This window comes from Copadichromis virginalis, linkage group LG5, assembly GCF_057382275.1.
Source record: "Copadichromis virginalis isolate Kocher_CV1m ecotype Utaka linkage group LG5, C_Virginalis_male_GT1.1, whole genome shotgun sequence".
Lineage (NCBI taxonomy): Eukaryota > Metazoa > Chordata > Actinopteri > Cichliformes > Cichlidae > Copadichromis > Copadichromis virginalis.
The window spans coordinates 24080954-24494226 of NC_140622.1; the positions used below are offsets into that span (position 1 = coordinate 24080954).

General features: G+C 39.7%; 12 protein-coding genes and 1 long non-coding RNA gene across 20 annotated transcripts; 7 read left to right on the forward strand and 6 right to left on the reverse strand.

The window, feature by feature from the left end:
* The first annotated feature begins 15900 nt into the window (after nt 1-15900).
* LOC146709773 (uncharacterized) lies at nt 15901-18623 on the forward strand. Its single transcript, XM_085457956.1, has 4 exons — nt 15901-16450; nt 16537-16654; nt 16786-16925; nt 18489-18623. The coding sequence occupies exons 1-4, from the start codon at nt 16349-16351 to the stop codon at nt 18621-18623; spliced, it is 495 nt and encodes a 164-aa protein (XP_085314082.1). The 5' UTR covers nt 15901-16348.
* A 15915-nt stretch (nt 18624-34538) lies between these two features.
* Nucleotides 34539-50277, forward strand: slc6a1b (solute carrier family 6 member 1b). The gene is made up of 15 exons (XM_085456897.1): nt 34539-34991; nt 36231-36675; nt 36959-37090; nt 37247-37347; nt 37778-37887; nt 38300-38432; nt 39209-39343; nt 39976-40079; nt 40641-40765; nt 41404-41516; nt 41746-41877; nt 43802-43904; nt 44095-44195; nt 44566-44733; nt 47664-50277. Exons 2-15 carry the CDS (start codon nt 36429-36431, stop codon nt 47775-47777), a joined length of 1818 nt encoding a protein of 605 aa, XP_085313023.1. The 5' UTR covers nt 34539-34991; nt 36231-36428; the 3' UTR covers nt 47778-50277.
* A 13367-nt stretch (nt 50278-63644) lies between these two features.
* On the reverse strand, nt 63645-92932 carry LOC146709775 (uncharacterized). Its single transcript, XM_085456899.1, has 5 exons — nt 92850-92932; nt 91427-91579; nt 86175-86278; nt 71017-71176; nt 63645-64568 (listed from the first exon to the last, which is right to left on the reverse strand). Exons 2-5 carry the CDS (start codon nt 91481-91483, stop codon nt 64524-64526), a joined length of 366 nt encoding a protein of 121 aa, XP_085313025.1. The 5' UTR covers nt 91484-91579; nt 92850-92932; the 3' UTR covers nt 63645-64523.
* A 27494-nt stretch (nt 92933-120426) lies between these two features.
* On the forward strand, nt 120427-122284 carry hrh1 (histamine receptor H1). Its single transcript, XM_085457957.1, has one exon. The coding sequence runs from the start codon at nt 120647-120649 to the stop codon at nt 122282-122284; it is 1638 nt and encodes a 545-aa protein (XP_085314083.1). The 5' UTR covers nt 120427-120646.
* Nucleotides 122285-126743: 4459 nt separating this feature from the next.
* Nucleotides 126744-185335, forward strand: atg7 (ATG7 autophagy related 7 homolog (S. cerevisiae)). The gene is made up of 19 exons (XM_085456900.1): nt 126744-127158; nt 129498-129699; nt 130090-130144; nt 130726-130843; nt 131004-131081; nt 131212-131328; nt 131623-131769; nt 132147-132235; nt 135591-135718; nt 136465-136555; nt 136731-136875; nt 138403-138561; nt 141548-141742; nt 143122-143367; nt 144840-144955; nt 150802-150877; nt 154258-154338; nt 158895-159017; nt 184256-185335. Exons 2-19 carry the CDS (start codon nt 129528-129530, stop codon nt 184286-184288), a joined length of 2169 nt encoding a protein of 722 aa, XP_085313026.1. The 5' UTR covers nt 126744-127158; nt 129498-129527; the 3' UTR covers nt 184289-185335.
* A 144-nt stretch (nt 185336-185479) lies between these two features.
* Nucleotides 185480-226460, reverse strand: vgll4b (vestigial-like family member 4b). 2 transcript variants are annotated; one of them, XM_085456902.1, is made up of 6 exons: nt 226272-226460; nt 223488-223561; nt 200988-201201; nt 191513-191774; nt 191021-191138; nt 185480-190542 (listed from the first exon to the last, which is right to left on the reverse strand). In XM_085456902.1, the coding sequence occupies exons 2-6, from the start codon at nt 223549-223551 to the stop codon at nt 190286-190288; spliced, it is 915 nt and encodes a 304-aa protein (XP_085313028.1). In that variant the 5' UTR covers nt 223552-223561; nt 226272-226460; the 3' UTR covers nt 185480-190285. The 2 variants fall into 2 exon arrangements, with proteins under 2 accessions (XP_085313028.1, XP_085313027.1); XM_085456901.1 differs by lacking the exons at nt 223488-223561; nt 226272-226460 and adding an exon at nt 207765-208243.
* A 2393-nt stretch (nt 226461-228853) lies between these two features.
* On the reverse strand, nt 228854-234508 carry tamm41 (TAM41 mitochondrial translocator assembly and maintenance homolog). 2 transcript variants are annotated; one of them, XM_085456904.1, is made up of 8 exons: nt 234032-234503; nt 233296-233478; nt 232884-232976; nt 232548-232698; nt 231921-232066; nt 230391-230556; nt 230175-230237; nt 228854-229902 (listed from the first exon to the last, which is right to left on the reverse strand). In XM_085456904.1, the coding sequence occupies exons 1-8, from the start codon at nt 234167-234169 to the stop codon at nt 229811-229813; spliced, it is 1032 nt and encodes a 343-aa protein (XP_085313030.1). In that variant the 5' UTR covers nt 234170-234503; the 3' UTR covers nt 228854-229810. The 2 variants fall into 2 exon arrangements, with proteins under 2 accessions (XP_085313030.1, XP_085313031.1); XM_085456905.1 differs by lacking the exon at nt 230175-230237 and having other exon boundaries at nt 229857-230122; nt 234032-234508.
* Nucleotides 234509-246568: 12060 nt separating this feature from the next.
* On the forward strand, nt 246569-345685 carry syn2b (synapsin IIb). Its single transcript, XM_085456906.1, has 13 exons — nt 246569-247561; nt 314246-314303; nt 315718-315809; nt 320723-320879; nt 321110-321199; nt 333815-333877; nt 335059-335201; nt 335580-335654; nt 336384-336486; nt 338425-338601; nt 339665-339731; nt 342801-343632; nt 343755-345685. The coding sequence occupies exons 1-13, from the start codon at nt 247134-247136 to the stop codon at nt 343906-343908; spliced, it is 2439 nt and encodes an 812-aa protein (XP_085313032.1). The 5' UTR covers nt 246569-247133; the 3' UTR covers nt 343909-345685.
* On the reverse strand, nt 251465-253244 carry LOC146709781 (uncharacterized). Its single transcript, XM_085458056.1, has 3 exons — nt 253080-253244; nt 252653-252935; nt 251465-252525 (listed from the first exon to the last, which is right to left on the reverse strand). The coding sequence occupies exons 1-3, from the start codon at nt 253169-253171 to the stop codon at nt 252004-252006; spliced, it is 897 nt and encodes a 298-aa protein (XP_085314182.1). The 5' UTR covers nt 253172-253244; the 3' UTR covers nt 251465-252003.
* On the reverse strand, nt 275326-278213 carry LOC146709782 (uncharacterized). The gene has a single exon (XM_085457912.1). It carries the CDS (start codon nt 278211-278213, stop codon nt 277518-277520), a length of 696 nt encoding a protein of 231 aa, XP_085314038.1. The 3' UTR covers nt 275326-277517.
* Nucleotides 293371-294557, forward strand: LOC146709783 (uncharacterized). The gene is made up of 2 exons (XR_014920486.1): nt 293371-294047; nt 294128-294557. It is a non-coding gene; the product is annotated as an uncharacterized LOC146709783 (long non-coding RNA).
* LOC146709784 (metalloproteinase inhibitor 4-like) lies at nt 321869-333496 on the reverse strand. Its single transcript, XM_085456907.1, has 5 exons — nt 332689-333496; nt 325549-325646; nt 324836-324950; nt 324324-324448; nt 321869-323979 (listed from the first exon to the last, which is right to left on the reverse strand). The coding sequence occupies exons 1-5, from the start codon at nt 332825-332827 to the stop codon at nt 323782-323784; spliced, it is 675 nt and encodes a 224-aa protein (XP_085313033.1). The 5' UTR covers nt 332828-333496; the 3' UTR covers nt 321869-323781.
* A 4889-nt stretch (nt 345686-350574) lies between the features above and the next one.
* On the forward strand, nt 350575-393345 carry pparg (peroxisome proliferator-activated receptor gamma). Of its 6 annotated transcripts, none has more exons than XM_085456910.1 (9): nt 350575-350832; nt 372721-373017; nt 373298-373464; nt 376287-376425; nt 383291-383490; nt 386463-386589; nt 387261-387454; nt 387722-387965; nt 390486-393345. In XM_085456910.1, the coding sequence occupies exons 2-9, from the start codon at nt 372726-372728 to the stop codon at nt 390731-390733; spliced, it is 1611 nt and encodes a 536-aa protein (XP_085313036.1). In that variant the 5' UTR covers nt 350575-350832; nt 372721-372725; the 3' UTR covers nt 390734-393345. The 6 variants fall into 6 exon arrangements, with proteins under 6 accessions (XP_085313036.1, XP_085313038.1, XP_085313039.1 ...); XM_085456912.1 differs by having other exon boundaries at nt 372724-373017; XM_085456913.1 differs by having other exon boundaries at nt 350575-350681.
* Nucleotides 393346-413273: the final 19928 nt, after the last annotated feature.

The window sequence follows — 413273 nt, forward strand, 5'->3', positions numbered from 1 at the left end:
GATATAATGTTAATGCAGTGAATATATACTCATAAACATAAATATATGTATACATTTGTATAAATATAATAATAGTGTGGTGGACAGTGGGCGCAGTGTTAGAACCGGTGTCTGGCAATCGCTTGTTTTTGAGGGTACTGTAACGTCGGGTTGCGTTTAGTGGTTGAGAGGAGGCGGCAAAACACCTAGCAGGGTAGCCAAAAGAATACACACTCACGCTGGCGTTGGGGATTCCACAGTGTGTTCTTTAATATACCTTCTCTTCATCAACCATATAAGCCCGGTTGAACGGCTGCAGCTTAACAAACATAGCGCACAGTGTTCGTACAACCCATAACGTTGCAAACAAAGGTGTCTGGAGAGGTAAAACATAAAATCCGTCCCTCCTCATGTACTAGCGTGCAAGCACATGTCCACACCATCACAGAGAGAGAGAGCAGAGAGACCAGTGGCACACACTGATGACACCATCAACCCTCGACTTGGGTGTCTTAAAGGGACACCACACCATAGTGGCTGTTACAGTACTCATGCAAAACTATGTGTTTTATTTATCTGTCACATGCTATAACTTTGAAAGTTTACTCAATGTGGTTGAATTCGTTTTTTATTGTGTATGCATGTCATTTGTTTGTGGTGTGGAAAGACTGGCTAAGAGATGCGCATGGAGGAGGTTGGCTAGCTGATTCAGCATGATTAGCACCCTTGGAAGCAGAAAGAGGTTGGTTAATGATTGCAAACGATTGTTTATGTATTTAAGACACAGAAAGGTTGTTGTTAATTCATTTTATTAAATGCTGTAACATAAATAGTTTAAAAACTATTGATTTATGTCAATATCACTATTTGGGTTAATCAAAATAATTTTCTATAGTAAAATGCGAACATTTCTGCACTTTCTACTTGAATGTTTAATGGTATTTGTTTGTGCATCTTTATAGTTTTCACGGTGCCATATTGTCGGTGGTTTAAAGAGGAGAGAATAAAGTTGCATCAGTCGAAGCTCTCTGCGTCACGAGTGGTAATTCCAAGTGGGCAGCTACAGTGAAAACTCCTTGACTGCAAGAGACCTGCCATCCCTGCAGAGATCCTGACACCATTTCATCAGAGATCCAGCTACCAACCTGTTACCAGCCAGCTGATTCCACTCGCAAGGTTAGAAAGAACAGCATACTGAAGCTCAAGACTCCAGATACTAAAAGAGACATTGACTACCAAGAAGAAACACGGGACTGCTTACACACATGCACAAGCTTAATGCATAACTAGAAACTCTTTAAATAATGTTACGAGGCCAAATTAATTCATGGACTGCCAACACATAATATTCCTGAATCTGGTTAATGTTTCTTGGTGAGCGAAATGTGTTTTTTGTGGAATAATAATTCACAGGATGTCTGTTTATGAAAAGGTTTAAAAGGTGAAGCTCATTAGCTAATTTATGAACATTTGTTGTTGCTGTCTTACACTAAACATACCTTTGAATGTCCATAATCAGTAAATGTTTGACACAGCGTTACTCTGTGGTAAAGATTAACTACAGCTTTAAAGTATAGTCAAGCAGTAAGGCAATCAAAGCTACAATCGACTTAAGGCAGCTACAGAAACAAAATGTCACTACCGGAAGAGCAAACAGACAACCCCACAAACGCACCATGTGAATCCAGCTCATCAGAAGAAGAAACAGACAACCCTATAAACGCACCATGCAAATCTAGCTCACGTGAGAGAAAATTAACAGAGAAAGGCCTAGAGATGCAAAAGCACGATATCAGAAAGCGTGAAAAATCATTCAACAAGACTTATAACTCTTGGAAGCTCGTAGCAAGGGAAACTAGAACAAAACTAAAATCCCTCTGCTCAGCAGAAGACCTCAATAAACTGCAGCAAAACATTGAAGCAAAGCACGACGCTGTAAGTTCACAGTATGAACCTATCCTGCGTAACAGTAACACCACACCTGACATTGTCAACAAAATGGACGCCTGTGTTACGCTAACAAAGGAGGTATGTAACCTCATAAGTGACCGTCTAAAGACTGTTCATGAGGAATATAATAACCATCTTGAGAAAGAAAGAGTAAGAGAAGTGTTAAGCAAGAACGAATATAGGTCTGTTTTTGGCGACAGCATAACGGAAACTGCAAGCTCTATAGAGTTGTCAGAGCAATTGAGCCGTCACTCTGGCTCATCCTGTACCCGCAACAGTAGAGTAGATGCAGAAGCAGAGCTTGCTGCCAAGCTGGAGCAATCAAAGGCTATGGAAGAAATTCAAGCACAGCAAGCACATCTTCACAAGTTAGAAAGTGAATGGAAACTCAAAGAGGCAAAAATGTTGTCAGAAATTAAACTAAAAGAGGTGGAAATGCAACAACAGTTGGAACAAGAAAGAGCAAAACTACAGCAGTTACAAGCAGACAAAGAAGTTGCTATAGCAATAGCTCGCGTGAAGGCGTACAACAGCCTTGAAGGGTTTGAGAACCACAACGGGGAAATTGATAGTAAAATTAGCTCTGCTTGCTACAGAAGGCAAATTGAACCTCAGCTGAATCCAAATGCCGCATCATTCCAACCCCACCAAGCAATTCCAGAAATGACAACGACCCAGGAGTCTGTCAGCTTAGCACAAGCAATCGCTAGCTCATTAAGTATGAATCGCTTGCCAGTTCCTGAGCCTGCCACATTCAGTGGGGACCCTTTGCAGTTCACCGATTGGAAAATGTCATTCATTAATCTGATTGACCGAAAACCCCTTCCAGCAAGCGAGAAGATGTTTTATCTGAAAAATTATCTCGCAGGAGAAGCACGCAAAGCGGTAGAAGGTTTCTTTTACCAAGATTCAGAAAATGCATACAAGGGAGCATGGAAGGTCTTAGAGGACAGATATGGGAACCCATTCATTATACAGAAAGCATTTCGTGATAAACTCATGAGATGGCCGAAAATCAGTGCAAATGACCCACTAGCGCTACGAGAGTTTGCTGATTTCCTCAAAGGATGCTCTGAAGCAATCCCACACGTCAAAGGACTAGCTATCCTAAACGATTGTGAAGAAAATCACAAATTGCTCAAAAAACTGCCAGAATGGATCGTGCGCAAGTGGAGTCGAATTGTTGTAGATGAACTTGACGAATGTGGCACCTATCCAAATCTTGCATGCTTCACAGACTTCCTGAGTAGAGAAGCACGGATAGCTTGCAACCCGATAGCTTCTCCACTGTTGATGAATTTCAAACCTGTAGATGATCGAATCCCAAAGAGAGCCAAAGTCTTCAACACAAACATGCAACCAAAGAGTTCCGCTCAGGAGAAACAAGACACAAACATTAGTAAACCAAAATCACCTTGTTCTGTTTGTAAAAGTGAAACTCATGGAATCTCAAAGTGTCCCATCTTTACAGCTAAGAGTGTTGAAGATAAAAGGGCATTCATCCATGAAAACCGGCTCTGCTTTGGATGTTTAAGAAAAGGTCATATCACCAAAGATTGCAAAAGGCGACACACGTGCAACATTTGTGAACGTCGTCATCCAACCTGCTTGCACGAAAACAGAAAGCGAAACCCTGCAGAAGCAGTAACAAATAGCTCCACTCCCAAGGAAGAACCTGTAAACCAGGAAAAACACAAGGTCATGTCTCATACATCAACACAACGCGTTTCGGCTACCTCAAGTATTGTCCCAGTCTTTGTGTCTTCTGTACAAGAACCACAGAGAGAAATACTCACCTATGCATTGCTAGACACACAAAGTGACTCAACATTTGTCTTGGAGGACATACTTGATAAGCTGAATGTGGATGTCCAACCAGTAAAACTGAAACTCAGTACCATGACGGCTATTGACACAGTCATCTCGAGTAAGAGTGTTCATGGTTTACAAGTTAGAGGACTCCACTCTGAGAGTTGTATCCAACTACAACAGGCTTATAGCCGCGACTTTATCCCAGTGGACAAGTCGTACATCCCAACAAAGGAAACAGCATTACTGTGGCCTCATCTCAGAAGCTTGGCGGAAAAGTTGCCGCCTCTCCAAGATTGTGATGTAGGGCTCCTGATTGGATATGACTGTCCATCTGCGCTGGCTCCTCTTGAAGTCATCATAGGTGACAAGCATGAACCCTTCGTACAAAGGTCAGAACTAGGATGGAGTATAATTGGCTCATCAAACCCCCACCTAGACAGACAAGGAAACCAAAGCTTTGTGCATCGGCTCACAGTAAAAGAGTTGCCTGTTCCATCAGCGACAGATGTTCTAAAAGCCCTGGAATCAGATTTTGCTGAGAGAACCTATGAGAACAAATATGTGTCCCAAGAAGATGTCCATTTCATACAGTTCCTCAGTAATCACATCACACAAAGGAAAGACGGACATTACGAAATGCCTCTCCCTTTCAAAGGGAACAGCCCACCCAACCTGCCAAACAACAAGAGGTTAGCCACGGTACGTCTACAGTGTCTCAAGAAAAAACTAAAGGCCAACAAACAATACTACGATCAGTACCGAACATTCATGGAAGAAACCATCAACAGGGGTGATGCAGAGCCTTCTCCAACAGCATCTCAGGGGCAGACCGAGTGGTACCTACCACATCATGGAATCTATCACCCCAGGAAGCCGGACAAACTAAGAGTTGTTTTTGATTGTTCGGCCAAATCCCATGGTGTCTCTCTGAATGATACCCTATTAACTGGACCTGATCTTATCAACCCTCTGGTTGGAGTGCTTTGCAGATTTCGGAAAGAAGCCGTGGCCGTAATCTGTGACATTGAAAGAATGTTCTATCAATTCGCTGTCACCCCTGAATCCAGAAACTATCTGAAATTCCTCTGGTGGAAAGAAGGTGATTTGGAGAAAGAACCTCAGGAGTACAGAATGGCAGTTCATCTGTTTGGAGCTGCATCATCTCCAGGATGCGCCAATTTCGGTTTAAAGCATCTTGCACGACAACATCAAACCGACTATCCTCTAGCATCAGCCTTTGTGGAGAAAAACTTCTACGTTGATGATGGATTAGCCAGCGTTTCATCAGTTGAGGAAGCCAAAGAACTGATCATTCAGTCACAAGAGTTGTGCAGAAAAGGAGGCCTGCGCCTTCACAAATTCAACTCAAATGAAGAAGCTGCTCTCTCCAACTTAGACCCTTCTGAAAGAGCAGCAACCATTGAACCTCGTGGGTTTGACCCATCCCCTTCAGAACGCGCTCTTGGCATTCAGTGGTCGATAGAGGACGACACCTTCAGTTTTAACATCAGCCTGAAAGATCAGTCTTCGACTCGCCGTGGTTGTTTGTCCGTCATTGCCTCACTCTACGATCCACTTGGATTTATCGCTCCATTCAGCCTAAGTGGAAAACTTATCCTACAAGAGCTTTGTCACAGAGGCATTGGATGGGACGACCCACTCCCAGAAGATGTGAAGCCACGGTGGGAGAAATGGATAAATGGTCTTTTCAAGTTGAAGGAGGTCTCAATTCCAAGATGTTACCACCCACACGACTTCCAAAACATTGTCAGAGTAGAGCTACACCATTTTTCGGACGCCAGCTGCTTAGGATATGGTGCATGTTCTTACCTGAGATATAAAAATGACAAAGACGAGGTTCATTGCAGCCTTGTGATGGGAAAGGCAAGGGTGGCACCCTCAAGGTCACAAGTATCCCGAGGCTTGAACTCGCAGCAGCGGTGGTTTCTGCAAAAGTAAGCGTCCTGTTAAAGGCTGAGCTTGACATGAAAATTGATGATGAGTTCTTCTGGACCGATTCCCAAGTGGTACTTGGTTACATCAACAATGACGCTCGCAGGTTCCACATATTTGTCGCAAACCGTGTTCAACTCATTAGAGACAACAGCAATCCCAATCAATGGTATTATGTGGACACCTCAGAAAACCCAGCGGATCATGCATCCAGAGGGCTTCATGTTTCAGACATCCACTCTACAAACTGGCTGCAAGGACCAAAGTTTCTCTGGGAACGTGAGTTACGTCTAACACCTAGCACTCCAGCTGAGTTACTTGTTGGTGATCCCGAAGTCAAGACAATTCAGGTGCTCGCAACTGACGTCAGTACCTTCAATGATATTCTCGATCGTCTGAATCAGTTTTCATCTTGGACAAAACTCATAAAGGTGGTTGCAAGAATCAAGAGACTGAGATCTCAACAAAAGCATACTGAACATGTGACGATCGAGGAGCGTGAGAAGGCTGCTGAAGCAGTGATAAAGATCATACAGCAGCACGCCTTCCCTCATGAAATAAAAACGTTTCAAGCCAAAGGTGACCTTCCAAACTCAAGCTCTCTCTTCAGTCTTGACCCCATCTGGTCTGATGGACTCTTGCGCGTTGGTGGGAGATTAAAGTGGTCGTCTCTTTGCCACAAAGTGAAGCATCCACTCATCGTACCAAGCAACAGTCATATAACCAAGCTCATTGTGTCCCACTACCATGCTAAGACATGCCATCAAGGTCGAAGCCAGACACAAATGGAGCTTAGAGCAAATGGATTCTGGGTCATTGGTGGGAGCAAGCTGGTGGCCAAAATGATACACACCTGTGTGCTTTGCAGGAAACTTCGACGACCTACAGAGAGCCAGCGAATGGCTGAACTCCCTAAAGAACGTCTTGAAGCCTCAGCACCCTTCACATTTAGCGGCATGGACTGCTTTGGCCCGTTCATTGTGAAGACAGCACACAAAGAACACAAAAGATATGGTCTGATTTTCACGTGTCTGTATTCAAGAGCTGTCCATATTGAGATGCTTGAAGATTTGTCAACAGACTCTTTCATCAATGCATTGAGATGCTTCATCAGTCTTAGAGGAGCTGTCCAACAATTACACTGTGACCAAGGTTCTAACTTTGTTGGTGCCAGGAACGAATTCAAGGAAGCACTTAAGCAATGCGACGCCAAGCAATTGGAGACCTTCTTATCTGAAAAACAGTGCGAATTTGTCTTCAACGCCCCTTCTGCCAGCCATGCAGGAGGTGTCTGGGAAAGGCAAATAAGAACGGTTAGGAATGTGTTGAATGCAACCTTCGCACAGTGCCCAGGTCGGCTTGATGATGCCTCCCTCAGAACGCTGCTATATGAAGCCATGGCTATTGTCAACAGTCGCCCATTATCAGTTGACGGAATCAACGATCCTCATGCACTGGAACCTTTAATGCCGAATCATCTCATCACGATGAAAACAAAGGTTGCTCTTCCACCCCCCGGAGTGTTCATGAAAGAAGATTTGTATGCTACAAAAAGATGGAGAAGAGTCCAATACCTTATTGAACAGTTCTGGGGCCGCTGGAAAAGGGAGTATCTGCTCAACATATCAACAAGGCAAAAATGGCACTTACCTCGGCGTAACCTCAAAGTCAATGATATCGTTGTTATCAAGGACGACAATCTCCCACGAAACCATTGGCAACTAGGTCGAGTTGTGGAGACCTTTCAAGACCATGATGGCTTAGTCCGTCGAGTTAAAGTGCGAGTTGGAGAGAGAAAGCCTCAAAGAAAGCAAGATGCCCCTTCTAAACCTTCAATTATTGAGAGACCAATCCAAAAACTAGTACTACTCCTTGAGAATTAAATAAAACAAAATATGTTAAGGCAATACTAGTTATGTTTATACACTACCTTAATCCATTAAGTATACTTACCTGTATAACTCTGATAGTTCAATTCAGTCATTTATTAGTATAAGAAATCCTGTACAATTCACTTGCTTTGTGAATTTGTTCGTTCATTGTATCAGGATTTGGTGGGAGTGTAAATGCCGGCAAAGCCACTTTACTTTGCACTTTTATTTTGAAGAGTACCTTAGCACTTCCTCTTTTATTGTGTCAGACTTCCTGTTCTGTTCTCGGTGAGGCGACGCAAACACGTTGCTTCAGAGTGAGTAAAAGCGTTTGTTTTTGAGGGTACTCATGCAAAACTATGTGTTTTATTTATCTGTCACATGCTATAACTTTGAAAGTTTACTCAATGTGGTTGAATTCGTTTTTTATTGTGTATGCATGTCATTTGTTTGTGGTGTGGAAAGACTGGCTAAGAGATGCGCATGGAGGAGGTTGGCTAGCTGATTCAGCATGATTAGCACCCTTGGAAACAGAAAGAGGTTGGTTAATGATTGCAAACGATTGTTTATGTATTTAAGACACAGAAAGGTTGTTGTTAATTCATTTTATTAAATGCTGTAACATAAATAGTTTAAAAACTATTGATTTATGTCAATATCACTATTTGGGTTAATCAAAATAATTTTCTATAGTAAAATGCGAACATTTCTGCACTTTCTACTTGAATGTTTAATGGTATTTGTTTGTGCATCTTTATAGTTTTCACGGTGCCATATTGTCGGTGGTTTAAAGAGGAGAGAATAAAGTTGCATCAGTCGAAGCTCTCTGCGTCACGAGTGGTAATTCCAAGTGGGCAGCTACAGTCGTAGCTTTATCGCATACGTCAATCATAAACCTTTGACGTTTGCGATGTCCAAGGTCTCTGAACCGTGGAGCACGTGCCAGCAGCAACAGTTGGCAGCCATTTCCGAGTTTACAACAAACATTCAGCACGTGACTGGTAAGTCCAACTGCGTGGCTGACTGTCTGTCCCGCGCGCTTGTTTCTCCCGTTTATGTTGGCATAGACTTTTACGCTATGGCCGCTGACCAGCGTGCTGACCTGGACGTCCTTGCCCTTCGGTCTGCGCAAACGGGCCTTGTACTGGAAGACAGACCCGTGTGGAATGGCGGGCCTAGCCTGCTTTGCTGTGTTTCCACCGGCCGTCCGCGTCCTGTAGTTCCCCTTTCATGGCGTCGTGTTTTCGACTCAGTACACTCCCTCTCTCATCCAGGCATCCGGGCCTCGGTCGAGCTGGTCAGCTCTAAGTTCGTTTGGCCAGGCCTTCGTAAATCAGTGAAAGACTGGGCAGCGGCGTGCATCCCATGCCATAGGCACACGCAGGCGCACCTCGAACCCTTCCGCGTCCCAGGGAGGCGTTTTGATCATGTGCACGTGGACCTGGTTGGTCCTCTGCCGCAGTCACAAGGTTTCACACACCTTTTGACTGTAGTGGACCGCACAACCCGCTGGCCCGAGGCAGTGCTTCTGGAGTCCACTACAGCAGAAGTGGTGGCATTTTTGTCAACGTGGGTTTCGCGTTTCGGCCCCTCGCCGAAATAAACGAGGAGTGTAAATCGAGAGCTCTCGTGTTGTCTCTGTTTACCTCCACGATAGTCCAGATTTATCATTGTCACTTTCAAATTAAACTTCATATGTTTTTTATACATATCTTTCATATGTTTACATACAAATGTTATCATTACATTTGCAGATAATACAAAGGTAAACCCCAATTTTCCACAACTTGTAATATTAGATGCATGTTTTAAAAAATATTTTAAGTCTGATATCACTATATATTAATAGTCATAAACATTACTTTTTAAAATCTCAAGAGCAACATTGGTTTTCCATAAACAGTATTCTGGTTACTGGTTCACAGCTGACATATTTTCTTTTGTAATCATGAAATTCTCCCTGTTAAAACTATTTGTTATCTTCCTTTTTTCACAGCAAATTTTTTTCTTGTTACAACTCACTGACAGAACCCTGGTCTGAACTCAAACACAACTCTGCAGTCGTTACAAAAGACAGATCCTAGCTCTAATTGCCAGGATCAATAGCTGTTTAGATGTATAAACATGGCAAATGACCTCTGATGCAAATTCCTAATATGCAACAGGTATATATCTCTTCATATATTGTCTTTGGTCAATGCTGTCCTTTCTTTCTTGATCATTTTCTTTAGATTTTAGGGTGGTTTAGCTCCTGGTAGATGGTGATGATTGCATGTTCTGTTTTAATAGACATCCTTACACAGTCATCAGTCACGGATCTGTCTTGAGACTACACTGTCTAATTGTCTCACAAGTTGACAGATTCCAGCTGTCACACTAAGAACAGTCATTTTGTACCGCAAAAAGCTGTGTGGACCACTACAATTCCCTGTCCTAAATACAAAGCAGGCAATCTGAGATATCTGTCATCACATGCATATCAGTGTAGGGCAAAAGATCATGTCTTTAGTGACAGCACAACAGGCTATATTGTTACTTTAACAGAAGGCCATTTTAGTTATTCTGTTATGTTTTATGCAAAACACATCCTTTAATATTTTAGTAGTTTAAAGTCGTCACACTGTCAAAATCTGAGCCATTTTTAAACAAAACTTTTATATTAAAATTCACACTGGTTTGGCTAGAATCACTGTTTGGTGATGCATTATAGTACTTAGTAGGGGTGCAACATCGATATTGAACCGTTCGATACAGTGCTTTCGGTTCGGTACGCATATGTATCGAACAATACAAAATTTTTAATTTATTTTATCAACTTTCCTTCTGACGATGCTGTCTGTGTTGAGCGCTCAGTGGATCTGCGCTCGACAGTGCAGCCTAGGCGGAGTAGTCGAACGCAGATTCACTGAGTGCAGGGCAAGCTAGCGAGACAGAAGTTAAGCTCTCCTTGCAACATGGCAAATTGAACCTCCCCCACCCTCATTCAGATCTGGTGTTTGGAATTATTTTGGTTTTCATGTGAAGTATGACCCTGAAGGTAAGCGCGTCATGGACTAAAGTAAAACAGTATGTTGGATGTGCCACGCAATGCTCAATTACATGGGTGGGAGCTAGTGTGTTAGCGCAGTTAGCTCGTTGACGGAGATTTTCCGTGTTGTGGCGTTAACGTCATTTCAACGAGATTAACGCTGACAGCACTAGTGGGAACACAACGAATATGACTGCACATTTAGGCCGACATCATCCTAGTGCAAAGACAAGTGGAAGCAGACAAAAACAACAAGCTACAAACTTTACCCGAGTCATTTAGACAGCCATTAGCACATGATTCTCCTTATGGGGACCTGATATGTTTAATATGCTGCTGAGAATATAGCCCAGAAGAAGCGTATAGTATAGCTTTTATTTTGGAAAGAGACATTTCTCTGTAATAAACTCTCTTTTCCAAAGATGAGTGATTCCTCAATCAGATACAGGGCTCGCAAAATCGCTAGCCCGACGTCCCGGGGCTAGCGATTTTTCCAGTCGGGCTACCAAAATCTATCTCTGCCCTGTCCGTCGGCCTATCGTAGGGAGGAAAAATATATGTCAATGCTTTTGCATTCTTTCGGAAATGTAGCTGGGTAATTATGTCACTGGCATCGGTGAGCCACTGTCAATATGTGACATATTGAAATCGCGTTTGAATTTGCGCTTGTTTTTTGCGCTTGTTTTTTGCGCTTGTTTTTTGCTTTCACTTTGCAATCGCGCGAACTGTGTATAGAGAGCGACAGCACTGATTGGTGACTGATGATAATTTGTGCACCAATTCCTCTGACATCGTCTTATCAATCGTTAGCTTACTATGCAAACATGACAAGTGAAATCTCCCGCAGCAAGCTTAAACATATGAGAGGTTGATCGCGCAGAGAATCGCTGAGCTTATGTGTGTGTGTGTGTGTGTGTGTGTGTGTGTGTGTGTGTGTGTGTGTGTGTGTGTAAAAGCAGCAGGATATATATTTTAGTTCTGCTGAGCCAAATAAGACAGGTCAGGGTGAAGAAGTGACAGCCAAAGAAAAGCTTACCACAAAACGGAAAAGTTATGACAAATCAGACTATAAGGCAAAAATAAAGTGCAGCTTTATGGTTTCATGGACAAAAGAATTTCCATGGCTGCAATATGACAAGCTAAATAACCAGGGCTGCACATAAGTGGTCTGCAGGTGCGCATTCGCTGTCAAAATAAAAAACACGCACAAGATAAGAAGTTGCAACACGTGTTTGCATACATAAGATTTTCAGGAGGAGGACAGACATTTGTTTAGAACTCTTAAAGATGTCGAAGAAGCTCCTTTAAGCAATTACTTTGGTTTTCCTCCACCTCCAAAGAAATGTCAGGAGTCCGAACCACAAAAGAAGCGCGTATTCTCGAAAAAGTAGTTGCAGGAGGTGAGCTGGCTTCAAACAAATGATGAACGCACAGAGATGTGGTGCGGAATGTGCCGTGAAAATTTAATAAATGACAAATTAAAAAGGCATGAACATCTTTTTTTGTATCGAAAAAATATCGAACCGTGACACCAAAGTATCGAACCGAACCGTGAATTTTGTGTATCGTTGCACCCCTAGTACTTAGATCCCAAAATTTCTGTATAGTCAGAATTGCTTTTTATTAACAGCGCTAGAAGTAAATGAAAGTGACTTGTGCACCACAATGTTTTGAGATCTGATGATACAGGTATCTCCAAGATACTGAGATGCTGGGGACACTCAGCCCAAATAGACCATGCTGTGCATCTCCATTGCTGAGGCAACTATAATGTTGTTTATATATATGACACAGCTGTTCACCTATCTCTGGTGCTTAAAGATATTCAGAAGCAGACTCTTTCATTTGCATCCAATGTAAGCCTATATATAGTAAAAAAATAAAAATAAAAATAAAAAAGTGGCTATAGCATTGCTATCAATAATTAAGATTTTCACTTTCAGAACAGTGTATCTTCACATTAAAAACAACAGATTGTAAACTATTAACTACTGTCTAAAATGTGTCTTGAGTTATAAAATTTTGGGGGATTAACAAATTTAAGTTTATAAAATGTTGAAACCTTTTTTTTTTTTCTTTTTTTTTTCTAAATGACATCAGAAACAGCAGTATGCGACATTACGTGATGGCAGAGCTTCAGTTCATCCTTTGTCATTTTTTTTTTTTTTTTTTAATAAATAGGACAGGGGGAATGAATGAGAGAGAGAGGGGGAGAGAAAGAAAGAAAACCAAAGGGGAGAAGAGACGGTGAGAAAGGGGGGGAAGAGAGAGAAAAAAAAAAAACTCCTGGGTCACCTGTATGGAGAAAAAAAAAAAAAAAACAAACAAACAAAAACAAACAGAGGAGACAGCAAACAACAAAGAGCAACATAATAATAGAGAAAACAAAGCACCATCACAATAAACTAGCTAGTCATAGATATCAGTATTTACTAAGTAATAAACGATATTGTGCAGCACGCAAGATAGGGGATTAACAAATTTAAGTTTATAAAATGTTGAAACCTAAAACAAGAGTTTCAATTCCTCCCTGATGTATTTCATAGGCATCGCTCTGTGTTAATTTAGTATTATTTTCCTGAGTGGGTGTCCATTATGAGGCCAATGACTGGTGGATTGGCACCAATCATCCATGTGGCAATCCATTCATTCGTTGCCATAGAAACGGCCTGGGTGAATAGGGGATAAGAGGGGGAGCATGGAGAGATTGCTGACACCTGCTCTCCTTCATTTCCTATCATTGCGTTCACATATACTGTATAATCCCTCACAAACATTTGTGTATTATATAACGACACACACTCACACACAGTCAGGAAGTATATTGAAAGCCTTATCAATAGCACTTTATACTTCAAAGCAACATGAAACAGCAGATTTTTCTCGGATTCTGCAAATCTTATTCCTATTAATTCTTTGCAGTTTATCAACCAAAAAAACCCATCTTCTCTGTGCATTGCAGAGTCATTTGTTCAGGTACGTTTTAACAAGATAAGATAAAATATCTCATCTAACGTGAGAGATAACGTGTTACAGGTAATTAATAGACTGATTGTTTTTTAGTTTTGTTTTTTGCATCTTTATACAATGTTTGTATTAACATCAAATCTACATTTCTTTAAAATATAATGAATTACATTTACCATTTATTAGAGCTAAGAACATGCACTGAATGTTATAATCCGTGCCTTTAACTTGGGTGCCTTGGTGGTTTTATCACCTCTGCTCCCTCTAATTCCATATTTCCCTTTTTGTTGTTTCTATTCTAACACAAGTTGATATCCACTATTTATTTTAAATAGAAGTTAAAACCTAAAATAATTTGGTCAAAGTTCAAGAAACATTTCTTTGGTGAATACATGATAATTAGCAGTGCACACAATTTGATTATAACCAGGTTTCTTCTGTATTGGTTATATTCATAAACGCTACTATCACTGGTGAAGGCCTTTCCAGGCTTTGCCAAACCTGCTTTAGAGACAGAATGTCACCTCTGGTGGGAAAGGAGCTTAAACTTGTGCTGGAGGTTTACATGTACTGGCTAAACATACCTTTACCCAAAACATATGCTCTGGAAAAAATTCTCCTGGAAGGTCGCTAGGCTTTTTTCTATATCTTTGGAGTTGAATGGGTTAGAAGTAGATTTGCTGACAGTATGTTAAGGGTTATTTAAAGTTAAGAAGAGAGTGGTTTTCCCATGTCTTCTGGTCAGGAAGTAACTCTGACATATGTTTCCACAAACTGTGAAACATCAGTACAAATAGCCTAACCTCCTCACAGAGCTTTCCTGGGGAACTGAAAGGGTGTGATGGGGAGGAATGACCTAATGTGATTTTTTTTTCTGGACATTTGTTCTTATTACAGTTTGTCCGTTTAAAAAAAAGCACACCATGTTTGAGCATGTTTAAGGCTGTGGGTAGATGACTGATTTTATTGATGTATCATTATATCTGTGGATAAAATATCTTGAAAAGAGGAGTAAAGAGCACTGATCATTTTGTGGTGATGTGGTGATGCATTGGGCCAACTTAGTGTATGTTGCTGACAAGCTGTGACTTGTTCACAGACGTTTGCAACATTACCTGGAGGCTGGGAGTATTTAGGTGTTGAACTGAGATTCAAGAAGTGGGTGTAATAATTTCTTTCCATTGTACTAATCATGAATGCATAACTTTGCTCTATAGAAATCTAGCATCAGTAAACTGTACAACAATACTGCAGTTTAAGCTGGACTTAATGTTAACTTGCACTTACTTCGCTCTGTTCACGTACTCCTCGGCAACCTTTGCACACCAGTAAATTGTTTTTTAAATAGTTTTTTTTTAAGAAATTCCACAACATCAAAGAACTATTTAACTTCAGCAACACATGGGGCACAAATTCTCTGTCTGATTAAAAAAAAATCTAACAAGAATTATAACATCACATGTAAATTTTAAGTTTAAAGTTTGTCATTCACTGATATTCTCTAATCTTTCTCTAATGTCCTCTTTCTTACATTTGTCTCCATCTTTGAGAGTAAAATGAGTACAAATATAATAATAATATTTCTTTGGTTTGTGTGTTTGGTCATATCTTAGGACCTGGACGTTACTGAAAGACAGCATTTGCATATAGAAGAAGTAGAAATTAGTCTTCGCTGATTGTGCCAGGACTTACTGTTAGTTATAGTGACATAGTATTCATTAAATGATTTCCTGTGCTATTACTGTAGTAGAGGTAACTGAAGAGGTAGAACTGAGAGTCAATAAGTAGAGTCGAGGAGTAGTGCAGTGCAGTCTCCTGGGACACGATCATGCTACTGTTTAGCTCCATGTCCAGCACACTGCTTGAAAAGCAATCTCATTATTCTAGACAGTAGATCTAAGCATATTCTTAGCTGGAGTAACTACGATGAAGTGAAGAACAACAGCCACACAGCTGAACCCTAAGGTAGCGATTGAGATTGTTATTTGACCAATACATGAATATATTCAGCAGGCAGCAACGTGTGCATAACATCAAAACAACAACAAAAATGTTTTAACTCAACATGACCTTAACATGCATGTAAGCCTTTTACCATGTTTAATGAAGCAAAGTCTAAGAAAACTCAGGCCTCCCTGGAGGAGTAAGTGAGTGTATGAGGTGTGTGATCGGATCATTAAATAGCCAATTATGCTGAACTAACCTCGAGCAAACATCTCAGCGGTAAACCCAATGGGCTCACGAAAGAGTAAAAAGAAGGAATTAAGAGGGTAAGTAGTAACCAGGTGTTCCTAAACAAATGCACTTGATTAACTGATCATCAGCAAGTGTGACCATCTGTGATGGCATGCCACACATGGTAAGCTCCACACCTCATCACCCGTTGATTCACTTTAGTTTAATTTACAGTCACTACTTTAAAATATTCTATTTATTGTTCAATATCGTTTCTTTATTAAATGTATTCATTTTTCCATCACACCTTCCAATGTTTATATGGCGTGTAGTGATGGGACGTTCTGTATCGAGGCTTCGGAGCGTGTGTCAAGTAATGGAGGGGGCGTTTCCGCGAAGCGCGTATCGAGGCTTGCTTCATTTATGGGAGGAGCTGAAAATGATGACGTCCGAAGCCTCGCTGCCCGGCTGTACCACGTGACTGGTTCATGAAGTGGTTCGAACTTTGCCGCGAGATATGACAGCGATATAAACCCCTCAGACTTCATTCAAAAATGTGGGTGTTTGATGGAGAGTTGCGGTTAGAGAGAGTTTGGAGACCGTTTGGAGGTTTATGAGAGTGAGGAGAGAAACTCAGGAGAGAATGGAGCCAGCTAAGAAGAGGAGGATGTCCTCCCCTGTGTGGGAACATTTTGATTTTATTCCTCCCAACAAGGTATGTAAATTTCTACAGAAGATGTATTGTCATGATACTGATGGTGCAATACAATTTATGTTGAGCTGTCTTGACTTTTGTACAAGGTGAAGTGTTTGCTATGTGCCAGGGAGCTGGGATATAACAACAACACCTCATCCATGCTTAGGCACTACAGAGCTTTGCATGAGAATAAGAGGAACACCGATTGTGGAGCAAGACCAGGTGAGCCATCAAATGCAATGATAATATAGGATGCAGTAATGTTACTAAATGATATAACAATATTATACAACTGTTATAAGTTACGTGTGTGATATTTATATTTGTGCTTTATCTTTATTGTCTTTCCTCAGGAGAACAATCTCAAATAGATGAAGACCTGGTCAGCATGGTGATTGAGGACTCCCAGCCATTTAGCATTGTGGAGGACAAAGGATTCAAAAGATTTGTTAAATCATTAAATCCCAGCTATGTTCTCTCCACTAAAAAGGACGTAAAAGCAGTGAAAATTTAGTTTTTACAGAATAAAATGTGAACAGGCAGGACTGAGGCTCAAAGCCTCAGTGTGTAGCTGTCCATACCTCAACGTTACAAAAGCACAACTACTGTCCACACCCCAACCACACCTCACCTCACAGTAAATGATCATTTCCATTTCAAGCATTTCCAAATAATCATTTCCCATACTGCCACTATAAATATACACAGTATACTGCCATCACTACAATATACATGTTTTACACACTCCTTTTGTTGTTGACATTTACAGGCTGTGTGCAAAATGCCACACTCTTCAAATTCATGCCAGCTATTATTTTTACGTCCAGTAGGTGTCCTGCTAGAGCAAATGAAGCTTCATGAAGCTTCGCGTTGGGGTGAACCAATTGGATGAAAAGCTTCAGTGCTTCATGGGGCTTCATCTGCCCATCACTAATGGCGTGCACACATATTAACCTTGCAAGGTCAAAGTTCTGTTTTATGTTATATTAATACATCTTTCTTTGTTTGAGTTACCTGGGGGTTGGTGTCTCCTCCTGTCTGGCAAAAGGTGTGGCAAAGGGCTGGGAGACCTGAAGTACTGCTGACAGCCTAATTGGATTGCACCACATGCTTCATTGCCTGGGGGGTGTTTCATGTTTGTTTAAATGTTTTGTATTAGTTGGTTATATGGCAGCCATCTTGTTTTCCCCCGTGTGTGTCATTTGGTTTAGCTAAACCAGTATTTAAGTCCCCCTGTGTGTCATTTCAGCAGGTCAGTTTACCATATGTTTGTTTGAGGTTTTGTTAATTATTATCTTGAGTTTAGTCTGTTGAGTTGACCTCTTTTATTGGTCTGCCTGTTTAAGTTTTGGCTTTGTTAAATATATTTTCATATTTTTGGGTCAATAAAACCCGTTTTTTGAATTAAAACCACCGGTGTCCTTTATGCTTTACTGCTTGGTCCCTGACACCATCTCTATAAAAGAAAACATTTGGCAGTTGATCTCTATCAGTCCGAGAAAGGCTATGAGTCATGCTTGACATACCAAAAGTAAAGAAGAGGGTGGAGGGGTGATGATTTCGATTTGTTTTGCAGCTTCTGAGATTCTGCAAGGTGTTCCGATTCTGAACGCTTTGCAGAATTCCTTATAGTTAGAGCTTGGCCAAAATTAGTGTGATCCTGATTAGTGTGATTAGAGTTTTCCTAAGCACAGCGACAAGTCTACAACAGAATGACTAAAATAAATGAATAAATAAATAAGGTGTTTTAATGTCCTGCTCAAAGTACAGACCTCAACCTGACTGAGATGCTGTGAAGAACCCCTGAGAGAGTTGTGCATAAACTAATGTCCACAAACCACAATAAACTAAAGTAACACTGTAAAGAAGTGTGCACTAAAATTTGTCCACAACAATGAGACTGAAATCATACAGAAAACACTACTTACAGGTATTTCAACTGATAACCACCTGGTGGTGAGGTGGATCAGGTGGCAAGGGAGGATGCAGACCTGGCATGGCTAAATGTACAGTGAGGGTGCACTGGAACGCCTAGCAGAACACCCATATACGGTAGAGCTTCGACAGCATCCAAAAGGAGACTGGGGATATTGAGTTTGAATGGACCATGTTCAGCACCTCCATTGCTGAAGCTGCCGCACTCAGTTGTGGCCGCAAGGTGGTTGGTATCTGTCATGGTGGTAACCCCTGAACCAGATAGTTAATACCGGAGGTGGGGGGGCTTCAGAGGCAGCTGATAGATACCGACAGAACAAAGGGAATGTGGCTCTGGCTTTCACTTGAACGGTCTCAGAATCTCGTCTCTGCTTTTTTACGGATGATGTGATGCTGTTGGCTTCAACAGGTGGTGGCATCCAGCTCACACTAGAGCGGTTTGCAGCCAAGTGTGAATCAGCACCTCCATGCTACTCAGCCCGAAAAGGGTGAAGTGATCAGTCCAGGTCAAGGATGAGTTACTGTCCCAAGTGGAGGAGTTTAAGTATTGCAAGTTATTGCTGCTAAAAGCAGTCCTGCAAGCTGTTCTATCATATGATATGTTCAATTTTTCACACTCTGCTTCTACAAAATACCTAAAGCTATTGTTATGTTCTCTTATAACTTAACTGGTAAGTAACGACGCCTTCTTTAGTCGTAGGAATATACTTTAATAACCAGTCTAAGGAAAACAAGGCGCAGGCATATCAATGCGCGCATACACCACACTTTGTGTTCTACACTCAATAACAGAAAGTAGTGCCACAAACTATAAACTGATTTTACTAAATACATAACAGTTCCTCCCATCCAACCTTGATGAACACAATAGGTACCAAACAATCAAAATATTTCAGATAATGTTGTAAACCAATAATTTAACTTGAACTGAAATATGACACCTACTCAGTGATTTACAACATGTAGGTAGGTTGTTTCCTCTTAAACATTTGAACTGCTTTCTTACAGAATTAACGTGAAACCTATAAGTTCAGTCTCTGAGGTGCTCTGCGATTTCTCTCAGGGTACCGTCTGCCTATTTGGTCAGACTCCATAGTGCTCTGTGTGGTAAGTTCAGGTGTGTGAGCATCGGTAGCTTCACGTAAATCCTGAACCTCAGGTGGTGGAGCGAGGGCAAACTCTTCTGAATCTTGGTGTGTAGATGTGCTCTCAGGTGGCTGTGGAACCATGTGGCTTTCCGCATCTACAATCTGATCAACATGTCTACGCCAGACTAAGTTGGCTCCAACATCTACAGTATATGTCAGTGGTCCGGTCCGTGACAGGATCGTGCCAGGCTGCCATTTCTGACTTGGGTCTCTGTAGTCCCTGGCGAGAACTTTTTGTCCGGCATTGAAGAATCTAGTTTTGTTTCTTGTTGCGTCCACCATGGAAGACTGTTTGTCTTGGACATTCTTGCGAATGTCTGGTTTCAGCAAATCTAGACGTGATCTCAGATTTCGTCCCATGAAGAGCATTGCAGGTGTGTGTCCAGTTGTTGCATGGGTGGCGTTCCTGTAAGCCAGTAAGAAATTGTCTATTTTCTGTTGTAGCGGCTTCCCCTCTGTGCGACTGGCTTTCATTGACCGCTTGAAGGACTGAATGAACCGTTCGGCTTGTCCATTTGTTGCAGGATGATGGGGAGCTGAAGTGATATGTCGTATGCCGTTACTCCGAAGGAAACACTGGAACTCCTCTCCAGTAAACTGACGACCATTGTCACTTACGAGCTGTTGTGGCAGACCTGTGCGTGCAAACAGTGACCGAAGGCTATTGATCGTGCTGGCAGCTGTTGCTTGCTTTACGGGGAAGATTTCTGGCCATTTTGAGTGAGCATCAACCACAACTAGGAACATTTGGTCCATAAATGGGCCAGCATAGTCTATATGGATGCGTTGCCATGGAGCGGATGGCCACTCCCACGCGTGTACAGGTGCTGTTTGAGGTTGACGCAGCGTCTGCTGACAACCAGTGCAGGATTTTGCCATGTTCTCTATTTCACAGTCAAGGCCTGGCCACCAAACATAGCTTCTAGCAAGAGATTTCATCTTAACCACACCTAAATGTCCAATGTGCAGTGAGTCCAGTACCGTTGTACGTAGTTTGGGTGGCAGGATGACACGAGTTCCCCACATAACGCATCCTTGGCAAACGGATAGTTGGTCTTTGCGGGTGGAGTACGCAGAGAACTGAGTGTCAGTGCAGGACGGCCAACCATTCACAGTAAAATCGTATACTTTGGACAAGATTGTGTCTCGGCTCGTTTCCCTTTTCACCTGAGCACTTGTGACAGGTAGGGGTTCCATTTGTGTAACGTGAAACACAGTAGCTGGATCAGTCAGTTCTTCAGTGGGTTGCATGTGTGGAAGACGTGAAAGTCCATCTGCATTTCCATGTAACTTTGTCCCTTTGAACTCAATGGTGTAGGTGTGTGCACCTAGGAACAAGGCCCATCGCTGCAAGCGTGCCGCAGCCATGGTTGGAATACCTTTCTGAGGGTTAAAGATGGACACCAGCGGTCGGTGGTCTGTGATCAGGGTGAAGTGTCGTCCATATAAATACTGATTAAACTTCTTCACGCCCCACACTAGACTGAGTGCTTCTCTGTCTATCTGCGCATAGTTGCGTTCGGCTGCATTTAGGGACCTTGAAGCAAAGGCAACTGGGCGTTCCGATCCATCAGGCATTTTGTGAGATAGCACAGCACCAATGCCATATGGTGAGGCATCACAGGCGAGGCGAAGTGGTAGATTGGAGTCAAAGTGTGTCAGAACCTCCTCTGATGTAATGAGCTGCTTAGCGCCATTAAATGCCTCTTCACAGTTTTTTGTCCATTTCCATTTGACATTTTGTTGCAGCAGAGAGTTCAGCGGGTGCAGAACTGTTGAAAGGTTTGGTAGAAACTTGTGGTAATAATTAATTAAGCCCAAGAAAGAGCGCAGCTGACTCACATTTTTAGGTTCTGGTGCCTTCAGGACTGCTTCAACTTTGTCCTTGGTTTTGTGGAGCCCATGTCTGTCGATCTTGTGTCCACAATACTCAATGGCATCCTTAAAGAACTCACATTTGTTTTTGTTTGCTCTCAGTCCATATTTTTCTAGCCTGGCCAGGACTGCTGTTAGGTTAGCCAGATGAGTCTCCTCATCAACACCAGTGACGATTATGTCATCCAGAAAACACTGTGTTCCTGGAATGTCTTGTAGGACCTGATCCATGGCACGTTGCCATACTGCTGGGGCACTGGCAATACCAAATACCAGTCTGTTGTACTGATATAGGCCTTTGTGAGTGTTTATTACCAGATATTTTCTGGATGTCTCTTCTACTTCCATCTGGAGATAAGCCTGGGCAAGGTCAATTTTTGAAAAGTGTTTGCCACCTGCTACTGCTGTGAATATGTCTTCTATCCGTGGAAGTGGGTATTGATCTATGCGGAGAACTGGGTTCACTGAAACCTTAAAATCACCACAGATCCGCACACTGTCACTTGCTTTCTTGCTTACTGATACTATTGGTGTAGCCCAATCTGACCATTCCACCTTGGTGAGTATTCCTTGCTCTTCCAAGCGTTGAAGCTCTGCTTCAACTTTAGGGCGTAGAGCATAAGGTACAGGGCGTGCCTTGTGGAATCTTGGTTTTGCATTGTCCTCTAGTATGATCTGTGCTTTAATATTTTTCAGGGTGCCGATTCCATCTTTGAACACCTGGGCATGGTTATTAAGGATCTGTTTCAGTCTTTCATCCACAGAATTTGCACTCAGGCCTCGTTCCAGTCTCATTGACTTTATTTCTTTCCAGTTGAGGCGGATGTGTTTCAACCAGTCACGCCCAAATAATGGCACACCTCCATTTTTCAGAACATAAAGTTCCAGGTTGCATTTCTTTTTCTCATATTCCACTTTCACTTTTAGTTTTCCCAGAGGAGTTATTCTTTCACCTGTGTACGTTTTCAGTTTCACCGAGGTGTGCTTCAGTTTCAGATTGGGGAATTTGCTTCTATAATCTTCATATGAAATCAGTGAGAGAGCAGACCCGGTGTCCAGTTCCATCTGTAACTCAATCCCTTGTATTTTAGGTGTGAGCCATATTGCATCGTTATCTTTCTCTTGCACTGTGTACAGTTCCAGGCATGCCAAATCCTCCTCAGAATCAGTTGGCTCTGACTCGTTTACTTCATGCAGCTTTCTGTCTCTTTTCCACATTTTGTTTTTCTTTTTATCATACTGCTTTGATTTACACATTTTCTGTATATGCCCCTTTTTGTTACATTGCAGGCATTCTTTCTCTTTAAACCAGCAATTAGCAGCGTCATGTGACTTCTTGCCGCATCTGAAGCACATCGGTAATTTGTTATTGCGCTGCGGATATATTTTGTTTACAGAACACGGCTCCGTGCCTTTTCCCTGAAGCTCTCCGGCATCTTTTGCTGCTGTCTCCATCGATATCGCTATCTCTAATGCACGGTGCAAAGTGAGGTTATCCTCTGTGAGAAGTCGTTTCTGTGTGCCTTCATTGTTCATGCCGCAGACGAAACGGTCTCTCAGCGCATCTGACAGCCCCTCCCCGAACTGACAGTGTTCCGACAGCCGCCGGAGTTCCGCGATGTACTCCGATGTGGACTCATTCTTTAGTTGATTTCGTTTATGAAATCGGAAACGTTCGGCTATAACCAGTGGCTTCGGTTGGAAATGTTTTTGGAGCACTTCTGTGATCTCCTTGAAACTTTTGTCAGCTGGTTTGATCGGTGTGATGAGGCTGCGCAACAAGTTGTATGTTTTCGCTCCCATCACACTCAGTAACACAGCAACTTTCCTCTCGTCCTCTACTTTATTAGCTCGACAATACTGTTCAACTCTCTCTACGTATGTTGTCCAATCCTCTGTGCCATTATCGAAAACGTCCATTTGTCCAACGCCTCCTGACATTTTTCGGTATTTTTATAAGCGTCCTTCACTTAAAATAATTGATGTTACTCACGTCCTCTCTTTAGCCAGGCAGGTGAGCTAGCATCCACACGGAGGGTTAGTTGTTTTTGGCCCTAACCGTTTTTCGTGTCTTTTTGGCCACTTTCACAAGGATTTCCCCCTCTCTGTCGTCCAATGCACATCGGGGATCCGTTTTAATCCTCGTCGCCAGTCTGTTATGTTCTCTTATAACTTAACTGGTAAGTAACGACGCCTTCTTTAGTCGTAGGAATATACTTTAATAACCAGTCTAAGGAAAACAAGGCGCAGGCATATCAATGCGCGCATACACCACACTTTGTGTTCTACACTCAATAACAGAAAGTAGTGCCACAAACTATAAACTGATTTTACTAAATACATAACAGCTATCATCACGTTAAATTAAATATACATGCAGTATGCACAGTAAGTGCATAAACACTATCTTCTCTGAATAATGTCTTCAAACGAAATTTTACTGTATCAAATGTTGATGTGCTTGAATGACTGTTAGGACTGTTTAAATTGTACATAATGCTACTGGTCAGACAATCATGGCAGCCTACAGCCTTTGCAAAACACTATAAAATATCTGATGGAGCAAACCAAATTTAAATTAACCCCCAAGAACCTCATCTGATGTGCCATAACAGGGATTCTATAAAACCTAATGAGGCTTTAACAGCAGCCCACAGGAGCTGGAATAGAAAAGCAGCTACAAAGTCTGGCTGTAACCTCACCCTCCAGCCTCTGTTTCAGTTTTCTCCTTCACATCAGAAATCCTGCACAGTGACTGCTAGGCTCGCTACTCTGCACAGAAAAGATTTTGCCTTCAATCCAAACATCAACTTGCTCTTTGTCCCTCACTGTATTACTCTCTGTTTCTCTGTGATGTCAGCTTTTTTGTAGCCAATCTGGATGTTTCTGGCTGCAGCCTTATACAGTATGACACTTTACGTCACAGAGCCAAGCAGCAGTTAGAAGAGCCACATCAGCCAACCTCATCAAAACCCCTTACTGCTTCAATAAACGGTTTCCTAAGCATTGTCTGTCTGCAGTTTTATTTCGAAGTAACACCTAGATCCAGGTCACGTGCTACAGCACTGAAAGTATGCACATCAATAGTTGATCCCAGTGATGTAATGACAGAGAACTAGAAAAGTATTTCTACTACATTTCAATGTGTGTGTGTGTGTGTGTGTGTGTGTGTGTGTGTGTGTGTGTGTGTGTGTGTAAAAGCCATGGCCACAGTTTTATCCCCACTTTGCATCTTTAGTGACCCTTGCATAAGACCCTTGCCCTCAGAATGGTCCAGACTGACGTGACCAATCAAGCAAACAGCCCACTCCTCTGTTACCTAGCAACACTTCAGTGCATATTTCATTTATGACAGCAAGTTTTGCATTTTAACTCTTGTATGACTTGAACTCATTTAGCCTCCATTTCTTCTCAAGTATTTTTGGCTGTTAGGCCATAAACCAATCAAATTTTTACCTCTTGGTTGACTGCTGCCATTCAGTGATTATCTCAAGCTACATGACAGTTTGTGTAATCATCGTGCATTATGTTCCCATCCAATCAAATCTGTGTATTTCACTGAATTAGTTAGTTAACCTGCACAAGACAGAAGATGACAAAGAGTGGAGGGACTACCACAAGCATTTTCTTACCATGTGTGTGCTGAGGGTTCAGGTGGCAGCAGATGCAGATTCTCTGAAAGCCATTAGGTTTACATATCAGTCCAGACTCCTTGATAATATTCTGCCTGCCTCAATTACTTTTGCAGCAACGCATAAAGCCAGTCTAGGGAACACAGCTGAAACCATCAATAAGAGTACTATTCTATTGAATGGCAGTGTAAGTTGGAATCACAAAGATGTATGCAATAGAATTTTATCTGTGAATAAGTATGTGATAGACTATAACTGGTGCTTTGCTCTTGGTGCATATTTAAAACCATCTGCATGACAGCCTGTGATTTCATTTCTTAAGCATCTCCATTACAAATACACATAATAAAAGCTAGCTGAGTTGAACATAATTGAAACTATTGACTACTGAGTCCAGCAAGCTTGTACCTCCCACAATGCACATTTCTGTTGCTTGAGTGATGTAGAACATTGCAAAATAAAAATTAGCTTTTTATTCCAGACAAAACTATCCAGAGGAGGAGGATGACAATGACAATAGTGGGCTTTACAGAAGAGAATCAATGTGAGAGTCAATGACAGTCAGGTGTGTGTAAACAGTGCCACTGGCAGTCAGACTGTGCAACACTAATAATGCCAAAATCACCTTAAAAATGTTGTGCAAAGGACCACCTCTATTAATCCCAACCCCCTAAAGCCGTTATAGGTCAGAGTTTCTATCCATACTCTTTGGAGGTGCAACACTAACAAAAAAAAACAAACAAAAAAAACCCCCACACACCTACAAATACGAGTTCTCTGAAATACAATCCAGAAAGTGGTGTGTATTTTCAAGGTGAATGTTTTTTTAATTCATATGATTTGCAAGCAGAGAGGGTTTTTTTTTATCTAATCTGTAGATCTCTGCTTTTATTAACCAAATCACAATGTATTCAAAATGTAAACTTCCTCTTTATCTTTTTTGAAAAGTACTTTATAAGTTTTGTTTATTATTATGTTATGCTGTTGTTATAAAACTGCAATGATAAAGAACCAGAAAGAAAGTGAAAATAAAGGATTGGCACAAAAGTCTATACTATGAATGACTGAATGCAACCAAAACGTATTACAGATTCGTGATCATACTGGCAGAAGGTTTTACTGATTGGAATTTTGAATTCTTGTCAGAAAGGAGAGGTTCCCCAAACCCTGCCAGTGTACCACCTTAAATCCTAATTAATAGACTCCACACAGCCATGACTGTGACACAACACAGGTTACACATATGTCATGGAGTGAGAGGATGGAGTTGATGGATTGGATCTCGGCCAAGCAGGCTATCGGGTAATGCAAGCCACAGTGAGTTAAAATGATATCTATAGAACAAAAAAGGAAAAGGTGCTTCAGTTTGCAGGCAGGAATTTACAAAGAAAGAAGAAAAAACTCAGGAACAAAGGATACTGGAAAGCAAATGAAATGACTGCCATCAAAGGGAATGGTTGGGCTATAAATATATAAGGAACTTAACAGGGAAACAACACAGGAAAAAAATAATATTAAGATAAAAGTCACAGTATATACATGCTTTTAACTTCTGGGATATTAATTTTGTCAGTTAACTAGCAAAAGGGTTTAAACGGGTACACTAGAGGGGCAACAATGAAACAACCCACAAAACAGGAAGGGTTTTAAAAGTTGACGTGAGTGGCACTTTTCTAACACATTACCCAGTCTATATCAGTTTAGACATCCAGGATGATTTTTTCCCATTGAGCTCTGATGTGTAACATTTTTGAAATAGTGTATGTACACAGACATGGAAAGTCACTAACAGGAAGTAACTGTCATTTAAAAACAAAAGAGACAAAAAACTGAGGGAGATAACAAAAGGGAAGCAGAGGTGACACAGTGAAAAGGTAAGCTGTAAAACAAATAAGAAAGAGAAACTACAAGAAAAATAAGTGTTTTTCTTCTTCTTCCTACACATATTTCACCTTCTTTTTTTAGAATTTGTGCCAGCACTCCCTCTACATGCTGCCTTCCTCCTGCGTCTTTCTCATCGTGCCTTTCCACAAGGCTCAGTTTGGATCAGTTCCCCAGTTCAATCAGACTTCAGCAATAATCTCTGCACCTGGTTTAAAATTGCAGCTAATCTTTCACTCAGAGTGTCTGTGAGGGTAATGTGAGTGTCTTTCATGGCCCTGCGTATTTTGTAACATTTGCTTTTATCCTTGTGTTATTTTGTGTCTGCTAGTCAATGGTTTCTCAGCACCTGTATGCTCTGTAGCACTGTTTGATTGCCTGAAGACTAGGCCAGGCTTAGCTTTAGTCATTTACTATTAGATGCACAAAGAAAAGGGACACAGCTATGTGTATTTTGATTGTAGTAGGAAGCTAGGTTCTTTTCATTTGTAACTTAGTAACTTTAATATTGGAGCACTGTTTGCTTTTTTGTTATTTTTATTCATTTCTTTGATTTTGCAACACAAGGCCTTTTTTTCTCTGCAGTATTGTCCCCTTTGTTAATTGTAAACTGCTCCAATGCCAGTTGCCTTTGATTCTAAAAGTCTCTGGTTCTCTAGTGGAGGAGAGGAGACATGGGTGGGGACATTGTAATCCTGGCAGAATAGTTAGGACAGAGATGTTTCATTATAGGGTAAAGTTAATCAGTCTGAACAACTTTGCATTGATTTGCAGTTACGATTCCCTCTAAAAGAAAATAAACCAAGCCAGCAAAATATTCCCAGAGCCACCAGAGTCCAACTCTGTAGGGATCCCAGGGTTTGGGATGTCACCTGTCTGCGTATTAAAGCACACGTTAACCAGAGAAGACAGAATGAATAAGAGAGCAGATATTTAATCAGTTAAATATGCAGATGTTTAATAGCACTCATTAGTATAAAGATGTGGCTCGGTACCACACAAGCAATTGAAATTGGCACTGCAACATGTTACCATCCCAGAGAATCAACCACCCACAGTCTGTCCAAAGACTGTGATTGCTGACTTTATCAGCAATCACTTGTATTTAGAATCTGTGATAATCCCTGCCCCAGTGGCTGTGTACAACTCTGAACTTTAGCTCAAGCATAGTTGCCAGGTCTGTCTCAAAATCTTTGATGGTGTTTAGATATAAATATATTAATACACTTTTTAAAAATATAGGTTTGCAGTTATCTGTCATATCATTTTAAGGCAAAGCAACAAAAAAGAAAGAAAAGAAACTTTTTGAAAGTATGTAGCAATCTACAAGTTAAAGGTGCAGTTAGTTATTTTTATTTTGAGGTTTTTTAATAGGAAAGAAAATGTGCTCATAAATATACATCCAATTAGTGTCTTAATTATGTCTTCCAATTCATTGATGCATTGTCATAAACTTAGAACGGAATCATTTTTTAAAGTGGTAAAAAATGATTGCAGTTTTTGTTAATTTAGTTTCTGTCAACCAATATCAGCAAATGCAAAAACTGTTTGTGTGCAGTTTGTCACACAGTGTGTCTGCTAGCTAGCTAAAGGTACACATGCTGTATTTCCCGGGGAAACGAGAGAACGAGTTCTAACTTCACCCCGAGACGGAGAAAAATGAGAAAGACAGGACTGGAGAGAAAGAAGTGAGGTTACATTTAAAGGTTATATCAGTGCAACAGTCAGAGTTAAGTTATGTTAGGTATAGCAGAGATGAATCTGAACTTAAGTTGATGATGCTTAGAATCACTAACTGAATTCTACCTTCATAAACTTCATGCTGTCTATTATAAAGACAGTATACATCAGGGCTGGGGGAACTCCAGGCCTCCAGGGCCAGTGTCCTGCAGGTTTAATATATCACCTGGGTCAGCACACCTGAATCAAATGATTAGTTCATTACCAGGTCTGTGGAGAACTTCAAGACATGTTGAGGAGGTAATTTAGCCATTTAAATCAGCTGTGCTCGATCAAGGACACATCTAAAACCTGCAGGACAGTGGCCTTTGAGGCCTGGAGTTCCCCAGCCCTGATATACAGTATAGTGTCAGTGTAGGGGACTGAAATTCATTAAGACAACTTATGTATAGTTAAGTTTAGTTCTGTGAATCCACAAAGAGCTGTGAACCTCAGAGCAGCATCAAACAGCTCAGCTGATCACAACCCGTACACAAAGATAATCTACTGAAGTTCACAACAGAAATTATTGTGAGTTTTCATTCTTTTGTTCAAGTTCAAGTTCAAGACTTTAACAAGTTTTGAGAATCCTCCACATGCTGAATCTAACATAAACCCCTGACTATACTTACTATCCCGTTTAGGTGTGGAGGCAAAATGTACAATGTAGGCAGCAGAAAATAGAGTTTGATAAATTTTTATATTCTCACATCCTATAAGAGTTATTCACTAATTGTTCATCTAGCAAAGTTAGCTCCACTACGATCAAAGTTTCACTGATACTGGCTAGCAGCAGCTAACAGTAACAGTAGCTAAAAGCAGCAGAAACAGAAAGTTCAGGATATCCTGAGCAAATTACCTCAGTATTGCTGCCACTGGACAAAAGTGCACCTCTCCACTGGTAGCTCTGATCTTCACTGACTCAGTGACTCCTAGCGGACTCCTTTCATAAGGTTTTACAGCCTCCTCCACAGTAAATAGATGTGGACACATACCGACAGTGGGTAGCCATTTTTCTATGATCACACTATCATCACTATGAAAGGTGGCCAGAGTTGTTTTTCTTTCCTACAGCACTATAGCTATGATTATGCACTTTAATCTTTCAATATCTAGCAGTAAGATTTTATGCACTGTAACTTTCTAATGTTTTTCTCCTTAAAGTTATCACAGTGGATCTTTTATGTTTCCTGATATTGGTCACTCCCCAGTTAGCCTCATATAACCTAGTCCATCCTTACTGATCCTCCACTGGTGGATAAATATACTGAATGACAACTGAGTGTTCTTTTCTCTTTTTTCTCTGAGTGCTGACTTTGTGAATACTGAATGTGTAATGGACAAATGCATGAGGTAAATTGTCACTCTATATGTTATCATTTAGTTTGACTAACTTACTTTATTTGGGTGACATTGCTAGTTTTCGGTAATCTTATTTTAATATATTTTGTTGCCTGTAGGGGCAGCGCTGTTTCTGTCTCTGTCATTAAATATATAACTCAAGTTAAAAGTTATTCAGGGATGCAACAGATGCATATGGTTGATATAAAATTTTCCTATTATTTTTTCCCCTCAAATATGTACCTTCATTCTTCATGACCCTTATGAAAGCCACAGACCGAAACACACGGGTAAATAATAAATCAAATCTTCCTGCCACAAGTGTTCCTTAACACCTTGGAAGTGGGTGAAGCTGTATGTTCTTTTTCCAGTATTTAACAATCTATACATATAAGATAAATATGTATACAATACATATTAAATATGGGGCATGTGGATTTCCAAATAAGGAAAATCACTAAATTTGCAAAAGCAAATAACAGAAATCATATAGATGACATCCCAGTCCTGTATGGAAATGAGAAATCAAACAGCGTGTTGGCTTTACTTGTTAAAGGTTTCCAATTTAATTCAATTTTATTTATATATATAACCTTTAAGGTGTAGGTTTGTATCTACACCTTTAAGGAGAGCATTCCCTTTCACTGGTGCTTTGCTGAGAAATCTTTCTCATGTTTGCACACAATGATACACTGTGTTTAGCGTGCCTTATTGCATCAGACATGCAACACAGATGTTTCTTTCTTAATTGACCTTTTACCTCATGCACACAGAATGACACGTTGTATATTCATCACCTGGACCTCTCTTACCTTTCTCAACATGTATCACCAGTGTTGTAATAAACCATGACACGGGTTGAAACAATTTAATGCCCCATTTACAGAAAACGCATCACTCCTCTCCATCTCCACACATCAATAGCAAAGCACCTATTTGACTGACAGTTGGACCATGAAAGGTCTGTAACAATAATCAATTTAGACCATGCTTCTATAGCCTCCTGGGTTTGAGAGATATATGTACATGTATAAAATTACCACCTATCTAGTTCAATATCATCCATCTTTCTGCCTGCAACTCAGAAGGTAGAGAAGATTGTTTGATAATAAAAAGGTGAATAGTTTGATGCAAGTCCTTGTCCTTTTGCAAAATGTTGGGCAAATCCATCTGTGTTTGACAGCTGGCAAAAGGTGCTTTAAAATTTAAAAAGGCTTAAAAAGCCTACGTGTGAATGTATGTGTGAATTTGCGTGCTCAGTTAAAGTAGAAAAGTCAATTTACCATTAGTGGAAAAATATTTAGCTTAAGTGAGAATTTTTAATCTTCACCTGTGCATTTTGGTCACCTGTGCTGTTCTTAAAGATGTTGCCTCACTGGAGCATAAATTGACTTTGCTGCAAAAAATAGGTGTGGAAAATACAAAACCTATTTTTTGCAGCAAACTCTCACATCGACTTCTATGTTACACCCTGGCGATGAGAAGAGAGAGAGAGGGAGAGAGACAGGGAGGGAAGCCAATATTTGTTTTACTTTGTCGCTGTGTTTCCACCCTCCCTTTTTGTAGAAATGCACCCTGGATTCCTTTTGTGAATCACCCAGCAACAGACACATCACTTTGTCACCATCTTTTCAGTGCAAGCGGAAACCATTGCGCCGAGGCTCTTCTGGAGAGGCCAAGCAGAATCCTACCTGACTGTCTTACCAATGAAGAGCCAAAACCCATTCTGTGGGGTTGCTGTGTGTTACACATAACTGGTCCTGACAAAAGTCCCTCCCTCTGCAGCACCCAGAAAGAGCCAAGGCTTTTTAGGATTAAGACACGTGGAAAACTGCAGTTTGCATTTGCTTTCCATAAGCTCTCGAGTGCAGAGCCAACAAACAATAGTGTTTGTTTTTTAAGTGTTAGCTTAGCGGGTATTTGAGTTCCTAAAAGCACTGAAATCTTTGGGGTGGAAAGTGCACTAACAATTAATGCAAGAAGCACAGAGTTTTTATAGACCTATTCTGCCAGTGGAAAAAAAAACATGTGGCTGTATTTACGAAGATAAAAATATGTTTAGCATAATAATATATAGATAGCATTCTTTTTACTGTATCCACTTAAGTTTGCCTAAAGATAAAGCTCTGCCATCAGGTGTGATTTAATTTTAACCACACCCGCTGTACTGTATATAAATGCTGGTAGGTTAATCCACCATTTGGAGAATTATGATGAACTCTTGACTTTTCTTCTAACACCATCATGAGGTTTATATTTAAAGTTAGGACTAAAATGTGTTGATGTGGCCTTGGTATACTTGAATAATCAGGTCAGTATTCTAATCTGTGCATTACATTACTTTATAAGTGCTACACCAACATTAATATCACTGATAACAGCCTTAAATTTTTTACCGTGTTGACATACACGAATAAATCCCTGAGCACAGTAACATTAATGCTTGCTGAAAATCAACATCTTTGCATTTAATGTCAATGAGCTGTCATTTCTGTGGCTGTACGTCTCGTATTGTTATATTAATCTGCATGTAGTCATTCCAGATTAAGAAACTTCTATTCTTCAACAAGTTAAAAAATGTATGGCTTCAGGGGCATTTTTATAACAACTATAGAGGGATGTTACTACTACGACAAGGACGCTGAGGGAAAAAGGGCTTCACCAAACCAGGCATCAAAGCATCGGAGAAGTACTGAAATTGACCCGTGGCATATTTCTACATGGCTCTGTAAATATGCCTGAATTTAAAAATGCATCTGTCATCATTATCGCAGTCATCATCTGCATCGCCATTTTGTCTGTCCCGCATGAGAGATAATCGACTGTACAGTTTCAGAGCATTGCTTTTGTCCCCAGCGTCTCAGCAGCGAAACTGACAGGAGGCCAGCTGTCTACCCGTGTGTCTGCCTGTACTCTGCTCTTTATTACCACCACCTCCTTCTGTAATTACAAGCTCCAGTGCACACAAGCGCACCATCAGGTGGGGCCAGGGCCACAAGCACGGCACCAGCAGCTCTCATCATTGTGGCATTTTGAATTCCCCCCGCGTGTAAGAGCTGTAGGCCAACAGGAGGCACATCAGAGGTGCCACAGCCTGCAGACCAATCAGCCAGCTGGGGTAAGAAATGCTACATTTTGTTTCATATCATTAGAAGGTTAGCTCACCCCTCATTGGTTCACCATCTGGGCATTCTTTCTTCCTTTCTCCCTCAGTGCTGTGGCTTCTCAGTACCGTATCAACACTGCACAGCCTTCAGCATGGCGCGCAGAGATAAAAAAGAACTGAAGATGGAGGCGAAAGATCTGGGTAGATGAACATGGAGGCAAGAGCAAATCGAGAAAAGTAGAGAAGTGTGGGAAAATAACATAAAAAGAAATTAGGCACATCGATATGACTGAAATAACAATATTAATATCAGAAAATATACACATATCATCCAGGACTTTAAGTATATTAAATTGCATATGATACCTTGTGATAATAAAGTGAAGCTGCTTTGATGTCAGAATTTACATAGAACGTCAAAATTGGGGCAACCGTGGTTCAGGGGGTTGGGAAGCTCATCTTGTAACCGGAAAGTTGCCGGTTCGATCCCCAGCTCTGTCTGTCTTGGTTGTTGTGTCCTTGGGCAAGACACTTCACCTACTGGTGATGGCCAGAGGGGCTGATGGCGCGATATGGCATCCTTGCTTCTGTCGGTCTGCCCCAGGGCAGCTGTGGCTACAACTGTAGCTTGCCTCCACCAGTGTGTGAATGAATAGTGGAAATGTTAAGTGCTTTGAGGGTCTCGAAAAGCACTATATAAATGCAATCCATTATTATTAAAATTGCACGGTAGAGTGTCACCTAGCAGTAAAGACAATGCATCAGTGTGGAAATATGCGAGGAGAAGTCATCTCAATAACAGTTTCACATCATCACAAAGGGAGGTGTAGAGTCTCTCTCTCTTTTTTAATCTGACACCAGTTTGGTTCTTACTCATTTTAACAACTCAAACTTTAACTATTAAACCATGAGCAAGTCTAATCTCCCAGTGAGAGCCGCATATTTTATCTCAATGTGGGAGTTAAACTCTGCATTAAGACTGCTCGTTTGAGATGTTCCACAAGGGTATTTCATTTTGGAAGACAGCGGGCTAAGAAGATTATAAGCACATTTTTCAATTTATCTCACACACCCTGACTCCTTTTATTGGCTGGGACCCTCTTATCATGTTTTGCCAGCAGCTAAAGCAGCCATTGGCATCTTCCACTGTATCCTCTACTTTGGAGTAGTTGCATTTGATGCAGTATTAGACTACACTTATTTTTACCCCGAGTGTGGCCTTTTTGAACATTTTGTTTCTCATAGTTGTGCATGTGCGTTATTAATGCGTTTCGGTGTTCTAAATGGCAACTTGATGAAATCAAGTTAATTCAAGGGATGACTTTGGGAAAATAGAGGATTGCATAAAAGTGTTAAGTCTGTGTTATTCATCATCTGGACCTTGAGTGAGTCACAAAGGGAGAGAGGGGGAAGGGGGAGGTGGGAGAGAGAGAGAGAGAGAAAGAGAGAGAGAAGTTGCTGATGTTTAAAAAAACGGGAGAAAAAAAGCTGCAGGAGTAACGATATAAAACCTTGAGACAAGCGGATGCTCCTCTCTCAAACCCGCTGCCATCTCAGTGGTGGAAATGTTGGAGTTGGGGAGGGTCGACTTTGAGGTGACATTGACGCTATGTAGACGAAAGTGAGGATCCTGCGCTCCATGTTACGTCCCTGCTCGCTTCAACTGAGACGGCGGCAGCTCCTTTTCTCCGTCTTCTCTCCCCTCCTCTCTTTCAGCACCACTCCTTTAAGGACAGCACCTCGCTCTCAAAGACGCATTTGCCCACTATCCTCTCCCCTTTCGGATCATATATTCGCTCGCTGTCGCCGAATGCAAAGTTTTCACCGCGGTTTGACTCAGTGCAAGTGAAAGGAAGTTACTTTTTTCCAAAATCGGGATATTCCCCCCCGGAGAAAGAATCTGCAAAGTAGCGGACTGTATTGTAAGTATTCACTTGTACGGGGTGCAATTTACATAAATTCGAGAAAAGAAATGCATTTGTTACACGCGAGGACCATCAAGGAATTTGCCGTGTGCAGATGTGCTGAATTTGCGTAAGGATATGCAGCTGCGCGTGAGGTCGACGAAGACTTTTTACTTTTTTTTTAGTTTTCTTCAGGAGCCATTAGCATCTTCTTTGATCTTTCTGTTCTACAGCCACATTTCATGTATGTGAAATTTGAATCTGTGTTTTGTAGATTGTGTAATTTAAATACGCAGAAAATGCACAAGCAGTTCTTATCGCGATGTCTCTTAGATGCAAAATGTCACATTAACTTGGAATAGAAGTGGTGTATTTTTATTAGTAGACTGAAATATGAAAAAATAACACTCTAGCTTCCATCTGTAAATGCAACCCCGGTACCCCGCTTCTCTCAATTACGCACAAGGTAATAAGGGAGCACAGAGAGCGCACTCTCTGCTCACCATTTTAACGGTCGTTTATTTTGCATTTAAAAATGCTATTTAAAATACAAACAGATGACGTAGATCTTTTACGTTTATTTACTAATTTTTTTGCATTAACTGAAATAACTATTGCAAATTAGAACTCTATTCCATGGATATTTGATGTAGATCTATATTCAAATTGCAAATTCTGGTGAGTTATTAGCCTCTCCAGGTGATTCACTATCGAGTCTGATTTCTAAATGTGTTTAATTGCTTTTCTCTTGTAAGGGAGCAGTGAGAAGTGGGCCATTGAATTTAGAGCATAATGAATCAAGGACAAGAGCAGGCTCTAAATTTCTGCTAACATGGATTCACTCCAGGCAATTAAAAGTGATTCATATTGCATGAGAAGCTTTTATTTGATCCCGTGGGATTCACAGAACACGGGACAGACTTTTTTGTCACCCCTTAAGAAATGTCACGATATATATACATGTATAAAGAGAGAGAGCTAAATAGATATAATTTAATTCAATCTGTCATTTAACAGAATTTTTTTAGGAATATTTAATTCCTCTTTAAATGTTTTTTTATTTCACCCAAGGAGTTAACATCCACAGTAATTATCGCAAAATTAATCCCTCATTATTATTAGGACATTCGTTTTAAGGCTCTATGCATATATATTTTGAATAAGTATATTTGCATTCAAAGCAACTAACAATATCTAATTTAGGAATGTCACTTTTTCTGTGAAATTTATAACTATATTATTGTTTTTGTTTTTTAGGGTCACTGGATTGTTGCTAAGGTCCTCGCCTCGCCTTTTCTCCAAATCACTCGCTGTACCCCAGTTTTCGTTTTTTTCCCCCTCTCGGCTGTTGTCTGGGAACTGGAAGTACGGGACGGATAAACTGCTGTCTATCTGGACCAGTGCTGAAACCCCCTCTTCTCCACTGGTCAGGACTGTCCGACGCACACCTCGACCATGGCTACCAACGGGACCAAAGCCTCGGACGGACACGTCTTAACGGAGACGGTGAATGACGCGCCCACCACCACGCCAAACGACAAACCCAAAACCTTGGTGGTGAAAGTGCAGAAGACGAAAAAGGAGATACCCGAAAGAGAAACGTGGGGTGGGAAATTTGACTTTCTCCTCTCTTGTGTCGGATACGCAATCGGACTCGGAAATGTCTGGAGATTTCCTTACTTATGTGGAAAAAACGGTGGAGGTAATGAGGAATTCTTGGCAATTTTCAGATATCCACACACCAGAAGGAGCGCAAAGATCTCGACATTAAAACCTGACAGTTTGCCCAGGACTTCTTTATTTATAACAGATATAAACTGCATGTCCAGTATAACCGTGCGTAATTGCGCACAGACAAATAGCTGTGACGTGATCTGGGGCGCAGAAACAAAACACCCCTAATATGTTTTATTGGATTATGTTGAAAATTATTAGCATATCCTTTGTCGTCATTTACACACCTTTACTTCTCACCTTTCATTCAGGGGCCTTCTTGATTCCCTACTTTTTGACCCTCATATTTGCTGGTATGCCTCTGTTCTTTCTGGAGACGGCTCTTGGTCAGTACACTTCTATTGGAGGTCTTGGAGTGTGGAAGCTGGCTCCAATGTTCAAAGGTAAATTATATGTAAATTATATGTATTGTTAAGACTTGAAACTAAATTTTCTAAATAACTACTTTATTTAGGCATTCTAAGTGGACTTACATGTGTTCCTCATTTTGTTTTATTCAGCACAATTTGACATCACACCTTTATTTTCCATTGTTTCAGGTGTTGGCCTGGCTGCTGCTGTTCTGTCCTTTTGGCTCAATATCTATTACATTGTTATCATTTCCTGGGCTATTTACTATTTGTACAACTCCTTCAGTGCTGTGAGTATTTGAAATTTAAAGTCCTACATTTCTTAGCAAATGTAGTAACAGGGCACTAATTCTGAACCTTTAAGGGCCGAGATTTTCCAGATATAGCCCTGTCTGTATTGTTAGTACTATTACTTTCTAACCCTTTAATCATGAGGCAGGTGCTGTTTGCCAGTATCTCTTATATAAGGCCTCACAGCCCTTAACAGAGTATGACATTTATTACTTCCTTTCCCACATAATTAGTGCCTTACACAAGGTATTGATAAATGCATTTGGCGATGAAGCATTCACTGCTCTGAGAAAACCATGAAATCTCAGTGTCCCGAATGAGTATCGTGGTCTTGGCAGCTTGACAGCTAGAGAGAATAGGCAGTGGGAGAGTGCTCCAAATAAAAGAACCTGTGTGTGTCTGTTTGTGTGCGTTTTCCTTAAATTTCAGGATTTGCCGTGGCAGACTTGTGGAAATAGCTGGAACACAGAGCGCTGCTACACCAACTACAGCATCACAGACACCTCAAACCTCACCAGTGCCGTTGTAGAGTTCTGGGAGTAAGCTGGACATTTCAGTTAATGTTATTAATAGGTTTTAACTGCACAGTAAGGTTAGAGGTTCCCTTATGTGCATGATCATTACATCATGGGTCAGAGTTAGATATGGCCATTTGCATATGATGACTCAGTGGCCATATCCGTTAATAGCAATCTACCCAGAATATCAGCAGAGGAGGAAAATCTGTGCACAAATGGATAATGGATGAGAAAAATAACGTGTGCACAGAAGCACAACTTCCTTTCGCTATCATACCTTTAAGCTTTAAGGATGAGAAAAAAGCCATCAAAAGACTCTTTGTGAATATCCAGATGCATGTAGGCACATTTGTGTATGCTTCCATGCATGCTACATATGTGACATCAAGGATGCCCTTGTGTATTGTAGTAAGACCCCTTTACTTCCCTCCAGACGAAACATGCATCAGCTGACCGATGGCCTGGAGAAGCCTGGGGAGGTCAGGATCCCACTGGCTATCACACTCGCCATAGCATGGGTCCTTGTCTATTTCTGTATCTGGAAGGGAGTCAGCTGGACTGGCAAAGTAAGTAGGAGAAGAAGGTACAGACATCAGCATAAACAATGAAAAAGCCAAATATAGAACTGGAACAACAGAACTTTAGATTATTGTTGAAATAAAGGGAGTTACTCACTTATTTTAGAAATTTTGTGTAATTTCCTGTTAGTGTGGGAAAAGAGCTTCACTGGTACACTGTCACAAAAAAGTTAAAAATCATACAAAAAGATTATACATGGACACATAGGCTATCCCTTTGGAATATCCTTTTATTATAAAGTATGTTGTGTTATATAAGTACCAACATTTTGCACAATGGCAAACAGCCCGACAGAGTTTGCATCATCTGTACACTGAGCTAAAGTATGAGATTTCTATTTGCTGTTGCTTGATCTTTATTTTGATGTCTGTTTTTTTCAGTATGGCAAAAGGAGTTTCAACAATTTCCTAACTTTCACAACAAGATCCTCTGCTGATTCATTTTTATGCAGTAGATGTTATCTTGGCTGGCATGATTAGTGTTGACTTTGACAGCACAGTCTGAAATTAGTTCAGATAAGGAGGGAAATAGTGCGCCGGGAGTGTGCTGAACCCAGTCTTTCTGGGGTCACTGTGCCTCTGGGAGATGGTTGACTAGGGCACTAAGCTGCTCTGTGTGGATGGTGCCTCAGTAACACAATAAGTTGATGAGATTAAGAACTTGTCGGTTTTCAAACTGCGCTCTTGCCTCAAATATTCTCGGGAGATCTTAAAGATGGCTTAGAGAGATTATTTTGCAGTAATCATGATTTTGTGCCCCGTAGGTGGTGTACTTCTCTGCCACGTACCCTTACTTCATGTTGTTCATCCTGTTTTGCCGTGGTGTCTCTCTGCCCGGTGCCATGGATGGAATCCTCTTCTATATCACACCAGACTTCAACAAGCTTAAGGAGTCTGAGGTGAGCTCGCTGCTCTTTCTGATCACGAATACATGTAGATATTCTGCAGCAGCAACCAAAATTAAGGTTGCTGCAGAGTATAAGATGAGCCCCAACTTGATGTGTTTTGGTTTTTGGGGTAATGTTTCAGGGTTGTTGTTTTTTTTAACATTATGTAGGTCTCTGTACCTACATGAATGGATGGGAACTAATAAGTCAACAAGATTCCAGATACATTTTCAGTGATTGCAGAGCTCTAACGTGAATGTCTGTGAATGATGTTTATAACCATGATTGTTCATTGCAAGTACCATTATTAGCACAGTTCACAAATACTTTCTTTTACAGTATTGATTATGAGATAATGTGTTTATTTCTGTAAAGACTGAGAAGCTGAGGTCAGATCACGATTCAGTGATTTGACAGTTGATCAAATAGCATCAGGCACGACAAAACAATGCTGAGGCGTTACAGTGCAGAACAAACAGTTTCCCTCTTTCTAGCATTTATGCACATGCTTTCATCAGAGAAAAGAGTCCTGATAATCAGTAAATGAATATAATCCTGGCCGGTTTTTCAAACAAAAATCTTCTTTTAGCAGCAATTTTTGCACAAGCACACTTACTTGAACCTCTTTTCTGTCTGTGTGTCAGGTGTGGCTCGACGCTGCCACTCAGATCTTCTTTTCCTACGGGCTAGGATTAGGCTCTCTGATTGCTCTCGGCAGCTATAATCCCTTCACCAACAACGTATACAGGTAGGTGAATAAAATACTGTTTCTGTTTATTTACAGCTTGAATTAAATGCCTGTTAAAAAATTACCATCTAACACCACTCACTCATATCATTTATTTATTTATTTTTTATATGGAGACCGTGCAGATGTCTCTTCCTGGGATTATTTTTGGTTTCCGTGACAGCATAGTGTCTGCAGTTTGTTCTATTTTGGGACTATTTGAGCCCCCTGTTATATCAGTTGTTTCATTATTTTGGCTCCACATAGTGTTTTAGATTCAGGTACACACATTTGGTGACTGTCAAAGGCTGTCACCTTATAAAATAAACACTGGCCATCTGCCCATTTGTCTCTCTAGTCGTAAAACTGCTAGAACTCACTGCCGTTTTATAAAATCAGGACATTATCAATGTATTCAGCTGTTGTGCCACTGCCAGATGCAAAATGGCTTTCCACCTTTCCCTTTCCACCCCACCCCCCACCACTCCACTCCCACAAGCCTCGCCACAATGTGTGACGGGTTGATAAGGAATTGATATAGGCGTGACAATGGCTGCAGCGTGCTTTGTCTCTCCCCTACAGAGATTCTGTCATTGTCTGCTGCATCAACTCCTTTACCAGTATGTTCGCCGGCTTTGTCATCTTCTCCATCGTGGGATTTATGGCCAATGTGACAAAGAGACCCATCGCTGATGTGGCAGCCTCAGGTAATTGCAATCAATGTTGAAACTCAATAGTAATAACAGACACAGGCAAAAGATAATATGACTACAAATACGGTGCAAAAAGTCAGCCATTGCAGCTGCTATAATTTTGAAGGGACAAATGATTTTTTTTACACTGTTGGTCCAGATTGCTGGGATTATTAGAAGGGAAATACTTTGCAAAAACTCTCTGTACTCTCAGTCCTTTACAAATACTCAGCTTTGACATTCAGTGTACTTTTTTCTCTCAATGACACTTCGAGATCAACTTCTTTTTTTTGTTTCTTCTTTTATCAAGTTTTACACTTTCAGTACTGTCATATGAGCCCAGTTTAAATTTATTGTTTTGACTTCTTCAGTCAAAACCAGATACTTTTAGCTGCTCCCTTATTCACAAGGAGTCACCACAGTGGGTAGCTCCCCATGTTTGATTTGGAAGATCTTTACATCTGATGCCCTGCCTGATGCGACTCATATAGAGTAATCTCCCAGGACAGGAATCAGGAGCCTATCACTTGTTAGGCAATTGTGAAAGCCATTACACTATGGAGCCACTACGTCATAGCCAAATACCACATGTTTTATTTGTGTCCCACTGTCAAATACAAATCACATTATCTCTGATATTTATCTTTTATCAGGACCTGGCTTGGCTTTTTTGGCATATCCAGAGGCTGTCACCCAGCTCCCCATTTCCCCTCTCTGGGCAGTGTTGTTTTTCTCCATGCTCTTGATGCTGGGAATTGACAGTCAGGTAAAGATATTTCAAGAAAAAATGTCTCCTTTTACCAATATGAAATGCTTTCTAAAATACTTTTCTAACCTTCAAATAAAAATGATCTAATTTTTCAGTTTGATACTGCACTAATGTGCCAAAAAACTTACCATTGCTCTTTTGCTCAGATACTAAACCTTAGCAATGTTTTTATTGTGACAGAAATGTATTGTGTAACAGTTTCAACCTGATTCTGCAATATCTCCAGTTCTGCACTGTGGAAGGCTTCATCACTGCCCTGGTTGATGAATTCCCCCATGTCCTTCGAAAGCGTAGAGAGATCTTCATTGCAGTCGTCTGCCTTATTTCTTACATCATTGGCCTGTCCAACATCACACAGGTGAATATGAATGTGCACTAACTCTGAATGTGCAGGCATGTCAAACATAAGGGTTGTGGGCCAGAATCGGTCCTACAAAGCACCCCCCATGGCCATTCATGCTGCACCACTGTAATTAAGTAACAAATTATTAAATAACAGATTTTTTTTTTTTACTACTTACCCTGGAATGTCTGTATTTTACAGTAAGTCCAAAGTAAAAAAAAACAAAACAAAAACAACAACAACAACAGGTCATTTAATAGGACATTTTCTGTGAATTTACCTTCTGTTTTATATTTACATTAACAACAACCAGACATTAACCTGATCAATGTCTGCATTTGTTGGGTTCATCTTTACACTTTGTAAAACAGTCATAGGGTCTAATTCTTGAGACTAACATGCCAAACTGATTCACAATATTTAGTATTTACTCGAGTACAAAAAGAGATCCCCCAACATCTACTAGCAAGATTCCCATGTGGTGTGATCTGGTCATTAAGGGCTCTGATTTGCATATCATATCAACATATCCTTGAGAAATGATAAAATGGCTTTAGTCTAGTACACGTTCTCTTCAATTTCTAAATATTCATTGAAACTGCTGCGCATATTCAAGGAGGAGGAACCCCAGCGCTTTGTTAATCACATCATAAGGTCACAAACAATTTATTAAAGTAACCTGACTGTCCGAGGAGGCGAATATCCCAACGTTTTCTCGACACATTCATTCTCCTTAGTGAATGAGCCTTTGTAGACAATTCATAAGCTTCTAACATGTCACCTTTACACTCGGACTGTCTACTGATTTCATTTTCGGGGCACATTTATCCTCCCCCAAAGGAAAACAGCCCTTTGTTTCTCCTGACCCCACATTCGCTGCTATTTCTGTACTCTCAGGACAGCCATACTTTGCAAATGTGATTCAAAAGCTTCAGTTGTTCCAAAATCACTAGTATATTTTATTATTTCCTCAATAATTTTAAGTCTTAGCATTTCAGTATTAGTCACAGCTCATTTATGAGTGAATGACCTCTGTGTACAAGACAAATTTTCCTGGGGCTTATGCACAGTGCGCTATTTTAATCCCATTTTAATCTACAAGAGCTGTTTTAACCCAATTATGACTGTAATTAAAATAGGTGTTTTAGTCTGTTGAAGAGAAATGTCATTGTACTTAATCATTTGTCTTTTCTACTATGCTGGATTTCAGATTTGAGTAATAAAATGACATTTGAGGGCTTAACACAGTTCTATAAACTATTGTTTACACATAAATATTTAGCTATCAAAGTTTATTTGAATATATTGGAATTCCAAACTCTGCTTCTTCAATTGACACACTCTGAGTCATTTCCCTCAGGTAACATTATGCTAAAAACACTTCAAAGATTTGCATCAAACAAATGCAAGACAAAGAAAATGATAAGCAAGAAAAAAAAAAACAACGTGTCAGTAATATGCAATAAAAGCTTCTGCATCTCTTGAGCTATGACAATTCAAGAGCCTGCGCTGTTCCTCTATTCCAGTCACATTGGATTTCCATCATGCTACATGCACAGCACGTTATTTTATGGCAGTTATCCTAATCACTGTTCCAGGCAGTATGATGTATATCAAGCTTCAAAATGTAGAAGTGGACAAACTCCAAGAAGTCCTCTTGAGCTGGTCCCTAGAATGACTTGATAGCTGCAAGGCACTAAATGCTGGCACTGTAGAAATTTGAGCCATATTGGTACTGCGTGCACTGCACAGTAGGAGAAACACAGCTTTTCACAAAGAATCCATTTAGAGTTCTGAGTTCATCAGTTGGATGTTTAACCATTTATTCTCACTCTTGATGTTACTTCACTGCACTAGTTTAATACTCTCCCGCACATGCCTGTAAGTGCTTTTTCCATTACTTCTCCTTTCTCATCATGTTCTTTGCCTCTGTTTTCAGGGTGGACTGTACGTGTTTAAACTGTTTGATTACTATTCAGCTAGTGGGATGTCCCTACTCTTCTTGGTCTTCTTCGAATGTATCTCAATCTCATGGTTCTATGGTGAGCCAAACAAAAAGGGTTTTTTTTCCTCCATCTTAGAACAGTAAGTGTTTTCTGTCTTTTAGCTGCCAATTTGGTGTCGCTACAATGCCAAGCTTTGACATCTAAGACTCAGATGGGAAACATATAAATCCACAGTGACATAATGATAAAAACAGCACTGATAATGTTTTTGGTTTTTTTGTTCCAGGTGTGAACAAATTCTATGACAACATTGAAGAAATGATTGGCTACAGACCATGTCTCTGGTGGAAGGCCTGCTGGGTTGTCTTTACTCCACTCGTTGTGGCTGTAAGTGCGGCAAGCACAAACATAACACAAAAGAAAAATAGTACTCCACTGTGGTCAGTATTTTATTTGAAGGCACTCTGTATATTGCAAATGACTTGAACCATACATTTAAGAAAAAGTGTGCCATTGTTTGATGATTGCTTCTCTCTCTGGCTGGAGTCTATTTCTTTTCACTGACACTTGATTTAATGCTTGTGTTAACTTGCATTTAAGCACCATCATCCAATAGTGTGTCCCAACCACATCTGTATAAGACAATATAGGAAATAGTACAATTTGCAAAACTCTTATCTTAGCTTAAACATTATGCAGTTTGGTAGCATATTTGTAAGCATAATTAGATCTTTTCTCTTGTTCCTCTTGCGTACAGGGAGTCTTCTTGTTTAGTGCAGTACAGATGGTTCCTCTTACTATGGGCGACTATGTGTTCCCTGCCTGGGGTCAGGGGGTCGGCTGGTGCATGGCCCTCTCCTCCATGATTCTCATCCCTGGCTACATGGGCTACATGTTCCTCACACTCAAAGGCACATACAAAGAGGTAAGACAAATATATTAATGCTTGACTTTTTTAATTGTATTTCACAAATTGTTATAATTGCCTGCTTTACACTACAAAAATTAATATCCTTTTCTTGTTAAGAAAGGAAGTGGGATGTTATTCTTTTTAAAGCTATGGTATAAATGCCAAGAGTGTACGGCTGACAAGTAGCTAAAGATAAACCAGCGTATAATGCATCACTATACCCACCTCTGAGCTTTTCACACATCTAGTAGCTTTACCCTGGACTCTGCAGCTGAATAAGCCACACTGAGTGTTTCAAGTGGATTACTTCTTATGCATGATTTTTTTGCACAAGCCAAACTGATATTAGCTCATACAGGATGTAAGGCGATCCTATATGCAGATAAAGAAAAATACAAGCCCAAAGGATTTAGTGAAAGATCCATTTACACCATGTACAGAAGTTTAGATAAATATTTAGGTCACCACAAATGCAGCCCGCTTTACCAGAATATACTAACCCATGAGCTTTATTACCTTTACTTTTTATTATTTTCATAATGGGCAGCTTTGAAAGTACTATGAAAGGATTATAATTAAGGGCCAAACAGAGAACCTGTGCAGGCACCAGCAGTCTTCTATTCTCCTTCTTCTTCTTTGTCCACTGGCAGTTCCCTGATTCTTTTTACCGAGTTTAATGGCTTTGCCACGAGTGCTCTAGGGCCACCAATGGTTCAGATTTAGCGGTATGTTTAGGCACATAACTTTTAAAAAACACAAATGAGGCAAATTAGCTACTCGTGGATTCCAAAGAATCTTAATATCACCATAACTTTGGGACATCTCATGAGTACATATTCTAGCATAAGGATGTTTATTCTCAGTGCATTCTTGTTCTCCTTTCCTAAGTCCTTGTGAATTCTGATTCTGAAATGTGATTAGGTAAAAGAGATAGGATGTACTTTTGAAACACAGCCAGCAATGCAGCAATCACATTAAATTGTCAGTATATTACGCCTCGGGAGTGAGAACGGGCTGCATCTGACCAGTAGACGGTCGTACAATAATAGTAAAAACAGAAAAACATAATCAGAGTCAACCAATAGGCACAGAGGGCTTCTATTTCAGCCTATGCTTGCTCTGTTGTCCATTCATCAGGTCTGGCTGCACAAACTAGGCTCAAGGACTCAAATGGAGTTCACACAATACAAAGCATCAGACAAGTGGGTTGATTGTCACAGAACTGCTGCTGAGTTTTCCTTATGCCCAAGAAGGTCTCCTAGTGCCTCATTTCAGTGAATAAAAGAACAAGACATTCAGACAAAATTGGCATCTGCTGGGAATTTGCATGTGTGACCATCAATATTGCTAAAAGCTATGTCAACGCCTATAAGAAGGTACAAACTTGCAGTTTCTAGTGTAAAGCTATAGAACTGATCAGTTCTATAGCTTTAGTAGTGTTTTGTTTTTGTATGATGTTGGACGAAAGAGATATAGGACATAAACAAGAATTTTTGTGTGGTGTCTCTGGAAGGCCCCAAAGCCAGGATATGTCTCCTTTTCAACCTAATTGATGCAACCACCATGAGTGATTTCATTGAAAGGTTTAAAATAAATACAGGCTACATTTTTTTCTGATGTCTACAAATATTGTCAGAGGTGATCTTCAAAACAACCCTCTCTAAAGTTATCACATGGATTTTGACTTTTCTATCCATTTGCCCCTTACGGACAATTGATATAAAAAAGGAAATCATACTGTAGCACAGCATCTCTTTCATAAATTAACATCAGTCTTGGTGTACACACTATGCACTTTTTTCTGAGTCCCTAGAAGCCATGCAAATGGTAAAAAGAGGTTTTATTTTCAATCAGTGCTAACAGATACACCTTTAACATAATCAGATCAAACTGACATTGTGACTGTACCCTGCTGAACTTCTTGGCCCCCTTGTTGCCGCTTGCAGCTATGTTTTGTAATTAATTTTGTAATTTAGAAGCCAAAAGATGCTCCACACTGAAAGGGAAAAGGATGAGCATAGCGAGTGTGACTTTGCTCCATGCATTAAAACTGTACAGCACCACTGTAATTCAATGGTTTTATAATAAGTAAAACACACTAGCATCCTGGGCAAAGTAGTAAATTGTCATGAAGCGTAGAGCGGTGATAAAAGGATTAGTGAAATAGATTTTTAATTAGTTTTGTTAAATAATTTCTGATAGCTGTGTGCTGTAACAGTGACAATGACATACAACAGCCATGAAGTCCTTGGTAAATGACGTTTATACGCAGGGCAGTGCCACGCTGCATTTTTATTGACCTGATGTTACTAATCACTGTAAGAGAATACCTTTTCTGGTATACCATTTACATTAACAACTTCTTGATTTGCAGTCATCCACAGTGAGCCGAATAAGCAGGCTTACAGATAGTCTCTTAGTCTCCTCTGACAGATATAGCTTTATAGTCACCACTGACAGAATAAATGGGCGATAATTGCAGACAGTGGAACAGAGGCTATCAGAGGCGATGTGCAGGCGTCAGATCCTGCAGTAACAGCTGATGGCTGATTGTCTAATTGTAGCAATCAGCAAGTTGATTAGTGCTCTGCACCCAGGCGAACACTTAGTTTCACAAACACTCCATAAAAATGTTGACTGCATAGCCCTGTTCTGACGCTGCATAGCTGAGAGCATTTTTTAAAGATTTAGTAAGTTTAGTAAGTTTGGCCCATGGAAGTTTGTTGGTGTCATTAGTAGGTTTCACTCTCTAAAGGTATATTAATTCATATAACTTTATCTCAGGTTGGAAAGCATCCAGTAGAAGAATGTTTACATTCAAAGCCTAAGGTCATTTATCCCTTAAGCTCACAGCTGCATAGCTCGTGTGGTTTGTTACAGCCTTTGGATTTGAACACTGACTTCTCAGCTCACGATATTAACTGTGGTACTGATCTTCTTCTCAGCGTCTGCGGATGATGATCAAGCCTTTGGTACTGGTGAAGGCTCAGGAAAATGGTCCAGACCAGCAGACAGAAAACCAGAATCAGAACCCTGCTACTGAGGAAGCCTACATCTAAAAAGGTCTGATCTCTGTCTCAACAGCCAGACTGGCACTCCACAATAGAAGAAACGTAATCAAGGTTGGGAACAACCACTAGACTTTTATGTCTGCTTTTATTCACCTACCTCCTGGGGACATGTGAAACCAACCTGATTACACAGTTATTTTTAGGGGGTTTTCTGTATGTTTATTTGTAAAATACAAAGTTATAAAACTTATGATGACAAGCAAATTATCCAGCAAAGTTATTGTGATATTATGAATTTCATTATGCAAAAAAGTTAGCCTTTTTAGAAAAGGAAATGTGACTTAGTAAAATACTGTATATTGAATATATATAATTAAAATTTGGAGGCCCATGTTGATTCAGTAGTAATGTGCTTTGAGTAATCTACTAAACTCCAACTATTGTACAAAAGGGTTTATCGGTAAAATGCATTTTGCATGTCCATGAAATAAATACATCAAAATAAATGCCGTGTAGTAGATGAAAACACAATTTGAAAGTTAGCAAAGTGGAAATGGAATATTGAGCAATTTAAGGCAAAGACAATGTGGGAACATGCAACAGGTAAGGCCAAATTTGCTTTTATTTTTAAAACAAATTTAACTAGACTATCAATCCCCTGCAAATCCTGCACTTCACCTGAAATGTTTACTACCCGTGTCTGGGGATACAACTGAAAAGCACAAGTACAGTATGGAATTTCTAAGTGTCCAATTTATTTTTGGCATGAGTGAAAACTGTGACCACAGCAAAAATAACATATATAATACATAGCAAGAGACTGTTATAATTGTTTCTTTGTTTTCTAAAGAACAATAACTTTGTATGTTGTCCAAATCTTTTTTGTAGAACAAGTTTTAGGTTATTTTCTATGTGTGTGAGTGAGAAGGACCAAATTAATGCTCTGAGACTGCTGACCCACTGAGCATTTACGGATTAAATAAAGAGTCTAATTAAAGTAATTATTCGAGAATCCCCTTTTGACTCGGTATAGAGCAGCAGGGTAGTGAAAAGAGCAGTCGCCCACAAGCACAGTTTGAATCTGTAAACTAGTACCTCTAAAAATAAAGGCGTAGCCATTACAAAACTCCTACATGTGCACTTCTTCTGGAGAGTAAACATTTGGAAAATGGTGACTTTTCTTCAACTGACACCAATTAAGTAGAAGGAAAAGTGTTACACTGAAATAAAACAATACTAATTCAGAGTTTAAACTGTGAGAGCTAATAGGCTGCAGTGTAGCGTGCGAGATGATTTCTATCATTACTACCATTATTCTGTCTGGAATCGTTTACTTGTGTATCTATTTAGTAACCCACTTCTCAGGAACAAAGGTGGAAGTGACCAAATTCTCTCAGATACTACCACGATACACTGAAACAATGAATGCTGTATTAAACGACAACAAGTGTGAAAATGGTCATTTTTTTCCCATAAATTCAACATGCTACCTGAAGCAGCAACAAAACATAAAGTCGCAAACCAGAATGAAGACTTCACACACATATATATATATATATATATCTACTTGGGTACATTCAAAAGCTGATCCAAATTCCTGCCTCTTTTCTGTGTGCCATCTGCTCTGCTAGCATATTTTCTTTCACTGTGTATAAGCTGTCATGGCCTTCACAGATGTTGGTAGAAGCCATAAGTTGTTCCTATTCTGTCTTATATTTCCAATACAAGAAATGGGCAGATAAACTTTGGCACAGACACAGAACAAAACTGGCTGAAGTACTGTTAACAGGACATAGCCAGATGCTTTATAGGCCAACACCACCGAAAACTACTCCTTTTCATAGGGTGAATAAAAACCTATTATAACATATCAAGTTGCTCGGCAATATAATAGCATATGAGTAGATCCTGACTTTGTGACAGACCGCAGATATCGCTGTATTACAAGAAGAAGGATCAAGAGAATTTGCTTCTGTGGCAGCTATGCGACAGGAATCAGGTTGAACCAGTCCCATCTTTTCTTTTATTTATGTTTTTTTTTTCAAAGATGTGTTTAAATGTGCAATGACTAAAGGGTTCCGTGAATTTTGTATAAAGTTACCATATTGCAGTTTTCTCTCTTGAATGATGTTGTAAACTGGACTGTGTAATACATGTATCTGTGAATGTCCGTACAACCTGGATTTTTTTTCCTTTCGTCTAAATGTTGAACAGAAAAAAATGATATCATTTGCTGTTTTCTGCAATAATACTGTCTCAGAAACTAAAGCACATATCTCTCAACTGTAAAAAAACAAAAAAACAAAAAACTATGAAGATAACAGCAGAATAGATTAATAATAAAGAAGATTATAATAATGATAATAACAATAATGTAATAGAAATGTCTAGTCAGAGAATATTGTTTTGTATATTTCTAGCTGTTTCATGGGCCTAATGTAAAATATTATATGTAAAAAATATAATAAATGTCTAGATGGTGTTATATGAAAAAGCATGATTGCAATATATGTTATCTGCAAAATAAATAAAGTTCTATAGATTATAATCCCTGTGTTATGTGTTCATTCCATTTAAAGGGTAGGTGAATAAAAGTCCACTCCATTTTAAATGCTTTCATTTTCTAAAATTATTTATTTATTGTGGAACTATGCAGGTGGTTAATTGTGGAACAAATTGTTTTATGAAGAACATTTTACCCTTAGAAAAAACTTATTTTCTGTTTCTATAAAGAAAGATGTTATTGCACATTACTGACCTGTTCAGTACTATGGTAGTTTTTTGCACGAGTTGGTGAATATGCAATCAGCTCTGTCACTACAAGAGATGTTTGCTGTAAACATAACTGATAGTTTCTGACAAAATGGTTCATGCCGCAGTAACATTCTTGTGACACCTGCACTGAAGGCTGGGCCAGCACAGACACTACAGCTATTTTGGCTAAAAGCCAATTCCTCCAAGCCACAATGCACAATACATTAACCTACATTCATTTCAGTCCAAATAATCATCAAATAACCAAAATATGCACATAGAGAAGGAAGCGTGGGAAGAGGACACATTGTAATTTAACGGAATTTATGACTAGGGAAGACCAATAAGATTGGAACAAAATATGTGACAAAGTGATATTTAAATAATAAATGTAACCTTCAAAAATGTGGGGGTTTTTAAAATCACATTTCCTTTTTTATTCTGAAACTGTAAAAGCGTATTGTCAAGAATTAGATGTAATGAAACAGATGTAAATGTCAGTAGTTTAGAGTCACTATTTAGCATCAAGGCTATGGACTTGTCACTCTATAAAAGAGCACACCAAGCTCAATATGGCAAAGTCTGGGAGTAGCACTTCCACAGGAAGCCAGTGTGCTTTTAACTGCTTGTCTGATAATGAGATTTAATCTCCCTTTCCAGCCAAATAATTGCAGCAAGCTCCAACACAGAAAATCCCATCATGGCCCAATTTTTGCAGCAATTGACGAAGTGAGGATAGGTAAGTAAGTAAAGCATTGTTTCAGTTTCTAGCTAAAATCCAGTTCATGTCTTGTGAAACTACACAAAATTCAAATTAAAAAAATCATTGGAGCCTGAATCTCCTTAACCAAAAAAGACATGATATGGAAGTTACTCTGTTCTGTACAGCCACTGTTTGCCCTTACAGCGGCACCATATAGTGATTGCAATAGCAGAGATTTCATGCCAGCCGTGCAGAAGAAGGCATGGGAAATCAAGACACAAGACAGAGTAGTGAGGGTACATTGGATATATAATGCAGCAAACTGTGTTTGTCATGTGAGCATGGCAGCAAATGCCATTCATCATCCTAAACTAGTCACAGGCTTTTGGTCAGCTTAAGTACATGGGATAGAATATAATGTGAATGCAGAATATGTAAAGCATTTATTGTCATTGTGTTGGTGGTGACATCATCACTTCTTGCAACATTTTTAAGTAATGTTCCTTCAGTTTGTGTTAGGCTTGCAGCCAATGCCAGATGTGAAACCATTTACAGTATATGTGCTTGCAGCTCAGCCATTTTAGCTATTTCCTTAGCTAGTATAGTGCAAACACACACCACTATTGGTGGTTAAACACTAGTCACAGTATTACTGTTTCCTTCTGAGAACCAAGTCTAACCCCGGGGTTTGGGATTTGAAAAAGCAACCCTACATATTTGTTTAATATGTGCACTGAAGAACATATCCTGGTCAAAAATGACTCCAAGGTTCCTCACAGTGTTACTGGAGGCCAAGGAAATGCCATCCAGAGTAAGAATCTGGTTAGATACCATATTTCTAAGATTTTCAGGGCCCGAGTACAATAACCTCAGTTTTATCTGAATTAAGAATCAGAAAGTTAGCGGCCATTCAGGTCTTTATGTCTTTAAGACATTCCTGCAGTTTAACTAATTGGTGTGTGTTATCTGGCTTCATGGACAGATAGAGTTGGGTATCATCGGCATTGCAGTGAACATGTATACTATGTCTTCTGATGATACAGCCTCAGGGAAGCATGTATAAAGTAAACAGAATTGGTCCTAGCACTGAACCCTGTCGAACTCCATAATTGACCTCAGTGTATGAAGAAGACTCTCCATTTACATGAACAAATTGGAGTCTATTAGATAGATATGATAGAAACCACTGCAGCACAGTACCTGTAATACCTACAGAATGTTCTAATTGCTCTAACTGGATTGTAAATACTCAGCTATTAACCTAACATGAATGTCTGCAGGAAATCTGAGCACCAACGAGCACGCAAACATCTGACAGAATCCCCACAGCCAAACCTAAAATGTTTTTGCTAACCACTGTAATAATTTGCTGCCCAACAAATACAAATATTATAAAAACTGTAACATTTTCTCTGGGCACTCCAGCTTACTCCCACTGACTGAAGAAAACTGGTGATTCTAAATTGGCTGGGATAGTTGTGGGATCCCCCCACAACCCAAATTACAAACACGGTAGAAATTGCATGGATGGTGCCTCAACATAGGAAATAGGTTTATCCATCCGGATGTCTGACCGGCCTGAATATGACAGCCAAGGCTTTTTTTCCTCCCTATCTGGAACCAATACCACCGTACTGGCGTTCCCTACCACCGTCACCAATACCACCGTACTGGCGTTCCCTACCACCGTCACCGGATCTGCGGAAGCGACGCAGGAGACGGGGTAACCGTGGAGGTCGTCTTGTGAAGCTGAAATCCTGGATTTCTCATTTTCCCCATGAGCTCCGCTGCATCCGCCGCTTTTGTCCGCAACTATTGGTGCCATTGCGTGCCTTGGATCCGGTGGACTCCTGGCTGGTTCCTGTTGTTGGGTCTTTCGAAAATGGTCCAGCAAAACTCTCTCCTCTACGGCATATGCGCTGGCGCGGAGTTGACAAGAAAAATCTTCGACCGGTGGATCTGGTTGCTAATACCTCGGAAGTTTTGGACCCAGTCCCTCTCAGGCTGGGTCTAATAAATACCAGGTCGGTGGTCAACAAGACCTTCATATTGAAGGATTTTTTTCTCTCTCGTGTTCTGGATTTACTCTTCTTGACTGAAACCTGGATTTCTCCCGGTGAGTTAAGCGCTTTCATTGAACTAGTACCCGCTGACTGTACCTTTTTTAATGTTCCGAGAGCTTCTGGTCGCGGAGGAGGGCTTGCTGTTGTTTTTAAGGCTCACTTGGACTTGAAGCAGCTTTTCCCTTCGTCTCGCTACACCAGCTTTGAACTCTGTTTATGCAAACTGGGCCACTCGCCTTCGTTGTTATGTGCGATTGTTTATCGCCCGCCGAAATATAACAAGGTGTTCTTATCAGAGTTCTCCGAGTTTCTTGCTGATTGTGCATCACGATATGACCAGATCCTCCTGCTTGGTGATTTTAATATTCACGTTTGCTGTCCGGGGAAGCCCCTGGCCAAGGACTTTCTGGACTTAGTGAACTCTTTTAATTTTGTCCAATTTGTTAGTGGTGGCACTCAAGAACGTGGTCACACACTGGACTTAGTTTTATCTCATGGTTTATCTGTTTGCAATGTACGGGTTGAAGATGCAGTATTTTCTGATCATATGCCTATCTTATTTGATATTGCTCCTTCTAACGCTTTTGCAAATCAGGCTGCACCTGCTCGATGTTATCGTGCCTTTGGCTCTGATTCTGCCGAACGGTTTTCTATACTGTTTGACAAATTTATGTCTTATGCCCCTGAGTTGCCCACTGCAGATGACCTACTTTTGTATTTTGACTTTGCTTGTAAATCTGTGCTTGATGTTGTTGCCCCTTTGAGAGTAAGAAAATGTAAATCTAAGACTAATCCTTGGTTAACAGATCATACCCGAGCTATTAGAAGACAATGTAGGAAATGTGAAAGACAGTGGAAAAAAGACAGATTGCATGTCTCCCTGGAAGCCCTAAAGATTAGTTGGAAAACTTATCAGAGGGCAGTTAAGGCCGATAAACACTCCTACTTTTCTCAACTTATTTCGGCCAACTCTCATAACCCTCGTGTTTTATACGATTAATTCTGTACTTAACTTGGAGGGTTACAACCTTTTGCCGTCCTCTGAGGCTATGTGCAATAAGTTTATCACCTTTTTTGTGGACAAGATTGCTAGCCTGAGGCCTCTGATTCCACCTATTGTTGATCCGGCCATGCATGCTCCTTGCTCAAGCTTATTCCCTGCTTTTGCACCGATTTCTCTGCGTGACTTAGAGGAGTTGGTGCTACATGCTAAGCCCTGTGGCTCCCCAAATGATGTTGTTACTCCCCGCTTTCTCCAAAAAGTATTTCCCATCCTTGGACCTTATATCCTGAAAATTATCAATACTAGTCTGTTAACCGGTCAAGTTCCTAGTGGGTTTAAACATGCAGTCATACACCCCTTACTTAAGAAACCTGGCCTTGATAGTTCTACTATGTCAAATTTTAGACCTATCTCCAAACTTCCCTTTTTAAGCAAGATCTTGGAGAGGATTGTACATACCCAACTGTTGGATTATTTGAGCGACTCGCAATTGTCTGAAATTTTCCAATCTGGTTTTAAGCCCTTTCACAGTACAGCCAACTGTGAAAGGGCTGGCCGCTTCCTCTGTGGCCCCTCTGCTTTGGGGTGTGCCCCAGGGATCTATCCTTGGGCCATTACTTTTCTCGCTGTATTTACTCCCCCTTGGTGCGATTTTTCGTAAACACGGAGTGTCATTTCATTTGTATGCCGATGACTGTCAGCTTTACTTACCTTTTAGTCATTTGGATACCTCCCCATGTCAATCACTGCTTGACTGTCTTAGCGATATTAAATTATGGATGGCAAATAATTTTTTGAATTTTAATGGTCGCAAAACGGAAGCAATTTTATATGGCCCGCATCGTTCTACTGATTCTCCAGATGTTGATTTTGGTGATTTGACCTCTCATCTGAAAAGTTCAGTCACTAATCTTGGTGTTAAACTTGATTCTGCGCTTACTTTTGAAGGTCATGTAAGTGGGGTGGTAAAATCAGCTTTTTATCACCTCAGACGCCTGTCGAAGGTTAAGCCTTTCCTTTCCAAACCCAATTTGGAAACTCTTATTCATGCTTTTATCACCTCACGTCTGGACTATTGTAATTCCCTTTTAATAGGGGTCGGGTCGGGCACCTTGTCACGCCTGCAGTTAGTGCAAAACGCGGCGGCGCGATTTTTAACCGGTAGTAGGAAATTCGATCACATCACTCCGGTTCTGGCTTCCTTGCATTGGCTTCCCATTGATTTTAGGGTTCGTTTTAAGGTCCTTTTATTGGTTTTTAAATCTTTAAATGGTCTGGCTCCTGTGTACTTATCTGACTTGCTGAAGCCACATGTTCCTCCTCGCTCGCTCCGTTCAGCTGAGCAGCTGCTGCTGTCGGTCCCTAAGTCGCGGCTGAAATGCAGAGGAGACCGTGCCTTTTCAATTGCGTCTCCGATGCTCTGGAATAACCTTCCCCTCCAAATTAGACAAGCGTTATCAGTGCAGGTCTTTAAGTCCAGATTGAAAACCTATTTTTATTCCCTGGCTTTTAACTCTGTAGGAAACTGACACCTTCTTATTTATTTTATTGTTTGTAATGATTTTATGGTATTTTTAATTTGGTTGTTGTTTTGATCTGTGTTGTTCAGCACTTTGGTCTGCCTGGTGTGTTCTTAAAGTGCTATACAAATAAACGATGATGATGATGATGATGATGTCAGCTGCTGGTGTTGGTCCACTGTGTTTTATCAAGGGCAGGGTCCATGCAGCTAGCTATCAGGAGATTTTGGAGCACTTCATGCTTCCATCTGCTGAAAAGCTTTATGGAGATGAAGATTTCATTTTTCAGCACGACCTGGCACCTGCTCACAGTGCCAAAACCACTGGTAAATGGTTTACTGAGCATGGTATTACTGTGCTCAATTGGCCTGCCAACTCTCCTGACCTGAACCCCATAGAGAATCTGTGGGATATTGTGAAGAGAAAGTTGAGAGACACAAGACCCAACACTCTGGATGAGCTCAAGGCCGCTATCGAAGCATCCTGGGCCTCCATAACACCTCAGCAGTGCCTGTCATGGTCCTGGGTCGTTGACCCAGTGTTTTGTCCCTGCCAGAGGCCTGCGCGCCTGCTGGTTCTGCCCTGTATGTGCCAGAGGCCCCTGTGCTTGCTGGTTCTGTTTTGTCCCTGCCAGAGGCCCACGCGCCTGCTGGTTCTTTCCTGTGTGTGCCAGAGGCCCCCGTGCCTGCTGGTTCTGCCCTGTGTTTGCCAGGGGCCCCGGTGCCCACTGGGGGGCCCGAGGAGCCCGTCCAGCCACCAGCTGCTCCACCACCAGCATCATCCTCCTCCTCGCCTGCCGCAGCAGCAGCTTCATCATCTTCATCCTTGCCTGCCGCAGCAGCTTCATCATCCTCATCATCGCCTGCCGCAGCAGCTTCATCATCCTCATCATCGCCTGCAGCAGCAGCTTCATCATCCTCATCATCGCATGCAGCAGCAGCTTCATCATCCTCATCATCGCCTGCAGCAGCAGCATCCACTTCGCCTGACCTGGCCTCTGCTTCAGCTTCGCCTCGCCCGGCCTCTGCATTGGCTTCAGCTTCGCCTTCACCTGGTCCAGCTTCAGCTTCAGCTACGCCGTCACCTGCGGCGCCACCACCTGCGGCCTCCACGCCGTCACCTGAGGCGCCACCGTCTCTGGCTTCCATCCCGTCGCCTGCAGCGCCATTCTTGTCTGGTCCACCCTCAGAGTCTTCATCCTCGTCTGGTCCACCCTCAGAGTCTTCATCCTCGTCTGGTCCACCCTCAGAGTCTTCATCCTTGTCTGGTCCACCCTCAAAGTCTTCATCCTCGTCTGGTCCACCCTCAGAGTCTTCATCCTCGTCTGGTCCACCCTCAGAGTCTTCATCCTCGTCTGGTCCAGCCTCGTCATCCTCGTCTGGTCCTGCCTCGGCTTCTGCCTCGCCTGGTCCGGCCTCTGCCTCGGCTTCTGCCTCGCCTGGTGCTGCGGGGGCCACGCTGCCTTCAGGTCCCCAACTGCCGCCTCAGCATCGCCGGCCACATTCTAGGCCGCTGGCTGGTCATCATCGCCTTTTGCGCGGTCGGCCTCCAGACCTGTTTCGCCCTCGTCACTGCCGTTGCCCTCTGTGGTATATTGTAATAAGCAGCAGCTATTACTACCTCCCACCAGTAGGTGGTACGGTGTTATTGTATGTGTTCTGAGCTTATGGAGTAAAAGTCCGGACCTCCACCATAGCCTCGTCTCAGTCCTCTGTGCTTGGTCTAAAGTTATTGTTGACCACAACCCACGCTACACGGGCAGTTGGAGCAACACTGCATAAAGTTACAACATGGTGTCAGAAGTCGGCAAGACCGTGTGAACAGGGACCGCGACGTGAGTAAGCTAGCCGTAGATTAGCTAACAGTAGCCATTGCTAACGGCATGGAGCAATTCAAGCCACCATCACCGCTACTGCTCACAGGCAATTTATCTGAGACCTGGCGCAGATGGGAACAAAGATTCGGACTGTATATGACTGCTACGGTTGCGTTGGAGAAGGATGAAAAGGTTAAAATAGCCATTCTTCTCCACACTATCGGCGAAGAAGCGCTTGAAGTGTACAACACGCTCACAGTGACCCCGACCGGAGACGCACTGACAATGGCGGACATTTTGAAAATGTTTAAGGAATACTGTAGTCCACGAAAGAACGTTGTTTTTGAACGCCACAAGTTCTGGTCATACCCAATGTCGGCGGATATAACAGTGGACAGATATGTCACGGAACTCCGTCAGAGAAGTAAAAGTTGTGAATTTGGGATCAATGAGGACGACATGATCAGGGATAAATTGGTGTTCAGCATAAGTGACGCAAGACTAAAAGAGAGATTGCTTCGTGACAACGACCTCACACTGCGCAAGACGATAGAAATATGCAGATCAGCAGAAGTGGCCAAGTCACAGATTCAGGCCATGCAGTCAATAACTGCAGCCCAAGACACGTCAGTGGACGCATTAAGAAAAATGCCAGGATACATTAAATCAGGACACAGTAAAAACAAACTGAGCAACGACAAACAAACAGTTTGTCACAAATGCGGCAACAAACACGCATTCCGACAGTGTCCAGCCTATGGGGCAACATGTCACAAGTGTGGGAAAAATAACCACTTCTCAAAAGTGTGCAGAGCTAGCGCAGAGAAGAGTAGACACTTCAAGAAAACAAAAACTATTAACAACATTGAAACTGATGGCGATTCACTATACATCGGCATGGTATCCAGCGACAAGCACAAGACTGGCAAATGGCATGAAAGTGTGACAATCGGAGACGTACCACTCACCTTCAAGCTAGACACAGGTGCGGACGCAAATGTGCTCCCCAGATCAGTTTATGACGAGTTACCAGATATGCCTCGGTTACAGCCCACAAAGACTGTACTCATAGCTTTTGGTGGAGCCCGCATACGTGCAGATGGTGTGGTGTCTCTTGAGTGTGAAGCACGGAAGCACAAGGCTGTGTTTGACTTTCTTGTATCAAGCCACGCAGATAAACCGATCCTAGGTGGACAAGCTTGTGAAGAGCTCCATCTGGTGCAACGAGTTGAGACCCTTGCCATGACATCCTCTGTACCGAAATCAGCTAAACCACCTTCTACCTCGGAAGATCTTGTGGAGATGTACGCTGATGTGTTCACAGGCTTAGGTGAGTTCCCTGGACTTCACCACATACATATTGACCCAAATGCAACACCTGTGATTCACGCATGCAGGAACGTGCCACTCTCCATAATGGATGCGCTGAAGAAGACGCTACAGGACTTACAAAACAGAGATGTCATAATGCCTGTCAATGAGCCTACAGATTGGGTCAACAGTCTTGTCGCCACACAGAAGAAGAACGGAACACTAAGGGTGTGCTTGGACCCTTGTGATCTGAACCAAGCAGTTAAACGCCAGCACTACTCCATTCCCACACACGAGGACGTTCGCAGCAAGCTAGCAGGAAAATCCATCTTCACCATATTGGATGAAGAAGATGGATACTGGCAGATCAAGCTGGACGAGCCGTCATCAAAGCTCTGTACCTTCAATACACCTTGGGGCCGATATCGCTTCCTCCGACTCCCATTCGGGATCAAATCAGCCAGCGAGGTCTTTCAACAAAAGAATTGTGAGACTTTCGGCAACATTCCTGGTGTATTTATCATTGCAGATGATATGATAATTGCAGCTACATCAGAGCACGAACACGATGAAATCCTGCAGAAGGTCATGGAGAAAGCAAGAGCAGCTAACGTGAAGTTTAACAAGGACAAAATTCAGTTCAAAGTTGACACAGTGAAATACATGGGCCATATCATCACAGCAGCAGGGCAGAAAGCAGATGTTTCAAAGATCAAAGCTATTGTCGACATGCCGACTCCAGAAGACAAACAAAGCCTTCAGCGTCTGCTGGGAATGACGAAGTTTTTGGCACAGTACATCCAAAATGAAGCATCGCTCACAGCACCTTTGAGACAGCTACTCAAGAAGGACACAGTGTGGCAGTGGCAGCCACATCACACAGTAGCGTTACAGACGCTCAAGTCGATGCTCACACAAGCTCCAGTGTTGAGATTTTATGACCACAAGAAACCACTAACACTGCAGGCCAATTCTTCAAAAGATGGGCTGGGCGCATGCCTATTACAAGAAGGGCAACCTGTGTGTTACGCGTCACGAGCACTCACAGACACAGAAAAAAGGTATGCACAAATAGAAAAAGAGTTGCTAGCCATTGTGTTTGCCGCTAAACGATTCCACCAGTATGTCTATGGAAGACCAGTGACAGTGCAATCTGATCATAAACCCCTGGAGGCGATAGTGCGCAAACCGCTATGCAAGGCACCAGCGAGGCTACAAGGAATGCTGCTACAACTACAGAGATATGATCTCACCGTCACGTACACCCCCGGCAAAGACATGTTCATAGCCGACGCACTCTCACGTGCCACAACTACCAGTGACGACGGAAACGTGAGTGAAAACGCAAATGATGAAAGAGTTGTGTATGCTCTGGAGGCCACAGCAGCATTGAGCGAGAAAACACTGTGTGACCTGAAAAAAGCAGTGGCAGCAGACAGCGTACTACAAGCCGTGCGCGAAAGACACTTCAACGGATGGCCGCCCAGAAGGAAGAGTTTAGACAAAACACTCCACAGCTACTGGCCTATGAGACACGATATCAGTTTCCACGATGACATTATTATGATCGGGGACAAGATCGTAATACCCCAAAGCTTCAGGCGTGTGATCCTGGAGAAGCTGCACCTTGCCCACCAAGGCGTGCAGCGCACAAAAGCCAAAGCAAGAAGAGTGCTGTACTGGCCTGGCATGTCACGCGACATAGAGACCATGCTTGAAAAGTGTGAACAATGCCAGCAAATGCAGCCAAAGAACCAGGCTGAACCGCTTATTCCACACCAGATTCCAGAGCTGCCATGGATGAAAATCGGAGCAGACATCTTCGAACTGAACGATCATCCATATCTTTTGTTAGTGGATTATTTATCGAAATATCCAGAAGTTCTTAACTTACCTGACAAAACGGCACACTCTGTGATTCAGAAGATGAAATCAGTCTTCGCAAGACACGGAATTCCCAAAGAGATAGTGAGCAATCATGTTCCATTCGCCAGCCACGAGATGAGATCGTTTGCAGCATCTTGGGAGATAAAGCTAACTTTTTCCAGTCCCGGTTTTCCTTCTTCAAATGGAATGGCGGAGCGAGCCATAAAGACTGTCAAACATGCACTTAAGAAAGCCGCACGGACTGGAACAGACCCACATCTAGTGCTGTTGTCTTTGAGGAACACTCCAGTCACAGGACTTAGTGTGTCACCTGCACAAATGTTGATGGGACGGGTTCTCCGCAGCACCCTGCCATGCACCAGTGCTGTGTTGAGGCAGTCAACCCCACAGAACATTCACGACAAAGTGCGCGGGTTGCAATCAAAGCGGAAACGCCACTATGATCAGCACGCAAGACCATTGCCTGTTCTGACCCCAGGCGAGACTGTGCACATGCAAACAAGGCGCGGTTGGGAGCCAGCTGTTGTAACTCATCGGCGAGAGGAACCACGCTCCTACACTGTGCAAACACCAGATAGTAAAGTGCTCAGGAGGAACAGGAGACATCTGAGGAAAATACACCCAAGTCTGTTCAAGGACACACCCATGGACCCAGATGAACTGTCCGTTCACACCCAAGAGCCAGTGGAGCCACCAGCAAATGACACCCCACAAAACTCTAGTCCTGCAAGTATGGACAACACACCCACATGTTACACACGCAGTGGCCGAGCAATAATACGCCCTGCCAGGTATAGAGACTAAGTGATTGGGAAACTTAAAGTCACTCTATCCTGTACCTGCATTGTTCTGTACAAGCTAGATAACTGTCTTGTTGGAAAAGAGAGAAAATATGTCATGTTTCATATGTTCATTTTGACATGTCTTATCTAATCTGTCATGTGTTCATCTGTTTCAAAACACTACACTGATGTGTATTTGCATTGCTCAAGTGACAAGCAATCTGAGGTGTGCTTTACTTAATGTCTCAAGAATATAATATTGTTAATGTTCCTACGATTTAAAAGGTGCATTTATGTTACAAAATATTGGAGTTAAGAGGTAGTATCTTTATCTCGGAAAAGAGGGATGTGGTATATTGTAATAAGCAGCAGCTATTACTACCTCCCACCAGTAGGTGGTACGGTGTTATTGTATGTGTTCTGAGCTTATGGAGTAAAAGTCCGGACCTCCACCATAGCCTCGTCTCAGTCCTCTGTGCTTGGTCTAAAGTTATTGTTGACCACAACCCACGCTACACGGGCAGTTGGAGCAACACTGCATAAAGTTACAACACCCTCCGCGTTGCCGGCCCCCAGATCTGCTCTCTCGCCGCCACTGCCTTCTGCGTGGCCGACCCCCTGAACTGTTTCACTCTGCACTCCTGGGCTGGCAACCTCTGGGCCGGCCACCAGAGCTGTGTGAGCTTTCACAATATCAGGCCCCGGGCCGGCCACCTGAACTATGTTTCGGACTCTGCTCCCCTGCATTTTGGACATTTTTGTTTGGGTTCCTGGGGGTCTCTTGTTTTGTTCTGTTCCGGACCCTGAAATAGTTGTGGATGATAAAGGATTCAGAAAGTTTATTCATGCAGGCACATATGACAGAGAATATGCATGTTCTTTTTGTTTTCATATTTTAATTTATATTTAATTGTGTTGTGGTTTGCAGTGTTTTGTGTTGTTTCACTTTAAATTTGTTTAAAAGAAAAAAGCTGAAAATTTAAATAGTTAAAAGCTGAAATGTGAATAGCTGGTTTTTGTATTATATGACTTATTTATTACGGAGCCCCGCAAGGGACATGGGAGAAAAAAAAATTAAGACGGACTTTTGCGAGATCTCGCAAAGCAAACTTGGGATCTCGCAAAACTTTTGCCAATTTCATAAAAGCTCAGAAATTGCAAGGTTTTAAGTACTCTGTTTTATTACATCACTATATTCAAGATTACAGAAAAATGAAATATATATATGCAGGTGACATTTGAAAAATTGGACATATTGAGAAGAAGAAAAAACAAGGGCTTTAGACTATAGACCCTCCTACTAGCTGTTCCTCAAAATTAGTGGGATCTTTCAACAAATAGTTAAGCAAGTAGATGATCATCAGAACATAACCTGCTCTGTAACATTAAGTTACCATCAAACCATAGGAGCGTAACCACTTTAGTAAAACTGAAAGTGCTAGGTTAACTTTCAACTTACCTCACTAAGCTTTTAATTCTGCTTATAGGCCTCAAGTCACATTTTTTAATCAGTTATGATTTTGTAAACAACAGGAAATGATGGTTATCCCACTGATGGGGGCAGTGACAGATCAGAAAATGCATCAATGCAATTTCGGTATTCTGTTGTTTATTTGGGGTGATATGTTTAATATTTTCGTCTATTAGACATAACCTGAGGTTTTAAAGGCTATCTAGTGTACACTGCCAAACATCTCCTTCCTGTATTACCCTGAACCACTGCTGAATCAGGATATTAGTGAGTCTTCTGTACACCTTAACAAACAGTGTGCTGATAGCATATCAACTCCCAGCAGAGAGGGACAGACAGACAGGCAGCAAGAGAGCAAATGCCCTTATCGCTGCCTGCCATATGATAGGATTAGCTGGAGTGTTGGTTAACAAAGCATTAATGAACAGTTTTAATTGCCTGCATGAATTCCCTGCCAAGCACCCTGAACTACACACAAACGCACACATCATACAGATAACAACACAGGGTTGTGACGTGTTTTGTCCCATCTGAAATTGTGTCCAAGTGATAGAAAATTTGCATTCATGACTCAAGTACAGTCACAGTATTACTGCTGTTGTGCCACAGAGCATGGGTTTGAAGGCATTCTTTTAATTTAACCTCCATTCACTCCTTCACGCAATGCAGACTTAATTGAAATCAATGTTGAAATCAATGTTTTTGATAAGCTCCTGGTGCCATATTACAGTCCAGCTTCTCTGCAGTCACAGGACTTCCAGCTGTCGCCTGAAACCCCTCTGATTACAGCAGGGCAGTGAACATCTTCTGTTTATGTTGCTATGACAATGCTGTTTTTTACCAACCTTTGCCATTTCATCTGCCTACTATTCTGGATATGAGGCATATAATCAGCAATGTCTGCAGTGACACATTTCTGCAATTTTATTTTTTGTATATAGTGCTGCTTTAGTGATTTTATTATATTTTATTCTTAGGTAGTATATGTATTTGGGTATCCAAATTTCCCCCTTTCCTCCTTCATCAGTAACACTGTGATAGCTGTTCCCATTAGTTAAATACCTTTCTCATTACAGACATTTTCTCATGTCAAACCGTTTAGGAGGCTCAAACATAAACATCCCAAAATGGTCAGCAGCTTCTGCACTTCACCAGTCATGCTAATAATTAACTGCTGGTCTAACTGCACAGCCCAAACAGACACAGCATGCCTCTGATACGGCACTGACAGAGGAAGGCTAAAAGTATGCCACACTGCAATCAACACAAGATTTCAGCATAATCGTGGGAGAAGAATACTGAACTTGAGGTAAATATTTCAGATTGTTGGAATACAAAATACAGTCTGGCATCATGAAATGGCTTATCAGTAGCACGATAGTTGAATTTTGCATGTTTTCTCAATTCCTTGGCAGAACGTTCTTGGTTCGAACCTGTTGGCTGGCAAGGCAGGGAAGGCCTCTTTGTTTGCATGTTCTCTTGCTTTATGGTTGCCTTTGTGAGTTCTCTCTGGGTACTCCAACTTCCTCCTACAGTCCAAAGACAGGCATGTTAAGCTGATGACTTTTAACTGGCTGAAAGTATGAATAACCAAACAATATTGTTCCAGATAGATAGCTAGAAGGACCGATCGATAATTTAGTGATCCCACAAGGGATAAGCAATGATGGAAAGAAATGGATGGATACACAGATGCATGTAGTCACTTCTGGCAGCTAACCATCAGAAATACATTTCCTATCAGTACTCACATAGTTATTTTAATAGTATTAAATGACAAAATCACAGGAAATGTCTCGAGGAAAAGTTTTGAGAAAAGATTCAGATTTGTGTTAAATTATACTCATTCACGTTCAAAAATTATGGTTTGAAGATGCACAAAGTAGATTTTCACTGAATGGAAAGGATTAAAATGAGTTCATCAGAGGGACAGCTCAGATTGAGTGATTTAGAGACCGAGTTGGAGAGGCAAGGCTTTAATGGACATGTGCAGAAGAGAGATAGTAGATATATTGAACAAAGGATGTTGGGGATGGAGCTGCCAGGCAGGAAGAAAAGAGGAAGACCACAGAGGAGGTTCATGGATGTAGTGAAGGAGTACATGCAGTGGGGTTGGTGTGACTGCAGAGAACGCTAGGGATAGAGTGAGATGGAGGCAGATGATCTACTGTGGCAACCCATAAAAGGAACACCCAAAGTTCAAAAACAATGCTTATCCATATGTATTTAATTGTGACAAGTGGGAAGTGAGAGACCAGTGTTACTATGAGCCTAACATTTTATTTGATAAGAATTCAGTACCAGCAGGTAGGGGTTTAAACAGAAGAATTTCTCTGTGTTGGAACAAAACAAGAAAAGAGATGGTGACTTTCTGCTGGCACAAACAAGTGAAGCGCCCCAGTAGAGAGTATCATTGCCTCAGCAGATCCTCAACCAGAGAACCCATCTCTTCTAGCCTCTTAGGCCTTCTGCCATGCCACATTTATCACCAAATGTACTAGCACTGATAGCTCAACACTGAAACTCAGAGGCGGCCTCCTTTCTTTGTGGCATTTTCTTTAATATAGTGGAGTAAACAAAAAGATACAAGATGAAAGAAATACATGTTCTTTATGTGAGACAGTATGACATACAGATAAATGAGTAAAGGTAAAAGGACAAGCAATTCATAATTTACATATTCTCTTATTTGAATATTCATTTTCATTCATTTTTATTGCTAAGTGATTATTCTTAAAGACATTATGTGCTAAAACCTTATGATTAGGTCTTCACTGAGTCAGAAAGCATCACCTTATTACTGAAGAGGGTTTAATTAGTGTCCCATTACCTGTCAAGAACCATTTCCTTGTCAACGCAGTGCTCTAACTGTCTCTAACTTAGACAAATTGTTAATGTGTTTGTGTCGCTCAAGGAACATCATGTGCTTGACACAGTTTTCAGACTGTTACCCATACAGCTTACATAAAAGTTCAGCTACAGTTAAGATAGCAACCTTTTAAAAAGAGGTTTAAAAAAGAGAGAAATGAAGATTTTAATAAGGCAGAAGAATGAAAAGTAAATGTTTGGAAAATGGGCACCGGATGTCACCATGGGAACAGTGTGAACCATTGTTTTTGTGAAATGTTATTGCAACACCTCAGTTTACTTTAGGAGGCACAAATGCAGGATTCTCTGTAAAAGAAAAATAATAATAATAATAATTCAAGGAATAAAAATGTTTCAAGACAATCAGTCAAAGTTTATATACAACAGCAACATCTGAACTGGTTAACAGTTCACCATGTATTCATATTTGTGGCAATAAAAAGGTGGAAGACAGTATCAGTAACAACATTAATCTAAATTAAAGTAATTTTTGGCCAGGAAAAATCCAAATTTAAGATAATTCAATTCACTTTTTTAAACAAAATTAATAACTTGTACGAATGTATGACATTCAACATTTTCATTTGAAAACCCAAATGTTAACCTCCCGATAATGTCAGATGAAAAGAAGGGACTCAGCGGAGTCACTCTTTTGGGCACCACAGATCCTCTCAATCCAACAAGACGGGCAAGACATAAGAACTGCCATTTTTGATATTTGAGCTACTTTTCTGGCATGGCTGTGTTGTACCTGTAAGTCACATTAAATGCTGAGACTATCCCAGAGTGAGTGTTTATATAACAGAAACAAAACCACCTTATTCAATGGCTTGGTCTTAAAATTTCTGAAATGTCTCTGTTATAAGGATTCTTGTTTTTCTTACCCCCTTTTTTCCTCCCTCTCCCTCACCTCACCAGACTTACCTTGTTTCCCTTTCTCACCTTTGATTGGCTTTGGAGTTTGCCCTTAATTGCGCTCACCTGTCACACATTATATAAGGACTGCACTCACTTACAGCTCACTCTTTTCACTCCCACATAGGGTGGCAGCTCAGATGAGTTTGATTTGGTCTCTTGAGTTTAAGCGTTATTCTTAAGTTAATTAGTAACTTAAAATCCAAACCTTATTTTCTTTTCAGAGTTAGCAGACCATGTGTCTTCCTTTAAGTTGAGTTACCACTGATTACAATTCAATAAACTGAGATACTGCAACAGATTGATGGCTGTTTTATTCGCATCCTGACCGGATGAGGTTTTGGTGATAACAACATCCACCTTCCTTTGAACCTCCTCATTAACATCACTATATCACAGAATAAATCCTTTTGCTGAGATGGAAATATACTATATATGATACTATCCTTCACCAAATGTCCTCAAAGCTAGTGAGTACCTAGCAAGCATGCATCTATGCAACATCCGCAGCCACTCTTCCTCGCATTCCTTAATGCTGCTTATGCAGAGAGGAAGGAATCTGATGTAATGCCTGCCTGCCCTTGGCTGTCAAGTCCACACACACACACACACACACACACACACACACACACACACACACACACACACACACACACACACACACACACACACAAAAGCATGCATACATACACAGACAAACGTTATTTACAGTATAATTACTTCCATGACAGTTCAGATGCAAGCCCATCACTGAGTATTATCAAACAACTGAGTCGTGTAACAGTCTATAATACACAGAGAAAAATCTATGACTTCTATTACTGAACCACACATGTGACCAGTGATATCACCAGTGTAATCCAGAGGAAAAACAGTGTTCATTGATCTGTTCTTTGTTTTTTTTCCCCTCTCTTAAATGAATCTATTCAAGATTCATAAAAAATCCCGAGGTCATGATAACAGTTAGCAGCTAGAATATCCCATCAAACATATTCATTATCATTCAAATGTAAGGTTACTGCGCAGAAATATACCAGAAATGACAGAAACTGTTTATTTGTTTGGCCTTTAAAGGGCCACAAATGCAAATCTGTGTAGAACACAAAATGATCACATTTAGATCACAAAGCCATCTCAAAAACCTGCTGTTCGCTCTCTTGCTCTCTCACCATAACCTGAGCCAGCCAAGCAGAACATGCACTTGTCTTGCTTCATGCATCAATTTTAACATTGCCGAGGGGCGCATTGAGAGAGATTAGATGTAATTAGGAGGATGTTTAAGAGACAGTTGCATATTAGCATGAGTTTCACGTGGTGCTGAATGCCAAGCAAGCATCTCCTGCAGACATTTTATGTTTACAGACAGATGTTCTATAAAGCCCAACTGCCCCATAAGGAAAGGAGCTCTGATTGTACTTCTCATACAGTCAGGAGAGGCAGGATAAAACTATCAAGGCATGCACATTCAACACTGGCCAATAAGAAAACACTTTTATACTCTATCCTGAGTTTTAGCAGATATATTTTGAAAGAAACATAAAGCAGTTATTGTGTGGATTATGTTCACTGTACTATCAACTTTTAAAGCTAGGGCAGGAATATATTATTGTGCCATTGGGTCATTGTACTCATTTTTATTGTATTCATTTCTCAACATTTCATTATTTCCAGAAAACCTACTTACATTTCCTTATATACACACGTAATTTTACTCATATGACTTGTTGCACAATAAATTTTTAAGCAATAAATTGGGGGGAAAAACACCACCAAGATATAGTAAATATGATGCAAATTAACTAATTTTTAATTGTTTATTTTTTTATTGTCAGAAGGTTCAATGAACAGTCCATTTTTTTTTCTTTTAAAAAAGGACTTTCCTGGCAATTATTTAATTGCCCAGGTTAACCACGTGCTCTGAGTGCAACACATAGCAAAAGAAAAACAATACTGTTCTCTAAAAATTATCATTTTGTTTGTAAAATTCACCAGAACTGCTTTTACCTTGAAATAAAATATCTTTGGCTGTACATTGCTACATTGGTGATGCATTTCTTTACACCGCTGCCTCATGAATTGTCATTAAAAAGGCTAATTTCCGAAGTAAATCAAGCATTCCTGCTTTGTTGCACCATTCAAATCTTCATCAAAACAAACAATTTTCAGTGCGTCAGTTGCCAGCTCTGATGTTTTTTTTTTTCATCTCATATGTGCATCAAGTGGTTCAGACCAAAAAGCAAACAACAACAAAAAACCCACTATTAATAAAACCATTTCTTTCCCAATCAACCAGTACAACACAATCATTCTCAAAGATATTATGATTGGAAAAATGATCATGTTCCCTCTAACATGTTAGCAAACATTGTGACCAATGGAAAAGCATCAGTTTTGTTGTTGGAGATCATTCTCTGTGTCTGAAATTAGTGAAAGATTTATTGTTTATGCAAGGCCAGTGGTGACATTTAGTTTTCTAAGAATTACTTTAAAAGTCTCACCTGAGTGAAACTCAGACTGAAACTTGAGAAGAGAGAAGAAAACAGGACTGACTCACACAGGCACACACACACACTCATACACAAAAGTAAATAGGACATGCTTCGAAGAAAAATGGCAGAGACAGATTACAGATTAAGCGTGCCACATCCAGCTCTCTAACTCCTCTTTCTGTCTCTTTTCACATGGTAAATACTTTTCTTTTCTTTGCCTGGAGAAAGTAGTGGGAAACAGTGAGTCAGACTGGAGTGCTCAGAGCTGGACTGGACTGTTAATGCTGCTCAATGAATTAAGAGTCGGTTCTGCTGGTTTACCATTTGAATGACTGGGAGGCTTGGGAAGGTGGTGAGCTCAGGACACAAAGAGATACTTCACAGCCAAAATGCAGTTGGGTTCACATCTACATGTCTAAATATTTGCTTCCAGCAACACAGCATATATTGCATAAGTAGAAAGACATTATACTGTTCAATAACACACAAAGTATTTTTGTTGTTGTTGTCCTTACATGTCTAATATCAATTTGATTGCTTGAACATCTCAATAACTTTTTTTATGTGTGAACCTTTTGGGATAAGTTTCGGTTACAAATGTTATAAATTAGCACCAATTTACCCAATTTAAAAATCACAACTTTTAACATATTGACAATTTTAAAAGCACATCAAAGGACAACCTCGAAACTGAGCGCCTATCAGAATCCAACTGAAAGTCTGGCTAGTTGAGGAGATACAACAATTTACCATGTTTTTGATAGTAACTACTAAATGGCTACTATCAAAAGCATTTTCTATTTTTCTGTTGTTCATTGTGCAAGATCATTATAGTTGTGGTTTACATAAATTGCCTGAACTACATTTGTAGTTCAAGCAAAACCATGTCGAGGATACAAGGATAAGTGCCCTGAAATCAGTCCACAAATCATTCCTGGTTATATACTGTTGTATTCTTTGTACATCCTGAAGCTGATAAGTACGGAGCCACCTTCCCATGACAACTAGTGTAATCATGACGTTTGCGATACCACTGAGGTTCTCACTTTAAACCTTCAGAGACAAGGACAGTTTCTGTGAAATGGCATTGGTTTTTTGGGGGGGGGGGTTTGCAACTATATAAGATCCAAACCCTGACACTCCTTAAAGTTGAGTTCAGCTGCTTATTTTATTAAAGGGGTCCCTGTTCTCATAACTAACATAAAATATGTGACTGCTATTTGTTCTGTGCAGTGTTTGGCTGGGGGTAAGATGGTTGTGTGATGGAATAGAGAAAGTTTTTAAGCCTGTGAGAGCTTTGTTTCCCCAAAGGGGCTTTCAAGAACCCTGACATCGGTGAGGTGAGCCCATCAAGCTAGTCCTGATTACAGCGAGAACTTCACTTTTTTTCACTTTGTTTTTACAGCACGTTACATCAGTTTCACAGATACCTATGAGGGTGCTATTTATACAGTCCAAATATCATATTATATGGCTTATTAAAATGTTTTGTCTAAATTGCCAACATGGCATGAGCAAGCTTTGTGAGTTCAGGTTCTAATAATGTTAAAGACATGCACCTCTATCATAAAAAGTCAGACTTTTTCTGTGCACTCTACCAATACCACAGTGATAGAAGCTGAAGATATGTGCACTGAAATGAGAGTCTACATGACAGCGATGCCATTTAACTTAAAACTTAAAAGTCCACTGCAGCAGCACTCACTGATAGGCAGCAACCTCCAGTCAGGTCAAGAGACAGGACTGATGCACCAAAATAAGCCAAATCCTTGGACGCTCCATAGAAATTCCATCTGCTCCCAGCATCTGTGCCAAACACCTCAAGACAACCCGAGGTGTGGAGTCCGTGCCCATATGGATGACAGCTGTTTTGGCAGCACCAGGGAAAACAACACAAGATTAGGCAGGTGGTTTTAATGGTGTGCTGTTTAAAGAATCGTTAAAAAACACAAAAACAAATCACAAAAACTGAAATTAAGCTGTTAAGGATCAGCATGACCTGAATAGCATGGAACTGTTTGCATCTGCTAATGGCCTAATTAATCACATAGGCCACTGCATGTGTCACATAGTAGAACAACAAATTCTTTTCATTTCCACTTCGCACAAAATTCGCCCCACCCCCACACCCCACTCCCACCGACCTCACTTCCTTTTCCATAGCAGGAATATCTCCAGGCAGTCTTGCAAGACAATGACACACAATTACCCAGAGCAAAAAAGCACTGTGGCACTGACAAATGTAGTTTTTACTGTGCAGGCAACACTATGTTCTCACATCAGCACTAACTACCTCCTATTTATCTCAGCCAAGGAAAGAGAGGGGAAAAAAAGTGAAGGGAAAAGGGAGGCAGGGAAAGAGAAAGTCAGAGTGATCGAGACAGACAGAAAGAGGAGGAACTAAGCCGTGGGCTACGAGACACAGCGAGACGTTCCATGACAACCGAGCAGAAGGATTCAGAAACATTTCCTATTAGAAACGTCACATGCCAAATAAGCAATTGCTCAGCAAGAAGGTGCAGCTGCATAATGACCTATGGCTTATTTCTCATGCAGACATGAGTGACACTGGCTATTTTGTACAGCTCTATTGAATTGAAACTGATGTAATTCAGAAACACTGAAAGGCATTTTTATAGTTAGACCCTTCAGTTAAAACTGAAAAGTGTCACTACACCAAATTTTTTAGCCTATGGGCATTAAATCTTCTCTTTCTGTAATTCACCATTAATGTTACAATATGTATGTATGTATGTATGTATGTATGTATGTATGTATGTATGTATGTATGTATGTATGTGTTATTGAAATACTTTTTTTTTCATTTTACGTACTTGTATTGTTCAAAAGATGATATCTAAAAAAGTTGTTCCTACAATTAGTATTGTTGTGGTCAATACTAATAGATCTTGACTTAACCTCAAGTTTTGCTAGTTTTGCAAAATGTCATTTATTACATTTGTCCAAATAAAATAAAGAAAGTCTTTCTTTGGTCTCCAAATATGGTGACATTAATCTAAATGTCATGCTGTAAGGCGGACATGATTTTCTAGAGACACCAGTTCCACAGTGCAGCCATGACTGAGATTTCTGTGTCTGCAGTCTTTCATTTGTGAAGGTTATCCAGAGACCTAAACCATTCAAACCCCGGCCTGTGTTTGTAGTTTGTTCATTGCCCAGCAATCGTATATGTTGTCTTCCTTTCATTTCGAAATCCCAGCATAATTATCAGCTAATACTACTTAGTTAAATGGTTTGAATAGCAAGGTGCATAACAAATTTACTCTTGACCTCCTTGCGGCTATATTTCAATTTTTGTTTAGTTGCTACTTTCTAAAAACATTCTTCAACACAGAGGTCACAAAGGTGTCACAGTGTCTTTCAGAACTCAGTGAGCTGAGGCATAGCGCAAGAACAGCTGAATCAATGGGTATTTGAAGAGAGAGCTCTAATTGTATTCAGTCTTTAGCATTTAGAGCATTTCATAGTGCAGTGGGCACCAGGGGGCTTGAGAAATTAATCCATGGCCCCCTTTTCTTAAAGTTACTGAATGCCCTGAGTGGTCCTAGCACAAAAAAGCACAAGACCCAGTAGCAATAGGAACTGATGATCCATGATGCCTTTGTACTGTGCTGGTCATAAAGACTTCTCAGTGTTTCCTTCATGCTTCCTATGTCTATTTTCCGTACCCGTATCTTTCGCTTTATTTCTGTACATTTGTTTGTCTTTGTATTTTTGTGGTGAACATTCAACTGAGAACAGCAGATTGTTTTTAATGTGGATGTACATGTGGTATCTCAGTGCCCAATGAGCCACTGGGTTAGCTAAACTACAACAAGGGCAGCAACCTTTTACAAGTTGAAAGGCTTTCAGACACAGAAAGACAAAGTCTTGCATAGGACAGTGCACTTTCAGTAATTGTCTTAGTCATGAAATACACTGGGACAAAAATCCTTTCACTGTTCATGCCCACTGTAGGATTAAGATCATAGATTTGATAAGCGTTCTTTGTGGGGTGTTAGGCTTTGTGGTGTGTATACCAGTCAAGAAGAATGCACTTCTTTTCTAATCCTTGGAATACGATTTGAGTTTAGAGGAACTGTTAGCTTTCCTTTATATCGAAGACTTTCTAAAGGCTACAAAGCTCCGAGATCTTCAAATGACCTAAATGTGGGAATGAGAAGGAATGTCATAGTAGCTGCTATTTACATTTATATATATATATATATATATATATATATATACCATCACTTCAGATGAAAATTAATGTTACTGTACATTACTGTGAATACAGTCCAGTCTGAATGTTAACTCTGTGAAAACACAAGGTGATGATGTGAGACATTTATTGCAAAACTGTATTTATTGAAAATTTACCACAGCAGAGGCAGTAAAATAAATTTGGTCTCACTGGAGGAGGAGAAATCAATTAAAAGCCTGTTATATTCAAACAACATGCACCAGTAACCTACAGTCTGTAGTTTTGGTCCCGTAGGGTGAACATTACTGGATAATCATTACATTTTCCATTATCACCAAGACATATCAAAATTGACAATTACACTTTTTCAATATGCAATAGAAACATAATCATGAAATCAGTAAATGTGACCTCCCAATGCCTGAGGCACAGCAAGTCACAAAGCAGCGCTGTTCATCTTAATGATCTCATGCTGCATTTCACTCATTACTCTTATAGTTTGCAGGCTGTTGTATCCTCAAGGCTCCTGGGACCTTTACTTTAGTTCTATGTGCAAAAAATACAGTAGTTCAGAGCAATGATTTATCACAGTGATGCACATATTTTCCAATTGATCCTCACTGGTAAGGGAAATCTTTACAAATCCTAAAATATTGTTGAGTATTGGAAATCTATGAGATTCAAATCTGAAACGACTTATGTGTCACATGGAAGGTCTAATAGGCACTGACCTAACAGCAGATCATGTTGTTTTCAACACAGCTCACTCTCCGGAGAATATTTCCTGTTAAGGGAATAGTACTGTATTTTTTAAAATATTCATTTGTATACTTTGGTTTTTTTTTTCATCTACTTTAAGATTTATGTAGTGTAGTAAAAATCAGATTGTACTGATTTTGTAAATAGGTCAAATGTGACACAATATTTGGATGCAAACTATAATTTCATATTTAGATTTTATATATACCAATAGCTTCTGTTTATAATAATAATGGATTGCATTTATATAGCGCTTTTTGAGACCCTCAAAGTGCTTTACAATTCCACTATTCATTCACACACACTGGTGGAGGCAAGCTACAGTTGTAGCCACAGCTGCCCAGCGGCAGACTGACAGAAGTGAAGCTGCCATATCGCACCATCGGCCCCTCTGGCCATCACCAGTAGGCGGTAGGTGAAGTGTTTTGCCCAAGGACACAACGACCAAGACTGTCCGAGCCGGGGCTCGAACCGGCAACCTTCTGATTACAAGACGAGCTGCCAACTCTTGAGCCACGATCGCTCATTTATATAGCCTTTGTTTATATAGCAATTTTAGCAATTTTCTAAATGTTGCCAATACAAATAAAATCAGAAGAATTTTAAGCATAGTTTTAAAGATAAAAGACATTTTATGAAAGTTTTACCTAAAGGGAGTTTGACCGTATTTGATCTTGAAGAAGAGGTCAGAGGTTCAAAGTAGTGTAAGATTTTGAATCCCCATATATCATTTCCCATATGTTGTCAATACAAACGATGGTAGTAAGAAGTTTCCTTTTTAATGGCTCTATATATCATTATTAACACTTTGACCTTCTATTGGCCTTGATTGAGAGGTCAGAGGTCAAACATGGCATACTTTAAATCTTATATGATACTTTCTCGATATTGACATTACATTTTGTAAGTGACATTGCATTTTATCGATTTTCAACCAATAAATCGTTATGTAAAGCCCTTTCATTTAAATGGGTTGCTAACACGATCCCAAAGTTTTATCAAGATTCATTCAAAAAATTTTGAGCTAACATGCTTACAGACACAAAATGACACGCAAACACTGCCAAAACATATCCTGCCTGGTGGAGGTAATAATCTTATCTTGTAAATTCAATTCAGTTTTATTTATATAGCACCAAATCATATCAGCAGTCACTTCATTACATTACATTGTGATCTACCATCCATTACCAATCAGCAATCATGTCTTGGTCAGTTCAATTTGAAAAGATTTGTTTTTGTCTGTTCTGTGTTATACACTTCCCTATTTCAAATCACACACAATGTGCCATGATACTTTCTCAATTCAAGTCCTCAAACATCAGTTATGTATACAGGCATGTAGGTGTCAGAAATTACAATTAAGTCCTAAATAAATTAATGACAAACAGCATTTATATGGTTCCACACAGGACACTGTGTGTCATTGTCCCCTAAGACCTGCCGCTTTCTCTCTCTCACTCTATCAACACTCAGGTGGAGCTGAGAAAGCTTTGGTGCCTCGTCCTAACCCTGCCCATGTGTATGGCAAGACTCCCAGCACCCCTGCTTGCCAGAACCATCGCATTTTGGAAAAAAAAGGCCAGCTGCATCCAAATTTGCCACATTTGTGTCATCAGGACCTTGTCTTGATATTTTGGAACCATAAAATCTTTAAAGTATAGTGTGAGGATCAGATCTAGTGTACTAGATATAACGCAGTGAAGTCATCCATAACATTTTTAAGGAGGGTGTTTTTTAAAGCCTTGCAGCCTGACTGACAGAGGCATGGATTTAAAATGCATATTTGTATTTGCAAGATTAGCTGCAAGCCAGGATTTTTTTTGTTCAGCTCATTATCTATATGAAACAGTGTGGTAAGAAGCATAATAGTAGATGCAAACATGTTTCACTGTAGTTTAATAAACTAACGGAAGTACTCAGCATGAGCTTATTGTTTTAACAGATCTCAGGACAAAGTGGACAATGAATAAATAATTCAATAAATCGAAGATTAAGAGACATTTGCTGTCATGAGTTGTGGCATCAGACAGCTTTTCCTCTGCACATGAATGATGCTGATCAGAAGCTGTATGTGTGAGAACTGAGCTAATGGCGACTGTGTGTAACTCTAATTGGTGAAGCTTGCAAGTCATGCAGTAAACACATCAAACTGTCATTGTAATGAATATTATTATAGCCAGTTACAGTGATTTCTTCTGTATATGATTCATTTGCCAGTTCCTGTGCATGAACTCAGGTGCAATTAGCTTGAATCTTATTTTAGTTTCAGTTATGGACTCATGACAGACCAGCAGCTCCTTTTAAAAAAATCTCTTCAAACTTAAAAAATGGCACTTTTTAAAGTCAAAGGCAGTGTAATATTGACCTCTGTAAAACAGCTCACATGGTCTTTACCATAGACTATATATAAAAGTCTATTGTGCACCACTATTACATTGACCCACTGGTAATAGAATTCCCATTGTGATGCCTTAAGCCAAGCTCTTTTTTCCTCCACTGATAATCCAGATATCAGCAGTCAGTCACAAGGGATTAGCAAAAGAGCATAGGACCATAATTTACAAAATAAACTTCTTGTTATATTCAGTGTTATTTGAAACAGTTGATTGAGACCATAAAGTCATTTACATGTACAACCGAAGTCACAGAGCAAGGGCATTTCCCCTTGAATCACATACAGTCATGTGAAAAAGAAAATTTTCACAGGACTATATTTGCAGTCCTGTGAAATCTCTTTGTGAAATCTCTTTAGCTGAAATGACTTTATGTAATTGTTTCCATGTGACTTTATCAATCTCTCCCATCAAAGTTGGGGATTTTCATCCACTTTTCTTTACAATGTTGATTCACTTCATTCAGGTTTGTTGGCATTTGCAGTAAGCAGTGATTTCAGGGTGTAGTGTCACAGGAGGAGATCTCCATCATCTAATCATGCCTTCCCTATTTGAGTTGGACTCTGGAACCTGATGGGAGATGTGTGTGTTGTGCTGAGTGAAAGAACGCAAATTGAAAGCTGTGCAAGCTAAAGAGTAGAAAACAATGCAAATAAACATTCACTTACCTTGCAGTACTGTGCACACTTTGTAACAGTGGTGCTATGTATTATGGCCAAACATCTTTTCTTTGCTGTCATGTGTCCAAAGGATATTGTGTCAGAAACACTGTGTTTTGTTCAGATCGAGGGAAATCCATGCCTGGGAAGATTGTGGCATTGCATTAACACACACCTGAATATTCCTGACAAGCAAACGGCCAAAACCTTTGGTTTTATAGATGCGGACAACTTGCTGATGATCAATTAATTAAGTGCATTTGATTAGCGGCACCTGACCAATACTTCGATTCACAGACCAAAAGACAAATATAGACCAACAGTATAGGGCTTCTTAGTGTCATTAGTATTTTTTAAAACCATTAATTGTAGAACTGGACAACTGACGTAACCAACATCAAAGGTGCAGTATCTAAAGATCCCAATATACTGTGTCCGTCAGTGAACTTTTTTTTTCTTTTACATGGAGTCAGCTGGAACAGATTCAGCCTCCAATGGACCAGAGGATCCAGAGTAGCCTGACTGGCTCTGACTCATGAAGAAAGGGAGAGTGAGAGACAGAGAAAGAGTGGAGTATGACCTCGAGGCTCCCCTCCATCCACCCACCACCATTCACCCATCCATTCTTAATGGGATACTCTAACCTGGCTGTTTAACACAAATTAACATCAAAGCTCCCTTCAGACGGAAGTCTGGCTTTGGAAGCTTTGGGCTATAATGGCCTGTTTGGAGGGCATTAAATATATATATATATATAATGATGCAGTGACACAGCGTAGGGTCATGTGTTAATGATTGTCCCCGCCACTAACACATGACCCTACGCTGTGTCACTGCATCATTTCATGTTTGGCACTGATCACCACCTGCACTCATGTATATATCTTTCTACGTAGCACTCATAATTCTTATTCTCATGTATATATCTCATGTATATCTCATGCACATATCTTTCTATCTTTCTTTCTACATAGCACTTTAATTCTTATTGTCTGCACTGAAGCACCGCAGCAATTTCCTAATGTTGTAAACCTCAACATCTGGCAATAAACCCATTCTGATTCTGATTCTGATATATATATATATAGTGGTGGTGGCTAACCAACCGGACATAGTGGTGGTAGACAAACAGAAGAAGACGGCCGTAGTGATCGATGTAGCGGTTCCGAATGACAGCAATATCAGGAAGAAGGAACACGAGAAGCTGGGGAAATACCAAGGGCTCAGAGAAGAGCTCGAGAGGATGTGGAGAGTGAAGGTAACGGTGGTCCCCGTGGTAATCGGAGCACTAGGTGCGGTGACTCCCAAGCTAGGCGAGTGGCTCCAGCAGATCCCGGGAATAACATCGGAGATCTCTGTCCAGAAGAGCGCAGTCCTGGGAACAGCTAAGATACTGCGCAGGACCCTCAAGCTCCCAGGCCTCTGGTAGAGGACCCGAGCTTGAAGGATAAACCGCCCGCAGGGGCGTGCTGGGTGTTATATATATATATATATATATATATATATATATATATATATAAAATATATATATTTATAGAAATGTATGGTGTTTTTCCGAATCATATGTTGTAATGTCGTACAGCAGGACTCATTCATGTTGGTAACCACACAGACAGCCAACACAGTTTTCTCAGAAGAGACCTTGTAACTGGTTAACTATAGTCTTGACTAATAAAATTAATAACATATGCGCTACCTGACAAACCAGGTGACCATATGTCAATTAACAGCTTTCGTCAATGCTGAGATAAATTGGTACTCATTGTTATTTTGCTTGTCATTGCAACAAGTGTCTTTGATCAGTTTGTTCTTGTATGTTTTCAGTCAACACATTCCTGTCATCTCCACCTGAGAATGCAGAGTTGAGGTCATGGTTATTTCACATGCTTAACAACAGATTGTGCAAATTTATATAAATATCACTTCACTGGCATCAACCAGCCTGCACCGCTTTCATTTATTAATATCTATTACACAAAACAATTCTAAAGTCTAAAGTTTAATTTTGGGGGGTAAAAACTGCCGTGGCAGCATTACACTGAAGAGCTCCTAAGCAATTGACACCGGTACGTATTACACAACGGGCCCATGCAAGCAATGAAGTAGACAAGTTCCCTTGTTTGTTTATCCATTAATGATAAATATCCATTCACTGAGGGCAAAATTAAATGAAGTGCTGCTTGACACTGAGTTCATTAATCTGTAGCGAGGAACAGTGGGAGAGTGGTTATGGCTTCCTGCTGTTAAGTGATTCTAGTTGGCTGGCATAATGATGTTAGTTTTACATTAACTTGATAATATTCTCTCCCAGAGGTGCTGCAAAATATGCTTCCATCAGGGAAGACTGGGATGAAACTAATTTGTAATGATGTTGTCAGTGTGCTTGATAATAGAAAATTTTCTTTCTACATTTTAGGCATTTGACTTTCTGGATATATATATTTTTTTAAATTACAAAAACAGACTAAAGGGAAATGGCTAATAAGGACTTCTGCCTCTACTGCTAGCCCATTTGTTAACATTGGGAAGCATTGTTTTATGAATTAAAAATACTATCATTAATATCATTCTTCTTACCATTGTTACTATAAACAGCATACATATCCCATAGCAAAATAACTTAGTAAGAGCAGTTGCATCTCTACTGGTTAAAAATAAGAAAAAGTCCTATTTGTTTGTGCTTTTTTTAAGGATGATTAACATCTATGCAAGTTCAAATTCATGAGTAGCTGTACTGCATTGAGCTAAACGACAACATCAGCATGCTACTAACTTATGTAAGTTAATGTTTTCATGTGGCTGTAGTACCACGTAGACATACAATACTGCAGAAAAGAAGTATTTGCCCTCTTCCTCAGGTCATCAAACAAATTTTAATATTATAAATAAACCACCCAAGCCAACCTGTTGAATCAAGCACTGTCTGGCAGTGGCAAATTTGGTAGGCTAAAGGATCTCAAAAACCAACACATCATAAAACACATATCATCTAAAGAAACTCCAGAACAGCTGAGAAACAAAGTCACTGACACCTATCTGTCTGGAAAAGGATACAAAGCCATTTCCAAGGCTTTGGCGTTCCAGTCAAACACAGTGAGAGCCATCATCAAACAAATGGTGAATCTTTCCAGGAGTGGCCAACCTACTAAAATTACTCCAAGAGCACATCAATGACTCATCCAGAATGCCACAAAAGAACCAAAAATAGCATCTCAAGAACTGCAACTCTCACTTATCCCACTTATGGTCAGAGGTCATGATTCATAATAAGTAAGAGACTGGGCAAAAATGGGATTCGTGGGCGAGCTCCAAGGAAATCCACTGTTGACCAAAAATAACACAAAGGCACAGTTTAAAAATTGCATTTTATGTTTAATTGAGTTGTCTTTGTCTAATATTAAAAATTTGTTTGACAATCTGAAAAACTTAGGTTCAACACATATGCAAAACAAATATCCATTGCTACACAACATTTACTGATATGTTCATATTGGACTCGCTAAAACAGCACACTGCTTTGCTGTTTGATTCAAACAAGCTGCACTAGTTAGAGTCTGTCAGTCACAATACAAACACTTCACAGCATCCATTCACTTTTGTCAGAATGAGCAATGCTCATGTCATATTCTTCAGTCGTAAGTACCATTCGCTCAGTTCACCATTCACTGAAAACACAATCATGTGCTTTTGAGCACATTCATGCACAACTCAGCACCACTTTGGTGAATTCAGGGAAGAACAGAAACTATTAATTAATCTGTCACATTCAAAACCAAATCCTTTGTGTTGCTGGAGCCAGCAGGTGACCAAAAACCACACACATACAAATTTCCTGTGCTACTTCACTGCAGTTCCCTTTAACAGGCTTCCCATTTAGCAAGGTTTGTTACTGCCCCAGAGAGTGAGACAGAGGCCCCCCAGTACACTGGCTGAATGGCTTCTCTGGTTCATAGCAGGTTGTTCCTCTCCCTCATACAATTAATGCTTTACTGCCAGGTATGCAGGTCACCAGTGACAGCACTATTATAATGTTATGTGAATTGATGGCTATTATTTATTCTAGGAAAATTACTTGTATATCTCTGAAGAGCAACCACATATTTTATGAAGCAAAAAAAAGCAAAGTGGGGGGTTTCTGTAAGACATTATGGCTCATTGAGCTCTGCTTTCAAAAACCTGCATAGATGTAACACCGTCTTTAAGGCCGGATTTAAGAAATAAGTGCTTTAAATTAAAGCACTTATGTCACTGATGTCAGCTAAATATGTTTTTAAAACTTTAAGCGCTTATTTCTTGAATCCGGCTTCAAGGACACCGTTGCATCTATGCCAGTTTTTTAAAAGAGCAGAGCTCAATGGTTTAAATATAGCTTTATACCATTATAAATATAAATACAGCAGTGCTGCAGAATGAGAAGCCTGAAGGACTAACACCAGACCAATGTCTGTTTTTAGGTCAAATCAAAATCAGAATGCCTTATTAATTCCATGGGGGTAAATTGTTTTGTTACAGATGCTCAATTTAAATATTAATCTGTAAAAGAGAAAATGTAAACGCTCTCTCCCTGCAGGGCGATCTTTATCCTTCAAGCTCGGTCTTCTACCAGAGGCCTGGGAACTTGAGGGTCCTGCACAGTATCTTTGCTGTTCCTAGGACTGCACTCTTCTGGACAGAGATCTCAGATGTTGTTCCTGGGATCTGCTGGAGCCACTCGCTAAGCTTGGTGGTCATTTCACCAAGTGATCCGATTACCACTGGGACCATTACTGCTATCGCCCTCCACATCTTCTTGAGCTCTTCTCTCAGTCCTTTCTTGGCTTCTCATGTTCCGTTTTCCTTATGTTGTTGTCCACCAACCATGTCTGGTTGGTTAGCCAGCACCAGCTTGTGTATCTGGACCTGGAAGTCCCACAGGATCTTGGCTCAGCCTTCATTGACATCATTCTCAACCACCCTAGGGTGCATGTCCCATTTTGACCTCGGGACTTCCAGGCCATACTCAGCAGAGATGTTTCTGTATACTATGCCGGGCACTTGTTTATGGCGTTCCATGTATGCCCTGCCTGCTAGTATCCTACACTCTGCTGGATTGTCTCAGCGGCATCTATGCACAACCTGCACCTGGGGTCTTGCCTGGTGTGGTAGACTCCAGCCGCTCCTGCCATGATTAGTGCCTCTGCTTTGTCCAGCCACTGGTTGGATTTCTGGATTTCAGCCACTTCTTCTACCTGCCGATCGTTCATACCACGGAGAGGCTTTTACTTCCATGATGGTTCCTTACCTTGCTCCTCTTCTTCATCGGGTTTCTGCTGCCTGAGGTATTCACTAAGCACACAGTTGGTAGCGGCCATCTTCCTGATGTACTCATGGATCTTTATTGCTGAATAGACACCTTATTTTAACGTGTGTGTGTGTGTGTGTGTGTGTGTGTGTGTGTGTGTTAAAATAAGGTGCAATATAAAATTTAATAATCTAAACTTAAATAATAATTTGTACAATATAAACAAGATATTACAATTGAAACTAGTCCAGGTGTCAAAAATCTTGAGTCCTATGTTGGGTTAGCTAACCAGTGCATGAAGCTCTTTACAAAAATGTCAGCCTCATGATTAAAGATGAACAAAAGGCACAGTGAACGTAATCCCAGAGGTTTTCAATCATGTGCTATTGAGGCTCAAGAGTCTGCCGGTTTCCGTTCCAGCCAACAGTGAACAGTGCAGCAGCTGATTTCACTGATTACAGTTTCAAACTGAGTCACAGAGCATGTGATTTTTCAGTGTGTACCGTCTTTAGCACTTTTTCATGCACATGAGAAAAGAAATAGAGAAATGGCAAAATATTCAGCTTGTATATCAATGGAACAAGATACGTCAATAGACTCTTTTGTATGTCACTGTCAGCATTTGTCATAATGCCATTCATTTCTTCTGGATGTCTGTGTTGCCATAATCGAACTCGTCTGACACTTCAGACCTGCCTTTCACACCTGTTCTGTTTTCTTACCGGTAGTATCACCGCTTTGCTCACCTGCCTCCACTTCCCCAATCAGACTTAACAGTTATCGTCCCCAATCAGGCTTATTCTCTCAAAATAGTAAAATGAAAAAATAAAAATACTAAAATGATTCAATCTAGCCTTGACTTTATTTACCCTTTTTAATTTGTTTCATGCTTTTGGGTTGCTCATTCTGAGTTGTGACAGATTATATGTAGCATGTTATTAAAAAATAATAGTTTTTAGTCAAAGTAGTATAAATGAGCCAATACTTACAACACTGCACAAACGTAATTACTAAAAAATCTGGCTTCCAAGGAGCCAGTGATATTTTACTCATTTTTACTGTGGTCTTGAGCAATGGTTCTCGGTTCTCCGGGGGGGGGGGTTGTACCAACAAGGTGATTCCCAAACAGCTAATTAGCCAAAAACTTGGCATATCTCAGCATGGTTTCTAGTGTGTCATTGTAAAATTGGAGACTGAACTAGTGGGGTCCCAGAAAGTTCATTCTATTCTTCTGGATGTTGTGTTGCATAAGTTGAGGATAAAAAAAAAAAAGAAGTGGCAAGTCTGAAACTCGCAGAACTCAACATTATTGAAGCAGTGTGGGATCCTCTTGACAGAGAACAGAACAGAAGGCAGCCAACATCCAAAGAAGCGCTTGTGAGAAAAAAAAATGTCCTTCAAGAAGCCTGGAGAACTATTCCTGAAGACTACTTAAAGAAATGACAAGAAAGCTTGAAAAAGAGAGTTCAGGCTGTGTTGAAGAATAAAAGTGGTAACACCAAATAATGAGTTTCGTACTTGTTTGAATCCTACAAACTCATTTTTTCACTTTTCTCTTTTTTTTCCTTGCAAAATATGAAGAAACAAAAGGTGACTCAAGGCTTTGTACTGTAGCTATCTAACATAAAACACTTTCTTCATTTCATACTTACTGAACCCTCCATCATTTAACAGGCCTGAGTGTTTCCCACTATGTGGGTATAGCAAAACTTATTCAGTAAAAGCTGTGACATTTTCAGTAACTTCAACAACTCACAGTCGTAAAGTAGTAACAATAATGAAAAGAAGAGTGGAGTTGTACATCAAAACACTGCAGTTCAATCACTCATTGATAAGGTAAAATTAAAGTTAGGTATTCAATATGAATAAATTAGCTAAATGTTGTTAAATGCTATAAACTATAGTCTTAGATGCTTTGTCGAACAATCCATTTCCATTTTCTGTAAATATATAACGCATATGTTTCGCTTAGAAAGTAAACATAAAAGAAACTTCAAGAATAACCCATGATTTTTACCTCCTCTGCCCTCTGTCAGTCAAGACTCACATGTTTGTTGACCTAAAGCTACAAATACCAACAAATTATTTTGAAAGTATAAAGGTCAAGGTGCAATTTTACCCCTATCCTCCCTGACTTACAGGACAGCTGTCACTTCTAGACATGTTTATTTAGAATGAAATGTGCCTGCAGAGAGCATATCATTGCCCTCTCTTTGAAAAAAATAATATAATCCAAACAGTGTCCTTACCGATTGCATCATTAGGGCAAGTTATGCATGTTCGAAATTAGACTGACTCATCACCTGGACATAAAGCCAAAAATTCATCTGGAAGCAAAATTGCTACGTGTGGTCAAAGAGACTCCTCCTAAGAAAACAGCGAGCATCAGTGCTTTCAGTCAGCTGTCAAGTAAGGGTTGACTGTGACATTGTCAGCTGCAAAGTCAAGAAAAGAGGATGTTGGGTCAACAGATAGGGTCTGACACTGTACTTCTCTTTACTGAGAACTTAAAGGACATCCCACATAATGATACGTTTGCTCCTACGGTCATTATTTCACAGCTGCTGTTCCAGGAGAAGACTGACAGCGATTATTCATGACTGGAATATAATATGATTCAGATGGAATGATGCTTTTTTTTTACCAAGAGACAGCTGGTTTAAATCATTTTCTTAAGAGGGTAAAGGTTTTATTTAAGATAATTAAGATAATCATATACTGGCTAGAGCAATAGTTAGGTCATATGGGTTAAAGTGGGTAGTAGGGCAGTATGGAGAAATAACTCACTTTGAAATGAGTTGCATAATAACTTCTGGCATGTGCTGCATTGGATTTTCTTTGTGGGCAGACTGTGGTCAGCTAACTTGTGTTTAGGCTGCTGCTGGTTCTATGTGAATTTAGTCAACAACAATCAGCAATATATAAGTAGTATAATAGCCGAGTCAGCTATCCAGCCACTAAAAGATAGACATCATTGTATATATACTGCCATATGTACCATCATTCTGTGTCATAATAGGCTACATCCTCTTCCAAACCATTTCACTATAAGGTTTCTGCTCACACATTTTATTACTATCATGACTGTGCATGTCATTCTTCTGACATTTGGAATATTTCATAGAGAGGCAACATTGTGAACCATCGCCCTCCTCATTGTTATGATTAACGTTTGAGCTAAAATATACTGAGTGCAGACTTGAAAAGCATGACATGGAATAAAAGCAACAAAAGGTAATATGCCGGCTTGTACACATACACAAGAGACATGAGAGGTAAGAAGGAAATGTTTCCTGCCTTTTCCATAGCCTACATAAGGACTCAAAGTGCGCAACAAAACACGATAAATCATATTGTCGGTCTGCACATTAAGATGAATAACTATTTTAAATTGTTTACTTAAAACAATTTAAGTGTTACTAAAAAACCCAGTGTTTCTTCCCATTTATTTTGTTAAATCTATTAAAATTTCCAACAATAAAACTGTTTGAAAGGTACAAAATAGTGTTTTTACACCAAGAAGGTGATCCTCAAAGAGGTATTAGCTGAAAATGTGGCATAGCTCACCATGATGTGTCCTTAAAAATGGGATGAAGTGGGGTGCCAGCTATCTTAGTGGGTGAGACAACAATATGCGGTGGCCCGGGTTTGTGGATGACCCACGGACGGCCCTTTGAAGAAAGAGAAGGGGAAGAATTGCATGACATGTGTCTTTTCCTTCTCTCTCATCCCATTTTCCTGTCTATCTTCACTGCGCTACTATTGAATAAAGGCAAAAAAAAAAACAACAGGATGAAACTGCACAAGTACTCAGCAGATGAAGAAGTGGTAGGCCTAAAAAAACAAAAACATTTCTCTGTACTGGAGGAACAGTATCTGAAAATCATATTTTTAAGGAATAGGGGGAAAATTCAGCAAAGATCTGACACAGGACCTGAGAGATGCATCTGGCCCTTGACTTGAGTCCATGTGCCATCAGAACTGGCCTCAGTGGAAGGGTGGCTGTCAAGACGCCAAGAGTAACAGGGAGGAAAGGCTGGCGTATGCCAAATTACACAAGAACTGGACTTTAAATCTTATGAAGTGATCTAAATCTCAATTTGAAATTTTTTGTTCAAATCATGAACCATATGTACAGAGGAGGTTTGGAGAATTACAACAGTGAGTGTCTACAGCCATCTGTAAAACATAGTTTGTGACTGCATTTCAATCAGTGTTATTGAGAATTTTAAATAATAAAAGAATTATGAGTGCAGGTATTTGTTCATAAGCATAAGTGTGACAGATACAGAAAGATGACTTTTACGTACACAAATTGTAAGACTAGAGTGGTTAAAAATGTATTCATGTAACTTTAAAAAAAAAAAAAACTAAATTCATTAATTTCTAAATAAACTGTGTATGTGTTGGGATGATGAACCAGGAAAAAATATGCAAATATGTAAAAAGTAAATAAAAAAAAAATTGCAATGTGGCTAATTTGATGCTGTCATATTCCAAAAGCAAATTAAAATAGGATAGCTGTTTAATCCTTGTGCACACAGTTTGTCTTATTGTTTTAGGTGGTTGTTCACTTTGATTCACAGGGTCATGAGGAAATAAAAAAAAATAGAACAGGTATAACAGGACTATTTTCTTTAAATGAAAGCAAAAACAATATAAAAACATTTCTACATATACCAAGGTAATAAAAACAAGCCATTTCTCACTACCTTCTTTATTAGCAAGTCTTTAAGCATCAGTGCCATTTATTCTGATTTTAATTTGCAGCATTTGACACACATTTTCTATTTATTTATTTTTTTCAAAGATCCAGACACAGCAAATCTATTTTCCCCTCCCCCCCTCCTTTTTAAACACTACTGTAATGAATTGGCATGAATGACAAGAAGGTAGTGTAGTGAAAAGCCTTTTTCTTGTCTCCATTAGCAGGTCCTGTGTTTCCACAGAGGCATCAAAGAGAGAGGAGCAGGAGAACGCAGGAGGGACAGGGGGGGAGGCAGGCTGCAAGCTTCAAGCTGCACACAGAGATAAAGACCAGACATATCTGTGTGTGTGTGTGTGTGTGTGTGTGTGTGTGTGTGTGTGTGTGTGTGTAAGGGATTAGGATGACTTTGACTGGCTCTGCTCCATTGTGACAGCGGCTTCTACGAAACTGCACACTGCCACATGATGGACATGGCTTGGAATTGCACAGATAATGTCTTCCTTTCTCTCTCCATCACGCTCTTTCTCCCTCTCTCCCTCCCTCTGGCTTGCGCTCTTGCTCTCCCCCCTCTTTCCCCTCTCTCAAATACACACACTATACACTGTATAGTGTGCGATGATGTCTTAGCCTCAGGACACTTGAGTTTTGTAAATTTGCGAGCCTGGAAAAACATGCCCTTCTCAGAACTGTGCAATCATATGCATTTGGTGATTTCTATCTGTTTTTGTTTTGTTATGTGCTCTAGATGTCCACTAGAGTGGTAGAGTTTCATATTTTTTAAAAAAAAATGCATGATGCAAACACTTTTAATTACCTGTTGTGTCCTTTGTACATATAATATATTGTTTTGCCTCAAATTACCTTGCTGTTAAAGGGTGCTGGAAAATAAACCTGCCTTGTCATCTAAATTGGGGTAGTCACAGAAAGTAAATAACAGATAAATATAGCTATCATGTCTAAAAAGCCAAAGATAAATCAGGGAACTCTACAGCATGGGCCTATCTTATCGCTATCTTATGAGTATGCATTGTCCCTCGGTCTCTTGGTACCGCGCTTGTGATGTCTAGTTTTAAAACAGCTGCTCCCTTGTCACACGAGGTCACCACAGCATATGGCTGTACATGTTTTATTTGGCAGTTTTGTGATGCCCTTCCTGGTGCCACTCCAAAAGGGATTTGTGTCTCCAGCTGGAATCAAACCTTTCACTTGGCAAGCAAATGTGTAAACCACTACACTATGGAGCCACACTTTAGGAAAGCTACAGTAGCAGTGGCCAAAATGCTTAGCTAAAAGATTTGGAAATGGCAGATGTTACACTGATCTTTTACGTGCGGTCTAGGATTATAGTCTATGGTGCAGTAAAATGTGCACAGAGATGAGGTCTCAGCAGATACATGGGTTAAAAACAGGGAGACTGCGGTTCGTCTTGTTTGAAACCAAAAGTTAATAAGGCAAGCATCTCTTTTCCCTGACATGACAGCAACTTAACTAAAACTAAAACTAGCAAAACTATTTATGGCAATATCAGGTTGTGCAAAACTATATGCAGGAGAGAGTGAAGGAGCAAGAGGGGACAAAAAAGGGGGCCAGAGAGAGGTAAACTAAGGAAAGACTAAATAACCCTGTAGGGAAAAAACACAAAAAAGCAAAAGGAATAATCGTGACCATGTAAAAACATCAATAAGTAAGGAAAAAAGTAAATCCCTTTTGCCTTTTTTTGAGTACAACAGCATTAGGCATTACTCTACATCCTGCTTTAGGACTTTTCTTTTTTTTTTCATTGGTGTAAATGACATAAGCTCATTTCTCTGGTCAGAGTTTTAATATTTGACTAAAACTCCTGCTAAGTCCTGCCATGCCTGACCATCCTAATTAGCTTCATCACTAAATGAAATCAGCAGTGACACACACTGTAATAATTCGGCAGCATATACCATGGAGCTGCAGGGAGGAGCTGCATGGTTGCACAAGTAAAGTATATTTGCCTTTTCCATTTAGTTTCCCCTCATAAATGAGGTGGTTTTCCAAACAAAGTAGGTTAAATGTAGCTTCAGGAGGTTACCAATGAATGATCGTGTTGTTTGAGTCATATGTTATGAAGAACAAGCTCTAAATGCCAACATTACCATAAGGTAAAACATTTGCTGCTTTAATATAGAATTACAAGACTTGAATTTAGCAGATTTTTCCAAATCGCTGTGTTCTTAGTTCAGCTTCTGCTTGTTTAGTGGTGTAAAACTGATCGTGTATTTGTTGACTAAATATTAAGATTTCATAGTTTTAAAAATTAGTCATTGAAATGACTTTTAATATACTTTCGTGTTGTTTACTTCTTTTTCGGGGGGGATAAAGCAAATCTTATGGTAATTGCAAATATCTTCTAGTGTTTCTAGTGTACTATATGTACTATATATATTACGTGCATGGTTACATCTAACAAACTGAGTTCTTGTAGCATTTTGTACCATGCCACTAAATGCCATGTCATTTAGTTGAGTGTTTAAGATAGGAGTCTTAAATCGATTTGTTGTTGGAGTCGGGCTCAAGTGGACATTAGAGGAACCACTTGGAGCTTTCAGTACTCTGTTACTGGCTTCATTTTTAAGCTCTAGAATTGGCCACTTAACTTAACTATCTGTTAGTATGCAGTGATAAACTTCACCGTGAATAAAAGGGATGTAAGGATGGTGTAATCATTTTTTATTCTAAATTAAATGTGGTTTTTGTCAGTTCATTGTAGGGACAACAATAACACAGAAACACTAAGCTTTGCATTTATTACATTTTACATTTATTTACTCTAACATAATTCAACACTATGTTTTTGATTTTTCAGTTAAATCATTCAGGCTCCAGTTGCTTAGTATATCTTAGTATGATCATCAAACAAAATATATGTTGCTGACCCCTGAGATAAACTCTTGCTAAATATGCTTCAGCTGCTAAAGCCTAGATACTGTTAATGCACTTATGGACATTTGTTGTTGGTGTATGTGTATAAAGCATGACTCTGTGCCCTGATATGTTTGTCATGTATAAGTGTGTTTGATGTGTGAAGGCAGGGCTTTTTTCTGTGTCCAACGCAGTGCATTATTCTTCATTAGAAACAGATCAGTGACTCTGTCTATTCCAGGACTGCCCCTGGGTTCAAATCAATCCACCACCCGGACACCCACACAGAGATGCTCACTCATGCGCTCTTATACAAATTCACCATGTTTGTCTGAGACCATTAGAAATGAGTCTTGTCCATCAGCCAACATGGCTCAGTTTGTGTTCTGTGTATGAATAAATATATAACGTATTACAGCAAACAAATGCTCTAGTTATTTATCATAGTCTACCCTAATGCTTAACAGAGGAAAGTAAACAGACAACTCTGCCAGAATGGAAATTCCCAGTGCTGCAATGGTAAAAAAAATGCAAAAAGTTTTTGTTTTTTTAAATAACTTTTAATAGGGCGTCCTGTAAGTAATTAAAGTTTGAACGTTATTTCGATTTTTGCTGAAAGGTTTTCAAAGGTGTAACTTTAATATCCTTGCCACATTTGGTCTTTTAATTAGCCTTTGTAGTGAATAACCTCAAAGGCAATTAGCCTCCCTCAAAAATATAAAGCACAACTGCAATTGATACACTTTTACAAATATATATTAACTTATCTGTGATTAAAACTCTCACATTTAGAATATCTTAATTAAAAACGTTCTGAAGCTCATGTACCCTAAAGATGTCACATCAGCCACTTCTCATGCAGGCCAGGTTTTCAGAGGTATCACTAGAGGAATATAAATTGAATTTCAGGATGGATTGAATTGCATGATTTGACTTAATATTGCCTACAGCCACACTGCTGGCTATTTGTTGGATGGAATTATCCAGTATGCTAACGTCTCACTTTTTTGTGCTTATTCAGGATGGATAAAGCCTCTGTTTGGCTTTTTTCATTATGTCAAAACTCATTAGTGTTGTGCATAACTTCATATAACTGTGGCTTTAGCTGATTGTTGTAGAAAAATATACATAAAGTATTATTTAAAATAACTAGTTTCATTTAAAAGGAGCACACAGTGTTACTTTAAACTGGGAACCAAATTTGAAGGGTATTACGTACCAGATTACTTTGACTGGCAGGTGAACAATGGATCCAGTTTACAGTGGTTGTCTGCATTTGCTAAGTCTGCACATGCATTTACAATTCCTTCACACAAAGACAAGAGGTGTATTTGACTTCTGTAGCCTCCACATTGTTGGCAAATTGGCACCACTGTAGAGAGAGCGACAGACAAAGAAAGACAGAAACAAGAGAATGTATGGAGAGAACAGATTACATAAGTCCTTCACCTCACATGCCTGACTATGTGACTGCAAAATGCCCAAGAGACTGAGGGATGGAGGAAGGCAGTGAGAGGAGAGGAGGTGGGGGAAGCGGAGTAAATTGGAGAAAATTAAGTGGAAGAGAGGAGGGATTTGAGAGAGAGATAGAGGGAGGGGGATGGGGTGACGGCGAGGGAGGATGAGTGAGCCAGTAGTGATGGGATTTCCGGCTCTTTTTAGAGATCCGGCTCTTTCGGTTCGGCTCACTAAAAAGAGCCGGCTCTTTTGGCTCCGAACCGGCTCTTCAGGTTGTTTTGTTGCTTTAATTAATTTATTATTAACAATAATATAAAATTATGCACAAAAGGAATTACTAACGTAAAAAGTGGTTTTATTTATATATGTTTATATATAAATATATGCGGTGGCCCCTAGAGACAAAACACGTACAAACTCCAAAACACATTTCTAGCATGAACTGAACTTCCAAAGCAGAGCTACTAGATCACTTAAATTACACAATTGAAAGCATGTGTGTATTGTTTGTGTATTTATACACAGGCACTCATATATATATTCAAATAATTTAAAAAAAAGTTCATTTACCTGTTATTACCACACACCAAATCCGGTCGTTGGTACTTGCTGGCTTGTGTAGCCACAAGATAACAAAGGCTCAACACTGCGCCCAGCATCCTGGAGCACTTCTGTTGTCTTTTGTACGTGTTTTGAGTTTTTATGTGCTTCTGAGTTTTTATATGCTTCTGAGTTTTTACGTGCTTCGGAGTTTGTACGTGTTTTTACGTGTTTTGGAGTTTTTACGTGTTTTGGAGTTTGTACGTGTTTTTACGTGTTTTGGAGTTTGTACATGCTTCAGAGTTCGTACGTGATTTGAAGTTTGTATGTGCTTTGTCTCTAGGGGCCACCGTAAATATACTTTTATTTATTCACTCCACATAAAATGTAATAAATAAATCATATAATACAAAAATCAACTATTCACATTTCAAGTTTTAACTATTTAAATTTTCAGCTTTTTCCTTTCACAAATTTAAAGTGAAAAGAACACAAAACACTGCAAACCACAACACAATTAAATATAAATTATAATATGAAAACTAAAAGAACATGCATATTCTCTGTCATATGGACCTGCATGAATAAACTTTCTCAATCCTTTATCATCTGCAACCGAAAATAGTTGTGGATGATTACTATACCTTTCTAATGTTGTTGTCCCTGCCTCTCTTTCTCTCTCTCTGGCTCTGTTCCTGTGCTACTGAGTGTAACTACCGCCCCTCCCCCCTCTGCCCAGCGTAAAGCACAAGACTCGCGTGCAGAGTGAAGCGGAAAAAAAGTGCGAGAGAGAGGCTGAGAGAAAGAAAGAAAAAAAAAAAAAACCACGTGACGGCTCGCGATAAGGAGCCGGCTCGCGTCGTTCACGTCAAAGAGCCGGCTCTAAGAGCCATTTCGTTCGCGAACGACCCATCACTATGAGCCAGAGAGAGGGAAGCTGATGAGAGGTTTATAAAAAGGAAAGTGAAGATGATGTAGAGAGCATATGAAGTATGCTTCTGTCATTCTAGTAAATGCCAGTCGCCTCGCCTCAACAACAGCAAAAAGACTGCCGCTGAAGAGGGCTCTGATATGCAGCCTGACAAAGGCACTTATCAGATGCAGCACAGCTTGAAAAATGCTGACACGCTGACAAAATGTTGAAATCAAGTGAACTGGGAGGCAGATTGATGACCCTATTTAAATTGCCTGGCTGACAAAACATGACAGAAAATGTGTTTTGTAATCTTTTTTTTTTTTCTAATTGCTGCAGTTACCCTGAACATTTTAATTAGAAAAAACTCTTTGGATGATGGGATGAAATAGTTTGGCATTAAAAAAACGTCTTTCTCCTTTTATGTTGTGAAGCATATTTTTGATCTATGTGTATCAGAAAAACATGGTTAAGTCCAGACATAATAAGTTAACGTACAGTAGTTTTCTTTAAAGAGATTAGGTTCACACAGCACTGCAGCTGTTACAAATCCAAATCGCTAAAGCCGTTAAGGATTAAGTGTCTTGCTCAAGGACACTTCAGAAGGACATGTGCTTTTTTTTCTTTCTTTATATATCCATATATATATACATATATATACACCCACTCTAATGGTGGAATGCAGCTAACTCAGGTACCTACATACAAGCTTAAAACATGTTTATTTGACTTAATTTGCAATTCATGCCACCTTACAGCTGCACAGTATAGTTCAGGGTTAACGCAGTACTTCTGTCTGTGTCTTACAACAGAATTCATTTATGAATCATGATAAATTCATGAAAGAATTTTCTCAGGGTCAAATGATGTTTTGTTTTGTATTTTTATTAGTTTATTCCTATTAAAGGTAAAGTGAATCATTTATAATTTAGGACCTGTTCAACAAATCCAATAATTTGAAGATGTACGTTTGGCTTTGGGATCATTTTTGAATACACTGCATACGTCACAGCCCCATTAAAATACTGCGAAATTATTTACAACACCACGTGCAGGGTGTAAGTTACAGTCAGGTGGTTCTGTTTTTTGAGAAAGTGCCTTAAATTACAGCGCATTGCATTTACTCAAAGGTAACATTTGCTGCAATATGATAATAGAAAGCTAAAACTCCCTGTCATAAGTAGTCATAAGTCATAAGTTAAGTACATGAATGAAAGCCCATTTTCATTATACAGTATGTGTAATATGGGCTTCATCTTTCTTACAAAGATAACAAATAGCTGTGATGCTGCTAGACTGCTAGGGTTCATGTGAACCCTATGTTTAAGTTTTCAATCAATCCGTCTATTCCAGAAAATGTTGAAATACTGCACAAAAAATAATTTGCAAACAAATTGACAGAAGTGTAGGAATAGCTTCAGTGGGGCTGGAAAGAGGGATTCAAGAGAAGGAACGAAGGAAGTAGTGTGGGGAGTAAATAAAGGTCAACAACAGTTCCTGCATTACACTGTTTCAGTGTAATGATTCATCACTGACATTTCAATCTCTATAAAACTGAACTGAATTTTAAAAAAAACGAAGGGAAAAAAAAAAAGCTCCTAAATCCTCTGCTGCTCAGATGCCATTTCGACCGCGTTTTTAGGTTCAGCTATTTGTTTACCGTAGAGTGTTGACATTTGCACCTGATGGTTTTGTGTACCTTATGCCAAACAAAGGTTACAAAGTCAACTTGGAGTTGCAAAGTCAACTCTGAGTAAAAGAGAGTGCAACTCATGTGTGAGTAGCTGAGATTTACTCATCGGTTGGTTCGTTTACAGTGAGTGACTGAGTGATGCTATCTAACTGTTCTGAGACTTACCACATTTACAAAAGCTTTACTAAAGCTTGTATTGATTCCGGCCACTGAAAAGACATTTTTGGGGGTGTTTTCTTGCACTATGAGCATTTCAGAGCTATATAATGGATGACATACCCTACATGAGAGTTGCTTCTATTTCAGCAGGTACAGAGTTAACCAGAAGATGTCACTGTTGACCTAAAAAAAACACAGCATAGTGCTCTTAGACACTTGCAATATTCCTTTTACCTTAAAGAAAATAGCTAAACGTAAAGGGTGTTGATAATCTCAGTATCAGTGATCAGACCCTATCACGGGGACAAAGACCTACATTTAAGGAAATGATTTATAGGACTGTGGCTTTAATAACAAATCTAATGTCTGTGGCCTCTGATTGATTTCCATCAGAACCATCTGCTTCGTTTTACAAATATTATGACCCCACACAACAATGCACTGTATTTGGCACTGTAATTATGGATCATTATGGGTTGCCATAGTACGGAGTGACGTTAATGAAATTAGCAAGACCTGTGACGTACTCATTATAAGCCACTTGCTGTTGTACAGCAAGTAGAGTGAAGGTTCAACACCACATGCCGAAGTGGCTGGACAGTGTGTGTGTGTGTGTGTGTGTGTGTGTGTGTGTGTAGAATCACAGTGGTTTAGAAGGGTATATATAAGTGCAGCCTCTACTCATTCATACATACAGCTCGATACACACACATTCTCCTATTCACTATGCATGTACTGACACTAGACGCACACACTTACACACACACACACACACACACACACACAGAGGAAAGAAATGTGATTGCTCATACACAGCTATGCACTATAAATAGAAAATCTTAATTGATGTACATTCTACATCATTATCTGCATAATTTTAAAAATAATTATATGAAATACTTGTCAGCTCATTGGCCCCATAGCTATCACAGCACTGTCCTTTATCTGTGTTCATTTTTACTTTGTATCCTGAGTAGTTTTTTCAGTCTGTAAACAATGGCAGGCTTCCTTTTTCATGAATAAATTCAATCCCTCCACTTTCTGAACGCAGAGCAGAATTACTTGACTGTTTATTTGGCATTTATTGAATGATGGTATTTTCCCAAAGGAGTCCAAAAGTTCAATATCTGGAAGTCATAGGGTGGCAGAGACAGCTCTGTCATAACTGTTGCTTCTTTCTTAGCATTTATTTTAGGCTGCCATTACTTTGATGTCTTATCCTCTCCAGAAACCACACACACACACACACACACACACACACACACACACACACACCTGATGATTTTGTTTACTATACTTTTCTTTTTCCTCTCACTCTTGTTTTTTACCCTTTCACTCCACTCTCCCACCCTTGCTTCCTTCCTCTCTTTCTTTTTCCCACCTTCTAACCCGACCATGTCGGGTGACAGCAGGGTCACTTTTACTTTCCTGAAAAAATAAATAAATAAAATGACTTTGTTGGTGCATCCAGTGGTGTAAAGAGGCCAGCTTGGAGTTACTTACTAGTTCATTTCTATACATCTGCTGCTTGCACAGGTGTAACACAAAGTATAGCTTGTGAATTAAAGGTCCTGCACACCCACGCAGGTGTTTACGTTTCACTCTGTTTTCATTAGACGTAACGTTGGTTTCTATTATACAACAGCTACAAATCCATTTTTACATAACAAATGCAGATGGCTTCACCAGCTGTGTAACAGTTCACACTTCATAAATGTACATAACAATGATCCTGAGCCTCTTTTAATGGTTTAGACCTGTATCATCCTGATGGTACAATCACGGCTGCAACTATTGTGTGTGGAAAATGTGTATTTCTCATTAATTTTGACCCCTTCTGAACTTAAGCAGAGTCATGACAGGGGTTTGCTAGTGTCACCGAAATCCAGACAATAGAAAGGACTAATTGTGTCTCACCCTGACAAGAGAGTGACCCAGCAGTGAGCGAGGATGTCAAGTCAAGTCAAGTCAAGTTTATTTATAGAGCACATTTAAAAACAACCAAGGCTGACCAAAGTGCTGTACAGTAAATACAGATAAAAATACAATAGAACACAATTTCGTAATAACACCTCGCTGATAAAAATAAAATAAAAATATATAAAACAAATAAATTAAACCTTTCTAAAAGCCAATGAAAAGAGGTGAGTTTTAAGAGCGGTTTTAAAAGTTTCTAGGCTTTTGGAGAGTCTGACGTGAGGAGGTAAACTGTTCCACAGTCTGGGTGCAGACTGTGGAACAGGATGGAGTGATTGAGACTCATCACTATGTGCCCACACAGTCCCCAAGGACAGGTCTGACTGATCAAGAATAAATGTAAACTTCTGCGTACGTATAGAAATGATGTTCTATACGTACTCAAATTAAATATGCTTAAATATTAACCATTAACTCAAATTAATGGTATATGACAAAATCATGATGATTTACAGTTGTTCTGACCTTCTTACTACATGGCAAATCTGCTTTGCAAACACTGTGCATGTTTATTGTGCATCTGGGGTTTCAAAAAGGATTGATGTGGGTAGATTATTCTTAAAGTGTCCATATTATCCTGGCATGTATACTTGTTATAGTAATAAACAGCGTGATTACAGGAAACAGATAAATATTTCAAAATGCATTAAATTTCCAAACTAATGATGATCAATGATACACTAAAGTTTCGGAGTCATTAAATGTTTCTATGAGATTTTTTTTTACCATTTTGTTTATTAAAGGAAGGACAACTAATTGACCTGAACCTTAGACTCGGTCTGGTAATTAGGGCCCATTTGCAACCATCATGTCGTTCACAAACTATGACTACTGACGCAAAACTCTCAAGAGAGAAAAATGTGCTGACTTTGATATCACTATTTGGTATAGCGCTATGGCAACAATTTTTTCATAGATTTATAAACACAGTCAGCGTACAGATCGTGATTTGAAAATAGAAAAATAGACCACTGCTTCTACAAATGTGCCTAATAGTGAGGTCAGGGAGGAAATATCTATCTGAAAAGGCGAATTATCTGTACAAGATTGGCTGAAAGAAGCTCATTCTGATGAAATGTCTATCGAATCCATTAAAATGAAATCATTCTTTCAAATGAACCCACTCCAACCTCTAAATGTAGTGTTAAAAAGTCTTCATCCTGTCGTATAGGTAGTACTTCTCAGAATGGACAACCACCTCAGCTCCTCATGCCTTTGCTGGGAAGAATCAGAATTTATTTTTTTTATTGCATTTTAATTGAAATAATCTGGAGCTCTTTGGAGGTGTGATGTACCAAGGGAAATACCAGAATGTTTAAGCTTCACAGTGAGAGCATCTATTGGGTTTGTGATGCTTTTTGGATTTTTACCAGCATGATTTGGATCCACTTGCTGCCTTTGATGAAGGAGGCATATGGCCTTCAAAGTCAACAGATCTCAGTCCAATTGAACACATGAGGAGATTTGGACAGATGTTAGACGGCTCTCTCTATCATCGTGATAATCCTTCTGTTAGAGTTCCAGACAGACTCATAGCTGTTCTGTTCAAAACGTAGACATTATCAGGGGCTGTGTCTGCCACCCAGTGTTTAGTTTACATTCTTGATCTTCTTATGTAAGATTACAATAATGTTAAGTTCTTGTGTTAGTGTTCAGTTAGGGTTTAGTTGAGTGTTATTCTAGTTTATGCTTGTCCCCGTATTCATGAGTCTTTTCCTGTCTTTTGTCTAGTCTGTTTTGTGCTCTACGTTGAACGTTTAACTTATGGCTGTGCCTTCATCTTCCTTATCTGTTCCCATTTGCCTTTCTTTGTGCTCCATGTCTCCCCAATCTGTCCCCAGGTATTTCCATTTCCCACATTTCCCTTCTGTGTATTTAAGTCCTCTGTCTTCCTCTCTTCAGTGTCGGGTCATCTGTTTTTCTCCCTCCACGTCACATCAGGTTACCCCATGTCCATGTTTCATTTTCATGCTTTTTCGTCACAGTTTCTCGCATGCACCTGCTCGGATTCATGTTCATGTTTTTCTTGTCATAGTTGTCAGAGTCATTCCTAGTTATTCCCAGTATAGGTTTTAGTTTTTGCCTCTGTTCCCTGTGCCATGTTTTGTGCTCATGTGTTCATCTCAATAAAATGTTGAGCATGGGGTAGGGATTAATAAGTATGTTATACTTCTTCCTACTCCATTTCAGACCTAATAATTGTCATTTCATGTCATTTAGATTTTGTTTTATTTTATTTTATTTTTTGTTTTATCTGAGCACATACGTGTGTGTGTGTATTTACATATATATTCGTATTTGTAAATGCAAGTATCTGTAGTTGTGTATATATTGGGGTTTTTTTCTGTATATGTCTGAAATAAAGATACAATACAATACAATACAATACAATACAATACAATACAATACAATACAATGTTTTTTCAGCTTAATAAATGGTTCGCTTTTTGTTAAGATTCAGTTCCATCTCTCCCTTGTCTGCTTTTAGGTTCATATTGCAAACTCATCTGCCATCCCAGCTGTGATAGACATTAGTAATGTAGACATCAGCAACAGGAACAACCGTCAGGCAACCCAAATAACTTAAGCAGAAATGTTTTATATAGGAACTTGAACTCAAGAAGAACTAGAGCCAAAAAAGGTATTGACAGTACCTGGATTTATCTTCTACTTCCTGATATGAAGCTTTTGGGGGAATTGCGCATTTCTGGAATGGATACTTCCTAAGGACAGGATCTGACAAGTGTAAAGACTATATGACTCCACTCTGGTCAGTTAAACAATTTATCCGTTAGTTCTGGGTAAAAATCCCACTCTTGCAGTGGTGAGTCATTCATTGCTGTGGGTGGATGTGAGACAGCTGGTGAGTGTATACCAGGTCAGCGGTAGATACAAGCAGCCTACCTATATGTAACTCTTGTCAATCTGGAAAAAATATATATATTTATAAAATAAGAAAAAATGAAATCTTAAAACAACAGTATCAGTAGTTTTCCTGACCTCTGACTGGGTGGGCAGCCTGTAAGGCCACTCTTAAGTAATCTAACCAACACTTTCAAAAGTAAAAAGCCAATAAACAAGTTTTCCTCCTCAAGAAACACTGGCTTCTGAAGCAAGACAACCCAAGCAACGTGACAGACAGACAACTAGTGGGCAGCCAATGAGCTGAGCAGTTTCTTCCTCAGGTTCATTTCACAGCCCTCTGCTGCTTTCTCCTGCCCCGACAAACACATACCCTCACACCCCTACTTGGCTGTGACTTCTGCCCCGGTTAGCTGGAGAAAAACACTAAACCCCACTGGCCCTGATGGCATCACAGTTCTTGAACTGTGTAGTTCCTGCACTTGAAGGGTGACACCATCGGAGCGTAACAACTATGGACCAATATGGACCAATATAGACCAATATGGACGAAGGTATACTGAAAAAAAATATACCTATTAAATTAACATAATGTAAATTGACTTTGTACAATAAAGTTATGTTTAATCAGCATCAGTTTCCTGTGTTATAATTGCAGAATTTTTATTTTTACATTAACATGACTGTAAAATATTGTTTTTGTGAATTTGATTCATGTCTTTATGGTGATGTCATGTTAATATCAGATGAAATGATCATGCTTATATTTAAACTTTTTATATGAAGTGTATATACTTACCTTATGTTAAGCTAACCTAATTATTTCATTTTAATAATTCTATTATGTATTCTGTCATTATATCAACGAAACCACTGTTTAGTGACATGTTTTCAGAATTTGCTTAAGTATTATTAGAAACTACAGTCTTGTTTAACTAATGCTTCTACGTTACTAAATCTAAACACTTTTTGGGCAATAAACAAAAGGATACTGATCAAGTCAAGTACAGTGGGGCAAAAAAGTATTTAGTCAGCCACCGATTGTGCAAGTTCCCCCACTTAAAATGATGACAGAGGTCAGTAATTTGCACCAGAGGTACACTTCAACTGTGAGAGACAGAATGTGAAAAAAAAATCCATGAATCCACATGGTAGGATTTGTAAAGAATTTATTCGTAAATTACGGTGGAAAATAAGTATTTGGTCACCTCAAACAAGGAAAATCTCTGGCTCTCACAGACCTGTAACGTCTTCTGTAAGAAGCTTTTCTGTCCCCCACTCGTTACCTGTATGAATGGCACCTGTTTGAACTCATCATCTGTATAAAAGACACCTGTCCACAGCCTCAAACAGTCAGACTCCAAACTCCGCCATGGCCAAGACCAAAGAGCTTTCGAAGGACACCAGGAAAAGTATTGTAGACCTGCACCAGACTGGGAAGAGTGAATCTACAATAGGCAAGCAGCTTGGTGTGAAAAAATCAACTGTGGGAGCAATCATCAGAAAATGGAAGACATACAAGACCACTGATAATCTCCCTCGATCTGGGGCTCCACGCAAGATCTCATCCCGTGGGGTCAAAATGATCATGAGAACGGTGAGCAAAGATCCCAGAACCACACGGGGGGACCTGGTGAATGACCTGCAGAGAGCTGGGACCAAAGTAACAAAGGTCACCATCAGTAACACACTACAACGGCAGGGAATCAAATCCCACAGTGCCAGACGTGTTCCGCTGCTGAAGCCAGTGCATGTCCAGGCCCGTCTGAAGTTTGCCAGAGAGCACATGGATGATACAGCAGAGGATTGGGAGAATGTCATGTGGTCAGATGAAACCAAAGTAGAACTTTTTGGTATAAACTCAACTCGTCGTGTTTGGAGGAAGAAGAATACTGAGTTGCATCCCAAGAACACCATACCTACTGTGAAGCATGGGGGTGGAAACATCATGCTATGGGGCTGTTTTTCTGCCAAGGGGACAGGACGACTGATCCGTGTTAAGGACAGAATGAATGGGGCCATGTATCGTGAGATTTTGAGCCAAAACCTCCTTCCATCAGTGAGAACTTTGAAGATGAAACGAGGCTGGGTCTTCCAACATGACAATGATCCAAAACACACCGCCCGGGCAACAAAGGAGTGGCTCCGTAAGAAGCATTTGAAAGTCCTGGAGTGGCCTAGCCAGTCTCCAGACCTCAACCCCATAGAAAATCTGTGGCGGGAGTTGAAAGTCCGTGTTGCTCGGCGACAGCCCCAAAACATCACTGCTCTCGAGAAGATCTGCATGGAGGAATGGGCCAAAATACCAGCTACTGTGTGTGCAAACCTGGTAAAGACCTATAGTAAACGTTTGACCTCTGTTATTGCCAACAAAGGTTATGTTACAAAGTATTGAGTTGTATTTTTGTTATTGACCAAATACTTATTTTCCACCCTGATTTACGAATAAATTCTTTACAAATCCTACCATGTGGATTCATGGATTTTTTTTCACATTCTGTCTCTCACAGTTGAAGTGTACCTCTGGTGCAAATTACTGACCTCTGTCATCATTTTAGGTGGGGGAACTTGCACAATCGGTGGCTGACTAAATACTTTTTTGCCCCACTGTATATGTTTTCTCAGGAATGCACAGTTGAGTCATTTAATCACAAATCAGCACAGGCCTTTAGCTCAACCGTCAGAATCTGTCATTTGGGACAGCTATGATGTAAAAAAAAAAAAAAGAAAAAAAAAAGAAGTCCAAGCATTGTATAGTTAATAGAAAAAAGTATAGCACTGCTGCTAGGGCTGTGCGATATGACAAAAATCTCATATCCCGATATAAGACATTTATCATCCTGGCAACGATATAAATCACAAAAATGTATTTTCTGTAAATTCTGTGAATCTTGGGCAGCTCGACTTGCATTTAGTTTTTCCAGCTGGGCGTCCTTTACCTGGATTTGAATGTTTTAACCGATGCATGAAACTATACATTTTTAGACATAAGTTGTAACGGCCACCATTTTCTTTTGAGTCTAAGGTTTATTTTTTAGCACATGACGGCTCTTTTTTGCTTCTCATCTGTAAACTCTCTGCATACTCTTTCACGTGATTCAGTTTATTTTGAAAAGTCTCAACAGGATCTTGAGCTTTATTGTGAAAGGTTTACGTGGAAAACAAACAAGCGGACAGCGGAGCCACGCGATAGTTTTACCGTCATTGTTGCTAACAACAACATGTAAAAACAGGCACTTGTCCCTCCATAGTGTGGTTATATTAAATATAAGAGAAAGAGAGAATTTAAGAAATTAATATAGCCACTACAGTGACCGTCAAAATGATGAAAAAATATTGCTGTAAACAGTTTCTTTTACGACACCACGAAACAAACGATAGCATAATAGGAAACGATAGACGTTTTTATATCGTCATCCGATATATATCGTTATATCGAACAGCCCTAACTGCTGCAAAGTTCCATATGTGAGCACACACTAATAAAAGAACTTCATATGTCAAAAGACAAATAATTACAATTTCTGAATGGTACATAGTTGAGCATGTAGAATGCTTTCTAATATTAAATTCTTAGTCACCAAAATGAAGAAAATGTAATATTCATTCAACTTTCATGTTTTATCCACCAAATATAATGGGTTGTACCATAGAAATATCAATAGATTGTCATGTCCAAATAGAACAACATTCTGGTGTTTCTGGATGTTGCTCTAATTATAACTCTGACATATTTTTCCTTTTTAAGACCTGGGTCACTCCCATTTCAAATAATGCAATTTTCAGAGCATTTTCTGCTCCACTATCTTCAAATTGGCTGATTTGAGATTAAATGAACCAGTCAAAAAAAACTGGAATTGCAATTGCAATTAAAAAAAGAAACATAACGCACAACTGAAAATTTCCAGTCAATATTATGTGTCCCTAAAGTGGATTTATGTAAAAAAAAATAAAAAATAAAAAAACAGACTGTGAGATAAGGTCCTATGGCAACAGAAAATAAAATCAGTAAAACTGCTGGGCCTTACCATTCTCACTGTGGTCTGCTTAATGGGTCTTTAAAGGTGAAATAAAGTACAATGTCACAACTGCGTTTCAAAAGCTTCAGCCCTGCATCAAATCGAAATGGAGGAATATATAAGACATATAAGATGGATTAAAATGTAATTTAGCTGAATGAGCTGAATTTCTCTGTCTATCAGTATCAACACACCGACTAGAATAATACTGCAAGTGAAGGCAAACAGCAGGAGTTGAAATGGAAGCGATTTTAGGACACTTAGGGGTCAAGTAGTCAAGTAGGTGCCCCTTTTGTCCTGCACTTCACCCACTCAGGAACAGTGCAGTAGTTTCAAATGGTCCAGCTATAAACAGAAGATAGTGGTAAGGCCATACTGTTTTTGTACATGACTAACACGTTCTGAGCAGAGGCGGAGGCAGACACCCGGGGCTTAGTCCTAAAGGGTAGTATGCATGTGGGATTTGGGGGGGGGGTGTTTAGAAATGACTGAAAGATTAATAGGCTCTGTTTTGAGTTATGTTCAAAAAAGCATGACTTCATATAGGGAAAATAAATATCACATCTGCAGGACACCTTAAACTAGTTTTTAAATTAAGGCAAGGCAGAACAGGGCTGCATCAAGACACACGGACTAAACCCCAATTCAACCAGACCCAGAACTGATCCAGAATTAAAACAGGACTACAACAGTTCAAAATCAGGACTACTTAGGACTTAACCAAGACAGAACCAGAATCAGAACTAGATGATAGTAGCACTAAAAATCACCATAGACCTGCACTACACTTATTTTTTTATTCTACCAAAGTACACTATTTCGATTCAGAAAAGTTTATATAATTATTTAGCCTTGTTGTGCAAACAAGCCTGCATAACTTAATAAATGTAGAATTTGAAAAATAACAAACCTAAAAAGAAACACTAGGTACGAGATACATGAGGACCTATGATACGGTGATACTTTGGGTAAACAACCATGTGACTAACATGTGTGTCTCACCTGCTCTTGTTCTCTCTCTGCTCCTCTCTCTCCCTCTTTGTGCTGACAATCATCAAATATACAGTTGAAACCAGATATTTACATACTCTTCAGAAAACACACTTTTTTAAATGTAATATCAAATCAGACTAAATTTTATTTTTTTAGATTGATAAATAAAAAAACATATTTGTTAACTTTAAGAGTAAAGAGAGAAACTATCTGTATTTCTTAATTGTAAATGGCACCAAATTGCATTCAAAATTGAGCCACACTTATGGAGCTCCACAATTCTTTTCCTGGTGTTTTGGTTGACATCTCTCGATTTTCCCATGTTAAAGAAACAGGCTCTGTGTTTTTCCTTATATGCATCCACAGGTGTGCCACCAATTTACTCACATGGACTCTACTAACCTATCAGAAGCTTCTTCAGCTCAGAATGGAATCGTCTGGAGTTTTCTTATTAATTACCAATAAACTTAGTGTATATGTACTCCTAAATTTGATGAAAGTGATAATAAATAGACAGCTCTGTCTCTCTTTATTCTGACATTTAACTAATTCAAAAGATATTTCAATATTGATTTATCCAAAACAAAACAAGTTTACTCTAAATTGATGTTGTACAGTGTCGAGAAGGGAAATTATTTTACTGCTATAGTTAAATAATTGTCATCATTACCATTGCATTAATAATAAAATCTGGAGTTTATATTGCATTCAGGGGTTAAACAGTGTCTCTTTTAGAAAGACTGAGTTGCAGGCTGACAGGAAGTTGTATGCAGAAGTGAAAGCAGATAGTTATTTTGAGCCGCAGGCTAAGACGAGGCTTTAACAATGTAACAGATAGCTTTAAGAAGGCCTTAAGCAGTTATGACTATTTCATACACAATGCATATCTGTGCTTATTAAAGAGTTGGAGCTCGGTCAATTAATTGGGGGTCGGAAGCTTTGTTCGGCGCGATGTTCGGACAATCTATTGTGCAAGTGACTTGGAGCCATAGAAGGAATCGCAATACATGCTTACAAAACACTTATATATCAGATCATTTTATATTAAGGTTTTAGTAGAGGTTCTTGGTTAAAACATTTATTTAGTAGAAGACATACACATAGTCTCAGTGAGCTTCTGGTCTGGTAAAAGGTCAGAAGTGCAACAGGTGAATTGAGAAAGAGTATTTGAGGACGAGACACAGACAGTAGGTGAAGAGGTGACACAAAGAGCATGTGAGGTCGTGACACACACACATAGAGTTAAATTTATTCAGAGGAACCGTCCTTGTTGTCTTCCTCAACTTTGAATCTTAACATTTGGGGGCTCGTCCGGTGGTTGAGGAGGGAGAATTGGAGGTTTAGATGGAGAAATTTGGTGGTCTTAGGTGGTCTGACGGGCAGACATGAATTCCAGTGGTCTAAGTGAGTGGGCATAAGCCGGCTTATCCAAAAGGTAAGGCACTACCTGTTGAATTATTTCCAAAGTGTGCCAAATTGGACATGATAAAATTTAAGTCTACTCACTGAAGTTACTGGTGGATGTCTGTTTTGATTTTGATGAAAATTTCATGAGTTGATGCAGTTAGAGTTCTGCTAAGAAGAAATGAAAGTAGTTAAGAGTCTGATAAGAAAAGTTTAAATACTGGGTTGAAGTCCCAAAGAAATTGAGTTAGAGTCTCAAGTAGTTTGGTAGGGTATTTGGTCATTTTGTGGGTTAAAGTCCCGGTTGGTCATTAGGTCAGACCTTTGTGGGTCAATTTGTGGGTTAGAGTCCCCATTGTCCATCAGGGTCGATCTGCCTCAGTTATACACTTGTTTCGGGTGTTGATTGTTGTTTCAAAGTATTATAAATTATTCTAGAACGGCAGTTCGAGTCTGCTAGGAAGCGCAGAGCCCGGAGGTTACGCTCCCTCCTTGTCGTGGACGCGCGACATTGACCTCTCGGCGAAGAGGGATAGTTCAGTGTGGTTTAACTGTGGGGTACAGGGCAGCCTGGAATTAAACTAGGAGTTAGAGTCTCCTTACCGTTTGGAACGGTACCTGCGCTTTTTTGGACAGGAGAAGTTGGTCTTCGGGCGTGTAACTTTAACTTAACACTTCGAGGTAAGCCTTGGCTGTGAAATGCCAAAAATAGAGCTTCAGGCAAAGTTTGGGTTGGTTGACGCTTTTAAATTGAGTTAGGGATTTTAGAAATGAGGCCAGAAACAGTTAAAGTCTTGATACTGGTTAATTGGTGGGCGGTTATTTTAAATTTGTCTAAATTGGTTAGGCGCTAAAGCTGACAGATCTGACAGTAGTTGTAAATATAAGACGTCTTTGTAATATAAAAAGATCTGTGTGAAAGGAGTCTGAGGCAATGCTGCTGCTATTTTTAGACGGTGTGTGTGTGAGTGAAAATGCAAATGAGTAAGCAGTGAACTGTTTAAGCCACAGTTGGTTTTACAAATACTGCTGCAAACAGTGTTGAGTGTGTGTTTCAAATGCCATTTATGTTTATTAGAGGACTATAAATAAAGTTTTGAGTTGCCGTAGTGGATGTATAGTAATTGACTGAGTTTGGATGTAGATAGATAAATATATTGAGTGCACTGTATATACTTAAGACTAACACATCACTTTCAGTAGTAACTTTTCTCCAGCATTAGTTGCTGGTGGGTTTATTTTTTCAATTTCTTGTGTGTGCGGTGAGAAATAATAGAGGTTTCAATTTTTGTTTGTTTGTTTTTTACTTGCTTTTTTTGATTATGACAACCATGTCTAAAATACTCTTAGGAAAGTGGGTTTTGAGTTATATCCCTCAACTCTAGTCACACTTTAAGTGTGAATGCGGTGACTAGAAGGTTTTGAATGATGAATAAAGGTGTGAGAGGTATTTCTTTGGTGATGTAAAGTAGGAGGTTTTAAAGTTTGAAAGTGTTTTTAATTTGAGAGAGGCATGAGTGATGTTATAAGAGTTTGAGTTTCTTTTTCTTTCAGTTTAAAACACATAAGTACATACACTTGGTACACCTGTTTACTCTTTGACTTTATTAAAACAAACGGTGTATTTGAGTTTGAATTTCAGTAATTGTATGTTGATATGGTAATTTAGTTTTATGTTAGGTGAAGGAGATGTCCATCTCTGCGTCTTGCAGGATCGAAAGTGAAAGTTGAAGGTTGTGATGTGAATGCTGTGAGTACTCGATTTGAATGATTCTGTGTGAGGTGTACAAAATACTAAATAATAATAACACTATGAAAGTTGATAGTAGAGTGAGTGCAAGGTGATGTGTGAACAGAGGAAGTCTAAGAGAGAAGTGTGTGCGTAGGCAAAATGCAGAGTGTGTGCGTGAAATAAGGGAGTATTGTTTTTACATCAAGGTTTAGTAGAACTAAAGTAGAACGTTACAAACAAACAGATAAATAAAGTAAAATGAAGAGAGAAAATAACTGACAATTACATTAATGAATAGAAAACACACATACACAAAGTGCCATAGGTGAAATTATTCTAGGAAGGAGTCAGAAGTAAGATAGTTTAATATAAGATGCAATGAAGGAAGCAGCTTACATTCCTTTAATTCCCAGAGCCAGTGTGTTCCCTCCCCTGCCCACTTGGGCCCCGTATCAGGCGAGTATGGAAGGCTGGATAGCCCATGACGGGTAAGATCCCACCTCGAAACCCTGGGACAACCTAAGGCAGGCACAGTCACGATTACTCTCGGCTTCAGTAAGAAGACGGGACCTGACGGGTAAGGCCGCTGGGCTAGGGTGGAGGTGGAAAGTGGCAAGTGGAGCCCTACCTTCTGGCTGAGGACAAGGAATGCTGCTATTTAAGGTAGGAAATCAGAATTTGGGTTAGTAAATTTGGGGAGGAGAAAATTGACTGTTTAAAGGCAAAATTATGAAGGAGTCTGACACACTGCAAAAGCACCATATGCAAATTCACACACACAAACAGAAAATGCATTAAACTTATAAAGACAAGACAAGCTCATGGAGTTTAATGCATAGACACTGATTAAACCTGGCTAAGAACACAAACATAGGCAATGAAGAACAGCTTGCTATTTTGTATGAATGATACAATGGTGTGAATGTTTAATAAAATACATTTGAGTTTGTAATTGAGGAATAGAATAAGCCATATGACAAAGGGAGTTATGAAAACAAAAAAGGGATTAAAGTAGTTTTAAAAAGAGTGACTTAGGAGTGCTCTCGTACTGAGTGATCAACACTAGTGATCACTGTTGGAAGAAATAAAATGATTTAATGAGTTGGGAATGTTTAAACATATGTTTCTGTTGTTACAGCTTCTTGAGAGAGGACTCAGTATGCAAATTAGCTGGAGTGTGTGGTGACGAAGGAACTTCCTGAGTGTGTGTGTGACTGTGACTTTCAGGAAGAGGAAGCATAGCAGAGACGAGAAGTGCAGATTGGGGTGGGGAATTTATAGTTTAGTGATTATATGATGTCGTAAGGGGTCTTATGCTGAATTTAAGAGCATAAGGGGGTGATTTTTGTGTGCAAATTGAGTGGTTTTAATGAGACTTTTGGTGTATTGAGGAGGTGAAATTATGTGGTGGCAAGATTTGTGTGTTTAAGGTTGTTGTGGTGATGGGTTGATTCTGTCAGGTAGGTTGTTGTTGGTATTTTTGTTTTTAATAGAGGGAGTTTTAGGAAACAGGGACATGTCTGGGAGGAGCCCATTATTTTGTAACAGTGCACTTAAAGAAAACCGGTCAGGTGACTTTGTTTTGTTTTTATGAGCTAACAATCAGCTCTATTTTTCATTTCTGTTTTAAGCAGGCCTGCAACAGTGAATAACGGCGCTGAAAGTTCTCGGGAAGAGCAAATATAAGGCGGCTTTCCAGATTACAATTGGCTGAGGAGAAAGCTACCTGGGGACTGATCAAGGTCGTAAGTCCCTGTAAAAAGGATTTTATGCGAGTCAATCCAGTCCAAAAGCATAAAGAAATATTTTCCTATGGAAAATAAAAAATGACGGAGCTCATTTTGCTGAGGGTGGAGTATCTGATCGTGCGGGAGGCTCCACTATCAGCAAATACATGGTGTGACTGCATGTGAGTGAATGTGAGACTGTATGTGAGTGAGGATGAATTAATGTGGACAAACAATTTGTTTTTACCAGAGAAAATTTCTGTTTTGTTTTATTAGGTGGGGTTAGATTATGGGATTATAGTATATTGTTGGGAGAATGCCAAATGCTAAAGGGGAAATATTTTTTGATGTAACTCAGTTATCATTAATTGAAGAAACACATGACTGATAACTGTTCTGTTTTAAGTTTATTTTATGACATAGATTGGATCATGAGTGGGGAAACTGAGCATTTTTAAGTTTTGTATAGTATCTTGACACATGAAATGTATCAAGATAAAGGGGGGTTTAGGGTTTAATAATTTAATTGTTTAATAATTTAGGATCATTTTAGGACCTTTTGGGTTTTTGATCATTTGGATATGGTAAAACTGAAACTGTTATTTTTAAGTTAAGGTTAAAGGATTAAAAGTGAACTTGTCACGGTTTGCGAGGCAAGCCGTGTGGAGTTGTAGAAAAGGACCCAAAAGGCGGCAGCTCTGGTGCAGGTGAATATTTGTTTACAACGGTGGGCACAAAACAGCACTGGTGGAAAAACAAGAAACCGGAAACCTAAACTGGGTAAGCTAATAACACAAACCAGAAACGAGACGCAGGGAGACCGAGGGGAAACAACACAGACAAACCAGCAACTACCATAACAGAAGACACAACTTAAATACACCCAGAGCACGGGGAGAACACAGACATAACAGGCTGGGGGAAACATGGAATAAACACAAAGAGAGACGAGAGCTCATAAATACACAGAGGGGCACAAGGGGGTAAGAGTCACAAAGGGAAAAAACACTTAGGGAACACCACAACAGGACACCTCAGAAAACCTGGCCTAAATAAGGAGCGAAAATACAAGGAACCAAGAATGCTGGGCCAACATGGCCCAGGACCATGACAGAACTGAATCCTGTTTAGAAGATAGAATGCCGGTTTTTCAAAGCTGTGAATAAATCTTAGAGGGAAAATTAGTGAGGGTTGAAGGAGTAGAACAGCTTTGATTTCTTTTTGATTTCTAGAAGTAGTGGTTATAATGTAGGCTTACACATACAGATATTACATAGGAGGTATTTTTAGGATAAAGGGGGAGCTTATAAATAGAAATGATTTTTATACATATTGCATTTTGTGCTTTTAAAGGAGTTGTGGCTCAAATTTGTCTCTGGAGGGTCACGAGCCTTTGGCTAGCGCTATGATTAGCCAATCTACTGTGAGGATAATATGAGTTCATGAAGGATTGCACACGCCTACAGACACAGAGTTAAGAAACACACATGACAGTATTGATTCCAGGCAAAAGGCCTTAAATTCATTTAGCTTTTAACTGAACTTAAAGAAGGACCAAAGAGGAAGGAAAGCATATATTTTGGTTAAGTCTGATACATTAGAATTAGAAGGTATTGTTACATTAAAAGGAGCAAAATGAAATAAAAAGGCTATACCAAAACAGGTGATAACATAGGAAATGTGAGGTTTTAAAATGAAGTTAGTGTTAACACATAGGAGTTGTTTCAAGGCAGCATTTAGCTATGATGAAATGTATACAGGAGTAATTGCTTATATGCTTAAACTTAATTGATTAAAGTGGTTGTTTTCTTTTAGAGTAGAGGAACTTGTAGCAGCGACAATTTGTGCACAGGATGTTGATGATCAGATAAGGGAAAAATAGAGCGAGCAACTGGACGTGAAAGCAGGGCTTAAAGAGTTTAAAGTGATGAGGAACGTTGAAGAATATACATAAATACAAGTCAATAAGTTAAGAGCATAATTAGGATCATGCTTTTGATTAAAGAGTCCCAAAAAGGATAAGTTAGGGAGATGCAGGAAAAGGTGTTTTGTTTCCTTTGCAGAAGATCGATCTCGGCGACCACAGGAGGGGCGAGGATCCTGGAGATCTCGAGGTTCGAGACCACCAGAGAAGGGTCTGCGTGAGGACACAATGTATTGTGACCTCTGGTGTTCCAGAGGTCATGAGAGGGAGTGTCGAGAAGGGAAATTATTTTACTGCTATAGTTAAATAATTGTCATCATTACCATTGCATTAATAATAAAATCTGGAGTTTATATTGCATTCAGGGGTTAAACAGTGTCTCTTTTAGAAAGACTGAGTTGCAGGCTGACAGGAAGTTGTATGCAGAAGTGAAAGCAGATAGTTATTTTGAGCCGCAGGCTAAGACGAGGCTTTAACAATGTAACAGATAGCTTTAAGAAGGCCTTAAGCAGTTATGACTATTTCATACACAATGCATATCTGTGCTTATTAAAGAGTTGGAGCTCGGTCAATTAATTGGGGGTCGGAAGCTTTGTTCGGCGCGATGTTCGGACAATCTATTGTGCAAGTGACTTGGAGCCATAGAAGGAATCGCAATACATGCTTACAAAACACTTATATATCAGATCATTTTATATTAAGGTTTTAGTAGAGGTTCTTGGTTAAAACATTTATTTAGTAGAAGACATACACATAGTCTCAGTGAGCTTCTGGTCTGGTAAAAGGTCAGAAGTGCAACAGGTGAATTGAGAAAGAGTATTTGAGGACGAGACACAGACAGTAGGTGAAGAGGTGACACAAAGAGCATGTGAGGTCGTGACACACACACATAGAGTTAAATTTATTCAGAGGAACCGTCCTTGTTGTCTCGGCAAGAAAGAGGAACAATTCATTTTAAGATAAGAACGGAAAGTACCACGCCATGAAAATAGAAGATGATTTTCTAGGTGAAAAGTCATGATGATGTTGATCTGATCTATGTATAAAATGTACCGGTGACGCATGAAGGGGCGTCAGTAAACAAACCCTGATGCTATAAAATATCTGTTCATGCTTTGATTAAGTCGAGGACTACTGGCTGTCTGCGTACAGAGTGTCTTCCCACGCGTGTATTCATTAAAATCATTGTTTGACCAAAGACCTTCTGGACCATGGGTGGTGTGTACTCTCCTTCCTCAACTTTGAATCTTAACAACAGTAAAAAAATGTTCTTGTGTTTTCCATAAAGTGTATGTAAATATCCGGTTTAAACTGTGAATATACTGCTGTGTATTGAAATTCCTCTTGTTTTGCATAGAAATATACTGAACAACATACAAAGCATAATATATAAAATACTACCAGAGTTTTTGTTTTGTTTTTTTGAAAGAAGCCCCTTATGTCCATTCTTGTATATCAGTACATTACTTAAACCGATTTATTTAGCCGTGGAGGGTAACAACTGAAAATATGAAATAAACACACATGTAAGCTAAGACTCTCTAAAGAAACAGCATTGTTGTTGTTCGGCTTTTCATTTCGCCATTTGTTGATTCACTTGAAGAGCAAGTAACGTAATAATGGGTCAAGTGATCAGTTTGATTTCAATCTTTCGTGATACACCATCATATTTACATTATTTGTACAGTATGAATGATTTGCTTTGGTACCTGGTCGAACTTCAGTTCTCCTCTGTCTGCCTGGCTGCATTTCTCCAACAGCGCACTCGCAGGCAGCAGCTGCCCCGCCCCCTCGCTCAGTCGCTTAGTGCCTGAGCTCGGATCATACCAATATCAGGGGGGATTCACGCACAGTCGTAAATTCCCACAGTGTGCACTATGTGCTTCGAATATTGTGTGTCAGCCAGGCATCTAACTATGAAAAAATTACACTCCAAAAGACCCCGGGCTTCTGAAAAAACAACCCGGGCTTAAACCCAGTAAGCCACCCCCCCCCCCGCTCCGCCACTGGTTCTGAGACAAGTCCAGGAGATCTGTGTAGAGTCAACCTACAGCAGATTTCTTACACAGTTTGCAGACACATAACTGCACATTTTGATCTGTTTAAAAGATTGAAAAAAAATCGCTTAAAGACTTTTTGTATACACTTCATTTTCACATTTAACTGTATTTTCATCTCCATTTACAGATGAGTGGGAGAGAGAAAATAAATACATTTGCCACATCATGGAGCATTTTTGAAAATAACAGATATGGGATATGCGCAGCTAAAATAAATGCAGTTTGAATACTCATCAGTACTAGAGAGCATTTGCAGAGACACTCAGAGTGAAGGGAAAACTGATTACTGTATTTCACAGGAGAAATATCAGATACCTGTAAAATATCAATTATGCATTATGCATTTCACCTCAGAGAGGATCAACATTCAGCACATTTCTTTCTTAACTGTGAAAAAAACAGACATCCAACCTGTTGGTGAAGCATGCAAGAAATAAAGTGGTTTGTTGTTGTTTTTTTGTATGAGACAGCAAATCCATGTAGTATTTCAGATAATCAAAGTACATATGAATTTAAATTAATAACATAAACATGCCTATGCAAGACATTAATTATACAGTAGACCTTGGAATATTATTTATAATTACACAGATTTCTGTCAAAATTATACTTAAATTTCCAGAAATGTTCATGAAACACATAAATTATCCAGTTAAAAGAGCTTAAAAATACTCACCAAAGCACAGGACCTGAATCAAAGTAGAAGTCACTCTGCAGAAAAAAGATGTATCATCCAGATCAACACCAGGTATCTATACAGCAACAAAATGAGATGTTACATCTTTGTGTGTCCAAAAGCAGTAAGCACAGTCACCAGTCACTTGTTATTGTAATGAACTCATTTTTCTGTTTATTTGTTATTACTGGTTGATATGTCTCTCTGGATGTAACCTATGAAAGATTTCGATCCAGTGAGCAATTTCCTCTTGTGAGTAATAGCATGTGAGAAATAACACACAGCCTCAGGCTCTGTAAAGTGCATGCCAAAAGGGACCTGAACAGGTGCAAGATTTTCTATAATGGGTTTCCATATTCTGTGCATGTGGTACAGCATGCTGTTTGCTGTTCCACAAACAAAAGCTGGGTCATCACTACAGTGTTTCTGTAGCTTCAAGCTTATTTCAGGGATTTTGGTATCACTGAAAAAGAGCTACTGTTTTGGGGTTTGTTTGTTTTTTATTAATCTTGGCCCAAGCCTGCAGAGGAAAACACCTTTTGACCCTCTGCTGTTTCCTTACAGTCCAAATCTAGGAGCAGTCATCAGCTGCTCATCTGCTGCAGAGAGCATTCCCATATGTGATAGCAACAACTACAGGGTGAGGATCACCTTCTTTGATTTCTCAAGTGCATTTAATACGATTGAGCCACTGCTACTGAGAGGGAAACTACAGGAAATGTCATTATACATGTCCAGCATCTCATGGATTACTGACAGACAGTTGGCAGTATGTGAGATTGGGCAGCGCTCTATCTGATTTGGTGATGTGCAGTACAGGAGCTCCACTGGGGGGGACTGTCCTGTCTCTGTCCTGTTCACCTTGTACCATGGCCCAATTCTAGGTCATGGCACCTACAAACATTTTGCAGTGGTTGGACCTGTTATTGATGGGCAAGGAGGGAGAGGACAGAGCACTAGGGAATTATTTTGTGGAGTAGTCTGGAGTGGTCTCCTCCTGAATGTAAAAATCACTGAGGTGGAAAGTGACTTTTGAAAGAAGAGGACAGCTGTTTTGTCTGTCCAGGGGCAGGGTGTTGATATGAAGGAGGCTGAACAAGTTGAACTGGAAGACCAACATAGAGGCTGCTGCAGAAAGTGGAAAAGTAGGCTCTACTGCTTATGAAAAAGCTGAGATCCTTCAGCGTGTGCAGCAAAATGATGATTTTTGATCAGTCAGTTGTGGCATGTGCAGGGTGCTTTGCTGTGGTCTGACGGGGGAGCAGCATCAGAGCAGTCTGATTAGGAAGACTGCTCCATGAATCTGGCTTCAAACTTCAAACTGAAGTTGTGGAGAGGATAAATTGTTATTCATCAAAATCCTGACCACCCTCTGCATCATTTACTGGACAGTCAGCAGAAAATTGCACCGCAGCAATTTCCTAATGTTGTAAACCTGCTCAACATTTGGCAATAAACCCCTTTCTGATTCTGATTCTGAAAACCTTCTCTAGCAGGCTGATTCAGCTCCAGTTCCACAAGGACAGATACAGGAAATGTTTCATACCACATCAGCCTCCATTATATATCTGTCTCGCAGACAGGTATCTGCAGGATAATATTATGATTATCGTCATTTTGTGCAGTAGATATTATTTGTCATCATTTCAACTGCTGTAATAAAAACTGACCTAAATATGGTCTATGTAAAGTATTTCTCCTGGTATTATCTTCTCATCTACTGCACAAAATTAGCTCTGATGACTCAAGTTGCCTACAAGTAGTCTCACTGCTTGTGCAACCCCCCACCACACACACATGTACTTAATAATACTAATACAACCCACACCAAATCACTAATACAATTTTACAGTTACATTTAAACTTTTAAGTGTCTTCACTGGATCGTCTGACACCCAACCCGAGTTCAAGAGTTCAGGACACCCGCTTTTTCTCACAAATTTCCATTCTTGGCACACAGATCACGCAGTTTCGTCATTTCCTTTTCTGTTTTGTGATTGGAGGAATTTCTGACGTTATCATTGCCTCTTACGAGCGGTCTCTCATCCCTGCTGGTGATCCTTACTGATGTCCCATCATCTCTCCATTATGCTGAATGTTAATCATATGCACAATTGTAGCTTAAATGAGTGTTAGAAATGTAAAGACAAACAGGTGTTTCCGCACTCTGTCTGAAAACCGTAGTGTTTAGCATCCAGTGTCTTTTTAAAATCTCTTATCTCCAGATTTCGTGGTATGGCTCAATGGAAGTTGCTCACTGCGTCTTGTACAGTGAATCATGCACTGATTCATGCCGCTGCAAATTAAAGTGCGCCAGCTCATCCCGTTCAAGCAACAGGATATTTTTTATTGCAGGAGTAGGCTCTCCGCTGGAATATTATAGAAACTCCAAAGTTCATCAGAGGGAGAGAGAAAGAGAGCGCTGAGGAGAGAGTGGGGGGAAGGAAGCAGACGTTTTTCTTCGCAATCCCAACCTCTGCCCCTACAATCCTTTCCTGATTTTCACCGGGAATACACGCTGGAATACGAGGAATTTCTTTCAGATGCACCTCTACATCAATGGCAAGTATGAAACTGTCTACTTTCTCTCGCACTTAAGCCTAACTTATTTTTTTAAACCGTTTAACTTTTTACTTGTTTTAAGGCAACCGAGAAAAGCATTTTGTAGCACGACTATTCTTAGAAACTATACATGTTTGAGGCGGTGCTGTAAACCTAAACGTTTCCTGCTGCGGCTCAACAGGTGGTTCTTTGACGCCGACTTGTAGTATTATATACGAGAGCCATTTTTCAGTTTAATAGACGGGCTTCATTAGGTCTCACGGTTCATCGGTGTTATTATGAGATTAGACAGATAATCATATTGTGCAATTAGTACCGGATAAATCATCCTTTCCTTTTTTCTGTGACAAGAAGTGCGTTGCTCAAATGCAGAAAACGCGCAACAGGTTTATTTATGCCTCCTGTGAATTTCGTCAGCAATGAAGGTCCTAAATATTTGTGTTGTGGGGGCAGTTGTTGTATAAACAGGGGCTGTATACAGAGAGACGTGATTTGCAGTTATAGATAATGAGTCAGACTCAGGCAGAGATAATAAAAAAAAAGCTTGCGAAATCATTCAAGTCACTCGAATGTATTCAATTAAATCACGTAACAAGAAGCTCACAATATGTCAGATAAGCTGTAAATGCAGTTATATGCATGCTCGCTTTTCCCCATTTTTCTGTATAGCTAGCAATTGGTCAGTGCGTTTTCTTGGTAATTTCTGTCTTAAAACTGCTTTTTCTCCTCTTGAGATAGTACCCTGTCTGTGTCTGCGCTTGAGGAAATCATGTATAGACCTACCCTGAAGGCATAACACTTTAATTAAATCCACTTTATCCACCCATCCACACCAAAGCTCCACAGTTCATTTATTTGGAATCTAGATTTCTATTTTTTGTCGTAATAATTGTTCCAGTGTTGACTCATTTTAATATCAAATCATCAGTATGAGTCAATTTTCAGTGGACAACATCACTAAAACTTTCCAGCCCCGACTACTGTTATTTAACCAGTAAGATAAGTAGCCCACTAAAGTTTTTTTTTTATGTGTTTCTCCTGAGTGTGTGTCATCTTTGAGTAGGGCTGCCACGATTTGTCGACTAGTCACGATTACGTCGACTATCAAAATCGTCGACGACTGATTTAATAGTCCACGTGTCGTTTGAAGCTTTGTAAGATCGCAAAAGACGCAGGAATAATAGCAGGATTTAAGAGTGTAATAACGGACTGAAACAGAAGATGGCAGCACTGCATGTACAAGGATTCCAGCTGCCGTTAAACCCCGAAGAAGAAGTAGCTGTGTCCCAGAATTCATAGCGCGGCCCAGCTTCGTTTCCAACAATGGCGGTAGCTAGTTAGTTTTAATATTACTCTTATTATTCTTTCTGGGTCACAAAATAAACGTTTAACATATTTTCAGGCGAGAATGTAGCTGTGTAAACCTCAAATATCGGCTCAGTTTATCAGGACACCACATATTTTCAAAAGCGCTCCGACGTTTTCGGAGACGTCTGTTACCCACTAGCTTGATAGCTAGCCGGGGGCTGGGTCACTAGCGCCGTGAGAACACCGGACTCCCGGCAAATTGTTTTCAAACCCACCGCCGTCTTTCGCGACTCAGGTTAAATATATATGAGTCACTTAGATAAATTAAAAATGTTGTTGTTTGGCTTTTTTTTTTTTTTTTTTTAGTATTTTATTTGTTCCTGAGTAAATCGGTTTGGCTGAGATTAAAGTTATAGTTTTTACACAGCTGAATAAACGTCAAGCAGACAGCTGATTATCAGAAGTGTGAGATGCTGGAGAATATACCCCGGTGTCCTGTTATATTTTAGATAGCAAGGAGTTTATTAAACTTTACCGAAACAATCTGCAAATTTCATTAAAATTGAATAAACTATCATCTTGTCTTTATTTTTAGTTAGCACCTTAAAAGCTTAAAGCTGTAAGCTAATGATAGTTATATAAGCTGTAGTTTTACGTCCAGTGGATGATGATCTGATTAGTCGACTAATCGCAAAAATAATCGGTGACTAGTCGACTATCAAAATAATCATTTGTGGCAGCCCTATCTTTGAGACACATACACAGATAGATTCCAGCACTGAAAGAGGAAGACCACAGAGAAAGAGTGAAAGAGGATATAATGAGGGTTGGTGTGACAGAGGAGGGATGTTAAGGATAGGATGAGGTGGAAGCTGATGACCCCTGAAGGACCAGCCGAAAGAAGGAAAAGATTAATATGTAGCTTTTGTTTTGTTTCCTCTGTACAGTACAATTCGATTTAAGTGAAATTGCATGATGATATTACCAAAATTACACAGATTAAATCATTTATTAGCACGGGAGTGCAGGGACCGCTGAAAAATGCAAAATGACATCTTTTATTTCACACATTAATCACAGAAAGACAAACAGAAATGTCACCTTCATCCATAGCAACAGGTTTATTTCAGTCTACTTTCTTAAAAATCAATATCCCAAACAGTTCAGATAAGTGCTTTTCCAGTACCATATTGATATGCTTTAATAAGTCATGCTGTGCTTTTCACATTCAAACATAGTATCAAGTGTAGTGTTGAATAGGCTTTTATCAATCCAAAGGTTCCATCATACAGCGCTGGCAGCATATTCATGGCTCCTTTCCGCCTATGACACAGTTTGTCTACTGTGTTGTTGAAGGGATTCGCCGCCCTCCCCTTGCGTAAGTGTGAAAGAAAGCCAGCTGGACAGTGAAAGAGATGGAATAAGGGAGGTTTTAGACTAATAATAATTCAAACCCAAACTGCAAAGGTGGAAAGATTACAGGAAACGTTTATCTGTGTATTGAAATATTGCATCATCACTGTATCTTCTTCACCTTATCTTTCTTCGGGCGGTTTTCTCAAGCTTTCCTGTGGTCATGTTTCAGCCATGTTCTTTGAATAATGATTTGTGTTTTTATTTTCAAGAGTAAAAGTGTTTAAAAACTCACAGTTAGCTTTCAAATGTCTTGTAGCTCTCTTCACGACTACACAGACACAGGTTGGTTCTTTGAAAGGGGCGTTTATTACTTGGACTTTCTCTTCTCCTTAGTTACACCATCGTCAATACGCCGTGAGAACTGGTTATATGAGTGAACAGTGCAAACACATTAGCAACTTTCCAGTACACATATTTAGTTCAAAAGTTAAACATAGACATTTTTAAAAAATGACAAAAACCTCGTTGACCGCTTGTCCTGAAAAGAGGTCTTTAAGTCTTTGTGTTGCTTTGCTTTCAATAAACCTTTAGCTTAGCAGCGCTTCATGAGAGACATCTGCTCACCTGCAGTCCATGAAAAGTCTTGAATACTCTCGCTAAGGTTGTTCTCGTGCAACATTAGTTCTTACACATTTCAAGTGAAGACATTTTTTAACCCTAAATTATATTCATGAAATTATGTAATCCATTATAAATCAATCATCCACATCATGAACTCTATACAGAACGTTGTTTAACAGCATTTACATGTCTAATCTTGCCATTTTTTGTGTTTTCCAGATGCTGTTACTTGGGGTTTACAACAAAATGGACCGTAGACTGTGGATAAACTGACCAGGGCTAGTGAAGGAATACACATTTTCCAGAGTGAAAGTCAACTTGTCCATTATCCATTGAGTGTAAACACACTGATTAAAACCTGCCGTTCCACACATGCCATGGTGTTTAGTTAAACAAGCACTGGATGAAAGCTTTCCAAAATGTGACAGGATCTAGGGGTGTCCATCTCACCTAACATGATGGAATCTAGTCTGTCACCTTCAGCAGACCCTCTACACCACAATGCCAGCAGCTATGTAAACTTCAGCAACAACAGCTGGAGTGGACTCCGTGATGGTGACTCATTGAGGAACAATCAAACCCTGACCTTCCATGATCGCATCAACAGCGCCCTGCTGGGAGTTTTTCTGGGATTTCTTTCCCTTCTCACGATCATAATGAACCTGCTCGTACTGTATGCTGTGAAGAAAGAGAAGAGCCTCCACACTGTAGGGAACCTCTATATTGTTAGCCTCTCTGTGGCAGATCTCATTGTAGGGACCACGGTCATGCCTTTGAACTTGGTATATTTGCTGGAGGATGAATGGAAGCTGGGGCGGGCTGTCTGCCAATTTTGGCTGATTATGGACTACGTGGCAAGCACAGCTTCAATTTTCAGCTTATTTATCCTCTGTTTGGATCGGTACCGCTCAGTGAGACAGCCGCTTAAGTACCTAAAATATCGAACACGGGGAAAAGCCAGTGTGATGATTTCTGGAGCCTGGCTGCTGTCCATGATGTGGATTATTCCTATTTTAGGATGGAGGTCTTTCACACACGTGGACCTCAAACCTGAAGAGGAAAATAAGTGTGACACAGATTTCCGTTTTGTCACGTGGTTTAAGGTCATTACCGCAGTCTTCAACTTCTACGTACCCTCTGTTTTGATGTTGTGGTTTTACACATATATCTATTTGGCAGTAAGACAACATCTACGGGACAGAGAGAGAATCATTCATCCAACTGATTCATTTGGAGAAAACGACAATGGACAAAATCCTCAAACCCCTGTGAAAAATGACTCCAAGTCACCTAAGAGGGAAAGTGAGGTTTTAATGAAAGGATCCAAAACAGAAAAACTGCTAGACCAGAATACTCTCGAACAGACAGATCCCCTTGAAGACGCTGATAAAAACAGTAAAACTGCTCTATCGAGAGCACACAGAAAAATTGGTGTAAAGTGCCAGCAGACGTCATTGCTTGCCATGACAACAAAAGGTCTCAGAATGGCACGAAAGACTAAAAGGTGCTCTTTGTCTCCTGAGGAGAAGCAACCAGACTGCGAGGTTCCCCAGAGCCAGCCATCGGCACCACAGGACGTGATTTGCTCAGGTGGAAATAATGAGAACAAACTTCAAGCGTCTTTAAACGAATGCCATGTGACAGTGCAAAACCCAGTGAGCGGAGTGTGCGATACCAACAAGGTATCAGATGTGCAGAGATACACATCTGTGCTCAGCAACAACTACGACCCCAGCCAAGCTCTACCTTGGGCCGAGGAAGGAGTAGAAGATGCCAAATTAGACGCGGATAATGAAATTACTCTGAGACAGGCGTGGCAAAAGTTCATTGACCAATCACGCCATCGCATCCACAGTCTGAGGATCCACAAAGAGCACAAAGCAGCCAAGCAGCTGGGCTTCATAATTGCTGCTTTCTTATTGTGTTGGATACCATACTTCATAGCTTTCATGGTCATGGCCTTCTGTAGAGAGTGCGTCCACCATGACCTGCACATGTTCACCATATGGCTGGGTTACATCAACTCTACTCTAAACCCTTTTATATACCCGCTCTGCAATGGAAACTTTAAACGGGTCTTGGGGCAGGGATAGCTCAGTAGGTAAAGTGGTCGCCCCATGATCGGAAGGCCGGCGGTTCGAATCCACTTAACGGCTACCCTGAGGTACCCCTGAGCAAGGTACCGTCCCTACACACTGCTCCCCGGGCGCCTGCTTAGTGGGCTGCCCACTGCTTCACAGAGTGAATGGGTCAAATGCAGAGAAAAACAAGTAATTTCCCCATGGGGATCAATAAAGTATCCATTATTATTATTATTAAAAATATTCTTAACATTCCTTTGTGACTGTAAATGAGCAGAACACAATCGCAGGCGTCTAAATGTTGAGACAACAGCAGAATTAGCAAAAGGAAAAAATGTCTCATCAAGCGTTGACCAAAAAAGTGTGCTATTCCTTTTATGTTCCGCATTTTATTTTTATAAACACCAATTCTTTGGACTCAAGACTCAAGCTGAGGATAATATGTCAGTTTAATGTTATTTATTTTGTTTATGTTACACTAATTATAATAGTAATTATAATAATAATAATAGACTGTGTCACAGAAGAATTTGAGCTTAAAGTTTTGCTAAAAACTATGTAAAAATTGTATTTTGAAAAATTTTTTTTAATTGATTTTCTGTGCTAGGAATATACCATAAAACACATAATGTGAAATATGATTAATATTGTTTAAAAAAAAGAACAAGGAGAAGATTTTCTTTGAAAATGACAACCACATTGTGAGTCATTCTCCTTCTTATTATTTAAACAGAGTACGAGACTTTAGATGCATCTTGGTGCTTGGTACTAGTGATCGAGGAAGGGCTGAATTATGATACCTACTGTCTTTATTTTTTATGTTTTTTTAATTAAGAATGGCAACTCTAAACAAGCACATTCAGTCACCTACACTCCCTTAAAGAAAACCTCTGAACTTGTTCTACCTGTTCGTGCTTTGACATCTATTTCCTGCCATTAAGTCTAATAGGTTAATATATTGAATTGAAAGCCTTTATTATCATTATACATAGTATAACGAAATTGGAAATATATGAGCAAAAACCTGATTATGAAGACAAAACTACTACCAGAACAAACTATTTGTCACAGTCACAGTCTTCTTTCGAACTGCAGAAAGGTTTTGTTTCTCTCCTTGATGGGAATAAGTTGCTTATCTGTTATAAGGTGTAGCACGTCGCTACACGTCATTAGCCAAAGAGTGTCGAAAATGATTCAAAAATGCTGCAGCACACTATAAATCTGAGACTTCTTTAATGGATTTGTATCAGTATTTTGTAACAAACGCATTCAAGTGCATCCAGGCTATACACAGAGCTTCATGGTGCAACTCTCTCTCCCAGTAACTCCCGTGTTAGCTATGCTAGAAGCTTCCTTGTAAAAAGAAAATAAGGATAAATGGAATTAAGGACATTTCCTTACACTGTTACTTTTTGCACAGTGTCACTTCAGATTTTATGGGGGGCAGGGACAAAGAACTGAATTTCATATTTTAATATGTGAATCATAGTGTCTGAAATAATGTTGTAATGAGCGTGGCAATGTTGTGAGTCACTGTGCAGTCAATCAAACAAATCAGAGGAGGCTGAAATTGAGCTGGAAGAGGTGATGATGGGAAGACGGATGTGTGTGACTGCACTTCTCATTAAAAACAAGACAAAGGGGAAGAAAATTTCATTTTATATGCTGTTTCTCTGTTGCTTGAAAAGGTTCTGCAAAGAGCTTCCCCTGAGGTAACTCTTTGTAATGAATATTATGTCCCACTGAATGTTTTGCTGTTTGTGTGTGTGTGTTTTTTGTTGTTGTTTTTTTAAAAGTAGTTTGGATACTTTTATGTCAAAGTGAAGTTGCTGCCTATGCGCTTTTAATGCTGGGTGTCTCATGTTGAGGGCAAAGTTTTTGAATAATGCTTATAATGATCACCAGAGTATGATTAAAACCTGTGGGTGTGTTCTGGTTTATATTCTGTTTTTTGTTATCGGTGTCTTGTAAGCCTATTTAGGCTGGCATATTATTTCATGCATGATACAGTAATGAAATAAAATTGAAGTCAATCTGAAAGAAAAAAAATTGATGACATTTAATGTCCTGTTTATGATGTACACCTAAAACTAAAAATAAAACGTTCTAATGTGCTAGTCCTTCGAGCCTCACGTCATTAACACTATTAACTTCAAACTGTTCTTCTAATTTTATTTTGTCATTAGTTTGAGGTGCTGACTTTGGCAAGAACATTTATGTGAAATGCTGAACACATGACCTAATTAACCTGGGACAAAACCCAATGCCCATGCTGCAGCAAGATTCCATCAAATGTACCCATTGGTCACTTTATTAAGTACACCTGTTCAACTACAGCTTTTCAAACCAATCATCTGAATGGGGAAGAAAGGTTATTTAAGTGACCTTCAATGCGGCATGGTTGTTGGTGACAGACAAGCAGAGTGTTTCAGAAACTGTTGATCTGCTGAGAGTTTCCCACACAGCCATCTCTAGGGCTTACAGAGAACGGTTCGAAAAAGAGAAAATATCCAGCAAAAGGCAGTTCTCTGGAAGAAAATGCCAGGTTGTTTTCACAGATCGGGGTGAATAGCCAGACTGCAGCAGTAACTTAGATAATCATTTGTTACAACCAAGGTATGCAGAAAGGCATCTCTGATTGTACATGTTGAATCTTGAAGCAGATGCATTTCTGCATTTCGTTGCCCTGTACCTGTGCATGTGCAATGACAATAAAGTTGAATTCTATTCTATTCTATTCTATTCTATGGGCTACAGCAGTAAAAGACCACAACAGGCGCCAGTGCTTCCAGCTAAGAACAGGAAACTGAGCTACAGTTCACAAAGGTTCATCTATAATGGATAAGCGGAGACTGGAAAAACACTGGCTACTCTGCTGAGTCTCAGTTTCTCCTGCAATGTTGAGATAGTTTACCTAATTTTGCCTAAACAAGATGATAGATAGAGCCATCCTGCCTTGTATGAGTGATTCAACCTGCTGGTGATGTAATGATGAAGGGATATTTTTTTGGCACAGTTTAGGTCCTGTAGTACCAAGTGAAGATCCTTTAAATGAGCACTGTGTAAATGCCACCGCCTACCCGAGTAATGTTGCTGACCATGTCCATCCCTATATGACCACAGTGTAGCCATCTTCTTTTTAAGCCATATTGGGGAATTTTAGCATTTTTTTTAGCAAATTATGATGCACATATACTGTCAATTAATACATTCATATTTTCTCCTGTGCAAAATGGAGAAATAGCTCTAGAAAAAAAGACAAGAACTCTATTTCTCATAATATAGTGCCACTTAATTGTCTTTGTGGCAGTTTCAATAATATTCACCAAAATCTGCAAAGCTTGTGACTTACCAGCATAAATATTTCATTTAACTTTTCAGTGTGCTGAAACTGTTATATTTCCTCTCTTGTATGGGACGTATAACAAGGACATTTTCAACAATATGCCAATGTCCCTCATCCCCTCTCTCTTAATAACCCAGCACGGGCATCATTCATGAGTTTCTATGGCGTGTTTCTCAGGTTACTTGTACTAAAATAAGAACTGTTTTTCATTTAATCTGTAATCTTTAAACTGGAATGGACTCCATGGTACAGATCTGAAAATCTCAATTCAGTTTTACCTCATAGTTTACTGTAATAAACCAGTTTGTGTTGAAGGTCTGAATCAGAAAAACATACACATGCTTTCATCAAAAATTGAAACCTGGAGCGGTCTTATCCAAGCGAGAAAAATCAGAAAAAAAGAAAAAAAGAAATTCAATTATTAATACTAACACATATATCTCACCTTACAATAATTAAACCATGAGCTGTTGAAGAGGGAAAACCCAGCCTGTATGAGTAGGAGCAGTTTTATATCAGTCAAGCTTTTTTTTAAAGATTAGTTAAGAGCAACACAACTTGACACAGTCTGCATCTGCATGAGCATCACTGTGAGATGTTTCCTTGTTTCATTAAACCAGTTAACACAGCTCACACAATGTCCCTGAACTTACCCTGTTGAAGATTTCCACTGTAAACATGTACTCCATCTAACAAACTGAGTACTTTCAAAGCATTTTATGCTTTCCTTGAACCGCTAGTCTCATCTGCTACTTCAGAGTGTTCTTGTGTTTAAATGATAAGGTACAAGGAAACCTTGAGCACTTGTACTTTCGTTCCTGTGTTTTCCTTCAGGAAGGATTCAAGAGCTCAGTGGCTTTTACATGTGGTAATAGCTGTTCCATGTAGAACAAGCTATTTAAAAAAGGGGGGTGCTATTATTACATGCTGTCCTTCACAGTGCAGGGGCTACCACTGGATATTGTGGTTGTCATCCAGGGAAATACAAATACAAAGAGGTGACACTTTGTGGGCTTCATATTATTTTAGATGGATTTTCTCAGTTTGTTTTAGCCTCCTGGCCAAAACATGACATCTTTTAATTTATATCGTGCGTTTTTGTACAGCAGCACAGTTTTGCGACGGTCCCTAACCCTGTTTCCGTACGGTCCGCCGCTCACATACAGCTAATTTCTGGTGAAAACTGAAGTCATAATTGAGCCCAAAAGTAGGAGCAGAAGTAGCTTTACCGGTTTCACCACTATTATGTTGCGTTTGTAATTTCACAAGCTAAAACCGGCGTTCATTACAAACGCTTCAGCCTCTGTAGCAGTCTCCGAAATGAAAAGAAACGGCGCCTACAGGTTTTTGTCCGTTTTCTCCTGCTTTATCGTCTGCGCGTTCTTGTTTATGTTTTGGTTCTTTGTATTTTACTCAATGGTGCTTGCGCCATAAAGACAAGAAACCGTAGCAAGTAAGCTAAAGCTTACCCACACTGCACTGCTTTATTTACAAGACTCGCGATCACATGATCTCCTTCACCAGGAAGTAAGGTTTTATGGTAAGTGCACAAGTCCTGTTACACGTTAACGTATAAACATGTATGTATCTGTCTGAAGCGGACATAAATTGTCTGTGTTGTGATGCATGGATGTCTTATTTTATGATTTATTTCCATGAGAATTTTCGTCGCGTTAAAAAGCGCTTGAAGTGCTAAAGCTGCTGGGTTTCATAGTGTGGTCTCTATTAAGCTGACTTTACTTCTCAGCAAGAGAAAACAGTTAAAGACACGAAAAAAAGTAAACGTAGAATTTAATCATTAACATGCCAAGACTGACAGCCATTAAATGCTTAGTCTTGAAGGTTTGGCGCTCATTATTTAACCAGAGTTTAGGCTCTCTTTGCAGCTGAGCTGGTCAAAAATATTTTAAAATCCTTTATCTTTTCATGGATTATGCACGTGGATGGGATACAGGAAAGGAAACACGAATCCTCTTTTTTTCTTTTTTAAATGTCCAGTTTATTGTTCATGTAGCTTGCCATCACATATGGAGTTATTTGTGACAGATATACAGTACCAAGAGTTAAAGAGAATTTTTATAAGATGGGACTGAGACCACCCACACATCATAGCGTCTTGTATGGTTTGAAGATTGTGGTGCTGACAAAAAGACGGTTGAGCTGAAAATGTTCAAATCTTGTTGGGATTGACCAAAGTGGACACGGTTAGAAATCAGTGTATCAGAAGTTTAACGGTGTGGAGGTAAAGTTAGAGAGCCAAGGCTGAGGTGGTTTGGACGTGCAGAATAGTAATAGAGGATGGACAAAGGATGTTGAATATAGAGACGCCAGGGAGGAGGAAAAGACGAAGACCTCAGAGAAGATTCACTGATGAAGTGAACAACTGGGACACCAAATGAGCCCTGGCATATTTGGTCCAGGCGGCTGACTATGATCAGTTAATAAATAAATAAATGTTTATGCTTTATTTTTGTTTAACCACGTTGGTACACTTGTTGTTGGGTTAGGAAGTCTTTGTTGTGCTTTAGTGCAGCATGGCACAATTAAAAGCTACCCTTTAGCTATTAGCAGTGGCTTTTGGTCATTGATGGTGGGTTATTTTACTTGAATGTCTCCCTTGATAATCATGTCCTTCCATTTATTTCCTTACCATATTATTTACACCTTCCCCGCTCTCTTGTTGGAACTGCTCTCCCTCCTCCATCATTTCTCCATGGCTAGTGCTGGAAACAGGAGCAGTACTGTGACTGTGAGAGCTTTATAGTAGTGGTTGCTGGTACTGCTGTTGACAGTGCAGTTTCTAATATGTATATAAACATTTTGCTGCATATATGCCTAGTTTCTTTTTCTTTTTCTCTCTTGGCTTTTCACTGACACCTTTTTTTTGTGCTTTTGTTTTTCCATCTGTGTCTGTAGGAGAGGGATGGTTGCGTTAAAAGATTATATTGGTCTATCCAGGATTACTAATAAAAATTGTCCACTGGACTAAAATGGTAAATGGCCTGTATTTGTATAGCGCTTTACTTAGTCACTAAGGACCCCAAAGTACTTTACACTACTAGTGTCAGTGTTTGTAGTGCCAGTGCACCATGGCAGGTGGCCTGTATGATTATAGCAACAAAGAAAAAAAATTATATTGACCCACCAGGAAAAAGCCTAATATGCATTACCAGTCCAGCCCTAGTAGTGAAGGAGGATTTACAAAGGGTTGGTGTGACTGAGTCGAATGCTAGGGGCAGGGTGAGAATTAGGCAGATGATCTGCTGTGGTGACCCCAAAGGGAGCAGCTGAAAGAAGAAAAAGACAACTGATAATAGTGTGATTTTTTTTTTTCCTTCATTTGCATGTGTGGCAGATACTTTCACATATCAAAAGCACATATAGTTACATCTCTGATATCTTGGGCGATGTACTCATCGAGTAATTTTAAACCTGGCTGAGTAATAAGCTTATTCAAATCACATTCTTCACTGGGTTGTCAATTAAACAGCAGCATTGGAAATTTAGGGCTCAGCAGATAATGAACTGATTATTATGTGATCAGCAGGAGCTCCTGATTTAGGCATCCACTAATCACAGGGCTCCACCAACATGTGTGAGTGATTTTGGGCAAGACATTGAACCCCAAGTTACTCCTGATGGGCAGGCCAGCTCCTTGCAAGGGAGTTTTCCCATAATTGTTGTGCGAGTGTGAACTGGTAATTGAGGCACTCCAAAGTCATAAAACCGTATACAAGTGCAGCTTTTATTCTGTGCTTTTATTCAGACTGTTTACTTCAACAGTGCGAGAGTTACTTTTACTACTCTTTGTGTATCTAAGTCATAAGTTATTATAGTGCCTGCAAGTGCTTCATAGCCGTCTGCTGTTTTATTTCACAGCTTGTTGAACGTGCCGCTCTGTGAAGTGTAATGGCATCTGACATCAGTGAGGCATCGCCGTCCACTGCAGAACTTAAGCTGCAGTTTGCTCCTTTCAGCAGCGCTCTGGAAGCAGGCTTTTGGCATGAGCTTACTCAGAAGAAACTCAATGACTACAGATTGGATGAGAGTCCCAAATGTATCAAAGGATACTATTACAATGGTGAGTATTCTGATGGCATGGTTTCAATAAAAGATCAGTTCAATTCAATTGTATTCATATAGCGCTAAATCATAACAAGTTGCCTCAAGGCACTTTATATTGTAAGATAAAGACCCTACAATAATAGAGAGAAACCCCGACAATCAAACTGCCCCCTATGATGAAGTACATGGTGCCAGTGGGAAGGAAAAACTCCCTTTTAACAGGAAGAAACCTGCAGCAGGACCAGGCTCAGGGAGGAACAGCTATCTGCCATTACTGGTTGAGGGTGATGGGAGGAAGACAGAATAAGCAACACACTCACTCACTGTCAAATGCAGTTTTCCCACTTGATTGACAGATCTGTATTTTCTATTACCAATGTGGCTGATCGACTTTCATGTCTGATAGGTGATCCTCTTGGTTTGCCTACCCGTCTAACTTTGGAGTACAGTGCATTTGATGTGTAAGTATAAGGCATTATGTTGTGTAAAGAAGCATTACACTTCTGCTAAGTTTTTCTGCTGCCATTGAGTCTTGTGATGCAAAGTGTCATTGTAAACAAAGCCAAAATAAAAGCATAGCATAGACTGTTGGGGTCACACTGCTGGGCAGGTGGGAGGACAACGTGGACACCTAAATTGATACCATCTACTAAAAATCTTAAATGAGTTGAATCTCGGTGACCTCCACCTGAAGATCAGAAGTTTTCTGAAAATCTTGTGAATGTGATAACTCAACAAGGAAGTTACCCAGGATGTTTCGACTTATTCCATAGGTGCAGCTACAGTGAGGCAGAGGGGAAGCACCGAAAGCTGCCAGTATTTTTAAATCGGCTCTGAACAGTTACAAAAAGCCTGTGTGTCTAAAGAAAAAAAAAAGACGTGGCCTTCATCCGATTGTGCAGTTGTCACAGAGATGTTTTGTGTATGTACTTCTATATAGGGAAAAATAAACTTTTATATAGCCCACTGGTTTCTGGTGGTCAGTATGTTTACACTGTGAACATACAGTTTAATGAAAAATGTGTTGGTTTTTTGCTGTTAGTGATGGTTCAACTCCCGCTCGTTGCTGCCCAGCTTTGGGAACGCTGTACAACACCAACACTCTTGATGCCTTTAAGACTACTGATAAGAAGGCTCTGTTGGAGAAAGAAGCCAAGGAGGTAAGAGACATCCAGTGGCAATTTGTTCTGACATCAAAAACATGTTGAAAGTGGATTATCTATAAAGTAGGCATTAGAATGGTCATATTTCCCAACAGAACATTACCTGATTAAATTATTGATTATTTTTTCTTTTGTATTATCTCTCTTTGTTGGGTAGATTTGGGATGCTATACAGTCTGGAGCTGCACTGAAGGACCCATCCATCCTTTGTAGATTTATTCTCCTTACCTTTGCAGTGCGTAAAAATATGATCATATATGTTTGCTTGTTCTTTTTTGCTTTTGTTTTTTTCTACACTTTAACAACTTCATGTAACCAGTTTCCTTTCATGTTTCTCTCTTGTTCTGGCTACTCTTTTTAAACAGGATTTGAAGAAGTACAATTTCTACTACTGGTTCTGCTTTCCTGCTCTCTGTTTCAAAGAGGCGATAATGCTTGTTCGACCGCCCTCCGTCCTAGATCAGGTTTTCTCTGCAAAGCAGGTTGGATTTTTAAAGATCACCATATAATTTTAGATATTACACTTTGAAGTTATCCTTAAATGACCTTTTCTGAAAAAGTTAAAACTCTACAATTACTATTAGCTGTTTTATATGATGAATACAAAGTGCTATTAGTGTCTTCCACTGCTTCATCTATATAAACCAAAAGAATTTTACTGAATAATTCGGTTTTCATCCCTTTGAGGTCACTTGGTTGAGAATTGCTGCACTGACTTCAGCACTTGTGATATGTTTGAATTGCCGGATTTTTCTAACTTCTAATTTCTGTCTTAGATTGCAGCCCTGCAGGATGCTTATGATGGCCTGTGCATCAAAACAGGAGCCACTGCAGTTCCTTACTTCCTAATAAAATACACAGATGAGTCAGTTCAGATGGCCGTGCTGGGGGACTGGGAGACATTTTTCAGTGATACTAAGAAGGTTTCAAGAAGATTTTTATATTTATATTATTAGAAACAGGAATTTAATCTTATATTTTATTATTCTGTGTGTCTGCTACTTTTTTTGCACTTAGATCAATATCATAATAGTATGATTTAAAGTATACACCAAAAGTTTCCAAACCTATTGTTGTTCATTCTGTAATAAAAAAAAAAAAAAAAAAAAAGATTCAAACAGACTCGTTTTTTTAATAAGGTTTAAAATTTATTTTGTTGTGGCTTCAAACTGGATTTCTACTGTAGTTTTATTGGCTCATCACATTTTACTAATGTTGTCTACTGTTACACACTCACACAATAACACATATACGCATTCACGCCTTGCTAATGTAAACATACCTTGTTTGTTTTCTCTAGGTTACTGTGGGTGTCTATGATCCGTGTACTCTGTCCCAACATCCGGGCTGGCCTCTGAGGAATCTACTGATGCTTGTAGCTAACCAATGGTAAACTCTCTGTGTGTGTGTGCATGTGTGACTGTGTTTTGAGGAAGTTGTCTCAATGATGTGTGCTGTCGGTCATTAAGTAATTTGGAAAAACCTGCTGAATTTCACTATGAGTTGCACATAAATGAAAGGCTCCTCTTCCTGACTGATTTCCCAACCCTGCTGCAGTGTTAGGAAAGCAAACCTTTGTAATTTAAGAAAATTATCAATTTCAAAAAGAGAAATGTATCAGTTTAAAAATGTTTGCATCAGGACAAAAGCAATTGAAACTCTACTAAAGTTATTCTGTTCCACTCGGACTGAAAAAGAAATATCAAGCTGCTGCTTCGTCTCAGTGGTGTTGCAAGAGTTTAGTGGGGATGTGATTAATTTGATCAATTACATGTGCTCCTAGATGACAGCACTTGCTTACAGAAACACGACTGTTGCTTTTAAGCTAGTCCCATTTGTCTATAAGGATATCAATTTTCCAGATAAACAAGGTTTATTTCTTCCATTTAAGCTCTTGCTAAGCTTTAATCTTAAAATGTAAATCAGGTTGTCCAAACAGTTTATATTGATCTAATCTGCCTTGCTTGAAGAGGATGAATAATGATGTCACTGCTTGCTGATTTATTATTTTTTTCCACCTAAAAGATTTTCAAAATTATCTCCAAATTCCATCAGGAAACATTGCCGCTCATGTTTGAACTACTTTGTGTGGATTTATTGCCTTTATGTGAATCATATTTCTTTTTCTCAGTTGTATTTATATATTTTTTTACATTTTATTTATTCATTTATTTTTTATTGTGGCAGGGAGTAGTTGCGTGGTCTGGGTAAAAGACCATAGCTGGTTTGTTAACTCATGCCATACCTATCTGTGACACACAGCAGCTACTGTTTGTTCTAACCACAGGCGGTGTTGTTTTATACACAGTATGAGGTGTCTTTGCAGAATATTGACAGATATTTTTAACTAGATTTGATCTATTAAAGGTGCTGTTATTAAACACTTTTAACGGAATATGTATATTTCTTATTCTTTTTGGTTTGAAAAGCGTTAGCAGGCTCTCTTGGGATATTCCAAAGTTGATGGAGGGTTTCTACAGCAGGATAGATCGATAACGGTTGTTACTTTCATGTATGTCACGTAAAAGGAATGTATTGTTACATTGTTACAAGGCCACATTAAGAAAATTCTTATTAATCATTTGGTAAAAGTCAAAATATCAAGATCAAAGATGAAATTCTATTTCAAGAAAAAACTTCAAATACTCTTTTGAGGAAAAAAAGTTGAAATGTGAAGATTACAGCTGTTATTTTAAGACAAAGTGCCATAGCTCCTATACCCTAACGTTTAGATGAGTTAGTGAAACAAATTGATCAGCCGTCTTATCATGTCTTGTGATACAAAGGACATCCTCTTTATTGTACGAGGGTGTAACCATCAGTATCATTGCATCTGTCCATTACTGGCCTTTTCATTTTGTACAAATCCAACCAATTCTTCCAAGTCCGTGTGTTTTGTTGAAGAAATATAGAAGAAATCGAGACACGTCAGACCTGGCAACATCTTGTCGCATTTTCTCTTGTCTTTCTACAGTTGTGGTGTGATATCACGCTGCTCTACCTGCAAATAGTTATTTGAGTTAGTTTTGCCTTTCTATCAGCTAAAAGCAGTTTGGCCAATCTCCTCTGGTTAGAGAGCCCCTGCTCACTGGATATTTTCTCTTTTTTTGACCATTTTCTGTAAACCCTAGTGATAGTTGTATGGAGAAATCCCAGTCGATCATCAGTTTCTGAAATACTCAGACCAGCCTGTCTGCGACCAACAACTACGCCTTATTTTCCCCGTTTTGATGCTCAGTATAAACTTTACCAAGTCATCTTAACCACGTCTACATGCATAAACGAACTGAGTTTCTGCCATGTGGTTGGCTGATTAAATGTTTGTGTTAAAATGCAGTTGAAGAGGTGTTGCTGATGAAGTGGGCAGTGAATGTACATATTTATTCATTTATGAAGGACACGTTTTTTTATGTTTTCGAAAATAGTTATCTGTAAACAACACACTTGGACGTCCTCCTACATCAAGGGGCCATTTCTTTTGTGGTTAAATTAGGCTCCTTCATGAGTATATGTCACATATCATCAGGAGTGCATTTTTAAAGCAGGATATTGTGTGTTTTCATCCAATCAGCCTCTTTAAGTGTTGTAGGCTGTGATTTTTGCTTGTTTTGAACACTTTGTGCTTATGCTCAGTGTCTCCAAAGCAGGTGGTTGTGCTTTATCATCTTTAAATATTCGATTATGATTTTTATTTGCTTTATTCAGAAGTGGTTGATTCAACAATCAGAAAATTTAAAAAATAAAAGGATTCATATCCCACGGGCAATGATATATTTTAACCAGCTTAAGTTAAAAAAAAAAAGAAAAGGTTGTTTTGTTTATTTTTTTTTAAATATTGTATAAACGATGCAGGTGAAAACTGCAAATCATCTGAAAGCTTTTCGGTACTTTTATTTTCAGATGGTAAATAAAGGAGTTGAGCTGAGAAATGAAACTAAATAGTTTTTGAGTAAAAATGTAAATATTCAGATGTAGGAGTAGATATCAAAATGAAATAACATAACCCCATACCTGATGACTTTGAGCAAGAGGAAGCAACCCATCTCACACAACTGATCATAATGTTTTGTTATGTTCTGAGACTGTCGTTGAAATTATCTCTGTATGTTTCTAATTGTGGCTTTTATATCAGTTAAGAAGCATTGCACACTCTTATTTCAGGTCTATATTGAGGAGTGTTTTGTCACAGAGCTTAGTTTTCCCTCTTTTTTTCTGGCATTTAAATTTTTTTTCTTCTATTGTACAAAAAAGGAACTCCCACAGAGGCTTGTTTAGCAATAGTCTTCTGTGATATCAACTCATGCATGCTCTGCAGGTTTTTATCTTAAACAAACCTCATCGATCCTGTGCTTGACTACATTTTTTCTCTCTGTTAAACATAAACTGTTGATACTGGCATCGATGGCTGTGATGTCTTGCCTATTCAGTTCTTTTATCAGAGCTTGATTGTGTAACGTGACTCAGTTTTTCAGGACCATATTAGAGGAAGTGTTTTAGTACGGCTGTATAAGGTGTCAGAGTTTTATTTTGGAGCAACAGGCACATTAACGTGTATTTCACAATGATGGATGTGAGATATCTACATGTAAAAAAAGAAAAAAAGAAGAAAAAAAGAAAATATATATATATGTGTGGTTGTGTGTGTATATGTGTGTGTGTGTGTGTGTGGTTGTGTGTGTATATGTGTGTGTATATATTTTCAACATTTCATGTAGCATCTTGTGTGTGTATGTGTGCACTACAGGGGGTCTAAGTCTAAGCTGGACACAGTGGAGGTGCTGTGTTTTAGGGACAGAACTCTGCAGGGAAGCCGCTCCATTCAACAGAGCGTCATCTTCCATGTCAAACTACCTGAGCTTCCCAGCAACTCTGGTAATCTCTATTTCTTTCTGTGTTTCTCTTTTTATGTATGGGTGCATTGGTGCAGTTTGCATTGTGCTGCTGTGCATTTTTATATCGGTGCATTTGTATTTGTATTCATGTGAATGTGTGCATGCATTCAGATACATACACTTGTGGATATTAATAGTAAATTGAACACGCATTCTTAGTTCACTTTCCACCGAGACTCACTGTTTCTTTTTCAGGACACACTAATCTCACAAAGCGTTTCCATTATTCCTTTATCTGCTGAATAAGGGAAGAAAGTAATTTAAATGGTAATAGCAGGATGGGAAAGCGGGTAGCTCTTTGATCTGCAAAGGTTTTTGTTGAGTTCAGACAAGGAATCTTTGTTTTCCTCAATCTACCTCTGTGGTTCATAATGTCTTTTAATTAATTTGCTGAGGATATATTCATGCAGCAAAAAATGATTCATCTACTCTGATGATTTGATATTGTTTTGAAAAGGATTAACCAATCAACCTTGGCCCAACTTTACACCGGGTTCAGCTAATCCATCTTCTAAATTCTGAAAATAGAGAGGGAGTAGACTGTATGTTTGTGAATTAACATCCACACATCTCAATTAAATAAAGGTTTTGGTGTATTAGAAGTTTCATTAAAGTTGTTCTAGCCTGAAAGTGTTTCTGTATGTATGTATGCATTTATGATTTTTGCTTATTTTACATTGCAAGTGTGTTTTTTGTTGTTGGTTTTTTTTTTCTCTTTTTTGATAGCTTGTCCCAAGAGTGTCGGCTGGGAGAAAAATCCAAAAGGAGCCATGGGACCCAGGATGGTCAACCTCAGTGAATGCATGGACCCCAAACGGTGAAATAAATAATACACGTATTTGAACTTCAGCAGGTTGTCTCGACCACGTCTACATGCCTAAATGCATTGAGTTGATGTCCAGTGATTGCTGATTAGATATTTGCGATAACAAACAGTTGGTGAAGTGGCTAGTGCGTGTATGTCTTCACCTGTCTTACTTAATTTTTTATAGGCTTGCAGAGTCTTCAGTAGACCTGAACCTGAAACTCATGAGATGGAGGCTGGTTCCTTCCCTGGACTTGGACAAAGTGATCAACACAAAGTGTCTCCTTCTAGGTGCTGGGACACTTGGGTGCAATGTGGCCCGGACACTCATGGTAAGGATAGAAAATCAAATCAGTGGGTAGACAGGGTGATGAAGGTATGCTAGAATTTGGATAAGTGCTCCTTGGAAAGTGTTATGGCTCTTAATTCATTAGGGTCTATGACTTGCTTAACCAGAAACTGTTACAGAAGATTTTTTAAACACTGATGTTAGTAAAGATGAGAAATGTTATGTTTTGATGATGGGTAGTATTTATTTTTTTCATGCTATGTTAAGGTGTAGCCGCAAGTCAGGTTACGAAACCTGTATAAAGGTTACTGCAACTTACAGGACAATCCATACAAATACTGCTAATACAACAATAATAAGCAGTAGCCCCGTGCCATTATCAAGACAGTTATCCTAAAAAGTGTAGATTTAACATTATTATCATATTACTGTGTGTCTCAGATTACATTTATACAAAAGAGAAAAAAAGGACTACTATTCTTCTAACTAATATGCTAGCATTACTGTTTCCACTGTTAACAGTATACATACACATACATGATGCTTGTTTGTTCAGAGTGTTTTTGGAACCACTGACTTTCACAGGAACATGCTTGAAGTCAGGATTTCATCAAAGGTTCCTTTAACAGAAGCTCATAAGCTTTGCAACAATTGTCAGGTTCACTGTTTCACTGTCACACACCTCAATTTTTTACATTCTTTTTATATGTCTTTATTTGATAGTTGAGCAGTTAAGATAGACAGGAAATTGGGGAGAGAGAGGAGGGGAAAGCAGGGGTTGTAGTTGAACCTACGCCACTGCACTCCAACCACGTGGCATGTGTTCACCAGGTTTTACAAAGATTAGAAGATGCTCGATGTTAATTATTTTTCATTCTGGGGATGTAGGCAGCACCTCTCTATAAATAAACCTTCTCTTAAACTGATCAGCTGACACACTGTTCACCACTTGTTTCACTTTTGGTGTCTGAACATGATGTGTGCCATAAAGTTTACAGTATACTGCAAATGAGTTATCTTGAATTGCTTTTGCTAACCACTTGAAATTCTGAAACAACTTTAGCGTTTTAATTAATTTGCACTCACAGAACAGAAGCATAGACATGTCACATTATTTGTGATGATATAATCTTGTCCAATTATCAACTGGACAAAATAGATTTTCTTTCATTTTTAAAAATCCTTTCCATCCATATCAGTGACTTAAAAAACTTTTTTAAAAAGGCTTACTCAGCTTTTAATATTTTTTTCAGTGTGAAAAACAACAGCTCTGATCTGCAGGTACAATCATCATCCTTGGTGCTTGCTTTTTTTCACCAGTTATTTGATTGTCTTTCACACTGAACCTGGTGTAATGTAGAATAGAACTAAAATTATACAGTTGTTTAACCTGCACACTAATGCACCCATTATTTCAGAGTTAGATTATAATTGCACTAAGTATTCATTTTAAATGCACACAAGGCACACCATCTCCCACTCATTGTCACTGAAACTGTTTACAAAGCGCCATTTAGGTCAGTGTTCATGTCAGTAAATGGTCGATTATGGTTTTTCCATTTTTCTCCAGGGATGGGGAGTGCGACACATTACATTTGTAGACAACGCAAAGATCTCATACTCCAATCCAGTGCGGCAGCCGCTTTATGAGTTTGAGGACTGTCTTGGAGGTGGAAAGTCCAAAGCCATGGCAGCTGTTGACCGACTTACCAAAATCTTTCCCGGTGTGGTACGTCGAATAACAATGCTTAACTGTGTAATATGACGCCTGTATTTCTGCTCATATTTTAGAGTTAAAGCATGCCCTGCTTCTTGGAAGCCAATGATTACAGTCTGTCATAATCCCTGTTATTCATTTCTTCAGAAATCCTGTGATTCTGTTCTGCATATTTCAGCGTTATATTGGAATCGCACCAAGCACTCATTTGAAATGCACACAAGGCACAGTGCCTACTAGTTACTGTCACTGATGATGCTCACAAAGTGCTGCTGAGGCCAGTGTTCATGTGATAAATGGAGGTTAATTATCTTAAAATAACATTGAAAAAGATGAATTTGTAATCACTGTACAACTGCACTGAATGCAATTGCCATTTTACTATTTTTAGGTTTTTAATTGTATTCCTGTTTGAGTTCTTGTAACTTAGATGTGAAGTACACACCATGGAGAATAATAAGAGTTGGTTTTTATGCATATTAATGCTGGTGGTTTCAATACTTTGCAAATTAATGAGTGGGTTCTCTGTGGGTGGGGTTTTTGTTTTCTTTTTTTTTGGGGGGGGGTATATATTTCAGCAAATGAAAAAGAAAAAGCAGCCTAACAAACACTCAAGAAGGGCTGTGGATTGGTTTGAAAGGGGGCAGCCTATTAAGCGACTAGAAAGTGCAAAGACTGGCTGCATATTTATAACGTGAGTCACATGTGCAGTATGCATTTCAAAATGAGGTGATTCACTTGTCTGTCCTGGAATATTATGCAATGTTGGGGTCAGAAGATCATGAAGCTTAAAAAAAATGATTGGGCAGTTTTCCCTTTTATATGTTGGTGGCAGATTTAATCATCTCGGTATCTGACAGCTTCATTGACTCACACACACACACTATAAATGGGTTCTGTGTGTGTGTGTGTGTGTGTGTGTGTGTGTGTGTGTGTGTTTCCATGACCAATCATACTGTTTTCACATTAGCTATAAACATTTAAGCCAAAAATGATTTCTCCTTCTGAAAACATGACACTTCAAAGCTGGATCAATAGCAATCTAATGGACAGCAAATACAAAGCTACTGCCAGGAGATTTTTGGCATAGCTTAGAAAAAGCATCCAGACAGGTTGCTTTGCACAGATAATAAAATTAGCCTCACAGCACATCTAATGCTCACAAACCAAACACGTTATCTTCACTTTTAAATCTGGAGCGAAATCCACTTCTGGAGCCTCTAAATCATTTTTAAAGCATTTGAAGAAGACTGACTAAGAAAAGCAGCGTGTAAAATGCTTTCACACCTTCTGCTTCTTGTCAGCTTGTAAGTTTTAACTAAACTGACCATGTGTAGGAGTCTCAAAACTTGTGTGTCCCTAGCGTGCCTGTGCCTTTATCAGTCACATCTCACACAGCGACTCCCTCAGTGTTTAAACGTCTGATGTAATTTACCTTAAACTGTGTAAGATTCAAGCCTCATTGTTAAAGTATTGATTTTTCAGAGCTTGCAATCATCTCTGTAATAACGTGTCGGTGAAACGAGATACACTAGGACGGGAAAATGGTGTCACACATTAAAAGAAACGTGATGTCCTTTTAAGTTGAACACACACACACACACACACACACACCTGTCATGTCATCAACTTGACATCCAGGTCTCTCGCCAACCCTGGCCCACCCTTATTTTCAGTTTCTCTCTGAATGTTCTGGGAATGAAATAGAAAGTGAAAAAACGGACACGTGGCCCCGTGTGGTCATGACGTGTCGTGACACTTTGTGTTTTCACCATCAAACTAGCTGCATCCACACCTGCTCCTATTTGTAACAGTGTGAGCGTGTGCCTGCTTGGCTTTCCTCCCTGCTTGTTTTTCTGCAAACGTATGGGTGTCAGGTGCAACTGTGAAAGATGGAAAGACAAATATGAAGAGGGTGAGCTGAAAGTGCAGAAGTACTTTAATTGAACTGGGGGAATATGGTTCAAACAAGGTCACAATGTTGAAAATGTCAGGCAGATTTCTTATTTTGTATGTGGGCGAACACCTGACACAAGTCACCTGACATTTCCAGGAGCTTCTTTTTCTCGCTTAAAATTTGTTCTCATCAAAACTGGATCATCAACAGCGGCTTTCTTGGATTGTTTTATTTTTCCAGAAAGTTTTTTTTTCTCACACTCAAAAAGATGTATGTCTTTCTTGGCTGTAGGTTAAGGATGTTTATAGAGGAAATTGGAATATGATTACCACCTCTGCAGCTTAGCAACACTTACGTCAGTGAAATATAAATTCAAGACTTGGTTGACAAGCTCCCACACTTACAATGTGAGGAGTGAAGGCAGAAGACCCACTGATTGAGTAAAAGTGGCATTTTTATTTTTTCTTGTTCAAATCTCGCACTTCTGCTTTGCCCTTTCTGTCCTTCTCTTGACTATGAAATGACTCTTGACATTTCCGTTTGCCTTGTTGTCGAGTATACGCTCCCTGGAGATAAACATGGCACGAGAATTTTGGCAGTGGACAACAAAAGACTGAACATTGCCTTTTTTTAAGGATATTTTGTTGACTTTAAGATGAACTTTTATGTTTTATTTTCATACTGCTGAGTTATACAGGACCTTTTTTTTCTGATCTCCCCAGTCTGTCAGTTACCAGACAGCAGATTTTCAATCTGTGACTGAGGAAATCCATATTTTCATGTCTCAGAAGATTTCTGTAACCTGACTTCTTTTTATGTCTAAGGTGCTTTTGGAATGGCACTATTCTTTTATGTCCTTACATATTTTATACTATAGAGATTTGAGCCAGATGTACTGGAAAAAGAATACCTCCTGAGAGTATTAAAAGTTGGTTTCCCCATAAATAATGTATGCATATGAATCAAATACATTTTAATAATGTCAAAGAGAGCTGATTGTGCAAACAAAAGACTTGTACATATTGTACATATCGTGCTAGTTACCACACATGTCTGCTCAATTTGTAAGCCGTTCCTTACCTCTATTTCTTTCTATTGCAGAATGCAGAAGGTTACAATATGAGCATCCCCATGCCTGGCCACCCTGTGAATTTCTCTCAGGCCACTCTGTCTCAGGCCCAGAGAGATGTCGAGCAGCTGGAAAAGCTAATTGAAGAGCACGATGTGGTGTTTTTACTAATGGATACAAGAGAGAGCCGCTGGCTGCCTACGGTTATCGCTGCCAGCAAGAGGAAGGTAGGAAGGAACGGTACAATATGTAGAATGAACGGTCACAAAGCAGTGCGGTAGGGTGTGTGTGTGTGCGGGGGTGGGGTTCGATTATAGCTCCACTTATAGTATTTTACATAAAAACAATGAATGAAATGATGACATGCAATGTGAAAGTGGACACCTGCAACGAAGTGTGCACTCATGATTATTATTAAACTCTGCAGTTTAGCGGAGCTACTTTCAGCTCATTATTTGGTTCTGCACATTCGCCCTGTCGCCGCTCTCATGAACTCGCTTAGAGGAGACAGCTGTTTTCAGCAAAAAAGCTCTAAATCAATCCACTGAGCAGCGTCGTGTAGCAACTAGACAAACTAGTCTGTGAATAAAAGTCAAACATAAAACACCAAAAAGACCAAAATAGACGTAAATATTCAACCTTTTTACCTAAATGACTAGAAAAGTAATTAGAAACAAAGTTTTTAATAGTTCATTGTTTTATACTGCAGATTAAAAGTGCATGTTATACTCCACCTTTTTAATTGTTTTATTCTTTGCTATTAGGGACTTTTTGTAATCTACACAATGAATTGTAAAGGATTTTATTACTTTATCTAGTCTCTACTGGCGCATTGTAGTCTAGTCTCAGATGTACATAAACAGAACAGGCTTTATGAGCTTTGTTGAGAGTATTTTGATAGTGGCACAGGAAATCAATACCATGGATTTAAACAGATCTGTTTGCTCAAAGGTTACTTTGGACCTCAAGCCACAGTGCAGCACTCTGGCAGGAGACATTAATGTCTTTTTAACTTTGTTTTTCTTTTATTTACCTTTAAGCTTGAATCTGAAATTGGGAAGCCCTTTCACTTCTCCTTCGGGAAACTAAGATTGCTTGATAACTCAAGTCCAACTTTTCTCTTTACCATTTTATATTAATGTTATTTTATAATTTGCCATGCAAAATTGGATTTATTGAACATTGTGTCAGGAACTTGTAATGCTTCCAGTGGGAACAGTAATGCAACTCTTATGTTGCTGTGTGCTGTTAAGTGGGCTGTTGATGAGGTTTTTTTCTGATGGCTGGCTCAACTGAGAGGTTATTTGGCCATTTGTGCCATGGAGCTGTTTCAGACTTCACTGCTAATTGGCATCAAAATTTGTTTCAAGTGCTGCTCCAAAAATGTAGATGCTTTCCGTAGAGGCCAGTAATGTTTTATGTGATTGATTTTTTTAAAAATAATCCAACATGATGTTCCCTTATTGTCTGCATAAGAGAAGCCACATTTAACTGGTTGAAAATGTACTCAGGGCAAATGGCAAAAATATCAGTAATCAAGCCAAAGCAATTTTGATTCTTTTTTTTCTTTTATGACCATGATTTACCATAATTGTTATTTTCACAGCTAGTGGTGAATGCTGCTCTAGGATTCGACACATTTGTCGTGATGCGCCACGGCCTGAAGAAACCTCCCAACACTCAGAGCGTTTCCACCGAGCCGGACTCCTCCCCTTCCTGCTCCTCTGCCTCCTCGTCATCCTCCACACCGGCCGGTGCTGCGCCCGCTGTCCCGGGATCGTCCCTGTTTTCAAACATCCCAGGGCACAAGCTTGGCTGCTACTTCTGCAATGATGTTGTGGCACCAGGAGATGTAAGGAAACCACACAGATAACAAGTATACACTCAACTAAGTAGCTCACCTAATGCACTCAAAACCAGGTAGACGCTGCTGCAAAGTCGGCTGTGTTGTTTACAGGAGTTAAAATTAGTGATGGTCGCATGAGCGAAATCTCTTTTCAGATGTTATTTTCAAGCAAACAAGGTTTTGAAATGGTCCCAAGCAAACAGAAGCTGAAGTGAAAATGATTGCTATTAAAAAATTACGGTCCCATATGAGATATGAACTCGAATCTCCTGAGTGAAAGTCTCACATGATTCCTGTTTTTATGCTTAACTGTTAGGAGCATCACATCAGTGTTGTGTTTAAGGTTGCCTGCACACTTCGTAGTCATCAAAAATCTGTTGCTTTTAAATGCAGCATTTGGTTTAGTTATTGTTTGGTTTTCATATTTTTGAGAAAGATGGTTGTAATTGTTTTTCTGTAAGAGTAACAATATGCAAATCCCCCCCCAAGAAAGAATAAAACAGAACTTGCAGCTTTGTAGCCTCGACACCCACATTCCCACATTCTGCTTGTGTCTCTGGATGTTCTTTGTTTTGGGGATTTTGGATTTTCTCCTTCTCTTGACCTTTTCGGAGTAATGCACGAAGATTCTTCATAGGCTATTAAAGGCTGTGGCATTTGTTGGAAACTTGCTGCAATGAGCTCTGACTTCTACTGTAAATGCCATATGTGTCGGTCTCTCTGTGAAACATTAAAGAAATACAAAGATTTGAACTTGAGGCAGAGCCTGCTATCAGTATATTCTAAATGTTGATCTAACGTTGAGTTCAGCGAATGAATAAATATAGAGTTTTGCATATTGTTTTAAAGGTTTAAGTGAGACAGGCCTGAAGCAAAATGATACAGATTGTCTAAACATATGGGACATATTCAGTGTGAGAATGTACTGCTGCAAAAATAAAACATGACCAGAAAATAAAAATGAAATGCCTTTGACTCTAAAGGGCTACATGTCAGATTTTGTAGCCATTCCCCTGGTAAGCATGTGTGGTCCACAGCGTAATATCCCCAAAATGAATATTTGCAGGTTTGGCACAAACACTAATGATCCGTTCATCCATCCATTAGCAATACCCTCTTACCCTTTTACATGTGAGCCGGAGCCTGTTCCAACTGACACTGGCCAAGAGGTTTGCAGCCACTGACACTAATGGTCCATTTATGAAAATACTATGGCATTACTAACACCCTGCTCAACTGGAAGTATCCGCTAGTCATCAGTGTGTCATAAACAGTTTGTGATCAGCAACTTGGTCAGAATTCCCCTGGAGAAGTCCTTCAGCCAGTGCCAAGGTTTCTCACCTCTCGTTTCTCTACTTATTGTGGAGAAAGTCCTCTCAGGTTTACTGGATTGACCTTTGGCTTTTTGGAGTTCCAGGACATGATTCTCTATATTGATCTTCTTACTATTTTTGCTGTGTTTTGTTTTGCTAAAATAGTCAACCCGGGATCGGACTCTGGATCAGCAGTGCACAGTCAGCAGACCAGGTCTTGCCATGATTGCCGGAGCGTTGGCTGTTGAGATGATGGTCTCCATTCTACAGCACAGTGAAGGGTAAGTATGACAAAATATATGTTTGCTACTAATAAGAAATTGAAGTTGTATTAAGGGTGTAACTACTGGCCGTTATACTTGTGTAGATTTTGATGCAAATAGTCGCTGGGACATCACTCATGGGTTTATTTAGAAGTAGATTACTGTTTTGATTACTGGATTCTGTGAACATGAGCGCGATCATATTGATGACCAGTAGGTAAAAGCGAGCCATGCCCCAACTGTACAACCTATTTTATGCTTAATAGGACTGTTATTTACGAAATGAGCCTTGTACTGTATTGAAGCGACCCCGAAACTAATGGTTGAAGCCACAAAAAAATGTTGACTGAGGGAATAAATCGCTGTTAGAAGTACAGTCATCTTCTCATCGACTGCTAAACAGACACGTCTCCTTTACAACATGTGTCCTTCATTATTGTTTAATTTGTTTATGTATATATTTACTTATTTTTGACTGTGGTTATGTGTAATGAACAGTAACTGTAGGCTAAGAAGGAAGTGGAGCCTGATGTCACAGAGTTTAAAATACTCAAATATTTACTGGGAGAGACCAGGGTGGACAGGATAAGGACTGAGTATATTACAGAGAGAGAGCTACAGTTGGATGGTTTGGAGATAAAGTAAGAGAGGCAAGGTTGAGAGTAACATGTGCAGACAGAGAGGGGAGTGGATATATTGGGTAAAAGGATGTTGATGATTGGGCTGCCTGGCAAAAGGAAAAGAAGAAGAGAACACTTATGGATATAGTGAGAGTGAACATCTAAAATGCTTCATTTGACAGAAGAGTTTGCAAAGGTTAGGGTGAGATGGAGCCATCTAATCTGCTGTGGCAACCACTGAAGAGAGCAAGTGAAAGAAAAAGCAGGCTAGAAAGATGCTAGTCTAACAGTAGCTTTACATTAATTCTTGATTACAGATGTACACAAAATCATTAGCCCCCTGATGACATTTTAAGTTGTTGTCCAAATTTGCCCATGTGCTTTTTTTAATTTAACAGAATCAGGGATCTTCAAGATAGCATTTCTAAACATATTAGTTTTCTTTAGAAATCATAAAATACTTCAATTTTCACACAATAACATAATTATTATAACAAAAACATACCAGGCTCAGTATTGTTACCCCCCTGAAAAACGACCCTTTTGTAGAGCAATAGCACAAACCAGTCCTGATGTCCTTTAACTTTGTAAAGCTCGACGGATGTAAAATTGAGTTAAAACTAAAGGATATTTTCCCATTTATTCACTTGAGAAGGCTTCAGGCCAGAAACAAAAGAAAATCTGTTTAGACTGGAGAAAAAGAATCGTTGATGCTCTCAAAGCAGGAGATGGATATACAAAGTTATCACAAGGTTTATAATTGTCGAAAGCTGGAATGAGAAGTATAATCAAGAAATTCAAAGAGAGCGACACAGTACAGAGCAAGCCTGGCAAAGGTAGGAAGTGAAAGAGTTCACTCATTCATAGAAGAAGGTCACTAAAACCCTGCACAGAAATGCACTGCAAGGCTGTAGACTGAGGAAAAACTCAATTTCTGCGTGGACACACCTTCAAGCCAGACTCAAGTACACTTGAAACAACCTGAAGATTGTGCATCATTTAATCACATAAAGCTAGACAACTAGAAACTGAAAACTAGAGCTATTTGGCTACAGAGACACTGCTTATGTTTGGAGAAAGAAGGGGAGGCGTAAGAACATCAACCCACAGTGAAACTTGGTGGTGGGAGTATTATGTTTTGAGGATCCTTGAGTGTGACTGGAACTGGGAATCTCGTCAAGAAGAAAAACGATTTTAAAAGAAAACCTCAAGCAGTCAGCGTCAAAACTGGATAGCTGTCTTCCAATAAGACAACAACCATACATCCCACCTGGTGAAGAACAATGTCAATGGTACTGACTGGCCTGCACAAAGCCCTGACTTGGATTCCCCTGAAAATCTGCGGATTGACTCAAGACTGACAGACAGGTAGATAGGCATATAGATACATAGACACTTTATTGATCCCACATGGGAAATGATTGTGTTATGGCAGCAGGAAAGAATGAAAAGAATAAAAATGGTTCAGTCTACAATAACTAAACAACATAGTTATAGTAAAAGTGACGCGGGCACTTATCAGTTTTTTTTAAAGGAAGAGTAAGAACATTAATACACATTAATGTTAATAATACATTAATAAAGAAGATATAACACAGGTAATATCTATAATGCAATCTTCCTCAGGTGTGGAGTTGAGCAGGGGAGATGGGATGTCCATGTTTGTTCAGTGACCTTCTGTCCCTCATTGACTCAGACGCCTCCAAATTTTGGCCAATGATGCTTCTGGCCTTTCGAATCAGTTGGCATCTCTGGCACTGACACTGACCCCCAGGAGAGAACAGCAAAATAAATAGGGGAATTGTCACAAACTGGTAGAACTCCAAATCTTGCCGAACATGTTCTGTATCTGGACTTCATCAGAAAGAGGAGTCTGCTCGTCACCTTCTGCTACGCAGCATCACTTTTGATCTTCCAGTTCAGTCTGTTCTATTCAGGTGGACTTAGAAGTATCCGTAGCTGCCCATGTTGTTAATGGGCCGTGTCACAGATTTTCTTTCCTCCGAAGGTCAACCACCATCTCTTTGTCTTGACCTTCAGAAGCAGGTTATTTCTGCCAGACCACTCCACAAAGCTCCTCACCAGCTCCCTACAAGAAACAACTGCAGGCTGTTGTCCAGCAAAAACAACATATAACTCAGTATTAGCATTGGTGGGGAGGGGTAGTTTTTGTAAAATAATTTTGTATTTGTGTGCAAAGTAAATGCCAGCATCCAAAATAAAACTAGTATGTTTGTAAAAACTGTGTTAAAAATCCTTTGCTCTGTTGAACTGCACTTAGAAAATACTTTAAAACATTTCATTTTCATACGAGCTAACAATTCTGTCATCTGTATGTCTGTTTAAAAATAAAACAGCAGCTCATTTAAGCTCAGCAGGACATGGCTATGGCTATGTAACAAACTGTTAGCTGGGGGATCTTAGACCACTTTGATCCAGCCTATCCCAGCAGTCATAGTGTAAGAGGCAAGGTACAGCCCAATCATATCCAGCCCAGTCTAAGACTAATGGAAAAACAGAAAACTCTTTGCTCTCACATCCACACTGGGAGCCAATCTAGCATCGTCATTTAACATAACATGAGCGAACATACCAACTCCATAGAAAAGCCTTAGCCAACCAAGAAGTTTGAACCCAGAACCTTCTTGCTGTGAGGCATCAGCGCTAATGCGCTGCACTGTCAAAGCCCCAAACCTGCATTTACTTGCTTTCATCTATAAGGGTAACTACACTTACACTTTCTGGTAAAACACTGTCACCTGGTGGTGAAATTTTTAGTTAAATTTTACAAATTCTGTTTACACTTAGATACATTTTACACTTGAAAAAACTATATATGTTAGAAGGGAAAAAACCGTGTGTATACTGAGCTATGCATCAAGGTTTGACTGCTTTTAATGCCATTAGATCGATATTTTAACACAAGAGTCACTTTTGGAGCAGCCTCACGTAGTCATTAGACGATCTGGAGTTTTTAGCTAAATGTCAAACTGGCTTTATTTTTTGACACTGAAGGTTGACCCTTGCCGTGACATTTTAGACCTGTACGCAACCTTCATCTTTTATGTATTAAAATGTATGGTCTGGCCATGCATTCATAGGTTGAAGTGTTGGGCAAAGTGTGAGAGGTTGACAGCAGGTATTCTTGTCTCTTACCGGTGTCAGTGGATATTTCCCAATGAACACTTGAGTTTATTTTCAGCACAGTCTGCTTGACTCTTGCGTCACACCTCTGGTTTTTGTGTTTCTGGTATACAATATATGCTTCTCAGCATGGTGCTAGAAAAAAAATCATACTCAGAATCATAGTAGAAAAAAAGTTTTTATGTCATACTGCCCTCTTCTTTTACACACACAGTCCACATTCCAATCTGGATTTAATAAAACATCCTTGCAAACACTAGAGTATGGAAGCCCGTTTCCGCCACTAAAAAAAAAAAAAAAAGCTAGTATCCATAACTCGAAATTTCGAGTTATTTTCTTGAAATTACGAGTTATTATCTCGAAATTTCGAGAAATATAACTCGAAATTTCGAGTTACTTTTCTCAAAATTTCGAGTTAGCTCTGCCAATCAAAAATATACGTGAATGAGGTCGCTTTCTTGTTACCCGGAAGCATATGGCGCAGGACCACGCACTCAAAAACGGATCCCAACAAATTAAAGTATGTTTGCTGATAGTAACACCATGTGATTCAGCTAATAACACAGGGATTTCATCATTTGTGAAGCCAGGCTGAAAACACTCAGCAATCTGTGCATTCACGACTGGATGTAATACCGGTAGCTTAGCTGTAGCATTTGTAGCTGAGGGCTTCAGCTTCCGGGTAACATGGAAATGACGTCATTCACGTAGATTACTGATTGGCAGCGCTAACTCGAAATTTCGAGTTGCTTTTCTCAAAATTTTGAGTTATTATCTCGAAATTTCGAGAAAATAACTCGAAATTTTGAGTTATGGATCCTTTTTTTTTTTTTTTTTTTTCAGTGGCGGAAACGGGCTTCCATACTAGAGGGCTAGCGCTCTCCTCCCTTAGTGAACGGCCCTGATTACCAGTACCTGTCTGAAGTACTCTCATCAGTGCTTCACTCCAGGCTTAAAGCTAAGGGAGATGTTACCTTTTTGATGGAGCAGCACAGCAGCTGAGGTCTCACTGCGCTGCAGGTAGCATTGGTAATTTGGTTGTAGCACAGTCCCCCCCCCCCCCCCGAAGAGCTTTTTCTCATTTTCATGCTTCAAAAGCTCTAACACAGAGGTTCAGTCAGCCCTTAAGTTCTCTTTGCAGTCTGTGCTAGCTCGATATTTCCGTCTCTTTTTCTTAACGCCAATGGGGATGTGTCCATGCCTATTAAGTGTGTAGTCATGTGCACGGGTGTGTCTTTGTGAAAATGGAATTGTGTGTGCCCTTTTTGGTGAAAATCATACTAAAGTGGCTGCTTGCTGGGCCTGATAAGACAGCCATTTTCTCTCAGAATGTTTTTGAGATGTTATAAGCTGTTACAAAGCCGTTCTTTCGGTCCTGGATAAAAAGCTTAGAAAGTAAAGGAGAAGGTGAATTTCCATGTGCTTTTTCCAGAACTTCTGTGTTTATGTAGCTCCTTGCTTTACACCAAGATCTCTCTGTGTCTTGCTTCAGCTACTGTCTGTGTCCTTGTTTTTATCTTAGTAGCTGTGTTTGTGCCTTTCTGTATAACCCCAATTCTTCCAGCTCTTTATCCCAAAAAAGCCCCTTACACCAGCTCTCATTTGAAATCTTACTCCATAGCAACCACTGGCTTTAGAAAATTGGCACTTCAGGATTAATGTTGCTGCAGTTTGACAGAGATTTCTGACTTTGCAAAACCACTGTCAGCTCAGCGCGAGATGTGATATTTCACTTATTGTTACCCACACAAAGTAGAACCTTTTAACCCTGATTACATTTACTGGGGAGCAGGAGCTCTCAGATCACATGAAAAATGTAAAACCTTTTAATATTCAAGGAAGTAGGATCTATTAGTTCTCAGTATAGAAAACCAAAGTCAGTGTTTCTTAGCAGCACATTTAGATTTGCTGTGTATAATAAAAAATCATCAGAATGCAGTGTATTATAATTTTCTGTGGAAGGTTGTTTAAGCAGGTTTGCTGGTTTTAATTCTTCATCTTATTTATTTATTCATTTATTACTTATTTCTTAAAAACTGCCAAAATTGCACAAGCATGTGTGTAGGAATATAAACTTATGTCCCTTTTCTTCTCCTTCAGAGGCTATGCAGTGGCCAGCAGCAGCGATGACAGAATGAACGAACCTCCCACCTCGCTCGGTCTCGTGCCACATCAGGTCAGACATATAGATGCACTCATATGAAAATCTGAAATTAATAACTTGCAAAATGTTGCTAAAAATCCAAAGTATGCATGTAAGAGTTAAAAATAATAATAAAAAGAATTGCATAACAGACAGTAAACTGTAATTGCTGAAGTTGAATTCAGGGTCAGCATATTTACAGGCTATTAAAGTTTTCCAGACACCTACATACAAAGCTCTCAGTGACTCAGGGGAACAAGTGGCAGATCCTGAAGGCGGAGGCTGAAGTATTGCTTTAACATTCTGAAAAAGCTGCATTTCACTGAGAGTCCAGTTTGGGACTGCGAAGAGAACAACAGTGCAGAAGAGAGATAATTGCAAAGGAGTATCTCAGCATTCACCCCAAGAAGAAATGATTATGTTTTGATTCAGCAAGTGAAAAGGGGCACAGTTTGCTGTGTTGTTATGCATACTCTGTGAAAAGAAGGACAAGCAGAAATGATGGAAGTGTTGCGTAATTCAGCAGCCTCGCTGTTATAGTATTTCACTAAGTGCCCTGCACACAACCTTGCCTTAACAGCTTGGCAAGTCAGTGATTTATTTTTTTTCAGTTTTTAATATTCTGCTGGGTTTTTGTCCACATCAGTACAAACATACATATGTAGAGACAACATTCTTACATCTGATGTTTTTTATTCTGTAACAATACACAAAGGTTTCCCATTTTGGTGACTTTAATAGTCATTAAATATGTTCAAACTGAAAGATCAAACATGACTCAAGGTTCCTAATGAGGAGACTTCATCATGCCTGGAAACCATCATAATTAAGAGATCTTAGTCTTTCCGAGCGCCAGAAGCCCATTTTCTGGGACAGGAAGAGATTTTCTGATATGCAAACTTTAGCTGCAGATTTGCATGTCTTTGTGCTTTATGAATTAGTGCCTTTCAGTCCTTTTGTAGAAATGAGTCAAGAGTAAGGCGCTATGGCTCGTCATAACAGGCAGTAACTAGACTTGAATTTGGTGCTGCCAAATAGAACAAAATTAATTCTTTTTCATAGCTCGAGAAACACGGCACTTGAGGTCAGGCAAGGCTCAGCTGGAAGCTGTGGCAAAGTCATAGCTCATAGTGATAATCAATGAGCTGGTTGCAGCAGCTATTATGGAGAAGAAAGGAAAAAGAAAGGGTCCGTGTGCTTATCTGAATAGTGCATCTTTGTGTAGCTCTTTTTCTTTGGTTTGTCATTAGTAAAACTCAATTTGCAAGTTTTTTTTGTGTGTGGGTTTTTTTTGTTTAATGTTTTTTGGATTGTGTTGAGCGTGATTGGACTAATGACACATTCAAATTGGATTTTGTTTAGTAATATATTCATTTTTTTTCATGTAATAGAAAAGTGTAAATATTTTTATTGATTTTGCAAATTACCTAGGACAAACTGTGCTCCTGGCTAAATGGTGGTTTTTCATCTCCTCTATTTACGTATCACCATCAATATTCATCATCATGAAAACTGCCTTTTGCTTGACACATCTGCTGGCAGCCAAACAACCCATCAAAAAAATTGGCATTCAAATGTGGTATTTTATGTGTGTGCTCATGTACAGAGAGAAGGTGCAAAAATGATTGGAGTGAAAAATGCAAAATAAGTAATATGCTTGAGACGCACACATTTATGTATAAATGACTGAGGTGCTCAGTCCCCCGTCACTCTGTGCCTATACAGCACTCTGCAGTTTGTTTGGGTTTTTTTTGTGGTGCCACAGTGACAGCTTCTGGTGATTTGCAAAAATTGCACACTTGTATCTCCATTGTAACTGAAGTGCAGCTATACCATTGCCTTCCCCTCGTTTTCACGCGCACTGTCAATTTTGTGCCCTTGAATAGAGCTGTGTTTGAGAGATGTTCTCAACATGTTTTTGATACTTCTGTGTGTTAAGCCCAAGCTAAATCAAATAATCAACATTAAGGGTTACTATAAGTAACAACTACTACAATAGCACTTTACTCTGATATATATAGAATTAAACTGGATTTAGCTATATTGTCCAGTTTCACAAACTCCAAGACCTTTTATCTTCAGTCCCTCAATTACGGTCCCCAAAAAACAAGAATATAAGGGGTGGACAGCCGGGCCTAAGGTAGAAAATAATCCAAAATATCAAAATTGCAACGTAAATAATGGATAAAATGATCAAATTAAGCATGGCCTTAATGTGGGAGGAATGTTGAGCAACTTGAACTGGGATCCAAAGCGGCACATATATTATCATCCCTTGAAGTCAAAAGCACTGATTCTCAGTGGAAATGATGCACCTTGATTGCTTTGATGTAACTCAAGGATGCTTTGATACTCCATGAAGTAATTAGTGGTCTTACAGTCTTGAATGACATGTCTGACGAGCCGTGCTTAAACAGCAGTTAATCTTCATGTGTTATCCAAACGCGTGTTGAACTGTGCCTGACGTCGACTGAGCACATTACTTGACACACATATGTCATATGTGGTCAGTTTATGCTCTCTACAGAAAGCTATAGAGTCTGTTCACGACTGTCTCACTCGCCCACGCTCATCCACTGGTCTGACCCCCCCCCCCCTTCCCACAGTTTACCTTACTCTCTGGACATGGTGTGTCACCTGTCACTGCAGGTTAACACACAGCATAAGAAATGAATTTGGTGCATATAAGGACGAACACTGATGCTCTTGATCTTAGAAACACCAAAAGCCATGAATTTCCACCTTTTCTCCGTCACTGGGCATCAGCAGTAATTGGCCACAAATGTTTGATATACTCGTCAGTCTCACCACCAGATAATTATACCCAGGAAATTGTTGCATGCTCCTCATGTTTTGTGCGTCATCAAAAAAACAAAAAAACCCCCATTATTGGCTGAAGCTTTTATTACAAAACAGGAAGCTGGGGGTGGATGAGGAAGGCGATTACAAGAATGTGATGTGAAAAGTGATACTGCAACATGCATGTATAGGATTAATTAAGAGTGAAGGCATTTAGCACTTAAAGATGATGAAATGAATCAAATTGAAACATGCCTTTATAACACCAGAGGGCGCTCTCTGCTTTCAGTTTAAACAGCATACAGAAATTGCTGGCAAATTTTCATTACATATGAAAATTTGTAATTTGTTTTGCATTTTCATGATGAAAATGCAAAATTTGTTTTGCATTTTCATGATTGTCAGTGGAAGCATTACTTTTTGCTTTCAAGGAATAAAAGCATCACCTTTGCCATTTCCTAGCAAGTCTCCTGGTGAACACACCGACTTCCAAAAGCTGCTTGTTTTTCTTGTTGTTTATCTTTTGTTAATGTCAGCTTGTCCCCTCTGTTGTCAAACCTTGATCACATAATTAGAATGTCTGCTTTTCTTAAGGGTCTTATTCTCCTCCACAGATTCGAGGCTTTCTTTCAAGGTTCGATAATGTCCTGCCTGCCAGCCTGGCCTTTGACAAATGCACTGCCTGCTCCCCCATTGTAAGTGGCACCAAATGTAACTGAATAGTTCTAATTATGTGTTTCTGAATCCAGTTTTGCAGCAAGACTGTGTTTTAATGTTGAACTGCACTTTGCCAGAAAAAAGTAGATACAATGTAGATGTGCCTTGATGCATCCCTCAATCATCCAGGTAAGGAAATCCCAAAAAATGGATTCTGTTCTGAGACTAGCACCAATGAACAATGGGCTGTGAGGTCTATATATATCCCCTGCTTAAAGTATCGAAGTATCAGATTAGATTCTGTTATTATGTGACAACATTGTTTCCAAACACAAATTGCAGCCTTAACAGAAATAGGGGGATTCCCATCTCTCCTATTTCCACATTGTGAAGTCAGTGTTGAAATGCAGTTCTTTGAGGAATACTGAATCCACACAGAGAGAGACACAGAAAAGCTGGTAAAAGCATATGGTAACAATCAGGCAGCAGTTGTTCATTGATGTCAGTAACTGTCGTTGAGTGTAATTAGCTCCCACTGCTGCTCTCTCTTTTTTTGTCTGTGTGTATGTGTGTGTGTGTGTGCATGTGCATAGATGGGTTGTTGAAGGGTTCACATATCCTAACTAAGGCCAAGTGGGGTAAGAGAAATTGCCCTTTGTGTTTTGTTTTGTTTTTTCTCGTAATAGGTTGATATCCAACTGGCCAGTGTGGCTAAGTGTGTAGCAATGTGACTCATTGTTTTTACACTGGTGTAAGACTGGGAACCAGGGGAGTCGCGATAGAAAAGTGCAACTTAAAGAAGGAGAAAGTTTTTTTTGTCATTTCGTGGCTTTTGTTTGTTTGTTTGTTTGTTTTTTTAAATGGGAATAATATCGAGGGTTTATAAGCAGAGGAAGTAGAGCATTAAAAGCAAGGGTGTTGTGATGAGTGGCGGGCTGGTTCAGTCTTTCATTCTTCCCTGATCTCAATGCACTCTTTGTGTCTATAAAGAGGTCATAAAGCCCCAGATCTATCACTTTCATGTGAAGACGGGGAGAGAAACCAAGAGGCAGCAGGGGGAGGGAGTTGGCTAGCTTGTGCACTAAAAGTTTTTTTTCCACCTACGCTCTGACAAAAAAAAGAAAAAAAGTCTGCAGTTCCAGCCCATCTTAAGGTGTCATGTTTCTGCCTGTGTGACTGATGAGATTATTCGGTCTGCACAGAGGTTTCATATGGTTTGACAGGGATTGGGTAAAGCCTGTGTGTAGTTGGGAACAATGAACAACATGAGTTTGGAAAGACGATCCTTTGCTGAGGCAGGGATAAAGGTTATGTAGTGAAGCTGGTGAATATGTTTAATCCCACTCACACATCTTTTCCATCTGTTTTGCATTCGCTTATCATCCTTTCAGTCTCTTCTTTTATTCTTTTTTCAGTCTAGTCCTGTTTTACATCTCCTTCTTTCCTCTCGTACATCTTACCTTCTCTGCCTTACTTCTCTTCCTCCCCCACATCTCTCCTCCCATTGTGTGTTCCTCTAGTCCATCTATCGGTGTATTAAATAGTGTGTGGATGTGTGGGTTTTTGTGTGTGAGAGAGAGAGACAGCGAGTGCAGGTCTTTCTGCGTGTATTTCTGCCGCAGTCAGCTGTGTGCTGCCAGGTCTCTATGGAAACAAAACAATTCAGCCCCTGTCTGGGCTGGAGCAGTTCCTGTAGAGTTGGGGCTTTTCGCTCTGTGTGTGTGTGTGTGTGTGTGTGTGTGTATTTCCTAACTCTCTGGGGCTACAAGCCAATAAAACTATACGCCAAAGAGTAAATCACAGCTGACGTGGCTTTGTCTAAAACTGTGCCAGATACCTCTTACTACAGCTACTTGTACACACCACCAAATATGCTTCCACTATTAATAGCAAACATATACTTTTTCTGTTTGGGTTGTAAAGTTCTGACGACATTTGTAACTGGTCACTAACATAACTCACAGTGTTCCTCTGTCAAGGTGGTCTCTCTTTTAAACTTGTACTTGCTTGTGTTGTTTTATCTTCAGAGTAAATCGTCCTTATTAAACCACAGATTGTAAAGATGAAAAGCAAAGAATATAAGGAGTGGACAGCCAGAGAGAGTCTGCGGGTATTTTTTGTGCTATGTCAGGGGGTGAATTTCCATTTCATTGCTTTTGCTGATGTGTGATATTAAGTTTTTAAAGCACCAACCAAAAAAATTTATAGAAAATAATCAGATATAAAACATAGGATGCAATCATAAGTTACCACAAGTGCGCCCTGGGGAAAAAACAAAAAATAGTCCTTTAGATTGCCTGATCTCCTCTTCAAGGTAGTCTCCTTAGTCGGAGCTGCACAGCTGCCAGAAGGGCTTCTATTTTGGGAACGCTCAGTGGAAATCTTGTTTAAACCGCTCGCACTTGTGTGTCTGCATTTTGCGGTGGATGTAGTCCAAAATAGTAACCCTTTAACTTGAAATTCATAATGGGTAGGAGGATGAAGATGCAGGGCATCACTTCTAGCGAGTAGGTAAGATGGTAAGAAGGATGATTATGCTGATGTGCCCAGGAAAAAAAAACTCAAAAAACTTCCAGCTACACATTCTTTGCTAGCTGTACCTTCTCGAAAGTGTCCCTTTTCACCAATACCGTTACACCCACAAACCTATAATAATGAGTCAGTATGGAGTTTTTAAAGCATGTGTCTGCATAGGCATGATGGCCGTTCTTGTTAACAGAGGAAGTGAGTCAGCAGGAACTGTTTACTCACAGTATTCAGAATATATTAGGTGTCACATTATGGAAACACAAAGTCCTGGTAAATTATGTGCTTAAGTTAAAAATGAAACCAGCTTAAACCACCATTAAAGCAGCTGTACTTTGAAAAGCATCCGGTCCCTCATATTCTTCAGTGTTTACAAGCAAATTTGAGTCCTTTAAAATTTGGTTGTAAAGGAGTCCTCTGTGTCACCAAGACCACCCACTGTTTGATATCTTTAGAAACTGCTAGAGGCACACGTGTAGTGTGTGATGCTTCCAGTTAATGCCTTCTGTATGGTTCCAGCTTCAAAAAGGAGGCCTGCCAACTGTCAATAAAGCTCAGAGATGCATTTATGTGGCCCCGAGTGGAAGGAAGCTTTGCTACAAGTGCACGTGTGAATCCATATGTCAGCGTTTATGTCCATATATGCAGCAACCCATCTCATCCAGATGTTTGTTTGTTGGTGAATTTGTAGTTTTGCTTAATTGATGCTATCCAGCAGCAGCACATGATCACTATTAAAGCCATCAGCACCGCGAAACACTTCAAAATTTTCTCCTTTTTTTGTAGTCTTTTCATTTCTTTGTGTGTCCAATTATAGTATTTACAACAATGTAATTACATTTTTATGGGAAATGCTCTAAACGCAGAGAGCCTTTGTGGACATGTTTTTCCAAAAGGTGTGTGTTTGATGCCCTTAGTACTGTGTTTGTGCAGTGACTTTATTAACTTTATCACAAGATCGTCATGGTCATTAGGTTGCTTCCTGTGTCATGAAAAGCTACATTTCAACAAAGTGGGTTATGGCCGTTGGCGTCTCACATAACACACCCCATGGATCGAAGTGGAGAGTCAAAGAAATAAAAGAGAAAGAAGGAAAGAAAAGAGAGGTTGAAAAGATGAATGAGGGGACACATCAGTGTGTATTGTGTGCGGTGTGTCTGGCTCCAAGACTAGACGCCAGTCTGCGAACTCACACACACAGACAGTGATGCACACATTGTGTTGCTGTCTGAAGCAGAGGTAACTCTACACCTGCAGGGGAGGGTCTGTAGGCATCTATGAAAGGCTTTGCTAAGTCTAGCAGGGTAGTCCAGAGGGCAGAGGATCTGTGGATGTGTGGTTTTTGGAAAGAAGGTGTGGGTATTTGAAGTCTGTACTGTAGGGGATTATGGTAAACACCGCAGAGTGATTGTAGAGGTGCCGAATTGTGGTGTTACAGAAGTTAAGCCTGAGGGCCAGAGTTTTAAAAGTTCCTTTTTTAAAAAGTGTTTCTTCCATGCAAAAATTATGATCTGCTTTTATGTAATAATGTTTTTGAAGATACATTTTCTCATGTTGTGATTCTTTAGCATGGCTTACTTTTCCAGTGCAAGGCACATTTAATAAGGACACCAAAAGCGTAATGTGTGGGGAAGGAAAACATTTCATAACTGCCTTTGGCAAGATGTAACATATTACTAAAAAACACAGTAAAGGTCAAACAGTGCATTTAGGTTGTGGAACCTTTTTTTCACCTGTGTGAGTCCAACCTTTTAACTCTTGCACCTGAGCAAACTAAAAGAGGGCTTCGTCTGTTTAGTCAGCACACACGGCGACATCTACATTTTCAGAAAGAGAAGATTTAGAGATTTTATCTTGTAAGTTTTTAAGTCATTTTGTATTTTTCCCAGTTACTTAGCCAGTTCACGATCAGTTTATGCTGATCAGCTGTTTCTGTTTACTTTCAGTGAAAGCAGAAGTGTAGTATCATAGCACACATAATTCAAACAATGGTGTAATACCCCAGAGTTGCATTTTGGATTAAATAACCTTTAACTGTTGTTATGTTTTCTTTTGTTTTTTAATCTAGGTCTTAGACCACTATGAGAGGGAAGGTTTCAGCTTCCTGTCCAAGGTTTTTAATTCTTCCCATTCATTCCTGGAGGACCTGACGGGGCTGACTCTGCTGCACCAAGAGACACAGGCTGCAGAGGTAGATTGCGTCCACACATACACCCACCCACACAAATAGGTGGAGACATGATCACAAAATGTGCTAAGTGTGGCAAACCTGGTCCTTGAGCCATAATGACAAGAAACTGATGTTTGTATAGCTGGAATGAGAGCTGTGTGTGTATTCTTTGAAAGTAGTTAAGCACACTTGTCACCAATTTTGTGTTTTGTTTCTGTTTGTTTGTTCTGTTTGTCTTTTTTAAATAATGTTAGCCACCACTGTCAGGTGAAGTGTTGTTGGGGTCTGGTTTGAAAGTGGGAGTAAAGAGCTCTGCGTGGTAGTGCATTAATAGTGAGTAAGTGCTCCAAAGAGCTATGATGATGCAGGTTGTAGCCTCAAAAATATATGGTGTTTTTTGATGTTTGCACTCTGGTTTGTACTTCACCTTAGCCCATGCTGCAGAAATTTATTATTTATTTATTTTTTATAAAACTGTCTCAGCAATGACGTTAAAACGAGTGATGAAAAGCTTTGTACTGCAGTCATTATCAGTCCTCTCCTCCGTGCTTCTTAAAACTTCTTTGATTTTATTGAAATTTGCTGTAGCAGTTCCCTTTCCTATCCATCCGCACAGGCCACAGACTGTTAGTTAGCTCCAGGACCGCATGCAAGCAAAAATCTGTTGATTGGTTGATTTTCAGTCATTCTTTTCTCTGCATAACTGGAAAGTTACAAAACAGACATGATTGCAGGATCATAAATCTATTTTTTTGCTACCACTGCTGCTCACCAACAGGAGGTTGTTAGTGGAAAGTTGTACACAGCACTGAAAAGGCTAAAATGGCATGAAGTTTTTACATCTTTACCTCAGACTGATAGTTAAACCATGTGTTCTAGTTTTGTTTTGTTTTTTGTTTTTTCTGAGTGAAATATTTTACCCATCTCTTTTATCTGTGCTCTTTATGGTGACCTCCCTACACCAACAAAAGTGATTAATGTGTTTTTAAAAAAGTTAAGGAGATTGATAAATGAGCTTCTCTGTAAATGCAGAGTCCCAAAAAATCAGTCCACCAGTTAGAAATATCCCCTGTTTTTCTCATTTCATTGTGCTGGATCAGTGTCGCTGCTCCACATTAATTTTAAAAGTCAGAAGTCTGGGCATGAACTTGTTTGCCTGCCCGTACACGTCCAGACACATCTGTGTTATAAGCGTCTTTTATATGTGGAGATTCAACATGAAAACAACACTGAGACAAATTCAGTTTAATGTTAATGTCATAATAATAAGATTAACTTAATATGGAAAATAACCTAAAAATGGGCGGACTTTCACTTGTCAATTCCTGACATCACCATTAGCACAACCCTAGCCCAAAATATACTAATTGGTCAGATTGTTGGATTAGATTGTTGCAATGGAGTTGGACATTAATAGTAAAGAGGCCATTCATCAAATCAGCCGCTAGCCTTCACCTGTGGAAACTAGTTACTGCTGGACTGAGGTAACAGCATTAGTTAGATTTGTGAAGATGTTTCAGCTCCCATTGAAGAGACTTCTTCAGTTTTAAAAACAAATTGGTGGGGTCTCAGGTACTTAACCCTTAATGGGGGTTGTCCCCTTGAATGTATTCCTGAGGCTCATTGACTTTGGGTCATGTGACGACTGACATGAGCCATGGGGTGAAAGAAGTCATGGGTCATTACCATCACTGGTGGTTAAAGGTGAAACCCCTGTGAGATCTTTCCTCAACCTATCATGTGACTTACTGAGGTCACCAGAGACGAGGTGCGAGTGGGGTTGCCTGGGAAGAGAAATCAAGACTGCACTGGAAGTGGCTGACAGCTCATGTTGTAAGCCATCACTTTTCTTCAGTGACGGTTACTCACAGTGGACAAAGATGGCCTCCTTTACTCCTCTCTTAAACCATCTGTAGTTTGTCCTTTAGGTGCACACGTACAGCTAAGTCTGTTGTTGAGGTGGTTCTTATATGTTGTACTGTGCATTTGTGAAATGGCTGTTTAGTTTTACCTATGCAGAGGTCCGACCACACCTCACTGCAGAGTATACACAGCATACATTTTTTTTCATCTTGTGTTTGAGAGTTTGTGTCTTAGACAAAAATTGGACCAGGTCTAAGGGGACAGCTGCCACTTGGGGTCAAATACCTGTGGCTCTTTATCGTTTGCTTTTAGAACTGAAGAAGCCTCTTGGATGAGAGGTGAAACATCTTCACAAACCTAAAGAAGTCCAGTTGGCTCTTTTTTTCAGGCTCTCTAGAGTGTAGTTGAAATGGTTTGGGCAGCTTGTTTCATATCGGCTTCATGGCTGACCAAACAGATTTCTGAGCTTCTTGCTTTGCCTACTCCAACCATGACTGAAACCTAAACAGTGGGGCAGAGATTAATGGCTACATAGCTCTTAGATTGGTCCTGGAAGTTTTATAACCCTGGGAAATTCGTACCAATATGTTTTTTTCACACAGTTTCAGAATGGTTTTATCCTCTTGTGGAAATTTTAATTTCATCATTGGGATTTCTCTAAAAGCAAAACCAAACAGGACCTAAATCATTAAGCAAAGATGCCGTTTTAATCCCGAAGCAGAGATATTTTCGTCCCATAACCTTCCTCTAATTATTGTGTTGCCATAGAAGCGCACAGTCAATGTTGACGGAACAACGAGCGGCATAAAGTTCCAGCAAACACCCAGAATACTTTGTGGTGGAATATGGGTGGTTTTCTTCAAGACTTTCCCCTCTGACATGAGACAGAGGGAATCGGGGGGAAAGACAGAAAACGAGTGCGTGTGGGTGGTGGGGGTTGGGATTGGTCCTGTTGAACTGTGGGAAAATCCCATGTACTTTCTCCCTAATAACACATCGATGAGGAGGAGGGGGTGAAAGAAAAGCATGAGAGCCAGATTAAAATACTGAGAAACATAAGAGATAAGAGACAGTGGAGATCGTAGAAAAGACAAGCATGAAGAAAGAATGGACGTCAAAAGAGGACTGGAGATGAAAAGAAAACAATTTAAGGTGAAATGAGAGAAGCAACAAGTGAAGAAGAAAATGCCTTCCTCCTCTTTTCTCTCTCTCCCCAACTTCTACCCCCTTTCTCACCTCTTCTTCTATCAGTCTCCACCTCATCCCTATCATTTCTCTCCATCTCTTGCATTTGTTCCCACCCCCTTCTGTCCACCCCCTCTCCCCGATGAAGCGTGTTGAAGAGTCTGGCATCGGTCCCATTCTCTTCAATCAGAACACGGAGAGATTGTTTTGATTGCTCAGCCCACTAGCGCCAGAAGTCTTTGCGTCTGTTTCCTGTACACAGATTACTTTTTCTGAAAATTACTGCGCTTTAAGGACGTCCCTTAAAAAAAAGCCCTCATTTCCAGGAAAGACAGTAGTGTTTTTTTTTTCTTGACTTTGAAAGCATATTATTACTTATTTCATGCGGGAACCCACTAGAAACAGGCTTGTGGATCATTTTGGGGCTCGACCCCATATTTTGAGAAGTTCTGGTTTGCAATAATGATGATTCTCACTGCAAAATTAGGGGGTTTAAAGGGTTCTTATGTGATTCTTTTTAATGTGTACATATTGGAATTGGGTACAGTTATGAGTCCTCATGGGAAGATTATCACTTTCAGTGACTTTTCAGTGACTCACTGCTTTTAAAAGGTTTCCCTGAATTGTAAAGAATAGCTATTTTCATGACTAACTATCTCATCTGGTGTGGTTCTTTTTAGAAACTGTTGACAGATTTTACAAGTATGACTTTTAAACTGCAGGTTCTGATGAGAAATACAATAGTACTGGTCATATATGAAAAAACATAGTATTACAATGAAACAAGTTATACTTTTCAATGTTCTCGCCTTTCCCTAAAGCATGACACTGAATTCATCACAGCCGTTCAAGTGTGTGTAACCATTCTAAACTATAATCTACGTCACTAGATATCACTACTATGTACTTAAGGCCTATTTTGGGTGAGTTTGTAACCTGAGAACTACTTTTTATGCGGTCACTGCAGGGTTTTGTGGGAGTTCAAGTTCGGTAAAAGTTTAGACTGCCTGAAAGCTGTGCCTGTGCGTGTATGTGTGTGGTGTTAACGTGCACAAGTCACTTTGAATGGCTTCTTTGTGAGATCAGCCCTGCTGAGATTTCAGCCTGTGATGGGACCATGGCAGAGTGGAAAATGTACTATAAATCTGGCAAATCAGTTACTTATATTTGAAACATTTGTATGCAGCATGCCTCTTAAGGCCGTTCATGTTCGTGGCAAGGAAAATGAAACATGACCTGATTTTAATATTTATGAGCTGATCTGTAGTTGTGCTATACTTCTTTGTTTTTTACTCTGCAGATTGCCATGGTTAGTTTTCCTTGTGTTGTGCAACTGTTACCTCCACTGTCACTCCTGTGTGTATGAGTTATTTTCATATGGTCTAATTGTGTCATACAGCAACATTTTGGCTCATTTTCTGAGATAGACTCTCCAGCAATCACACCACCTTTATGCTGTCATGTGTTTCAGGCCTCTTTTACCCCTCTTGGTCCCTATTTATCTCATAACCACATGAATGATTATGTTTAAGTTAAGAATGAGTGTGGGCCACTATCTCTATTTTTACTATTTATAGCATTGTAGAAGCAAAAGAGATGAGGGAAAAATGTTACACAGCCAGGAAAAGACTACGGCAACCATTCAGACAAGCCTTGGCTATAAAATCATTGTACTTACTTCCTCCGAGGCCGTAAAACTGCCTCATGCCTCGACTGATGCACATTTTCTCCTAACTTTAGATGAGTATTTGTAGTTAAACGTTATCGTTGCCAACAAAAATATCCATTTACCACAAGATTTTAACTGTTTCCAGCGTGTGATTTATCCAAACCAGATCAAATAAGACTGAATTGGGTCACATGTTCAACCTGTGTCGCCATGTTGGTTCAAAAGTTGAATGGGATGCATTACCTGAACTGAATCAAGCTCCGATTTCAATTCACAATAATTTTGTCATTTAAACATGTTTAACCGGAACATTGCTTTGAGTTTTGGCTGCCCTTTCCTTCCTCACTGTAGCTTCATTGTTGAGGGCAGGGTCAGACACACAAACACTCAGAGAAGCTGACAGGAAATGAGTGTCTGTACGGGATGCTCTACCTTTCCTACGATGCCCACTGATTGTCTTTGCCTTGGAAGGATGAGTCACTGCGCTCATTCATACAGCCACTTACAGGGATCAAGGACAAAATGGGTTCATTTTATGACTTTAATGTTAACAAAAAATAGAAGCGCTATACCATTATTGAAAGTTAAAGTCATAATAACAAGCTGGCTTTGCTTTTTTACTCATTTGCAGCTCTAATGCGTCAGGTTAGTAATGTGATTGCAGGAGATTTTGTAAAGGAAGTGATGCGTTACACTCATATACAGTCATCTGACTTTATCAAGGTTAGATATTATTTTGTGGCTGTGCAGTTTCCTTATATTAACATCAAGGAAGCACGTGGTCATTGATATTCAGTTGTGTATGTTGTATGTCCCTGTCATCATTGTCAGTAAACATGGGAACGAGCGTGTTTCCCGTATGTGTTAATCTGTCAGCCTGTAAATGGCTCAAACAGAGGATGTGTGACCCTTTTAGCACAAAGGGTCTTTCTGCAGAATCCATGCTCCACTCCCTTCCACCTACTCCAACTGGCACTGGCAGCAAGTCACGAGTTAGACACGTCTGTGCTGAACTTGAAGAAGAATGTGTCACTTGTCACACTCTTTTCTGTTTTGATTCTTTGGGACGTAGTCTCATGTTGAATACCGTGACAGCTGCTTGATTTTTAACAAAGGGGCCTTTAGAACATGCTTAGTACAAGAATCTCATATCACACAAGTAACACTTGATGTGATTTGCTCCACAAGGATTTGAGTGAAAAACTAGGCAACATTTAATATGGGTTTGGTTATGTGAACACACTCTAGAGGGTGTAACCTGTGTTTGTGTAACATCATCATCTTATTGTTGCATTTTGAAATGAAATCATTGTGAAATTACTTCAATCCCTTTTTAATAATATAGGACCATCTTGTATTCCTCCTTTGGGTACAGGGGCCCCTGATTTGGGAGGCATTTGTTTTTAAGTTGATACTCCAGATATCCAAGGTTACATATTGTGAGTCAGTGTCTTGCTCAAGATCGGTTTGTGAGGCACACTTTGGATAATTGCTCTGACAGTTGCTATCTAAATTATTTCGGTTTTGCTGCGTGACCTAAGATTGAACCGTACCTGTCGTCTAAGTAAAGAAGTGATCCGAGTCTTGCTGAAAATTCTTTAGGTCTAATTTTAGTACACAGAAGCTGTGTTCGATAAGATGTAGGTACCTGGATCTGTCCAGTGTGCCTGTGGCTTTTTGGTAGCAATCTCAGTGCCATCAGATGCCAGTAATCATCACCCTGAGTCATACTCATCCCCTTGAGGAGGAGATGTTACCCAACCACCCACACACATTCATCCATGCTCTGCTCTGCGCTTATCCACGTAAAACAGTGCGCTGACGATAAAGTTGATTTAGTTATGTTGGCCCGTCACCCAGCAGCTTGGAAAGCATACAAGTGCGGATACGCGCACACACACTCAGAGTAACACAAATTATCCAGTCACATGCTTTTTTTTCTTCTTCCTCTCTCTCTCTTTGTCCCCACATAAACAGACTCTCCCAGTGGAGACACACACACGCGCGCACACACACACGCTTACTCTATGAGCGTCAGAGGGCCCCATGTATGTCAGAGCTTTATCCAAACACAGCTACAGTTGCTACATGCTGCAATTATTACCAGATGGACTCAGGGAAAACATATTAAGTCTGCTTTTTCATTATTGCACTGCACACCCTCCTGTGAGACGGAGAGTTCGAGTGGGGAAAAAAAAATAAGGAGGGAGAATGAGAGAGACATTTTAAAAAAGTATAAATTGTCTTTAAATTGACTGCAATCTACTGTCCCTGAGTAGTTGCTTATTTTCATTTCGATTTACTATTAAGTTCCTTTGAAACAAAAAAAAAAATCACCTATTTTTTTTTTTTTTAACTCTTTATATCTAAGTACAATCCTTTTGTTTTTTTTACTTGATGAAATCCATGAAACTCCATTCAGTAAGACTTGGAAAGTATGGAAATTGTGTGTTAACAAGCTGTTGCTGTTCATAAACACCAACTTCCTATCCAGTTGTTAAGTGATGATGTATGAACCCTGCTTCCGGGTCCAAACTACTTTGTGTTTACTAAGGCTGTTGTTTTTTTTTTTAAACTCTGTCTATTTTCTATTTAATTTTCGATTTAATCTGAACAAGCTCCTTAAAAAAGGGGGGGAAAAAGGTCGGTGAACACTGTCTGCGTTTCTCAGTTTTTATTACCACTATTCATCGGCAACACGTTTTAAAGCACCGTTTTTTAAAAACCTTACAGTGTAACTACAGCCCATCCCATGCAACAGTATATTAATGACTAACCTCGTATTGTTGATGAATGATCTCGGTTGTGCTTCTGACTGAAGTTTGGTCCGTTTACAGCAACCTGCCATGCGATTGCTAACTTTTATTGAGTGGAAACGTTACTGTGCTAATGTGTTTATATAGCTAGCCACCACGTAGCACATCAGTACATACCAGCTAGCCAAACTTCAGTAACCCCACAAACATCACTGCTGTTTAGTTTTCTGTCTTCATTTATGTCAGAAGTGATAGCAGAACTGTACGTTTTAATTTTTCTGAAATCCCTCAGTTGGAACAGGGTATATTATGTTTAGATGGAAATTAGCAAGCTAACTCCCTGCTAACTTCTAACTCTGTTAAACTTTAACATCCAGGCATCCATGGAAAAAAAGGATTTATTCATTGTTACACCTGGTAAAGCAGCCAGACTTATCATTTTATTAAAGATGGCTGTCGCTATGTGACATCGGTTGCAAAGAAGGTTCTGGACCAAAAACCTCTCCCACGGTCACCTGTGATTTGCCTGAATGATGCTGATTTGTGTGCAAACACTTGCCAACTAATCACTGAGTGAAACTGGAAATGGAAAATATTGGTTGGTAACACATTGTTTCAAAATTCCCTTGCAACCTGTGTCACTGGCATTACTGACCGGTCTCTGGATCTGTGGCTGGGGCTTCAGCAACCTAGTTACTGGTTGCTAGGAGGTCACCGTCAAGTCTCTAGGCCGGTGTGACTGGGCCCTTATTGAGTTTAGCAGCAAAAGCCAAGTATTAGAGTGCTCTCTTGCGTTTCTAGCCAACTGACTTTACTCTTGTTTAAACTTTAGATTTCGATTATACACTTCCTCTTCACCTTGCTTTTTATTGATTTTTTTTTTTTTTTGGCCATGCAGTCTTTATTTATTTTACTTATTCCAACATCTGCCATTACAAGCTAATTCAGGAAAACTACCAGGAAAATGAAATGTTCCTTTTGTTTTGGCTGCACGATTGAAACTTCATTTTCCCGGTAGTTTTCATGCCCAGTGGCAGACAGAAGTGCATGGTGAAAGCGACACTTTTTCATGAAACCAGTCTGGATACAACTACATTATGCAACTAACTCTTATTTTATAATCAGTTGAAACAAAAAAGCATGCCTGATGCATGTTTTAATATCATCTATTACTAGCATAAAACATCACCATTTGAATTATGTATAATATCTCCCCCTTGATCTCAGCCCAACATCTTCTTTCCAGTAAAAACATGTCAAACCACAAAAGAAGTTAAAATATCACCTATTAAGATGCAGAGAGATGAAGCATTTTATATTTAATTCAGTAGAACATTAACTGGCTGCTTTCATGCAGCAGTTTCCAGGAAAGGAGAGGAAAGGTAGCAGTTGTGGTTGAAACACAGAAGAAGGATTCAGAAAGTTATTTGATACCATGTTCCATAATTTGTTTAGAGTTTGAAAGTCAAGAAGAGATTCTTCACAGATCTCATAAAAAGAAATTTCAGTTTTAACATGAGGAAATATGTGATCATTCTAAATTTATTACTGGAAACTTTAGTCTTCATTTCTTTCTTGTTATAATTTGATAGCTTCTAAGTTCACTCTGCCTAAAATACTTATTGTTACAGATCATTTGAATTAATTGATCTGAAGTTTACTCCTTGAATAATCTCAATTGGTTAATTCCAGAAAACCTTCAAGGAAAATTTATGAAAATATTGCTACATTACAGACTTTTTGTGTGATTTTGTATTTCTGTGTATTAATGTAAAAAGTAAAGCGTGCATACCATCATGTGGCACATGCATATTTATGTCCCATACATATGCCAGCTATTCCTGCTTGACATCTTCTGCACTGCTAATTATAAAAGTGTGCTCTTCTTTCTCTGATGCATGCCAGCAGGGAGAGACGGGTCACATCTTCTATCCTTCCTTTCTTTACATAGTTTCTCACACATGCAGAAACTTTGTTCCTATACATAGTCTAAATCATCCCAGTCCTTTACAGGCTAAATTCAGAAGCTTTGTGTCATCGGTGGCTTGACTTTTAACCTCACTTGCTAATCCTACATATGCTAACCTTAACATATAAGTGGGGTGAGTAATTCTTGTGTGTTTGTTTTTATAACTAACCCTAGTCTTCACAGGTTCTAGATTGTCCAGCACAAATTGGCTCTTGGTTGTCTGACGCTGGCAGTGAGTGCTGGCAACCACAAAAGGGAAAATAGTGTAGTGCAAACAAGTGAAGTTTGACAAATAGGGATAACAAAGTGATTCAACCACAGCCTGCTTTACTCAATAGAGTTACCGGATTGAATAATACATGTTCTGTGCCAGGGCAGGTCATTCAGGACTTGGGTCAGGTGTGGCAGCTACAGTACGCCATCAGTCATTTAACTGCCCCTGTCCCACCTTTCTGATCCTCTAGCTGAGGTAACATGACACTTAGAACTAGCAGAGCTGCTCAGTGTTTCCATCATTACAAGGTGCCATGTTCAGCAAAATATAAATACCCAGGAAGAAGAAGAAAGAAGAAATATCCAGTCAGTGATCCATTTGCCTTATTAGTACATGCTCATATTGCAATATTGTTTGTTGCCTGTTCTTGTTTGGCCGTGAAATTAAAAAAATATGAGGTGCTGTAAGTGTATAAATGCAAACAATGGTCTCTTTTAGCCCATTGCAAGGTGATTGCTAGGCAACGTGATAACATTGTCATCTATCACATATAATTCAGCTTTTGTGGTTATAATGGACATGTTATTGTCATAAAATTAAAACAATAGGATCCTTTCATAAGGTGTTGTAGGTGCATAGAGGCAAAAAATACTGTTCAGCCTAGCCTGTTGCTAGGTGGTTGCCAAGCAATTTGATGGCATTGTAATGGTTGCTCAAATCCTCATCGTGTAGGAGGAGTTGGCAGACAAAGAGACAAACACAGAGATTTTGTTTTATAAAAGGAAGAAAAGACTGGTCAATTTTAATAGATTACCCGAGTTATTGTTGATTTAGCACTATGTAGGTTTATTATTGTTGTTACTGATATTAGCATTTTTCCGAGCTTTTTCACTCAATGTGGAGATAAAGATGAAGAGGTGAGAAGAACAGCAGGTGATATGTTGTAAAGCTTCTTGGCACGGAAATAAGTCCACTTTTCTCCCTTGGTGGGCTGTATTAATACCCTTATGCACAGGATTGGAGCCAGCAAAGGGATGTACTGTAGGATGGGGGTGGAGAAGAAGCATGGCACCCAGAACAGCTGTCCTGTGTCTTGACCCCAAAGAAGCTCATACAGAATTACTAATCATCAATCACAGGGAGGTATTTTCATAAGTCATAAATAGGATCCATAAAGCCAAATTTTCCTTCACTACATGGGAAAACTTACAGAGGCCCTGTTCCTATACATGGCCTCTCCTCTCAGGCGCCAGTCAGTCCAAAGTGATGTCTTCTTCGAGCCAGGAAGCGAGCGACAGACAGATGGACAGATGACTGGGTGGCAGCAGACAGAGTAGTAGTCTAGTCGTCCCTGTTTAGCTCCTACTCTCCTTCCTGTTCGGTAGCTTAACAACTATTTCTGTATCTGTGTCAGCTTTGCACTTTTGGAGTGGACTGTCACTTGTGCAAGCACCCCAACACCACTTGCTTACATGTGGATCGGTTTGCTACACAGCTGAACTATTCAATGTAATTTTTGTTTTAACATGGACATTATGTTATTGGAGATTAAGATTTTATTATCTGATTTCTGGTATTATTTAGTCCCAATACAAATAACTTATTTGCTAGTACTCAAAAAACTCTTGAATGATTTATTAATATGACAACACCTATATTATGTTTTTCTCATGGTGTCAAAACACACCGTCACTGGTTTTTGTCTTCTTTTTTGTATACCCTTTTTTTTTGTTGTTAAACTACGGAGAAAACGCTAAGTAATGCACAATTTTTGAAAAGCAAAAAGATACACATTTTATTGTTACTCCCCAACTAGTCACAGCAGATGGCTGCCTCTCCCTGAGCCTGAGCCAGAGGTTTCTTCCTATTAAACGGGGGTTCTTCCTTCCCACTGTCACCAGGTTCTTGCTCATAGGATGTCGTCTGATCATTGGGGCTTTCTCTCTGTAATTGAAGGTTTTTTACCTTACAATATAAAATACATTGAGACAACAACTGTTGTTGTGATTTGGCGCTATCAAATGAAGTGAATCAAGTTGGCGAGCTATGTATCATTTAGAAAAATAATGTTCTGCCATCTATTAATGGATGATGAGGTAGTGTTGTTTTAGGTATAAGTGTGTAATGGAGTCCTGGAAGCCCAGTTTGATAAATGCATAATTTTGAATATAAAACCGTTTATATTACCATCTGTCCATTTTCTGCTACTTAACCAATTCAGGTCATGAGGGACGGAAGGCAGGGTATGCTGTGGACAGGTTACTAAGTGTCTAATATAAAGTCCCATGAAGAATGCCTTCATCTTTGCTGGATGAAGTCTGGTTATAGCAAAAATTGCAAAAGTTCCAACTTTTATGTCATGTGATTGTTTGTTTGTTTGTTTGTTTGTTTTTGTTCATTTTCCCCCTCACTGTTCAAACTGGAGACTGTGGCACTACAGTTGCAGTGATATAAGTAAGGGGTCTGCTCTGCATTGTTACTGAAACTGCTTTAAGGTAAAAAAAAACAAAAACAGAAAAACAATGATATTATATTTAAAGACATATTATATTTAATTTATATTTAAAGATATTACACTTTTCATTTGAAGGTTGGATTATAAACAATAATCTCATCCTCCTTGATACTGAAACTGGTATTAGACAACATCACTACATATTGGGTCCAATCTCATCTTTCAGGGTGAGTAATTAAATTCAAATACTTTGTTTTGTTCCTCACTAAGGACAAAAGGTTTGGAGATACCAGCGCTGAATTTAATGGATGTTTACCTTTCCAGTGAAGGTCAAATGTGTCATCTGTATCCAAGTAAATGCAGCTCAGCTGGAACCAAAGGAAGTGAATGTTATCAGAATGTAAGCACACATTGTGCCCAGTACATATTCTATTGTTTGATATGCTGAAACCTGGCATACACAGATGTATTAGCACATGACGAAATCTCCATTCAGGAGTGTTTCTAACATCAAACCCACTAAGAGTTGTATTTTTCTGTTACGCACAACTACTACAACATACAGAAATTTATTTGAAAAAAAAAAGAGTCAAGAATAATTAAACGATCAGTTTTACATTCACATGAGCACAGATAGCTGCTGTGTGTACATATAACCTGGAGTCTAAAGTGTTTTCCATGGATTCTGTCAGTTCAGGGCTTTTTGTCCTCATTTTCTGGTTTTGGCAAACACAGTAAAAATCTCCAGCTGCATCAAAGACAGAGATAAGAGTCTGTGTGTGTACGTGTGTGTGTGTGTAAGAGAGAGAGAGGATCTTGTAGCCTGATTCTGGCCTGCCTTGCTGGTCACAGGTAATCTGCCCAGGAGCTCCGATTTGAAAAGGAATTGCACACACGCACACATTGGACATCTGGCCACAGTGCCGGTTCTTATCTTTTCTCCCGATGCCGTCCTGTCGAGCACATGGAGAGCAGTGATAACATCGAGCCCGGGGTTCTGATAATTACACATACATACACGCGGGTGCACGCACGATAAGTACTGCATGATTTGCATACAGCATGTATCTGTACATATAGTATATTTGTGTTTGTCTGCTATCTGTGAGTGAGACTACGACTAACGCTCACAGATAGACTTTGGCTAATGTTTGACTGACTTTGTTTCTTTTCTTCATATATGAAGTTTTAAGTTGTTGGCAGTGACTGATTCGCAAAGTGCAAAGCCTTGTAATGAAAGACTGTGACTGTCTGGTGTGCTTAGCATCAGATCAAAAGATTGCTTCAACTGTGGTTTACTAAGCACTTTGTCTTCTTTTCTTCTATTAAATGCGTTTGTGTATGTGTGTGTCTGTATTTGCGTGCAGGGATTGCTGCTCTACAGTAGAACGACTGGTTTGAATAGTATTTGCACTCAATTTGACAATTTACAGATTTTAAAACAGAGAAAGAGTTCTCGTTTCATAATTTGCATTCTGTTGAGGGTTTTTGTTAGGCAGAAGTGCGTGAGAGGATCTGTGAATGTGCGCGCACGCTTACCCAAGCCCGTGTGTGTCTTAGTGCACGTGCCCATGGGGCCCTGCTAGTGTTTGATTGCTGCTCTGACCACAAGTGGGCTTTGACTCATAGTTCTAATTAAACGTAGGGCAGGTCTGAACTGGCAGGGCACACATACACGTACACACACCGCCTCTGAAGTTGATCTGTTATTGCCATTCGGTTAGTTGCACCCTCAAAAATGGTTCATTACACTGCGAGCACACACACATGCTAATGCCTCGCCAAAGGCGACTGCAGCTGATCTAAACAGAGGCTTCAAACTTTTAAAGGTTTTAATTTTACTGCAGCTTTGGCACACAAATAATAGTTGTCACTGTCATAACAGCTGTAACTGAACAGCGAAAACCAGTTTTTAAAAATCATACGTAATCTGTAAAAGGACTTTTTTCAAGCGTACTGTTATATATTTTACTATGTAGCTAAATTAGATATTTTTTTACCCTTTTTTTTTAAACCCTGATATGACTCTAAAATGTGTTGATAACCTCTGCTGTACAGGAAATGTGTCACTGGGAAATGGTCAACAGGGAACGGGGAAAAACGTAGGGAAGTGGAAGATGGAGAACGATAGCCAGTGGCTGACAGTGAGAGAAAGGACAGAAAAGTAGAGTAAGGCAGACGGAGCAAGAGACTTTTAAAGGAAAGAGGATATGTCAGTTGTCGAACTAAATGTTGTTTTCAAAAACGGTTTCGATCTAGGGAAACATTTCAGAGAAAGGTAGAAAGTCACTGCCACTGGAAAAAGAGGACATTTGGGAAATTTAAGCCCCTAAATATTTAAGAAAAAAGTTAAGAACATGGAAGAACAGTCCTCCTGCAAAGAAGGGCGAATAGTCTGTTGGTGTCTCAGGAGAAACAACAGAACCCAGCTGTTGCTCTGCAGGCCACCACACCCAGCGGAGAGAGGCTCCATTTGTTGTTGTTGCTGGCCTTCACGACGCTGACAGAAAAAGTGGGAAAAGGGGGAGGTGGAGGTGGTGGCAGCAGACTCCGGCTGACTTAAAGTAAAGAAAAGAGAGAGTGAAAAGTAGCAAAGGAAATGAAAAGAGGATGCTGCATCGCTTCTGGTTTGTCAGTTCTCCGTGAAAGGGTTTGGTCCAAAGTTTGTTATCTGGGTCGAGTATTGAGAATGCCACTGCTTTGTTTGATTACCCCAAGACTCGGGAGATTATGAAAACACAGCCAAGGGGACATGACCTCAGCTGGGACCTGAACATTAACGCCGTTCCCACGAGAGCTCCTCTAAGCCATCTCTTTTCCCTTTTTTAACTTGCGTCAGACGACTTTCACTCCCATCCATGTTATCCTTCACTTTCCTCCTCTCGAGCTTCATCCGTGTTGTCCTGTTGTTCCCATTTTTCCTTGTGTCACTTATTTTCCCTCTGTCTCCAAATGTAATTGCTACACTTTTAACGACTGGGCTGTTTTTTGTAGCTATTGTAAAACACACTGCTGTCATTTAATAAAATTATGACCTGGGTTTAACACCCCAGGTGTTAAACCCAAGTAGCATTCCTTTATCGATTGAATTAAATACCTAATAAATATAAGATAAGATAATTGGGTATCTGTTAACATTTTTGTCAAGTTCAGAAGGAAATTAACCCCATAAAGTTGCCTAAGTTACAGAGGAGCCACCAAATTTGGATCCACGCTGGATGTGGGGGAAGCTTTGTGAGGGAAAAGTGCCTCAAACATCGACACTTGAGCCTTTCAGGTCTGACAACTAGAGACTATAAATAAGTAAGATTGCTGGGCTTTGAACTGGGAAGAAGCATACGTGGAATAAAAAAAGCATTGGATTTCATAATGAGTCCAACAGTGTTACTGAAGTGCAATGGCAGCTTGATTGAGTTCTGTTACATTTCCATTGGTATGAAGCTACAAACTGATGCCTGCGAGGGTCACTGCATCGATGTAAAATGATGAAAGTTGAGCTGGCTTCCTGTAGCACTGCAGTGATGTTTGTGAGTGCTGGAGTCACACCACTGCTATTCAGTGAGGTGTCCTATAACGTCACACCCAGTAGTATTTCTAGTAAGTACCTCAGTAAACCACGACAGCAGAACGACAGAGATAAAAGCATAGACTGCATATAAAAGATGGAACTGGTAACCATGACACAAACCAGTGGTTTGCAAAATTGTGTGTTGAAAACCTCAAGTGAGGCATTTTGGCTCCTGCGAACTTGGCGTTATGAAACCGGACATGACAAACACATGGATCTGAGAGAGAAACTGAGATACACTGCACAGTTTTAGAATAGAGTGATAGGCCCACCCTAAAGAATATCCGGTTTTATCCTTTGTTTTTAACTCTGACGGGGACCATAATTTACAAAATGAGCGTCTTGTTACACTCAAAAAGACATGAAACTGGGAATTGAGAACATAAACTCATCAGTAAAGTGTTTACTGAGGCTACAGATCAAGGAAGCAAAATGATCTTTATTTTTGGAGTGAGAGAAGTCTCACTCTGCTGGAAAGAATAGATTTGCTTTACTTTTTCATATCCTAAGGCTGTCATTTCATATACAGATTATCCTCGCATTATATTTTTAGTGATGAGTGTTTATTTTTTTGTAGAAAAAACAAACACTCTTAAAAAAAAAAGTCAAATATTTAATAAAAAGTTATTGCCTTTTAGTGTCAAAGAGAGGGTGTGTGGGTCTTTTTCTTTTTTCTTTGAACGTAATCTGCACATAGGATATGTGTCACCGATAGGGCAGGTTAAGTTAGTAGGTTCCCCTCCTTTTCCTGTCTCCACCCATCCCCTTTTCCTTTTCCTGTCTCAAGTCCCAGTGAACAGATTGTGTACCCATGCACACCCAATTACACGCCATGTTCACCGAGCTCCCCCATGAGAGCTGCAGCCCTGGAACAAAGAGGACATCAGAAAGAACACAGGGGATTGCTGGAGGAAATGGAAGCACACATAGTGATCATTTCAAAACGAGGGGGTTGGGACTACCTACATTTCGGTCTAGCTGTACTGTAGTACACAAACCCTTCAGATGTGGAATGTCTTTAGTTTTCGTTAACTTAAGGAATACAGTGCGGTGCCATGTGGCTGCAGAATTACATAGTTATTAAGGCCCTGAGGTTTTTCCTCAGGTTACAGTGTTTTCTGGGTGGGAAGAGGACTATAAAGTGCACGTGCAGAGAAAATAGACACAAATGCTCCTTGTGTGAACCAATCACATAATAGTAAAAATCTGTACAGAAGTGAAGTCTGCTGCTGTTTATGCAAGTTCCCAGAATTTCAGTATTGGTACACGGAATTAAATTTGCTGTAATTATAGTGTTTTTGTGTGACCCAGTATGACTGTCAAGAGTTTTTAAAATCTGTGGAAATAGCTGCTAGTTGTGAGATGTTTACACTCAGTATATTTAAACAGTCTTGTGGTCTGTTTCTCGTTTAGCCAAACCAAATCTACATCCTGGTTTGACACATGTACTGCTTTGAATCTGTATCTCTTAGTCCCGACATTTTATATCCACCGAGGCATCTGGAACTACTTTATCAAATGAGTGTTTTTACTTCCAAGCAATACCAGTGACAGTTCTGCTTATTGTGTCAGCGCGCACTACACGCTGCCTCCATCCATTTTTTAAAATCTCATTAGCAGTCTAAGCAGAGAATCCCAGACCACCTTCTACTGCATCCCCAAGCCAGGCCATCCCCAGCCAACATAATCTCTCCAGCGTGTCTTGGGTCTGCCCCGGGGTCACTTCCTGGTTGGACGTGCCCAAAGCACCTCACCTAGGAAGCATCCTAGTCAGATGCTCAAACCACACCAATTGGCTCCTTTTGATGTGGAGGAGCAGCACCTTTACCGTGAGCTCCTGCCAAATACATGATTTCCACACCCTGTTTCAGAGGCTGAACCCTCAAAGCCTTTGGAGGAAGCTAATCTCCATTATTTGTCTCGGCTATCTTATACCTTTAGTCGCTACCTAAAGTTTGTGGCCATAGCGGAAGGTAGAAACAAAGATTAACCAGACAGATATGTTCTGCTATTATTACATTTCTTTCAAAACTTTTTATTTCCTGCATTTGTCTTGACATTTTCACCCTACTTTAAACTGTCTCTCAACCAGTAAAACCTCCAGACTGCAAAATTGACTTGCAGAATTGACAGACTGCCCACATGGTGAAGAAATACCACAGAGGAATTCAGGAATGTTGTTGGGAATACACCAACAGTTGGTGTTGCATAGTACCCTATGATGTCATTTTCTTGCCTGAAAATGGGAACGCACATGCACTTATGTTTTGTGTGTGTGTGTGTGTGTGTGTGTGTGTGTGTGACTGTTTCAAGTGTGTTGCGAAAGAAGAGACTCAGTCAAAAAGAGTTTAACACTTTTAATCCTAATTGACCTTTTTACTGGAATATGACACATTAAGTTTACAAACCCAGATTTATTTCAAGCAATGTTTTCCTATAAATTGCATATGAGTCATAATGTATCACAAATAGCAGCAACTGAATAATTACTGGCTGCCAACAGACTTGTTGCCAACTTATTCTGCAACACACAAATACTCCGTTGATCCCTTTGTTTTCTATCATCCAGTCTTTCAGTTCTTAATCTATGAATTATTTTAAAAATCATTTAATGTTCAAAGATGTTTTATTCCATAGTAGATGCATATCATGTAGCACGATGCTTCATTTGGATCACTTATGATCACTTAGTGATCGTTTATGTATCAGGAGTATTGGAATAGCTGAGAGGCAACACGCTGTGCCAAAATTGGTCCACCCCAAGGATGGGGTCCCCCGGCACAAACGGAGTAGTATAGTGTACGGTGTTAAGTGTCGTGAGGATTGCCATGATTTGGTTGGTGGTTGCTGATCAGTGGTCATGACAGTATGCATATTAACAGTCAAGAAACTGACCTCACAGTCCATTGTTTGGTGCTAGTTTCAGTCATTATGCAAATGAACTGTTTATAAGGTTGGAGAAACCTGGAGTCAGCTGAGACTGAAGAAGCCACTTAGATGAGTGACGAAATGTTTCTCCCACTGAAAACGCTCCGTCCTACGGTTTCTTTACCTGTATTTTTGAGCGTGCATCAAAATATATGATGTACCCTCTCTACTTTTAAGATTAGGCTGAAAACTTTCCTTTTAGATAAAGCTTATATTTTTTACACTCACCTCTTTTCACACTTTTCATGCATTTATTATTAATCTCCATCTCTCTTCTACAGTGTGTCTTTTATCCTGTCTCCCTCTGTCCTCACCCCCAGCCAGTCACAGCAAATAGCTGCTCCTCCCTGAGGGACTCTGTATTACTTTGCTAACAGAAGTGCATGTGTTTTCCTGTTTTTTGTGGTCATTTGATGCATAAAAATCGATTTTCTGCTTGAGTTCATTCAAAACCATTAAAAAAAAACAGCGGTTATAAAAAAAAAAAATCATTTTCAGTCCTGGTGATTTTCCTTTGGGGGAAGGCCAAAATCTCTTTGGGAGGTGCCATTATGTACCTTATGCAGATTGGTAGCAGTCAGGAGACTGTAAACAGTTCATGATGGATTTCGAGGTCTGATTTTGATCATTGTCCTTTTTGCAGAACCCAGGATCTTTTCACTTTCACTCTTTTCCTGAGTTTGCTGGAATTTTTTTCTTTTTTTTTTCTTTCTTTCTTTCTTTTTTCTTTCTTTTCTTTTTTTTTTTTTTTTTTTTTGCATGTAGCACTTCAAATCTTTGGTGACTATGACAAAAAAAGAGCCAAGTTTACCTTCATATGTTTGTGGAACTTGTTTCCAAAAACCTGCAGCTTATCCTGATGTTTGTGCATCAGCACTGCACAGTAAAATGACATAGTAGTACTCCTGTGTTGGATTAAACCTTCCTGCAGCATCTCTGCACACCTTGGGGTGTGTTGGTCTGCGCCGACTTTCCGAGTGGGAAATCTGAGTTGAGGGGACGTTCCACAAATAATTTCCCAGTAGGAACCCGGAATTTCCGACTTATTCAGGAGCACACCATAAATCCAGACTTAGGACTCATCCTAAGTCTGGATTTATGGTACAAAAAACCTGGAGTTCAGTATTTCTAGTTCAACAATTCACCCTTAAAAAAATTTGAATGTGTTTTTTTTTTCTATGCTTTAAGCTTTTAGGATTTGCTGAGACGTCGCACAGAAATGGAGGTGCTGTAAAATGTTGTATCAGTACCACTTCCACCATGTTTTTGTTATGTGTGTTTCAGTTATTTTTACTTTTTTTTTCATCTGATGAGTGAATGTCCCACTAGCATAGTTTACATACAGCCTAAATGCCCTCCAATGAGAGGCCACACTGTGTATGCACAGATATATGAACAGAGGTTTGTAAATACTTTTATGAACTATCCAAGATCACCTACACGAACCAAAAATTTTCTTCCAACTGGATATCCCTCGTCTTCTTCCTCAACCAACAGCGCACAGTCAGTGTTGTATCCAGCAGCCATAAACCACATCAGTCTGTGTGGTCCTCTAATTACATATCAGATGGAGCCAGTCTCCATGATGAAAGCTCGACTTTGCACTTTGTGCTTTGGTGTCAGTCCTAATATGTAAAACAGATGGGTGTTTAATAGCAAAGCCCATCAGTGGTTGTGTAGCACTAGCTAGTTGAATGACTTTAGAGGCTGGATTCCCACTGGGGCCACCCGCACTTAGGAACTATTCCTGTAAGTTGGCTCAGTATTTTGGATCGGCTCTCCTAAGGAGCAGCAACCCTTGTCAGTGAAATGACAGTGATCTGAAAAGTTTCTCCCTGATAAACTGATTTCAGGCAGTAAACACCGTAGCTCGGGCACTAGTTTTCGAGATAAACGTTGCCCTTCATGCTGAGGCTTGTGCTCCATTTGCGGGGTAGCAGCAACAATCAGCAGCAGAGAGTTGGCTGTGATTCTACCAGCCTCAGCTTCCAGCTAAAGCCTTCACTATCTGATCAGATCCCGGCCTTGTCTCAACAACTAGCCTGGATTAGAGTTGTCATATCAGCCGGAGCCCAACTGATTACAAACACATTCGCACAATGATTACATGCAGCTTACTGTTGGATGTTATGAAACATCCTGCAATCCTTTTGTTTTCAAACCTGCGGTGGCTCAAGGTCTTGAAGCGATAAGGCGGCTTCAAAGGTAAAGATGTTTCATCGATTGTGTTGTTGCCAATTCCTTTGAGGGTGTGTGTGTGAAGTAGAGGTCAAACAGCCAAGACAAATATAATTAAAGCTAGAGCTGCAAGCAGTCATTCGTTTTATTGTTGATATTTTTCGGATTAATGTAGTCCTTCAAATAAAAAAAGAAAAACTGAATCCTGCTTCTTGCTTTCTTCCATCTGTTAGAAGAGTCAAGTTTTACCTTCTCACGCAGCTTTTTATGGTGATAAAAGTTGAACATGCACCAAGTCTAGCAAGACATAAAAATAGGCTGGTGGCTGCCCCTCCCTGAGCCTGGTTCTGCTCGAGGGTTCTTCCTATTAAAAGGTAGTTTTTCTGTCCCACTTTCACGAAGTGCTCGATCAAAGGAGGTCCTTTGATTGTCGGGGTTTTCTCTGTACTGTTGTAGGGTCTTTACTAAGGATGGGATTTAATAAGAATAGAGCGATTCTGATTTCATTATCATTGTCACGTATCGACTTGATTCCTTATCGATTCTCCTGTTGATTCTCATTGGGTTCCATATAGCACACTGGGTATTTTCTCTCTCTGTAAACTCAAGAGATGATCACATGAGAAAATCCCACTAGATCAGCCATTTCTGAAATACTCAGACAACCTTGCCATGTTCAAAGTCACTCAAATCACCTTTCTTCCCCCAGTTTTAAGCTCAGTTTGAAATTTGACAGGTCTCCTTGATCACATCTGAATGCCTAAATGCATTGAGTTGCTGCCGGGTGATTGGCTGAGTAGATATTTGCGTTAACAAGCAGTTGAACAGGTGTGATTGTACATGTGAATGATGCAAGAAGGAGTTTGGGTTTCAATAAGTTTCCTAATTGGACAGAGCTGAGAAGTGATTTATTTTGATCTTGGCTTTACAGAAATCTGCTTATGTGTTGCAGCAACAGAGGTGGCTTCCAATGGTTGAGAAACATCCCAAGTATTCAGCTGAGCTCGAAAGAGTGTAGTAAGTTGTAGGCTTCAGTTTGCTGGAGCTATTCGTGTTACATAAGGCTCTCTCACACACTCACACTCACACACACACACACACACACACACACACACACACACACACACACACACACACACACAAAATCTCCCTCACTCTTCTACCTCTACCCCCCTTTCCATTTTGCGGGAAAGATTTCACACAGGCCCACATACTCGCCATCAGTGTGGCATGGCAGCCATCCAGAGAGGGGCTCCAGTGTCACTCCCTTTCAAAGAGCTCTTTGCTTGCTGTCCTTTTGATGGCTGCTACCCAGCAGCAGTGGAGCAGAAGTGCAGAAAATCCAGCTTTCATAAAAATTTGTCCTTGATTTTCCACACTTAGTTTATGAGGGGGGAAAAAAGCTTTGTGAAAACTTAGCATTGCTCTGGTGCTACACTCTGTCTTTTTTTAAAGACCATATATTCAGTAGTGGCAGAGCTGCTATGGAACAGGTTGGGCAGCTTTTTCTGCTGGCACACATGATTTTTAGCCGCAGGAGCACCTGCGGTCCTTACTGTGTGTAGCACTACCTACGCTACTTCCTGTCAAAGCAGGTATGTCAGGAAAAGCTAAAGTAAAAGCATCACTGAAATATTCTTGTTTAAATAGAGTCAGATGAGGAGGAAAGAAAAATAATGGAGGAATCTGGCTCAAAGAGACTATAGTATAGCATCGCCAAAACAGAACTCAGTGGCCCATATTTATAAGTGCTCATGATTTAAATGTGAACTTTCTCCTTCAGGTATCAATAAATTCTTTATTAAAGTAAAGCTGGTGTCCTCTGGCAGTTAAGATGTTTAAAATGGGGGGATTTACATACAAGTAAATCTAACTACAGTTATTAATCTTTCTGTCTGTAGTAAGGTGAAAAAAAAGGACTAATCCTGGGCTGCTAATAGCTGGAGACAAGCTGTGCTAAGCCTGGCTTAACTTGTAGGGAGGAGAGGGAAAACTGTTTCTTTGCAAAGTGTGAAAACACTTTTAGACCTGGTCTTTGGTTGGTGACGCTCTCGTGGTTTGATCAGTCTGCTCTGTTCTGATTCTGTCTATCAGGATTTGATGTCCCTCTCGGGGAGGGGTGGAGGGGGTTACTTGAACATGCGGTTCAGACTTCTCCTGAAAGTTACTCAAAATACTGTTGCAGTGACTTTTAGAAAAAGTGACCCCCGAGTGCTCATTCAGACATGAAGCTGACGCTTTTAGCCGTGTCAAAATCTCCGAAATGGTGACGTTGCCAGGTTTGGTACCAAACAGAGACGTGCTGTTGCACAAGCTGATTGCACAAAGGCTACTAGGTGGAAGGCTAAACTGTTGGTGGTCAAGCAATAGTTAGAGCAAAAAACATCAGCCACAACACACAAGCTGCATGTTTTTGCGTCTCTGTTTGACACACATTAAACACAGTTTTAAAGCGGAGCCTTTTTTCCCCAAGTGACCGAGCCAGTCTGTTTCTCCAGTTGCAGATGCTAAGCTATCTGTGTTTACAGTGGAGTAACACAGTATTGTTGGACTTGGCACCACACAAAAAACAACAATAATAGTGCATTTCCCTAAATGTTAACTATTCCAACAACCGTAATTTAAACAAGAATGTTCTGACTGCGAGAAAATATATTTCATTGCATTCACACAGTAATAAACCTGCTGATGTTCACACCGGGATGATGTTGTCTTGGATACAACTCCAACACCTTTGTTAAGCTACAAGGCATCAGGAATGATTTATTTGTTTGCATCCATTTCTGTGAGAGATGTTTCCCCTTGGTGGATCATCTAAGAACACAATCTCTGGACATTTGTCAGAATCTAAAATAGGTCAGTCTCTGTTTTAATGAGGAAAATGTGCAGGAGGGTTACGCTTGCAGTAAATTGGTGTATGACATTGATTGTTTCACATAAACCAGCCAAATCTAAATGTATAGTGTAAGTAGCTAAGTTGTTATGTATACTATTGATGACATATTTTAAGTAGAAGTGGCAAAGCCATTGGTCCTCAGTGCTGAGCATTCACCCTTACTGTGGGGTGGGCTTCTGTATAATGTCTGTATGTATAGTCTCTCTTCTCTTTGACATAGAAAATCCTACTTAAAGGACAGGTGCAATAATTATTACACTGTTGGTGTAATAATTGCTGTTAATTTTTATTCATGTAAATTTGACCATTAATTTAAACATAGTTGATCATGCAACAGCGAAAATAAAATAAAAGCATAAAATGAAACAATAAAAAACATATTTATTGAATTTATATATGATTAAAAATAATAATAATAATAATAATAACCAACCAAATAAAATTTCATTGCAACTGCTCTTGTGTGACCTTGTTTTGAATGACCTTCATAGAGTTCAAGGCGATAATCAAAGAGACTCGGCTTCACTTAAAAACCATTTGAACGTGTTGGATTTCTGCTTCTTCCCTGAATTTCACGTTTCAGCGCTGAAAGCCGCGAAGCCGTGCTTTCAGAGGACGCTGTGTGTGTGTGTGTGTGTGTGTGTGTGTGTGTCAGAATTGCGTGTATTTGTGGTTGTGTGTGTAACATTCCAGAAAGTGTCAGAGGTATGCGAATTACGTCTGACAGAGGAAGAATGTGAAGACTTCTGCTGCCATGTGAAGGCCGCTGTTGTTTACTGACAGATTCATGCAGAAGAAGTTGCTCAGCTCTGTGTGTGTGTGTGTGTGTGTGTGTGTGTGTGTGTGTGTGTGTGTGTGTGTGTGTGTGTTTGTGTCTTTTATTGCGTCACTTCCGGAAAATGTGGGAGTTGCATCACATTTCTGACATAATTGTGTTTCGTGTAAGTTGCACTATAATTTTGGGGCATGTAATTCCTGGTACTCCATTTATCTCCATTTATATTTTAAACAGATTATTGGGGAAATAAATCTGCTTAGTGTACATGAAAAAGCAGGACTGTTGTGGAGGGCCACGCCAATGTCTTAAAAAGAGATCAAATTGATATCACGCAGAATCGAGTTTAGCTTAGCTTGGGAAAATTAATTACCCATCCTGTGTTAATGTCTTGCTGAATGAATGCGTTCATAGACATAAGTAGGCTACTCGCTGTTGTCAGGTACACAGATGACTGAAGTGATGAGAAGCATAAACATTCACATTGTTGGCAGTTTTTCCAGCTTTTCTTAGTTTTAAATTCCTCATATTTGTTTTGGACCATAGCTTGTTGTTCTTGTGAGAAACTCTAAATGTGTCCATGATTACGATTGGTCAACAATCAGTGGTGGTTGTGCAGCTAGGCTTTGCAATATGGTCAAATGGCAATGCACGCTAGCAAGTGGACTTCAGCAAGAGACATTTTAAAATATCTTTGCTCACTTACTGTTCTGGAAACACAAACATAACTGATGTGTTAATTTTGTCTCTTTTTGCCTTTGCTGATTTTTTTCTTTTCCTGTTTTTTGTCTCTTTCTCATCAGATTTGGGACATGAGCGACGATGAGAGCATCTGAACAACTGGCGGAGCAAGCACTCAGAAGGACTAAACACATCCATCCATACTTTCTTTTTTCTAAAGTAAATCCTGTATTTACAAAGACAAGGTTGTTTACGTAATGAGCACCAAGCACATGAGCAAATAAATAAATAAATGCTTTAAAAAGGCTTTAAAAAGCTTTAAAATTCCTAATAGTCCTCATTTGGATTCAAGATGGCCCAGATCTTCAGAGCTGGGAAGTAATCTAATAAGCAATTAAGAAAAAGACAACAAAACAATAACTGAAAGCCTGAACAAGTTTTGATTTTTTTTTTTGCTTTTGATATGTAAAACTGTTGAACTTACTAAAGAATGTACCTGTTCCTGTCACCTGCTGTTGTCTAAACACACTTTAAGTCCCTGAACAAAAACACAACAAAACCTGCAAAAAATATTGGAACTAAAGAGTCTAAAAACACCAAGAAACCTCTCTGAAGTGCCACAGTTTCAATCCCCTCCCAAGGTCTCTGCATCAACACATTTAATGATTTTACTGGAGAGATCTTTGGCAAGGCAGTTACAACATCTGTTCACTTATTCAGTTTGAGAAAGAGCTTCGGATAAGTTTTGAAAATAAAATACAGTTCTGCAGATTCATCCATTTTTGGGGTCTTTTGATTAGAGGCTGTGACACGTACAGTAGAAGTGATGCTTAAACCAGCTTTGTTGCTATGAAGCTTTCACTCAGAGAGGACTTGCATACAGATGTTACTGAGATATAATTAGAACTGTGGAAACTGTTGCTCTTGGTTTGTTGGTGTTGATGCATGTACATGTTTGTGTAACTATGTTTTTTGTGTTTATTTCTTCCTCTGCATTGTCCTGGAAGTCTCATCTGCAGTGATGTATTCAGTGTATTCACATGTACATTTTAACAAATGCTTGGATATTTATGAAAGTGATTGAGACTGACTCGAGTTTCAATCATGAGAAAGGATCTGGTTTGTTTTCTGATTAATCTCGCAGCTGTTTTTCTCTTCTGTATTAAAAAAAACTGGAATAAAATCCATTATTTCTCTATTAACATCTGTGAGGTTTATGTCGCTATGCAACAATGTCCTTTTTATTTTAGCTCAGTCTTTCCAAAAAGCTGTTTGCCGCTCTCGTAACCATTTCACAAGCACAAACACACCAAACAATTACAAGACAGAAACCCACACAGTCAGACTGTGGTTTAAAAGCACTTTATTGTTCATCAAGGCTACTTTAACGTACAAAAAAGGTGGCCTGCCAAAACCTTTTAAGTAGGAGACACAGAGCCACAAATCTTGATAGAAATTTTATTACAGTTCAGAGTATTACTACCATTAAGTACATGCTACTTCCACTTCAAAAAAAGACCTGGAAAATGTGGTGCAGTCCGAGTAAAGACCGACTCCTCTTTGATTTATTTGTTCGATTTTCATGTTAACTTGATTAATAATGCAAAACGACTTCAACAGATGGAAACTGTGGTGACATATTTAGGAGTGACATCCCCAGAACTAATTTGCTTCTTAGATCATCTACGCCTCGCTGACTGGCACCAAAGCAGATGATCCGCAGCGCAAATCTACAGTTCCATCAGTTCCAACAGCAAATTCAACAAATGCTGACTGATAGTTTTACTTCACTCATTTCCCATCTATAGATGAAAAAAGTCATGAAAAAAAAATGCTATTGCTTACGTGCTGTTTGAAATTGTACCTGCCTGCTAGCCCGTGACTAATGGGGACTTTGCTTATATTTTTAAAATGAACTCTTTTGGAAATGGCAAGCAAGACAGAATGGGCTAGAGGCAAAATCTTCCAACAACACAAAACATGCAAATTGCTCAAAAGGCCCGCAAAACAAACTTTGTTTTGGCTTACTGGTAAGTCTTGTTCAAATGTCTCTGAAGTCACATGATCGAACACCATGGGGACCAATGGAAGTAGCGATTGTCACCGACACACCTGTGGCTTACTGTGGTTTCACACGTTTTCTGTGCTCCTGCACTTGAACCTTTACTCTAACAAGACAAACTCTATAAACAAAAAAGATCAACTTTTTCACAAAAAAAAGAAAATGCAATGATTACAATATAAGGACAGGGAAAAAACAATTAAATAGCTACATATCATTAACAAATTCATTGTTCCTCAAAAAATACCTACGATTTTTTTTCTCTGTACATTCGTTACGCACAGCGTAATGATGGTCTTATAGTTTACCTATTATAAAAAAGTATTTTTTTATTAAGTGATTTTCCTACAGTGCGTAGGGAGTGTGTGCCAAAGCATAAAGAGAGCCTACCTACAGGGTGGTAGTGAAATGATAACGATAAAGAATAACAGAAAAACAAAATCCTCTGGACACCGAGTCCATTTCCCTCGTGTTCCGATGTTACTGACTGCATACAGGCTGACTGAATCTGAGAGGTGGGGGGAGAGGCAACACTAAATGGCAGGTGAACATGTCCTGACTCACAGGTTGCGCTTACAAAAGCTCAGCTTCTGAAAGCTCAGCCTCCCGCCCCAACACTCTGCCTGCGAAAAACCACCAACCCAATCCACTCGAAACTGGTCACAGAAAGCACAAGTACATGACAGAACTCCAGTTAAATGTGAATCTCGGGTAACATTGTAGAACTTCCATCATCTAGTTCTAGGGTCTGATAGCTGAGACTGGAATGTGTAGACGCTTTCGAACACGGTACAGAACTCTAATGTACGTACTTGCCATTCTTGACACAAATTACACAAAGCCAACGAATCAAAACCTCACCACCTATCTGCCTTAGCTCAGAGACTTTAAGTCAATCTGTAGTTTTAATGCAGGGTGAGTAATGTTTTCACTGACTGCTAGTAAGACCCCAAGTTCTCTAAATCAGACCACTAAATGTCCTCAAAAATTAAAATTCAATTCTTCCTTTACTCTCTTTATCTTTTATTCTTCACTATGGCCAATTTATTTCTTAAAAAAGGCAAATGGGGCACCTTTTAATTCGGGCAAAGACACGAGAGATGTTGTTGGGAGGGGATGGGGACAAGTAGCCCTCACTACTTATTAGCTCCGCCTGTTGATATAAAGATAGCGAATGCATTGAGGCCTGTACAAAGTTGCCTACAGCAGGAATGTATGCCACCTTGGCGCAGGTTGCTTTGCAGAGTAAAATTCATTTCCTTAGACTGCAGCACTCTAGTTTGAGTTCAGAAAAGAAAGAGAGAAATATGTATTTATATATATATTAATAAAAACGGTCTAGACACCAAGTCGGAACACAAAAAGTCAGCTGATGGAGGTTGAGCGAGGTGAAACGTCACACCATAAATTCAGATAACTAATTATCAGCCAAGTGTTTTGTTCTCTAGCGTCTCTCTGCTAGGTCTGCCAATGCTATTTCCGTAATGTCGTCTTTTTAGTGCCGTAACTTTAAGACACTTTTATGCGTCAACAAGATGTTTGAGAGCCATCGCGAACCAACTCTTCTTGTAAACAAACCCTGCTTCCCAAAAGCATCCAATGCCTGCCAAGGTGACTTTAAGATGGCAGCTGAACAGGCTAGATGCTCAGATCCTTTTGGAGAAAACAAGACCCCGCTGACTTTTTGCTGTTTGTGTGGTGTCTCAGCTCAGTCAAGCTGACGTTTGTAGCATCCTGTACCACTGATGGATCAACATCTTAAGAAAACCTTAATGAGCTTTGGATCCCAAACCCAACTAAACCCCAAGACGATCGTCACTCTGCTGCGGGGATGAGCTGATCGCCTGCTGGGTTGAGATGATTTTAGGAAACATTGCTCTCATCATTTAACAGAGCCTGTCCGGAGGCTGTCCCACTATAGATGTTTGTTACCATACTGCTAGTAATGGAAAACAACAAAACAAAAAAATACAAAATTGTAATAATAACAATAACAATATGGAGTACAACTGACCCAGCAGTGAGTGTATAGTGTCTATGTCTGTTACTGACAACGAAAGAAGTAACAACTAACGTCTGAATGAAAAGGCTAATAAAAGTTATGTTTGAAATGCTAAAAACACTAATAGATACCAGCTATTAAAAAACAAACAAAAAAAACAAAACAACATGCATTAATTTACCCTTAAAACCTTGTAGAAATCTACCAAACCACAGTGTGTAGGAGAGGGAGGGAAGGACAGCAGGGTGTATGCCAAATATAATTACTACACCCACGATCAAAGAGACCAAACCCCCCCCCCCCCCCAAAAAAAACAACAAAAACAAAGGTGTGTTTGAAGAGATCTGAAAAATCTTCTCTCCCCCGGTCGAGAAACCAGACTTTTTTTCTTTCAACCACAAAGTGACGTGCAGCGTCATCTATCCCCTCATCACTGTCAGCAGTTAAGCCCGTGAAACACATCAAAGCACGTCGTTCGGCAAAGCCCAGCCTTCAACACACTCGGTCAGTGTTTTCAACCCTAATCTCCTCTCATTACGGTTGTGATGGCCATGAACATCACAGGAGCTGACGGTTTTTTCATTTTTAACCTGACTGTGCTCTTAAACTGAAAGCCAACAGTTTTTATTGTTCGATACAAATCAGCGCTGCTTAAATAAGAATCTGGATGTGCGTAGAGCCGATACCAGAGGACCAGGATCAAACCAAGGGGTCTTTTGCTTTTTAGGTATCTGTATAAACCACATACAAACATTCATATTTACACATCTTATGGCCACATTAGACCAAATCTACAAGCTGCAATTCTAGTGTTTAATTCAACCTACTTATAACCTTGTTCTCACAATATGATGTAGCGGTTTGGTGACTAATGGTGGATGGTAAATTTTTAAGTCCCTCCAATAACTTTTCTCTTTATTTATATTAATACTTGCAGCTCTCAATATAACCACTCCTTAGTGAAGTGCTGGTGTCTGTTTTTCACCTATGTGTGTGTTTTCAGCTAACAGCTTCACTACTGAAGTTTCAAAAGTCAAAAGCTTGCTGTGAGTCATGCGTCTACTGCCCAACGCCATAAAGGCGTGTTTACATTTTCCTAAATGCTTTCAATAAATAATGGATAATGACCTTGTTCACGCTTTTCTACCAGCGCTGGGGTGGAAATGTGCACGGGTAGATTTCAGAGAGGAGTTAATGGGATGCAAAAATGGCTATTCCAACAAAAGTTGGAATAATATGCCATCGTGTCAAAGTCAGCCTCGTCCGTCCCAGTGTGTTCAGTGCCAGATCGCAAAATGACATGCCACCCTTTACTCTCTACGGCAGTAGTGCAAATCAGACCGAGTCGATCACTAAAGTATACACATACAGTAACAAAACCACGAGAACACATACACAGAAGAGAGAGAGGAAAAGTGAGGGGGGGGGGGGGAGGCAGGTGAGAGGATGAAAGGAGATAAAAACAGAGGGAGGTGATTGCAAGATGGCTTTTTGTTGTTTTGTTTCCGAGGTGGGCATGGATAAACATCAGCGTCTGAGGTTTCTTTGGTAGAACAGTCAGGTGGTTTATGTTCATTTTCTCCAAAGTGTTTCTCGCTCATCTTTCCTTTGAAACGTCGGGCATCGCATAACGCAGAAGCAAGTACACAAAACTACCGTTAAAGAAAAATAACAACAAAGAAGAAAAGAAAAAAATTAATAATTAAAACACCTCCTTTTCCGTTCTCTCCGTATTTACATATAACTACAGACACTTGCTCAGCTCCAAGCTTGACATGCAGGATGATGTATGACTGGAAGGAGCAAGCTCATGCTCCACCTAAGCTCCAGGCTAAACCCTCATCACTCATTACTGATTGTCTGGCATTAGCATACCAGAGGACAGATGGGAAAAATGACTGTGTTGTTATTGCTCGATTGATCCTCTATGAGTGCACAGTGAGAGAGCGGGCTTGAGGGTTTTAGATATTTTTAGCAGACCAGCAGACAAGCATTCCCTCTGGGATGCTGGTGACAGACCAAAGTGATGGGGGCATGGATGTTAGAGCCAGGATAAGGATCGGGAAAACTGGGGTCTATCCACCCCCTTCAGGAGACGACAGAAGGGGAGTGGTTGTGATTGACCATGCGACTGTCAGGGGAGGAGTTTGGGCTGCTGCCAGATGACGAGGGACTCCCTTTGTTTTTGATCTGCAGCCAGGTTTCGCCGAGCGCCTTGGCAAAGTGGTCATCCACTGAGCCCGTGATGGACACCGAGTTGGTGGCGGTGGGCTCGGGCTCCTTGTAGTTTTTCCCAAGGCTGCGACGGAAATGTTCCTCAATCACAGGGTCGCACACTGTGTTGGCTTATGCAAGAAGAAGAGAAAAAAAAAAAAGGGTTTTAGTTACAATTTTAGTTAAAAAAAACAACAAAAAAAACTAAAATACAAAGAAATGGTCAGCAGGCAATTTGTTTTAATGTGCATGCGAGTTTACTTTTTTATTGCAGGTTTTCTTTTTAAATCAACATTTTAAACTTCACTGTTAACCTCAATGAGATCATAGAGATTTCACTGGGATCATAAAAACCCACAGAAAACATGAAGGAAAAAGAAAACAAATGTTTTATTGGCCAAGGCCTCGAGTGACTCTGTGGGTACAGAGATAACAGATAAGATTGTAATTAAGTATGTTTAAACGCTATCATAACAACGGTTTCGTTATAAAAACAGAAGAACCCTAGCATTACTACAATACATTTACATCTGAACGTGGAGAGTATGAGCTGTTTTCTCTCTGGGGTGCGCATTGCTGTTGCAAATGCATTTGCAAACGTGTACTCACTGTTGCTTCTCCTGTAGTTATTGGTGAAGTTGGAGCAGCCGTTGTGGGAGACTGTACAGTGAGACAGGTTGCAGTTGCGGTTGTTTGCTGGGGCGCATGTGATCACTGAGGGACGATTCTGAAACACAAAGAGTCTGTGTTAAATGTCGAATTCAGTCTTATGATTGCCGATCAGCAATTTGCTAAAGCGTGTTAAAAGAAGCAGAGTAAATGCAAAATGAACAGAACAGCAACTTTTCAGAAAAGATGGAGAAAATGAAAAGACGTTTTAAGTTTGAGGCAGCAGGAATGATCCAGTGACCACCAGGATTTTAAAACATGGTTTGCAAACAAGCCAAATAGGAAATGTGTACTTTCCACCAACCAAGGAGGCAGGTTAATGAAAGCATATTAGTCACATCATGTGGGGGACCTACCAGAGTTGAGGTTTCACTCGACAATTTAAGAAAAATGTGGTGCGCATTAGAGCCAAAGACAGGACGGGTATGTTACCTGCTGGCGTTCCACAGTGCTGACTGTGTGCAGCACTGTAGCCATAGCTGCTGTGTTGCTGCGTGCTGACTCCACCATGCTGTTTTTGGTAAGTGCCAGTGGCTGGTCCATGGTAGCTAAGCTGGCCAGGTGGAGGTGATGGGGGTGGCTGTACATGTGGTTGCTCGGCACTCCCAGAGCACCCGGCACCACCACACGTTCGATGGGGCTCCTGCTGCGGTCCTTGGAGCCAGGAGAGCTGCGATAATCTCCATTAGGTTTCCTGAGGAACAGCCAAGTAGCCAAAAAACAAACGCAAGTTATTCATCCCGCACACTGGATAGTGTTATTTAATTCATGTGTATTCTGAGTCTGCTAGCACTAAATTGACTCTGAAGCCAGTATCATAATTAAAATGATAAGAGAAGACATTTGGAGCTTAAACATAACGATCCAAGGTTATCAAAAACACAATATTTGGTGTTTGGGATGAGATGAAAAGTAAACATGACGTGCAAAGAGTGTTGACAAACGATGTAAGGAATGGGCAAAGAAAAAAAAGCCAAGAAGTAAAGAGACAGAAAGATCACAAGGAGTTCAGCTAAGACAGGGAGAATGTGACGTGGGGGGAAAAAAATAAAGATTATAAAAGGACAATTGTAAATGGTGCTCTGTGTCAGCAGGAACGGCAAAAGCTATTAATACTGGTCTAACAAATACACACTCTCATGGACACACAGCCTTAGCTCTCAGATTGCTGGTGGGGTTTGATAAGACCATATGGTGCCAACACAGGCTCACACACTGTCCTCAGATGGAGGAAGGAACACTCTCCTAACTTTATCCAACATGGATAGACTCCAAACTTATCTCGACACAGGAGGGACAAATGGGCACAAAGTTCAAAGCTCTTGAGAGGTTTCCCCAGCAAAGCAAATCAACTTCATCTCTTCGGCAAGCTGCACTTACTGCAGTCATAATTTAAAAAAAGAAAAGAAAACTACTAACGGAGCATAGATGCAGGCTGATGTCACTCAACATTCAATTAAAGTCACTAAACATCCTTTCTTTGAGTTTTATTCCCTGTCCACACTTACAACAATGAAGTGATTAATGGAGGTAAAAGGAGGTTAGCCATGCACCTTCCATATGAAAGGGAATTATTTAGCAGCACTGTTATCACCAAGCAGTGAGCTCATATTTTAATCACTGCAAAACAGATAAGGATAAGGGATTAAAGTAACAACAGTTTAAGAAAACAGGCTTTCTTCCAGCTCTGACAATAATGATTGTGATATGTCTGATGTAAACAAGTGTCTGCGACTAAAGACCATTGAGTTGTAGTTTAACAAGTTAGTAATTGTTTTGGTCCCTACATCAGATTTGCTCTGTGGTTTTTTTTTTTTTGTGTTTGTGGGTGTGTGTCCGTGTGTGCGGTTCACTCCCCTCTTACAAACTGAGGCCCAGCTACAGGGAGCAAGATTTACTGTACTCGCCTCTGTCTCTCCTTTTCTCCCCAACTCCATAATCCATTCACAGATAGAGACATCGACTTGCTCATTCCTACACAGAATACGCTACACACAAACCATGCAGGCTTGATTAAATTTGCAAGAAATAATACTGAACTCAAGCGAACATCGATTAATATATATAACTTCCTCATTCTCCACCGAATACTATGCAGGGGCATTTCCTAACCCACACAAGTTAAAAGGCTGCAGGAGCCCTTTAAGTTGCAAAACAAGCTCAAGAAAGCAGTTGTAGATCCATGTGACTAAGCAACCTGACTGTTGGGTCAAGCATCTGGAGTCCATGGCACAGTCCTCCACAAATAAACAATCTACACAGAATACATAAAGGGGGAGAGGAAGAGCCGAGAAGAGGTGGGGAAGGGTGAGTTGCATGTGAATGGTCGGGACCTCGACTTTAAGAAAGAGTGAGGTCAGTAGTTTCCTTCGTTTGTGCCGAGAGCTTACATTCACGGAGACCCGCTCTCTTTTTTTTCCTCCCCTTTTTCTCACAATCAGCAGCAAACTTCCTGAGGGTTAAAGAAGGAAAGGACTTGGCAGCGCTTGCATAAACCCTGGCCGACAGCTCACCAACAAGCTTTTTTTGTTCTTTCACAGTGGCATCAATTCTCCATTTCATCTTCATTTTTTTTTTAAACAGTACAAAGAAAAACATACATTCTGGAGCTGATCCCTTTAAATCAGGTCATAATTAAAACTAAAGCCTATTCAACTGAATAAATTGTTTAAATTATTACTACATGAAACATCCACTTTTAATCAGACAATATAAAGAAAGGTCCCCCTGCATAATTTCTCTATTATTTTCAAATATAAACAATCTCTTGATTAGCTAAGAGCCAAGCAGATAACAAAGCTCTCTCATCCCTTCCCAGCAGCTGGGTCTTGAGTTGGGTTGTGGAAGTTGTTCCAAACTTTAATCACTGCCAAAGAGCAGGCATGCCCACATCCTCATTCAAGAGGGCCCATTGCAGGAGCCAGTGAATGGGATCAACAAATCTGACCAATGAATGGAATAGCTGTCGAATCCACCGCCGCCCCCGCCTTCCCCTCGCCTGATTGCCCACCAAACCCTGGACCACATTTCATGCCAGAGATCAGGCTTTCAAAACCCACTCTGTGCCTTTGTCTCTCTTACTCACCTCTTAATTATCATTAAGGTCACAGCTGGGGAAGGAGGGAGAGGACGGACAGGGTAGATGGCAAGGGCTACATATGAAACATGGCCACTGAGCGGTAAAAAGGGCTAGAGCTAAAGAGAGCAGGCTGCCAGGACAAGAGGGATAGATGGGAGCTAAAAGTGGGAGAGAGAGAGGGGGGGGCAGCCTTTGATTACTAAATAACACAGAGACTTGGCCCCTACAGTGGGCACTGGGAGACAAACAGCATTTTTTTAAAAAGAAGGGGGTGAGGTTGGAAACAGAGAGTAAAGGAAGCCCAAATCCAATAACGTATAAATAAACATGAAGGAAAGCAGTTTACAAACAACAAGTGAGCTCTTACCACCAGCAGTGTGATGACAGGATTCCTCTTAATTGGCAGAAAATGTTTGCTAAAGTGACGTTTCCTAGATAAACTGGCCAAACTACAAAAACCAAACTAAAGCTTTTTAAACGTAGAGCTCAGTCAGAATATGTGAGAATATTCAGTCATATCTTTTTCTAACGTCTCTGATCCCTTTTTTCAGTTGATTTACTTTGTAAATAGGAATGATGTAAAGGACATCAAAATGATCTGTTTGAGAAATGAAATACAGAGAAAATATCTATCTGGCTGTATTTTACTGCAGGCTAGGTTATATGCAGCCTGGTATTAGTGGTAGTCACTGTGGTGGGCACCTACTGAAAGATCCCTTAATTTAAAACCCAGAGAGTCCAACCCTCAATACATAAATGATATATTCATATATCTTTAACAATGTTACACTACTCAGATCTATCATTAAGCATAGCCTTTTAAGTAACCACTCACATGACATCCGGCCCGCAAGTCAACCTCAAGTTAAAGATCATACTGCGATCATGTGTTTGAATGATCTGGGGGGTGGGTGGGGGGGGGTGGACAAGTAATTAGTTCATGCTGGCTAGAAAAGCAAGTTTGTTTGAGCTAACATGCCCTAATAATCACGACAGTAAACTACATAAAACAAATAGAAACATATGAACCAAGAACTTTAAAAATATGGGTTCTTTTTCAAAGTGTGCCAGGGTTAATCCTGTATGAGACTGCCAGTTTGGTGAATTTGCTATATTTGACTATGAGGCAGCGAGACAGAAGCTATAAAAGCTCGAGGCTTTTTCTCACAATTGTGTTCCAAGGTCTTTAGAGAAAACCTCCCTACAAATCTTTGGTTGGGCAGAGGTTCATATCCAACTCTTTAATAAATGCATTTTTAAAAAAAAGCAAGACGAGAGAGGGGGGGAGAGATACACACAGGAAACATCTGGGAAGAATCAGGGTGTAGAGGGAAGACAACAAAAAGAAAAAAAAGAAGTGGAAGAGGATGAAGGGCTAACCACAGGTTATAACCAGAACCAAGCTCTACAAGTTCTACACAAAACCACAAAAAAGAGATATACATACACATACACACTCACAGACTGTGAGCCACAGAGCTTATTCAGACTATGTATATATAGTATACAAACATCTCAACACCGTTTACTCTGCTGTTTGAAGTCTTTAGTAGCTGGTGTGAGCGGAAGTTAGCAAAAATATCTGCATCCTTTAGGATCAAAGCCCAGAGGAAATGCCCTTTAATCAAATATCTGCTGAAACAAATGATATATAACACTTCAATTCTAAACCAAAGACTAGCTTGTTCACTGCTCTCTACACGCTGGTGCTGGAGCCTTCAGATTGTCAATCATGCAGAAATACTGATAGAAACAGCACATTTTTGACAGTTAACTGACTGCAGAGACAGAGAACTGAAGAAAATCCTTTGTTATCAAAGCTGGGACAGATCGGATATGGGAACAACCACAACAAGAAGGCAAAGAAAACAACATGTGAACACACACAGACACATAGACACACACAGCTAAAAACAAAAACCCACATCTCCCCTCCTTTCCTCACATGCTCGCTACATAAATAGTTTCATGTAAAACAAGAGGGTAACAATGACTTCACCAGCCACACACACACACACACACACACACACACACACACACACACACACACACACACACACACACACACACACACACACACACACACACACACACACACACACACACACACACACACACACAGCCTCTTTCCACTCTTATTTTCTCCCCATATAGCCTCTAGAGAAACTTCCATGAGAACAACTTACTGATGAAGTTCCCAGTAGAAAGCAGCTGTGGTTTCTGTAAGCTACAGTATTCTGTGCAGCAATGTGATTTACTTGGATTTTGCATTTAGTGCCTATAGATACAGCCGTACATTTGGAGTAAACTGTAATACTGTATACTGTTTCAGCATAATGTAGCATGAATGCAACTGCAGATCTTCAGGCTTTCATTTCAGATTTTCATCGGTGGTTAAAATTCTACAGAGTGAAGAGAAATGGAAATTCAGAACTATTATCAAGTGCATGAAAAGCAAATATCTGTTCCAACCAGTGACTAACCAGACATAGTTTGCATTAGTCAAGGTCCTCATGTTTTATTGGCGCATTCACAGAACCAACAGATTTTCATGGTATTTCAAAAAAACAACAAAAAGCAAACTAGTACCTAATGAGTCTAATGTATTTTGACTGCTGAATATAAACTTTCCTGTAGTTAAATTCGCCAAACTACAGTCAATGCAAAAACTATGTCAGTGGCTTTTAGTCTCAAGGAGCAATGAAACTGTTAAGGACTCTCATACTGGCGAGTCTACAACTACAGAGTGGCAGGCAGGCACACAGGCAGGAGCAAGCTTCCAGCCCGCAGGCTCCAGTGGACAGGATAAGGCTTCTTTGTTCAAGGCTCCTCCTACTACTCAGAGAAAATGAAAAAGTAGCCCCTGTTGCCTGACCTCACCCCACACAGAAACACACACACACAAGCACTCAGATGATCACAGGTAGGAGAGCACGCATGCATGTGTAAACAACACAGACAACAGCACATGTGCATGCCTGCACAAACCGATGGATACATGTAGACTAGGGCGACATATAAGCACTGGCAGTTATTTCTATTAAGACTTCAATATTCAGGATTTTGAATGCCAAAAACCCTTCTGTGTTGCAAGAGTCTGTTTTCATTGGGACTTACAGCAACAACAACAAAAAAAGGAAGATATTATTAAAACAATAAGCCTGCTGAGAAAAACATACTTACGGCCACATTCTTAAACACACAGGCAGCCGACAAAAGCAAAATGCATTCACTTATCATGCATGTTCATAAAAACAAACATAAAAGCTTCAGCTGGTTCAGAGAGTTTACTTTTTCTCACCACTGCCTGTGCACCTCCCCCTAACTTTAGCTCGTAGTGATTGGCCAACAGAGGAAACTTGAGCGTCCCCCCTTCATAGCCCCGCCCTAATCGGAGGTGTCAGGTGTCTGTGTGTGTTGAGGCTCACAGAAAATATGACTGAACTTAAATACAAAAGAAAGCCAAATACACGGAGCTCGACAAGTCAGCACAGAGGAAAGCAGAGGAAAGCAGAGGAAAGCTGCAATACGAGCAAAAAGAGAGAAAAACCCACACTTTTCAGAAAAAAGAATGAACACAAAAGCTTCTGCATGGGCAGGGACACTCAACAGTGAGCTGAGCAATCAGTGCACACACACGCACACAGAGAGAAAGCAGACAGACAGAAGCAGCCAGGAAAATCCAACAGATAGAGAAGACGTGGGAACTGCTTCTGTGTGTGGTTTGGGTGGAGTTTCATTTTTCTATTGAAAAAAACCCATTAAGGGCAAAAAATAAAGTGCTGTATGAATGTGAAGGTGAATTGGTGAATAAGGGATGCGGTGTAAAAGTACTTTACTTATTAAGAGTAGAAAAAGCACTGTATTACAGTATTAATCTCCTTACATGGCACAGCTGAAAGGAAAACAGAATGTATGTTAAAAATCTGGCTGCCCTATGTCGTTTTTCATGTGGGGAGGGTGTTTAAGGAGCATTTTTAGCTCAATTTTCTCTGTAGCAACATCCCATCATTTTCCACTTCACTCCAAGTTCTTTGGAAAGGGAGGGGAGCTACACCTAGGAGGAAAGTGTTTCTGGCTGATGCTGGATACAAGTTTCAACAAGTCGTACAGCAGTTACCAGGGGAAGAATGCCCTCAGAGAAACCTCAAATTAGATGACTAAAAAAAGACACATTTGGGATGACCCGAGGGGAACTTGGTTTCCAGGATAAAAAAAAAATATCTTTGTGAACTAGAAAGGCCCTGGATCCATCTTCAAGCTGCAGCAAGTCAAGTAGCAATTGACTTTTGTTAGGTAGAGATTAACCTGCAGCAGCAGGAGTCAAATGACTTCAAGGTCATAATTAAAATGGAGATTAAATACGGGGATTATGGCTTGCGCCTTGGAAATAATCATGGTAAAACGAGCAGTCTAAAAAGCCCTAAACATCACAGACATTTGCATCAGTTTTATTTTTACAGAACCTTATTCTAGTCAAACAACATGGTTGCACGTAGGAGCTGTGGCGAGGATCTGTGACACCAACTGAAAGTTGATATAACAATAAGTTCTACTGTGCTGCACAACACCGACTTACGAAACTTGTGATACACAAGTAGGAGCACTTACGTATCGATGCATGCAAAAGTTAACCACACAGTGCATATATAATGTCCCACGTGGAGTGAAAAACAACAGAGACAACAGAATAATACCACAAGCAGTGGTTGGATTTACTGCAGACTATAACCCTAATGCCCACACAACTGCCACAGAATAACAGGAAAAATGATGATTCTGCACAAATGTCAAATCTCACAAGCTAATCCTTTGTTATGTGTCACAAGATTAAAGAACAAAGACCCTTACCCACGGCCTCAGTAGAACAGCTTAATTCAAAAGTCAGATGCAACCTAGTCTAAATAAATAAATAAATAAAAATAATCATGACAATAAAACGACATTATCTGTATGCTGCTATAGGTTCTGCAAACAATTATTGCTTCACAAATATCAGTAAATACACAAACACCAGTGTGTAATTTTTTCCATTTACCTGCACTGTGGAGTGTTGGAAAACAGTGCCAGTAATTTGAGATACTTCTGCAGAAAGTTTTTTGAGATTTTAACTTGTTTAACTCGATTGTAACTATTTGGCCAGTTCCTCGATTATATCATAACTATTTAATGTAATCCTAAAATCAACATTATTTACTCACTGACTTTTCAGACATACAAACTCATTTGTTGAAGGTTATATTCGCTCTTCCTTGTTGGACTCCCTGAAGCAAAGTGTTTCCAAACAGCTGAACTGGTTTTACCTCTCTTGTTGCCCTAGGGCTCTTTTCTTCATCTTGGCTCGAGGTGAATTAAACCTGCCACAGCATGGCGAGAAATGACTTTGAGCTTTTTAGGGAGGGGTAAAAGGGCCACAGTTGTAAAGGAAAGCGATGCTCTGGAGTCATAACAAAAGAAAAAGCAAGTGCATCAGTGCGAAGCTAAACGAGGTACAAATTTTTTATTTTTCCGGTAACTTGTATTCACAACTACCGGGTGCTAAAACTAACTGATGATGAAAATCAGGTGGTGGGCAACCACAGAATCTATCTACACGTGAACATTTTGTAGGGTTGCCTTTAAAATCTGTTGGTTTCCAAGTCATCTATTCTCAGACACTTGTGGGATATTCCTGTTTGGGCCAGCCATGTACTACATGTAAGTGTGTGACTATATAAGTTTAGCTATATAATAACAATGCTTGTACCCATTCTCTCTTCTTCCAGTTTCCAGTATATCCAGTCATTCATCTACTGCATCCCATTGTGTCAGTTGAAAACTTCAAGAAGAATAAAAACAATCCACATATTACTTGTATTGTATTTTTGCATGAGGCAGAAATGGGCTTGAATATCTCACTCTTTGGATATTTCCTAATTTTATAGAATATGTCGTTTCCTGCTGTTAAATTTAAATTCATATGAGAAGCAAAAATATAATTTTGCTGCCCCTCTTCCTTTTCTCAAACTGATCATTTTATATACAAGTATAGCCAAAAGTCATAGCACAGCCCTTGTCTAGTCATTTGGCAGACAGCGCTGTGGTTATAAAAATATGTTCGACTTCTGCTCCGCTCCCCACCCCCAACCCCTACCCCCAGCATCTGGACATACTGACATACTGCACGCAAAACTGTACAGCTCTACCCAGCACCCCTTGACTCCATCTGCAATAAATAGCAATGGCTGGAGTCCTATAACTGACTCAGTCATGTCTGACTCTGACTCGACTGCCCCTGGCCCCAGCAGTCCTTCACCACCACCAACCAGGACTCTGGAATCTCTGGTATTGGGAATGCGGGAACGACGTGAGTAATCGTTCTGTTGTGCAGTCCCTGTTTCCAAGCTTCCAGAGATCTGCAGCTATAAGGAGTTTGTAACACTGTTGAGCGAGCTAAACCTGGCATAGCACCCTGGAGTCCAAACTAGGACTTCTAAGATAGCGCCACTGTGCACCGTTTCACACATGGATGGCAGAAACACGTGCATTGACAGGAAAAACTGACTTCTTTTAAAGGCTCAAGGCACCAAGGGTTCTAAATATGCATTCTGGACATGTATGAAAAACAGTTCAGTGTACATGGCCATTCACTGGCTACAGTGTTTGTTTGTATATGAAAGAGACAGATGGACAGGAAAGAGAAAAGTGCACTGATAGCAAACTACAAGTTCATTTTCATTTCCAGATACTCATAAAAAAGTGAGCATCTGGAAATTATAACTCCAGATGTTTATAAAGCTTTTTATTAGAATGTGTGTGTTGTTCAGTTGCATGTGTATATGTACTCACAGCTGCGCGGCAAACAGTCGACTCATCTTTGCCACGTGCTCGTTTTCATCCATGTCGCTGTCCCCCTGATCACCACTCAGCTTCCTCTTAGTGGGGCTGATGGGAGGAGGACCCGTCCTGTGGCTGGAGGAGGAAGATGAGGAGGACGATGATGAAGACGAGGAGGAAGACGACAGGGACAGGAGTCTGGGGTCTCCTCTTAAAGCTGCCTCACCTGAGGAGGAAAGACATCAAGGGAGGAAAGAAAGACAAGACAGAGGGTTATTAGTGCTGCTGACACCGTGTTCCAAAACACGATCATTTAGAAGTCTGAATGAGTTTGAGATTGCTCCACTGCTACACAAACTCTGAAAGTGAAACGCAATACAACATTAGGAGAATGTGTCTTAGAAAGTTTGCAAAAGAACTGCTGCCTGCACTTTTGTCATTTTCAAAAGTGAGACTAGAGTGACAGTTGTGCAGCTGTGGTCACCTCACGTGGTTAGCTTTACTAAGATTACTGTAAAATAAATGTCAATTATAGTAATTAGCCTAAATTATAGCATTTAAAAGCAGAAGGTGACTGCTGTATTGCCACTTTAAAACAAGGTGTCTACCGCATGACAACGTTACAGGCTGTGTCTGGGGTTTTGTTGACTTATACAGTTTGCTGAGAGAGGCACAAACCTCTGGCATAAAAGAAGGAGTATCTGGTGAGGAATGTTTTGAAAGAAATAGTTGCGGATGGATTCTGCATATGTTTGTGTGTGGGGGGGAACTATTTCTCCCTCTGCAGCCTTATCCCTCGTACAGAAGGCCTACAGAGTTGTCAGTGAGTGGGAGTTTAGAGCAAGAGAATCAGGAAAACTACCACTGGCTCTGTCTCAGCATGGGGACTTTCCACTGCTTCTGCCTCATGTATCTGTCTGACTTTACCCAAACAACACTGAAAGGCCTACACTAAAACTCCTAGTCCAACTCACATAAAAACGAATTAGTTACAAACACTTGCTAACTGTTAGTTCATCCTTCATTTCAAATTATTTTGTATAACAAACCAATCAGTATTGATTAGATTTTGGAGAAATATTCTTCCTGCATTTGTAGAACCAAAAGAAAAACCCAAAAAAACACACACACACACACACACACACACACACACACACACACTAGTACTAAGTAGCAGGACATTAGACATTAAACTGAATTCTTATAAATATTTATTCTTCTTTTCTTCAGATGAATAAGGTCATAAAATCTGGTTGAAAGCCAGTTTAAACTAAAACTGCGGCAGCAAAAACAGCCTAAAGACTATGAAAAGACTTTGTTCCTCCACCATTCCTCCATGTATGTTAAGCTTCATGGCCTATGAAACACAGCTGCAGCTCCTCCCCTCACCCTCTCTCTCTGGCATGTTCCTTCTCGTGCTACTGTGTACCATGGTAACAAGGGTGACATCATCTTTTTTGGCAGGGAGAGGGATGGCAATAAAGGAAGAGAGACTGACACCACACTGTCCAATCAGCATCCAGGACTCGCTTATCACCGAGTAAAGTGCTCAACAAAAGAGTGAATCTTCGAGCGGCAAGACATTCGACCGTATGAGGTCAAACACTGTTGACCTGCGCGACAATACAACTGCTATTGCACACTAATATATACTAGGTTGTCATTCAAGTGTAACCATCTGACACGACTGCAACCTTTGAGAATTTTATTATGTCCGCTTTTTCTTATGAGTTATAGAAGATGATTTCACAGCCTAATGCAGTTTCAATACACACTAATTCTGCATTAGTCATTTGTGTTTTTTTAAACTAGGGATATACAACAAACTGGAAACTGGTTGCATAGTTTTCCTTCTGAAACTAACCTGCATTGGTGATAATTTGAAGGACAATGCAATGAAATCATTTTCTGCAATTTATTCTCAAATCAAAAGGCAAAAAGAAACAACAAGAGCAGAAGTACTTACACATTAAGTTTTTATATATTTTTACACACAAGAAATGTATCTACATATAGGAAGTGATTATTTATAGTACATTAGTTTAAATATTTGTTCACTAAATACATTTCATTTACATTAAACCAGCAGACAATTAGTGGGAATAGAGCCGTAACCCAGAAGCCAAACTCCACTCTGTCTTTTCCCCTCTCTGCTCTTTGAGTTCATTAGGTCCACATGATCAAAGCCTATTTCTCCTGATAGAACTTCAAACAGCTTGGATCAGGATGAGATTGGATTACAAACTGAGGCGAGCTTCCCTCTCCATCGCTCTCATTTCCGTCTCTCTCCCCCTTCCTCGCTCTGTCCTTCCCCCCTATCTGATACTTAAAAAAAGATGGTTCCTAGCATGTCTTCTCTCTGCAAAACAGCTATGTAGTTATTTTTAGCTGAATTTCTCAGTAAATTGAACTTGGCCCTCTGGCTGCTTTTATTATCCGAGTCCATGGAGGTTTTACACTTTAAATACTAAAAAGGAAATACAAAAAAAGCTCTTCCACAAAAGTCCTGGACTGTATGAGACTGACCTGAACTTTTAAACCCGATGTTAGATTTGTTTGACCTCTGATATGAAAATGGAGGCACACAGACAGACAAAGAGAGACAGAAGAGAGGGGGAAAAAAACACAGCGCAAGTAGGTGGTTTAGCATAATCAGGTGTCGCATGTCACATTGATGACACATCGGAATAAATCCCTACATGGCTCACATTAAAAAAAAGATTCAGTGTCCTATTTGGCAACATGGTTTTAATTCTTAGCAAAACTACTGAGCATCAGAAATGCTGATTGCTTCAAGGTCAGCTATGATGTGTTAGGGAGATTTTAGACAACTATATCAATACAAAGACTGCTGCTTATTAAAACTCTGAATTCTATTCTCCATATTTTGGTTAAAATAAAGAGATGAGATGATGTTTTGTGCTGTGCTTCAGTGGTCAAGAGTCTAAGTTGCAAGTAACAGCAATACAAAACTAGTTATCTCTAGTTCATCAGATTAACTAACTTAGAGAAACAACCTGGACCTAGTGACCCTCTTATTGGCTTTTTAACCCACCAAAGTTGTAACTGCCTTCACAGTAAATGGTGGTTAATGTTAACTCTACAACATAATTCCTTCACTTTGCCTGTGTTGCTTCACCATGGCGTCACTTCTTTGCTGCCTGCTGTGTACGTTAGACAAAAATGATGTTGTATGATGTCAATCATGAATTAATTTTTTTGTTGGTAAAAATAATTGCTTTGGCTTAACTTTGTTTTTAATTCATAGATCTGCCACCAACTGCATTTTACAGTTTACAAAAATCCATATTTTGCTCTAAATCCAAATGAGCCATTTGAACCACTGAGCCCTGAAATCTCTTTACAATTAATTAGGTGACAGCCCCAGGAAGCTGCCAAAGCTGTGACCGCTGCTTGTCGAAGGACTACTTATAAACATTTAAGGAACTGTTTAAAACTCATATCAACTGAGCTTCAAGTTTCTGAAAACTAAAGGGGTGTTCAGTGAAGTAGGAACATCATAGAAAGTCGATGACATTCAGCAACTTCAAGCAACGATGCAATGGGTCCCAAGTTTTGTCAACTTTAAGGCAACTGATTGAAGCAACTAGCAATTAGAGTGAATGGTATTGCTGATTGGCAAAGGGGGCAAATATATTAACAAGTTATCCAGGCAACATTAGCCTAGAATGTCCACAAGCAACCAACCACAGGCAGCAAAGCGACAGCCAATGAGCAAGTATGGTGATAGATCAGGTTTTGGGGTTTTTCTTTTGGCAAGTCCTATCCCCACTTCAGCCAGTATGTCACATGTATGTATTTAGTATGCATTTAGTTTGAACATGCAGCACATCGAACATGGCTGGAGAGCATAGAAGGAAAGTGTTGAACAATGTCAGTCGCAATCAATACGTTGTTTAACCAATCTAATTTCAATGCTGTGGGCCCACTGTCAATCAGCTCTGGCCAATCACAGATAAATCATTACTGTTTTTTTCCTGTATATGCTCTTATGGCTTCTTTTCTAAACAAACATAAAGCAGAAAGATATCTGAGGAAGTTTAGAAATGACATCACTCTGTAGTTTTTGTCAATATGGCAGCCCCAAAACTACAGTATTGGTGGGCTTCAGATTTGAATGACTACTATATGGAATTTGTTATGAAGCACACAGTTGCATACAATTTATGACATGGCATAAACTTCCAAATTTCACATGTTCATCTGTCCAACCAGGAGTGAACACACATTTTTCTTTAACTCACAAAGGAAAGGAAGACGATTAATGTCACTGTAGGTTCACGTCACCATCATAGCACATTAATCACCCCTGGTGAATGAACTTGAGGTCAGAATCTGTTTTTCCATGAGCCAAGTCAAGACCCTGAATGATGTCAACTTTTTTCTAATTCACTACAGCTGATTTGATTTGTTTGTGCGAGAATTCACTAAACTTTGTCACTTACACAGTCTGTAAAAACAATATATCTACCTGCACAACAAATAAAATGTTCAACCTGAGATTACCTAGAAAGTCACACTAGTGCAGACTATCCAAGCTGTTCATCCATTATTACTTTTTTTTAGCAGCTATTCAGTTGCATTATAGGCAGGGTATTCAAATGTCCCATCTGCATTAAATGTTGTTAAATGTCAGTGATAATACAGGAGCAGTAATAGCTTCACAACAGGACAGTATACAAGTAGGAGCGTGATTGTTGGGAAATGATGGTGTAGTTTGGCTCATGCATATAGTAACAAGTCAGAACACCCACAATATCACAAAGCACTTCTATCCCTTTCTTGGCTCAACAAGTTTGAACACGAGGGGCTTTCCTTTTCCCCTCTTCACTGATAAGCGTGTCCTTTTAGCTTTGTTTTCTTATCATGAAGCTCAGATTTTAGCTCAGTCAGCTAAAAACCATACACTCTCTCTCTCTCTGTGTCACACACACACACACACACACACACACACACACACACACACACACACAAAGAAAACCAAATTGATTGTCTTAATAGTGCAGAGATATGCTTCCAGACACAAATTGTATCCAAACCAGCAGATATATAAGCACAAAAATACCACTACAAAGATTTTATCTCCATCTTTACTTATGTCATTTTATTTAGAGTTAGATGACAGCTGTGAGGAGTGAAGCTTCGTGGTGACACAAACGCTCATATTCTGACTAGCAAAAATCCCGGGCCAGTGGCAGGCTTATCTAATACACCTGCACTGTGCAGAAATGGCACCAACATTTCTCAATAATGGCATGTGAGCTCAAGCTTCTGAGAACAGTTTGAAGAGTCATGTGCCTAAATGCAAGCAACAGCCAAACAGGAATTACAGCAACCCAAGGCTTTTTTTCCCCTTTCCCCAGAAGCATTAGAAACAGATAAAAACACAACAGAAGCCTTAATCACATGCCAAACCGCAAAAAAAAACAAAAACATTTTTTCTTCTGCTGCTGGTAGCATAGGTTCACCAACAAACAAAACAGAAACTAACGTCTGTTTTAATCATATGCCATTGTGCAAATGTGCAAAATGGGTGTCAGTCACAGCATATTTAAAAGGAGCTCCATTACAAGTTAATTATATGTTAAATGATGAGGCAAGCTGAAAGGCACAATAGCAGGGGAAAGAAGCAATGTGACTAAAAACAGGAGAAGAAAAGCCTGCCAACCAGTTTATTAAGAAAATGCGTTGTCTTTGTGTTGCTGCTGCTTTTGTAATTGTAAAAAATAAGATAAGGACTAATTATCAGTCACCACGTTATCTACCAGTCTCAAAGATTTACTTTCTATCTATAAAACATATTACTTTATGTTCATGTCATAAACTGAACATTTTGACCTGACTTCAGCTTGACAGTTGAGGACCTGCTGGTGAAATTAAACAAGGACATGCTTTTTTTCCACTCTTGGATTAGACCCTAGTTGCTGCAGCAGAGGCCAGCGACAGGGCAGAGGGAAAACTTGGACATAGCCCCCGGACAGACAGGATAATCTTACAAAGCCTGACAGGAGACAAGAGCGTTTTCAAAGTTAGGCAGTTTGCAGAGATTTGGAATCTTCTACTCTCTGATTTCATGACAAAGACATAATATTGAATGAAAAAGTTACCTTAATGCCATGAAATGACTTGCAGCCCACAGAAAGAAATCTCTGCACTTGTAAAATTAAACAAAGATTAGCAGCTGCAGCTTACAGCGTGCTGTAGGGGGTCAACCCCACAAAACAAGATGTGAAAATCTTGGACACATCCGTTCATCTGAATGCAAACGGCATGAATAATAGGACAACACCAGAGAGCTCGCTAACTAGTAATACTGTGAGTCAGTCTTATGAGAGACCATTAAATGGACACACGACTTACAGACAATTAATTCAGCCTTTTCTTTCTAGATTTTTATTCAATAATAAAAACAATGATATGACAAGTGAATAAATGCACTTCCAGCCATTCAGAAAAGGACAAAATAGAAAGAGCGCTTACACCAACTCTACGTCAAATGCGTTACAATCGGGTTAAAAACAAATGCTGAAAAACACTACTCAAGTCTGTATTCATAAATCGTATACAAGCTAAATCAATGCTCATGTGTACAGAGTGGCACGTTTTATCTACCGTGCTTGCGGGAAGAAACGACTAACTAGCGAAGCAGCGTAAACTGAGGAGAAAACTTCGACCAGCTACGTCGTTAACGTTAGCTCGCAGCGTAACGCCACTCCGAAGTTTAAAAACAGCCGTACGCCCACAAACAGCCCAAACCCGCTAGTTTACCTTCGTAGCAGAGAATGCCAATGTTGTTGTTCATCTTGTCCAGGTACTGGTAGTTCAACAGGTCCATTTTCATTAGTAGCATTTATCGGGCTTTAATCAAAAACAAAGGGGGAAAAAAGAAGACCAGCTTGTTTTCTCCCTTCTCCTCTGAAGCGACGGTAAAAAAGCTAAAGGCCCAGCCTCCAACTTTACTTCTGTGGAAACTCAACAAAATTTAACCCGTGTGGAAAGTGATCTCAGTAAGTTTACTTTTTGAAATACGGGTAAGTATGCAGCGGTGACAAAGCGCAAAGAAATAAAATAATACAAAAATATGAGTAGCGTCAGTTCTCCTCACAGCCAGCTGTAAGTCGACTGCACTGACACGCAGGCTATGCTTGGTATGACTCCTATGCTTCACCAGCGGTTTCCACTGTTGCCGAGAGGGACGCACTGGGCATGCTCGCTAAATCCGTGGAGCGCCTCAAATATCAGGGATATTTTACGCACAAGATCAGCCTCTCCAAACACATCCAGAGAGAAAGCGAACGACGGGAGGGAGAGAGAGAGAAAGACACACACACACACACACACAGATACCAAAGAACTGCAGCAATCCCACATGAAGTCTTTAGGAAATAAATACTACAGTTAGTAAATATTTTAAGTCCAAGTGCTGTAGTTTGTTGTTTGCTTGTTGTTGTTTTTTTGTTGTTTTTTTTGCAAAAGGTTTTAAATATGCAGACGTGCAATCCAGGCACACTCCATCTAGGAATACAGAGGTCATAAGATTACAGTTGCCATAAAATATTTTTAGGTCGATATAACCTTATTTGAGGGAGAGTGCCTTACTCTGATGACGGTGCTTTACTGTAAACGTTTCTATGTGTTGTAATAGTACAGGGAGACCTGCAAGATGTCAGGAAATTAGGAGAAAAAAACTTGAATAAAAGGGTAAATAAAAAAGAAACTGTGCTTCAGTTTTTGGAGATGCTGTTCATAAAGCGTTTTGTTTACAGCCAAGATACTTTCCTACCAAAATATTGTTTTTATTCATCTGTCAACAACATACTTTATAGCACAGAATATATTGTTTTTCATTCAGGAGAGGCCATGAGGATAAAGAGCAGGGATATGCATTTTCTAAATTGTCTGTCGGCGTTTATTTGGAGAAAAACACAGGCAAACTTTAGTGTGTTGATTTAAAAAAAAAAAGGTTTAAAAGGGCCTGGTGGGCCTCTAACATCCCGAGTGGTCCTCTTCTGCCCCCTAGTGTTTGACGTTTGACATGGGCTAAGATAGATAGATAGATAGATAGATAGATAGATAGATAGATAGATAGATAGATAGATAGATAGATAGATAGATAGATAGATAGATTGCACTGATCAGGCAAGGGGGAATGAAAAGAGTACATAGACTCATGAAGCTCAAAACACTGCATAGCTTGTTGAGAAGAGAAAAGAACAATTTCCTCAGGGCATATGACAACACACCTCACTAGGTGTGGCTGTGCTTTAGTGTCGGAGTTTTTCATGTGACAAATACATGCAGAATACCTGTGGATATTCACTTTTACACTCAAAATAAAATATTTATAATGGAAAGACAGCAAGAGGAAAGAAAATAAGCAAAAAAGTGAAAGATTCCAAATTAAAGGGAGGAAAACTTATTTAGCCAATGTGACCATATATTAGTGTTGCATGTTTGTTTTTGTTTCTGGTCTTGGTAACCTTACGTAACAACATACAAACAGGCCAAATAAGAACAAGGAAGGGTAATGGAAAAGAGCACAGTGGATTTGTTTTGTGGGAAATATCTGATGGTGTGGATTTAACTTTACATGCAAAGTCTACATTTCTCATAAAGCACAAACAGACCTCTATCTCTGTCATTTAATAAAAGACCCCCAAAATCTAAAACTGCTCAAACTAATGTAAAAGGAAAAAAAACTTTACCTCCTGTCTCGCAGAAATATACAAATGCAACAAACGCAGTACGCATCCATGTAAACACACACCCACTTCATCCTGCTTCACAAACACATTGGTCTATACGCCTTCTCCTTTCTTTGTTGTGCAGACACAGATACACAAAAGCCTTTCCTCTCCTTCCTCCTGGCCTCCTCCTCCTCCAGTGGTGACTCAGAACTGAGGAACACGGTTCGTGTCTATTCGGACGGCCATTGTTTGCAGTTTCAGTCACATAAAGGTTGATTTCAGGCTAACTCCTTTCAGTGCTTCACATTATTCTCCGGACAGAGAACCTTGCACAAATATTTTGTGAAGCTTAAGTCTGTTTAGTGCCACAACTTTTCAGGATACACCGAGCTGTTGTAACAGAAGAGATAAGGAGAGACAGGTGCTATCCATCTGTGTACAGAAACTCTCAGATAATAACAGATTGGTGCCCTCTTATGGCCAATAGAGGCTTCCATTGACCAACAAATAATAAATATCAATCAACATTTATAGATGTGTGCATTTGACTAGATAAGTCCAAACCATGCTGGTGGTCTTTCATGATTATACATACCATATTTAATGAGACGTACAACTAAATACCAACATGTTAAACTCATAATGGCATTGGAGGAAATATCTGGGAATCCCCACAGCTAGTAGACCTCGAGACAACATCTATTACATGGCAACTACTACATGAGAAATTGTCATAGTAATCTACTAAAAATGGTTACTGAATTTAGAAAACAGCCTCCTTTCATGTCCAATAAGGGTTAGCTGGTGGAATGTGTGCAATATTAGAAATAGTGCAAAACAATAATTGAGTGAAAATTTCAATTTGAAGCAAACTGTGAAGATAAGTGTGAAAATTAGCATCAATATTTGTCATATTTAAGGAAACTTTCTTATTTTCACTCTGACAAAACTATGATAATGAAGAACAGAAGCTTACTGGTGAGCCACAGCTTAGCCCCACATCCCTGTACACCAGAAAGTTACAAGGGTTTGATGTCAAGTTTCTTCCTTCTGAACACAGGTTTATAGTCCCAAAGTGAAAGAAGTAAAAGAGAGCTAAATTGTAACATCGTGGACCTCAGTTATATAAACTGAACCCTGACTTTTTTTTTTAACATAATAATGGATAAAGGATGATTCCAACTTTTGAGACTATGTTATACTATTTATACTTACTCTTGTAAAAAATACTGAAAGCCATCAAATAAAAGAAAACTGTAATTTTTACATTTTGCATTCCAATAAAATACAATTAACAACATCAGCAATATCATCAACAACAGCATTTGGGGCATGTTTGTTTTTTCTGAGTATAATGCGGTCTGATTGCAGCTAAAATAAAATGCATGAGTATTCCTGTGGTGGCTACATTTACTTTAACGTGCATACCAATCATGCCGTTATCACAAATGCATTACACAGAGTTTGCTTACAAAGAAAAACACATTCTCCAACATTCCTTGTTCTGGCCTTGCAGGATGAATAAGTATAATAAGCAGATTAATGGTTACACAACAAGCTGGTGAAAATCCACCTCTTTCTTCCACAGTGGCAAGTTGTTACACACAAGTTAGCCTAAGGAGGAAATAAACCTTTTCTCCTCACTGTTTCCATAGCCTGCTTTCTTTTGCGCAACTCATATGTGCCAGCTCTAGGAAACACAGTATGGCCCATCAGCTACTGATTATTTATCTTTACCTCTGCCTACTACGGACCATAGACTACATTTACAATAACACCTGTCCTATTTAGACTTTGCTGATCAGGTTTGAATTATGCTTAGTTATAATTTTGCTTAGTTTAGAACCTAAACAGGAGAAGTTGATCCATTAGTATTAGTAAGCCAAACTTTTCCAGCTTTCCTGCCATCACCCCCCCCCCCTTGCTTCCTCTGTACCCATTCATTAATGTAATCTGCCATGACGAGGTGCTATCAGACCTAGTTTTTTGATCTCCTCCAATGTTTACGTGTCTCTGATCAGGTCTGGGCTTCTCCAGAGAGTGGGTGTGTCAGGAATAGCAACGCTGCACAGGCAAGGTGGTAATTCATGTTAATGCTTCATCAACACACTCTCATGTTGCGACACAAACACTGACAGAACATAAAAGATGATGCTGATTTTAAAGACTATAACAAAGGCTCGCTTGATTTGCTCATGCTTCCTATTTCTTCTCCGTATTCTGAATCCTCTTCACGCCTTATTGAAAAGTGAGAAAAGAATAGAGGTTTATCACTTTCTTTGTTTACACAAAATAACATTTGTGTAAACAGAATCTCATTAAGGCGTGGAGCAAGAACAACTGTCACAGTGGCAGCGGCTAAAGGTCAAACCCTTGATGACTTTACAGCGTCTCTGAAATTTCCCCAAACCATTACTGGCTTTGTTTACACGGTGACATAATGCATCAAAGATGTTTTTCCTTGCTGAAATGTGTCATCTGAGCCTCTTGTATGAGGCTGGTTACTGAACAATCTCTTTTCCACATACCTCGAAGTTGTAAAAGGTTTGATCGCAGCTATAATGTCTGCAAACAGCTGATGTTCTTATATTTTGCATCATGACACAACACAGATTTTAACCAACTCCACGTCACTATGAATTAATCCAAAACTTTAGTTTAAACATTTAAATCTCCCTGCTTCTTTACACATGGTTTCTGTGAGCACACACTCCCACAGGAGGAAATATCAGGTTGCTGCACTGAAACAATGACAACAACAGGTGACTGTGTGGAAGCGAAGCCGTTCAGTCATTTCCCGCCTTTGTCTGGCGTGGGGTGAAAAGCTGAAACCTTTTGTTTATTATTAAGCACGGCCTTGTTTAATATTAAACACAAGCTCGCTTTTGGTGGGACTGTTTAACCATTACATCACTGGAGTTTGTGTTTTTGTTATTTTGGGGGTTTTTTTTAGCCTGTCATCACATAAGAGACACCAACCTCGAACTCGATTAAAACCTACATACTAACTCTGTAATATAATACTACTGACATCATAGATACAACAAACTTAATGGGAGACAAGAGGTAAATGACGGAGATCACCATTATGTACAATATGCCCTACTTTTTGCATTATATCCAATTACTAAACCTTAACGGCAAAAATACCTTAACCTCCTAGGACCTGCCGTCCACATATGTGGACATCGCATTTTGGGTTATTTAGACCAAAATACTAAATTTTGCTCTACATAGGCCTGATATCCACTTACGAGGACATTATACTGCTACTGTTCTATCAAAATTTTAAATGAATATCCTCATTTGTGGCTCTCATTTTTCTTAAAAACAAAAATAAAGTAAAAAAAAATCTGGTAATTCTTTGTTTTTACATTCATCGGGCCCCAATATGCCCAAATATCAAAGAGAAATTAAAAATGCATGTCGTGGAAGAGTTCGGGTCTTAGGAGGTTAAGTTGTATAATTCAGAATGTATTATTTTAGGACATTTAGCAAACTTCTATCATGTTACAAAGGTTTAAATATATGTAGAGGAAAGTATCGCAACAAATACATTATTATATACAAATATTTTTGGAATCTGGGCCACGTGGACACTGACAGCTCTGAATAAGAGTCAGTACACCATTAAGGTTGAAGATTCAAGCTTGAGCTACTCCAAGGTTCATTTAAGGAACAAAGACCATTTCATGGTGGTGCTGCCTAATGGCAACCAGATTCCTTTGTTCACATTTAAGTGCTTGCCTTTGAGTATCTATCAGATCTGTTAAAACTTTATGTCCCATATGCCTCGCTTAGGTCATGAGAAATTTCGAGTAGTTCCCAGATTTGCTCTAAAAGCAGACTGAGCTGTTTTAGTTTCAGCTCTGAAACTCTGGACAGTTTCACCTTTCAGATCAGGTCATCTTCCTACAGTCCTCAACTCACCTCTACCTGTTAGCTGGGTTAGGTCTCATTCATAGTGGTGTATTGTCAAATTGCTTTAATTCTGTCTGGTTTCCATTTCTTTTTCTAAATTATTTTACTGTGGTTTATAACTTTCCCCTAATTTTATCTTAATATTGTTACAAATGCGTGTTTTGCAGTACTTGAGTCAGTGTAACTATTATCAACAATGATGGTGGTTTCTTAGTAGTGTTATATGATCTTTAAAATCAACATAAGCCCGCTATGTCCTGTGCAAAGTGTTCTCTCACAGCTGAGACATCCTAGTCATCTGTGACCTTCTCTTCAGTATAGTCCATCTGTCCTGTTTGGCTTTTTGCAGTTTGAGCAGGCTTCCTCACTCATTCTCTCCACGTGATCTCTTGCTCATCTTTAGAGTTTTTGTCTGTCAGTGCTAAACTTGATTTGCACATCTTCTATCTGCCTGATCTTTTTTCTCCCTCTGTCTCTAAGTGTTTTCATCTACTCCTCCCCTGCAGCGTGCCTGCCAATATTTGTTTACGGCATAAAGAAAACCGTCTTGACAGAAACTGGCTGGCATTGGCTACGCTGGCTTCAGGCAATGCGAGGCTGGATACTAATATTATGCTACTGTTGGAAACACATCTCCAATCTTATGTACAGCAAGTTGAGATTCAAATCTCTCAAAAAAAAATGCTGATAACCACCAAAAAAAAAGAGAGAAAAGTTTCCAAATATGGCATCCAACTTTGACACAGAAAAGTTGAGGGTGGTCAGTGTCTCTTTTGTTGCTAATTAAAGAATGGTTAAGCACTTCAAATATATCACACCAAACAGATTCTATTTCTATTAATGGAAAAGGATAACTCCGCCCATCAGCCATTCGAACCTATGACAACATTCTTGCCATGCTAACAATTAGCTTGTAGCAAACCGACCCCGGGGGAATGTCTGTGCCACTGCCACTCATTTTCTCAATCTTTGTTTTGTATCCTGCTTTGCTATGCTGGATGCAGTGGCAATTAACACAATATAATAGTTGATATTCTTAGTGTAACCCTGAAATTCCCATTTGAAAGTTAAAATGTACAGAAAATAGAGAAATCTAACCTAGACAATGATTCATCTAGGTGAACACAAAAGAATGCAATAAATAAATGCAATGCATTCTTTAAAACTGCTGCCTTGCATAAGATGTGTGCGCATTTCTTTTTGTATGCTTGGACAGGTCAAATGAACTACCTTTGTAACAAAAAAAAATGAAAAGTAACAATGACTCATCAAAATGCTTTTCCTGCACTAGAAAAGTCAACCTTTTTTTGTGAAAGGCAATGCAATCCTATTTTATTTCATTCTCAGTAGCTATAGCGAGCGCTATCAAAAAGAGAGGAATGTCAAATATGTGTGGTCAGCACAGCTCTGAGAGAAGGTTCCCTCACTGAGACACAGAGCTGCTATAAGACCAGCAAGTGTGACATTTACTGAAAGCAAATCTAGGACACGGTTTCTTTTACATTTTAAATATCAATGTTAGGACCCAAATTCAACCACCGCCTCTTGTCAGCTGAGTTCTCTGAACGTGACTTGACTATTTCACTCATTATAGAAAACTTTCATGTAAAGAAAGAAGAGAGGAGCTTTACATAAAACCTGGTGGATACCCAAAAGTAAGGAGTGTGCTGGATGATCTGCGTGTTTCTGCAGTTACTTAACTTTCTAATAATTTAAATTAATCAATAAAGATGATAATTCTTTGTACTATTTTCTCAATACATATTTCATACTTGATGCTGTTGATGCCGTAAAATATTATTGCAAAAAGCCTGATTTCCATGCCTAAAGGAGTCTGCTGTGAAATATACCACATTGCAGTGTATGTCATATCGAATTTGAGAGACAAGTACTTGCTTATGTGTAATATCTGTATAGAAACTATAAAAAAAGCAATTGGTCAACGTAAGAAACTCAAATGACATTTTTAACACACATATACAAAACAATCTGAGGTTTTGTATATGTGTGTTACAGGGAAAACTGTGTGTAACAGGAAAAAAAAAGGCTTGGAACCATGATCTTGTGACACTTGACTTTTGACCCTGCAACAATGGCAGCCTGTAGAACTTGTCGCTTTAATAGCCGTCTGCTGAACCGGCGGTGATGCAATACCTGAGTAAGTGTGCATTGGTCAAGCCCTATGTAAATACAACTGTCAAAGGAAGTGTATAGTGTAGAGGTAAAGAAAGATGAAGTCATCTTTCATTTACTGCTTGTTACGCTGCATTGGGGAAAATCAGCCATGGCAGTATTCTGTACACAGGAACAGGAGGGGAACAAACCCTCAGGGTCATTCAAATTGTACGAATGTATGATTCTGAGGAAGGTCAATCATCAAAGAACTCCAGGGCACTCTCTGGCACTCTTTCTGTCTGTTGTTTTTTTTTTTGAAATACAGATGTATGTAAAGTCCCTTTGTTTTCTATAAAGATCATAAGATAAAATATGTTTTTTCTCCCCTTGATATACTGTAAAGATAGTAGAACCAGTATCAAAACACAGTACACTGACTTTGGGCTCAAAACCTAGAGAATCCAATAAGAGCAACCACTGCAATCATTGCTCAGGTGTATTATAGACTAAGAGACTAAGATTTCACACTCGAAAGGAGTTTAATATTAACTATTTTATTGGGCTATAGTGGCGCTAGGGCAAAGTTTTTTACACTGGTAGTGCAAAAAGACGTTTGCAGGATGTATTAGCAGAACACATATACTGTACCATATCCACAGTTTAATTATCTCATGGCTAGACATGGACTTCCGTAATAGTAATCACCTACATCCACATTGAGCATATTCCTTCATCCTGCAACATGCCACTTGGGAATTGTTGCTAGCTGGTTATGTTTTTGTTTTTGTTTTACTATTTACTTTCGTTACTTCAGCTAATTTTTTACTAGCATACTACATGGTCTATGTTTATATGTCAGGTTGGGTCTTAGACTCCACCTCTCTGGGAACATCTCAGGCCACCCTGAGTGTGAGGGCCTGTCTCCCCCCACCACACTGATGCCAGTCGCTGATGCCCTCACCCGTCAGTGCATTGGTGGTTCTCAGTGTCCAGAGCTGGGCGCTCGAGTGTGTACTGGCTCACTCCCAGCGGCTGCTTGGTGGGGCCCTCAGATCTCGGCTCTCTGGGCCCAGGGGCTTGGCCCGATCTGGCATAGCAGGCTGCCGGCAGAGCCTGCAGGCATGTCACTGCAGCCCCCTGTGGCTTCTGCGCCATTACTGCTGGTTTCCTTGGTGTGTTGTTCTCTTTTGCTTGTTTTCTTTTTTTTCCAGCAGGTGATCCATCGGATTTTCAGTCTTTTCTCTCTGTCCCTCTCCCCCTCTGTTTTTCTTTTCCTCTCCTTTTCTTTAACTTCTCTTGTCCCCCAGTCTTTTGTGTTCAGATTGTAATAACTTAAAAGTAAAAATATAAATAAATAAATAAATAATAAGGATCAGTCAAGTGGACCAGCCTGGCAAAGCCGTAATGATTCACTTAGGAAAATAAAATCTGTTGGGCATTTTTATTGGCCTTCAGACAATAATCCTGATTGCTGCAGGCAACATAAATAAATAAATTAAATTAAATAATAATTAAGTTGGACAGTGAATATGGACTTAACATGGAGAGCTACACATCATTTGTCTGAGAAGTAGTAGTAATATTACTACTGGAGCAGTAACATTCATAATGCCTAAGAGTCCATTATTACTTTATGCCTTGTTTTTATTGGCCATCAGAATCAAATAATGCTTCCCTCTTTGCTTTTATCATAGTATAACAGGCTTATAGTAACAGTTAACTCTATCAAACTGGAGGATGATAAAAAATAATCCCAGTGCAATTCCAGTCACTCTTTATCATTTGACTCATCCTACCCAGAAACAGCCAAACACACTGCAAAGCCTTTGGTCCAGTAATATTTTACATACCATAAATGTCTTTTGTTATGGTAAAAAGAAGACCATAACAAACAGATGTGAAAGAACTATGGAAAAAGTGTACCAATAAAATATGAGATAAAATGGGATGAAAGAAACTTTTACATCACTTTGCCTTAAATCGCTGTGGTCGTTACAGCTGATAAAGACCTTTCTGACAAACAAGGCTTTTCTACTGCAGACTCTTTGAACTATAGAACAACTGATAGGGGCGATGACCCAGACAGGCCTAACAGTTCTTGTAATACGTAGTCTGTAAAATAACGAAACATAAGAGATACCGGCTACAGGACTGATAGTAAAGCTGACCAATAAAACAACTGAACTAGACACAATACAGGACACACATAAAAGGTATTATGAAAAATAACTGCACTGTCTGCCATCATGTTCCACATTGTCTTCCATTGTTTTGCTTGTGGCTGATTCTTGCTGGTAGCTTTTACTGTAAATTTAACCACTGTCTAAAAAACAAGACAGAGTTTGTCAGTGAAAAACATGGACTGAATCTATATGTACGTATGTGTTATAATAGAGATGTGCCATGGGGCTATTAATGGTCATAGGTCCAGCTGCTATATATAATGTATCGTAGTCTAATGTTATGGATAGATTAAAAAAAAAAGTGTGAAAAGTGTCAACACTTAGCATTTTTACAGAGGCCAGAAGTTCCTTCATTTCTTTTGAGTATTAATGTCTGTTTAAAAATTATAATTTTATTCTACAAGTAGAGGGCAGTTAGCTTAGCTTCGCAGGCAGGCTTTGTTTAAAAGTTAATAAAATGTCACCTTCTGCCTTAAAGTTAAATACTTTTGTTTAGTTTGATGACAAGTCTCAACTTTATATGAGGTACATGAGACCATTTCAAGAGCACTGACTTGCTGGATTTCTCTACTCTGTGTGAGTTTGCCAAACAATCAGAAACTCAGAAAGGTATCAGTTAAACAAATGTCTATTTTGCATGTATGCAGTCCTTTTGTGAATCATGCAAAATGTTATCATTGGCTCCCAATGTTGAATCAAAGACCCACTTGTTTTTCTTGTGAGCCACTGGGTTACCCATACATACAAGATCGTGTGTATCAAGATCTAAGCCATTTCCTTCAAAATGCCCCACCAAGCCTGATGCACTACACAGAAGGAGCTGTGCTACTCATTATCTACATTTCATGTTCACTTAAAACCTGTGTCATGTTACACGGGCTGAACTGAAGAAAAGTCAGAAACCAAAACAGGTTTGAGGGCAAACCTACTCTTTCCTAAGGAAGCCCTAAACAAAACCAAACCCATCCCACCCACGGGCACGAATTCTCAATCAAATTACCTCCCACGTAGAATCCCTCCGGATGGGTTTAGACAAAGAGCAGTGATGCAAGGTCTCAGATTTCCCTTTCAGTGTTGATCCAAGTACATACAAATCATCATCGACATGCTACGACTAGTCCGGACAATACATTTGCTCGAAGAACTTCTACACCACCCTTTAAGAGTTTAGAAAAGTGCCAGTTCAGATTAACCAAACTTGCCTCTACCATTGCGGTACACCTCAATAAACATCAGCTGTGTGACTAAACTGAGGAGGTTTACTGTCGTTTGCAAGCACAGTGTCAAAGCCAGTTTCATTAAATCCACTTGATGAACATTTAATGAGCTGAAGAACTGAAATAAAAACAACAAAATATAAATTTAGCCTTCGGGTGTTGTTAATCCCCTCATTCTCCTTTTATAAATCTGCTCTGTATTTTTTTTAATGGTATATTATCTTTATATTTAAATAAGACTAATAATTACCGAATACCATTGTTCCTACATTAGCATTTCTAGCTAATGCTAACACCAGCTAATACCAATTCGCTTACCTGCTAACAATGATAACGCTACTTTGCTAGTATTTATAAGAAAATGTTTGTAGAGTTCACTGTCGTAAATGAAAATGTGAGTGTGCTAACATTTGTTTAATGTTTATTACAACAATGTATGCACAGAACTTGGGAAAAAAGCATTTTCTTATAATGCAGCTTAACTGGACTGAAGCGTTTTAAACAGATTCTGAGGATGATGGAGAAAGCATTATTGGATGGCTGTTCCTGCTCTTATTGTGTTATTGCTACAGTCTTTTATTTTATTTTTACTTGTAATTTTCCAGTTATTATTATCCAGAATTGTAATAACTATACTATGTTTAAACAGTTTTTTATGGATATTTAAAACAGGACGATCTTGAAAATGAGAGCTCGTGTCACAGTGAGATTATTGTGAATAATTTATTTAAGTTTTGCTAATAAGCACTAAATGCAAAGTGATGAAGTGACTTTTTTCAATATACAGATTGGAAAATAAAATAAAAACTGGCAGAACCAGAAAACACAATGTTTGTCAATCCGTCTGTCTCTCCATCCATCCAATTTTTGTTACTGTTATATGAGAAAGCAACTACTGTATGCCACTCATCACAATCAGTCAGAATTTCGTATAAGTGAGGAAGACAGTTGAAATAGTTGGAAAAAGAATGAGTGCTTCAACAAACCATGGAAACTAACAATAAAGGGTGTATTCTGAAAGTGTGTGTGTGTGTGTGTGTGTGTGCGTGCGTGCGTGCGTGCGTGCGTGTACGTTTATTTTATAAACAAACAAGTAGGATTTGAGTGAACCATACGAGACCACAACCAGGAAATGTGCATGCATATTTTATAAGACGCAGAAAACGCGAAGCTACAAACAAAAATAATTAATCTGTCCTTGAAGCTGGGCTTGCAATGCATTCTAGACTGATTTTCAAATACAGGTCTGCTTCCAGGAAGGGTGGAGCACACCGTGAGATCTTCCAAGTAGACACCAAAATTGCTATGGAGGGTGATGACAAGTATTAAGCATTTACCCACATTCACCATTAAATACAAGGCACAGTTTACTTCACTGTTTTTTTAGTATGTGTGTAATTACCATATATTCGGCTTCAGGAGCATAAAACCTGTCATTAGTGTTGCATGCAGACAGTTTGTCCTCAAACCGGAAGGTGGCTCCCTGACAAAGACCGGTACTGCTGAAGAGTGTGTGTACTGTAGGTATGTATATGCAAGCATTGTGCTGTTTCATATTTGGAGTAGGTTGAAGTATATTTATATACGTTTATATAATTTTTTTAGCAGGCTTTTTCCCTATAGTGGTTAAAGTTGTAGTTTCTCATCGAAGTTTTTTGCTTAGAATTGCTTAGAGAAATATACAAAAAATATGGTGCAAAGAGCCACTTCGTCCCAGCATGCAAACATCGCCTTATAGATGAAGTAAGTGAAAGTGAAAGAGAAAGTGAACTGCAAAATTGATCCAGGTATCTTACAGAATGTCAGGGTGGCTGTGCAGCTGGAGCTCAGCAGAGGTTCTAAGCACCAAGCCAGAGCCTTGGACATTAATCCTGCAGAGATGCAATGCATCTCTCACCGTGAGAGAGCCTTCAATGCTTAGCACAAACGATACGGCAGAATTAAACCAGTTCTGTGAGAAGCCCAGAAGTCTGACTTTCAGGTCTGTAGCAGCTAACAGCAACATTTAAATGTTTGTTTGGTTTTGTTTAATGATAAGTGTACTGTAATCAGGAAACTTGTTGTGTTGCATTAGTTTAAGAGCACTGTCTTTGACTCAGATCACATTCTATGGAAAACCAGTTTTTCTTTTAACTGTACTCATAAACCTGCAAGGCGACATACAAACGTAGATCCAAGGCTATGATATTTCTATACTTTTCTAACTGTCGGCAGATTCTCGTGAACAAAGCCGTTACTGCTATCAGCCCATCACAAGTACAAAAAAAGGAAAACAAAATGTTTGAATTGTTTAAACGACAAAAACTTCCTGGTCTGAAAAGTGAAACCAATACAGAAGTGCCTTTGTATATCAGAGTCAAAAAGGAGGATAAAGAAAGGAATGCTTTACAGTGTGACTGACAGGTAATAAGCATATGAGAGAAGCACATCAAGTCTTCACAAAACTAAGCAACATCACAGTGACTGCATCACCTCTTCTATACAATCTATGAGTTCTCCTTGAAGAGTTGCCTCATGTTGTTAGAACTAATGGAAGTAGAGTTTCTTTTTAAGCTTGTACAGTATAAGCTTTCATATTCAATTAGCCTTAATATTTGGGCCTGAGCCAGCAATTCTATTTCTAAACATTACTGCAGTAATGTCAATACATTATTCATGTTCAGTAATTTTATGTCCTTCAAGACGGCATTTCTATAGTTCCCTGAAATATTTCAAACAGTGATGGCTTATCTGCAGGGGTATGCAGGGGTATGGTTGGAACAGCTGATCTGATCCAAAGCACTGGCCTAAGTGAGCCCCACTCATTCAACGTGAATTAAATCAGTTGTTGAAAAGGCAGGCCTGAGCCTCTCCCTGATCTGTGACAAGGCTCTGGTGTCAAGTGCTGCGCGGTCTCTGCAAAGGCTCGTCATAAATGCAAATGAGCCCACAGAGGTTGTTGACTTAACTGCCTGTTGGCCTGGTTGTTCAACTAACTTGAAGCTAGTTTTGGCAGACTCGCTCGTTAGCTGACTAGTGTAGCAGTTAGCTCAGCTGGCTCTCCGATTCAAGCCGTTTTCTCCGCACTATTGTGGAAACAGGTTGCGTGCATTGTCTTTGGACAAAGAGGCCATACACAGCTGACAACAAAAAGTGGCATCAGCGCAGGAGAAAAAAACAAAAACACTGCAGGGGAGCGAGGGAGCAGAGGAAGAGGGGTGGGGAGATCCCAAGGCCTTTTACTGAGAAGTACAAGGAAGCAGATATTCCACTTAATTTGAGTGAGAACATTACAGGAACACGCTGGTGACACAGCAGTTCTGATTATCTTACTGTATAATGACTTGCTTATATGTGCGTCAACTTAATCAGCTCCAAAATGGGGATCTTCAAATAACCTTCTAGCAGGTTTTATCAAAGTGAAATAGACACAATAGGAAGACTGAATCTCTATAAAATAATAATACTAAGAAACACTTGTCTCAGTGGAATTCACTGCATGTCCTGTTTCTTTTAAGAATTCAAATCATGGTATTTATGGATATAAATCACAAAAAATCACAAAGTCAGAGCTTCTAGATTTTTCTCTCAACAAAAGTACAAACATTTCCAATGCCACTCTACCAAAGACCAATTATTAAAAGTCAAATAAACAAACATACTGTGTTTCTGTGCAAAATATCAAAAATAACAAACTGAGCTGCCTCCTCTAAACAGTGCATGTCAATTATCAGTGGTATCCACTGAATGTTAAGTGTCCTTGTAGTTTTCGCTCAGCTCTGGAGCCTGCTGGCTGCAGGGAGGCCTGCTGAGAAGGACCGGCCATTTCTCGTTAATCTCGGAAGGAATTTTTTTCTGCACTGCCAGAAGCACTCAGACATGATTAGGGAAAGAGAAAGGAAATGACAGAAGAGGCCGGAACAAAAAAAGGAAGAGAAATTAAGACAGCGATGAAGTGAATGACTGGAGAAGAAGATGGACAGAAATCAATGAGAGTGACACAGACACAGAGTCAGCAGCAGGAAAGATAAAACCCCACCCTGATTTCAGTAAAAGCAGGTTAACAGCGAGGTGCTGGTTAAAAAGAAGTAGTGATGACAGTTGAAGGCCGTTGGTCTAATTTGCCTGCAAATCAGAAAGCACAATTGTACAACACAAAGACACCTATTGTCTTATGAAAGAAAACGTGGCCCGGGGGTTTAGACTGTAAATACAGTTGCACTTCATCTATATGTAGCATGACTGTAATGATACAAATCATTTGCCTGCACCTTTCAACGGTACAACAGTCAATAGAGAGGGAGAGGAAGCAAAAAAGCGGCATGCATCTGAACTCGATTTCTGCAGGCTCATAAATACAAGCAGAAATGGAAGCTTGATAAAACTTACTCTCTTCCTCATTCGCGTGAACAAACGATGCTGCTCTCGACAGAACATCCAGTGGCGTCTCCATGCTTGGATGCCTGCAGGGCAGAGAGGAGGGCAAAGTTTCAAAACTCTTTAGGGATCACTATTTGTCAGTTTAAGCAAACAAAAAAAAAGGAGTTAATATTTAATTTCCTTAAAAGCTCCAAAACTGTTTCAAAGTCTCATGGTGCACAAAAGTAAAAATAAGAAATCTGACTGCTTTAACTGATGCAGAATATAAATATAAAAGATTCTCTCGTTTTTTCCTCATTATATTACAAAATGTTGCTTCTCTACTCATCACTAAGATGATTGTGCTTAGTGTTCCTTTAGCACAATCACCTGTCCAAGACTTTGCCTTTATACTAGAATAGTCTCACCTGATTTAGGTATAAATATAAAATATAATAACAAAGACATTGTAGTCAAACATTACAAGCCAGTGTTTAATAGTTGTGTCCTTTCAGCACTAATGAAACAAACCAGCCTTTACTCAAAACAGAAATAAAAATGCAAATTTCTTACCAAATATATACTGTCATCAATATTAATATGTTTTTTTTTTATTTATTATTTATAGGTTAAGTAGGTGTGTTGAGAATCTTAGCCACATACACTGGACCTTTCCCTTTTGCAATAAATGATATATTCCCAGTAAGCGTGCTTAGACTACGAGTGTCTTTGGTGCATGAATGCTGAGGGTCTACCAAGTGCTCATGTGCAACTCCTCAAAGATAACCATAACCCTGAAGTGAAAGGTTTACAAACTCTCTTAAAAGGCTACTTTAAATGCAATTTGGGGCAAAGTAAAGCGTGCAATTAATAATGTGATTAACATTAAACAAATCAAACACTCTTTAAATGGCTAAAATGTCTTTGTTTAGTTTATGTCTATTTCGTGGTTGTAAGTGGACTGTTTTTAACTTTACAAGCTTTTATTTTGTTGATACTTCTATCGTTTATGTCATTAGACTGTGAAAATTATATCAACATATGGGTGTCAAATATATGACTTGTGGGCCAGAACATGCTGCCAAAGGGTTCAGTTTGGCAAACTGGATTGATTTAGAAAAAAATATATATAATAACAATAAAATTAGCTGCAAAATAATTAAATTTTTTGGGAAAACACACTGCTTCTCCTGGTGTGGTGATGGCAGCATTGCTATACAGCAGAGAAAATGTATGGAAAGACTTCCAGAGCTCCAAGAGTTCTTTAAATTATTAAATACTAATCTGTTTTTCTGGGTTTTTAAGCTCCGTGAAACTCTATATGTGAAGGTTCACTCTAAATTGTGATGCACATGTAATTACTAAATTTAATTATTAATTTCAAAAACATTATGATACAATGGATTTACTGGTCCAACTCGCATGAGATCAAACCGGACTGTATGTGGCCCATGAACTTAAATCGGCCCTGTAATACCAGATCATAATCATTAAAAAAGCCAGGTGCTTTCACTGAAATTCAAAATTGTATGAATGTTGTTTCATTGTACTGATCAGACTTGAGATCACATGTGTGACTGGTCCTTAAGAGTCTTTGTTGGATCCAGCTGATTGTCAATAAGCCTTTCACTTTTGGGCCAAGTTTGGGATTAAGAGTTTGCTGCACTGACAGCAAGCCCTTAATCCAGATGGATTGTGAAAGTACCTTCAAACACTTGTGTGGTCTGCGAGCCTCACTCATCAACATGAAGAAAGCATGGCCTACAATATATATCATTTTTTGCTGTCTTGTTCAGTAGTCGTTCTATAAAATAATTATGCTTCCTACACTGTCATTTATCATCAGCAGGAGTATGTATAAACCAGCCATCTGTCATTCCTGATGTAATTACACTTCATTATTACCACTTAGAGCTTTTTTATTCACTTTAGAGTTGTCATATTCTTATTCAGACACAGAGTTTTGTTTTCTTAGTTTGTTTTTTTAGGATTATTTTTTTAGTTCTCTCCTACAGTGTTGACTAGCTGAGCTATGAAAGGTATTTGTGGATTTATAAAATGCTCCAGCGCATTTCTCTTCCCTCTTTCTGCATTCCTAGGATACCTTGTTACTCAAGGAAAACAGAGTATCAAGCATCGTTACTACTGAAAAGTAGCCCGTACTACGACTTCAAATCAAACCGCAAACGCAGCAGGGTTACGCGGGGATACCTCGTTACTACACGGTGGTGAGCGTAAAGGAAACTCGACAAGCATTTGATGGGACAGGTCTGCGCTGGAAAAAAAAAAGCCGAATATAATGGTAGCAAGTGCGTCCACTTTTATTCCCACCGGTGAGAGTATTTATATCGGTCTGACTCAGTGCTTCCTTAACAGCGGTCCCTTAAGATGAACCCTATCCAGGAAGGATTAGAGCAAAAGGATCTGCACTGAACTCTGCCTGGCACTGGAGAGGAAATGCATAGCCTCTTGATATTGATAAGCTTTCACTCATTTCCTCCACACTCACTGCAAACAAGTGAAATCTCTAAAGGAAAAGCGTGTGGCCGAAAGCATTATAAAGTTTGGGAACCCGCCAGCACTGCTTCATATCGTGAATGAAATGTGTAAGAAGGCGCCCGATAATATTTCAGCCCTATTTTTAACCGCTCCAATACACAGGCTTCATTTACAAGCTTAATATTACAGGGAAAAAAGGGTCCAATATTTGTCCTTCGCAGCTTAGATAAACACTGCACTCTCACACTACTGGGGGAAAAAAACAAAAACGAAACAATGTCAGTGACACACAACTTCATGTTTGGCAGCACATACCTCCTTCAAGCGCCACTTTGGTATCTTCCAGAATGATAGCGTCCACACAAAAATTAACCGAAATAAAACATATGGTCCCAAAGAGAGTGCCAGAAAAATAAAAAATAAAAAAACTCAAGCCGCGACTGAGCGGTCCCGTACGAGGCCAGACAATAGTAGCAGAGCTGTCGGGACAAACTTGCTTGTAAACGAAGAGGAGGAGGAGGAGGCGGGGAAGGGAGGGAGAGAGTAGGAATGCCTGGAATGATGGAATTCAGTTCCTAGCAGGTGGTGAAAGTGAAGCGCGCTGATTGGCGAAGGACGGGAGCAGTGATATCAGCATATATTATGATAATGACGCATTGCATCACATCCTCTGGAGGTTTGTAGCCCCTGCTGTCACTGTGTGCAGCATTATTAGGTCTTACTCTGAGACTCGGAGATTGTGAAACGGTTATTAGGTGACTCAAGGGCACGTTTACACCCGCGCACAGTGCGAGTGTTAACCAGTGAGAATGGGGTGTGGCAAGTATTTAGACGTACTGACATGAGACGGGATATTTTAACTGTCAAAACTGTGTTTCTGACACCTTTTTTTATATTACAGGTCACCTGGTCGAGAGGGAACAAATTCTATGTACTGTTCAATTAATTCATAGAGCACATTATAAAAAATACCAAAGAGTACATGAGTACACTGGATGGCTTTGGAAAATATGAAGGAAGGGAAGTATTTTTAAATGTTCCATGTACTTTAGTAGCTTTTTTCTGCTGATAAAGACCCTCTCCATGGTCATACTACACCAAAGTATATAAGTAATAGATAAACAATGAATTGATGAAAAGGTTCCTGTTTTTTCACTGTGCACTTTAGAAATTTCAGGGGTTCTTTGTTGGGGTTTGTTTTTTTTTTTTGTTTGTTTGTTTTTTTTTTTTTACAATGGGTGCACATAAAAGGGGCATATTCTATGAAATAACACAGCGCTTTGTTCTATAATTACAGGGCAATCTGGGCAGTAAGCTACAGCAACCCGTCCTGTTTTTTCTTTGTCTTATAGTACGATATCACAGGGATAAAATGTGTAGTTAACCTTCTTTACCCTGTCAGAAAGGGGAATTTCACTGGTTTGACCTACTTAAGCTCAAAGTTGGTTTGTGTTTGACATCTCTGCTTTATTAAGAAGTTTACAAGTTGGCTTTCGGACGTGCTATGATGTACGCTTTGGAGACGGTGGCATTAACAAATGACAGGAGGCAGTGTTGGAAATGTTAGGGTTTACACTGGGAGTGACCAGGAGGAGCACGATTAGATCTAAAAGGGCCGTTTGAGTACAGAACTCATTGTTATGTTCCTGAAACCAGTTTGAGATGATTTGATCTTGGCGAGCTTGGGTGGTTGGTAATAAGAGGCCTAAAGCGTGTCTAAAAAATATCCTCAGCACCATGACACAACCACCACTGGCCTGAACCCTTGATATAGGGCAGGATGGATCCATGCTTTCATGCTGTTTACATCAAAACTTTGCCCCTACAATCTGAGTTAATGAAATGAACAAAACTATGGAATATCTCCATAAAACCCTGCACTCAATGCAAAAAGAAAAGAAACAAAACAAACAAAAGAGGAAGTATGGTTAGTTTTGTTTTTTTAGACACCATTTTTGTAAGAATCTTCAAGCCAAAAATATTTACTCTCATAGGGTTCTGAAAATGTAGCAATATAACACTGCACAGGAAAATTGTGTTTAACTGCAGTACTTGTATAAATCTAGAAACTTACTTTCCTACACTAACAGCAGTGTTGGTCGATTTGTGGAACTGCAAAAACAAACAAAAATGTGTTTAAGCGCAGGTCATTAATAATGCAGTAAAAGTTCAAATAGTGTCTCGATGATTCATATGTAGCGATTACTGAAGTATGAGTCATGATAAGTGCAACTAAAACACAACAGTATGACTAACTGATGTTGCTCTTTTATGATTGTACTATACTGTGATGGAACAAAGGACCTTTATGCTTTTTAGTTTAAAGAAGTTCCCTTTGTAATTTGGATTTTAAGAAGAATTAAAGCAAATATGTTAGGAAAAGCTTTTGTGATTAATTTTATATCCATGATTATGACTGAAGCTCAAAGATATTGTATTTAAACATAAACTATATGGACAGTTATTTTGGGGAAATACCTATATCCTGGAATATGTACTCATTTTGAGCTTGTTCGGTGTCTGTCTTGCTTATCTATCATACAAAAATGCAAATTCAATTGAAACAAAGAATAACATTTTTCTTAATCCTTAAATCATCCTAGGGGAAGAGGTAGGGTATACCCTGGACTAGTCCATCGTGGGGCTAACACAAACAGATAGGGACTCACTCTCTCACATATCGACACAAACCGAGAATTTAGAATCACCATTAACTGAAAAATCTTGTCTGGACTGTGGTCGCAACTGGAGGTACACTCAGCCAGTTAATCCAATTTAAAAGACCAGCAATTTTTTAAAAAGGAGTGTTTAAATAAAACGAGGTCATAGGATGCAAGAAGCCAGAAATAACATTCCTAAACATGGCTAAATAAAATCATGCCACAGGAGAAAAAGTCTCAATTGATGTTATATTAGAAATTTTATTAAAACAATTTCTTGCAGCTGAATTACACTACAGGCCTGTTTGTAAGGAACCAATCAGTGCATCTTCCCATTAAAAGGTTCAGGTTTCCAATACAAGCTAAACCAAATAATAAAGTCAGTGAATAAAGACACAGACTAAAGAGTTGAACATTAGAGATCTTTGGTGAAATGTGTAGGGAAATAAGTGTGCCATCCTCGTGAGGACTAGCTTGTGTTTTAGACTAGTGGAGTGAGGACGTTTTGGCCGATACTCACTTCTTATCCATTCAAAGGCCTGGTTGAGGCTCAAGACTTAGTTTTACAGTTGAAGTGTTAGGCACTCAGATGGGATGGTTATGGACACGGTAGAGGGCTCAGGAAAGCATTATGTCACAAATATCCACACAAATATGGGTGTTTGACACACAGATCCATCCACCTGACCTGTTGATAGCACCGTTCACAAAGAAAACTCAACACAACACTGACATTGATTCAGAAGACACACATGCAACCAAACTTATTCCTTCACAAAACTTGAGGTACAGGTTTCAAGTTCTTAACACTGATTTTGGGCCAATTTTACTGCATGGCCTTTAAAAGTAGTCCATTCAGACCTTTCAGTATGTCATCAGTCACTGTAGTCCATCATCCAGAAAGGCTAATCTGTACTACCAGCAAATGTCAACCATTACTCAGTCCAACTTAGAAAATGCCACCCTTTATTCATGAATTATATAAATTTAATGAGGGCTCAAGCACAGATGGTTCTTAATTTTTACACACGGCCTTACACCTGGTCATAGGTCGCATACGTAGACACTACAAAGTGATACAACCATAGGTTAGGCTGTGATTGTTCTAGATGGGGTTTAAAAAAAGGACGGGCAGCATTAGATTGTCAGACTGACAGTAACAAAGACGAACAAGTTCCTGGTAAACCGACAAGGTCAAGACATCTGAGAGACCGACGGCTTCCTCCTCCCGCCCTTCCACATCTTCATCAGTTTTTTGGAGCTGTAGGATACAGTTTTCCACAATCCTGGAGGAGGGAAAGGATCACACGGACCACCCATTAACATGCATAACATAGTTCTCTTATATCACCCCAATAATTTTTTTATAATCTAGATTGTGTGTAGAATAATCAAACAATATATGATGGATACTGAGCTTTGGAGGTCTTGTTAGGCAGGTTGTCTTTAGAATGCACCAGTTTGACCAGTTCCCCCTCTCTATCTTCAGGTAAACCATTCATCTAGCTGTGGCGTACACACAGACACAATACACAGTACATAATATAAGATTTCTTACCAGCTGTAACAATGCCTTTGATACTCTGTGTTATACTGGAGGATTTCACAATGGATGAGATACCTGGGAAGCAATAAAAACAAGCTCAAACATGTAATTAAAACACACTTAATATCTGTTTCCATGACCCATTTCTTCCTCCCTCACTGCCTCTGCTTATGCCAACGTTCCTCTAAAGAGAACCGATCCCATTTCTTCGTCATCTTTCTTCTCTACCTTGTTGCACAACTGTTCCACAGTCAGGATCCTGAGCCACCTGGAGCAGGATCTCTTCCACATCCCGGTTCTTCCCTGGAGGATCAACCAGCTTTGTGATCCTTTGTTGGAGAGTCCGAGGTAACGCCATCAGCTGAGTAAATTGGCCTTCTGGGCTTTTGTCAACCTTCAGGAAAACATACAAAAATAAATGAACAGAGATACATATAGTTGGCCAATGATCATTAAACTGACTTCACGGCCCACTGCTTGTTAGTGGTGCTAGTTTCAGTCTTTATGGAAAATATATCGTTTATAAAGATGTGAAAACCTGACTGAAGAAGTCACCTGGGTGAAACAAAATGTTTCTCCCACTGAGCAGTCCAGATGAACACAATCAGCTTTCAGTGATAGCTGGCAGAATAGCTCTACAGGTGCTTTACATTGTAACTATTAGGAATGAAAGTGCATTTTTACTTTTTTGTCATCTTTTAAAGTATGCTTCTGTAGAAGTTTATTCAGAAATCAGAGTCATTGGGGATCTCTGCAGAACTGTAAATCAGGTAAATTTTTTAAAAGTTAAAAAGAAAAAAACAAACAAACAGCCAATGCATCTCTGATCTGCCGTTATCAGACATAACCTAAGAGGCATTTTGTGTTCACAAAATTGGTCCTATTGCTCCAGACTATTTATTTACAGCTGCGAAGCTCAACATGACATATATAGGTCAATATAATTCACTAACCTCAACTATTTTAATACAAAATATGGCTTTTAAAAAGTATTAAGCTTTGATGAATAGGTAATGGTTTTAGGATCTGATCTGCACATCAACACGTGCACACGTAGGCAGCTGCTAATGCTAATGGTTGCATAATATTACTGTAACTTCACTGAAAACGTGCCAACAAAAGCAGCAAAGGTGGCACCTCGCATGTTGCTATGTGTCATGCTTTTTTTTGTTTTGTTTATAAGTGGGCTCGTGTTTACATTGCAAAAATCCCCATCTTGTAACAGATGACTGCAAAAGATATCACACATACAAAGACATACACATTTCTTGCCTCTTCTTCTCGTAATCGCTCAGAGTCATTTCTCAGGTATTCAGTGTTTCGTTGGAAAAACAGGGAGTGGTTGCAGCATTTAAAAAGTACACAGATTTGACTGCAAAGAAATTTGCCATTTATTGAGTAGACACACAGTTACCACACTATACCATTAATTACTGTAGACTTTTAGTGTGAAAATCTATTTGTGCATTTCACAAAACAGGCACGACAGCTGGATAATTTCACTGTTTATAAAAGGTCCAAAGGCACTTTAAAGAATTTATCCATCTTGTTATATTTCTGGAAATATATCGGTAGCTGTTGTTTCATGGTATTACATTTCAACGCTTAATAAGGATAATTTCTGAGGTACAGCACTTCAGTTTATTCAGCTGACACTCTGTAAAAGTACCCAATGTCCAAACTGAGCTGCGTTGCTCAAATATCAGAGATGCTGAAAGAAAGTGTGTATTCTTCTGGTGCCTGTTTACAGTATCATACCTCAAGTTTTCCTTGGTGAGGTTTGTAGACCACTTGAGGGCAATCTCTTAAGATGTTGCTATACAAAATCCTGAAGTGTTGAATGTTGTCTTTGACGATATTGGCCACCTTGGACTTATCCTCTCCAATCACCATCCTAAAATCCCCTTCAGAGGAGCAAACAAAAAAAATAAAAAAAATAACACTTCAGTTTGCCTAAGTCAGGAGCACACTCATAATCATCTCCCATAGCAACCTGTAGTGTTACACAGCACTGTCATTGTACGCACACTCTTTGCTTTAAGACACTGAAAGCCTCATGATGAGGATAACATGTGTTGAATTCAAGCCATTTCATTGCATATTATCAGGAAAATTAAAAAGTTTAATTAAAATGACGTTGAATAATTCTGAAGTCTTCTGAACAAGCAGTATGTTTTTCTAAACTACAAAAGCTGGAGCACTACACCTTGGATATTAATCCCTGTGTTGACTCTGAATAACACAAGTAAGCAGTAAATGTGTGCACATGGGAGAAAAAGATCAGAAAGAGACATGGTCTTATTCTGATCTAAATCTGCAACTTGAAAGTAACTATGAAAGTATGCAATCTTCTTAAGCTCTCTGCGGTTTTATAAATCTGCTTACCAGCATAAGAAAGACCAGCTATCTGCAGGAAAAGGTCTTCCTCAGTGAAGCTCTCTGGGAGCATCAGGAAGGAAGCAGTCACAGCGCTCTTCAGGTTGGCGACCAGGGCAGCGCGGAGCTTTCGGCTCTCACTCTGGACCAGCAGTCTCACCTAAACACAAGTGCAGACCAATGCACTACGTTATCAGAAGAACTAAACGTGAATGCAACAAAAACATTGTTCTAAACCCTTGCATCCCATTTCAGATTACACATTACAATAATTATTCTAATAAATGTAAAATAATCAGCATAGTTTGTCTGAGGGTTCAATAACAGTCCAATCTGGATACCAACCGGTTTGTGCAGGCGCCCAGCTACATACATGGTCTTCCAGTGTATCAGGTCGTCAATCAGAGAGTCTGTACTTATTACCCCATATTTTATTATCTGAGAACAGGGGAGGAAATATGCAGTTAATAAATTAAACCCACAAAAACCTCTTAAAGTAAATGTACATCTGAACATGCTTGCATCACCATGAACAAATGAATGATTTTTGATTCAGACATGCATTTTGTATAGAGGTGATCCTATAAACTAACCTACAAAGCAACACAAAACACCATCACTCCTGTGACAAATTCACAGGTTATGTGAGGAGTTTTGTGTCTGTAGTTAGAGCAGGGCACATTGATGGTGCACACATAGAGAAAACTAGAAAAAGACCTACAGATGTGTTTAGGTTTATGAGAATGTAGTCATTTACCCTTCCATCCACAGGCACCAGCGTGTTGTAGTACACCGAAGCTCCGTGATCATTTTGTATGGAGCTGATCACCGTGGGACCCAGCAGCTTGAGGATGGAGTAGTGTTTGCGATTCTGCAGCAGATTCATGGTGTGCCACGTCACCGGGTCGTCCACCGCAAACACAAAGTCCAGCATGTTTTTCTGCGTGTATCAGAGGACAACAGAGGATCGAAGGCATTTCACTACATCACAACTTCAAACTGTTAAGGAACAACTTCATAGGTATCGCAGTGTATTGTGTGATTTCGTGGTAACATATACATATTGTAAATGCATGTCAGAAATATAAGAACAATCCATAGTTACACGTGTGCAAAAAGTTGTGATGTAATACACAATATGGTGTTTACATCACTGAAAACAATTTGATTCCTTCATTTTTTTTTAAAGACTGTATGATGGTTTGAAGTATTGCAGTCTAATGCCTCAGGAATTATCTGTGTTTACATAATGATAGGACTGTTATGTACAAACAGCCTCATTCATGGACAAATATTGAGTCCATGTCCCAACATACACATTTTCAATGATGTGTGTAATATTATAGGCAATACAGCAGGGTAGATGGCTCCCTGCCACAAATACAATGTTGTACAGTTAACTTGCGGATTAAAAATGTGTAAAATATTTTGTATACAATACTTACAGTGCAGATTTAACGCCACGAGTACTCAGAAACAGCTATGTGTCTTACCTCCATTTGACCTTGGCTGGTCCCATGCTGTTTAAAAACGCCCGATCCGTAGGCAAACGCTAAGCTGATGTCCTGAGGAAACTGTGACAGTATCCGTCTGTAAAGCACGCTGGTGTTGTGCAGAGCTGGAAGAGTCATTTTGAACTAGCAGAGACACCTGTCCTGCAATAACACGAGCTGGTTAACGGCGGGAAAACCTATTAAATAAGTCGTAAAATACAAACTCGACTCCGTGAAGTATGAGAGACATTTCAGACGGAAGGCCTCAGTGGCACTAAGCACGATCACGGCCAGTGGACAGGATTAAAATGACCCAATTTATCGTTAAACGTCCATGGTGTCAGTTTAGCTCAGCTGTGCACTTCATAGTCGACGAAAATATGCGTCACAGACGCCGCTCCGCACCGGGGGCTGACGGGAGATGTGGTTGGTAATGGGAGGTAAGCAACGGGAGCCGTTAAATTCCCTTTAATCACCCTTAATACACGTGCGTTGTATTTTTTACAGAAATACTTGTATATTTCAACGTATTACTACAGTTTACTACTTGGAAAACAATTTGAAGACGTTTGAACCGCTTTATATTTAGCCAGTAGATGGCAGTTTTACATTAGGTTTAGCAGGAGGGAATGAGGTCATGCTAATTTCCTATGTGGAGTCGCTTTAAAAAAAACTGAACCAGGGCGAGTTTTTATACGTAGTTTCTTTTTCAAAAGTTATAACTGAAGTTTTAGAATGAATTTGGCTCAGTATGTTACTTCTCTAAAATAATTAAAAGATTGTTTAGGAGTAGTTCTTTTGTTGTTTCTGTTATGAATAACTGAATCATGGACATGGCTAGAACTGGTGCACAAATGTCTATGGATACATATCACATAAGTTAACATGAGTTAAAAAAATATGTCTTCCTTAAACTTACAGAGTTAGAATAATATCTGTGTATGATTCTCAATTAAACTTCCTTCGCTTTCTTAGTAAGAACGCATTTGTAGTCCAAAACTTTACCCAGTTAATATAAGATAACTGTGCCAAACTCTTTTGTAGTGGTAGGAATGTCATTTATTATCATCATCATTATCATATTATTATTATTATTATTGATAGAATTACAGTCTGCCAAAAAGTGATTACCGATGTTTCTGTGTGTTTTTATGTCTAATATCGTTGCTTACATTAGTAAATACACTGTATTAAGATAACATCACAGGTAGCAGACATCAATTCATATTGAAAGTGATGATGTTGATCTTTTATACTACCTTTATACTGTCTAGGAGTTAGAAAATCAGCCTTTTGGCTTGTGAAGTTTTTTAGTTGCCTAAATCCACAAACAGCAGAGCCTCAACGAACAAGTTATTTTGTGCCTTATTTCTAAGTAATTCTTTTCCTCATACTGCACCGTTACACAAAATCCTAGGCGGAGGCTATGCAAATACTGATGTAAACGGCAGAACCTATGCAAAGCAGTATGCAACCAAATCAAACATGTTTGTGCCCAGTTCTTCCAAAAAAGCAGGATAAGCAGGGATTGTAGCACCAATGAGCATTTTTCATTGTTTTTAAACACTCGCTTTCACTTCAGCTAGCTCTTGTACATTAGTTTTTCTCTTCTTTATGGCTAGCAAGGACCAACAACCATGGTGTAAACCAAAGTGCCTTAAGTCTGCATTCTATCGTAAGGCCAGCAGATGGCGCTAACTGTGGTTGCAAAAAGCCCCTCTGTAGAAATCAATTGGAAAAAAGCTCTGTCTCGACCTCTGCAAAAATCTTCCTGCTGAGTTCATGGGCTCAGACACTCACTTTGGGGTCATATTGAACTAAAAAAATAAGTTTATTTTGTAATCAGTGGTCATATGTTTTAAATTGGGAGGATGATCTGTGGTATGAAACCACATGCTCATGAGCACAGGTCAGACCCATTTTCCTCATTTTTTTGCAACTAAGATGGCGACAGCGGAAAGTTCCCGATCTCTACAAAGTTCCAGATGTCTCAGGATTTCAAAACTGGTCTTCAGAAACCCCTGTGTGATGTCACATCAGCTACGTCCACTTTTCAAACTGCTTGTAAAAACCGCACAGTAGCCCACAGACCGAATTTCTGTGACAGTAAAAAAGCTACAACAGGTAAACGATAGCCAGCAAAGCTGTCCCTACGGTTGGTGCGCTACAGTATTATGTTCCAGTCCTGAACCTGGCTGCTCTACCACTGAATTGAGGCTGTAGCCCCTCTAACTGGTGCTGGTGTAAGGCTTCGTTCTCATTAACTTTGCCATCCCTGCCTGAAATTCTGCAGTCAGGTCCTGTGGTGTGCGCTCTGCCCTAGGCTGGTACACCATTAGGCCTGAATATGGGTATTCTGTGCTTAAAAAAATAAAGCAAGAGAAGTGATAGAGCTCCCTTTTTCAGTTTCTCAGTCCTCGAGAGGTATCGACAACATAGCCTGAAAGTTTCTGAATACAGATCTTTCAAAATTCAACATTTTAAAACCTCAATTTAGAAAGTCAATGTTTCTTTAAATATAAGAACTGTATACAAAAAAGAAAATACCGACTTTCTATGCTGTTTTTGTTGAATTTTGTAGAGATCTGGAACTTACCTTCACTATTTTTATTCTGCAGATTGAAATTTCCAGTGATTGTTTTGAATTTTAACATAATGAGCAAAATCCAATATGATGCACACACATTGCAACACATACACACACACAGCGGCATGTGCAAATGCATCCACGCACACACTGAGTTATTCAGGTGTATGAATTGCTGCATAAAACCTGCTGCATAATTTGCAGTATGAAATAATTTTTTTTAATGAAGTCAGCATAAGGTCACACTGTTTTTTATTTTTTTAAAAGCTTGCAACTTGCAGCCAGCCACATCAGAGCCACCCTTCCTGATCAGTTTAGCCAGCCTGTTGGTGTCACTTGGATCAATGGGACTGTGGTGCAATGAAAACAGACAACATGAAGGTTCTAATGTCAAGCTTTTGCTACACCTGTTTTAGAGCAGTCATTCAGTTATTATAGAGTTGATATAAGTCATAGTAAAATAATCACCTCTATACCTATTAGAATAATAGTAATAAAACAAATTCATAAAAACGACCATAAAATTACAACATCTTGAACTAGATTAAATGAGCATTATATCATTGACAGTAACAGAACAGTTAATAGACTGCATGAGCTGGAGCCTAAATCCATTTACCTTTGAACATCCTTGTTTTCTTTTCTGTGTAATGGATTTTTTATTTAATTTGAAGTCAATTTGATTTGTTAGGGTTTTTTTGTTTGTTTTTTAAATACATCTGTGAAGTGCTAACTTGAACCCTCATGAAAGCTCTTCAGGGAAAGAATGGAATTGGTTGATCTTTGTGTGGCATTTAAATTTCATATTGAATGTCACATCTTGTTAAAAAAAACAAAAAAACAAGAAGATAATGTAATTATACTGACAAGATGATGAGGTTTGTTCCAATCAGCTCCTAGACTCTCAGATTGTGCACCACAGTGTTGTGACTCCAGAGAACAAATTCAATAAAAGCAATTAAAAGCAAATATTGAATTAAATCTACATCAAGAAAGGCTTCACTTACCAGCCTGAAAATTCTCATAATGCTAAAGGGCTGCGAGTTTTTCAGTGTGAGAATCACGTCAAATACAGCGGTGGTGGTAAAAGACAGAAGACTGCTGTGGCTACCATCAGTCTTACCCACTGGATTAGCTGCTAGTCGTATGGGCCCGATGCTCACATCTATCTGACTGAATTAATATTGAATGTAGCTACATGACACATCAATGTGTCTGCAGCTCATTATGGGAGTGTCACGAGTTGGACAAATATTATCTTTTTTGGTGATTGCTGTGAGTCATCTTTTCAGCCAAATGAATATTGATAAGATTAGTGAATCCTGACTAACAAGCTCTCTCAGTGTATTAAAGCACCTTGTTAAATCAGCAGTGAAGCACTAGAAGGAGTAAAAAAGGGTTTATTTTATTTTACTGCATTATTATTTTTTAAATATTAATGCTATACATGCAGTATATGCTTTCTATTGACCTGTAGTGATTCTACTTAATGCTTTTGCATGACCTTGTAATTATATTATTGCATTTAAATAAGATTCATAAAATATATTCTTTTTTCTATTTCCACAGCTAAACAATCCTTATTAACGGCAGTTAATCTGAATTATTCTGGACACAGATGTCAACTTCTAAAACTGTGTTAGTATTACTTTGTGAGGAAAAGCAGCAGGATTAGTCCATTCAGCAAATGACCATCCGCATTGAATGATACCAGTCCACTGAATGGACAGACTTCGAAGTGGTTGCCTGAATTCCAATGGCACTCTTTTTTAAGAGAAGGCCCTAAAATATCTGGTACAAATTGGAAAATGAAGCAGGCAGACATTTTTTATTATGTTTCTCATAAAGATAATACGATGTCTAATGTAAGAATCCACGCACACACACACTATCCAAGAAAATACCAACAGTTAACATTCAGATTTCCAAAACAGTTTGAAAGAACCAGTAATCATCTATTATTTCTAAATTTATATGCGTGTGCTTTTGTTCCTAGATTCCACTTCTCGGGAAGCTGCAGTGATTTTTTTACGAGTCCTCTTTAGAAAGGGCTCGCTGCACTCCAAGCATCTATAATCTGCTTGGTTTGTGCCGACAACACACTGGATAGTTATCGATGCCCAACATTCAAATGACACCTTAAAAGCTTGTCATCCCAGCGCTCTATTGTTTGCTTGAATGAGACTGAGATAAGACTGCGGTAACTTATCTTCGCACGGCCATCATTACGTCGCCTCACCACCCTCACTTTAACACTCCTGATGTGTACGTTCTGAACTGTTTCTTTATTCCATATCTGAAATCAAAATATTGGCATTTACTAGCAATTAACAGAATCACCTAAATATGAAAATGTTTTAAGTCAAGACAGGAGCACATGAAGGAGAGTTGGAAAAAGGTCAGTACAGGGAGATTACAGAGGCAGACAGATCGAGATATGCTTTTGTGTTTCATTTTTCAGCTATTTAAATTTCAGAACAAAATATATTATTAACTGTTCAAATTACCTGTAAACATTGCCTTATCCACTGGGAGGTGAAAATTGTATTCCTCTTGGTCTGAATCTGGAGTACTATAGTATTCCTGTAAGTAGTAGTCCTGTACAACAGCAGTATAACCAGCATTGCTTGGTAACTTTAGGCTGTAGGGATTATGACTGTCAGTGTTGGGAGCAAATCTGGATATTGGTTAGCCTTATTAAAGAGTACAAGTGCATATAGGGAAATCATGCATATTTTTAGCTGCTCTATTTAATTTAACCAAGTAAAGTTAACCTGTTAAATCTAACAAACAGAGCTAGTTACTTTATTACAAACCACATTTGCTTAACCAAGTCTGCTTGGCCAAGTATAAATTACCCCACTGACCGACCAGCATGGTCATGGATGTCCCTTACATATTCTGGCTTGTAAGCAGTTTTCATAGGTTTTAGTGTAAGCTTGCTTGTTGCTTTATTTTAAACAGCACTGGCCTGTAATATGGAAAAGTTGTAACACAAGATTATTGTAAAGATACAAAGACCACAGTATTAAAACATATAATAATAGCTCCTCACTGTGTAACAGCTGTACAGCACGTGCTGCCTCACAGGAGGAAGGTCCTGGGTTCAAATCTGGTAGTTGAGGTTCTTTGGGGAGTGTGCATGTTTCCCCTGCAGTTATGTGGGTTCCCTTCAGGTATTTCAGCTTCATTGCGCAGTCCAAAAACACCCTTGTTTTGGTTAATTGGTCTTTAATTGGCTGTAGGTGGGAATGGTTATCTTTCTCTATGTGTGTGCCTTTTGACAAACAGCCAAAGTGTCCAGGGTTAACCGAGCACTGACCCCACTCTGACCCCGAATCTGGATAAGTGCAAAAAATGGATGGATGCGTGGACTTTGTAATTAAAATGTACACACACCTAAATGAGAGTACTTTACATCCTGTGTCATCTATAGAGGCCCCAAAATGCTGTGCATGTTTTAGTATTTACTCTGCATTAAATTAAAGAAAAAGGAAAAAGATTCTTCCAACCTTTTATTCATTTTTAGTAATAAACAGTTGATGCTGAAAGGTTTGTGTAGTCAGTCACGTTCTTTCAGCCCAGTCTCAGTCTCTCATGGGCATTAACTCTGACATCGGTCAAGACAAATTTGTATGTAATATTTTTTAGTAGGCAGTATAATTCGTGTGTACAGTAGAGGCAAACGAAAACCTTTATAAATCCCAGTTTTTTAATTATTCCTTTTAATTCCTGCAAATCCTTGACATGAAACTTGGTTGTGACTGTAAAACATTGATTTTGTGTACCTGGGTACAAATCGGTGTGTATGACGGGGTGAGATGAAAAATCGAGTTCAGGGACATGAAACACTCAGTTACAGATAATCACTATTTGGTTCTTAGGGGAAACTGTGAATGGAGGTTTCCAGCTTTTGGCCTAATAAAGTAAAATCGTATCTTTTAAAACAACAGTAAACTAGTTTCAGATGCCACACTGCAGAGAGAGTCCTTTCATGTGTTTTCACAGTATTTCTGGAGATTGCCTGAAAATAAGTGCAGTGACTGGAATTAAAGCAAGAAATATCTGTCTTTTTGATTGTAAAATACCTAATTAAGAACTAATTAAACCAAATCAATATTTGTGGTGGTTGCACATTGATTTCCCTACTAAGTGGTCTTGGTGGTGTCCTATAAATTACTGTGAAAGTTCCCAGTGAAACTTCTGCAGCAGATTAAGTGGCAGCCTTTATTCAGACGCCACAGCTTTGAAAGATTAGCCTAGGCAAAGACTCAGACGACAGTTCATCTTGCTGTTAACTGTTGCAAACTTTTTGGTTTTTCAAATTTCTGTCAGTCTGAATCATAGAAGTACAGATCATGCAGATTGGCTGTGAGGCAGTTAATACACTAGCTAAACTACGTGTCTGCACAAACACAAACATGTCCAACAAATGACTAACCAGGAGGATCTTTTTCAGCGCTCGCAGGACTGTTGCCATGGAGATTACAATTGCTTCCCATGCCTGGTGGAACATCAAAAGAAAATGCAACGTTAACCAGGCACACACAAACACACATATAACTGCCCGAGACCTGCAGAAGAAGAGCGATACAGAGGCTTCTGATTTTATCTTAGCCCATAAAGGGGTTGCACTGTCACCAAGCATGGATTGGGCCAATATCTCACTCAGAACCAAGTGAAAGTGAACCTTGAACCCACATTTGAGGTAAAAACATACCAGTTTGCAAAACAGTTCAATTATTTAAAAAAAAAAAGTGATTATGTGGATCATGTATAGAATCCACTTCCTACTGCTGGCAGATAATAATCATAGCTTTCCTGGGTTGTGCCCCCTTTGTTTTAATTAACTTGCCAATGCATCTGAAATTACACCCTGCAAGGAAAACCTCCATTTAGAAGGTTTTTCATTCCCTCAGTATTTGCACTCTCATTTATTTTAAAAAGTATGAATTTGAGAAAAATTGAAAAAGTGATTTTAGTGTCTTTACATACAGTTTATGGATGCAGCTTGACAGTCAAGCTTGCTAACATTAGATGGTAACTTAAATGTGGTCATTTTAAAGTTTGCCGCTACACTGCTAGCTGGCTAGCCTATGTGTAGTCATGTCAGTAATGGTTGTTTTTCATATTTACAGAGGTCTATGCACAAAGTCCTGTGAGAAGTGTTTCCCAAATGTTAGAGGTTCATTTATAATCCACACTTGTGATATGAATGATTCAATAAAGGACTAGATGTTACAGTCCCCGATAATGCATTGCTTCCAATGGAGAAAATCTTGAGGGATGGCTACTATGAAGAAAGGCAGCCCAGAAGCTTTACCAGTGGGACACATCATCAGTTGTGTGCCTTAACTTCACAGGGGTGTTTCGGCTTTTTATCACAAATTATACCAATTTTATTTCTCAGTTTCTTTTTAACTTCCTTGGTTAGGTTCAGGGATTAGAAATCTGATCTAGAGTATAATATTTAAAGTATTCAACATTTTTAAAGACACATCATCAGTAGTGGACCTTGGATTCATTGGGTGTTTTGGCCATTATCACTAGACACCCTCATCCAAGCAAAGCCCTGCCAGGGTTGATCAGGCCCCGGAGTGTCTCACTGGTATATATTAAATTGTTATTTCTCTTCAACTTTCTTCTGTTTAGTTTTCTAGAATTTATTTTCTTCTATCAATTCACTCCAAAACCTACGTAAGGAAGTGGCTTAGACTTCCGAAATGCCTCAGCAGTGTTGGACTCTACAGCGACGGGATACTGTCATTGCCTATCCCTAGCCTGGTAGAGGAGTTTAAATGTGCAAAAGTGAGGCTGGAGATGTCACGCACAGACTCTCGGGACCCCATGGTGAGAGGCGCTGCTCCCACCCCAGCAACAGAGAGGAAATGGACCCCAGCTACAGCTGTGCTACAGGACAAATCTGCTCTTCGCCATCGTGACGTGGTGAAAAGATCCTAGGCGTTCTTTGCAATATGGTTTGTATTTTAACCATCACTCCTCTGCTAAATCTTTCTTTGCCTCTCCTGCTGTTGCACTGCTGGCATAAAAGCTTTACTGCAGCCCAACCTCTTCTCCACCATTTACTAAAGTCTGAGTCTTAGTTTCCCAAGGGCAAAGTTGTAAGGTCACTCGCTATACCCCGCTGTGTTGCACATGGAGTATTAATAGGGGAAGTGCAACCATAGCTAAGCACGCAAAAATAAATATTGTGTATTTGCATAACTGTGTAATTGTAGATAAATAAATTTGCCACTCGAAATTTCAAATACAGGGGGTTATATATCACTGTGTATAGCTCTGCATTATTTATTGTTATTGTTATTGCTTACTGAGCCAACATCTCTTCTACTTGTTGCCATGACAAGTTTGAATTCTTCATTTTATAACGTATAAAACATACAGTACAACTGCTTGACATTAGAATTAATCTCTGTAGCACTGCTGCATGCCCTGAAGAGTAATTTTTGATCCTTTGTGTCTGTGTGTGTGCGTGTGCCTCTGTGTGTGTAGCTCACAAGCCTGGTTAAATGGTGTTTTGGGGGATTTGCAGTAGATATCTGAGTTGTGTGTGGGTGTTTTAATCTCGAAGCTCCATCCATCCACACAGTGCTGTTAAAGTTCATTCAGAGAGATTTTTTTTTATAATAGCTTGGATAAATCCACAGTATTCCCTGAAGGAGAATCAAGGCTAGAATACCCTTTTAATATTTGCTTTTTCCCCAGTTTTTCAACCATTTCAAGTGCATTGAAACACACTCACTTCTAATGCACGAGATGCAGAGATGAGGTGACCTTTGTGACAGTCTGCTATTGTAGGACCTTGTGTAGAAGCAGAAATAGTCTGTAACTTTATAAATGCATAGCCAGATAATAACCATAGCTTCCTGGGTTGTGCCCCCTGTGTTTTAATTAAGTTGCCAGTGCATCTGCATTTACTCCCTGCAAGAAAAACTTCAGTTTAGAAGGTTTTATTCCTCAGTATTAGCATCTCATTTATTTTAAAAGGCATGAATCAACAGAAAAGAACACTGGTTGAGTTAAAATTGAGTTGGGCAATTAATTATAATATCAACGTTTGCAATTATATGGAAGGCTTTTTAAAGTTGTACAGTGATTTATACCATGTCATGATCACTGCACAAAGAACTGAAATATTCCAAATTGTTCATGCATTATCTAAATTTAACCACAAGAGGTTTTATCACCCACACACACACACACTCAGAAATCTGCAGCAAATCTGCAAAGCAGTTTATAGTCATGCTTGTGCAAACCAGACACACTGACATGGATAATATACAAATTTACAAAAACCCTTAATATCATTCACTCCGCTAGAAATACCACCCTGTATTGTTTGTTGTTGTCCAATGGAGATGGAGAAGGATCACTTTTTTTCTCCTGATGTTTTACAGCCATGTTTTTCAAGAAACAGTGACGTACACAGAAGGGCTCAATGTGCTCCTCTGGATCTGTGTTTTGTGTAGACGGCAGTGTGTACGTGTGAGGATGTGTGCGCACATGTGCCAGTGCTTGTAATGTATATAGCCTTGTGTCTGTTTTGACAGATGAGAAATGCTGCAGGCGTAGTGGGTTTGCTAAGTCTGCTCATCCTTACTGTTTTTCAGGAGCGCCGAACAAATCATACTGTCTCCTTCCAGCTGTAGCAATACTATACTCAACAATACTTACTCAAGTCAGCTCTGGGGTGATTGAGAAATTCTTTGGTAAATAGAGCACATCTTATTTTTTTTTAAAAAGATGCCCTAATGGCTGAGAGGTTAAGCTGCATATCACGTCGGCATCACTGTTTCGCCTCTCAGCTGTCAGGACCTTTGGCTTTGCTGCATGTCATTCTCATGTTCTCTTCCCCTCATTTCCTGTTTATCTCTCCTGCCCTGCTGAAATAAAGCCCTAAAAGTGTTTGTTGAAGATGATGATTGCAACAAATCTATTCTACAAATACCAGAATATTCTTTTTAAGTGCTAAAGAAAAGTAATAATTCAAGAAACCTTTAGCTCCACGAATTACCGCAGAGCTTTTCTTTGACTTTGTTACCTGCATAGTTTTTCCCCATATTTATTATATAACGGCTCTCTGGAAACGTGTTATGTGATGTGTGTAAGTGTCATGAAACATGTAGGCCAGCACGAGCTTAGGATGTCGCTACAGTTCACACTGCAGCTCTGTGACTCACTCTGGCTCTCTTCTGGTTCGCTAAACAAAGCCTCCCTCACTAGACCTGACTCATCGTGACTTGCTACAAATGTGAATCCTGCATGTTATGCAAAGAAGCCGAACAGAGACCCATTAAGTCTTTTATACCCCCAACATACTACACTGGGTTACTTGTCAAATCTGCCCTTGATCATTTCTTTCTTTTTTTCTTCTTTTCTTTATGTAACTGAAAGCAGGGTCACCTTTTTCTGTCATCAGCACTTTTTCAGGAACGGTGAACATCACATACATTTCAGTGTACCCTTGAGGTATTTCTCTCCAACCGAACATAAGGGGATAGTAAAAGACGGGTGCTGGTGGCTGACGGAAATTGGTTGTATAACGTGCACTAATCTAAACAGCAGTCACTACTCGCCTGAAAAAAATATGTATCCATTTGAGGAGCTTAGACAGCCGTTGAAAAACAGCCTCTCAGTTTGAAAATACATTTCCATCACTTGAGAGTCTATCATTGAAAACAAAAGCTTCCAGAAATCTCAATTGCTGACATATAATGAGAGGTTGGACATGATAAATGGTAGTGGGCTAAATTGGTAAGACTGCTTTCCATCCTTTAAGAAATATTTTCCCACTGAAGATGAGATGAAAGCGGTGTACTGTAGGTCTGCATTTTTCTTCTCGCTAATGTGGCTCAGACATGTGTGGGATTTTCTTCCCACATGAATAATCGTCTTTCTCCCTCTTTGTCCTGTCGTCTTTGGACTGTTTTTTTCCTTCTTTTTTCTTTTTTTGGGAGCAAAGCTTAGAGTAGCAAATATTGCACTCCGCTCCTGCTGCCGATGGCTTTCAGCAATCGTGCTCTTCTCATGGCCTGGAATAGTGAATATACAATGAAGCTAGACATAGGCTGGAGATAGTCGTTTAGTAACGAGAAGCGTATGACTCAGTTGTTTGTGTGTACGAGTTTGTGAATGTGGTATCTATTTGTTTACACCCTTTATCGATGCTGTAAACAAAAATTGAGATGTGCTGCTGATTTGCTGTATAAACAGATGTAGTCAGCACAGAAATGTAAGATATAGATGCATTTCTGCCCTTCTCTGGTTTGCCTTTCTTTTCCTGTCCTCTTGTTCTCTACATCTCAGGTCAGTTTTATTGTGCACAAATCATAAACTCACCTTAAGGGGCTTTACAGTATGTACGTGACATCCTCCTTTCACTTTTGATCCATAAAAAAAGATCTGGCTAAAAAAACAAAAATCATATTTACCATTGTAACTGGAACGGGGACACATATAAAACAGAGAGAGACAAGGACAACATGGAAGCACAAGGCAGAAAGACAATGAGCTACTTCTCCACTGTATTTCAAATCATCCCTGCCATTTGTTATGCCGCATGCTTTTAGTGGTAGTGCACTGGCAAGGATACCATCCTTGAGGAGGTTATGTTTTTTCTATTAGAATTTATCTGCTGTAGCAATGCGTCAGCGAGCTGACGTTAGATGGTGGGGGGAAAAGATTCAGGGAAGACATGCTGCACAAGCGGCTGAAAGATGGATGGATGGTGGGGGAAGAAGGTGGGGCTTGCGGAGAAGGATGGATGGCGTTTCCATCTGTGAACTCCACCTTATGCACGCTTGCAGGAAACCCCTTCCGCTGATTGCACACGGCACACAGCGTTACAAGGCTGCAGCACGACACATGAACGTAATCTGTGATGTAGGAGGATGATGACAGGAGAGAGGAGGAGGGCGGGGGAGGGGGGGCAGCCAGCGAGCACAGCGAGTGAGAGAGTGAGTGAGGGAGAGGAAAAGGGCACGTAGAGCATGAGCGAGTGAAAGGGTGAGATAAGCGGAGAAAGCAGCATCTCTTGAGTACATTCAGCTCGCAGCAGCACAGCAGGCAGGAAGGCAGAGTGGAGGGGGGAGAGCACCAGCACCTCACCAAAGGGGGCGACACCACACCTCTATCTCCTTCTCTCTCTCTCTCTCTCAGACACACACTTTCACACGTCACACACGCACATTTGTGGGGAGGCGTGAGGCTCAGCAGGAAGAACACCACATACACGCGTGCTGTTTCGCTGGCTTAGCTGCACTTTGGAGAGCTGTCTCTTGAAGACTGGACCAGAGCTGTATCCATCGCTTCATCCATCCTTTCCTTCCGCAGAGGCAGCTCTCGGACACGCATCCCTCGATCATTTGGACTGACTTGCTTTCTGTCACTCATCCGACCGCTGATCAAGCCTGCCTCTGCTTTCACCCCGTTCAGACCTAAAATCAGAGGAGAAACTAACTGACCGACTGAGGGACCCACCTTTCGACCGCAGTCATGAACTTCCTCAGACGCCGTCTCTCTGACAGCAGCTTCATGTCCAACCTTCCCAATGGCTACATGACAGACCTCCAGAGGCCTGACCCACCTGCTCCTCCTCCCCCCACTGCCTCCTCCCCTTCCCAGCAGGGTGCAGCGCCGGCTCCTGCCCCGTCCCCAACCAAAGCTCCAGGACCGACCCAGGTGCCGGCCAGCTCTCCTGCAGCTCAGGAGCGGCGCCCTAGCCAGCAGGCTCAGCAGCCTCAACAGGCCCAGTCCTCCACCAGTGGTTCCTCTGGCTTCTTCAGCTCCTTCAGCTCCATCACCAATGTGGTCAAACAGACAGCCGCATCTGCTGCTGGCTTTGTGGAGCAGTCGGCTCCCTCTCCATCCCTCTCCAAGAAGTTCAAGATTCTGTTGGTCATTGATGAGCCACAGCATGAGTGGTAAGTGTTCACTGGGCTGATTGGCAGAGGGTTTTCCAAATGCTTGATGGGGAAGCTGAAGCTATCAGCAGTAGAGCTGAGTGCTTTTGCTGAAACGAAACTTGAAATTTTAGTGACCTGTTAGAGACAGGCACACTGTGTCTGAGCTTTTGGAAGGCTCTTCAGTTTGGTGAAATAAAAATATTTGCTTCATCATCAGCCAGAAAGAACATGATTTACTGTAAAAAAGAAAGAAAGAAATAAAACAAAATAGCCAAGTTAAGTGTGGGTGTATTGGCTTTATACTGACTGGCACTGATCAATATAAATAAATGCTTTACAAATTCCAGTAAAGTTGCTACACACACTCAAATGAATCCTTCTACCTTTTTTCCCTGTAGTTTGTATCTAGCTTTAAAATGAACTTTGCTTCCTTGCTGAAGCTGCTCCCAAAATAGAAACAGGCCTGTTAATCCAAACAGACACATCAGATTTTCTCTTGGGTTTGGATTCAAACGTCTCACCAGCCAGCAGTGTTACCTGTCTCAGTTCCTGTGAGGCTGTCTTAGTGTGTGTGTGTTACAGAGGTCTGAGTATGACTTGCCATCCCTTGACAGTACAGGCTGGTTAACAGGAGATAATCCTTATGCAATGAAGTCATACATCTTACACTGTCATAAAACAGCGTGTAGCCCTGAATAAAACACAGTCTTCTGCAAGTGAAATGGAAGCCGTAGGCTACGTATTGTTGCTAGTCTACTTGCTGCTTTCTGTCTCTGCGCACCTTTAAGCTATAAATGTTTTCTTAAGTGGATGTTGATGTTGGATTTTACAGCTGTTCAGCACTGTCGTTATCTAAGTGTAGTTTAATCTTGTCAACCTTTCATTGAAAAATGGCAGCCTCCTGAGACACTTGTGACCTTTTCTATTTATTGGATGTCCTGCAGTGTTGCCATTTAGCAATTACTGCTTAGTAGCACAGATAAAAGTGAATATGATGCTAGATTGATATGGTTGAAAGCTCCAAAACAAGGAAATAAGTGGACTGTGATTTTTAGTGGGTCAAGTGAGTCAGTGGGTCATTTGGAAGACACATTTTCAGTACATTTACACTGGATGAAAGTGGACTCCCTCATTCGCTGGACTCATCGGGCACTTTGTTAGGTGCACTTTGCCTTTTGCCTTCAGCATTGCCTTAATTGTTCATGGCATAAGATCAACAAGGTCCTGGAAACATTTGTCAGAGATGTTGATCCATATCGGCATGATGGCATCATGTAAGTGCTGCATGTTTGTTGGCTCCCCATCCATGAGCCAATCTTGTGTTTTACCACATCTCAAAGGTGCTTTTTTTGACTGACATCCGTTGGCGTAAAGGCCATTTGAGTACTGTAAACTCATTCTCACGTTCAGGAAACCAGTTTGAAATGATTTCAGCTCTGTGAAATGGCACGTTGTCCTGCTGAAAGCAGACATCAGAAGATGGGTACACTGTGGTCATAAAGGGATGGACATGGTCAGCAACGATATTCAGGTAGACTGTGGCGTTTAGACAATGGCCAGTTAAGGTCCCAAAAGCAGCCTCGGGCCTTTTACTGTGTGCTTCCCGCTGTTCTCTCGCGACCTTCATTTCAACTGTCCTGCCAAAATAAAGGCCAAAAAGTACTTATTTCGAGAAATTTAGACTTATTTATGGCCTGAGTTTTTTGTTGTTAGGTGAGAGGAGTGGCATGAATCCAATTCTGTTTAAAGTGGAACTGTAAAGCATTTTGACTGCTATCTATCTTATGATTTGGTAAGTGTGAATTAAAGACAATAAATAGTTCTCAACACAGTCAGTGCAGGATTATCTCTTCAGGGTACAAATGTGTGGAATCAGGCATGAAAATTGAGGTTCCACTATTCTGTGCCGACTGAATGTGACTCTATGTTATGGTAATGCTGTAGTTCATACTGGGACTGTTTTGGTGGCTTATGATTGGACGGCTGCCATCCATGATGTGGCAATCTGAATGTGAGACACTGCCTTAATTCATAAAAGACATTTGAATATGTGGCTCTAGTTCGTATAATCCATCCTTTTTACAAATTTACAAAGACCAAACAGAATGTCTCTTTTTATAGTGGTCTCGAATTGTTATCGATCATATCAGACTGTGCGTGGTAATAAGAAATCTGGTTTTAGCATATGTTTGAGGTGCTGTTGCTGGAATTTAAGCTCCATTTTGATAATCATTTATAGCTATTTTGGTTCCAGCTATGAATAATGTACTCTGGATTTGCAAAAACTCTTTTGTGGTTTATGGTTACTCAACTCTAAATGCAGGTTTACAGTATGCAATTGGACACTGTCGTTGCCTCGGCTCACACAAGAAAGATTTTATATCGTGTAATACAAAATTAGTCGCAGGTCACAGGCATCTTTGGCGATGCCAAGAAAGTAAATATGATTCACAGCAAACACAATATAATGGAATGAATTGGCAATTTCACTGGCATAATTTCAATGGCCTTTTCATTTTGTTTGTACACAATCTTTCTTTCAGAAGAACACAGATTAAATATTAATGTTTATTCATTGGGAGTGATGGGTAGACTGAGCTTTCCTTTAGGCATGAGGACTAAAGAGGCATTCTGCTAGACATTATTGATTATCCATCAAGAAAGAGCGGGCTTGAGGCTCTTAGTGATATAAACTGAGAAACAGAAAGTAAAAACTGAAACTACTGCCTCTAAAATGAACCTGAAGGCCAGTCATCACTCATGTATGAGAGGAAACAGTTTTTTCTTTCTGTATGTGCCAATAATCAGGGCATTTTTGTATCAAGAATCTGAATTTATGATCTCCTTTATTATTAGATTTTCTTCTTATTTTAAATAAAACCTTCCATACATTTAATTTTCTTTAAGTTTTTACAACTTCGTACTAACTTTTTTTTTTACCACTTTACTCTTTATCTTTAGAGTAAAGTATGTTTACACATGTGGATAAATAGAATACATCAATACATACAGTAGATACATTTGAGTATGTACGTAGAAGTATGGAGAAATACATAGCCAGCAGGCATCTCTAGGGATGCTAAACATACCATCCATCCCTCCTTTCTTTCTTCTTTTCTACATCTCTCTTATCCAATTTAGGGTCCTCAAATGGCTGACACTTTATGTGTCAGATCACATAAAATTACAGAGCAGGGTTGTTGAGTGCCGAGACTGCATAATCACCAACATGCTGCTGACTCGATAACTGTAGAGTTTCCAAAAACCCTCTGGAGTTAACATCAGCGTAAATACTGCATGCCAGAAGCTTCACAGCATGGATTTCCATGGCAAAGCAGCTGTTTATTTTTTATTATATATATATATATATATATATATATATATATATATATATATATATATACACACACACACAGATAGATAGAGAGAGAGAGAGAGAGAGAGAGAGAGAGAGAGAGAGAGAGAGAGAGAGAGAGAGAGAGCTGTATATACAGATATTTTAAGAATTTTAGAAGCTCTAAAAAAAGCTGCTTACAAAACCAGACTTGGAGCATCAGTAAGTACGCGAGTGGATATTCTTAACCATGTTCAGGCTTGAGGTATTTTATGACCCTTTAAAGAGTTCTTAAACCCTCAGGTCCTAGGCCTCTCATGCCCAAAACAAACCCGTATTTAAATAGAAATAGCTCTAAAACTTTCAAGCCAAAACAAATAAAGTTGGATTTCATAGGGAAGAGACAGCTAAAATACAATAGCTATTTTTGTCCCTATTACAGGCCAGAATACAACAGGATTTAAGTAAGTAGCAAACAGCATCCATTTTAATCATTGGATAACTAGACTGCATCTCCACTGAATGCGTCCGTTCTGTAACCTCAAAATGGCAGCAGGTTGCCTTTTACAGTTTTTCTCGATTGCTAAAACACATTTCCTGAAACTACGCCTCATATCCTCACAACAGTAAACACAAATCCATAACATCTCACTCAATTTCCCAAACATCCTATTTCCAGGTCAAAATGAAGCTCTACACCCAAAACTATTCACTCCTGCTGAAAAACCAAACTTTGCCCACAGACATCAAACACAAGCCCTCAAAAACACACACACTACAACAGAGTTTTGCACACTGGTACAATTAATTCAAAACAATAGTTCCAAAACAAATAGGTTGCTTATGGTTCTCCCCTTCAAAACCCTTGTCACATGATAAACACAAAAGACGCAACCAATGTATGTACAGTGGCACATTGTCATTCATGTACTATACAGTACAACACACACCAGAAACATTATCCCACCTCAGCATCTTGTCTTTGGTCTGGGTCAGGCCAGAGAATCTCATCCACATCACAGGCTATATTGGCCCCAGCCAGGCAGCGGGGGTAAAATCCTCTTGCATGCCTGATCCACCCCTGGCATGCAAGAATTAAGGTAGCATAAGGAAAAACTTGATATGTCTAGGCAGGCCTCTTCCATGGCCTGAAGGAGGTGAACATGGACATAAGGTTCTCGGTCACTTTCCACCGCCATGCCGAAAATAACTCCTCTATCGAGTTTAGAAAGGGAGAGTATGCAGGCAGAAAGATATTAGAAAACCTTGGGTTATTGGTAAACCAGTCACGAACCAGAGCAGCGCGATGGAAGCTGACGTTATCCCACACAACAACGTAGTGAGGCTGCTCTGGCTGTGCTGGTTCCCTGTAGTCCAGCTGGAACATATGTTGTCTTAAACCATCAAGAAAAGCAAGGAGAAGCATAGTGTTATAGGGTCCTAGTACGGCATGGCGGTGGAGTACCCCTCGTTGGCTGATGGCTGCGCACATAGTGACATTCCCCCCACGCTGATCAGGGACATTTACAATAGCCCGATGGCCAATTATGTTCCTCCCCCTTTTCCTTCTTTTGGTCAGGTTAAAACCTGCCTCATCCACAAAGATTATTTCATGGGGAACAGGCCGTCCTTCAATCTCAAAGATTCTCTGCAAAACACATAACACAGTAGAGTCAATCGGTACCCTGAACCACAGTTCAAGAGTGCTGAAATGGCAGCATAAACTGCCATGCTGTGATGGTACACAATACTTTATACAGTATCAAAACTCATACCTGAACATATTCCACACGTTGGTTTTTCACTCTGTCAGAGTTTCGTTCGAAAGGGACTCGGTATGCCTGTTTCATCCGGAATTGATTCTTTCGGAGGATGCGGTCAATTGTGGAGAGGCTGATGGCATTTATGCCTCGAAAAAGATGATCATCCTCAATCACTCTCCTTTGAATCTCTTGCAGGCGGATTACATTATTTGCAATTACCATGTTTACAAGTTCCCTCTCTTGCTCCTCCGACAAAAGCCTTAACCTGCCTCCACCAGGTGGTCGTCTCTGTGTCCTACAAAAATAGAAGCACTCATTACTGTAACTGTCACACATTCATTTTACAGGCAAATAATGGAAACATACTGAAACTCAAGACACATAAGTTCAGTAACTTAAACGTTACTGTACAAAGCAGTCTTACTGCAAGTACACCTACCTGTTTTCCTCCCTGAAGGTTCTGATGATGGAGGCAACAGTGAAGCGACTCAAATTTGGTTGTACTCGTTGCCCAGCCTCCCTCATAGTCATCCCATGGACAAGGACATGGTCAACTAAAGTGGCTCGAATTTCATCCGAGACTGACTGTCTTGTTGCCCTTGCTCTTCCCCTTCCTTGTCGCCATCGTTCTCCACCTCCTTCACCACGTCCTCCTCCACCTCTCCCTCCTCCCTGTTGTCCTAGACCACCTCCTCCTCCTCTTTCACCATGTCATGTCCTCTTCCTCCACCACGTCCTCCTCCTTCACCACGTCCTCTTTCTCCACCACGTCCTCTTCCTTTGCATCTCTTTGGATCCATTGTTTCAAACCTGAATGAGCTGACTTTGGCCCTTTTATCTATCCATCGCAGGTTCTGATTGGTGTGTGCTAAATTTTGACTCCTAGTGTTTCCACCTGGTTAATTGTGTGCTAATTGAGCTCAAGCTATGCTGACTTAAGTTAACATTATTGCATGCTAGTGCTTTCTAAATGACTACATGGTGTAAGCACTGTAAAATGTAGGGATTTGTGTGTAGAGTTTTGCAGTAACAGTTCACCAAATTTGAGTCATGTGTCAAAGCAGGGAATAGTGTTTATAGTTCAGGGAAATGGGTGAGCTTTTTGAACAATAGCGTTACGGTTTTGAAATTTTAGTTTAGAGGCCTGGTTATAGTGTTTAAGCAATCGAGAAAAACTGTAATATGAGATATGACCTGGTTCTGGAAGAAGGTTAAAACCAACTAATAAATGAATATTTAAAATGCATTTAAAAAATCACTGAAAAAACATCAATTTAGAGCTTATTCACTTCTGCTGGGCCAAGGTAAAAGCAGCAATTTAAAAAAGGGCCTGAGAGAGATGCTGTGTTGCACTGTGTTATGCAATGTTAAGGCAGAAATTTAGATTTTTGGCAAATACAACAAACATAAATTCCCTCTGAGGAGAATTTATTATATAAGTCTCACTGAATGCCAGATTACTTGTCTTCTTAGAGTCTAATAGAAACAAAGCCCACTTTACAGCCATATTCACGAGTTACAGGAAATGTTTTATCAACACATTCATAAACCCTGAATGGAATTGGCATGCAATAAGCACTCGCCACTTGTACCTGTCATGATGATGGCAATAAAAACGAAGCCTTGGCTTTTTCTTACTCTCCCCTTTTAGTTCTCTGTACTTTGATTATTCATTTCCATAAATTATAATTCTTTGCATCAAACCTCGCATCTTAAACGCTTGAAGATTAGGATTAAATATTCATTTGGCTCGCCCTGCAAACTAATCGATCCCAGACATGCATATACAAATGGTTTACAGCTCCAAATAGAATTTGCATGCCCTTTTAACTGCTGACTGACTCGTGTATAAGCAGCCATGGGTATCATGACTGTCTGTGCATCTTCCTCCACGTTCTCATATATTGACTGTGCTATAATGATCGGTTTCTCTGACAGTGCCTCAAAAAGAAGCCACAATGGGAGTCCAGCACTAAATCTGCAATGTGAAAGAGTGAGTGTATTTTCAGGCAAATCTGGATCTGGCTCTGTGTTCGAGTAGACTCTTCTAGTCTTTATGTAACAGACCTAAGCCTGTGAGATGGATGACGAAAGAGACAGTGTCCTCCAGGGCCTCTCAAGGTGATATCAGCACCGAGGGGAGGATAAACAAAGGGGGAGGGAGGATATTTGGGGATCTCCCTTTTATCACTTCCTCTGGATGTTTGCGCTCTTTCCTGTTTGTCTGCTCTTCTTTTGTGGGTTTTTCCTCTGTGTCTTCCGTCTTTGCTGTCGTTCTCTGCCTTTTATCACAACAGGCACTCTGTGTTTGCTCCAGAGAAAGTGCTCCAGGTTCACGATGCAATAAAGTAATGAGAGGAGACGTGGTGATTCAGCAGTTTCAGCCCAAAGGCCACATCTGCTCTCCTTCCTTTGCTCTCTGTATCTGTCTATGTCTCTCACTCCCTCTTCTTCCTCCTTTTTTCCATCTCTCCATTTATCTACTGAATACGTTCTCTGCAGTTTCTGCCAGAGTGCCAGTGAGTGTATTCACAACCTATACTGCATAAGTGCCCATCACAGGAGATTAGTTTGGATTGTTGACTTTTTGAAATGACTCATGGTGGATGGTTTTTGTTGGTCTGACTGCAGGTTGATGGTGAATGGCAGCATGCTGATTGCCCTGCAGATGTAGTTTGAGCTGTAGCTGGTTGGTGTTTCAAAGAATAGCTATGACATTTGAACTTGCTTCACTGAAAGCAAGAGGTGAATAAGCAGTTATTGTGACTGGGAAATGCAAAAACTAGATCACAGCAACACTAAAAATAAAAATCTGCTTCGAGCTAATTGCTCAAAACGCTAAAAGAAGGTACGTTTTTAAAAAAAAAATCACGTTCACCATCAGTTTTGATGGTGAAGCCTACGCTTTACCAGCTGATTGGTCATGTAGGCCTGCTGCAACAGATAGACACTAATGTTAGAACTATTATTAGTCCAGACATTTCTAAATATGCCATTTCTGATGTGTTAACACTCAAATTTGGGTGTTGGGAATACCATTACTTTTAAACTAGCAAACCAATCAAATAGACAATCCCGAGATCACAGCCCTACTAGTTTGTTGTATCATGCAGTTAGACATCAAAGCCGCAAAGCAGCGGAGGAGGGATTGAGTTTAGGTGTTCCATGAGGAATCTGAGCACTTTGGAAAAAGCAATTCTTTTCTTAGTATGCTGTTTCTATAAATCATCCAACATTGTTGGCCATTGCTACACAAGTAGTTGCAACATTAATTTGTCTTATACCTTTAAACTTAAACAGATTATTTATTGTTGGAACACCAATGTGTCTTCCTCTAACCTGCAGGAGCAATTTAAGAGCAAGAAAAACAAAGTTAGAGAACGAAGATGGGTCTTCTTTTTAATCCTATAGCTTAAAACTCCATAAATAATAAAGCCCTACAGCACCAGCCCGTGCAAGTTAACATATTTACAAAGGCATGCATAGGAATGGTATTTGGCCTTGCAGAAATACACTGAACAATTTTAAAAATACACCAAAGTTTCCTATCTTTGGGGACATGTTTCTTATATTCTGTAGCAATCCATTTTCATTAACGAGATATTCATTTAGGGTCAAAGTGGTGGATCAACACAACAGTGGGCCGCCAGTGGGACTATGAAACATCACAATTACTTGTTTCTTTGTTGCATAAAGTGTGTGTTTTTTTTAAACAGCTGATTTATATTTTTCCTATGTTTTGCTGTGGTAGCGTTGACCTGGTTTTTGGCATTAACTGCAGTGTATGTGCATGTCTGGGCACTTGCACTAATGCACTGCTGCTAGTGGAGACAGAAGTACACAGAGAGAGCAGGTGGGGAGGTGGAGCCTTGTATATATCCATCAGCATCACATACACATGCAGACACACTAACAAGCACCTGGATTCTCTTTCTATTTTTTTTCCATCTAATTAAACATGATGAAAAAAGTGTTTTCCTAAAGAAATGTAGCACGTTTTGATGATATGTTCCTTCTTGCTGCTGTCGATTGAGTTTACACAAGAAGAGTGGGTTGGAATTAAAGTCATTTATTGTTGAAACTTGTTGAAGACAACACTTCCTTTGCAGCCCAAGTACGCCTTTTCACATTACACCCACTTCCAAAACAGTAAAATTCACAATAAAGCGCAAAAGAGTGCCTGTGTTCTTTGGATAGTTGTGATTTGACTTTGTGGCACTGATTAGGAATTATATGTGGCATTATGGCTCCCGGCTGCAGGTCGTATTTCCAAGCAGACAGGCTAAGAACTGACCTTATTACAGCCAGTGGCAATGTCATGTTGACTTTACAGGGTGCTTCTGGAATTGACCCTGCTCGTCTTGTCTTAGCTGTTGTCATACTAGACTGGTGGCCTTTTGAGTGCCACGGAGGAGGCAGAAAGAGCTCCAGGGTAAAATGGTAACATACCTTTTTTAAATAGGAAGTGGTCACTTTACAAGTTAAAACAACCTGGGTATAGTGTTGAAGTATTATGCGATTAAAGCTAGTGTGTCGTTAAATGGCAGTGACAAACTACCAGATTTTTGCTTAAATGCTTGATACAGAAAAGCTTGTTTACAATGACTAGTGGCCACAATGTGATCCCTGATCTAGTTTTTCTTATTAAACCACAGTCTTCATCATTACCAATTAATATTTGCATCTAACCTACAGAAAACCTACATGTTATTATATAGTGGGAGATAAAGGTGTTATCCTGCCTGATGGAGATGGAGTGAGTAGAGGAAGCAGCTTATTTCTGTCAGGGTTCCTGGGTCGTTGACCCAGTGTTTTCCGTTTTGTCATGTTCAGTTTATTTTCACATCTATGTTTTCTGTGCCAGCATACCGCCTGCGTATTGTGTTCCAGTTATTTCTATGTATCATTAGTCAGACTACGTTCAGCTGCGTACTCACCGGTTTCTAATCATTCATCACCCAGCGTGTATTTAAGTCCTCAGTTCAATCCGATCGTTGTCGTGTCATTGAAGTACATGTGATGTTATGTTGTCGTTTTCGCCTGCGTTCAATCTGCCAGCCATTCAGTCTTTCAGTCAGTCCTTCAGTCATTCAGTCAGTCGTCCAGCCAGCCAGCCATTTCCTACCTCTGTTCTGTTTGTTCACTCCATCGACAATAAACACCAACCTTCACCTATCTACCTGTGAGTCCAGCGTTTGGGTCCTCCTTCTCTCATCCACGACACAAATCCTGACAATTTCAGTCATTTTGGAAGATTTAGATGTTTAGACATACGCTTTGATTTCTTGTGTTTGTTTATGTACATCACAGATGTTGAACATCTTAGATCAACACACATTTGCTGCAGTAAATGTAATAAACTTGTACAGTTTTTATTGTGCAGTAGATAATAATTAGAATACATATAGCATATTGTCTCAGTGAAGAATGTGTAAGCGAACAGAAATCGTGTGCCTGCTCCAATGAGACCCGGCTACTTGTGAATGCAGATTTGAAGCACTGGCTGTGTCAACAGCAGATGACTATTAACTGGCTTTAAGAAGAGCTTTCATCTCTAGGGCCATTTGGGATTAAATATCACAGATCACCCACTAAATCCATGTCATGAATGAGGAGAAAGCAGTTTTCCCTTTTGCTAATTTGAATGTCACAGGAGGCCAAATGTCCCGTCTCTGTGTTAGTTAACATGCATGTTCCTTTTTGCTTTTTCATGTCTTTGCCAGCTTTTTCACACTCTGAACTTTGATGGACATTTCTGCAAAGACAGTTAGATAAGGACAGCACTCGCTGCCTGTGCTATCTCCATAAATTTACACCTCAACAAACTGTTAAACTAAAAGAGCCAAACAGCTTGAGGGGCTTTATTCCAAAAATTGAATTCAGCTAAAAGCCACAGACAGCAGTAGCCTGAATGATTGGCTAAGTGAATGATGCCAAAGCAAAGGCCAGCTGATCCCTTATTACGACAAGAAACGAAGACGTTGACTGGAGACAAAAAGTTGTGTGACACACTTGTGAAGGATTTGTTTTAACTTGGCAAACACCTGTGCATAAAATGACACCCATACTCAAAGTACGCTACTTATTATGTCCTTGTGTATCTTTGGGATTCAGTGGTGTTATATAAAGCAGAGAGGAAATCGTTTTCTTTTGGCTGCTGGATTTTACTGCTTCTCATTCCAGAGAGTTAAACACTGCTGTTTCATCAGAAGCTGCTGGCGGCACTGAGATAGAAACAAGGTGTCCTTTGGTGTCAGCGCTGTGACGCGCCAGCATTATCAAACAGATAATGGTCCTGTTTAAAGGAGCGACATCATCAAGAAGACTGTCATATCTGGCTTTCAGATACATTGAAGTATCTCCTACAGAAGGCTCTATTTTTACTCCATTGTAATGGATTTACTTTGACTGTTTACTTTTAGCTGACTCAAGCAAAGTGGAGTTTTGTAGCTTTGGGTCATTTTATGACATTTCTGCTTTATTAACTTAAAGTGGAGTTACTGAGGCACTTTGGCTCATGGCCTTTTGAGTTTTCTTATAGCTGTGGATGATGCACTGCACTGATTGACCAACAGAATGACCTTTACTATCTTGTGTTTGCAAATGAAACACAATACAGGGAGAACTGCTATACAAAAACACAAAGACCTGAGTTGTATTGATTTTTGTCGTTAGCGTTGCTGATTGCATTTGTGTCGAGAGCTTCTCCTCTGCAGTAGAGATAAAGCTGTTACTATGAAGCATGCAGATACCTTGGAGGGTCGTAAAGGAGACCAATCGGCATCGCAACATCTGGTGAAATAGCCCACTGTTGCTATGACAACAGGTAATCCTCCTCAACAATCTTGAAACTGTGTGGTTCTAAGGAGGGGTTGATATCAAACAAACAATTAGCCTTTACATTTATATGTTCTGCTTGAGCTGCACAATTAAATGGAACAATTAAGACAGTCCAAGTTGAAAAGTTCTTATCTGACATCTCATTTTCTCCTCCTCGTGTTCGTTCCTCGTCTCCCTCCATCTCACTTTAACATTTGCACACTTTAAACAGTTGAATTTGAAGGAAATGCACAATTTAACTCCCTGTCAGGAAGGAACAGTGCAAAAATGTAGGTGATAAATGAGTTAATTCATGGAAACTCTAATCGACAAACATATGTTATGGAGAGGGGTTAAGGAAAGTGATATACAGACACAGTTTTATTGGGAGAACAAATAACTCATAAATGTTCAAGAAAGGATGTCAAGTTATTGCATCAGTAAAGTATTTTCATCTCATTCATATGTGCAGGGGTCAGAAGGAAACCATGGAGTTCAGCCAAGGGTGATTCTAAAGAGTATGCTCCTGCTTCAGGGGCCAAAGTGCCACAAAAATAGTTTCTACATGCTGAACGTCCTCAGTGTTGCTGAAGATAGATTTTTTTTTTCAGTGACAAGATTGGCTTGATGAGGGACTCTGTATTTCTCATTTACTGTAGGTGAAGATGTGAGTGCAAGTGAGTGCAAGTGGTTGTTTGGTTATGTTATTTACAGGTAACCTCCCCAGGGCCCTCCTGCTTAATGTTTGCTGAGCTCCAGCTCTGCTCTGCGACCACCTAAGCATGTATAGATAATGGATGGGTGGATTATTTAAGAGGCCTTGCGTAAAATCATTGCATTCCAAACCATATTGTTTAGCCTCTGCTCATTATTAGTGGCACACATGACCAAATTTTAAGATATTTGGGATATTTGTTGTTCTCCTGACATGTTTTACTTACAAAGGCGTGAATATTCCAACTTCTGTTAATGAATCATGTATTTTATTATTCATTTTTGTACTTACGATTCAACCAGAAGACACATATAAAAAGTATATTGCTGTGGCCTCCATTTTAAGCTCTTTGGCCACATGATAAGATTATACTTTGAGTGTATAGTAGCAGTCTGTGGTATAAAGTAGCTGTTGAGCCGCTGCCGTAGTGCTGAATCCCGCTGCTGATTGAAACTAGAGAGCACAGATGTTGCTCCAGTGGAAGCCTCCCATATTTGGAAAACTAATTTACTTCTAAAGCTTTACTCAAACTCGCTTGTAATAATTACCGGTTGTTTGAATGAATGAAGCAGCATCACGCTGGATTCTATTTTTATTAATGGATGGATTGCACCTGCTGTGAAATGACCAGCTTTCTGTGGAGAAGTGCAGCAGACGCTGTTTGTGAGGCTGATTTTTTGAAGCATTATTGTTTGGTTTCTTCTGGGTTTTCTACAGTTTCTCAACACGAAGAGAAAGAAAATGTTCTCCATGCTATCAGAAGTTTATTTCAGGTGGTATGGATCATTACATATCAACAAATAACTCGTAACAACTGAAGACTCAAGCTCCCTGTTCATGCTGGGATTGTTTTCTCAAATTATCCCCATGAGGTAAGAATGAAGACATTTCTCTTGATTGCTCTTTGTTTAATAAAGCAACTCATTATGCAAAATATATGCAATTTATCTTTTTTTTGTGTGTGCCTGTTTTCCTTCAGTTGCCAAAAATGAAAGATTTCTCCCTGCTCTATTCTTCAATACAGGCAGGGGACTGTGCTGGGATTATGTAACATTAAAGCCAATTGGAAATGTCACTGCAGCTCTGCAGAAAGTAACAGGCTCAATGACTTACAGTTCACATCCTGAATTCACACTTTTTAAAAAAAAAAATTATATTATATTATTTTTTAATTAGAACAGACTCTATTCATAATAACTCACAATAACACTTCAGCAGTCATAGTCTGACATGACAGTTTCTTCAGAGTAAATGTGTGTATGTGTGTGTGTTGCTGTGTTTTTGGGGACTTTTTTTTTTTTACAGTTACAATTAAGCGTGTGTGTGTGTGTTTCTGAGAGAAAGATAGTCAGAGAACAGTGTTAGCACTTGCTGTGATAATATCACCAGCAGAGGAAAGGGAGCTAATATGTCACCACAAATATTTAGCAATTTTTTTGAGTCTAATTACAACCAAGCAATGCATTCAGAACAAGTTTTAACAATAAATGGTAAATGGCCTGCATTTGTATAGCACTTTACTAGTCCCTAAGGACCCCAAAGCGCTTTACACATCCAGTCATCCACCCATTCACACACACAATCACACACTGGTGATGGCAAGCTACATTGTAGCCACAGCCGACCTGGGGCGCACTGACAGAGGCGAAGCTGCACTGGTGTTCTGTGTAACAGACCTGAAGTTGCAGAGAGTTTCGTGTCTTGTCAAAAGGTGGTGATATTTTCCAGCAGCAAAATTCTAACTTTAGAATTTGCTATAGCAGACAGCATTCAGTTTCCTTTTTGATATCAAAGTGGAACAAGCTTCTGTTCTGTCCATCTCTTTACAACAGTCCGTTTCATGTAGGTAAGTGTGAACAGACATACTGTTAGATCCATATATATTTGGACAGAGACAACTTCTTTCTAATTTTGATTCTGTAAGTTACCACAATAATTTTTAAATGAAACAGATGCAGGTGGGATGCAGACTTTTAGCTTTGATTCAGTGGGTAAAAAGGGGGGAACTAAAGCATTTTTAAAACAATCCCTTAGTTTCAGGGGTTAGGGTGTTCATTTCTAACACTTGGTTGAAAAACCAAGTGTTAGAAATGAATGTTTTTTTGTTTGTTTGTTTTTTCATTTACTCATTTTTACTTTACTGGCAATGATAGTGTGGAGTCTAGAATTCACCAGATTCTGTGTTTCTTTCTTTTTAATACCTGGTATGTTTTGGATCATGAGCTGTTCCACACCTTCTCCATACTTTTTTCTTGCCATCATTCTGGTAGCGGTTGATGTTCATTTCATCTGTCCATGTTGTTCAAGAACTGTGCTGGCTTTTTTTAGATGTTTTTTTGTTTTTGTTTTTTTAGCAAAGTCTGATCTAGCCTTTCTGTTCTTGAGACTTATGAGTGATTTGCACCTTGCAGTGATCCCTCTGTCTTCACTTTCATGCAGTCTTCTCTTTTTGGTAGACTTGGATAGTGATACACCTACCTCCTGGAGAGTGCTGTTACCTTGGTTGTCTGTTGTGAAGGGGTTTCTCTTCACCGTAGAAATGATCATCCACCGCTGTTTTCTTCTGTGGATGTTCGGGTCTTTTTGGATTGTTGAGTTCATCTTTGCATTTTTTCTCTTATGATGTACCAAACTGTAGATATGGCCACTCCTATTGTACGAATCTCTCAAATGTTTTTTTTTCTTCTGTTTTTGCAGCTTCAGGGTGGCTTGTTTTACCTGCATGCAGAGCTCTTTTGACCGCATGTTGTCTTTTCACAGCAAAATCTTCTCAGAAATCACCTCAGATCAATTCCAGGACTTTTATCAGCTTAATTTATCATGACATGACAATGGAAATGCCCACACCTGCCCATGAAATAGCCTCTGATTCAATTGTCCAATTACTTTTAGTTCCTTTAAAAAGAGGGCGGCACATGTTAAGGGGCTGAAACTACTAAACCCTTCATCCAGTTTGAATATGGATATCCTCAAATTAAAGCTGAGAGTCTACACATTATGTCCCTGTCCATAACTGTAATTGGAATACGTTTCAGTAATAACTCTTCCCAGGCTTAAAGACATGGCGGCATGGTCTGATTAATGCCATTGTTTTGTCTAATTTTCCCAGGATTGGGCTTGTCACTAACTCACTGACGTCACAGAAATGCTGTTTTTGTTCTCCTATTGTTTGGTAGATTTTGATCCAAGTGAAGAAACACAATATTTGATGCTATTATTTGGCATGTTAATGAATCCTAACTGACCACAGGTCATAAGGGACTGTGTTTTCAGTATAGCAACTACTAGATAGTTTTTTTCCACCCCCACAAAACAAAAGATGCGATGGTGACTTTACATCAATGATTTATCTCGGCTCAAACAAACACAAAGACACAGTTGGTGTACTTCTGCTGTCCTAGTTGCTGTGGAAACATGCTGTGGAAACATGCTAATTAGAAAGTTTTGGATAGTGGGGGTCGGCACAAAAATATGTGCTGAACTGTTGTGGTCACTGGCGTAAAGTTGCCACCTATTATAAGTGTTAATGGTGCAACTTATTTCCCCCCAAATCCAAATCAGTTCTTGACTGTTCTCAGAGGATTAGCAGAGAAATATAACAGTTTGATTTTTTAAATGTCCTAACTCTTCCCACTCTGTGCATGTATTAATACAGGAGTTCTTGTCAGTCTGTGCTCACAGAAGTCAAATCAAACGGTATCGCACGGAAATGTTTTTCTTTTTTTAATCTTAAAACTCTCCTACTTTTATTTCTGTTAGGCTTGCTTGTGTATTTGAAGATAGATTCATCTGACATTTAAAAAAAAAAGACATCTACTCACACATGTGAAACTGCAATGCTTTGACTTGAAGAAAGATGCTAAACAAGTCTTTCTATTATGATGGTGGAAAAAAGTGGACTTGACAGTCTTGGTGATATAAGAAGAGCATATTATAGCCTATAGGTGATATTACACTGTCAAGCAGGTGAAGAAGACTAAAACAATTCAGGTTTGTCTCAAATTTGTCTCCATCCCTTGCCCCTTAGGTTAGCCTTTTGTGTTATTCAAATTTCTCTGTGTGATTAAAATAATTGACCTCTAACAATTTAGTGGACACAATGAAGCACAAGATTTAGCAGTAAAATAATGGAACTAATAAAATACAGTCTGGTCACACATCCTTTGTTTGCATTTAGAGGAGGCAGTGGACCAAACCATCATAATGTAGATGAAGGGAGTCCATCACCCCAAACTTTTTTTTCTATCTATAATTAAATCAGTAGCTTCAGTGCATGTAAAACTATTTAACATTCTCTCTGTACCTTTCCTAATCAGTTATTACACCAAGTGTCTTGTCTAAAGTGAAATGCAGAGGAACAGGTAGAGAGAGAGAAATGGCCTGAATGCATGCATCAGTGTGCGTCTTTGGGATGTTCTACTGTGTGCTTTGGATGATCTGCTGAGAACAATCTATAAGCAAGCATGAAAGTCATGTCTGATGTAGATGTAATATGTAGATGTTCTGAGACTTTGGCGAACTGAAATTTTCCTCGTTTTTCTTTATAATATTAGTGTTCATATTCACAGCTGGTCAAAAACAACATTTGTACCAGTGCTCCCAGCAGTCAGTTTGCCATTGCGGATTTGACAGAGAGTGATAGTGGAAAGTACCCTATATGAAGACCCGAAGAAAGTTAACAGGGAACCGAGAGCCATAGAAGCTGTTGTACAGAAATATACCCTCTTAGGGCGACCGTGGCTCAAGAGTTGGGAGTACAGCTGTGGCTACAACTGTAGCTTGCCTCCACCAGTGTGTGAATGTGTGTGTGAATGGGTGGATGACTGGGTGTGTAAAGCGCTTTGGGGTCCCTAGGCGGGACTAGTAAAAGCGCTATCCAAATACAGGCCATTTACCATTTTACCATTTAGGCTACGTTCACACTGCAGGCGAAAGCGCATCAAATCCGATTTTTTTGACCCTATGCGACCCATATCCGATCATGGTGTGACAGTGTGAAAGGCACGAATCCGATATTTTCAAATCTGATCTGGGTCACTTTCATATGTGGTACTGAATCTGATACATATCCAATGTTTTAGAAAGCGACTGCTGTTTGAACGGTCATGTCGCATTAAATCCGTCTTTTACGTCAGTGACACAAGACAGACGCCAATTATCAGTGCCTGAGAAGACATCGCGAACGCTGCCTGGCCATCCAGTGTAGATGTTAGTGAAACTGTTGGGAAGACAACAATGAACATTTTATTTGTACTGTATAATCTGCAGATTCTGACAGAAATCTGCAACCGCTCCTCTAAAACAGCAATAAGGATCATTATTAGGTTATCTACATTATTATGTAAATAACAAAATAACTTAAAGCAAAAATTGGGAAACATAAAGTCCGAAGTCTTTACATTAAGGGCCATCAGTCAAACAATATTGTTTGCTCTGGGTCTAAACAGAGCGCGTTGTGTGTGACATCTTCTTTTGTGCATGCGGGCCGCTTTGAGCGAGTGCATTTGCTGTCGCATTTTATTTGTAGTGTGAACAAGCAGACAAAAAAATCGGATTTGATCAAAAAATCGGAATTGAGCATTAAGACCTGCAGTGTGAACGTAGCCTTAGTAAATACGATGGTATCACAGTATAGTATAGTGAAGAAGATTATCAGGAGGAAGTGTCACAGCTGCAAAGCAGACACTAGAGAGACGAACTGTAGTTTTAAACAAAAAGCGAGCTGTTTATTATAGACTAGTTGAACATGGATACAAGGCGTAAACTAAACTAAAACCTACACTAAACAATGATAACTATGACGAAGCTGTGATAACTGACATGAACATGATTCAGACCAGGAACATGTGGAAAACTATGAAGAAACAAGAACATGAGAAATGAATATGACCTGAGCTGAATCATGAAGAACGAGGAACTAGACAAAGGAAGACAGAGGACTTAAATACACACAGGAGGTGAACAGGGGAAGTGGGAACACATGGGGAAACAGCTCACACAAATGAACATAACGACATCACAGGAGAAGAGTGAAAAAACTAAACACACTGAACAAAGTACACAAGACTTTCAAAATAAAAGAGGAAACATGGAGAGACGTAGACATGACAACACAGGCTTGACAAAATGAAACACACAGACAACAAATACATGAGACTAACACAGACCACCTGGGTGAAACATCCTAAACTAAACTCAAGGCAAACAAATAATAATCCTATAAATCAACATTATCTCAAAATATAACATAAGAACTCAAAAGAAACTGAAAACGCTGGGTCACAGACCCAGCCCCTGACAGGAAGAGAATCTGGTGAGCAGGATAATTATTTTCCATTTATTTTAATAATTGTCTCTGTCATGTATTTTATGTTGGGTTGCTTTGGCATCATAGTCAGCCCTGTGACGTCTAATTTAGACTAACACTGTGCATTCAAAATACATAACTTTTGGCTTTGCCTTTACAAAATATAGTGCTTGTTTAATTCATATGGTTAAGCTCACAATTAATCAAGATTAAAATATGAGATTATAACATCAAGTCTATTTGTTCTTTTTAAAAATATTAGTCATATACGATTGGCCTGCACATCTCAGGAATTTTATTTGTACCAAACACACAAAAAAGTGATGCTCCTACATGAAATCTAATGATCTGTGTTTACCAATTTATGCAGTTTAGGATACTCTAATTGTTCTGATAAGATACAGAATGTGTTTAACAATAAGCACTGCACAATAAGCCTCACCCAGCCAGAATCAAGGACCCCTCCTCCCCCCCCCCCCCCCTTGAGTGATTCCTAGAAGGGCTGAAAGCTCTGTATAGATTCTAGGAAAGAAAGTCCTACCAAAGTATCATATACTGTACAGTAAGTCTGCTCTGTGATCAAACAAAGGCTCAGGGCTTTCTAAATTAATTCTGTGAATTCCCTGTGGTCTATGCTCTGCTCAGCTACGTTCAGCCTGCCTTTGTTTCCTGCATTAAAATGGGGTTCATGTGAAGCCCTGTTAGTTTTGGAGTCAATAGGGAGTCAGAATATCTGACAGACAGTGGAAGTAAAAGAAGTGGAGAAAAAAGAGAAATCAACATAACAGCGGTCATGACAGAGAAAGATGAATGGAAAGCACAGACAGTAATGAAAGCAAGCGAAGATTGGGGAGAAAATGACAATCCCCATGTTCCAGCTATAGCTATCAGATACTGATGAAGTATTGGAAATGTATCAAAATGGGCTCTTGGATTTTCTCCCCCTGCTAACTTTCTCTTAGTGTCTATTACTCCTTCCTTTTATTGCTTTCACTCGCTGTCCTGAAACCATATAATGAGAGGCTCCAATCCATCAAAGCATCAGATAGGCCTAAAGCCACTCTGAGCCTCTGGGTGCTCAGCTCACTACAGGCTTTTGGTTTTGCCTGCGTATAAGTTGCTGAGTAAGACTTTGTTGTACAGCAAACAAAGGAATTACAGAACAACCGATTTAATGTGGCTAATATGTATTTTTCAATCCCCTGAGATATAATATCTCTTGTAAGGCAAGGCAAGGCAAGTTTATTTGTATAGCACAATTCAACAACAAGGTGATTCAAAGTGCTTTACAGAGACATTAGAAACAAGAACAAATAAAAAGCATGATTTAAAATTGAATAAAACAAGCAAATAAACTAACTAACTAGTTAACAAACAAACAAACAAACAACAGTATATAAAATCAAAACAGATAAAATCAGAACAGTAGATAAAATCAGTAGTTAAATGTAAGTTTTGAAATTTAAGCTTAAAGTGTGGATTTGGTGCTTTATTCAAATGCAGCTGAGAACAGGTGAGTCTTCAACCTGGATTTAAATAAACTGAGTGTTTCAGCTGATCTGAGGCTTTCTGGGAGTTTGTTCCAGATATAAGGAGCATAAAAGCTGAATGCAGCTTCTCCGTGTCTGGTTCTGACTCTGGGAACTGATAAAAGACCGGATCCAGATGACCTGAGGGATCTGGATGGTTCATACTGGGTCAGGAGGTCATTGATGTATTTTGGTCCTAAACCATTCAGAGCTTTATAGACCAGCATTAGAACTTTAAAGTCTATCCTCTAACGGACAGGCAGCCAGTGTAAGGACCTCAGAGCTGGACTGATGTGGTCCACTTTTTTGGTCTTAGTGAGGACTCGAGCAGCAGAGTTCTGAATGAGCTGTAGTTGTCTGACTGATTTTTTAGGTAGACCTGTAAAGATGCTGTTACAGTAATCAAGCCTACTAAAGATGAATGCATGGACTAGTTTTTCCAGGTCCTGTTGAGACATCAGATCTTTTATCCTTGATATATTCTTGAGGTGATAGTAAGCTGACTTTGTTATTGTCTTAATGTGTTTTTCTAAGTTTAGGTCTGCATCCATCACTACACCCAAATTTCTCGCCTGGTTTGTGGTTTTTAGATGTATAGATTGAAGTTCTCTGGTGACATTTTTGTAGATAAAGAGAGCTTGCCAAAATGGCAGCTTAGATTAGTTGACACATACAAACACATTTAATTTACAGTGTTCACATATCCCTCATTAAAATAGGACCCAAGGGGAAAAGGAGATCCTAATTTTTTTAAAAAAAACATTAAGTTGCTATTGCGAACACACTTTATCTTTGAGTAGGGAGTCATTTTATGGACAAAGATTTTCAATCCACCACGGTGGATTTGAAATTAATTGATCAAATGCAGTCTGCAATACAGCTGTTCATGAAATCTGGTCATTTTATACATGGCACCCCATTTTCTATGGAGCCCCGCAGGGGACATGGGAGAAAAAAAATTAAGACGGACTTTTGTGAGATCTCGCAAAACTAACTCGGGATCTCGCAAAACTTTTGCGAGATCTCGCAAAACTTTTAGCCGCATTCTTCGGACGCCGGCTCGAAGCCGGGAGGTCGAGGCACGATGTGCCGGGAAAGCAGTGTTCCTCCCGGCTGTAGTAGGTCTCGACCTCCCGTTAGCTTCGAGCTAACGGGAAGAATGCGGCAAAAGTTTTGCGAGATCCCAAGTTAGTTTTGCGAGATCTCGCAAAAGTCCGTCTTAATTTTTTTTTCTCCCATGTCCCCTGCGGGGCTCCGTAATTTTCAGACATTCAAAATTTAAATTAAAAATATTTGAAACCACCCATGTTGAGGAGTTTGCCCCCTTTCATATACTAATGTGCCACAAACAGGACTTTAATCTGTCCATGGTGCACACTGCCTTTCACCTAAAGTCAGGTGAGACATGCTCCATATTCCCTGCAAGCCTGAAATGGATAAGCAGTTAAAGGACTTGATGGATGGATTAGATGGATGGGTGGATGGAGTTATAATAGTATAAAAATCAGTAAATCCAGTGTCATCATTAAAAGTCTCTGCAGACTGAGTCTTGTAATGGAGATTTATATCTGTCAAACCTAGGATGAAATGTTAAAATTCAAAATATTTGAAAGGTGAGGTTTTACAGATATTTTGTTATATTAATGAGACTTGGTGAACGATTTAGATGATGAGATGAGCTCTGACTTTGATTCTTTAGTGGTCTGTTATTGCTTGCTGCAGCAGTGTCTGCACGCTATCAATAGAATCACCACATAATAACAGGGAAAGTGCAGACCCTACACATCTTGTGTGCTGGTATACAGTACAGCAGCTGCACCCGCATCCATCTACTAATTTGTTCAGCCAAAATGTTGCATCTTCTGATGTAAAAGCCTAAATTCATGTTCAGGGCACTGGAGAGTGGACACAGTTGAATGCAGCTGTGACTGTAAATTCAATGAGGTGCTGATTGGGTTTTTTTGACAGCTGCAGCGTAGTATCAAGCAAAAATTCTCCAAGGTCTTAAAGAGCACGGCTGGCCATATGGTGTGAGGTGCAGTGGTGCATTTTGGCAGGACGCACAGAGAGACGTGTGTGTGTACTTCTGTTCTTGACTTTAAACGACATGTCTCGCTGCAAATTCTACTGTTTTGGATAATCAGGGACTTAAACTACCCATTTAACATGTCTGAACAAAATATGCACAAAGATAAATGCTCTTCCAAGACAACAGCAGGTGGTCTGTGAGATTCAAATGAGGGGTTTTTTTCAGGAAGACAACTTATGGAATGATAATGGATTTATTTTTTCAGGATAATTTGATTTAACACAGACATTACCAAGAACTGAAGGAATGATGTCCAGTAACTGAAACTGAGATAAAAAAAAAAAAAAAAAAAAACTCATTTAAAATAAATGGGAAAAGAAACACAAATTCTGTGATTTTCTGATCAGAAATCAGAAAAAAAAACATGTTTAAAAAATATGTAACAATAAATGCGATAAAGTTGACACATTTGTTTGTGTCATTTGTTTTGAAATGATAGATAAATAATTATCATTATTATTTTAAATTATAGTTTTTCCTGCTTTTGCCCCTAATTCAGTGAAGGGTTGTTTTTTTTTTTATATTTTTGTGATACTCTTTACTTTAAAATATAACACATAAACACACACACTGATGACTTCAGCACAATCAAAGGTAAGCACTGTCAAAATGGTCTGCAGTTGGGCAAATTTGCACAGTAAAAAAAACAACTAAGTTGACTCACAAACGCTGCAGTTTATTTCCTCACATGACCACTGCTTCACCAAAATCATTTATTTACAAAGTATTTCAACCCTTTGAAGAAATTAAAATGTCACTTTCTCAATATGTGCTTACTCTTTGGGCCTTAACCACACACACACACACACCAAATATGCCTTTGATATTTTCTGTCTTTATCCCTGGCTCCCTGATCCTCATATACATACACATCACATAGCTCTGCCATGATGCGGTGCTCCGTAGTAGGTGTAAGTGCCAAACTGTCAATATGGAGACAGTAGAAACTGCAAAGGCCAAGTGAGAGACTGCCGACTGTTCTCAGTTTGTATTTGTTTTTTTAAATGCACACAAACAAAATGCACACGGTAAGATCCCGTTAAAACACAGAAGCACAAATGAAAACTGGCAAGATACATCATTTATCAACTACACTGCAATGCAAAGTTATTCGACTAATTATATCTTTATGAAGTATGCAAACGTCACCGATCCAAAACAACTTTTTTCTGAATTTTGAAGATTGGTTAGGGGTTTCTGTTGGAAGTGACCCAAAGTTCTCTGTGTCTCGGTCCCATTTTGTATTTGTTGTTTTTGATTTTATTTATATTATTTTCTGTGCATCGCCTGTGCCTTAATTCCTTATTTTTGTTTTCCCACCAATTCCCAAGTATTCCCACTTGTCTTATTGACACCTTTGGATTTTTCTAACAGTCTGGACTTTTTGTTTATTTTTTCTGCTCATTTTTCCCCTGAATGTATGTCCTCTCTCCTGTTACTGGTAGGCACTATGCACTTTAACATTCACTGTAGTTTTCATCCTCAAAGTCTTTTTGTGATGCTCGTCTTTCTTGGTGGCCTTGTGGTCTTTCTCTTGCTTTGGTTTATATTGTTCACAGGGATATGAAGGTTGAAAGGAGGAGCTGTAGGCAAAACATAGAAAGCACCTTATTTGAATGAAGGGATGAAAACCGTAGTTGTCTGAAGTATGAAAACTCTCTCAGTGGAGGAAACCCTCATCCTCGTTCTCACTGACACCAACTGAAAACAAAAGAATCTGCATCTGTCATGTACTGTGTGCGGCCGGCAGGAAATGGAGCACCCGAAATGCAGACTCCAGGAGGCGAAAAGTAAACTCAAAAAAAGCTTTATTGCTGAACACTAGGAAAACCAACACTAGCTAAACTGGGAATACAGAATAGAGCAGGTGGTTGGGCATGCAGAAAACACAGTGAGAGATGAGAAGAACACAAACAGACAGGAGACTACCAAAGTAAAACAGGAAGTAAAGGGAACACGCATGCAGAGACGCAGACAGACACACAGAGACATGACTGGGAAAAACAGGCAACTAGATAAACATGAAGACAAGGCAGGAAATGCTGGGGAGGAAACACACAGGGGCAAGACCCACACAACATGACACAGCCAAAACCAAACATGAACAGGACCAAATATTAAGACAACCAAAACTAGAAGTACTAAATAAAGAGAACATAATGAAATAAACAAGAATCAAAGAACCGAAAACACAAAACAACGGGTCAATGACCCAGGTACCCTAACAACATCCTACATCTGAGTTTAGCTTTTAAAAAGAAAAAAAAATTGAGTTGATGGAGTTTAAAAACAGTAATCCAAATTCCTTCTGTAAATAGTTTTTCCCCTTATATTGAAAAAAATCATAAGAATTTTGAATCTTTACCCTTTTCAAGCTTTATCTTTTCTGGAAGTGTGGTCATTTACATGTAAATACTGAAAGAGAACTAGAATATACTGTGAAGGCCTGAAATATAAACAATACGTAAGGGTTAAAAGGCAATATCAAAAATTGTATTGCTTTATGTAATCAAGTGTTTATCGTTTTTTTACCCTCCAGTGTCTCTCCCTGAGACAATTTGTTATTTGCAATTTTTGTAATTGACAGTTGAGGCCATGTCTCCCTGCAGCTGACAGATATTCATTCTTTATAGTTACCCTTATAAATCCGTTGTTAGTAATTGAACCACTGTATGCGACAGCTAGAAGCAGATGTCATTACATCTAAACAATCTCCTGAAGGAATAATTGAAGCTACGCTAAAGAGATTAGGAAAGAAAAATTGACGTGTCAACGTTTTTTTTTTTATTTAATGGAAAACTAATTGTGCAGGCTGTTTTCTGTTCTCTGCAGATAAGCATGTGTGTCTTTTATGCACGCGCGCTAGGTGTGGCTTTGTGTGAGTGGAAATAGAGCGACTGACGGCGCGTGCTGTCGTGTCATGCCTTCCTTCCCTACTGTAGCCATTCACACACTTGGATTTCACACATGCACACACAGGGGAAGTCACATGACTCCTCTAAGCGAGCACTTTTCTAAAATAGCTCCAGGAATTATGGCAGGAATACATCAACACTGAGCTAAGCATGTGCGTCTGTGTGTGTCTCTGTGTGTATTTGCGCATGTGTTTCTGCATGTGAAGACCGTGCTGGCTTTTGAGTCGTGACCAGAAAATATCCTCCCTCCTGAGCTCGTCTCAAACACCCACATTGAGGTTTTGCTGCTGCCAGTGTGGAGCTGCAGTATATGCTGTGCTGTGTATACATTTGTTTGCCTTAGTGTTAGATGTGACAGGAGTATAGGACAGAAAAGAAGCTCTAGTGAAATAGCAGCTCACTCCCTCTAAAGCCACAGGAATCCTTAAAACATCAGCTTCCAACTGGCAAAACACCAAGTCTTAAGCCAGGAGTGATGAGGCTTGATCAGACCCATCATCTAGTTTCAGCTTGTTTCTCACAGGTGGTGCAGCTGCTGTGGATGCTGGCTTTAACCCCTGCTGCTTTAACCCTGTAGTGCAACAGGGAGCAGTTTATCATAGATCAGACTGGTAGCAGGTGGTCCCTTAGGGTCAGATCAATAACCCGCCTCATCCACATTTCACTCAACACATTTTTGGCCAGTAAACAAAACGTGGATACCGTGTCTTATATCAACTCTCTCTTCTGGTTCTCTAACAAACCTATCTACTGTGATCTTTTTTTAATCGTCCATCATGTGTGGCTATGTGCTTACTATCCTCATTCATCTTTTTGTGACAAAGAGCTGTAATATAAAAAGACACGAGGCAGCCCAGAGGGTAAGGATTGTGTTCTCTGATAAAAGATCCATCCCTGCAGCCAATCGATTTAAACCAAATCACAAAACATAATGTAATGTATTGTATTGTATTGTATTGTATTGTATCTTTATTTGTTTCAGACATATAAAACAAAAAACAATATATACACACTACATATATTTTCATTTACAGATACGAATATATATGTAGATATACACACACACACACACGTATGTGTTCAGATAAACAAAAAATATATAATGAAATAAAACAAAATCGTCTGACATAATGTAACAATGTTTGGTCTGAAAAGGAGTAGGAAGAAGTATGAACATACTTATTAATTCCTACCCCTGCTCAACATCTTATTGATCCCACATAATTCACCTAATTCCCATCATCACATACTCCACACGATACACGAGGAGAACCTATATAAACTTGGCTACCGTGATTGATATAATTTGGTATTTTTATACATACAATGGGTGATCATCTTTATCGGTATCATATTCTTCCAAAATCAGTTTTCGAAGTATTTTCATGAACTTACCAATTCCTGAGCATTGCTGTAGATCTATAGTAAAACTATTCCACAGTTTTACCCCATAAATAGTGACACAAAAGGTTTTAACCTTTGACCGTGCTTTAAGAATCCTTAGATTCAATTTCCCCCTCAATTCATAGTCTCCTTCTCTGTCATAGAACATCCTCTGTATATTTCCTGGTAACATATTGTATCTGGCCTTGTACATAATTTTTGCAGTTTTATATTTTATAAGATCCATAAACTTCAGTATTTTTAATTTCAAAAACATGATGTTAGTATGGTCTCTAAATCCTGCTTTATTAATCATCCTGATTGCTTTTTTTTGAATTTTACATATTGGTTGAAGTGCAGTTTTATATGTGTTTCCCCAAATTTCCACACAGTATTCCAAATATGGCAATATAAGTGAACAATAAAGTACCCGGAGTGATTTGGAAGGCAAAAAATATTTAACTTTACTTAGTACGGAGATGCTTCTTGACAGTTTGGCTTGTATATGCTTTTTGTGAGGTTTCCAGCAGATTTTGTTATCTATTATCACACCCAGAAATTTTGTATCCGAAACTTGCTCTATTTCAACATTGTTTACTAATAATTTTGCTCCTGCATCTTTTTTACAATTTCCGAATAACATAAATGTAGTTTTTTCCAAATTTAATGATAGCTTATTTCTATCAAACCATGTTTTCAGTTTAATCATTTCTTGTGTGACAATTTCCAAAAGCTGCTGTAAGTTCTCTCCAGCACAAAAAATATTTGTATCATCTGCAAATAGAATAAACTGTAGTATATCTGATGTTCTGCATATATCATTGATATAGAGGATAAACAGCTTTGGTCCCAATACTGACCCCTGCGGAACTCCACAAACAATGTCCATACACTCTGATTGATATTCCCCAATTTTCACAAATTGCTGCCTGTCTCTCAAATAACTCTTTACCCATTCTAACACCACTCCTCTAATGCCGTAGTACTCCAGTTTATCAAGTAATATGTCATGATTAATTGTGTCAAAAGCTTTTTTTAGGTCAATGAATACACTAACTATACATTGTCTTTTATCTATATTGTTGGTGATATTTTCGATCAGTTCCATTAATGCCAATGATGTTGATCTATTTGATCTGAAACCATACTGACTATCCGTTATTATTTTGTGTTTATCTATAAATTTGTCAAGTCTATTACTAAAGACTTTTTCCAGTATTTTTGAAAATTGAGAAAGTAGAGAGACAGGCCTATAATTTGTGAATTGGTGTCTGTCACCATTTTTAAACAGTGGTGTTACTTTAGCTGTTTTCATTTGTTTTGGGAATGCACCAGTTTGTAAGGACAAATTGCAAATGTGTGTTAAGGGTTTGGAAATGCCCTCTATCACTCTCTTAACGATTTCCATATCAATGTCGTCAGAGTCTGTAGAGTTTTTTGTTTGTGATTTCCCAACAATATCAATGATTTCCATTTCTTCCACCACCGTTAAGAACATTGAATGAGGATTGCGGTCAATGAGTCTAGTTTCTTTCTCTACAGAATCTGTTATATCAGGAATTGTTTCAGCCAAGTCTGGCCCAACACTTACAAAGAATTTATTGAACTCATTTACCACATCTCTCATATTAGTAATATTTCTATCATTATTTGCGAAATACGAAGGATAGTCTGCCTGCCCCGAGCCCTTTTTGATGATGGTATTTAATGTTTTCCAGATCCCTTTAATATTATTTTTATTCATAATCAGTAATTTTTCATAGTATTCCTTTTTACATGACCTTAAAATACTCGTTAATTTATTTTTATATTTCTTGTATTTATTTTCAGCTTCTGTGCTTCTGTTCATTATAAATTCTCTGTATAAGGTATTTTTCTTCTTACATGCATTTTGCAATCCTTTTGTAATCCATGGGCACTCTGCATATTTTTGTTTTTTACTATATTTCTTTACTGGGCAATGACTATTATATAACAGTTTAAATTTTCCTAAAAAAATCTCATAAGCTTTATCAATATTTTTTTCCTTATACAGCATCTCCCATTCTTGCTTGAGTAAATCACTTTTGAATGCGTTTATTGACTCTTCTGTTCTCACTCGTTTGTATTTTATTGTGTTTTGCTGTTTAACCTTCCTGTAATTGCTGTTATACACTATAAAAACAGGTAGATGATCACTGATGTCATTAATTAGGAGACCACTTATGGTTCTATTTTCTATTTCATTAGTAAATATATTGTCTATTAGGGTTGCCGACTGTGCTGTAATCCTGCTGGGCTTAGTGATCACTGGAAAAAGTCCCAAGCTATACATTGTATTAATAAATTCCTCTGTCGCTCTCTGCTTGTTTGGATTTAGTAGATCTATGTTAAAATCCCCACAAATGAACATGACTTTTTGATTTGTCCTAATGAATGTTTTATCTACCCACTCCTTAAAAATTTCAATATTAGAACCTGGTGTTCTATATATACAGCTTACAATGACATTTTTCTCTTTTCCCATACTAATTTCTATTGTTACACACTCTAATATATTATCTACCGCCACCGTCATTTTTTCTACCATCTTGTATTTTAAATTTTTATCCACAAACAAGGCCACACCACCGCCATTCTTATTCTTTCTATTTGTAAGATTTAATTCATATCCATCTATTACAAAGTCCTCTCCTTTCTGTTTATTAATCCATGTTTCAGATACTGCAATCACACTGAATGGATGTGTAAATTTGCTTAAATATTCCCTTATTTTGTGAAAATTTGCATATAAACTTCTACTATTAAAGTGGATTATAGATATTTTGCCGTCGACCTTGACAGTTTTGTTGAATTGTTCTTCAGTATGATAGTAGCAGGTATTTTTGATGTTAAAAAAGTTCAGTTCTGGATCAATGTCCTGCTCTGTGAAGTGTGTTTTGTATTCCGTGTTTACTGGTGAATTTATCTCCTGATTAGCAATCCTTTGTGGTAGCAATGTATAATTCCCAGATAATGAATTAATTGATTGTTTCATCCTTGAATACGTTACGCTTTAGCTTCCGTTGTTGTCTTCTATTACCTGCTTTGATGACTGTAGATTGTTTGTCCCGCTCCTTGCCTTTGTAGTCAAGTGACCTGTTAATATTTTTCCAGATCCTGGATGCATTTGATGACCAGCACCTTGGCTTCCTCCGGTGTACCGTTGAGCTTTATAAATATTTTACAGTTTGCAGTCCAGGTGTTCTGAATTTTACCCAGTTTCTTTAGGTATCGTGCTTTCTTCGCTATGTCAGCATTGGATTTGGTTAGATGGTCATTCATGTAGACGTTCGATCCTTTTAGTTTCCTCCCCTGCTTCAGCAGTGCATTCTTGTGTTTCCTGTTTACAAATCTTATGATGATAGCTGGTTTATCACTAGCATTTCTCCTGGGCAAGGGGTGGCATGCCTCGATGTTATTACAGTCCAGGTCGATCCCTTTCGACTGCAAGAAACCAGCTACTTGTTGCTCCGCAGAGCTCCCATCCAGATCTCCTTGCTCCTCTTTACTGCCAGCAGTCACAGCCCGAGCATATGACCGGGGTTTTATGTACAGCCCTGTGATGATCACGTCGTTCATTCTGGTATATTGCTCCAGGTCCGCGACCCTGCTCTCCAGATAGACGATCCGTTTCTCCTTCTCTGCATTCTGGTTACGTAGCGACCTTATTTCCTCGACTAAGTCTAGGATATATTTCTGTTGTAGCTTGATAGCCGATGTTTCCTCAGTTAGAAAGTCCAATGACTTTTTGATGTCCTCAATTTCATCGGCGTTCGGTGTTCTCTTAGGCCCCATTGCTTGTTGTCTTGCTCGCTCCGTTCACCGTCTTGTCACTGTTGATTTACTTGGTGGTGCCTTGCTAGAGGATCCTGGGCCCAGTGGCTGCTGGAGGATCCTGGGCCTGGTGGAGCAGTAGGATCCTGGGCCTAGTGGCTGCTGGAAGAGCCTGGGCCTGGTGGCTGCTGGAGGATCCTGGGCCTGGTGGCTGCTGGAAGAGCCTGGGCCTGGTGGAGCAGGAGGATCCTGGGCCTGGTGGCTGCTGGAAGAGCCTGGGCCTGGTGGAGCAGTAGGATCCTGGGCCTAGTGGCTGCTGGAAGAGCCTGGGCCTGGTGGCTGCTGGAAGAGCCTGGGCCTGGTGGCTGCTGGAGGATCCTGGGCCCAGTGGCTGCTGGAGGATCCTGGGCCTGGTGGAGCAGTAGGATCCTGGGCCTAGTGGCTGCTGGAGGATCCTGGGCCTGGTGGCTGCTGGAGGATCCTGGGCCTGGTGGCTGCTGGAAGAGCCTGGGCCTGGTGGAGCAGTAGGATCCTGGGCCTGGTGGCTGCTGGAAGAGCCTGGGCCTGGTGGCTGCTGGAGGATCCTGGGCCCAGTGGCTGCTGGAGGATCCTGGGCCTGGTGGAGCAGTAGGATCCTGGGCCTGGTGGCTGCTGGAGGATCCTGGGCCTGGTGGCTGCTGGAGGATCCTGGGCCTGGTGGCTGCTGGAGGATCCTGGGCCTGGTGGCTGCTGGAAGAGCCTGGGCCTGGTGGCTGCTGGAAGCGCCTGGGCCTGGTGGCTGCTGGAAGAGCCTGGGCCTGGTGGCTGCTGCAGGAGGATCCTGGGCTTAGGAAATGCTGGTCTTACAGTATGAAGTACACAGTCTACACTGCACAGTCCTAAAGTCCTGTAAAGAACGCATGTGTAATGTCGCCGTTTCTTTTGACATCAGCTCTCTTAATGCATATAATTTGTAAGGATTTGAATGTTATAAAAACAATTCCCAAAAGCTATAAAAATGTTGATAAACCTGATACCCTAGATTTTTTAAATACCGGTAGTCAGTTTCACCCGTATTGCAGAATACGATCATTACAGTGAGAATATTACTGTTGTTATTATTATTATAACAACAGCAACAACAATAATAATATCTCAGTGTGACTCTGCCTTTTTGAAGTGCGCTTTTCAACATGGTAAATTTGGCATGAAAATGAGGCACTCTAGGAAACATTAGCTCAATCAAATAAACACACCTTCCACAAATTAGACTTAAATCACTGACGACTGCCACGACAAGTAAAAGAGCTACAAGTAGCAAAGGCCATGGAAAATTAATCCTGCTTGGCTCCACTGAGACACTTTACATAACTGTGGTTTATTAGTGTTAGTTCAGCAAAGGATACTGGAGGCTCCTCTGCAACCTGTTACACTATTAGCTATTCTACCTCGGCACCTCAAGGGGCCAAAATTGTCATGTTAAGTAAACGATTGCATGATTATTATTTTCATTCTTCCATTAATTTGTAAAAATTCACATTATCCCAAAGCATGCTATAAATTTCTTTCTTCCTGGTTTAAAGATATTATCATCTCGATAGTATGTAGAACGACACAAATGAAGAGGCTTTCTTCTGGTAACTCTTTTAAACAGGACATGTTTTTCTAATTGCACTGTCATGAACTTTAACATTAGACACGCACAATAGCTACAGTCTGAGATGTCGCCCTTGAGTTTTTTTGTAGTTTCTCTGAGCATTGACTGGTTTGACCTTGGGGTGAATTTGCTGCGATGCTTCGGTATTGTGTTTACCTAAATGTCTTTACCTGGTTGCCTGAATTCTAAAGACCAGCATGTCATGTCCTACTGCAAATTCAGTAAGGGTGTACTGCACAGAATCCTATGGAAAATCTTTTTCACAGAATTGTACATAATGAAGATTTGAACAGAACAATGTCCAATAAATATACACAGTATATATTTGTATTCTAACAACTTTGAGCTTTAAAGTCTTATTTCTTAGTCTCTTGTTAAAATCGACATATCTACCTTTTACTCTTGTTTTTGTATAATTCCCCCTGTTTTATCCATGTAAAGCATTAATGTTAAATCAGGAACAGTCCTCGGTTAGTGGGGGAAAATAAAGACATGAAACCATCGCAGGTGTCTAGAGTCAGTTTCCCCCAAATGTTCATGTATTTTCAGTAATAACACACAGAAGTGTGATTTTTGACAAATCTGTATTTTTAGAAATGAAAGTGCAATTAATTTGCTTCAGCGTGTGAGAAATATAATTCACGGTTTTGTTATGACATGATGATTTTCCATAAGTGAGCTCCAAGGAAACAGATGCTAGGATGAGAAAACGAGAAGGAGAAAATTACTTGCTGGGGCCACTGGCTTCTAAATCACAGAGAACACAGATTATTTAGCATTTTGATGTGTTTTCTAGTCTTCTAGCTGGTAAATATGGAAAGAGAACGATTGTATTTCTGCTTTTAGGAAAGAGAGATGAATGTGGCAGATCTAGAATGAACTGAGGAGAATCAGGCTTGACCCTCAGCCTGTGATGTCACTAGGTGTTGTTAACACAGGAGTGTAGAGCATGATTGGAAGTGAATGGAGGACAAAATAATTGCCAGTGCATGCTTTTATTTCCCAAAGGATCAGAGTAGAGGACTGAGGCGTCAAAAAAGAAAACTGTGACAGAAAGACAGACATACAAGGAGATGAAGGAAGAAAGATGATGGAAAGGCAACAAAAAAGAATAATCATATGTACGTGTGGGTGAGGTTTACAGAAACAGTTTGTCTCTGAATGGAAATCTCTGCAACACGTTTCTGCGACGTCCGAGTGAGCGCCATGGCACATGACTGCCCCTAGGGCTGCTACACTCAGCCATGTCGTGGCTAAACGAGCTCAGCACAAACAGAAACAGACACACGAAACAGGAGAACCGACAGGAGGACAAGAGAGCGGGATGGACGGTGAAGGAAATGGAAATTGAGGTGTGAAGAGATGTTGATTTAAGTGGTAAGATAAGGCTCGTGTGGGACAACTTCAGATTCAGATACCGAGCTCCAAATGAATCTGTAAAATCAGAGAGCAAAATATTGTATGGTTCAAATGTTGCAGCTGTATTCCCTTGAGTCTGCTGTTATTTGTGCATAGGTGAGCACAGATATCTGAATAACTGAAGTTCATTTAACACAGCGTGACTGGAGAGTCTTTAGTAATGAGAATACATGAGCTGTGCACTGAGAGTCGTTGGAAAACACTGGATAGTAGTCTGGATCCTCAGTATTTATTTTTATTTATTTTTATTGGTTTTCTACTTTTTGTTTATTTCTTTTTTTCTTTTTTTTCTTTTTGTTCTATTAAGAAAACTGAATCCATAAACTAATACCCTGTAAATGTTAGTACGTTGTTACTGTATGATGTAAGACAGTTAACCCTATTACCTATCAAACAATTGCATCTTTGATCCTTCTGGGGCCTTTAGCATAACAATATTCTAACAATTAGAGCTGAGTCATGGTTTTCACATCAGTCTTTGTCACGGTCTGGCTGGCAGACCGTGGGGAGATGGGGAAATAGGACCCAAACGCCGGACTCTTCAGTGCAACAGTGTTTATTTACAAGGTGGTGAAGTTGATAGGTTTGTAACATAAACCTATTCGCTGGAACGTTAAGGACAATCTGCTACGCAGCAAAAGCAAGACTCAAGGCACCAAAGTTCTCTGGTTACTCATGCATGAGGGAGACCTGGCTGGAGCCAAGCGTCGTTCCACCACTTGACCACTGTCAGACTCTCAGCCAGGTTTCCCCACAGCACTCCTTTTATTGTGGTTACATGAATATGCATAGGGTCATTAACATATAACATCTTACATAGGTATACATGTGAACAAAGAATACTGTGTGTGTGTGTGTGTGTGTGTGTGTGTGTGTGTGTGTGTGTGTGTGTGTGTGTGTCAAAGGTCATATAACAACATGAAAGCACGAAGGCAATCATCCTTGGTCAGGAAGAGGGTAGACTAGACCCCCCCGGTAAGGAAGTCCAGCAGTTCATCTAAACAGAAAAGCACTTAGACTAAAACAAATGTAGCTACGTTAATCCTACCATAAAACAATAAAACAAGATGCGACCTCTTCCCATGCCCCCAAGATGCAGGTGTGCATTCCAGTGTGGAATACACACCAAGCCTCTGTAGCCTGTTAAAGATCACACAACTTATCACTACACAATTGATTATACACCTCTAAGAATATATGGTTAAATATTTCCTAATACAAATGACAATAATAAAATCTAAACCCAACAGAAGTAAACAACAATAAATCCCCAGTTTCCCAGACTCCCGTGTAGTGTCTTCTTCCCAAAAGTCCCCGTGTAGTGCTCTCTGCCCCAGTGTCCCTGCACTCCCCGTGCTCACTGCTCCTTCTCGTCCCACACTCCTCCTGAGGGGAAAACAATAGAGGCAGCCGTTAACACTTATCCCAGCAGGCATACACTCACACTTGACTTGTTTGAAGACTGACGTGTAGTCAAACGCAATAATCCAGCGTCGGTGGAAGCTCCATCGCTCATCTAAATAGCTCCCCCGACGAGCCCAGATGAGGAGCAGGTGTGCGGCCAGGACTTCGGGTGTGGCCAGCCCTCAAGTTAGACCACGCCCCCAGGGCTGAAGGTGCCTGTAACTTGGCCACAGCAGAAAGGCAAAACACACACACACACATACCTGCCTACATACAGATGTGCATAGGGGCAGTGCAGACAACACACCAAATAATAATAATAATAATAATAACAACAATAACAACAACAACAACAACAACAACAACAACAATAATAGTCACAGTCCCCACTGCCCACGGACCCCGAGTCCCCAGAGCCGGGTCCGTGACAGTCTTGGCCTCATGGCTCTGCCTGCTAAACTCTTTTAGTATTCATTTGAAACCAGGCCTTGCCTGGTCTGGAGATTATAATCAATCTTCTGACCAATCTTGCCTTGCAAGGCCATTCAGATCCCCCAGGTCTGCCAGTGTGAATTTTAACCTTTCTAAAGTTCAAGTTTAAAGTGAATGATCGGGTAATAAAAAGCGTTTGCTATGCTGCCACCTTGGAACAACAGGTCTCTGAGCACCATCTCAGATTTATGCTTGAACTGTTTTCATGTTTTGTTTTGTTTTTTCATTTATATTCACAATACATGGAGCTTGAAAGGTACTCTGCCCACTTTGTTAGGTACACCTCTTTAGCTGCTCATTAAGGATCATATGTAATTAGACAATCACACATGGCAACAACTCAATACATTTAGACCTCTAGAAATGGTCAAGATGACCTGCTGAAGTTTAAACTGAGCATCAGAATGAGGGATAAAAAAAAAAGGTGCTTGAAATGAATTTGAATGGGGCACAGATTGAAACTTGAAGCAGATGGGTGAAGAAGAAGACCACACCAGGTGCCACACTTGTCCACTAAGAAAATAAGACTAGAATTCATATAGGCTCACCAAAGCTGGACAGTAAAAGATTGGAAAACAACATTACATTCAAATGGTACGGTCAAAATTTGGTTTAAACAACATGAAAGTATGGATTCATCCTGCCTCACATGAACAGTTCAGGGCAGTGGTGGTGGTGGTGGTATAACGTGGTTGGGGATCAAGTGAGAATCATTTAAACAGCACCACGTATTTGAGTGTTGTTCCTGACCATGTCCACCCCTTTATGATTACAGTGTGCCCATCTATGATGATTGGGATTGGATAATAGAATAATGCACATGTCACAAAGTGTAATTTCACTTTAAGATGACAGTGAATCCACTGTATTCAAATGACCAGATCGTAATTCAACAGATCACCTTTGGGATGCGGCGGAAGGGAAGATTTACATCATGGAGGTACAGCCAACGATTCTGCTGTGTGATCCTATCATGTCAGTATATCAGTAGCTTAAATTCAGCTTCACTTTGGTTGTTTAGAATTTATAAAAATCTTTTTTATCGCTGTGTACGTGCACTCTGTCTGATTCCATGTCCCAAACCTGACTGATTATAGCTCAAGCCTAGAATCTGGACATAGAAATAATGTCTTTGTTTTAAATCTGTTTTTAAAAAAATCCAGGAGAAGGAAGGAGAGACACAAGCAATATGATAATGACTTTTTCTACATATGTCTTTGACACACACTCACAGACACACACACTACAATCCTGGGTACTTTATAACTAATGAGTTGCACTGAGGCAAAAAGAAGCAGAGGTCCTTGATATTTCCATTGTGTGACAAGTTATTATGCAGAGCAGTGACAGAGGAAAACCACATTAAATGACTGTATGCTTGCACAGTATCCAGAGCAGAATAGCCCTTGGAAGTCTATGGCTCTGAGCCTTAGTTTAAATGATGACAAACAGACATGCTGCCTGTCTATCACTATACATTGTTAATTCATTTAAGAGAGTCTTGTGTGTCTTTGCACAATGGATCGGAACAACCTGGTCTACACTGTTTTACCTGAATATAATTTGAATTACACAGAGCCAGTGTGCAGTGACAGTCATCTATAAACAAGAACGTGGGAACCAATTCCTTTTGTAACGGCAGCTATTTGTGACTTCAACCACACAAGTAAAACCATGGTTTCATGTCCACTGATCTATTTGTGATCTACAGATTTTAGAGCATCTTCAGTAACTAGATGTGTTGCTTAAGTGATATGACTATGAGGGTGGTATTCCTGTCTTCTGCTTGGCTCTAGTAGTCTGTCTCTGTGTTTTATTGACTCACTAAAAAGTGGCTTAGCAAATATAGTATGACACAAAGCTGTAGTAAGTTATGTAGTTGTATATGACTCGTAGCCTCCAACCACAACCTCCCTCAGTCCTGTAGTCGGATCATTACACTCCCACACCACTCTGAACAGGCACCTTATAAACTGGCAGGGTTTACTCCTTCAGTCTTCCCACCCAGAAGCACTGCCAGATCGAATAAAATAAGGAAAACTGCAGAAATGGATAAATCATTTGTCTTCGGCATTGTAAACACAAAAACAGCTTCATTTTTGATAAAAGCATTCTATGTTTTTGCTGCAAACAAGCTGGAGAGGCTGATTAACTTAGACTATGTTGTGTTTTAGCCTAAATTTGGTTTTATCACTGAAGAATCCTGAAGTCCTTGAAGTCTGAATAGAAACAAATGCCATCTGAATATAAGCAGCGTCATAATGCTCGTGCCTCTTTGCATCTGTGTCCATGAGTGTGTAGTATTTCAATTAACTTGTGATGATAAATGGTAACTTCCTCTGTCAGCCTAATCTCTATTAACCCCAATGCTTGTTACTTCCACCTTTCACCAGTTCAGCTAATTAATCCACTAGAAACAGGCCCTTTCTCAGTTTCTTTTCATCCTCTTTCTCACTCTTCCCTTTCACTGCTAATGCCTTCTCGTATGCCTCTTGTCATCTTTGGCTTCCACTTACACTCTCTGCTGTACAGCCTGAGAGTTAAAAAGGGGCTACACAATGTTACTACAGTCAGCTGCTGCACATGTCTTTGAGTTACAACATTTTATAATATTAAGAAAAATCTAAATGCCACAAAAGGAGAGATATTACTTTTTCTGTCATAGGGTCATAATGACCCCTTTGGCTTATTTGCCAACTGAGTCATCATAACCCCAAGAAAATGGAGGAGTTAAGCTAGAACCAGCAGTATACTTCATTGCAGGCTTAGTCATGGATCAGTAGAAAAAATATATTAATATCAACAGTAAATTACAAAAGACCAAAGAGCAGTATATATATACAACATAATCAGTTTATCTACTTTATGCCTGCAGTATGTTTTTTAAAGTTTGCATTAGAAATACAAAAATAGAAATCAAACTCAGGGAAGACTCGTTTCAGGTAGAGGCAAAGTCTTTTCACTGCAGCGTTTCACCTTCATTGCCTTGCCATCCTGAAATGTATCTGTAGCCTCAAGGAGTAATCAAGCAGTTCACTTAGCTGTGGCACGTAGAGGACAGACTGCTTAGCCATGCAAATTGCTTTCTACAGACAGCTGGCACATTAACTAAAACAAAGACGCTATCTGAGCTCCAGCAAACTTAGATTGTGGGGAAAACTTTTAGGATAGCAAAATAAGTAAGCACAACACCCAAGGGTGTATTTTCAGTCCTGTCCAGTGCTCAGCGGTATAGAAGCAACCCGGGTTCCTCCCATTGGAAGTACTCTGAAGCCAGTATGGCTTAAATAAGGGCATTGCACTAAAATTATTATGAATATCACGTCGCTAAAGAAGGCAGAATCCTAGAATCAAGAGTACTGCAGCTGTTGCTTTTCTTTATGGCACACCAGTCTTTAACGGCACAGTATGAAAGTCATTTCTTCCCTGTCTCTGCTAAATGTTTTATTCAAATTACCCTGGAGAAGCAGGGAGCAGAACTCCCACCAAGGTTCTAAAGGAATGGCTGCCCTTTCAGGGGTTGAAAGTTCTGAAAGGACATATTCTAACTTGTGTTTTTCTCTGGTTTTGCTTTTTAATGTGAAGATTTAAATTCTTTAGCTGCAAAAAACTTGAGATTCAACTCACCAAAGTAACTTACAGAAACATAAAAACACGTGGGACGACAAGATTCACTGACCAGTAATATGAGACAAAGCGTTATGTTGAGCCTTTTGCTTACAGAGGAATCGTCAAAGCACCTCAGGGTTGTGCAGTGCACAACAAACACTTTTTTAATAACATTTTTCAGTTACCTCATTTTGATTTCACATTTTGTGGAAACCTTGCTTGCCCTGAAAACTTGTTTACAAGACATTCAGCCTTTGAAGCTGTTTATATTTAACTGTCTCAATAAGCAGTAATTTGAAGACCCCTCTGGTGGGTCTGCTGACATGGGAATGGTTTACATTTCTACAGGTTTCAGTGTTATACCTAGAAAACACAAAGGGGAAATTGACTAGAAAATGAACAGGCCAGTTAAAGGGCTGGAAAACTGCCAATACCCCTGTAGGATTGGTACCTCTTTTGTGCAGCAGTGCATTAAATTACCCAGGCTTTAATCACCATATTTTCTTTTAGTACCAGTATCAGTGGTCCTGGTGTATATTAGTATCTTTTACTTAACAGTATATTGTTTGACTGAGCAGCAAAACCATTTTTGCTTGATTGCTTGTTTTTAAATGCTTCTGGACAACAAAAAGTGAAATAAGATGCAAAGCTGGCAGTGCAAATTAATGAATGGTGTCCATTTACATTTGGTTAATGTTTTTGTGTAGCTGCACACAAATGCAGTTGTGTGAAGTTCCAGGTGCAATGAGTCAGCTCAGTGTTGACCAAGCTGTGCGGCTGTTTTGATACTCATTTTGAAGTGAAACGTGATTATGGGATTTTAAACACCCATTTAAACCACTTTTTGTCATAAAAACAAACTCTGCTATTTTAGTGGGTTTAGTTAGCATGCAGAGGTGTGAATACTGACTAATTCAAAGTTGAGTTTAAGTCAAGACAGTTTGTCTTATTTTCTTTTTTTGTGACATTATATTTTCATTGGAAAAGCTTAAACAAACTAGTCAACCTCTCCTTACTTGATCAGGTCCCGAAAAGCCATACATCGCACTGGTTCGTTTCTGTAGCATAGAATTAGATGACATCAGGACCTCTGCCCTGCCATCACTTTACCTGGCATCTATGTATGTGCTCAAAAGCCAGAAGGTCAGTCTGGTGGAGTGTGAAGAATGCAAAAATCAACTTATCTGTTGTGCAAAGACAAACTGTTAAATATTTCAAATACTCCCTGTGAGAGGATCGCCTTCAGAACTGGATGATATTCCCTCCCTACCTGTTTCCCCACCTTTCCATCCATGATTTATACAATAAATATATCTTTATTTTGTAGTTTTCATCTACATCTACTGAAAGATTTACTGCACCTGCTATCTTTCTTGACAGTTCCTAGATAAAACTGATGATAGGGAATTTTATGCTTTAAAGGGGATCATCATTTGTCCTTGGAAGTATGAGTCCTATAAAACTCTACGCCTCTAACAAATTTCTCTGAAAGAAAGCCACCCCGCCTCCCCAATCAGTCCACGGGGGTAGGGTATGCTGCGTTTAAAGAGATGTCATCAGGCATCGCTAATAGCCGCTCCAGTTCCCCCTGCTGATAGCGTAATCATCTTCCTCCAGCCAATTTTTAGATTGCACCATATTGCACCACCATTATGTCACTCTATTCACATTTAGCAAAAATTACAAAATTTGTGCCGCAAAAGTACTTTTTTCCTCAACATTTCAGAAGCATAGCAACCAGAACAGCCATAATTCTGCCGAGCAGCAGTTCGCACTCATTCATAAAGGAGAGAATTAAAATTTCTGTAATTGTTTTGTTTGTTTGGCTCCTAGCAAACACTCGCAAGACATAAAACAAAACGGCTTTATTTGGAGTCTTGTTTTGGGGGATGAATGCAATGAATATGAGTAGAATAATCATCTTTTATCCCTGTTTACCTGTCCACCAGCTCCAGAAGGAAGTATCGATTTAGCTGCCAAATGCTTAACTACTTTAATGAGCTAGTTAAGCTACTTAACAAGACTAATTCTGTTATGTCTGTCTTTTTTCTTGTTTTTCTTTTTTTGCTGGGCAGGCAGGTGGATTTGTCATGTTGTGCAAAGTTGCTGTGAGGAGTGAGATTGAGCATAACGCTAATAACGCTAATCAACACAAGTCAACACTTTGAAATAATGAGCAGATCTGCATGAAGTATAGCCTTGATGACACATCTTTAACTGGTTGAACACAACATTTTTTCTGGCACACATTATTGCCATATTTCCCCTCTAACAGGTGACGTAGTATTTGCTGCATCATTTACTAAATGTCCAGTGTGCTGGCTTTGATAACCTGGAACTTTTTGTTTGTCACTCTTCCTGTTCAGTGCCAGCAGGTGAATTGGCAATGTCCTCTTTCTCTGTGTGTGTGTGTCTCTCTGTCTCTCTCTAAATTTAAACTCCATGCTCCAAGCATTGTCACGACAATGTGGGTGGTGAAAAAAAACAACAAAAAAAAACCACATGTACACACACATGAAGCTGCTCACCATAGCCCTCGACAAAACAGAACAATAAGTGAAGTGACGATGGCTTTTCAAACAGGAACATTGTGGCAGTGACACAGTGTGTGGGGAGCTTTTTGTAGGTGTATGCTGTATTAAATTATAAGTGTCGATATATATGTGAGAGTAAGGGGGTGTGGGTGCTTCACCCCACTTGGCGGTTGTTGTATAATCTACCATGACAATTTTCTGTCATTATTCTGTAGTTAGATTGATAGAACAGTTGAACATAGTCATTTCTCAGATGTCCATTTTGCAAATCTATGAGATTGTCCTCCCAGAGGAAAGAGGAGCTCATCATATATACTACATTCTTATAATATTTAAAAAAAAATAGACATAGCAGCTGGAATATAAAGTGCTAAGTTATCGGCTAATGCTAACGAGATTGGTTACTAAGCTCTATGAGTGCACAGACACCTGCTATTTAATGCTTAATGCTGCAGTTGAGGCATCCAGTTAAGTGATATGAATTTGCTGAGGTGATAAGTGATGGCCTAGTCATCATCAAAGGCTGAAAACAGCCTATGGTTTCCATTCCACTATCCTATAAACTTGACCACTTGCTTATCAGAGCAGTAATGACAATGAGGTTCCTCTATTTTAATACAAAACCTGTCTTTCCCCAAAATCTAGGTAAAAAGAGATGAAAATGACCTGTGCTTTATTTCATGGTGCCTGTAGGGCCCGACCTTCTTGCTCCAGTCAAAATATGTTGCAAATGTCTTATTTTTGATGCTCCAGCAGGGTTAGGCAGTTCATTTTCCCACAGGGCCACATGAGAAACTTACAAAGAGATACAACTAAGCAAAACTGAGTTCAGCTCAGCTTACAACAGTCCCTGTTGGTACCTTGCATTTCTCATGGCTGCTTAGCAATAAAAACCTGTTGTATTTTATCATCTGATGCTTTCAGTTTGAATTTGCAGGAGTAAGAAGTCTTTAGTTTACATTAGTAGTCACATACATTTTTGATGACCAGTAAGAATTACCACAGCAAGAGGTGATTATAAAAACTAAATGCAGTCAAAGATAATTTAGCAATTTAGCAACTGAACAGAAATACATTTTCTCTTGAATGGTGCCGCAAACACTGCGAACTCTTTGTCTCTACACATATGAAGACATAGCCAATGCTCCTCCTACAGTGTCTGAAGGGAGAGTCAACTTGTCCATATCATAACCTTCAGAAACAACATTAAATATGAATCCTGTGCCAAGACTGAAACCCGTTCTTACTTAAGTAACAAGGAAATTCACCACAAAGAGCCTACAGCAGATATGAACCTGATATTAAAACGTCAGCCAGCCTTGAAATAGCCCTCATGACTTTTTTCTCTATTTGTATCTGAGCATATGTGTGCGCCTTTCACATCATGTGTGCTCACAGGTGTGTCGGCACAGCAGGTCAGAAACAGAGATCTGGATGAAGGGCATAAAAAGTGTCATTTGTGCCGAGCTGCCGCTGCATCATCTCTGATGATTTATGTGATCAGACAGGCACTCTGTCTCAACCCAACATTAAACCGGGAAGAATACTCACCTGAGCTTCACCACGCTGTGAAATGAATCAGTGGGTGTCTGCCTAATCCCTAAATTTAAGCCTTCACTCAGTAAATAAAGCATTGAACAGGAGTGGAAAACCCAATCTTTGAAACTGAGAAAACATTCTCATAATCTTAAGTAAGGTGTGGATGGTGTATATCCTGGCCGGGCACATGGAGGAGAAAAGGGGAAAAATGGAAGACAGGCAGATTTTAAGTTCAATTTAAGTATAAACCGTGAATTTTTAGCTTCCTCTTGAGCTCTTAGCCTAAATGAACACGCTTGTCAAATCATTTTTTCCCCTGTGTTCTCATCCCAGCACATACCCAGAACACAGTCACAGCAAGCTGTAACAGGAAGTAATCTTACAATTAAATGGAGAAATCTGACTAGCTGGAGCAGAAATTAAACAGAAATGTCAAATTAAGAAGAAACAGATCTCAGCCAGTGTAAGTGTTAGGCAGAAATTGAGCCCTGAAAGGCAGAAATGTCAACACCCAGGGAAGTAAATGTTAAATTTTTCACATGAATTTGAAAACCCTCCCCACAGAGGTGATGAAGTGCTAAAGGTTGTGGCACCTGCATTTAACCTGCTGTGTGTGTTCGTTGTTCTAAAACTCCACCTGCTAGAGTCAAAATGATTTGTTTATTCACTGATTTATCAAACTTACAGAAGAAACTAAAATGCTGAAGATAACATAGATGCACTAACATCACACTTTGTTACTTTGTGCTTGTACCGGGTTGGACATCCTTTTTTCTTTCAGAACTGCCTTAATGCTCCATGGCACAGATTCAACAAGGTGCTGGAAAAGTTTCTCAGAGATTTTGGTCCATGGTGTGATGAGAGAATCACACAGTTGCTGCAGATCTGTCGGCTGTACATCTATGATTGGAGTTTCCTGTTCCAACACATCCCAAAGATGGTGGAGTGTGGAGGTCGTTTGAGTACAGTGAATTCAATGTCATGTTCAAGAAACCAGTTTGAGATTATTTGAACCTTGACATGGTCCATTATCCTGCTGGAAGCATTCATCAGAAGATAGCTACACTGTTGTCAGGAATTATACTCAGATTGCGGTGTTAAAACAACGGTAAAAGGGGCCAAAATGTGTGAAGAAAACATCTCCATGTTACATCAACTTGAGTTGTACACACCAAATCCTGACCCTGCCATCTGATTGTTGCAGTAGAGACTGATACTCATAATATCAGGTGGCATTTTTCCAATTTTCTACTGTCCAATCCTAGCCTCAGTTTCTTGTTCTTAGCTGACAAGAGTGGCAACCAGTATGGTCTTCTGCTGCTCTAGCCCATCTGCTTCAAGGTTTCAGGGGTTTTTGCATTTAGAAATGCTCTTCTGCATACATCGGTTGTATTAAGTGTCATTGGTAGTTACTGTAATGTTCTGTTCTGAAATACTGGGATCAGCCCATCTGTTAACAATAAACATACAATGTTTGGAGTCTCTTAGATCACTTTTTCCCCCATTCTGATGCTCTGTTTGAACTTCAGCAAGTTGTCTGGAGAATGTCACCATGACATAATGGAGTTGCTGCCATGTGATTTGCTGATTACACTGGTGTATCTAATGGAGTAGTCAGTGAGTGCATCTGTACCTGCTAAATATCAAGGCATTGTCCTTGTGACAAGGTTCACATGCTAATCTTAGCATTTAGCTCAAAATAGCACTGCAGACTCACAAAGGCTCCTCTTAAATTGGTAATTAGACTCTTCGTGACCACAGAACAATGTGCTGATGTTTAGCAAGTTGTTACATTCACTTAAAAGAACACAAAGAGTATACAGGAGGTTAATGTTTACTATGTTGCTTCCTGGTCCTAAACCTTTAGATTCTACCCTACTTTCCTACTTCCCTAATACTGGCTCCTGATCATCCTGCTTTTCATGTCATTGGCTAAAGTCTGAGACCTGAAGCCAATGGATAATCTCCAGGGCCTATATAAGTTGACCAAAGCTATACACTTCAGGGTTGATGTTGTTGTTGTTGTTGGCGGCGGTGGCTGCTTTCTTGTTTTCTTAGGTTTCTTTATGGCGTCTAAGATCTGATAGAATTAGCCTTTGTTTCTCTCTATTACAGTGGCCAGGGGATGTTTTTAGGGGAGAGCTGTAATTTTCTGTGTTATTCACTGTTTTGTCCTGGGCCCTGTTTCAGGAAGCCGGTTTAGTGCAAAGTCTGACTAAGTATACCCTGAGTTAACGAAAACTCTGGTTTTTCGGTTTCACAAAGCGAGTTCAGCTGAAGCCTGAGTGAGTCACTATGACGACACACTCCGTGAAGCTAACCTGCCCCCTAGCAGGTTTACTACAACTAACCCTGACTGTCTCCGCCTCTTTGTCGGAAACCTGACAGTAGGAAGTGTCGGACATGGCGTGTCCCTTCCTTGAAGAGCCAGTAGATCTTGAAGCCCAAATACTCCGCAGAGCTCTCCGCTGGGAGAGAGTGATCAGAGCGCGTATGGACATTTTATCATTTCCTGATGATTTTCTGTGTGAACGTTACCGTTTCTCAGCACAATCAATAAGTTATTTGGATAACATCCTCAGGCCATATATTGCGCATGTGACACATCGCGGACATGCGCTCAGTCCATTACATATTCTTTGTACCGCACTCCGTTTCTTTGCAAACGGGAGCTTTCTGTACAATATTGGTGACGCTGAGCACGTTTCCAAGGCTACCGTCTGTCGGGCAGTCAGGAATGTTACAGTTGCACTGAAACGTCTCCTGCACTCGTTTGTGGTGTTCCCCGGTCATAGACCCACAAGATTCATCAAAGAGGGATGCCACAAAATTGCAGGTATCAGGATGAACAAAACTTAATTTATGATGTGGTGATACTTGGACTACTACTTAAATTTTACATTTATTTTCACGGTTCCCAGGCGTGATTGGCTGTACAGATGGCACTCACATTCCAATCATTGCTCCTTCAGTAAATGAAGGAGACTATGTGAACAGGAAGTCTTTCCACAGCATTAATGTACAGGTACATAGTTCCCTGTAGCATTTCAAACTAACAAATTATTTCATTATAGTAATGGATGCTAATTTGTGTTCTCTGCACTGTGAAGATCATATGTGATGCTGCCAACATTATCACAAATGTGGAAGCCAAGCGGCCAGGCTCTGTCCATGACTCACAAATATTCCGTGAATGTACACTGAGCACAAAATTTGGACATGGTGAGTTGAGAATACTTTAAAATATATAAAGACCAATTGCTTCAGGGACATTTGAACTGAAGTGTACCCTTCTGTCTTAGGAGAGTTCACTGGCTACTTGCTTGGTGATAGGGGGTATCCATGTTTACCCTATTTGCTTACCCCTTACCCTGACCCGGGCCCACAGCAGCGATATAATCTGGCTAATTGCAGGACAAGAGCCAGAGTTGAAATGACTATCGGAATGCTTAAGGCCCGGTTCCAGTGCCTGCAAAGACTCAGGGTCACCCCAGAAAGGGCATGTGACATTATTGTGGCATGTGTGATTCTTCACAACATTGCCACAATTAGAGGAGAACACTGTCCTTCTGAACCAAACATCAGCAGTGATCCAAACCATGAACATCCTGACCCTCCCACGGACATACAAGATGGAAGCGCAGTCAGAGACACCATATGTCACAATCATTTCTTTTGACCCATCACCTCAACATGTTGAAAGAAGAATAAACAGATTTTTTGTTCAACTGGCTTTATTGGTCGCCTGTGTTTCCTGTACACAAAGTATTAAAAGATGTAAACCTCATAAAGTGTCTCTGTTGCTTCCTCCTCTGTAACAGCTGTCAATGTTTCTTCATTATTTTCCTGTAGTAAAGAAATAAACAACATTGCTGTTCTACTGTAAACTCATAATCTGTGGAGTATTACTCACAACTGCATGTTGGTCTGGCTCAACAGGAGGCTGCACCAGATGCAGTACACCATCACCATCAACTGATAGAATATGAGGTTTATACAGGTCACTTATAACTTACAAGGGACCAAATGGCAATTAACAAACATATAGCACTCAGCTTACACTTCATTGTCATTATGCTCTCAAAGACAACCAAGACTGAGGGAAGGCAAAATCAGTAGGAAAATAACTTCACTACAAACAAATTCATTATGGTGAAGAGTTTATCAAATGAATGAGTAGCACTGCAAAGGTGACTGTGAAGAAAGGATGTATGCACATCATGTATTATTTTGAATTTACCCCTTATGTAGGCACTTGTGTCTTGCGGGGTTATTGACTCAGAGGATGTCCCCGCAGAGATGCCTTCGGCCACAGGGCGCCCACTGTTTTGGCTGAGGGCCAACTGCTCAGCCTCTGTGAGTGGTGGTGGTGGAGGACCCCCACCTGTTTTTCGGGCCTCCGCTTTTTTTCTGTTGGCTATAACGGGCCACATTTGAGCATACAGAGTAAGCAAATATGTACTTGTAATGTGCTCAGATAATTTCAATAAGTGCTTACAGAAAGAAAATTAATGTAGCCTCTAACTGCAATTGATTTACATCGGACAAACAGACCAAGCACTATGGCTCATAATACAATTACACCTTACCTGTTTGGACTATATTTTTATATTTCATTTTTACTTGCTGCCAGGAACGTTTGGGGCCTGTTGGGTTGCACCTGCGCTCACATCACATCACAAAATAAAATGTATAAAATAACAAATAAAATAACATATGATAAAATAACGTGTTAAATGGGTGGAAATCCCTAGATCAATGTTTATATTAACACTCACGCATTGACTCTGTCGGCTATGTTTTGCCATGCATGCTCCCTTTCTTTTGCAGCTGAGGCTGTGTTACCTTTTTTTCTGCAAAATTTGCATGTTATCGGCATATGCTGCCATCAGAATTTCGGCCTCAAGCGCTGTGAAATACATTGACCGCGCCTTCTTTCCCTCCGTCTCCATGGTGACTCGCTTAATCTGTGCTCCGCTTATCAGGGCTTTATGTATCCTCGTGCGCGCGCTTCACTTGGGGTTAAAGCAACTCCGCGTTGATTGAACTAATTGTTATCAGCCTTTCTGAAACCGAATATTCCGAGTTGGACAGTTCGGGGTTACTCAACCCTGAGTATCGTTTTTCACTCTGAGTTTTCTAAACCGGCTTCCTGAAATAGGGCCCTGTTCTTGGTTGATGAGGGGTTGAGGTGTCGGTTTGTAAGCTTTCTGTTGACTAAGTTACTAAGTTGATGGCGTTTTATTTAAGTCAGGACTGTTTTATTCTGTTGTGTTGGCATTGGCTCTCGCTGAAATTAACATATTTGCTAAAATCCTGGTAATCCAATGCTAGAACTATTTCAGGATGTTACACACATACTAAAAAACAAAAACAAAAATAACAGCACTCACTGATGAAGTGCTCCTTAATGGGTGAACACATTTTGGCTATATGCAACAGTGGGATTTAAAAAATTAAACAGAAATGATAATATATAGAAAGCCCAACCAAGAGGATTAATTGCATGACAGAAAACATTTGCAGATAAACCACCCCAGAAAGTTGAGTGCATCTTTTATCACATTTATTATGATGCTAATGTTAGCATGTGGTACAAACTTCATTTTGAATAATCTGGATGCATTAGTACCATCATAATGGTACCCAAGTTTTCAAGTTGTCTATTAAAAGACAGTCCACACACACACACAGTCCATGCACTGAATACAATTTCAACCCATCTGTCAGAACAACCTGGCAACCCACAACCCATTTCAAGGAGTGTGTGCAGATAATCCATGCACAGACAGATCACTTAAATGCGGAATTAATTGCCTGCTGTCTTAGCTACTGTTTGACCATTTCAGCTCCTTTTCCTGCCAAGACACACACTGTTAAAAAAAACATCCTAAAACAACGGTAATATTCCGGCAGCTGGGGCGCCAAAATACGACCGTGAAAGAACAGAAAATAACTGTCCCATAAAAATATGGTTATTTCCAGTAATGAAAATACAATTAGTTGCGCTAATTTGACATGGGATCTCGCCTTTTTCAAGTGCCGCTAAACATTAAATCAGGAACATGTTAATGTGATTAAACAATGAAACCATCTATAAATAGGAATAAAAAACATCTTAAAAAAACGGTAATATTCCGGCAGCTGGGGCGCCAAAAATACGACCGTAAAATAACAGAAAATAACTGTCCCATAAAAATACGGTTATTTTCAGTAATGAAAATAGAGTTTGTTGCGCTAATTTGACATGGGATTCTGCCTTTTCCAAGTGCTTTTAGACATTAAATTAGGAACATTTTTACGCGATCAAACAATGAAATTACCTATAAACAAGGTCACTGAATGTGGAAATATGAATCATAATACGTAAATGTACAGAAATATACAGTTAACAGTTGGTTTAAGTAATAATTGATTGCATGCCCTGGGACAGAGGCGAGGCTGCCATATTGCACCATCAGCCCCTTTGGCCATCACTAGTAGGCGGTAGGTGAAGAGTCTTGACCACGGACACAACAACGGAGAGTGTCAGAGCCGGGGCGCGAACCGGCAATCTTCTGATCACAAGGCGAACTGCCAACTCTTGAGCCACGAACGGCCTAACAAACAACGATAACAATACTTATAGGGATCATGTTATATACTTTTCCATAGCATTACATTTGAATTCAACAGTTCAATCTTTCAAATAACGGACAGATATTTGTGAAATCATGATACATTTGTGAATGTATTTTAACAATATAAATATGCATATGTAGCTACAGACAGATACATTTAATAATCATGACAATTATGTTGTATTACATTACAGTGATTTAACGTTAATTTACATTTAAAATGTGAAGTCAAAGTCTATTTACGTAACTTTAATGATATTCTAGAAGAACAGAACATTACTGTAAAATGCACAGTAAAATACCTTCATATTAGGGTTTTTCCTACGATCGCAGCCATACCCGCGACCTTGTTGTTAGTTCACATTCATTGGCCGATGCTTTGCGTCATGTTATTTATATTTATTGCAACTCCTACCTCTACATTTCTTTTTCAAAAATATATAATTAGCACAGCGTGTCCGTGCAATGTTTTACATTGTGGCATGCAGAGAAATCTTAACAAAGAAGCGCACAGAGAAAGATTGAGCTTGTTATTTAACCCCAAGCTGGTAGGGGGAGCTCCTTAATAAAACACTTGTGATGCTACAATGTGCCTCAAGGTTCAACAACAGCACAACAGAAGTCACTCATGGTACAGCACTCTCTCTACAAAACAACAACTGTCAGTGACGCTGCACCACGGCGTAAACACAACATTCAAGATAACAGTTAAAAGTAACGTAACCATAAACAATAAAACAAGAACATCTAAACAGCAGCACATGTCCCAAGGCATGATGGGAGACATTTCTGGATGTATTTTTACGATCTAAATATGCATATGTACAACAAAATATATTTAACAAACAAGTAAATTGTGTTTTATTACATTTACAGTGACGTTACGTTATTTTACATTTGACGTGTCAGATCACAGTCTACTTATGTAAATGTAATGATATTCTAGAAAAACAGTACACATCTGTAAAATACACAGTAAAATCATTTGACATTACTATTTTTTGGAACAGTGCAGTATAGAGAGAGACTTTAGAAAGCATTCTAGAATAAATCAGGGCAATTAGAGCAATGTGTGCCACTCTTCGGGTGTGTAACTGGGAGTTTTTGACTTTGGTATTGCTGGAAATATATTCATCTACAATTAGCTGTTGCCCTATTCAACTTTGCTTTACTAACAACTTATTAAGTTAAATATGTTTTTATTTTTGTTTAGTTTTACTCTGGTGTCCATTGGAAAACATAAATACAACAGTCTCAAACAGTCAGAGTTTTACCACAGCCATAGAGGCTTTTCTGACTCAGCCACCAATTTGCAGTAATGAGGAGGTTAGTGTGCTTCTACCCGGAGAAGCAGTCTTGCCACATATTTGTGATAATTGTCTGGCTTTGTCATCCCACTAATTAGTGAAGTACAAAGCATTCAATGTGAGCGGAAACAGACCCGACTGGCTGTATTGGTCACACTATGGCTGTAATGTTTTGGGGGTTTTGTTATTGTTTTGGTTTTAATGTTGTGTTTGGTTTTGTAGTTTTTTCCCTCATCTTTGCCCTTACGCCCTCTAAGTGCATCCTCTGTTTCCCTCTCTGTGTCTCTGTTCCTGTCTGCTGTTAGTAGCTCTGCTTTGGTTACTGCCTGCTAGAGCTGGGCGATATGACCAAAAATATTTATCATGATATACATTTGAAAATTTGTGATAACGATATAACTGACGATATAATTTCACACTAGACAAAATACTTGATATTTCTTTCATAACACTTGATATGAAAGAAATAAACACTGAATATGTGTTAATCTGTAGCTGAAAATAGTCCCGAAGAAATACAGTTGTTGACAATATAAACAATGGCAGATTTGTTCTTTACAAAACTTGAGTGAAGAAAACCTCACAGGAGACCCGATGAATAACTGTAAGCTGGTAGAGGGTTGGCAAGAAACAAGAGAAGTTATGAGAGAAAAACAAAGAAAGCTGCAAAACAAAATAAAAACAAACTCGTCAAATTAAAGGAATGACATAAAACAAATTGCTGTCACTCCCTCCTTCTTTACAAGGATACCAACCATAATAATCACACACTTAGACACAAAACCAAAGCCACACTCGGCACACACAGCCCAACGACAAATCATCTGCATGTGGGGTTAAGCGAAACCTCAAGAAAACAATCATCTAAGGCTGTTAGTTTCAAAATGCTCCCTAGATGAGTCCTTTTTCATCAGGACACACACTGTGCTGTATTTGGGTGCTGTCATACATGCAAACTTAGAAGCATGCTTCGGCATCTACACGAGAGGGCAGTCTGCCCCACAGGTCTGTGTTTGTCACAGTAATGTAATGCAACCACGCAGGCAAAACCACACAGATAAGTCCTCTTCTGCTGCATGGACATAAACACATCTCCAGCCCCATTTATCACACTGCTGAAGGAAATGTACAAGCGTGGAGCGGACCATAAATATTTGGTTATATGTATTTTTTCATGTTCTGTGCTTAAGTGCATACAATTTTAAAAAGAAATATAAGATTTATTTTGTGTTGGTTTGCATTAGAACTGAATAAAGTGTATTTTTAGTTTATACAATGTTTGGGACTTCAGAAGTAATTGGACAAGTCAAGTCAAACTTATATATTTTATCAAATTTATGTACAGAAATCAACGTCACATCGGCCCTCTCCATGCAGTGTCGTGGAGTCTCCTTCAGCCTGGTCTTGAAGTGGGCTGCTACGCAATCAGATTAAGGGTCAGCTAGCCCAGGCAATCCACTCCTAAGAAGCTATTTGATTACTCTGGCTTTGGTTGTATATTTGCTGTTAATGGTAGCTATTTCTAATGCACAGAGTTGGAACAAACAGAAAGCTCACGTGTGCCTCTACATTCGTCATGTTGTTGCTTCCATCAGCAGCGAAACAGTTATCACTCACTGACAGTTATTTCACTGCCGTCCCAAAAAACTTCAAAAGAAAAATGTATCTAAAATTTATTTCTCCATTTTAAATTAAAACCTGAACAGCAAACATATTTAAACCATTTTCCTGTAAATTCTAATACTTTCAATATTCTGTATTTAATTGAAATCAGAGGAGCCATAATTTATCATATGACCTGCTTTCCACAACATGCAGTGGTTTCTAGACACACAAATGAGCTTCAGTCTCTGGGATACCTGTTTTCCTGTAGGGCTCACTGAAGGAGGATGATAGCAGGAGGAGTTACAGCCCCCCTTGTCTGCGGCTAAATAATTCAAGCGACATCTACACCTCAAGGCAAGAATGTACAAGTCAGTACCACTGATTCAAAGGTTTCTATGCTGTGTCTGTTCCATCAGCACAGCCTATCAAAAGTCTGGCTCTCCTGACCAATTTTAACATTGAGCAAGAGCACGGAGTGTCAGTAAAAAAGACTGATACCCTGCTTAGTGAGAGAAAGGCAGGAGAGTAAATTATGTTTGCCTATTCATGCCTTGATCTGTCAGTGTCTGTGAGTTTCTTAGTGATTTACTGTGGCCTTCTCAACTAGCATGAGTCATCAGAAAGCTGCTTGTCACAACATGGTCAGACAAAGCTTGGAAACTAAATTGATGGATTATAATAAATCAGTGTGAGCAGTGTCAAAGAAAAATTAAAGATCAAATAGACAAGTATACTTGTAAAAAATGAAAAATAAATCCTAATATCATATACAGTAATGTAAAAAAAAAGGTTTTCACAGGTCTCTAAGAACTCTTTTGTATAACCAAGTTCATTTCATGATTCTGTACCCTGCAGAGCCACTTTTAGCAGCAACAACTTGAAGTAATTCTTTTTTGTATGACTTGATCAGACTCTAATATCACACTTTACAATGTTGCTTCAGTTCACTGGAGTTTGTGGATATTCGTTTATGCACAGCTCTCTTAAAGTCTTGGGACTGCATTTAAGTCAGGTTAAGGTCTGGACTATGATTAGGCCATCACAAAATTTTGCTCCTTTTCTTTTTCACTTATTTTTTTGTAGAATTGTTGCTGTGCTTAAGATCTTTGTCCTGTATCATCACTCAGTTTCTACTAAGCTTTATCTGTCACATCCTTACATTTAACTCTAGAATACACAGAGGAGGTCATTGTCGACTCAATGTCTGCAAGATGCTCAGGTTCTGTGGCTGTGAAACAATCCCAAATCATCATCCCTCCACTACTGTGCTGTGTTTGGTTTACACCAAACACGGTGCAGTGTATCATGGGCACACATCTCCACTTTGGTCTCATCTGTCGAAAGAAAATTGTTCCAAAACTTTGAAGGCCGAAGCCATGTTGCCATGTTAGGTTTTTAGAGAAGGCTTTCTCTTTTCTCTTCTTTCTGTGTTAACACACACGCCTGAGTGCTCCAGACCAGCAAACAACCACAACTTCTGCTTTTATAGGTGTGGTCACACTTGCTGATGATCAGGTGATTTACTCTCTTAATTCATATGGAAGAAGTAGACGTGTACTTTTTCCCAGTTTTCCCAGTACTTCATAGAGTTCCATTAAGTATTTTTCACTAAACTGTATGTCTGTATTCATTCAATGTTTGTCATATATTGTTTTGAATTTTAGTGCATTTAAAGGAAAGCAGACTGTTTTTTTTTTTAACGTGAAATATAGTGTACCTTTGAGGATTTTATTTCATCCAACAATAATTAATGCTCCCCATCAATAGTGAGCACAGTCTATCGTTCACTGGTGTTTAATGAAGCTGCCTGTGAGGACCTGTGCGGTGTCTTTTTGAAGACAGTCTTTTTGGCTCAGAGGAACTGTCCTCATGCTCAGTTATACACCAGGGTTTCATTATATTGTGGTTAGAGCCAGTTTGCATTGCTCTGTAATAGGAGTCGTAAACACCACTGTATGAAATCTACAGTTTAACATGACAAAATAGCAGGTATCCCTTTTTGAACAAGAGTGTATAAATACATACTCCACTTATATCCTGTTAAGGATTTCTGTTTTCTCACACCTTTCCTTGGTAGTCCAACATAAACACCTTAGCCAGTGATTTCAGATGATGCTATTTATTCATCTTTCCACCATATGACACAATAACTTCCGAAAGTTTGCATAGAGACTGGAAATGAATTCTTGATGTACAGCCTGCAAAGTTCACCGATCCCTGTGTTTCATTTTCATGCACCTACATTGTCTGTTTGCACCAGCTGTCTCTCACTACACTTGAGCAGACACTTATAATGCCCTTCTACCCCAGCAGCCAGAATCTTGATTTCCACAATCTCAAGTGTAGATCCAGTAGAGGCAAAGGCGAATACTGGCTCAGATTGCCACAACAAAAGAAGGGACAGCAGTCATGTTGTAAAAATTAAAGCATTCTTGATCATATGAAACTACAGTAGATCAGCTTTCATTTATTAAAATCACAGCTTTGTTCTTTTCAAAGTGTTTGCATAACTTGACAACTTACATTTTTCTCTGTCTTCTCTACTGGTAGGCAAATATGTCAGCAATATAACATTTCCACAATTAACACAAAGTACCTTGCATGATCACTTGTGCACAACTCTTTTGTTTTCTTGCATCTTTTGGATGCACCTACACACTGAATCAATTATCAAAACTACTGAGTGAGAGGTGGAAAAATGCCTCTGAAAGGTAAACAACAGCTAAAATAGGAGAGAAAAGAGTGGAGAAATAGAGTGCCAAGGAACACTTTCTATCATAATGTTTATATATGTATGTGTAATAGGATATAATAGGCAGCAGATACAGTCATTATACCACGATTATTGACAGTATACTTGCCAAGTAAATTTCATTATATAATACAGGACTTTAGGCCATGTATACATCTTTCAGGGTAGATATTTGTTGAAATGGTCCTGTCTATTTCATGACCGTTTAGCAGCCAGACGTGAAGTGTGTGGCTTTTGATGTGAAGTTTCTCTCTTCTGTGCCTAGGAGCCAAGGGGCAGAGTAAAAACTTTAAGAACTGAAAAATCTACTACTATCTGACTTTTTAGCAGAATTATGCAGAGCGTGATGCTAGAGCTATTACATGTTATCTTTATTTTAAATCTACTCGTTGTATCCCCATCTGCAATACTGCTGGCACTCATTTCTTTGCCTTTTGCTCTCATCTGTCTTTGTCATCTTTTCCTCTCCTTATTGCTGTCTCTCTGCCATTACTATGCATTGATTTGAAAGGCTTAATTTCCACAGGCTGCCGCAGACTCATGGACTCCACCAATCAATAGCAAAAGTGGAATCATATTAAATGATCGTAGAAAAATGAGCTCAACCGTTACATTTAGACCAGTAAGAAGTCCTCGATAATTTGGCCTGCTGTTGCTGTAGTTCACAAAATATGCATCTAAACCATCTATGTCATTTGAGATAGTAACATTTTATAATGGACTGCATTGCTAAACTTTACAGACAAATGTGACAAATGGTGTGCTGAGCTGAATATGAGGTTCCCACAGAGTAATTTCTACAGTTAAAAACATCATAGCAATATCTGCATCTGTTCCAGAAATTCACAATTTCAGTAACACATCCACTTAACACAGAACCATTAGTAATTGCTACTGTGTATCGCTTCTCTTTTTACTAAATTGAAGCCATTTGACTATTATGTAACCATGCAGACATTTCTTTTATCCCTAACTCTTATCAACTCAATCCATTAGAAACTTACTTCAGGTGCATTTGGCCGATGTTCATGAGTTGAAGCTTACATTTACTTTTACAAAGACAATTCCCCAAATTTGGAGATGCTGTGTAAAATGTAAATAAGAACAGAATGCAATGATTTGCAGATCTCATAAATTCATATTTTATCTGTGATATAGAAAACATATCAAATGTTTAAACTAACAAAATGTGCCAAATGTGTCGCATCCATTCAATTTTTAACAGCAGTAAATGTCTGGGAACTGAGGAAACCAGCTGCTGGACCTTTGGGAGAGGAATGTTGTCCCATTTCTGCCCGACGTAGGATTTTAGCTGCTCAGCAATTTTGGGACATTGTATTCTTCAAATGTTTTCAATTGGTGAGGCCACCTGGAGTCTTCTGCGAAGCCCTGCTGTTGTGATAGATGTAGTAAACAGTTTAGCATTTTCGTGCTATAATATAAAAGGTCTTCCCTGAAAAAGGCATGATGGTGCCTTTCCAGATGTGCAAGCTGCTAATTCTATAGGCTCTGATGCATGCTGGAACAGATGTAGGCTTTTGAACTGAGTACTGATAACAAGCAGCATGGTCTCTCTGTTCTTTAGACTGGAGCAGGCAGCATATATGTTTCCAAACATAATTTCACATTTCATTTTGTATGACCAAAGAATAGTTTCCTTTTGCCTCAATCTCCGCATTTATGGATGACACAGTGAACTGTGTTCACAAATTTCTGCAAGTGTTCATGAACCCATGCTATGATTTCCATGATGGAACCATGAAGGTTTTTAACGCAGTGCTGCCTGAGATCATAAGCGTCTAATGATGACGATAATGTTGATGGCTTTCGTTGTTAGTTTTGCTTTATTTCTAGTCACATTTGGATTCTTGCATTTATGGTGCTTTGAGCTTTTTATGTAGCAGTAAAAAGCTTCAGTATCTGAATCTCACCTTAGTTTGAGCCACATTTTGCAATCTAGTTTCTGAGCTGTAAACTCATTTCTTGGGTTTCAATTATATGCTGCCTCGTTTTTCTTCCCCCGTGTCTTTTTAAGTCTCCATCTCGCTGTTCGATATTCCCCTGTTGTATTTTGGTAGCTGTTTTCTTCTGTGGCTTGTTCCTGGGTTTACATCCTTTGTCTTGTCATTCTTGATCAGTTTTAGCTGTGTCTGGTTACCTTATGTTTCCAATTTTCCAATTGGTTCTTGTGTCTTCAGACCCTCACTTTGCTTCTGTTCTTTGTCATGTTGTACTGTTTAATCTGTGTGCCTTATACAGTTTTTGTTTCTCCTGGAATTTAATCAGCCTAAATAAACAGCTGTATGTTATTGGAATGCTGTTTTCTTTCGTCCTTGCATCTGGGTCCGAACATCTTCATTCTCCAAACGTGACAGCCCATCTTTACTACTGAGAAACTGCCATTCTAAGAAGTTCTTTGTAACGCTTGCATGTGTTTACAGACCCCAGCATGACACACATACAGCCTGCGTTTGCCTTGCCACAACTCTTTTTATATCCAATCATGTCACTGACCTGCTACCAATTAACCTAATTAGTTCCTAAATGTTCCTCCAACTGTTTCTTTTCAGTGCCACTTACCTTTAAAGCCTTTTGCTTCCCCCATGAGACATGTTGCTGCCATAAAATTGAAAATGAGCTCATGTTTTTCCATAAACATTTAATACATTGTGACTAAAATATGGGTTTATGAGATCTGCAAATCTGCAAATCAATGCATTCTGTTTTTATTTACATTTTACAAAACAACCCATTTTTTTGTAATTTGGTCTTCTATTTTTGTCTGTTAGGCTCATATATATATATATATATATATATATATATATATATATATATATATATATATATATATATATATTTAGAGAGAGAGAGAGAGATCGATATTACAGTTTTTCTCAAATGCTAAAACACATTTCACAAACGTTACCACCAGGTCCCCCAATGTCCAAACACAACACCCTTCTCTAAAGCTACATAAACACAACCACACCTTCCCACTGCAAAACTCAAACTCCCACACCAAGAGAGCAGCTCGAAGCTGTCAAAACTATAAACACTATACACAGCATTACACACTACAGCAAAACAATTGAAAACACAATGCTCAATTTGTGAGAAGGTTCTTTGTTTCATAACTGCCAATGCATATTTTAGAAACTATACAGTAACGGATCGTCGTAGATCTCTGCAGAGGATTAGGCATTTAGATTTGTGAGTTTCATATGAGTAGTATAAATCTATAGAAAATCCTGCATGTACGTACACTACTGTAACACAACTCAATGCAAAAACAGAATCTATTGCACACAACAGTAATCTTGAAAACATGAACAGGGTGTGAAGTTTTTTTATTTACGTTATTCACACCACACACACACCACAATCACTGTGCAGCATCATGTCGCTGAGCTGTTGCTCGCATCTCGTCCGTAATGATGGTGCGAGGTTGTCTTGCTCTCCCTCCTGGACCTTCTCCTCTCCCATGTTGGCCTTCTCCTCTTCCTCGTTGGTCGCTCCTCTTCCTCCTCTCATTTGAACTCCTCTTCCTCATTGGCCTGCTCCTCTTCTTCCAGGGCCAGCTCTTCTCAAAACAAATTTCCCACGTGTGGGACTAATAAAGGTTATCTTATCTTATCTTATCTTATCTCCCTCCTCTGCATCAAATTCCTCTTCCCCTGACTCTGCCTTCATCCATTGTGTTTGTTTGGAACCTTCAGCATACTGTGCACTCTGAACTTGCTTTTACATGTGGGTACAGCATTAGCAACAAGTGTCTTCAATTTTGAGTCATTGTGTGTAGTGAATGACGCCAGGTGTGTTCCCTGTGTTCAAAGATTGGTGACTGTGGCAAGCATTTTGCATCACATGGGCTTTCATTTGAGGATAAGAGCAGAGTTGTTTTGCAACATGTGTTTTAGCAAGGAAAAATGTGTTTAGATTTATGAGTACAGAGGGTTGTGTTTTGTGAATTGTGTCTTCATGTGACATGTGTTTATGGTACTGGAATATGGTGGCTACATTTAGTAAATGTGTTTAGACTACTGGTCATTTGGGTTACAGGATTGGCTTTTGTGTTTTAACATTTGAGAAAAACTGTAACAACAAATGTTGTTTACACAGTTTGATGTTGGAGTTCAATGTAAAATTTCATTTACATTGAATTGTTGCTTTAACACAAGCTAATAGACTTTTGGGGAATTGCTCTGTACATATTTCCTCATAATGTTGATCTCTGCTGCAGTGCACTTTAATGCCGTGTAGTCCGTCACTGCTGATGGATTGAACACACTTTTTGGTTTTCTCTAGAATAACAAAGCAGCAGTGGGTGTGTGTCTCTGGGCAACACTATTAAACTCTGCTCAACTATATGTTTATTTTTTAAGACATTAGTGGATGCTATGTAATAAATACATGAAAACTTAGGAATAACCTGTCAGAGATGATTTGTTTTTGGCAGCCTTGGGATGTATGGCATCCTTTAGCCTAAAAGAACTAGTCACACTATCTGCCCCCTGAGAGTGCTCATTATGCTGAAGGAAACAGAGGCTTGAATGGATGTAACAGAGAGAAAGCTTTCAGTATAACAGTCTTTGCCTGAGGGTGCATACAGTGGCTTGCAAAAGTATTCGGCCCCCTTGAACTTTTCCACATTTTGTCGCATTACAGCCACAAACATGAATCAATTTTATTGGAATTCCACGTGAAAGACCAACACAAAGTGGTGTACATGTGAGAAGTGGAACGAAAATCATGCATGATTCCAAACATTTTTACAAATAAATAACTGAAAAGTGGGGTGCCGCTGAGTTCCTGTGCCTTCGCGGGCAGCTATCGCTCCTGTCGCTGGCGGAGCTCCGCTACCACCCGGGCATCACTTTCCAGCCTCGCCGGAGATACATCCATCGCGGGTCCCTCAGGATTTTCAATAACTCCAATGGAACTAAATTATTCTGGTCTGCTGCTCGCCACCCTCGCAGGAACCCTGATCGGGCTGTCAACCATCGATCTCTAGCCCACCTGCCCAGGGCACCCACCGCGATTAGCAAAAAAGAAAATACTCCACTCAACTTCGGTCTTCTAAACATTCGTTCATTGACAAGTAAGGGACCTCTCATCCAAGACCTCCTATCTGACTGTAAGTTTGACTATTTCTGCTTAACTGAAACCTGGCAACAACCTGATGACTTTTCTCAGCTAAATGAATCTACTCCTCTGGGGTTTGTTTACTTTTCTAAACCCCGCTGCTCAGGTCGTGGGGGTGGTCTCGCGATCTTTTTTCGCCAGCACTTGAAAGTCCTGCCAGTTAATGTTGATACCTTTAGTTCTCTAGAGGTCCTTGCATGTGAGCTGACTGGACCCATTCCCACCATCATAGCTACTGTATAGCCCCAAACCTAACCCTGTCTTCCTCAGTGACTTTGCTAATCTACTAACCCATCTTTCATCTCTCTCCCCAAATGTGATCTTGGTGGGAGATTTCAACATTCACATGGACAACAATGACCTTGCGCTCACCAGAGACTTTTCCTCCTGTCTCGAAGGCTCTGAATCCCACTCACTCTAAAGGACACACCCTGGACTTGGTCTGCTGTTCTGGTCTTACTCCCTCAAATCTTTCTGCTACTGAAATCCCCATAACTGACCACTTCCTCCTTTCATTTAACCGCACTCTCTGCTGCTCTTCTACCAAGCCAACCCGTCTCATCTCGTTCCGCAACATCAAGAACATTGATATGGACATTCTCACTACCAGTTTGGACAATGTTCAGATTCCAGACTTCTATTCTACTCCTGATGATTTGTTGTTAATTTATAATAATTGTCTACGCACTGTCCTTGATCCTCTGGCTCCTGTAAAAGCCCACTCTGTTTCCTTCGCTCGCTCTGTTCCCTGGTTTACCCCTGACCTCCGAGCTCTGAAGGCCAAAGCTCGGCAGCTAGAGCGTAAATATAAGAAATCTGGTTTAACTGTTGATTCAGAAATCTATAAATACCACCTACTTCAGTATAAAGACTCCATCAGCAAGGCAAAACAAAGCTTCTACTCTGGTATTATCGGTTCTTATGAGGGTAATGCAAGGACTCTGTTTTCAGTTCTCAACAAACTAATTCAACCCCCCAACACTTTACCACCGCACTTCTATTCCTCTGAAACCTGCAACTCCTTGATGGTGTTCTGGACTACGAAAATCAATAACATCCACCAGCAACTCAGATCAAATGTTGTGTCTGCGCCCTCTCCAGAACCCTTTCTCCTTTTTGAGCCGTTTTCCACTTTTCATCTTCCTGATTTATCCGATATTTCCGAGTTCATATGTAAATCAAAGCCTGCCACATGTCATCTTGACCCCATGCCCACAGGGCTTGTGAAATCCTGCCTCTCTTCTTTACTCCCACTCATCTCTGCTATCATTCACTTTTCTCTCACCACCGGTATCGTTCCCTCCTTATTCAAGACTGCTCTAGTCACTCCTATACTGAAAAAACCTTCTTTAGATCCTAACAACTTTAACAACCTCCGTCTGATTTCCAATTTACCCCTCATTTCTAAGATACTCGAAAAAGTGGTTGCAGCTCAACTTCAGTTACACCTGGTTAATAATAACATCTACGAGAGATTTCAATCTGGTTTTCGCTCATGTCACAGTACAGAAACTGCTTTACTTAAAGTCACTAACGATCTTCTAATCGGAGCTGACTCTGGTCTTCTCACCATTCTCTTCCTTTTAGATCTGAGTTCAGCCTTCGACATCATCTCTCACTTTGTACTTCTAAGCAGACTTTCTTCTCTTGGCATCTCTGACACACCCCTCGCCTGGTTTCAATCATATCTCCTCGACCGTTCCCATTTTATTCAACTAAGATCATTCCGCTCTCGTCTATTCCTTGTCACCTCTGGTGTACCTCAAGGCTCAGTTTTAGGCCCTCTTCTCTTCATAATATACATCCTCCCTCTAGGTACCATTTTCCACAAATTTGATCTTCAGTTTCACTGTTTTGCTGATGACACCCAGTTATATCTCTCTTGCAAACCTGATTCCTCCCTCCCACCTTCCTCCCTGTCAGAATGTCTATCCGAGTCAAAATCCTGGTTTACCTCTAATTTTCTAAAGCTCAGTGAGGATAAAACTGAGAGCCTCCTTATTGGCACCAAATCCAACCTTATGAAGGCAAACCATTTCTCACTCACCATCGATAACTCCACAGTTTTCCCTTCTCCTCAGGTTAAGAGCCTTGGTGTCATCCTAGACAGTTCACTTTCCTATAAATCTCACATCAATAAGCTCACCCGTTCTGCCTACTTCCATCTACGTAACATTAACAGATTGCTTCCTTCTCTTTCCACCCAGTCTACGTCCATTTTTGTCCATAGTCTTGTTACCTGTATTGACTACTGCAATTCTCTTCTGCATGGTCTCCCCCAAAAATCCCTCCATAAGCTCCAACTGGTTCAGAACTCTGCTGCTCGCATTATCACCAGAACCCCCTCCTACCAGCACATCACCCCTGTTCTTCAGGAACTTCACTGGCTCCCTGTGAAATTCCGGATAATTTTCAAACTTCTTCTGCTCACCTTCAAGGCCATTCATAACCTGGCTCCTCCTTACCTTTCTGACCTGTTAACCACTACCTGTTCTGCCCGTTCACTTCGATCTTCTTCTTCTATCCAGCTTGCTGTACCTTCCTTCCGCCTCACCACCATGGGAAGCAGAGCTTTCAGCTGCTCTGCTCCCAGGCTGTGGAGTGGAACTCTCTGCCCCCAGAAATAAGAAACATTGGTTCTCTCCCCCAGTTTAAATCCCAACTCAAAACTCATCTGTTCAAATCTGCATATTCACTGTGAATCCACTGTTTGTTAATTTTATCTTGTGCTTTTGTTTTATTGTTCTTATTCTGCCATTGTTTTACTAAGTGTTTTATCCTATTGTAAAGTGACCTTGGGTGACTTGAAAGATGCTCATAAATAAAATTTATTATTATTATTATTATTATTATTATTATTATTATTATTATTATTATTATTATTATTATTATTATTAATTATTATTATTATTATTATTATTTAGCCCCCCTGAATACTTTGTAGAACCACCTTTTGCTGCAATTACAGCTGCCAGTCTTTTAGGGTATGTCTCTACCAGCTTTGCACATCTAGAGACTGAAATCCTTGCCCATTCTTCTTTGCAAAACAGCTCCAGCTCAGTCAGATTAGATGGACAGCGTTTGTGAACAGCAGTTTTCAGATCTTGCCAAAGATTCTCGATTGGATTTAGACACCAGACAGGTCAGGGATAAAGTTATTGAGAAATTTAAAGCAGGCTTAGGCTACAAAAAGATTTCCCAAGCCTTGAACATCCCACGGAGCACTGTTCAAGCGATCATTCAGAAATGAAAGAAGTATGGACGGCCTTGTCTTGCTAGGTTTACAGTTGTTCCATACTTCTTGAATAATTACACACACCCCACTTTTCAGTTATTTATTTGTAAAAAATGTTTGGAATCATGTATGATTTTCGTTCCACTTCTCACGTGTACACCACTTTGTATTGGTCTTTCACGTGGAATTCGAATAAAATTGATTCATGTTTGTGGCTGTAATGTGACAAAATGTGGAAAAGTTCAAGGGGGCCGAATACTTTTGCAAGCCACTGTAAGTCTGTGCTGGCAAAGCATTGTTTCTACCTTTATACCTTCTATCTTATTGTATACTATTCTGGGTTTGCTGGAAACTGGGTCGTGTGTAAAGGGTAACTTCCTCCTACTGACCTACAGTGGTTTACTTTGACTTGCAAGTGAAACTGCCTTTTTTCCACTAGGTAAGGCAAAAACCTTACCTCTTTTCAACGTGGTTTTAAGCTACTCTAAGCTGTGTAACATGCATGATTGTTGCATTATTTGAGAACCAAGTAGTTTTAGCTTCAGATAATGCAAACCATTGAACTGTATGTTCCAGCTAAGCATTTGCACTGTGCAATATTTAAAGCTATGTTATAGATATATTTACTAGCCTGCAAAACTAATTTTCAGCCATAGCAAGCAGCAAAGATGTAGTACAGATGTAGTTATAACATAGTTTACCCATTGAATTACACTGTGGAGGATTTAGCTGCTAAATAATTAGACATTTCCTTTAAGTAGTGGCAAAAAGCCCAAGTGAATACAGGATATATCGAGTTGCACGAACACATAACTAGATGCAGGCTAAGGTCGCTGCTTGTGTGCTGGATATGTAAAAAGTCGCCTGTTTGCATTTACTTTTGCTACTGAAGTGTGACAGTGTCAGTGGTCAATTTTTACTGAGAATAAATCGCAGTAATACAGCTTTGTGGACATCTGATACAACAACATTTTGTCATCACACACACATTGAATGTACAGGTCATCTTTGTTCCTATCCAGTAAAAGTTCATTCCCAGAAATTCACTTACAGCTCAGTTGAGGATATTTATGTGCACGTCCTGCATTTTGCTATGTGACAGCAGCATTATTCTTTTTAATGGAATTAAACAAAGAGGCTCCATCAGCTGTCTTTCAGTAGAGCTCTATAATTGTCCATTAGTGTGTTGCCCTGGTATTGCATATCTCTGTGTATTGTTTGCTTCATGCACCAGATACTGAACCCTCATTTGCTCCTAAACCCATTCAGCAGCAGAGGCACCAGCTATGTTTGACTCTCAATACTCTGTTTGGAGGCACTGTGGTGTAACTTGTTGAGTCAATGCTGTGGGAGGTGATGACATTTTTCATTCATAAGTATGATGCGTGGCATGGGGTGGTCATTTTTCACGATGCAGTAAAGGCTTCAGTGGTGAATTCATGGGTGTCACCAGTGCAGTGTGTTTAATCAGCTGCCTGTGCTGAGACACACACACACACACACACACACACACACACACACACACACACACACACACACACACACACACACACACACACACACACACTAAAACAATCACTTTCTAGTAGGGCTAATAAAGATATATTGCTGCAGTTATAAGGTCACCAATTTTGTTGGTGTGGTTATTGATTGTCAGAAGTTAAGGCATCATATCCTCAAAGTGTTTCTCTCACAGATGGTCTAATCCTAATGAACCACACTAACGAGCCAGATGCCTGCGTGCCGCATTACACGAGGTCCCTGTGAGGTTATGTGGAAAAAAACCCTGCAAATATTTTTAATTGACAGCACAGAGAGGAACCATGTGTGTGTGTGCAATCTGATGTCATGATAAATTGTGGTACATGAGCTGGCATAATATTTGCCGAGGATGGCTGTTTGAATTAATAATTGAAGGAGGTTCAATTAGGAGTGAGATTAGAGAGGGAGTCGCTTTACCCGGGATCCAAATGTGTTTGGAGAACTCACTTCTCCATCTTTTTAGACGCATCTCGTCTCCTGGAGTTTCCTGAAAAGACATCTCACAAAGTATTTCATAATAAATTTGGTGAAGACTCATAAAGAAAAGCTATCAGATGCGACTTCCAAAACATGTCTGCTGTTTTTGATTCATGTTCTTGGTTATTGCTCTTTTTTTTTAAGAGTCAGTGTACGGTTTGATGATGGATGTGCAGTAAACACTCTGCGATCCATTTGTGATGCCTGTGTATAATAAAAACATCCTGCTTGTGTTTTGGCTGACGGTCTGTGTGCCTCTATTGCTCTTCTCATTCTCTGTGCCTGTCTGTCTTTTCCTGCCTGCTCTCCATCTGTCTCCCTGTTTGTGTTTACTTGCAATCTATTTCTACGTCACTCTTGAGCGATTGGCGGCCGAGATATTAGTACGTAAACATCGAACAACACACTTATTGGAAGCATTTATCATTCAAACTGCAAAATGTTTTACAGCTTGGATCAAAACTTAACGTCACCACCATGTGTGATGAGACCAACTGCAGTTTCAGCACGGCCTTCTTATCTACTGTATCTTTTGTAATATGTTCACAAAGGCTCATTAAAATATGCTTCATCATGCAAATATGAGAAAGTTTGGCCATTAGAAGTGCACAAACAAAGGCCTCCATTTTCTGTCTCCCATTTGTGCCACAGCAGCTATATTGTCCAGTAGAGGGCAGCATAGACAACTGAGAGGTTTGGTGTGTGCAATAGCAAACTAAAACACTTCTCTTCTTTTGCAGGGGCAAAGTGTTTCGAGGAAAGAAGGTCCTTGGGGAATATGACATCAAAGTGGAGCAGGTATCATGCTGGATTTAATAAATATGTGATGCTACAGAAAAGAGATGCCAGTCATCAAAGTGAACTGATATTCTATTGAGTATCATTAATAATAACAACAGAAGATGCTTTTCGCAGCTGTAATGATCTGAGAGGAATTTAAGTTTTCTCTTTAGTTTAGCTTAAATCTCTTGGAAAACTAGAAATATTACTGTAAACATCAGTAGTATTTTAAGACACTAGGTCATATTATGCTGATAAACATTTTAGAATGCTAACAGGCTAAACACAAGATTGTGTGAACCTGGTAAATGTTACCTGCTTCACACCATAGTGATAGCATCGTCAAACAACATATGAGGTTGATGGTGTCAAAATTTACCCCCAGGATTCTCATAGTGTCACCTCATAGCAAACTAAACCTTAATATTAACACATACAGCTGCTGTCAAGACATGACGTCTCTTTAATGTTGAAATCTAATGTTGCTGATGGCCTTGTAAACGAAGCTGTTTGATTTGGCCACATTTTCTTACGTAACCTTCACGTACAGTAATACTTTTTTGAGGTGTTTTGGTGCGGAAAAATGGAAAAATAATCAACTTTTTTGTATACGTCTGGCTTTACATTGATTTACTTTGTTTTTTAAACATCATAAAATTTTATTGTCCTCATCTGTCTTCTCCTTTGTCCAGTAAAGTGAGTGTCCACGCATGAACAGTTGGCTAGACTTGTAAAACAAAAAAAATACAGTAAAATTATACAGGACCTGTGTATTAGGCTGTACAGTTATTTTTGCTCACGTTGTTTCAGATGTAGGATTTGACTGTCGCAGTGGTTTCATATTGGTTCAGCCAACTAACCAGAAAATCCTTTTGCAGTGCTCGGTTACTGCATTTGAGATGACTATTCTCTGGGGTTTCACACCAAACAGTTTCACACCTAATAGATGTTGACAGTTAAATTACAACCTCAAGCCTCACCACAGATGTGAAATAGACACCAGTGGAGACAGAAGTCGGCAGCTATGAGTCACAGACAGATCTTCGCTGTTTTTTCGACCACACCAAAGAGCAGCCATGTACATTGTTTTGCTGCACAAGCACACGGTTTATTTACGCTGCATAACACAGCGTGACTGCGTAAGTAAATAACAGCAGGAAAAGTCTGTGAGGTTGAAAAGTGTCGTTTAATTGTTTGTTTTGATTGCCCCATGACTCATTCATTCAAATGATTAACAATGAATAATGTGCATGCTGTGAAAGTAGCTTTATGAGAGAGAGAAATAGCACATTGGACAGAATTTCCTGCACAAAAACCTTCAACAATGAAACAATGTCATTTATTAAAAGCACAAATAACCAATCATAAGCATCAGATTGTATCAACATTGCATAACTGATTAAATTATCTTCTTTTCTCCTTCGCCACGTAGGCTGAGTTCTCAGAGATCAACCTCGTCTCACATTCAAACGGGACCTGTAATGTGGACATGCAGGTCATCAGGGGCGGGACCAAAGTTGTCAGGTCAGCATCACACGTACACAGACATTGTCACACACATAGAGTAATTGTTAAAACATCATTATCCTAATGAGTAAAATTGAACAGGAATAATCCCAAACTGGAAAGAGAAACAACACAAATTCACAAACAGTGTAAATGACGACAGTGCATACGAAAAAACCCCAACTTGACTTCTACCCACTCTGTAACTTACCAGCAAGACACCTGTCAGCAGCGCTTTAGCTTTCGGTGTCATTCATCTTTTCCTGATGTTACTGAAAGTGAAACAAAACATAAAGAGAGACAGTAGAAGGCCATTGTGCGGTATGGTGTTCATCAGAAACAACACAAATTCATAAACAGTGTAAATGACATTTGTGAGATCTTTGTGAGATAATTTCACTTTGGTTCTCTCAGAAAATAGTAAACGCACATGAAGTGCACCAGTAAGCAACAAGAGCTTTTGATGGCAAACACAATGCAGCTGTAACCATTAACTAACTTTTCCTACAGTAATGCCATGAAGCCAAACCTACACCATCTTCACAAAATCACCAAACTTTGTAGTTTTACTGCTGTTGCAAGGGCACACAAAGGAGCACAAGGCACAACGCTCCACGTGACACAAATGATTCTCCTCTTAAATTACAGCCACTTAACACAATTAAGTCCTTGGAAAATTACCACCACTTTGAATCCTTGTGAAAGGGCAAGAGCAAACTTACAGTTTTAGCCCTGATTTACCACATTTATGCATCAGTTAGCGTCGTTTCTGTAAGACAGAAAAGCTTCAGAGTGCATTTGGAAAGAATGAACATTGTTTACTGAAAGCTCTGATCAGTGGAAAAAGAGCAGAGGCGTTTGACCACAACCATCACCCGCAGGGCGGTACAGTAGATTTGCCTATACTGTAGACATGCTCACACACCACAAACCACACTGACAGAGACACCAGTATCCTGGCTGAAGACTGGGACTTATTAAGCAAGACGGTAGCTCCTATTGGTGTAAAACAAGCAAAAAACCAACAGGAAATGAAGGGTGTAGCATTAGTTTTATGATGGGCTGGCCTGCACATGCTCACACAATGACCAGGGCCAAATGCTGAAGATCATGTGGAGTAAGACAGACTTTAAATTACTGCGGGCAGAATGATTCACACTCGTCTGTCCCAGCTGTGTCATGTCTACGGAAGTCTTATTCTTTGTGTGGAGGCGATGAACGAGTTTCCAACATAAACCTCAGTGTGTCTTGCTGTCTGCCCGTGTGATGCACAGTTTTTCGACCTGAATGCACCTACAATTGATTCTGTAATTACAGCGTGTTCATTGATTTCAAGTCAAAGCGGGGAGTTCCTAACTGCTCAGATACTGCGTTGCTAAGTAACCTCGATCCCCGAAGATCTTTTATGTCTAGACTTTACCACTGCACAATCTACATCTATACTGTCTTTACTGAACAATTTCTGGTTTGTTTTTTGTTTTGTTTTGTTTTTAATTGTTATGTATGAAAAATGAAGCAATAACAAAAAGTTTTGTTTTCTCATTATTTACGTTGAAACACGTTGCACTTTTTGCATTTGGGTGGTATTTTAGCAGTACTCACAGAGCATTCGGCAAGCTCTTCAGTGCATGTATGCATAGCTAGCCTCCACATACTCAGACACACAAACCAAAATTTGGATTTAATTGCTTAGTTTTTAATGTATGTTAATGCACGTTGGCCATAGTCAGTATTCATAGCATCAGTATGTGAAACTCCCCGAAAAACAGCTAACGTGGCAAAGTCTATAACAGCAATTTCAGTAAATGCAACAGTGTTGCATTTACTCATTGATTGTTTGTGATCTGAACCATTTTGGGTCTGCTTATCCAGGAAAAACTGAATCTCTTTTGATAATTGTTGTGGTGCGTACATGGAGAGCATCCATATGCTTAGCCACACACATAGGATTTCAGGCTAAACAGGAAAAGGCTCCGCTAAAGGAATCATGCTATTTGATGAGAAGTCTTCAAGAGGCCATTAAAAATGTTTTAGTTTTGTGTTTTGTCTTATGTCTGTGAAGGTTCTTCCAGAAGTGTTTTGTCTTACTTTTGTCTGCTTTATTGAAGAAATTACTATTTATTTCTAAATAATCATCTTTTTGAGTTAAAATCATTTATATTTAGAGTCACAAATAAATGTGCTCAAAGGCTAAAAAGTGCTATATTTAAAAGGCCCTCTTTTATAAATCTCAGTCATTGTTCTCAGTCGTTTAAGCCTCATTTCCACTCCCATATTTAGCCACAAATAAATGGGCACACGCCTTAATTTCGTCATTTACAAAATTGCTCTTCTATTTAATTATTGGACAAACTGCCAAGACAATATCCTGGAAGAAGTTTCTAAAGCACAGAAAATGAACTTTGGGTTGGTGTGGTTCACTTATGGAATCTCAAACAAAAGAAACTAAGGATAACCTGAAAGGGCTTGGGTCAATGATCCTGGCAGTGACAAAACAATCTATAAATAAAGATATACGAACAGTACTAATATTAGGGATAGTGGTAAAAGTGACTGACTCAATACAAAGCAGTACACTACAAGGATGTATGTGAGTTGGAATTTATGCATAAATTACTAGCGGGTGGGTTTGTAGACAGAAAAAATAAAAAGATAATAAGAAATGTAAGCTCTGTCTCATCTCCACTTTACCTGAGTGGGATTGGCTTGCTCCAAAAACCCAGTGCATGCATGGCCAGAGTATGCCTAACGTCTGCAGATTCGTTTTCAAATTGTGCATGTTGCATCTATGTGAATACATCGTTTATACATGTGACAACCATCGCTTTTGTTTCATTTCATACTGAAAGCTTGTTTGGATGGCTGTGGCTTTCTTGGCAACATCGAATGAGGGTAGTACTGATGAGCCTTACTGCCAGTAATGAAGAGGCTACAGTCACATTAATTGCTCTGTCCTCTCCACCAGAGTCTTTTAGTTTGTTGGAGTGTCTGATTAGTATTCTCAGTGCATGAAGAGCTGGTGGTGGTCACACTGCGGCAGAGTTTTCACTCTCTGTCTGTCTCCTTTCACTCCTCTCTACATCTCTTTCTTCACTGTATTCTTTCTCACACCTCTCTCTCTGCTTTTCCTCACATTCCCTCGCTGTCATACGTGCATGCAGGGACAAAAGAAAAAATAACAGGAGTCATGTCCTGTCAGCGTCAGCCGTTCAGTGAGTTGAACTGCACTGAATATTGTTTCTGACCTTAACCCTCTGGTCATAAATTGCTTCTCTGAGCTTCAGTGCTGTGGGTGTTTTTGTATGGAGACCTACACAGTTTCAAATGTAGAATATTACAGAAAATCAACAAAAAAGACTTTAAATCAATAAAAGCCCCACTGGGAATATATTACTCTCTGCAATTTAGCATTTATTTCTTTTCACTTGTGCATAACAATCCCTCATTACCTCTCAGTAGTTAGATTTTACTGCACTGCAGTCCTCATCAATGTTAACTGTGCACAGCCACCTCTCTGACAGTAGTATTTTCACCACCTTCATTTTCACCTGCCATGATGGGATTTCCCAGCAGGACAGAATGTGTGCAAGGCTCAAACAGCTTCTTGCCCACCCCAGTTTTATCTCCGGCTTGGGGCAGTAAAATAACTTGAGGTTTCAATGTTATACCAAGAAAAAGCAAGGTGAGACATACAAGTAGTAAAACGCACTGTTTTCTAGCAGCTAATTTAAGTAGCAAAGTATTTGGGTTGTCCAAAATTTTATGAAGGGGAGGAATATAAGAGAAATATGTCATAATTTAGAGTTACTACATTGTTGATTGGTTACTTTTGAATATGTTTTTATTGGCAAATATAGTGTTTAATGTTTCAAACGTAATGTTTCCCTTTATCAATGCTGGGACTTTTTTTTCTGACAGCAAAACAAAGATGTCAGGTTTATTGCAGTGGAGCTTTTAAATGGAGACCTTTTTTTCCTATTCTGTTTCTGCAGTAGAAAGCAGTTTGCATTTTTTCCACACAGAAATCAATCAGACAATCAATAAAGAATCAGAACTCTAAGCAGAACTAACAATTGCACAGGTATCGATACAATTGTGTCCGTGTTAATCTCTGTTTAGCAGTGGCAAAGAAGTAAAAGCAGATTTTTTTTTGTTGATTGATTAAATGCTCAAAACAAGACTCGAATTATTATTAAACGACTAATTATAGTGTTTAAACTAATTCTAAGATCCTTTCTGAGAGAAACTTTTATATACAGTAATTTAATGGGTATGTGTTTAGTTAACTATCTTCTGCCCCCTTTTATAATCTGCTCATGCTTTAGGTAATGTATTCAAACATGAAAGGTCATTTCGACCACAAGTTTTCATCCAAACTGACTGTTTGAAACATCCAAGTAGAGACTCCACACAAAGCAAAACAAACCTTTCTCACTCTCCGTGTGGACACAGAAGATAACTGTGATGTTTTGAGTTGCTGGTAATGCTTATCAGTGGGCTGTGTCATTTTACTGTACACATAATGTGATACATTTAATTTCAATTAAGTACATGAGACTTATTTTATCTTCATGTATTATTCAAAGAAAGATTCTCTCATAAGAGTGCTTCAAAGATGAGAATCTACTCTTTGAGGAGAGATCTAAGTTTGTATTTGTATTTTTGCGCTTCATTTTTTGTTCATGGATAAACCTAAGCTTATTTGTTTTGTAGCTGTGCGAGTTTACTTACTTTTTCATAATCTTTGTCATTTTCCATCCAAAAGTGCACCTTATGCCCTCCAGTTTTATTTTAATAAAAACAGCAACACCCTCATGTCGCTTTTCTGTGGCTTTGATCACACAAGAACTCGTGAATATAAGCACAGAACGCCAAGAAACCAAACGTATCCATTTATTCTTTATTCACCTGCCTTTATTTTTGCATTCCAGGTCATTCAGGCCTGACTTTGTGTTGGTGCGCCAGCATGCCTTCAGCATGGCCCAAAACGAGGATTTTAGGAACTTAATCATTGGTCTTCAGTATGCTGGCATTCCCTCAGTCAACTCTCTGGACTCCATCTACAACCTCTGTGACAAACCTTGGGCTGTAAGCAATTTCAACAACTCAAATTTACAGCTGTAATTATCTAAAGAGTATTTTAATCACTCTACATCATAATTGTACGATTTTTTTTAAGTTGTCAGTTAGGAGACTCATGTAGAATAAACACCTAACAGAGTGCAAACATTATAACATTATTACTATATGATTAATCTGCATATATTTCTTACGTATGCACCATATTGCTGCTTCTCTCTTTTTTTCTTATCTTCTAGTTTTCCCAGCTGATCAACAATCAGAAGAGGTTGGGTTCAGATAAGTTCCCGCTCATTGATCAGACCTTCTACCCCAACTACAGAGACATGGTAATGCTATTTTCTGCTTACTGCACACTGTAAACTGTGTTGTGTTTCAATTTGAAGAACACTCACACCTCACTGCGATCTGGAGCTGGCATGTGGCAATGTGATGTGCAGATTATTATATAATATATTGTATTTACTAATTTACAGTAATTGCCTGTTTCAGCGAGCGACAGTCTCTGAAAGGACAAAACAGTGTAGCGCATCAATTAAGTTTCGGGATGCCTGTCAAGTTTTTTTCAGTTTTGACGTATTTTTAGCAGAAACACTACAACACCATTGCACAAATCCTTGCTGTATATATGCATCTGAGCTTATGAGAACATAATAAAAATATGAGAAAGGTAAGTATTTTTGTTTTTTAAACAAAGATGGGCTAAAAACTGTTGTACAGTACAGTGAAAATCCATGGGTTTTTATTATACGTATAAGAAAGGAGATGGTGCCTATTTCCCTCTTGCATTTTACTTACCAGATTTAGTAAAGCATTCATGTGGTATAATATAGAGGTAGGATTTAAGACACATTGACTTTTTTAAAAAGTGTCATTAAGTAAAAGTCGCGATTAATCTATCTGAGCTCTTGCTGAAGTCCTGCAAGGTTTATTTTCTTTGATGTTTGGTAGCTGAGGAGAATTTCTAAAAAAAAAAAAAAAAGCACATGACACACAGGTCATCTGAGACATTTTATATACAATCTTTTTTGGTACATGGAAATAAAAAAGACTCTATTCGGACAGAAACACATAAATACAAACCCGAACAGGTCTTACAGTATAAAACAGACATGAAACTGCTTAATGCTTCACTAAAGCCATACAGTTAGGATGCATTACTATCATTTTACTATGTTCAAATTGACAGAATCCAATGTACAAATGACTGCGTAGTGCAGGTTAAATGTAAGTAGTTATTGTTAAATGTGACCATAATACGATGTCGAGACATTCTTGATGTTGATGTTCACAATGCATTTTAATCTGTATGACTTTAGTCATGAACAAGACAGGGGTCAACTCACACTTCTTACTGAGTTATTATATTGAGTAATTTTAACTGTTAATTATTGTTCATTCAAGGTTGTCAGCTATTTCTCTTTTTTGCTGGTTTTGTCAATTTTGAGATGAATCCACTTCCTCTTACTTTTTTACTTTTGTTTTAGGTGAATTGAGCCTTGTCTTGTTAAATCATTTCCTCTATGCAGAGGGGGGCAGGCTTGGCTTCTACAGACGGCAGTGCAGTTGTTAAAGCGCTGGATTAGATTTTTTGGCACAGGAAATAGTACAACCAATGAAACTAAACACACAAAAACACAAGAGAAGAATCTATATGCTATAAGAACAAATATTGTTAGCATTTAAAATGTTAATTGTCACAAAATACAATATTTACAGTCTCATAAATTTGAGGGGGAAAAACTGTGATTAAGGTGAACGAGACTCGTAGTGTATATATAATTCCTGCATCAGATTTAGTAAAAATATAATTAATTCGAGAATGTCAGTGGTGCTTTGCGGCCTGTATACCGTACTATGAAAAGGTTTTAGGCACTTTGATTTATTATGCATTACACAATGCCATTTTTATGGGGCCCAAATTCAGTATGCAGCATGAAACAAAATAAAGAAGCATCTCAAAGAACAATCGTTAGAAGAACAAAGAGTCCTGCAACAGATGGTATGGTCCCCATAGAGCCTTGGAGTCTGAATCATGGAGTCTGAATGGGTTTACATTAAGTGACAAAAGCAATGGAGACAGGCTAAATCCAGCAGAACATTGGAAAAATACTCAGAAACGCTTAGAACTGTACTGAGGTTACCACTGAAAAGTACACTAACATACAGGCACCCTTTGCCTTGGATTTACATGCGGAAACATTGCCCACACCAGATATGGATCAATTCATAAAAATGTAAAAATAAAAATAATTTTTTATTGTAGACTTTTGAAAGAGACTTTCAGTTTTTTAGTGCCTAAACCTTCCACACAGATTTGTATATACTGTGTACTTTTATTTGTATTGACAGTTAGCAGATACTATTTAAAGATATTCACTCCCAGGAGGTGTGAAGGAAAAAGATGGGAAAGGAAAGCTGCTGCAGTGGGTCTGGAATTGGTTCAGAAAAGGTTGCGACAGCTTCCTTCTATTATTTATTTACCATTTTTGTTTCCTGATATAACTTTGTCTTATTTTTGCAGCAAATGAACACCTTTATGCTTCATACTTCATGCATAAACAAATGTAAGGCCTTGTATAATTTTATTCATTTGCCTTCAGGTAAAAAAACGGTCTAGATCAAATGATGAGTCTAATCTGGCGTGAGAGAAAGAAGATGATTCACTGGAGTGCTGCAGTTTGGACAGATTTTCCAAGATTTACTGTAACAACCACTCAAAGCTCACGGTTACATTATGCTCCCTCAGATTTAATATTCGCCCAAATTTTTTTTAATGAAATCAGTTGCTGTTTTCAACCCCAGATCTGATCTACATAAGCCAAAGCAGGGTTTTGTTTTTTCGTTTTTTGTTTTTTTCATGAGGCATATTGGGAAACATATTGAGTAAAATGAATCTCAGAATTACAGGTCAAGGGTCAGTCATGTCAAAGAAGTCTTTCTCAGATGGAGGCCCACCCCGGTACCAGCTACAGCTTGTGTCAGAGCGGCGGATGCAAGCGTACTGCCGAGCCTGCTCGCCGTTTAGGCTGTTATCCAGCAGCCAGTCAGTCCACAAGCACTCGTTTTCTCCTGTAGATGCACACGGCACTGTGTAACAGGTGTTGATCTAAGAAGAAGAGAAGAATAATCGATTCGTCATCTCATCTCTCATCTCATCATTTATTAGTGAAGTAGGTCTCCCGTGTATTATGGATTACAGTTATGCAAAGGTTGGAAGAGAAAACAATGTTCACACATTTTAGACAAAATAAAAACAAACAATTTTTTTTTGAATATAGAGAGACGGAAAAGAGGCAAAGCAGCAGGAACAGATGAGAAGAGTGGCCTTTCTGCTGTAACAGCTGTTACACTGTTTCTTTAGTCTAAGCTCATGAAGACGTCTCTGACACAGACAGATGAGTGTGAGAATGATAAATATGTATGCATAGAGAATTGACAGTCCTTACTCACTCTGCATTCACAGCCCATCTGGTATCTATAGTTGAGATTCTTCTTTTGCGACACTGATAAGTTGTCCCAAGACTCTACCAGATCACACTGGCCAATAGAAATCCTCCCATCACTCCACATGCTCCCTGTTTGGTGACATCAGCATTTAGCCTTGCATTCAGTAGAATAGATTAAATAACTATTGCTGTGTCCAAAGGCCTCCATAAGAATCTTAATACTCCTAATGATAAACCAAATTTTTAAGAGCTTCATTGGTATACAGCTTTAACCTAGTGTTTTGGTTGATGATTGTCTCACCTTGTGGAATAAACCTTACACTGGGTGGTGGTCTAATGAATTTGTTTAGCGCTGTCCCCGGCAGACAGGAATCAGTCTCAGTGAAAATGAATAGTTTCACTCCCAAAAGAAAAGCCATTTAGGAAAATTTCTCTCTTTACTGATCACAGCACCAATGTACCAACTTGTTTTTTCTTTCAAAGCACAATATAAAAAAGTTTCATTGCATACTGTACCTGAGAGCAGATACCCTGCCTTATTGTTGGAGTCCAGCTTGACTCCACACAGCGATGAGAAAACTGGAGTGTACACATACTGGATATCCTTAGCCTTGTCAAAACCTTTGAACATCTAGATACAGATGAGAGGAAAAGAGCAGAAACGTTTTGTACTTTTTAAGAATGGGCTTGGCATAATGTAAATTTAATGCAGTACAGTATGTGCAGCAACAGTGTCGTGCAGGAGGAATAATAAAAGAACTCTAGGTTTCCAAATTACAGCAGCAGAGAACATCCTAGTGCTTAAAATCCAAATGTGCAAATGAAAGTGTTGCATATTTATAATGAGCAGACATTTTTATGAAGAGCAAATGTTAATCCTGTTCAGTAGTCATTATTAACACCATGAGGTCATGTGGAGATAGACATTTGGAACATTTCAGCTTGATTTTTTTTCTCATTGCTCTAAAAATATTTGGACATTTTGCCTTTATTTGACAGTTAACACAGGGACAGGAAGCACTTAAAGACAGAGGGGAGTTTGATGTCAAACAAAGGTGGGAAATCAAACGGTGGATGTTATACTGTTATGTGTGTGCCATTGAGACATTTAACATGCATGATACATTTTACTTTATAGGGGGCAGGCTATATGTAGCTCCACATAAACCACACAGTTTAAAAAGGGAGGGGGGGGGGAATGGATATGTGTGCATGACCAGGGCTCTCACCTTGATCATTTTTATTTCGTATTGGATCATCTTCATGTAAGGTGAGGAGCTGTTGCTAGGCGACACAATCTTCTCTCCAGATATCTTGGCTCTTATCACTGTTTGGGAAACACAGAAAAAAACAAGGATTAGGATCCTGCAAGTAAATCCAAGATAAGATAAGAACATTGTTTGCATACAAGAAACAATGAAAAACCTGTGTAGATAGATAGATAGATAGATAGATAGATAGATAGATAGATAGATAGATAGATAGATAGATAGATAGATAGATAGATAGATAGATAGATAGATAGATAGATAGATAGATAGATAGATAGATAGATAGATAGATAGATAGATAGATGGATGCATGTCCTCTCAGTAGTGATACAGGATGTGTCCTCCTCTCCTCTGGGAGGGAAATCAAAACCCACATGGAATAACAAGTAGCTCTCTGCTTGATCACTCCCATTAACTACCAAGTCCTCTCCACAAGCACATACTGTATGTGAAGTATGAGTATATACTTCACTGTGCATACACACACAGCACATTTTAATGTTACAACCTCTGAGAATATTAATCATAATCAAAACATTATTAACACTGATTACTTTAAGCAACCTGACCCGAATATTAGAGGCTTTATGTATACTGAGCTATTTTTCTCTTCCACCAAGCACATTGAATCTACATTTTTAGACATAGGCAAGGGCTGTAATGATGACTGACAAATTAATTTCACTGTTAGATGTTTCTTTTTCAGACTGATAACATACTGGTAAGGCAATCAATCAAAGAGAACTGACTTTATTATTATACATCTGAGGTTCAATTTAATGAAAAGTGAAAAGCAGTGGCATCACAGAAAAATGTATGTGACAGCTACTTATAAGAAAGTGAGTTAAAAACATGCATGGAGTGTTTCTTTTCTTTTACCATAATCGACAAGTGCTACCACGTTCAGATTACTAGATTACTGCTTACATTAGTAACACAGTGTTAAAGTTTGTAATATGTTATGGTTGCATTTCACATTACATTAAAAACTGGCCTGTCAGTGACTAATGAATCTCCAGCAGAATGAGGCGTCTATATGAGCTAATTCTCACCCTCAACACATTGTAATGGGTTTTTTTCAACATGCAGCGCAGTATGATGGACTTTTTGTTTGGAATTCCCTTCATGTTTGAAGGTAAATGTGCTCTGTAATAGCACTAAAATCCACTTAATTTGCTGTAACAAGTTTGGCGTTGTAACATTTCAAAAGGGTGAATTTTAACCCTGGTCACGAATAAGCCTTTCATAAGCCGAACTATGTAGCTTGTGTGGCTAAATGCCGTATATATAGCCATATCAGAGGGAAAATCAGTGCAGGTATTACAGTAAAAACACTTCTTTTTGAAAGCAGTTGGGTCACAGTTTTATACACATGCAAAGTCTCGATAAACATGTCCATCAATGCCTCATCAAGCAACTTGTAATAAAAAATCTTTACCAAACTAACAGATGATAAAACTAAGGATATTTCCTCTGTATTTTTATTTTATTTTCGGTAACTAAATTATTTTTCACTTCTCGTTTTAGTTTTTAGTTTAGTTTTCATTAACTATAACAATCTTGCCCTGAATGTATGAGTGATAAAGGCGTACCCACTACACCAGTATGTAAAGAGTTGTGTTGTTTTATCAGACAGAATAATATTGACCAAATACACTGGGTATTTCTTGTCCTAAAAGCATTTGTGCTTTTTCTCTGTGAAGATATTCTGCATGATGGATAATATCCTATATAATGAGGATATAATATAAAATATCCTTTAATGAATTCCCTGTAAATTCATCTCCCACATCTATTCTCTGTAAAAGCAGGAGTACAGTCCCTTGTAGTGCAATGGTGAAAGAGAGGGGGGAAAGGAGCCAGAAGTGAATTGAGTAACCTTTGTGAAATCATGAAAGAGAGAGAAAAGTAACAGTGTTAGGGAGAGGGAGTGAAAGTGTGAACCTCACTCTCGCACACAGCTAAGCAAACGTCCTCGCTTGTTTTTTCTTTTCGCTCGACACATAACTGTGCCACGGTTTTGTGTGCTGGTAAGAGGAGGAGGAGCTCAGCATGTTCTGTGAAATTGGCTCAGGAGAAATAAAGACTTTTTTTTTGTTCATCAAACACACAAGTGGAAAGATGGGCAGGCAGACAAATATGTGCGAATCCGTATAACGCTTTAATCGTTACACTGCTTGCAGCAAAAGAGCTGATCAAGGAACCTTCATACATTACCTTATAGAAAATGTCAGGGAGCATGACTGTAGATGCCTCTATGCTATTTGATATTCTTCATTGTTACACTGCATAATTCATAACCGGAGGCTCAGATTCGGTGTGGTAATACATTTGAAAGCATTAGACTTGCAGCCATGCAGTAGTTTTCTTGGGAATAGCTGCTGTAGTTGATAACTTGATCATCTTGGCATTATCCAAAACTTTACAGTGACCACGTTCTCTGTAGTACCTTACCTTACAGTCTGACCCCTACAAAGACACACCTGCCCATTAACCCACCTACTGTGTATACACACATGCAGCTGCAACCTCAAAAAATGTCAGCAGAGTTTGGTTTGATTAATTAGCTGTATTTGTTTAAGTAGGCACTGTCAAAGCTTGAGCTGTAGACGACTACATCTACAGCTACTACTGAATCTTTTCACTTTCTATCTATTATATTTGATCAAAGTTGTTCTTTTTTTTCATAATATCAAGTTAGTACATTGAATGTGGCACTAGTAAAATAATAGGTTGTACGAAAGGTTAATGTAAAAAGTTTGATGTGTTTAACATTCTGAAAGGATACATTATAACCGAGCTCACAGGGTATTAGGAGACCTGTTACTTTTGATACTAAAATACATTTTGAAGCTGATATTTTTGTATTTCAGCTCAAATATCTGTATGCAAGATTACAGTATTATTTAGTTAATATTTTATGTATTTAGTTAATAATTTAGCTTAGGTATGTGAAGCTAAATCATTATAGATTAAGGATTTTTTTTAAATTCTGGTTACCGCACAGGAGCCGGTGTATATATGTATATATTCTTGCATGAATTTATTTTCATAAGAATCTTTCAAGGATTTCTCAGTCCTGCTCTATTGTGATGTAAAGTGTGTGCATGGTGGTACACACACACACACACACACACACACACACACACACAAAGAAACATGTCTCAAGATAGACAAAGTACTTTGGAAAATTAGCTGTCACTCTGTGTGCCGTATTAATGGTCAGCAGTATACCACGGAATAGATATGTTCTGTGGAAAGATCAAAGAATTTGCAGTCTTGGCTTTGGTCGTGTGTCAGTGCCAAAATAGAATCTATAGCTAACCAGCCAGGTTGGTGATTTTGATCTTTAATTGAGGAACTATTGGTTGGGTAAGGAAAAGAAAAATTCTATTGGATTTGCAAGAAGCCATAACATTTTTTGGAAAGTGCATTCCATGAGATATACTTAAGAAATTGTCTATAATAATAAGTGAATTGCAAAACCTTCCAAAACAGTTGTCTTGGCCTAGATTATCTGAAATGTTTACCCCCACACCCCCACCCCGTCTTTGAAGTGTACACGCTGGGTTACCAGCTAATTTCAGTTACTGCAGCTGTGTTATGAACGGGAATAAGGACAGGCACGCCTGCTGAGTGAAAGTAGCTGTGCATCTGCCCCACAGTTTCATAACCAAAGAGAAATATTGCAAACTTGTACCATGAGAACCTATCTGTAGTAAGTAACTTCCCCCTCCAAGATGAATCGGCACCCTTGTCATGCTCACAAAGCTGGACTGTCAGTGGGCTTTCACACTGATATTGTTAGTATGCAGACCATTAGACCAAGCCTATAGACATGGAAATGAAGTGGGGAGAGACTGGGGAAAGAGAGAGAGCGAGAGAGATGGAGTAGGCTGAGTTGGCATGGCTTGGCCTCTGTCCAACAAACAGACACTCGCATGCACACAATGTCAAATACACAAACATGGCCAGGGAACCGTCCAAGGTTTGTCCAGATGGGATATTACTCAGATGTTGAGCTTTATTCAAAGAGCTCATCGACTCTGACAGCACTGTCAGGTCAGCTAAAGGACACCACCAGCCTACTCTTAGAAAGCAACCAAGGATGGCCTCAGGTGCCACCAAGTGAAACACGTTTTTTTATTTCGAATTTGAGTCTCCTTTTTTGTTATGCATCGGTCCAGAAAATTATATCCTATCTGAAAAAGGCCCAGTATCCATATCCATTAAGAGACAGACACATACTTTTGGAACTAAAAACTTGCCACAGTTCAAAAGAATTTTCAATTATCTTTAGTAATTCTTCTGAATTTATGCACAACTTATGTAAAAGGTTTTTCATGTGATACAACCTTTGTAAGAGTTCACGCAATAAGTGTGTGCTGAGTTGGAGTTTCATCTGGGCTCATTTTTATCATTTATTTTTACTTACTGTTTACATTATACACCTATTGTCAATGCCACTAAATATTACATGACTTTAAAATATAGCTATGGTGCTATGGTACCAAGGTGCGGACGATCTCTTTGGGGACATATGCCATTTAGCCTTTTTTCACCGCTCTAAATCTAGAATTTGTATTGATCAATTTTGTTTTGTTTCTGTTCTGACCCATGGTTAGATTATTCACTGTATGTTAAAAATCGATGTAACTACCAGCAGGGGGAGACAGTTGGAGTTTTGCCTGGGTGGCTCCACAGTGTAGTTAAGTGAAAAATTCCTGGTTTGATCCTGGAGGAGACAAAAATCCCTTTGGTACAGAGTCAAAAAGGGCATCAGCCTTAAAAAAAAAAGAAAAAAGAAAACCACGTGACACTGCGGTGACCCCTTGTGAATAAGCAGCCAAAAGTAACTTGTTTTTATATAGAAGCCAATGGAAAAATGACCTTTGACCTCTGCCCCAATGTTTTTGTCAAATAAGTGTCCAGATCAAAGCTAAGCTCCCCTCACGAGGTGCAGTGCTGGGGAAAAGTACTTTTACCTTTCCTGATTTTTTTTCCCTTTTTTTTAAATTGTCACACTTAAATGGATCAGATCATTGTCTTAATAATAGACAAAGTGAACCCAAGTAAATACAAAATACAGTTTTTAAATGATCATTTCAAGGGGGGAAAGCTATTCTACCTGGCTCTGTGTGAAAAAAGTAATTGCCCCCCTAAACTTAATAGCAAGATTGTGCCATCAAAGTGTTTGTGATAACTGACAACGATGGCAATCTTTCACATCACTGTGGAAATATTTTGGCCCACTCTTCCTTGCAGAACTAATTTAATTCAGCCGTCACTGTTAAAGGTCATGCCAACGCATCTCAATCTGATTTAAGTCCAGACTTTAATAGCTTGGATAGCAATTTTCCCCACAATAAACAAAATCACCATGTAAAAACTAGATTTTGTCATTATTTGGGTTATCTTTGTGTGTATTAAAATTTGATTATCTAAAACATTTAAATGACAAAACAATGCAAAAAAAAACCAACCAAAAAAACCCCAAAGCAACCAAATTATCTTTCACTGAATTGTATATTTATTTAAAACTGTGTACTTTTTTCTCAGTAGATTTTTGTTCGTTTCAGTTTTGTTGTAATCAGTAAAAGGATAAGGTAAAAATATTCTTGTCTACAAACTGCCCCTTTCTACAGAGTCCAATCTAAACACCCTGCAGATGGTGAGGTTTTGTCACAGTTTTCATCTTAGAACTATTTTTCAAAGGTTTTGCTGGATAGTTTCATGTCTAATCGACTACAACAGGAGTATTTTGTTTTTGTTTTTTTAATAAAAGGCCTACATTATGTCTGACAAGTCTCCACTATGTGAGTAATTGGTGTCCTTCAGTTGCTCTGTCAGATCTGCAACATGCTCAACAAGTCCAGGTTCAAAATATAAAGATAGCAACAGCAATAATGCTCGGTTCAAGGTGTCTCAGTGTGACTTCGCTAATCAGTGGCTGATGTCCATCTTCTGTTTACATTCTGTGGCTTATTGAATAAGCATACCTGGACAAGCAAATAAATGTGTGACAACTTAGCAGTAAGAAACCTGCTCTCTATAACCAATGATTAAAAAACAGGGCACAGCACCATGCAGCTGAAAACCAGAACATTCCAGCTTGAGATGTTATTCTGGTTAGTTCAGGTCCTCTACTAGTTTTCCTTTATAGTTTCAGGCTTTGAAGAAAGCTCAAAGAGCCAAATATTCATACTTGCAGAAATGTAATCTCAGCCATCAATGGCATGTGTCACATGTAAAATGCTGTCCTAAAAACCTTGCATTGAGATAACCAAGATCTAAATTGGCTGTTCACCTGGAGATTTTGAATACAGGTATTGCCTTTCATTTAACCCGGCCTTTGTTTTAAAAGCACTGTAGAGAAGTTGACCCTTTAAACCTAAAGGGATTTGCAGACCAACTAGAAAACATGACTAAAATAAAAGCAATTTCCTCTTCTCTCTCTCTGTCTCCCTCTCTCCTCTGCTGGAGTGTAACCTTTGACCAAAGCACATACTCCAGCTTTCCACACTCTGGAGCCAAGTACTCAAAGTCAGAGCAGAGTGTTGGTTTTGGCTTGTGCTTAGACAAGAAAGAACTGGATGACGGGGGCGTCGGGCAGAGAGACAGGCACACAGACAGACGGACGGACAGAAAGTAGGCCAGGACTTTTTTTTTTTTTTTAGGGGTTGTTTTTACGTGAGTGACAAAAGGAAGGCGCTAATTTCTTAAAACAGATAGCACACAAGGAAAAGTTCATGTTAAGAGAAAAACTGCATCCAAATCAACTTATTGAAATACTGCTATAAATATCAACCATGAAATTATGTTCAGATAACTCACGTTTTCTATGAATAATAATCATAATAATCAAAAAGGCCACAGTAGCTTAGCCATGAACCTCTATTGATTAGTTCTTGTAAAACTAATTTTGCACTGTGGATTGATTTTTTCCCCCTAAAAGCATGTAATTAATCTGATCAGTAATCCAAATAATTAATTGGTTTGTCAATATGTAAGGACATTGTCCAGATTAAAATAAATAAATAAAGCATGCACCTATTTTCACACATATAACCTTGGTTATTCTAAATTTCAATAACTTACCAATCTCAGCACTGCAAAAGAGCTGTTGTGGGTGTGCTGGGTGGCAGCTGCATCCCTCCACAACTTCCTCCAAGCCTGCACCAAGCAAAATGAGCACCCAAAGCCCCAGACACACACTCCGCTCCTGGGACACGGCCATGATGACTCTGGCTACCTCTGACCGCTCCACCACTTGATGAAAGCTCGGCAACCTCTTGTGATCCTGTTAAGTTCCCCTGGAAGAAAGTCGGGTGGGCAGTCAGCAAGAGGGCAGGGTGATAGATAAGACGGTGGGGTCGAAGTGGTAAGATGCGCTCTGCTGAGCCGAAAGGCAGCTGTGGATAGAAATGTTTTCATAAGTTTAAAGTAAACCTATGAATTCAAGCTGCAGTGAAGGGAAGGGAAGGCTGCTGCTACTGTTGCTGCTGCTGCCACTGCTCTCTTTTCTCTTCTCCTCTCTCCCTCTCTGTAGACAATACGCAGAGGAACTTACAATAGTTGGATCCCCTCACACTCTGGTCTTGAATGCTGAGAGGGTCGCACACAGGGAGCCTCTTATGTGCTCAACAATTTAGGGACAGCCTCCTCTAACGCAAGAAGAAAAACTACCATCCTTTGGCTCTTCTTCTGCCCTCTTTTGATGTCCTCACTCTCCTCCCATAGGCTGGCATAGGTCTCATTCACTTAGTCATAGTTTCATGTTTCATGTAATCACATCCACTTGGGAGATTAGGTTTGGTTTTTGGATTTTGTTTACAGAGCTGCAGTGGATCTGTGTACATACACGATTCCCGGAGGATGAGTCCCGCTGATTTTGGTGGTTCCCTGACTTGTCCTCTAGCACCACCATGAGCATCACATGTTAGGATTTTGCTGAAATAAAGACACATTTCTTTGTTATTTTTGCACAGTGTTCATGTGACTTTCATAAGATGTTTATTGGCATTATTTGAGGATGGATTTTACTGACTTTGATTTGAGTTTTTGTTTATTGCAGCAGTTTTACTGCCTTACTAATAACGACCACTGCTAAAGGGGCCTCTTATTTTTCACTGCAGGATTTTCCAGTTTGTTATTATAACTAACATAAGTTGTCATTATGCTTCTTCATCATTATTTATCCATCAGTTATACTGTTTATTTGCAGATTACAACACCAAGCTTCCCAGTGGTGGTGAAGATTGGACATGCTCACTCTGGAATGGGAAAGGTAATTGGTTTATTTATTTACCAACTGACATATATACAGTTAGATTAACCATTTAACCACACCTGCTTTACTTAAACTTTAGCTACCATTCAAAGATATGTGGGGATCGACTATTACAGCCAGGAAATAGTTTTGGCTCTGTGAATGGAGGACAAATCATGTGGCTATTATAGTAGTTAGCTTAGATGGTTAAATGGTAACCATAAAGCACCACTACATCTAGAATCACATTTATTATACTTGTTAGTGCTTTTGCTGGCATACGCGTGCACTTAATAGCCTTCTCCCATCCTCTGCTTCCATCTTAGATGTCTTTCTTTATCCCTTTCCTCCTATCAGGTCATCATTTTTATTCTCTCTTCCCTTTTACATTTTGTCCAAACATTGTGCTGTTATTGATTGACAACTGTGTTAATATTTTCTGGCTGAAATCAGAGTGGAGCGTTTCTACCGCTCCTGATCGATCCACCACACATCATTCCCCTGAACTGCTCAGGTTCAATAAGCCATTTTCACACATGCACTGCACATTAAATGGAGAAGCTTTATGTGAGAAAGCAAACGTCTTAACCGGTCAGATTGGACATTAGATTGATTGATCGATTTAACACTGTTAACCAATGTTTGATGGCCAGTTGAACCAATGTTAGAATCAAGCAAGTCAAACATTGTCCAGACAGTTTGCAGCAACTGCATTGTCAATCGGCTTTGAACACAGCCAGTCAACTTCATGAGTATGTCCAGTAGTGATGATGCATTTGTTTTTAAACAAGCTTGTGTTCTACATTTGAGAAACGGCAACTTAAAGCACTGTCCTGACCTGACTCTCCTGACATTGTGATCCATGTAGTGCCACTCTGTGCTGGGTTACCCTTATTCATTAAATATAATTTATTGTGACACAAGAAGGTATTATTTGTGTATTACAACCGAGTTACAGGAGCTCAACAACCACTCATCCTTGAAAATGTTCTACCCACACGTACCATCACTGTCCTTCCGGTCTTAAAAGTAAAGCCAATGGAGAAGCGCTTTAACCTGCACTTTTTCTATTTACCAGCAGGGGGTGAAATGTACATTGGTGGCATTTGCGTGACAAATTGTAAGACTGGGTGCATTTTGAGAGTCTTTCTTTATTTGAATAAATAAATTAAGTATTTATATGTTTTACTCCACTGTAGGTTAAGGTGGACAATGTGAGCGACTTCCAGGACATTGCAAGTGTGGTGGCCATCACTCAGACTTACTGTACTACAGAGCCATTCGTAGACGCCAAGTACGACATCAGGGTCCAGAAAATTGGCACGGACTACAAAGCCTACATGTAAGTGTGCTGTCCTTGTGCGTCATTTGGATTTAGGGATGATATATTGTGCGTGCGCGCTCATGTACCAGCAGACAGAAATATAAATCTTGAAGTTTACCATACCACATCTCCATGTCTCATGTGCCTTTAGTTTAGAAAAAAACAAAGAGCATATGCTAGCATATGGTTATGAAACCGCCATTCAGACAGAGAACCTACAGCTCTGCTCTCTGCCTGACTGCAGTTAGTAGCTGAAGCCACAAACCTCCTGCTGCAAGGATGCTTACTTCTCTCTGTCTTTTATTGCCTGCATTTATAATATCTATACTGAAGGGCTGACTCTGTAATGAGGCTTTTACATAATAATTTAATGCACAATTTCCTCTCCTTTTCCAGGCGAACATCTATCTCTGGTAATTGGAAAAGCAACACTGGATCTGCCATGTTGGAACAAGTAGCCATGACTGACAAGTGAGCACCGCTTCCACATTAGTGATGCTCAGGCTGCCCTGATGTCACACACATCTCTCTTGTGTTTTACCACAGTTAGTCAGTGTACTCAGATTAATTCAGCTGAAAGCCGTTGACATTTTGTACCACAACTGTTTTCACATCATCTGCTCATGGGTGAAGCATGCATTTCAGCACAGTATTGAGAGCACAGGTATAGTAAGTCAAACTGTAAACAGTATCTAGTGCACTTTCAGCACCGTTATCTGTGTACAGCAGCCCTGGAACAAACATTATTATTCAAATATTATTTATAGAGTTGCAGTTGTCAAACAACTTTTAGCTCAGTTTTATGCAAGCTACCAGGGCTAGAACACTGGATTAGAGTATTGATCCGTCTGTTTTGACCCTAGATTGACTGGAAGGAGTAAAGCAAGGAAAAAAACAGCACCTTCATAGGTTACAGCCTGGAGCTAGAGGGGCTCAAGAACGGGTTTGCCGTTGGGATCTAAGCCCAAACAACATTTCTGCTACACGCTGTGCTGAAGTGATAAATCAATACCACTGCTTAATTAGTGTGCAAGACTTTTCATTAACAATAAGGCAGGAAAGGTTCACCATCATCTCCCACCTCGTTTTGATACAGCAAAGAAAACAAGTTAACTACCTAATCTTGTTGCACATTGTCACCTATAGTCGCCTTTGACAGCTGTTAATAGGACTAATTTGTCACGCTTTTCTTTGTGACAGGTTTAAACTGTGGGTCGATACCTGCTCAGAGATCTTTGGAGGACTGGATATCTGTGCTGTCAAAGCCATATGTGGCAAGGATGGAAACGACTACATTACAGAGGTGAGAAGGAAAGGAAGGGAAGGGAGGAGTAAAACTAAAGAACTCAAAAGGTTTTTAGACTTTTTCCTGCATCACTGTATTTATTGACTCTTGCGTTTTGTTTGGAAACTTTCACCACGTTGACATCAGCCTGTGGGAGCTGTGTTGCATAAGCATATTAAATTTATCATGTCTGGCCCAATTTACACTGCTGGGAGCAGAGATTGTCTGGCTGGGAATAAACTGATTCAGGTAACCTGAATGCACATTAAGGGTTTAATAGCTGATGTCTGGTGACACTCTGACGTGCATACAATACACAATTTGTGTCACTTTATGTTCATCTTTTACACCAGATTGCTCTGTCTTTGTGTTTCAAAACTTTACTATCTCTCTATTTCTCTTTCACCTCTGCCTTTCCAGTATTTTTTTTTTTTTATCGCAAACTGGTTTTTATGTTTTGCAGCCTTTAGTCGTGATGACAGCAAAGTAGAAGTATAAATTTCTTCTGCTTAATGCTACCTTTTATGTAGAAAACATTTACATAAACCAAAACCATTAACACTCTTTTTAAAGTTTTTAAAGGCTATAAAGTATAAGAGCTTAGATTTAGTCCAGATTGGACAGATTGGAGGCGTCTGGCAGGATGACTGCACCAGATTCTCAATGTTCAGGCTGAGATAGAGCCATGATCAAGAGAAGCTGACATAGAAAGAGGTTACAATAAAGTATGAGGAGCTTTGAAAATTGGTTTTCTGGCTGTATTGGTTCTCTTAAAGTTGGGTAGTTAGGGCACTTCAGTGTGGCAGGTTAAGCTTCAGAAACTGATGTGAGTATGTTTGAACCCAAAGGCAGAGAACTGACACAAAAAGAAAAAGTATGAGCTGCAAATAATTGGAGGGACTCAGACTATCGCAGCAACACTACTACCAAGCTGTTGAAAAAAAGGTAGAATTCAGGAGTACAAGGCCAAAGATGAAATGTTTAGTGACCAGCAGCTTGACAAGCTTGGGTTTGTAGGGCAGAAACTAAAGTGCTCTAGAAAGAGCTGCTTCTCCGTGGAATAATTTTAGCAGTAAGTACAGAGCATCTTAATTATGTAGGTCATTGCAGCTTGCTCATTTATGGGTCAGTTCTTATCAAAATTGTGATAACTGGCCACGAAAAGATGGAACAATATGGTAAGCACACTTCAGATATGGTAAAACACAGCCTGCTTTGTGAAAGTCAATAAAGAAGCCAGAACAGACAAACCAACTCGATGTTTCTAGACGGCAGCTAATCAACTTATAGAAAGAGTAGAGCAAAAGCTGAAGTAGTCTAACAGCTAAGAGTGTGTTTGTGATAAACAGATTAGACAGATGGAGGGGGAGATATGGTGACAGTTTTAAAATAACAGGATTATGTAGTGATGATTCAGACAAGATGTGTTTGTGGAAATAACTGTATGACTAAAAATGATAAAAAAGAGACCATGCATCAGAGAGAGCACAGGGAAATTATCCTGGAGCCAACATGACACAAAAGGCTTGTCATCCATCCCATTTAAGCTTTGAAAAAACTTGACAGTCATAAAACTGTGTACTATTTAAACTGAAAGCAGATTTCATACTGAAACTGAAAAAATAGGAAACAAATAACAAAAACATACCTCCACAGTTCCCACGAGTCACTTTTTATAATGATGTAAAACTGAGGGCAGTTTTTGCTCATTAAAAGACAAAATCCTGTAATGGTGTGGGTGTGTTTTGTTTCTGTTTTATTTTTTTATGTTGTCTTTTTTTATGATTTCAAACTACACTTTCCCTGCAATTGGAGAAATATAACAGAATCACCTAGATACTCTGTTCAGACCGCTGTGCTGTTTAACCTCCTTTTTTCTTCAATGTCCTGACTTTGTTAGCCAGTCATAGTTCGTACATCTTCTCATCTCTCACATTGTTGTCTCCTGTTATCCAGGTTGTGGGTTCATCTATGCAGCTGATTGGCGATCACCAGGCAGAGGACCGCCAGCTCATTTCAGAGGTGGTGCTGGCTAAGATGAACCAAGCACTGGCCTCCAGGTCATCTAGCGTTTCCCGCTCACCAACGCGCTCCCCTCAAAGCCAAAAGCCAGCTACTGTGCAGCCCCAACAGGTGAAGCCTTTAATATGTTGCATTGTGTAGCATTTGTTCTACAAAAACAAAAAAATTTGCACCGCTAGACCTCTTCCAGTGTGGCTGCTGTTTTAAAATCTCCCTGTGGAAATCATGTCCTGACCACTTAAAATTGTGCATCTACAAAGGATCCTGATGAATAACTTCAGGTTTAAAGATACTGTAAGCCTCTTTAGAAAAGTACATAGATGCTTCTGGTTATGCTCCCAACTGATGGACTCCTATAAAGGTTGCTATTTGGTCTCTGGGTTTGAGCTAGAGAATTCATTTTCATTACCAACGATAATATTTTAACATTAAAACTGGATCAGCTTTACAGAGATGGCTGATGTTTATATCTTAGAGAGCAAACATTGAAAGCATAGCAATCATAAATATGGCGGAATCAGGAAATCCACAATGTGATCTAAAAGTAGCAAGTGTTTCCAAGGTGCACAGGAAGCACCTACTGTAGTCCTTCACAACTCACTAGTGCATCCTTACCTTCGTTTTCCTTTATCCCCAACCATTTGGGGTAGATAGTTGCCCCTCACTGAGCCTGGTTCTGACGGAGGTTTCTTCCTGTTAAAAGGGAGTTTTTCCTTCCCAGCTTTGCCAGGTGCTTGCTTATAGGGGGTCGTCTGATTGTTGGGGTTTTCTCTGTATTATTTTAGGGTCTTTATCTTACAATATAAAGCGTCTTGCAGCTGTACTATTGCTGTATATACTGGAGCTAGGTAGTGTAGTGGTAGCACGACTCACCTTTGGAGTGGGAGTTGCGAGTTCGAGTCCCACGCATGAAGGATCCTGGCTAGACCCTTCATGCTAAAAACCACAAAGCCCTGGAATGGTGCGGCTGCAGCACGGACACAAAAGTTTTCACTGCAACTTGTACTCTTTATGATACTGAATGTGACAAATAATGAAAAAGCTTGCTGTTTTGTTTTGAGGCCACTGTTGTTGTGAAATTTAATTGTATATAATTTAATTTCCCTTTCTCGTTTTTTATTGCCTTGCCAACTCTTTTTTTTCATTGATCCCTTGTCTCCTCTCTGTCTACTAGACTGCTGCCCCTAAGGAAGGACTGGCTGATCCTAACAGGACTTCAAGCCAACGTCCTCAACCTCAAGGTTTCTGAACACTATTCACCAATGTAAAAGGACTGCTGCTGTAGCATGTCTAGATAACACTAACTAAATTCATCATTGAACAGTCCCCTTGCTAACATCACTTTCTGAGATGAAGTATCCACTAGCTGTTAACTTGAACATCTTCCTTATCAAACAAAGTACTGCCATCAGAAAGTAAACAGGTGGGAAATAAGTATTCAGTGCTTTCACATCGTTGTATTGGGACTTGATACTGTAACACATAGATGCCCGATCATCCAGTTTACCAGCGATCTGTTAATAGACCTGTTTGTTTTTTTCTGCCAAGAATTAGACAAGAAGACCAACAGTAATGTCTTCTCTGTACTGTAGATATGCAGCTACCATTAGCTTTGCCTGGGCATGGAAACTGGGAAAAACAGCTTACCTGGCAACCTGATCCACCAATAAACACCTTTAGAACTCACTGATTTGCACTTTGACGTCATGTGTTGCTCTGTGGCTTTCACAGGTTTTGTATTCATCAAAATTATGACACACATCTTGTCAAAATGGGAAACTTTGATCTGCTATGGTTTCTTTGGAAAGAGCCATGCTGGCTGTTTCCCCTGTTTCCAGGCTTTGTTTTTAGCCTACCTAATTACCTACTGAGTGTAGCTTCATGTTTACCGTATAGGTACAAGAGGCATATTCATCTTCTCATCTAACTCTTGGCAAGAAAATGAAGGAGTGCAGAAGAGTAGAAGCAGCTTGTATTTTGTAAGCATACTGATCCTTGTTCCTTGAACTCAACAGTTTCCTTCATTACTGCCTCAAACTAGTATATTGACATCATGGCTTCACTTCGGTGTTGACAGAAATGATTGGTGCACTAGTCTGGGTCCAAGAACAGCAAGAAGCCTCTTCTATCTGTCAAAGCTATGCCTTGCCTCTTTTTAACTTGCGGCATTCATTTATATTAACAAGCCAGTGTTGTCTGTTTTTAACTTGTGGCATTCACTTGAATTAACAAGCAAATGTATATTAAAATGCACTTAGCCAGCATGTTAAGTTTAATTGCAGATGTAATGTAAGTTTTCAAACGTGTGTGTGTGTGTGTGTGTGTGAGAGAGAGAGTGTGTGTGGTGGTGTTTGTGCTCAGGGCTGATGTTTTAAAACTAAGTGTGCCTACTAAACGCAGTGGTAAAACGCTACCCAAAGTGTTACATTAACAAAGCCATTAATGTTGGAGTTGTTGTGTTTGTCTTTGTGTGAATTTGGGTTTGCATGTTTGTTCATTGTGGTTTCTCATTTTTTGCATGGGTGTGGCAAATGCCTGTACTCCATGTGGTGGTTAAGATGTTGTAGAAATAGCTTTTTGTGTCTTATGTGAATTGATAGAGATAAATATGTGCCTATTGAGTGTTAAGATGTGCAAATCGGACTTCACTATATATGAATTATGCATTAATAACAATGCCATATGTGATACTAATTTAACACTGTGAAAACATGTGCACTTATTGGTGGATTAATGTTTTATTTTTATGTGTTCTTTAGTGAAAAGAAAAATAACTTACAGAGATTACCATCACTCTGCTTGTTAAATTTTGGCCAGCTCAATTGGGTTTCTGTGGTTTCTGCTTAAATCATTTTTATAATCTTTAAATTGCATTTTTATGCTAAATAAATTGATTTCCTTCTGGCTGAGCAACAAGATCTTGACTTTTTTTGTGAGTAGCTGATTAGAGTTTGTGTTTGGTTGTAAATAAGCCTCAACTGTTTTGTGTTATAATACTTGAAACAGGCAATCTGGCTTCATAAAGTGCAAAATATGATGTTTTTTTTCTCTCACAATTACAACACCTGATTAAATTAAGTTTTAAAAAAATTAGCATACTTTTCTTTGTCTGCATGATCATTCCTCATTTGCTTGGATCCAGACCATTGAATTGCTAATATTTGAACATCTGGCTATAGATTTGATGAAGATTTTGATTTTTAAACCTTTTCTAAATAAAGAGATTAAATAATATTTTTAATAATATAGCTAAAATCGTTTGCCACTTTCTGTACTTGCTTGACTGATGTGGCGAAAATCAATTATAATAGCGGTCAACAAAATATTAAGCAAATCTCTAAACACAATGTTCCCTAATTCTGGGTTTGTAGCCAAGCAAATTGTTATTGTGTCTCCCTTTATGAATTATGTTTGTACAAATTGTATTTTCTTTGGTTTTTATGCGTCGTGAGTCCCAAGCAACCATTGGGATGCTTTATGACAATCTGATCAAACGTAAGACTCGTGGCCAATTAGCTGCTTGACAGCAGTGACTCTCTGAGAACACATGGGATGAATTTTCATGAAGTTTTTGTAATGAGAAAAAATATATATAAATTCATAAGTCCATAAACAGGATTCTGTTTACATTTTTCAAGCTGTGTTCAAAGAGGCTTTATAATGTAATTTACATTCAGTAATTCTGTTTTGGAGAAAATGAATTCTGAACTGCTGGAAACTCATCCCTGCCCTGCCGCTTCTAGCTCAGCTTGTGTAATCACTTGGTTCTTTTGTGTTGCATGTCCCGCCACGTTGCTGCTTGTGTTTGGATCACTTGTTCTAAACCGGTATTTCTCCGTTAGCTCCTGACCTTTTGTTGTTTACTGTCTTTCTCCTCACCGTCAGTCTGATTCTTTCCTGCCACTGCCTGTTTTAATTAGCGCACTAGTGCTGGTCACTTGGCATGATAGGCGAATCACCGCACCTTCTTTTAACTGCTGTTCTGCCTCCCCCTGCTGGTCATTACAGCCAAAACATTCAGAGCCTGCTTTGCCCCAGTCTATTCTTGATAGATTAGTTAGATAGGATTTCTATGAATGTCTGGAATCATTTTGTGAATGGGCATGTTTAGATTCAAGCTCATTTTCTATGTCATGTTCTGCTTTGGTTTTTGGTGAGTGTTACAAATGCCTGGTTGTCTAACGCTGCACTAACAGTCTCTAGAGTTTAAATACTGATGCTTGTATGTTCTATTATTAACCCCCTTTTTGCATTTGGGTGTTGTATAGCAGTGGAAGTACAAGTTCATATAACTATATTTCATCTTTTAGGTGCACCAGTGAAAGCGCAGAGTGTGGACACATCATCAGAATCAGCTAAGAGAGCATCTGAACCAGTACCAAAGCCCAGCCAGGCTCAGAGACCTGGTCCAGGTCCAGCTCAGAAACCAGTTCAGGCTCAGAAACCAAGCCCAGTGCAGAAAGCTGCCTCAGTCACAAAACCACCAGTACCGAGGCCTCCACCAATGATGAGAGCCCCGTCTGTCACAAAGTCAACCCCAGATTCTGCTTCCACTTCAGCCCCAGCCAAAGCTTCACCATCATCCCCTGCAAAAGTACCGGCAGCTGCAGCTCCAGGCTCTCCACCAACCAAAGCAGCAGTCGCAGTTTCTGGCCCCGCTGCAGCCTCAGCTGCAGCTCAGGCTTCTCCCCCAGCCTCTCCTCCAACCACAGAGCAGCCCAAGCCCCAGCCTCAAGGCTCCCCATCCCCAGCACCTGGCAAACCAAAAGATCTTCCCCCCAAACCCACACCACCTGCAAAACCCATTCCTCCTATGCGCAGAAATTCCAAACCACAGCTCCAGCCTAAGCCACAAACCGCACCTCCTCCGAAAGCTTCGCCCACACCCCAGCCCACTGCCCAAGCACCAGCTCAGTCTTCAGATACAGCCTCGGTCTCTGCCCCAGCACAGGTTCCGTCCCCAGCCAAAGCCAGTCAGGTCCAACATAACATCCAGTCTCCAGCTAAGGCTCCAGTTCAAGTTAAGCCAGCTGCTGCTTCCCCGAACCCTGAGCCAGTCCCAGCTGAAGCAGCCGCAGCACCGGCTGAGGCCGAGGCAACAGTGGAAGAACAATCGCAGCAAAAGACTCACCCTCTTCTGAAGTAAGAGCTGAATTATCAACACACTTATTTAAAGACATGCATTCATTCATTCATTTGAATACAAATTCTCCTTTATCTGTCTTTTCTCGATTTCCCCCTCCTTTTCTCCATTCTCTTCCCAGTAAATCCCAGTCCCTGACCAATGCCTTCAATGCCTTCAGCGACTCTTCTTTCTTCCGCGGGGTCTCAAGCTCCGGAGGTGAAGGCCAGGAGGAGGCAAAGGCCGAGACCATTCGTAACCTTCGAAAGTCTTTCGCCAGCCTTTTCTCTGACTAGACACACCCTCCATTTACCATTGGCCAGTGATGACTTGATTGACATTAAATGTGAACCAGTCTGAGATTAAAGTTTGTGTGTTAACTGTACTGTATTCCCTCTGTCCCGGTCCCTCTTCTGCACCACTTTTAGCTTTCCTGTGTGAGTAACAGTGAGGCCTGCTGGGTAGGATGTTCCGTGAATGAACCCAGACTAATAGGTCTGAAGGAGTTAAGTCATTGATATAGAATATATTATGATATAGTAGAAAGAATAGAATAAAAAATTATTTTTTCCCAGCGCACACAAAGGAACAGAGTCTAAGGTATAATGAAAGTATAATATTAAAGACTACAGATGGAATGTACATAAGTTTATATACAGTATATAAATGCAGTATAAACACAACTATAATGGGAGAGAAGCCAATAATAATAAAAAAAAGAAAGCAGCACTTTTTGATTAGCTTTGCAGTCAGTGACATAACTCTTTCATTCAGTAGCTGGATTTATACAAATGTTAATGTTCAGATATGACATTTGGTTTCTCCTACATTTGATGGTTTCCAGTGAATCGTTGTTGGTCAGCAAGTCAGTAAAAAGGGAAGAAGAAAAAAAAAGAGATACTTCTTTAAAAGATTTGTTCCTGTCTGTGTAAATCCAGCCGTTGTGTCTCTCTGGTCCTTGGCTACCGACTACTGGGCTCGTCATTGCTGCCCCTTTTTGTCTATAAGCCTTGAAGTTCATTTATGTGTGCGTGTGTTTTAGGGGGGAGGGGGGGATATCTGTATGTTCATTTGTGTTCACTTGTTGTGCATGGCTCCTCCAAGTGTGTGACTTTTTGGAGCAAGTGAGAGCTCTATCAGTGTTAGACTTTGCCCTCCGTTGCCTCTCTCTCTCTCTCTCTCTCTAGATGTTGTAGCCTTATTGTGAACATGTTTTCAATTCACAGCTATGTGTGTTAGCTGTGCAGACCTGGGTCAATTGCATATTAAAATGCATTCATTCACTATGAAGCTTTGAGCATTGGAATCAGCGTGCCGCTGCTGTTTAGGAGGAGCACGGCTGGCGAGTAAATGAATGCATTTCACGTGGTAACTCATGTCTGTAGTTGTGACTGGTGATTTCTTGTTTCACCTCTGTGTAGATCTATCAACAGTATTGTACTTTGTTGATTATTCTCATGAAAAGACATTGAGACAGTAGTGCAATAACACCTCGACATGACTGTTGAGTGCTGTCACCCTATTATATTATCATACATACGGGATCTGTGTATGTGTTGAATACCTTACTCTTACATTCCCTTTAAGATTTCTTTCCATGGTGACTCTCCAGGTTGCTCTTTACGTGCAGTCAGCATCTGATCTGAGTACTGTCACAACTGTTGGTGTTTCGTCCTTAGCCTTGTATGTATAGGTGCAATGAATTTTACGCAGCCTGGATTGAACCCTCTACCTTCACCGGTCATTTTTGGTTCAGTTGTTGCATTTCAAGAACGTACGCGTAAAAACAAATCCTACGACCTGCATATCAACCTGTCGGCTTATCCATTTCCATGACTATGTTGCAAGTAAACTTTGACATATTGTATTTGTCAGAAGTTTATTTATTTTTTTGTAATATATTTATTTATTTTTGAGGTTCCATATTTATGGTAAAGTATAAAATGTTTGTTTTATATTGTGTTTTTATTTGTAATGCAATCCTGCTTTGCATGATCTGGTGACTGGTTTTTTTTTCTGTACAGATAAAAGTTAATAAAGATGTGGTTCCATCATCCCACTGATTCACTGAGAGTCATGCCAGTGGCTGTGTCTTTTCTTTGAGTGTTTTCTTCACATGGGCACATCTATTTCACACTCATAAAGAAGTGTGGTGCATCTGTGTAAGCATATATGGCCTGGGATAGATGTGGATATTCACCAGTCAGGGAAAGTCTAATTAAAAAGCTGCTGTTGAGCAGACTAAAACCAAGTTCGCCACAGCCACTGCTTCTTCTGATTTCAAACTACAAACCTGAAAAAAAGTAAGTTTCTTCTTCTTTCGCTTCCTCCCTTTAAGGATTGCCACAGCTCATCAGCTGTCTCCATTACCATGTCACCAATCCTAAAATACTGCAACATTGAAACCACTGTGAGTAAGATAAAAACAAAATATGCAACTGCTAAGACAAGATTTTGACTTAGGTGTCACCGACGTCCATGTGATTGTGTCACATGGACGTCTGAAGAGTCTGAAGAGCTGTATGCACTGGCATGGCTTGTCTAGCAGGAAATTTGAGACATACCACATATCACAAGACAAAGCTTTGATTAAAGTGATTAAAAGGACTTTAAGCTTTAAGACACATGACTGTTAAAAGCATCTGTTGAATTGTGAACTCAACAGATTTGCCCCAGTGTGAAGAACTACACCCTAATTTACCAGATAAATTTTTTTTTTTAAAAAGCACACGTGGCACAGGGTCCCACATTCATTCATCACACTCTTAGAAATATTCACACTCAAAACCTTTACTGAGATACATTGTTTAATTTGTTGGTATGTCATTTTGCTCTCAGCATATATATTTATTTTCCTTTAGATGAAAAATACTAAGACATCCACAACAGAGTCTCCCTAACAAATCTAGCAATGCCAGAAGGCTTACTGTATATCAAAACATTGTAGAGCGTTATATCTTACACAGGCAGCACAATATTTACATTTTAGGAACACTTAAAAGTAGAAAAATGATCATTTGCCAGCACCATCACATAAATTTAAGCGAGCGAAGTGTGAATTATTGATGTCTTGTGGTGTTTTATTTAAGAGGTACTGGGTTGAATTTTCTCATGTGAGGCAGCAGATGGCACTGTGTATATGTGGAAGTGCTGTCAATTGTGTACTTGCCATTTCTCAAGATTAGCATTTTATAATTATTTATTACACTCTTTAAAAATACCTTACATATAAATATCTCTAAAACATCTCTAAATATTTCTCTAAAAACATTACTTATACATACAGACGTGTGTAAAAACACATATTAATGACACTTTTAAAAAAAAAGTTCTTTGTCATATTTTCCTCATCCTGTTCTTCTTTCATATCCTGCCTTTAATGTCACGCTTTTGTCACGCTTTAAGAAGGCGAGTGGCGGAAGGGCCCTTTTTACATGTGCCACTTTAGCCTTTAACATAAACCACAATACTTTTGCGTGAAACTGAACTTTTTTTTCCCCTCTCTGTTGTGTAAAGATGCAGACAGTGTGTTTACTGTATGCAGCATAAAAAAATCTGACATAAACAGATGCTTCATCTACATCGCAAAGGGTTTCAAGGTAATGTCAAGAATAAACGATTTATTAAGATCGCTCTTTTTAAAATTAAAAACAGAACCAGTTCTTCAACAAAGTCTGCCAGCGCTGATAACATGTATACAGTATGCACAGTGAAGACAGAGGAAACACACTTTGCTTTTGGCTCTTGGTCCATGGGGCAACCAGTCAACAGAGATCTGTGGGAACGTCTCCATCACGTTGCTCAAAGGGACATTTATGTGGGCGGCTAACTCACCAAGCAAGCCTATACTAGCCAAATCCTGTTTGTCTTGGTGCTCATCCCAACCTGCTGGAGGGAGAGATGGGAGATTAAATGTTATAATCTAAACATTTAGTTCATTTGTCATCCCATACATACGAGCATGGAGGGACAAATCAAGCCAGTTTGGCCGATTTCTTCTGTCATAACGTTAACTGTGAGGGTTTCAATTTCCTCACTAAAAGCTGCGTTGATTTTTGAGCAGCTTGCACCCCTCCTAAGCCTGAAAAATGACAAGTCTTTTCCACTTTATAATAATCACGACAGCGTAGGAGAGCCCTGTTAAGATACACAAGTACTTTGATGATGAACATTTTCAGATACCAGAGCTCCAGTCTGCTGGGATTCGACTCTATAAACAATCAGAAATTATTGCTTTGCTTTGTTTGTAACAGCCAAACTCTCAGGGGTGTCATTTTTTTTTTTATCTCTGCAAAAAAAGAAAGAAATTCTGCATGGGGAGGATGTTATGCATGTGAGACAGAGTGAGAGAATATGTGTAAGTGTGTGTGTGTGTAAATAACCAAAGTGTAGCAGCTGTCTCAGTCCACCATACTGAGTTATAATAGATCAAAGGCAGCTAAACTGAAGCTTACTGTTGCACTCACAGGGTAGCAAAATTAACAGCTGCATTTACCTGCATTTGAAAGAGTTTTTTGTTTTGTTTTTTTTAGAATTGATTGCAGTGTTGAGCAGTGAGTGGCAGGGCTTAACATCGGTTGCGTTGAATTGCTTCAAAAGCAGGTTGAAAAGTCACCTCACAGAGATTCTACCTTGAAGTTTGAGAAGTAACACCATCAGGTATCTGTTCACACATTTGCTTTAGTTTGGTTTTGACACAAATCCCACTACAATTTTTGGACTTGTTACATTTTTATTGAAAGACCTTCTAAGAATTCCAGCACATGCTATAGATTCATATTTATTTGTTGCAATCACAGTAACACGACGACGGCTAATAACAGAGGTCTCTATTGCAAACCAAAGATTACAGTTTGCTAAAATTACTTCCTGAAAAACCATGAATGCAAACCAGGACATGCAGTTCTGTGCATGCTGTTTCAACGTCACACATAGCCACCTCAAAGCGAGCAGCCCCAACAGGTCAGACTCTGGTCAAATGACACTTTGACCAAAAAAAAAAAGGGGGGGGGGCAGCTTTATTGCTTTGTGTGTTTTCTACAGGCCTCTTTGTACCTGTTGGGCTGCTGTACATTTCAGCACTGGTAAATGTTCAAAAAAAAATCTAATATGTGGGTTTGTTCATGGGTTTTGTTTAGCCAGCTGTACTCATGCAATGGCACATTTCAGTCTAAACACCCACCTGCACCATGAGTGCTGAGATGTTTCATTCGTAATCTTAAGAATAGCTCCTTCAGTCTGTGGTAAGTAGGGTATTTACAGCAGTTCAACATCCGATATGTAGTCAGATATAACAAAATGTGATTTCAAGATAAGGATGTTAAAAAATATGAACCACATCTGCTTTCAGTCAGCAGAGTAAAAAAATTAAAAGTAGCCCTTAGATTCTGTGTCTAGTTTACCGTTACAGAGCGAGCTGTGTGTTGAGGTTAGTCGAAGATCCTTAAATCTACAACAAAGTCTAAAAAGATGCAGCACGCAGGCACCTGTTTTTGCACTAAGCTGAGTTTCAGCAGGCTAGCTGACTGTCCGGATGGCGTTTCATGAACTAAGTGATGCAGCAGAGTACAATTTCAGCTTCAGTAAACACATGAGAGGGTCGACAGGATGTTATCTGCTAAACGACACTCGCAGGATTTCCTAGTGAACTAGATGACTTAATTGCACAGTCAAATGATCACCCTGTTGTCTTTCAGCAGTTGAATTCAGTCCCGTCTTCTGAGACCAAAGACTGTGATGTCAGAAATATGACTGTAATCAGCTCAATAGTCATCACTGGTAAACTAAGTGACTAAGAGGGGGGGAGCCCGACAGACAGCAACAAAACAAGCAACCACTTACTGTCAAGTGACTGAGTATCAAAGGAACAATTCACTATTATTGGGGGATGAACTTAATATCGAAATTTAAATTAGATGGTTAACAGTTTAGTACAGCTGCTACTAATGAAGTAGTTACAAGTTAGCTTTCAGATTTGATGTATACAAGACGTCAGCTTAGAAAACACGTTGCACTGTTTTCGATTAAGCTACCGACCAGTACTGGAACTAAAACGAGCCCCACCTTAAGAAACTACATCAACAAACCCGTGCTTACACGTGAATGCATCAGTATTAGTGATCCAAAAATATCAAACAAGAGAGTTAATCCAAGCTATGACTTCTCAGTGTGTGCCTCCATAATGGAAACTGTCAAAGTTTAAGTACGTGTAATTGAGTAATGGAGTATTTTTTATAACGATTCTAGTGAATCACGATATATAAATTACATTAACCTGAAATGAATTTTTCTTGCCATGTTCAACTGGTTGTCTTACTAAAAATAAAAATAAATTTTATTATTTTTTTAAAACTTTAAAAAAAAAACCTTACCAAATAAAATGTAGCCTTACTTGCTTAATCTGCAAAACCAGTATCAAAAAGCCGAACTAGTTCTTGGAGGGGAACAATACTTTAAAGAAACTCACTTGTTCCATACACAGTTCCCGGAAAAAAAAACTAGCGTGACACATAGCAGGTAAACGATATACGAATGCAGTTTACTATTGGTGCATCTTAGAGGAGCTTCTCACAAGTGGTAAGTGTATTTCATTAGTTTTTAACCATACCAAAATGTGATTTTTTTTTTCTTTTCTTTTAGCAGTCTTTGGTCTAAGGTAACCCACTGAGCTCTTTCCTATAGTCAAAATTATATCAAACTATCTTAGCTACCTGTAAGTTAGGCAAGAAAGTGAATATGTGCTTTGCTGAAAAGGTGGAACTATTCCTTTAAGTTATTTGTTCCACATGGCTAAACACCTAAGAAACAACACTTTTAGGTCTGAATTTTACATTACCTGTTTCTCCCATATGGGGCAAACAACTGAGAAAATCCACTATAATGGGTAATTTGATGCCTCTGCCTGTGTCCTCAAGATCCCGATCGGTTGTGTTGAGAGGGAGGAGAGAGAGCGAGAGGCAGGCAGACACGACCACAGCTGCTGCTGCTGCTGTTTGAGCAGAAAACCGCACAGCAAACACACCGGACCTCTTTGACGCCGCGCTCCCGTGCGCACGTTGCGGACGCCACGGTTTGTTTGGGGTTTTTTTCCGTTGTTTGTTTGGGGGTTTTTTTTCGAGTTTTGAAAGAAATTTAACACCACCGAAAATAAAAGACAAACCATCCAGCTTCAGAAACAGAGAGTGTGCGCTGTCTCCTCTGCGCCTCAACACACCGATCAGGTCAGTCACCTTCCGGTCGGCACAGAGTCTGCCGCGCTGAGTGTTGCGGTTGCTGGGCTGGGTGAGAAAATACGGGAAAGCACCCGTAGGGGGGAGAAAGTTATTTAAATTAATGAAGACTGGGTTAATATTACACTGTTGCAGTCTAATCTGATATTAAATATTCGTGCACGTGAGCCAAAAAAGGGTGATTTGATTAAAAAGTAGTTTAAACAGGTAGATCCCAGCTGAACACTTGTTGATTTATCCAGCTGTGTCTAAATCAGGTTTTATTTGTGCGTATTGTCCCCGATGTAAATGTTAAGGTCGACACGCACAGGTAGCCTACAGTGTGACAGGATGGCTGTGGCACACAGTTTGGGGGTGGCAATGACGGGGGGCGGGGGGCGGCCACAGGACTGACAACTGACACAAAGTCAGGTGTTGGGCCATAGTGTGCCTGAAGGCCATAGTGTGAGTGTGAGCTTGACATGCAAACACCAGGCAGAGATTTTACCCATCAAACTGACCACAGCCTCTCTGGTGAGTGCGAGGAATGCTTTGTTTGTTTCTGTGTATGTTGTGCTGAAAAACTTTGTTGAATACCTCCATAAGCATTTATCTGAGTAAAGTAGGCTTTTTACAGGGCCTATACAATACATTCTTGGATGTGTACTTCTGTGAAGTCTATACTTTTTGTGTCATACGTGGAATTTGTGGATATGTCACACACGCTTCAGGCAGTTTTGTGTTCTTGGAATTGACAGGAAAATAATGGTGGTGACTCAGCAATATTGTTGACTGGAGCTCAGAGTTAAACACTCGTTTCTCTTTGAGGCTTGCTGCACGGCTGTGTGATAGGTGATGTCTTTATGGTATTCTTTTAAGACTCAGTAATGACACACGGTGAGAAAGCTTGTAAGAGCCCCTTGTAAAGCGTAAGAGTGTCACAATAAGTTCAACTGTTTTCCTCATCGCTTTGTACGATCTTCATGTCAGTCGTCTCATAACACCGTGGAGTTGCTGGAAAAATGTTCAGAGACATTTTAGAACAGCAACAATCACCATTTTATCCATTATATCTTGCAAATCACAACTTTTGGTTGAAAACTTAGTTTGCTATTTACATACACAAGACATTTCATGTGTTTGGTCTGTTTACTTTCCTCTGAGACTATTATATGTTATATTTAAAATCACAGCAGCTTTATTGTCACGGTACGTTGACCCTCAAAAACCAAAGACTGGGAATCAATCTAAGGCAAGTGTAAAAACAGCTCCCCAAGTGAGTAAGTACATGTCAGTGGTAGTAAATGAGCTGAAGCAGTCATGTTTTATCATAATATTCAGCAAAGATAAAGATAGTGTAAAATCAGCAGCAATATATTTTTAACCATTAAGTCAGAAAGTCAGAGAAACAGTGTCGACAAAAAAAGAGGAGTGATTTTATTTAAAAGTAGCAGTAGTACATTTTTAAAGGTGATCTCAAGTAACAGCAGCATTCGTACTCAAACTGATCCTGTGAATTATTAGACATTTAGCAGAATGAGCTCACAGATTAAACGTCCATGCAACGTGACCCTTGATGTAATACGGCTATTTTAAAATAAGAGAACTTAAAATATGACAAGTTATAAAAAGATTATTTTTTTCTGATTAACTCCTAGATTCATGCTGTAATATCGTTTTACTGGGTTTACAACATTTTGTTGAAGTCATTTGCATTGCTGTCATGTAAGTTTGGTAATACTCTGTTTGACAAAGACTTTTTGTTAGCTTTTTGAATCTTTTGTTTCGCTGTGTCTGATACGCAAACAGATTCAAATATTTGTGTCTAAAATCTCCGGGAACTTTAATCAGTTAGAGAAATATCTCATATCTTTGGTGAAATTAGCCTGTAATCTCTGCATAGGCTGCTTAAAATCTGACACTAACCAATTGAGTGTGTTGATACATCATCAATCAGTGCATTATTGCCTGTCGGGTTATATAACTGCTGAAGTGAGGCGTGTGTGTGTGTGTGTGTGTGTGTGTGTGTGTGTGTGTGTGTGTGTGTGTTGGTGCGTGTGAGAGAATGACTGTGATAGATTTGGACTTTGCTTAGTTGCCATAAATGAAAGGAGTGCCTCAAGATACCATGCTATGTTTTTGTTGTCCATCACACGTGCTGAAAGTCTTGTTTGACTTACGTAGATGATATACTTCTGCACAAAGCCACAGAGACAAAGTTCAGCCTCTTAAAAACACCTCCGCACAGAGAATTGCCTTAGTTCTTGAAAATCTGTGTTAATTTGAAATCTATGATGAGAGAGTTGCCGCTCCACTATCCAGCGGTTTTAAAATGTTACAAAACCTCGCTAAGAGCCAAGCATAATCACTGCATGAAAGGAAGGAAGACAGTGTGCGCATTTGTGTCTGCATAAAATCCAGATAAAAGAGAATGCCACGTTCCTATACAGCCCACAGATAATTAACCACTTTTGTTTCTACACCACCAACACTTTGGTTTGTTTACTATATATCAGATTAACTTATTCTGACTGTGTTTTTCAAAAGTGCGTGTTTGATTTCCTTTTATCTGATGACATGCGTATTTGACGCAGTTTAGCCTTAAGGTCATGTATTTGTTTTTTCAATTGGGTGTAATTATTAACTTCAAGGCCAATCATTTCACCATTTACTGTAAGTTTAAAGCAACATTTCGGCTGCAGAATTCTACTGACAACCGAAATATGGGGCACAAGCAGGTAGGGCTGGGCCATATTATACCGTTCACGGTAATACCGGTATAATGTTAGGCAACGATAGGAAAATGAAATATCGCAATAGAATATGAGTAAAGAGAGATTTATGAAAAAATTCAAACGTACAGCTCTGCTATCACTTCCAACATAAATGAAGACAGGAAACTAAACAGCAGTGACGTTTGTAGGGTTACTGAAGTTGGGCTAGCTGTTATATAATGATGTGCTACGTGATCGCTAGCGACACAGCTATGTTAGCATAACATAAACAGTGAAGCTGGAGGACGAACACTAACACTTTTCCACTTATAAAAGTTAACGTGAAGGTTCTTCATGGTTAGAGACAAATGCAATCGAATGGCAGGATGTTGTAAACGGACCAAACTTCAGTCAGGAGAACAACTGAGATAATCCATCCACAATACAAGGTTAGTCATTAATGTACTGCAACAACATGGGAATAGAGCAGCTGCCAGAGAATTCAACATTAATGAATCAATGGTACAGAAGTGGAGGAAGCAAGAAGAATGAGTTTAATAAAGTTTGATTTATCTGACTGCTTTGTTTCGCTTAATGTGCCTTATAATCCCGTGCACCTTATGGTCCGAAAAATACGTACTGCACACTACAGTTTAATGTTGCAAAGCACCTCTTTTTAACTTCAGTGGATATTATACATGGTTATGCTCAGAATATGTCAGCCCATTTCTACTGGAAATGCCTTTTGGTTAAACTTTCAGCAAGGAATTTGCATTTGCACTGTTACATTTTTATAAAGCTTTAATGTACATAAAAACCAGCTTCTTGTTTAAGTGAAAATAAATGGAAGGTTGTCTTTTTGCGCTAGTAATGTTGTGGAGTTGTATTTTGTCTCGCATCAATTATATCGTCAGTTATATCGTTATCGCAAATTTTCAAATATATATCGTGATAAATATTTTTGGCCATATCGCCCTGCTCTACAAGCAGGTTATTTACGAATGAAAAATTCTGCTTTACTAGTTAAACTTATATGTCTGGTCTCCCTTTCTTCAAACCAGTGTCCCCTCCTCTTTGCTGTAAAATTTGTGCCTTTGTTGATTTCTATACTGATTTTATTTGTATTGATAAGCATTATGAGTTACTTGATTTTTAGCCCATTTTTGCGGGGTCATATTTTTACATTATTGTATATTTAGAGCTGATCAACATCAACTGTATATTTGGGAAATGTCAAAACTTCCCTCTGGTTAACATTTCACCATTTCTTAGACTGAATCAGAAGATTGAGTCTGACGTTTAGCATGCCGAATGTGTTAGATGTGGGTTTTTTAAACAATGCAAATTGAGTCGACAGAACCTTCGGCAAAATAAATGTTTTGCAACCACAGCACCTGTTCGCATTATCACTCTCACAATGATTCCTAAATCACAACAACACCTGCTACCTGAGAAGTGACTCGTGTTTCTCATTTCTTTACATGCTGTCCTAAATACATCTGTGTTTGTGTGGGAAGGGAACATGTTTTAGTTGCCAAGTGTAAACATGATGCCTTTCAGGTATTTCTCTTCTGATGCCCGCTTAAAATTGCTGTCTCAATTTTAGACTGTGAACATGAGAAATCACGTTTTCCTGGGGCTCGTATTAAAGCCCTAATAAAGGCCCTAATTTTATTAGAGATCTGTCGACCTATCCAACCTTTACTGTCATATATCTTTACTATTGTTTACTATTGTTATTGTAATGGATTAATCTACTGATTGTTATTAATTTTGAGTTCTCTGAAAAAATTCATTTTACCCTGAATATTGAGAAACGATTTATTGATCGTTAAGATTACCCCTGCTCAATCATCTGTTAATCTGTTATCAACTTTCACATGCTTGAAAATGAAGAGACGGTATGTCTGGAACACAGTGGTTTTTTTCTGACATACATCATGGAGGTAGCCAACCAGTAAACTATTGCGTTGCAATATTCGTAGAGCCTTTTAACAAAAGTAATTTTTAGCGAAAAGATACCCAAGTACAATTTTACCCGGACTTCCTAAAGTTTGGAGAAACTTCCTGGTTCAGCTTTGATCAAACTCATACTGGATGGAACTGCCGTGACGTCACGTGTTTATTTTTGAAGTCCCTATTTGAGGCTTCGAGATAAGCATTTTCACTGCTGCCATCTTGGTATTTTGAAACCGGATGCAATGAGAGCTGGTTCTGACTGTGAAACTGCATGCCTTTTCTCTAATGGCGGTCATTAGACAATGAGCGTTCCGCATATATTCCTCATTTCTGAAATACAGCACGGTCAATTTTATTTTCAATGATTTTTTTATTTAATATTTATATTAAATAAAATGAGTTCTTGAGTCTGTAAGCTAAATGCTTCCAGTTGTTTTCCCATAGGCTTCAATTACAAGTTTCCCCCCGATGGCCATCGTTGAGTGCAAGTTAAAGGCATGTACGCATTGGCTTCACTTTTCAGACCCCAAAAGCTACAGCCATCTTTTAGACTGTCTATACTTGGATGGAGTAATGCATTATTAATGGTATGTTCATATTTAATCTGTTTATTGGTTTCAAATGACACTGTTTAGCTAATCTGTTGGCTGCATGATACTTTGAATGTTCACCCCAAAAAGTTGATTCAGATTTTTTGGATTTCCTTGCCTGGAATTACTGTACAGAGTGGGGGATAAATGGATGGACTGATAGGGTTATGGAAACGCACACACCAAGGGGGACGAATACAAGATATACACAGGGAGAAGCTAAAGCAGAGAAGACACACGGGGAAACACAGCTGAAAAGAATCTGACTGATGAGACAGGGTAAGCAAAACTAAACTCTACATCAGTAAGGAGACTATGAAAATAAAACAGGAAACAACACAAACTGAGACTGAGACTTGACACAGGAACTCGTCCACAGATGAATTAACATGAAAGGACAGGGAAACCAGATAGAACACAGAGACAGAGATGAGACCAGGAACAGAGTAGGCATGAAATACGAGTAACATAATAAAACAAGTTTTTCAACTTGAAAAAAACAAACTCAGATGAACTTGAGAATACAAAACTCAAGACTAACTAATACAGAACTAAAACTAAAAGATCTCTTAAATTCCAAAGAATGAAAAACAAGATGATAACAAACTCAAAAACTGTGTCCAAGACCCAGGACCATGACAGAATCCTCCTTTACCAGTCCAACAAAAAGGGTATTATTGAAGAAAAAAACTGGTGCTGTAACATTAGGAGCTCTTCCCATTATGGTGCAAAAATAGTTGTGGACATTAACCTGGTAATCTGTTGACTAGCCTTTCTAGGTGTTTTAGTGGTGAGTACAAGACAACAGATGACCTGCGTGAAACTCTGACATTACTAACACCATGTTCTAACCTACTGAGCCAGAACAGTCAGTACATATCTCAGACTTACATTGCATTTAGCCAACATTGTTGAGACACTAATCCTGCATCTTGAGCCAAAAATAGTCATTGTCGGAGAAAAAAAATGCAACATGAGGCTGAGGTTGGAGGGGGATTTGGTTTCCAGTCAATCCAGATTCATAATATGGTCCACTGTGTAAGTTCTCATTATTAATTCTAATAATTCACGCAAAATACATGAACATTTTACAGCAGTTAGAGCCTTAGCCAGCGACTGCATTGTAAACCGTTAGATAAGAACATTACTATGAAAATGTTAAAACAACTTGCAGAAATTATGAACACAGCAAATCGATACTGACTTTAGTAGAGTAATAAATTATACTGTGTTACAAGAGTATCGTTTGCATGTAGATATACCCCATCAGGATTCTCCTTCCTAATTTAGCTTTCTTATAGCTGATGACCTGGAACTACCCAGGGAAAGGACCCATCCTCAGATTTACCTCTGCATCCTGTCAGACAAAAAAAAGTTAAATTAATGACTTGAAAACAACTGGAACAAACTGAACCTGGAGCTTCTGAGGCCTCATGGGAGTCTGGCACAATCAGTCCCAAAGACACAAAACACCCACGTCCAGTCGCACAGTTACACACATATACTGCCATACACACGCAAGAAGGATTTTCTTGCCAATGCACTTTAACACAGAAATTATTCAACAGACTGTAGGGATATCTAGTAACCTCTGTCCTAATTTCCCTTTTAAAAAGATGTGGGAGCAAAAAGCATCTCATCAGGTCAAAATCTGGTCTCTATTGGGAACTTGAAAACTGACTCATACTTGATGTGCATCGGGTGCTTCTTGGGTTTACTGGATATGGCATTGCTTAATGCCATATCCAGTTCAGATTCTTCTCTGAATGATCTGGCTGATTTCTGCAATCCACCTCCTCAATTTAAAATTGGCTAATCATAACCGAATGCCAAATAACCTAAAAATAAATAAATAAAACAGGAACAACAACTGCCAGTAGCTTGCGTCTTTATGGAATTTTTTTTTTCACCTCTCCAAGAAGGGGTGAAAAAGTTTCCATCTGAATTTATTTGTCATGCTTATCAACCAATTTTGTCATTAATCTCTGTGAATATCTTTAGTGTTGGGTAAGGTCTCATCAAACTGGAGTCTATCTCAGCTTTCACAGGGACAGAGGAGGGGTACACCAGGCACAAGTTACCAGTGAAGTCATCACTGCCAGATCTGGCTAATAGTTTAAACTGTTTTTAGAAAAATGATAAACAACCATTATTTTTTACAGTTGACTCAAGTCTGAAGCTTTATGTCAGTGATTTTTAGATATTCAATGTTTGAATGTAAATGTCCACTTGTTATTTGCACTTACATGTGTTTGGCTGCTTAGCGTTCATGGTGAAATGCTTTCAAGTAGCATTAAAACATTAAGCTGCCAAAAACATAACAGCATGCCAAGGACTGGACAGTGTTTCATCCAGTCTTACACTCCCGTTCATGAGTATACATTTATCTTCGCCACCAGTCCAGCGTGTGGTAGAGAGCACACGCCTCCTGAGCCAACTCTGACCTTCTTCTTATACGTCCTTTACCCCTCACAGAAATTTTGTGATGTTTCTTTCTGCATACACCTTTCCTGGCACTCATATTTACAGTGCGTCTTTTGAATGAGATTCACGTCATGTGTCGCTTTGTTATTGTCCAGTTAAGTGCAGCTGACGGGAGCACACTCCCGTCTTTTCCTCTCCGCTTCGAGGAACAGGGCATGACCCTTCCCACATTGCACCTCTCCCCTTTCCTACCATATCACCCTCCTTCTCACTCCCTGTGTTTATCAACACACAAGTTTAGCAATAAATCATTGCTTGTGCGTATTCTCACATGACTTTCACAGCTGGGATCATAAGCATATAGAGTGATGATTAACGTACGTGATCACCATATAGGCACATGTGTCACAGCATGAAGCAGTGATCTCACTGTCCTTGTTTGTCATATTATCCTCATTGTTTTTATTCTTGCTCCATCCTTTTGTTTTTTTTTTGTTTTTTTTAACCTGTTTCATGTTTTCAGTGCTAGATGTCTGAAACATGTGTCTGGACTGTGCAACAAAGATAGATAAAGTCTGACTTTGTTCTCTTCTCATAAAGGAAAGGAGTGCCCCGGGCCGTGCTCCATTTATGCTGTGCACACATGTCCTTACATACATGTCTTGTACATGTGACACCATTGCTCACACAGGTAGTATTTACGAGTGGATGTGTAAAAATCTGTGTGTTTGTGACCATGACAACATGCAACCACTCCTTCCCCTTAACCACTGAGGAAGATCTTGAGGCTCAAGGGACTCATCAACCATTAACTCATAGCTATTTAAAGGAACTGGGTGAGAGTTCATGTCCTCAAATTATTGTGAAAACTCATGATTCTAAAAACAGAAGCATGTATGGAAGCAGATGCATACATAAAAAGCATTACAGCTAAAAAAAAACAAGGCAGGTGCTCTATCGCTCTTTGTTTGGCTTTTCCCATGTGCTTATGTATAGCCTTCTAACCAGCAAACACAGCAGATGAAACGTTGTTATCTCAAGAAAGCTGACCTGGAGATGCATACATGGACAGATGTTGATTTTGTGTCCATTTACATAAATATCAGTCATCCATCCAACTTGGTGTCACAGAGCCTGTGGCAGCTAATAGTGGGAGGGTATACTCTGGATAGTCAAAGGAGCTTGTAAAGAAAAGCGTCTGGACTTCTTTAAGTTGCTTGAAGACCTTTCACCTCTCATCCGAGAAGCTTCTTCAGTTCTTCAGTTCAGTTCTGAAGCTTCTTCTTTAAGAAGCAACTTAAAGAAGTCCAGACGCTTTTCTTTACAAGCTCCTTTGACTATGATGACCTGGATGACTGAGAACCTTCACAGACATATACTCTGGACAGGTTGCTAGTCTGCTGGAGGGCTCACACAGAGAGAAGAGCTGTATCTTGAGGGGAAATCCATGCAGGGACAGGGAGGACATGCAGACTACAGACAGTAAGGCCTAAGCCACCCAGGAGATTAGAACCAAGAACCTTCTTGCTGTGGCATGTCGGTGCTAACCACTGCACCACTGTGTCGCCACCAGTGGCTTGATATGTATTGTGATAAAGAAGGCAAATGAATGTTCCTTTGTTTCATTTTTATAATACAACAGTATCTGATTGACAGCTTATTTGATTATGAAATCCAAAACATTTCCTGCTCATAAAAAACTAGTATTACCAGATTGCCCCCCACCCCTTAAAAAATGAGCTTGCAAAAATGTATTTCTGACATGTAAATTCTTCTGTCTTATATGTTGTATGATGAACGTATGCATCTGTGTTTAGCTCTCTGCCTCCAAATGCCAGCAATATAACTCAGTAGTGTGCTTTATTTAATACGTTGAGTAGATCAGTAAGATAGAATATGGTCTTCAGAGACAGAGTTCTTGAGTTTAGGTTGCCCTCTTCTCACTCAAACAGTTCTCGCTCTTTCAGCAAGCGAGAATTTTGTTTGTTTGTTTGTTTCGTTGTACTCTAACTGTCAAAAGTCAAATGTAAAACAGTTCTTGCATGCACACTTACCCTTGCAAGAAAATCCGAGAAGGGCATCCAGGAGATGTTTTAGAAAGATCTTGAGCACATGGAAAGGAAACACTGCAGACATCGCACAACTTTTGCAACAATTTTTTTCAACCAAGGCGATGTCTAGGAAGAGCAGTCAGCCAGGACTAAGGTTTCGAAACATCTGCTGATCCCTTTGTACATCGTTTCCCATTTCTTATTTGTCTTGCAACATATAAGCAACAAACAAACGCAGCATATTGTGTATGCGTCCTTGCACATCTCACTATGTTTAATACGATCAAGAGCGTCCAGTGCTATAGGAGCCGCACTGTCATTTGACACAATGAAAACATATTTTGAACATCGCTGTGTGTACAGATGTGTGTGCATGGGTGATTCTGCCAAGCCATTGCACAGAATGACAGCGACCTTTTCAACGTTATAGAGTCATATGAGCAAAAATATTTGGTATATAAAAATAAATATATTTTTACTGGGACCCAGGCCAAGCAAAATGTGGTTACTCATTATGATTGTTGAGTGGATAATAAATAGAATAATATTTTAAGGATAGCTGATATGATGACTGATCAGCGGAAGGGATACTATGAGCAAAACCAAATGCATCTGGTGTTGGCAGGGCGATGTTGTATGACTGCTGTTGCACAAGTGAGATATATTATCGTTAAAAACCAAACTGCCTAAGAATGGGGAGAAAGAAGTAAACTAGTACAGTGGTCCCTTGCAATCTCGCAGTTCACCTTTCGCGGCCTCGCCGTTTTATGGATTTTTTTTAGTGCAATTTTGCATGCTTTTTTTTTTTTTTTTTTTGATAGAGCGCATTGTGTTCTGCATCCCGATCGGCTGTAGACCATTGTCAATCAAGCTCCTCTGTCCCGTGTCTCCTGTCCAGTACAGAATGCATTCAGCTTGTCAAATTTACATAAATCATCGATCACTAGCAGTGTCTCTGAAGTTGGTTTCATTCTATAATACTGGAGTTATTTTTCTACGAAGGTTTGAACTTTGAGAGTGTTTAAACAAGAGAGAAAGATGTAAAAATGTTCATGCCTGTCTGAGAAAAGTGTATAAAGTGTGTAGTGAGGGGTTTTACAACCTAAAAACATCTATAATAATTGTAAAAAAATAAAGCTGACTTTGTGGATTTTGCCTATTGCAGGTTATTTTTAGAACGTAACTCCCGCGATTAACGAGGGACTGCTGTATTATCTCACTGGAATAAATAATTTTTTCACCTAATCTTATCAGTCTGCAGCTAAGAATTAAAAGAGTAGTTTAACATTTTTGGTAAAACAGTCTATTTGTTGTTGTTACAGCTTATGATTTACATTTCTCCAAGTAGTGACACATTTCATTTAGTAAGCTTTAGCGGTACTGGTAGGTGTTTTTATTTTTAGACATAGACATCCTTGATGCTTCTCCATTTCCTGTTTTCATGCTAACTTAAGCTAACTGTCTGCGAGTTCTAGCTCTTGTTTGATCATCTCAGTCAAAAATCACATCCTCTGAAATACCAAACTGGTCATTTAGGTTCATGTCGTAACCAGCTATGACACTAATCCACGTATTGACCAGTCATTCTCATGTGTGGTTTTCGCACATGTGTTCATAGTTTATAGCTAGTGTTCAAGCATGTACTACCCCGCCCTCACTGAGCTAATGCCACATTTGTGCTAGTTACATAATGCAGCTCCAAAATGTTTAGAGAGCTGGCAGCAAGAACGTAAGAACAATTATGCATTAATTATGCATTTTTCAGTGTAAACACTCAGAATGAACACAGAAATTAAGTATTATGCCACTTTCACTTTCGCATATGCAGATATGAAGTAGGTAATTTGCATATTGTGCCCCAGCGGGACAGTTGTTCTGACAAATCTGCCACATTGTGTTCTAATGTGTAGGTAAAGAAGATAATTTCCTACTGCAGTTCTTGGGTGTTTTTTTTTAGGTCAAATCAGTGCCATCGTTGCACCCTGGCATTTGCTATAATGCAAGCCGAATCATAAACTATTTTAAGCTAGTACATCTCAACACCTTGGCTACAAAGACAAGTCTCACATTAAATTCACAATGAATAGCATCATTTTCTAATGATTGATTTCATATATACAAAGAAATCTCTGTTTAATATTGGTTAAACCAACTTATATGAGTATCAGCACGTATGATATATACAGAAACACGTATACCATGATGTACAAAGACACAAAACCTAGTCTCTTGATAAATGGAAAAACAGTTGTATGATATGGTCAGTGAGTCATTTTCGACAATTTCCCCCCACACACCTGAGGTTTCTCAGAGACAGTTTCAAGTTGTACCTGAGGTTTGTACCGTCAAAACTACAGTTCTCTGTCTCGTTCGAATTGTTAATCCCGGTGGTATATCGGCGAATGTGTGGGCAGCCACCTTGTAGTGTATGAGTTGTTAGATTAAGACGTGAATGGCCTCAAAAAATAAGTTATTTTACATGAAAAATGATATTTACAAGCACAAATGCTGCATTTTAAATCTGCCCAGTGTTTGTAAAATTCACTCTTATCTAACCATTTCTACATTTTTTTAAAGTATTTTTGCTTTATTTTGTTTTTTAATCTTTATAAGAACTGAAGACTTTAGTTCTTAGAAAATATTTGGGTCATTCACTATATTGTTGGAAGGACCGGTTGTTTCCTCTGCGCACACTCACTGTGAAAGTTTCAAACTAAACCACTCTCCTCCTACCTCTCCAGACTTGACCCTTAGGGCCAAAATGACAGGCTGTCAATGACTGTTTGATGTTAATATGCAAACAGAGACTCTGTCTCTGGATTTTTTTTAGTATGTCAATCACTTGTCTCTTTTTTGATATGCTAAATGCCTTTTTGGACATAATTTTTCTAGGTTAAGTTGCGATTTGTGCATTCTTGTGGAGTCACATGATGTACAATTGCAGATGGAAGCTGAAAGAAGAAACCACTTCTCTATTACTTGGCTTTGGAACGTGAATTTGGTCGAATTTCTCATAATGAGAGATGAAAATTTCAGTTCTTTCTTTAATATATAATTGAAACAGACAACAGATAAACTGAAATCAAACAGAATCTGTCTATAAACCAACTTGGAGTCACACAAGAAAAACAGTGTGCTGTAAAGAGCTGGAATAATCTATCAGTGCCATGTATTTGTGCATACAGAGACTTAACTATACAGGACATCTGTTGTATTGAGGAGTTTGCTACATTGTTGAAATCTGTTTAGATTAAATCTCAACAACAAAAGAGATAGTGAGCATCTGATCCCAGCTCATGAGGTTAAACAGCGGTGCTTTTCTTGTAAGAAATCAAATCAGGGAACTATTATTTTCATGTTAATGTTCTTGGGTTAGAAATTGCATGAGGAGCGAGTGCGTCACCATGGTCACATCGACACTGAGTGACTGAGCGGAGGGAGAGAAGTGCAACCAAAGAGGCATGATGAGCTTGCCTGTCAGTGTGTAGCAACAGGAAATCATCTGCATCTGATGTCTACCACCTCACACACACACACACACACACACACACATACACACACTTAGACACATGAAACTAGAAGAAAAACTGTATACAAGAAAACAACTTGAAGCACATGGCCACACATACACAAATATGCACTGTCTATTTAATACAGCAGCGACATGCGCACATAAAAATATATAAAAATGAATGACACATATAAAACTGACAATAAAACCACACACACAGACACACACACAGACCACATGATAGTTTGCTGTCTGAACTTTTGCTGAGCCCAGACTCTGTCAGAAGGAGAAAATGTGTGTGTAGTTCCCTTTCTATTGGTCATCACTTCCTGAGGAAAAACATGACCACACACACACACACACACACACACACGCTCACTCACAGTAGTCTCTGCTCCTGTCACTGCCACTGTCACTGTCACTTCTTGGTCATTTAGCGGACACTGAAGACTCTGAACCAAAACAGGAGAAGCAGGGTGAGTGGACCGTGCTGTACCCCGTGCGCGCGCGTGTGTGTTGCTGTCATTCGGTTCATTATCTTGTCTGAACATTAGCTGCTTTGGATAGCCTTAATAAACCAACAAGTACAAAGACCAATCATGATCAGGAAGCTGCAGTTAAATCGTACATGTAATCGTGGCATCCAGTCAGTTATGTGCGAGCAGACAGCAGCACTGATCAGTGCGATACTAGAGGTCAGCCAGTTTTATTTGATTTGCCTTGACAGACCGTTTATCACTTTATGGACATGTTTTGGTGTGTAAGCAAGATTATTGCGATATTTGGTAGCATCACTGTGTGTGTAGTAAGAGCACCAATTCAGATTTTTTTTTAAAAAATGTGTGTGGGGGGGTGTATTTCTGCTGCTAATGCGAGACTCCTTTCAATAGAACAAATTAAAATTATGATTAGCAGGACATTTTAGGATTAGAGAACAGCCTCGGTTTTGTTTTGTTTTTGTCTCTTTTAAAGAGGGAGGTGCATTTTCTTTGATTTATTCGTACTTATGTTAATTTTGCCTCTCTCCTGATCTGACCTCAGGTTGACTTAGTGTTATCAGTGCTCAATTTTCCTAGCTTTTGAAGTTGAAACAAAAAAAAGAGAGAGAGACAAAAATCAAATTGAAATCAGAGAAAGGTTGTCTGGATGCTGTTTTACTCAGAGCTGTGCCAACCAGACAAAACTTGTGGTTTCTAACCTCCCACTGTGTCAAACTTTGAAGATTTCTGGTGAGTAAATTCAGTACCAACCAAGTATGTGGGTTTTCAGACAAGAGGAGACTCTCGATTCTACTGACAGGGCAGTCCAAACCTCTGCCTGACACCTTGGGTGCACATGGTTTTCCATCACTCTCCTGTTTGATCGTTCAGGTGCAGAGGGGGAGGCCCTTTTCAGGTAATTCTGTCCACTGTGGCTTCACACCACCAGAATTTTTTTTAATGCGTATGATGATGATTTTTTTCTTTCTGGGTATTTTTTTCTTCTTTTTTTGCATTTGAACTGCATTCGGCCTTTTAAACTTTGCTGGGGTTTTTTTAAGTACATCTCCTACCATCTCATATTGTAAACTAGATTGCTTAGTCAAATAAACCACAATATTTTTTACAATGCATGCTTTTTCCAGTGTCCCACAGCTTCCTTATGCAGGACTATCGAGGCAAAACTAAAGCGCACTAATCTTTTCAAAGAATTTGTGGGGACTGTGCAGACGTGCAGGCGGGCATATCTTTGTTTTAGTCACTGACAGCGAACCACATACTGTTTTACATGAAGAGGTCAGGAAGTCACAGAACTCTCTGCACTAACTCTCTTTCTTTCTCTCTCTGTCGCACTTCAACGCATTCATGTGCACAGAAAAGCTGGTAAAATAAACAGCTTACTGTGCAAGAAAGAAAGAAAGAAAGAAAAGAGGAAAAGAACGCTCTCTTCTACAGGGGAAATACTCTGCAACATGTCACTTTATCGTCAGGATCTCATAAAAGCAACGGCTAGAAAACTGTTAGACTGTTAGACTAAGGTTTGTTTAGTAACTATGCAGCTCTTCTTTGTAGTGCACGTCTATATTTATCTATTTTTCTTCACTTAGCTGTGATATATGAAAAAAAACTTGTTGCTTTTTTTTTTTTGCAAGAATTTTTTTTCAGCTTTCATGTGGAAACAGAATATATTTCCAGCCACATGTGTTGAATGAGAGATTGCCTGGTTTGATATGCGTGGTTCAGCCCTCGCCTTCAGACAAGTTGAATAGTTTTTATTCAAACAGCAAAGACAAGAGTGTTACTCCCTTGAATGTAGCAGGGCAGGTTCTCCCTTTACTAAATATATGAGGCTGATTTCTGTGTTAACGTCTCTCATGTTCTTAACCGCTCTTTACTCTTGCCTGACTTATGTTGAATAGCACTCTTGCTGGAGTGCTGTTAAACACTCAAAAAGAAGAATTATGATGCTGGATCTTTTCTGACTGTAGGGGTTTTTTCTTCTTCTGCACATTTTGCATCTTTAAGTGTTTTTGTTACGCTTTGCTAGTAGTGCTTTAAAAGGTAAGTAAGAGGCTTGTTCCCTTGATTGTCAAAACAGCGCTCAAAGCTATAGACAGGGCTTTAAATGCTTTCTGTGAAGTAATCTGATCTCTTGCATTTTCTTCATTCTGTTTTGGACCAAATTATTGGCGCTGTGAAGAAATATGAACATTAAAAAGCATCACATTTGTTTTGCAACTCGGTCCCTGAAGGAAAGATTTCACATCTCTCAGTCTGACCCCCTGTTTTTCCCTCTTTTTTCCAAAGTTGCTGCATCCAGGCTGCGAAAAAACAACACGACACTCAACTCTTAAAGTTAACATTTTGGTCTTGCTGTTTCATGTAATAATAGCTTCTCTCTCCTCTAAAGTAAGTGGACACTTCTTGTCCCTGTTTGTATGAGCTCATTTCGCAGAAAATGCTGATGTGTCTCACTGTGTGTTTGCTCCCACACACACTGTCTGGCTTGTTCAGGTACAGCAGCCTGCCAGACCTGCCTGCCAGATTGCCGTTGGGCCTTTGTTATTAGGTCGCGAGTTAGGCAATAGCCAATAGAAAGTACTCCTACACACTGTACTCTTACATGGAAATCAAGTTCTGACTTGTGGAAATTTGAGAACTGGCAGGAAACAACTGTCACACATGCTCACATGTACACACCTTTTGAAACATACTGTGTGTCCCTCACTAGTCATCCCTCACTTTTTATAAACTCTGACAGGTTGCTTTCCCACAAACCAGTCTGATAAAATCAGGTTAATTTGGTTGCTTTTGCACTGTAGCGTTTCCAAGAAGAGGAGCTATAGGGCACAGAGCATGAATTTCCTAAGATAAGAGTTTTTTCAAAGTCTCAGGGGTCCAGCTTGATTTCTTTTGGTGGTCTGGGAACTCGCTCTCTTTCACCCTTCCTACTTTATCTCTCTTGCCTTTTGTCAGAACTCACTCTCCTGCTAATTTTCTGTGTCCTGATGACTTCATGCCAACGAGAGCGCAAGTTGCTCCGGTGCTATTTTAGCTTGAGATCAGCTGGCAGCCGGCCAGCATATGGAAAAATATCCAGGTTTCTCTGTTTATTAATAGTCACCAGCTTCCAGGGCAGTGGAAGTTACAGCATGTGGACACGCAGATGCCTTCTCTCACTCGCTGTGAAACAATGTCACAGTTGATGTGAATTTTAAGTGGACCCCCTATTGATTTTCGCCACCACATTCCAAACAAGTAGAGAGGAAACAATATGCAGTTGAGGAGGATGAGGAGGATGTTTGTTCCACAGGGATGTTGTGCCAAGTAATTTGGAGCCATTTCAAGCCATTTTTATAGCTGGTGCTACTGTGCCACCTGAGTATTGCTATTTTGGCTTTGTCCTGTTGCATCATTTGTTGTATTCTTTTGTTACACTTATTTTTTTCCAAATTAGGCAGTAAAGGTTGATGAGCGGAGGGAGGTTTATTTTGAGATTTGGTGGTGATTGTGAAAGGTTGTTTGGAAGGTCACTGAACTTTTTCCTCTATTGATTATTTATAAATTGCCTGCTGTCCTCTGTGTTTTTTCAGTCTCTTCGGTTTAAATCAAGGTCAGAATTTCAGCACAGTCCTGTCACAAGCACAGGAAATATATCCAGTTTTCATTGCTGATGTTTAGAAAGACGCCGGATCGGCCTTTATCTTCCCATCATAAACTAGCAAAAATAAAGAAATCTAACAGACTGTTAGACTATGGACCCCACTGTGCATTGAGTCAAGTGTTACTTTAATCCAGTGAGTATTAGCACGTAAGATAATTTGACAATAACACAGCAACATGAAGAAAGTAGATACCCACTAGTGTAGCAGTGGATATGAGCTAAATATTCACATATAGTCATTTCTACCATAAAAGTAAAATTGGAAATAAATAACATTAAAAAGTGCAGTACATATCTGATTTAAATCTGCCAGTATATATTTGGGGTCGCTCTCTTTTATGAATCAGAATCAGAAAGGGTTTTATTGCCAAATGTTGAGCGGGTTTACAACATTAGGAAATTGCTGCAGTGCTTTTATGGCATGCAATCTGCCCCCAGTGTGTACAAGTGTGTAGTAATAGTGCTATGATGCCATTTATTGGTTAAAGCATTTCTGCTCCTTCCATGTTGTTACTTGTTTTTTACATAAACCTCCTTAGTTTTGCTGTACAGTTGCATATTTTACCATAAAGCCAGAGCAGTGTCGACATTATGCTGAATTGTGCTGATAGATAACCAGATAACCTTCTGGTTAGCACGACAGCAGAGCATGTGCAGGTCAGACTTTAGGAAGTACTCCTAATTTCTCTTTAAAACTTGAAACAGATCACTCATCGGCTTGTGAAAGTAGTTTTAAAGCATGACCCCACTGGAAAATTACAAAAGAAATGAAAATGTGGTAAAAATATTCTGCGCTCACAGTCATCTTAACCTTTGGTGAGTTCACTGGTCCAATTCTTTGCCTAGAAAAAAAATCTATTCTGTCATTCTCCTGGTTTGCCTCTGTAGTCTATTACATTTTGGATATTTTTGCACCTTTTTTAAATGTGGCTAAATTTCTCTGCGAGGGTGTAGTTTAAAGTAGCTTGTTTATGCCTAAATTTGTTGTGTTACCTGTAAGGGTGGGCCGGTTTAGGTTTAGTAATGGTCTCTTTTAAATGGGTATCGCTGTGCTTGTTAGTTTACAACCTCTGGGCGTAGCCTGTGTGAGTACAAGTGCATTTCTTTATTTATTTATTGATGTATTTATAGGCAACACCAAAGTGACTAAGTGACTTGAGCCAAATGTCATAGTTGGTTACCCTCCAGTTAATACGCTCTAGTGACGACCCTGAACCAGAATCAGGAGTCCATTCAAGATCCTGTAGGTTCCTGCATTGCAGTCCTTTAAACTGTTGCTGTTTTCTAAACTCGTAAGACTTTTGTGCTGAAATTCTGACCTTTATTTAAACTGAAAGAACCAAAAAAAAACCCCACTGTGGGCACTTGGTATATAATCAATAGAGGATAAAGGTTGATGAGCTGAACTACAGAAGCTGCCACCAGATCTCAAAATAAACCTCCGCCAATCAACCTTTAATGTCTGATTTTGATAAATATATCAGCCTCCCTGGGAAAGTCTATGCAAGGGTGCTGGAAAGGAGAGTTCGTCCGTTAGTCGAACCTCGGATACAGGAGGAACAATGCGGTTTTCGTCCTGGTCGCGGAACACTGGACCAGCTCTTTATCCTCTCAAGGATACTTGAGGGTGCATGGGAGTTTGCCCAACCAGTCTACATGTGTTTTGTGGACTTGGAGAAGGCATTCGACCGTGTCCCTCGGGGTGTCCTGTGGGAGGTGCTGCGGGAGTATGGGGTGTCTGGCCCGTTGCTATGGGCCATTCAATCCCTATACAACCGTTGCAAGAGCTTGGTTCGCATTGCCGGCAATAAGTCGGACTCGTTCCCGGTGGGTGATGGGCTCCGCCAAGACTGCCCTTTGTCACAGATTCTGTTCATAATTTTTATGGACAGGATTTCTAGGCGCAGCCAAGTGGCGGAGGGCTTTCACTTCGGTGGCCTCAGAATGTCATCTCTGCTTTTCTGAGGCCATGGTTCTCAGCCGGAAAAGGGTGGAGTGCCCACTCCGGGTCGGGGATGAGTTCCTGCCCCAAGTGGAGGAGTTCAAGTATCTCGGGGTCTTGTTCGCGAGTGATGGGAGAAGGGAGCCGGAGATCGACAGACGGATTGGTGCTGCAGCTGCAGTAATGCAGACGCTGCACCGGTCCGTCGTGGTGAAGAGGGAGCTGAGTGTAAAAGCGAAGCTCTCAATGTACCGGTCGATCTACGTCCCTACCCTCACCTATGGCCACGAGCTGTGGGTAGTGACCGAAAGAACGAGATCACGGATACAAGCGGCAGAAATGAGCTTCCTCCGAAGGGTGGCTGGCCTCTCCCTTAGAGATAGGGTGAGAAGTTCAGCCATCCGGGAGGGGCTCAGAGTAGAGCAGCTGCTGCTCCACATCGAAAGGAGCCAGCTGAGGTGGTTCGGGCATCTGACAAGGATGCCTCCTGGGTGCCTATATATATATATATATATATATATGGTGTGTGTATATGTGTATATAGTTTGTTTTTGTTTTTTCAAATAAATATATTTAATTCTACTACTGGACAAAGAGTGGTCTCTAGTACTAGAAAAGCGTTGCATAAATGCACTCAAGTGAATTGTACTATCCTTAGCTAGCTGAACGTTTCCACAATGCGAGCATAGAAATGTGGACCTCAGTGGCTTATTGCGGTGCCAATTAGTTTCCCCTCCAGCGGGTGTGGTTTTCAGAGAATGACTTCCTGTCTTTATTTGTGAGCTTACTTGGAACTTTACCAATGAAAACTTCAAAAAACACACATTCAAGAAACCGCAGTTTTGAGCGTAAAAAAACCCCCCCATGTAACCTGTAACCTGTTTGCAACAGTCTGCAAAAGTCAAATTTTTTCCATTAATACTGCTTTTCTAATACATTATCATTCTCATACTGCGATTTAGAGTGGACGCTAATTGTTCTTCAGAAACAGTTTCATCTTAAAAGATGCGTTATGGCAGCATTTTGACCTGCTGTCGGTTGCTGTTGAGCAGTTTGACATTGTTTTGCAGTGATAAGATTGCTGCAGCGCAGAGCCAGGGATGAATTTGCATGTCATTAAATCGGTGGCAAAGGTTTAGATTTACAGGTAGGCCATTCTGAGAAAGTAATGTTCTATATAATTTTGATATACAGCGATGTTTGGGTTTTTTTTACAGGTTTAATAATTGCCAGGGGGACAAACTTCAACCCATATGAGTGGCTCATTTTAAAGAGCCACTGTCTGGGAAGGCCATTTAAATAGCCTACATCCTAAAAACAACATATTCTACAACTTGTACATTACATCAGGGCCTTGTGCAAAGGTAGCCAGGCTTATAAAGGCTTGTATGTGGTTTGCTTTCATGTGGACTGCAGTAACCTCGGACTAGCGGACTTTGATCATCTGGGCTTTTCTTTTTTCCTTCCAATCTTTGACCATCTGCATTAGAAACTGAAATGACACAAGAACTTTAATTTATTTATACTAACAACAAGCTGAATACCCAGAGGGAGCCTTTCAGTAGAAATCAAGAGATTGCACACTTTGCTTAGGAAAATGTTTTCTCAGTGTCAACAAATCCCATGAAAAAACATTAAGAACCAACAAAGACGTGGATCATACCCATTTGTCATTGTAGCCAAAGCTTTTTTTTTCCATGTAACTGTTAGCAATGATTAGAAACCCATCAAAATGTGAAATCATGGTCCTGGCTGCTGTACTTTGGCAAGTGCAACAAAGAGAAAACAATAAATGCACCTTTTTTAAGTTGTTTTTTTTTTTTTTTGCTGTTGCTCCTTTTAAAAAATAATTTAATTCTCTGACCTTTTTCTGAAGATGCAGAAAAAGTGCAGTCTCAAAGTATGCAGAGACAGACAAAACATTCCAATGAATTAGTTATCAATTAGAAAAATAGTGGTAAACACCAACTGTTTCCTTTAATAGATTTGCACAAGATAAAATCTTCAGCAAAGGAAAAGTAAAATTCCTAGAAGTTGAAAAAGATACTGTTCAGTTTTTACCACCAACCCAGTCCTTAAGACCAGAGAAGTTGCCGAAGCTAAAGGCCTGCATCCTTGGCCTGCTTTGTGTGTCCTGTGGTTGGGCAATCGCACAGCAAGCACCCAAACAGCAACAGAGGAAGGCAGTGTTTTGAGCAGAAGAGACGTTCCTCAATGCCAGAGTTCATTTTGTACTGCCTGTGACACAATCAGTGTTCCCTGTTTACTAGATAACAGACACACTGCAGGAATGAAGTAAAGCACGACGGGTACTCCTTGTAGTGTTTTTAATGGAGTGTGTGCGCACGCCCAAATGTTTAGAATTTTTCTGAGAGGTCCTTTTTAATTATTAACAACTGTACAACAGTGCATGTGGACTTGTCTGCGTGTGCTTTTATTTTCATATACAGTTTTCTGCTTCCTTTTATTCTCAGTGGTTATTGTTTTTCTAATTATGTTAAGTTAAATTTAGCTGGCAACTGATTTTTGAATTAACTCGCATACTTGCCTTTTCTCTCTCTTACAGTAGACATGGTGGACACCCAGCAGCTCCTGGCCTGGCCTGTTGGCTTCAGTCTGAACACAGCAGATCTGCCAGAGCTGGAGGACAGCTCCCACTCGCTCGAAATGAAACATTTGTCCACGTTTGACTACGCCTCCATTTCCTCCTCCTCCATCCCTTCCTCCCTGTCTCCCCCGCTGGTATCCTCCATCCCTTCCGCTGGCGTGGCCTATGACCTAAGTCCACCGCAGAGTGAAGAACACCTGACCAACATGGACTACACAAACATGCACAGCTACAGGACACAACCAGACATGTTCAGTAAGCACATTGACCAGAGACGAATGATATAAATGTAAAATATACTTTAGGTGTAACAAAGCAAGCGGTGACCTGAATGAGATGTAGACTGAGATTAAGAGATGTGCTGCATGCATCAGAGTAACTATTAAAGGCAGTTATGGGTAACAGGATGCAGATTTATAGAAGCAAGGTTTAAGCAACCGAGTGCTGAACTTTTAAATGGATGTAAGAGGTGAAGTTTGAATTTTGTGTGCTTTCTGTCTGTCTTCCTTTCTGCGTGATGGTGTTTCTTGATCAGATTCCATCAAGCTGGAGCCCGAGTCACCTCCACAGTACTCAGATATTCCCGTGCTATCCAAGCTCCCAGACGATACGTCGGCGGCAGCGCTAAACATCGAGTGCCGCGTGTGTGGGGACAAAGCGTCAGGGTTTCACTATGGCGTCCACGCCTGTGAGGGCTGCAAGGTAAGGCTGAACGATCTCACAAGGGAAGATGAAAATGCCGATGAGCGTAGAAACATTTCAGATCGTCTCGTAATCTCTTCGTTAAATTCCTGTTTTTTGTTATGTCCAGGTAACGGTTTAAAACCTCTAAATATACAACGTGTTCTTAGAACAATCTTCACTGAGGTTTGTCATTGGTTACAATTTTACTAAACTGCACACAGCGGTTGATACGATTCATGTTTAAGTCAATTTGTGGATCAGTCGATACATTTTAAGCAGCGCTCCGTCTTTGCTCAGTTTTAGAGAGGATTTTTTTAAATGGTTTTCAATCATCACAGAAATGATTCATGTGTTAAATCATGATTCATATCAGTAGAGAGTGCGTTAAGTCTTTTTCTTAACAAGTAATGCTCAGATGATTATAAATCAGCAGTCATACTACTTTCAAGTCGTGTCAGGAAATGGTAATGGGTGTAACAATTTCTACTGCAGCTCTTTTCTCTCTCTGCCACTCTTTTTCTGTCACTGTGTGTCACCCGTCGGTGAAACTTGTTGGTGGAATAAATAATTCTATAATGCATGGAGAGAAATGTGCTTTTTTTTTCATCTTTTTGATGTCTGCCACTCTAACCACAAGCCCCATACATTTTCCACTCAGCGAGGGCTCAAGATAGGCGTGTGCTTCTTCAGACAGCCACCCATTTAAACTCTCTGTCTGTTTGTCTGTCTGTATAGAGTATAAATAACTAATAGAGTGTGGGTGAAGTTTCAGAAATATTTCCATTTTCTTTGAAATATTGACACATTACAGAAACATGAACATTTTTCTCCAAACACATATGAGATGGATTTTTCAGAATCGGCAGACCTGTCTGTGCATCTTTTGGTTTAGATCCAAGAAGCGTTTGCACGTCTGAAATCAAACTAATTTGAAAAGAAACCTTCACTCTGGCGCTTTCACAGAAAAAAGAAACTGAAATGCAGCAGCTTGTTACTGAGTAGTATGATTCAACTAGTATGATTCAAAGTGCAATACAAGAGGCCTACTATATATTGCTTACTTACTAGGAAAAGTCCAGCTGAAATATTTTGTAGTTTTGTAGGAAATAAAAATTTTGTGCTGTTTTCTGCCTAATATCATTTATTTATCTTTGTTAAAGAGTGTAATTATAAAACAGCCCACACTACAGCCCGCGCCACACTGGTTGTGTGGCTCATTTATGCTGGTTTAATAGTTTTCCATTTTAATAGGTGACTTATTCCTTGTTCATTACGATTAACTTCATTTCAGGCTGACATCACATGTAGTAAACACAAGCTACCAAGCCAAATTTAGTCTTAGTGAGGTTTTGCCTCCACGGGTAGCAGAGTCTATTTTCTATAGACATGTTCGTCTCTATTCTTACACACACAGTACACAGTACAGTGCTTACTGTTACAAGGCCACTGATACCACTCAGTGGCCTCGGTGCCCTCATCGCTCGTCAAGGTGAAGCTACGAAGCTTCCAAGGAGTGAACAGCTTCATGTGAATACAGACCGTGAAAGTAAACTTACAGACCCGCATATCTGTTTCATGACAGTTATTGATGGATTTATAATCCAAATGACTAAATTCAAAGGGTGAATGTGTCCTTATGAACACAAGAAAATAGTCATGCCATATTCATTCAGTATGAAATACTGTGTAAGAAAAAGGGCTGATCAAAGAAGGGGGCCTTTTTTCAAAATAAGAGTTTTCACTAATTCGTGGACTCACTTTGTTTGCCTGCCTCACAAACGTCCTTCCAGTGGATCGTAACCGTGGATTTGTTTTTGGTTGGCTTAAACCCTACCACCCTAGAAGAATGAACAGAGCCGCAAGCTACGCATGATTTATTCAAACGATCAGCTTTTCTTATAAAATTTGGACTCGTACTGAACGACATAATGCTGACAGTATATTTTTTGGCAGCTTGCATTGTAAAAACAATCAAAAAGAACACGACCACTGACAGTCACCTTGAACTCCACCACAGTGTTAAAACAGAAGCTCTTTGACACTGTTGCGGAACAAGGGTCTCTGTTTTTCTGCCGCCATAAGCTGTCACTCTGTTCCGTCAGGGGCTGAATGAAGGTGAGGGAGAGTAGTTATTGTTCTGCTGATGTCTCAGGGGAGACTCACAAGAAGAGGGGGGTCAGCCAAGCAGGCAAACACTTAATTGTTTTAAAACAGAAAACATTCTTTATTGAGGTGGAGTCTTGACCCCTTTTAACTTCCTTCTTCTATAAATAACCTACGATTAAAAAAGAAACATCTGTGGATCGTAGGAATGTAGATGCTTATTTGAAAAGCCTTCGCACAAAGTCCTGATGTCAGTTTTTATTCTCACTGAAAATTCGCCTTTCAGAAATTTGCAGCCCATAGGATTTTTTCTCCTTTTACACTGCTCAGGGTGTAGGAATGTATACTATAAGTCTGACCATGGCTACACATTAATAGGTGAGATAAGCTTCTTTGGTCCTAAGGTTGAAGACATAATGTGTAAATTTGCACAGTTAACTTTTGAATAGACTTGTTGGCCCAATGATTGGCTTCCATACAGATTAGAAAGAGCCAGGTGTCTTATCAGTATTTCTCAGTCAGTAGACACTGCGTTGAGCTACTTTTCCAGCAATTAACTTGATTCAGAATTTGAATTATTAAATGAAATGTTAAAACTTTTTTATGCCCCTCAATCCTTTTTGATGAAGGGATAAAAATATGCATTAGAATAGGGCTTATTTGAAAAAGAGTAGGCAGAGCAACCATAAGGACTGAAGTCACTACGTGTGTACTAATCGTATTCCTCTTTTTCACAGGGTTTCTTCAGACGCACCATCAGGTTAAAGCTGGTGTACGATCACTGTGATCTTCACTGTCGAATTCACAAGAAGTCGCGTAACAAATGCCAATACTGTCGCTTCCAGAAGTGCCTCAACGTCGGGATGTCACACAACGGTAAGCCGGTGGCATTCATACACACATTTTCATGACAGTCTGCACACAGTCAGAGCACACCTGGGTCGTATTTTTCATTAAACTCAAATATGAACTAAAAAAAAAGTTGAAGCTTCTGTGCATTCAATCTTTTTTTCATTTTCACATCCATCCCTCAGACAGGAATGAAACCCCCTATTTATATGTCTATAAATAAGCAGATGTAGGTAAAAAGACTGATTCTTCTTTGAAATTGAGGTTCAGGAAGCGCCTCTTCTCAGACTGAGTACTTATGCCCTTTGAGAGCCGCAGATGCGTGTTGACCACACTGCTTCCAATTTAGCCTTTGAGGTGTCATAGTAATGTGTGCAGAAATCTATATCACTGTCTTAGATGTTGCCAATTCTTTCATCTGTGGTCTTTGGCCATTGTTGCAAATCTTGGTTCATGTTTTAGTTCCCATCATTCGCGCAGTGTGTACCCGCCACCCCCCAGCTGATTCATATCACAGTAGAAATTCAAAGATGAGATTCTGGTGTATAGCTAACTATAACGCCTATCAAAAGTTCTAAATTTTGACCTGCCTTTGTGCTTTATTCAACAAAGGCCTGATAGTGACAGATATGATAGGTGTGAGTAGCACACCTATCAGAGGCATGCTACTCACAGCCTGACTGTTTTCACTGCATAGCATCAAAAATGTGTTATAGCAATTCTGTCAGCGTTGCTGCTGTTTGAATGTGTGAAAAGTTGCCAGCTTCGGTTTTATTCGCACAAGCATTTGGCTGATTGTGTGCACTAAGTTTGTACATCAGCCACGTGAGTGGGTCTTTTTTAAAAGAGTTTTTAAGTTTTTAAAAACTGCATGTACAATTTAGAAAAAAATTAAAACACACATATGTTTGCCTTTCATGTACCAGACATTTGTACGTAGAGCTTTTTACTGAGATACAAGTAAACAGCTCTTAGATGACCTCACCATTTGCAAACTACTCCACAGAAGTACAATATGCAGAGAAACCGTCTACTTCAAAAGAAAAAAAATCTCTTCTTTCATCCGTCGCTTTGGAATAGTTTTGTTTTGTTAGCTTTTGTTGTCCAGTCAGGAGCATCAACAAGCACACCTGACTCCACCTCCTCAGCTGTGTTTCATTATGAACCTCGTGAGTAAATAAGTATACTCTGGCTATGTTTGATTGATGTCTTCCTGATTCTCCTGTTATATTTGTTGCACCTGTTAGGGTTGGACACGTTATGGCTCTTTCCCTCCTCGGCGCACTTGTAGCATACTCACTTCGGTGAGGTCGTAAAATTAAAATAACTCTGCAAATCATGACAAGTCAGAAAGCCCTGCTTCCCACAAAGATCGCTTCCCCATTTGCACTGAAAAAAGTGTGTGGGTTATGTAATTTATAATAAATAGTGAGCATGCATTAGCCATTATTTTGGTGGCTGTAACACCACCAAAATAATAGCTTTCCTGTCGATTGCAAACACAGATTTGAGCACTCTGATGAGGTAGGTTTGCCTGTTGCACAACCACTGGTTTAAAAAAAAAAAGAAGCAATGACAGCGACAGGAAATTCTCTCATACATTAGTGGAAGTGTGGCTACACTGAACTCTGTGGTCAAGTGGGCAAGAAGTTGACAGAACAGGAAATCAAATCAAATCAAATCACTTTTTATTGTCACATCACATGTGCAGGCACACTGGCACAGCACATGCGAGTGAAATTCTTGTGTGCGAGCCCCACAAGCAACAGAGATGTGCAAACACAACAACACAAACGAGCAAAATACAAGAATGGCCAACCTGAAACTAATAAATATATGTACAATATATAATAGTGTATGCATTTCTGGATGTGTATACTAAATATTTTCCTACGTGTGTGTGTGTGTGTGTGTGTGTGTGTGTGTGTGTGTGTGTGTGTGTGTGTGTGTGTATACACATTTTTACAAATTAAATAGTAAAAAAATAAAATAAAATAATAATAATAATAATAATAAAATATATAAAATATACAGAGTTGAATATGTGCAAAACAAGTGGCATTTATATACAGTGTGGAGTGCATAATGTTAAAGTTCCAGTAGTGAAGCTGAGGTGTCTATGACGTGTTCAGCAGTCTGATGGCCTGATGGAAAAAGCTGTCTCTCAGTCTGCTGGTACGGGACCGGATGCTGCAGAACCTCCTTCCTGATGGAAGCAGTCTGAACAGTTTATGGCTGGGGTGACTGGAGTCCTTGATGATCCTCCCCGCTTTCCTCAGGCACCGCTTCCTGTAGATGTCTTGGAGGGAGGGAAGCTCACCTCCAATTATCCGTTCAGAGCACCGCACTACTCGCTGGAGAGCTTTGCAGTTGTAGGCGGTGCTGTTGCCATACCAGGTGGTGATGCATCCAGTGAGGATGCTCTCAATGGCACAGCGATAGAAGGTCCTGAGGATGCGGGGGCTCATGCCGAATCTTTTCAGTCTCCTGAGAAAGAAGAGGCGCTGCTGCGCCTTCTTCACTGTTTTGTTTGTGTGTACTGACCACGTAAGATCCTCAGCCAGGTGTACACCAAGGAACCGGAAGCTGCTCACTCTCTCCACAGCAGCGCCGTTGATGGTGATGGGGGTGTGTACTTCTCTGCACCTCCGGAAGTCCACTATCAACTCCTTTGTCTTTCCTTTGAAATAACAAAAGCATGATGGTAAATTATACAACTTTTATCAAACACTGATGTTGTTGCTGCCCTGTCATTGGCCTTGCACTTGCTGAAGCTTACCATTTTTGTATTTGGCCATATTGCTCTAGAAACAAGCAGAATTCCCCCTTTCAAAGCAAACAAGGTGATCTTTGAAGAGCTCCGAATAATCCTGCTTCTCAGGTAAATTAATGGGGGCTGCACTTAAGACTTAATTAGACAAACCACTGAAAACACTGGCATGCTTGCACGGTATCGTTGTGCTGCATCCAGAAGAAGTCTTTTTTTCCCCCTACTTGACAGCTTGTAATTGCAGCGTGTTAAAAACAGTATGACACTGTAATGGAGACCAGGAGCTTAAAACCTTCTGAATGATTGATACTGGAATCACTTAAGTATTTTTTAAGTGGCACTTTTTTAAGGGACAGTTGGACTGGAAGGTGAATGAACACAGAGGAGATGGCCATCTACCAGAGTTGAAAAGAAAGCCTTAATCAGAACTGTTCACAACTTAAATTCTGTTGTATAGTGCATTAAAAGAGTGTGTCTATATATATATATATACATATATATGTTAACAGTACTCAGTGTTTCTTTAACAGGATGTAAGAAAAAGCAACTCAGTCACCTGCTTACGAGGCCCAGGGACAAACCAAAGTAACATACCGGGGGAGTTTAGTCATTTCTTATATGTGTAGTCATTTAAAGCATATGTAAACAGACTGCTTTGGATAGTTGGATAGTTCTTCATTTGGTTTTGTTACAAACTTAAGCCATTCCAGATAAAAAGGAAACTAGCTGCATTTAGTGGTTTTGTTAGTTCTGCTCTAATAGTAAATATTAAAAAGTTGATGAATAAATTTTATTACAGCCTGATGCCTCTTTGGTGTCAGGAGTCTTGACTCTGAAGAGTGAGGTGAATATTAAAAGGTGGGGGGGGAAAAAGAATGATTTTAATGAAGTGGTAGATGATGGTGGAGGTGCCACAGCTTACTTAGCCAGTGGGCTAGAGCAGGAGGCAATCCTGACCATAGACTGCATATGTGGGCAGATGCAACCTAAATAGTGAGAAATGGCATATTTTACCAAGACTGAGGCCATAGCTTGATTATTTGCTACCTTGGGCAGGCCATCTTGGGGTTTGTCCAGTCTGTCAGACATAGCAGCTTACCTCCACCAAATAAGTTCCCCAGTTCAGCCATTGCCCATCATAAATACACCGATTGTAAGAACAGGAACAGGTTTAAGTCATCCCTTGAAAGAAGCTCACCTGGTAACTCATATATATTAGTCTGGTAACTGTTACATGTTAGTCATTTGTAACTGTGCTGCCCACTGTCCTAAAGCTTTGCCCCTGTGATGAGTAAAAGCCAAATTATCTGCTGTGTTTTTTTTCCTAGGTAGGCATAGAGAGGTGGGGACAGATTTTATATCCAAACTTCTACAACAGGTTTATCACCTACTAGGTTTACATACCACCTCTAGTCAAAGCGTTACAGCATGACCCCGAGGAAGATGCTGCACAAATTTGACAATGGTTCAGTAATTCAATTCATCACTGAAAACACTGGCATAGGTGCGTGGCATCTGTGTGCTGGATTCAGAGGCTGAGGAAACAAGCTTTTCCTACTTGGCAGCTTGTAACTGTAGTTTATTGAAAACAACATCACATTAACGCAGATGTGATCTTATCTCTAAGAGTTTGGTGTCAGAGTAATTATACATTACAATCTCACAGTTTCATGACCAAAAGGTTCTTAATTCAAGCTTTTTTTTTTAAACCATGTCTCCTTTATCTAACTAATGACCTTATTGCTGGTGCTGGTTAGCACGAAAGGTTTTGTCAATCATCATGGCAAAAGTCGGCTGGACTCGTTGTCACATTTTAATCTTAGAAGTGACTTAAATTCAACAACATTATGAGCATCTGCTATCAATAGATATATGTTTTTTTCTACTTTGCTGTTGCTTATCTCTGCGTCTTTCTCTCTACCTCCACCTTTTCTGATATCACTCTGGTGTAATAGGTATAGCTGGAGTTGTGTGGGTTTTTGTTTAATCAATGATTGACTTGCGTTGAACTGATTTCTCCAGTTTGCTGTGTCACTGCCGTGGGCGCGGTGCCCGGTGGTAGAGCCACTTTAGTTTGTATGCATTTGCTTAGGGTGTGCAGTCAGCATTACATAATCACGTACACACTGCAGTAAATTCAGAGCTGGGAATGAAATGGAAATAAGGAATAATGACTTCCACTAACAGAAAAAGAATGGTCACACCTTGGTGTCAGATTTCTTAGAAGAAAAAAAAAAAGACATCCACATCAGCCATGTTACAACCACAGTGCTGCTTTCATGTACACGCAGCAGGGCAAGGGAAGCATTCACTTGAATGCTGGTAGATAGATGTGCCGTTACCTCCTGCTTTCAGCCGCCAGTGGACCATTTATTTCTGTGGGGGTTCACAAGTCACATCTTGCAGGGTTTTTGTCTTTTTTTTATGTGTTGTTTTTATTTTGTTTCTAATTTTACAAAACATGGGTTGCATTTTATATTCATTGACAGATATCAGACCTTACTGCTTTACAAAGTTACAAAGTCTAAAACTGACACGTAGTATTCAGAGAAATTGTCAGCTTGTACAACATTTTGTCACATTCAGCATAAAATAGAGGCTGACTATAAAATTTGAAAAGTGCAATGCAACTCTAGTAATATAAGATAATTTTATACAGGTATATTTTTGATCAAATGAAATATAATCAATATATTTAGTTAAGGGGCATAAAATACACATAATTTTATCAGGAGGTAAATAATTTTGCATTCTGTGAAAATTACATTAATGCAATGAAAGCTGTTACATTTCAGGTCTGTTTTTATTATATTTTATTTTATTTAACCTTTTTTTATACAGGTAGTCCCACTGAGACTCAATACTTCATTTACAAGAGAATATATTTATCTCAGCTGAATCCTAAAATAAATACCTATTCAACAAACGACTCATCTTTCGGTGAGCTGTGAAAACATCGGTCCGTACACAATATCAGAGTCAACAAAATGTTCTAATTGCCTCATAAGACACACCTCAAAAATCACAGCAGAATCATTTGTCATCTTTTGATGCCACTGGATTTTCCCTTTCATTGAAGAAGCCATGAGTCATATGACTCATGTGACTTTTTAACATTCAGAAATCTTTGAGTTATTAGAGCAACTCGGACAAGTTTTCCATTACTTAAACTCCAAGCTTGAAATATTGTGACATCGCAACGGTTTAAAGAGTAGTTACCTAACATTGGCGTTGTTGCATATCAGGTAAAAGAAACACGTCCCCTGTCTCAAATGAAATGTCCCACATTTACATTTCATTCTTTGTTCACTGGGGTTTGTAGTGCTTCAGTGTGCCGTAAAATCTTGTGTGTTTGCTCTAGATGGGTAATTCTGTTAACATTAGCTGTTCAATTTGATTCATTGCTCATTGATCAAATATTAAAGATGTGATAAAGAAATTAAACATTCTAACAGAAGGTAAATGGGGTGATGAAAAAGGTATTTAAAGCCTTTACTTAAGCAGATATTGTACTCCAGTGACTTCAATATAAGTATAAAAAATTACCAGCTTTTAATAAAGTCAATTTTTAAAAATTTTCATTTACTTACGTAGAATATTGTTTATCAACTGGTCTGAAATAACAGGGAATGGATTTCAATCACAAGACAGATTTATTTTTGTGTATGCTAATCCATCACATGTAGTCACTTCCAAAAATGACCTTTTTGAGCGGGAAAAGGCTGGGATTCATTCATGTGTACATGGCTACACATGAATGAGCATATTGTACTTGATGTTACAATCTGATACACAAATAAATAGTGTTTTACTTCTGTTAAAGCTAGTTTACTAAAGGAAAAATGTAGTTTAGAAATATTTTTTAGGGTTCCCCATGTTCTTTGAATTCATTATTCAACTTTTCAGCCTAACTTGTGTTTTGTAGAAGTGAAGTAGCACATGGTAACACGTGGTTTGAGGTCGAAATGTCAGTCAAAATGGTATTAATTCAAACTGGGACTTTTGAGGTCGCGTGACTCCAATAAATTGACTCAGGCTTCAGGTTTTGCGTATTTGCTGTGCACATGTGATTATGTCTGTTTTTCATGGTTCACCAGAGTGTTCTTCTGTTTCCTTTCCCAGCTATTCGTTTTGGCCGAATGCCTCAGGCAGAGAAGGAAAAACTGCTAGCCGAGTTCTCATCTGACATGGAGCACATGCACCCGGAGGCAGCAGATCTGAGGGCTCTGGCCCGGCATTTGTACGAGGCCTATCTGAAATACTTCCCTCTCACCAAGGCCAAGGCCAGGGCCATCCTCTCTGGGAAGACCGGAGACAACGTGGTAAGCAGCACTCTCTAAATTCTCATTTGCTTTGATTCGGATGCGTACAAAATCAGCAGACAGATAGCGCTCAACATTGGCATTCTCAGGACAGAAAATAGCTCAGAAAAAAACTGTATATGAGCACTGCTGCTTAATATTAGACCAGCATTTGAACTGATAAGATATTTGCAGGTGTGCATGTGGTTTCACTTGTCTTTGCATTCCAGGGATATATCAACCATCTACATATACTGAACGTTCTCAACTCGCTGATGAGAGCTACTGAGCCAGTTTCTCTTTCCTGTTTGCTTTTTCTCCACTAAGAACGACATCTACAGCACAAATTTGACCTATATATATTTTTTATATCTCCCATTCTGGAAACTATCACAAGCAAGGATGACATTAAACAGAGTCAAGATCATACTGAACAGGCCAGGGTGAAAAATCCATAACTTCATGCAGTATTTTACCAAAATTCAGAAGTAGGACATAGAAAAAGCCTTACTGCTTTAAATTTAGTTAGAATTGTTATTAATACTACACCATTAATATGATTTAAACTCTAAGTATTTTAAACCTTTTACTCAGCACGTCTTTTAACATTTGTCAGCATAAATTCCTGTGAGCACGCTCAGTTTTGACTCAGATGACGCGATTTAGGCTGTTGCTGCTGTGTTAACTCAAAAAGTGGATGGACTGGTTTCAACATGTCTTGGCTGTTAGAAAATATCTCAGGTTACAATGGTCAAACTACAGAACAGGGTGGTGTTGCTTTTAGCAGTCTTTTCTTTTACAGCCATGGCTTCGACAGTCCTGCTTAAAACATCAAATGATTTCATAAAGACATTTGGAAATTTAGAAAAGTTGAATGGAAGAAGCTATTTAGAGTTTAGAGTTTTCCAAAGAGACCTAATCAAACAGCATGCAAGCAGAACATAAAATAGATCTCAAGTGAATATTTTTATCCACTTTGCATTATTTTATTTTTGCTTTTAATTCATCAGCTTTCTCCCTTTTTTCTCCTTATGATGCCGCTATTCCTATATGTGAAGTTGCTTTGTCTGTGTATTATTCATATAGTAGTACTAGTAATATTACATTGAGTGTGGCAACTACATTTCTTTAATCAGACATACATATGTGATCTGAAGATTATGGAGTTGGTTTGATATCAGATAGTACCGTCAGCCTGTTACGCTGTGTTTGCATTATCATTCATTGTTCCAACTGTAAGTAGTTTCAGTTGGGGATTTGATTTTAGTCTCTCCAACCAATCAGCAGAGACCAACATATCTGCAAGAATCCAATGTAATTTTAAGTTGACATTGATGCATAGCCATGTCATCATACTGGTTTTGCTGGGCTTTAAGGAGTGGAGCGGAAAAAATTAAAAAGCAAATTCTACTGGTACATGCATATGCTCTACGTGTGTACCAGTAACCATTGTTCCTTCTTCTTCTTTTTCTTGGTACTGATGCTGTTTGACTAATACGCCCATGGTGCACACTGGACAGTTTGTTTTAACCGATAAAAACACAGGATCGTGTCACAAGATGTGAGATGAGTCACTGGAGGTCAAAAATTCAATTGTCTGTTTCCAGACAAATGACGGTTAATTATTGAGAATATGAAAAACATGCTTAAAAACTATCAGCATGAAGATATTTCCAGTATTTGTGAATGTGTATGTTTTTGTAGGCTTTTCTGTGAAACCTGATCACTTCATCTTCTTTGATTTTTTTCCCTCACAGAATAAAAAAGTGGATTAAAAACTTTGAGCGTATTATATTCTTAAAATGTAGAAGGAGATTCTTAGTTTTTGGTTTTTTACTCGTGTTCTCGGATAACTCTCAGCTCAAGGTTGCGCCGCATCTCTTTCGTCTGCTTGTTATGACTGTTCATCGTGGTGATTGCAGCCAAATAGCACCAAATCATCTCTTTGTTTGAGGGACTGCTTGGTTATTTACTAAACCAAAGCAATCCTCCTAAAACAAATTGGGAGTCAATGATTTTAACTTTCGTAGAATATTTACATTTTTTAACAAGCAGAACCTTGATATGAGTTGATGTGTAATCAGTGTTTAACTGCACCGGAACTCCAGACACACCATGTGCGATAAAGGAAGCGATTTTTTTCCTTAACCTTGGAAAACCATCATTGTTTTGCTCAATTATTTTGGAATCGGAGCTACAATGTCTCTGTGCAAGATACCTATTATTTTACCTTGTTGTATGAGTGCTTCAGATAAAATGGAGGTTTGATTTCTTTGTTATACATAATGTTCACACAAGTTCAATTTAGCTTCCAACAAAGCTACCCAGTATAGTGTTTTTTTCTTTTTGCACATTTAATAATGTTGCTAGTGGCAAATGCTAAAACGTAGCATTACAGTCGCACAAATAGATTAAAGGTATTTTTATATAGACTATATTTGTTTAGCCTATATGTTTATAGCAGAAATCCTGAGTGTGTTGAAAGAAATTTTATGAAAGCTGGCACTTATAAGAAAATGGAGGCGCTCGTTGTGCTTGCGCTGAACAACATACATACAATTGCTGTGTAAAGACAAAACTAACAAACAGATTCCTGCACAGTGAGCACATAGAGACATTTCACTCCCCCCACTCAGTTTCATTCACTCACGCAGGAAATGGGTTGTTCATTTCACAACTTCTAGAGAATTTCCTGCTTTAATTCCCTCTATTCCCACTACAATAATGATTTATGTGTGTGAATAGCAGCATTCATGTTTCAGGCCAGTGCATGTTAGTTTTACTAAAGTAAGCGTAAGTTTGCTCAGATACCTGGAAATGATGTTTTTTTTCTGTGTCGGCCTGCAGCTGAGACTTTCTTTATTTGCCTCATCATACAGATGAGACTAAATGTCCTCAGAAGACCTATAATCAACTTAATTTTTTCTCTTTTTCTTTTCTTTTTTCCTTTTCTTCTGCCTTCTCCCAAAATTTTCCTTGCACTCTACCTGTAGCCTTTTGTCATCCACGACTTGAAGTCTCTAATGGAAGGAGAGCAGTTCATTAATTGTAAGCAGATACCAGTCCCAGAGCACCAGCAGCAGCAGCACCAGACCTCCGCTCTTCCACCTGTACACGGAGGTGGGTAGTATCAAATTACTCTGTTAAAGAACACCTTTTGTTGCAATGTCCAAAACATGTTGTTTGTCTGTTATTGTTCTGTTTAGTTTTAGGAATGCAATTAGCTACAGCAATGCAGAAGATATTGTTCCTATTATTCCACATTAAAAAAATTTTTTACATTGGAATTAATAGTAATAGCAATTCAAAATATACAAAACAAAGGCTGAAACTCAGACAAGCTCCTTAAAATGAAAATCCCAACTATTCAAACTTCTTCATTTACCAGTTTCACCCAGTGTTGTCAATGTTTGTTTGTTTTCACATAATCAAGATAATTATTAAAGCACACATATTAACCCCAATTCATTGCATTAGTTTTTCTGGGGAGAAAAGTGCAGTTTTTACATTTTTCAAGTCCAGTTTTACTGGTGCTGATAAATTATGTTACCTATTCTCAATGGTACCACTGTATCTTCTGTCATATTCTCTTCATCGGTCGATAATTGTATTGTTATTTTCTAAAAGTCTTGCAGAAAAATGGAGATGGATGAGGATCGAGAGATCTAGAAAGACACAAAATTCAGCAATTATCTGTTAACTCTTTGTTATTTTTAGCTTCTTATATAGTTAGCTTCTCTGTTTTTCTTGTACTCCTCCAACTAAATTAAGTACCTTCTCTCACATATCAGGCTACACGGAAACGCACCCACTGTCAGAGAGTGAGGTTATGAGAATGGCAGTCTTCAGTGGACAGGGAGAAGCAGACACTGTGGAGCTGCGTTTCTTCCAGAGCTGTCAGTCTCGTTCAGCAGAAGCAGTGAGAGAAGTGACAGAGTTTGCCAAAAGTATCCCTGGATTTGTCGATTTGGATCTAAATGATCAGGTGAGATTCATCAGTGGTTCATCCGTTCGGTCCTGATTGTTGTGGAAGATTTTTTCTGTTCTAAAACAACTTTAAAATAAACAGTTTTGGACAATTTCAATTCAGAAAATGATCAACGTAAATAAGTCGACATAATGGTTAGCGAAGCTCATTGCTGCTTGCAGTTCTAGATTTTGAATGAAAATGAAGTTACGACCCGACTATCATTTCTACTAAACTAAAGATCTTGCCAGATTTTGATACAGTCATTGTGTTCTTTATTTTCAGGTTACTTTGCTGAAGTATGGTGTGATTGAGGTTTTGATCATCATGATGTCGCCTCTGATGAACAAAGATGGGACCCTCATCTCCTATGGACAGATTTTTATGACGCGGGAGTTCCTCAAGAGTCTCAGGAAACCTTTCTGTCAAATGATGGAACCAAAGTTTGAATTCTCCGTCAAGTTTAACACGCTGGAGCTGGACGACAGCGACATGGCCCTGTTTCTGGCTGTTATCATTCTCAGTGGGGGTGAGTGTTTTTATTATTGTTTGTTTTACTATCTGCCCCCAGTTCACCTCTCCTGACCTTCGGAGGAGGAATCTGGATATGTGAATGGTTTGGAGCACTTCTCTTAAACCTCCTAAAACACTCACAGATTCATTGCGTCCACTGTTGGACGTTTAGAGTTCAGATTTGATTATGAGTATATCAGCACTTTATTGGTGCTGATATACTCATAAAAGAAAGAGTCTGCAGGTATACAGACATGATTAACATGGCATCTGTTGCACTGATGTGTTGAATGAACCGTTTTTCCATATATGGCAAGAGCATGATTGCATACATAAGATTAGCCTGGGGGCGGCTAATGGTGTCGACAGATTTTATTGACAGTTAAAATCTCGCCTCGGGTTCTCGTTCAAGAATAAATAACCCTTGCTGACCACATCGACCCAAGTAATTTGTCATCCAGATTTTATTATCATTGCAAGCTATTGCTAACATTACAGCAAGCGATTGCACCACAGTCTCCATTTTAGTCTGGAAATGCAACCACATGAGATCACTCACATTGCTCCCTCTGGCCTAATATTTCTAATAATTGTTTTCTGTATGTGCACGATGAAACAATTTCAAAATTGGCTTGGATTTTAAAACGTCTGTAGTCTGAGTTTAGACTTTGAGTTAACAGGACTGACACCATTATCGGTTAATATCTGTCTATTAAAGTGATGCTGCACACAGCTTAACCTTGCTTTGCGTAACAGCTGGAAGCAGGGAGAAATAGCTGTTCTGGCAGTGTTCCTTATTGAGGTAATCATGGCTGGCTACACAGTGAGAGGGATTGTGAAAATGTAATCAGTGGAAGCTATTGCATGTGTGCAACCCCCCGAAAAAAAAGAAAAAAGGGAAAAAAAAGCACAACAGCATGTAGCAATACGTTAAGTGTATGTAGAAAAATTGTCTTTAACACATGCAGAAAACCCATCAAAGATCAGCCAGCACCGAGAGTAGCTGCAGTGCACAGTTCAGTGTTTTTAACACATGGTTGACTCCACTACAAATCTTGGTCACATTGGGTGGTGCAGCGCAGTGGTTCTAACTGTTGCCTCATGGGAAGAAGGTAGTCATTTGAACCTCTTGGTCACCCTGGGCCTCTCTGTGTGGAGGGTTCCCTGTACAAGTTTCCTCCCATAGCCCAAAAACATGCATGCTAGGTTAACTGGTGAGTCCAAACTGGTCGTAAATGTTCATGTCAGAGCGTCTGATTGGCACAAGTAATAGTTGTGCCAATCAGACGCTTACTAAGCCTTACAAGCCTTACTAAGCGTGCGCCACATATGCGTGACATTGCCCCCTTGTTGGTAGCTACAACATGCATACGTGGGTCTGCAAAGTTCTATGTAGCATCTACTAATGCACTACTGTGTCAGCTGCTTAGCACAGTAAGAATACCATGATCACCTACCAATAAAACCACTTGTGCAATCTCATTTTTACGCCTTTCTGTTTCTGTACAGAGCTAAGCTAACCGCTTCCTGTTTCCTTGCCGATATATATTAAACAAATACAACACTGGCGACCCCATTCTCAGCTCAATATTTGGCAAAAATGAAACAAAAATACTTTTTTATTTTAAATATTTAAAAAAAAAAATCATGATTCCAAGGTTATTTCATGTTATCGCTGTGCTTCTGCCAGACAACGTGAATTTAATTTACATCCATGTGTATATAAAGTAACATAGTTAACATAGTTAGCTGCTCCAAGTAAATCCAAGTTATCAGTTCTCTGTGTTTAACACACTATCTCCCGCCAGCCTCGGCCCACTCATAGATGTATTGGATGTTTTTGGGAAGGGAGTCTAGCAGAACGGCAGTAAACGGCAACTGCATCACGTGCAGGGAGATTTACAAACAGCAAGTTGCATGTTGATGACAACATTTTGACTCACTGTATCTTAAAGAGAAAAAAAAGGTGAGGTTTCACTGGCAACCACATGAGCAACTAAAAATCACTCAGTCGAGTCGTTTTTATACAACTTTGACATCTTTTAACAAACATTTTTGTTCTAGTAATATCACAGTAAAGCAAGCAGGGACCTAAGGGTTTAAAATCTAAAATGTTAACAAATCAGACCAGCTTGTGAACACTTGAGCCTCACCCTCTTATGTCAACAGATTCTAACTGCTTAGTCTAGTATTGGTGATTATTATAGTGCTGCTTGATAAAAACCTGACCTTGGATAGCATGATGATTAAAATTAAACGTTTTATTTAAATATTAACCTAAATGACAAATATTATCTCTTGAAATCGAGATAAGTATTCTTAACTTAAACTGAGATGTTTTCTGCCAGTGAATGTGGATAATGTTTAGTTATTTGCACCTCTCCATCCAACGTAAGTTTTAAACTTTAGGTCATTTTCTATCGGTTTTATTTCTCTTCTTATGCCAATTTAAATTTTCATCTACCTGTTTTAATGGATTTTGGATATATTGTGGTCAGTCTCTCATTTATCCTCCTTATCTCTGTAATGTGTCCAGACCGGCCAGGCCTGCTGAATGTGAAGCCCATCGAGCAGCTTCAGGAGACGGTGCTTCATTCACTGGAGTTGCAGCTGAAGCTAAACCATCCAGACTCTCTGCAGCTGTTTGCCAAGCTGCTCCAGAAGATGACAGACCTGCGTCAGATAGTCACCGATCACGTCCATCTCATCCAGCTGCTTAAAAAGACAGAGATAGACATGTGTTTGCACCCGTTGCTGCAGGAGATCATGAAGGACTTGTATTAGAATTCAACAGGAGAAGAGGACACGTACAGAAAGGGGTAAAGAAAAATACAGTGCTGTGCAAAAGTCTTGAGTCACCCTTGATTTAAGAAGTAGGTTAGCAGTTTTATTGAAACATCTAAAAACACACATGGGAACATGTTATATAAATAAAAAACAGAGTGTGTACTTTAAGTAGTTCTCTGGAATAGCTCTCCAGGCTTCTTGAAGGGCATTCAAAGCTCTTCTTTGGATGCTGGCTGCCTTTTGTTCCATTCTCTGTCAACATGATCCCACACTGCTACAGTGATGTTAAGATCAGGGCTCTGGGGGAGAATAGTCCATGATAATGTGGTGATGTTCAATCATGTGTTTTTCTATCCAGGTATGCTTTTACTACATTGGCAGTGTGTTTGGGATCATTGTCATGCTGTAAAATTAAACCATTGCCAATCAAACACTTTCTAGATGCCTTTGTATGGTAGATCAAAATCTGAGCGTAATTCTCTGCGCTCAAAATTCAGTTTTGACAACATCTCCTCCAACACCATTGGCTGAAATGTCGCCCCAAACCATGACAGAGCCTCTGACGTGTTTTACAGGTGGTTTTAAAGATTCACTGTTGTGCCTCTGTCTTGATCTACAAACTGACAAGGACAATGATTTGAACCAAAAAGTTTAAGTTTGGATTCATCACTCCATTAGACTGGTTGCCTGGATTTCAGTCCGTTTTTTGTGTAACTTTCTCCTTGTTCCCCTTTCTTAAGAAAGTCTTTTTCAATGATGGCCATTTCTGATGAGGCTTCACTGAACAGTAGATGGATCAGCTGAAGGTGCAGATGCATCTCTCAGGTCTTGTGTCAGGTCTTTGCTGGTCTTTTCCTATTTCTTAACATACATTTCATCTGCTGTTTTTTAGGCCTGCCACTTCTTCCTTTGTCCTGCACTTGTTCTGTTTCTTCAAAGTTTTTAAAGACATACTGCACAGTTTGCTGAGATATGCCAAGCTTTCAGCTAACAGCACTCTTGGAATCACTTTGGTGCTGAATTTTATTTTATGCCTGTCAGACTGTCAAACTTACCTTTAGCATTTTTATACATTCAACTAAATAAAGTATGCACTTTTGCAACGGGCTGCTGGTAGCAAAGTGACTAAAGACACATTTTCTTGGTTGTTTGCTAACTTGTCTGTAAAGTAGACAATTGCTTATCCTTACAGTTTGTTGTTTTTTTTTTATCCTCAATAGTAAGTGTTGAACAAACAAAACAAAAACATTCCTCTGAAAAGAACCAGGTATAATGACTGGACTACAAATGAGTGACAAAGCAGTCAATGTCTACAGAAAAACTTGAACTAAAACTAAAGAAATTCAGAAAACCTGGAGAACAATTGCTCAAGACCACTTGACCAAATTACAGGAAACTCTGGCTCCTTCAAAGTAAAATATGGAGAAATGAGAGTGACTGAAGACTTTTGCACAATACCATAAAAGAGAATGAAAAGAGATTGCTTTTAAAATTATGAGTTGAGATTAAGCACTTTGTGCTCTGTGTATGTGTTTTGGTTATAAAGTCATGTAGCCAGACAGACTGACTAACTGAAATTGAGAAAGAGATGAGGAAGACGAGGAAAACAGAATTCAGGGAAAGAAATGCAGAATCTGAGTATTAGATCTTGTCTAGACAGTCTGCATGTGAATAACTTGTGGTGCACAGTCATTTTAGCCTCTGCTGAGCCTGAACCCTCTGCTGAGCAGGGTGCCAACTTAAATATGAAACTACCACCTATTGCACCAAAAGTAGCGTCTGGGACAAACTGAAAGTGAGGGGATTTTCTTACTGGCGAGCTCGAGGGTAAAATTGTGAATGATCAACACAGCCAGCTTCAAGTGCCTCAAGGAGAAATGTATCACTGTGAATATATGACACCATGTCTCATACAATACAGTATGTGTTGTTCGTGTGCAGCTTATCTACACGGTCAATTGCAGCCATCATAAGCAGCACCAGCAGCAGTGTGTACGTGCTTCAATACCTCTGTGAAGACGCACAAATACATGAATGCTTACACACACGCTAAAGCAATGCTCAGACAGTCCTTTTCTGTCTTGGCATCAGGGTGAAGGTGCTATCTCTTTTTAATCAGCTTTAACCAAAAACAGAAATCAGATTATTGCCTTTAACATATTTTAGACGCCTGCAGAAACTGTGAGAAACTGTTGAGCTGACCAAATGCAAATTGCCATGATGATGTTTGCTGTTTGCTGAAAAATAAAAGTGTATGTGCCATATTGTGCCTTCAAGAGTTTATCTTTAGCTGTTTTTTGTTTTGTTTTTTGTGAAGTTAATGTCATTTTAAAAACATTATATATATTATACATATTACATGTATGGTATGACTTTTTTTTAATTGTCAGATACAATTGATTTTTTGGCCTTGGTTTTATTTCAGATTCTAAAATACTGGTTTGAGTTATAATTTTTGCTAAGAAATGATTTTGTATGTGTGGACCAAATCTACTATATCTGATCCATCAAATGTTGTTTGTGCAGACAAAAAGAGTGGACTGATATGTTTGTGGGGAAAACAGAATAAAGAAGATGTAAATAAAATATTTTTTAACTTTTTACTTGAAGCCTGTCTTTTCTTTAAAAGCTGTGGAAGCTTGCTCACACATGTTTCACCAAAAACCATTTTTAAATACTATACTTCCTAAAGGCATTCCAGTCATTCAGACTCTTGGAAATCTGTTTTACAGTCATTACATCAGCTGCTCCTCGGTGTCTATTACCAAACACACACACGCCCTGTTGGAAAGATTGCAACACATGAACTATGTTGCACTGTGCCGGAAGACCAAAGTCTGTGGATACAAATATGAACAGCAAGCAGGGAAGTGGTTTTACTTTTTTAGAGTTCTGGTTTTTTTGGTTCTGTTTTTTTTTCTTTGCTTTTTTTTAGGTGGCATTACATTTTGTCTCTTTGTTTTGACAGACAAGAACAAAACAAAAAAGGTGTGTGTGTGTGTGTGTGTGTGTCAGGGGGAAACTTATAGAAATTCTTGGAAAAATAGGATTGAGATGGGATCGCGTGCGACAACAAGGTCAAACTCAGGACATCAATTATTAACCCACTCGGACATCAGGTCAACTCGATGCCTGGCGCAATTTCACAAAGCTCTCTGACTGGCTGGCTCTTTGCCAAACAACAGCTCACAGAGTGTGTGATCACATGGTCACATGCAAGGGGTTAATCTCGGTGACAAAAAAACACTCTTAGGGGTCAGTCCCTACAAAGTTAACACTGTTAACATTGGTTAATATATTATAAGTTCTTAAACTAAACAGGTAAAATAAACAACATATGCTACTGAAAAGTTAAACTGAGACATAAAAATGTTATCTGTCTCCGTGTACAAATATGGTATTTTTCTTATGTAATTAATGAACTTCAGTCTTTATTTATCAGCCTTTAACAGTTAAACAACTACTTTTGTCAGTGAATCAGACATGCTTATGATCATCATCTACACCCTGCCTCTTTATGAGAAATAAAACCATGATTTTTCTTCTTTTTTACTTCCTTAACATGCCTACACATACACAGAAACGGGCTATTTGTACTGTAATAACTAGTTATACGTGTAGTATTTTTGTATATAGGAACTTTATAATCCAGCTGATGAGCTGTTTCCTGGAAACCAGTGGCCTCTGCTCTTTCTCTTTCTGACTACCCTCAAGCGCAGTCTTGTCGTTGTGGGCAGGAAATAACCCTAAATTATTAATGTGTCACACCCTTAAACTATAAAATATACAGTTGTAGTCAGAAGTTTACATACACTCATCATGAGCATAAAAGCCATGGTAATTTGTGGCTTTTAATAATTTCTCTGAACTGTCCTTTTTGATGGTACAACATGCATCTTTGACCTTTGACCTTACAAAAATAAGAATTGGGTGCACAAGTTTGAATTAATTTTGGCTCAAATATATGCATACACTTGCTTAAATCTTTTAATGTGATGCTGAAAACTCAACAATGTGTTTTGACTTGACAAGGCTTAGACCTGTTAAATTCTCATTATGCCAGACCACAGACAAATTATTTTGTTTTGGCAGAAAAAGGATTTGTTTGACAGAACTTGATGGACTGATTAATAATTAGAATAATAAAAAAAAGTCCAATGAACTCAGTAAAGAGCAAAGAGAGAAAACTTTAGATTTACACAGGTTGGGAAGGTGTCTTGGAGCCATTTCTAAACAACTGCAGATTCCAAGATAATCAATTCAAACTATTGTACACAAGTACAAGTTATTTTGATGTGTCACGACTTTGCACAGACCTTGAAGAAGACCTAAACTATCCCCCTCAAGTTAAAGGAAATTGGTCAGGGTGTTGAAGAACAAACCAGTACCACCAAGGCTCAAACCTGCCATGAACAGGAAATTCTGAAACACCGGTGTCTACGTCAACAGTGAAGCAAGTTTTACATTCCCATTGCATCGGCCTTGAAAGATGCCTTGGCTCCAAATCAACACCTTCAGGCTCGCCCAAAATTTGCAGCTGAAAAAGCAAAGTGGCTTCTGGAGAAAAGGGTTATGCTGATTGACTTTTTTGGCCACAAAAGGTGAAGTGAGCAAAAGTGAGATTTTTAAATTTAAGAACACTGTACCAGCTGTCAAGCATGGTGGTGGTAGTATCATGCTTGGGGGCTGTTTTGCAGCCACTAATACTGGTACATTGCAAGTGGATGAAATAATAAAGAAGCGAGAAAACCTCCAAATTCTTCAGCTTCATAGCCAGTCAATAACTAAACAAGACAATGATCCCAAACGCACATAAAAACTGGTTTTGAAATAGATAAACCAGGCTAACCCTAAGCTTCAATTAAGTATAATTCATTGTATTTATATGGCGCCAAATTTATATTGTAAAGTGAAGACCCTACAATAATACAAAACACCAAAAAAAACCTCAACAATCAGATGACCCACTATGACCAAACACAGTGACAGTAGGAAAGAAAAGATCCCTTTTAACAGGAAGGAACCTCTGGCAGAATCAGGCTCACGGAGGGGCGGGGCCATCTGCTGTGACCAACTGCAGTTGAGGGGAAGAAGACAGGACAAAAACACATTGTGGAAGAGAGCCAGAGATGATTGAGTAACTAATGATTAAATGCAAAATGGTGATTAAAGACATAGAGAGTTAAAAAGTGTGGTGAAGACAAAACACAGTGCATCATGGGAAGGCCCCAGCAGCCTAGACTTATTCCAGCATAATAAAGGGAGGATTACGGTCACCTGGCCCAGCCCTGACTATAAGCTTTATCATACTGTAAAGGAAAGTTTTAAGGCTAATCTTAAAAGCAGAGGGAGTGCTTGTCTCCTAAATTCAAACTGGGAGTTGGTTCCACAGAAGAGCGGCCTGAAAACTGAAGGCTCTGCCACCCATTCTACTTTTAAAAGCTCTAGGAACAACGAGTAAGCCTGCAGTCTGAAAGCAAAGTGCGTTACGCGTTACTGTAATCTGATTACTTTTTCAAGTAACGAGTAAAGTAAGGGATTACTATTGCAAAAACGGTAATTAGATTACCGTTACTTTCCCGTAGGAACGCTGCGTTACTGCGTTACTATAACCGTGATTTTTTGCGAGAATGTCTCATGACAGTGACGTAAGCGAGTGCGCAGTTAGTGACAACAGCTGTGTGCAGATCAACAATGGATCGCATATCGATTGTGGGAGAGAGTATGAGCGTGCAGCGTTTAAAGCGTGGAAGTACTGACCTTACTTTGAGTTTGATTCCATAAAAAGTGACAAAAACATTAGAGTCCATCGTGCATGGGAAGAAAACTTCTTTTTACAGCGAAAAAAACCCCCTAAACTTCCAAGCAAGCACCGAGTGCGCAACGACGTCAGAATCAGAATCAGAAAGGGGTTTATTGCCAAATGTTGAGCAGGTTTACAACATTAGGAAATTGCTGCGGTGCTTCAGTGCAAACATAGTGTCATAAATAGCACTTAAATAGACATGAAAAAATAAAAGTAGGGATAAGAATTAAAAGTGCTACGTAGAAAGATATGTGCATGAGCTATACATGAGATATATACATGAGAATAAGAATTAAGAGTGCTACGTTGAAAGATATATACATGAGTGCAGGTGGTGATCAGTGCCAATCATGGAATGATGCAGTGAACACAGCGTAGGGTCATGTGTTAGTAGCGGGAACAGTCATATGGTTATTGTTCATGTGTCCAACAGCAGAGGGGAAGAAACTGTTCTTATGGCGAGAGGTTCTGGTGCGAATGGACCGGAGCCTCCTGCCTGAGGGGAGCAGGTCAAGGAGGCTCCGGTCCATTCGCACCAGAACCTCTCGACGTAATGGGAAACTCACAGAAACTCACGGATTCTTCAACTGACCGCGGCACACCTGCACCAGGGTAAACCTCCGCCTACCCCACTCCTGCTTTACAGGTGAAAATAGAGCAACAGGACCACTGAGTCTTTGACTTTATTTATGTTCTGCTGTGTTTTACTTGCATCTATTTGAAAGAGTGAGTGTAAACACAAAAAGTATTTTATTTTATGTGCTGGAATGTGTAGAAAATAGGTTTAAATGTTAAACTAATTTATTCAAGTCAGAGAATGTTGCATATAATTACATTTTTGCTTGATGCATAAAGTTAAAAGATTAAAACTGATAAAACAAGTTTAAAAAAAAGAGACTTTTCCATTTGATTACATTTTGTATGATGGATTATGTAGAAAAAGTAAAATTGGGCTGAAAGATCTATTGCTTTATCACCTCTTCAGGTTGTAAATCGTGTTTTTAAAAAGTAACTAAGTAACTAGGTAACTAAGTAATTAATTACTTTTGAAAATAAGTAATCAGTAAAGTAACGGGATTACTTTTGGGGGGAAGTAATCAGTAATTAGTTACTGATTACTTTTTTCAAGTAACTTGACCAACACTGGTGAGGAGAAGGATTTTAAATTTACTTCTGGAATTAACAGGGAGCAACGAAAAGAATATACTTTTTTTTATATGGGAAACATGCACTTTCTCTTTCTAGCCCCTGTCAGTACTCTCACTGCGAAAGCCTGAAATTACATGACATTCATGCCCATAATGACTGTATGTAAACTTTTGACCTCAACCTATATCTATGTATGTTTTTACCAATGGTATAGAAATACATTAGGTAGCTAGACAAAATCAAAGTTCTCCTTTATATCAGTATTATTCTTTTATTGTCTTCAGCTGGTGAATTTAAGTACAATTTAAGCTTTGTTTCTGGCCATTGGGTCAGTTCAGTGGGTTCAGTGTAGCATTATCCACTGAGAAAGATGCATGCATTTTTACCTAAGAAAAAAAATGTAATGTCAAAACCATGGACTCAAACAATATGGCAAGAAATAAACCAGCGATTGATTGGTTGGTTCTCAAGCCGAAAATGTGATGCGATTCTGAAAAGACACCATAGCTGAATCATATGTGTACTAAAGAAAAAGATGTATATCACTTTGGTAAGAAGGTTTTCGCTAAAACAGCTGCTTACTCTTACTGAATGATACAATCGTAGCAACAAGACTGAAACTAGAGAGAGTGTTGGTTTCTTTAAGTCCAAGAAACCAATGCAATTACCTGAAAAGTTAAAGCTCAATAAAGCTATGAAGTACTGAAATATATGAAGTACTATATAATTGATACAAATTACAGTACAAATTGTACTCACTGTCGTCACTTTAAACCATTAGTTACACCACAAACATAAGTTTAAATTGTTTTAAATGATTAAATGATCTTCCTTCTTAAAAACATGACATTAAACTTGCTTCAGCTTCTTATCATGTCAAATCATGGAAAACTATTACATTTAGAAATATGAGGGTGTGAGGGTCAAATAGGTTTTCACTTGCCTCAGAGTGACAGTGTTGCATTATGGGTGTGGGAATTCAGACAATGGAACAGAGTCCAATTACTCAACAACTCAAGTGCAGAGTTGAGGCACTTGACCTGAATTTGAGTAATTTAGTTTGACACCATATTAAAATTGTATTAGTTTAATTATTAACTTTTAGTTACTTAGTTACTTCACGTAGATAATACCATGAAAAATATGATTATTAAGTATTTTTTTCATCTCAAACCACCCAGTTTTATACAGAAAAGCTGAAAACCTCTTTCTCCGCAGCCTAATCTCTAATAACCTTATACACATAAGGCACTTATACGGAGTATTTGTACATTTTTAAGTAGGTTATCCAAATATTTCCTTTCTTTTTCTCATGACAACTACAAGCTCTGATCAGGCTGAATGCCTGTGAGTTGTAAAAGGGGAAAGCCAGGCACAAGTGCTGAGAGCAAAGCCTGGAGGACGTGAGAAAATAGCTGAATAAAGGGGACGTTTGGCCCCTAAAAATAAGCCTTTGAATTGGCAGATGATTGTGGGGGTTTCTGGCTTGGGGCCGGATGGTCCTCTCGGATGGCTGATGATGATGATAATTAAATCTGTTCTTTATGTCGAGTCAGCATATCCTCACTTTGTTGCAGTCCGGTCTCTGCTGACTGAATCCTGCCAAGATTCCCGAGCTGATCGGCCAAATAATTTTCAGAAAGTATATTTCTGCCCTTCTCTGTCCACACAGAGCCAAGTCCAAAGATAGCATTCATGATTTACACGGGGAAGTTTTGTTTTCGTTTGAGCTCCTTAAGATACGGCAGCTTCATTTTTCATTATTCTCTTTTGTTTTTAGTGTCAGAGAGGAATTCTACTCCCACCAGTGTGTGATACCTGACATGTGTGCATCCTCTGAACAAGCCCTGTTTCTGAAGTGATACACCTGCCACTGTAAGGCAAACAGAGCTCTCAAGACGGTGTTTTATTAAGTCTGTTGTTTACACAGAAAACACCAAAGGAATTAAGGCCCTTCGTGTTCATGTGAAGCAAACATTTTAATCATTCAGTTGAAGAAATTATATGGATTGGAGCCTTTTATGGAGCAACAGTTCCTGTTTCTATTGTAAAACAATTACAGCCATTGTAAAAATGCAATAAAACACAGGCTAATACAGTTCCCTGAATCTGCTTTATGCCAATATTTCATCATCAATTTTCTTGTTTAACACTTATAACACAATCCATCTGCTGTCATATGAACTGATGCCAAGCAATTTAAACAAGAGCACAGTGCACAAGGAAGCTTTTATATGTTATTATTGGAGCATCCATTAAACCTAATGGATGGATGGATGACTTTGTTTGATTACAAAACTAGAAAGCTAGAAAGCAGACCTGTATTTTATAACAAAAACTGATGTGGTAATGCCCTAATAAATTGTGATGTTTGCTTTGTCAGTTACTGCAAGGATCAGAATGTTTTATGGACTGTTATACGTGATTTCTTCAGGTTCACATCTTCTTGAAAGCGCTTTAATCTTATTGTGTTTGTGCGTTTGTGACTTTCTGTAGCACATCAGTTTTTACAGGTCCCAGAGATGAAACTATATGTTTCTTAAATGACTAAAGTGGTGCCATATTATATCACACTCATGTGACACACCCCAGCATGGAAATGGTATGATGGAAATTTACAAATAAAAACAATGTGGAAATGTCTTGTGATTCTAAATGTCGGCCAGTGTTTTTCAAATGGTGTGATTTGTAGTTTAATTGCCAAAGCTTTCATCACATCCTTCACCTGACTTTATCTTTGTCAGGTAGATTTTTTCCAAGTGATTCACTCACCGTTCAGCACCATTTGCTAACGTAAAATTATTGCAGTGCAACCTGATTTAAGCTCTCATGTGACTGACAAAGGTACAGGTAATGAACATACCTGACATTCCCGAGTTCCTCAAGTGAAAGGACTCGTATTAATGTCTCAGGATTTCTTCAGTTTGCCATGCGCAGACAAGCACATGTTTAAACAAATAAAACATTTTTAAATATTATTAGAAAGATATTTATAATAGATTTAAGGTCTTAGGTTACAGTGGTGGTGGGTCAGTCTTTTTCAGGCAAGTAAGCTCTCAAAAGCTGAAAAAAAGTTCAGTAACAACAGCACCAGCTATTGTCTTTTATTGTTGTGGACTAAAAAAAGAATCTTCATTCAGTTTATTTTCACTCCATATTTTTCCTCTTGGTAATCCCCCCTCTCAGCACGGCCAACTCCACAGTTTGAGAACCACTGGCTAAAGGACAGGAAACGGGGGACAAAACCCTCCCACCTACTCTACACTGTTTTATTGTTTTTGGGGGGTTTTTAACCAGTGAGATATCATGTGTTAAGGCTCTTCCCCAGTTTCCAGCATTTACTGCCTTCAGGAATTATCTTTATATTTTCCATTCAGATGTTAATGCATTTATTTCCTCTGTTTGCAACAAAATAATTAAGATGATGCTCTAGTTGCAAGTTTTTATGGTACAAGTGGACAAACAAAGCTGAACTTAATGAGTACTATATACAGATTTTACGGTAATGATCACATTGCTCCAATGAATTTTTAAAGAAAAGAAAAAAACATATACTGTTAATAATGGAGTCCAATTTTCACTTTGTTTATTGTGTGTTCTGTCTCTTTTTAAACCCACCCACCCCCTCCTCCTTCTCCCCCAGACCTATCATCAAAGTATCGTGCGGTTTTCTTGTAAATTCGGCTCTTACTGGCAGCTGCCTTGTAGTCTGTGCACAGTTTGATGCGTTTCTGTCTTTCATGTCAGAGTTTTTAAAAATCCTTCTTCTCACAATATCTTTTACTCATGTACTAGTATATTAGTATCGTGTGCTTTCCAAGGTTAAAATCTGAGACGAATGGATACAATTTCTTTAGAGAGAGCCAGTCAGTGATATGAGTTATCCTTCTGTAGTTGATGGTGCATCTTTTCCGAATCAAGGATTCCAGGTGGAAGATTAGATGTGCTGTCAGAAAGGCCAGAGTTTAAGATTTCCCCCATTTGTAGCTTTCTGTGGTTATGTGGTTATTTCCAGTAGTTACTCAATGTGGCTTTAATACAACTAAGCTTTTCCAGAGGTTCAGAGTGACCAAGTCCATTTTTCTCTTTTTGCACAAGCTGTATATCCACAAGTAGAATCTCAACCTCCCAATGAAAAGGCAGAACGACACAGACACTCAAATCTCAACCTGTCTTCATTTTGAGACACCTACACAATCCTAGAAGAAGTTAACGCAGCATAAATAGTGGTTAATAAAAGGTGCATTGTGCTGATGAACGTTTGTTCTGTTCAAAAAACATGTTTCCAAACAATTATTCCCTAAACAAGTGTTCCTGACTGCTGGAAATAATGGGTTTTTTTTCATGACTGAGAGCCCTGGTGTTCCATAAACGTAGCGTGTTATCGCCCTCTGTTGACTGCTACAACAGGGTAATTTTCCTCATAAAGTGCTAAACCAAACCAGACTGTCACGCTGTGGTGAACTGGCCACACGTCCTCTCTACAGCTGCTGATTCTGAAGGAAAAATTTCTCTGATGTCAACACAGCGAACCAACCTTTCAGTTTATGACAATGACTCAGGAATGAGTTGATTATTTCAGCTCAGCAGTTCAGGTCAGAGAAAGAGCACATTCAGCTGCAAGGGGTGAACACCTTCATATCTTACTAATGATTACAGATTTCTGCAAACATGCATTAAACCTGGAGGAGTTGCAGAAATCTCAGAGGCTGTTGTATTGTTTTAGCTGTTTGAGCTGAAGAGGGGGGAGGAACAATAGTGGCCAGTAACAATAATGTAGTTGTCAGGACTGTGAGGGAGGCAAGGTCAGTGAGGTGCTACAGTAAACAGGCAAGCCCAATTCCTTCCCATGGCCCCCTGGCTTAAGTTAGGGGGTAAAAGAAGCGGAGTTAAAGCTGAATGTTTTATTTCACAAAGGCTAACATAATAATGAGTCTGATGAAACATTTCAAGGACATGCTGATTAGGTTTTGGGCTTTCTTACTCATTTGGATTAGCGCGGGACACATACCACAGTCACATAAGATTAGTACAAAGTAAGGGAGTAACATCATAATTCACAGAACTCTTATATGAACAAATGATCCATTTTTTATCCCGAGTAATAGATGCCACCAAATATTTCTATTTACATTCGCTCAGTTTGAATCATTTGTTCTTGATGTTCATTTAGAAATCTAAGAAGAAATTGCTCTTTTTAACATTTAAGAAAAAGGTTATTGGGTTAACTTTAAAGACATCAACTACTATGGCCAACAATACTGGTCAAAAGTTTGAGAACACCCAAATTTTTGCAGGTATTTATTGGAATTCAAGTCATTCAAGTCCAATGATTAGCTTTAAGTGGTACAAAGGTAAGTGGTTAACTACCAGAGGTTAAAAAAAAAGGTATGGTTACCCAAAACTGAAAAATAATGTACATTTCAGAATTATACAAAAAGGCCTTTTGCAGGAACACAAAATGGGTTAACAATTTAAAGCTATTCTGCAGCAATGGGGGTTGATCAAGGCAAGGCAAGGCAAGGCAAGTTTATTTGTATAGCACAATTCAACAACAAGGTGATTCAAAGTGCTTTACAGAGACATTAGAAACAAAAACAAATAAAAAGCATGATTTAAAATTGATTAAAACAAGCAAACAAACTAACTAACTAATTAACAAACAAACAAAACAAAACAGTATATAAAATCAAAACAGATAAAATCAGAACAATAGATAAAATCAGTAGTTAAAATGTTAGTTTTGAAATTTAAGCTTAAAAGTGTGGATTTGGTGCTTTATTCAAATGCAGCTGAGAACAGGTGAGTCTTCAACCTGGATTTAAATAAACTGAGTGTTTCAGCTGATCTGAGGCTTTCTGGGGGTTTGTTCCAGATATAAGAAGCATAAAAGCTGAATGCAGCTTCTCCGTGTCCGGTTCTGACTCTGGGAACTGATAAAAGACCGGATCCACATGACCTGAGGGATCTGGAAGGTTCATACTGGGTCAGGAGGCCACTGATGTATTTTGGTCCTAAACCATTCAGAGCTTTATAGACCAGCATTAGAACTTTAAAGTCTATCCTCTGACGGACAGGCAGCCAGTGTAAAGACCTCAGAGCTGGACTGATGTGGTCCACTTTTTTGGTCTTAGTGAGGACTCGAGCAGCAGAGTTCTGAATGAGCTGTAGTTGTCTGACTGATTTTTTAGGTAGACCTGTAAAGATGCTGTTACAGTAGTCAAGCCTACTAAAGATGAATGCATGGACTAGTTTTTCCAGGTCCTGTTGAGACATCAGATCTTTTATCCTTGATATATTCTTGAGGTGATAGTAAGCTGATTTTGTTATTGTCTTAATGTGTTTTTCTAAGTTTAGGTCTGCATCCATCACTACACCCAAATTTCTCGCCTGGTTTGTGGTTTTTAGGTGTATAGATTGAAGTTCTCTGGTGACCTGTAATCGTTTTTCTTTGGCGCCAAAGACTATTACTTCAGTTTTGTTTTTGTTTAGCTGGAGAAAATTGTGGCACAACCAGTCATTAATTTCCTCAATGCATTTACCAAGAGCCTGTACAGGGCCTCGGGCTCCTGGTGACATTGTGATATATATTTGTGTGTCATCTGCATAGCTGTGGTAGTTTATTTTGTTGTTCTTTATAATCTGTGCCAGTGGGAGCATGTAAATGTTAAACAGAGGGGGTCCCAAGATGGAACCTTGGGGAACTCCACATGTGATACTTGTCTGCTCAGATGTGAAGTTACCTATTGATACAAAGTATTTCCTGTTTTCTTAGTATGTTTTGAACCAGTTTAGTACAGTTCCTGAAAGACCTGCCCAGTTCTCCAGTCGTTTGAGTAATATGTTGTGGTCAACTGTGTCAAATGCTGCACTGAGATCCAGTAAAACTAAGACTGACATTTTTCCACTGTCTGTGTTCAGACATATGTCATTAAACACTTTGGTCAGAGCGGTTTCAGTGCTGTGGTTCTGTCTAAAACCTGACTGGAAGGCATCATAGCAGTTATTCTGTTTTAAGAAGTAACTGAGCTGTTGAGAAACTGCTTTTTCAATGATCTTACTTAAAAATGGGAGATTTGAGATCGGCCTGTAGTTGTTCATTTGTGTCTTGTCAAGATTGTCCTTTTTCAGTATAGGTTTTATTAGTGCCGTTTTTAGTGATTCTGTAAACACACCTGATATTAAAGAAAAGTTGACGATCTGTAACAGGTCTGACTCTAAAGTCTTTGAGACCTTTTTGAAAAAACTTGTTGGCAGGACATCTAAACAGCAGGAGGAGGAGTTCAGTTGACCTAAGATGTCCTCCAGGTCCATCCATCCATCCATCTTCATCCACTTTATCCGAGGCCGGGTCGCGGGGGCAACAGCCTAAGCAAAGAGGCCCAGACCTCCCTCTCCCCAGCCACCATCCTCCAGCTTATCCGGGGGAATACCAAGGCGTTCCCAGGCCAGCCGAGAGATATAATCTCTCCAGCGTGTCCTGGGTCTGCCCCGGGGCCTCCTCCCGGTGGGACATGCCTGGAACACCTCACCCAGGAGGCGCCCAGGGGGCATCCTTGTCAGATGCCCGAACCACCTCAGCTGGCTCCTTTCGATGTGGAGGAGCAGCTGCTCTACTCTGAGCCCCTCCCGGATGGCCGAACTTCTCACCCTATCTCTAAGGGAGAGGCCAGCCACCCTTCGGAGGAAGCTCATTTCTGCCGCTTGTATCCGCGATCTCGTTCTTTCGGTCACTACCCACAGCTCGTGGCCATAGGTGAGGGTAGGGACGTAGATCGACCGGTAAATTGGGAGCTTCGCTTTTACACTCAGCTCCCTCTTCCCCTCCTCACCACGACGGACCGGTGCAGCGTCTGCATTAGTGCAGCTGCAGCCCCAATCCGTCTGTCGATCTCCGGCTCCCTTCTCCCATCACTCGCGAACAAGACCCCGAGATACTTGAACTCCTCCACTTGGGGCAGGAACTCATCCCCGACCCGGAGTGGGCACTCCACCCTTTTCCGGCTGAGAACCATGGCCTCAGATTTGGAGGTGCTGATCCTCATTCCCGCTGCTTCACACTCAGCTGCGAACCGTTCCAGTGCGAGCTGGAGGCCCTCACTCGATGAAGCCAACAGAACCACATCATCCGCAAAAATCAGAGATGAGATTCTGAGGCCACCAAAGCGAAAGCCCTCCGCCACTTGGCTGCGCCTAGAAATCCTGTCCATAAAAATTATGAACAGAACCGGAGACAAAGGGCAGCCCTGGCAGAGCCCATCACCCACCGGGAACGAGTCCGACTTATTGCCGGCAATGCAAACCAAGCTCTTGCAACGGTTGTATAGGGATCGAATGGCCCGTAGCAATGGGCCAGACACCCCATACTCCCGCAACACCTCCCACAGGACACCCCGAGGGACACGGTCAAATGCCTTCTCCAAGTCCACAAAACACATGTAGACTGGTTGGGCAAACTCCCATGCACCCTCAAGTATCCTCGAGAGGATAAAGAGCTGGTCCAGTGTTCCGTGACCAGGACGAAAACCGCATTGTTCCTCCTGTATCCGAGGTTCGACTAGCGAACAAACTCTCCTTTCCAGCACCCTGGCATAGACTTTCCCAGGGAGGCTGAGGAGTGTGATCCCCCTGTAGTTGGAACACACTCTCCGGTCCCCCTTCTTAAAGATGGGGACCACCACCCCGGTCTGCCAGTCCACAGGTACTGCCCCTGATCTCCACGCAACATTGCAGAGGCGTGTCAACCAGGACAGCCCTACAACGTCCAGAGCCTTCAGGAACTCGGGGCAGACCTCATCAACACCAGGGGCTCTGCCACCAAGGAGTTGTTTAACTGCCTCAGTGACCTCGCCCCCGGAAATTGGCGGGTCATTCCCCTCATCCCCAGACTCTGCTTCCTCCTCAGAAGACGTGTCAGTGGGATTAAGGAGATCCTCGAAGTATTCCTTCCACCGCCTGACAATTTTCTCAGTCGACGTCAGCAGCGCTCCACCAGCACTATACACAGTGCAGGTAGAGCACCGCTTTCCCCTCCTGAGACGCCTGACGGTTTGCCAGAATCTCTTCGAGGCAGTCCGAAAGTCTTTTTCCATGGCCTCTCCGAACTCCTCCCACACCCGAGTTTTTGCTTCAGCCACTGCCTGAGCCGCATTCCGCTTGGCCTGTCGATACCTGTCGGCTGCCTCCGGAGTCCCACAGGCTAACCAAGCCCGATAGGACTCCTTCTTCAGCCTGGTGGCTCCCTTCACCTCTGGTGTCCACCATTTGGTTCGGGGATTACCACCACGGCAGGCACCAACCACCTTGCGGCCGCAGCTCAATGCAGCAGCTTCGGCAATGGAGACGCTGAACATGGTCCATCCGGACTCAATGTCCCCAGTCTCCCTCGGAATGCTGTTGAAGCTCTGCCGGAGGTGTGCGTTGAAGATCTCGCGGACTGGGGCCTCTGCTAGACGTTCCCAGCACACCCTCACTACGCGTTTAGGTGCACCAGGTCTGTCCAGCGTCCTCCCCCACCAGCTGATCCAACTCACCACCAGATGGTGATCAGTTGACAGCTCAGCCCCTCTCTTTACCCGAGTGTCCAGAACATATGGTCGCAGGTCTGGTGATACGATTACAAAATCGATCATCGACCTACGGCCTAGAGCGTCCTGGTGCCACGTGCACTTATGGACACTCTTATGTTCGAACAGGGTGCTCGTTATGGCCAAACTGTGATTAGCACAGAAGTCCAATAACAAAGCACCGCTCAGGTTCAGATCAGGGAGGCCGTTCCTCCCAATCACGCCCCTCCAGGTCTCGCTGTCGTTACCCACGTGAGCATTGAAGTCTCCCAGCAGGACAACAGAGTCCCCAGGTGGAGCACCTTCCAGCACCCCCCCCCCCCCCCCCCCCCAGGGACTCTAAGAAGGCTGGGTACTCCGAACTGCCTCGTAACCCTATCCTGGGCAGGGTAAACTGTTCCCTCGATATTCTTTTCATAAGGGTCTTCTGAATCGCTCTTTGTCTGGTCCCTCACCCAGGACCAATTTGCCATGGGAGACCCTACCAGAGGGCAAAAGCCCCCAGACAACATAGCCCCTGGGATCCCTGGGACACACAAACCCCTCCACCACGATAAGGTAGCGATTCAAGGAGGAGGTCTTTGCTGTTAATAGGGTGAAACTGTTTGATGGTGTTTAAGCAGTTTTTCGGTGGACACAGTACATATTCTGGATCTGCTGTTGATGTACCAATTGCTTGTCTAATCTTTTGGATTTTTTCTGTGAAGAATTTGGCAAAGTCATTGCAGGCCATGGTAGAATGAAGTTCAGCTGCCACTGGCACAGGAGGGTTTGTTAGCCTGTCAACTGATGTCAGAGAAGTAGGACCTTCTTGCACTCCTCAGTTGTAAATTATAAATGTGAAGTTTCTCTTTATAGATGTCATAATGAACCTGGAGGTTTGTTTTTCTCCATCTGCGCTCAGCTTTCCTAAACTCTCTTTTTTCATTTTTCACCAGTGTGGAGTTTCTCCATGGAGACTTTTTCCTTCCAGAGATAACCTTCACCTTAATGGGAGCAATTGTATCCATTACATTTAACATTTTTGCATTGAAGCTATTGACGAGCTCATTGACTGAACCTCTGGGCAGGTCAGGTGTTAATGGGAAGACCTGGTTAAAGATCTCACTACTGTCTTCAGTTATACACCGTTTTGTGATCACTGCTGTTGATATATTTGTGTGGGCTGAGATTTTACTTTCAAAGAAAACACAGTAATGATCAGACAGGCCCACATCAGACACAGTAATCAGGTCCACTGATGAATACAGCTGCATTCAGAGAGTTTACAGTATTTAGTAATCCAGTAAAGTCCTGTTTCAGAACCTCCGACTGTTGTTTGGACACATCGTTTGACCCTGTATGCAGAACAATGTTTGTCACAGTTGGATATTCATCTGCAATTTGAAGAATTCTCTCCTTCAGGTTGTTGACCATATCGTTAGGAAAGCAGAGGACTTTAGTGTTTTTACCGCACATCCTTTGTACATCCTTTACGGCAGAGTCACCCACAATCAGAGTTTCAGGCCTAGCCTTTAGCTTTCCCTGTGGCCTTTTACTTTTCAAAAGATTTTCGGGCCTTACTTCGCTACTTTTAGATGGATGGTTGTCCGATATAGATCCAGGGTCCTTTGATAGTGGAGCAAATCTGTTCTGCAGTTTCACATTCAGTTGTTTTGAAGGTTTGTTGTTAACCTTCCTATTCACGGTTGTCCAGTCCTGTTTCCTCTCGTATACAGGGGTAGAAGAGCTTCTCTGTCTCGTAGGAAGTGAAGGCCAGTCGGTTTCAGAGATTTCAGCTCGCTGTGCCCTGCCTGTGATACATCCTCCCCCTTCCAGGAGACATGATTTATGTCTTGGTTTTGCACCAAGACAGTCCAAGGGGGGATTATCGCTTGAGGATTTATAATAGTGCACAAAGTCTACTTTCTTGGTCATGTTATCTGTGCTCCTTAGCTGTGTACTAGCTTGCTCATCGCCATTGTTTTGAATCAAAGGCAAGGTTGTTTCATTTCCACACAGTCCATTTACCTCCACGTTTACTTCTAAGCGATGAATTTTTGTCTCCAGTACTGCAATCTTCTGCAGGAGGCTGTGGTAGTCATCTGTGGAGAGGGAAGGCATCTTGTTGCTAGTTAGCCTAGCGGTTAGCACCTTTCCAGGCTATTGAGGCTGCTCGGTGCCCAGACGCTGTAATCAGGCTTCAGCTGTGTCTAGGCCACAGACACACGGAGCGCTGAGGATAAGGTAACTATAAAAATGTTGCTGTTTCTGTTAAGAACACTTTAGTCCTAATGATCTATAAGTGTCCAGAAGCTATCGCAGGTAAGCTCATACGGAAAAAAGGGAAAAAATCAGCATAAAAATCAATAAAAATCAATAAAAGAAGCAAAGCATTTAAAGAGCAAAGAGATGAAGCGTCCACACTCACAAAGGGGGAGCCTTGAGAGCTGGTACTAGTAATTCCTATAGATGTTCCAACTTTTCTGGATTACTTACAACCCCCTCTGTCTGCATAAAGGCAGTGTTGGGACACACTGTGGTACCATACCCCAGTGAGCATCAGTTAAACAGTATTGTACTGCAGAAAGTGGTGTGCTACAAAAATGGCGAGAAAAAAGCAATTAACAACGAAAGAGAGACAGACCATCATAACACTTAAAAATGTAGTTCTTTCCTACAGAGAAATTGCAAAGAAAGTCAAGATGTCAGTGAGTACAGTTTCCTTTACCATCAAAGGGCACTCGGAAAACTGGGGCAAACTCTGACAGGAAGAGGTCTGCCAGACCCAAAAGCCACAAATGAATCAGAGGACAAGTTTCTGAGAGTTAACAGCTTGCATGATAGGTGCCTCACAGGACAACAGCTTCAAGCACAGCTTAATAGTGGTTGTAGTAAGCAAGTCTCAGGTTCAACTGTGAACAGAAGACTTCAAGCTGCAGCTTTGACAGGACGAGTTGCAGCAAAAAGGCCATTGCTAAGACGTCATGAAACAGTGCCATCCAACTGAAGACTGGAAGAAGATATTATGGACTAATGAATCGAAATTTGAAATCTTCGGTTCATCACACAGGATCCTTGTACACCATCAAGTAGGCGAAGGGACATTGTGTGGCATCAACTGTCAAACATGAGGGAGGAAGTGTGATGGTCTGGGGCTGGTTTGCTGGATCCAGGGTCGGTGACTTATAGAGAGTGAGAGGCACCCTGAACCAAACAGCATTCTTCAGTGCCATGCAATACCCTCTGGTATGCGTCTAGCAGTCAGGGGTTCATCCCGTTGCAACATAATGACCTAAAACACGAGTCCAAGCTATGCCAGAACTACCTCAGGAAAAAAGAACAAGATGGGAAGCTTGAAAACAGGGAGCGGCCAGCACTTAAACTTAAACGCCATCGAGCTGGTTTAGGATGAACTGGACAGAAGAGTGAAAGCAAAGCAACCGACACGTGCTGCACATTTATGAGACCTTCTGTAACAGATATGGGAAGAACTTTCTGAAGAATATTTGATTTCTACTGCAGAAAGAAGCTCTTCAGCTGTTACATCTGCCAAAGGTGGCTACTTAGATGAGTCAAAACTTTAGAATACATTTTGGTCTATAAATTGAGTCCATGATTTCTTTTTTAAGTTAATTGCTTATTTGTACTATGCTTTCATTTCAGAGTGCAATGAGACATTAGACGGCATAATTTTCAATAAAAACTGGAAAAATTGTTGACAAATATATATATATATATGAGGCAATATGGGAAGTTTATTAAGTTGCATGACTTGCAAAAATTGAAGGATGTGGAAAACTTCTGTGGTTCAACTTGTGGTGAACTTTTCCAGACTACACAGCAAAAAAACCTCGTGCCTGAAATCAAACATGACACATCTTTAGCTTTAGCAGAAAACAAGCGTTACTTGTGTTCCCACAATAGCACTAAGAAGAGTTTTTTATACGTCAGGTTTAGTTTAATAATTTTATTGCTTTGTGCAGTTTTGGAATAAGGTGGTGAAACCGGTGCAGGAGATTTATATTTTACTTGTCAAGAGCTGCCTCAAGGGGGTCAATTGACTGGTCAAAAATCTCCCACTCAGCTGACAGGGTTTATGAGTTTTACAGTGATGAAATTTCTCTGCTGTAAACATATGATCCTCATCAGTTTAGGTCTCTGTGGTCCCAACCCTGGTTTGACTAAATATTTTCACAAACTGAAAGGACGATTCAGTTTTTAACTTTTGCTCATTGTTGAGCTTAAGTTTGGAGAAATAAACATATATAAAACAAATGTAAACCTTATATTTTCATATTTATAGTTAGTTAGTTAGTTAGTTAGTTAGTTAGTTAGTTATGTAACTGTGTGGATATTAAAGTGGTAAAACAACCAACCTTGCAACCTCGCTGACAGATGAGACCAGAGCGGCGATTTTTTAATGCACAACACCACATTTTGAGAAATCCTAAATCAGCATATCAGCACAGACACCTCAAACCAACTGTGAGGCACAGTGGTGGAGTGGTGAAGATTTGGGCTTGTTTTGCAGCCACAAAACAAGCACAAATCTTGTTTTGGGCTTGTTTTAACTCACATTCTAGAGTTAAATGTGAGGCCATCTGTCCAACAGATGAAACTTAGATAAAACTGGGTTGCGCAATAAAACTGTGATCTCAAGCACAGCAGTGAATCTGCAACAAAACAGCTGAAAGCGAAAATGATCAATGTGTTGCAATAGGTCAGCTAAAGTCCAGACCTCAGCCGGTTTGAAATAGTTTGCAAACCTCAGTTTGCAAACTATTTCTATGAAGCGTGGGCCAGAATTCCTCCACAATAATGTGAGAGCCAAATAAAGTGAAACGGAAAATTATTAGTCAAGTTATTGCTGCTAAAGGTGGTTGTACAAGCTGCTGAATCATGGGCTGCACTTTTTGTGAAAACTTTCTATTTCATATGACAGTAACTCAAAGCCATGGCAGTTCTACTGAAAAGCTAATGGCAGATAAACCATTCTTTTTCATTTGTAAAGTCCACACATTTACTGAAAAAATGCAGTTAAATACTGTAGATCTCTGAACCCTCCATAGCCCATCTCCAGAATGCAGCAGCACAATACAAATAGAAGCTAACAAATCACACCTATTCTTGCTTTACTTCACTGTCTCCCGGTGAAATTCAGAATCAAAATTCTGTTATAAACATATGAAGCACTACATGGACTGTAAAGCCAGCAGTGTTGGGTAAGTTACTTTAAATTAGTAACTTAGTTACATTACTAGTTACTTCTATCAAAAGTAACTCAATTACTTCAAGTTACTCGTTACTTTCAGAGTAACTAGTTACTAGGGAAAGTAACTTTGGTTTTACTCAGAATTCTCTTGTTAATGTGTTGCTTCCGTAACTGGATACCCAGCAAGATTGCCGGTCTTCTAGCTTGCTTACTTGCCACAAGTGCACTGTGCCACCTACCAATAGAAAGGAAAAAATAATGTGCACATTTCCACAAGAGAAATCCCACACCTGATTCTATCCTAGCCTGCTTTTTACATCAAACACGAAAACTGCAGTCGTGGTGCTTGTACTCAGAACTCGGAAATTCTGCCTTCTGAATAGGAAGATGTAGGTAACACCAGACTGAAGATGAGCTGCATACAGGGCTGGACTGGGACAAAAAAATCGTCCTGGGCATTTTGACTAGAGACCGGCCCACCATTATAGGAAAAATCATAAAGCCTTTGAATGAAAATAAACACTGTTGTGACAGTGATGTACACTGTTCTGATGGTATATATGTATCAATCTATCAATTGTTTGTTGCAAGACTCAGATAATTATTTTTTTTAAAAGTGAGACATTTTAAATGAGAATAAGAAAGTATTTCTTTGTGCCCCCCCTTTCCCTTTTAATGCCCTACATGGACCCCTGGCAACACTTTGCTAGACCCGCCCCTGCACAGTTACCAGCTGTCAGCTGCTTAGAAAAGGATCCTGGTGTTATTAGTCTCTCAGAAACAGTTCATAACTTCCCTTCAACTCATTCATGTTAACTAAAA

What these genes read in the sequence shown, in the direction of transcription:
- LOC146709773 (XM_085457956.1), top strand. Translation starts at nt 16,349, where the DNA reads ATGAGAGTGAGGAGAGAAACTCAGGAGAGAATGGAGCCAGCTAAGAAG. An exon ending in CGATTGTGGAGCAAGACCAG is followed by an intron (nt 16,655 to 16,785) that starts GTGAGCCATCAA and finishes GTCTTTCCTCAG; the next exon opens with GAGAACAATCTCAAATAGAT. An exon ending in TTCTCTCCACTAAAAAGGAC is followed by an intron (nt 16,926 to 18,488) that starts GTAAAAGCAGTG and finishes CATATACGGTAG; the next exon opens with AGCTTCGACAGCATCCAAAA.
- slc6a1b (XM_085456897.1), top strand. Translation starts at nt 36,429, where the DNA reads ATGGCTACCAACGGGACCAAAGCCTCGGACGGACACGTCTTAACGGAG. An exon ending in ATGTGGAAAAAACGGTGGAG is followed by an intron (nt 36,676 to 36,958) that starts GTAATGAGGAAT and finishes CCTTTCATTCAG; the next exon opens with GGGCCTTCTTGATTCCCTAC. An exon ending in TCAAAGGCACATACAAAGAG is followed by an intron (nt 44,734 to 47,663) that starts GTAAGACAAATA and finishes TCTTCTTCTCAG; the next exon opens with CGTCTGCGGATGATGATCAA.
- LOC146709775 (XM_085456899.1), bottom strand. Translation starts at nt 91,483, where the DNA reads ATGCAGACAACCACTGTAAACTGGATCCATTGTTCACCTGCCAGTCAA. An exon ending in CTGCCAGTCAAAGTAATCTG is followed by an intron (nt 86,279 to 91,426) that starts GTACGTAATACC and finishes CTTTCTTCAAAG; the next exon opens with GGCCGTCCGTGGGTCATCCA. An exon ending in CTGGAGGTTGCTGCCTATCA is followed by an intron (nt 64,569 to 71,016) that starts GTGAGTGCTGCT and finishes TTTGGACTGTAG; the next exon opens with GAGGAAGTTGGAGTACCCAG.
- hrh1 (XM_085457957.1), top strand. Translation starts at nt 120,647, where the DNA reads ATGATGGAATCTAGTCTGTCACCTTCAGCAGACCCTCTACACCACAAT.
- atg7 (XM_085456900.1), top strand. Translation starts at nt 129,528, where the DNA reads ATGGCATCTGACATCAGTGAGGCATCGCCGTCCACTGCAGAACTTAAG. An exon ending in GAATGCATGGACCCCAAACG is followed by an intron (nt 136,556 to 136,730) that starts GTGAAATAAATA and finishes AATTTTTTATAG; the next exon opens with GCTTGCAGAGTCTTCAGTAG. An exon ending in ATGTTGTGGCACCAGGAGAT is followed by an intron (nt 143,368 to 144,839) that starts GTAAGGAAACCA and finishes TTGCTAAAATAG; the next exon opens with TCAACCCGGGATCGGACTCT.
- vgll4b (XM_085456901.1), bottom strand. Translation starts at nt 207,846, where the DNA reads ATGCTACTAATGAAAATGGACCTGTTGAACTACCAGTACCTGGACAAG. An exon ending in CGACTGTTTGCCGCGCAGCT is followed by an intron (nt 191,775 to 200,987) that starts GTGAGTACATAT and finishes GCTGTTCCTCAG; the next exon opens with GAAACCTAATGGAGATTATC. An exon ending in GCACTGTGGAACGCCAGCAG is followed by an intron (nt 191,139 to 191,512) that starts GTAACATACCCG and finishes TTTGTGTTTCAG; the next exon opens with AATCGTCCCTCAGTGATCAC.
- tamm41 (XM_085456904.1), bottom strand. Translation starts at nt 234,169, where the DNA reads ATGACTCTTCCAGCTCTGCACAACACCAGCGTGCTTTACAGACGGATA. An exon ending in CCAGCCAAGGTCAAATGGAG is followed by an intron (nt 233,479 to 234,031) that starts GTAAGACACATA and finishes TGATACACGCAG; the next exon opens with AAAAACATGCTGGACTTTGT. An exon ending in CTCACCAAGGAAAACTTGAG is followed by an intron (nt 230,557 to 231,920) that starts GTATGATACTGT and finishes GTTTTCCTGAAG; the next exon opens with GTTGACAAAAGCCCAGAAGG.
- syn2b (XM_085456906.1), top strand. Translation starts at nt 247,134, where the DNA reads ATGAACTTCCTCAGACGCCGTCTCTCTGACAGCAGCTTCATGTCCAAC. An exon ending in CTCACTCTGGAATGGGAAAG is followed by an intron (nt 333,878 to 335,058) that starts GTAATTGGTTTA and finishes ACTCCACTGTAG; the next exon opens with GTTAAGGTGGACAATGTGAG. An exon ending in CAAGTAGCCATGACTGACAA is followed by an intron (nt 335,655 to 336,383) that starts GTGAGCACCGCT and finishes TCTTTGTGACAG; the next exon opens with GTTTAAACTGTGGGTCGATA.
- LOC146709781 (XM_085458056.1), bottom strand. Translation starts at nt 253,171, where the DNA reads ATGACTATGAGGGAGGCTGGGCAACGAGTACAACCAAATTTGAGTCGC. An exon ending in ACCTTCAGGGAGGAAAACAG is followed by an intron (nt 252,936 to 253,079) that starts GTAGGTGTACTT and finishes CTATTTTTGTAG; the next exon opens with GACACAGAGACGACCACCTG. An exon ending in AACGTGTGGAATATGTTCAG is followed by an intron (nt 252,526 to 252,652) that starts GTATGAGTTTTG and finishes TGTGTTTTGCAG; the next exon opens with AGAATCTTTGAGATTGAAGG.
- LOC146709782 (XM_085457912.1), bottom strand. Translation starts at nt 278,213, where the DNA reads ATGGGGCCTAAGAGAACACCGAACGCCGATGAAATTGAGGACATCAAA.
- LOC146709784 (XM_085456907.1), bottom strand. Translation starts at nt 332,827, where the DNA reads ATGGCCGTGTCCCAGGAGCGGAGTGTGTGTCTGGGGCTTTGGGTGCTC. An exon ending in ACGAAATAAAAATGATCAAG is followed by an intron (nt 324,951 to 325,548) that starts GTGAGAGCCCTG and finishes ATCTGTATCTAG; the next exon opens with ATGTTCAAAGGTTTTGACAA. An exon ending in GGCAGGGTATCTGCTCTCAG is followed by an intron (nt 324,449 to 324,835) that starts GTACAGTATGCA and finishes GTCACCAAACAG; the next exon opens with GGAGCATGTGGAGTGATGGG.
- pparg (XM_085456908.1), top strand. Translation starts at nt 351,303, where the DNA reads ATGCAAACACCAGGCAGAGATTTTACCCATCAAACTGACCACAGCCTC. An exon ending in ACGCCTGTGAGGGCTGCAAG is followed by an intron (nt 373,465 to 376,286) that starts GTAAGGCTGAAC and finishes TCTTTTTCACAG; the next exon opens with GGTTTCTTCAGACGCACCAT. An exon ending in ATTTGGATCTAAATGATCAG is followed by an intron (nt 387,455 to 387,721) that starts GTGAGATTCATC and finishes CTTTATTTTCAG; the next exon opens with GTTACTTTGCTGAAGTATGG.